The sequence below is a fragment of the Myxocyprinus asiaticus genome, chromosome 35, assembly GCF_019703515.2.
Source record: "Myxocyprinus asiaticus isolate MX2 ecotype Aquarium Trade chromosome 35, UBuf_Myxa_2, whole genome shotgun sequence".
NCBI classification, from domain to species: domain Eukaryota; kingdom Metazoa; phylum Chordata; class Actinopteri; order Cypriniformes; family Catostomidae; genus Myxocyprinus; species Myxocyprinus asiaticus.
This window is the reverse complement of record NC_059378.1, coordinates 20,047,789-20,491,012: the sequence shown is the minus strand read 5'-3', so window position 1 is coordinate 20,491,012 and position 443,224 is coordinate 20,047,789. Positions and strand designations below refer to the sequence as shown.

The 443,224-nt window shown below is 38.5% G+C and overlaps 10 protein-coding genes and 1 non-coding gene across 27 annotated transcripts; 9 read left to right on the top strand and 2 right to left on the bottom strand.

Moving 5' to 3' along the window:
- Positions 1-8,830: 8,830 nt before the first annotated feature.
- Positions 8,831-130,145, top strand: LOC127426313 (arf-GAP with coiled-coil, ANK repeat and PH domain-containing protein 3-like). Its single transcript, XM_051673052.1, has 26 exons — positions 8,831-9,007; positions 72,717-72,774; positions 77,985-78,104; positions 79,776-79,829; positions 92,021-92,079; positions 92,175-92,358; positions 98,980-99,024; positions 99,212-99,307; positions 101,406-101,480; positions 106,257-106,268; positions 114,365-114,477; positions 114,558-114,609; positions 115,028-115,128; positions 115,214-115,325; positions 116,074-116,282; positions 117,782-117,851; positions 119,807-119,901; positions 120,032-120,246; positions 120,356-120,451; positions 120,998-121,090; positions 121,204-121,424; positions 123,482-123,591; positions 123,851-123,961; positions 124,060-124,121; positions 128,439-128,488; positions 129,452-130,145. Exons 1-26 carry the CDS (start codon positions 8,961-8,963, stop codon positions 129,512-129,514), a joined length of 2,523 nt encoding a protein of 840 aa, XP_051529012.1. The 5' UTR covers positions 8,831-8,960; the 3' UTR covers positions 129,515-130,145.
- Positions 130,146-133,051: 2,906 nt separating this feature from the next.
- On the top strand, positions 133,052-137,406 carry LOC127426328 (ubiquitin-conjugating enzyme E2 J2-like). The gene is made up of 7 exons (XM_051673077.1): positions 133,052-133,244; positions 133,777-133,922; positions 134,156-134,196; positions 135,627-135,729; positions 135,833-135,971; positions 136,099-136,179; positions 136,340-137,406. Exons 2-7 carry the CDS (start codon positions 133,777-133,779, stop codon positions 136,589-136,591), a joined length of 762 nt encoding a protein of 253 aa, XP_051529037.1. The 5' UTR covers positions 133,052-133,244; the 3' UTR covers positions 136,592-137,406.
- A 3,695-nt stretch (positions 137,407-141,101) lies between these two features.
- hipk1b (homeodomain interacting protein kinase 1b) lies at positions 141,102-162,650 on the top strand. Of its 4 annotated transcripts, none has more exons than XM_051673044.1 (17): positions 141,102-141,415; positions 145,289-145,980; positions 146,590-146,963; positions 147,859-147,982; positions 148,297-148,416; positions 148,516-148,602; positions 148,698-148,882; positions 149,006-149,156; positions 149,280-149,466; positions 152,433-152,551; positions 152,837-152,971; positions 155,387-155,538; positions 156,677-156,820; positions 156,944-157,084; positions 159,965-160,176; positions 160,629-160,753; positions 160,987-162,650. In XM_051673044.1, the coding sequence occupies exons 2-17, from the start codon at positions 145,291-145,293 to the stop codon at positions 161,401-161,403; spliced, it is 3,363 nt and encodes a 1,120-aa protein (XP_051529004.1). In that variant the 5' UTR covers positions 141,102-141,415; positions 145,289-145,290; the 3' UTR covers positions 161,404-162,650. The 4 variants fall into 4 exon arrangements, with proteins under 4 accessions (XP_051529004.1, XP_051529003.1, XP_051529006.1 ...); XM_051673043.1 differs by having other exon boundaries at positions 155,384-155,538; XM_051673046.1 differs by lacking the exon at positions 152,837-152,971.
- Positions 162,651-164,379: 1,729 nt separating this feature from the next.
- Positions 164,380-167,384, top strand: LOC127426325 (beta-1,3-galactosyltransferase 6-like). Its single transcript, XM_051673074.1, has 2 exons — positions 164,380-164,683; positions 165,643-167,384. Exon 2 carries the CDS (start codon positions 165,650-165,652, stop codon positions 166,652-166,654), a length of 1,005 nt encoding a protein of 334 aa, XP_051529034.1. The 5' UTR covers positions 164,380-164,683; positions 165,643-165,649; the 3' UTR covers positions 166,655-167,384.
- LOC127426333 (protein FAM107B-like) lies at positions 167,130-173,454 on the bottom strand. 7 transcript variants are annotated; one of them, XR_007894768.1, is made up of 6 exons: positions 173,249-173,454; positions 171,601-171,792; positions 170,979-171,103; positions 170,548-170,691; positions 168,968-169,112; positions 167,130-168,416 (listed from the first exon to the last, which is right to left on the bottom strand). XR_007894768.1 is itself a non-coding variant. In XM_051673081.1 (4 exons), the coding sequence occupies exons 2-4, from the start codon at positions 171,702-171,704 to the stop codon at positions 168,315-168,317; spliced, it is 351 nt and encodes a 116-aa protein (XP_051529041.1). In that variant the 5' UTR covers positions 171,705-171,792; positions 173,249-173,454; the 3' UTR covers positions 167,130-168,314. The 7 variants fall into 7 exon arrangements, 2 of the variants coding, with proteins under 2 accessions (XP_051529041.1, XP_051529042.1); XR_007894770.1 differs by lacking the exons at positions 170,979-171,103; positions 171,601-171,792 and adding an exon at positions 172,321-172,346; XR_007894766.1 differs by having other exon boundaries at positions 170,548-171,103.
- A 4,289-nt stretch (positions 173,455-177,743) lies between these two features.
- LOC127426336 (protein kish-B-like) lies at positions 177,744-180,550 on the top strand. Its single transcript, XM_051673085.1, has 3 exons — positions 177,744-177,878; positions 178,344-178,475; positions 178,633-180,550. Exons 1-3 carry the CDS (start codon positions 177,869-177,871, stop codon positions 178,713-178,715), a joined length of 225 nt encoding a protein of 74 aa, XP_051529045.1. The 5' UTR covers positions 177,744-177,868; the 3' UTR covers positions 178,716-180,550.
- An 8,390-nt stretch (positions 180,551-188,940) lies between these two features.
- LOC127426324 (mitogen-activated protein kinase 14B) lies at positions 188,941-234,855 on the top strand. Of its 2 annotated transcripts, none has more exons than XM_051673071.1 (12): positions 188,941-189,361; positions 203,750-203,879; positions 207,060-207,118; positions 215,368-215,479; positions 217,133-217,162; positions 217,815-217,862; positions 218,070-218,184; positions 219,850-219,921; positions 224,450-224,529; positions 228,242-228,320; positions 228,447-228,620; positions 230,767-234,855. In XM_051673071.1, the coding sequence occupies exons 1-12, from the start codon at positions 189,243-189,245 to the stop codon at positions 230,832-230,834; spliced, it is 1,086 nt and encodes a 361-aa protein (XP_051529031.1). In that variant the 5' UTR covers positions 188,941-189,242; the 3' UTR covers positions 230,835-234,855. The 2 variants fall into 2 exon arrangements, with proteins under 2 accessions (XP_051529031.1, XP_051529032.1); XM_051673072.1 differs by lacking the exon at positions 224,450-224,529 and adding an exon at positions 223,677-223,756.
- A 714-nt stretch (positions 234,856-235,569) lies between these two features.
- Positions 235,570-290,158, top strand: LOC127426316 (SRSF protein kinase 1-like). Of its 5 annotated transcripts, XM_051673058.1 has the most exons (16): positions 235,570-235,625; positions 237,239-237,293; positions 271,618-271,736; positions 273,451-273,559; positions 273,675-273,762; positions 274,035-274,122; positions 276,706-276,812; positions 277,272-277,437; positions 278,190-278,215; positions 279,175-279,394; positions 280,072-280,479; positions 282,231-282,331; positions 282,609-282,716; positions 283,613-283,682; positions 287,079-287,171; positions 288,666-290,158. In XM_051673058.1, the coding sequence occupies exons 1-16, from the start codon at positions 235,613-235,615 to the stop codon at positions 288,848-288,850; spliced, it is 1,956 nt and encodes a 651-aa protein (XP_051529018.1). In that variant the 5' UTR covers positions 235,570-235,612; the 3' UTR covers positions 288,851-290,158. The 5 variants fall into 5 exon arrangements, with proteins under 5 accessions (XP_051529018.1, XP_051529019.1, XP_051529017.1 ...); XM_051673059.1 differs by lacking the exons at positions 235,570-235,625; positions 237,239-237,293 and adding an exon at positions 245,461-245,638; XM_051673057.1 differs by lacking the exons at positions 235,570-235,625; positions 237,239-237,293 and adding an exon at positions 245,461-245,644.
- Positions 290,159-291,291: 1,133 nt separating this feature from the next.
- On the bottom strand, positions 291,292-295,937 carry LOC127426337 (LHFPL tetraspan subfamily member 5 protein-like). Its single transcript, XM_051673086.1, has 3 exons — positions 295,520-295,937; positions 292,794-293,033; positions 291,292-291,396 (listed from the first exon to the last, which is right to left on the bottom strand). The coding sequence occupies exons 1-3, from the start codon at positions 295,929-295,931 to the stop codon at positions 291,386-291,388; spliced, it is 663 nt and encodes a 220-aa protein (XP_051529046.1). The 5' UTR covers positions 295,932-295,937; the 3' UTR covers positions 291,292-291,385.
- Positions 295,938-318,031: 22,094 nt separating this feature from the next.
- Positions 318,032-318,103, top strand: trnaa-cgc (transfer RNA alanine (anticodon CGC)). Its single transcript has one exon. It is a non-coding gene; the product is annotated as a tRNA-Ala (tRNA).
- A 2,284-nt stretch (positions 318,104-320,387) lies between these two features.
- LOC127426309 (kinesin-like protein KIF21B) lies at positions 320,388-440,346 on the top strand. Of its 3 annotated transcripts, none has more exons than XM_051673041.1 (33): positions 320,388-320,697; positions 364,311-364,533; positions 365,700-365,882; positions 373,102-373,251; positions 373,900-374,034; positions 374,796-374,963; positions 377,089-377,204; positions 380,373-380,568; positions 382,592-382,781; positions 383,452-383,515; positions 383,619-383,840; positions 387,138-387,279; positions 389,086-389,239; positions 389,343-389,531; positions 389,786-389,985; positions 390,808-390,915; positions 394,562-394,863; positions 395,377-395,527; positions 398,473-398,670; positions 398,776-398,877; positions 399,987-400,152; positions 400,414-400,474; positions 400,569-400,617; positions 400,835-401,034; positions 403,589-403,663; positions 404,265-404,378; positions 423,755-423,891; positions 426,959-427,139; positions 427,277-427,441; positions 427,727-427,844; positions 428,206-428,376; positions 432,884-433,083; positions 438,264-440,346. In XM_051673041.1, exons 1-33 carry the CDS (start codon positions 320,657-320,659, stop codon positions 438,310-438,312), a joined length of 4,920 nt encoding a protein of 1,639 aa, XP_051529001.1. In that variant the 5' UTR covers positions 320,388-320,656; the 3' UTR covers positions 438,313-440,346. The 3 variants fall into 3 exon arrangements, with proteins under 3 accessions (XP_051529001.1, XP_051529000.1, XP_051529002.1); XM_051673040.1 differs by having other exon boundaries at positions 395,374-395,527; XM_051673042.1 differs by lacking the exon at positions 320,388-320,697 and adding an exon at positions 334,443-334,810 and having other exon boundaries at positions 395,374-395,527.
- The last annotated feature ends 2,878 nt before the right edge of the window (positions 440,347-443,224 follow it).

Genomic DNA, 443,224 nt, shown 5'->3' with positions numbered 1-443,224 from the left:
ACCACTGTTACAACTATGAAAATAAATAATGAATGAATAAATTACAATTTTCAAAAAGGCAAATGTAAAATATATTAAAAATATAAATTTTATTATTAGTTTCTGTCTTCGCATTTTCATTTTATATTCCCCAGATATAGCCCTCCATCTGCTTGAATTAAAGAAACGCAAGGTTTGCTCTCACATTCATGATGCGTAAGCCTGCTGAATTAATTAACAAAACATTAAAATTATGCAATGCATCAAAGTCGCATTGAGCAAATTAAGCAAATAATACAAATATTGAGTTTTGTGTTTTATATTTATTTTTATTTTTTTTTTAATTTAATTTTATTTTTTTGTACAACAAAGTCTCCACTTTCAATTTGTCACATAAGATTTAAACCACTGCTTTAAATCTTAGATTCTGTTATTGTGACTTAATTGACATTAATAGTAATTCATGAATAAAAAAGTGTTTGTGTTGAAGAAACTAGCTGCTGTTTAAAGACGTTTATCTCTTTTAGAACTGGAAAATGTAAGAGACAAACAGTTCAATTTTTGTTTCATTTGACCAGAGGACATATCTCCTATCATAAGATCTTTGTCCCCATGTGCACTTACAAACTGTAGTCTGGATTTTTTATGGTGGTTTTGGAGCAGTGGCTTCTTCCTTGCTGAGCAGCCTTTCAGATTATGCTGACATAGGGCTCGTTTTACTGTGGATATAGATACTTGTATACCTGTTTCCTCCAGCATCTTCACAAGATCCTTTGCTGTTGTTCTGGGATTGATTTTCACTTTTTGCACCAAACTATGTTCATCCCTAGGAGACAGAATGCGTCTCCTTCCTGAGCGGTATGATGGCTGCATGGTCCCATAGTGTTTATACTTGCATACTATTGCATGTACAGTTGAACATGGTACCTTCAGGCATTTGGAAATTTCTCCCAAGGATGAACCAGACTTGTGGAGGTCCACAATTTTTTTTTTCTTGGCTGATTTCTTTTGATTTTCCCATGATGTCAAGCAAAGAGGCACTGAGTATGAAGGTAGGCCTTAAAATACATCCACAGGTACACCTCCAATTCAGTACACCTCCTATCAGAAGCTAATTGTCTAAAGGCTTGACATAATTTTTTGGAATTTTCTAAGCTGCTTCAAGGCACAGTTAACTTAGTGTATGTAAATTCTGACCCACTGGAATTGGTAATTGGGAAAAATTACTCATGTCATGCACAAAGTAGATGTCCTAAACGACTTGCCAAAACTATAGTTTGCTAATATTAAATCTGTGAAGTGGTTAAAAAATGAGTTTTAATGACTTCAACATAAGTGCATGTAAACTTCTGACTTCAACTGTATATACACATGAAGACTAATGACTAAATGAGAGACAATGAGGGATGAAATCAGGAACACAGGCTTGACAAGGAAGACCAAAATACATTTCAACATAAGAGTCCTTGGACACGGTGACGCCATGTGAGGTTCGGACATGTGAACGGCGAGCTAATTTTAATACTTTTTGTGTCATAAACCAGTGAGATTCAATACACCTGATCCATAACTGTTCTAGGAGGACAATATGCCAAATAATTCAAAATCCTCAGGCTCTGGAGAAAATAAAAGACACTTACGTGCTCAAGCTGATGCCCTCAAGTTTAGAGGGATGGACGCCGGTTGGCGCTGTCGTGCATGGGGATAATGCGCATGTTTTCTTTTTATTGTTTGTTTGGTTCAGGGGGGAAGTTTGGGGTTTGATTGTTGCACTATTGTGGAATGTGGTCTTTATAATTTTATTTTTGACACACAATCTATTTTTTCTAATGTGTCAAAATGTCAAATTTTGACACATATGAGTGGATTGTCTCTCTCCATGTGGAATGTGAATGGGTTGGGGCACCCCATAAAAAGAAGGAAAGTTATTTCTCTTCTTAAATGTAAGAAATATGATATAGTGTTTCTTCAAGAAACGCATCTTTCCACGCAGGAAGCTGAAAAATTTGGGAAGATATGGGGTGGGCATGTTTTCTTTAGTTCTGGCTCAAATGAGAGCAGGGGAGTCATAAAACTGATAAGTAAGCATCTACAATTAAAATGTCTTAAACAGATTAAAGATAAATTAGGAAGAGTCATTATTGTTTTAGCAGAAATTCAGGGGCAAAGGTTGATTTTGGCTAATATTTACGCACCTAACACTGATGGTCAGGGCTTTTTTATAGATCTTAAAGGGATGCTGCAAGCCGCTGGCACCCTTCATGATATAATATTGGGAGAAGACTTTAATCTATTGATGGACTCAGTCCTTGATCATAGTGAAGCAAAAGTGTGTAAGACCCCTAGAGCAACACTGACGTTTCACAGGATGTGTAAAATCTTGGTCTTACAGATATTTGGAGACTTTTGAACCCATCTGGTAGGGACCAAACAGACCAGGAAGGATCCGGAGGATGATTATGAGGCCAAGGAGGAGTTGGCAGATGATCAGGAGGCCAGGGAGGAGCCTGCGGAAAATTAGGAGGCATGGGAGGGGTCTCCAGGAAGGGAGCAGGTTCTGGAGGTTTGGGAGTCGGCTCCAGCCAGGGAGAGAGGTCCAGCGGTTTGGGAGGCTGCTCCAGGAAGGTTAAGTGGTCTGACGGTTTGGGAGGTAGCTCCAGGAAGGCAACTGGCTGAAGATCAGGACACCAGGATGGAACCGGCCGAGCCATCGGGGGCGGAGCCATAAGGGTTGGAGCCACTGGTGGGGAAGACCCATGGGGCGGAGCCACAGTTCCAGGATGTTGAGTCTCAGGAGGCAGAGCGGATAGAGCAGCTGGAGGATAAGGGATTTGAGAATCAGGAGGAGAAGCCGGAGGTGGAGCGGGCAGATCCGCAGGAAGAGCAGGGATTTGAGTTTCAGGAGGAGTTGGAGTCAGAGTGGGCGGAGCTGCTGGAGGAGCAGGGATCTGAGTCTCAGCAGGAGGAGCCGGAGGCGGAATGGGCGGAGCCGCTGAAGGATCAGGGATTTGAGACTCAGGAGGTGGAGCCAGAGGCAGAGTGGGCAGAGCCACAGGGAATTGAGTCTCACACTGAGTGGGATGAATCCCAGGAGAAGCGAGCAGAGCTGCTGGAGGAGGAGTGGGCAGATCCGCTGGAGGATGAGATTCAGATGGAGCAGACGGATCCACGGAAGACTCTGGGGCAGAGCCACCATGGTCAGGAGCGCTGACAGCGACTGGGAAACGGCCTCCGTGGCCAGGAGTGCTGGTAGTGACTGGGAAATGGCCTCCGTGGCCATGGGCATTGGCATTGACAGGGAAATGACCTCCGTTCACGTGAGCACAGGCAGTGACAGGGGAACGTGTCATGGGCATTGGCTCGTTGACCGTGGCAGGCAGCGGCAGGGGATTGCCCTCCATGGCCGAAAGTGTCGAAGGGATCTGCGGAACCACCAGAGCTGAGAGCAGAAGGTCTGCCCTTATCATTTCAGAGATAAAATCCTGAAGAGACAGACAATCACAGTCCAAAGGGACCAGTCTCCTCATCCGGCTATTGAGTCCCAACCAGAACATAGTTCTGAGGGATCTCTCACACCAGTTCAATAGGGTGGCGAGACTCCAGAATTTAAGGCAGTACTCAGCTGCAGAAGTGGACCCTTGGGACAATCTCTCAGTCAGCTCTGCTGTATCCATAATGAGGTCAGTTCTTGCAGTTAGTGCAGGGAAGAGGTGAGAGCGTGAGAATCCAATTGCAGTAATTTAATAATGAACAAAAGAAGAACATACAATGAAGGCGGTGAACATGCGAAGAATGTAACTTAAACTCCACAGCAGTATGCTGGCTAGGAACACTACATACAGACATATGAACAAGAACCAACGAAGACTAAGGGAAACATGAGGGATATATATGTACACATGAAGACTAATGACTAAATGAGAGACAGCTGGAAGCAATGAGGAATGAAATCAGGAACACAGGCTTGACGAGGAAGACCAAAATACATTTCAACAGAAGAGTCCTTGGAACATTTCAACATAAGAGTCCTTGGACACAGAAAGACGACAAAAAGGGGTTCACACTGTGACAGTTATTTGGTTTTGGAGATAAATTTCGAAACATTATAAAATCTATTTATGAAAATTCAAATTGTCCAATCTCTATACCAGGAGATACATCACCTCAATTTACCATCAAACACGGGGTTAATCAGGGTTGCCCTATTTCTCCATTTCTCTTTATAATAGCTACAGAAATGCATTCTATCTTTATTATCTTTATGAAGACGCTAAAAGAAGTCCCCAAAATATTACAAATGATTCACACTTTCTCCAAAGCCTCCAGTCTAAAGCTAAATTTGAACAAGTGTGAGTTAATGCCAATTCACCAAAGTCATTTAACAGAGGCTTACAACATTCCTGTAAAATCTATGGTTAAATACATGGGCATACATATTTCCAAAGATTCAACTGAAAGCGAAAATATGAATGTGTGGAAAGTAGTAGATGAATGCCAAATTAAATTTAACTCATGGTTATTGAGAGATATTAACTTATTGGGTAGAATATTTTTAGCTAAAATGGAAAGCATTTCAAGGTGTATCTATCTTGCATACTAAATGGCTATTCCAAATAGAGCTATTAAAAAGATCAATCAGGTTAGTTTTGATTATATCAGGAAAAGGAATATTCACTACATTAAGAGAGCAGAGATGACCAAAGAATTCAAAGATGGTGGCCTACAAGCCATCGATTTAAATTTTTTAAATGGGACCTTGAAAATTAATTGGGTAAAATATTTCTAAACAACAACAACTTCTGGTTCCATATTCCCAGAGAAATATTCAAGAAATTGGTAGGGATAGAATTTTTACTTAGGTGTGATTTCACTATTCAGTGTATCCCGATTAATTATCCTTGTTTCACCAGCAGGTGATGTTACAGTGGAAACTCTTATACAATCATAATTTCACCCCACACAGAGGCATATATTCCAAGGGGGATGGGGGGGAGGGAACCCCCACAATAATCAAAACAAGCAAGCACAACCCCCCCCCCCCCCCCCCCATTATTTATACCATGATCAATGGAAACATGAGTGTAACACTTCTCAGTGGAAGGAGGAGGCGAGAAGCAGATTTCCTGGTTTAGGTAAGCGTTTTTATTTTCCTCTCTGCAGTAAATACACACTCTCAGGGCTTTTACGTTGTTCAATAACTCAGTCAAAAAAAATCCACAAACTAGTTCACAAAATAAACTCTCAACTTTCCGTGCCCAGGCTCTCTCTCTCATCTACCTGCGGTGTGGCTCTATTTATGCTGCTCTCCCCATGCTCACTGAAATTAGAGACAGGTGTTAGACATAATTTAACTCAGGTGTAAGCGCCCTTACCGCTTTCTCTCTCTCCGGAGAGATGCTTGACCACGCCCCCGCTGCCACAATGAGTATTTGCTTCACACTTCAATTTCTGCCTTTAATATGATTTAATTAGCATTCGGAACACATTCAAATCCATAACTAAAGCCATCCCTGACTCTATTATATGTTTAAATAAAGGAATTTTTACAAATTCTACTCCCATCACCCCGTGTCTCCCACAACATTTAATTGGAGGTTGTGACTTTAATCAAATTAAACTCTCAAACAAAACAATTCGAATTATATTCCATCTCGTACCCTATAGTAGCTTACAGAAACTCGATTTCACATATTTTCTAAAAAAACAACAAAAAAAAAACATTCACGTTACGAACTAAATATTTAAAATTCCCCTTAACTCCCAAAGCCAAAGAAATCCATTTTAAAATTTTAAATGGAATAATTCCATCCAGTGAATTCTTACAACAAAGATTTGGAATTGAAACCAGTAAATGTGTATTTTGTGACAATACTGAAACTACTGATCATTTATTTTTCCATTGTATGTATGCAGATGCTTTATGGCTTGATATACAGGACTGGCTTTATCCAAAGTTTCCTCACCTTGAAAACTTTTCTCAAAAGGACATTGTCTATGGACTTGTTATGAACAATGACAAAGATGACTTTCTGGTTAATAACATCCTTATTCTGGGAAAATGTTTTGTACACAAATAAAAGTACATGAAAGTGAAACCTAGGTTTTGTGTATTTCATAATGAGTTTCTTTATTATACAAAAGCCATTAAGGTGATGAAAAACAAAAATGCAATAAAACTTTTCAAATCAAATCAAAACCAAATCCCTTTATTGTCACTCAACCATATACACAAGTGGGTGAAAGCCTTGGGTGTGGTTCCAAGCATCATTGCAGTATGACAATAACAATAAACATCTGATTTACACAGTTTACACATTTGTTACACAACACAATATACACCTAATAATATACAATATACAGTATGCACAAAATAAGAAGGAAATAAATCTGGAAATAAATCTGAAGTGTTGTGCTGACATTCAGTTGTCGGTTGATAGTAGGTTGCCAGTGTGTTATTAAGAGAAGTATAAAATGTGAGTCCAGTCTGAGGCTAATAAAGTGCAGCGCTGATATATGTATCATGATCGATCAAGAGTTCATAAGTCTGATTGCTTGGGGGAAGAAGCTGTCATGAAGTCAGCTGGTGCGGGTCCTGATGCTGCGATACAGCCTGCCTGATGGTAGCAGTGAGCGCAGCCAATGGCTCGGGTGGCTGGAGTCTCTGATGATTTTTAGCATAATAGAAGAATATTATTTACATAAAAATCCCTAACCCCTTAAATATATATATATATATATATATATATATATATATATATATATATATATATATATATATATATATAATTATTATTTCTTGTATGTTTTGATTTGTCCTTTTATGCACCTGATCCTACTGTTCTTAATCCTAATTGTTCAATAATAAAAAAAATATATATATATTATTATCCCTTCTAGACACGATCCTTCAGAATCCTCCACCAAAGGAGATCTCAAAGCAAAGCACAGCCATACAGTTAATTAAGGAGGATGGTTCTTTTTTAAATTATTCAGAGTTTCCATTAGTCACAAAGAGTTTGAAAAAGTATTGAGATCCATCCCTGGAGGATTAAGATTGCTGTTCAGGAATTTATCAGATTTTCCAATCTGCAAAAAAGAAGATTTTATAGCTTTTATTCCTCTAGAAGGTGTAGATATTAGAAAATGTAATAATAGCATTATCAGATCTATGTGCAGAAGCAATAATACTCCCCCTAGTGTCATATATTGGAATATTAATTTGGAATATATACATTGGAAAAATACATGGAATCAATGTAATAAATACCTTATAACTAATCAAATTAAAGACTTAATTTTTAAAATTATTCATAGAATATATCCTGTCAAATATTATAAAAGATGTCAAATTGAAATTAATAATGAATGTGCATTCTGTAAAGTTGAACCAGAAACATTATCCCACCTATTTTGGAATTAATCTTGTCAAAAGATTCTGGAAGGATGTTGCTCAATTTATGTGTAGAAAAACGAATTATACTTTTTCCATTGAAGAAAATGATGTTTTACTTTATTTTCATCACAATAACAAAGATGTTAACTTTTCTTTTATTGTATATTTTATAATTATTTATGGAAGATTCTTTTTACATAGTTGAAATGGTCAGAAAAGAAACCCAATATTAACCTATTTTTGATAGACTTACAAGGATATTACAACATGACTAACTTTGTAAAATATTAAAGCCAAAAGATTTGTAATGATCTTTAATTTGTATAATTTAACATAATGCTGTTTGTATTGAAATCTCTAACTATTTGTATTGTCTTTTACTCCCCCCCTTTTTATACTTTCTATAGTGATATTATAAATTGTTTAATTTGTAAAAAAAATAAAAAATAAAAAAATAAAAATAAAATAAAAAACAGCCGCCGTGTCTGACGTTTAGAAGCCAAAGTGATGCCTGTTTTAAAACACACATTAAACTCTCAAGTTACTGAAAACACACTGATTCTTATAGTATTTTAATGTGTTATCTGATGGAGAAAATGCATTTGTACAATATCTTGACTCGATTTGGCACATTTTAATATTTAACTGGAGGAAAATTAAAGGCGATTTTAGAGGGCGCCAAGTAATTTTCAAAAAACCCGCTTCCATAATCGCGGGAGCGGTCAAAAAAAAAAAAAAAACCTGACGTAGAATTGACGTAATAATGACTGACAGAGGGGAGGGGCACGACAACTCTTTAGGAATGTGATATGTCCATGGTCAAAATTTTTTGAATTAGAATTACATGACAGTCTTCTATTAAGTGTATTCTATATCCTCTAGTGTATTTTATGAAATATATAATTTATGAATTATTAATAATACGATTCCTTTTAAGTTCTTGAATTTTGAGAAGTTCTTGTTGATTTAAGAAGCTTAAATGGCATGGTAAAAAGAACTTTTACACACATACACACACATGTTGGTGCGGCTATCCTTATGAGGACTCTCCATAGACATAATGATTTTTATACTGTACGAACTATAGATTCTATCCCCTAACCCTAAACCTAACCCTCACAAAAAAAAATAAATAAATAAATAAATAATTTCTGCAATTTTACATAAAAAAAATAAAATAAATAATAATAATAATAAAATTTTAAAAAACCATTGTTTAGTATGTTTTTTAAGCGATTTGAATTATCAGGACACTAGACATATCCTCATAATCCACATTTATAACATAATACCCTTGTAATTACCAGTTTGTAACCTAAAAAAAAGTCCTCGTAAACCACCCAAACCCGCCCACACACACACACACACACACTGTGGATTTGAACTACATAAAAAAATGTGGGTTGCTTTTATAAAGACGCTCCCTTAGTTTTTAGCCACATGTTTGATGACGGTCCCTTAGCTCACTCAGCGCTCAAACGGATCTTTTTGAGTGTGTCACTGTTTAACCGGTTCTACATTTAGTCAAACGACAGCCACCGGCAATGGTATACTACATTTTTAACTGAAAGACAGAATATCTGCGAAAATGACGGTGGATTTTGAGGAATGTATTAAAGATTCCCCCCGATTCAGGTAAGAACACATACGCGTGTTTTACTACTGACGCCTGTTCGCACGTGAATGTTCAGATCTTATTTGAAACGTCACATATGATTTCACATACAGTTAATTACATTGTTGACGAGTCTCCTCTGCTGTGTTTTAAGATTGGTCACAGTCAGTTTTATGGTCAATTCAGGGTTAACCGTAAAATACAAAAAGATTCAACGGGATTTTAAGTTCAAGTTATGCTGCGTTTATGTTAAGCGGTTTCATTTAAAAACACTGCGAGTCTTTATTAAAAAACAGTCCTGTAAATTAATTACAATATGGTCCGAAAACATAAACACTGTCTGTGTCTCAAAACCTAGTAAGATGCCTGACCGCAAACAGCATTTTGAGCATCATAGGCGCGTGCAGCTCTTCAGCTGACTCGGGATTCACATATGATGCCCACAATTGGTGCCTAATTAAAATATAATATATAATGTATTATAATAGGCAGATCAATAGGGTTCTAAGACTTCCACTGTGTTCTTGAGGGACCAGTTGAATGAATGTGGGCTCTGTAAGGACACGGATCTTTAGCTGAAAAGAAAATAGCACAATTTCTCTGGTTTGTTGTATAATGAATTGTGTTATTGTGTTATAGATGTTTTTGACTGCAGTGCTACATCATATACAGATGCATACGATTTTATCACTCGATCCTAATGCAACACCATCATTTGAAACCGTTTGCACTGATGATGTTCAGATGAATTCATGAAGGGGGGCGTTGCAGTTATTTACAAGCCAAGTATCATGATCACAGACCATGCAGAATGACTGAGCATATAGATGCATGTGCTCTGTGAAGCATGTATACATTCATATGCTAAAGTTACATTAATTATCACTAATTGATGACAAGGCTTACATGTACACAATCTGTTAACAATATTTGAAAATAGGGTCAAATGTAATCAGAGTACAACCATATAGTTGTCATCATAATTAATTAGTTAATTAAATAAACTGATTGGCTCATATATTGTTAGTAAATGTTTATTTTAATTACCAAGGGACCAAGGGTCTTATAGAACAGAACAGACTTTATTGTCTGGCCTGGCTTGTAAAGTCATTTTCTTCTGTCTCAGACACTAAGGCAACATGAAGTCCATTCTACAGCAATGATATTATGTATCATGAACAAAGACATTTATGCAGCAAACTGTGAGTGATGCTCAGAAATCTGTCCTTCCCAGCCACTTTGTGCCTCTGAGGCAGAAAGGACTTTTGGAAGGGAGACAGCAGGGTCATGGAGATGTGGATTCTCCTCAAGGGGGTTGATATTCTGGGCAGACCTCCAGTATTCCCAGCTTTGTGTTACACTTTAGGGCTAACACAATCCAGCGGCTAAGCAAAAAGTGTCCGACTCCAGTTATTTTTTACAGTCATGTACAGTCCATTCATGCATACTTATTTTTTGCTTTGTTTTTTTTTAGGTTTTAGAACATTATGCCACCTTTTGAGATTGTGACATCTTAGATAATCAATGGAAAGAAAAGATCCTTGTTAAAGGTGCACTAAATAATTTTTCAGCGTACATTTTGTTTTTACTCCTAAATAAATGTATAGTACTTTTGACAAATATGTCTAAAATGAAGTACAATCACTTAAGCAAGACTCCAGTCATGTTAGGATCACATGACAATCTGTATCTTGCAGTTTGGGTTTATAAACAAACTTATTCTGGGTTCAATACAAGTTAAGCTCAATTGGCAGCATTTGTGGCATAATGTTGATTACCACAAAAATAATTTTGACTCGTCTCTCCTTATTTTTATTTTTTTATAAAAATTTAAAAAAAAGAAAAGAAAAAATCAAGGTTACAGTGAGGCACTTACAATGGAAGTCAATGGGGCCAATATTTGGAAGGTTTAAAGGCAGAAATCTGAAGCTTATCATTTTATAAAAGCACTTACATTAATTCTTCTGTTAAAACTTGTGTTATTTGAGCCATAAAAGTGTTTAAATCGTCATTTTCACAGTTGTTTTAGGGTTTGTTGACATTACATCGTCATAGCAACGGAGTTGTAAAATTGGCCTTAACTTTACAGAAAAGGTTAGTAAGTAGTTTTATCACACTAAAATCATGTTAACACACATTCTATTTATATTTTGTGGCTATACTTTTAAAACAGTGAGTATTTTAACTTTTACTGATTGGCATGTTTACTTCCATTGTTGGTGCCTCACTGTAACCCAGGTTTTTGCTTTTTTAAAGAAAAGGAGGGGCAAGTCAGTTCATTTTTGTGGTAATCTATATTATGCCAAAAATGCTGCTGGTTGAGGTTAATTTGTATTGAATCCAGAATACTCCTTTAAGATGCTTACCTCAAACTCTGAAATTTTTCAAAGGATGTCAGCTTGTTAGGTTGCGTACCAGCCAACCTGATGTAACGTTACATAAACCACATGAGTACTCCTGGGGGCAGCAGAGCGGCTAATGCAGTCATATTGGTTGCTAAAAGGTGCTTTCAGTAATTATTCTGTTTGTCGTCTTGGGTTTACACTGACACTTAGTGGCATGGATGCAGCATCATTCAATCACAATAGTTTTTAGTTACAGATGCCATTGTAGAAATTCACTTTTCACAGTTAAAAAAGAGACAGAAGCAATTGAGACAGCCTAAAGAGATAGAAGAACTGTGGCAAATTCTCCAAGAAGCTTGGAACATCCTATCTGCCAACAACCAAGAAAAACTGTGTCCAGGTGTACCTAGGAGAATTTGTGCTGTTTTAAAGGCAAAGGTGGTCACACCGAATATTGATTTAGCTTTTTTTATGTTTACTGGACTTTGTAAGACATTAAGTGATAAATGAAAACTATTTATGTCATTATTTTTGAAGACATCCTCACTATGCAACATTTTTCACAAGTGCCTAAAACTTTTGCACAGTATTGTATATTCCAAAGGGACTCCCGAAGCCAACTGCTCTTTTTATAATGTTTGGATTAATGCCTGGATAATATAACACAAGGTACTGTGATACAAATACAAGTGGAATAGTGCACATAAAGAATAACATTGTGCAGAAAAAAATATGATGCATAGCCTAGTATTAAAAGTAATTTATAAGAAAACATTGGCTCACAGTCTTTTCTTTATTGAAATTATTGCAATGCTTTGTTATATTATCCTTAAGAACAGTAACAATATAAATGCTAATAGGTCTAATAATTGAATCTGCAATAAGGGAAAGTGCAGGAGATCCCGTTTGGAGATGAGCAGGAACAGTTGACTCGCATGGAGGACATGGAGATCTAGATTGTTCATTAAAGTTTTTAGTTTTTTTGAGCAGGCAAAGTTGTGTAGTTTTGTGTATCTGAATACAAACAAAATGGTCATAATTGTTTGAACAAATAAAACAGGCTGCTAATACTGAGAAAAAGAATAAAAAAATATTTATGCGTAACTCTTTTAATAATAAAAACAGCAACAACAATAATAATAATAATAGCAGCAGCACAAAAAAATTGTCATTACATCGATGGCTGTGGCCCTTGACTTTGTATTGTTGACAGAATTTGGCCCTTGGTGAAAACTAATTGGGGAACCCTGGCCTAGACCATGTAATTACTTGGTGCACCTTAATGTATGATTTCTACGTTTGACGCAGTGACCCTGTGAATGCCATGGTGATTTGAATATAGTATTTACTTCCTCTCTCTAAAGATTTATTTTCAGCTTTGTCTCTTACAGTTTGGCTATTTAAGTTACTGTACTTTCTGGATTAAATATTAGACACTTCCCATAAACAAGACATTCAAAGGGACCTCTGTTTAGTTGTCTCTGGATTTACAAGATTTCCAGAAAGTAACTGGACCATCTACAAACAGAGTCAGAGCTCCTTGAGGAATATTCAGTTTCACACAAAACATGGGCCTCCATTGTGTCACCCTAGTCAGTCAATGAACAGAAATTGATGGGTACCGCAGTGTGTGCACATGTTGATGGACAGCCAGCTGCTGTTGTGTAACACAACGAAACTGGGACACAGAGTGTAGGAGGTAAGAATCAGGATGATCTTCCCATTCATTAAAGCAGGTTGTCAACTGCAGGAAAGGTGGATGTGAAGTCAAGTCAGTTTTTACATGCTTCAACCTGCAAGTTGCAACAGGATCAGAACACGTCAGAGTGGATTATTTAGGGAAAATCAGGTGTGGCTGTAATACATACCGCACACTAAGGAAGTTATTATATAGGCCTGAATAAAATTTTAATCCATCTAGGTGGAACAGTGTCTTGCTATTAAATCTTGCAGGGCTAAACAAATTTTTTCTTATATACAAATTCACATTCATCTTTGCAAGTATGTAAACACAGACACTTTTAACTGTGCAAGCTCAATTTCACATGTCGCACTTTGAAATGTAGCACAACGCAATTCATTCTCGGCGCAAGGGGCGCTATTGCAGGAATTAGAATAAATTGTTTGTTTCTATGGTCAGTTTTCTTGACACTTTCAGGTTAACTGTTGTCATGATGGAGCTACAGTTTGAAATTGGCATAGGAAATCAGAGTTACTGTCAGATTTGAACTGTAGATGTTTATAGCTAGCTACCTGAATAACCTGGTTTAATGGCATTAGACATTTAGGAACTATTTTCGCTGCTAGAGCAAAAATGAACAAAATAGCAGGCCATATTGTGTCTTAAAAATTTAGGTTACTCAATATCAACTGCTTATTTACTAAACCAAAACAACAGTGAATGCAATTTCACTCAACACATTTGTGCTGTTAAAACCAGCATGGCTGAAATAACCTGTTGCCAAATCACAGCCATGCTAATATTCAGTACAACAGCATTATTGCAAACATGATATTGCTTAAATAAAGGGACTGCACACTTGTGTTGCGATGCATTTACCAAGTACTCACATCTGTGTTTTAGTGTATTTCTGCCCTAAGATTTCACTGTTGGGCCCATTGGAGAGTGGATGGCCCTCCTTTATGGGGTCTGCTTTTGTGTGTGTGTTTCAAATAAGCTATGTCAGTAAATGTGAGATATCATGTCGCAAACAGTTTCACTCCACAGTCTTTTCACAAATGTCAAAGTCATATGTACACTCACACACGTCACAATACCCATCATTCAGTCATGACCATCAGCGGCCTTTTCTTTGACAATGCAGTAGAACTGGCGTGGTGCTTTGTATACAAAGCCATTAACTCCTTTTCACAGAAGTGTGCACCTTTACATATCAGCCCACAATAGTCATGGTTTCACAGTGATATCTGCAGTAGGTGTTCATTAAACCTCAGTACTTCCTCTGTGGATATTGATGGAGCTGTCAAACAGCAAAATCGAGTTTGTCGGAAGCAGAGTTGGGAGGGTTACTTTTGAAATGTATTCCACTACAGATTAAAGAATACATGCTGTAAAATGCAATTTGTAACGTATTTCATTAGATTACTCAAGGTCAGTAACGTATTCTAAATACTTTGGATTACTTCTTCAGCACTGGTAGATTTTTTCACTTGTTTTGACTATAAAAAAAACTCTGCCAGTACAGTAAGACAAAATACACATGTTAAAAATATATAAAAAACTTAAATATCTTGTCCAGTGTTGTTTCTAAAACAAGATAAATCAAATTTATCTTGTTTTAAGGATTTTTAGATATTTTTACAGGAAAACAATACAAAAATTATTATCAAGAATAAGATTTTTGCCCTAAAATCAAAGGTCTTACTAGAAAAAAAGAAATTATGATCTAATGTGAATTTTCTTGATAAAAAAAAATATGATCGTGCCTTGGAACGTGAATATAAAATGGCTAGAAATAGCATTTTAACTTAGCGTAAAGCTGACAATTTACTCAAAGTTTATTTCTATTTCTTGTGCTCCAAACTTACTTCAAACTTACTTCTCTGTCTGCTCGTATGAATGTAACACATCATAAGAAAGTTTCACCGCTGTTCAAATGCACTTTGGATCACATCATTTATATGCATAAATGTTTTCCATCTGAAAGGACTAAATATTAAATGAAACAAATGACATAAAATGCAAAGTAATCTCTTCAGTAATCAAAATTCTTTTTGAATGTAACTGTATTCTAAATACCAATTATTTAAATTGTAACTGTAGTGGAATACAGTTACTTATATTTTGTATTTTAAATACGTATTCCCATTACATGTATTTCGTTACTCCCCAACCCTGGTCGGAAGGAGTCAAAGTGGAGGATTAAGTAAACTGTGGCAGTCTGGTTTGACAAACTAAATACATCCTGTTGAACCATTCAGCAACAATACTTTGTGTCAAAACAAGCACCAAGTGATGGCATTTTCATTCATTATGCTTTTACTGAATGGCACAACTGTATTTTTTGTGTAGTTACATAGTTACAGGAAACTACCACTTTTCTCCTGGCTTCCCACAGTGAAGGAAAGCGACAGAAATGGGGTCATGACCCTAGAACACAGCATGTGTTTCTAATGGATGGGCTTCCTAAATCGGCTCTCTGGAATGCATGAGAAGAATGTATGGTTCAAGATGACAAGGAACAGAACCTGAGAACATGGTATGAGTGTTGCCATAATGTTGAATCCATCCTTTAACATACTGCCTGGTCTTTGCGATCTTTTCCTAAGTAGATGTATAGGAAATTGCTTTACTTAAATTATAACAACACGTTTATTGTTTATTGGAACAATATAAAAATCTATATCTCGTTTGTCAAATTCAATGGTCAATCAATACATATTTTAAAATGTTTTTTGTGTGTACAGAAGGTATATAAATGATAACGATTTAATTTTAACAAACAGGATATACACACATTTGCTAAATTAACATGAACAGTTATTTTATGCAATATTTACGAAAACAATTGTGCACTATTCATCAACATTCTGTTGGTAGATTTTGAAACCGTCAGAATGGGGTGCTAACATTTCTGTTCGGGCATGGTTACCGGTCAGTGCTTGGCTTGGCATCGATGCCTCTTTCACGCATCAATAATCCGAAGATTTTCCTGATGATTATCGGTATGTTGCACAATAGTCTTTGTATTTTCTGACATATTTCAAAACACAACTTCGGTAAAGTGTGAGCGGTAGGGTAAATTAAAGGGGGTCGCACACCGCATGTGTCTGGCAGACGACATGGCGCATTCTAAAATTCGAAACAAATATTTTCTACAAAGGTACTCACACACCAGCAACACTCAGCGTCAAAATTCTGCAGTGCCACGGAGCACAACTTGCATTTTTCCATTAAATTTTGAGGACAAAATTATTTACTCTAGCCATCACTGGGTGATATATTGTGTATATGTAGTTTTCATATAGCCTTCACAATGTATTTTCAGTTACAATTATGTAGTTTTGTGGTTTGTCAGCTTGAATAAAAGACCTACTCAAGGCTACAGTCAGAGAAATTGCATAATAAATGTCGCCATTTCTAATTGGTTATACCAGTTTCATACACTAACCTGCAAACTCATCAACGTCACTTTGTTCATTCCTGAAGTACAAAAACCTTAATAACTGTGGACTGCCATCTGCTGCGCCACATCAGCTCTCTGTGTTCTGATAACTGTGCCTTGCCACCCACTACAGTAAATGTTATTTCAAACGCTATTACACCAGACTGCTAAACAAAAGGCTAACTGAGTGAATTGGAAAGCACACAAATTAGGCTTCTAATATAAATGTTGACGAATTTTAATATATCGATGCCTCAAAAATATATAAATAAAAAAGTGCCGATCAATAATCGATATATCGATATTTGATCTATTTCATCTGTAGTCAATGCTGATAACAACCTGTTTTGGTAACACACAACTTAATTCTATCAAAAATGTCAACAGGATTTAATCCGTTCTCTTCAACATCACTTTTTTTGAAAAATGAATATCTTCTCTGTTTCCTAATAAACATAAGGCAATGTGAGCTGATATCATTTGCAGTGGATCTGTCAGGACTTGCCGCCATGGCAACAGGCTTTATGGATAGGAGGTAGATGCCTACCTCTTTCTGTGCTTCATCTGTCCTAGGTAGCTAAAGAAGAAGTGACCTACCTTTGCCAAATCAAACGCTGTGGAACAGAGTCATAATTCACCGAAGATGAATTAAAATCCACTTGATATATCCCTGTGACCTAAGTGATTTGCGCATTATATCTCTTGATTTAATGTATTAAATCCCATAAGACTATTTCATTTGAAAGATCAAGGCAAAATATATCGCTGTTAATTTAATACATAAATCTTATTTTCTAATGTATAGTACTTAGTGGATTGAATTATGATTGCATTCCAGGCCAAAATATTTGATCACAAGCTCTACACAAAGAAATTCTGTTGGGGAACCAGTAATCCTATAGGATTTATCCTATGGAACAGGTTTTTGGAATAGGTATGTTTGCATTGGGTCATTCGCTTGACCTGGATTAAAGCCTGAATCTCATTTCTGTCTGCATATAAAAGAGCTTTAGAGGGAATTAAGTTCTAGAATTGATAGTAATAGCACACAAACAAACACTGTGGCTAATTGTGTCAGACATGTCCTGATTTTTCTTTTGCTACTAACTAAATATTGCATACTGTATAGTTGGGTCTAAAAGTCAGAGACCAAATTGAAAATCTGGAATTATCTGGGAAAATCTTATTTAAACCTTTTACATTTATTGAATTCTTTAGTATTTTGAAAAAAATAAAATTATATATATATATATATATATATATATATATATATATATATATATATATATATATATAATATTATATATATATACACATACATGTACACTATATTGCCAAAAGTATTCACTCATCTGCCTTTAGACACATATGAATTTAAGTGACATCCCATTCTTAATATGACGTCGGCCCACCCTTTGCAGCTATAACAGCTTCAACTCTTCTGGGAAGGCTTTCCACAAGGTTTAGGAGTGTGTTTATGGGGATTTTTGACCATTCTTCCAGCAGCGCATTTGTGAGGTCAGACACTGATGTTGGACGAGAAGGCCTGGCTCGCAGTCTTCACTCTAATTCATCCCAAAGGTGCTCTATCGGGTTGAGGTCAGGACTCTGTGCAGGCCAGTCAAGTTCTTCCACACCAAACTCGCTCATCCATGTCTTTATGGACCTTGCTTTGTGCACTGGTGTGCAGTCATGTTGGAACAGGAAGGGGCCATCCCCAGACTGTTCCCACAAAGTTGGGAGCATGGAATTGTCCAAAATCTCTTGGTATGCTGAAGCATTCAGAGTTCCTTTCACTGGAACTAAGGGGCCAAGCCCAGCTCCTGAAAAACAACCCCACACCATAATCCCCCCTCCACCAAACTTCACAGTTGGCACAATGCAGTCAGACAAGTACCGTTCTCCTGGCAAACGCCAAACCCAGACTCATCCATCAGATTGCCAGATGGAGAAGCGTGATTCGTCACTCCAGAGAACGCGTCTCCACTGCTCTAGAGTCCAGTGGCGGCGTGCTTTACACCACTGTATCCGACGCTTTGCATTGCACTTGGTGATATATGGCTTGGATTCAGCTGCTCGGCCATGGAAACCCATTCCATGAAGCTCTCTACGCACTGTTCTTGAGCTAATCTGAAGGCCACATGAACTTTGGAGGTCTGTAGCAATTGACTCTGCAGAAAGTTGGCGACCTCTGCGCACTATGCGCCTCAGCATCCGCTGACCCCGCTCTGTCATTTTACGTGGCCTACCACTTCGTGGCTGAGTTGCTGTCATTCCCAATCGCTTCCACTTTGTTATAATACCACTGACAGTTGACTGTGGAATATTTAGTAGCGAGGAAATTTCACGACTGGACTTGTTGCACAGGTGGCATCCTATCACAGTACCATGCTGGAATTCACTGAGCTCCTGAGAGCGGCCCATTCTTTCACAAATGTTTGTAGAAGCAGTCTGCATGCCTAGGTGCTTCATTTTATACACCTGTGGCCATGGAAGTGATTGGAACACCTGAATTCAATTATTTGGATGGGTGAGCGAATACTTTTGGCAATATAGTGTATATGTTATGAAGTAAAATTTATAAGAAATGTTTAAGGTTCTGCACTATTTCTAGCTCACAAATCAAACAAACTAATTTGTAACATTAAAGGAATAGTTATGATAATTCTCTCATTATTTCTCACCTTATGCCATTTCAAACTCTGAATTTCTTTCTTCTGCAGAACATAAACACATCATATATCCTGGAAAATATCTTCATTTGTGTTCCACAAAAGAAAGAAAGTCATACGAGTTTAAAACGGAGGAATAGTTAAAGGAATAGTTCACCCTGAATTGATAATTGTGTCATAATTTTCTCAGTCTTTTTACTCATGTCTTAAAATAAGTCTGGGCATAGAAATGCATCTTCTCGTGGACTTAAAACTTTTCTGACATGTTTTGTAAGTTCTGGTTTATGTGCAGCTGTATTGTGTTCTCTAATATTAATATCGCTGGTGATTCAGTTTCTTGCTTGAACGCTCCATCTCACGAGCGGGGGCAATGTAACTGCTGCTCTCGTTCACGCTCATGAATGGGCAAAGGTGTGTGTATATATATGTATATACACACACACACAGTGCATTCAGAAAGTATTCAGACCCCTTCGTTTTTTTCACATTTTGTTATATTGCAGACTTATGCTAAAATGCTTTAAAAAAAATTAATAATCTACTCTCCATACCCCATAATGACAAAGCAAAAACCATATTTTTGATAATGTTGCAAATTTATTAAAAAGATAAAACTGAAATATGACATATTGACATAAGTATTCAGACCCATAGCTCTGTACTTAGTTGAAGCACCTTTGGCAGTGATTACAGCCTCAGGTCTTTTTGGGTATTATATGACAAGCTTTGCACACCTGGATTTGGGGATTTTCTGCCATTCTTCTCTGCAGATCCTCTCAAGCTCTGTCAGGTTGGATGGGGACCGTCGGTGGACAGCCATTTTCACGTCTCTCCAGAGATGTTCGATTGGGTTCAAATCCGGCCTCTGGCTGGGTCACTTAAGGACATTCACAGAGTTTTCCCTAAGCCACTCTTGTGTTGTCTTGGCTGTGTGCTTAGAGTCATTGTCCTGTTGGAAGGTGAACCTTCGGCCCAGTCTGAGGTCCTGAGCGCTCTGGACCAGGTTTTTTATTAAGGATAGCTCTGTATTTTGCTGCGTTAAACTTTCCTTCAACCTTGACCAGTCCCCCAGTCCCTGCCACTGAAAAACACCCCAACAGCATGATGCTACCACCACCATGCTTCAATCTTTGTTTCATCAAAGTCTGAGAGTCCTTTAGGTGCTTTTTTGCAAATTCCAAGCAGGCTTTCATGTGTCTTGCACTGAAGAGAGGCTTCCGTCTGGCCACTCTGCCATAAAGCCCAGATCGGTGGAGTGTTGCAGTGATGGTTGTCCTTCTGCAAGTTTCTCCCATCTCCACACATGATCTCTGGAGCTCAACCAAAGTAACCATCGGGTTCTTGGTCACCTCTCTTACCAAGGCCCTTTTCCCCTGATTGCTCAGTTTGGCCAGGCGGCCAGCTCTAGGAAGAGTCCTGGTTGTTTCAAACTTCTTCCATTTAAGAATTATGGAGGACACTGTGCTCTTGAGAACCTTCAATGCAGCCGAAATTATTTTGTAGCCTTCCCCAGATCTGTGCTTCGACACAATCCTGTCTCTGATGTGCATTTTCAGCTGTGAGACCTTATATAGGCAGGTGTGTGCCTTTCCAAATCATGTCCATTCAATTGAATGTTCCACAGGTGGACTCCAACTGAAGTGTAGAAACTTGTCAAAGATGATCCAGAGAAATGGGATTCACCTGAGCTAAATTTCAAGTGTCATAGCAAAGGGTCTGAATGCTTATGTCAATGTGATATTTCATTTTTTTATTTATTTATTTATTTATTTATTTATTTTTAATATAAATTTGCAAAGTTATCAAAAATCTGGTTTTTGCTGTGTCATTATGGGGTATGGAGTTTAGACTGATGTGATTTTTTTATTTATTTTTTAAGGCTGCAACATAAAAAAAATGTGAAAAAATGAAGGGCTCTGAATACTTTCTGAATGCACTGTATATATATATATATATATATATATATATATATATATATATATATATGTATGTATATATATATATATATATATATATATATATATATATATATATATATATGTGTGTGTGTGTGTGTGTGTGTGTGTGTGTGTGTGTGTGTAGGATTTACAAAGTGTTTACTCTTAGATTTATTTGACAAGCCAACATATGGGTTTAAAGAGTCAGTCAGCACTAAAGTGTTCATCATAAATCAAACCCACGAGGAAAAGGTTTAATAAGAGTGCAGAGGATCTACAACTCAAGGAACTACTTTTCTTGGGAAGAGTGCTCCACCATGGCTTCAAGCACATGCTGAGAATACCAGGATGCTCTCTTTCATGTCAAAATCATGGCAGTGCCACTGAAGAACAATAAAGCAGCACAATAAATTGAGATGTCACTCAGTTCTTGTGGTGTGAAAATATTTTGTGGTAGTTAGCAAGAGAAAATTTTATTTCATCATGCAGTCTAGGCTGACAGCATTTATGTAATTTGTTTAAGCTTTGTAATGGAATAATAGTTGCTTTTTTTCCTCTGATTCCTTGGTTAATGGCGGTTTGAATGGTTACCATATTAAATTTCCTTTTTTTGAAACTCCTCCTGGGTAAGGATTGGCGATATGGCTACAAAAATTATATCTTGAAATTTTTCAACCTATTAATGATATTTGGTATACTGTATATCTCAATAATTATGTGTTTGCTCTGAAATGGATAAAAAGTGTTTTCTTGTTTTTAAAAAGGATCCATCGTTTTATCCAAACAGCCATTGTAGCCACGTAGACTCAATATTTTAAAGTCACTGAATACAAATCTAATTAGAAATAATTAAGGCATGTTTCCCACAGTTTTTCTTTTAATAAACACAAGGATTTTATTTGAGATTTAATCATTTTCATTGATATGCACTTTTCTGTTTATATTTTAGGGCTACACAATTAATCAAAATAAAAATGTAATTAAATAAATAAAAAGTCTGCTCCCTTCAAAGTTTGTTTCCGGTGCTCTGTCCAGTCTATATTAAGTTCGAGCATTATTGCGGTGTTTTCAGAGTGATTCTGTGCTCCACAACTCCATCTAATATTTAGAGTAACAGAAGTGCTCAGAGTTCGGTTCCGTTCGCTTATGTGTGCTAAGCGCATTATTTACACTCACGTGCGTCCTGTGTGAAGTGGTTATTTTTATCTGTGGTAGCAGCATCTCTGTCTCCGCCAGGCACAGGTATCATAATAATAACGCAGAATGCAAGATGGGGTATAATTCAAACATCTTAATTAAATTTATTAAGTTACACTCCCAGCGGCAACAAGGGAAAGCAGAACTAATATTACCAACATCCAACAAAATGAAAAGGAAGGAACGTACATATAATAAATCTATATCAAATATTTAGATACTAAAACATAATGCATTACTAAATTAAATATAATAAAATAATGAAATCAAATAATTAAATGAAATTGTGACAAACTAACCAAAACTTTCACTTTAAGTTTTATTACACCAATGGGATATCAGTTCAACTTCAGTTTGACATTAAGCCTCATTCTTTAGGACTATCTTAAATACAGTAAAGAATAGTTTGTGGAAGCCTACTTGTTTTTAAGGCCTAGAGTAAAGAGTAAAATGGAATATTTTGTTTATTCAAATTTTTTTCCCCTCCCCTTTTCTCCCCAATTTGAAATGCCCAATTCCCAATGCACTCTAAGCCCTCGTGGTGGCGTAGTGACTCGCCTCAATCCGGGTGGCGGAGGAGGAATCTCAGTTGCCTCCGTGTCTGAGTCCATCAATCCGCGCATCTTATCACGTGGCTCGTTGAGCGTGTTGCCGCGGAGACATAGCACGTGTGGAGGCTTCACGCTACTCTCTGCGGCATCCATGTACAACTCCTCACGCGCCCCATTGAGAGCGAGAACCACATTATAGCGACCACGAGGAGGTTACCCCATGTAACTCTACCCTCTCTAGCAACTGGGCCAATTTGGTTGCTTAGGAGACCTGGCTGGAGACACATATTTTGTTTATTTAATTATTCAATCAACCAACAGTATTTTTGACAGCAAAAACTAGGCAAAACTATGGTATTACCAACAGGGAAATTTATTTAACAGTGACACTGAGCAGAAAGCTTACATGTAACCAGTTTTGACAGAGCTGATGATAAAAAGTTAAATGACCAGCATTGTTCGGTTAGATGAAAAGAAAATTGGTGATTGGTATCGGATGTTAAAATCCTGATTGGAGCATCCCTCATATTCAAGTTAACTGTGTTTCAAAAACAATGATGATTAGTGGGCTGAGACCCTATCACAATATAGACAAAAACAGGTACAATTTGAATATGAAGAAGACAATGTTATTTCTTTGTTTCACTGTTTATATATTTATTTGTTTGTTGGAGACTTGAAAAAAGGTCTCAGTTTGGTTCTATTTAAGAGGACTCAAGTGTGAACACCCCTAGTAGCCTTTTGGCAGTTGAACATGTGAAAAACATTACTTTTTTTTTTTTTTTGTCTGTCATAATCGTAGTTCAAATTGCAATTGCAATATTTTTCAGAATAAATCATAATATGACTTTTTGTCCAAATCGTGCAGCCCTATTATATTTATATTTGATATACAATGATACATAGTAGCTTAAGAAAACATTATTTAACTTCATATATTTTTACTAAAGCTGCATTTTTGTTTTTGTTTTTGTTTTTTTGAATGAACAAGGTGTTCGAAATATTTATTTATTATTACAAATAAAATGTCACTTGTTTTTGTAATCCAGTTGACTATTGCGTAATAATAAATTACTGTGGGACCCAGTCAAGTTTATTATTATAATATAATACTGAATTATCGTTATTATTTTAAGGATTAGAATTGTTTTATAGACAAGTAACATATTTTCTGTCCTATTTACATTCACCTGGAGCTTTTATTTTGACACTGGAAGTGCAGTGTGTATTTGAAAGTTTAAAAGTGGTTACTAATGTTTTAGTTGAATCATTACTAAAGAATTAAAATTTTCATCAGTAATGTCTGTCTTATGTACCTTATGCATTATGCACCACTTTTTCATTTTCATATTTTTTTATTTATATTTTATTTTTATTTCTGGGATTTTGATTGCACCATTAACTGGATCTGATATTTTATTCATTTTGGACTCTTGTAACCTCTATGTGTTTGCCTGTTATAGTAAGGAAAGACTAAGAAAATGTTTAACATTCTGTAATTCAATTTTAAAAACTATCAGCCGAATAATCAGTTATCAGCCTCTTCCACCACCTTAGTTATTGGTATCGACAAAATCCACTACCAGTCCGCCTCTAGTTTCCTTTACAGTGGATGCATCTCAGTCAGCCATAAGTTATTATTATGGACCTAACTAAGTTAACGTTTTGACGTTTTGAACACTTGATGCTCGAAATTATGTCATTCACTGTCGTTTCCAATATTACACAAAGATAAAAGCAAAAGCATAACTGGTGTGCTGCCTCTTGAAGAAATAACAGAAACCAGAATGGTGAGATCATGAAGTCAATGAGTTAGATTATCAAGATGAACTCTGCCAATGTGAAGCAATCTCCTATATCCTCTGAATCTGTAGACACAATGAAGGTGTACATTGTTAAAGCTCAGGTAGGAGACTCCTTATCCGGTCCTACATAATGTTGAAGGCATGTTCCCTTAGGCGTGCATCATATGAGTCTAATGACTCATAACGATGATATCTGTGAAAGAACCTAGATAATCTTTGTTGTATACCCTATCTCTGTTATAAAGGGCTCATTGTAGAGCATTTAAGGTTTTGGACAACAAGTCAGGCTTAGTTGCTTAGATTGCTGATTATAGTTTGAGTGATTTATACATTTTTTTGGTGACCTCATTGAATTCAGTACGAGAAAATTGTTGGCTCATACCTGGGATGTTACTTCAAATCTAAAATATCTTGAATACAGAGATAGTTTTTCTTACGAACAGGAAGACTTCATTTCACAGTGTGGTCCATGATGACCAGGCCTTGGATTTTATTATAGCAGTATAATCTAATTCAATTTTGCTGTCTTGGGGTAGGAACAATGAAGGTTGCATTCAGAGTTGAAGTCATAACTGAGTTTAAAATTTCATATTGATGATACATTTTGTATTCGTCCTGGAAAAATTACTGCATACACATGCAATGCCTTAAGGGAGCAGTGCGCAATTTCTACACTATAATGGTACCAAATGGAATGGCAATTTGTTTATTTCATTTGCCTAACAAAGCAATATTGCCTCAACCAGTGGTGAGAGTTTTGGGTGGGACTACCTATTTGCCAGAGCATCCATCCATATGCTTGCCCTATAGAATTCCATAGTTATGTATAAATTGAAGTTGTTTTTGTGCTACAGGTGCTGTCAGTAGGCTGTAACTTGTATTTTACCCTGGAATACTCCTTTAAGGGTTTTATCAGAAATGTTAATCCTCAACATTTTTTGCTGTTGCCATAAATTATTTTAATACAGTGTCTGTTTACAAGAATTGTCTTTTCAAGAATCCAAGATATTCCTGGAATATGCGTGAGCATGTATTGTAAGCAGCATTAAAGCTGTTGGGGAATTAAAATCTAGTGTAGAGAGTGCATATGCTCTTATGGTTTTGTGCATGGATTGTTGTCATTAACAATGGCCTAGAAGTAGAGGTCACCATGCCGGTCTATTTTTAGCTGCTTATTTCCCACAAATGGATGAAAAAAGTGCAAAGAATTGCCAGTTTTGATTGGTTATCTGTCCTAGAAGATCCTTTGGAAGAAGTCATTGTTGACTAGCCTGTTTGTGGACAGGCAGAATTTGGATATGTGCTTTCTATTTTTTGCTATGTTTTGTTTGCATTTTTATTTATTTTTTACCTATTGCCCTTTATCATGGTTGTATCTTACGTGATCATTGCTATTGGTCTATTTAATTTTGGCTTCTGACAAATTCAGTTCTGGGTCACTGGATTCTGTGGCCCTCTTGAGCACTTTGTGAAAACATGTTTACATCCTTTACTTGCTGCCCAGATCTGTTCATCCTGCATTTGGGGCCATTTGTTCAATGTGAGTGCCTCCAAACTGCATGACATCACAGATCCTTTGTGAATAATAAAGTAAAAATGTATTTGTTGACAACAATTATCTCGACTTCTCTTCTTTGTTTAAAGCTTCATAATTAGTGCGAAGGCAAGCATCAATTTTACTATTGATAGGGTTAGGTATTTGAACAATTCCTAACCCTAAGCATTAACCTTTGGTACGTACTGTAACTCGTCCAGCATTGTGTGTGCAACAAACATAAATGATACCTCAAATTGCGTGACTTTTTGCAAATGGCTGAGTAGAGGTGTGCTTTTACTTTAAACCATCATACATATTTATTTTTGCCCAGCAGACAATAAAACACAGGACTGTATATTGCGACAGTTTTGCTCACATTTGCGATTTAAAAATGTATGCTAATATGTAACAACATTTTTTAACCCATTCGCAAGTGGCCGATAAGTATAATTTCCGTCTGTATAATGAATCTGATGTCTGCTTAGCTACTGCCAAATCTGAATGCTCTAACTTTGGTGGTTGCTGTGTGGATCATATTCAGGATTGCAGTAATGTTTTTTCTTTGTTTCGCACTAATAGACTGGCCACGCTCAAGAGTCAACAGTATTACAACCAGCACTCAAAAAAGAGAGCAACAGAACTGATGTGATCAAATAAAATGCAAGATATTACTTTGTTTGCCCTCTGTGAGAATATAGTTGCTCGATTTCCAGAGAACGAGCTTGAACAGTGGTGCTTTAGACACTGGCTTCAGTATGTTTCTGAGATTCAAAGAAACACCATAGTGGGATGTATTCCTCCTAATAAGCTTTTCAGATTAGTAGTCGATGGATGTGGGTTTTTCAGTTTTCTATGGGTTAGTAGTAGTAGTTAGTAATATTGTTAATAAATCATTTAAAAATAACAATAAGGCAATTTCGACCATACTGTTTTGTGCGCTAATACATTTTAATTTGTGCTAGTTAATTTTTTAGTTCACTAGCACCAGTGCTAACACCTAAAAAAGTAAGAGTACAACCCTGAAACAAGTGAAAAAAATCCTAAGCCATGTCAAGGGACCAGAATATTGTATTGAAACTTGGGGTTGGGCTCTTTTGACTTGGGCCAAAAAGCAACCACCTAGAGCACCTTTGCAACACCCCATAGTAACCACCCAGAACACTCTAGCAACTGCATAGCAATGCACTAAAAACCACCCAGAACACCTTAGTGAACATAGCAGTGCCCTGGCAACCACCAGCAATACCTCAACATCATGGTTTAACATAAAGTTTTACACAGGCAAGCACCAATAAAATTTTCTTTAGAAAATATAAAAATGTAGTTATAGTGTGTCCAATGATTGATTGTCCATAGGTCATTGACATGACCACTGCAGCAAGATGTCACCTTTAAAGTAAAAACCAACCTTCAAACTTTGTTTCATTGTGTCATAATCCATTTCTCTGCATTGCAGAGTAAAATTACCGTATTGGAAACAACCATACATAATAAATTCTAGGCTCCAAACCCAAACAACTGGTTTTGCTTGTCACATTATTCCCGCTGCAGTTCTTTTGCATTCCGAAACTCTGCACATGAAGACATGCTGCTGTTTAAAGCAAACCCATACTGTCTGCAGGTCTCAGAAATGCAGCTTTTACATTATTGATTGTTGTTGTTTTTGGCAACAAATGAATCACTTAAATATAGGATAAGATAAAGTGACAGTGGCCTGTGGACCCATCTGTCACAATGTTAAGATTAGGGATCGACCACTAATGGCCGATGCTGATATCCAGAGAGCAGGGTGGCCGATAGGCTGATACAATGTTGATATGAGCCAAAACATTATGACCACCTGCCTATGGAAGACCATGCAACGTGGAAGACCATGCTGTTGGTCTTCCATGTGCTGCAAAAACAGCGCTGACCCACCGAGACATGGACTCTACAAGACCCTTGAAGGTGTCTTGTGGTATCTGGCACCAAGACATTAGCAGCAGATCCTAAAAGTCCTGTAAGTTGCGAGGTGGATCCACCGTGGATAGGAATTGTTAGTCCAGTACATTCCACAGATGCTCAATTGGATTGAGATCTGGGGAATTTGGAGACCAGGGCAACAACTTGAACTCTACATCATGTTCTTTAAACCATTCCTGAACAATGTGTTTAGTATGGCAGGGCGCATTATTCTGCTGAAAGAGGCCACTGCCATCAGAGAATACCGTTGCCATGAAGGGGTGTAGCTGGTCTGCAACGATGTATAGGTAGGTGGCACGTGTCAAATTGATGTCCACATGAATGGCCAGACCCAGGGATTACCAGCAGAACATTGGTCAGAGCGTCACACTCCCTCCACCGGCTTGTCATCTTCCCACAGTGCATCCTGGTGCCATCACTTCCCCAAGTAAACAGTGCACACGCACAAGGCTGTCCACGTGATGGAAAATGCCTTCGACGGTGGACAGGGGTCATCATGGGCACTCTGACCAGTCTGCAGCTACACAGCCCCATACACAGCAAGGTAAATGCACAGTGTGTTGTGACACATTCCTCCCATAAACCATCATTCATTTTTTTGTGACTTGTGCCACAGTAGACCTTCTGTCGGATCAGACCAGACGAGATAACCTTCATTGCCCTCATGCATCGATGAGCCTTGGGCACCCAACACCCTGTTGCTGGTTTGTTGTTTGTCCCTCCTCGGACCACTCTCGGTAGGTACTCATCATTGCTGACCTGGAGCATCCCACAAGCCTTGCTGTTTCAGAGATGCTTTGACCCAGTCATCTGGCCATAACAATTTGGTCCTTGTCAAAGTCACTCAGGTCTTTACTCCTGCCCATTTCTCCTGCATTAAACACGTTGACTACGAGAACTAATTGTCGCTTACCATCTAATCTACATAGACTTTGACATGTGCCCTTGTTAGGAGATGATCAGCGTTATTCGCTTCATCTGTGAGTGGTCATAATGTTTTAGCTCATCAGTGTATCACACAATTTAATACTTTAGTAAACTTTAACTTTGTAAAAAAAAAAAAAAAAAAAGAATCTTTAAAAAATAAGATAGCAGTTTCTTCTGATTTCTGTTTAGTCATCAAATTTTAGTAATTTATTTGCACATGAAGAAATTGTTAATATATTAGGAAGAAGGAAATAACATTTCACTCAGTAGTCCAGCAACCATGGATGGCATGTGCACATTAGTTATCGCATTTTCTCACAAAAGATCTAATCAAACCAATTGTACATACAGTGCATAGTGAATATGATATTTACTCAAGAGTGCACATGAAGCACTTTTAAGTGCACATGAAGCACTTTTTTGAAGTTGCCCCTATGTGCTCGTGTGAGTACAGCGCGAGCAGCAATCTACTGACAGTTTAAATGGCCTGGACTGCCTGCTTGGATTGTAACAGACTGACTGTGATGATTTGTGAATCAGAGGAACATTTGATCCTGATCCTGAAGTTTTGATTCAGGCTGATAGAATATGCGCTTCAGAGGAAGATATTATTAGATGAGCGCTCGACGTAAGAAAGGCTGGATTTTCGGAGGGTTTGAGAATTACGTCTGTTTAAACGGGCCATCCGCATATTTGCAGACGGTACATGATAGAAGTATGATATTTGCCTATTCAACTTAAATATTATTATAATTTGTAAACAAATGATAATAATAAGAATATATTATAATAGTAATATATAGTAATATATCTCAATCGTGCACCTTTTGTCACGGATCCACCGGTCTCTCTCTCTCTTTCTTCCTCACTGTCATCACAGCGCTCACTCTCCCCTGAGTTCTGATTACACGCACCTGCATATCATTAGTGGCTAATCAAGGACTGCATATATACCCTGCTTTCACACACATCCTTTGTCTGTTCTCATTGATAGTATCTCTGAGACTCCACACCTTTCGACTATGTCAAACATACCTGTGTCTTCATTATTGCCTGCAAGTATCATAAGATTGTTGTGAATTATCTGTTCATCATGTCTATACCCTGTCTGGATATTACTCACCTGATGTTTGTCACTCTGCTCAACTAGATTTCCTCACAATGTTTTATCACTGTTTCAATCATCTGTTCAATAAACCCTGCTACTGAGTTCGTATCTCTGCCTCCGTGACACCTTTAACTTTTAAACCCTCACGCTTTTATTTTGACATTCTGAATTCTTCAGGAAGTCCTGTATGTGTCTGTTTGTAGGAAAGTTCACAGTAGTTTAATTCGCTTCTTATTCAAATTCTGGTAAAAATGCACCTCTGGTGCCGTTCTAAATGCATATAAGTGAACCAAACTATTGAGCATCTACATCTGAGATGTTGTTCATAAGTAGCGCTCAAATATTGTGCACCACGTGAAGGCTAAAAATAGCCGTGAGTGTGTGTGTAAACAGAGCAGCGGCATTCAATAACGCGCTGGAGCTGCATGTGCATTTTATATTTACTTTCATAGAGCTATCGCATGTCTGTGGCTTTATTTATTTTTTTTATTTTTTTTGGATTTTCCCCCTTTTTCACCCAGTTTGGAATGCCCAATTCCCAGTGCGCTTTTTAAGTCCTCGTGGTCGCGTAGTGATTTTCCTCAGTCTGGGTGGCGGAGGATGAATCCCAGCTGCCTCCGCGTCTGAGACCATCAACCCGGGCATCTTATCACGTGGCTTGTTGAGAGCGTTGCCACGGAGACATAACGCGTGTGGAGGCTTCACGCCATCCACCGCGGCATCCACGCTTAAATCACCACGTGCCCCACCGAGAACGAACCACATTATAGCGACCACGAGGAGGTTACCCCATGTGACTCTACCCTCCCTAGCAACCGGGCCAATTTGGTTGCTTAGGAGACCTGGCTGGAGTCACTCAGCAGCATGTCTGTGGCTTTGAATAAAATGCATGAGTCATATGAACTACTTTAATTGTGTTTTAATAGTTCTTTTATGTCATTTTTTGAGCTTGACAGTAACGAACATAAATAACACACAGTATCGGATTTGTATCGGAGCCGATTACCGATCCAGGTATCAGATTGGTGCATCCCTAATTGTGAGTGGAAAAGCACAATCTTAAATTCCAGTTAAGCTTAATGCTGTCTCCAGCATTATTTGAATTTATCTCTAGATTTAATGCCTTGGGGTCATGGGGTTATCGGCAGGCCAATATCTTAGTTAGAAATTGTGATGAGCAATGGTTCAGTCTGCTTTCTACATTTTTGTTGTATGAATGCTACATTTTGTTTTTCCGTGAGGAAAAACCTGATAGATCGGTGTTGCAGGTTTCAGAACCTGCAAGTATTGGTTTTAGATGTTCTGAGATAAGAAATGATACATTGTAGGAGATCACCAAATTCCATTACTATGATATAAGTGCGATAACTTAAGGAATGGTATTCCAAGTAATTTATTTTTTCGTCTACAAACAGCATGATTTTAATGATCACAATGTTGGTTCATTTTATTGTGCCAACAAAATAATATAGATAGAATATTTCATAAATACTGTATCACTTAGCCCTACTTTGTATCTCTCTTTCTTTTATATCACCATTAGATTCCATTTCCCCTAAAGTGCACACCAGGAAGAAAAATCCATTGTAGTTTTGCCACTCCATATTTCTTTTTAATATTTTTCTCGAAGACCATGATAAGAGCACACAGTGGGGACACATTCTGGTGTGGTCATCCTTTAGGTCAAAGGTCAACTGCTCACTCACACTGTACAATACAGGAAAACAAATATGCCTAAAATAAGCATGTAAAACTAGATTTTTACATTTTTCTCTATCATCCATGTTCTTAGCATGTGAGTGGGATGAATTATGTGCCCCCAGTATTAATACTTAAGATATTGCTTATGCAGCATCTGAGTTTAGTTCGTCATTGCCCAGTACTAATGTGAGCAAATGTTGATAAAGTTATGAGCATTAAGATTTCTAGTAGAAACACAAACAGGTATTGGCCAGAGAACATAAAGACAAATAAGTAGTGTTTTAATAACTATTTCTTTTCTGAAAATGTTGTTGTATTGTATCTTATTCATTTAGTTGTGTTGTGGCTTAATTTCATTTTGTTGTTACTTATTTCCATTGTGCTGTGGCTTTTCCGTTGTGTGGCTTAATTTGTTTGTGTTGTGACTTATTTCTGTGTTTTGGTTTTTCCGTTGTGTTGTGGTTTATTTCAGTTGTGTTTTTTAGCTTTTATTTGCTTTCCTAATTTGGTTGTGTTGTGCACCCCTCGGCCACCATAGGCTGGTGATACCCAACCCTACTTAAGTATGAGTAGTAGTAGTAGTGATGCTTGCCAGTATATATGCAGTAGTATGTAGGGGTGCACCGATCAATCTAATGGGTATAAAAATGAATTAAACAACAAAGAAACATGCAAATACAAATCTGAGTACATGTGATGTAACACGAGTCGTGACGATCAGACGTTGCGTTACTCTCTTTAACATGAGCGTTCTCGGTGTCAATCAAACATGTGTGCTCTCCAGGTGCTCTTAATATCTCATCATCAGTCACACATCTCAGTGCTATTCTGTGAGGATCCCAATTTAAATCAGATTAATGTTGGTTGCAATACCACTAATAACAGACGTAACTGTTTAACCTTCAATAACGGTACTGCGTCTTGACGCATTTGCTTAATAATTTGTGATTTGTGTTACAACAAGACACCAAAGACAGTAAACAAATCAAAGAAATTATTTCTCACTGGAGTAGTTTTAGAGTTGCTTTCAATACAAATAAATGTTAGCAATTCACAATTAATGTAATTTTAATGTGATTTTGGTAACACTTAATAAAAAAATTTCATTTCTTTAACATTAGTTAATGCATTAGGTATCGTGAACAAACAATGAACAATATACTTTTACCGCATTTATTAATTATAATGTTAGTTAATAAAAATACAATTGTTAATTGTTAGTTCATAGTGCATTAATGTGCATTAACAAATACAACTTTTGATTTAAAAAATGTATTAGTATATGTTGTAACTAACATTAAGTTAATTAGTTCAGGTTAACTACATTAATGTTGTTAAATAATGTTAACAAATGGAACCTTTTTGTAAAGTGTTACTGTAATTTTACTGTGTGGGGCATAAACATATAACAGCAGCATATAACTTGCAAAAGTGTGGCAAAGGGCACTTTAAGAAAAACTCGGTATCGGCCGATCTTAGTGTTAAAAAATCAGAGATCGGTATCAGCCTCAAATTTCCTGATGGGTGAACCACTAGTAGTATGTCATTCATTTGGTGTCTCTGGAATCGCCTGGTTTATGCAGAAATGTCAATATGTGTACAGCATGTCATCTGTCATGCATTCGACTCTTGATTTCTCTTGATCCCACCTCTCTCTCTCTCTTAGTCAGTCTCTCATATGTAGTTTGGAGTCTTGCATCTCCAACTTCCGCTGTGTCTGACTGTCTCCCTGAAGCTGAAATTCATGGCAGACTGGTTCACTTTTCAGGAAATGCAAGGAGCAGCCATTAATAACAGCACTAATGATAGTTCCAAGGGCAGACTTCTCAGCACTGACCAAACACTGAACTCTTTCACAGTCTGCAAAATTCACCTTTAAAATATTGTATCTCCTTGATTTAAATCCAAATATATTTCAGGCATAAGCATTTGCCAAATAAGTGACCCCTGTACTTTAAAAAATTGACATGGAAGTACTGTAAATACAGTCCAACTCTGTGTACTGAGATTGAGCTTGGGGCTTATTAAAATTTTGTTGGATCTTATAAATCAGAATTAAAACTCTGGACAACATTTTTTTGATCTGAGATAAAAATTAATACGTTTTAATATTTAAAATTAATATTGTAAATATAGTCACAGCTAAAGAGTATTGTTAGGCACAACACAAAGCAGAATATTTTCACAATATAGCACAGCCTCAAGGCCCCGATATACTTCCAGAGAAGTTCTTCTTTGTTCTTCGTTCCAGTGTAAAAGAAGTTCTAAACAGCCGAGCAACAGTATACTGTTTGCAAACATTCACACGCTGTGGGAGGCTTTTAGAAGTACATTTAAATATGAGGACGCTCAATAAAACCTTAACTAATGTGACATTAAAATGTGAATTCACATGAGGTCGGTAAAAGAAGCTGTTTTATCCACTCGATAATGATTTAAAGTAATATATACACTACCGGTCAAAATTTTATGGTCACTTACTCGTTCTTTATTATTATTATTTTTCACATTTAAGAATAATAGTAAAGTCATCAAAACTATGGAAGAACAGAAATGGAACTATAGGTGTTGTGACTAAAAAAATAAAAAATAAATCAAAACTATGTTATATTTTAGCATCTTCAAAGTAGCCAGGCTTTGCCTAGAATTTGCAGAAATGTACTCGACATTTTTTCAATCATCTTCTTGAAGTATCACCTTGGGATGCTTTTTAAACAGTATTGAAGGAGTTCACATCAATACTGGGCACTTATTAGCTGCTTTTCTTAATTATTCGGTCCAAGTCATCCATTTCAAAACATTTATTTTTTTTTTTTTTTTTAAATACAATTTTAGTTTTATAATGAAATAAATGAATATGTTGGCACAATTATATTTTTGCCTACAAAACTAATTTCAAACATTTAAGTATACACCTTCAAATCAAAAGGTTTTTAAGATTATGAGAACATTTCAGTCAAGTGACCCCAAACTTTTGAACGGCAGTGTATGCAGTAGAAAATGTTTAATTTGTCTTGTTTAGATTCTGAATTCAGGATGCTAACATGCTATACATGGCCATAATATGCACCGATTACACTCTGTGATTGTAATTTATGATGACACTGATACTACTGCAAAGATGGGTGAATAAAAGAGTGTTAATATTCAGAATAAAGACAAAAAAATGATGATAGAGGCATATCTTACTTGTGGCAGATGTGTGAATGGCCTTCGCTGTAGATGGCACATGAGTGAATGGGCACTTGAGCGTATTTGAGTAGATTTAATTCCTTTTGTAGACAAATTAAACAAAAGTTGCACGACATGGTCTTGCACGCCAGTGTGTTCATGTTGAATTCTGACTGAAACTACCTAGTAGTAGGTGGAGCTTCAGGTCACACCTACTGATGACATGGACCAATGGCAGTAAGAAGTTGTTTAGCAGCCGGTAAGAATTTTTCCTAAAAGTTCGCCCAGGCGAGCTGTGATGAACCACCAAAATGAATGCAAATACACCTTCTTTTTGGCCAGATTTTGTTCTAAATTATGTCATATCCATTCATTCTTCGATTTTGTATGAAGTATATCTGGGCCTCTAGGTGCCTTACTACTTTTATAAAAAAGTAGTCCCCCAGTGGAGGGCTGGGAGGAGAATCTTTTGTTGCCTTTTCCTTTGATTTTGCTGCATGCCCGAGGGGCTGCGGTACCCACATTTTCAGAAAGAGCGGTTTCCTCATTCCCTGGGTCACACACCCGGTGTTTACGGCTGTCGTTATCACGATTGCCGGACACCGCACATTTACGGCAGGCACGGCGCTGCGGAGGCAGGCCCCCCGCCCCTGCGCACCCAGCTGCGGCACAAACACACCCACGCCCGGGCGGTTGTGACGGATTACGTGGACGGTTCTCATTCTCCCCCGTCGCTGACCGGTCCTATGGTGGGTACCCGGAGCCAGGTAAGTGCTTCGATGTCCCCAGACTCAACACGGCCACGAGCTCAGGGTTAGAGCCCCCTCAACGTGGCGCCTCCGGCTCTGCCCCGCCGCGAGGCCCCACCCGCCGGTATATAAAGTAATTATTATTGATATATTATTATTATTAGCATTATTATTATTACTACTACATTGAATATTACATTTTACTAAACATAAGTAATATATTTCTGTCGCATTACTTCAATTTCAGGCTAATGGAGCTTTTGTTTGATGTTCTGGCGGAAAACCTGATGTTATTGACGACTTCTCACCTCCGGAAAAGCAGTCCTCTAAATGGGTTAATGTGCTTATTAAACCGCAAAAGGTTATGATGATTTAATTATATGAATATATAGTGCACGTGCTAGTGTGCTTATACAGTGAATAAAGTGCTCTGCTCTTTGTCATTAATACATACACAGAGCGCACATGATGTGGTTAGTGTGTAATCAGTGGCTTCTCACTTTCACTTACTGATGAATCACGCAGCTCAGTAAGACCGTATAGGCTGTTTTTTAAATCTCAGCCTTTTGTGGTTTAATCATCCCACTAGGACATATCACGATTGTAATTTCATTAATTGTGCATTTCTACATGAATTTTATCCTAAATATGTCAGTTTCTATGACATTCTGCATTCTATAGTTCCGTTTTTATGACTGGATTCTGCAATACCGTCTGTGTTTTCTGCAACGTTAAAATCATAGGGCCCTATATAATGCAACGAATGGAACAGAACACAAATTCTTGAGTTATTTTAACTTAAAACAGTGCTTCTGTGTGAGTCAAGTCATTTTTATTTGTATAGCGCCTTTCACAGCACACATCGTTTCAAAGCAGTCATCTTTGTGTAGTTTAATTAAATACGATTATGAAGTGTGTATAAAAATAAGCAATTAAATATTAATTGTATTAGAAACCCAGCGAGCAAGCCGAAGGCGACTGTGGCAAGGAACACAAAACTCCATAAGATGTTGGTTAATGGAGAAAAATAACCTTGGGAGAAACCAGGCTCACTGTGGGGGCCAGTTCCCCTCTGGCTAACAGCATGTATACAATGCCAATATTACTTATTTATGTGCAGTGCAAGTCATGGTTTAAAATGATTAAACTTAAAAGTAAGTGTTAAGGGCCAGTGTTCAAACAAAGATTTTGTAAGAACTGTAAGATTAATGACTAATGTCTTTGAAGTTCATCCTGGATTAACTGCAGAAGTTCATATAGATGCATTGTCCTTTGTTAGTTGGATGATGAAGGTTTTTGTTGGCAATTTATTGATAGTCTATGTTTTCCATTTTAAGAGTGTAGTCCATCATTAGACCAAAGTGATGCAGGCCGAGATCAGTGAGGTGCTTCGCAGTTCAACCGGCCGGTAATTTCGGTGAGGACTATCCTAAATCCAAGGTTCAGGCAATGGCATATGAAGTATCCCATGTCTTATGGTTGGAGTTGGCATCAGTTCATCCTGTGAGGTCCAACGTAATAGACTGAAGTGATGTCTGGCTGGCATCGGTTGCATTTTGTCATCATCGCTCAGAGACACGTAGCAGTGGAGTCCGATTCCAAGCAGGAATGGAGCTGGATCCGGCCGGTTCTGGTGACCTTGGGATAGGAGTCCCGAGGTTAAGACATGGAAACAAATAGAATAATATTAGCATAGATGGCATTACATTTTTTGCAGAGTTATAGATCATGATCAATGTTTCAGGCTTCGGCAGACCTAACTAAAGCAGCCTAATTGTGTGTTGAAGATTAAGTTAGGTGTATGCCTGGCTAAATAGATGAGTCTTTAGTAGGGACTTTAACTCAGTGAGTGTGTCTGCATCCCAAACAGTGTTAGGAAGACTATTCCATAGTTTAGTAGCCAAATAGGAAAAGGATCTACCTCCTTTTGTGGATTTTGATATTCTAGGAACTATTAACAGGCTAGAGTTTTGTGATCGTAATGAACGTGATGGAATATAGCATGGTAGAAGGTCATTTAAGTACTGTGGAGCTAGACCATTCAAAACTTTGTATGTAGTTAACAGAATTTTAAAATTAATACGAAATTTAACAGGTAGCCGATGTAATGACGATAAAATGGGGCTAATATGATCATATTCCTTGGTTCTTGTCAGCACTCTGGCTGCTGCATTTTTAACCAATTGAAGTTTATTTATTGAACTTGTTGGACATCCTCCCAGTAATGCATTACAATAATCTAGTCTTGAGGTCATGAACGCATTAATTAGTTTTTCAGCATCAGCAACAGAGAGCATGTGTCGTAACTTAGCAATATTTCTTAGGGGGAAGAATGCTGTTCTACAAAAATTGGAAATTTGATTTTCAAATGACATATTGGTATCAAATATAACACCTAAGTTCTTCGCTGTTGAAGACGATGTAACAGTACATCATCAAGAGTCAAATGATATTTTAGCAGCTTATAATTTAGAGGTTTTTGGTCCAGTAACTAGTACCTCTGTTTTGTCTTAATTGAGTAAAAGGAAATTTCTGGCCATCCAATCTTTGATTTCATTGATAACACTGCTAATTTGGAGAACTGTGAAATTTTGTCAGGTTTTGAAGAAATATAAAGTTGCGTATCGTCGGCATAACATTGGAAACTTATTCCATGATTCCTGATAATATCTCCTAGGGAAACATATATAAGGAGAAAAGCAAAGGCCCTAAAACTGATCCTGTGGCACTCCATAACTTTTGTTTGATTTGACAATTCCTTGTTTACACTGACAAAGTGGTAGTGGTCTGCTAAATAGGACCTAAACCATGCTAATGCAAGTCCACAAATGCCAACATAATTCTCTAACCTATTCAAGAGAATATCGTGATCTATCATGTCGAAGGCAGCACTAAGATCTAAAAGCACTAGAAGAGAAATGCAGCCGCGATCAGATGATAAGAGCAAGTCATTAGTAACTCTGATAAGTGAAGTCTCTGTTCTGTGGTGTGGCCTAAATCCTGACTGAAATTGTTCATATATACTATTTCTCTGTAGAAATGAACATAATTGGGAGGACACAAACTTTTCTAGTATTTTCGACAAACGGTGGATTTGAAATCGGTCTATAATTAGCCAATTCTCCAGGATCAAGTTGTGGCTTCTTAATAAGCGGTTTGATAACTGCCATTTTAAAAGTTTTTGGGACACGTCCTAAGGATAGCGAGGAGTTAATAATATTAAGAAGAGATTCTGAGGGGGGGTCTGGGTAGCTCAGTAAGTAAAGACGCTGACTACCACACCTGGGGTCGCAAGTTCGAATCCAGGGCGTGCTGAGTGATTCCAGTCAGGCTTCCTGTGCAACCAACTGGCCCGGTTGCTAGGGTAGAGTCACGTTGGGTTAACCTCCTCATGGTTGCCATAATGTGGTTCTCGCTCTCGGTGGGGCGCGTGGTGAGTTGTGCGTGGATGCTGCGGAGAGTAGCGTGAAGCCTCCACATGCACTAGGTCTCTGTGGTAATGCGCTCAACAAGCCACGTGATAAGATGCACGGACTGATGGTCTCAGACATGGAGGCAACTGAGATTTGTCCTCCGCCACCTGGATTGTGGCAAGTCACTACACCACGAGGACTTAGAGCACATTGGGAATTGGACATTCCAAATTGGGGAGAAAAGGGGAGAGATAAAAAAGGAAAAATTATGAGACACTGTTTTCTGAGGTACTGTGACAGATGATTGCATAATTCCAATTTTATTTCTGATTATTTCAATTTTATCAGTAAAGAAATTCATGAAGCCATTCCTATTGTGCTGCAACGGAATATCTGGTTCAGATGAGGCTTTATTCCTAACCAGTTTTGCCACAGTATCAAGGGCAAAAGACAACATAGATTTTTTAATTAAATCTGACGGTGTTACATTAAGCATTATTAGTTCAAAAGACTTAAACTTATATCCTGTCCTCTGAGTAACACCAAAAACATCACTGTAAATTGTAGCAACACCTCTTCCTCGACCCTTGAGATGAGGCTAATTTTTATAACAATAACCTGGAAGAGTAGATTAATTTAAACTATATATTCATCCGGTTTAAGCCAGGTTTCAGTCAAATAGAGCACATCCAAACTATGATCTCTAATAATTTAATTTACAGTTAGTGCTTTGGTTGAAAGAGATCTAATGTTTAGTAGCCCTATCTTTATATGATGTTTGTTTTTTTCAAGTTTGACCATAATCAGATTTTTTCTAAATGATTTAGTGAGGGTTTTGTGTTTGGTAGTTCGGGGAAGAGATACAGTCTCTATGTGATATCTAGGTGATACAGTCACTATGTGTTGTAGTTTAGGTGACCTGTGTGATGTCTCAAGACAGCTAGCAGATGTTCGGATTAGCCAGTTTGTCTGCTTCCTGACCTGGGCCCCAGTTTGTTAAATACTGTCACTATTAAGGCTATGAGCCAAATTACTAGAGAGGAGAGCAGCACCTTCCCTGGAGGGATGGAGTCCGTCTCTCTTTAGCAGGTCAGGTCTACCCCAAAAACTCTTCCAATTGTCTATAAATCCTATGCTGTTCTCCAGACACCACTCAGACATCCAGCCATTCAGTGGCACTAATCTACTATAAACCTCATCACCATGATGAGCAGGGATGGTGCCAGAGCATAATACAGGTACTGAATCGCAGCGAGACGCATCTCAATATTCAAAAATGTCTCTCTAGTGTTGCATGTTTATGTAGAAAACAATATATTCTGTTTGAATGGCCCCTTAGAGATTCATGTCATTGTAAGGGACTGTGCATTTGATGGAACTTATCCAGTTAGGATAATGTCTCACATTTGAGTGATTTGACTTCTTTACGTTAATAGTGTTGATTCAAATGTTTTTTCCCAAATGAAATGTGCCTCTCAAAATAAATTGAATTAGATCAACTAGGTCTATACATTTAAATAATCCTTGCATTTGACTTGATATGGCGTAGTCATTATAGCTCAGGGCTGGTAACCCTGCTAAAATGGTCACTGGTTCAGTTTCAGCAAAGAGCAAGCCATGAACAATTACCATTGTAACCTTGAGCAAGGCACTTAACCCCAGGTTGCTCCAAGGGTAATTAATGAATGTACTGTAAAAGTCACTTTGAATAAAAGCCTAGGTTAAGTACCTGTTTTTTTGTACATTTAGTTCTTCATGAGGTTCAGGGAATGGAATAATAAAATTAATCCATAATTAATCAAATGTTTTCTTACTTAAACATAAAGATACTATCATACTTCATTTTGTGATGTTTACTTATTTTACTACCTAGGTGGTTGAGGTGAGTAGACTGATTATCTTATATCACAAAAAGCCTTGTGAAACTAATAACAGAGTGAATCGCATGTTATATATTTTGAACTGGTTTATTTGGTAATGTATCATAATCAGGCTGCATACGCCACAAACTATTTAAACTAAGAATACACTTTAAACTAAGTATGAACCTCCACTGTGGGAATTTCACAAGACCAAAAATATGTGAAGCTGCATCATAGTTGCATATTTTTCACAGTGTCCGTGACCGTCAGTTTTAGACAAACTCATTTAAGAGCAGGCCCTGGCAGACCCAACAGTGGAAAATTAGAACAGCTAAACCATTCATTCTTTCTAATGGATGGTCTTGCAGGCAGGAAGGAAATGCACGCTCAATATACTGCATGCGTAGTGTGCTCTGGAGCCCCAGTTACAGAATCATCTCATTTGTCCTGAGAGAGATCAGGTTGAACCTGGTGTATAACGGTGGGCAACTTGAGCATGTATTATGTCTGAAGCATGGCTGGAATAGACAGGGAGAGCAAAATTGTGTGTGCTTTGAAAGGAGAAATGAGATATCCATGCAAAAGTGAGAATTTAAACCTGAATTTAGCAGTATACCACTGTGTTAAGCTCTTGAAGTGCTTTAAAGGGGCCATATTCTACACTTATGTAGAATTGCATTTGTAATGTTAGTCAAGTGGTCTTGTACCAGAATCAGTAATAATTTAGTTTTACATGACCATTTTTCACCCACTCTAATTTCTAATTATTTTTGTCTCCTGCTTCCGGATGCCCATTACGGGTCCCTCGGACCATTACGGGTCCGAGGGTCAATCCATCTCAAGTGGTCCAATTCATTTTGCTTGACCATTTTTAATTTAAATATATATATATATATATATATATATATATATTTTTTTTTTTTTGTGATTACCTCTATGTATTAGTATTAAAAAACTGGTGGTTTTGCATTTTTATTTTACTTGGTTTAACAACAACGGCCATCTTTTTGTCATGGCACATGACAAATTTTGGTTATACAGCTGTTTACAGAAACCTCAATATCTTGGCTCAGGATGGTCCTAGTTCCCTATCGATTCAGTTCACGAGACATTGCTGAATGCTTTGGGGGGAATTCCTTTTCCACGACCTAGTTGAAGCCTTTGTATCATAACGCCAATCTTATGATTGGCAATGGTGTTTGAGCCCTGCCCATTTAGGCGCACATAAGTGGCCTCTCACACACCATTTCTTCAGAATTTTATTCCTTCAAGACATCATCTCGTCTTGACTATGCACCTGGATCAGCCCTCTCTTCGCTGTCGATGGACACCCATCAGCAGACGGGATTCCCTGCAGACACATCAGGATGTTTTACGCATGACTCTCAGCGCCTGCAGCGAAAGATTCACCTGCCCCCTCTAGTGTTCTGGCGAAGAAGTCTCTCCGCCTCACCTCCGGATCGGGTTTTTCGCTCAGCGAGACATCTTCCCACTTCCCGCAGTATCCAGGCAGGAGCTGTATCCTTTCATATATATATATATATATATATATATATATATATATATATATATATATATATATATAAACAGTATATATATTGTAATATTCCATTCAAGTAACTTAAAAAACTCATAAAAGAGCCGCTTGTGTGTACGCCTCTTTTTAAAGGTGTCATATTGCAAGTGTTCCTGTGAGGGACACATCACTCTGTCAGACCAACATGAGAGCTGCATTCGCTGTCTGGGCCGCCCACGCTGAAGCAGCTCTCATGGGGACAGACTGCCCTCACTGTGAGGACATGAGTCTCAAGACGCTCCGCTCTAGGGTCGCCCTCGTTCTGAGGGACGATTCCGCCTCATGCGCCCTCCCGACTGCTTCATCTGGAAGCACGATGGGGCCATGAGGTTGAACTGAAAGAAACCGAGGACGATCTCGTGCCGGCGCAAGCCCCATGAGCCCCTCGATCTTCCCACACAGCGTCTTCGCCAGTGCAGTACGCAAGTGATGACCTCCGACCTCACCGAGGGTGAGGAGCATGCTCTGGCCACTGATACAAGTAACTCCACATCATTGCGCGGGCAGTTGTGGAGCCTGGCCTTGAGAAGTCGCCTCATGTCGAGCCGGAAAATTCTCGTCTGAATGAATTATTCCTGCACACAAATTGTTCTTTCAGTCCCCAGCTGGAAGAATCCCCCTGGAAGTACAGCGTTTATAGTAGGGCTGCCCCCTGATAGTCGACCAAAAGTTAGTCGATGAGAAGAGTCTTGGTCGACCAAGTTTTGATTGGTCGGTTGGTCGCAGAAAAAACTTGTAACCTCGGTTCCCTGAGATGGAGGGAACGAAACATTGCAAACTTGGCCGCACTACTTCTTCAGAGTTTTGAGGTACGAGTGATGCGTTCTTGTCCTCGGTCAGAAAATTCTGATAACACAGAAATGGTGTGTGATCGCCTGCTTATATAGGGCAAATGTGCGCCTAAATGGGTGGGGCTCAAACACCATTGCCAATCATAAGATTGCCGTTATGTTACAAAGGCTAGGTTGTGGAAAAGGAATTCCCCCCAAAGCTTTCAACAATGTCTCGTTCCCTTCTTCTCAGTGAACTGAGGTTACAAGAGTATCCGGAGACGCTGCTTGGAACAAAACTGATCTCTAAAGCACATTACAAGGTACATGTGTGTGTGTATATATATATAAACATTTTGCACATTCTTGTTCCTTAGAATTAGAACTTAAGTCCTAACATAAACATTTAGGGTCAATTTATAATGGGAAGGGTTCGAGTTTCAGTCTTAATTTTTTTAGGGGGTATCTAGGTAAGTATAGTGTGCATGCAGAACATTTCAGGTTTGAGACTTCAGGTGATTTCAGGTGAGAGAGTGCAATTTTTTAAAATTCCCCTCAATTTCGGGTTGAATATCTCTGGTGGGGGACCAGATAGGAACCTGAAATTTTCACAGAAATAAGTCCTCTAAAGTAGCATTCTGTTGTAAAAAAATAAATTGAATTTGAGATCCCATTGGTTACAGAGCTAGGACTAGTAGAAATCTGGGGATCACACTACGTTATTCATGCATTTTGAGAAATGAACAGTTGTAAAATAAGCATAACAAATAATAAAAATGAACAGTATTTTACAGTAATTATGTTTATGATTGACATACAATTATGCTTGTCAGTGAGGTCTAAAATGTTACTACTTTTGATATTGGCAGCAGTGAAGCACGATCTTTCAAAGTGTTCTTCAAAAAGTTCATAAAAGCATTTAGTTTTAAGTAACCTTAATGTACTGTATGTGGAGTTTAAAAATAAGCACCCAGAGTTAAATATAGAGAGACCAAAATGGTGTGTGCTGGCAGGAGCATCTGGAACTCACACTGTCTGTGTCTGCACACAACATCAGAACATCAAGCTAAGGTAAAAGTGGACTACAAGGACCTGCTGGAACTTCAAGTCTGTGACATAAACAGTTATGACTGCATGCTCAACAAGTGTGACCAGTGTCCAGGTATAGAGGCCTTACTGCAGATGTTTGAAGAGTCAGACAAAGATGACACACTTCCTGATAACATCACCTTTAAGCAGTGGGTTATGACTGACAGAGCAGATATGATCACTGTTGTTCTCCCTAGGAATGAATTCTCTGTTCCCTATCTGTCACTCACTCGACGTTGTGTCGATGTAGTGACACTAGGGGTCACTCTTGGGAGCCCGAGAAAATTGGCGAGTGGTATTTGCATGCCACTCCCCCGGACATACGGGTATAAAAGGAGCTGGTATGCAACCACTCATTCAGATTTTCTCTTCGGAGCCGAACGAATTCTCATTGAGCTGAATACTACTGTTCATTCACCTCTGCTGGATCTGACGCCGCATTTCAGTGGCTTCTCCCTCCTCCGCACTGGTGCACTGCAGAGAACGCCCCTGGGCGCTTCGGCAGAAAAACAAGAGAGTATATTTTCTGAAATAGCTTTTCCTCCTCTAAAAGTGTATATATTTCTCTAAAAGAGCGGCACACACGGAGCGTCTTTTTAAAGATGCGTCTTTTTAAAGATGCCTTTCCCGTTGTGTGTTATTCCTGGTTGCGGTCGTTATCTCTCAACTTCGGATGGTCATGATCGCTGTCTTTTGTGTCTGGGCGCGACCCACACGGAGGCAGCATTTGTAGATGGTTCATGTTCTCACTGCGAGAACATGACCATGGCAACGTTGCGGTCGCGGCTTGCTTTCGTAAGCGCAGCATCGGAGAGTGGGCTTGTCCAGTCAGACGCAGAAGCCTCAGCTGGGCTTCCCCCTTCCGGGACGGTTGTCCAGTCACAGGCCGATACTGAAATGATGGACATGCTTTCCCAGGCGGCCGCGAGCTTCGGGTTAGAGTGAAACCCTCCGCTCTCCCCTGAACCCTCGCGGCTTGATGATTGGTTCCTGGGCTCACACCGCCGCTCAAAGCAGCCATGCCCCGCTTCAGTGCCACTCTTCCCGGAAGTGCGCGAGGAGCTGACAAAGTCGTGGGAGGCACCTTTTACTGCCCGGCCCCGATTCCGCAGTTCCCCTGCTCTCACTACCCTCGATGGCGGGGCGGCCAGGGGCTATATGGCGATTCCCCCGGTGGATAAGGCTCAGCCCGGTGGATAAGGCTCACCGTTGAGCCAGGGCAAGCACGTGTTAGTTCAGACAGACAACACGGCAACGGTAGCATATGTCAACCGCCAAGGTGGTCTGCGCTCTTGTTGTATGTCACAACTCGCCCGCCGTCTCCTCCTCTAGAGTCAGCAGCACTTCAAGTCACTGCAAGCCACTCACATCCCGGGCAACCTCAACACTACAGCGGACGCGCTGTCACGGCAGGTTACCCTCAGGGGAGAGTGGAGACTCCACCCTCAGGTGGTCCAGCTGATTTGGAGTCGATTCGAACGGGCACAGGTGGACCTGTTCACCTCCCAAGAATCCTCCCACTACCCGCTCTGGTACGCCCTCACCGAGGCTCCCCTCGGCATAGATGCACTGGCACACAGCTGGCCCCCTGGCCTACGCAAATATGCATTTCCCCCAGTAAGCCTACTTGCACAGACCCTGTGCAAGGTCAGGGAGGACGAGGAGCAGGTTGTCCTGGTAGCACCCTACTGGCCCACCCAGACATGGTTCTCGGACCTCATGCTCCTCTCGACAGCTCCCCCCTGGCGAATTCCCCTGAGGAAGGACCTTCTTTCTCAGGGACGGGGCACCCTCTGGCACCCATGCGCAGACCTCTGGAATCTCCATGTCTGGCTCCTGGACGGGACGCGGAAGACCTGCGGTGGTAGACATGATCACTCAGGCTAGGGCCCCCTCTACGAGACGTTGTGTCCCTCCTGCCACAATGCTGAACTACCCGCTGAAATGGCCGGACCTTAAATCGGCTCCTCAGCATAAAACCTGAATGAGTGGTTGCATACCAGCTCCTTTTATACCCGTATGTCCGGGGGAGTGGCATGCAAATACCACTTGCCAATTTTCATTGGCCTTTTATCAAAGATCAGAGGTGTCTCGGGCTCCCATGAGTGACCCCTAGTGTCACCAAATCGACACAACATCTCGTTCCCTCCATCAGGGAACGGAGGTTACACAAGTAACCATGACGTTTCTCTGGCTGAGAAACTCAATGCGTTAAAGACACACCATTGGTTGAGGACATCAGCGTGGAAAACTGTGTTTTTGTAAAATTCTTCTACCCACCTGAACCAAGAACATCATTCAAAATGTCTACTGAGGTCAAAGTGTGGGTTCCCATGAACAATGTTCTCAGAAAATTGACACCTGCTGGATTGACTACTGTCACTGGACGCTCCCACAACATTTCTGAGTGAGGAAATCTCACAGCTACTAATAAAACATATACATGTAAACATGTAAAATACTTTTCATTTTTGTTATTTGTTATGCTTATTACATCTGTAAATTTCTCAAAATGCATGAATAAAGTAGACTTTTCCCTAGATTTCTGCTAGCCCTAGCCTATTTTTTACAGCAGAATGCTACTATAGAGGACTTATTTCTATGAAAATTTCAGATTCCTATCTGATCCCCCACCAGAGATATTCAACCTGAAATTGAGGGGAATTATTTAAAATTGCACTTTCTCGCCCCCATAAAAAAATTAAATAAGAGAAGTCTCAAACCTGAAATGTTCTGCATGCATGCTCGTCGTGGTTAAACCAAGTAAAATAAAAATAAACAACTGGTGGTTTTGCAATACCAATACATAGAGGTAATCACTAAAAAAAAAAATTAGGAAAATTACAAATGGTTAAGCAACCAACTTTACTATTATTGGACCACTTGAGATGGACTGTCCTCTGAACATACAAGATGCTTGATTAATATCCTAAGCAGCAACCCCGCTATTTGTGTCACTGTACTATCACCTGTGGTGTGGAAAGGAGAAGCTTACATTTGCACTCTCACAGAAGCAGATATCTCATGTAGCCATTTTGGACCAGCAAACGATAGTTGTGGTTATAGATATAGGCTAGGGATCGATTAATTCTAAATTAGAAATGTAATACTATTTAATACTGAGTGCACGTATTGATAAAAAAATTGGAGGACATAAGAATTGTTTTGTATTATAATCTTTACCCTTTGAATCATAACTGAATCATGAGGCCAGTGAAGATTCACACCTAATTTTAGTTGCCGCAAAACTGTTTTCTAGTTCCTATCTCCATAAAAAGCAGTGTAAAAACTACCAAAACAAATGATTCAGGCAGAAAAGAAAAAAACATTTTAAGTGTGAGTTGAAGTAAACATTAGTTCAGGCTCACCTTGTGCAGTTGTTGGCTGTCTTAAGGTAATGAAATCAACATAAACCTCTGGCCATCACTTCATGTCATCTACCCACTTGGGTGAGGCACTGTCAAAAGACAGTCATCGCAACTCTGTGAAGTATCAGCACTATAGAGCCACGTGTTTTTTTATTTATTTGGCAATTGTTACAAATTTAATACTCTAAACGTCACATTACCTGCTAAAAACATACAGCGATGCAAGTGGAAAAACACTGAAGATCAGAAAATGAAAACAGACTTCCTTATGAATTGTAGAACACTTTTGCGTTCAGAAACAAAAGGTCGATAACAGGCTCTTTTAGTTATTGTAAAGGCCGGTTTAAACGTAAGCGTAAAACCTATGCCGTAGGCTCTGGGCATAGCCTCCACCACAACCTGATGTGCACCTCTCCAAAAGTTTAACTACATGTCAACACAGACCACAACAGCTGTGATTGGTTCACTTTATAACAATATCTAAGGTAGCTTAGCATTTCCTCTAAGATTATCTGAAGATTTACGCATTGCATCATATTGTATTTGGGCTAATTTTAATCTGGAGCGTATATTCTGTTTGTTTCATGAAGTCACAAGCAAAAACACAAAAAAAGCCACATCTGTTTATAACTTTACATGTAACTGTGTGCTTTCACAGGTTTTCCCTTGATATATACCTAGTCCCAGATTGAAACATGCTTGTCATATTCTCTTCGTTTAAACTTTTCTGATTTGTATGATTGTTTGAGCATATCTTTGACAGTATGTTGTACAGTAAATAGTTGTATTTTATAAGTCATAAAAACTGAACACTTCTTATTTCTTCTATAGGTAGAAAAACGGAACAAAAGGCTTCTATATGTTAATGATTATGATTGGCTAATCTCCATGTGATGGCGTAGTTTGTTGTTCATCAGGGTGGGCAAAGTTGCTGAATACTGGTAGGCGTTAATATGTAGACGTGGGCAGACATATGCTAGGCTAATATGCTTACTGTATGGTTCTGACATCAAAACCATGTCAGTTTTGTGACCCATTGATAACCCATTTTTGCAGCTTAGTTTTCATAAATAGTCTGGATGGACTGGGGCGGGCGCTTTGTGTTGTGTGTATATGTCTATTTAGAACATCAAATAGATATTTCAAAAGAGTAAAAAACATTTTGTTTTTTGTAATATGTATTGTTAAACATTGAGGGTGTACTGTATAGACTAATTTGTATTATTATTATTATTATTGAATTATATGCTAAGCTCTGCGAAAAGCTACCTTGAACAGTTTTGAAGTGAACTTCCCTAGTGGGCAGATGCTTTGACCTTGATTTAAGAGCCTCTGACAATCACTTGGTATTGGAATGCAGCCAAATCTCTTACTGCTTTAGTCCTCATACAGTCAAACATGCAAACACTTTTTGACACATATTCTGCCCTGTAGCTCCAAACAACAGTGACATACTATTTCTTGACCTTGCTCCAGAATATAGGGAGACACACATGAACATAGACCATTCAGACACAACATTAAACCAACCTGCCTAATATTGTGGGATTTTCATGCACAGCAGTCTCTAGAATGTACTCCGAATGGTGCCAAAAACAAAAAACATCCAGTGAGCGGCAGTTCTGTGGACGGAAACACCTTGTTGATGAGAGTTCAAAGGAGAATGGCCAGACTGGTTCAAACTGACAAAGTCTACGGTAACTCAGATAACCCCTCTGTACAATTGTGGGGAGAAAAATATCATCTCATTGGTTGGCAATGTTTTGGCGGTACGAGGGGGGCATACACAATATTAGGCAGGTGGTTTTAATGTTGTGGCTGATCGGTGCAGATGTGCATCACAGTCATGCATGTACAAACTGTCATGTCAGGTTTATGTCTTCTTTCTTAAAGGACAGACCATCCTCAAAATGTATAAACCTTCACAGAAAGATGAACTGTACCATTTCTCATCTCTGACTCAAAGAATATGATCCACCCCTTCTTTGCTAGTATTTCCATTGCAACATGGCAAAATAAGTTTTTGATAAACCAATAAAGATACCTCATCCAGGCCGAGTAATCTGTCAATATTTGGCCATTTTGAGATGTGCACGGTCTCCCTTGTGTCAATTTCCAAATCTACCAACATACTTGTCAATGGATTATGTACAATTTCTGCTTTCAAATAAATATATATTTTATATTTAAATTTTGAGTAACTATATGAGTGTATACTATTATTATTATTATTATTTGGCATTTATGTGTACATCTGAATTGCTATAATTAAATTGTATTAGGTCCCACTTTATATTAGGTGTTTTTAACGTCATAGTTAATGGTGTAACCTCCGTTCCCTGATGGAGGGAACGAGACGTTGGTGTCGATGTAGTGACACTAAGGGTCACTCTTGGGAGCCCGAGACACCTCTGGTCTTTGATAAAAGGCCAATGAAAATTGGTGAGTGGTATTTGCATGCCACTACCCTGGACATACGGGTATAAAAGGAGCTGGTATGCAACCACTCATTCAGGTTTTACGCTGAGGAGCCGATATAAGGTCCGGCCATTTCAGCGGGTAGTTCAGCGTTGTGGCAGGAGGGACCAACGTCTCGTTCCCTCCATCAGGGAACGGAGGTTACACCAGTAACCATGACGTTCCCTATCTGTCACTCACTCGACGTTGGTGTCGATGTAGTGACACTAGGGGTCCCTATACAAAACGTCACAAGGCTGAACTGTGTTACGTGAACTGGCGGTGTGTGGTGGGCAGACTTGCTGTGTGCCTCATAGCCAGCACACCAGGTCGACACGTAACCTCCCCCAACACAGTTATGAGTGTCGAACGGCCCTTTTTGGGGACAAGTCGACTACCCAGAGATAGAGACAGGCTTAACCCAGCCATGGCCTCTTTCCCCTTCTCTTTTTCCACTCCCTAAAAAAGAAGGGGGATTATCCGACTGGGCCGCCAGGTCTAGTCGGGGGTGTCCCTCCCAAGGGGAGGACACCGCGGAGACCACACCTCGCCCCAAGAGAGGGGGGATATTTAAGTGGAAGAATACATCACATGGTCTTTCCAACCATGTGGAGAGCCTTCAAGGTAGATCCTACCCAATGGGGGAGGAGTTACTACAACATGGAGACTGAGGGGCTCTGCCCAAGGAAGACGCAGTTTGCCAGTAGGGAAACGAACTAGCGGAAGATATAGATCGCATGGGGTTAGCCTTACAGGGAACCGCCACATGCGGAGCACCTACCCCAGAACCGGGCTCTTAGTTAGCGCGTGTACTGGGCCGGCAGCGAGTCTCTCCGAAAACTCGACTGCCACAGGGCTCGGAGGAAGTCAACCAGGGAACAACTTTTGTGAACACTACTGGGAATTAACAGCGCACGTCTTCAGCTCAAAAGGAGGTGGAAGGCGCTATGTGCAAGCGATACACCCAGCCGGCTATCCCGGGCTTATCCGCTTGTGTTGCGTGCCACTACCTGGGACCAAACCGGTTCCACCCGGAGGTTGTAGAACCTTGCAAAGGTGTTGGGTGTTGCCCAGCCCGCTGCTCTGCAATGTCTGTTAGAGAGGCACCTCTGGCCAGGGCCCAAGAAGCCGCTACACGGGTAGAATTGGCTCGTAGCCCTACCGGGGGCGGCATGTTTTGGGCGAGACATGCCATAGTTATGGCGTCAATGAGCCAGTGGGCGATCCTCTGCTTGGAGACAGCGCTTCCTTTCCGCTGTGCACCAAAGCAGACAAAGAGCTGCTCAGAGATTCTAAAGCTCTGCGTGCGATCCAAATAGATGCGTAAAGCACGCACCGGACACAGCAACGACAGGGCTAGGTCTGCCTCCTCCTGGGGCAGCGCTTGCAGGTTCACCACCTGGTCTCTAAAAGGAGTGGTGGGAACCTTGGGCACATAGCCCGTTCGGGGGTCTCAGGATCACGTGAGAATAGCCCGGACCGAACTCCAGGCACGTTTCGCTGACAGAGAACGCTTGCAGGTCACCTACCCTCTTGATGGAAGTGAGCACAGTCAGGAGGGCAGTCTTCAAGGAGAGTGCCTTAAGCCCGGCTGACTGCAAAACTCAAAGGGGGCTCTCTGTAGACCCTGAAAAACTACAGAGGTCCGATGAGGGAACAAGGCGTGGCCTGGAGGGATTCAGCCTCCTGGCGCCTCTTAGGAACCTGATGATCAGATCATGCTTCCCTAAGGACTCACCGTCGACTGCGTCATGGTGTGCTGCTATGGCAGCAACGTACACCTTCAAGGTGGAAGGGGACAGCCTCCCTTCCAACCTCTCTTGCAGGAAGGAAAGCACTGATCTGACTGCGCACCTCTGGGGGTCTTCCTGATGGGAAGAACACCACTTAGCGAACAGACACCACTTAAAGGCATACAGGTGCCTCGTAGAGGGAGCCCTAGCCTGAGTGAACGTGTCTACCGCCGCAGGTGGGAGACAGCTTAGGTCTTCCGCGTCCCGTCCAGGGGCCAGACATGGAGATTCCAGAGGTCTGGGCGCGGGTGCCGGATGGTGCCCCTTCCCTGAGAAAGAAGGGCCTTTCTCAGGGGAATTTGCCCGGGGGGAGCTGTCACGAGGAGCGTGAGGTCCGAGCACCACGTCTGGGCAGACCAGTAGGGTGCTTACCAGGACGACCTTCTCCTCGTCCTCCCTGACCTTGCACAGGGTCTGTGCAAGCAGGCTCACTGGGGAAAACGCATATTTGCGAATGCCAGGGGACCAGCTGTGTGCCAGCACGTCTATGCCGAGGAAGGCCTCGGTGAGGGCGTACCAGAGCGGGCAGTGGGAGGATTCTTGGGAGGCGAACAGGTGCACCTGTGCCTGACTGAATCGACTCCAAATCAGCTGGACCACCTGAAGGTGGAGTCTCCACTCTCCCTTGAGGGTAACCTGTTGTTACGGCGCGTCCGCCGAAGTGTTGAGGTTGCCTGGGATGTGAGTGGCTTGCAGCGACTTGGTGCTGCTAACTCTGTTGGAGGAGACGGCGGGCGAGTTATGACATACAGCGGGAGCGCAGACCGCCTTGGCGGTTGACATATGCTACCGCTGCCGTGCTGTCTGTCCGAACTAGCACGTGCTTGCCCTGGATCAACGGCCGGAACCTCCGCAGGGCGAGCAGAATTGCCAGTAACTCGAGGCAGTTGATGTGCCAACGCAGCTGCGGACCCGTCTAGAGGCCGGCGGCTGCGTGCCCATTGCCAACAGCACCCCAGCCCATTTTGGAGGCGTCTGTCGTGACCACGACGCGCCTGGAGACCAGTTCTAGCGGAACACATGCTCGTGGAAACGAGAGGTCGGTCCAAGGGCTGAAAAGACGGTGACAGACCGACGTAATGGCCACGCGGTGTGTCCCGTGGCGCCATGCCCGTCTCGGGACTCGAGTCTGGAGCCAGTGCTGAAGCGGCCTCATATGCATCAACCCGAGCGGGGTGGCCACCGCCGAGGACGCCATATGCCCCAGGAGCCTCTGAAAATGTTTCAGTGGAACCGCTGTTTTCTGTTTGAACGCCTTCAAACAGGTCAGCACCGACTGGCCGCGCTCGTTCGTAAGGTGCGCCGTCAAGGAGACTGAGTCCAACTCCAAACCGAGAAAAGAGATGCTCTGAACCAGGAGGAGCTTGCTCTTTTCCCAGCTGACCCGAAGCCCTAGTCGGCTGAGGTGTGAGAGCACCAGGTCCCTGTGTGCGCATAACCCGTCTCGAGAGTGAGCTAGGATTAGCCAGTCGTCGAGATAGTTGAGAATGCGAATGCCCACCTCCCTTAACGGGGCAAGGGCAGCCTCTGCGATCTTCGTAAAGATGCGAGGAGACAGTGACAGGCCGAAAGGGAGGACTTGTACCGATACGCCTGACCCTCGAACGCAAACCGCAGGAAGGGTCTGTGTCGAGGAAGGATCGAGACGTGAAAGTACGCATCCTTCGGGTCTACCGCCGCGAACCAATCTTGCTGCCGGACGCTCGCTAGAATGCGTCTTTGCGTCAGCATCTTGAACGGGAGTCTGTGTAAGGCCCGGTTCAGTACTCGCAGGTCCAAGATTGGCCGCAACCCACCGCCTTTTTTCGGTACAATGAAGTAGGGGCTGTAAAATCCCTTCTTCATCTCGGCTGGAGGGACAGGTTCTATCGCGTCCTTCCATAGGAGGGTAGCGATCTCCGCGCAAGGTAGCAGCATTTCCATCTTTCACCAAGGTGAAGTGGACACCGCTGGACCTGGGCGGATGCCCAGCGAAGTGAATCGTGCAGCCGAGTCGGACGGTCCGGACCAGCCCTCGCGACGGACTGGAAAGCGCAAGCCATGCATCCGAGTTCCGCGCAAGGGGGACCAAAGGGACAACGTCATCGGATGTACCGGCGGGTGGGGTCTCGCGGCGGGGCGGAGCTTGAGGTGCCACACCACATCGTGGCCGTGCTGAGTCCGAGGACATCGAAGCACTTACCTGGCTCCTTGTGACCACCCCCGGAACAGCCTGGGACGGGGGAGGAAGAGGCCTGTCCTCATGACCCGTGGAGACTGTCACAGCGGGGGCGGATTTGTGCCACAGCTGGGCGCTCAGGGCGGGAGACCGCCGCTGGAGCGCCAACCTGCCAAATGGAGTGGTGGACGGTGGTCGTGATGCCAGCCGTACACACCGAATATGTGACCCAGGGAACAAGGAAACCACTCTTGCGGAGCTCCTGAGTACTGCAGCCACTTGGGCATGCAGCGCAATTAAATGCAAAAGGTAACAAAAAGAAGATCTGCTTACCAGCTCCAGAGCAGCGGGTTTCGTTGTCCCTGGGTCGCCCGTCTCAGGGGCGCTTCGAAGACCTCCGTGGGTTCTTCGGTGCCGGCTGTGAGACGGGTGGCGTCGGCTTCCTGCGGTGGGCTCCACGCCGGGGCCGGGCCGGAGGGGCGGGCTGCGGCGGAGCCGGTGCAGTCACCGCAGGGGGACGCCCTCGGCGATGAGTAGATGGGGGGATCTTGAGCCACGCCGGGGCAGGACAAGCCGGCTAGCATCCATCTACTGCTCTACCATCGAGAACTGCTGGGCAAAGTCCTCGACAGTGTCGCCGAATAGGCCCGCCTGGAAAATGGGGGCAGCAAGGAATCGTGTCCTGTCGGCCTCACCCATCTCGACCAGGTTGAGCCAAAGGTGGCGCTCCTGGACCACTAGTGTGGCCATCGTCCGCCCGGGAGACCGCGCCGTGACCTCCGTCACTCGGAGAGCGAGGTCGGTCGCCGAGCGCAGTTCCTGCATCAATCCCGGGGCGGAACTACCCTCGTGCAGTTCCTTTAGCGCCTTGGCGGACTTGCAGGAGAGCCATGGCGTGCAGGGCGGAGGCGGCTTGTCCAGCAGCGCCGTAGGCTTTGACCGTCAGAGACGACGTAAACCTATAGGCCTTGGACGGGGGCTTTGGGCACCCACGCCAGGTGGCGGCGCTCTGCAGGCATAGGTGCACCGCGAGCGCCTTTATCCACCGGGGGATTGCCGAATAACCCTTGGCCGCCCCACCATTGAGGGTAGTGAGAGCGGGGAAGCTGAAAAGATCGGGACCGGGCAGTAAAAGGTGCCTCCCGCGACCTTGTCAGCTCTTCATGCACTTCTGGGAAGAAAGGAACGGGGCGGGGCGTGGCTTTGAGTGGCGCCGCGAGCCCAGGAACCAATCACAGAGCCGCGAGGGTTCAGGGAAGAGCGGTGAAATCCACTCTAACCGACGCTCGCGGCTGTCCGGGAAAGCATGGCGTCATCTCCGCGTCAGCCTGTGACTGGGCGATTGACCCCAAAGGGAGGAGCCCAGCCGAGGCTTCCGACTGGACGAGCCCGCTCTCCGATGCTGCGCTCGAGAGCTCATCACTTTCGCGGGCTCCGAATAAGAGGTCGAACTCGCCGTGAGACGAGCCGGCGGACTCACCCGGAAGCCCGATCGGGGCAGACGAGCGTGCTGGGGAATGGGAGGTCCGCGGGGGGATACCCGGCGGAGGCGGTCCCATTGGGGTCCCCAAATCGCCCCCAGTGCTAGCCGCTCTGGCCTCAAACCCGTGGGTAAAAGGACCGAGGCGGGAGCCTCTGGGGTGGCCTTACGAAGGCGAGCCGCGACCGCAACGTTGCCATGGACACATTCTCGCAATGAGAATGTGACCATCCACGAACGCTGTCTCTGCGTGAGCAGTGCCCAGACACGAAAGACAGTGATCGTGACCGTTAGAAGGCGAGAGATAACGAGCACAACCAGGAATAACACACAATCGGAAAAGCATCTTTAAAAAGACGCGTCTTTAAAAAGACGTTCCGTGTGTGCGCTCTTTTAGAGAAATATATACACTTTTAGAGGGGAAAAATGCTATTTCAGAAAATATACTCTCTAGTTTTTCTGCCGAAGCGCCCAGGGGCGTTCTCTACAGTGCACCAGTGCAGAGGAGGGAGAAGCCGCTGAAATGCGCCGTCAGATCCAGCAGGTGAATGAACAGTAGTATTCAGCTCAATGAGCATGACCGTTCGGCTCCGAAGAGAAAATCTGAATGAGTGGTTGCATACCAGCTCCTTTTATACCCGTATGTTCGGGGGAGTGGCATGCAAATACCACTCGCCAATTTTCATTGGCCTTTTATCAAAGACCAGAGGTGTCTCGGGCTCCCAAGAGTGACCCCTAGTGTCACTACATCGACACCAACGTCGAGTGAGTGACAGATAGGGAACTACTATGTACTAACATTAAAATAATTACAATACAATGTTTTTATTGTGTAACCACATATTGTTATGCAAAAGTCTCTGAAAATTTACATTTGCTACTACTGTGGTTGATGTAAGTGTAGGTTTAGGTGTAGGGGTAGGGTTAGGGGTAGCGGTTAGGGTTTAAGACAAGGGTTGGGGTGGGGTTATGTTTAGGGTTAGGGGTAAGGTTAACAGTGTAACTACAAATGTAATTAAATGCAGGTACTTTAAATGTAAGTACAATGCTGCAACACATATGAACGTAATAAGTACATTGTATTAAATGCTTAAGTACATAGTAGTTAAAGACACCTAATATAGTGTGGGTCCTTGTATAGCCTATATCACATACTGTATATATTATATTATTAGCCTTCAGCTGCCTTGCTCTCTACATATTAGCCATTGAAAACCCCATATTGTTCAACTACTAGTTTTCCAGATCGAGATCAGTTTTCTTTTTCTCTCTTTGATTCTCTTGGGCAGTGATGAAGATGACTTCCTCTCAGAGCAACATGTCAAGGCTTATCTGTTTGCTCCAGGTCCCTGTGCCAAACACAACACCCCGCTACGAGAATTAGCTCCTTACTCCACAGTTCTGGCACTATCCAGTCAGAAAGTCAGTCAGACGCTGGCCAGTGCTCCTCTGAGCTTCCTGTGGGTTGCATCTTTCTATCCCGAAAGAGCCTTCCAATGCTGCATCTACTGCCAATGAGCTGCAACAAATGTTTTTTTTTTTTTTTTGGAGGAATTGTTCTTGTGGAAAAGAAGCTATGCTATGGGCTCTTTTCTAGTCTTGGGTGGACCGGACATGTATTCCAAGGCTCAGAGCAATTGCAGTTTCTCAGGATAAAAAAAAAAAAAATAGTTCGCCAAAAAAAACGTGAATTTGGGGAGAATATACTGGCCACTATTTTTGCTCTTTTCTACAAAATTACAGTAAATGAGGAATGTCAAGCACCAAAATGACAAAAAAGCACCATAATAATTTCAGAAAAGTGGTCTATACGACTTGTGCGCTATATTCCAAGACTTCTGAAGGCATATGATTGCTTTATGTGAGGAACACACTAGTTTTAGTCAATATTCCCTGCAAATCTTGACACCCACTCTTGTTCTCCTTCGCATGTTTCTGGCCAATGTAGCAATGACCAATTCAAAAGCATATAGTTCTTCTGAATTGGATCATTTCCATGAATCATTGATCCAGTCCACAAAACCGGTCTGGATGATTTGTTCACAAATCTGACTGATCCTGTTCTCATATTCACTCAATGGTCTGGTCGCATCAGTTAACAGCCCTCTAAAGGGTAAGATTATCAGTAAATAATGGCTTAAATTTTGGTCTATGGACCATTTTTATGACACTTTTATGGTGCTTTTTGTCATTTTGAAGTTTGACAGTGCCAGTACTTACTGTCATAATATGGAAAAGAGTGACCAGGATATTTATAAAAAATTCAGTTTGTGTTCTCTAAAAGAAAGTTAAACAGGTTTGAAACTACATGAGGGTGAGAAAATAATGGCAGAAGTTAAATTTTTAGGTGAACTGTTCCTTTAAAGCCCAACGCTTGATATGTGCATTCTTTCAGACATACTTTAGGGCCTGAGTTGTGCGCTCATCTTTGTGCAGACAGTGGCTTTCTGCTGCTTGGCTGCAGCACAGGAATGTGTTGTGTTGATGGCTTACCTGTATGAAGTATGCCTGTTTGTTCATAATCCTGTTCTGAAGAAGCCTTGAACAGATAAACTCGAAGTTTGCACAACCATACATTTTTATAACAATGATGATGTGTAATTTGAAAAACCCTTTATTTTAGCACATAGCAAAGTGTTGCTCTTTGCCATCTACTATTTGAGAGGTTTATATTTCTTCCATAGCGCTTTAATTTAGAAAATTCTCATTAGAATTCAAATGCATCACATCAGTTTTGTGGTCTGTGGTGCAATGTCAAGGGAAGCCTGTGCGCCCGATGGGTGCACTCCAGAGATACAGAGCAGATTAGATCATTGGAGCGCGTGTGTTCCGTGATGACTCGCGCCATATTCGCACGAAAACCAGGCTTCAATCTCACTGCGAAAATATCGCATTGCAGATGAGAAGCATATTTAGCACGTATAAAGCAACAAACTCGAGATTATCATTATCATTTTGCTTGGGCGACAGCCGAAAACTTTTCAGTGGAGGGAGAACCAAAGCATTGCTTCTTCTTTGCTGTCCGCGGTGCGCCGCTGCTGTATGCATATAGGGGAAACGCTGTCTCCCTGAGAGAGATTTTGAGATATTTGAGGTTTCTGGAGAGAAGTCAAACCACAGTCGTTCAAAACGTCTGGCTGGTTAACATGCGGCATGGGTGGGCTTGAGAGCTCCATGATTTCCATGCATTTTGATGCCATGTTGATCTGTCATACTTTCTGTTAATCACCATAAATGGCATTTAAAATACATTCATGACTTATGATCGGGTGTTATTATTGGTTTGTGGTGCTCCACATCAGCAGAACTAAAGCAAGCAATTGAAAATAAAATTGCACTTTAGGTTTCAAGTGGCTTGAAAACTTCTACTGAAGTTGCGGCTTCATCAGATATGATATGACACGTTAATGTTTTCAGTGGCTGAAAACATGCCTGTTTTCAGTTCAGTCTCACATAGCCCCAGACTATGGTTGCTAGTACAAGCCAGATAAAACACAGTTTCCCAACATCCTCTTGAAAAGTGATTCCCATGTAAGGCAGTTGTTATGAGAAACATCAGTAGAGTAGCTTGATTATTCACCCTACAGATGATGCTGTGACCGACTCCATTAGCAGTGGATGGAGTGATGAGTCCAGCCTTCGTAATCTGTTCTGTAATTCCTGGTTGGATGGCTGCAGGGTGTTAGCACCAGACAGAGAATGAGCCCTACTGCCTCTGATGATCTAAATGCCTAATCTAAAGGAGCCAGTAATGAGGAGAAGGGTTCAGTCAGGAGAATTTAATACAATTTTAATCTCAAAAAATGTTTGCTAAATTTCTATAAATAGGAGTCTATTTGTCTATTTGCATAATTAGTCTTTTTTTTGCCAGTGCTCAGGTTTATAGGGCAGAGAGCTTTGTTAATCTCTGTTTGCTGTAATTAAAACAACATGTCATGCAATGAGTTCAGTCACAGTGTTGACCTCTCTTCTACTACTGAATGGATTGACCATTGTAAGCTCTCTCCTGAAGTAATCATTTAAGAGGAATTCACTCTTGCCAAGATAATTATTAGGGTCAGCGAATCTTTACATTACTGTGAGATTTCACTTACAGTCGTTGTAAAACAAACCTTAGCAGATTGAACAAGCTTGTTTGTTTAACATGTTTGATAGGCTGCACCAATGTAGAAATGCTGATGTAATATTATTTTGATTACTTAGAAACAGAATGGATGGTCACGAAGCAGTAAAACCGTGGTGCTGCATAAACATTGTGTGTTTGCTGCAGAACAGATCATGCACTCTTTGCATGATTTTTCTAAGTTTAAAATGTTGCCTAATACTTGGCGTAGGTTTTTAGCTTGCTTAGGGAAAAGGTGCCATTTGCTCCCCTACAGTTTGCAGTGGAAAAATTGGGGCCAAAGTAAACCTAACTTGGCCAACACTTTCAGTACTTGTTTTTCTATCACCACAAATGAGGTCTTAGCACTAAGGTTGTTGTTTTTTTTTCTCTCTAAACTGTCGCTCAAGCAAACTGTCCACTCCTGGGGGAACCATTTAGTAAAACACCCCAGGGTTCTGTCACTTTCTCAACTGGCCATTCTCCTGTTTTAATCTTATTCCAGAGGGAAGAGAGAGTAATATTTCTCTTAAAGCTGTCAATTTAACATGTTAATTTATGGCAATTAACTATAAAGAAAATAATGTAATTAAAAATGAATGCAATTAATCATGCCCCTTGACCCATACAAAAATTCCATCAACCATCAAAGCAATTCAAGCTTAATGTACCACCTTCATGTTTTTGTGTCCAAATCAGCACTGCCAGGGCTTTCAGGAATGCAGCAGAAACACAGAGCTTGTGTTTGAGCTTATAAGGTCTGGTCACTATTCATATGCATTGTGAGGACCAACAGAGCTGAAATATTCTTCTAAAAATCTTCATTTGTGTTCTCCTGAAGATAGAAAGTCTAGGATGGCATGAGGATGAGTAAAAAATGAGAATTTTCATTTTTGGGTGAACTATTCCTTTAAATTGACACAACTTCTTAAAATGCTGCTCTTGATTCTATAAAACAGTAAGAGACGTGAATTCGGCAACAGTAGGTTGAACGTTTTGCTACCGAAATCAGTCTGTGCTTGCCGAAATTCAAATCAGTGCCCCAAGTGGCCGAAGCTGGAAGTGTTGTTGAACATATGGAAAGTAACATGTGATCTCCAGTCTCTGGTTGAAACATCCAAAGAGTGGTGCCAAAAGTGAGTTGTATTTTTTAGTTGTAAATGACATAATACAATCAACAGGAATGCATATTTTATTAAGTCTACCTCCTAACCTAAATCCCAGCCCTAAACCTAACCGTCAGTGGAGTAAAAACGTAATTATAGAGCGAAAATGCAACCTTCGAATCATGCTCAGTGTTTATGTGAACGCAAATACTTCTGGTTCCACCTGGACCGGAACCAGTGTCTAGGGGGTTGCTCGCGCAACATGCTATCAGTAGCACTAGAACGAAATGTAATCACACTTCAGTTAATGCAAAAACATCTGATGGTACATGAAATTTTGGAAGCAACATGTCGATTTCCCATGTGATCATGTTGAAAAACGTCCATCTTGCATGTGTACATTGACCAACAGATGGAATACAAGAATGTGTTCTGTGTGAACATTCCCTAAATCTACCTTGGATAGATTGACAAACTCGACTGCAAAAGGGGTTTCTGTGGACTGTGGACTTTTCTCCCCAAATGTTTTTAAATGCAATTAATTGTGATTAATCATGTAGCTAATTAATTCGATCAAAATTCTTAATTGAATGATTGCACTAATTTCTCACAATAGTGACCCCTTACAACTTTTGGAATAAGGAGGATATTGCTCAATACAGATCGGATTCTCTGGCAATTTTGGTTTCTTCCAAACTCTGGATTTTCACCGGCTTTTGTGGCCCATATTCCATGTTCCATGACTTGGGGAATGGGGACAGCTTGTTCCATTAGAAACTACAACTACACACCCTTACTAACAGATGTTCTACAGCTGATGGGCGGCACCTGATCCTGTTATCCAGTGCAGCTTAAAGTTCTTCCTCCTCTTCCTCTACACCATCTGAAAGTCATTATAATGCCATTAACATGCTTCTCCCAGTGCAGCCCAGTGAAAGGGGTAATAAACAGAATGATACATCAATGTTACCGTTATGGTTGACGTACAGCACCGTGATCTGGGAGGCTCTCACGCTCTTTGAGGGTTTGGAGGGTGAGATCCTTGTCATTATCTCCCGATACTGCTCTTTGATTTGAAAGGCGGTGTAATACCAGGGTGATCTAATGAACTCCATTGACGTGTGGAGGTTAATGCTAGTGAGTCTACATGGCCGCCCGCAGATGCCTTGATCTTACGCAATGTGTGGTGTCGTAGTGCAGTACCATTCACTTTAAAGTTTGATTTCAGACTAAAACAATAATTCATCTTTTTTTAAATGTTGTGTAAACGAACATCCTAGCAGCTCCATAGCTATGTGCTAAAAAAAACACTCCACTAGATGCTGTATAGAAACCCTGTCAACCACCCAAAACACCAACGTATCACATTTTAAATTTACAAAAAATTTAAATTTTGCATGCACAAGCACCACTCACATTTTTCTTTAGAATGTAAAAATCTTTTTTTCTTTTGTGATACATGTTTATCCAACTTTTTAAAGTCTTGAGTTTAGAGATGAGTTTCTTGAGATGGGTTGATATAATCTTATTATCTTTTGATTTCTTTGTAATTTCTTTGGGAAAGTCTTTAACTATTCTTCCTCTTTCATATAGATTCTTTTATTTTCAAATGCATTCCCAAATGTTAGCCAGTTGTCAACACTGTCAGGACATCAAGTCAATGGTAAAATACAAATTTTCATATACACTATAAAGCCAAAAGTTTGTGGACACCCCCTTCTAATTAACGAATTTGGTTACTCCATTAAATCCAGTAAAGAAAAATATTAATGTTTCTTTATGTAATGGCTTGGGCTTTGTGTGCTTCCAAATTTGTGGCAACTGTTTGGGGATAGCCCTTTTCTGTTCCAGCATGACAATGCCCCTTTGAACAAAGTGAGGTCCATAAAGAAATGGTTTACTGTGTCTGGCATGGAAGAATTTGACTGGCCTGCACAAAGCCCACAAAACCCCACTGATCACTTTTGGGGTGAACTGGAACAGCAACTGTAAGTCAGGCCCCATCGACCAACATCAGTTCCTGACCTCACTGATAGCCTTGTGTCTGAATGAGAGCAAATCCCTGCAGCCATTTTACTACATACAGTATAGTGGAAAGCCTCCCCAAAAGAGTGGAAGCTGTTATTACAGCAAAGGGGGAAATTGATGCCTAAGGTTTTGAAATCAAATGTTCATCAAGCACATATGGCGTCCACAAACTTTTGGCCATATAGTGTATTTTGAATGGAATCATTGCATTTGACATACTGTAGTTATTGGTGGTTTGACAGAAAAATGGGAACAGTGCAAAGCCAAGCTGTAATGACCATTTCAATACCAATCGCACATGGCACAGGCTCTGTTTTTAAATAACAAAGAGTATAGTGTGCTGAATGCAAGAACTGAATTTAAGCTTCTTAATGTTAAGTTAATTTATTTATTTATTTATTTATTTTTATACACATTTTCAATTTTTAACAAAAATTAGTTTGGGATTAAGCAAAACAATTGTCTGTGAACAGTGTTCAAGTCTTTTAAATGGCCCAAGAGACTCAGTACTTGACTTGAATCGAGTCAAACATACAAACGTAAAATCTTTCATTTTGCCGAGAGCATTGTGCACAGCAGCTGAACAAACCAATCTTCCTTCTTGTTGTGAAACCAAACAAATATGTCTTCCCTCTCCAATTCATAAGAACCCTCTGTTCTTTCTGTTTCCTTGATAAAGCGTCTTACATTTGTTGTTTTTGTTTCTTATAAAGTCAAGCCTGTAAATAGCGGACACATGTGAACACAGATTGATATTCAGTGATCCGTTTGCTATGGGGCCTGAAGGCCCCAGTCATTCATCAGATGAAAACGGCCCCTGTGTTGGCCTATTGAGTTTGTTTGCTAACAGTCCGGGCTTTGTGAATGGACACAGCTCAGAGAATTTGCTTAGCTGTGCTGGGAGTACGAGGACAACATAGCATTTTAGTCGACTTGCAGGTGTCCTTATAATTCCACACATCTGAGTGCATCCTCCATATAGAAGATCTATAGCTATATTGCAGCTGTGCTTGGCTGTTTCACACTTTTAGAGATCTTGTGACTGTGGAAGGAGCTCACAGTGGGCTTGTGTTTGTTTGAAGAGAAACAGGATCATTCAAATTGAGTGAAACAAAGGAACTGTCTGATTTCAGCAGATTAAATGATAAATGTAAGTTGTTTGATGCCTGTTAGTTAAATGTGAAATGACTGAATACACAAGAAAACAAGCAGTAACATGACTTAAATGTCATTCACTTGCATTTTTTGTAATTAACTAGCAACAAAGTCCCTTTAAGGCTAGTCAGTTCACATGTTTTAATAACACATCAATAAATCAGCAATAAAACTTTGACAACAATTTTATCATATTGAGAGGAAAGTGTAAACTAACACGTCACACACAGTTTGTTCAATGAATGATACCTCAAATCTTGCAGCTTTTTGAGGTGGGGTGGGCTATTAATTTTCTAAGCGATCAGACAATCGTTTTTCAGACAATTACAATTTTTGACAGGTGTACAATGAAACGGGTAAAAAATCTCATTGACTTGAATTGAAGGAGGGACCCTAGCATCATGGCAGCAAGTTTTGCATGAACAAGCACCACTCACATTTTCTTTTAAAACCGTGAAAATCTGGTTCTTTTTTATTATTATTCACTTATCCAAATCCTGTCCTTTAAAGAGGTCAGCAAATAAAGTTTGCAGATTTTCTCACAGCAATTCATAAAGCCCAAGAGTAACATCTTTTTAACAGACTGTGAAATAGAGTAATTTACAGCCAAGCAAGGAAATTCCAGAATGAAACAACAGGACAGAAACTCAACTAGATAGGAGATTTTTACAGTTTTACTCTCAATTTTCATGCAGGGTTCCTGTATTGAAATTTTTTACGGTGGCTGGCCAATCGAAATTTCAGGCTGCTGAAGCAAATGTAATGATATTAATTTTGCGGTTTATGCATTTGGCAGACACTTTTATCCAAAGCGACTTACAGTGCACTTATTACAGGGACAATCCCCCTGGAGCAACCTGGAGTTAAATGCCTTGCTCAAGGACACAATGGTGGTGGCTGTGGGGATTGAACCAACAACCTTCTGCTTACCAGTTCAGTGTTTTAGTCCACTACACCACAACCACGCGGTTGACGCTTTGTACGCATTAAATATGCTTCTCATCTGAAATGCACATTTGTGTGATGCAGTTGATGCCGGTTTTCACTTGAGTGTGGAGCGAGCCATCACAGAACCACTCACGCAAGTGTATTTCTGGAGTGCGTGCACATCAACAGGGCTTCCCTCGATAACGCAACCCATTTGAAATCTACTTCAGTGAATTTTCTAGTTTAAAGCGCTATGGAGGAAGTAAAACATTTCAAACGGCTAGACAGCCCCGATGGTATAAACAACACTGACAAGGAAAAGAGACAAAACTGTGTTATGTTCAAAAATAAAGGCGAATAGCACAGTTTTATTTTACTAAAAGTTATCACATTTTTACAACAATAACTACAGTAACTGTTGTATCTCATACATTTTGCTTTATAAAGTTAAAGTGTGTAATTTTTTCAGTGTTAAAATACTTTCTTTTGTCCCAGCTAAATACGCACAGACGACTGTAAGCCATTTATAGACTGAGATCCCTGTAAATTAATAAAACCCATAAATCGTGCAGCTTGTTGGGAATTATTTCCCCGCCCACATCACATTGGTTAGGTCAGCAGTTAAGAATGATTGTTTCAGAGATAAAGTACATTTTGATGACAGGTTATGAAAAAAAAAAAAAACGTTTTCTTTAGAATATCATGAATCATGCCCAGTAAGACTAGGGACATTATTAAGAAAGTAAAGAGAATCGGCAGTTAAAGGAATATTCCGGGTTCAGTACAAATGAAGCTCAATTAACAGCATTTGTGGCATAATATTGATTACCACAAACAATTATTTTGACTTTAAAAAAAGCACAAATCTGGGTTCCAGTGAGGCACTTACAATTGAAGTGAATGGGGCCAATCCATAAACGTCAAAATACTCACTGTTTCAAAAATACAACCACAAGACATAAACAATATGCATGTTAACATGATTTTAGTGTGATAAAATCACTTACTAACCTTTTCTGTGTAAAGTTATTGCCAATTTTACAACTTCGTTGCCATGAAGATGTAATGTCAACAAACCCTAAAACCCTAAAATGACTGTAAAAATAACGAATTTAAACAACTTTACACTCAAATAACACATGAGTTCTAACCAAAGAATTAATGTAAGTGCTTTTATAAAATTAATGCTTCACATTTCTGCCTTTAAACCCTGTTTAAATATTTGCCTTTAGATCTTTTTGTCCTGAGCTGTAAGAGGAAAGAAATATCTGGTGTTCTAGGAATGGCCACAGTGCACTTTTAAAAAGAAAGTCTCCAAGCCTCTGTGTTTCACCTGAGGGTTGATTGGAAATGTCAGCCTAAGAGATAGAAGCAGAGATTCATGTGATGCTGGCACACATGCGTTGTGATGCAGGCTTTTGATTTCTTTGTAATTTCTTTGGGAAAGTCTTTAACTATTCTTCCTCTTTCATATAGATTCTTTTATTTTCAAATGCATTCCCAAATGTTAGCCAGTTGTCAACACTGTCAGGACATCAAGTCAATGGTAAAATACAAATTTTCATATACACTATAAAGCCAAAAGTTTGTGGACACCCCCTTCTAATTAACGAATTTGGTTACTCCATTAAATCCAGTAAAGAAAAATATTAATGTTTCTTTATGTAATGGCTTAGGCTTTGTGTGCTTCCAAATTTGTGGCAACTGTTTGGGGATAGCCCTTTTCTGTTCCAGCATGACAATGCCCCTTTGAACAAAGTGAGGTCCATAAAGAAATGGTTTACTGTGTCTGGCATGGAAGAATTTGACTGGCCTGCACAAAGCCCACAAAACCCCACTGATCACTTTTGGGGTGAACTGGAACAGCAACTGTAAGTCAGGCCCCATCGACCAACATCAGTTCCTGACCTCACTGATAGCCTTGTGTCTGAATGAGAGCAAATCCCTGCAGCCATTTTACTATATACAGTATAGTGGAAAGCCTGAGCTGTAAGAGGAAAGAAATATCTGGTGTTCTAGGAATGGCCACAGTGCACTTTTAAAAAGAAAGTCTCCAAGCCTCTGTGTTTCACCTCAGGGTTGATCGGAAATGTCAGCCTAAGAGATAGAAGCAGAAATTCATGTGATGCTGGCACACATGCGTTGTGATGCAGGCACACATTCACGCTCATACACATCCTCGCATGGGACTAAGTATAGATTATGGATGGCTGGGAGGCTGCGCAGCGGCGCTTAAGATGACATACATGTGAGAAACCCTCCCCCAAAACATAATATTACATCAGTGCCCACCCCCCCCAACTCATTTGGAAAATGACTTGCATTTAAATTAGTCCCTATCAACTGCCATAGTTTTGAACAGATGGACCAGAACATTCATTAAAAATCCTTTTGTGTCCTGCATAATGACAGAATTAAAAAATTTTGATTAACTATTCCTGTAATGCCCATCCAAATGGTTAATGCTTGTCTCAGCTGGAAGGAGTATTTTAGGAATCACAACCTGGACTTAGTGTTGAAGCCCACCTATTGAGCAACTTGAAAGACCACCGGATTTTCAGCAAATTCAAAGGCTAATTATCGCTCATCTCACAAGGATAGTTTGTCCTCAGCTGTTTTGTAGATGCTCAGGGTTCTCCTAACAATAGATCAGGGGAATGTGACATCCTTGCAGCTCATCACTGTTGACATGCAGTCCAGAGACTGAGTGGATTATGAACTGCTCTTTGACAGGAGTCTGGTAACAAGTCAAGGCTATACAAGAAAGCCTGTTTTGACCTTTTACCCTTTGGAAGAAAATAGAAATGTTCTTGCATTACAACAGCACACTGTGATTGTTTTTACAGGGTATTGCTCAATCCTGTATCATAAATCTCTAGGCTTAGCCAAAGAGATGATCTCTTGGTCCACACCTTCTGTAAGTGATGTTTTGGACAACAGGACTGGAGTTTGGCACTGTAGCCCTGATCTTTCCCTCTCCCTTGAGAGAAACCATCAGTGCTAAGACCAAAGCCAAGACACAGTTTGATCTCTGCATCTTGGCTCTTATAAAAGGGCTCCAGACTAAAAACATGACTATGGAGCCATTGGCTTTTAAACATTTAGGATCCAAATGGCTGTTTTTGGATGCCAAATTACAGAATTGTTTGATTTAGAGGGTTGTTAGATCATTGAAAGGAAAAGAAAGACAGCTGATAACCGAATACATTTTTGGTCGGTAGTTTAAAAAAATATACATATACACACATATTATTATTATTATTATATAAAATTTGTTAAATTGTTCTTTTTCTTTCCTTACTGTAACGGGGCGGCTCAGACACAGAGGTTACAAGAGTCCAATTTCTAGAATGACAATGTCCATCTGCAACTGACTAGCAAGTAGCAAATCATGATTGTGAAGGAACTGAATCCTTTTGGCTTTTTAACAAAAATGAGACAACCCCTTTGCTATGTTCAATCCAAACTTACTGTTTCAGTTTGAAAAACATGTCAACACAGGAAAGAAAACATTGCTTGTCAAGCAATTTCATGGGCTCTTTAAAATGACTTGAAGCTGAGGTGTTTCAGCGGCACTATCGTCACATATCAGAATTGCAAAATAATGACTGTTTTTAAACAGGTTTCCTGAACACTCCCCCGTCTGCTATTGGTCGAAAAAACTGATACACCCACCCGAAACGCAAACCATTGGTTAATGTTGATATGTCGTGCTGGTTAAGACTCTTAAACAAACAGAGTTACATTTTGATATGCCACACAGTCACAGTGTTTACACTTTTCAGGGAAATCAGCCTAAGAATTACTTTATCTTTCACATTAAACTGCGACAAAGTATTTTAACATAGAAAAACACATATCACCTTTAAAACTGCTTGACAGCCTGTCCCAGAGGACATTGGCTGCAGTAAAGACGAGTTAAATGGGTTTGTATTGATGTGTGTGTGTGTGTGTGTGTGTGTGTGTGTGTGTGTGTGTGTGTGTGACAATTGATTGCTTATGACTCCATAACAATATGTCTTGTTAGCATCCCCACACAAGCAGAGCGAAAGACCCCCACTGCGACCTCTGTGCCCCACTTTGGGGTTGCTATAACAACTGACCTTTATATATTTTTTGGAGCGTTTGTTTGTGTGCATTTTGGGCTAATGGTTGAGTGCCCTAAGGAGGCCAGGGGTGCATTAATGTTAGAGACTGTGTTGAGTCATGGCAAGAGATGGCATAAAGAATTGTAGACTGACGTCACCTCCAATCAAATTTTTCTTTAGAGAGACAATCCAACAATCTGTTCCTAAGCAGAAGACTTTTAATAACTTTTTATCTTGTGTTTCTACGTAATAACTTTTCATATTACCAGGGACAGAGTGCAGAATAAAGTTCTGGTCTGAAAAACAGGTGTTACTGATTATATCCAGACTTATGGGTGGTTGTACTGACTATGGTCTCAGGCTGTCGTACATAGAATAAAGCAATACGCCACAAGAGGCTGTGCATCTAAATAAAATGACCACGGTAAGGGGATGCACCAATGTATTGGCCAGTCATCGATATGAAATGATAAAAGCAATTATCTGCACTATCTGACATTAGCCGTTTGTTTACAAACAATCAATTCCTGTCAATCAAAAGAAAACACATCGGACAATTAGCTTACAACTTGTGCTGTATGTGAAAGAAAATGTCTCTTGTGTGGAATTACTTTGAATTTGAAAGATTTGCACTGCTGGAATTTCACGAGGTGGAACTACCGTTAAAACTTTTGACACAAATAATATAATTACTCACCTTAAAGCTTAAAACAGCAAGGAATGTGACGGTAAGTTTGTTAATGCTAAATCAGAGGCTGCTACAGCTAAAATGGGACAAACTTCCTCATTCAGAATTCAGTTAATGTGAGTTAAGAACATTAAAAAATGTAAGAAATCTAACAAATTTAATGTGAGCCTAACAGGTGACTATTTAGAAGCTATTTAAAGTGGAGTGTTAATGTGAGTTAATAATGTGCTTTTTTGTTCCAGTGTTTTGTAAGTAACTGAGACCAGTTACTTTGAAACATGGAAAACATGTGTGTATATATATATATATATACTGTAGAGAATAAAGTTACATATCCAAGAGACTTCAAACAATGTTACTACCATGGTATATGGCCAAAAACACATTGTATTACCAATATTACTTTTTTTTTTCAGTGACGAGATACAGACTGGACACCGAAGTAATAAAGCAGTATTTGCCACATGGCAGCAATGCTGTAACATTTTTATTCTATCATCACTGTTACATTAAAAGCATTGTTGCTTTAGGCATGCTGTTAGGATACTAGCAAATTATAGGACTGTATGTGTTAGCAAAACAATAAAACAAGCCATGTACGTGGGAATATAACAGATATACGTGCATGCAGAGCCGCACATATGTTTTTGCCCGGGCTCCTCTTAGTCCTGCTTGAGTTAGCTAATGTGATAAATGTAAGTAGCAGAGCATGTTGTGTGGGAGGATGTGAGAGCATGTCTCACTGTGGGGTGTAGGGCTGGTGAGGGACTCACATAAAAATCTCAGACGTCTCAAACAATGTTTTTTCAAATATGCACCAACTGTGGTGAGATGACTGATGGCAATAGCTTTTAGCTTGGAATCTAAACTGAATTAAGAAGGCTTTGAGATGGTGTAAGATTAGATATATGTCATTATGTATTTATACCATAATGCAGTATTGGTGTACATTAGTTCTTATAGGCCTAACTTAATCACAGAACATGCTCGCATTACAGAGAGATGGTGTAATGATGGTGTGATTTGATGCTCAGACTTCTCGTCATACTACTTGGTGACTTGATACATTTGTACAGGCTTATTGGGATCAACTATAGGTCACTGAGTTCAAAGGGACATCATCATAGTAAGAGATGTCCCTGAGCTGCCAGCCACATCCTTTGAACACAGCATAAAAGCCTTTGAATGTACTTTAAACTTGAGTGTACATCCTCACTATAGAGGATAAAGGCTCATTTATGCTTACTGGGCAGTCAGGCTTCTTTTAGTTCGCATAACAATGGTGACAAAATGCAGTGACGTTTTTGTTCTGCCAAGGTGTTCGTTTGGTGATATTCTCCTGTTCCTGCACATCTCTGAAATTTTTGAGCTAGGACAAATTGGCTAGTTGCAGAGCATTGATGATTGGTTAAAATTAATTGTGGGTTTGGTTTGTCACTGTGACTTTACCTTCAACATACTAATGTTAAAATGACGCTGCGCATAGAATAAACGCTGACTTTGTTCATCTAGGGTGCTTTTGTTCGTCCAGGAGACAAAGTTTGGTTTCTTCCATAGTATTAGGCTTAAGTCAGTTTACATTAATCTCTTTTTTTCCTCTTAAATGCAATTCAAACCCAAGAACTTTATTATAGGTAAGTGGTATGTCCAAAGTCTTGTATAATGGTATGAATAGTCATGTATCATAGTAAAAGGTGAAGTATGAAACTTTTTTTGATGTCAAAACACATTCTATTATCCCAGGTTATTGTTCATTGACAACTGTAAGTAAGCCATTCATGGGTTTAACTCCCCCAAAAGTATTAACACTGAGCCTCCCAGGCACTATCAAAACAGTGATGTTTATATTTTGAACGGCCCTATCAAACCCACCCATCTCTTTCTAGCTCAACCTATAGCGTGAGTTTGGGCTGTGGCTGCTTGTAGTAACAGCAGCCGGGGGAATATGAACATCCATGGCAGATGTGTACAGAGAAAAAGAAATTTAGTTTTGCCTACCAATGTTAAAGCCAAAATTCAAACACTTGCTAAAAGACACAGAGACAGAGAACAGAGTAAATCCAGAGTGAACATTAGCGTTGCATTTACAAGGTGGAGGACTTTGATGGAATTTTTGGGGCTCGATGGATATGACAAACTTACCAAGTTGCTTCTCGACAGGTAATCTACACTCAAGGTATTGCCACACAAGTTAGCTCATTACTGTCGAGCTCCAGATAAATTCATAAGATACTCTGAATTTGTATTGTTACACTTACTAGTTACCAGAAGAACCATCCTACCTCATGCGCTGGATCTCCCACACACCCAGTTGTTGTTCAATTCGGCGATCTTATCGGGCGACCCAACTCCTCTGCCACGCTTTTTGTCTGGTGTGTATATGTTATAGTCCATCTTCTAAAGCCGCTTGTCCTATGTAGGGTTGCGGGTAGTGCTGGAGCCTATCCCAGCTGTCTCGGGCTGAAGGCAGGGAAACACCCTGGACAGGTGTATGTGTTATAGTGGTCTTGTTTTTTACGACATTAAACGTTTATCACCTTTTATTTAGTATGGCCTGTTTGTTCAAAGGGAATCAGAGAGTGTGAAAGGGTATGATGAGTCTACGGGGTGTTGGAAAAGGTTGTTTGAAAAAATACTTTCTTTTTAAACCATAATGATTTATATATTTGACAACATTTTAATCAGTGAAGCAATATACACTTGAAGCGCCTGTCTGCTTTACTGTTTTCTGCATCTTTGATTTCTTAAATTTGCACCATGAATATACTGTGGTAAAATGCTATTGTAGAATCTCAACCGATTGATGTGTCTATATATAACCAATCAGAAATTACAGTGAAATATCTTTTATCTAATGAATATTGTGTTTTTGTCTTTTCAGGGCAAACATAGATGAAGTCGAGACTGATGTTGTGGAAATAGAAGCAAAGCTAGATAAGGTACGTTCTGTGTTATCAGGAAACCAGATAATGTGTGTGAATAAACTCTAGAACTCTATTTTGTTTAATTAGTTTCTTCTCTACCTCAAGTAATTGAGTCATAGGTTTGAAGCCTCATAAATGCTGAACTAACTAAGGTCTAGCACATCATCGGATGGATAAAACAGCATTATAAATGTGCACCAAGCTAAATCCCAGCTTGTACGCCATACAGGGTTAAGGGAGAACCCTATTTAGCATTAGTATGTTGAGAATATTTGCATCAGAGAACTGCAGTTGCAGTCTAGCAGCTCTTTGCTGCTTCAGGGTAGATTTCAAAACTTCCAAATCCACATACTTCTGCTTATTATTGCAATTTCATTACAATATAAAAAGTCCCAGACTTTTAATTAACACAAGAGGAAACTATGGCTTAGGGTCCCGTAGCCTTAAAAGGAATAGTTCACACAAAAATTACAATTCTTTCATTATCTATTCACCTTAATGTTATCACAAACCTGTAAGGCTTTCTTTCTTCCATGGGACATAAAATGAGATGTTTTACAGAATTTCCAGACTGCTCGTTTTCATACAACGAAAGAAGATTGTGACTAGGGGCTGTCAAGCTCCAAATATAATAAAAAAACTCCATAAAAGCACCATGAAAAATATATTCCAAGTGTTCTGAAGCCTACTACAGCTTTGTGTGAGACAAAGAGAATATAACTTGTTTTTCACAAAAAATAAATCCTTGCCTTCTGCCGCAACTCTCAAATCGAATTTTTTGTTTGTGCAATGTGCATATTGAAATCTGCCACCAAAAGCGGCAGGTTTGACATTAATGAATCCAAACGCTACTTGTTCTAACTTGACAAGTGACCGATCACAATGCACAAAGTTTGACTGTATGGAAGAACTAATGAGATTTCAGAGCTACGGCAGAGGGAAAGATGGTCAACAACTTAAATTTCAGTCTGTTTTAAGCTGTTGTATTGTATGTCTTCAGAAGACTTGAAATATAGCAAATGAGAAATATGGACTATTTTTGTGGTACTTTAATGGTGCTTTGTTGTCATTGTTAGAACTCAGCAGCACCTGGTCCATAATACTTTCGTTGTTTGGAAAAAAGCAACATTTTAATTTGAGTTGACCCTTGTGCTGTGTTGCTAGTAACAAGAACAGGTTTTGTACCTCTTTTTGGAATTTATTGACAATAGGCTTAAATTACCTGAGCTAATGCAAATACATTTTTGTGTTAAAGCATTTATGTATATTTTTACTATATTAAATACCTTATAAACATTTTTCAACAATCACACTACTAGAAATTATTTTTTTTTACTCTTTTATTTAGTAAAAAATGGCACAAAGTCACACTTATGGTGTTCCCTGTCAAAAATGACCTACCCAATAAAAAGTATATAAATCTCTCATTATGAATATATTTTCACTAAATGTGAGTTTCACTTGATTTCTAGTAATTAGAACAGATTTTGCACTTCTTTTTGGAACTTATTGTTAGTAGGCTTTATTGACCTGACCTTAAACTTTGAGTATACAGTGCATCCGGAAAGTATTCACAGCGCTTCACTTTTTCCACATTTTGTTATGTTACAGCCTTATTCCAAAATGGATTAAATTCATTATTTTCCTCAAAATTCTACAAATAATACCCCATAATGACAACGTGAAAGAAGTTTGAAATCTTTGCAAATTTATTAAAAATAAAAAACGAAAAAAATCACATGTACGTAAGTATTCACAGCCTTTGCTCAATACTTTGTTGAAGCACCTTTGGCACCAGTTACAGCCTCAAGTCTTTTTGAGTATGATGCTACAAGCTTGGCACACCTATTTTTGGGCAGTTTCTCCCATTCTTCTTTGCAGAACCTCTCAAGCTCCATCAGGTTGGATGGGGAGCGTCAGTGCACAGCCATTTTCAGATCTCTCCAGAGATGTTCAATCGGGTTCAAGTCTGGGCTCTGGCTGGGCCACTCAAGGACATTCACAGAGTTGTCCCGGAGCCACTCCTTTGTTATCTTGGCTGTGTGCTTAGGGTCGTTGTCCTGTTGGAAGATAAACCTTCGCCCCAGTCTGAGGTCCAGAGTGCTCTGGAGCAGGTTTTCATCAAGGATGTTTCTGTACATTGCTGCATTCATCTTTCCCTCGATCCTGACTAGTCTCTCAGTTCCTGCTGCTGAAAAACATCCCCACAGCATAATGCTGCCACCACCATGCTTCACTGTAGGGATGGTATTGGCCAGGTGATGAGCGGTGCCTAGTTTCCTCCAGGCATGACACTTGCCATTCAGGCCAAAGAGTTCAATCTTTGTTTCTCATGGTCTGAGAGTCCTTCAGGTGCCTTTTGGCAAACTCCAGGCGGGCTGTCATGTGCCTTTTACTGAGGAGGGGCTTCCGTCTGGCCACTCTACCATACAGGCCTGATTGGTGGAGTGCTGCAGAGATGGTTGTTCTTCTGGAAGTTTCTCCTCTCTCCACAGAGAAATGCTGGAGCTCTGTCAGAGTGACCATCGGGTTCTTGGTCACCTCCCTGACTAAGGCCCTTCTCCCCCGATTGCTCAATTTGGCCGGGCGGCCAGCTCTAGGAAGAGTGCTGGTGGTTCCAGACTTCTTCCATTTACGGATGATGGAGGCCACTGTGCTCATTGGGACCTTCAATGCTGCAGAAATTTTTCTGTACCCTTCCCCAGATCTGTGCCTTGATACAATCCTGTCTCAGAGGTCTACAGACAATTCCTTGGACTTCATGGCTTGGTTTGTGCTCTGACATTCACTGTTAACTGTGGGACCTTATATAGACAGGTGTGTGCCTTTCCAAATCATGTCCAGTCAACTGAATTTACCACAGGTGGACTCCAATCAAGTTGTAGAAACATCTCAAGGATGATCAGTGGAAACAGGATGCACCTGAGCTCAATTTTTAGTGTCATGGCAAAGGCTGTGAATACTTATGTACATGTGATTTTTTTCATTTTTTATTTTTAATAAATTTGCAAAGATTTCAAACAAACTTCTTTCACGTTGTCATTATGGGGTATTGTTTGTAGAATTTTGAGGAAAATAATGAATTTAATTCATTTTGGAATAAGGCTGTAACATAACAAAATGTGGAAAAAGTGAAGCGCTGTGAATACTTTCCAGATGCACTGTATATATATATATGAGAAAAAAAACATTCACAAATTGTTCTGTGCTATTTATCACTCAATGCACATATGTGCTCATCTAATGGTTGGGCAGGCTACTGAACACTAACTTTTTCCTGTTTTTTTTTAATCCCCACCCATTAATTTCCAATGGCCAGTCATTTTTGACCAGGAACACAACAGATGTAACAAAGTGACAAAAAACCAATAAAATGTAAAGAAAATGGACACATTTTTTTTGTGTGTGTGTTTTAAGATACCATAAGTGAAGAAAGTGTTTGTAAAAAAATTGTATTCAAAAAAAGGTTGTCTGGGTCAAAATGACTGCAATACAACATAACGGTTAAGTGATGATTAATTTTGATTTAGAAACACAGCTGCCTTTCAGGTAGTAAGTAATCACTACCATTCCAGAGAAGATTCCCTCCATTTATCTCTCTCTTTCTCTTCATCTCTCTCTCTCTCTCTCTCTCTCTCTCTTGCCATATCTCATTTTCTGCTTCTCTATTAACTTTATCCTCAATCATGCTGATACAGAGCAAACTTACCCGTATGTGTGCACCAACACACGTGCTACATGCGTCTGTCTTTGCGTTAGCTTATCGTGCACTTTGTAATTTTTCACCAATATAATTAGAAAGAGGGACAATTTAGCCTGGCATTCCTTGAATTTTAATGACTTCAATGATTGGTTGTACCTAATAACATCATCCCAAAAATAGACTAACACAATGAAATTCAGCTTGATGTACACTTTTATAAAAGTGACACAGAGGAGTACATTGATTTGCCTCCCAGCCATTCTGATTAAGAAGTAGTAGAATTTAGACCATTATATGATAAACAAGTTACTGATAGGGGTGTAAAAATATATCAATGCATCAGTCTGACAATGAAAATCCAATGAATCGATTACGAAATGTACAAATATGTTATAATTAGCGTAGTAATAATATAGAATATATTACACATTTATTATCCAACATGCAATTTTTTAAGTCTGTTTTTTTTTTTTTTTTTTTGTATTCCACTATAGTGTAAATTGTCTTTCCAGTTACTTCAGCATATTTTTTAAAATTATTATAATCATAACAAAATAATAAAATTGAATCAAATAGTAACCATATTTCATGTTGCATTAAGAACCATAATCAAATCGAATCATTGTCAGAGCACATTTTACAGCCCTAGTGACTAGTTACTGATGGTGTGCTAGCTCCTTCGCATCTGTGATGGACTTACAAGTCATATAAAGCCTTGTTAAATGTGTATGCATGCTCTTGTGTGACTATGTTCAGTCTGTTCTGAACTCTAATAGATTATGAATAGAGCATGTTAGAGGACATGCATGAATTAAATATGTAACAGCCTGACAGACTGTGAGTACATGTGTCTATAAATTATTCAGTGCTTTGTGGTAACAGATTGTTATGTTTGATCAGTGGCTGATACTATTAACTTAATTTTAGCCTTGTATTTTGTTTTTGTTTTTTTATTGTTCCTACTTTGTTACTAAATGTAAAATGTGCAATTGCTTTTTGGTGTCTTGAGCTTTAAAGAAATCCACTCCTAGCATCACCACAGGCGTAACTCAGCATTAAAGTATAATTAGTAATCTTTACTGAGCCAAGCATCACTATTAGTATTGCTCATTTGAATACAACCCTAACCCTGTGTATTACATTTTGGTGCATAACTTGTCCCACACCACATGTGCTACAGACATTAATGGTACTTCAAATCATGTGGCTTGTTGAGGAGAAGTGTTCAGGTCTGCCTTGCGAATGTTAAACTGATCTTTTGACCACCCAAAACACCCTAGCAACCACATTAGCAATTGCATAGCGATGCTCTGGCAACCATCCATAACATATTAGCATCCTGGCAGTGAGTTTTACATGGACCAGCACCACTCACATTTTCTTCAGGAAATGTAAAAATCTAGTTTAAGTAGACACGTTTTCTTCTGTCGACATAAGCACTAATTGTCTCTTGTTTATGGTTTTGGGTAAACCTTTGTCATAAACCTTTGTGACATGTTTTCCATCTTTCTCTGTCCATTAGTTGGTGAAGCTATGCAGTGGTATGATTGAAGCAGGCCGTGCATATGTCAGTGCCAACAAACTGTTCGTCAACGGCATTCGAGACTTGTCTCACCACTGCAAGAAGGAGGAAATTATCTCAGTAGGTTTCCCAGAATGATGCATAATTTCCAGTCTTTCATGTTTATACACCTTACAACACAGCGTAAATGTCTGATATACTGTGCCTACGGTGGCCTTCTGTACACCTGATTTCATGTTCCTTAAAATGTTCTTTTAGCAAAAACGTAAGTATGCTAAATGCTTTGTTCACACCGCACACAAATCTGGTTTTCAAATCAGATCTTTATGATTCAAAATCAACAGTCCTCAAATCTGATAAACTAAAACACATTTTTCTAGAAATCTGATTTTAATCGAATTTCAAACCACATGCAAATATGGTTTGGATCAGGTTTGTACAAATTGTATTTCATGTGTTTTTTGCTGTTCAGACTTTAAAGAAATTAACGGATTTGAGTCAGATACTCCAAATAATTAGTTTTTTGCTGGCTGGCTGTCTGAGCAATGCACTGGATTGTTCACTACAAAATTAAAATTCTGTCATCATTTACTCACTCACATGTTGTTCCAAACTTGTATGACTTGCTTTCTTGGATCCCAAAAGGAGATGTTAGACAGAATGACAGCCTCAGTCACCATTCACTTTAATTGTATGGGAAAAAGATGCAACGAAAGTGAATGGTGACTAGGGCTGAGTATTGATACAGATTTCCCGATTCGATTCCGATTCACAAGCTCTCGATTCGATTCGACATCAATTCATATGGGTACATTTCTGTTGCAATGTCTCTCAGCTAATGCTCTGAATTATAAAGGAACCTTCTAGGTAACCCTTTTAGGTACAATTAGAAAATATACATTTTACAAATGATATATTATCATTAGTTTTTCATCAAATTGTTCACATTTAGCTTTTGAAAAATGTTCAAATTCAGTCTATTCCATCAAGTAATGTCTTGAAATTGCATATATTATGTTGTATATATATTTGTGTTACATTTTAATTGTTTACTTGCATAATTTTTACTATTTACAAATATTTACATTGGTATGTATTACACGTGCTTAATCAGTACTGTCTCTTTAAGACTACTGGCATCAGCCAGTGAGCGCATATACCGAGAGAAAACGTGCATAATTTCTTTAGCGCATCCATGTGTGTTTAGAATTAAATGTTTCTTTTTTTTTTCACAACTGACTGTAAAAAATCAGAAAGGGGTATTAAAAGAGACATTATTCAATGACATATAGATCTTTGGATCTCATCTTTGGACACACAGATCGAGTCAAACCAAACTTTTACTCTCAACTCGCAGTAAAAGGACCTCTGTGCTAATCACTTCTCCACTATACTACTCAATACTGGTGAGTGAAATCTGAACATTTACTAGCCAGTGGCTAATCATAGACATTTTTAGTGGCATATTGTGAGATTTAATTGCACATGCGATTGATTTACTTGCATTATAGAGGGTTACCACATTGAGTGAAAGATTGATCTTGGGATTTAAGAATCGATATTGAGATCATTCAAACGAAGATCGCGATGCATCGGAAAATCAATATTTTTATCCAGCCCTAATGGTGACTGAGACTGCTGTGACATACTGCCTAACATCTCCTTTTGTGTTCGACTGAAGAAAGAAATCTATATGGGTTTTGAGTAAATTATTTTTCATTTTTTGGGTGAACTATACCTTTAAGTTATTTGTAAATTACTTTATTTCTCTGGGTATTTGCTTTATTTCAGGAATGTCTTGAAAAGTGTGGAGAGAGCCTTCAGGAAATTGTCAACTACCACATGGTAAGACAGATCTTCCCTGGCTGCCACTGCATGCCCACATACTGTATGTCCAATAATAAAACAGACACATGTTCTCCAGTCAAAGGCCAAAATGATTCATCATATGTTACTGTAACCTGGCTGGGCCTGTTAGTCTCTCATGGGTGTTTTTATTACGAGACCATATAACGTGTGCTGTGGGGCGTAAATCTACCCTGAGAACGTGAATCTTTTACACGGGGTGTTTCACATTACATGTGGCAGATTTTTTCCACATGCCACCCAAAAACCATTTGCAAAGTCATAAAGGCCTGGTCTCTCCACCAGAGGTGGGTAGTAATGTGCTACATTTACTCCATTACATTTACTTGAGTAACTTTTTGGAAAATAAATTTACATTTAGAGTAGGTTTAAAAGTGGGTACTTTTTACTCTCACTCAAGTAAATTTCTAATGAAAAAATTTTACTTTTACTTTGTTACAATGGGCGGAGTTCCTGTCATTACATTACTTGGTTTAATTTTAGTTAATGTGTAATTTATTGATAGATCATTAAATGGGACATTTACAACAGTGGAAGTTCACACATCTGCGTGCGCTGTCACTCAAGCCGAGTCCATCACTGCTGCAGCATCAAGCTCTACAAAGTGAAACACTTTCTTCACTCCGCACAGTGAAAAAGAATAGTTTCGTCATGCAGTGCCTTCATTTAACACCAAGACAAGCTGATATTTCAAGATTAAAATCTCAGCTTCAATTTAAGGCAGCACGCCGAGGTAAATGGTGGCTCTAATCCTAATGTGGGCTTTTCTGGGTAATGTGATGGTCATTTTCATGGAGATTCTGTAACTGGGCTCTTATGACATCAGTTTTTAAGTGTACATTTTTAAATCAGTGCAGCAATATATCAGTGCGCTTTGTCCCGCATCCCGCATGTCATGAGCAGTATTTACGCATTTACCTCACGCCCTTGCGTGGATACTGGAAACTATTGCAGCTACTTCAGGCTGATTAACTGTATAAATCCATGTAAACATCCAAGTTAAGAGTAAATAAATGCCTTCTGCTCTGCCGTTCACGTGATTGACAGCTGGAGCGCGTACAGACAGCATTTCTGCGTGTGCGCGGCGAGCTGTGTGGGCGCGAGGCAGTCGTATGGTGAAGAGAGTGGCTGTGCTGTGTCCGAAATCGTTCACTCATTCACTATTTCTTATATAGTGAATGGCAGTGAGTGCACTATATCTCAGCACTGAGTGTACGAAATGAGTGAGTGAATTCGGACGCTGACATTTACACAGAGAGTCGGAGCTCTGGGGCTGTCGCAGAAATAACGTCACATATTAACTTTTAAAATACTTGGGCCTTACTTGTTAATCTTATTAAATAATTAATTAATACAATAAATCATTCTGTTTGTCATTTTTAATATATATGTTAAAATAAAGAGTAAACACATTTTATCAAATGTACGTTATTGTATTTATTTGTTATACTTTAGTATCTTCTAACTCAATACAAGCTGGGTAGTATGGTCATCCGACCATAAACAGCACCAAAGTTATTATAACCTACATGTTATAACTGAATATTTAAATCATCCACAGAATTATCATTTCCACTGTGTGCAGTCTCCTGATTTAAAATAATATCACCTCAGTGAATTATTTAGTAAATAAAGCAAAATTCTGTATAAATATAAATAAAGAGTACATTTTAAAATGTATCTGTATGTTTTGCCTCTCTATATGTTATTATGTTATTTTAATCAAGTAATGATTTGTAAAAAAGTAATTTAATACATTCAGCATGAAATAAAACATTGCAGGAGTGAAGAAAGCAGTAAACTCCCAGCTCGTACGTCTTCCCGGCGGTGGAGTATGGGCAGTTAACTGTCATCAGGTGTACATCAAATGTACACTTGAAATTAGAGTGCATTGTGGGTAAGAATGAGTAAACAAAAGTAGGGAACGAGTGGCTCACTCAGAATTCAGACACTCCTACAAAATGGCGGACACCCGAAATAGTGCACTGTATAGTGGATGGGGGCGGTTTCAGACACAGTGAGTGTTCCGCAACCGGGGTTGGTACCCTACGCAGGCTGCGTACTCTGCGTTTAGAGAGCGGCAGTACTGCTGTACAGAACTAATGATCTAAATTCTTTTGACACTGAAAACTGTAACTACACTGAAATAAGAATCCACGCAGGACTTTAAAAGCTATGAAATATCAAAAGTAGGCATTAATAAAGCATGATCTTGCTTTGGTTTAATTTCAGCATTATATATATATATATAATGTCCCTGTGGGACATTTTCACGTTTTTACCATAATAATTACTAGAAAGTTTTCCAAATCTCTCTTCTTATTGACAAACTCATTCAGATCTGACAAGAGCCCTTAAAGGGATAGTTCACCCAAAAATAAAAATTCTCTCATTATTTACTCACCCTCATGCTATCCCAGATGTGTATCACATTCTTTCATCTGCTGAATACAAATGAAGATTTTTAGAAGAATTTCTCAGCTCTTTTGGTCCATACAACGCAAGTGAATGGGAGCCAACATTTTAAAGCTTAAAAATAAAATCAAATAAGTCAGCATAAAAGTAATCCATAAGACTCCAGTGGTTAAATCAATATCTTCAGAAGCGATGTGATATGAGAACGTGTGGATGAGAAACAGAGAAACAGATCACTTTCACAATCTTCTTCTTGTGTTTTTGATGATTGCATATCGCCCCCTGCTGGACAGGGAGAAGAATGTCTAGCAAAAAATTACAAATATTGATCTGTTTCTCACCCACACCTATCATATCACTTCTGAATATATGGATTTAACTACTGGAGTCATATGGATTACTTTTATGCTGCCATTATGTGCTTTTTGGAGCATCAAAGTTTTGGCACCCATTCACTTGCATTGTATGGACCTACAGAGCTGAAATATTCTTCTAAAAATCTTAATTTGTGTCCTGCAGAAGAAACAAAGTCATACATGTTTGGGATGGCATGAGGGTGAGTAAATGATGAGAGAATTTTCATTTTTGGGTGAACTATCCTTTTAGCTCAGCTAGTGATAGCTCAGCCATAATTTATTATTCTGTCATCATTTCCCAACCCTCATGTTGTTCGAAACCCATGTGACCTTCTGTATTCTGTGGAACACAAAAGATGTTAGACAGAATGTTAGAGACTGACAGTCTCAGTCACAATTCACTTTCAAAATATATATATAAAAAAACATTCACTGAAAGGAAATAGTGACTCGGGCAAACATTCTGTCTAATATCTCCTTATTGTGTTGCATGGAAGAAAGAAAGTCATACGGGTTTGGAACAACATGATGGTGAATGATGAGAGAATTTCCATTAATAATAATAATAATAATTCTGTAATACATGTTAAATGTGTATTATGTAGTGGAATATAGGGGAGTTAACGTCCATTATGTCATTTGTGAAAGTAACAAGTTATGCACTACTTCAGTACTCTTTTAATTGGATACTTTCTTACTCTTACTCAAGTAATTATTTTTTGAAGTAATTGTACTTTTACATGAGTACAGTTTTTGGCTACTCTACCCACCTCTGCTCTCTACCAGGTTCTACCACACATGCAAGCATTAGTAAAACTCCCTCTCATACATTCACATTTGAAGTCTTGTTCATTGCAGTGAGCAACTCATCAAATTTTTTTGGTTCATCTGAGATGATGTACATCACAGCACAGGACCACAGCCACTTTTTGGATGCATGTGGACTTTTGAGTGTTTTCCTGATATTGAGGTCTGGTGTAATTGAAAACAGAGCGACTTAGATAGCAAAAAAGAAAAGCAAAATGGTCATTAGTGTGCAGAGCCCTGTGTGTCTCCTGTTACCACAGCCACCTTCACTTTTAAAGAAAGAGGAAATACCAGGCTTGTTGTATAAAGGACTTGTGGCTTTTTAATTGTCAGCCCAAAGACTGCTGATCCTTTCCTGCCTATAGAGTCAGCAGCATTTGAACAGAAATAGTCAGATGTTTTCTTCTATTCTCTGTAAGTTTTTTTTTTTGACATTCTCTATAATTTTTTATGGTTAAAACTAAAAATCTTGGCTTTTACCAGAAAAACTTGACCTATCTAGGGCTCCATTCACACCACAAGTGAAAGTTCCCAGTTTTGATTGCCTGGTCAAATCTGATTTTTTTGTGAGCTTGTTCACATTACCTTTTTACATGTAGCCCATATCAGACACTGGTTGGACAAGCGATGCTCCTAAACTGACTCATAAGTGTAAAAGACCCTACCCTGGCATGTTTATCAAAAGTAAATGGCAAGTGAAGTGGTCATCATGGCCACTTTTTTACTATCCTTGGCACTGTAGTTGTGAGTTGCCATGGCCATGCTTGACCATTCCTTTGGAAATTCTTACAAAAATGTAGTGGTTCTAATTCTAGTATTTATTATTTATTTTTTTCACTTCTTACGTCTGACACATTGTCTTAGAACATCCATCTCACAGTATGAGCTGAGACCCCAGTTTACAGTGTTAGATATACTATCATCCAAAAAAAACAACATTTTGAACACCTGTTACGTTGAACCTTGCATAACTAAATAACCAGAAAATAACATAAAAAAGCAGCTTTTGGTATGCTTTTCGACTGGAGTGGAGGGTACTGTTTTATTCAAAGATATTTGAAAGTCCTGGTACAGTAAAGTTTAAGACTTTAGTTCTCCCCTGTTCGTCCCTGTGCCACCCAGAACAGGTGTCTGTAGGAAGAACGACAGATAAATCCTGTGTGCTGAAAGGACATTACTTTAATTCACTCCTATCTTTCCTGCTCTCTTCTATATTTGCTGGTTCAAAGCATTTAACCTGCCACTCTATAAATCTAAGGCCTGGGCATTTTAATATGGATATAATCCCTCTGCCTCGTAAATCCAGGATGCCCATCGCTGCCAAGTCTCAAGCTGCTGTGAATCACTATCTGTACACAATTGAGAAATGTGGATCTAAGGCAGAAAGTTTTATGAAATCACATTATTTTAAATCCAAATTTATTGAGACTTTGATCTGTGAATACATTTTATCACATTATACATTTACATGTTTTTTCCATGCAAAACTCACAACTTTATTTTAGGGTTTTGTGGATGGTTGCCAGGGTGTTGCTGTGTGATTTCTATAATATTTTGGTCCCTATATATGGCTTGGGCCCCTCCTGTTTTATCGTTAGCCAAGCAAAAATCAAGAGTAACGGCACACCTCTTCACATTAATCTACATGTTTTGAGGAGTCAAGTCAAGCTCTGCAGCCAGTTGCAAGAAAACATTTAGTGTCATTAGCCTTACAGTTACAACTAAGGAGTTTCTTAACTTGTGAATAGGTACCAAAACTTTGAAGTTTTGAAAACTTCCAAAAGCACATAAAGGCAGCATAAAGGTAATCTATATGCCTCCTGTGGTAAAGTCTATATATTCAGAAGTGATATGATAGGTGTGGGTGAGAAACAGATCAATATTTAAGTCATTTTTTACTATCAATCTCCAATTTCACTTTCACATTCACATTCTTCTTCTTTTGTTTTTGCCGATTCACATTCTTCGCACATATCGCCACCTACTGGGAATGTAGAAGAATTTATAGCATTTATATAGTATTTATAAGACTTAAATATTGACCTGTTTCTCACCCACACCTATCAAATTGCTTCTGAAGATATAGATTTAACTACTGGAGTCAATATGTTGGAGAACGTGTGCTCAGGCCACGCCCACGACTTCACTATTTATTTTAAATTGTATTGATGATTCATGGTATAATAAGATATTTAGGAAGAAGATGCATCAGTGTGCTTGTTTCCTATGTGCCAGCAAATTGGTAGGAAGATGTACAGTGAATCTATAGTAATTACAGTAATTGAATAAAAGCCTGTGTTTCTTTATATCAGGCAGTATATATAGGTCCCTCTTTTACAGTTTATTGAGTTGTTGGAATCCAGGGAGTCATAAATTAAACTAACCTGCCGAAGTGACACTAATCCGCCTCCCTACTGAGTGTAATTACGGATATTATCGGTATGGCTAATAGGCCACAGAAAGAGAGATGGGTAATGAGAGAAGGTAATACCTTTTTCACTTTGAGATTTTAGGAGTGAAAATTTCCATGCATTAATCCACAAATTATTGAATACAATAATGTGAGCATCACAATGGATGTCCTTCACATTAAATATTTGTTCCTCAAATAAATTACAGCCATTTTTATCATGGGTTGTAAATGGAATTATGCATAATGTATTGGCAAAAATAAGTAATTCTATGTGCTACAGTGTCATTAGAGTTATAGCTTACATCTGTGAATTTTATTATTTTAAATGCCTTGTTTAGATAACAGTATAGGATACACATCTCCAATGATGCAACTCTAACACCACCCAGGAAAATGATTCAAAATAACACATTTGAGTGAACCGTTCCTTTTATTGAAAGGACATATTACTACGATGGGATCATAGGTAACCCCCAGTTGTTTGTTTGCTCATTGAGACTGAGCTGTGCTATTGCATAACAGTGCCGCATAATCACTCAGCCATTTCGCTAATGTGGTAGAAGCTGAACAACAACATGCACTCCTTCCAGTTTTCTATACAATGTGTTCCATCAGGCCTGGCTTGGGTAAGTTTAGAGAAATGCTGCATTTCACAGAAAATTGGAACCAGTTTTGACTTGCGCAACCTGGAGGTGTTTTCAAATGTTGTCCTTCACAACAGCTAGTGGTTCTGTTCATCAAGATTCCTCGGTACTCTGTGCCATTTCTACCTGCAAAGACTTAAAGGGATAGTTCACCCAAACATGAAAATTCTGTCATCATTTGCTCATATTAGTTGTTTCAAACCCATATGACATTATTTTATGGAACACAAAAGGATATGTTAGGCAGAATGTTAGTCTCAGTCACTCTTCACTTTCATTCATTTTTCCATACAATAGAAGTGAATGGTGATTGGCATTCTGTCAAATATCTCCTTTGGTGTTCCACAGAAGAAAGAAAGTCCTACATGGTGCAATATGGTGAGTAAATATTGACAGAATTTTCATTTTGGGTAAACTTTTCCTTTAATCACTCAACATTATCTGTATATATAGCTTGTGTGGGTATCAACTTTGCGTTTTACCTCCTGTTAAATTCTCCAGAGCTCCCCTTTTGCTGTGTTATGTAATGTGCCCATTTCCTGAATGCAGAATCTGCCAATATTCTTTATAGATTCAAGATTTCAGTTTTTGCTTCACCTCATCCAAGCGTGCAATCTGCAACACGGTTTACTTTTTCCACTTGAAAGCAACATAGAACTCCTTGACCCTGCGTTATTGATCTTGTTCCTTTACTGAGATGTCCTTGCATGCTATCTGCAACACATTTTTAAAATTAAACTAATTCAAGTATACACTTCATGAATGGCCCAGCCATTTGGCAGGCGAGCTCGGTAAAGTGGTCTCGTATGGAACGTTCTTTTAACACAGGAAGTCAAAAGCTGAGCAGGCACTTCAGAGTCACATGTGGATCATTCCAACAGTTTGCAGCCAAGTGCTGAACATGCTGTCTGCCTGCAGAGTGTGTCACCACTTTTAGTGCTGTAACAAAAAGAAGGTTACCATATGAAGTTCCTTGGCACATTGGTTGTGACTTTTTACCTTTCTGACTGCATGGAAAGCTATCCTTTGTCTTGGTCCATCCTCCATTCTTCTTGGTCTGCATTTATAATCCAGATTCAAAGTCAGATTTATTGTCATGTTTTTCTTTTCATGGCAGAGAGAAAAATCGAAGTGTTGTTTCCCGGGAATCCTTGATGCAAATATTCAGCATTTAGAAAAGATTTACAACAACACAGCAGAACAATAGACACATAGGATAATAAATACAGACTATACAGTATATACAAACAATAGACAGTATATACACTCACTGAGCACTTTATTAGGAACACTATGGTCCTAATAAAGTGCCCGACATGGTCTTCTGCTGTTGTAGCCCATGCGCCTCATGATTTGACGTGTTGTACATTTATGAGATGCTATTCTGCTCACTACAATAATACAGAGTGGTTATCTGAGTTACTGTAGCCTTTCTTTCAGCTTGAGCCAGTCTGGCCATTCTCCGTTGACCTCTCTTATCAACAAGGCATTTCCATCCGCAGAACTGCAGCTCACTGGATGTTTTTTGTTTTTGGCACCAGTCTGAGTAAACTCTAGAGCAGGGCTACTCAACTTCGGAAAGGTCGATACCCTCGAGGGCCACACTCTTAATTTTTATGATTTTATATATATAGCTTCATATAAATATAGATACTGTATATATATATATACACACACCGATCAGCCACAACATTAAAACAACCTGCCTAATATTGTGTAGATCCCCCTCGTGCCACCAAAACTGTACCAACCCGCATCTCAGAATAGCATTCTGAGATGCTATTCTTCTCGCCACAATTGTACAGATCGGTTATCTGAGTTACCGTGGACTTTGTCAGTTCTAACCAGTCTGGCCATTCTCTGTTGACCTCTCTCATCAACAAGGCATTTCCGTCCACAGAACTGCCGCTCACTGGATGTTTTTTGTTTTTGGCACCAGTCTGAGTAAATTCTAGAGATTGTTGTGTGTGAAAATCCCAGGAAATCAGCAGTTACATAAATACTCAAACCAGGCCATCTGGCACCAACCATCATCCATGCGATTATCTAATCAGCCAATTGTGTGGCAGCAGTGCAGTGCATAAAATCATGCAGATATGGGTCAGGAGCTTCAGTTAATGTTCACATCAACCATCAGAATGGGGAAAAATGTGATTTCAGTGATTTGGACCATGGCATGATTGTTGATGCCAGATGGGCTGGTTTGAGTATTTCTAAAACTGCTGATCTCCTGGGATTTTCACGCACAACATTCTCTAGAATTTGCTCTGAATGGTGCCAAATACAAAAACCATCCAGTGAGTGGAAGTTCTGTGGATGGAAATGTCTTTTTGATGAGAGAGGACAACAGAGAATGGCCAGATTGGTTCGAACTGACAAAGTCTATGGTAACTCAGATAACTGCTCTATACAACTGTGATGAGAAGAACAGCATCTCAGAATGCTATTCTGAGATGCGGGTTGGTGCTGTTTTGGCAGCTGTATATGTATGTTAATTAATGGGATAGTTCACTTAAAAATTTGAGGTTTTTAGGAGTTTGTCTTTTTTTTCTTCTGAAGACAAATGATGATTTGAAGACAAAAGATCACTCGAGGGTTGCACGTGGCCCGCGTGTTGAGTAGCGCTGTTACTAGGAGAATAGCAGTTACAGAAATACTCAAACTAACCCGTCTGGCACCAACAATCATGCCACGGTCTAAATCACTGAGATCACATTAGCAGCAGATCCTTCAAGTCCTGTAATTTGCGATGTGCTGCCATGGATTGGACTTGTTGGTCCAGCACTTTCCACAGATGCCCAATCGGATTGAGATCTGGAGAATTTGGAGGCCAGGGCAACACCATGAACTCTTCATCATGTTCTTCAAACTATTGCCAAATAGGGTTTTCAGTGTGGCAGTGCGCATTATCCTGCTGAAAGAGGTCACTGCCATCAGGAAATACCATTGCCATGAAGGGGTGTACCTGGTCTGCAACAATGTGTAGGTAGGTGGCATGTGTCAAATTTATGTCCACATGAATGGCTGGACCCAGGGTTTCCCAGCAGAACATTGCCCAGACCATCACACTCCCTCCATCGGTTTGTTGTCTTCCCACAGTGCATCCTGGTGCCATCACATCCCCAGGTAAACGGCGCACACATTGTGTAAGTTGTGCGTGGATCACGGAGAATAGCATGAGCCTCCACGTGTGGAGTCTCCATGGTGTCATGCACAGCGAGCCACGTGATAAGATGCGCGGATTGACAGTCTCAGAAGCGGAGGCAACTGAGACTTGTCCTCTGCCACCCGGATTGAGGTGAGTAACCGCGCCACCACGAGGACCTAGTAAGCAGTGGGAATTGGGCATTCCAAATTGGGGAGAAAAGGGGATAAAAATATATATTAAAAAAAGCTTGTATTCAGCTTGGACCAGCTAATGACCAGATTTGGAACAGCTAATTACCAGCTTGGACAAACTAATGACCAGCTAATATCCTGCTTGGACCAACTAATAACTTGCTTGGAGCAGCTACTGACTAGCTTGGACAAGGTAGAAACCAGCTTCCTTGTTCCAAAACACAGTTAGCAGCTTAAGCATTCTTTCTCTTGTTATTCCTTTTTTCACCTTTCTTCTACTTAAGGTCTGTTAAGCCCATGAGGGCTACAGAATCCTCAGTGTCTGTGATGCTTCACTGGCTCATAAGCTCTTCGTGCTAGTGCCTGGCGCTACATAAAGGCTTGTGCTTCCATAAGGGCGCTTGCACACATGTACGGCCAGGCTGTGGGCCATGGGCCACAATTAAACCTTTTCTGACTTCCCTTTAATCACCAAAAGAAAAAAACAAGCTCATTCAAATCTTTCCCTTTTTCCCTCTTTGCCTAGTCACCCATGTTCAAACTCTTCTTGTCAGAGTAGTTGATGTTCTCTTGATGTCTCTCTTGAATTTCACCCAAGGTTACACCATTAGTGTGGCTCTAACCTGTTCTCCACACAATTTCTCTCACTGCTATAGAAGATCTAAGGGGAAATGAGGATAGAAGAGGAGGTGAAATGCAATTAAAGATAGATCTCACAGTGCAGAAGGAGTGAGGAAGTGAAAGTGAAGGTGTGAAGTTAAAATAGGTAATGAGTCTCAAATGCACTGTAACTTTCCAATGTCTAGAGGTGTGATCCTTCCACTATACTTCTACTTGACTTGAAAACTCATCACCATAATGCTAGGGGTGTTGTGGCTAGGCGGTTGCCCACTGGTCCAAGTCAAATGAGCCCACCCCTGATTCTCTATGTTATTTTGGGGCCGTATTACAGAAGTATCATAACTGAATAACTTTAGTCACCATTTCAGAATCCTAACTTGAAATTGTCAGTTCTAAGTTTCCACACTTTCAAAACATCTCCATCAACAAATCTCCATCAAATATTTATTTAGTCTAGTGCATAAGCATCCCTAGGGTTAGGGGTTTGTTCAAATCCCTAAACCGAAGTATGAGCAATAGTAATATTGATGCTTGCTGTAGCTATCACTACTAATGAAAGAATCAGGATATTTGAGGTGTGTGTATAGGAAATGCTGATTCTAGTCTAGAATTATGGATGTGAAATGCAAAGGCAGGGACTTGATGGAATCGTACAAAATGCAAATGTCTAAGCTTATCTGCTTCGGCTTTTCCCTGCACTCTCTCTTTTTTCTCTGTCTCTCTCTCTCTATCTCTCTGTTTCTCTGTCTGTCTCTCTCTCACATGCCATTTTCACCCTCAAGACATTTTGCCCTCCTGCTCCATGTGATATGCTCTATCACATGTTCCCTCATTGCAGCTTATTGCTGCCGTAAAGCACGGTACGTTTGTGACCAGAATCAAGATGATTACAGCATAAAGCTCATCCTCTTGCCCCATACTCCTGACATCATGCGTGATCTACAGTGACGGACCCTAGCTCTGACATGCCTTCATTCTTACAACCTGACATGAGAGGTTTCCTTGCAAATCCCCCAGGGCCTGATTCAGTGAGCATGTGCAGATTGGATTCTGTGTGTGTCACCGTGTTTGCCTGTCATGGCCCAAATGTCTCAGTCTGACTTGCAGCACCCTGCTGTCCAATGCATCAGTGACTTACTTAACCCTTGACCTACAGCTGCCCACCATGACCAACCCTCCCATCCTCACAGTGAGAGAGTGTTTAGATGGGTGTAGGGCTCTGCTGCAGTCTTTTGGGTTTGTAGACTGAGACCTGCAGCTGCTCTGCCATCTGTTGGACATTTAAGAGAAGTGCACCCTTTAAATTCCAAATACCACGTGACTACTGCATTTATGTGCTGCTTAATCACACTGACAAACTTTGATGGTCAATGAATCGAAAAAGTGCAGTGAAGAGTTAAAAATAGGACAATCACAATTTAAACCCATCCTACCTGACCATTAGATACAGCATCTGGGATGCAAAAGTCCTGCCCATTTTCAGGGACCCCTGTTCATGCAAAATGCCATTCTATCCATTTATTCTATTTCCATGTTTGAAACTGGAGCATTTGTTTTCCTTCGTCTCTTTCACAGATTCTGTTTGACCAGGCCCAGAGGTCCATAAAGCAACAATTGCACAATTTTGTAAAGGAGTGAGTAGTTTCCTTTTCCTCCTGCCTTTTTCCTTTCCCCCTCTTTATATCCTCTATAATGTGTTCATCTTACGCTGAAATGTCTTTCTATCCAGGGATGTTCGAAAGTTCAAAGAGACAAAGAAGCAGTTTGATAAGGTGCGAGAGGATATGGAGATTGCCCAGGTGAAGAACGCACAAGCTCCTCGCAACAAACCGCATGAGGTGGAGGAGGCCACCAGCACTCTCATCACAACCCGGAAGTGCTTCCGACACCTCGCCCTGGACTATGTACTACAGGTATTTCAGAAACAATAGAATAGAAAAGAATAGTAACCAGTAAACTTGAGCTGTATTCGTAAATGAAAATCCAATGATTTATTCTGAAATTTAAGGAGAAAAAGCCACAATCACAACCCACAAAAAAAATATTTTTAAGCTGCAATTCTTTAATTTAACATTTAGGCCACAACATTTTATTTTCCCTCTCCATAAAAGTAGTGCCTGTTTCTGGTCAGTCTCGGATGCTATTTTGACCGTATAACAGCTGCCCAGCCTCTTGCCCTCAAGGCTGCAGTCTGACTGATTGGATTTGGCTGCTCTTTCCCCTCGCACATGCACCACCTTTACTGGGCCTTCATTAGCTCACATTTCATAACGTGACCTACTTTGTTCTAAACATTGCCTCTCTCATGTACAGGACTGTGGTTTAATTGTTTTTCCAGATTTTATTTACAGTCAATTTTCTGTTTTAGTGGACACAGTTGACAAAGATTGCAGTAATGGCTAGGCAGTACTAATTTTGTTAAATGACTCAAGGCTGTGTTGGTACAAACTGGCCATGCATTGGTTTGTTTTTCATGTACTATAGAGAAGTAGTCAGTGGCTGCCATATCTGGTCTATGTCATATATCCTTTCTGTAATCTTTTCTGGCAGCATTTGTGGCTTGCTGTTGACTACCACAGAAAATAATTTTGTCCATCTGATTGAAAACAAAAACAAAAAAAAACAAGTGTGTACCAAAATGCGCTTACAATGGAAGTGTAACATTAAAATACACACTGTTTGGAAAGTATTACCACAATACTTGTACATTATGCATGTTAAAATATATATTCTAGGTTCAATACAAGTTAAGCTCAGACGACAGCATTTTTGGCATAATGTAAAGAAATGTTTCCATCCCTGAGTCATATTATAGAAATTAACTGGTTAAATCATTGTAAACGTGGAGTTATATCCTCGTGGTTTGAGTACGATGATTGAAGCGTCCACTCGCAAGTCGTGACAGAATGCAGTGTAAATAAAACATAGAGATGAAACTGTCATAAATTATATTTATTAGACACAGTGTGTCTACAATTGTATTATATTGCCAAACGGGAGATGAGCATGCTGCAATAGTGAAAACAACAACATTAAAACACTTAAATGCTGAACAGCGCGCGCAGGTCCTTGTGAACTGGGAAAACTTTGCACTGATAATCGCCTTGCTCAGATACTATTACACATTAAAGTGCTAGATAACACATGGTGAAGTGCTGAGTTACTCCAAAGAAATGATTAAACGGCTGATGTTTACTGCCAGGTGCATCCAGGTTGGCTTAATTTATTTAGAAAAACCGCGATCGTCCATAGACAGATCGATGGGCAGATGTTTGGTTACGCTACTATTCGGAGCCGGATGTGACGACACGTGGACTGTGATAAAGGCCTATGGGGCCAATCCATAAATGTTTAAAATACTCACTGTGTCAACAGTATAGCCACATGACGAAAACAAAATGCGGGTAAACATGATTTTAGTGTGATAAAATCACACTTAAAACCTTTTCTCTTTAAATTCATATTAAATTTTACAACTAAATTACAACTTATTTGTAATCATTGAAGAATTGTTTGACATTAGTGAGTTGTAAAAGCAATCACAAAACACATTTAGCCTTTTCTTCCATATTGTGATGTATTTCCAAGTGAAACGGCTTATCGAACAAGAAAAAAATGTTGGGTGGGGGCTTGATTTTATCAATCGTTTGTTGATTGAATTGTGAAAAATGGGCAATACATACCGGAATGGAGGCAGACGTGAATGTGAGTTTGCATCGACAATCAGACATACATACACCCTTTCCACTGTGCCTCACTGACTTGAGAACCAAACAATGATCTAACTGACAACATTAATCAATAATCAGCCCACAAATGCACACAGCACATCTTTGCTTACAACAAGGCTGGAGCCGAATGCAAATTAATGAGAAACAAGTGAGTAGAAGATCGCAGTATTTCAAAGTTTTGAATCACAATACACTAAATATTCATGCTGTACATCCCAAGATACATGAATAAAAAAATCTGAATAAACTCCAAACGCATCTGACTTGCATTGTATTCAGAAGTGATCACCTCTGGAAGCGTTCATGCGTGAAATGTCTCGAACACAACTGCGAATTCGGCATTATTACTCCTCCTTCTAAATGTAAATTCGAGCCAGCGAAGGTAGTTTGTGGTAGGGAACAGGATGAGAGGGAAACAGCCGTAAATATCTTCATTTCTGCATTAGCTGCTTTGACGCCAGGTTTGTTTACATGACCTTGAAGGGGCAGGGTTAAAACTGAACAAAATCTTGAGAAGGGTATAGCTGCAGGCAGGGTTGCAGTTGGGAATTCTTGGCCCCGGTACAAAATTTGCCCACAGTTCTAGGCATTAAGAGGCCCTAGGCAAAATTGATGTTGGAGGCCCCCCAGATGGGGTCTTTTTTAACTTATTATTTTTATTATTTAGTGTGGAATGACATGCAGCAAAGTAGTAACTTATTCAAATAATCACTTAATCACATAATCTGCTTCAAACAGTATTCTTTAATTTTATTAAAAGATTCAATGGCAAAAAAAACAAAACAAACAAATATTTTTTTTCTTATCTCATAAACTGATAAAAACCTGTCCACCCCTGTCTCATAAGAGTTGCTTATAGCATCCAGCCAATCAGAATGGTTTTCTAGGTTTTGCCATTTTTTGCTGCAATATATGCATCATGCTTGCTGTGAATGGTCTGTGGGTATTCCATGCTGTCTGAGACTGAGGGGCTATTTACACGACAACGTTTTCAACTAAAAATGGAAAACTTTTTATGCATTTTGGAAAACTACAATGGCGGACTACAGGACTGAGTTTATTGACGCTTATCCAGCAAAGTAGTTGTAGTAATAAAGCAACCTCATCGTCCGTCCAGACAAAATTGCTCAATGCTTTCGCCATCTTCATTGTTTGTATTCACCACTCTGTGGCAGAATGCTTATGTGCGCAGGCGCGTAGTGTTTCTTTACAAAATGACATCGCCAACTACTGGCCTGGCATGCATAATACAGCGTTTTTAGTCATTTTTGCGGATCCGTGTGAACGGGAATCGTTTTGACAACGTTGTCGTCTGTACGCGAAACTTTTCAAAAAGCAAAGGAAAAACGTTTCCGTTTTTAGTACATCGTTGTCGTGTAAACGTATCCTGAGACTAACCTTTAGCATTGATCAAATTTAACTATCCTTGAAACTTCTTTGTCTTAATTGTAAAAGAACAGCAACTAAAACATAAAAGAGTGCAAAATAAACAATCCCATATCCATTTTGATATAATGACATATTTTTAAGATAATTAAAGATAATTTATAGTCATTTCTAAATCTCCAACACACCAAAGAATATGAATTTTCTTATTCCCTACTTTGTAATAAACACTAATATAATAAATATAACCATTTTAATAAATGTTTTTATTTACATAAATTTTACTGGTTTAAGAATAGACCACTGAAAAACCCTTATCTGTCGACCACTAATACAGTATGAATAACCTATTAACGCATCGCATGTTCTCTAAGAAACATCCTGAATTCAGTGTTTCTGAATCAAAGCTCACCATCTTTAAGCTCGTTCTCTATAATTCAGACATCTAGATACAGTACTCACTTGATCGACTCTCAGGGAACATTACAGTTATCCCATAAACGCGCATTACCTGGACTGTATTCGTAGTTGCGCGCTGTCTCCGTGTTTATATCCGCGTCTCAAATCAAATCAAATCACTTTATTGTCACACAGCCATATACACAAGTGCAATGGTGTGTGAAATTCTTGGGTACAGTTCCGATCAACATAGCAGTCGTGACAGTGATGAGACAATACCAATTTACAATAACATCAAATTAACACAGCACAATTTAAACATCTGATATACACATAATTACACTCAACAATATACAAATAATAACATACACTGTACAGTATACAATACGCACTATATAGATACACATTATTCAATAAAAAAATAAAAAATAAAAATATATAAAAAAGTATATATAGTATATATAGAATGTACAGTATTGTACTGTATTGACATTCAGGCTGTCGGTTGATAGTCAGTTGTTAAGAGAGAATATAATATAATAATAATATAATTTATGACAGTCCGGTGTGAGATATAAGAGTAAGGGTAATAAAGTGCAGTGCTGATGTATTTTGATCATGGGAGATCAAGAGTTCAGAAGTCTGATTGCTTGGGGGAAGAAGCTATCATGGAGTCGGCTGGTGCGGGTCCTGATGCTGCGATACCGCCTACCTGATGGTAGCAGTGAGAACAGCCCATGGCTCGGGTGGCTGGAGTCTCTGATGATCCTCCGAGCTTTTTTCACACACCGCCTTGTATATATTTCCTGGAGGGAGGGAAGCTCACCTCCGATGATGTGTCTGGCAGTTCGCACCACCCTTTGCAGTGCTTTGCGGTTGTGGGCGGTGCTATTGCCGTACCAGGCGGAGATGCAGCCGGTCAGGATGCTCTCTACAGTGCAGGTGTAGAACCGTGTGAGGATGTGGCGGTTCATTCCAAACTTCCTCAGCCGTCAGGAAGAAGAGGCGCTGATGAGCCTTCTTCACAACGACTTCAGTGTGGATGGACCATGTGAGTTCCTCAGTGATGTGGACACCCAGGAACTTGAAGCTGCTGACTGTCTCCACTGGTGCTCCATTGATGCTGATGGGACTGTGTTCTCTGTCTTTTCTTCTGAAGTCCACCACAAGCTCCTTCATCTTACTGACGTTGAGGGAGAGGTTGTGCTCCTGACACCAGTGTGTCAGAGTGTGCACCTCCTCTCTGTAGGCTGTTTCATCATTGTCAGTGATCAGACCTGCCACCGTCGTGTCATCAGCAAACTTAATGATGGCATTGGAGCTATGTGTTGCCACACAGTCATGTGTGTACAAGGAATACAGTATTGGGCTGAGAACACAGTCCTGCGGGGCTCCAGTGTTGAGGGACAGTGATGAGGAGATGTTGCTGCCTATTCTAACCACCTGGCGTCTGCTTGACAGGAAGTCCAGGATCCAGCTGCACAGCGAGCTGTTTAAGCCCAGAGCCCGGAGTTTCTCATCTAGCTTGGAGGGCACTATGGTGTTGAATGCTGAGCTGTAGTCTACAAACAGCATTCTCACATAAGTGTTCTTTTTTTCCAGGTGGGAGAGAGCAGTGTGTATTGTAGATGCAATGGCATCATCAGTGGAGCGGTTGTTGTGGTAAGCAAACTGCAACGGGTCAAGAGAGAGAGGCAGCACAGAGCAGATGTAATCTCTGATTAGTCTCTCAAAGCATTTGCTGATGATGGGGGTCAGAGCAACAGGACGCCAGTCATTTAAGCAAGTTATTTTTGATTGCTTTGGAACAGGCACAATGGTGGATGTTTTAAAGCATGTGGGGACTACAGACAAAGAGAGGGAAAGGTTGAAAATGTCCGTTAAAACACCAGCCAGCTGGTTCGCGCACGCTCTGATGACGCGGCCCGGAATGCCGTCTGGGCCCGCGGCTTTGCGGATATTCACCCGTCGGAAGGATCGGGTTACATCCGCTACAGAGACGGAGAGTGAACTAACCTCTGTAGCTTCAGCCGCGAGAGCTCTCTCCGCGAGGGCGGTGTTATTTCACTCAAAACGAGCATAAAAAGTATTTAGCTCATCCGGGAGAGATATGGAGAGATACGGATACTCAGTCTCCACTGAGTATGGAGTATGGAAAGGTTCTGTGCACCCTTCCTTCAGTCCGGGCCCTTCTCAAGCCCAGGCCTGGGACAAAAGGTCCAGTTGTCCCCCTTATTGGTGGCCCTGGCTGTAGGCATAGCTCCAAAAAGGGGCGTGAGCTTCAAATTAGAGATATAGGAAGCCCCTAACCTAACCCTTTCCCTAACTTTAACCGCGACGCCCCCTTTTGGAGTTGGCGCAAATCCCTATTGGAGTAACACCGACCCCTTTTGGAGTTACCCCACCCTCTTTTGGAGATTCTTCCCCCATTTGGAGGTCTCCGGCCTACAGCTATACCTACTTGAAAATCTCCGCTTAACTGCAGTGCTCTTGCATACGTCAACAGAGAAGAATCAGTTGTTTCACCGGAAGAGACAAGTTATGACATTTTGATTAAAGATTTCAAGGTCACATTTTTTTTCATAAAATAGCAAATATGCTGTTTTATATATAAATATAAGACCAGTAACAGTAATAAAGTAATAATAAAAAAAATGGGTCAGTTTTGATGTCTTGCCAACTTTAAGATTAGGTTGCAGTAAGGAGATTGTCTGTATAATATGTGGGTAACACTTTACAATAAGGTTCCATTCATTAACATTAGTTAATGCATTAGGTATCATGAACAAACAATTAACAATAAATTTTTACAGCATTTATTAACTTTTGTTAATGCAAGTTAAAATACAGTTGTTTATTGGTAGGTCATGTTAGTTCATAGTGCATTAACTAATGTTTAATAATACACATTTTTGTTAGTTCATGTTAACTAATGTTAAGAAGTGAAACTTTGTAATGTACCAATATGTGTACATTCAGTGCCTTGTAAATGACTTCTTGCTTTGATATGTTCCTCAGATCAATGTCCTTCAGGCCAAAAAGAAATTTGAAATCCTGGACTCGGTAAGTGTCTTAATGTCTAAAGAATCATTTATGACATTAGTGAGTTGTGAAAGCAATCACTAAACACAGTTTGCCTTTTCTTCCATATTGTGACATATTTCCGAGTGAAACGGCTTATCAAACAAGAAAAAAACTGTTTGATACTTCTTCATTGATTTCTTCACTGTTTCCTCTCTCTCCTCCACAGATGTTGTCGTTCATGCAGGCTCAGTACTCTTTCTTCCAGCAGGGCTTCAATCTCTTTGATGAGATTGACCCCTATATGAAGAAGCTGGCTGCTGAGGTGAGATAGACCTACACATCTGCTCCTCCAGGATCAACATCTCATTAACTCATTAGAGCCCTCTGTTTACCTACTCTCCCCTAATTATGGTCATGTGGTGCTGGCGAGCCTCAGGCTCCAAATTATCAAATGCCTAATGAGTGAAAATGAGGATGACAAGCACATTAGCCTCTATCCCACCTACATTTCTGGTACTTTTCCCTTAATAACTTTTTAGATGAGAACTTTACGGGGAACAGAACACCCGAGGAGACTTTTTCCCTGTTGCATTCGCACTCACAAAAGTAACCCCCGTAGTCACGTCATCTAGTTTTAACCATTAGTTTGCGTGCACAATTCAATAGCAACAACAACAAAATCAACAACACCGAAGGAGGATGCCTGGTTCAGAGCTACACATTTGTAAGGGCTGTTTGGAAACTTTGGCTGCATAGGAAATCGCCTTCAGCTGCCTTGCTGCCTAGTCAGTTAATGGTTTCAACGACAGCGTTTTTGAATTAATGGAACTCTTAAGGAAACTGGTCTCTGAACTGTTTAAAAAGCACATTATTTCATCCTACCTCCTTATACAGCCCCCAAAGGCAGCATTTTCCAGTTTTCGGACGCAACCCATGTCTTCAGGTGACAGTTTACAGTGGAAGCGTGAGTCGTGTGTGTGGTGCTCCGTGCAGCAGCCGGAGTGGGAAGAGAGACACCTCTTCTTGCCACTGTGCAGCACATGCTGAACTCAGTGGACAACATGTTAAAAATGCACTTTAAACCTATTTATCAACACAATCTTTTACAATAAAGGCTTTTGTGACTCAACATAAATTACTGTACTGAACAACTCACTCACTGACTTTAAAAAAGACGTATTGATGAAAGTTAACCATGCAGTAAAAGGCACGCAACATTTCCCTCTAAAATATTCTAAAGTAAACTAGATTTCATGACGGTTCAGTGTCTAATAAAGTTCAATTACTCACTCTCGATAAACATCTTTTTAATTATATCCATCATCCCAGGAAAAAAATTATGTAGTAATCCAGAAATCACTTTATTGTCTGTATAGTCACACAGTACAAGCAGTACAGATGCGATGAAAACTCAAAGCGTCTCCCGATGAAGTCCCGCAGCAGCTTGGCTGACCCCTCGCACACACATATGTGAAAAAGATGATTCTCTTTGGATACATTGTTGGTTTTGTTATTTTTGTTAAGGGAATTGTAAAATTAGTGCAATCCTCCAAGTAGCAGGCTAGCAGCTACAAGTTTGTTTACAAATGGCGGCGACTGACTCTGTGTTTCTTAATGATTTGTGCGTCATATATTTTTGACCAATCACAGGCTGCAGCACCTCCCACAGTTCCTCTACACCCCCAAAAGTACTTGCGCTGGAGTAGGAGATAAAAATGTCCCTTAAAATGGCTCAGAGAAACTATAGTTCCTCAGGTGTGAAATGACAAAAAGGACTAGTCCTGGGGAAAAGTACCTAAAACAGGCTTTAGTCCCTGCAGTGGGAAAGGGCCTATTGTGTCTGACTGAGGCAGGCCTGAAGATAACATGAAATCAAAATGCACTATTTTTTATTGTAATGCACATTCCTGGTCTTACTTATTATGATCGACTCGTGTTGTGAAAATGTAATAACTTTTTCTGTCATTTCTGCTCAGTTTTCCAAGGCCACATGGGAAAGAAAAAAATAATATAAATAATGTCATATCCTAATGTGTCATCCAGTCAAACCCTGTCTTACATTATTTCCATGACTATTTTGTTTTGTTACTGTAAATGCATTCCAAATGCAACTTAATGTTGTCTTTTAAGAGAAAACCCTCAATGTCGTTAGAACATTTAGTTTTAGTATTAGATTTAGAAATTGTAATATTATTAATTTTTTTCTCTATGATGAGATTTCTCTCAGTGTATACAGGCTATCATAAATTTGTGTAGTGAAAAATATTATCTGTTAAACAATGTTCTCTTTTTGAAGCAGGCTGGATTTCATACATGACACACCAGCACACAGAAAAAAAGCCCTGAGTTTCTATTTCTGCACACACAGTTTTGTAGTTTAATTGTGATCACTAATCATCTCGGTTGTATTGGTATTTCAGTTGGATCAGCTGGTCATAGATTCAGCCATGGAGAAAAGAGAGATGGAGCACAAACATGCCACCATACAACAACGGGTTAGCAAATCCATGCTATCTTCTATTTTCTACTCTGTTTTCTACCCTTTTTTTTTCTTTACAGTATCCTTCGTTTTCAGGGGTGTTAAGTAATTGAGTACAGATACTTAAGTATTATACATAAGTATTATTTGTTGGGATTTGTAATCTAGTGCAATTTAAACTGAATACTTGTACTTTTACTTAATTACATTTCCAAAGAACAAATAGTACTTTTTACTTCTTACAAATGTATTTAAACTTGAAAAGTGCTGGACTGATGCCGCCTTTTTAACTGCATCCGACAAACAACAGATGACTGACCAGAGGTCATTTTCAAATGGAGTGTCACGCGGTCTGCTGTGTGGAGTTCTGATCATCTGCAGAGGCCAAATTTCGAATCTGAGTTGTGCTTCCAATACGTTTAAATATTTGTGCTGCTAGACCGTATGTGACCACCCGACTGAATGTGATTTATTTATTCAAAACTATGAGCACGAAGTGAGAAACACTGACGAGTTTTGTCCTAAACACCTGCTACTTCTACAGATTGGACAGTTATGAAGTCAAAAATTATCATTCACGTATATATATATATATATATATGTGTGTGAATATGAAGGCAAGTGTAGAAATTAATGACGTACACAATTAATTACAAAAGCCTTTTGTTTATATACAATATACTGTATATAAACAAAAGGTTTTTGTAATTAATTGTGTACATGTCATAAATTTGTACACATGCCTTCAGGTTTAAACCATATCTATGAATTTCTACTCCCTATTTGCTGAATTATTATTGTTGTTGTTGTTGGGCAACTGTTCATTATAATAATAACTATAAAACCAGCAATGATAATGATGAAAATGATAATAAAAATAATTGACATAGAGTAAATATTAATTATGAATTTTATTGAATTTATCCATCTGCTCAACAGTAAGGTTTGGCAGCAAACCTCAGAAAACAATTCACAAAACCAACAGCATTACTACCGTTCTTCAAAGCTTATTTTGAATTTTTTTTTATCTTTCTCTATGTCTCGAGAGGCTGGATGCTCTGACATCACAATTCATGAGTGCCTTCTCTCATGCAACGAACATTGTGTGACTGTGGCAACGTTGTTGCAAATTTAAATTATGTGGTTCATTACACTTCTCAGGGCAATTCCGAAGTGAAGTGTCCACTGTGTGGCGCTAAAAGCGAGTGAACTGTTCTCCCGAACAGATGAAGTTTTAAAGGTTAATGTATTATTGTGATTTAAATCAACAAAACTGACCTCGCTACCCTAAACCTTAAACCTAAACCTAACTGATAGTGTCAGAAAAAGCAAATGTGACATGAAAAACAATTTCTGAAGCAACCACATCGTTTTGGGGTGCTTCTATGACATTTTCGGCTCACTTGTCGTCTCACATACTGTTCAGGACTCGTACCCCGATCCTTTGTATTGCATATGCAACATTCAACATCAGTTGAGCTACCGCACAATTTGATCACACTTAAACAAGCTTGTAAATGTAGTTGGTTATGTGATGCAAACGTTAAAAATAGTCATCCGCATAGTAAAAGTGTTTATATGTAATTAGATATCATTGTGTGAGGAACAGGGCAAAAAGTAAGTGTTTATGAACTGATAATCTGCTGTTTTACTCGTGATTTGAGTGAAAGGGTATAAAAGTTGTTGTTTTTAAAGTCGATAAAAGCGCCTCTAGTGTTCATTCCACCATGTTATGTACAACAGGCCACATAAAATTAATTCATCAAAAATGTAGTTATTGTAACACGATTCTGTGAGGTTGTGAATGCCACTGGGGGAGAAATATGACAGTCGTCAGAGACAGTAAAATGGCGACTTAATCCAATCAAATTTAACAAAATCTCCTATCTTGATTTCATTCCAGCTAGGAAAAAAGTTACTTTTTATTTTTATAATACTTAAGTACAATTTAATGTGAATACTTTTTACTTTCACTCAAGTATGTTTTGGCTAGATACTTGGACTTTTAATTCTGTAAAATTTTCACTCAGTATCCATACTTTCAATTAAGTATACCCCTGTTCTTTTTTCACATCTTCCTCCATTTCTAATCTTTTCTTTCTTTGATTCCTAGCTTTTTTTTTCTCCTCTTCCTCTTTCTGTTTTCTTCTAATGGGTCTTTTGAAATTACTTCCAGCCATCAAAGACACAAAATAACAATTTCATCTCATAATGTGCTGTCAGTCGATTAAAATTGTAATAGTAGTTAATCACAATTAATCACAGATTTTGAAAGTGCTGAAATTTTACTCTAAATATACTTATTTTCCTGTCAAATTGCATTTCTTCTTAAGAAAGAAAACAAAACCATATGTAACAATATAAAGCTTTATTAACATTTTCCAAACAAATCCTTCCACAATATAAAGATAGAAATGCACTAAAATAGCACCAATTCAAGTAACATTAAATGTTTCCCAAAGTCTAAGAGGGAGTTTGACTAATTGAAAAAACTAGTTCCCACATAGGTTGCATATGCATTGCAAGGGTATTTAATATTTCCGCTTTGCTACAGCAATTATTAAACAGCGTTCATGATTCGCATCAGCGCAGCTTTGAAAAGCGCTTGCAGACAAAAACATTTCATTCTGTGTTTTGGTGATAGTTAAGACTTGCCGTGTTTCTGTGGTAATTAAAATGTGCCTTACTTAGACTGACACCTTACTTACTGAGACTTGATTTCTGTCTTCATTCCCATCTGGGCTTGTTTTGTACAACAAATAGTGTTAAAAGCTCCTTTCCCCATCACTTTATCATTGTCACTGAATCACTGTTGTGTGTGTTTGTGGTGTGTGCGTCAATGTAATCGGACACATCGCAAAAGTTCCGCCCTTGCAACCAGTGTTTATGCTGGTTTATGCTGTATGGATAGTAAATGCGTTAATTATGATTAAGAAAAATGTACGCATTAAACTTTTTTAATTAATAGCATGCGTTAACGCGTTAATTTTGACAGCTCTACTCAAACCATATGAAACCTACATCCCTTAAAGTCTTCCCACCCCAGGTTCCTCTATTTATTTATTAAGACAGGAAATCTAGGTGGCACTGGCAGCATACTGAATTTTTAATCATAAAATGAAAGTAGTGGAAATAAAGTGGCTTGCTGCTGTGCTATGTGAGTCGTGTTGTCAGGTGAGGTTATTTCCACTGAAGCAGAGCCCCCTACTGACTTCCAGTCATAATATTGTCCTATCACTCAACCACTGCTGTCATGTTTGCCTTTATCTGACAATTCAAATAAACATCAGAGCATCGGAGGGCCGCCGGCAATAACAGTTGTAGAAGAGAAACTCTACTTTTGTGTGCGTATTTGATTCTTCGACATATGCTTGCCTCACTTTATGTTGTTTGTTTGTTGTGGCTTTGTTCAAAGTGCTTCATCACCATATCAGTAAAGGATGGTGTCCAGCAGGCACAGATCTCCCTGGGATCTTAGCCCTTAAGAGACAAACACACACACTAACATTCATCTGCTAGCATGTTGCTAGCCAGCAGTAATTTCTGCCAACTCATCTGTGCCAGAAACAGTCTGGACTTTTCCATGTCACCCTGAATTATTGTCTCAGCTTGCCTTTTGTTCTGAAATTTCAGTGGTATTGATAAGGTCTGAGAACATTACTGGACAAAAATCAAGTCTACATGGCCCTGCAGATTTAGAGTCCAAAGAATCAGGACTCAGAATAGAGTTTGTAAAGCAGAAATTACTTCTAGACCAGCACAGCGATAACATTATAGTTCTCTGACAGTCTTGGGAGTTAAAAAGGCTGAAATTTGCAATGATTTGCATTGATCAATGGGACCTGGACATGGAAATTTAGCTCTGTCATTACAGCTAATGATCATAACTAATGTGGTCTATTACCAAGGTAATGTATGTTTGTTTATGAATGCATGCATGCAGTGCATTTAAAAGCTTTTAGTGCAGGCTACTTATACAGTGACCCCAAGACATATTTGGAAACTTAAAGGGATAGTGAAAAAAAGACAAAATGAAAATTCTCTCATCATTTACTCACCCTCATGCCATCCCAGATGTGTATGACTTTCTTTCATCTGAGAAACAGGTCAATATTTAAATCTTTTTTCTCTATAAATCTCCTCTTTCACTTCCACATTCTTCTTTTGTTTTGGGTGATTCACATTCTTCGTGTGTTTCTCCACCTACTGGGCAGGGAGGAGAATTTATAGTAAAAAAGTCTTAAATATTGATCTGTGTCTCACTCACACCTATCATATTGCTTCTGAAGATATGGATTAAACACTGGAGTCGTATGGATTACTTTTATGCTGCTTTTATGTGCTTTTTGGACCTTCAAAATTCTGGCCACCATTCACTTGCATTGTATGGACCTACAGAGCTGAGATATTTTCCTAAAAATCTTGGTTTGTGTTCATCAGAAAGAAAGTCATGCACATCTGGGATGGCATGAGGGTGAGTAAATGAAAGAATTTCCATTTTTGGGTGAACTTTCCCTTAAACATGTCTGAATGTCATTGCATTAGATAACAAAATGTAAAACCCTGTAGTATCCAAAAACAAATGATGCTAGAACATTTCTCAGAGCCAACATCACTTTTCTTTCACTTTTTTTATTTTTTTTTATTTTATTTTATTTTGCTATTACTTTAACCAACTGGTCCCAAGGTCATTTTATTGTATGTATGAATTCAGTTCCCCTCAGTCAGTTTTTACTAATTTTTTCTTTCTTTTTCTCTCCATGTTTGGTCTCACCGTGCTGCCCACATTCAGACTTTGATGCAGGTTAGTTCATTTTCTCATTTTTTAACTATGAATCCATTGCTCATTTTGCCCTTGTTTTGGTCATATCTGTCCATGTTTAAACTCACTGTATTGTGTTGGACTGTCCTTGGATGCATGTTGTGTTGTAGGGATTCAGCTTAGGGGTGGATGGTCTATAAACAATTGCTTTGTTGCAGTCACACGCCATTCACGTTTGGTGTAATCAATGAATGTGTGTGTAGCAGGATGGGGAGACTGCGGACAGTGGAAATATTTGAGTTTAGAAAGTGTACAGAACACTTATCCCAAATATTCAAATTGTTTCATTCCTTGCAGTAGCAAGATGTAAACCAAGACTTTTTCACCAGAGCCAAATGATTTAGCAATTCAGGACCTTAAATGGCATTTTCAGAACAGATGGTGTCTATTTGATGTAGCAGACTGTTAAAGTTTATAAAGCAGCATTGTGGATTAACTTCAGTTTTTGTGCTGTAGTAGGAGAATGAGTCTTATGAAAGATTTTTTTTTTTTTTAACAAAAATAAAGATGGCAGATAAGAAATCCTCTAAGATTTAAATACCACACAGAAAAAAAAAAGCATTTCAGCGCGTTTTCATATCTTTCTATCTCAAATACACGTGCTAACCTCTCTCTCTCTCTCTCTCTCTCTCTCTCTCTCTCTCTCTCTCTCTCTCTCACACACACACACACACACACACACACACTCTAATTCTCTTTCTCTCGCTAGTTTATTCTCCCACGCTCTCTCTGTTACAGTTTAAACTCATATTCCAATCCAATCAATGCATGGCACGTTCTCTCTTCATGTGTTTTCTTTTTGATTGCATCACACCACACTGAATCTCACGAGAGCTGTCTAACACAGTTGTCAGAGTTGTGTGTTTACAAAGCCTTGTCTGAAAGTCTAAAATAGTTTTAAAAGTTTAAAGGATATTCAGGCCTTATTCAGACCCTGTCAGACAGATAGAAAGTCAGATATTCAGATAGAAAGTCATACAAGCATACAGCGCATTACCAAGTGTTTGTTAAGGTCATCTGAGTAATTGCTAGGTCATTGTTAGGGTATTTTGGCTGGTTGCTACGTGTTGCTTGGTTTTTCTGGCTTGTTGATAGGCATTACTAGAGTTTATTGGGTGATTTGCTAGGCGTTTCTATGGTGTTAGGCATTTTTAGGGTTGTTTCAAGGGTTTTCTGGCTGGTTGCTAGGCTTTTCTGGCTTTTTGCTAGGTGTTTTTATCTTGTTGCTAGGCTTAGCAGAGACAGGGCACTTCTAATAAAATGATTGGGAGAAATTGGAACGGTCAAAGGAAGTCCCGCCCTACAGGTAAAAGAGGAAATAACTTTTTGGACACAGACATCGTCTGTCAATCAACTCGAGAACGCGCATGAACATTAGCTAGACAAGCCGGGAAAACTGCAGGTTTTTTTGCATAATCTGAGGTGAAAAAAGCACAAATTATGATTTTACTGCTGATTTGAAATATATTTTTTGATCATAATTTTGACCAACCATTTTGGAGATTTCGGTATTTCCCCATTCAAATAGATAGGAGCTGCTCTTGTATGTTGCTTATTTACATAGAAAAATAGCTAGCTAGCTTGCCCAAGAGCATTCCAAAGATGGAATGACATGTGGACTGACTTGCTAAAAAGACTTTGGACGTAGCTAGACTGTTCTGGCTTTTTGCTAAGGTTGTTGCTAAGGTTTTCTGGCTGGTTATTAGGCTTTTCTGGCTTGTTGCTTGTAGGGATGGGCATAAGTACTCGAGTATCCGAGTACTCGGAAGTGACAGCAATGATCGATCTTTAAAATGATGATCGAAAATGAAAATGCTTGATGTGACTTTTCACTGAATTCGAAATTCAGTGACAACTACCTGACAACTATACACTACGTATCAAAAAGGGGCCTTATTTTTAATTTTGAGATTGATTACGTTGTCATTTTCAGCGGTATCTTGATTGTCAACAGAGACGTCTCATAGCAACCAAAACCTATGAGTAACCACTTCAAACTAAGAGTCCTTGGAAACACAACGGAAACACAGTGACATTATGTAAGCTTACCTGTCCAATAAGAAGAACGCCAATTCAGGGTCAGTTTTGATCCCCCAAAACCAAACAAAGTTCCCTCCAGGAATCAAATGTCATGCCGATGTTCACTCTAGTTTTCGCTGGACCACGATCACGTTCCCGCTTAGCCAGACACGATTCAGTATAAGGCTCTCGGGAGTGCGCATAAACGTCACATCCTTTGGATTTTCCCGGCAAAAGTGACCCGCTCCCTTCGCATGAAAATCAGTCTACAGGCTATAATAGGCAACCTAGGAAATCTGGGAAGGGCTCAGTTTTTAAGTTGCATTACAAGCCGTTCACACATTGGCAAAAAAAAAAAAAATTGTTACATACTGCACCTTTAATGAATCACAATTATCATCAAAAACTCCATCTAACAGATTAGGCAAATTAGTTTGTGTACTCATTTATGCGTTCCTCATTTGTATGTCGCTTTCCTCATTTGTAAGTCGCTTTGAATAAAAGCGTCTGCTAAATGACAATGTAAATGTAGGCGTTCTTTTTTGCACAAAAAATGCAATGAAGCTGCATGTAATTATACAGCCAGCTGCAGTCCCAAGCCCTGCCATGGAAGGAAGTGACCAATTGATTTATTCAAATGATTTATCTGCAGAGATGCCTGAATAGTTTCTTGCCCTCTTCCTGTCTATCTCTCTCTCCACCCCCTCCATACCTCCAGTGACAGAGTTACGATCTCTCTGGCTGTCCCACAACCATGCCGTTTTACTACCTCCTCGTGTTGCATCTGTCACTCCTAACACATGCACACACACTAACTCACTCCTCTCACACTGGTCTTTTATTCACATCTAACACTGTTGTGACACCCTTGGGATTTCCCTTTTTCAGTCTCTCATAGAGTTACGGTATTTTGCAGGATCAGCTGCGCTAGTTGGATGTATGAGCATGCTGTGCTAACGTGGAACACAAAAACAGGCAAATAAAAGACTATGAACTGGATTGCATTCTCTTGATATTATTTCATAAGCTGTTTGGGATTGCAAGCAATCACATTCTTTGTGATCAAGGATTTTGGAAATTATTTTCCAGAATTCTCCAAGTTTCATTTGAATGCATTTTTATCAAATCACTGGAAAACAGAGAAAAAAAAATAAATAAATAAAAAACAGTTCCTTTTTGTTAGTTTTCAGTAAATCTTCATGTGACCTTGATCTTTGTGGACATATATTTTTTAGTGTCTAATATTTCTAAGACATGTGACAGCGTTTCATGTTCTGGTACGTCTTAAAGATGAGATTCTGGCCTTTTCTGTGTTATTTGTATTTAAAAAATTTAAAATTAATTTAAAAAACTGCTACTTCTACTGCTAATAATAATTAAACATTAATAATAATAATATATTATACAGTTTAATAGAAAAAATATAAAATTTTACAAAAAAAATGCATTTCTGTATTTGTATCTTCTGTATCTGTTCGGATTATCAATATTTTTCATTTATTGAATTAAATTCCAAGTATTTGGGAGTGTGGCAAAATAAGAAAGAAAGAAAGAAAGAAAAAGCAAGCGAGCGAATGAGAAAGAATGAATTATATTATTTAAATATAAAATACAAAATAATTTTTAAAAATCTGTTACATGTTTCTTCTGTATTGAAAAAACAAAACAAAAACAAAAAAAGCCAAAAAAAAATTGTGGATACAGTAATCCTACTGCTGTAATAACATACAATCTATTAAACACTGATAAAGTTCAATAAGAAAGACTGGTGGCCAGAGGCGTCATGCCCATTCAGACTGAGGGGGCACATGCCCCCTTAGATTTTGAATGGATTATTTGAAAATCCAAAAATTGATTTACCTTCGATAAATTAAATTAAATTAAATGATTATTGCATGTAAAAAAGAATGTCTTTGGCAGAAATGTTTATTCACATGTCTAAATTTTGTCAGTCCGTCCCTGTTTAGGTGGTGTCCCGTGGCTGCTTCGGGTGCTCACAGGGAGGGTCAAGCACCAAAGGAAAATTCTTTGTTATGGGAATAAAAACGAATTAATTGCATCAACTTCAGTGCAGTTAACGTTTGCCAACTACATCTGATCTCTGTGGAACAGTCAATCAGTTTTAAGTCTTACATAGACTGTCTATATTTTTGTTTGATTGGTCGCTGTTCATTTCCTTTGGTGCTGAAAGGCATTTGATGTTTAAAGAAAGCAGCGACTTGTTATCTTATTTCAGTGTGAATCCTCACCTTTTCAGTCAATATAAACATTTTAAGTAACAAAGTTGTTTTTTCTCACGTTGTGTATGGAAAAATGCCTGCTCAAAAGACTTGGCAAGATCGAAAAAGTGACGTAAAACCGCCTGAAGACGTCAGCCACGCATTGCACCTCAAAAAATGGAATCAAATGGAACAATTACTGATACACATTTATTAGCAAACTACATAAAAAATGTAATTGTTTTATTAAAAAAGTTACTGTGTTACTGTTGTTGACCTTGGTGCCCCTTCAAAAAAATAGGTGCATGACGCACCTGCTTGTGACATCGGGTTTAATCAATAACCTTGGGAATCTTAATCACTTTTAAATTCAGATTAGCTGTAATTATTGATTCTCTGTTGTGACTGCCTATTATTATTATTATTTTTATTATTGCTTCATTATAAAGACTTGATAGATAGATTAAAATCCTTACATGTAACTCAATTGTGTGAGTGTGTGGGGGCTGGAAGAAAGAGGTTGTTCTCAGGAGGGGTTTTGGGAGGGGCAGTTATGCTTGCTTGATTAAACAGCAATGGTCTTGTGGACTGTTAAACAGATGGACAGAGCATTTTTAAACGTCATACGTGGGGAGCGTGCATGAGTAAGGGACACCGCGTGCTCGTAAATCTGCAATTGATGCCCCGGTTTCTGTACGTAACAGTGAAATGATGTTTGCGGTTGGCTCTCTGGTGAGGTCAGGGGGCAAAGCAAAGAGCTGGGCTCATAAATTGACAGCTGTATGCTAATCATGTGAATATTGAATGGTGGAAGTGCGATGCACGAGCTTGATGTTGTCATTTGCCTTTCACTCGCGCTCAAATGAGGAGTGCGCATGAGATCAATGAAGTGTGTGCCTTTGACTTTGATGTGAGATGACATTAGTGTAGGGTAACAAGCGAAAGCTTTTAAGGAAACAAAAGAAGATTTTCTCCTTAATTACTGATGCTTCTGGATAAAAACTTTTTAAAGATGAAGATATTTGCAAGGTTAAAGTATGCCCTGGTAAGTTCAAATGAATTCTTTACCTTTGTGTCAATATAAATTGTTTAGGTATTGTTGCTTTTTTTGTGGTTCATATTATTAGCTATTTTTTGCATAGAGTTAAACTGTATTTTTTGAGTGATTTGTTGGTAGTTGATTCATTATTTTTCCATTTAATATTTGATATATTATTTAGTTTGTGTTTATTTAGTAGGGTTGAATTTAAACTTTTGACTTGTTTATCATTATCATTTAGATTTAACCAAATGTTGCAAAACAGAAACGTTACTGCAATTATAGTTGTTGTATTACTTTTATGCAAGTATACACTCACCGGCCACTTTATTAGGTACACCTGTACATCTACATATTCATGTGATTATCTAATCACCCAATCATGTGGCAGCAGTGTTATGTATAAAATCATGCAGATATTGGTCAGGAGCTTCAGTTAATGTTCATATCAACCATCAGAATGGGGAAAAAAATGTGATCTCAGTGATTTTGACCGTGGCATGATTGTTGGTGCCAGATGGGCTGCTTTGAGTATTTCTGTAACTGCTGATCTCCTGGGATTTTCACACAGAACAGTCTCTAGAGTGTATAGAGAATGGTGTGAGAAAAAAATAAAAACAGCGAGCGGCAGTTCTGTGGACAAAAACGCCTTGTTGATGAGAGAGGTCAATGAAAAATGGCTAGACTGGTTTGAGCTGACAGAAAGGCTACGGTAACTCAGATAACCATTCTGTACAATTGTAGTGAGCAAAATAGCATCTCAGAATGCACAACATGTCGAACCTTGAGGCAGATGGGCACGTTGGGTTCCACTTCTGTCAGCTTTGAACAGGAAACGGAGACTCCAGTGGGCACAGGCTCACCAAAACTGGACAGTAGACGATTGGAAAAACATCACCCGGTCTGACAAATCTGGATTTGTACACAAATCTGGAGGTACACAAATGATAGGCCCACTGCAGCCTCAGTTTTCTGTTCTTTGCTGACAGAAGTGGAACCCAACGTGGTCTTCTGCTGTTGTAGCCCATCCGCCTCAAGGTTCGACATGATGTGCATTCTGAGATGCTATTCTGGTCACTACAACTGTACAGAGTGGTTATCTGAGTTACCGTAGCCTTTCTGTCAGTTCGAACCAGTCTGGCCATTCTTCATTGACCTCTCTCATCAACAAGGCTTTTTCGTCCACAGAACTGCCGCTCGCTGGTTTTTTTTTTTTTTTCCTGCACCATTCTCTGTACACTCTAGAGACTGTTGTGTGGGAAAATCCCAGGAGATCAGCCATTACAAAAATACTCAAAGCAGCCTGTCTTGCACCAACAATCATGCCATGGTCCAAAGCACTGAGATCAAAATTTTTTCCTCATTCTGATGGTTGATATGAACATTAACTGCCGCTCCTGACTCATATCTACATGATTTTATGCACAGCACTGCTGACACACGATTGGCTGATTAGATAATCGCATGAATAAGCAGATGTAGAGGTGTGCCTAATAAAGTGGCCTGTGAGTGTATACTCGCATAAAAGTAATACAACAACTATAATTGCAGGAAAGTTTCTATTTTGCAACAATTGGTTATTGGTTATTGGGCTGATTAGATAATTGCATTGCATGATTGTTGGTGCCAGATGGGTTGGGTTGAGTATTTCTGTAACTGCTGATGTCCCAGGATTTTCACACACAACAGTCTTTAGAATTTATTCTGAATGGTGCCAAAAGCAAAAAACATCCATTGAGTGGCAGTTCTGTGGAAGGAAATGCCTTGTTGATGAGAGAGGTCAACAGAGAATGGCCAGACTGGTTCGAACTGACAAAGTCTACGGTAACTCAGATAACTGCTCTGTACAATTGTGGTGAGAAGAATGTAATCTCTGAAACTATTCTGAGATGCAGGTTGGTGCTGTTTAGGTGGCACGAGGGAGACCTACACAATATTAAGCAGGTGGTTTTAATGGTGTGGCTGATCGGTGTAAAGAATTTCTACAGTACAGTTCATGGTTTCCTAGATAAATTATGATAAATGTTTATTTTGAAGTGCTGTATAGTACTTGAGTGCTATACAGTGCTACATAAGGCAATGTGTCATTTGGGTTGTTCATAAGGACCAAGATTATGTTCAAGCCTTAAGTGCTCTACAATTTTTGGTTGAGCTTCTTTAATAGTACACAACCTATAAAGATTGTCCCTTCTTTCAAATTGTTTGGATCTTTCTTAAAAAAAATTTGTATTTATATATATATATATATATATATATATATATATATATATATATATATATATATATATATATATATTTGGTTGATAAATGATCTCGTGGAATGTGACTCAGTCCGTTTTATTTAGTATTTGTTTATTTGGTTTTGTGTGAGTGTGTTTGTGACTGTAAAGACAGTCAGTGTAATTTATTTTGGTTGAGAATCACTCAAGCATGTTATATCATCTGTAAAGAATTGTAGGTAATATGCTTATCAGTCAGTACAGTGATTTGATCAATATTTGTCTCAAGGGACCGCAAAGTCAGAGGAAGCTTTGAGGAAACTTCAGGAGGCTGCAGGTCATTATTGATTGAAATAAGCGGGATTAGATATGGCTGCTGTAGTCATGGCGATTATGTTTTGACTGATAGGGATTAAGTGTTGTCTTTTGTCTGTCTCTCAGAAGACTTAGCAGAACAATAAGGGTCGTCAGTTTTGACTGCTGAGGATAAGAGAGAGAACCCCTGTCTCTGTGTGCTACTGACCTGCAGAAAGTAATTTGTGTTGAGCATCATTCACAGGAGCTCTGTTTTACATATGGCAGGATTTTGCTTATGATGACTCCAAAGTGGAATTTAATGTTGACGCTCCCAATGGTGTGGTGATGGAGGGATACCTGTTTAAGAGGGCAAGCAACGCTTTCAAGACATGGAACAGGTAAGACTCTAAATTTGTGATTGTGTTTGAATGTCTATGTAATTGTGAATTATTAAGTACACGGTTTTTTTTCCTACCAGGCGATGGTTTTCAATACAGAACAGTCAACTAGTCTATCAGAAGAGACTAAAAGTAGGTGGTTCATCTGCTATAATACAGATTTTATTTTTTTCTGCTGTTGAATTTTTTATTACAGTGCTTGCAATGCAGGTCTGTATTGATGTTCTTCAAACATTCTGGTTAGGGTTTGTTCTACACCCCTAACCGTAAGTAGTTAACTTCTGCAACTGATTAATGTATGCTTTTGTAAATGTAAAACTTTACCAAATCTCAGTTTGACTTAGATTTAGTGAATGTTCTTCATTCAAAAAGTAACCAACAGTGAGGACGTCTTCATAATATTTGCATACTGAATTCCAATTGGTCTTGTTTCTTACATTTTGTTTTTGCAAACTGAAATGTTTTTTCTTTCTTGCATCTATTTAACCATGTAGCCAGCATCACACAAATCTTGTTATTATTGTGATCTCACCTGCCGTGTGTGCTGTAGGATGTCTTGACTGTGGTTGTAGAAGACCTAAGGCTTTGCTCTGTAAAACCATGTGAGGACATTGAGAGGAGGTTCTGTTTTGAAGTGGTTTCCCCTACCAAGTGAGTGCTGTTACATATGTACTGTTTGTTTTTTATGTATGAGAGCGTACAGTTTCTAATAGACAAATCAATGTACCCCCATCAGGAGCTGTATGCTGCAGGCTGAATCTGAGAAACTCCGTCAAGCTTGGATCCAGGCGGTTCAGGCGAGCATCGCTTCTGCCTATAGAGAGATTTCTGAAAACTATTACACTGAGGTCAGTCCTACCAACTACTAAAATTAAAGGGATAGATCACCCAAAAAGGAAAATTCTCTCATCATTTACTCATCCTAGATATTATGACTTTCTTTCTTCTGCTAAACACAAACAAAGATTTGTAGAAGAATATATCAGCTCTGTAGGTCCATACAATGCAAGTGAATGGTGGCCAGAATTATGAAGGTCCAAAGAGCATATAAAGGCAGCATAAAAGTAATCCATAAGACTCCAGTGGTTAAATCCATGTCTTGAGAAGCGATATGATGTGTGGGTGAGAAACAGATAAATATTTAGTTACTTTTTTTACTATAAATTCTCCTCCCTGCCCAGTAGGTGGCGATGTACACAAAGAATGCTAGGCGAAAGAAAGAAGAAAGTGAAAGTGGAGATTTATAGTATAAAAGCAGTTAAATAATGTTTCTCATCCACACCTATCATATGGCTTTTGAAGATATAAATTTAACCACTGGAGTCTTATGGATTAATTTTATGCTGCCTTTATATGCTTTTTGGACCTTCAGATTTCTGGCCACCATTCACTTGCATTGTATGGACCTACAGCTGAGATATTTTTCAAAAAATCTTAGTTTGTGTTCAGCAGAAGAAAGAAAGTCATAACATCTAGGATGTGTAAATGATGAGAGAATTTTCATTTTTTGGGTGAACTATCCCTTTAAAAACATTTCTAAAAATATGTTTTCCATAGTTTGAAACAAATCAATAATATCTTTCTACCATCCCACAGCATTTAGATAGGACAGCATCTCCCTCCACAAGCAGTATAGACTCTGCCAGCGAGCCACGGGAGCGTATTATTAGGGGAGAGAGTATTCTACCACGTGTCCAGTCTCTTCCAGGAAACGAGATCTGCTGTGACTGCAGTCAGGCTGACCCACGATGGGCCAGCATCAACCTAGGCATTCTGCTCTGTATAGAGTGCTCTGGCATTCACAGGTGAGAGGTTGACGCTTGTTGTTTTTGGGTGTGTTTTGCATCATATTTTGTCCTAACCAACTGCAACCACAATTGGTTTCTATTTCTGTTGCATTGTGCTGGATGTCCTGATCATCAAATATGTTCTGATTGGTTATGATTTTGCAGCGTCGCACAACATTTTTGCTTTCAATGTGTACAGACAAATTATTCATCACTGAAAACTGTCACGCCTGGTTAGGACATGGTGTAAACAAATAAAAAGCTGGTCTTTCATCAACATTCATTTCTTTTTTGCTGACGTAATCAAGGCCACACAAGAATTTTTAAAGCTGAAGAATGTAATTCAGTGCACCACCAAACGGAATTGCAAAAATAAACTTTGTTTTCAAAACAGCTTTCTGAATACGCCCCCTTTTGCTGTTGTTCCGGGACACTCAAAACAAACAGAGCTATTTTCATAGCGCCACAGAAACACAGTGCTTACAGTTTTCGAGAAACATAACCTATGAATGGCTTACTTATAGTTGTCTCGCATATTAAGCTGGGATAGGAGAAAGTATTTTAACATAGAACAAGTTACATACTTCAGCTTTAATCAATATTATCAGTTCCTACTTTTCAAGAGCCTATCAAATTCCCAAGGAAACAATTAAGGCTCACCTTACATTATTTCAAAAGAATATATTCATCTTGTGGTACGTCACATTATGGAAGTTACTTGCTTTGCAAATGCCATTTTATGCTGTCTTATAAACTGTTGTAGTTTTGTGTTTGCAAATCTGATATTGTTTGTTATAAATATGGTAGCAAAGCTAGGATTAAGGTATAACTGAGCAATACAAATCAGACCACTATGTTACTTGTACTCATGGCAAACATCATTCAACATACAGCACATTTGTGGCACCATCTGCCTCCATATTGATTTAACTGTAGATAGATAGGCCTTAAAACCACCCACATCAGGTTATTTATCCCGCATATATCACCCATGACTGATCGAACCCAAACAGCAGAATGGGTTTAATGGAGGGCAGGCCCTCATCCTTCAGCATATGACGCTTGTGTACACATACTGCGTCATTCCCTCATGGTGAAGCACCTTTTTTGCTCCATCAGGTCCTCTGCGGATTACTGCCGCCAGCCTGGTAATCAGATTAAATCTCTCCCACCTTCTCAAAGACGGGTGCCCATGACCGCAGATAAGACAGCAGCCTTATAAGACCGGGGGCATTAGATTTGAATTTGATTTACTCAGACACAACAGGGCCTGCAGATGGAGATGCAGATGTAATTCTGACAGGTTTCTCCAGGAGGCAGACACAAACATGTTTTGCCATAGGGCTTATACCTAGTACATTTAATTTTTTTTTTCGATTTGCCTCATGTCACAGCAGAATCTAACAGGATATCTTACAAAGAAATGTCCCAAATCGAAATAATGCCATGTTGATCATGTTTAAATTTCATCCCATGTTGGATGGTATTCATTTTGACATCTGTAATTCATTTTGCAGGAGTTTGGGTGTCCACTGCTCTAAAGTTCGGTCTTTAACTCTTGACACATGGGAACCAGAGCTTATGAAGGTAAGATCCCAGTGAAACCTTCTAAATGTATGACACTCAAGAAACCTGTCAACAATTTGCCTGGGTCTTATTTCATGCCAAAATCAAAAGAAACATAAGAAATTCTGTTATATATATATATATATATACACTGGCGGCAAAAGTTTAGAAAAATGTACAGATTTTGCTCTTATGGAAAGAAATTGATACTTTTATTCACCAAAGTGGCATTCAACTGATCACAATGTACAGTCAGGACATTAATAACGTGAAAAATTACTATTACAATTTGAAAAAAAAATTCAGAACTTCTTAAACTACTTCAAAGAGTTCTCATCAAAAAATCCTCCACATGCAGCAATGACAGTTTTGCAGATCCTTGGCATTCTAGCTGTCAGTTTGTCCAGATACTCAGGTGACATTTCACCCCACACTTCCTGTAGCACTTGCCATAGATGTGGCTGTCTTGTCGGGCACTTCTCATGCACCTTACAGTCTAGCTGATCCCACAAAAGCTCAATGATCCATAACACTTTTCCAATTATCTGTTGTCCAATTTCTGTGTTTCTTTGCCCACTCTAACCATTTCTTTTTGTTTTTCTGTTTCAAAAATGGCTTTTTCTTTGCAATTCTTCCCATAAGGTCTGCAACCCTGAGTCTTCTCTTTACTGTTGTACATGAAATTGGTGTTGAGCGGGTAGAATTCAATGAAGCTGTCAGCTGAGGACATGTGAGGCGTCTATTTCTCAAACTAGAGACTCTGATGAACTTATCCTCTTGTTTAGTTGTACATCTGGCCTTCTACATCTCTTTCTGTCCTTGTTAGAGCCAGATGTCCTTTGTCTTTGAAGACTGTAGTGAACACCTTTTTATGAAATCTGTACATTATTCCAAACTTTTGGCCACCAGTGTGTGTATATGTGTATATATATATATATATATATATATATATATTACTTCAAATAAAATAAAAAAATGATGTATTATATTAAATTGTAAAGTATTTATTTGTATCGATAGATAGATAGATAGATAGATAGATAGATAGATAGATAGATAGATAGATAGATAGATAGACTGTATATATATATATATATACTGTATATTTACACTACCGGTCAAAAGTTTTGAAACACTTGACTGAAATGTTTCTCATGGTCTTAAAAATCTTTTGATCTGAAGGCTTATGCTTAAATTTTTGAAATTAGTTTTGTAGACAAAAATATAATTGTGACACCATATTAATTTATTTCATTATAAAACTAAAATTTTATTCGTTTTTGATATTGATGACTTTGATGACCAAATAATAAAGAAAAGCAGCCAATAAGTGCCCAACATAGATGGAAACTCCTTCAATACTGTTTAAAAAGCATCCCAGGGTGATACCTCAAGAAATTGGTTGAGAAAATGTCAAGAGTAAATTTCTGAAAATTCTAGGCAAAGGGTGACTACTTTGAAGATGCTAAAATATAACACAGTTTTGATTTATTTTGGAATTTGTTTAGTCACAACATAATTCCCATAGTTCCATTTATGTTATTCCATAGTTTTGATGACTTAACTATTATTCTAAAATGTGAAACAAATTATAATAAAGAATGAGTAAGTGTTTCAAAACTTTTGACCGGTAGTGTATATACTATATATATATTTATATCATGGTAGTGTTTGTTTTACTGACTTTCATTTATGATTATTTAAATAAAAAATAACATTATTATACAGTAATGAGAATTTGAGATAAAAATGTGCTTAATTATCATGCAACTAATGCAAAACATCTTAATGATCCTAAGAGTAAAACATTTCTTTATGCAAATATATAATTTCTTATTTTTTCTTTCAATTTGGGAGTGAAGTGTGACCAGGACATGTTTTCATTAAATTTATATGGTATTATTTTTATTGCATGCTATAGTTATATTTTTTAGTCTTATTGATGGAATGATGCTTAATTGTTGTTTCCTCTCTAGTTAATGTGTGAGCTTGGCAACACAGTAATCAACCAGATTTATGAAGGCTCATGTGAAGAAAAGAGATTAAAGAAACCTGGTCCCAACAGCTCAAGGTCAGCCTGCGACTCACTCTCTGCCAGTGCATTTGGTGACACAGATTGAACAATAATCTTCTTAATGTCATTATGTTGTCATCATGGTCAATGTTGCATTAATATAATGCTATATAATTGTTTTATTTAGGCAAGAGAAAGAGGCGTGGATCAAAGCAAAATACGTGGAGAGGAAGTTTCTGAAGAAGATGTGTGGCTCAGGAGCCCTGGTGGAGGGCAGTAGAAAATCCCATCACTGGAACGTGAAAAAGTGCAGGAGGCACAACAGCTCCATCAGAGCTCCTAAAACACGGCGGAAATACAGACACGACACCGGCATTTTGTCGCATGGCAACCTTTCTGCTGGTACTTACCTGATGATTTCTAAACATGTTGGATCGCTGAGAGCCACAAAATATCGATTGGATTAGTTGGTCACTGACATGCCCTGTTCTTCTTTCCTTGTCATCCTCAGCTGCTGCAGCCGCAAAGTTCAAAAGAGAATCTTTGTTCTGTCCAGATGAACTTGATTCCCTCTTCTCTTACTTTGACACCGGCTCAGGGCCTCGCAGTAAGTTACATCACCAGTGTGATTTCTCAGCTTTACTTTCTCTTCTAAAATGCAGAAATTATGATTTAAACAACTTTACAACTAAAACAATACACAAGTTTTTGCAGAAGAATTAATGGAAGTGCTTTTATAAAATTATACGGTTCACATTTCTGCCTTTAAATCCTCAAAAATTGGCCCCATTCACTTTCATTGTAAGTGCCTCACTGTAACCACGATTTTTGCTTCTTCTTTTTTTTTTTCAAAGAAAAAGAGATGGATGTGTAGAAATAATTTTTTGCGGTAATCAACATTTTTCCACAAATGCTGTCGATTGAGCTTAACTTGTATTAAACCCCAAATATTCCTTTAAATTGCTTCATTTAAATTTAAAAAATAAATAAAATAAATGACACTTTTGGGTGTGAACCACACATGTTTTTGTGAGATTCACCCAGTTATAGTTATAGGAGAATAGTATTCTTGGCCAGTCAAGCATTGGTTTGTTTTTGAGAAGGCTGTGGTGTGAGTAACGTGTCCCTGGCTTGGCACTCATTGGCCCCGCAGGTCTCAGCAGTGACAGTGGGCTTGGTGGCAGTACTGACGGCAGCACAGATATCCTGGTATTTGGCTCAGTGGTGGACAGCGTCACTGAGGAGGGTGAGCTGACTTAGTACCCTTCTTATTAACTTGAGTCATACTTGTGCCTTGAGCCCTCTATTTGTCATTCTTTCTCATTTCCCTTTGTCATTTGTATCTTTGTTTTATTGCAGAGTGTGAAGACTCTGATGAGTCCAGTGGGGAGGTTGATATCGAGCAGGAAGCATCTGATCCAGAGGACGGGCGGGAGCTTGACCCGAGCACACTACTTCATAAAGCATCACGGGCCAGGAACGTGCCAGTCATGGCTGAAGCACTCGCACATGGTGCAGATGTTAACTCTGTCAGTGAAGAGGAAGAAAGCAAGAGTCCATTAATACAGGCCGTCTTAGGGGTGAGACTTCCTGTTCTCGCATTAAATCTACAGCTGAAGTGTGTAATTTCTGCGCCACTAGTGTCTCCAAATGGAACTGAATTATATTCAGGGCCGCATTAAGGTACTGCGGAACGTTTTTACTCTACGACCATATGCTACACTGACAACTTTCACTGTTGCGCACCGTCTCAGTGTTTATATCACCATCTCCCGCTGAATGCAGTTACATGTGCATCCTTTTCGCGAACATCGACGGGGGCAGTTGGGGGCCCCTACGCAGTCACTGGTCCAGGGGCTTAAGCCCAGGTAAGCTCGTGCTTTAATGCAGCCCTGAATATATTGACTTTTCAGAAACCCTCTCTTCCATTGGTCGACAAACAGATACCAATGTTTGATGGCGCAGAGTCAGTGTTTACACTTATGGGGGCAATCAGCCAACAAACTGCTTACTTATTGAAATATTTTAACATTTTGAATATTTCAAATGTAGAAACAAATACACACATAGGGCCTCATTCATGAAACATGAGCAGAACGAATTGTGTAAATCGTTCATAAAGACTTTCTGACGTAAATTCTAGGATTCATGAAAGTTTTCACATATTCAAAACTTCAGTTGGTATGAACAAAATGTACACCTGCTCCTGACCATGTGTAAAACATCTGAACGTGTTGTCTCAGGCAAACTGCCATGACTACATTTTGATAGAAGTGAAATTATAATTTTATTTATTTATCACACATTATACATTTGCACATATACAGTGAAATTCTTTTTTTTTTCACATATCCCAGCTAAGCTGGGGTCAGAGTGCAGGGTCAACCATGATACAGCACCCCTGGAGCAGATAGGGTCAAGGGCCTTGCTCAAGGGCCCAACAGTGGCATCTTGGCAGTGCTGGGGCTTGAACCCCTGACCTTCTGATCAGTAACCCAGAGCCTTAACCGCTGAGACACCACTGCCATTACACATTAAATAAGTATGAAAAAATGGACTATTAATTAAATGAGTGAAATTAACTTTTAAAATAACAAATGATAAAGATGTTTTCTTTTTAAACCATAGCCTAAACTTAATTAGAAACTTTTTTTGTTGCTTGCATTTATTTCTTCAAAGTATAGTTTATTCCCATCTCTGATTTTTCCAGCAGAAGTGCTTGGGGTGAAAAGTTATCGGAAAGACGTTTGAGCAGACTGTTTGCCCTCTGGAGTGATATGAACTCTATAATTTAGGTTTCATAATTATGAAATTGATTCATAATTCACATTCAGTTGATAACGTATGGTCAATACGAATGCTGTGAAACCCATAAGTAAACTCATGTCGCGGGCAGATGCGTACACAACACAACAGGAAAAAATAGAAAAAGCCTGGACACTGTCGTATAGCTCGCAAATCTTTAATATCTTACAGCGTTTCGCTCAAAGATATTCTTCTGGCATTCTATTAATTTCTCTGAAGATTCTTCCAGTTGCAAGGGAGATATATCACTGTTATCATCACGACATGATTTACCCAAGAAGTTTCACAAATGATGTTGGCGATGCGCTCAACAGAACTAAAGATGGTTAGTGGTGGTGGACATCCTCCTGCCGGCATGAACTTAACTTCTTGAACTGTTTAATTCACAAAAGAGCCTCTAATGACAGCAAAAACATGCATTGACAGTAATTCCTCTCTGTGTTTGTTAGCCAAATATTTGCTAGATATTAAAAACATTTACGAGTGAGTCTGGTGCCTTTCTTATATGGTGTTTTCATGGGCATGGATTTTATAATTGTGAATAAATTTGCACATGCGCCATATTTGCGAATGTTTGGAATTAACTGACATACACATATTTACCTTACAAGCCTAGAGGGTACGAAGCATCTGTGAATCCGGAGGAATTTTTTCATGATGGTGGATTTTATGTGCAAATTACTCCGAATTTACTTGTATATTTACGAAAGTTTAATGAATGAGGCCCATCATCTTTAAATCTGGGGTTAAATTAGATTCTGTTATTTATTTTTACTCATTGTTTCTGTTGAAGTCAAAAATATCTCTCACTCCATCTCCATCCCTCTCACAGGGTTCTCTGATAGCTTGTGAGTTCCTCCTGCAGAATGGAGCAGATGTGAATCAGAGGGATGTACAAGGACGGGGACCCCTCCACCACGCCACATGCCTGGGTCACACAGGGTGAGAACTTAGGCAATGCTGTGGCACATAAAAACTCTGTTCCTAAACCTTGAGAGCTGCCTAACTAGACAGCATTTTTAGGCATCATAGGCATGCTATCATTCATAAAGCCCAGTGCTTTTGTCCTTTAGTCCTTTACCATATTAATACACTGTGAACCTTTAAGATGCCACAGGTGCTGAAGGGTTTCTACAAGATTTAATTTAACATAATTAAGACATAATTTAACTCTGGCTCTTTTGTGTTTATGTGTCCACAGACAGGTGTGTTTGTTCCTAAAACGAGGAGCTTCTCAGATGGAAATCGATGAGGACGGGCAGGACCCTCTCAGTATCGCCGTTCAGGCAGCCAACGCAGACATCGTCACATTGTAAGTCAAGTACTTCCTTTCCCTTTTAGGCCTTGGTCAATTTGTTGTGTGAAGCTTTAGCACAGAACTCATGTTTTTACTCTCTCTGTCTCTGTCAGATTGCGGTTAGCTCGGATGAATGAGGAGATGCGGGAAGCGGACGGGCCCTTTGGACAGCCAGGTCAATACCCTAGCAGCAGTCCTACAGAGCAACAGTACAGAAAGTGTATTCAGGAGTTTATCTGCCTCACCATTGATGAATGCTAGGGGGCGCTCTTGAGCGGTGACAGACTATGGGAAAAAATACATTCAAAGTGTGTAGCTTTAGAAAGGAGCAAGTGATATCTTCCACCTCTACCCACCGCCCGCCCCCCCCCCCGACTAATTAGTTTACACATTGTGTTCGTATGTGGTTAACACAAAATAATTACATGAAACCGCAATTTTCAGTATGTGACAGGTAGAGCTGATTTCAATTTATGTGCATCATGCCAACATGACTTTAATCGCAATATAATAATGAATTTAATTAATTATTGGATTAAAGGGCCAGCCTCATCTCATTAGACTGAGGTAAAGTTTGTTTCATATGAATTTTAATTAGTTCGTAATTCAGAACAGGATTTCTAGTGTTATTGAGTCAGCATCTGCAAAATACGACTGTGCGCACTTTTCCTACCGACAGTATTTGTTATTTTTTTACGAGTTTTTCTTTTCATTTGTGATTCTACTTAATGTTAATGTTGTTTGTTGTGCTTTTTATTTATGTTCCATCCTGAGTGCAATGATAACTGGAATACGGAAAATCTATATTCATGTACATTTTTCTTGTTTAGTTAGGTACTGAAGGGATTTCCGTTTGTCTAATTAAGCTTTTTTCATCTTTTGCATTTGTAAAACACTTCAAAACTCGCTCTACTCATCAGTCATTCTCAAATGCTAATGAAATGGGTGTTTTTCGACCCCGTTAAAGTTTTAGAGAGATGTCAGCTGTTCTAAATTATTTACAGAACCTATAAAAATTGTCTGTTTTATATATTTGTACTTGTATTGCCAAGCTCCCAAATGACTGTAATGTGGTTTTTAATGAAAACTGCTTGTCTAGAGCTGTCCGTCTGTAGAAGCAGTCCGTATTTGCATGCTTTTACTCGCTCGCGTACCAAGGCAAAAGTGCCTGTCTGTATTAGCAAGCACTGTTCTTTATTTTAGCCACCTGCTTCTGTCATTATGTGAAAATGCATGAGCGCAAATGACATTTGCTTTGTATTTTCCATTTTTTGCCCACATTTAATGCAGATGATCCCAGTTCTAAGACTAGCCCATGTCAGATTAAGTTTCAACAGTGAGTCAGAAGTGGGGGTGTAGTTTCATGCGAGAGTCACTAGATGGTCAATACAGTACAAAGCAAAAAACATCTTACAGACGTTTTCCTTTTTTTTTCTTTCTTAACCCTTATGTTGTGTTACAATCATTTTGACCTGGACAAATTTTCTTTTTACTTAATCCAATTGGAATAATTTGCTCACATATGGTTATCTGAAAACACACACAAAAAAAACTGACAATTTTCGTTACATTTCATTTTTAGTTTTCTTTTTTTTTCACTTTGTTACACCTGTTTTGTTCCCGGTCAAAAATGACCGGGCATTGGAAATTAATGGATTAGACTAAAACATAAATTAATATTAAGGAGCAGATTCACTAAACAGTTGTGCCACTTTTGCACGTGGTATTTCAGCGCAAATACCTGCATCTTATTCTCTAACCACCCACAATCACATTTAGCAGCCGCAATCAGCGCTGAAATTGTGCTGCATTTTCAGTATTTAAATGAAGGCATTGTCATTCCTTTCCATGCAAACAAGCCTCCTTTCTATGCAAATTAGGCTCATTAAAGATTGCGCTTCATTCACAAAACTTCATGCAATTTACCCTGTGCAATTTACATCGCTATTACCGCCAAATGAAAGTAGGCGGTAAAATACATTTTATTTAAAAGAGTTCAAATTTTCAACCAATTATTTCAGCAGTAATTAATCAAATATTCATCAAATGATGTTGAAGAGCGTAATAACCTGGCATATATCCAGATGTGCGGTGTCATCAAGCGAATTTTTAAGAGATGATCAAGGTGTCTGGATCAATGTGATGCTGTTCAGTCCCAGCAGGGTGGGTCAAATATGGTGGTCTCGGTATCCTCGGCTATATACTGTGCTCAGAATTGGACAGCAAGATCAGAATTGCGTGGTCAAATTGCATTCAGCAGCGATTTTGTGGCCGTGTTTTAGTGAATCGGGCACTAAAGGCCCAAACATACTCTACGCAAGTACGTGAACGCAGACGCACCTTGCTACGCAAGCTCGATTTCACTCGTTGTTGCGTTGTGAAATGTGTCAGTGCTCAATTCATAACCCAACGCATGTGCGCGCTGCATTCTCAGCATTGCCGCAAGGGGCGCTAGAGTGGATTTTCTTATTTCAATTAACAACTGTCATGGACTTGGGCAGCAATTTGAGTTGAATCTTTTCGAAAAATATATACGACTTTTTGTCCCTAATCCATTTAAATGAACTTGTTTTTTCTCCGTGTCAATTCCCCACTCCTCAATTATCGACTCATCTACCACATTCGGGCTGCATCCGATAACGAAGGCAGCTGACTTGCTGCCTAATCAGTTAATGGATTAACTGACAGCTGTTTTGAAAGAATGGTTTGAAAAGCACCTTATTTTCATCCTGCTATCATATACAGCCTCCGAAGGCAGCATTTTCCTGTTTTCAGACGCAGCACCAGTTTTGTGGTCATGCCTAAAAAATCTATTGCCCTCTTGTGGTCTGAGGTTTGTAACCGCCAGAGCAACGCAAGAGTGCACGTAATGTATGTACAACAGGACCATGCGTTGGCCAAGCACTCGCGTCTGCGTTTGCATACTTGCGTGAAGTATGTTTCGGCCTTAAACGAGCGCAGTTAGCGCAAGCAAAAAAACTGCGCTTTAAGCAGGCGCAATTCATTCTTAGTGAATCTGCTCCTAAGTGTTCAAGAGCATCCCAGTCTTTTAGATAAGCACATATGTGGATGTTTGTTTGCACACACAAAGTCCTCAGACATGTACACACACACAAACAAACACATGCCCTTTTGTGCATCATCTTTCCATGTACACTCTTTAAGGAATATTTCAAGATCTACTTTTCATATTATGTTGTGTTTGGGATCGTTTGAATCAGGATAGTCTGCTGTAAGTTACAATATGTCAATGACTATGTTATATATATATGTAATTAGGTAAAACAAGTGATATTATCAGCTATATGCATTGTAAAATCCAGATTCAAAGCTTTAAAATGTCACCTAATTTGTTTAGATCAAACAAGTGGTTATTAATTTATAGCATAATTATTATTATTTTTAATATGTTCAAAAAAGACATACAAATTTACTAAAAAAAGAAGTTGACAAAAAGATCTAATACAATATTTAGGGATAATATATGCAATATGAGAGATTTATTAACAATCTTAGTTGGCTGGTCATTTGTGACTGGAAACACAAAAGGTGTTAACACAAACAAACACAACACAAGGGTTAATTGAAAGAAAAATGGATGTATCTCAATAAAAATTGCTTGGAGGATGGAAAATATTCTCTGTAAAACATTTCAGTTTTGTTTTACAGAAACATTCAGTCCACTAAAATTTTGTTTTTAATATCTGGGAATAGAGACAGTGTAGAAAATAGAAAATCACAAACAGGGTTTTGAGGTCATTGTAAGGGACCAGTTCAATTGTTGTGTCTGGATGTGTTTTATACAAAAAGTCAATCTTAAAAATGCTTCTTAACTGCTGTGCTGTGAATATGCTTTGAACTGTTCTCGATTTGCTTGCTCACTCTCTTCATTCAGCTTTGGTTCTGTCGTTCGAACCTTGAACTCTTCTTCTCTTGCAAAATTCTGTACAATCTGTTTTCACACTGTTAGATGACGTTCCGTGTTTGGAAACATTCTTGTACTGTTTGTACGACAGAAATCTTTAAAAAGAAATTTTGTCTTTTGAAACACTGACAAACAATAAAACAAGCAAAGTCTTGAACTCATATTTCTGCTCTGCTTTTTCTATCTTTTGACAGTCTCTGCATCAGTCTGTAATTCCTTGCAAACAAACTGTGTTTGTTTAAGGACTTATGAAGATGTTTGCAGACAGTGAGGTGTAGGGGTGGTCACTATTCTCTGTTATTTTCTTTGGGTTGCGGTGTTGGTAAAGGGGCTGTTTAGAGGATAAGTCAGATACTGCAGATTCAGATGCGGATGGAATTCACACGAATGAGTGTTTCATGACTAGTTTCCAGCTAGTGGTTTGGTGACACACACAATGCAAGAATGATCTTTTCAGTAGGTTTCCATCAAAGATCCCTTTTGGATTGGTGTTTCGAGATGGGATATGGTTTATGTGTTGTTATTGTCATGATAACATTGTCTTACCAGGTATCATTCCTCTTTTAGAATTCAGTATACCTGTGAGTCCACAGAGGGTAAGACGCAAGAATTTACGAGTGAGTTACATTGTTACACACTGTTTGTTACTGGGTTTGGCTCTTTCATTTGGTATGGTGTTCACTTTATGGGTCTCTTACCTGATATAAAAGGGTTCTGTGCTTTCACTTGGGTGTTCATAAATAAGTGACTCAATGACTCCATTAGTATATCTTGAAAATGATCCGCATGGTTTCTACATTCTCCTCTTGAGGAAACAGCAGTTTTTTTTTCTCAAATTTTTCCTTCACATGAATCACACCAATTGAAATTTTGAGTTTAACTATCAAGAACAAACTACTAAAATCACCAAAGCTATTTATTCATTTTGTACAGTGGCCCTCAAAGTATTTGGACACTTAAGCCACACTTAAAAATGTATGAATGTCATTGCATAGATAACAAATATCAAACCAAATGGCATGTGCCAATAAATGATGCTAGACCTTTTTTCTGAACTAACTTTATTGACATCATTGGGAGGTGATTTTTATGTGTCCTAATGAATACTATATCTATTGTTTTATAATTTGAAACCTAATAAACTTCTATTTGGGAAATATTTATTTGCATATTGGCAAAGTGCCAATATCTTGCCACTTTGTTTGATATTTGTATCTCATGGACTGCCGTTCAGACAACTGTGGCTTAAGTATCCAAATATGTTTTGGTACCACTGTATTTATTTTTGTAAATTATTTTTGGCTATCACATCCTGAATATTTGTAACCAACCATGCAAGCGAAGCAGTTTGGTCACTTCCTGTTATTCCCTGCTGTGGTACTCTGGCTTGAAAAGCCACAATATGAATTTATTCCACCTTATTCTCAGTTCATGCATTAAAAATATCAGAAGAGATTCCTTATTTGTCCAGCCAGCTGCAGGGTAATAAAATCAGGGCAGGGATATGATTGGCAATATTGAATAACTGTCAATCAGTATTAATTCTTGGAGTCTGATTCCTACACTTGTTTCCTTTTTAGACGTCACCACGTGCACCTTTCGGGAGTTTTCGCACATGGCTTCACACGCCTTCAAAACACTAAGCAGCTGGGATGTCTTAAACCAGTGGCTCTGTGAGATTCACCAGTTGCTTTACCAGCATTTGAAGGATGTCTTAATGCTTTTACTCATCTTAAAGAATAATATATGAAAATATTTAAGTGAAAGCTTTAGGGTATTGATGAATTTTGGTGATATGAATGTGTTTTTAGATATGGTACTCTTTTAAGGCTCTTAGTGGGATTTTGTGGATTCATTCATGTTTTATAGTCGTATTATAGTCTTTTTTTTTTATTTATATAGCATTTTAAGGTTCACATGTCCCTTAGCTCTCCTGTGTTGTCTGAGCTAAGTTAAACAACTTTAAAGATAAAAATTACCAGTGTTCAATAAAAGGTATATGATTCCCATAATCATTAAAGGGAGATTTATCCAGACTGTCTGTTACTTGTGCAAATCTGATATTTAATTATGAAAATAAAATGTATATTCTGTAATATAGCCTTCTGTATTATATCCATGAGGACAGTAACATCTAGTGATAAGTTAGACAAGGTTTGAAAAGTTCAATAATTTTGTTTTCCTTTTTTAGGTATAAAAATGTAAAATAAGATGTTCTAGGAGTAACTTTAGATTGTTGCCACAAATTATTTTGACTATATATTGTGAAGATGCATCTTATTTATTTTACAGGTACTACACATAAATGATTACCTAAATTATTATTTTGTTTGGATAAAAAAAAATAAAAAAATACTTTCTGGAATATTTTGCAACTTTACCTATCAATGGTTTCCGTCAAAACATGGTTACAATATTAGTTAAACCATGGTTAATTTTCGAACGGGTTAGTCTCCCGAGACTTCTGCAAAAGGAGCTATAAAATCTACACGCTACCAATGCCGAGCCGTGGGAGAAAACCATCACCCCTCTCTCGCCGGACGACCAAGGGAACACATGTGGTTGACACACTCCGCTTATCCGCCTTTTATCAAACCTTTCTCTCAACTCCTTGACATTCACCATGACTAAATCACTGCGAGGAAATCCACCTTTATATAAATTTGAATGTATTATTATAAGTAGTATTAAAGGATATATTAAGATTGGAGAGAGAAAAGTGTTGGGAAAAGGAGTGGGGCAAAATGCAGATTCAAACTTGCTTGCACAAAAAAGCACATGTACACTGTTGTTACACTCCAACACTTATAGAGCAGCTTGATGTAAATTTCTGTGTTCTCACCAGACTGCTAAAGTGCAAATAGCTGCAGTGTGTGGCAGGTTAACACCTGGTGCAAATAGTCAATCCGTTTTTGGCCTCACCGTAGCCATGTACATTAGCATTAGTCTGCATATTTCAATGGCCATTTTAGTGTCATTTTGCTTATATTTTAAACATAATACAGATTGCATCTGAAATGATGTGGGTGGTAACTATCAGAGAGGTTTTGAGTATCTTTTATTCATTAGTATTCTATATGACATAAGCATGTTTATGTACATGGACAAACTTAATCATTCAGTATTTTGTTACATAACTTTTTATAAAAAGTTATCCATCCATTCATTTTCCAACACTTATTTGGGTCCAGGTTGCACTGGCAACAGGCTAAGCAGGCTGACCCATACGTCCTTTTCCTCAGCCACATCCTCCAGCTCCTCATGGGGGATCCCAAGGTGTTCCCAAGTCAGCCAAGAGATATAAGTCCTCCAGCATGTTCTGGGTCTGCCATGAGGATTCCGCCCATTTGGGCATGCCTGGAACACCTCCACATGGAGACATCCTGAGCAGACGCCCAAACTAACTCAACTGGCTTCTTTTAATGTGGAGGAGCAGTGGCTCTACTCCAAGTCTCTCCCGGATGTTTAAGTTTCACATCCTTTTCCTTTGGGCAAGCCCAGTCACCTTGCGATGAAAGCTCATTTCAGCCACTTATGTCTATAATCTTACTCTTTCGGGGATTACCCAAAGCACATACATCCACTGAACATAGATCCACTGGTAAACTGAGTGCTTCGACTGGAAGCTCAGCTCCCTCCTCTCCACCATTGTGCAATACAACGACCGCATTACAGCAACTGCACTGATCCGCTTGTCGATCTCACGCTCCAGCTTACCCTCACTTGTGAACAAGACTCTTAGAAGAAGCTGTTCACTTCCTAACTAGAGAGGTCAATCCACCATTTTTCAACAGAGAACCATGGCCTCAGATTTGGAGGTGCTGACTCATCTCAACCACTTCACACTATGCCCCAGTGTGTTCTGGAGGTCACAGCCTGATGAAGCCAACAGGGCAATCATCTGCAAATAGCAGAGATAGTATCTTGAGGCCCCCAGACTGGAAACACTCCAGCCCTTGAGTGCGCCTTGAAATCAGTTCCCCACCTTGGCTAATAACAGCCTGGACAAAGCACTGCCTCCCCTGCCTAACCCATCTGATGGTGTGCCATAATCTCTTAAGGGCAGCCAAAAGTCCTTTTCCGTGGCCTCCCCAAACTCCTCCCACACCAGTTTTCGCTTCTTCAGCTATTGTGGATGCAGTCCTTCTGGCTCGTCAAAACCTGTCGGTTAAATTAAGAGTCCCACAGGCTAACCAATCCTGAAAGCCCTCCTTCACCCTGATGGCTTCATTTACCTCTGGCCTCTAGACACATTGTTAGGAGTAAAGAAGTTTTCATTATGATAATAAACATTTCATTTCGTTAGAAATATTATTTGAATTCGTAAAATATAACTATTCAAATGTTGTTTTTTGTAATTTGAGTAAATAAATGTAAGGGCAATTTCACACTAAAAACAAGAAAGGTAATTGTACTGTCCTGCAATATAATGACTCTAATGTCAATTAAATCTTTCATATTTTACCTCCAAAGGTCGGGTTGGTTTAAAGTTTAAACAGTAAACATGACTACTTATTTATCTGTTTATTTATTTATTTATTTTATTTATATGCACACTTTTGTTTCTTCTCTCAGGAGTGTTGACTTGCTGGTTTTCTGTAGTTGCACATTTTTCCTGCACAGTGGAGAGCATTTCTTTCCTGAAATTTTTTTTCATGCTCTTTTTTGTTGCACACTGTAATTTTTTTGTTTGCACAGGTTTTTGCACAAAGAGGACAGCAAACTGGAGACTGAACCAAGTATTTGTACGGTGAAAGACAAGAGTGAAAGGAAGGAGAACCGAATTAGGGCATTTTCGTTTTTTTCCAAGTCTCATGGCATATCCTGAAAATGCTTCAGATATCTGCTTGCAGCCACAAGGATGCCTTATGCATGTAGGCCTACAGGAGGAAAAAATGTCACTCAAACAGGATTACTGTTGTTTCTTGATATTGATCTTTTAATATTCTTAAAGTGCACTAGACAAACTTTAGGGAAAGTCCTTAAATCCTAGATATGCCCCTGACAATAATAAAACAATTACCTATTAAAAAATATATACAACTATGAGTTCACAGACCTCATGCAATCAAAAATATCTCTTGGCCCGCCCACACAAAAGAAGCTTTTGCAACGCTATTGTATTCACCTATATAACAAAGCAAAACTGAAAGTGACAAGAAATAACAACCTTCATTTTCTCTTTCTCATAAATCATTTCACAAATGACCAAAAGGACTGTCAGACCTGTTAGACTGAGAGACACTCTTCGTTATTCATTTAAATCCTTCAGCAGTTCACCTGGTTTCAATTAACAGATTAAAAAAAACAAAAACAAACAACGATTTTTGCGTGCCAGATGAGGACAAAGTGCCTTAAGTTTCAATCTCTAAGGTAAGAACACAAAATGGTGAGTGTCCGTTTATGGATAAGGTGTATTATTTATCCCTTATTTATATTATATTTAGTGAGTTCGGATAGAAGTATCTTATTTATTAGCTAATATTAAATAATATTGAAGCTTTATTTATTATGTATATTAATTTTTACTGTTTATATATTCATACCCGAACTAGAATATCTCATCCCGACAATTTAATTATTCTAATAATAAGTGAAGCACATTATATGGGCTAAAGTGTTTTCAGTGTAATAGCCTACTATTGATATTGTATAATGGTGTAGAAACCCTTTTTAGGCTTTGTACTTATAAAGAGTGCTGAACATATAGTGTTAAAGTTGACCCCTTGTTTTATTTCATACAGATTTAAAACGTTCATTACTACAAACCCTATTAAAACCCTATCAGATATTACGAGTGGGAAAATAAATTATGTTTTTGGAACCTTTTAATACATCTCTAATCTTTTCATGTTTTTGTTTGAGTATTGGGTATAGGTGACTTTTGAATGTAACTTTATTTCAGATGAATAGCAATAGCAAGGAAGCAGGACATAGTAAAAAGACCACAACAACAGCAACTCGGAGACTAAAGCAGGATTACATCAGGCTAAGGAAAGACCCTGTGCCTTATGTCTGTGCTGAGCCTCTGCCCTCCAATATAATGGAATGGTAAAAATGTGTCTCAATTATACAGGGAAAGATTGTGATCTCACTGTGTTTGCCACCTACATGAAAGTGAAAATAAGTAAATGAACATAATTAATATTTTCTAAAATAATTTTTAGTACTGTCTAGAGGTCTCAGCATACAAATCAAAATATTGTTGTGAAATGAAGCTTTGTTCTGAATTAACGCCACAAAGTGTATGTTGATATCTCATGAAGCAATATTCCTTACACCAGGCATTATGTTGTTCGTGGACCTGAGGAAACCCCTTATGAAGGTAGGGGTGAATACTTTTAATTTTATGAAGCTGTGCAAACGTTTAGAAACTAAGACCTAGGATCAAATCAAAATTGGAGTTTTGTGGATTTGAGTCTAGATGCGTTTCATGCTTTGAGGATATCTTTATGCTAGTATACTCCTGAAAATTGACAAAATTAACTTTTGAAAGATATATACATCTCTTTGGGACCAAAAATATTGATTACTGATCTTCAGTACTAGGTAGATTACTTCTGAATTGTAATCTGGTACTGATTACAAATTACATGCCTTAAATTGTAGTCAGTAATGTAATCTATTGGATTACATGTTGAAAATAATCTAATCTGATTACTTTTGGATTATTACAGACCTAATTCTTGTTTTTTATGTGGAATGCTTTTGAGTATAAGCTGGTACCATTTTGACATAATGTTACTTAAGTGCCTTAAAGAAAACGTACTTAATGGATCAAAATGAGAACTGATATGATTTGTGTGTGTGTGTGTGTGTGTGTGTGTGTGTGTGTGTGTGTTTTATCAACTCTTTGCCTATTTCTGAGTGAAATTAATAAGGCACTTAAAATGTTCTTACTCCGGAAATTTGTACAAATGGTATTCATGTGTTGTAAAAGATCAGACCAGATATATTTGTGAATCAACGTAACCAAAAAAAAAAAAAAAAAAAAAGTGCATTCATGGAAATGTTTTAAGCAGAGTACAAAAGCAATTCACAAAACTAAAACTAACTTTACCGCACTAATGCAATTAGTTCTGCATTAATGTGTGGATTACTGCTCCATCTTCAGTGTGATTATAGCTACCTGGCTGATGGCTTGTATCAGATCTGTGAATGCATTTTCAAAATCCTCCCTCCTCCCCTACAAAAACACTTGAAGACTTCAGCTGTAGACTGATTTAGAATGAAAAATGTAAAATATTTAAAAAGAAGAAGAATTAGAGGGATCAATTAATTATGAACAATTTATTGCAGTTGCCTGATTAATATGTAATCATGTAATCCATAAAAAGTAACTGTAATCTGATTATGAGTATATTAAAATGTAATTTAATCTAGTTACAAGTACTTAATTTTGTAATCTGATTACATAATCCAAATTACATGTAATCTGTTAATACCCTGCACTGCTCATTTTACACTATGTAAATGCTTATCTACTCAAATGCTCTGTAGAATTATAATATCCCTCCCCCTAATACCACCTGCCACCGACTAGCAAGTAACAAACCATGGATTTAAAAAAATAGAGCCCTTCAATATGCCATTTACCTAAACTTCCTGTTTAAACACAAAAATACAACAAAACAGGAAAGAAAATTGTGCTTGTCAAGCCATTTCATGGGGTCTTTGTAAGTGTTTGCCTATTGTGCATAGGTATTACAGGAGGTGGTAGACTATTCTTTGCACATATTTCTACTTTGTTTGTAGGTGGCTACTATCATGGCAAATTGATGTTTCCCCCAGAATTTCCATTCAAACCACCTAGTATTTATATGATAACGCCTAATGGAAGGTTCATTTGCAATACACGGTAAAGTCAATAATCAGTCGCTTATCTTAATCTAATATAATGCAACTTTAAAATCATTGTGGCTCATTAGAGTTTGACATGTATCTGCTTCTTTTTTCTATAGGCTATGCCTGTCCATAAGTGACTACCATCCTGACACATGGAATCCTGCGTGGTCAGTCTCAGCCATACTTACCGGACTGCTGAGCTTCATGGTGGAAAAGATTCCCACATTAGGAAGCATTGAGACTTCTGACTATACTGTATGTACAATGAAGAAACTCATTTTTCTTTATTTTGAATGGGATTGTATGCATTCATGCTCCCAGAATAAGGATTTTTTTTGTTGTTGTTATTCATTTATTCTTTTTTTGTTTTACTTTGTTCCAGAAAAGACAGCTGTCTGATCAGAGCTTAGCCTACAACCTGAAGGATAAAGTTTTTTGTGAGCTTTTTCCTGATGTTGTGGAGGTAAAAAAACAACAAAAAAAAAAAGGATAAAAGTTACAAATAGGGCTTGAAAGTCTTTAAAATAGTTCGTTTTTTTCAGGTAGGTGAAAGGAGGTGCTTAACCTTCAGAAATGTTTATTTGTTCACCTTATATGAGCAGTTTTATTTTTTTCCCTTATAGGAAATCAAGATGAAGCAAAAGACTCAGAAAGACTTGGAAATGCAGGCTCTCCGTGTGAAACCGAAAAGAGCTCAAGAACATGTTGGTGTTCCTGCCCTTGATGGTCATGTGCCCAATTGGGGGACAATGCCCAGACAACCTCGGGCACACCACCAACCAAATCGAAACCTTGTGGGAACACTTACAAACTTGTTTGTTATAGCTAGCATTTTTGTTTTTGCCATCACAGTCAAGTTTGCGCTACAAAAATAAGTTCTGACTGAGAAACAGCTGACATGACCTGCACTAAAACAAAAGTATTTTAAGATTTACGCATTTCAATTTCATAACATAATTTCATCAAATTGAATTGAGTAATCTTTAATAATAAAATAAAAACTAAATATTTAATGTTTTATTAAATTTAATTTAGCTAAACATTACACAATTCAATTTGATGGAATTTTCTTATGAAATTGAAATGCGTAAATCTTAAAAATAAGATAAAATTATTCTTTTTTTTTTAAATGTGCTCCTGTTGTTTCCCAAATAATTTCAGAATACAGAATCTGACAAATCTAACCCAGGCTCGCTTCCCAATATGAAGGAAATGCGTGGCTTTCCGAAGTTGAAGTAATACCAAAGTACTGTTGAATGACTGAGCCAGTGTCTTGCAGTGACATGATGGAAGAGAATCACAGCTTTTGTCATATTCTTGATTGAACTTGCAACCATTGACAAGCTGAACTGAAGAATCATTTGTGTCAGATTCTGTTTAGCCTCTAATTATCTGTTACAGTTCTTCCTCATGCTTTGTTTTTTTCTCTTGGGTCCTTGCACTCTTATGACATTCCAAATTCCCCTGTTGAATTCTGTTTCCCGGCACTCGTGGTTTGCTTAATAGGAAAGTGTTGACGTTCAGTTGATTTCAATTCTTTATTAAAAGTGCTTGTTGTCAACTATATTAAAGTATGTGACTATACAAAATTAATCAGTATTTCCTCATTCCTATTTATTCCCTCAATCAATTTATGCTGTGAATGACTATTAGGTTTTGAATAATAATAAATAAAAAAATGGAAGTTGGATAAATGCAACATTATGGTTAGATTTGTTCTTTGTAGTTGTAAAGTTATATTCAAATATATACTCAAATTTTCTTTTTCACAAAAATATGATTGTTTTATCATTCTTTTTAATACTGAATACTAAAATTTTGCATTTCACTTTCTCTTTTTCCATCATTATCTTGTATTTTATGTGTGATATTTGATGTCCTTTTCATAACAAAATGAGCAAAAGTTTGTTTCTGTTGTGCCTTCAAAAACAAGCATTTAACCTTCTTCCTGTCCAATTCTGCATGTCTGAGACAAGACCCTTTGAATCCAAACCAAAAGATGAAAATAATAGATTAAAATAAATTGTGAAATAACTAATGTATGTGTGTTGTACAAGCATTAGTAAGCTATCATCATTAACATGACTATTTACAACACTAGTCTACTAGCATTCATTTTGATCACCTGAAAAAGACAGGTGGTGGTGGTGTAATTCCACATTTATAGGCTAGTTAGTGCACTGTACAATTGAATTAGTTGACCCTACTTAGAATCTTTTAAGGCAATCGGTTTGCATGCTTTTTCTAAGAAAACATACTTATTTGGCTCAAGTAAAGTGAACTTAATTATTTAAGTACAGTTTGCTAGTAAACTTAAAGCATCATAGTTTTTATTTAATTATTTAAACTGAGTTATAGTATGTCTTATACAGTAAAAGGAAAATTATGACTGGGATCTCGGTTACCCATATGGCACATTGGATTCTCATCAGTAATTCTTAGTGCACATACATCTGCACTTCTGTAAAGTACAACTGAGGAAAGAAGAATGACTTACATTTAACAGGTTCACCAGAGGTAACACTAATCAAATCACAATTATCAGTAAAGCAGACAAAACAAAACAACAACAATGGTCATAAGAATTAAAACTATATTAATTTATTTTATTTTTATTAGTTATTCTAAAATGTGACATTTAAAGTACTGTTTATTTAGGACCACGTAATGACAACTTTAGTGTTTAAAGAGTAATGGCAACTTAATTAAAACTAGTAAGAATAGTTTAAAAAATAATAATAATAAATAATAAGTTGAGTCAACTATTTTTATTTTATTTTAGATAACTATTAGTATTTACAGTGTGGGGTCCAAAAGTCTAATAGCAAATTGAAATCTGCGATTCAATCTAATTTAAACTTAATTAATTAATTTTTTAATTAATTATATTTATTTATCACACATTATACATTTCCACATATACAGTGAAATTCTTTTTTTTCACATATCCCAGCTAAGCTGGGGTCAGAGCGCAGGGTCAGCCATGATACGGCGCCCCTGGAGCAGATAGGGTCAAGGGCCTTGCTCAAGGGCCCAACAGTGGCATCTTGGTGGTGCTGGGGCTTGAACCCCCGACCTTCTGATCAGTAACCCAGAGCCTTAACCGCTGAGCCACCAAAAATCGTTTAAGGACATTTGTCAAATGTTAACTCGTTTCTACTAAATGCACTGAAGTACATAGAATGTTTCACCGCAATCTCTACCAAAATATCAGTAGGCCTATCTTTGGTTTTAACATAGCCTATAATTACTAAAGCGATATACTGTTACAGACATTAGACTTCCATGAAATGAAGCGCACGTCAACAGTCAAGAACGTCAATGACGTGTTTCCAGTAGCAACAGGGAAACATGTTCTTGTAAAGCAGGACGGTATTTTCCCATCAGTTGCACAATTGCTCATCTCTGTTCGTGCGTGCAGAGCCGTGCGCGCATGCGCAGTGTCGAATTCGTGTATGGGGGTCGTATCTAGAAGGGATCCCTCTCTCGACAACTTCTCGCGCATGCGCATTCTGTTAAAACGCATCTCCGCGTATTAATGATGGAAAGCATTAGAAACTTCAATAATATAAATAATATAACATTATTATTATTACTATCATTATAATAGTGCGACTATCTGCACTGAAATGGTCTGGTGGAAACAAAGAAATTAAGACAAACTGCTTTTTGAATATCATAGCAATAGTTTAGTGTGATAAAAGAGTGCTAATGTGCATTCGGATTACCTGGGTTGTAATCCTCCTTTTGTCCCAGTTTCCCCCATCCTGTTTCCTGTCTCCACACTTAATACTTTTTTTAATACTACTTATAATAACAAATAAAATAATGCTGTTTAAAGACGTATATCTCTTTTAGAACTGGAAAATGTAAAACAAATCTTGTGGAGATTTTGTTTGTGTTCCGTTGCTCGCGCTCCTTTCCAGTCTAATCGCAAAACAAAAACAAATGTGTCCCCACTCAAGATATATGTCCACTGAAGGGTGGATGTAATCTTTGTATATTAAAATATAAAGGTGCATGTCAGTGGATTAGAACCACTTATACAAAGGGCGAATATGTTACTTCTTGATCACCCAATCAGACTCTCAACAAATGAGTTGATTGATGTACTTTTCCAGTGACCAACAACATCTCATGTATTTCCAAGTGCATTTAGAAAACGAGTTAACATTTGTCAAATGTTAACTCGTTTCTACTAAATGCACTGAAGTACATAGAATGTTTCACCGCAATCTCTACCAAAATATCAGTAGGCCTATCTTTGGTTTTAACATAGCCTATAATTACTAAAGCGATATACTGTTACAGACATTAGACTTCCATGAAATGAAGCGCACGTCAACAGTCAAGAACGTCAATGACGTGTTTCCAGTAGCAACAGGGAAACATGTTCTTGTAAAGCAGGACGGTATTTTCCCATCAGTTGCACAATTGCTCATCTCTGTTCGTGCGTGCAGAGCCGTGCGCGCATGCGCAGTGTCGAATTCGTGTATGGGGGTCGTATCTAGAAGGGATCCCTCTCTCGACAACTTCTCGCGCATGCGCATTCTGTTAAAACGCATCTCCGCGTATTAATGATGGAAAGCATTAGAAACTTCAATAATATAAATAATATAACATTATTATTATTACTATCATTATAATAGTGCGACTATCTGCACTGAAATGGTCTGGTGGAAACAAAGAAATTAAGACAAACTGCTTTTTGAATATCATAGCAATAGTTTAGTGTGATAAAAGAGTGCTAATGTGCATTCGGATTACCTGGGTTGTAATCCTCCTTTTGTCCCAGTTTCCCCCATCCTGTTTCCTGTCTCCACACTTAATACTTTTTTTAATACTACTTATAATAACAAATAAAATAATGCTGTTTAAAGACGTATATCTCTTTTAGAACTGGAAAATGTAAAACAAATCTTGTGGAGATTTTGTTTGTGTTCCGTTGCTCGCGCTCCTTTCCAGTCTAATCGCAAAACAAAAACAAATGTGTCCCCACTCAAGATATATGTCCACTGAAGGGTGGATGTAATCTTTGTATATTAAAATATAAAGGTGCATGTCAGTGGATTAGAACCACTTATACAAAGGGCGAATATGTTACTTCTTGATCACCCAATCAGACTCTCAACAAATGAGTTGATTGATGTACTTTTCCAGTGACCAACAACATCTCATGACCGAAAATAGCAGACGTAGAGCTAAACTTATCGAATTTATTGTGTGAAATATATATTTTAGAGCTTGAACTGATCATCAAAACAGACAATGTAAAATAATCTTTTACAAGCTTCTCGTTGTTGTTCGACATCAAATTAAAGCCGCGTAAGAATCTCGCGAGATGACGAGAGAGGGATCCCTTCTAGACACGACCGTGGACAGGAAGCTCGACTGAAGCAGCTGATAATCAGGCTTTGGATGTTCCAGGGACCGCTCTAGCCTTCTTTAGCCTGGATTTTAATCAGGGCCTTTTTTTAGAAGTACAAAAACCGACGTATATATGAGCAGTGTGCCCGGTCACCTCTCACAGTGACTGATGGAGCTGTATTTTTGTACCGATCGCTGTTTATTTTCGATTCAACTGTAGGGCCGGCGTCCCTTGTGTTGGAGCAGCTCAACAATGAAGGCCTAACATCCAGATCTGTGGGATTTAAAGCTCTCCTCTGATCTCGGACACGAGGATCAATACACTAACTCAGGTATTAATTGAACAATATCACGGCTATATGAATAGAAAGTTGCATTCGTCCATTCTATTTCCATCTACAGAGCGTGTTTTATTTCACTTGGGTAGGCATGTAATGTATTTTAATGTGATTTTCGTGAAGGGGTGGGGGGGAGGGGGGGTTGGGTTTTGGAGCTCTTCTTGATTTTCCACTTTTTTTCTCCATTTGTGAGTCGCAATTGTAATCTTAAGTGTTTCGTTTAATATGTTACATTGTAACATTGACTTTAACGATTGGTTGACAAGCAGCAGATAGATGATACAATGTTACAAAATAATGACGTCTGTAGATGGTTGAATATTGGCTACTGTGTAACCAATTTCGGAGACTGCGGTATGACTGTACATTGATTTAGAAAAAAAAAAAAGAGTATTTTTGTTAATGTCATACCAGTTTCTTTTTTGCTTCGTTGCTTTAGCTCCGTTTTCTGGAAAAGGGTGGAGTCGATTCCTAGCTGTAAACATCCAGCGATTACGTATAGTTATAAAGCTTCATTATTGTAAATATACGACTGCAGCGCCTATATAATCGACATCGACAATTCGATATGCTGTTTTGTCGATCTCTTAACCAACGGTGGAAGGCCCACAGGGATCTAGGTAAATTCTTATATAAAAGGTCGAATACCCATTTTTGAGACGAATGAGCAAATTGACTGTTGCTGAATTTTCCATTCTTTCGATATTATTTCTGTCTACATCATTTGAAAGTCTGTACTTGTGTAAATAATTCATAATTTCATCGACTGCAAAGCTTTTGACGAACGGTGGAAGGTGTATTTCTTTTCAGGCCACGGCTTAACAATAAGGATTATTATACTGGACTAAATTGATTTTTTTTAGCCCTGCCAACATTTTCACTGGCCCTACAACAATTGTTTTTGACAGACACAATACAAAAATATATTTGTATATTTTTTTATTTATTTGTTTATTTTTTAAATCTCCCCTTTTCTCCCCAATTTGGAATGCCCAATTCTCAATGCGCTCTAAATCCTCGTGGTGGCGTAGTGACTCGCCTCAATCCGGGTGGCGGAGGACGAATCTCAGTTGCCTCCACGTCAGTTGAGACCGTCAATCCGCGCATTTTATCATATGGCTTGTTGAGCGTGATACCTAGGAGACCTAGCGCATGTAGAGGCTTCATGCTATTCTCCTCACCACGCCCCCACCTAGAGCTAACCACATTATAGCGACCACGAGGAGGTTAACTCAACGTGACTCCACCCACCCTAGCAACCGGGCGAATTGGTTGCTTAGGAGACCTGGCTGGAGTCACTCAGCACACCCTGGATTTGAACTTGCGACTCCAGGTGTGATAGTCAGCGTCTTTACTTGCTGAGCTTCCCAGGCCCCCCACAAATGTTTTTAATTTGCAACAATAGCTGGAAATTGTACATCTAAAATGTAACTCCGTCGCCATAAACTTCATAAAGTCTTGCTTGCACTTATTGTAACATGATGGCATGTGGTGCAAAAATGTCACTGATAGCAGATATAGAAAATGTGGGGCACAAAATGCCATCCTTATGGTTGTACATTTTTATGTTTTAACTTTTGATGAATTTCATGATATTACCTAATATCTAGTTATTGGTTAAGTGCCTCTGCAAACACTGTATATTATAAAAAATGAAATGGCATTTTATCCTGCTTATGGGGGTTTTTGAGTCAGAGATACTACAAATGTGAATTAACATATATCTACATAAAAACATGTTAGACCAACAATATTCCCCCAAATGTTGTCCCAACTAGCCTAACAGAGTTGTCTGAAAGCACAATTTCATATTCAATGACGCACTCCAATATGAATAAATTATGCTTATTTTTTGCTCTTTGCTGACTTTATGCTGTTATTGTTGTTTTTTGTTGCCACTGTTAGTCAATTGTTGTGTGGTGATGTGAGGAGCTTCTCTTAACTTAATGAGGTTTGTTGATTGTCACTGTTATGGCACTTTTCCACTGCACGTTACGGTTCGGCTCGACTCTGCTCACTTTACTTTTCTGAGCTTACTATTCCACTGCAGTTTAGTGCCGCCTCAACGTGGGTGGGATTATAGGCTGATCGTCATATTTGCGCTGCCTCTACTGCCGTGACGTCGTCTTAAACGGACACAAACATTACTGACCATAAACAATAACACAACCGCTAGCTGTTAGCTACTAGCTCATTGTGCTGCATAAAGCAGTTGTTGCATGATTATTTTACACAAGTGTAACAGTTAAATTGGCCTGGTTGTTTTAGAAGCAAGCTTTCCAGTAGCTGGTCAACTAAATAAAGTGAAGCTTTCAAGCAGAATATAGAGTTAACGTAACAAAATGTACCATCCTCCATCGTGGACTCCAACAATGTGTTAGCTGAGTCAAGGGCACTCTCCCTCCCATTGCTCACCGGTCTATTGCCATAGATAGCGTCCATTTGGTCGAACCACTTCCACTTTCTTCTGCTTGAACCACTCCGGCTGTTGTGGTCCTTGATAGTTCTGTAGTCACTTAAGTTTTTTTTTTACTTTTCCCTACACTGTTGGTAGGTCCAGTGGTAGCCGTGTGCGGCCAACAGCTGAGACACTTCCTGAAAGACTTTTTCGTTTTGCGTCGTTTCGTTCGTCGCTGACGAGAGGAACATCTGCAGCTCGTTTATTGACCACGACGTGGTTTTGCGCACAGCAATTTCTTTGTAAAGAAAGACGTTTTTAGTCGCGTGAACAAATGATATCGCTGTTGCTAACTTTAAAACTAGCGGGTTGATGTCCCGTGTCGCAAATCCAGTGACGCTGGTAGTGATGATTCTCTCTGACCAATCAGTGATCTGCAGGGTTTTGACGTCACATTTAGTATCGGGTCGGCTCGCTTGGAACCTCGACCGAGGTGGTACTAAAAAAAAAAGTATCAGGTACCAGGTACTATCCACAGTGGAAAACCCCCCAAAAAGTGAGCAGAGTCGAGCTGTACCGTGCAGTGGAAAAGCCCCATTATAGAGGTTTGTGTGTTAAAGGTTGAGGTCTATTGTGTCTATGTCAAACAATTGTAGGTACTGCCTTGCGAGACATACCTCTCTCTTCAGAGGCAAAGAATGCAGTTAACTTCATGTAAAAGTAATTGAAATGGTGACAAAATTAAAAGTTCTCATATTGTAAATTGACAAAAAATTAGTAGTTTAATAATTTTTGCATTTAGTGAACAAGCAAATTCACATTGACTAAAAGCAATATTACTGAGGACAATTAATTAGACTGTTGTTGAGAGAACTCAAAAATCCTTTTGCCTTGTTTTTTTTTTTTTTTTTTTTTTGAAGATTGCTCAATTCCTTATTTTACAGTGTAGTGACCTGTTAGATATCCGTACAAGAAAAAAAAGCCCTCATAAAGATAAAAGTTCCCCTGAAAATCATATTCAGGGGGCAAAAATTGCCCCTTAATAAAATCATTAAGTTCTGACACTGGTGCCAAACATTCCTGATTTAATTTTTTCAATCCCACTCATGCTTCCAAGACTATCACAAGTCTTTCTCACATTCTTCATAATAATCTATTTTAGCCAGCTATATAGCTTTACCTTGGTGGCATATTTTGCATTAGCAGAATTCAAAAAACATTAAGTATATTACAGAAAAACAAATGTGTACGTATGCAAAGCATAAAAACAAATGATCAACAAACATAAAATATAGGGGCAATGCTGCTCTGGCCCGTTAAAGCAAGTGACGTTTCCCTGGGCTATCTTTATTATTGAGCCCTGCAGGCAACTCCGTTTTTGGGAGCAATGTGAGTGTTTACATTTAGAAGTGCTTTTGTGCTCTTTTTGTATTTTAGTTTCACATTTTATTCATTTAATATATACACAGGCATGGCTTCGCAGCTGCAGGTATTCTCTCCTCCATCTGTGTCTTCCAGTGCCTTCTGCAGGGTGAAAAAAATGAAAGTGGAGAGCTGTGCATGGGATGCTTCCAATGAAGCGTACAGTTCCGTGGGCCAAGCGTACAGCTTCAACCCCGCAGCAGGCCTCCCTTTTGGCACCTCCGGCCTGGTCTTTCCCCCTGCGTCTCGGGGCCAGGTGGTGGTCCGTGCGGCAGATAGCACTGGGAGCCTCGCGCGTGGTTCCAGCCGAAGAGCCTCCCACAACAACCACCACTTGGAATCCCACTCCACCCGCACACAGAGGTACGGCGTGAAACGGAAGAACGAGGAGGTGGAGAGTTCCGGAGGTGGGGGCAGCGGTAGTGGCAGCGTTCAGATTCTGGAGGAGCTCTCTGCGCCTGCCTTCTCCGCCCGCACAGGAGGAGCTGGAACTACAGCCCAGTCCATCCCCCACTCTGCACCCACCACCAAGAGCAGCAGCTCCAATGGGGAGGGGGACTACCAGCTGGTCCAACACGAGATCCTATGCTCAGTTTCCAACAGCTATGAAGTTCTTGAGTTTCTTGGTCGGGGAACATTTGGGCAGGTGGCCAAGTGCTGGAAAAGAGGCACCAGTGAGATTGTGGCCATCAAAATCTTGAAGAACCATCCTTCATATGCACGTCAGGGACAGATTGAGGTAGGTTATAATGCAATGGGTTAATATTTTGCAACCTTGGCTTTATTATTTACCCTCAGTTGTCAAGATTGTGCTTGCATTATCAATTTTATTTCAGAGACTGTAGTTGCCATGTTCTGTTTTCTCTTACTCTATAATGTAGCCTAATGAATGCAGCGTTCCATTCAAAGTTAGATGTGGAACATTGCTGCTTGATATCTCTGACTTCTGAACATAATTGCGTTCCATTGCCTGATGCTTGGACAATAACATATTATGAAAGAAGTTGCAGTGCTAGCATTTGTAGAGCATATTGCAGATTATAAACTATAGTGCTAGCATTTGTTTTACACCCCTGTATTTGCAAGCAGATTGTATCTTCATGTAGTGTAGGAACTTTGACTTGAAATCTTTATTTGCTTAAAAGTTAGATGTTTATTATTAACAGTATACATCCCTGGGTGCAGCCATGTTAATGTTACGCCATACATCCGCAAGATTTTCCCAGTTGGAAGTTCTATTACACTTTACAAGTTGGAAATTCTGACTTTCCGAATTAAATGATACGCAGCATAAATGTGACTCTGCCCATGTACCCCCTCAAGCTAACCTAGTCAATACCTTTCTCAGGTGAGCATATTGAACCGACTCAGTGCGGAAAATGCTGATGAGTTCAACTTTGTTCGCTCCTACGAGTGTTTCCAACACAAGGGCCACACATGCTTGGTGTTTGAGATGCTGGAGCAGAATCTGTATGACTTCCTAAAGCACAGCAAGTTCAGCCCACTGCCCTTGCGTCACATCCGTCCCATCCTGCAGCAGGTGGCTACGGCCCTGATGAAGCTCAAGAGCCTGGGCCTCATTCATGCTGACCTTAAGCCTGAGAACATCATGCTGGTGGACCCCATCAGACAGCCCTATAGGGTGAAGGTCATTGACTTTGGATCGGCCAGTCACGTCTCTAAAGCTGTCTGCTCTACTTACCTCCAGTCTCGCTACTATAGGTGAGGAAAAATTATCAGTGATCTATAATTTTATGAGATCACGTATTTTCCCCCAGGAGGGATTAAAGGAATAATTCACCCAAAAATGAAAATTCTCATCATTTACTCACCCTCATGCCATCCCAGATGTGTGTGAATTTTTCTTTCTGTAGAACACAAAAGAAGATTTTTAGAAGAATATCTCTGTAGGTCCGTACAAAGCAAGTGAACGGGGTCCAAAACTTGTATGCTACCTTTATGTGCTTTTTGGAGCTTCAAAGTAATCCCTGAAGCGATCCAATCGGTTTTGGTTAAGAACAGACCAAAATGTGAATCCTTTTTCACTGTACATCTTGACATCTGCAGTCTCCTTGGCGATCATGATTTCAAGCTCGATTACACTTCCTAGCACAATCTAGCGCTCTGCGCATGCATCCAACACTAGGAAGTGTAATTGATCTTGAAATAATGATTGTCTAGAGACTGCAATGTTAATATGTGAAGTGAAAAAGGGGTTACATTTTGGTCTGTTCACTCCCAAAAATGATCGGATCACTTCATTGATTACTTTTATGCTACCTTTATATGCTTTTTGGAGCTTCAAAGTTTTGGACCCCATTTACTTGCATTGTATGGACCTACAGAGCTTAGATAGTCTTCTAAAAATCTTTGTGTTCTGCAGTGGAAAAAAAGTTAAGCACATCTGGGATGGCATGTGGTTGAGTAAATGATGAGAGAATTTTCCTTTTTGGGTGAACTGTCCCTTTAAATTCCACAATTATGATGTAATAATCCCTTTATTGCCTGATTTGTTAAAGAGTAAGTAAAAAAAACTGTTTATAAAAGAGAAATACAGCTTATGCTCGTTCATATGCTATTTGAATGGTTCACAAAGGTGTATCTTTTGTATTTTCAGAGCTCCTGAGATCATCCTGGGTCTGCCTTTCTGTGAAGCCATTGACATGTGGTCGCTGGGTTGTGTTATCGCAGAACTCTTTTTGGGTTGGCCTTTGTATCCAGGAGCTTCGGAATATGACCAGGTCACATAAATAATTTTATTACACAACTCGGTGTAATACTTGATTCTGATAGGTCAATCTTGCATTCTGAAGGTAAATAAGTTTGTTTAATATCTGCTGAACTTTATAATTGACTGTTGTGCCAAGCAGTCTCTGGTATCATTTCGCCAGGGTCCAGATCAGCCTGTCATGGTTTATTTTGTGATTAATGACCAGCTGACTGTACCCACTCTATTCCCACCCAACACTTCATTGTAACTAGCTCTACAATTTAATCTTTTTTGCTTTTAGTTTAAGTACACATCTGAACCTTCCTTTTATTTAATTTTTTACAGATTCGGTACATTTCTCAGACACAGGGTTTGCCTCCGGAGTATCTTTTGAGTGCTGGCACAAAGACCAGCCGCTTTTTCAACAGAGGACCAGACTCCAGCTATCCATTGTGGAGGTTAAAGGTCACTATCAACCAAAGGATCAAGTGTTTAGCTATTAAAGTAAAAGGAAGTGATGGAAGTATTTGTTGCTAATTGATTGATCTTTTTTCGTTTCACCAGACTCCATCTGAGCATGAAGCTGAAATGGGCATAAAGTCCAAAGAAGCAAGAAAATACATCTTCAACTGTTTAGATGACATGATGCAGGTACATAGAAATAAAAGTGTGTGGAAATAGACATCAGTAGATCAATCTGATTGACTGTATATTACTTCCTTTCCATTGCACTGATTTGCTTCCAGGTCAATCTGCCCAGTCACTTAGAAGGGGCAGATATGTTGGCAGAGAAGGCAGACCGACGGGAACTGATTGACCTGCTGAAGAGGATGTTGAGGCTGGACGCTGATAAAAGAATCACACCCACAAAGACCCTGGCACACCCGTTTGTGACCATGAGCCACTTGCTGAACTTCCCACACAGCTCGCAGTAAGTCACACTTTTCTGTAAAGACAACATGAATGGTTGGATTCATGAGAAAGATGAATAGGTTCTGAGGCACTGATTTGTTTTTGAGAATGTATGTATTAAAGCAGATGATTCATGTTATAGTGTGAAGTCGTGCTTCCAGAACATGGATATCTGCAAGAGAAGGAACAATAACTATGATAGTGGGAAGGCCCTGTTTGCTGCTAATGCTGTTCCTGGAACAGCAGGAAATCTGACTGTGACTTTCAGCAGCCAGCTCAACCAGCACAGCCAGGTGAGGGAAAACTACATATTCGATGGATAAATGAATCTGGATGAAATCGTAAGGTGCAAAGATGATTAAGAGTCAGATACTAACTCCATGTCTGTACAAATACATTTTCTTTATGCTTCTCAGGTTCCGTCGGCTGGTGGAGCTGTTCCTCTTCTTAACTACCAGCCAGCGCTGTACCAGCAGGCTACCATAAACATCCCTGGTCTGGCCCAACCCAGCATCCCACTACAGACGCGTCCCACTCAACTGTGTGCTCAGACAGAACCTTTCCAGCAGACCCTCATCGTTTGCCCTCAAACAACTATCCAAGGTAAGATGGAGCATTATTAATTAATTTTTCCTAGTCACAGGGTTTCCACAGTCATGGGAGACCTGGAAATATCCAGGAATTTTTAAATTCAAGAGAAAAAGTCTAACTCTCCTCTGCATGCACAGGGAAAGAGAGTGAAGCTGCCAAAAATTGTTAATCATTCTTGTTTTTTCTTTGTCAGATGATGGACAACATTTGTAATTAGACATAAATATTTTTTAAATTTGGTAAATGATGGAAATATTTCTGCAAGCGACCTCTTACTCTCACAAACCCCCTGCAGTTCCCTTATGAACCCCAACTGGAAAACCCTGGCTTAGAGTTCAAAATTCAAAATTGGTTCAGAATTGATGATTTTTGGTACAGACACAATGGGAAGTTAACACTTCTATTAACCATCCCAGCAGAGACGTTTTCAGCAAATGCAGATGATCTTAACCCTTGTGTTGTGTTCGTTTGTGCTAACACCTTTTGTGTTCCTGGTCAAAAATGACCGGTCCACTACGATTGTTAATAAATTTCTCATATTGCATATATTATCCCAAGATATTGCATTAGATCTTTTTGTCAACTTCTTTAGTATTATGACAGGTTTTGTACTTCTTTTTTGAACATATTTTAATATATATATATATATATATAATATTATTATTATTTATTTATTAATTTTTTGATTGATAGGATTCATTGAGTTGAGCTTATACTTGGCTAGTGGGGGACACTCCCTGCTGGAAAAAAAAAAAAATGAAAATCATAATTATGTAATAAATTAATAACAACTAATGATTTTTAATTTGCTGACAAAGTAGAACACAATAAACAGGAGTGTCTCTTTGTCATGTTTTTTCTTGTTACTTCCTGAAACATATATATATAACATAGACAATGACATATTGTAACTTACAGCAGACTATCCCTATTAAAACGAGCCAAAACACAACATAATATGAAAAGTAGATCTTGAAATATTCCTCAGAGTGTACATGGAAAGACAATGCACAAAAGGGCACTCAACACACATTGTGTGTGTCTGTGTGTGTGTGTGTGCACGTGTGTGTGTGCGCATTTCCAAAGAATTTGTGTGTGCAGACACTCATCTAAAGGATTGGAATGCTCCTGAACACTTAATATTTCTGTATTTTGTAGTCTTATCCATTCATTTCCAGTGGCTGGTTACTTTTGACCTGGAACACCACAGGTGTAACAAAGTGAAATAAAACCAATACAATTTTATAAAAATTATCAAAATAAATAAATAAATAGTGTGTTCGGATTACCGATATGGTGGCCGACATATTTAATTTGAGCTGGAATGAAAACAGACCTTTTCTATGTGGATTTTTCACAGATTTTGCACCGATATGACTATGCAAAGGTACTCAGAAGGCTGCTTAAACAAATATTTTTATCAAAGAATATTTGACATTATTATACATTGTCAACAAATTCTAGAAATGAACACTGAGAAAATAAAGAATAAATAAAAATACAATAAATAGTTAAATAAACATCAGTACTGTTTAGTATGTCAAATGCTGACCATTAAAATAAAGATTAAATGAAAATAAAATAGCTTAATAAACATCAGTATTACTGTTTAGTATCAGTCAAATGCTGACCATTATAATAAAGAATAAATGAAAATAAAATAAATAGCTTAATAAACATCAGTATTACTGTTTAGTATCAGTCAAATGCTGACCATTAAAATAAAGAATAAATAAAAAATAGCTAAATAAACATCAGTATTACTGTTTAGTATCAGTCAAATGCTGACCGTTTAAATAAAGAATAAATAAAAATAAAATAAAATAGCTAAATAAACATCAGTACTGTTTAGTATCAGTCAAATGTTGACCATTAAAATAAAGAATAAATAGCTAAATTAACATCAGTATTACTGTTTAGTATCAGTTAAATGCTGACTATATTAATACTGCCGAGACAAGAGATAAACAGATAAGCAGCGGTGTTGCACCATATTCTGTTATACAAGTTCAGGGGAAACTTTCAACAGTGGAAAACCAGACTTCTAAATATTACATTTTATAAATGCAACAACTGGAATTGTTCGGTTGAAGGGGGTACCAAACTGTGAATCCTGAACAAAACAGTTTGGTGAATACATGTTTACACATTAGCTTCCACTCAGCTGACAACAATGAAAGTAGCTACGTGTCGTTGTCACGGAGAGTAAAAGACAGACGTTTATTTTACTTTCCAGCATTGTGTCTCACCAACTAGGTAACAACATAGCATGAAATCAACACTCATCAGACACAATCCACCACCGCACTGTTGTCTGCTGAGCTGCAAAAAGATGCTCTGATGTTTACCTTTCAATCTGCTACATTACTTACTGCACTGACAAACAATAGCTGGCTAACATGGCAAACAGATGTGATCAACGTGAGTGGCATGGTTGTCAGGGACATGGTTAATGTTATATTAGTTATATTGAAAAGGGAAAAAGATGGGGTCATTGTTTAAGTTTCCAGTATGTATTTCACAAACTAGTTAACTTACCGAGATGCAGCTCCACTCCGCCCTGTCTACAGAGCCACTGTCAGCTCAGCTCTGTAAACAATGGAGTAGGAGCGCGCTCTGCTGGACAAACTACGTAATGACGCCAATTTTAAAGCATTGTTTTCTGCATTATATGTTCTGAAAAAAAGTTTTCATATCTGCGCATATCGGTAAAGTATACGCCAATACCGATATATCGGTGAAAGGCTAATATCGGCCGATAATATCGGTCGGGCACTAGTTCAGATGCCCTATGTGAACAAAGTCATGGAGTTTTATTCCAACTGATTAAAAAAATAAACTACAGTTTTCAGGAAAAAAAAGTTAATCGGTCAGTTTTGACAGGAACAAAATATAAGGGTTAAGATGGTAATGGTTGACCTCCGATTAACATTCTATTCAATGTGATGTTTTAATACAAGGTTTTTTTTTTCCTGAAGGGCTTCCATCTTCTAGTAAAACATCTAGCTATCCTGTCAGGATGGAGAATGGAGTTCCTGTTGTCCAGCAGAACCAGTCCACACAACCTCTTCAGATTCAACCGAGCATGCTAACACAGGTAAGACCTTCAGCACATGCTGTGAAATGGATATGATGGGATATTGTCTTACTCTGAAAATGTAATTGCTGCAATCTGATGATTTGAAAATGAGTCAGATTGAGTTGACGAGTGAAGGAACGTCAAATCTTAAAGTCTGCATGGACCACACTTGTTCCGCAACTGGCAGGTGCCGGTTAATGGCACATGAGATCACAGCCTTGTACCCTTGACCTGAGTCTGACCTTTTGTCTAATCTTTCCATGCTTTTTGCTCCTTTCCCTCCATGGTGCCCCTCCTCCTTAGGGCTCCTGCACGCCTCTGATGGTGGCCACGCTACACCCCCACACAGCGGGAGTGGCATCCCAGTACCCGCTGCCCCTGGCACTGGGCTGTGGGGCAGGAAGGCCTGCCCTACTGGAGCAGACAGCCACAGTGCTGGTAAAGAGAGACCCACCCAGCGCTCTACCACTAACATCATCATTTGTCATTTCCCCTCTCCACCCTGTTTCCTCTTCCTCTCCCTCATTCTCTCCCAAATCCTACTTTAGCTGGTTAACACTATACAATTTTTGGCCACAATTTTGCCATCTTGAGACAAATTGGGCATAATCGTCAGTCTTTGATTGCTTGGTGTGACATGTTCACCGACAGCCGATTAATTGACTTTGCAAAGAATCTTAGCCTACGACAAAGTTCTGGCTGTGTCAGAAATTTTGCATCAAATCGTGCAGTGTGACTGCTACCAAGACGGCCAGAAGATGTTTAACACCCAGTCTGCGTTGTTTTTCCCAAAGTCTAACCGGGATCATATTGTACATTCTGACAAGCAACAATCGTAAAGCACCATAAAAATTTTACGTCCATAAATGCATCTTAATTTCTTTCTTATCTCTTTCTTTTTCTTTTATGTCTCTTTATTTCTGATCTCTCTTGCCCTGTTTACATGGTATTAAGGTGCATTTTGGGTGATTAGTTTGAAGTGGGACAACACTAGTGATAGGTGTAAACAGTCAAAAACGCTTCAACTACTTCCAATCCACTTCAACCACATTCAGAGGTGGTCGAAATCAAGTGATCACGTGACCACATTACGCTTGCAGTCAAGCATTCAAGTGCGTTCCAATACCAATTGACCACCTACTCACCTGTCTTTCAACTTCTACGCTTAAACAAGTTTTTAAATTTTGCCGGTTACATGCAGCTTTTATAGGAAAATAACAGGCTCTGACTGGAAATCTTTCTTTCTGATTTTTATTTTTCATTCTGTCTTTGTAATATATTTCTTATATATCTTATCTCTCTCTCTTTCTGACCATGTTTACATGCACTTAAGAAAACGGTTTATTCCAGGGTTTTTGCAGAAAGCGGCATTCTGAAATGTCATGTAAACAAGAACAGCGATTTCCTTACACCACTTAAGGGATTAAGAGAAAGCGGTTTAACACATGTGGGTTTCTCCTGGAGAACGTGGATTATATGGTCATGTAAAAACGTTTCAGTAACAAACGTCATAGGATGGAGCCCAGCAACAAGTCAAAAAGAATTCAACATTTCTGGGAGTACAGTAGGAAATGTACATGCACTATAAATTATACCAATTTATACACACCAATGTAAAATATCGACTATCCCTCACGTTCGCATATATGTACTGGGGGAATCCCAGAGTCTTATGTAAGAGGGAAACCCCAGTATTGCAGCGCAATTCCACTGCATGTCACGATAGAAAGTTAAAGAAAAGAAACACGGCAACAACTTTAAGTGAAGCAACTGAAAATAAAATACCGGAGTCTTCCTCGGATGCCTTGTTTGTTATTTACCCAAGCATCTTGGAGAAATTATGTTTCTGTGGAGAAAGCTGCTTTACTGTCTGAGCCGCATGTATACGGGAGTAAAGTGTATGCTGCTTATACAGTGTATGGAAACAGGAACACCACTTTCTTGCAATAATCCGCTTTCTGGTGTCCATGTAAATGTAGTCTCTGTCTTTCTGATCTCTTATCCCATCCCCTCCCCAATCATTCTCTCTCAGTGCAGGTCTGCTACAGGCATGGGAGGCATGTGCCGTCTCTTCTGTGCTTTGCTTGCAGCTTCTTGTTGTGTGATGTATATTTTTTTCCCCTTCTCTTGACCTCCCAGCCCTCCCTCCCTCCCAGCCTCACCATCTGTTTGGGCCTTCATCTCTCAGGGGAGGAGACTGACCTTGTCCACAGCTCTAAAACACTCGCAGTCACGTTCTTCTCCCTCTCATAGCCATGTCTGTCCGCAGGTACTCTAGTGCTGCCCATACTGGCATGGCAGATGCTCTATGTGGAAACACTCTTCGTTTTCTTGACAATTTAACAGCCATTATTCTTCCCAACAGGTTGCCGGACTACTCTTCCCTCCCTTCTCTCTTAATTTTAACGCTTGTGTACGATTTTTATTTATTTATTTGTTGCATGCTGTGCTTGTCTTGGCTTTGAAAATTTTATCAAATGGCTGTGCTACATCTGAAGCTAGAAGCTGCCTTATGCCTCTCCGGGAGAGAATTGCCGAATTTATTGATTTTCAGTTTGTTGTTAAGTTTAATTGTGTGCAGTGAAATCACACTGCCTGTGTCTCATCAGCATGTTCTGCAACATCTTGGCATGACACAATAGATGTTTAAATTTAGAAATAAATGGCCATTTACCATCAATGCATTTGTCACACGTTGTGTGGTGCAAGTTTGGTCATAATTGTTACCCACAATCATTTGCTCAATCAGTTTCGAAATGCCAGTCAGTGGGACACATTATGTGATTTGTTTATGTAAAATGACACATTTAGTGCCAGTGTGACTAAGGCAGATATTCTGTGATCTTCCAGCAGGCCTGGCCAGGCACCCAACAGATCATCATACCCTCTGCGTGGCAACAGGTACCTGGCATAATCCACAACTCCAGTCACCAGTCTGTTGTGACCGAATCACCTCTGGAGGCCCTTCTGTCTGAAAGCTCAACACAGCAAACATCACGCTGGAGGTAACTTACTTTTCAATAAATCATATACACAGCAGTTACTATTGTTTTTACTTTGTTTTCATTAACATTTTCATTAATAAATTCATAATTGGAGAAAATGAAACTAAACTAAAATAAATTTTCATGACTTCTAAAATAAATTAAACTGACCACATTTTAATTTTAGTTTTTGATACATAGTAGTATATTTTTACAATTTTGAAGCCTTTCCAACCTTTTACAACCACTAGATAGTGTTAACACTAGAAATTTAACAGCATTAAAGGGAACTTTCACCCAAAAATGAAAATTCTCTCATTTACTCACCCTCATGTCTTTTCAGATGTGTATGACTTTTTCTTCTGCAGAACACAATGATTTTTGGAAGAATATCTCTGCTCTGTAGGTCCTTACAATGCAAGTAAATGGTGGCCAGAACTTTGAAGGTCCAAAAAGCACAAAGGCAGCATAAAAGTTATACATAAGACTTCAGTGGTTAAATCTATATCTTCAGAAGCGATATAAAAGGTGTGGGTGAGAAAAAGCTCAATATTTAAATCCTTTTTTACTATAAATCGAAATTTTTTTTTTACTTCCACATTTTTCTTTTGTTTTGGTGATTCGCATTCTTCATGCATATCGCCACCTACTGGGTAGGGAGGAGTATTTATTGTAAAAAAGGACTTAAATGTTGATCTGTTTCTCACCCACACCTATCATATCGCTTCTGAATACATGGATTTAACCACTGGAGTCATATGGATTAATTTTATGCTGTGTTTGGACCTTCAAAGTTCTGGTCACCATTCACTTGCATTGTATGGACCTACAGAGAGGAGGTATTCTTTTAAAAATCTTTGTGTTCAGCAGAAAAAAGTAAGTCATACACATCTGGGATGGCATGAGGGTGTTCACTAAATGATGAGATTTTTCATTTTTGGGTGAATTATCCCTTTAAACAAACTGAAATTAAATTCATTAATGCATTTAAAAATGGATATACTGAAAAACTTTACTGAAACTAGAAAACACTGAAAAAACTAAGTCATAGTGTGAAAACTAGACTTAAATTAAATAAAGACTACATTTAAACATGTAAAACTACAATAACCCTGCTACACAATATGTGTATAAAAGACCTCATTGGTTTCTCCTGCAGGGCGTCCCAGAGCAGTCAGCACAATGGTGTTCTCCAGCAGAATCCACACATACTGGGCGGCCTCAATCCCACTCAGACCCTTAGTCGAGGAACATCTGCAGTCTCCCGATCGCAGAACAAGAGGAGCAGGGTCTGTGGTAGCAGGTATTTAACCATTTACTTAAACACTGCAACGTTTTGTTAATAGTGACAGTATTTATTTATTTTTTTTACTTCAAAGTATGTGAGAAAAAACCTTAATTTTACCCTCTGACCATTTCTTATCAGTGCTTTGGTGGGCTCTCAATTGTATAGTGCTGCCATCATTCAGCCCATCATTATCTCTGACACTCCCAGCCCTGCTGTCAGTGTCATCACCATACACAGTGACTCAGATGAGGAGGATGAAAGGAAGTTCCACCCTGTTAGGTAAGCTCCATGTTAGTCCATACTAGTGTTCTGCTTACTGCATACTGTGCGGTGTACTCTGTATGTTGCCTACTAAATAATTAAAGCAGTATGCATTGTGTAATGATAAATGTTTCAAATACAACCCCAATTCCGAAAAAGTTGGGACAGTATGAAAAATGCTAATAAAATCAAAAAGGAGCAGTGTTTCCCACAGTATTTTGTGAGACTGTGGTGGGTGGACCTCGTACCCTCTAGAGGGGTCCGGGGGCATGCTCCCCCGTAAGAAAATTTTGTACATTTTAAAGTTAAATGCATCAATCTGGTGCACTTTGTGAGCAATATTAAGAGGCTAGATCTATGAAGAGCTTTGAGCTCTTGTAAACAATTTTGTGCTCTAGTAGTAATTTAATCATAAACACATTGGTTGAAAAGATATGAATGGTGATGACACGGCAAAAAAGTCACACCCAAAAAGCATAAACGAGACTGAGTTTAACGCAGTTCACAAATGGTCAAAACAAAAAATAGGCAAGAGCATACATTTGAGCCAGGGCACGACATTAAGCATTGTCATGTGCTAAGTAAATTGGTCATTCACTTGTCCAAGTAAAAAAGTTACTTGTCCGGAGAGAAAAAAGGATATTTAAGTTACATGCTGCACATACATAAGACTGGCTGACTTGACTATTGTGCATGCTGTATACATGCACAATAGTGTACCTATGCAATCAACTCAATTCTCTGCGACAGAAATGAAAACTGCACTGTGTAGGGGAGGAGGCTATTGTCATATGTTAATTATTTTGTTACGTATGGTTCCAATATTTAAGTATTTTTTTTTTTTTTGACGTTTTAATCAGTCTACTTGTCCGGTCGGGCAAGTAAAATTCTCTTTCACTTGCCCCTTCAAAACCGTCTGACTGGGAGCGAGAGATGCTTTGCCGAAGTAATGGCACAAAACACAATGTTAGAGATCTTTTATGTTATGTCGGTTCATTATGAAGCTGTGGCAGGACAAATTAGACTGGCGGGCTGCCACAATCTTGGTAATTAATGGGAAACACTAAGGAGTGATTTGTAAATTATATTCACCATTTGCTATATTGAAAGCACTACAACTACACATTTTATGATGTTTTACCTTGTGAATTTCATTGTTTGTTTTTATGTACAGTAATTTCAAATCAGATGACTGCAACACACTCCAGAAATGTTGGGACAGTTGAGGGCTTACCACTGTGAAACATCACCATTTCTTCTAATAACACCTATTAAGCGTTTAGGCACTGAAGACTCAAGTTTAGGTTTAAGTTTAAAAAGGGAATTTTCCCCCATTTATCCATTTATGCAGGTCTTCAGCTGCACAATTGTATGGGGTCTTCGTTGCCGTATTGTGCGCTTCATAATGCACCACACATTCTCAATTGGAGATGGTCAGGACTGCAGGCAGGCTAATCTAGCACCCACTCTCTGCTTATTCGACCAGTATGTGGTTTGAAGTTGTCCCGCTGAAAATTCCGGGAAGTCCGTGGAAAAGACGGTGCTGGATGGCAGTATATGCTGCTCCAAAATGTTTACATATCTGCTTGCATTAATGGTGCCCTCACAGATGTGCAAGTTACCCATGCCATGGGCACTGACATACCCCTGACCCATACAGACACTGGCTTTTGGACCTGACGCTGATAACGGCTTGGATGGTCCTTTTCCTCTTGGGCCCGGAGAACACGACGGTGATGTTTTTCAAAAAAACTGTATGAAATGTGGACTCATCGGACCAAAAAACACAGTTCCACTGTTCTACTTTCCATCTAAGATGAGACGGAGCCCTGAGAAATCGGCAGCACTTCTGGACGGTGTTGATGTATGGCTTCTACTTTACATAGTAAAGTCTTAACTTGCATCTCTGAATGCAGCAGCGAATGGTGTTGACTAACAAAGGTTTACTAAAGTTGTCCCAAGCCCATGTTCATGAAATCAATTACAGACGAATGATGTTTTTTAAGACAGTGACGTCTGAGGGATCAGAGATCACACGCATTGAGAAGTGGTTTTTGTTTTGCTCTTTATGCACCAAGATTTGACCATATTCCTTGAATCTTTTAACTATATTGTGCACTGTAGAGGGTGAAATGGCCAAAATCCTTCCAATTTGTCTTTGGGAACATTGTTCTCAAAGTGCTGGATTATTTGCTGAAGCATCTGTTGGCAAATTGACAAGTCTCGAATGATCCTTGCTTTTGAAGGACTAGGCTGTTTTTGGAGGCTCCTTATATACTATGACACGATTGCCTCACCTGTTTAAAATCTCCTGTTTCACATTGCCTTATTTTAACTCTTCAAATTGTTATTAGTCTTAAATTGCCCGTCTCAACTTTTTTGGAGCGTGTTGCAGTCATCAGATTTGACATTACTGTACATTTAAAAAAAAAAAAAAAAAAACTATGAAATTCATAAGGTAAAACATCATGTAATGTTTAGTTGTAATGTTTTCAATATAGCAAAGGGTGAATATAATTTACAAATCACTCCTTTTTGTTTTTATTAGCATTTTTCATACTGTCCCAACTTTTTCGGAATTGGGGTTGTAGCAGTATGAAACATTGTAACGTGACCTCATCATGTTGCATGTTTAATTCAGCAAGTGGTGTTCATTTTTCATCTTGAAAATACAAATTTATTTAGTTTTGGGAAAGTTGTGACAAATAATCAAGGACATTGCATAGTACCAGTAATATGGTAGTGTTATTCCAAAAAAAGCCATAATTTGTCACAATGGCATGATGCATTCTTGCAAAAGTGGTTCCATCTAATTTTGTTTACTGTTGGGTTTGCAGAAATGCACCATTCTGAAGCAATCTTTATAATTACAGCTTTATGTGACTTTTTCTGTTGTAGCTGTGGCCCCAGCCAGAGAACTAATGTGATCAGCTGTGTGACAGTCCATGATTCAGACTCCTCCACTGCCAGTCCTCTGACTCCCAAGATCCAGAAAAGTCACATGGGGGTCCAGAACCCACGTCTGGCTAAATCCCTGGCAGTGGTGGCTCCATCTGTGAAAACACAGCTCGGAGAAAGCTCAGAATCAGCCAAAGTCCCATTGGCCGTAGGTGAGTACTAGCTGTGGTGCTGTTGACAAAATGACAGCATGACAACAAGTCTGTCTATTATTAATATTTACCACGTTTTAGAATTTAAAAGCAGCTTCCCTAGAATACAGCTCTGAGATTCGTCCTCCACCACCCGGACTGAGGCGAATCACTATGCGACCACAAGGACTTAAAAATCACATTGGGAATTGGGCATTCCAAATTGGGAGAAAAAGGGGGAAAAAAATAAATACATTAAATAAATAGTAGTTTGAGCCTAAATTCATGGTAGACGTAATCACTTTGAAAAATCATTATTTATAATACATATATTACATTATATTATTATAATGTTGTTGCAGTGTGTCTACAATTTTCGGTTTTACTTTAGGCCAAGAATTTCCATTTCCGTGCATCACTAATATAACTAATGTATAAATTAATTAATTTGTATAATTTCTGTGCTTTTCTAGCCCTTCCTCAAAATTACTACATGAAGCCTAAGAGAGCTGCCACGAGACAGCCCAGCAACTCGGGGGAGAGTGTCACTGACTACCAACAGGAGCTCAGCAGATCTCAACCACTCAACCTCAGTCAGGTGACTGCCTTGTTCTGAAAATTCAACAGATAGGAGGGTGAATCTCATGAAAACGTGTCATTTTTCCCCCCCAAAGTCAAAAGAAAACCAATAATTTTTTCCTTAATTTTGGGTTAGGAGTATCTATCTGTCTTTTGAGATTCACCCATGAGCAAAGTGTCAGAAAGAACAAATGTCTGAATATCGTTCTATCGTTCAACATTATGCCACAATGCTATCGTTCTTTGTTCCAGACTACTGTCTCCTCATCCCAAGAACCAACCAGCGGCTCGTCCTCCCTGCGTCGACAGCACACGTACCCACCTGCATCCTCTCATTACTGTCTCCAGGAGGTGCCCTCGTTTACCAGCACCCCCAGCCTTTACACCTACCCTGCCCCTGGGGCGCTTGGCTCCGCCTCCCACATAGAGCACCTGCTCGTCCAGGGCTCCTCCCCCTCCATACACATCCCACCCACTAGTCACTATGCAGCCAGTCTTATCCCAAAGGACTCCATAGGGGGCGTGGTCCACGGACTCTCCGCCCACTACCAGCAACATTACCCCACCCATCCATACGTAAGCACGAGCACCAGCACCACTAGAGGAAGCGGGGCGTATAACAGCTATCAGCTCAGCCCTAGAAGGATCACTCAGTATCCATACATATGAGACACAAAGAATGATGTCACGTAGGACCACGTCTTCAAATTTGACGACCGATAGACCTGCCATCAACTGCTGCAACTGGTTTTACCTTTTATCCTATTTATGTTAACTGTTTTAGAATGTTTTTTTTTTTTTTAATGTTATAATTCAGAACTATTATATTTTGCTATTTTTAAGTTGCATCTGTACACTGATAAGTCCAGTGTATGGTTAGCTCCATTTATTTTCTTAGCTCAAGGAACGCAGATGTGTTTTTAATTTGTAAGCAATAGCAAAATAATGCTGACATAAAGGAACAGGGATTGTGATCTAGTATATTGTCTGTTCAACTAAAATCCTTACACTAATCCTTTAACCCGTTTTATACTCCGTTTTGTTTTTAGATTCAATGTTGTGGGTTTTTTTTGTTGTTGTAGGATCTCTTCTATTTTAAATTAAGTTTGATTGTGAAGCTGACTGGATTTCAACCACTTTACTGGATGGTCAAGTCTTGACAAAGAGATGTGAAAAGGAAAAAAAAATGTGTGTACTGTGCCCTCATTGTATTGTTATTTAAGTTAGAAGTATATGTTAGGTAAATCAAAGGCCTGGTAGAAATGTAGAGTGTATGTTCTGGGGAATATTGACGGAAATAAGGAGTTACACCATTTTCCTAATTTGTTTGCGCTAGAATTGTTTAATCGTGTCAAAATCCATAAATTCCCAATGAAGAAAGGGGGCTAAATATATACCTGAAGAGCTGGGATTTCAAAGCCAGTAAAAATGTGATGGTTTGTGTTGCTATAGTCAATAAGTCTCTTAGGAAATGATAATTACACACTGATTATCGGTTTTCTGAAATTCTGCTTGTGTGGTTTGTGTGCAGCATTTAAGAGTAGTCTGCTTTTCAAACTAGAGTACACCAAAAATGAACTGTCCATAACAGGTTGTTGATTTTCAGTAACATTTCGATCTTGGATATTTGGATGACAGCTGTGGTATCAATGAGGGGGCAGTTGACATGATGTGATCTCGGAATGGATCTTTGAAATTCTGCTCAAAATGACACTGTGATCTGACCTCCATGGTCTTTCTTGTTTTAGTCTCAATAACATGATGTGCCTTGACATTCACCTGATCATGTGTTGGCAGTGTTTTTGAGTTCAGAAATCATTTCGCATCAACGAGAAAGTACTATAAACATTTTGTAATGTCAAAACAACAGAAAAACCCATTGTAATGCCATCAAATAAACACAACTCAAAAAACAACTTGCATCTCCTCGAATATTTTTAAGTTCAGCTCACTAACTAGTTTGAAGAGAGCTGCAGTTTAATCTCACACTAAGCAACATTTTGCCATCTCTCTGGGGAGTCACGCCTTCTTTTCAGATAAATGCAGAAAAAGGCTTGTTGGCTGATATTTCTATAGATGAAATTCCCTATAAGTTGTGGTAGTCAAACATTTTCTAGCTTTTTTTTTTATTTATATTTTTATTAGGAGTCATTTTGTCCAAGACAGCTAGGGACAACTGTCCTTACAAAAATGTAGCATTGTAATGATTAATTTAATCCATGAATGAAAGTGTCCAATAGAATGCAACAGTGCCCGCCCACCTTTTCAGGTGGCTGGGTACAGGAAGTATTTTCCCCGTTCATTTTTATTTATTTTTTTTCATAGGCTTTTCATAAAATACTTCATAAATGAGTTCTAAGCCATGAACCAAACCAACCAGCACCGAGGTGAATCACAACATTTCTAACTTTGATTTGAAGCAACAAAAAGAGTATTTAAAAATTGGACAAAACAATAAAGGTACAAGACTCTGTACTTACCGTCTTTCACAAGGGAACGTACTCCAATCGCGTTTAGCATTGCCAATAACATAATCGAATAAAAAACAAAACAATGGAAATATATAAAACTATTGATTTACGGTTGTTTATTCAGTATAGAACCTATGTATTTTAAGTTTAATATTCTGATATATATAAATATTAGGCTTGGGATCGATGCCTTTTTCATGCATCGATAATCAGAAAATTTTCCTAATGATTATCAATATATATCTGCCTTATTGTGTAGATATAAATAGGGCTGCTTGTTGCACAATAGTCTTTGTCTCTTCAAACATATTTCTCAACACAGGTTCGGTAAAGTGTAAAGTGGCCAACGTGGTGCATTCTAACATTCGAAACAATTATTTTTTTACAAATGTACGCACACCACTGCCGCCGCTCACCGTCTCCAGAGGCTGCTCAAAATTCTGCAGTGCAATGGAGCTCAACTTGCACAGTTTTTCATTAAATTCGACCCAAATCATTATTATAGGACAAAGTTTATATCATATAGCCTAGACAATGTACTTTGACAGCTTGAATGAAACCTCTTCAAGGCTACATACAGAGAAATGGCATAATAATTCCTAATTGTTCAGTTTGCACAGTTACAAATCAAATCAATTCACCTTTGGAAAAAATTTATGGGATTTTTACTTCCAGAATCAGATTGTAGCGCTCTATAACAGGACAATTACTGAGATTTGAAGTGAGTAGTATTTAGCTGATCATGTGATTCTAACATGGCAGCCCCCATGAGGGGACCCTCTCCATGTAAAAATAAAACAGCTTTTATATGGTTACTGATATGACTGGAATCTTCAATTCACATTAATGTTCATGATTTTATACATATGTTTATACATGTTTCAAAATTACAATTTATTTCTTAAGGAGTACAATTTTTTCGAGTTCACCTTTAAATACAGTCTTGTGTCTTTTTACCCGATTTTCAATGTTGTTGTTTTTTCACTCAAATCAAAGTTTCTTACGTTTTGATTCACTTTGGTGCAGGTTGGTTTTATTTATTTATTTATTTATTTATTTATGGCAAAAATGAATCAAGACGGCTGAATATGTGGGCAGACACTGTTGCGCTCTATATTCATCCCGTCCACTAGGATGTGCAGTTCGTAAATATTGTTTGAGAATGACATAACCTCAGTCTGGGGTTGTGAACGTCACTGGTGTCAACGGAAGTGAAGAAAGACAGTGTTCATGTGTGTTTTAGAAAAATGACGCGTTCAAAACGAACACATTTTCTCAGTTAATCTGGCCTCATTGGTCTTTTAAATGCGGCAGGTTTGTGCATCTGCTGTCTGTACTGGAGAAACAGCAGCAGCATTGATAAATGTCTAGCAGATCAGCTGTTGTTACAAAACACAACAGCATCTTATAATACTAATAAAGATGCACAGGATGAGCCATAAGTACAGCAAATAATCGGGTTGGCGGAAATCTACCAGGTAATAAACATGCTGCATGATGAATGCGGGGTTTTTTTCTTTTTTTTTCTCTGTGCTCTGACTGGTTAGTAGACTGTCTCATTGGGTTTGAAGACAAAAAATCATTTTGTCTCGTTCCTCCTTTTGTTAAAAAAAAAAAAAAAAAAAAAAAAGAGAAAGCAAAAATCGTAAAAATGTATTGACCCCATTCACTTCCATTGTAACTTACAATGAAAGTGAATGGGGCCTATATTTAAAGAAAGAAATGTGACGCTTATAATTTCATAAAAGCACTTACATTAATTCTTCTGTCAAAACTTGTGTATTATTTGAGCTTTAAAGTTGTTTAAATCGTCATTTTTACAGTTGTTTTAGGGTTTGTTTACATTAACATCGTCATGGCAACGATGTAAAATTGTCTTACTTTACACAGAAAAGGTTAGTACGCGATTCTATCACACTTAAATCATGTTAGCTTACATATTTTTTTAATGTCTTGTGGCTATACTTTTGAAACAGTATGTATTATAATGTTTACGGATTGGTTCCCATTCACTTCCATTGTTAGTGCCTCACTGGAACCCAGATTTCTGCTTTTCTTAAAGACAAATTCAAAATTATTTTGTAGTAATCAACATTATGCCACAATGCTGTCGATTAAACTTAACTTGTATTGAATCCAGAATATTCCTTTAATGGGCAGTTGACATGAACGTGATCTTTGGAAAATGTAGGTCTTGTTGTGACATGCTATATTTCATCTCAAACATTTTAAGCAGCATTTTGGTAAGTCTTTTATAATGATTGTGTATGCAGCTTTTATGATGTTATATTAAATGCAAGACTAAGTAGAATATTTGTCACACCGCAGAGCCATTTAAAATGAAGACAGCCAGGTAAAAAGGTGATTTAGACATTTGAAATGGGAAGGCTTATTTTTAAATTATGTGGCATAAATGTTTTGCTTTTCTGTTCCTCAGTAACATCATGAATCTGATCCGTCTTGTGTGTCGTCATAAGACAGCCCTGGCATTTGCTGTCCTTTTCCTGTTTGCCATAGTCCTCCTCTTCCTCGCCAAATGTACATCCGAGACACTCAAGCCAGCTGAATCCCCAGGGATGGCACCACAAGCTGAGTCAGGACAGAAGCAGCCAGCAGAGTCTGCTCGTGTCAAAGAGCTCTCAGCATTCCTGGTTGTTCTCATCACCACGGGGCCAAAGTACACAGAGCGCCGAAGTATTATTCGGAGCACGTGGCTGACCAAGCAGGATCCCGAAGTGCTCTATTGGTTTGTCATCGGCACAGAGGGGCTACCAGCTGAAGACCTTCAAAACCTCGGAACCGAGCAGGTCCGTCATCACGACCTCCTCTTGCTCCCTGACCTCCGGGACTCGTACGAGAACCTCACGCAAAAGCTGCTCCATATGTACTCATGGTTGGACCAGAATGTGGACTTCAAATTTGTGCTGAAGGCTGATGACGACACTTTCGCTCGTTTGGATCTCCTCAAGGAGGAACTGAAGAGCAAGGAGCCCAACCGCCTCTACTGGGGCTTCTTCTCCGGCCGTGGAAGAGTTAAAACGGCCGGGAAATGGAAAGAAAGTGCCTGGGAATTGTGTGACTACTACTTGCCCTATGCTCTGGGTGGGGGCTACGTGCTTTCGTCTGACCTTGTGCACTACGTACGTCTCAATGTAGGGTTTCTAAAGACGTGGCAGAGTGAAGATGTGTCCTTAGGTGCATGGCTGGCCCCCGTGGACGTGAAACGGCTTCACGATCCACGCTTTGACACGGAGTACAAGTCACGCGGATGCAGCAATAAATACCTGGTAACTCACAAGCAGAGTTTAGAGGACATGTTGGAAAAGCATCAAACGCTACAAAGAGACAGGCGTCTGTGCAAAGAGGAAGTCAAACTGAGGCTGTCCTATATTTACGACTGGAGCGTCCCGCCTTCTCAGTGTTGCCAACGCAAAGATGGCATTCCTTGACTTTTCTAGACCCGTGTTTTTCACCTTGCTATTTATTTATTTATTATCAATGTTGTGTGTGTTTAACTGTAATAGCATTTCTGAACCTTTTGAAAAGGCTATTTTTTAACTCGGAAGATAGTATTACGGAATTGGCAAGGTAGTGTTGTAAAATGTTACAGAAAAGCTGCTATTTTGGAATTTTAAACTGCAAATAAGGTGTTCTTATTAGGTTGCCTAATAAGGGGTTAACAAACTGGATTTACAGGCAGCCTGGTTTTTACCAGTCTATGACTGATTATGTGGTCTTTGCAACCAGATATTTCTGTGTATACCTTCTGACTTTGATATTCACTGATAGATTTGTCCATTTCATCTTATATTTATAATCCAGTGATGCTTAGACCTGTCTCTATTGTAATAAATATACATGGTTGAGAAATGTGAACCTGAAATGGAGGGGCCAGACACCTCAAACAAGCAGTTAATTTATAGGAAAAGAAAAAAAAAAACTTGAAGATAAATGATTCTGATAAATGAGTATTCTGATGAACCACAAACAATGTTATCCTTTAGGATTGAAAGCCAGAGTTTGCAAGCTCACACATTTGCCATACAGTAACCATGACTTGAGGACTTTGATAATGTATACTTGTCCATGAGGCTTTATGACTGTATTTCTGTTTTATGTGTTCAGCTGTTGTAAAATGATGTACCTTGAAAATATTATTAAATGTTTCTTTTTTTGTTGTTTTTGTTTTTACATTGCATCTGTCCACTTTGGTGAATTATTAAAGGGATTGTTCACCCAAAAATTTAAAATCTCACATCATTTACTCGCCCTCATGTCATTCCAGATGTGTATGACTTTCTTCTGCTGAACACAAACGAAGATTTTTAGAAGAATATCTCCGCTCTGTAGGTCCATACAATGCAAGTGAATGGTGACCAGAACTTTGAAGGTCCAAAATTACATTAAGGCAGCATAAAAGTAATCCATACGACTCCAGTGGTTAAATCCATATCTTCAGAAGCGATGTGATAGGTGGAAAACAGATCAATATTTAAGTCATTTCTTACTGTAAATCTCCAATTTTACATTCTGAAAGTGTAAGTGGAGGTCAGTAGTAAAAAGGATATAAATATTGGTCTGTTTCTCACCCAAAGCGATTGCATCCTTTCACAAGACATACTGTGTATTAAACCACCATTCACTTGCATTGTATGGACTTTCAGAGCTGAAATGTTTTTTTTAAATCTTTGTGTTCAACTGAAGAAAGTAAGTCATACACATCTGGGATGGCATGAGTGTGAATGATGGGAGAATTTAAATGTTTGGGTGAACTATCCCTTTAATTCGCTGAAAGAATGAAAGTATTTTGATTGCAAAATTTCAAAGTCAAGGGGTTTCATATCAACTCCAGTTGAAACCAAGGTTATTTTCATATTAAAGAACAGTAGAAAAATTACAGCAAATCTTACAAATGTTACAGAGACTTTTCCTCTGCTTCCATAATTCCCTCTGAAAGAACTAGTTTGTTGTGCTGTTGAAGTGTTATAAAATATATTTATTTGCAAAACTACAGTTTGAGGAAACCAAAAAGTGGAGGTACTGGGAGGAATTATTGATCTCTTGTCGTCTTGATGTAGATTGCTGTAGTTGCTCTTGATTGTAGTTTGTTTAACAGCCTGAGATGGAGATGTGTCTCAGGTTGTTCCTCATTCGCACAAGCTCTGGCATTTTCTCCAGATCCTCCCTGCGTCTCAGCTCTTCCTGCTCGTACTGTAGGGAGAGAGTGCACCATACAAAATATTTTATTTAAGAAATGTTATTTTCACTAGGCCTTTGTTTTGTCCTTTTTCTAAAGGAATGTTACACATGTATTTTGTCCTATTGCTGTTATATAATTGTATTCACATCGTGATTCATTGATAGTAGTGTTAAAGAAATAAAAAGTAGCAAAAATCTGGGTTCTAGTGAGGTTATACCCATTTTTACAACTTCATTGCCATGACAATGTAACAGCGTAAACCTTAAAACAATGATTTAAACTACTTCACAGCTCAAATAATACACACATTTTAAAGAAGAATGAATGCAAGCAATTTTTAAAATTATTAGCTTCACATTTCTGCCTTTAAACCCTCCAAACATTGGCCCCATTCACTTCCATTGTAAGTGCCTCACTTTAACCTTGGTTTCTGAGGGACAAGTTGAAATATTTTTTTGTGGTAATTAAAAATTGTGGTAAATATTGTACCACAAATGCTGTCAATTGAGTCTAACTTGTATTGAACTCAGAATATTCCTTTATGCATTTGGTTGAATTGTACCGCCATAAGTTTCTGGCGTCTCTTGCACAGCTCTTGCTCCAGATCAGACAGTGGTTTTAAGGCTTGTTCTCTCTCTCTGTGCTGCTCCAGTCTCCTCTGCTCCAAAAACCGCTGGAGCTCTGGCTTCTCTTCGGGCAGAAGACCCCTGCACACATATTAAAGGAATTATTTATTTATATCCTAAAAGTACGCATTTTTAAAGGCTCTGTATGGAGACGAGACCTACAAATCCAAGTTTATGTAGTAAAATTACCCCAAATTCCATTTGGAGTCCGCTTTTATTCTTTGTATGCAACAGTGTGAAAAAACTGCCATCTACACAGGCCCCAAAAAGTATTTGAACAATTAGGCCACAATTAAAGATGTATGAACCATTGCATTTGATTTCAAAATATCAACACACCAATAAAATCCATTTGATTAATTACTAATTAATTACTAACCGGTCTCATTGATTTTTACTCAAGGTATAAAGTAATCCTAGCAGAGTAACAACAGGTGTAGTTCAATAACTATGGACATGTTCCAATAACATTTCATGACAAGATTTGCTTAAAAAGTGTGATTGTGCTATCTCGTTTTTTTTTCCTTCAAATGCCACTTGCTATGATTTTTCTACCTGGCTCAGTGCTGGCAAAATAATAGGTTATGATGTTTTAGACAGCATCAGTTTAATGAGACATTAGCCTGTTGGCTTTGTTTTACAGTAGGTTAGATCACTGCCCTGTATCTCCGTTTTCCTGGAGCTCATGGCAGTTTGTGATGATTCCTTTTAGATGGTAGAGGCCGTGCCCTGGCTAAGAGGCTCGCTTTGATCCCTGTGGATTTGTGATGAGGCAGACCACAATGAGGAGCTAAACGCAGCTTTTAATAAAACAAAGATGAACAAGGTAACTCAGAATAAAAGGAAACAAAACACAGTGAACTAGACACAGAACATGACACATATGAAGACTGACAAAGAAACCAGGGGAAACAAGGGCTTAAATACACAAGGGCAAACGAGGGAAGGAGGAACACCTGGGTAAAACAATCAAGGGAAAACCAATCATGAAGGGAAACTACAAAGGACTACAAAATTAACAGGAAAGGGGAACTAAACAAGAATTTCAAAATAAAAGTCTAAGCACAAAAACAGGGAATACGTGACAGGATTGACCCATTGGATCACTTAACTCATCCATAAGTAAACAAAACCACAGCTTGACCACACGTTCACCTGAGATTTAATAGCCATTTTGGTATTACCACATTTACAAGAAGTGTCCCCTGTTTTAATTATGCAAATTATGACATGACATATATTATTTTGTAAATAATTTAATTTGAAAGGTAATCAAGTCTTCTCATGTTCTCATTTTTGCTTTTAAATGAAGGAGTTGCTTTAATGTATAAGTCAAATTGTTTAAACTCAGTGGGTTACATAAAATATTTTTTTTTTCATACCTGGTGAATCTCATGAGGAACATGTCCAGATCCTCCCACCCCACTCCCAAAATAAATATTGATTGGGATGAAATATGACCTGGACATTTCTTCTGTGACATTACATTTTCCTGAGATTCCCCCTATTAGCTTACATCTGTGGCTGACAAGTAGTTCACGATGTAGCCCTCTATGACTGTGAGACTCCAAAACTGGTTTGGGCAGTTTTTTTGGACAGACAAGTTTGTCCTGGCCTTCAGTTTTCATTTGAGATGCAGAAGTCCCACAGCTGGAGCTTTCTGAGATACAGAGAGAGGGTGTTTATGTACAGTAATCTAATCTAAGCTACATACCTTGTCAAAATCCTTGTCATTTGTCACATTACACCCTGGAAATTTGAATAAATTCAGTCTAACCTTTTCCAGCTGTATTTACACATTATAACCTTCAACATCAAAGTGAAAATAACATGTAAAAAGTATTGAAAATTAATTAGTAAAATACTTGGTTTGGATAAGTGATCAGCCCCCTAAGAATAATCATTATAACTTGCTCAGGTGCAACATTCAGCTTTCAGATCACATACCTGGCTAATTGGCCCCCACCTGACATCAACTGTAGTAGTTTTGATTACTTCAGAATAAAACTGGCTGTTCCATGAGGATTCCAATACTAGTAGTGCATGGTAATGAATTCAAGAATTCAAGGGCTCTGGGATAAAATTGTGGAAAGGCACAGGTTAGGAGAAGGGTACAAAAAGATTTCAAAGGATTTAACTATCCCTCTGAGTACCATTCAGAGCATTATTAAGAAGTGGAAAGTGCATGGCACCACCAAAACCTTGCTTAGATTGGGCTGTCCCTCCAAACTGGATGACCTTGCCAGGAGGATATTGATCAGGGAAGCTATCAAGAGGCCAAAGGCAACTTGGAAGGATTTACTTATGGCTAAGATTGAACGGTCTGTGCATGTGACAATAATCTCCCAAGCTTTACACAAAGCTGGCATGTATGGCAGGGTGGCAAAAAAGAAGCCACACTAAATCTCATTTGCAGTTTGTGAAAAAACACTTGGAGGATTCTGATGCCATGTGGCAAAATGTTTTATGGACAGATGAGACAAAAATGTAACTTTGTGGACTTAACTCCAAGCACTATATTTGGAGAAAACCAAACACAGCACATCACCCAGAACATATAGTACCTTACCTACTGTGAAGCATGGTGGTGGCAACATTATGTTGTAAGGGGTGTTTCTCTTCAGCGGGGACTGGGCAATTGGTCAGGATTGAAGGGAAAATAAATGCTGCCATGTACACCCAAATTCTTGAGGAAAATCTGTGGCCCTCTGCTCAACAACTGAAGATGGGCAGGTTGTTCAACTTTCAGCACATAATGACCCTAAACACACCACCAAAAAACAACAAAGTGGCTTAAGGATAGTAAGGTCAAAGTCCTTGAGTGGCCAAGTTAGAGCCCTGACCTAAATCCAAAAGAAAACCTGTGGATAGACTTGAAGAGAGCAATCCATCGCTGCTCACGCCACAATTTGAGTGAATTCTAACAATTCTGCAAGGAAGAATGGGCAAATATTCCCATATCTAGGTGCGCTAAGCTAGTAGATACAAATTCAAACAGACTGATGGCTGTCATTAAAGAAAAGGTAGCTCTATGAAGTATTAAATCGAGGGGTATGATAACTTTTCAAACCATTTCATTAAATTTTTTCATTTTTTATTCGTTTTTGGAACTGTTGCCTTTTGTTCCGTTAACTGAATATTGTAGAGCAAAATTTGTAAATAAAGCTGGAAAAAATGTGTTTTGATTTTAGGCTGTAAGAAAAAAAAAAGTGACTATTCCAAAGGGGTTTGATGATTTTATAGGCACTGCATATAGTACTGACTTTTAGTGTAATAAGCATAAAAATACCTGTTTCGTGATTCTTGTATACCATTCTGTAAAACAGAAATCTACATGATTTTGGTGTTAATAAATCTTCTGAATCCTTTCTGACAAAAGGTTGCATTTTATGGTACCTAACATCAATTTGAACATAATATTCTTATAATTTAATCTAATCAAGCACAAAAATAAAACAATTCATAAATCTTTCATCTTCTTTGTATATTTTGGTAACACTTTACAGTAAGGTTCAATTTGTTAACGTTAGTCATTAGGAATCATGAAATAATAAACAATATATTTGTTACTGCTTTTATTAATATTGGTTAATATTAATTTATAAATACAATTGTTTATTGTTAGTTCATAATGCATTCACTAATGTTAACAAATCCAACTTTTAATTATTTTAATTATTAGTATATGTTCAAACTAACATTAATTAACATTAATTAATGCTGTAAAAGTACTGTTCATTGTTAGTTAATGTTAACTAATGTAGTTAACTAATGTTAACCTTATTGTAAAACGTTACTGATAAAAGAAAAAATACACATACACACAGTTGGCACTCTGGTTTGAGCCATGTCTTTGTAATCTGTTTCAAAGCTTTCCTAGTTATTTTAAAAGTAGATTGTTCTATTTTGTTTCTTAATTAAGAAAGTTTACTAAGAATGAGGTACACATCAATATGTAAGGTGGTCAATTAAAGTGTACACACAATAAGTTTCTGTCTGATGACTTCGTCCCAGTTACCTATATTTTTTATTATGGAGCACAAACACAAAATATGAGAGTAATTTTCCCCACAAATACACCAACAACTTGAACTTGCAAAATACAAAATGTTGTACATAGTAAAAATACGACTACAAATTACAAATATCTTTCTGAAACATGTGGTCTAAACCCATTTACATAAAGTAATGACGTCTGAAGGCAGGTTAAATCTTACCTGTGTTCTGTAATATAACAGCATATCGAACCAAAGTTATCAGCAGTAGGTAGATGCCCCGCTGCGCTTCTCACACATGCTGACCCAAGAGCACCAGTGCAGCTGTTTTAAAGGTGAAGCTGTTTGCTCTAGAGAGCTTGATGGTCCCAGCAGATGCAGCAAATGGTATCAGATTACCTGTGTAATCACACCTCAGAGAGGAGGAACAACTACATTGAATGATGCCCGACACAGAGCAGATGGTGGATTACCAACTGGTTCAATCCCATTTAGAGACAACCTGCTTTGTTCCTTATCAACATAGAGCTGCGAAGACCTATTGTTTCAACACATCAAAAAAATAAATAAAATGTTTATAATACATAAATGTGAACAGATAAAATGTATTTATCTGGAATAACAGTGCCACACAGTAAAAAAAAAAAAATAGTAAATTGAACAGAAAAATACATAAAATGTTAAATGTTACAGTAAAACCCTGTTAATTGGTTAATTGTAAGTAACCTTACCATATATAGTGAAAAAAAAAAAAAGATTCAAAATTTATATTTCTATAATTTTTGAATCTAAATAATAATATTTATATAAAATCATATAATAAAATGATATTTTTACATGTACAAGACAAAACATGTAATGTTACTGTAAAATAGTGTACAAATGTTTTTGTTAGTAATAAGAATGAAATTTAATATGCACATTGGGGTGTTTTATGTTATATTTGATGTTGTTTATTTAATGTCATTCTGAGATGCTATTCTTTTCACCACAATTGTACAGAGCGGTTATCTGAGTTACCGTAGACTTTGTCAGTTCGAACCAGTCTGGCCATTCTCTGTTGACCTCTCTCATCAACAAGGCATTTCCGTCCACAGAACTGCCCCTCACTGGATGTTTTTTGTTTTTGGCACCATTCTAGAAATTCTAGAGACTGTTGTGCGTGAAAATGCCTAGAAATCAGCAAGTACAGAAATACTCAAACCAGTCCGTCTGGCACCAACAATCATGCCACAGTTGAAATCACTGAGATCACATTTTTTCCCCATTCTGATGGTTGATATGAACATTAACTGAAGCTCCTGACCCGTATCTGAATGATTTTATGCACTGGACTGCTGCCACACGATTGGCTGATTAGATAATCGCATGGATGATTGTTGGTGCCAGATGGGCTGGTTTGAGTATTTCTGTAACTGCAGATCTCACACAGTTATGTATTTTATACACAACAGTCTCTAGAATTTACTCACAATGGTGCCAAAAACAAAAAACATCCAGTAAGTAGCAGTTCTGTAGACGGAAATGCCTTGTTGATGAGAGACGTCAACGGAGAATGGCCAGATTGGTTCGAACTGACAAAGTCTACGGTAACTCGGATAACTGCTCTGTACAATTGTAGTGAGAAGTATATAATCCCTGAATGCTATTCTGAGATGCGGGTTGGCGCTGTTTTGGCGGCACGAGGGGGACCTACACAATATTAGGCAGGTGGTTTTAATGTTGTGGCTGTTCAGTGTATGCCTGTCTCACTGGAAATCAGTTGCGTTCATCTGTGATTTTAAAAACAATTAACATTTTGAAATAGAGCTGTTCAGGTTGTAGTCCAAAACCCCAAAGAGATTAGCATTTTCAAGCCATGGGTTCTCTCAGGATTTTTGTATGGGTAAGGGTTAGTGTTATGTTAGGTTATAATGCCAATTTTGGATTTATGAGTTAAAAAAAAAGGTCTGTAGTACACATTACTTTACAATACTTGGAAGTTTCATTCTACAACATAAATTACACACAGTCATACCCCAAACGTGAATTTTGAAGCCGCAATGTTTTTTAAAAAGTATGTTGCTAACAAGTTGCTAGATAAAAGCTATGGTTTTCCATTTCATCAGACATGTTCACTCACATGCTTGTGGTATTTGTAGTCCTTATCTAGCATTTCATTAGCAACATTATTTTTTAAAACACGACAGCTTCAGAATTCACATTTGAGGTATGACTGTGAGTAATTTATGAAATTTAAGTATTTTCACAATTCTTTTTATTTTTATTTTTTACGTATTTTATTTTAAATTAAAAACCTAAATATAAAAACCAATAGGAAATCCCAGAGGGAATCCATGGCGAATTAGCCTTCTGGTTTCGCCTACAAATTGCCGTCACGGCTGAACAACTCTATTGAGCATAGTATGCATTATGGTCCAAAATAATTTGCTGTAGTTAGATACTATCCCTTCTGGGATTAAAATGCTTCTCAGAAATAGTGTTTTTTCTTCACTTCCTTTACACTAATTAGATCTTGTTGATACTCCAGTTGTCAGATCTGTTTAACGCAAGGTATTCAGGCCATTTTTCAGAAAGATATCATCTCTAGTCCAGCTGTGTTAACCTTTTGGAATAGTTGAGTTGATGGTCTTATTTTTTTTAGAATTTACCCCATAAATATCCAAATAAGTATAGTTGCAGGCCGGAGATCTCCAAATGGGGGTGGAATCTCCAAAAGTTACTCCAGAAAGGGGCGGGGTTAATCCAAAAGAGGGTTGCATCAACTCCAAAAGGGAGTGTCACTTCCACACACGGTTAGGGAAAGGGTTAGGTAAGGGACTCCCTATTTGCTGGCGGTTTGGAGCTCCCGCCCCTTTTTGGAGCTCTGCCTGCAGCTATAACCTTCTCTAAATATCTAATTACAAATAAAAATTAAAGAAATTTCCTTTAAGATTATTCATAAATATTATCCCTGTAATTATTACCTAGAAAGTAAACTTAACTGTAATTTTCATGTATCTTGTGCATTTTGTGGATTGCATTTGGATTTTGTTTTAGTCAAAATTCTGCTCATTTGTTAAGCATTATATTATGTCTAATTTCCAACTATGCTTTGAAAACATTTTGTTTCGTTTCTTTAATTATGATATGTCACATTGTAAAGAATATTATTTGATTAATCTGTTAATTCTCTTAGGCAAATTTAGTATACACAAATCTAAGTATGGGAAGAACAAACCACTATACTTAATCATTAAAACAGAAGTCCAAAAATGCTTGAAAACAATACTGCACTTGAAAAATAATAAAGCTGTGAAATGCGTCAGCGTATTTAACTATTTTAATATCTTTATTTAATTTATCCCCTGGCTGTATCATGTTTAATTGTTTCTTCATTTAAAAAAAAAAATGAAGTTTTCTGTTTTCTTTTTATGATATGTTGTTTTGTTTATACAGCAAAATAAATAAATAAATAAATAGTATGCATTTTACAAGCACCAAATCTAGGTTTAATGCAATAAAATAAATCCTGTTCAATCATTAGTAGATGCACTCAGCACTGAAAACAGCACTGTTTTCAATTGTGCAATGTGTAGCCTACATATCTATTAAAGGGATTGTTTGCCCAAAAATTAAAATTCTCTCATCTTTTACTCATCTTCATACCATGCAAGATGTTTACAACTTACTTTCTTCTGCAGAACACAAGCAAAGATTTTTAGAAGAATATTTCAGCTCTGAAAGTCCATGCAATGCAAGTGAATGGGTACCAAAATTTTGAAGCTCCAAAATGCACATAAAGGCCGCATTAAGATAATCCATACAACTCCAGTGTTTTAATCCACATCTTCAAAAGTGGTATGTGAGAAACAGATAATTATTTAAGTCCTTTTTTACTATCAATCTCCACTTTCACATTTTTCTTCTTACGTTTTTGACGATTCGCATTCTTCTTGCATATCGCCACCTACTGGGCAGGGAGGAGAACTGATAGTAAAAAAGGACTTAATATTGATCTGTTTCACACCCAGACCTATCATATCGCTTCTGAAGATATACATTGATCAGTCTTTTTCTGGGGTTTTTTGGCGACCATCTTTGGAACGCTCTTGGGCAGACTTGGCAGCTATTTTTCTATGTAAACAAGCGGCATATAAGAGCAGCTCCTATCTACTTGAATGAGGAAAGATTGAAATCTCCAAAACGATTGGTCAAGATTACGATCAAAGAACATATTTCAAATCAGCAGTAAAATCTGACAACACTTGTATCATAAATGTCTGTATGATGTCTGTGTCTAAAAGGTGATTTAATTGCTCTTTTACCTGTAAGGCGGGACTTCCGTTCTACATCCGTTTGACCATTGGTCGTTCCAATTTCTCCCAATCATTTTAATAGAAGTGGCCTGTTTTTGCCAAATAGTCTCTGGATTAACCACTGGATTGCATTTATGCTTCCTTTATGCACTTTTTGGAGCTTCAAAGTTTTGATCACTATTCACTTGCATTGTATTGACCCTCAGAGCTCAAATATTCTTATATAAAACTTTGTGTTCAGCAAATGAGCTCAGACATGAGGGTGAGTAAATAATGAGAGAATTTTCATTTTTGGGTGAACTCCCTTGTGTTTGGGGGTTTCATTACCCTAGAAGAGGACATCCCAAATGTGTAAAAGTTGCCTGTAAGGTTAATCTGACAAAAGGCAAACCTATTTTGTAGAAACTTTTGATTTGTAGGGTGTTTTCCCATACTTCCGCAGCGTCCCGGAAGGCAGTACTGTTGATGCGGAACTAATGAAGAGAGTAAATAAAGCAAAATTTGCAACTTGCGTCTCTCAACGCGGGATATAAAAGCTCTGAAAATGACAAACGGTGTGTTGAAAAATTAGCGTGTTGTGAGATAAACTGTCAGAAAGAGGAGAAAGAGGAATCTCGCGTTAAATAATTGAGAAATGTTGACAGTCAGCTGAGCTTGTGTGTGTGGACGTGGCTCTTGAAGGGCCGCGGCTGGTTTCACCTTCTCAACATCAGCAAGCTTTCATTAGGATAAACGAGCCTGATATCCTCATTTAATCTAAGTGAACGTGTTGATTTCAGTTACCTTTATAGTTCAAATGATTTAGCATAGGCAGGAATGAGTCAGGGGGGTATAAAAGTTACAGGAGACAGCACTCATTCTGTGTTAGATAGTGTACCTGCTATTGCAAATTCAATTCTAAGCTGCCAAACTGGTCTTACATCTGTTTTTCTAAGAAAGTAGTCATAAGGGGGACTCAAATCATTAAGGGGTCTGCAGATATGCCCTTATCACTTTAAATGTGTTGTGTTTGTTTACAGTATACTCTTTTGACGGCATTCTTGTATTTGGAATACTTTTCATTTGCACATGTGCATACCTGAAGAAGGTCCCTCGCCTAAATAACTGGCTGTTGTCTGAGAAAAAAGGTGTTTGGGGAGTATTTTACAAAGGTAAGTAATCCGTTCATTCATCAGACTATGTCTGTAATGATTAATAATATTAGAAGATAACAGGATCAGTTTTATTCCCTGCAGTGATGTTTTTCATGTTTTGGTTGTACTTGTTTTGATGCACTTTTGTGTCTGCATGTTCTTGTTGTTTCCGTAGCTGCAGTAATAGGCACACGGCTCCATATTGCGGTGGCAGCGTCCTGTGTGTTTATGGCGTTTTACCTGATTTTTCTGAAATGACCAGGAAGGAACGGATCAGTCTTATGGACACTGGACTATGGAATGCCAATAGAAATGTAGTACTGGCAAGTTTTGCCAACTTCATGTGAAGATGCACAGAGACCCTATTCCACCTGGGCCAGTGTTGGTAATAAGCTGCAGTTTAGCACTGATGTAAGACCTGATTTTGTTAAATGTAGTTTGAAGTTAAAATTAGATTGAGGGGAATTCGGTTTTAGATCAGGGCTAAATGGTAATTGCTGCTGTGAATGGTGAAACGTTGAGGAAAAATGCTTTCCAAATTAAGGACCTCCTACTTTGGGATTCATACTTCGCTTGTGTACAAAGTACTATCTTTTTGTTATGTTTTTCTCTCAAACATGCAAAATTGGGCTAATAGGTGTGCAGTGAAGGAGGTAGAAACAATGTTATCAGTGCAATTATTGAAGAAGTTGTTTTCTCATTTTTTGTTTTACCTAAATTTGCCATATTTACTTAAATCATCATTTTTGTATGGAAGGGTTACCATTGTTTGCAACATGGGAAAATTGACAAAAACATTTGACAAAGTTTCATGGACATACACGTAAACACTTGCAAACTGAAAATGAAGCCCAAAAGTGATTCAGCCTGGTAATGCTAATGTTCTTCTAACACAACATTCTTTTGATACCACAAAAGTACCTATGTACTTAAATTTAATAAAGCACACCATCTTGACATTCACCAAATGATATCATTGTGAAGGCATGTGTTTACTTTGTTTGGTTTAATAATCATTATTAAAATACACAGACTCAGACTCTGTCACAGACCCAGCTGGACTTAAACCACAATAAACATAGACATAGATGTCACCTCTGTCAATGGATATGCATTTATGGTAAATATGAAATATATGATATTATTGACCAGTAAATTCCACTACACTACATTTTCTTTAAATCTTTAACATCATTTATCTGAGGGTTTCAGCTTCAGAATGTTTTTTATCTTATGTTGGTGCGATTTTATCCATTACATAAAACAAAGGTGTATATGCCGAGATGTTCTTTTGTCAAATAAAATCAACAATTTATCTGTTCTCTATGCTCTTTCCATTAAAACTTTTTTTTCACCGTGTAAATGTACACAGCCGTACTCTAAAACTGCTTCGTATATACTGTATACAGAATGATGTTGGGTGTTCATATTTAGAACATAAATAGTTTATAGAAAACCCTATGCACCTTGATGCTGATTTTGGGGAAGAGGGTTATTTATTTATTTTAAAGCAATACTTTTAAAGAACTGAATTTGCTTTGTAAATTTTGTTTGGTTTAATGAGGTCAGCGCTGTATTACTTTTATGTGTGTTTTTACTTTTTAATGCAGTCAAATTAGACAGTCAATATGATATCTACATAATGCATACATAAAAAGTATACTCCCCAAAAGATGCCTTGTTCTATCTAAGGAATAATATTCTGAGTGTTTTGCAGATTGTTTGAGATCATCTGGTCAAATTGGCATTTAGTTTAATATTAAAATGTATATTTTATTTATTTTTCCTAAAACATGTAAAATGTACATTCCTCAAAGTCTTGTGTCATGAAAAGGATACTGTCCTTAATATTTTAAAATTGGTGTGATATAACTTTAAATGATTGAATTGTTTAAAGGATTGATGAGGCTAATAAAATCGCTAGGAAAAAGAATGACATTAAATATACTTTGTTTGCATATATACTATGTTTATTTAAAAAAAATAAGTAAATAATCTTGGGGTTTTATAAACTGAACTGGGGCCGAACTTTTTTCCTGTATTTATCTTACCTAACACTTTTATTGTAACTAACATACACTGTTAATAATGTGTCTATTTACATTTAAAAAGTATTTAACTGCATTAAAAGAGGTATTTAAATAACATTTTAAAGGTCTGGCCATACATTTCTTCTTAAGATCTGGCTGAAGATCAAATATGACCTCACACCCTCAACTAACAAATAGCTTTTTATTAACTTTATTTTGAAAATAAAGACATACAATGTAGGGTTATTGTTTATGATAACTGAGAAAGAATATTTAGACCTGCTAAAATCTGTATCTTTTCTCAATAACACACAGAAGAGAACAATGGCAATCTAATGAGACTGCCTTTTTACACAAATGTAGACAAAAAAATAAAAATAATTGTCTGTTTTTCCCTTTTTAAAATTGTTATTATCCTCCCATTCAATGAGGGAAACATTTGCCTTCCTTGTCCTGCATGCATTAATTTGCACACAGGAGCCATATCCTTGTGCAGATCATAAGAAACTATGAACAAACTGGTTTGAGAACGCTGACATGTAGAACCAAACACTGTCAGGGTTTATGCATAGGCAAGTTCAGTGACAAGTCACAATTTTTTTATGAGCACTACAGAAAATAGAGAATTAAAAGCAAATTTTCCAATGGATTTTCTTTTAAGGTTTGGTTTTCATCTTTGGTTTGCCTTTTGTGAAACAAGGTTGTGCACATGAGCTGATATGACTTCTGTAACAGCTTTTATATATATAAAGTCTGCAGTTTTGACCCAGCAGCTAAGAAATTTGCATAAAAACATTTGGGTGAATAAGACACGATACAATGTGCTCAACCAGAAGTTGCTGGTTCAGGTTTTGGAAAAGAGTGTAACTGAACTAAACTCAGCAAAAGAAAACGTCCGCTCACTTTCAACTGCTTTCATTTTCAGCAAACTTAACATGTGTAAATATTTGTATGAACAAATATTCAACAAGACATAAACTGAACAAGTTTCACAGACATGTGACTAACAGAAATGGAATGTGTCCCTGAACAAAAGGGGGGGTCAAAATCAAAAGTAACAGTATCTGGTGTGGCCACCAGCTGAATTAAGTACTGTAGTGCATTTCCTCATTGACTGCACCAGATTTGCCAGTTCTTGCTGCGAGATGTTACCCCACTCTTCCACCAAGGCATTCGCAAGTTCCCGGACATTTCTGGGGGGAATGGCCCTAGCCCTCACCCTCCGATCCAACAGGTCCCAGACGTGCTCAATGGGATTGAGATACGGGGTCTTCGTTGGCCAGGGCAGAATATTGACATTCTGGTCTTGCAGGAAATCACGCACAGAACGAGCAGTATGGCTGGTGGCATCGTCATGCTGGAGGGTCATGTCAGGATGAGCCTGCAGGAAGGGTACCACGAGGGAGGAGGATGTCTTCCCTGTAACACACAGCGTTGAGATTACCTGCAATGACAAGCTCAGTCCGGTAATGCTGCGACACACCGCCCCAGACCATGACGGACCCTCCACATCGATCCCGCTCCAGAGTACAGGCCTCGGTGTAACGCGCATTCCTTCGACGATAAACGCAAATCTGACAATCACCCCTAGCGAGACAAAACCACAACTCGTCAGTGAAGAGCACTTTTTGCCAGTCCTGTCTGGTCCAGCGAAGGTGGGTTTGTGCCCATAGGCGACGTTGTTGCCCGTGATGTCTGGTAAAGACCTGCCAGCTGTCCTTCCTATCTCCCTGTAGTGCTGTCTTAGGTATCTCACAGTATGGACATTGCAATGTATTGCCCTGGCCACATCTGCAGTCCTCATGCCTCCATGCAGCATGCCTAAGGCATGTTCACACAGATGAGCAGGAACACTGGGCATCTTTCTTTTGGTGTTTTTCAGAGTCAGCAGAAAGGTCTCTTTAGTGTCCTAAGTTTTTGTAACTGTGACCTTAATTGCCTACCGTCTGTAAGCTGTTAGTGTCTTAACGACCGTTCCACAGGTGCATGTTCATTAATTGTTTATGGTTCATTGAACAAGCATGGAAAACATTGTTTAAACCCTTTACAATAAAGATCTGTAAAGTTATTTGGATTCTTACAAAATTATCTTTAAAATACAGTGTCCTAAAAAGGGACGTTTCTTTTTTTGCTGAGTTTATGTCCAGACAAGCTTAAACACACAGGCTCCTCCGGAACTGAACCACGGATAGCTTGACGAGCGCCGATGCTGTTGCACTTGTTGAGTGTTGTTAAACTCACCGCTGAGTTTTGCTCAGAAAGCTTTCGAATGTTTACCGCGATTTTATATAATAAATTAAAAATAAAAAAAACATTTAGAAGTTCAGATAAAAATGATTGGCGGGCCGCATCAAATCACTGACTTACATTAAATAAAGACATTACATCGTACCAGGAAACTGGGAAGTGGTGGTACGCAAGAAAAACTGCCGGTATACTGTAGAGTAAATTAGAGAGGTGCAGGTACTGCTTACCGGTGAGTACCCGCCCACTTCAAGCACTGCAATGTACTATACTGTATATCTGCTGCCTCCTGGTGAAAGTTTAAATTCTCTTCTGGAAATATACGCCTTCGTATTGATGCACATGTCTTTTTGCTGTGAAATCTTTGCTGTTTTTGATAAAACAACATTAACGGTAACGTTTAAATTCTGATTATTAAAGCAACTTGTGCTTTCCTAATATTTTGTCTATTATTTTATAGAAAAAATCATATTAAAATCAGCAGGCATTTGAGTTATCTCTCAATCATCATTGCATTCAGTTCTATTATACATTATGCCTCCCACAATAATAATAATAATAATAATAATAATAATAATAATAACTTTACATTAAGTTTACATTAAATCTTACTATAACCTCCTGAGACCCAGCAAATAAAAGTGTTTATAATTTTGCTTTTTTTAATGTCAAAATAATGTTTGCTGCAAAAAAAAGATATGACAATATATATTATTATTATTTATTTGACATTCTGAATGTAATGTCATACATTTCTGAAGACCAAGGAGAGGAAATTAATTGATGGGTATCAGGAGGGTAATGACCTTTAAAGCCTGTTGTATCAAAAAAGATACCAAAAAACAAAACAAAACAAAAAATCATTATATATATATATATATATATATATATATATATATATATATATATATATATATATATATATATATATATATATTATATATATATACATATATATATATATATATATATATATATATATATATATATATATATATATATATATATATATATGTTCATAATGACTAGTCATTGTCTATTTTAATCTATTGACTTCCATTGGTTTTTAATTTTAGAGATCTACAACTGAGGTTTTACTAGTAATAGTTGTAATTAAAGAGCTCTACAGTTAAATGTTTCAAGTAAAAAGTCTAATTCAGTAGCTATCTGGAGTTTTAACTAGTGAGAGTTGTAATTAAAGAGCTCTACAGCTGAGTTCTTAAAAGTCTAATTCGAGAGCTCTTTTATTTATTTATTTATTTTTATTTTTTTATTAAAATTTTTATTGATTTTTCAAAGCAAAGAAAAACAAAACATATATACAATGAATCAACATTACCTCCCACTACTTCCCCTCCCCAATCAAGAACCCCACCCGACCCCAAACGAACATTCCAGTGGTCTTACATATGTACACACATATACAGAGAATAAAAATAAATAAATAAATAAATAAATAAATAATATATATATATATATATATATATATATATATATATATATATATATATATATATATATATATATATGGCTTTGGGCAGCAAACTTTCTTTCTTCTAATTTAATTTAATTCTTCTAACTCTTTCCATGCATGTAGTCTCACTCATCATTTTATACAGCTGAAGTCAGAAGTTTGCGTATACCTTAGCCAAATACATTTAAACTCATTTTTTCACAAGTCCTGACATTTAATCATAGAAAACATTCCCTGTCTTAGGTCAGTTAGGATCACTACTTTATTTTAAGAATGTGAAATGTCAGAATAATAGTAGAGAGAGTGATTTATTTCAGCTTTTAATTTTTCATCACATTCCCAGTGGGTAAGAAGTTAACATACACTTTGTTAATATTTGGTAGCATTGCCTTTAAATTGTTTAACTTGGGTCAAACTTTTTGGATAGCCTTCCACAAGCTTCTCACAATAATTTGCTGGAATTTTGGCCCATTCCTCCAGACAGAACTGGTATAACTGAGTCAGGTTTGTAGGCCTCCTTGCTTGCAGATGCTTTTTCAGTTCTGCCAAAAAATGTTCTATTGGATTGAGGTCAGGGTTTTGTGATAGCTTTTCCAGTATCTTGACTTTGTTGTCCATAAGCAATTTTGCCACAACTTTTGAGGTATGCTTGGGGTCATTGTCCATTTGAAGACCCATTTGCGACCAAGCTTTAACTTTCTGGCTGATGTCTTGAGATGTTGCTTCAATATATCCACATAATTTTTCTTCCTGATGCCATCTATTTTGTGAAGTGCACCAGTCCCTCCTGCAGCAAAGCACCCCCACAACATGATGCTGCCACCCCCATGCTTCATGGTTGGGATGGTGTTCTTCGTCTTGCAAGCCTCACCCTTTTTCCTCCAAACATAACGATGGTCATTATGGCCAAACAGTTCAATTTTTGTTTAATTAGACCAGAGGACATTTCTCCAAAAAGTAATATCTTTGTCCCTTTGTGCACTTGCAAACTGTAGTCTGGCTTTTTAATGGCGGTTTTGGAGCAGTGGCTTCTTCCTCGCTGAGCAGCCTTTCAGGTTATGTCGATATAGGACTCATTTTACTGTGGATATAGATACTTGTCTACCTGTTTCCTCCAGCATCTTCACAAGGTCCTTTGCTGTTGTTCTGGGATTGATTTGCACTTTTCGCACCAAAATATGTTCATCTCTAGGAGACAGAATGCGTCTGCTTCCTGAGCGGTACGATGGCTGTGTGGTCCCATGGTGTTTATACTTGCGTACTATTGTTTGTACAAATAAACGTGATACCTTCAGGCATTTGGAAATTGCTCCCAAGGATGAACCAGACTTGTGGAGGTCCACAAATTTTTTCTGAGGTCTTGGCTGATTTCTTTTTGATTTTCCCATGATGTCAAGCAAAGAGGCACTGAGTTTGAAGGTAGGCCTTAAAATACATCCACAGGTACACCACAATTCAGTACACCTCCTATCAGAAGCTAATTGGCTAATTGTCTAAAGGCTTGACATCATTTTCTGGAATAGAAAAGGCACAGTTAACTTAGTGTATGTAAATTTCTAACCCACTGGAATTGTGATATAGTCAATTAAAAGTGAAACAATCGATTTATGACATAGTAGAAGTGGCACAAAGTAGATGTCATAAACGGCTTGCCAAAACTATAGTTTGCTAATATGAAATCTGTGGAGTGGTTCAAAAATGAGTTTTAATTACTTCAACCTAAGTGTATGTAAACTTCTGACTTCAACTCTATGTGTATATATATACAGTATATATATATATATATATATATATATATATATATATATATATATATATATATATACAGTTATTCTATAAGGCCAGTTGGCATTAAAGCCCTCATAATAGTAGACTGTAATTAGATCTCCAATCTATTCTCCAATGAGTTAATTGGAAAGGCCAACTAACTTATTTCCTGTACATAATGATGCTGACTTTGTAGAAAACAAAATTTCAAAAGTGTCAAATTCTCTCATGTTACACAGGTCACATAGCATCTGACAATACCCTGCACTCTGACCCCAGCTAGCTGTATATGTGCAAATGTATAATGTGTGATAAATAAAGAAAATTATAATTAAATTATAATTATAATTATACATTTATGTTAAAGAAATAGTTCTGTGGATAGAGCAAGTAAGGAATTAAGAAAGGAAAAATTGCCAACTTAAGTGGAGAATGGGCTTTCGTTGATGGTAAAGAGATCCATGTGCCGTCTGCTTTGATAGAATTTCTTATTAGATTTGTTGGTCTAAAAATACATTTGTTCATTTGTAAAATACCCATCGTGTGTTAAAGTTTAAAGTCTACATTATAGTCACTATATATACGTTTTTTGTGTTATGACTTTCTTTTCTATCAATCTCAGAGAAAATCTTTATTGTTATATTTTTTTTTTAAGGGAAAAGTGCGGATTTTGTTTTATTCAGGAAACGCGTGTATGTTCTTCAGATACTGATGCTACTCTTTGGAAGAATCAGTGGGATAAGATTTGGTTTTCGTTTGGTTGCAACTAGTCAGAAGAGGTCGCTATTTTGCAAGATAAATGTATTGGTCACATGCTAAATTATGAGAATGAGATGATTGTTGAAGAGAGTATTATTATTGGTAATACTGTGAAAAAAGATAATAAACAAGTTGTATTAGCCAACTGCTATATATGCCACCAATAACAAAACCAACAACAAAGTAATTTTTCCACATACTGAATCCAGATTTCAGAGGATTCGGATTTTTCAGCCATCAAGTGCTCTTTGCAGAAACGTCTCGAAAACAGTGGCTGACAGCATCTGTAATTCCGGTCTGTTCTTTTCACACAAACCTATCGACTTAACGGTAACCAATAATCAAAACAAGCAAGTAAGCATGTTCCTCAGAAGAATGAAAGTTATCACATAAGTGATGGCATGAGGGCGAGTAAACGATGAGAGAATTTTCATTTTTGGATGAACAATCCCTTTAATCTGGTCCCAATCTTTGGAATTAATAGGCCTAGATTTTACTTTAACAAATGTATCCAAGATAAAATAAATAAATAAATAACAATTATGTAACCGAGACAACTTTAAAAACAACTTCATATTTATAAGATACAATTTACATTTTCAGTTATTAGTAAGCAAAATTTGCCTTTTTTTCAAAATTTATTTGAATCTTTTCTGCTTTCATTTTATTTATCCTTTTCATTTTATCTTTATATGTAATTGTTTTTCTCGTGTATCTACCTTTATATATATATATATATATATATATATATATATATATATATATATATATATATATATATATATATATATATATATATAGCCTCTGCACATGTGAAATTAAAATAAAAACAGTAACCCAAGCTTTTTAAAAAAAAAAAAAAAAAAAAAACCGCTTCACATACAGAGGATCTCCACTCTCGCGAGATTTGCTGCGAAGTCCTGAGAGTTGCTCTTGTGCAGTGACACCAGGCCTGTTGTCAGAGTAGAACGCGTTATAAATAGACGTCAAATGATTGGACGAAAGTTGTCTATACGTCACCAGTTTGACGACGCCTTCTGATAGGATGATTTTCTTACGCGGTTAAGAACGAAAACAAGAAGATGCAGGGGAAAGACGGACAAAACAGGAAAATCTCTTTGTTGGTAATTTCATAATTGATAGCTTCATACAGAAAAAAGTAGCTACCTTCACGATAAGTCATTGGGGTGACTATAACTTCTGACACTTTCCCGTTGCGACTGTGGAAAAACGTTGTGTTTTTCTTTTTATTAATAGTAAATAGAAAGAAAATAATTAGTTATATGTGACCTCAATTGTCCTGAACGATGATGAGTGAGACTACATGTATGAAATAGTTAATATATATATATATATATATACCGTATGGTATATATATACACACTGGTGGCCAAAAGTTTGGATAATGTACAGATGTTGTGTGTGTGTGTGTGTGTGTGCTCTCTCTCTCTCTCTCTCTCTCTCTCTCTCTCTCTCTCTCTCTCTCTCTCTCTCTATATTATAATTATATATTTATTTATTTTTATTATTTTATTCTCTGTATATGTGTGTACATATGTAAGACCACTGGAATGTTCGTTTGGGGTCGGGTGGGGTTCTTGATTGGGGAGGGAAAGTAGTGGGAGTTAATGTTGATTCATTGTATATATATATTATTTTTCTTTGCTTTGAAAAATCAATAAAAAATTTTAATCACAAAAAAAAAGAGCTCTCGAATTAGAATTAGATGTGTGTGTGTGTGTGTGTGTGTGTGTGTGTGTGTGTGTGTGTAAGCACTCTACCTATAGTTAAACGTTCTAAATTATTAAAAACGAATTGTAGAATTAATTAATGATAAGTTATAGAAAAGAAGTGACAATTTATGTTACACATCGTATATTGAACTGTATGGAATATACTTAATAGTAAATAGGACTATCAGCTGTATAGGACAGACGAGCGTAAAAAAACACACCACACACACACGTTCATACACTGGAATGCATGTGATCATTTTGTCTTGTCTACTGTTAACCAATTAAAATTTGCATTGAACATCGAACTTAGTGACTGTTTGTTGTTCTGAAATTTATACGATAAGATGTCCCTCTGTTTACTATGGTTACTAAGGCTAAATGAACGACTTCTCAACTGGCCAATCGCAGACCGCTTGTAAGTAGCTCTTAGTAGCCAATCCGAACGCAGGGGGCGGGACATACCAGAATACGGGTGGGGGGAAAAATCACGCGAGTAGAACCTGTAAAAAAAAAAACAACAAAACAACCAAACAAAAACGAAAAATCCGCACAAGAAATCTCACGCTTCCTCACCCAGCGACTCCACAAGGATCAGAGTTTGACCGTGTGCACGATCTTCAGCCATTGCACCTATGCATTTTTTCACCGATGTTGTTTGATGCATGGGTATAAGTTTGTGAATCTGGAGGCTTCGCTTTTGTTTTGTGAGTTTGTTTAGTTCATATCAAAGCACTGTGATCAAGAACAGCGCAGAAGTTTTCACTCCTCTACAGGAATGTCCCAGAAGGAAAGACCCACTTTTTACCGACAGGAGCTCAATAAGACCATATGGGAGGTGCCGGAGCGGTACCAGAGTTTATCACCCGTGGGTTCTGGAGCATATGGATCTGTATGGTAAATATCTGTGCTGGTTTTCATGTCTCGCATAACATGATCTGGCTTCTTAAACGTTCGGGCCTCTTGCGTTTGCTCTGCAATGGTTTTCTAGATCTATTTGTAGAGTCATGTTGCAGCACTGCTTGCAAAAGATTTGAACCTAAATATATTTGCGAAGGGCGATTGGTTTTGTACCAGAAAACGTCAAATACTGTATGTTTAGTGCACTGATATGCGCAGAATGTGTCAAGACCTAGTGAGCTGCCTACTAGGCAGCATTTTGTGCGTGCACTACTGTACATGCATAAACACAATGAACTGAAACTTTAATTAATCTGAAAATGAAAGGGGATTTCTCACTAGACCATCGCGTGGACCACGCACGCAGTAGCCTAGTAAAAAGTCCACGTTATTTTTCAGATTCAAGTTTCATTGCATTGGACTCATGTATGTAATCTCATCTGAAATGCACAGAAGTGAATGCTACAGTAGTCTGACCATGAGGACAAAATTATGTCACTCTCTGCTCCTGACTCATAATTCCAGGATTAGGTGTTCGTCTCACCACTAAACTGGTTAGTCATGCTTGTCAGGATTAAAATTTGTTGTAAATATCACATAAACTACTCAAAAAGATCTTTTAAGATATTGTACGTGCAGATTTTCCTTTGTTGATGGCTGGGTAATATTGCACAGAACTGTACAAAAACCTTTGGCATGTGGCTTGGGGACTTTCATGGAGGAAAAGCCCGCATTGCTTTGAATGTTGACATCAGGGATGAGCCATGAAGAACAAGCATGGTTGTAATTGTCTGGAGTGTTCATACCATAATTTTCCCGGACAGTCCCCGATAATGTGTAAGTATCCTGTCTAACAGTGTCCTCTGGTAGGGATATAAATAGAGAGTCCTTTTGTGTTTGTTCCTAGGGCATCTCAGCTTGGAAAAATCAAGCGCTTCAAGTGTGTTCACTGTCAATCATTCCCACTCCTGCTCTGCTGTGCTAGGCATGCATGGAGCACTTTGTCTGTCAAGCTAAATAAAATAGAAAAAAAAACACGCTGCACTGAGCATTGCCAAATTACTGTCCTCCTATAGTGCATTGGCATATTGTAGTGTTTTATGATCAGATTAATTAAATATATAATGTAGCCACTTGTACCACTGTAATGTTGTTCAGTTGACATGTTTAAACCTGTTTGGACTGTTATAGATGTTTTTTTATTGGAGCAGTTGAGGGATTTATCTGTGAGACGCCCAGAAACTTAATGAAACTCCAGACTGAATGTTTGCAAACATCCCGTATGTCATGCTGTTGAGTTCACACAGGTCCTGTTGTTCTAAAGAATAGATCTGAACTCTGCTGGAAGGCTCTAACTGTAGCACTGCTTTCTTTTCAAGGGTCAAAGAGAAAATCTGTACATAAGACACATAATTAGACTGCGCATAAACTTTATTTCTTTTAGTTAGGTGAAAGAAGAAATGTATCATTCAGTACATCTGTCAAGAATTTGAAGTACAATCAAAACAGCACATCCAAAGAACATTGTTTACTGTAGTCAGGTTTTTTTTCTTTACTGGTTTAATCCAAGCTCTTTGTGATCTGACGCAGGGCACAGGGTGTGCAGTGTCTTGACTGATTGGAAACTCCTTTGGCCTACTTTGGTCTTGTTTTGCTTTCTTGGGTACAGGTTGTTCATGATCTAGCCAAGGCTGAACTAAAGCCATAACTGTGCCTCCCTTGCCCATTGTCTTATAGATAAAGGAATGTTCTGGGTTAAAAACAAGGTAAGCTCTATGGACAGCATCTGTGACATTCTGTTGATTATATTGGTGGATTTTTTGACTCACCTTTCAGTTTGTAAAAACAAACAAACAAACAAACAAAAAAATGCATTAACAGTAATGCATTTACAATGGAAGTCTATGGGGAAAAGGCATTCTGGAGGGTTTAAAAAACAAAAATATGCAAAATGGAAATTATAACAGAAATAAACCCAAATGAATCAGAATCTATAGAGAGTTTGTGGATGGAAATTTGGGTTAGGAAATCTGTATCAATACCCAGCCCTACTTTCTGGTATCCTTGTTCTTATGCAAAAAGTTCCCGGGTTTACATGGTCATGTCAGGAGTTGAATGTAACTTTGCCCAGACAAGGTTAGTAAGTGATTTTAGCACACTTGTCTTATGCTAACGCATAGAATGTTTAAGTCTTGTGCCTTTACTATTGAAACAGTATGTATTTTAATTTTTATTGTGCTGCAATACCTTGCCCCACAGACTTCCATTGTAAGTGTGTTACTGTTCAAACGATTTTTACTTATTTTTACAGACTGAGAGGTGAATCAAAATTATTTTCTATAAACTGTATACTTTCACTGAGCACTTTATTAGGAACACCTGTACACCTGCTTATTCATGTGATTTATCTAATCAGCCAATCGTGTGGCAGCAATGCATAAAATCATTCAGATATGGGTGAGGAGCTTCAGTTAATGTTCACATCAACCATTAGAATGGGGAAAAAATGTGATCTCAGTGATTTTGACCATGGCATGATTCTTGGTACCAGACAGGCTGGTTTGAGTATTTCTGTAACTGCTGATTTAACATTGTGTGTTGAACAACGGTCAGTCTATTATTGTAGTAACACAATGACATGTAACAACAAAATGAACCGTGACTGGTCGTTTACATGTCTCAGTCGCTTGACATGCAAGCAGGCGATTCTTGGCACCCTTAAGAAATAAATTGGCCGAAGGGGAAAATTTTAATTCTGAATATCTGCCGATTTATCTGCCTCGGCGATATATCAGTCGACCACTAGTAACCACTCAGATAACCCCTCTGTATAATTGTGGTGAGCAAAATAGAATCTCAGAGTGCACAACGCATCGAACCTTGAGACAGATGAGCTACAACAGCAGAAGACCACGTCAGGTTCCACTTCTGTCAGCCAAGAACAGAAAGCTGAGGCTGCAGTGGGCACAGGGTCACCAAACTGGACTGTTGAAGACTGGAAAAATGTAGCCCGGTCTGATGAATCTCGAATTATGTTGAGGCACACAGATGGTAGGGTCAGAACTTGGCACCAACAGCATGATTCCATGGACCCAACCACCTTGTGGCGGTGGTGTAATGGTGTGGGGAATGTTTTATTGGCACACTTTTGGCCCATTAATACCAATCCAATCATGGCTTGAATGCCACAGCTATTTGAGTATTGTTGCTGACCATGTACATTCCTTCATGGCCACAATTTACCCATATTCTAATGGCTACTTACAGCATGATAATGCACCATGTCACAAAGCAAAAGTCATCTCAAACTGGTTTTATGAGCATGACAATGAGTTCACTGTTCTTCAGTGGCCTTCCCAGTCACTGGATCTGAATCCAATAGAACACCTTTGGGATGTGATAGAATGGGAGATTTGCAGCATGAATGTGCAGCTGACAAATCTGCAATTGCGTTATGCATTCATGTCAACATGGACCAGAATCTCAAAGGAATGTTTCCAACATCTTGTGGAATCCATGCCATAAAGAATTGAGGCTGTTTTGAGAGCAAAGGGAACGCCTACACAGTATTAGTATAGAATTCGTGTATCATTCATTCTTTTCATATTCAATTAGGAATTCAAAATTGGAAAAACAAAAAAACAACTTGTTTCATTATTTGTTTACAAAACCAATATTAAAAACAAATAATGACTTGTTTTTTTAATTTCAATTTAATGTTCAAGTTAAAAATAGGAAATTGGAAAAATAACAACAGGTCACTTCTAAAAACAGGAGTTTTTAGTCTCCAAAACTCATGACGTTTATTGCAGCCGAGCTATCTCTCATCAAATAGCCAGATTTATCAGACAGCGCTACACATAAACCTGCTGTCTTTGATGTTGCTCTGGTTTGAAAAGGCATAGTTTTAAATGAGATGATGAAAATAACCATACATTCATAATACAATTGAAGCATATGCCTACATTGTAAAGATATAGGCTTACGTTTAATTGCGGGGTAGAGTTAGTTTTAGGTTTGATATTCTTTGGATATTCACCTATGGTGTGTAAGGGACCGTCTGAAAACTCCACCCACAACTAAAACGTCACTGGCGTCAGAGCAGTCATTTATTTGGCTATTGACTTGCATGTTCTATTTAAAAAAAAAAAAAAAAAAAAAAAGTCTTGACTAGATCACCAGAGTGATAGCTGTGCAAGTGAATGTACATTATTCACTTATATTATGAAAAAAAAAAATCACTAAAATGAATGAAAAACATTATTTTCCCAGTGGGCAGACTGACTTACTACTGGTGAGATTTATCAGTCTATCTACTGGGAACTTACTACAACCTTTGGAATGTGAAATAACATTTTGGTGAATTTTAGTTTTTTTTTCTCTTGAAAATAATCGAATACTGTACTCATTATTCGACTTACTGTAAACATCTCATCTGTAGTATGTCGATCTATCCACTGGGAACTTAATACAACCTTTGAAATGTGAAAATAAAATTTTGGTGAATTATTTATTTATTTTAAATAATCTAATACAATATTATTGGACTTAAAAATCTCACTTGTAATTGCGCAGTCTTTTAACTGGCAGCCTACTACAACATTTGGAATATAAAAGTGTACTTTTGTTTTGTTTTTTGTTTGTTTTTGTGATTAACATTTTTTATTGATTCATACATTAAACAAAGAAAAACTAAACATACACAGGATCAATATTTAACCCCCCACTATTACTCCTCCCAATCCTCAACCCCACCCTGACCCTCAACAAACATTCCTGTGGTCACTTATGAGTAACTCAAAAACAAAAAAATATATAATAATCACACACATTAACAACTACAACTCCCTCTCCACTGACCCCCCCCCCCCCCCCCCCGAGAGCCCTCCAAAAACGCCAAATAGTTGCCCCATTTCCCCACAAACGAGTCCAAATTCACCAGTCTCCTAGATGACTCCTCTTCGAAAGCCGCCACCCTCCCCATCTCCGAGCACCACTCCTGAAATGGGGGCACTCCAGCCGACTTCCATCCCGTTAAAACAATTTGTCTGGCGATCATGACACTGGTTAGGACCCAATTTTTTATGTGTTTATTCCCTATATTAATGACCGCCCCATTCCTAAAATACAGAGTCTGGGGCAAAATGAAATTTGAGTGCCCAAGACGTCATACATAAAACTCTGAACCTTCAACCAAAATTCTTGGATCTTAACACGCCACAAAAAAACATGGGTTGTGTATCCGTCTTCGGATTGGCATCACCAGCGGGTGGGTGTGTCTTTAAGACCAAGCCTATACAATCTAGAGGGGGTCCAATAGAATCAATGTAAAATCTTGAATTGCATAAGGCGCACCCTTGCATCTCTAGATACAAACTTGATATTTTTTAGAAGCCTAGCCCACACTCCCAAGTTTAAATCTTTCTCCCATAATCTCTTGATAGAAGTTAAAGCTCTGTCCCCCAGATTCTGAATTAGCAGGGAGTAATACACTGATGCCTCAAGACCTTTTCCAAAAGCAGTCACCACTCCCAGAGTGTCTACTGCTTTAAGGGGGAGTATGCTACTCCCAAAAATAGTACAGAGCAGGTGGCGCAGCTGTAAATACTTAACTGAGATCTGGGAATCCCAATAGGTTGAACCAAATTTTCGAAGGATCTCAACACTCCACTCTCATATAGGTCACTGAGTGTAGTAACCCCCCTCACAGTGCACTCTGACCAGCAGAAAGGGGACTTATTAATACATAATTTTGGGTTCAGCCATATGCTTGAGGCAACATTTAAATAAATGTCCAAATTAAACACTCCATACTGAGTGCAAATGCGAGATAACTGGGTGTAACTTCTCCGGTTAGTTTGATAGGCTTTGTAGTGACGAAATAGGGGCAAGAACTTTCTGTTCAATACAAAACCTGGGAGAGGATCTCTCAGGTGGAAATGACCACTGAGCCAAATGTCTGAGACTGAATGCATAATAATAAAACAAAATCTTTGGTAGGCCTAGCCCACCTTTGTCAATCAGCCTATGCAGTTTACTGAAATGTAATCTGGGATGTTTACCTTTCCAAATGAAGGACTTCTCTGTGCTATCAAATTGCTTGAAATAAGAGAGGGGGACATCTATAGGGAGAGATTGTAGCAGGTAGTTGAATTTTGGAATACAATTCATTTTAATAACATTAACCTTCCCAATCTTGGATAAATGTAATGAAGCCCACCTGCCCACATCGCTTTTTATTAAAGGCTCAAAACTAAATCACACAAATTTGTGGGAATAAAATACCCAAATACTTAATGCCCTGTTTGGGCTACTGAAAGGCACCTGGCTAAAAAGCCATTACCGGGCAGTATGCTGTCAGAGCAAAAGCTTCGTATTTAGACCAATTAACTCTATCCTGATAACTTAGAAAAGGAATTAATAATACTGAGGAGGCAAGGCATAGAACTAGTAGGGTCGGAGACGAATAATAAAATACCATCTGCATAAAGCAAAAGCTTATGCGCCACACCTCCCGCCACTACCCCTGGAAAATCATCCTCCTTTCTTATCGCAGCTGCTAATGGTTCCATGGCAAGACAGAACAATAATGGAGAAAGAGGGCAACCCTGCCGGGTGCCCCTATCAAGAGTAAAATAATCTGAAATTAACGCATTCGTTTGTACCACCACTATCGGGTGTCTATAAAGTAACTTAATCCAACCAATAAAAGTATTCCCATACATTTCCAAAATCTTAAAAGGATAATCCCATTCTAGCATATCAAGCGCCTTTTTGGCGTCAAGTGAGATGTCAGCGACCGGAGTCTGATCATTTGCCACTGACCACATGATATTGATGAAACGCCTAATGTTATCAGAAGAGCTACGGCCCTGAATAAACCCCACCTGATCTATATGCATAAGATACATCGCTTGGATCTTTGTCCTTTTTTAAGAATCAGACTGATCCGGGCTTGCGTCATAGTTGGTGGAAGCTTTCCATTCTTTAATGATTCTGTATAAACTTCTAGCAAAAGTGGAGCCAGTTCTGTAGCATAAGATCTAAAAAACTCAGCGGCAAAGCCATCTGGCCCCAGAACCTTGCCTGTAGGCAAAGGCCTTAATTACCTTGCCAAGCTCCTCCAAGGTTATCTCAGAATCAAGAGAATTTTTTTGCTCAGTGAACCCTGTGAGCTCGCTCGATTTCCATCTTATGACCTGTTATGTCGAGCAGACTCGGAAAGAGCCCGTCCAGGAATTTCACCTTATCCTGACCCTCTGGTCCCTCAGGAATTCCAACAATATGGACGTTATTCCACTGGCTACGGTTCTCCATATCTTCCAGTTTCTTCCAGACATGCTCCAAATCCACCTTGGTCACCAGCAGATTAGCAGATAATTCCGTCTCCGATGACTCCAGATAATCGATCCGTTTCTCGACATCCCCCACTCTTGTAACCACCTCAGTGAATTTCGTCTCCATGGCAGTGATCGATCGATGTATTACAGCAAGATCCTCCAAGTCAGCAGTGGCTTTCCTCTCATTGCAGTTGAGGGTTGCACATAAAGTAAAAGATTGATCTTGGGATTTAAGAATCGATATTGAATGAAGATTGCATTGGATTTGGAAAATCAATATTTTTACCCAGCCCTGATATACAGTATAGTGTAAATATACTCACCGGCCACTTTATTAGGTACACTGTTCATCTACTTATTCATGTGATTATCTAATTAGCCAAACATGTGGCAGCAGTGTAATGTATAAAATCATGCAGATATGGGTCAGGAGCTTCAGTTAATGTTCACATCAACCATCAGAATGGGGAAAAATGTGATCTCAGTGATTTAGACCGTGGCATGATTGTTGGTGCCAGACGGGCTGGTTTGAGTATTTCTGTAACTGCTGATCTCCTGGGATTTTCAAACACAACAGTCTTTAGAGGGTAAAGAGAATGGTGCGAAAAACAAAAAACATCCAGTAAGCGGCAGTTCTATGTGCAAAAATGGCTTGTTAATGGCAGAGAACAGAGGAGAATGGTCAGACTGGTCCAAGCTGACAGGAAGGTGACAGTAACCCAAATAAACACCCATTACAAAAGTGCTTTGCAGAAAAGCATTTCTGAACGTACAACATGTCGAACAATGAGGCGGATGGGCTACAGCAGCAGAAGACCCCACCGGGTACCACTACTGTCAGCTTAGAACAGAAAACTGAGACTGCAGTGGGCACAGGCTCACCATAACTGGACAGTAGACGATTGGAAAAACATCACCCGGTCTGACAAATCTGGATTTCTGCTGAGGTACACAAATGGTAGGCACACTGCAGCCTCAGTTTTCTTTTCTTGGCTGACAGAAGTGGAACCCAACGTGGTCTTCTGCTGTTGTAGCCCATCCGCCTCAAGGTCCAACATTATGTGCATTTTGAGATGCAATTCTGCCAACAATCATGCCATGGTCTAAATCACTGAGATCAATTTTATTTCCACATTCTGATGGTTGTTGTGAACATTAACTGAAGCTCCTGACCCATATCTGCATGATTTTATACATTATACTGCTGCCACACAATTGGCTGATTAGATAATCCCATGAATAAGTAGATGAACAGGTGTACCTAATAAAGTGGCCAATGAGTGAGTGTGTGTGTGTGTGTTTTATGAATTTAATTCCGATATGTATGAATTAAACAATTCATTTTGATGAAAAGTTAATGGTGCCCCATCACTGTGTTTAAATGCCGAGCGCAGCTCATAACAGACCAGTTTCTTCCCCATTTCGTGCACAATGATGTCTTCGCTGGTCCATGAATGAAGCAGGTAATTGTGCACATCAAATGTCACACTTGTGTCTCCACGCCACTGATTCAAAAATTGGTCTTCAACGATTACATAGTATTTTTCATAGTTTTGCCTGGTTTCATCTGATTATTGGCACACAAATAGTGTGTGAACAGTGCTATTTACACTTGGGGTAAATAGTCACTCAGCAATACTGAACCTGTAGTAGGGGGTCATCAGGTGGTTGCGGGCCCCTATGCGTCCGCTTATGTTGCTTATTATGTAAGGCCAGCACTGGTTTAGCTAAGGTTTGAAGCTTCACCATTTTACTGGTGGTTTCCCATGTTTCACAATCAGCACAGGGTCACTGGCTTGGCTCTCCCTACTACATCTTTTTTTCACTATGTTCTTTCCAAACATGTGTTTATATAACAGAAAACCTGTACCAGCTATCTGTCCTGTCTGCAATCTCTGTCTTCTGTTTAAACAGAACACACAGCCATCGTATATCACCCTGCTGAACGTAAAGTTCAGTTTGTAGCCGTCTGCGCACAATGCTTGTAAGCAGATATCTGAATACCACACCCATAAGAGACTGCAGCAGAGAGACTTCAACTATGCCTTCCCCCTGTTGGGCTGGTTTGAGTCATGCACGGATTGTTATGTAAGGCGAAGAGCAACATTTCTGCAAGACTCAACAATAAACACTTAGTCAACAGTTTGCACAACTGTTGACCCCACTGTTGGTGACACTATTGTGTCTCTGTCAAAACTGTATGTGTGAGCATGATTTATCTAAATAAGTCTTATCAAGACTTGTGCTAAAATTTGCATATGTTCAAATGTGGCTGCATATTTTCTTTTCAAGAAAGCAATGATACAATACGTTCAGGAAATTACATGTGACATCATTTCAAAAGATGATGCATGTCTGTATTTGTTGTGGCACTAGGTTGAATTTAAACATTTGAATTTAGTTTCATTTTATCCAATTATGCTAGTTGTTATTTCAGTTAAGGGAAAAACATTTCTTCACTTTTTAGTTTCTGTTAACATTAACACTGGTATAGTACAGGTCTAGTATTTCAAGATCCATGTAGAAAGTAATGTCTGTTATCCAAGTTGATTATTTTAGAGTGGATGTTTGTTAAATGGACATTTCATTTTTGTCATTATAGTGTCTTGTGTTTTTGTCTGCGGTAGTGTGTTATTTGTCTGGGACTGCAGATGCTTTGGCGTGGTGTGTTCTTGGGAGAATGCTAATAGTGCACAAAACTTTGTCTCCCTTCATGTATGAGACTGGCCTACTTGCACTTCCTGGAAAGCCTATGATCGCTCTTTTGACTACACCAGACCAGGCTGCTATGTTACTGCACTTCTGTTATTCCAAAGATCATTTGGAAAATGAAATTGGGGATTGGAAAAGATTGGTAGGAACATTTTCTAGTTAATGGAGCAGAACTTCGCATTGTGAGTTCCTTTACATTTTTAAGGATTATTGGTTGTGTTTGCTAAGACAAGCAACACTATTACTATTGTTGATACTTAGGTTAGAGTTATTTCCACACTGTTTGGAGAGGTCACTTTTTTTTCTTTTTCTTTTTTAACAATTACACTACTGATTTTCACTCTGTGGATGATAAAACGGGCAAAGAAATCCCATTGTCTTACATTAAAGGAGGGACCAGAGCCATGTCTGTGGACCAATGACATCCTAACAACTGCATACCAATACGCTAAAACCCTTTCAGAACACCTGAGCAACCATTTAGCAATGTTCTGACAACTGCCAAACACTACAGGGCTGTACTATTGCTTCGTTAAAGGGGTCATGACATGAGGAATAACATTTTCCATGATCTTTTGACATATAAGAGGTATCTTTACTATAAAAACATATTGTAAGTTTCAGAACTCAAAACGTTCTCCTCACTGCAAAAAGAGCATTTGTTGAAACCAAACTTCCAAAATGACTCATTCTCCACTTCCTCACCATTGTGTTGTCACACTGTGGTAGACATTTCCATATGACCGCCTCCACAACGACACATCAAAGCCTGATTTACCTTATTACTTCCGTCTCCCACCAAGTATTGGTGTGCTGTGAAATGGCAAGGAGAGAGCTGGCCAGTCAAGAGCAGAGAGCCAATCATAACAGTGGGTGTTTATTCTCAAATCTTACAGGAGAAGCACCACCAAAACCGTTTTTGACAGGCTCAGAATAAGGGTGGAAAATGATCATGTTTTACAAATGTAGTATATATATATATTTTACTAATGTCATAAGTGAACCTCAAGGAACATATTAAGATAAAAAATTAATGCCGACCGATATATCGTGCATATAATGCAGAAAACAGTGGTTTAGAATTGGTGTCATTACGTAGTTTGTCCAGCAGAGCACGCTCCGACTCCATTGTTTACAGAGCTGACTCTGAGCTGACGGTGGCTCTGCAGACAGGGCGGAGTTGAGCGGTGCGGAGTTAAGCGGTGTCTTAAGTTGCTAACTAGTTTGTGAAATACATACTGGAAACTTAAATACAATGACCCCATCATTTTCCCTTTTTAATATAACTAAAATAACGTTAACCCTGTCCCTGACAACCATGTCACTCATGTCTGTTTGCTGTTAGCCAGCCATAGTTTGTCAGTGCATTAATGTAGCAGATTGAAAGGTAAACATCAGAGCATCTTTTTGCAGCTCAGCAGACAACAGTGCGGTGGTGGATTGTGTCTGTTGTATGTTGAGTTCACGCTATGTTGTTACCTAGTTGGCGAGACACAATGCTGGTCCATCTTTTACTCTCCGTGACAACGAGCTTATAGCTAACTAGGTAACCACGTAGCTACTTTCATTGCTTGTCAGCTGAGTGGAAGCTAATGTGCAAACATGTATTCACCAAACTGTTTTGTTCAGAATTCACAGTTTGGTACCCCCTTCAACCAAACAACCCAGTCGTAACATTATTAAAAGTCATATTTAAAAGTCTGGTTTTCCACCGTTGAAAGTTTCCCCTAAACATGTATAGCAGAATACGGTGTAACACTGCTGCCGCTGTTTATCTCTTGTCTCGGCAGAAGAAAATGCTTCTTGTTTTACAACCTGCCAATAATTGACTGACAGTATTAAAATAGTCAGCATTTGACTGATACTAAACAGTACTACTGATGTTTATTTAGCTATTTATTTTATTTTTATTTATTCTTTATTTTAATGGTCAGCAATTGACTGATACTAAACAGTACAGATGTTTATTTAGCTATTTATTTTATTTTTATTTATTATTTATTTTAATGGTCAGCATTTGACTGATACTAAAAGTACTGATGTTTTTTTAAGCTATTTATTGTATTTTTGTATTTTTATTTATTCTTTATTTTCTCAGTGTTCATTTCTAGAATTTGTTGACAATGTATAATAATAATGTCAAATATTCTTTGATAAAAATATTTGTTTAAGAAAGCAACTTTTTGAGTACCTTTTCATAGTCATATCAGTGCAAAATCGGTGAACAATCCACATAGAAAAGGTCTGTTTTCATACCAGCTCAAAAATGAACTGTATCGGCCACCATATCAGTAATCGGTGAATTTTCCCACTCTAAAATCAGTATCGGTATCGGTCTCAAAAATCCCATATCGGTCGGGCTCTATAAAAAAGGCATGCCATGACCCCTTTTAGTGTGCTACTTGTGCTAGTGAACTAAACTTTTTTTTTTTTTTTTTTTTAGCACAATTTGAAATTTATTAGCATACAGAAGAGTATGGTCGAAACAGTTAGATTGTTATTTCTTTTTTTTTTAAATTAGTCTATTTATTTGGCCTACTATTTTTATTATATACCACTATAATTGACTACTAGGCCTACTTCCAGTTTGATATGATTTCCACAATACCGTTTTAACAACATATTTGATAAAATGATATATTTTTATTACAATAAATATTCATCAAAAGATAACTCATGATGCAACACCATCGTAATTTCCTTTATTGGACATTTTCCCCCATCACCACTGATTTTTTTTATGAACATATTAATTGCAGTAGACCACTGAAAACCTCATGTCCATTGACTACTATTCTAAATAGCCTATCAGATGATTGCATCCCATTATGGTATTTCCCTGAATCTCAGAAACATGCTGGATTCAGAGTTTCTGAGTCAAAAGTAGGGATGGTACTGATCCGACGTTTTTACCCGGTTCGGGTATCGGTCCGACGAGCCCGATTCTAATCCGATACCCCATGTTGGTCATTGACGTTACTGTCAAGCTCAAAGAATGACATAAGTAACCTTCAAATCACCATTAAAGTAATCTATATAACTCATGCATTTTATTCAGGCTCATACTGTCATCCAAAAGCTTTGTGATTTGCAAAAGGCTGTGTTTAATAATAAATATACAGTCCATGCTTTACTGAATGAACGCCGCTCAGCCAACACACAAATATGCGCAGAGGCTCGTGATGTGCTGTTCAGCGCAGTATGTTGTCGCTCCACACAAACTTCATCTCAGATGTAGATGATCAATAGTTCGGTCCGCCTATAACATGCACTGAGAATGGCACCGACCATGCATTTTACCAGATGTTGAATGAGAAGCGTATTACACTACTGTGAATTAGCCTACAAACAAACACTCAAACAAAGACTTCCTGGAGCGCTCAGCACCAGACTTTCAAAATAAAAGCCTTAAGAAATTACAACTGAAATGTATTACCAATGTATAGTCAAATTAATAATAATAATTATTATTATTATAAATTACAATAAAAACAAATTGGGTTCCAAAAATTACTGTTTGATTGAAAAGTGGATTGATATACTAATAAAACTAAAATGAAATAAATAAATAACAGAGAGAGAGAGAGAGAGAGAGAGAGAGATCTGAAACCATGTGCAAGTCCAGATACAAGTAAAAATGTGTAAAGAGAACTGGCTTCTACTGAAGACTCTCACTGGAATTACTGTTATTTTTGCTGTTGCATCCTGCAGACTAGTTAAACATAAAGTTTGCACATGCTCTTATGTAACTGTTTTTTGTTTTCCTATTTTATAATGAAATAATGTATTGTTAGAAGTTTTTGATTCTTTACACAAAGACTACTCCCAATCAGTTCCACACAGTGAATTATAGATGTTCTAAATTCATTAAGAAAAAAACAACACTGGTATCGGATCGGGATCGGTATCGGTCGATACTGATAGTTCAGGAATCGGATCGGAAGAGAAAAAATGGTATTATTTACATCCCTAGTCAAAAGCACCATTGTTTAAGCTCATCCTCTGGAAATCGAGCAACTAAATACTCACAGAAAGCAAACAGAATTATATCTTGCATTTTATTGATTGCATCATTTTCTGACACTCAAAACTTACACTGTAGCAATGAACCACAAATTTTAATCTGTAGCCCTTATCCCATTTAAAAATTATTTTTTTTAGAATTTCTAACATTGCTTTTAACACAAATGTTCTTGTGTTTCTCTTAACCAAATTATTCCTCCCATTTCACCCTGGCATGCTCATGGAACTTGCAGCTTAACCTGAAAATCTCCAGCAATCTTGTGGTCTGCGATATTGATCAAATCCGTAACATGCTGTTCTTTTTCCACAGCTCGGCGTATGATGCAAAGTCAGGCCTGAAGGTTGCGGTGAAGAAGCTGTCACGGCCATTCCAGTCCATCATACACGCCAAACGCACGTACAGAGAACTGCGTCTGCTCAAACACATGAAACACGAGAATGTAAGGAAAAGTGTTTATTTTTTTACCTGCACAGTTGCTGCAATTGCTCCCACACCCTCCTATATGATTTAAAAATGGTAAAATATGTTCAACGGTGCTGACAGTATTGCACTCTTATTGGTAGCTGGACACATCATCGAATTAGCCACAATGTTTAATAAATAAAAAGGGCCAGGGAAATAGAATTTAAAAAATGACAGATGTTCCAATTCTTCGAGCGAAGATTCTATGTGACCCTGCTCACTATTAAACCAGTGAACTGTCTGAGCAATGCTGCAGTTGTTGCTTACTTGCTCCTGACACATTTAGCTGTGAAGCTCATGTGGGTGACATAGGTTTGAGTCTAGCCTGCAACATATCCCATCCCATCCCTCTTCTCTTTCCCCACTAATTTGTTGTTCCCTTTCAAATATACCTAGTAAATAAAAAAGTGGTTACCTCACCAAGTCAAAACTCACCCTTCCAATAGAACCTGCATGCTGCTCTTTTCTATTTCTCATGATCTGATACTTCCTCTCCTTCCTCTTTCATAACTAATAAAGAAAACACACATCCTCTTCCAGCACAAATCCCAGTGGGGGATTCGTCTGAGCTTTATGAAGCTCTATTGATCGCTGTCTGTGAGCTAATGAGAGTGTGGGGAAAGATGGTGCATGGTTATTGCATAATGTGTTCCTTGTTTTGTTATATTTATTTCTCTTCTTCTTTGTTTGAAATGGCTTGCATCGGATTGGATAACACTGACATGAACATTTGTACAAGGTCAAAACAGAATTAAAGGGCTGGCTGTTATTTTTGAGGCTGGCGTACGACAGATGATCTTCTTTGCCTGCCGTTGTCAAGACACTCAAGGTGTTTTTGCATAGAAGAAAAGAAGCCCCTATATTTTTTGCCTTGTGGCCAGAGTCCACCCATCTGTGCAGCCTCTGTTTGAGCATGGGTGAAACTCTAAGCTGGATTAGAGCCACCCACTCCTCACTCTCTCTCTCTCTCTCTCACACACACACACACACACACACACACAGAGAAATCCTTCCTGGAGTGCTTGCACACTCACAGTCCCTGGCACTTTATATTATTTTACAGATGATAGCATTTAAAAACTTCAAATCTCCGAACAGATATGCTGGTCAGAAATTGATCACCCCTATTCATTTTACAAACTGAGGGACAAGTCAAAATGATTTGTTTTGCTCATTGACAAAATTCCACAGATGCTTTCCATAGAGCTGATGTTGTACTGGACCCAGAAGATTCCTTTAATCAAAGGTTGCCCCAGGTCAGCTGTTACTGCAGTGTGCATACTTCATGTCACTTCGCATAAAACTGTAACCACGGTTAAACAAGTAGCACAATGTTACTCATAGCACTAGTGCATTGACAGTAGAACTAGAACAAAATCCACCCAGTTTTATTGCAGAGCAAGAGATAAAAGTGATACCCACACAGAATTGTATGAGAGTTTCACAGAGGATGTACACCAGTGGAAGCATCAAATTTCACATTGTGTGATCAGTTTCCTCCGAGAGGAACCACACTGGGCCACATAGTTACCAACATCAAGAAAACACTGATAGTCATCACAAATGAAGCTTATTTCCTTGCACTATAGCCTGCATTAATAGTAGCTGGGCTTTAGTTTTATGCATAATATGTAATTTTAGAAGCATTGTGTATTTCTTAAAAAAGTTCACCTTAATATGAAGCGATAACTATGTTATATGTACTGTAGGTTGATATTCCCTGAAAAATTGAAACACTATAGGGCTTTGTGGTAGGGCTGGGTGATATATCGTATATTCCCAAAATATTTGCGAAGATTTTGCTGACGATATAAAAATAAGCAATATCACGAATATTGCAGTGATTTGAATGTTTTTTGTTTCATAAAGAGCATTGGTAGAATCATTTAATAATCCTTTAGGTCTGTACAGTGAATCAAAGTAACATCAAAATGGTGATATGGTCAAATGTGATTATTAAATTTCAAAATGCTGCTGTTTGCACTTCAGAATAATCGGTTGATGTGCTGTTCTGTGCATTCGTGGGGCTAATGGGCTAGTGTTTTTAGCTTTTTAAAGCAGTTCACATTTATTGTGAAAGAAAAGTACTGCAGGTTCAAGTATTTGTGCAATTCCAAACACTAGCAACTGCTACAAGTTGTCATACAAATCTACAAACACGGCTCAGTATAACAGAAAAGGAGGAGATGAGTGCGTTTCACCAGATGCACAATGCACGTAGGGGGTGTCAAAATAAAAGCTCCAGGTGAAGGTAAAGTAAATAGGACAGAAATATATTACTTGTATATAAAACAAATCTAATCCTCAAAATAATAATGTTAATTCAGTGTTATATTATAAAAGTAACCATGACTGGGTCACACTGTTGTAATTTAATATATATGCAATTGGGTTCCAAAAAATAAGTGAGTGAAGTAGTTTTTGCACACCTTGTTCATTCACAAAAAATAAATGCTTTTTATTAAGCTACTATGTATCGTATATAAAATATAAATAAAAAAGTGCATATTAATGAAAATGATTAAATCTCATTTTTCCTTATGTTTATTTAGTGAAAAACTGTGGGAAACATGTCTTCATTATTTTAAATAGTTTTTATTAAATGCCTTGAAAATATTGAATCTACGTTGGATGAAATGATGGTTCCATGAGGGGAAAAAAAGCACTTTTGAGCCATTTCAGAACAAATACATAATTATCGAGTTATATATCAAATATCGTCAATAGGCTGAAATATATTGAGATATAATTTTTGTAGCCATTTCGCCCTGCCCTGTGGCATGATTAAAACATTGGCTCAACCAATAGCGTGAGTTTGGCGCAGTACTGTATCAGTATGTCCGACCAATGGCAAACAGAGGAGTATTCATTAAACCTGTTTTGTTTTGTGTGTTTTTTTTCAGTGATGCTAGTGGCACAGAAATGACAAATATATATATTTTAATGTTATAGTTTTTCAATGTATTGTACATCACACCTCCAGTTGCACACTTACATTTGTTCATTTAGCAGAAGCTTTTATCCAAATCTATTTAAATTAGGGGAAGTTGTTGAAATGTATGCTCATAAAATAGTGTTTGATTAGAGCATAATTTTGAAATGATTTGATCTGGATCTTGTAATACTACCATGATTCACCCTGATTGTTTTGTTTCAGGTAATTGGCCTCCTCGATGCTTTCACAACTGCCACCAGCCTAGAAGAATTCAATGACGTGTGAGTATTTGCCATTGCCACGTTTTGTAACATATACATATAGTGATGCATATTTATACTGTTTATAGTGAACTATACACACACTTAGCACTTTATTAGGAACACTTGTACACCTACTTATTCATGCAAAATCAGCAAAACGTGTGGCAGCAGAGCATAAAATCATGTAGATACAGGTCAGGAGCGTCAGTTAATTTTCACATCAACCATCAGAATGGGGAAAAAAATGTATCTCCGTGATTTTGACCATGGCATGATTGTTGGTGCCAGACGGGCTGGTATGAGTATTTCTGTAACTGCTTATCTCCTGGGATTTTCACACACAACAGTCTCTACAGTTTACTCAGAATAGTGCCAGAAACAAAAAACATCCAGTGAGCGGCAGTTCCTCGGACGGAAACGCCTTGTTGATGAGAGAGGTCAGTGGAGAATGGCCAGGCTGGTTTGAGCTGACAGAAATGCTATGACAACTCAGATAACCACTCTGTACAATTGTAGTGAGCAGAATAACATCTCAGAATGCACAACACATCGAACCTTGAGACAGATGGGCTACAGCAGCATAAGACCATGTCAGGCACTTTATTAGGACCATAGTGTTGAGTGAGTGGATATAGTTCATATAGTATACATATTTATTGTTTTCATTCATAGTTTGTACTGTTTACATTGCTATGTAGAACAAGTGCTAAAACAGTACTGTCTCTTTAAGAATGGCAGCAGTTCAGGAAGCCTCACACGAAGTGTTTTGGTTGAGCGCATATTAAAGAGAGTGAGGTTGCACGGCTTATTTTCTGCATTCGTGCTATGTGTGATTAGAATTAAATGTTTCTTTTTTTGTTGTTTTTTATCAACAACTGACTGTAAGGAACAGAAAGGATATTAAAAGTGACATTATTCAATTACAAATGGATTGTGAGGATCTCGTCTTTGGACACACATTACAAACACACATTCAAACCAAACCTTTTCTCCCAACACACAGTGAAAGGATCTCTTTGCTTTGCTCAATCATTGGCGAGTGACATCTGAAAATTCACCAGGCAGTGGCTATTCACAGAAATATTTTGTTTCATAACACGTAATTTGGACACATATAGAGTACGAGTGATTTACTCGCATTACAGAGGGTTGCGCACAGAGTAAAATATTGATCTTGGGATTTTAGAATTGACATCGGGATCATTCAAATGAAGACCATGATTAATCAGAAAATCAATATTTTTACCCAGCCCCACCTGACAAAGTTCTTACAGTGTCAGAAATTTTAATTTGCAGTCCTGCAGTGTGACTGCTCCTTTGATGGCTGTCTGATGAAGAACCAATATGAGCATATCGGGTCAAATCATGCAGTCTGACATGCAGTAAAAGACGCAGTTTGGAAAAACAAAAAGCTATATGTGCAGTTGCCACAGTTTTTTGCCAGATGGGACTTGTGACAGGCTGAAAAATACTTGATTTCTATGTAAGGTGCATAGTGAGTTCAAAGTGCCGCTCAACGCTGGTGTTGCTGCCCTAATGCGAATCATGAATGCAGCTTCACGATTGCTATAACAAAGCGGATAGCCAGTCTACTGGCAGATTAATATTGTGGAGGATGAGAGTTTAAGAGATTTAATGCCCATTGCAATGAACATGCAACCTATGTGGGAACTAGTTCTTTCAATTAGTCAAACTCCCACTTAGACTTTGGGAAACGTTTGATTTGACTTGAATTGGTGATATTTTAGTGCATTTCTATGTTTATATTGTGGAAGGCTTTGTTTGGAAAATGTTAATAAAGCATTATGTTGCTACATATTGTTTTGTTTTCTTCCCAAGATGGAAATAAATACATTTTAACAAGAAAAGAAGTGTGTATATATAGTGTCAAATTTCAGCACTTTTTTTGTATTTTTTATTTACATCAATCTATGCTCCATACCCTATAATGACAAAGCAAAAACCAGATTTTTGATAACTTTGCAAATTTATTAAAAAGAAAAAACTGAAATATCACATTGACATAAGTATTCAGAGCCTTTGCTCTGACACTTGAAATTGAGATCAGGTGCATCCCATTTCTCTGGATCAGGGGTTTTCAAATTGGGTGAAAGTGAGCCTCCGCCTAGATAACTTGAAGACAGCCATTACCCCCCCCCCCCCCCAACCAACCAACCAACCAACCAACACTTCCACAACCACTAATTAGGCTATTATTATTGGTACTACTAGGCTACTAATATTAGTAGTAGTAGTAGTAGTAATACTATTATTAGTATTGCTTTTAGGCTATGTTCCACTCAAAATAAGTTTCCTCAGTATACATATTTTTTTTTATTAAGCTATCAACATTCCATTTTAAATTGTTTCACTTTGAAATAGGTTATATTTTTTCAAAACATTTAAAACATGTTTGTCTTTCTTTTTAAAACATATTGTGAACATACTTTGCAACACATTTTTACCACATTCTCAGTATTCTCAACAGCCCTATAACCAAAGAGCCAACAAAATCAGACATAGAACGAAATCAGCACGATGGACAGCTCCGTTTTCTAATCACTGAACAGATAACCCTCGACAGTCAAATAACTAAACAGGAAACATGTTCATTAACAGCCACAGGCTACTAACGTTATCTCAATTGAATAAGAGCTATTTTGGAGATTTTAGGCTACTTAAGCCAATTCAACTTTGAAAACATCAAACAACATCAGCAAGATGGACAGCGCTGTTGTAACATTATCAAATGCGTAAAAATCACTTCCATATAGGACTACGTTAAGCAAAAAATAAAAATAAAATAAAAATTGATTTGCCAATTTTGCTTCTTCATTTTCATCGCCCCTACATCAGTGGGAACAATGAGTCCGACTTTTTGATGCGCACAGGTGATCGATGCGGGGCTGCACGGTAGAAAGGAATAAACGTAAATCATCCTCCACCTGCAGCCTTGATTGGTATTTGCTTTTAAGCAGGGTCAAAGCGGAAAACCCGCACTCACATAAGTAAGTGGAGGTGAGGGGAATCTGCCTCCTCTCCTGTAGACTTTTGTATTGTAGACACTACAAATCGATCCATTTTGCAACACGTATATGTATAACACGCACTTTAACACGCAAGCTAGCAGGACAGATGTGAACAGACGTGAACCGTTACGGTTTTTTTTCCCCCGCGCTGCGCCTCTCTGACGCCCCCCAGGGGAGGTGCGCCTCACCAATTGAAAACCTCTGCTCTGGATCATCTTTGAGATGTTTCTACACTTTGATTGGAGTCCACCTGTGGCAAATTCAATTGATTGGACATGATTTGGAAAGGCACACACCTGTCTATATAAGGTCTCACAGCTGAAAATGCATATCAGAGCAAAAACCAAGCCATGAGGTCAAAGGAACTGCCTGCAGAGCTCAGAGACAGGATTGTGTCGAGGCACAGATCTGGGGAAGGCTACAAAAAAAAATTGGCTGCTTTGAAGGTTCCCAAGAGCACAGTGGCCTCCATAATTCTTAAATGGAAGAAGTTTGGAACAACCAGGACTCTTTCTAGAGCTAGTTGCCCAGCCAAAGGCTTTGGTAAAAGAGGTGACCAAGAACTCGATGGTCACTCTGGTTGAGCTCCAGAGATCATGTATGGAGATGGGAGGAACTTGCAGAAGGACAACCATCAGGACAGGACATCCACCAATCTGGGGTTGGATTCACAAAACGTTCTTTAGAAGAAATTCTTCTTAACTACCATTTTCTTTTTACTTGTTAAGTTAAGAAAAAAGTTAAGAATATTCTGTATTCCCGAATAAACTTAAGTTCTTATCCTTTTTTCTTAAGATTGTTCAAATTCTCGAAAAAAAAATTCTTAAACATGGTTGTAAATAACATCTTAAAGTTAGGATAACCTCACAGTTGTCTTAAATTCTAAAAGGTAAGATGTTTAATGAATTTACTGGGGTTTTCATGTCGCAGTGGGCTGTTTACGTAGAAATGTTATTTTAGACCAATTAAAACATTTTTGACTTGTGTTTAATTATATTTTTATTTTCAGCTTTCAAACCATGTAAATGTTATCACCAAATTCAAACAATAAATGTTGTTTTAAAGCTTATTAAAGTGGTGGCCAATCATGCTAATTCAAATGGATGCGCTGTATATAGTGCTCTCCACGATCTTTAGAGTTCATAGAAACATAATAATTATAACATTAGAAAGCTGAGACTTTCCACATCCCCCTATCCACATCCCTATCGGAGTTGGGCACAGCAGAGACAGCCTCCACCACCTTTTCCCATTTACCCGCCTCATACTTTCCGACATGATATTATCATCAAGCTTCCCAAGGAGAACTTTTTCCTTGCTGTAATTTCCTCAGCTCTTGTCTGCTGAAGTTTTTGTTTCTTTTCTATTCTTCCATGTCAAATTAAAAGTTATCAAATGGTTAGCAGCAAGTAAATTCTCCTTTGACGATTAAACTAACACATCTCACGCACTTTACATTCAAAACAATTGCAAGGTGCTTGCTACATAAAAAAAAAAAAAAGGTTAAAAGATACATTTATTGTTACAGTTTAATAGTGTTGAAGTATTGAATTTGTTGTAGGCTATTAGACAAGGCAACTCCATTAGCAGGCTGATCAGACAACATCAAAGCCTGTCTTTTTATTCTTAAGAAAAAAAAATTCTTAGGAATTTTTCAAGAATTGCACTTAGGAACGTTCTTATGAACTTCTTATAATTTATCCTAAGAACTTTCTTCATTTTTTTTCTTAAGAACATTTTTATGAATCCGGCCCCTGGGCTTTAAGGCAGAGTGGCCAGGCGGAAGCCTCTCCTCAGTGCAAGACGCATAAAAAAAAAAGCACCTAAAGGACTCTCTGACTGTGAGAAACGAGATTCTCTGGTCTGATGAAACTAAGATTGAACTGTTTGGCCTCAATTCCAAGCATCATGTCTGGAGGAAACCAGGCACCGCTCATCACCTGTGCAATAACATCCCAGTGGTGAAGCATGGTGGTGGTAGCATCATGCTGTGGGTGTGTTTTTCAGCGGCAGGGACTGGGGGACTGATCAAGGTTGAAGGAGAGCTGAATGCAGCAAAATACAGAGATATCCTTAATGAAAACATGGTCCAGAACACTCAGGACCTCAGACTGGGCTGAAGGTTCACCTTCCAACAGGACAATTACCCTAAGCACACAGCCAAGACAACACAAGAGTCAACTCTGTGAATGTCCTTGAGTGGCCCAGCCAGATCCCGGACTTGAACCCAATTGAATATCTCTGGAGAGACGTGAAATGGCTGTCCACCGATGGTACCCATCCAACCTGACAGAGCTTGAGAAGATCTGAAGATCTGCAGAGAATAATGGCAGAAAATCCCCAAATCCAGGTGTGCAAAGCTTGTCGCATCATACCCAAAAAGACTTGAGGCTGTAATCGCTGCCAAAGGTGCTTCAACTAAGTACTGAGTTAAGGGTCTGAATTCTTATGTCAATGTGATATTTCAGTTTTTTCTTTTTAATAAATTTGCAAAGTTATCAAAAATCTGTTTTTTGCTTTGTCATTATGGGGTATGGAGTGTAGATTGATGTGAGGGGGGAAAAAAAATCATTTAAAGCATTTTAGTATAAGTGTGCAACATAACAAAATGTGTGAATGCACTGTACTGAAATTTCTGAATGCACTGTACATCATAGTTTTTGGTCCGTTGCTTGCATAAATGCAAGGGCAAATCAGAGGTGTTTAAATTATTCTAAAGGCATTATCAGTAATGCTCACTTACTGTGTATAATTTATTCAAAAAAAACACTTTATTTTTCATGCAATTAAAACATTTTAATTAGGGAACACCGTTCATAGCTTGTTTTGGATGTGTAGCCTACATAAATATGGCATGCAGTTGCCCCACACAAAATAAGTATTTTAATGTAAACTCTATTAACCAAATTGAATAATCGCAATGATAGAATCAAGGGAAATGATCAACAATTGTGATCGTTTTTCGTCATTATCGTGCATAATCTCATGGACTACTTTAAAGGGGTAGTTCACCCAAAAATTTAAATTCTTTCATAATTTACTCACCCTCATGCCATCCCAGATGTGTATGACATTCTTTCTTTTGCCGAACACAAGCAAAGATTTTTAGAAGAATACGACTTCAGTGTTTAAATCCATATCTTTTGAGGCAATATGATTGGTGTGGGTGAGAAACAGATCCATATTTAAGTTCTTTTTTTCCCATAAATTGTCCTTTCTGACCAGTAGGTGGTGATATTCACAAAGAATGCGAATTGCAAAAAACAAAAGAAGAAGAAAGTGAAAGTTGAGGTTAATAGTAAATAAATGACTTGGATATTGATCTGTTCGCACCCACACCTGTCATATCGCTTCAGAAGATATGAATTTAACCACTGTAGTTGTATGGGTTACTTTTGTGCTGCCTTTATTTGCTTTTTCAACCTTCAAAATTCTGGCCACCATTCACTTGCATTGTATGGACCTACGGAGCTGAGATATTCTTCTAAAAATCTTTCTTAGTGTTTTGCATAAGAAAAGTTATGCATGTTTATGATGACATTAAGATGAGTAAATTCTGACAGAATTTTCATTTTGGGGTGAACTATTCCTTTAACACAGATGATTTGCCCACTTTGTGTTGAAGGACATGTTAAATCTGGTAACATTCAAATGCCTTGTATCCAGTTGTCAGAGCGATAGTTGAAAAGCAGCCATGGTTACTTCCAGGCAGATTTCTTCTGCTACAGAAGTGGGAGAAAGAACATCGTGGTCATGCACGTGTTGGGAATATTCATAGTTACCATGGCAACAGGGCTTTATCCACTCAGCATAATTTCCTTATAGTACATGGGCAGTAATCTGCAAACTATTATTGCCTCATAAAACCAACTCTTAAAACATTCAACACATTAAAAAAAGAGTGAATTATAGATAATTATAGATACATTTGCCTTAAGGTATTTTTAAGGCTTTTGACACTAAACTTAACCCCTGGTCTAGTATCGCTTTTAAGTGCCTTTTGAAGCCATTCCCTACTCTTCCCATATCTTTTGTTGTTGGCATCAAAGACTGTGTGTCAAATCAAACTATGTTATTTTGGTGCAACTTTGTCACTTTGGAGGAGCTAGCCAATTGGGCAGGCATGGACAACTGTCCAATTTGGACAATGTAAAATCTGGGTCCTGAAGCAAATCCAGTTGAGAACCACTGGTCTAAGCATGTAGTCATGCCCTTCGGGACTGCTGTTATTTGCTACTGTCTCGTATACTGCCTAAATGTTGAGCCCAGTCTCAGTATAGCTCATTTCAGTTGGGTGAGAGAGCCATCTGAGGTCACAACTGCAGGGAGAGAGAGGAAGAGAGACAGAGAGCGAGTTTCCCTCGAACAACAGCCCCAGTGTGGAGTTGTGTTTGGCGTATGGAGAGTGGAAACAGGAGCTGGTAGTTTTACACACATGCACACACACATACAGAGGACGAAGGGCAGCACTATTCTGCATATCTGTGTCAACCTCTTGCAGAAGCACTGCAAGATGCATGGAAACTAGAGCTAAAAATACTATAATACTCCTATAAATACCCCTGCCTCCAAAATCTCTTAAAGAATAAGAGGGGCACATTTGGCAAGAGATATTTCTGAACAGCTTATATCCATATAGTTGCACTGTACACACTAAGTGTCTACTATGCAAACCTTTATGCACTCTGCATAAGTGCTCACCTTTATTGGAAAGCATTTTCACCATCATTAAGTAGTTGTACCCAGAGTGTTTGCCTCAAGTGTTACGAGAGTGCAGCGCAGCAAGGCGTTCATGCATGTTAAGGTTAATGATCGTGCTCATGGCTGGGTCAAACGGGAGCTGTTTGGATTCCTTTCACAGTTCAGCAGAGCTTTCAGCAGGCAACATTGTACCCAGTTGGCCCCGCACCAGACACATTCCAGTGTTCCCATTTGTGGGGCTTCAGGCTGATTGGTTGTGCTGGATGTCAGTCGGGACTAATAGCTGACCCTTTTTCCATTTTGATTGGTTTTTCTGAGTTAGTGCACTATGCATGTATTATCCAGTGGTCTGCTAGAGTGATGGTTTAAGTGTGAAAAATAATAAAGATGAAGCTCTGCTATTTTATTTCAGCACCAAAACTATAGTAAAGGCCTATTTGAAATTTAGCTGCTGTTTACTTTACAAAGTTGAAAGAGTTGATTTGCACTCCCATTAACTGAAGTTGCTGTGTCATGATCACTTGCTTTGTTGAACAGGTACCTGGTGACTCACCTGATGGGTGCAGATCTCAACAATATCGTGAAGTGTCAGAAGTTGACAGATGATCACGTCCAGTTCCTCATTTACCAGATCCTACGGGGATTGAAGGTTAGGCCTTTTTTACTAGCTTGATTTAATTTGATTTAAAGGAATAGTTAATCCAAAAATTTAAATTCTGCCATCATTTACCCACCCTCATGTAGTTTCAAACCCATATGACTTTCTTTCGACTGCAGAACAAAAAAAGGAGATATATTAAAGAATGTTGCGATTCTCTGATTTCCATACAAGAGCAGTTGATAGTGACTCACTTTTAAGCTTCCTTTCAGGCTGATGTTTATCATTCTGCTATACAAATACACTGTAAACCCGAATAAGTTAGCAGAACTCAAAAACATTTAGTGAAATGTTTAAGTAAGCAGAACTGTCAGATTTTTATTTTGTACTACTCAAAGGAATGCTCTTAAAGGAATGTTCCGTGTTCAGTACAAGTTAAGCTCAATCAAAAGCATTTGTGGCATAATGTTGATCACCACAAAAATTAATTTCGACTCATTGCTCCTTTAAAAAAAAAAAAAAAGCACAAATCTGGGTTCCAGTGAGGCACTTACATTGGAAGTGAATGGGGCAAATTTTTTAACTGTAAAATACTCACTTTTTCAAAAGTATAACCACAAGACATAAAGAATATGTGTGTAAACATACATTTTAAACAAACATGTACATATTTACATTTATTTAATGTGATAAAATCACTTAAACCTTTTCTGTGTAAAGTTATAGCCAATTTTACAATTTTGTTACCATGATGATGCAATGTCAACAAACCTTATAACCCTAAATTGATTGTAAAAAGGACCATTTAAATAACTTTACAGCTCAAATAATACACAAGTTTTAACAGAAGAATTAATGCAAATGCTTTTATAAAATTATAAGCTTCACATTTCTGTGTTTAAAACCTCCAAAAATTGGCAATGTTCACTTTTATTTCCCCCATTCACTTCCATTGTAAGTGCCTCACTGTAACCTCGATTTTTGCTTTTTTTTAAGAGGAGGGACGAGTCGAAATTAATTTTTGTGGAAATGAACATTATGCCAATAATGCTGTTGATTTAGCTTAACTTGTATTAAACCCGGAACATTCCTTTAACTTGAAGTATTGAGTAAGCTAACTCATTCATTTTGATGGCACCTAACTTAAAGTTTAACTCTCTGGCTGAACTTAAAATTAACAAGTAGTCTCCGCTTAAATATTTCAAGTAGAGGAAACCTAGCTAGAATTAGCTAGTAAAGTGAACGCTAGCATATAACACTGTTGAGTGCCATGCAAAGCATGCTGGGAAAAAAGAAATCCCCTGCCCAGTTTCAGTTAAATCTAAGTTCCTGTAAATTTAAAGAGACAAGTTCATTAAACTAAAAAACAATTAAAACAATTCAGGTTACTTAAATGGTGTCAGTTTCGTGAACTCAAAAGAAAGAGAAAGTTCTAAATGCTCATTAAGGTTAATTTATTTGAACTAATTTGGGTGATTTAATTTTTCCCTATTCAAAACAATTAATTATTTTAAGTATTAGGGTTTACAGTGTACAGTAATTCAGTCTTTCTGATGTTATTTTAAGAGATAACCTTGTAGTGTTCTTAATACTGCTGTATAAAGTAGTTTTGTTCTTCTGTTAAGTGTGGTTCATTTAGATGTTCTTTTTCATTGATCTTTGTGTTTGATTTAATTGAGTTCATCTGTCTTTCTCTTCCCACAGTACATTCACTCAGCAGACATCATCCACAGGGTGAGTACACAATGCTTTCTCTCCATTAGATTTAGATTTATTTATCATTAATGTGGTGTATTACTTGTAAATAGTCTCTTGTGCTGTTTCAAGGCAGGCAGTGTTATGATTTGGAAGCTAACAATAATTTTTTTTTTAATTGCGATGTTGCTGTTAATGCCTCAGTTATTGTGTCTGGGGTAATATTCTAGGGGAAAAAAGATTCACTGGGAAGACTTGCCTTTATCGTCATTACAAACTACAGAGCTCCTAGTTTAGACATTAAGTTTAAAGGAGATTTATTTATTTCCTCATCAAGATTAGTCTGGGGATGCAAAAACAGCACACCACCGATGTTGGAAAAACAAATTTGATTCAGACTTACAGAGCTGTTCGTCAGTGCGGAAATTAGTTTTCTCATTAGTACGGAGCGTGAGTTTTATTGCTGGTTTTGCACAGGTAAACATATTTGGTTTAAGGGTTTCATCTGCACCACTGCTTGTGTAAACAGGCCTTTACTCTTTCTAATCAAGGTTATTTCTGTGGTGACCTCAGTTTGGCTCTCTGGATGACTTTTTATTAGTGCTTCTGAAGGGATTTGTAGTCAAATGTGATGCATATTTAATGTGTGCCACTCATTTTGTCTGTCTGTTCATCTTTTCCTATTGTATAGGATCTTAAACCCAGTAACTTGGCTGTAAATGAAGACTGTGAACTTAAGGTGAGGACATGTTTATCAGAGCATGCACTGTTTACCAAGATCATCTGATGCTTTTTCCACTGTCACATCTGTTATAATTATCCTCTGTTGACCAACACTTGGTTTATAGTTGGGAAAACACTAAGGCACACACAAGGTAATAGGAGTACTGATAAGTCTCATCTGTTTTATGACTAATTGTTGGCTCTGATATCTATAAATGTGCAGATTTTGGACTTCGGGCTGGCACGACTTACAGACGATGAGATGACGGGATACGTAGCCACCAGATGGTACCGTGCCCCAGAGATCATGCTCAACTGGATGCACTACAACATGACAGGTCAGGATTACCCAGAATCCTCACTTGTCAATTCATAAATAAACTAGCTTTTGTGTTCCATTACTGGCTTTAATTGAACCTTAATGCTACACTATGTAACTTTTGGCCCTTGAGCGGCCGAAACATAAAACGGCAAGTTACTTGCGGAGGAACACTTTGCGTCAGTTGTGATTAGGCACTGCTCTTCTGGGGGATGAATCTCATGGTTTTGGAGATGGACTTGGACTTGGAGATGACCTGCAGAGCAGAGTCAGGATGAGCTATTTTCATTTTTTTTTTCTCTCCCAATTTGGAATGCCCAATTCCCAATGTGCTTTTAAGTCCTCGTGGTCGCATAGTGATTCGCCTCAGTCCGGGTGGCGGAGGACGAATCCCAGTTGCCTCCGCGTCTGAGATCGTCAACCCGCACATCTTATCACGTGGCTTGTTGAGCGGGTTGCCACAGAGACATAGCGCGTGTGGAGGCTTCACGCCATTCACCGCAGCAACCACACTCAACTCACCACGTGCCCCACCGAGAACGAACCACATTATAGCGAGCATGAGGAGGTTACCCCATGTGACTCTACCCTCCCTGGCAACCGGGCCAATTTGGTTGCTTAGGAGACCTGGCGAATCCCAGGGGTGGTAGCCAGAGCTATTTTCATGTTGATATTATGTTATTCGCTTAAAAATGAAACAATATATTACTTTGAAAGATAAACAACACTCTTAATTATATATTAATATTATTATTAAAGCATTTTATTCACTATACAATACACATTAATGTTTGTATTGTATTACACATCATTTTAAGAGGGCAATCTCGTGAAATGGCTGATATGAGTCCAATTGAAGACACTATTTTTATATTACAGTCTATAGCCTCTGTGGACAATGCAAGTGAACTGTAATACTACAACAGGACTGTAGGCCTATGCACTGCAAACAATAAAAGACTGTAATATAAAAACGCAAAACAAGGATTTAATGATGAAATACTTTATTGAACATGAAAATAATATGGAGAAATATGCAAAATAACAATTAAAATAATAAATTTTTAATCATTTATTTGGAAGTAAAGTTACAACAGAGAGATGGTTACACACTAAACAAATTAATAAACATTACTGTGCTATGAAATATGAAAACTTGAGATTGGCATAAATTCATGGGGAACCACCTTGTACATATAGTGTCTTTTAGATCTGTTTAAACATCTGCTAAAATGATAAAATGGCAAGTGTCCATACACAGATTTATTGCTCCAAATATTTATTGGCCTACACTTTTAGAGTCACACAATTTAGGAATTTGTAACTGCTGCAATGTTATAAAATACTCAGAATTCATGAATATTAGTAAGATTGTTACAGCAACTTCACTGAAAAAAACGAAACTTACAAACACATTGCGATCGGTACACATAAGAAATGTTCGATTCATTAAAGCCTGACAAACAATATAAGCTTCAACAGCAGTGGCGGTTCTAGAGGGGAGGCCCGGGGGGACCACGTTGTGACCACATTACCACCTTATTCAATTATCTATCGCCAGTTCCACACTTCAAAGATTATGAGTTTTTATTTAGAATAATTTGCACTGATCAAAAGAAAGTAAATGCCATTTTTTAAATATAGTTTCCACGAATGAGAACATGTTTTTTGTTTTGTGTTGTAGTGGACATCTGGTCGGTGGGCTGCATAATGGCTGAGCTCCTCACAGGACGGACCCTGTTTCCCGGCACTGATCGTATCCTTTGCCCTCTCCATTCAAACAGTGCCCAAAATCTCTTTTTCTGGAAATACCCTCTGGTGATCTGACATTGTGGCATGTATTGCCCAAGCGTGAAAAAAGACACCTACGCATGTCAACCAGATCTAATGCATATAGTGGCAGTGATCCCGAGGGGAATGAGTCAACTAGTGTCAGGTCCGCTGCCTCCCCATGAGTCACCCAGCCTGCTGGTGCTGTAGGCAAAAACATGAACTTTGCTCAGTCTTAGAGCACAAAGATTGAGGCCCTGGTGTGCACTGCTCATGGAATCTTAATGTATTGCTGCTTCTGTTCTAATGGATGGGGTCTTTGAATAAAACCTCCTATGGAAAAAAAAAAACACACAACTCACACCACATTAAATGGGGTTAAGGCCATTTGAGAAAGGAAATAAGATATGTGGTCCAAAGGAAGCCTCTGCAGAAGAATAGATTAGGATAAACTAGCTGTTTTGCTTCCAAAATGTGCAGATTAATCTGCTTTTTCTGTGCATGTGTAAGTGTTTGTGTGTATGTATAGCATGGTCTCAAACTCAATTTGGGAGTTTGACATGTTAAGGATGAAATATTAGTTAAAGCTGTGAGTGTGGTAGGTGGCACATTCTCAAATGCTCAATGTGTTCCCACTACACATCTGTTAAAGCAATAGTCACCCAAAAATAAAAATGGTCAAAATTAGGGCTGTGCGATGTGGCCCAAAAATATTATCACATTTTTTTTCGTTCAGTATCAGTATTTATCACGATATACATTTCATACCATCAATGGGGAAGGAAATGCATTCCACATATTTGTTAGACCTCAAGAATGAATGGAAACAACTTGCTTGTTTACGCGTTAACTGCACAGGGTAATTTGAAGTTCAAGAAATATACGCTTGGGATTTAATTCTACATAAGGTGTGTGGCCTCTTTTCAATTCAATTTCGCCAATTTCATCGTCTTCAGCTGACGTTTGTCTCCACTGAAAGACTTTCTAGTGACGCTCCACACTTCAGCTCAGTAGGTGGCGGTAATGTACCATAAACTGGATTGCCAACAAGATTGCCTATAAGCATCATTAGAAGAAGAAATACATCCTTGTCTGTGACAAGGCGCTATGGATATTTTTTTTTTTTTTTTTACTAAATAGTAATTAAATAAACAGATATGGTGTTGATGTCGGAGTTGTTGTTGTGTTCTGTCAGTAGCTATATTGCCTTGTCATTGCTGTCTTGTTCGATACACAATGATATCATATTAGCCGGATAGCTAGCTGGTGGCTACCAAGCCTCATTACTGGTTTTTTATGACAACAGGGCGAGGTAGCCGCTAACCTGCTAATACTTCCCAAATGGCTGATTTCATGATTTCAGCCAGTGTTGTTAGTAAGATGTTCCTGATCCGATCGTTTAGATGTAGAACATACAAAATTACTCAAAAGTTTATCATCGATATAGAGGATTTATTTTTTCAGATAAATATCGTTTTATCGCCCAGCCCCAGTCAAAATAATACATGAATACAAAAGAGTTTGACGTGAGGTTGAGTAAACTTTTTTATATATGTATTTTTTGCTTTCAAGTTTGAATATATGGAAAGGTGAATGAGATTTGAGGGCAAATGTTTAAATTAATGACTTAAATTTAGGTCTGTTCTTCACAAAAAGCTAGCTTCAGAAAGGCTTCGGAAGACACAAAAGTAGTCATAGGTAGTCATATGGACTACTTTTATGATGCTTTTTTGGAGCTTGATAAAGTCTCCATTCACTTTCACAGCGTAAAAATGTTTCACAATTACGCCTTTTGTGTTCCATGGAAGAAAGAAAATGATTTTACTTTTGGGTGTACTATTCCTTTAAATGCACAAACTCTTCAGTTTCTCTGATTTTAAAGCATACGACACTGAAAGACATTCAGACATACTTTGTCGTGATGGTCTGTGCTTCTGTTCTGTTGCTTGCTCCACTGAAGCTTGCCTGTTCATTTTATATGTTGGCTTGCCACGTTTTTGGATGTTTCTAAATGGACTGCATGCCTGAATTTCCCTGATCTGTCGTCTCACCTTTGAATCTTCTAATAGTGATGTACCTGTACTATCCTCAATCCATTACTAACCTTGACTTGATTATTTGTGCTTGTTAACAACACACACATGTGCCAGATATAGATTGAACTTATTTGTGGATCTGACCTGAAAAAAAAAAATTATTGACTAAATTGCTGATCGCACCTGTCATTTACATGCGATTGTTAAACGTAATCGCAAGTAGTTTCACTACTAGGGTTTTGTGTAATGGTCCATAAGGCTCCTTGATTGCACCCTTGAATGATTACAGTCATGTTTGGATGTCCTAGTGTGCAGGGTGACTGTGCCCCTGTCACAAAGCTTATCTGCTTGACACGCTATTGTATTCACTTACTTTTTGTGTGCTGATCCATGCTAGTGTACTCCAGTCAGGTAAGTCTGTTAGCTTTAGACTGCTGTACTAACCTGTAGCTTGTTTTCCTCAATGTGACAATATACAGCTCTCCAAGTCTTATTAGCCAGAAAGAAATCACAAATCTGTGATCTTTTGTGGCCATTTGCTCTATACAAGACCCCCTGAAATGGCTTGATGCAGTCAAGTTTTCTTTCCTGTGTTGAATTATTTTCTAATGAAACAGCATTTTTGGGAGGGAAAAATCATCCCTTTATTAAAATAGCCAATAGGCTTTAGTTATGTCACTGCCATGAACCATAGTTTGCTATTTGCTAGTTGGCTATAGGTGGTTTTAGGGGGAGGGACGTTCTCATTCTAAATAGCATTTGAGTGCAAGATGTGGAATCAGTATTTTTGGTCCATTTTCCCAGTAGAGAAAGATTGAAAATTTTGTCAAGTTTTAGGAGTACTAGAATACATAGATGGCTTCAAAAGTAATAGACATGGACTAAAAGCCACAAAACTCCAATTTTGATTTCATATAGTCTTTAAAGGGATAGTTCACCCAAAAATGAAATTTCTCTCATCATTTACTCACCCTCATGCCATCCCATATGTGTATGACTTTCTTTTTGTTCTTCAGAACCTGTAGGTCCATACTATGCAAGTGAATGGTGACCAGACCTTTGAAGCTCCAAAAATCAGAAAGATGGCATAAAAGTAATCCAAATGACTCCAGTGGTTAAATCCATGTCTTCAGAAGCAATATAATATGGGTGTGAGAAACAGATCAATATTTATTTCCTTTTTCTTTTTTTTTCTTTTTTTTTTTTTTACTATAAATCTCTTGAGATTTATAGGAACAAGTATTGAAATATTGATCTGTTTCTCACCCAAAGTGATTGCATCGCTTCAGAAGACATATATTTAACCACTTGAGTCGTATGGATTACTTTTATGCTGTCTTTGTGATTTTTGAACTTCAAAGGTCTGGTCACCATTCACTTACATTGTACCTTCAGAGCTGAGATATTCTTCTAAAATCTTCATTGTGTTCTGAAGAAGAAAGAAAGTCATACACATATGGGATGGCATTATGGTGAGTAAATGATGAGATAAATGTCATTTTTGGTTGAACTGTCCCTTTAACATTACAGTTTGCATGTATTTTGTCTTTGTTCCATCTCATGTCTTCCATGATTACATTTTGCCATGCCTTTTTTCTTTTGTGCAATAGAGGAACTTTATCATTGGTTCTGTTTTTTACCCTCTCCAGCCCCTGCTTTCATAGTCACCCCATTTTTTGCGTTTTCCTTTATTTTGCTCCTAAAGATATTGATCAGTTGAAGCTTATCATGATGCTCGTCGGAACCCCAGGTCCAGAGCTCTTGATGAAAATATCTTCTGAGTCTGTGAGTTTTCTGTTGTGCCTGAGTTTGACTCCCTCTGTGTTGCAATGACGGCCTGGTGATCTGTTCTGCTTGCTTCAGTCATTCCGATCACGTATCATATTCATGTTGCATCTTTTTTTTCCTTCCTTTTTTACTGGCATGAACTACTTGTGTTTGCTAGTTATGCAATCAGCATCTTAATGTAGTCAAGTAGCTGGCAGATGGTTTTGCAAGGTTCTGCTGAAGATCGACCCACGCATGCTGAGTGTAGAATGAATGGCTTTCACAATCCTTTTGCCTTCCAAAAGTCTCCTGTGTCCTACACTTCCTGTTGCATTTCCTGTTGTTTCTGTCCTAAAGGGATAGTTTACCCAAAATTTTTAATTAATTTTCCCCATCATCACTGGGGACCAGGGACAGCCAGGAATTTTTCATTTTTGGTTGAACTATCACTTTAAACCTTGATTAACCTAGCTTTTGTCTGATCTAGCATTGGTGCATCTTTGTCCCCTTCCTTGCCCCCCCCCCCCCCAATTATTTTTTTTTTGTTGTCCTTCTCAAATGGTTGGTGCATTCTCTGCGCCAAGCCACAGTGTTAAACAAAAGCAATTCCGAAGATGTTACAGCAGCTGTATGGTTAAAGTGTCTTTTGTTGATACACTCAATGCCAGTGTATTATTTTGATTGTAAGGCCCTTGACCTGGGTTCCCCAAGATATAAACCAGCTTCAGCAGATAATGCGACTCACAGGGACCCCACCAGCCTCTCTAATAAGCAGGATGCCAAGCCACGAGGTGAGCAAGGATCTGTCCAAAACCATCCACGCATGGCCGTCTGGGGCACTCTGGAATAAGGCGGCCAAATTTCCCAAAATGGTTATTTGTCCTGGGACGTTCCTAATTTTCCAATCCCTCCCACTCCCTCTCCGAAGTATTGCCTGCTTTTTGTTTGTGACATATCTTTGACCTAATTTCTACCCACCACAATTTCACAGTACACTGCAAGGCTTTTAGAAGAATGCCACCACTCATTTTAAGCACAGGCATGGACTGTTTAATCTCTAACATAAAATGTAAAATGTTCTATGTGGTAAAAAAAAAAAAAGAAAAAAAAAAAGCTGCAATGTTTATTTAACATGCAGTAGTGCTTGTCAGAGGTCCACTAGTAAACACACAATACTGATTGCAGAACATGAACTATGAATAAACATCAGGTGTTAGTGGCCTTTATAGATGTAAGGAACAGAAGTTTACAGTATCCCTAAAAAGTATTTTGACACTATAGCCACACTTAAAATGTATGAATGTCATTGCATTACAGTTTTAAACCAAATGGCATTTGCAAAGGAGTTATACTAGATGTTTTCACATAACTGTCTTCAATTTTCTGAGCCATATTTGCAATACAATTTAACCAATTGGTCCCAAGGTCAATGTTAAAGGAGATTTATGAAGTTGGTTCCTCTCAAGTTCACACAGGTGTCTTAAAAGAGTGACATCTGAAGTTCCTCACATTAACTATGGATATGTTCCACTAAGTACAGTGGAAAGAAAAAGTATTTGAACCCTTTGGAATTAGCTGGTTTTCTGCATTAATTGGTCATAAAATGTGATCTCAAAGTCACAATTATAGACAAACACAATGTGCTTAAGCTAACAACCCACATACAGTTATAATCTTTCATGTCTTTATTGAATACATCCAGTTAAACATTCACAGTGCTATTGAAAATATTTACCCTTGGATTTAATAACCGGTCGATCCTCCATTGGCAGCAATAACCTCAACCAAGAGTTTCTGGTAGCTGCAGATTAGACCTGCACAACGTTCAGAAGGAATTTTGGACAATTCTTCCACACAGAACTGCTTAAGCTCAGCCATATTGTTAGGATGTCTGGTGTGAACGGCTCTCTTGAGGTCATTCCACAGCATCTCTGTTGGGTTAAGGTCTGGGTAGCTCCAAAGGTGGATTTTCTTTTTTTGAGCCATTCTGTAGTGGATATACTTTGATGTTTAAGGTCATTGTCCTGCTGCATCACCCAATTGGCATTATCCTGTAGGAAATCTTGATAAACTTGGGAATATTTTTTTGCCTCTGTTGCCAAGTGGTCCAGGCCCCGAAGCAGCAAAGCAGCCCCAAATCATGATGCTCTCTCCACCGTACTTCAGCGTTGGGATGATGTTTTCATGCTGGTATGCAGTGCCCTTTTTATGCCATTTGTAGTGCTGCGGGTTCTTCTCAAACAATTCAACCTTAGTTTCATCAGTCCACAAAAAAATTTCCCAACAGCATTGTAGAGTGTCAAGATGGTCTTTGGCAAACTTGAGGCGCACATCATTGTTTTTGTTGGTAAGCAGCTGCTTCCTTCATGGTGTCCTGCAATGGACACCATGCCTTTTTAATGTTTTCTGTATAGTAGACTCATGAACAGAGATGTTAACCAGTTCCAGTGATTCCTTCAAGTCTACAGCTGTTACGCTAGGGTTCTGTTTTTACCTCATTGAGCATTCTGCGTTGTGCCCTTTGAGTCATGGCTGGACAGACACTTCTAGGGAGAGTAGCCACAGTACTAAATCGTCTCCATTTATAGATAATTTTCTAAATGTGGACAGATGAATATCTAAACTCTTCAAGATAACTTTATCCCTTTCCAGCTTTATTCAAAGCAACAATTCTTGATCATAGGCCTTCTAAGATCTCTTTTTGCGAGGCATGCTCCACATCAGCAGATGCTTCTTGTGAATAGCAGACTCAAAATGTTTGAGCTTTTTATAAGTCATAGTAGCTCTAACCCGCACTTCCAATCTCGTTTCATTATTTGGATGCCAACTCCTGAATCGAATTCGCTTTTGTTGACGTCATTAGCCTAGGGGTTCACATACTTTTTCCAACCTAAATTGTAAATGTTTGAATGTATTGTACGATACAATAATGTGTGTGTTATTAGTTAAAACAGATTGTGTTTGTTCATTATTGTAGCTTAGATGAAGATAAAAACAGATTTTAAGATAAATTTATACATGCACTGATCAGCCACAACATTAAAACCACTGACAGGTGAAGTAAATAACATTGATTGTATTGTTACAATGGCACCTGTCAAGGGGTAGGATATATTAGGCAGCAAGTGTACAGTCAGTTCTTGAATTTCATGTGTTGGAAGCAAGAAAAATGGGCATGTGTAAGGATCTGATACTTTGAAAAGTGCCAGATTGTGATGGCTAGATGACTGGGTCAGAGCATCTCCAAAACAGCAGGTCTTGTAGGGGTGTTCCCCATATGCAGTGGTTAGTACCTACCAGAAGTGGTCCAAGGAAGGACAACCGGTGAACCGGTGACAGGGTCATGGGCGCCCAAAGCTCATTGATGCGCATGGGGAGCGAAGGCTAGCCCGTCTGGTCTGATCCTACAGAAGAGCTGCTGTAGCAAATTGCTGAAAAAAGTAATACTGGCCATGATAAAAAGGTGTCAGAACACACAGTGTATCGCAGCTTGCTGCATATGGGATTGCATAGCCGCAGACCGTTCAGAGTGCCCATGCTGACCCCTGTCCACCGCCGAAAAAAGCGCCTACAATGGGCACGTGAGTGTCAGAACTGGACCATGGAGCAATGGAAGAAGGTGGCCTGGTCTGATGATTCACGTCTTCTTTTAGATCATGTGGACGGCCTAGTTCGTGTGCATCTGGGCAATGTTCTGCTGGGAAAACTTGGGTACTGGCATTCATGTGAATGTTACTTTGACACATACCACCTACCTATAGATTGTTGCAGACCACGTACACCACTTCATGGCAACGGTATTCCCTGATGGCAGTGGCCTCTTTCAGCAGGATAATGCGCCCTGCCACACTGCAAAATAATTTCAGGAATGGTTTGAGGAACATGACAAAGAGTTCAAGGTGTTGACTTGGCCTCCAAATTCCCCAGATCTCAATCCGATTGAACATCTATGCGATGTGCTGGACCAATAAGTCCAATCCATGGAGGCCCCACCTCGCAACTTACAGGACTTAAAGGATCTGATGCTAATGTCTTGGTGCCAGATACCACAGGACACTTTCAGAGGTCTTGTGGAGTCCATGCCTCAATGGGTCAGAGCCGTTTTGGTGGCACAAGGGGGACCTACACGATATTAGGCAGGTGGTTTTAATGTTGTGGCTGATCGGTGTAAATGCAGGTAATTCCAAAGTTTTTTTTTTTTTTTTTTTGCCATTGTATATACTTCATTTTGAACAGTATATCTATTGTTTTTATAATTTAACTGTTGTTTAAAGTGTTCTTGTGCTGTAAATCCTAAAATATGTTGTTATATAATGCCATGACATGCATCCAAAGTCTTTTTGGTGCCACTCTATATCCATTTATTTTCTTTACCTCCCTGATCTGGTGCTTTTTTTTTTTACTAGATTCTGTCCCAGGGTTGATGTGCAGTCAGAGAAATTAAAGCTCTTCTCTCTCTTTAATCATATATGCAAACCTTCAATATTGTTTTTCTTTTAAAAGGCAAGGAACTACATCAACTCCCTGGCACATATGCCCAAGAGGAACTTTGCAGATGTGTTTATTGGTGCAAACCCATTAGGTAACAATATTGTCTGTTTCTGATGAAACCTATGGCTACTGATGTCAACTTTTTTATGTGACTTTTTAAAAGTGCTTGCTTTGAAAAATTAACCTCATTGAATGTGGATCTGTGTGATCTCTTCAGCTGTGGACCTGCTGGAGAAGATGCTGGTTCTGGACACAGATAAACGGATCACAGCGTCAGAGGCCCTTGCGCACCCGTACTTCGCCCAGTATCACGACCCAGATGACGAGCCAGAGGCAGAACCCTACGATCAGAGCTTTGAGAGTCGTGAGCTAGAGATAGAAGAATGGAAACGTAAGCCTACAGATTGAAATCGATGCATTTACTTGCCACTCATGTGATCTGCTTGAGAGCTTTGAGAAAGACTTAAAGGGATAGTTCACCCAAATATGGAAATTCAGTCATTGTTCACTCACCCATGTGTTGTTATAACCCCTTATTACTTAATTCTTTTTCTTAACACAAAGGGATAAATTGTGAAAAAATGTTTTTGCTCAGTGATGTCATACAAAGGCAAGTTATGGTGACCAATTCTTCAAGCTTCATACGGACGCAAACGTATAATTCAGAAATCTACTAAAGTATTGTATCCGAGTGACTCATGCCTTGTTCTGAAGGCATACGATAAGGTTTGGAGAGAAACAAACAGAAATCGAATGTTTTAAGTGAAACTCTTGCCTGACCGTTGCTATCCTGTGCAAGTTTATGAGTGAACGAGAGCAGCAGTTACACTGCACACTCTCAAGAGGTGTGCATCTTGTCGAGAAATGCATCTGTTCTACAACTACAAAATCTTCAGACATGTTTTGTAAGTTCTGTTCTCTGGTTTGTGTGCAGCTGTGTTGTGTTTTCTGTTGTTAATATGGCTGGTGGTTGCTTGAAGTGAAACAAAGTGAAAAAAAAAGTGAAAAAAAAAAGTGAAAAAAAAAATGTTTTTTTTTTTTTTTTAATCCCCTTTTCTCCCCAATATGGCATCCCCAATTCCCACTACTTACAAGATCCTTGTGGTGCCGTGGTTACTCACCTCAGTCCAGGTGGCGGAGGACAAGTCTCATTTGCCTCCGCTTCTGAGACAGTCAGTCCGTGCATCTTATCACGTTGCTCGCTGTGCATGACACCACGGAGACTCGCAGCATGTGGAGGCTCATGCTATTCTCCGCGATCTACACACAACTTACCACGCGCCTCATTGAGAGCGAGAACCACTAATCGCGACCACGAGGAGGTTACCCCATGTGACTCTACTCTCCCTAGCAACCGGGCCAATTTGGTTGCTTAGGAGACCTGGCTGGAGTCACTCAGCACACCCTGGATTCTAGGGGTGGTAGTCAGCATCAATACTCGCTGAGCTACCCAGGCCCATCTCACGAGAGGGTACAGCGTAACTGCTGCTCTTGTGCACTCTCATAAATGCACATAGGTCAGCAACGGTCAGTTAAGTGTTTCGCATAATAATACATTTGATTTTGGCCTGTTTTTTTTGCCAAACCTTATCGTATGCCTTCAGAACAAGGCATCAGTCGCATAAAAGTATTTATTAGGCTTCCGAATTATACGTTTGCGTCCTTTATGAAGCTTGAAGAGGTGTTCACCATAATCTGCGAGTTTATGGCATCACTGAGCACAACTTTTTTCACAATTTCTCCCTTTGTGTCAAGAAAAAGAAAAAGTCATATGGGGTTATAACAACACAGGGTTGAGGATTCAGTGACTACATTTTCATTTTCGGGTGAACTATCCCTTTAAGACCACTGCAGACTGTACAAATTTGGCAAAGATTTTGCCTTTATCTTCAGGAATTGTAAAATATATATTTTTTAATAGCACAAAATCAACAGTCTTATCTTGAGTCTGATCGCTTAGTGCGACATGCTCGCAGATGGCCGATAAATTGACTCTGATGAAGTTCTAACAATGTCAGAAAAGCACAGCAATTGATGACGTGTCTTTATGAGAGAGAGGTTTCATTTTCGGGAGACGTTCATTTAAAAATATTTAATTTGCTATATAATTTGCAATTTAAATATCATGTTATTTAGCGTTCCCTCTACATTATGATCATACTATCGAAATGACCAAGTTTGCTCTGAAAAATTTGTCAGGTCCAGGTACTTCAATGTAATTTTTTTCTTTTCCGGGCAAAATATTTAAAGCATTAGCACAAGGGTTTGTTTTGGTTTGTGCGGTACCATTTAAATGTTTTGTTTCTTTAAGGATGTCAGAACGTGACACGATTGCCCACTTAATGCTGTCATTCGTGAGAATGTAGGGCCATTTCAAGTTGCATATGTTGTTCATTGGAATATTTCCTGACAACTTTCATAATGCTGTCTCTGAATTCCTTCTATTACATAAACTACAAAATTATCACAAGTTCTCACAAGGCAGGTCTCATTTGATAACAAAGTTTGTGTTTAACAATGAGTGTCTGTGTCAGCAGAGCTCACATACGAGGAGGTGATCAGCTTCGAGCCACCCGTGTTCGATGGAAACGAGATGGAGTCATGAGGAGCCACTCTTCCTGGACGACCAGCTGGATCTTCATCAATACAGGAAACTGACATTCAAGTGCCTGCCATTATGAAGTGCTGGCTTCAATATTTTCTCTGAGACAGCTTATTCACTCTGCCTTTATACACTCTGTTAAATGAGGAAAACAAACTTGCAAACTTCTCCATTTGAATTTTGAAAGGGACACAGAGAATGTATTGTTCTTTATATCTTCGCTTTCTTCCCCAAAATTAACTACACTTATGGCCAGACCACTTTTAAATAAAATAAAAATATGTATTCTCACATATCAGTCAGATGAATATCAGCATTTTAAGCTTGCGGTTCCATTTTTAATATTCTTTTTTGGGGAAGTAAAACATGTACCTCGATTCCAAACTCTGCTTGTAGCCAATAATGCAAATGGACAGACAAGCTCAAGAGCTGTCAAAATGCTACGATTTAGATATGTATATAAAATGGCACAGCTGTAAATAAAAAAATTATGTGCACCAACAGTTTTATTTAGGATTTGCTGTAAAGTGCACCATTAACATCTGGTCTCAGAATTTGACCTGCAATTTAAGTAGCAAAAATTATCTAAAAAGTGAATCCAATCAGCTAAACAGAATGTTATTTCTATTAAGTGCTCTGTGTAGAATGTAAACAGAAGAGTGTCAATGCAGCGTTCTTTTCCTAACTGAGTCTCTGTCCTAGATAATGGTAGATGATAGGATCAGTAATAAATGCTGATTGTATGACTGCAGCCATGCTTGCTTTTGACATGAAAATGATATGAGTGAATCTCAGAAAATTGTCGAGGTCCAATTTCACCCTAAAATCACAAATTATATCTTGCATAGTGAAAATAAAGCCTATTTTTAGGAGCATTAATATTTGGACTTTATTTAAATGTGGAGGTATTTATACGTCATTATAGTACTTGATGCACTGCCTTTAATGTATTTATAATTGTATAACAGTAATTTTTACTGTATTACAATAATGAGAATTAACATTGAGAATATTGGGACATCTGTATACATTAGGGTAACAAGAATTTGTTTGTTTAAGGGGAATTTGTGCTTGATTGTCATGAAATTGTCATTTAAATAATATGGGGTCAAATGTGACCTGGCCAGACATGTTCCTGACCAGTTTTGTGAGATTCACCCCTTTTGTCTTTCTGAAATACAGAGTTATTGGCCTGTTTTTCGAATGAGTTCACATCTTGTTACGAGCAGCTGGTAATCTAGCTAGACTGAAGTGTGGTTTCTTTCTTTTCACATTTTTTTCCTTAATTTATTATTTATGAAAATTTAGAGAAATTTGGTTAAAATGGAGATCAAGGTTTTAACAGGAAGTTTGTGTCATCAGGACAAATCTTTGAGCATGACCGCACAATAGTCCACAATACAACAGTCCTCCGTACAGCCTGAAAATTTAGGCATGTAAAAATAAAAGAACCTGAGCCAGTGCTCTGTTATTCCATAATCTCTCATTAAAATTCTCTCATCATTTACTCACCCTCATGCCATCCCAGATGTGTATGAATTTATTTCTTCTGCTGAACACAAAGATTTTCACAAACTAATATTTCAGCTATGTAGTGCCTCAGTAAGTGAATGGGTACCAAAATTTGAAGCTCCAAAATGTATATAAAGGCTGCATTTAAAGTAATCCATACGGCTCCAGTGTTAAATCTATGTCTTCAGAAGTGATTTGATAGGTGTGCGTGAGAAACAGATCAATATTTAAGTCCTTTTTTTACCCTTAAATTTTTCTCCCTGCCCAGTAGGTGGTGATATGCATGAAGAATGCGAATAGCCAAAAACAAAAGAAGAATGTGAAAGTGGAGATTGTTAAAAAGGACTTAAATATTGATCTGTTTCTCACCCACACTTACATCAATTCTGAAGATATGGATTTAACCACTGGAGTCTTATGGGTTACTTTTAAGCTGACTTTATGCCTTTGGAATTCAAAGTTCTGGTCACCATTCACTTGCATTGTGAAGAGCTGTACAGAGATGAAATATTCTTCAAAAAATCTTTGTTTTTGTTTAGCAGAAGAAAGAAAGTGCTACACATCTGGGATGGCATGAGGGTGAGTAAATGATGAGAGAATTTTCATTTTTGAGTGAACTATTCCTTTAATTGAACATCTCAGACTAAAAGACTTGCAAGGAATGTGTTTTCTCAATTGGAATCTGCATCTAACTTACTGTATCGGTTCAGTTGTTTTAAGAATTGTTAGTTTAAGTGTTCACTTTTCCACTGTATATTATCACTTAAATTTATTCAGAAATATTTGTGCATGTATTTTATGTAAGGCAATGTGTTTCTATTTGTTTGCACATTTACAGGGAAACCGTGTCAGTCTGCAGAAAGGTAATGTAGTGCATCCAGCAGTAAAATCCATTAATTGTGGGTTTTGTTTTATTTTTAATGGAAAAGAGGTTATGTCTCTCTTTTATGCAAAACAGGTTTTTCCTCAGTCATCCATGATAAGCAGCTACAGTATGTGGTCTGTAAACAACTCCTCCTATACAGGAATAAATTCAGTTATTTTCGCAACATTCACTCTTTGATATAACTCCAGTATTTGGATGCATGTCATGGCAAAACAAGTGAAAAACTGGTTTTTATTCCATTCTGAACAATAAAATGTTTGAAAGACTAAGACGTGATGCATTAGTTCATACTAAATCTTAACAAATACTGCCCTCAAGTGGTCATTTCTCTCATACATCCAAAGAGTTGTGAAACATTGTATTTCATAATAGTTGTGAAAAGAAATTCACTGCATGTTATTACAAATCACCATAGTTCTTTATTGAAATTTCTGAATCGTGGCTTGAGAAATTAGTCACTTATGTTGGCTAGTTGTCACTTTTTACTACAGCAAAAAGTTCTCAGGGTATGTTTATTTTTGAATGTCAATTTCTGTAGAGCCACTGTGAAGTCTTGTCTACAGAAAAGCTACATTTTTACCTTTATTGCCCAAGAATAAAAGGAGATACGGCTCACTGAACAGATATTGACCTTTTGTGACAACATGCTGCAATAGCAGTAACATACAAAATTTCAAGCCATTGATTTGGCCAAGAAATACTGTAGTGAATTTATTGACATGTGACAACTTGCCTTGGCCTCAGATGAAAAATTCCCTTGTTATGAGAACATACAGTAGTTCAAACGTTCCATTAAAATCTACCATCATTATAGAGTTGACCCTTGCCTGAACGTATGCCAGTGTGGTTTTAGTGTGATCACTCGTTTACCAAATATCAAACTGTTCTAAAACATACTGTTTTAAGGTCATCATCAGAATATGGTGACAAACATGTACCTTGACTTTTCAGTCATGGTAAAAGATTTCAGATAATCAAGAAACCCCATTTAAAAGGCATCACGCTATAGCCTAACCTTTTATTTAATAATTTTGAAATGGTTTGACTATATCGTTTTACACTTTTTATTTTTTATTTTTTATTTTTATTTTTTTTTTGTCAATTGCCTGAAAAAACACTTGTCTACTTTTTCTGGGACACTACTTATATGACATTTACGGTTATTTATGTGTTTATTTTTTTACTCAGGTCAAGCATTAGTGCAAGGCCTAACAAGTGTGCAAAAAAATAAAGAAATTAATTAACTAAAAATAAGTAATAATTGAAATAATTATTTTTTATCCCTTTATTACATATTGGTGTTCTCAACGTCAAAAACTTGTATTTTGAAAATGCAGAAAGTTGTGAAAAAGGTCAAAGTTCAGAGGAAGAAGAGGCTGATCAAATGATCATACAGTGATTTTCCCACTTTGTTGAAAATTAATTTTCATTTTAACTGTAATTTTTCAAATGGTTCATTTAAAAATGTCATTGGTGTTAAATTGTTAAATGTTCACGTGAAAGATTTTTATTGAAAAAAATGTTATTTAATGGTATGCTATGTTGATTTTAGTCTGATCAGTGGTGTATGTTTTGTTATGCTATTGACACCATCTTAGAAAATAAATCTTTTAAGATAATTTGTAACTGGTGTTATTATCGTCACTGGTCTTACAACCCTTTTTTGAACAATAAAATAAAGAACAACAGTCAAGTTGTCCTTTATGGATAAAAATAATGTCGATATGTTTAAAATAAACAACAACAAAAAACATGTTTACCCTCAGCTTTTATGGGCAAAAACTGAACTGAACTGAATTAAAATTTTTAATATCTTTTAAAAATGACTCGACTGAGAAACCGCATCAAATGATTCAGTGAATGTGCGGTTCAGATGAATCTGACTGAATCGCGAATCAATTCAGACAGCTTTGCCAACCCATTTAGCCAATTCACTGAAAAGAACCGCTTCAAAAGAATGATTAATTTGCGAATCGGGCATCGCTTGTTCTGACTTTACGGCTGCGTCCGAAAACTGGAAAAAAAACTGCCTTCGGTGCCTGTATACCGAGGAACGATGAAAAATAATGTGCTTTTCAAACTGTTCTGAGGCCAGTTTCCTTAAGCGTTCCACTCATTCAAAAACGCTGTCGGTTAAGCCATTAACTGGTAAGACAGCAAGTGAGCTGCCTACGTCTTCGGATGCAACCTACAAAGCCGAAAGAAATACGAGACAGTTTAAATGCAGAAATTTCTGAGGTAAAATGTTTCTCAGGTCAGTCAGCACTCATGGTAGCCGCACAGCAGGCGCCACCGTTCAGTTGAGGGAAGTTTTGTGCGCAGTTCTGCTCATGCGCGGAACGTTGTGCATGTGAGTGAATGTGATCGCTTAGCCGGTGCAGCCATGGAAAGGAAAGGTGAGCATCAAAACTACATAAATACAGTCCTCCACAACAACATATTAAAAAGCACTCATATAAATACTAATAAGCATTGCAGCTAGCTTACATCTCATCCTTATTGCCAGAGGTACGCGGTTTAAGATGCGCCAGTGTTTGATAAAAGAGACAAAGCGCATGTGTTTAGCTGCTGCTAATATATAGCGATCCTGAAGCTTTACTCGAACATTTTCTCATATTGCACATTGTTTTATATACACGGAACTTTTCTTGCTTATGACACTTTTGGCGTGTTTCTGGTTGTAATTTTAGTTTGTTATGGTCATTATTGTTTATTTTCCCCGTAGTAGTTTCTGCTACCTAAACTTTCATTTAATTTGGTACATCTTTAACAGTAAAGTTGATAGGATTGAAGGTACATTAGTGCTCTACTTAAATCGTTCTCCTTTTAATGTTGTCTGTGCAAAATGTGTAAGCTGCCAAGAAATTACCACGAAGGGAAATTAATCAAATAAGTATTTCACGTCCCTTACAAAAATGTACCGTTGTTACCATAATTTATGCCAAAATACTGTAGTTACTTCTACAGTTATATTATCACGGTAAACTCATTAAATGAATATGGAATATCCATTTAACATAAGACACCCTTTGCTGTATCGGATCCTGGCAAAGGCGATATAGGCAGGCGCCTATGGCGGCAACGCTATCTGGGGCGCCACAACAGAGCTCGCAAGATCACGACGGAAGAAAGGTTCCCCAAATTGTGCCATCCCGCCCCTGGCAATGGGTGAAAGGTGCCCCAAGCTCTCGCAAGATCGCGATTGGAGAGAGGTGCCCCAAATCATGCCACTCCGCCCCGCCCCCCGCACAGATCTCGCAAGATCGCGATGGGGGAAAGGTGCCCCTAGTTGTTCCTGACAGGCTACACCGCCTAAAAGGCTCTAAATGGTTAGGATTATAAATGTTCATAATGCATTCTTATATTCTGCACAAACAAGATAAGCATAATCAACAGTATAGGTACACCGTAACACAGGATCGACTCGGGGGTCTTGAGAAAATAAGTATCAATCATGTGATTGCTGGGCAGATTTGACAAAGTCATTGATGACTCTGCATCAATGAACTACGAGGGGAGGGTTAAATTTGAAATTAGGAATTATGTGTAATAGCACAAGCAGCAATCTCTAAGTATTCTGCCATTTTCTTTTTTTATTGACTATATAATTTAATTGTGCAATTAAAGTTCTGTATATATAATGTACATGTTAATATAATTTGCCAAATATATATATATTAGTTACTTCATTTCTATATTCATTATCTAGTTAAGGGGGGCGCCAAGTCAGATCTCGTCTAGGGCACCAAGTAAGCCAGAACCGCCACTGACCCTTTGAATTGTTTTCATGACAGTTTTTAAGGATTTTATAGCAGAATGAAAGAATTAATTTTACACTTGTACCGCTTTTCTGACACTACACTCAAAGCGCTTTACATACAGAAATAAAAATTAAAATGTGGTCATGATTCTGGTTTACAGGTAAAAGGTTACAGAAATATAGTAATAATTAGGTAAATAATTAGTGGAAAAAGTGCCAAAATTAAACACATTTGTTGTTCTCTGACAGTACTTGCACTTCAGGCGAGGAAGAAAAGGACCAAACCCAAGAAACCTGGCAAAAAGTGAGTATTTTTTAAGTTTAAGCTTGAACTCTAGGTATATTGATAGATGAGAGATGTGACAGGAAGCATTAACTGTTTCTATTACATACATTTAGAGTTTTATCAGACTGGATTTTATCATCAGATATTTAAAAATGTTTATAATATTTCAGTATCTAAATTTCCAGACAGTTTGTTTATATTCTGAAGACAGGACAGAAGTTATTATAACATGAATTGTAATTTGATCATTCTTAATTCTTTGTACTTCGCTCATCACCTAATAAGGTGAGTCAGACAGATATTGAATGATGTGTGTAAAATAATTTTTAGAGTCCTCCTTTCTGACCTGTCGACACTGTGCCTCACCTTACACAGAAGTGCATGCAGGCTGCTCCAGTTTTCCTTCATGTAACAGAGTAAATATGGGGAGGGCCAGAGCATTTGCCCTAGAAATGAACTGGCATTTGGGTCTTTGGAAATTCTGGGCACACTAAAAGTGAACTTGGGGGGTCTGTGTGTCTGATCTCACCCTGCAGTTGAGGTTTATTTATGTAGCAGTGACCATTGGGGGTGTAACATAATTGGCTCAAAATGTGATGTGATATTGTAGGTCAGGGTATGACAATTCAGTGTACAATATTATTAGAAAAACACTCTTCACTGAATACACAGCTGTCTGGAATACTTGATATTGAATGGTCAATCATTCAGCAATATGAATTATTTCTGAATATTGAACGTCGTCCTTTGCAACATGGTATAAATGACTGCTTAAACCTACTGTACATAGCTCAGGGTGTGTTGAGTGACTCCAGCCTGGCTTTCAAAGCAACCAATTGGTCCGGTTTCTAGGAAGGGTTTTTGGATACAGTAAACACTACTAATCATGGAGAAAACATTGGCTATGCAACTTTGTTATGAAGTTAGCCGAGCTGAATTTGTTTGAAGTTTTTGTGAGTTCTCTGTTCATGAATGAGGTGTGCATTAGTACAGGAGTTTTCTACCTGTGGGTGCCTGTCAAGGGAGGCACAACATACAGGCTTATACTCGAGTGAATTGAAAAATAATTGGAAGAACTGCTGTGAATTAAATAGGCCCATTTCAAGACATTGTACAGTTGAAGTCAGAAGTTTACATACACCTTATCCAAATACATTTAAACTCATTTTTTCACAATTCCTGACATTTAATCGTCGAAAACATTCCCTGTCTTAGGTCAGTAAGGATCACTATTTTAAGAATGTGAAATGTCAGAATAATAGTAGAGAGAGTGATTTGTTTCAGCTTTTATTTCTTTCATCATATTCCCAGTGGGTTTGAATTTGGTAGCATTGCCTTTAAATTGTTTAACTTGGGTCAAACGTTTTGGATAGCCTTTCACAAGCTTCTCACAATAAGTTTCTGGAATTTTGGCCCATTCCTCCAGACAGAACTGGTGGAACTGAGTCAGATTTGTAGGCCTCCTTGCTCGCACATGCTTTTTCAGTTCTGCCCACAAATTTTCTATCGTATTGAGGTCAGGGCTTTGTGATGGCCACTCCAATACCTTGACTTTGTTGTCCTTAAGCCATTTTGCCACAACTTTGGAGGTATGCTTGGGGTCATTGTCCATTTGGAAGACCCATTTGCGACCAAGCTTTAACTTTCTGGCTGATCTCTTGAGATGTTGCATCAATATATCCACATAATTTTCCTTCCTCATGATGCCATCTATTTTGTGAAGTGCACCAGGCTCTCCTGCAGCAAAGCACCCCCACAACATGATGCTGCCACCCCCATGCTTCACGGTTGGGATGGTGTTCTTTGGCTTGCAAGCCTCACTCTTTTTCCTCCAAACATAACGATGGTCATTATAGCCAAACAGTTCAATTTTTGTTTCATCAGACCGAGGAAATTTCTCCAAAAAGTAAGATCTTTGTCCCCATGTGGACTTGCACACTGTAGTCTGGATTTTTATGGCGGTTTTGGAGCAGTGGATTCTTCCTTGCTGAGCAGCCTTTCAGGTCATGTCGATATAGGACTCGTTTTACTGTGGATATAGATACTTGTATACCTGTTTCCTCCAGCATCTTCTCAAGGACCTTTGCTGTTGTTCTGGGATTGATTTGCTCTTTTTGCACCAAACTACGTCCATTTCTAGGAGACCGAATGCATCTCCTTCCTGAGCGGTATGATGGCTACGTGGTCCCATAGTGTTTGTACAGATGAACGTGATACCTTTAGGCCATTGGAAATTGCTCCCAAGGATGAACCAGACTTGTGGAGGTCCACAATTTCTTTTCTGAGGTCTTGGCTGATTTCTTTTGATTTTCCCATGATGTCAAGCAAAGAGGCACTTAGTTTGAAGGTAGGCCTTGTGAAGATGCTGGAGGAAACAGGTAGACAAGTATCTATATCCACAGTAAAATGAGTCCTATATCAACATAACCTGAAAGGCTGCTCTGCAAGGAAGAAGCCACTGCTCCAAAACCGCTATAAAAAAGCCAGACTACAGTTTGCAAGTATACATAGGGATAAAAATCGTACTTTTTGGAGAAATTTTCTCTGGTCTGATGAAACAAAAATGGAACTTTTTGGCAAAAATGACCATCGTTATGTTTGGAGGAAAAAGGGTAAGGCTTGCAAGCTGAAGAACACCATCCCAACCATGAAGCATGGGGTGGCAGCATCATGTTGTGGGGGTGCTTTGCTGCATGAGGGACTGGTGCACTTCGCAAAATAGATGGCATCATGAGGAAGGAAAATTATGCGGATATATTGAAGCAACATCTCAAGACATCAGCCATGAAGAAAGCTTGGTTGCAAATGGGTCTTCCAAATGGACAACGACCCCAAGCATACCTCCAAAGTTGTGGCAAAATGGCTTAAGGACAACAAAGTCAAGGTATTGGAGTAGCCATCACAAAGCCCTGACCTCAGTCTGATAGAAAATTTGTGGGCAGAATTGAAAAAGCGTGTGCGTGCAAGGAGGCCTACAAACCTGACTCCATTAACACCAGTTCTATCTGGAGGAATGGGCCAAAATTCCAGAAACTTATTGTGAGAAGCTTGTGGAAGGCTACCTAAAATGTTTGACTCAAGTTAAACAATTTAAAGGCAATGCTGACAAATATTAACAAATTGTATGTTAACTTCTTACCCACTGGGAATGTGGTGAAAGAAAAGCTGAAATAAATCATTCTCTCTACTATTATTCTGACATTTCTTAAAATAAAGTAGTGATCCTAACTGACCTAAGACAGGGAATGTTTTCTATGATTAAATGTCAGGAATTGTGAAAATCTGAGTATAAATGTATTTGGCTAAGGTGTATGTAAACGTCTGACTTCAACTGTACATCACCTGGGAGTGTGGGCATTGTCCAATGACCCAAATATCTGAGATAATAACCATAATATGAAAATTTTCTACTTTGGCTTTGTTAAACAAGGAACTAGGGATGGGCACGAGTACTCAGGTATTCGGACGTGGCAGTAATGATCGATCATGAAAATGATGATCAGTAGTGATCACACATGATGTGACTTTAATTCGAAATCCAGTGACAATTACCTGACAACTAAACACACACGTGTCAAAGAGGGAGCTTATTTTAAATTTTGAGATTTATTACGTTGTGGTTTTGAGGGGTACATTGATTGTCAGAGACGTCTCATGGCAACCAAACTGATACGACACTGCAATGCTATCATTACGATAATCAAAAGAGAGTGTAATTGACCATGTTTTGAACACCTGTCTATGCGAAACGTTCGCTAAACACATTTTATCATTTAATATAAGAACTTTGACTCATTAATGGATATTATTTAATGAAAGTGAATGTTTTTCACTGACTGTAAACCTTCCTGCCCTGCATTACGTAACACACGCCTGCATCTCGACGAAGATTTCCGCATGAGTTTCCAAGTTAGATGTCCGATATAAAGTGTCATTCTGTTGCACTTTTCCCAGTTGAAAGGTGGAAATTCAGACTCTCCGAGTTGAATGGAATGCTTTATGAATCACAGCAACAACAAAACAGAGCATCGCAGCTTTCATCACAAGAGCAAACATTTGGGGACGGACACACACACACACCAAGTGCGTGTGGCAGTGGACTCAATGCGCTGAAGCAACGCATATACTGCACATTCTTTCAGAGTTGGGCAGTGAATCTTCATATAATGACAAAATATGATGCATTATATTTTGATTATGCAATCTTTTGTAAATTTTTTAACATTATTTTATAACAGCCTATAATAATGAATAGACGATACACTGGAACAACAAGACACAATTCAGCAGCCATAGATGTTTTTCAGACATGTTATTATATATACATTCATGAACATGTAATTGCCCCCGGAGTACTTGAGTAGACAAAATGACCAGAATGCCCATCCCTACAAGGAATGCCTTTCTTGGTATACTGTATTTAGCACTTACATTTGAAAAGATTCCTGAGTCGCAGTTCTCTGTAATTTCTTTTTAAATTCAGCATTTGAACGTGACGTGTGGGATTATTGGATTGTAAAATGTAGTGATCCGTAAGGTGTATCGATACGTACTTCAGAATCTCAACGGAAATAGTAGGTTGTAACAGGTAAAGGTGGGCATGGAGGCCTAGCCACACACTCCTCCCCCACCCAATTCAGGCCAGGGTGCCACCGGTCTGACCAACTACTCCCCCTCCCCACATATCTAGAGGGGAGACGCTGCCCTTTTGGCCATTCTGTTGGCCGGTGGAACACCCCGCCTCCTGCGAACCTGGGGGAGAGACGAGGGGAGGCATGGGGAGAGGGAAAGTGCGAGTGGAGACACAGAGAGAGAAGAACTTGCTTGCCGGCTCCTCAACCGCTTCTCCGCCCTCTGGCAGATGTCAGCTTGCTCCTCCCCCGGCAGAAGGCAGCGAACCTCTCCGTCCCCAGGCAGATGGCCGCGGCTGCTCTGCTGGCAGATGGCAGTGGCGAGGACTCCGCAACAGCACATCCCTCCTCCCTCCCGGGTTTCGGCACCACTGTAACAGGTAAAGGTGGGCAAGGAGGCGCAGGGAACCGGCTGAACAGTAAACAAACTTTAATGATAAAACTCAGCATAAAACAAACATAAACGCAGACACACATGCAACGCAGCCACGTGCGTCTCTCTCTCGAACTGTTGCCTCCGTTTCCCTTTTATCTAGCTGTCCTTCTGATTCAGCGCCGGCCGTGCACCGTCACGGCCCAGCCACGCCCTCCTCCTCGTCACATAGGTCATCTGGCTTACTGTTTTATGAATACAGAGGATTTGGACATACTACTAAAATAAAATACAGTTTTTGGTGTACTATAATGTAGGGAACTATACATATTCGTACTCTGCTATAGTTATGCATGTCACATCTATTGCTGTTATTTTGCCTTGTGGACACATTTAATATGTTAAACAATCCTGTCTAAACCATAGTAGTTAGCAGATATGCTCCAGACACGTTGAGCTGTGGTGCTCATGTTGGTTATGCAGATTTGAGTCCAGCCTGCCATGTGTCTCGATCCCATTCTTCCCTCTCTTCTTCGGATATTTTCTTGTCTCACCTTTACAATGTCTTATAAAGAAACAGAAGCTCAAAAATCACATCCCTTTTACTAAAATAGTCCTTAGAATTAGGGATGTTCCAATAAAATTTTTTCGAGTGTTTTTTAGTACTCGCCGATACAGAGTCCGATACAATCACAGCACAATCCTAAATACAGCATTGGAGTTATTTTTGTCAAATAAAGTGCTGCATAATAGAGCATCACAGATGTGAGATATTGCTTAAAAATAATAGTTACTATTAATTTATTATTAGTAGTAGTAGTAGTAGTAGTAGTAGTAGTATAACAGTGAATATTACATAACTATATAGTAGTGATCTATTTCTGTTAAATTTTGGAATTTTGGTAGAGCTTTTATTTTGAAGTGTTTCTGTGTTGTTAGACCAAGGAGATATGACGTTATGATGGCAGATTCCCAATCCGGAAAAGCAGGTCACTACGTGAATCACAGTAATTATTAAACCGCAAAAGGCTTCTATATAAGTAAATAAATATTTAGTCTGTATATGACTCATGCTAAAAAGTGAATTAGCGCTCGCTGACATCTGCTACAAACAGAGCATGCAATACTCATAATAGTGTTTTCCGTGTTTGAGCCAAGAATCTGTAAAGGTATGGGCAGTTTGTGTCTCTATGCCTGCACAACACCAGCTCCACACATTCACAAGCACTTACATTTAAAACGCTGCACGTGTGAACAATCTATTTATCTCATATCGCAGCTTGTGCTGTTAAGTAATCTCGCATGACGTGATTTTAATCTGTGCGCTGAATGTTTATGTCTTCTTCTTTGTCCATCGTAATCGATGAGGACCAGCTTAGTCATCCAGGGGTTGAGGGAGTAAGGCAAGTCTGTGAGTGCGCAGATGGCTGATGAAGCCAATCTGCGCACGGAAAGTGCTCTGGCAGTGAGGACAGGGAATGATGGCTGGCCAATGGGGGTTGCTAGCTTTAGCTTTCCTGGCCTGCCGACGTTTCTCTGCTGCAGCGGTCCTGTTGGCTTCACAGGTCACAGAGCCACTGTTGACTGCAGAGCGCCACTTGGTTCTGTCCTGACTGATGCCTTCAGGGACAGCGACATAGGAATCGGCTTCAGGTATCGCACAGACGGGAAAATGTTTAACCTGAGGAGGCTGCAAGCAAAAACCAAGACTATGACAGACATCATCAGAGACTTCTCTTTTCTGATGACTGTGCCCTCAACGCTGCCTCAGAAGCTGACATTCAACATAGCATGGACAAGTTCTCTGAAGCCTGCACTAACTTCTGTCTTACCATCAATACAACAAAGACCGCAGTGATGCACCAGCCAGCCCCTGGAAAGCAGTATGTGGAACCCAGTATCACTATCAATGGCCAAAGACTGAGAGCAGTGGACAAGTTCACCTATCTTGGCAACACTTTGTCCCGCAGTGTCGTCATAAATGATGAAATCAGTGTGAGGATAGCAAAGTCCAGTGCAAACTTCGGGAGACTGCATGATAACATATGGAACAGAAGGGGCATCAGGCTTCAGACAAAGCTGAAGGTGTACCGGGCAATCGTCCTATCCACGCTGCTGTATGCCTGTGAGACATGGACAGTCTACCAGCGCCATGCCAAAAAGCTCAACCACTTCCACACCACCTGCCTCAGAAGACTCTTGGACATCAAGTGGCAAGACAAGATCCCTGACACAGAGGTTCTTGCACGTGCAGGCCTGCCTAGCATCCACACCATCTTGATGCAGACCCAGTTGAGATGGGCAGGCCATGTCGTTCGCATGCCAGACCATAGGCTGCCAAAGTGTCTCTTCTACGGAGAGTTACTGCAGGGCCGACAATCCCAGGGAGGTCAAAAGAAGCGCTTCAAGGATTCGCTGAAGTCCTCCCTGACTGCATTCAGCATCGACCCAGACAGCTGGGAGGAGACAGCCCAGGACAGAATGTTTATGTAATGACATTCGTACGTCGGATGGCATCGGTTTTTGGTATCTGAAAATTTTTACGAGTATGAGTAGAAGTAAATGAGCGTGGTATCGGATCCTATTCCGATACCTACTTAGAATCAAAACCAGAAAATTTGAGACCAATGGCAAAAATGAAAAATCGTCAATCATTATCTAAGTACGAAAACCATTGTGTCTGTGAGAGATCCTCACTATTATAGCTTCTAGGATCTGTGTGTGTGCGTGCTTGTTTCCCTGGGTCTTTTTTGAAAACTGGACGACTGATCGTCTGCCCTGAAGAGTTGTTACAAAAGAGTGCTTTGTGACAGCCATCAAGCCTGATGCATTTTATTCTCTCATGCACACACACATTTTTATGTACAGAACGCTCAGGTGAAGGGCTTCCATTAGGGAACATGCCCTCTGGATTCTGCCTATGTCCTTAAAATGTGACATGACAGGCTGACTGAATCTTTACCTCGGCCCCCTCTGCAGGAGATATGGGGGGTAATAACCGTCAGATACGTTTTATTCTCTCAAAACATCTTCATAGGCAGTCAGCCACTTGGCATAAGTGAGTGCTAACTCACTTATCAGCCTCCTCCAATGCTATTGTTTCTCTTGCCCTTCCCCTCCCTCTTGTGCTGCCTTGTTTTCCGACTCACTAGTGTTCCTTCAGTTGTGTTGGGGCGACCAGTGAGAGGAGAGCAGGCAGACGCTCTATGGGAGATATAGAGTAGAAAAAGTCTGTGCTGCGGTTGAACTCTGGCTTGTACTGCACCATCCTGCCCTGTTATCTCCTCCTCTGCCATGTGGCTACTGGACTGGATTGCCTCACTCAACACGGCTGTGGTTAAACTCGCCAGTGGTCTAAGGTGCAAGTGAGTGCCTCTGGTGTGTGTGTGTGTGTGTGTGTGTGTGCGAACAGCAAGTGGAAGCTGAGGTGGCACTGCTGACTTATTGATGTTTGATTAATTTTGAATCAGGCTACGGATGCGTTTGTTCAGGGTGCACGTTAAATCGGTCCTTTAGGAATTTTTAGAGTGTGTGAAGCCAATGAGAGATATGTGTTTGCCCTGAGGAGTTGCTTCTACAGGACAAAAAGAGATTTGTTGTCCTGTATAGACCCCACACTGCTAGTGTATAGATGCAAGAAAAGAAGTGCATGCATGCAACTTTGTGGACCACACATTTCTGTCATGCACACTGCAGAGTTGGGGAGTTCTTTCCCCAGGTGCATACGCCCTGTCCATCACTGCATGCAACTCCAAGTGCAGTGCTGGCTGTTATTGCAGTTCTGGCTGCAGTGTTTTTGCCTAGTTGTGAGGGTGCTCTATGTAAACTGTATCTTCCATGATTCCAGCATGGAGTGTGTGGCTCTGCACCTGCTGCATGAAACCAAATCAGGCCACAGAGTTTTGGGTAGCTGAACACCATGCGGATGCTGCATTAGCCTGTTTAGTAGTGGTGGGGCGGTTCCTGTCTTGAGTTACTTGGTCGATAAACTACAGATGTGTCAAATTTTCAAAGGTTTTTGAAGGCATTTCTGACAAGATCAGAGTAATTATTATTCAGTGTCATTCCATAATTATCATAAAAGCTTTGGGGTGGGCTCTTTTGACTTGGATCAGTAAGCAACCACTGGGAACACCCAACAACTCACCACCAACCACTCAGAACACCTTAGCAACCACATAACAATCACATCGTTATTGTGAGTTTTGCACTTACAAGCACCACTCACATTTTCTTCAGTAAATGTAAAAATGTAGCCTTGTTTTTAGAGCTGTTATCTTTGGCAGAACTTTTACAGTAGTGATGTAAAACTTAATAGCTGTTCACCCAGGACGTGTTCTTTCAGCAACAGCTAGACACAGCAGTGGAGTGGACAGAACACAGGGGTCTCAAAGTTTAACTATTATCTTGACAGCGTCTTAAAGCAATGCTCACGTTTCAAAGCACTGATGAAAACAGTGAGACTTGATGCAAAGCACAACACATTTCACACATGTTTTAATAGAACAACAATTAAAAAATAACTTAAATGGAATGTCCTGTCCCTTTGAGTTATGAAATGAATGCGCTCCTGTGAAACCCTCACATATATGCACATAATCAACAGAGACTGATGTGCTGTCATCATGCCCTCTGATTTCCTCTCTTTTCTCTCTCTCGCTGGTTGGCACATATTGCATAATAGAGCAGGTTTAATCTAGTGGGCCCCATGATGCTTACAGTAAATGCCAGCTCTCAGTCAGCAAGCTAATTCAGCAGCATCAGTCTTAATATGTCACCCTCACATTCATATTCATACAAAGAGGCTTTACTAATTAAGCATACAGCAGAGTAGCACAGACAGTGTGCAGTAGAGTGAGCTGTTCTGTTTTGGGTTATGCATTGCAGTAAGAATTTATTGAGCAGAGCTCAACAGCAATGATTTTTCCTGCTGGCTTGATCGGTCCTGTATTTTTAGCAATATATTTTTATGTGTGCCTTTTTTTTTTTTTTTTTGTACAAGTTTTTTGAATTAAATGTTTTCTTAACAAAATATGGTAAAAAAAAATCAATATAATATTGTCAAATAAAATGCTGCACAACAGAGATATTGCTTAAATATAATACAATTACTATTTATTTCATCTTCGTCTTCGTTGTCATCTTTATCGTAGTAGTATTACAGTGAATATTACATAACTATACAGTAGTGATCTATTTCTGTCATATTTTTTTTTCCATTTAAATTAAGCTATTTTGGCAGAGCTTTTATTTTGAAGTGTTTGTGTTATGACGGTAGCTTCACAATCCGGAAAACAGCTGATCATTACGTGACTCAAAGTGGTTATTAAACTGCACATGGCTGCTATTTAATATAACCGCAGAACTGCTGTGCATTGAACAAGCACTACACGGGCACCTTTAACGGTTGCGCACTTTCACCATTTCAACAACAGCGTCTTCCGCCATAAGCGTTTAAGCGCGCTCCTCCCGCTGGGCCCCATGGGAGTTGTAGGCCGGACCCCATGGGAGTTGTAAGCCCCTGGGCTTCAGCCCATATAAGCCTGAGCATTAATGCATGCAAACTATATATTTATCTCATTAAATCGCAGCCATTGCGGTTTAATAATCACACTGGCATTATATGATTTTAATTTATGCGCTGAATGTTTACGGAATGACATTCGTACGTCAGATGGTATTGGAACTTTTTTACGAGCATGAGTACAAGAACATGAGCGCAGTATCGGACCCGATTCTGATACCAGTATCGGAATCGGGACATCCCTATCATAAACATTTAGAGTGACAGAAAAAAATATCTCATTAGCATTTTCACGTAGTAAAGGGGAACAAACTTCACCTTGATGTTATACGTTGAATTTGCCAGATGTAATGTGACAACCAGAAACATTCTGGAAGAGAAATGTTTTTCATGAGAATAAGAACAGCTAGAACAGTTGGGCTTTTGGGTCTGAAAGTAAAGTTAGCAAATTGAGATGTTTAGCACAAATTAAACCCAGCATAACAATATTCTTTTCAAAGCCATGCAAACTGTTACCTTAATTTTCTAAGTTCTACGAACACCTCAGTTCTTGTAGTATTAAAGGGATAGTTCACCCCAAAATGAAAATCATTTACTCATCCTCATGCCATCCCAGATGTGACTTTCTTCTGCTGAACACAAACACAGATTTTTAGAAGAATATCTCAGCTTTGTAGGTCCATACAATGCAAGTGAATGGTGACCAGAACTCCAAAAGCTCCAAAAATGAGATAAAGTCAGCATAAAAGTATTCCATAAAACTCAATATATTATACATTTATATACATAATATATTATACATTTAATTTCCTGGAATGATCTAGTTTACTCAATATATTGTGCAATCAATAGAATCAAATTTTGAGCTATATATTTGTATAAAGTAATTTGATGGATCATTTCTGGTGATGTATGGCAAAATTAAAATCCGTTACAGTTGCTGTGTTTTTTAGTTTAAAAAAAAAAAAGTTACTTCTCAGGGAATAAATTGGCATAATTAGTCAAAAATTTGTCAAAAATAATAATGTATTTGTCACAGTATGTATTTTTGTGTTGTGAAATTGTGTGAATTTCTTTGAATTGCAATTCAGTAAATTCCACTTTCTGTCATTCCAATTCAAATCCACATACTGTGGGTGTGAACAATTTAATTACAGTTTCAACTAAAATTCAGAACTGTGCACAACCCTGCTGAGCAGCACCACTGCTCAATTTATCAGCACATCTAAACTAACCACTAGGCCACAGTTCCATCATGCCAATACTTTATGAAGTAAGAAATGTAGGCCTTATTTTGGAGTAATTGAAACTTTTGCTTTATAAATGTGTTGTTTGATTGACATGTTTTCCCGCTCAAACTGTATGATTTTGATGTAACGGGAACAAAATGTGAAATTCAAGGGAGCAAACACTTCCTGAAGTATTAAACATGCAAATGCTTATAAAAATTCATAAGCCTTTCATACTGTTGATTTATGCATTTGTTAATTACATAATAATAAATTATGCAAGACATGTGGTAAAGTGTTTTATAGTCCTGTCAATCTTAGAGACCCTACCTTTCTACTATTGCCAAATTTTTCATGGTTGCTAAGAAACTAGTAGACCATTGAATGCATGGTATTTTACTGTAGGACTAGGGGCATATTTTATTAAAGAGTAATACATGCTGTTAATGTTTTATGCATTTTTTGTTTGTGTGTTTGCATGAGGCTTTTTCTTCTTTCTCATCTCTTGTTTGTAACTAATAGCTTTAGATCAGTCTGAGGCTGTGTCTCAAGTGATTTGTGATTCATTTAGAGTCTAGTGTTTTTTCCTTCTCCTTTCATCTCCTTTCTGTTAGTCCTTATCTGCATTCTCCCACATATCTCATCTTCTAGAAAGCCTTTGACAACTTTGTTTCAAATTAATAAGTGGAGAGAGAAAGTGTATCATGCTCTCTAGTTTAGTACTAGTCTAGACCTCTTTTCATAGAGGTGATAACACTTTTACACCGAAATGCTGGTGCCTGTGCCAAAGCTGGTGCTAAATGACTACAAACATATAACATGTTTTCTTGAAGGTGAAGTGTTTAATTTCTGCTCCACTAGCATCACCAAACAAAATTGCAAAAATAATGATGCTTCCCCCGTCTTCCATTGGTCAAATAACAGATAGTCCTGCCCCATCCTCATGCCATTGGCTGAGCCAGTGTTGCTATGCCGTACTGGTCAGTATAGTCACACAAACAGAGCAGTGTTTTAATGGGAACACAGTGTTACTCTTTTGGTGGAAATCAACCTACAATTGGGTTACTTAAAGGAATAGTTCACCCAAAAATTAACTCACCCTCCTGTCATCCCAGATGTGTATGACTTTCTTTGTTCTGAGGAACACAAAGATTTTTAGAAGAATATCTCAGCTTTGTTGGTCCTCACAATGCAAGAGAATGGTGACCAGAACTTTGAAGCTCCAAAAATTACATAAAGGCAGCATAAAAGTAATCTATACTATTCCAGTGGTTAAATCCATATCCTCAGAAGCGATATGATAGGTGTGGGTGAGAAACAGAAAATGAAAATGTGAAAGTGGAGATTTATAGTAAAAAAGGACTATTTATTTATCTGTTTCTCACCCACACCTATCATATCACTTCTGAAGATATGGATTTAACCAATGGAATGTAAAAAAAGATCGTATCATATCGTAAATATACAATACCATATGTATTGTACGATATATAAACAAACGCATTATAGTGTTAGAAAAATTATAAAACAAGCAGCACAATATTGAGAACTGCGGAACAGTCTCCTCCCCGGAGAGGTGGCGCAGAACGCTCACAGGAAAACAGAGCAACACACTTACAGTACACAGGCAAGAAGATCAATGGCAAATGGCAAGAAGATTGTGCTGTAGCGGTACAGCTTGTCGAATGTGCCATACAATGGTGTCATGTCCTGGTGTTACAGTACATCAAACATGTCGTTTTATTTACACTGACATCGCTCAAATCGGTGGATTCGAATTATAAACAGCTTTGAGAACAACACTTGCGCACATGTTATAATCCGGTAGTAACAGCAGTAAAATTTACATGCAAAGTGAAATGGGGGAAGAGGGAATATAAAAATTACATGTGCCGATCGGTTTTTGCTCAAGCCGCTAAATAATATTGGATTATGTACATATATCATAAAAACCAGAGGTTAGGTTCCGCTTGAGTTTTTTTTTTTTTTTCACCACTAAATAACATTGAAAGGAGTTTTTTCCTTGCTACAGTCACTTCAGCTTGTTCACAGGATGCTTTCAGACAACAAGGCATGATTTCCTATAAAGCTGCTTTGAAACTGTGTATTGTGAAAAGTGCTATACAAATAAAAATGACTAAAGTGTAGACAAACTTATTTTCTCAAGAAAAACATGAAAATTCTTAACAATCAATCAAAATAAATGCAGTGCTGTTGTTACTTAGAGCTCTGTTTTTTGTTGCCACTGTCAGACACTTTTGTGGCATTTATGATTTAAAAGACATTTATGTCGAATCCTTGAATAAGATTAAGTGAAACATTTGTGGGTGCTCGTGTCGCATTGTATCATATCGTACCGTGAGGCTATGCATCGTATCGTGAAATTTGTGTATCGTTACATGCCTAGTCGTATGGATTACTTTTGCCTTTGCGATTTTTGGAGCTTTAATGGTCTGGTCACCATTCACTTGCATTATAAAGACCAACAGAGCTGATATATTCTTCTAAAAATCTTAGTTTGTGTTCTGCAGAAGAAAGAAAGTAAAAAATGAGGGTGAGTAAATGATGAGAGAATTTTCATTTTTGGGTGAACTATACCTTTAAAGGTGCAGTATGTAAGATTCAGAAACCCTTGTTATTAATGACACCTGTGGCCGTTAAGTGAACTGCAGCCATCTACCTGTTGCTCATGCACACACTCCATAGGGACGCGAGCATCAACCAAAACAATGACGTAACGTACACCGACATCATGCTGATAGATGAGGTAGCATAATTAAAATTACACAGTTATTATTGTTTTACTACAAACTTTGAGACTGTATATTATATTTGACTCTCCAGTGCTGGAACAGGGCTAAAACAAAGTGTGGATATAGGTCTGACTATGCGAGACTGTAGTTTGAAGTAATCACTTTTCTTTGCATGATACATAGGCTATCGTATAAACGCAGTCAATGTCGGCGTTAGCTAGCTAGCTAGCTTTATCAATAGCTGTTAGCTAAATTTGGTGGATGATGACAGTAGCTGTTTATAAAATAGACTGTACATTATAAATGTGTTGACACAATTCAGTATTGATGTGATTCCATCACAACTGACATTTTGATATATCGATGCGCTATTGTTTTATAATAATAGAATGTATATATTTTCTGTATAACCAAGTTACGTCACACTAATGAATGGAGCTTTTTGCGTTATCTTGAACATTGTCTAGCATTCATTTCATGTGTTATTGTAGTTTACCTTGCTGAATAATTACAGATTAACATTGCTTATGTCAGTTACTGTAAATCAGCATACCTGACTTATAGTATAAAGAGAAGATTGTTACGAATTTACGAAACAAGTTAGTTTGCAATTTGTCAGTGTTATCAGGCATGATCAGTTTAGCTTAAATTACACAGATCAATCCTTATGGCACTATATTTCACATGCTTTGCAGTTATGTCAGCTTACCTGTCCAATAAGAAGAATGCCAATTCAGGGTCGGTTTTGATCCTCAAAACCGAACGGAGGTCCCTCAAGGAATCTAATGCCCTGCCGATGTTCACTCTAGTTTTCACTTGACCACGATCACGTTCCCGCTTAGCCATACGGGATTCAGTAAATGTATTTATTTAATTTTTTTGGCTTACTCAGAGTTTGTGTAGGAGTCGGTGTTGTGCTGGGAGCCAGCTGTTTGCTGAATTCCATCTCTAAGATAACGTTATCTAGTGTTGTAGACAGTTGTCGCTGTTGAATAGCGGAAGAGAAGCACTTAGGCAAGGCTCTCGAGAGCGCGCATAATCGTCACATCCTTTGGATTTTCCCGGCAAAAGCGACCCGCTCCCTTAACATGAAAATGAGTCTACAGGCTTTAATAGGCAACCTAGGAAGTCCGTGAAGGGCTCATTTTTTACCGTTCACACATTGGCAAAAAAAGGCGAATATTACATGAAAATTATTACATACTGCACCTTTAAAGTTGTCTCTGCATATTAAGCTGGAATAGGAGCAGGTACTTGAACACTAAAAAATTCACTCACTTCTGCTCAAAAACGTGACCTTGAGTCTCCTTATATGTCAGTTGAATTATTCTTGAGCCAGTAATTATTCCCTCTTCTGAAAGCTGTTTGTGCTCTTCAAGTTTCAGGAGAGAGTGTAAAACCACTGACATGTCAAATTGAGTTCTTTCATTTTGCTCAGTCAAGTACAGTTGATGTCAGAAGTTTGCGTATACCTCAGCCAAATACATTTAAACTCAGTTTTTCACAATTCCTGACATTTAATCATAGAAAACATTCCCTGTCTTAGGTCAGTTAGGATCACTACTTTATTTTATTATTTGAATAATAGTAGAGAGAATTATTTATTTCAGCTTTTATTTGTTTCATCACATTCCCAGTGGGTCAGAAGTTTACATACACTTTGTTAGTATTTGGTAGCATTGCCTTTAAATTGTTTAACTTGGGTCAAATGTTTTGGATAGCCTTCCACAAGCTTCTCACCATAAGTTGCTGGAATTTTGGTGCATTCCTCCAGATAGAACTGGTGGAACTGAGTCAGGATTGTAGGCCTCCTTGCTCACACACGCCTTTTCAGTTCTGCCCACAAATTTTCTATCGGATTGAGGTGAGGGCTTTGTAATGGCCATTCCAATACCTTGACTTTGTTGTCCTTAAGCCATTTTGCTACAACTTTGGAGGTATGCTTGGGGTCATTATCCATTTGGAAGACCCATTTTTGACCAAGCTTTAACTTCCTGTTGATGTCTTAAGATGTTGCTTCAATATATCCACATAATTTTCCTTCCTCATGATGCCATCTATTTTGTGAAGTGCACCAGCCCCTCCTGCAGCAAAGCACCCCCACAACATGATGCTGCCACCCCTATGCTTAACGGTTGGGATGGTGTTCTTCGGCTGTCAAGCCTTACCCTTTTTCCTCCAAACATAACGATGGTCATTATGGCCAAACAGTTCAATTTTTGTTTCATCAGACCAGAGGACATTTCTCCATAAAGTAAGATCTTTGTCCCCATGTGCACTTGAAACTGTAGTCTGGCTTTTTTTATGGCGGTTTTGGAGTGTTGGCTTCTTCCTTGCTGAGCAGCCTTTCAGGTTATGTCGATATAGGACTCGTTTTACTGTGGATATAGATACTTGTCTACCTGTTTCCTCCAGCATCTTCACAAGGCCCTTTGCTGTTGTGTTAATTTGATTTGTTCTGGGATTGATTTGCACTTTTCGCACCAAACTACTTTCATCTCTTGGAGACAGAATGCGTCTCCTTCCTGAGCAGTATGATGGCTGCGTGGGTCCCATGGTGGTTTATACTTGCATACTATTGTTCGTACAGATGAACGTGGTACCTTCAGGCGTTTGGAAATTGCTCCCAAGGGTGAGCCAATTTTTATTCTGAGATCTTGGCTGATTTCTTTTGATTTTCCCATGATGTCAAGCAAAGAGTTTGAAGGTAGGCCTTAAAATACTTCCACAGGTACACCTCCTATCAGAAGCTGATTGTCTAAAGGCTTGACATCATTTTCTGGAATTTTCCAAGCTGCTCAAAGGCACAGTTAACTTAAGTGTATGTAAACTTCTGACCCACTGGAATTGTGATATAGTCAATTAAAAGTGAAACAATCTGTCTGTAAACAATTGTTGGAAAAATTACTTGTGTCATGCACAAAGTAGATGTCCTAAACGACTTGCCAAAACTATAGTTGCTAATATGAAATTTGTGGAGTGTTTAAAAAATAAGTTTTAATTACTTCAACCTAAGTGTATGGAAACTTCTGATTTCAACTGTAGCTCTTATGTAGCGATGTTTGTCTTAGAGGGATGTAAGAGATAAGAGTAATTGATTGTGCTGAGTGCTCTCTTACACTCTCCTTGCCGTGACTCCATGCTGCTTACCTGCCATCACTAATAAGGTTGAAAAGATGCTTGATTTGAGTGCAGAGCAGACGTACAGATCTGATGAGATGTCTAACTCACCTTCTTGTGAACTGGCTGCCTTTTCCTTCTGTAATTAGAGAGAGGAAGAGTGGATGGGATGAGAGAGAGTGTGGCGGCAGAATGTAGTGTGATGGAGAAATGAGGAGGCGGCAGTGTTTTTCACCTGCAATGCAGTGCTGGCTTTCCCTAACCAATCGGAGCGCTTGGCTCTGAGCAAAAGGGCGGGCTGTTGTTGCTGACGGCAGCAGAGGGAGAGAGACACCGAGAGAGAGAGGGAGTGAGTAAGTGGACCGCTCCAGCTCCTCAGCATTCAGCATCGGTGTGCATGTGTGTGCGCACTGATGTGGCCTTCCTGTGCCTCTGGTACATGGCTCTGTCTCTGGCCTGCCAACCCCTGTTGCCTTCATTAGCACTGTCTCTCATGGGCATCCGAGCATCCTGTAGGTAAGAGACAAACTTATACCACTGTGTGTGTGTCCATTGTATATCTTTGCTGTGTGTTTATAAGCATGTGCCATGCCATAAGAATGAACACTTTGATTTGGGTATGATAGTTAGGTTGAACATGTTCATGTAGATCAGATTTGTGTTGTATTTTCTTGTTCGTCTCTCTCTTTTTTTTTTTTTTTTACTGGTAGAACTACTGTTGCAACTTGTTTCCTAATCAGTGCACCCTGAAAGCGACGTACAATGTATTTACTGAACACAAACCAAATTTGAGCCATTGGACCCATAGTGTTAGTTTTATCACGCAAATATCAGTGTTGCTGATATGCATGCAACTCTCTGAGCTGATTAAACTCATCTCATCTCATGCCAGCAACACCAAGGTAATGGTTTAGTTTTTCAACAAACATACTGATTAAAATGTGTTGCCTACCTTTAATACACTCAAGTTGCAAAAGTGTCAGCAAAATGCACAAATTTAAATGTTGATGTAAATCTTAGAGTGCAATTAAATGTTGGGAGGAGACATTCTAGATGAAGTTTTCAGATTAATAACAGCTTTTTCAAAAGCTTAAATTCTGAAGGGGCGATGAAAGAAGAGAGCAAGATGTGTTGAATGCATGGTGTGCTGCAGGCTTCTGGGTGGGAGCCCTGAGATGTTGACGGCACACAGCCCCTTGCCATTTTTGCACCTTTCCCTTCATCTAGATTTGTAAGCGGTCAAGATGGACTTTTCCTCACATGCACAATTTAATCAGTGCTGGATTGTTTAGCATGTAGTTGTGCTGCACATTAATAGAAAGCCTCTGCAATGGTAGCGTTTGAAGGTGGCAAGTTCCTCTACTGTGCACATGCACAACCTCCATGCAATCAGGAGATTGTTATCCAAACCACAGGTGGGAGAGGCCACACAGTTAATGAAATAGGTACTAAATGAAATCAATTTAAACAACCTTCCTCTGCAATGCAGTCTGCATGCCAGTGAAAACAATGGAAGCACTGAGATTTTCAGACATTTGTTGGTGTTACTGGAAGAGGAGATTGTTTTGATGCATGCTTGAGTACTCTGACACAAGACAAGAGAATGTCATCCGTGTTGTGGTTGGTTTGTGTGGGTTGAAGAAGTTCTAAAGGCTGAGCTCTGTATTAAGATTGAATTTAACCCTCTGTGTGCCAAATGTTTCTCCCTACTCACGACGCTCATACAGACTTACACTCATGCACAGATGCACACATCCCCCTTGTTTTTCCTCTCGCTGAATGTTTTAAATGATGTCTTGTGTCAAGAGTCTGGGGAGGGGAAATTTTGGTTTAGATAATAGTCCAGGCTGGTTGCTAAGGATTGATGCTTTTATTAGAATCCTCCTTCACTGAAAAATAATGTAAATTAGAGGGAATTATGGAAATGTGATTCATAGTCTGGATGGCGTGATAAGGAAGTGTATTTTCTGCAACTTTTCTGGCCATCGATCATGAGAAGCCTTATTTTATGGTATTTAAAACACATTTCAAAAATTGTGTGCGAGAAATCTTGCAAACTTAGTCAAATTCAGCTTTGACTGGTTCTTTTATGGAACTGTTACCAGCCTGATACCTTATAAACACGACTTTGTTTCCTTGCAGAATGATACAATTCTCTGCACTCTAAATGCCTGAAATTTCATAAAGTCAGTCAGTCAGATAACAGGTCATATACAGTATACATACACCAATCAGCCACTACATTAAAACCACCTCCCTATTATTGTATAGGTCCCCCTCGTGCCGCCAAAACAGCGCCAATCTGCATCTCAGAATAGCATTCTGAGATGCTATTCTTCCAACCACAGCTGTACAAAGCAATTATCTGAGTTAACGTAGACTTTGTCAGTTCGAACCAGTCTGGCCATTCTCTGTTGACCTCTCTCATCAACAAGGCATTTCCGTCCACAGAACTGCCGCTCACTGGATGTTTTTTGGCACCATTTGGAGTAATTTCTAGAGACTGTTGTGTGTGAAAATCCCAGGAGATCAGCAGTAATACTCAGCAGAAATACTCAAACCAGCCCATCTGGCGCCAACAATCATGTCACGGTGCAAATCACTGAGATCAAATTTTTTCCCCATTCTGATGGTTGCTGTGAACATTAACTGAAGCTCCTGACCCGTATCAGCATGATTTTATGCACTACTGCCACACGATTGGCTGATTAGATAATCGCATGAATGATTGTAGGTGCCAGATGGGCTAGTTTGAGTATTTCTGTAACTGCTGATCTCCTGGGATTTTCACGCACAACAATCTCTAAAATTTACTCAGAATGGTGCCAAAAACAAAAAAACATCCAGTGTTCTGCGGCAGTTCTGCAGATAGAAACATCTTGTTGGTGAGAGAGGTCAACAGAGAATGGCCAGACTGGTTCGAACTGACAAAGTCTACGGTAACTCAGATAACCGCTCTGTACAATTGTGGTGAGAAGAATAGCATATCAGAATGCTATTCTGAGATGCGGGTTGGCACTGTTTTGGCGGCACGAGGGGGACTTACACAATATAAGGCAGGTGGTTTTAATGTTGTGGCTGATCGGTGTATATATAGGGCTGGGTATTGAAACAGATTTCCCGATTCGATTCCGATTCACAAGCTTACGATTTTGATTTGATTCGATATTGATTCATATGGGTATATTTCAGTTATAATGTCCATTTTGCTTACATATGAACTAAATTATCTCTCAGCTAATGCAGTTAATTACACAGGGGACCTTCTCACTAGGTACATAATGACAAATTTATTTTACAATTTATATTGTATCATTAGTTTTTTATCATATTGGTCATACTTTAGCTTTTTAAAAATGTACAAATCCATTTATTCCATCAATAAATATGATGTCGTGAAATTGCATATATAACATTCTGATTGAACATAACGAGAGCACACAGCATTTTTATCACATCCGTGCCATGCGTGATTAGAATTTAAAGTTTTTTTTTTTTTTTTTTTTTATCAACAACTAACTGTAAAGAACAGAAAGGATATTAAGACTTTATTTAATGACACATGGATTCAGTAGATCTTGTCTTTGGACACATTACATAGAATGAGATCCCAAACTTTTACACTCAACAGAGAAAGGATCTCAGTGCAAACCTTCTCCACTATACTAAATCACTGGTGAGTGAAATCTGAACATTTAATATACATTAATACATTAATATACGCTGTTTTATAAGTATAGCCACAAGACTTGCATAATGTGTGTTAACATGATTTTAGTGTGATAAAATTGCTTGCTGACCTTTCCTGGGTAAAATTATGTCCAATTACAAGGTCATTGCCTCGAAGACGTAATGCCATAAACCCTAAATGACCATAAAAACAACTATTTAAACTAATTTAGAGCTCAAATAATACACAAGTTTTAACAGAAGAATTAATTTAAATGCTTTACTAAAATTGTAAGCTTCATATTTCTTTAAACCCTCAAATAGACCTTATTCACAGCAGCGCCATCATTGATTTTTGACAGGAATTTCAACGAGGCTGTGAGGGAAAGACGTACAGTCTCTTCAATGGGTTGTACTGTTGTTTGAAGTGTTTTTGGATCGGTTCATTGTCAAAGCATTGAAAAAATATCTATAAAATAAATTTCAGTTGACAAAAAACTCCAGACAACATTTGTGAGTTGTGAAAAATTAGATGGGGATCTAAGAGCTTTTATACAGTGCATGTCATTGAAAAAAACTGTAAGTCTATCCCTCACAGCCTTGTTTTCATTTCCATCAAAAATCCAAGATGGCGCTACTGTGAATAAGGTCTAGAATTCAATTTCATTGTAAGTGCCTCACTGTAACCTCGGTTTTTGCTTTTTTGTGTGTGGAAATCAACATTATGACAGAAATGCTGTCAATTGAGCTTAACTTGTTTTGAACCTGGAATACTCCTTTAAATGTTGTTTGCGATTATTACCTTAATGATTTTGGAAAGCTCTTATTATTTTTGTGGCCAGAATGTGTCCGTCGGTTTGTGGGCTGAGGCTAAAAATAATAGACTGTAGGCTTGAGATTAATCAGAATTTAAGTAGTGTGTTCAGCAATCTAAAGTAGATTACATCCTTTCCTGCAGAACCTTTGTTTTCCACCAGCTTGAATAAACAACCAGATAAATTATTCCGTGCCTTGATTTTTATTTTTATTGTTTGTTGAAAGACTAATGGATATAATTAGAGAGTTTAAACGGCTCTGACACACCCTATACCAACACTGAAACACGATCCAGGGGGACCAACCTAAGCGAAATTATCAAGGAGAAGCAGAGAAGTCTGACAAATAGATAAACAGTTGCCCACCCTAAAGACCAAAATGCCCCTCCAAAGATCACCTAGTACCACCCCTGGTATTCATACAGAAAAATTGTATACTTTGCACATACGAAGCAAAAGTATACATACAGTTGAAGTCAGAAGTTTACATACACTTAGGTTGAAGTCATTAAATCAAATTTTTTAACCACTCCACAAATTTCATATTAGCAAACTATAGTTTTGGCAAGTCGTTTAGGACATCTACTTTGTGCATGACACAAGTAATTTTTCCAACAATTGTTTACAGACAGATTGTTTCACTTTTAATTGACTATATCACAATTCCAGTGGGTCAGAAGTTTACATACACTAAGTTAACTGTGCCTTTAAGCAGCTTGGAAAATTCCAGAAAATGATGTCAAGCCTTTAGCCAATTAGCTTCTGATAGGCTAATTGGCCAGTTTGAGTCAACTGGAGGTGTACCTGTGGATGTATTTTAAGGCCTACCTTCAAACTCAGTGCCTCTTTTTTTGACATCATGGGAAAATCACAAAAAATTTGGACCTCCACAAGTCTGGTTCATCCTTGGAAGCAATTTCCAAACGCTTGAATGTACCACTTTCATCTGTACAAACAATAGAATGCAAGTATAAACACCATGGGACCATGCGGCCATCATACTGTTTAGGAAGGAGACGCATTCTGTCTCCTAGAGATGAACATAGTTTGGTGCAAAAAGTGCAAATCAATCCCAGAACAACAGCAAAGGACCTTGTGAAGATGCTGGAGGAAACAGTTAGACAAGTATCTATATCCACAGTTAAACGAGTCCTATATCGACATAACCTGAAAGGCTGCTCAGCAAGGAAGGAGCCAGTGCTCCAATACCGCCATAAAAAAGCCAGACTACAGTTTGCAAGTGCACATGGGGACAAAGATCTTTCTTTTTGGAGAAATGTCCTCTGGTCTGATGAAACAAAAATTGAACTGTTTGGCCATAATGACCATCGTTATGTTTGGAGGAAAATGGGTGAGGCTTGCAAGCCAAAGAACAGCATCATGTTGTGGGGGTGATTTGCTGCAGGAGAGACTGGTGCACTTCACAAAATAGATGGCATCATGAGGAAGGAAAATGATATGGATATATTGTAGCAACATTTAAGACATCAGCCAGGAAGTTAAAGCTAGGTCGCAAATTGGTCTTCCAAATGGATAATGACCCCAAGCATACCTCCAAAGTTGTGGCAAAATGGCTTACGGACAACAAAGTCAAGGTATTGGAGTGGCCATCACAAAGCCCTGACTTTTAATCCGAAAATAGAAAATTTGTGGTATGAACTGAAAAAGCGTGTGCGAGCAAGGTGGCCTGCAAACCTGACTCAATTACACCAATTCTGTCTGGAGGAATGGGCCAAAATTTCAGCAAATTATTGTGAGAAGCTTGTGGAAGACTACCCAAAATGTTTGACCAAAGTTAAACAATTTAAAGGCAATGCTACCAAATACTAACAAGGTGTATGTAAACTTCTGTCCCACTGGGAATGTAATTAAATAAATAAAAGCTGAAATAAATAATTCTTTCTACTATTATTCTGACATTTCACATTCTTAAAATGTAGTGATCCTAACTGACCTAAGACAGGGAATGTTTTCTACGATTAAATGTCAGGAATTGTGAAAAACTGAGTTTAAATGTATTTGGCCAAGGTGTATGTAAACTTCTGACTTCAACTGTAAAAGTATATGTATAAAGCCTACTGTAGGAATAGTACGAGAAATATTGAGATCACTTTGTTAACGAAGATCAATGTGTCATTATCACTCTGTGTTTCTATCCTGTTTCTTTTTACCAACAAAAATAGTTGGCTACATCCTGTCCACTTCTGTAGATGTCTGCAAATTTACTGCTTGCATATCCAAACAGGAGCTGCCACAGACTGAACAAACCTTGACATGGCTTGGGGTTTGCAATCTACAGCCGAGAGCACAGCCACTTCAGAGATTTCTGCAACCTCTATGACCATCCATCATTCAGAGACTCCGCTGTTCAATGAGGCTTTTATAAATGGTCTGCTGGTGATTGACCTTGTTTAATGACACTTTTAGAAAGCTGTTCCATCGGGATTTGAAATCTATGAGAATTAATCAGAGAGAAGTTATAGAGTTGACCAATGGGGTTGTTTTGCGATTCATCTGAGTGCCTTCATCAGTTCTTCATCATTGAGTGTTTTCAGAGCATAACTTTGGATTGATTAACTATAATGCTGACATGTGCATGAGTGTCTATGTTCAGTAAATGCATGTGTGAGAAATGAATGCGTCTTAAATGAATGTGAAAATTGTCAGTTACTCACCCTCATGTTGTTCAAGGCCCGTATGACTTTCTTGGAGAATGTTAGCCACAGGCACAATTCACTTTCATTTTTTATTTTTTTTTTCACACAATGAAAGTGAATGGTTACTGACGCTAACATTCTGCCGATAGAAAGTCATATAGGTTTAAAAACAAATTGAGAGTGTGTAAATGATGACAGAATATGTTTTTGGGCAAGCTATTCCTGAATGCAGTAATTCCAAACCAGGGGTACGCATACCCCACCATAAGCAGGCTCCAGGGGGTAAATGAAAAGAATTAAATTTTGCTATGTTGAATTTATAAAACAAAATGTACGACTTAAAAATAACAGGGATTAGGGCTGGATAAAATATATATTTTCCAATTAATCACAATCTTTATTTGAATAATCTTGATATCCATTTTTAACTCTAGCTCTTTATAATTAACCATATTAGTCTGTTCTAACTGCACATTTCACTGCTCATTTCGTCTGGTTTGATTTTTGCTGTTGATGAATAAATGTCAAAAATAATATTTATATAGGCCTGGGTAGCTCAGCGAGTGTTAACGCTGACTACCACCCCTGGAGTCGCGAGTTCGAATCCAGGGCATGCTGAGTGACTTCTAAGCAACCACATTGGCCCGGTTGCTAAGGAAGGTAGAGTCACATGGGGCAACCTCCTAGTGGTTGCGAATAGGGGTTCTCGCTCTCAATGGAGCGCGTGGTAAGTTGTGTGTGGATTGCAGAGAGTAGCATGAGCCTCCACATGCAGTGAGTCTCCACGGTGTCATGCACAGCGAGCCACGTGATAAGATGCATGGATTGACTGTCTCAGAAGCGGAGGCAACTGAGACTTGTCCTCCGCCACCTGGATCGATGTGAGTAACCACGCCACCAAGAGGACCTACTAAGTAGTGGGAATTGGGCATTCCAAATAGGGAGAAAAAATAAAATACAAATGTATATTTATATTTAAATTATATTTAGCCTTTAGTAAACATCTTTGGTTTTGTGTCGAAGGAGTGCTTGAGCCTTACTGATGGTGCTGCGGGGGTACTTTAAAGCAATTTTTTTCCAACCTTTTTTCCCGTTAAGGATCTGGGCTGGCAGCCCAAAGGTTGTTTGAGAGTTGCAGAGATCTTTACCATTAGGGTCTTGAGTAAGTCTGTTAAATGATGAAATAACCAAAACCCTATCCACATAGAATTAAAAGGGCTATTGACACTAAAGAAATGCTAGGCATTCTGGTATGTTGACTGGTGTGTGCTGTCTGAGTTGGCAATTGTAGAAAGTAGGAGCACCCACAATCTCTCCAGACTTGGGTTTCACAACATCTTATTAGGCAAAGTTTTGTCATTTTGTCAATTCCTCCCACAGCAGAGTGTTATAATCTAAAGAGAAAATCTGCTGTCCTCTTCTGTTAATACTGAACTGCACATCTTCCCAAAGTTTTCAGGAAAAAAGATAAATCATCACAATGGATTTTACATCGGGTTTGTCCTTAATGCATTACCATAGTGCATATTTGGGGAGAACAGATTTGGGTGTCGTAATACACTGCCTGGCCAAAAACAAATTTGCATACTCGAATATTTCGTTGGACCGCATTTAGCTTTGATTACGGCACACATTTGCCGTGGCATTTTTTCGACAATATGCAGTGGCACAACATTTATTTCCATCCAGATTTGCATAAATTTTTGGCCGAGATCTTTGATGACGGCAGAGTTGAACCGCTCCGTAAAGTCTTTTTCAGCACATCCCAAAGACTTTCAATGGGGTTAAGGTCAGGACTCTTGGTGACCAATTCATGTGTGAAAATTATTTCTCATGCTCCCTGAACCACTCTTTCACAATTTGAGCCCGACGAATCTTGGCATTGTCATCCTGGAATATGGCCGTGCCATCAGGGAAGAAAAAATCAATTTGATGGGATTGCCTAGTCATTCAGTACATTCAGGTATTCAGCTGACTTCATTTTATTGCCGCATAATGTTGCTGAGCCTAGACCTGACCAACTGAAGCAACCTCAGATCATAACACTGCCTCCAGAGGCTTGTACAGTGGGCACTATGCACGACGAGTGCATCGCTTCATGCGCTTCCCTTCTTACCCTGACGTGCTCATCGCTTTGGAATGGGGAAAATCTGGACTCATCAGACCACATGACCTTTTTCCATTGCTCCACAGTCCAATCTTTATGCTCCATAGCAATTTGAAGTCATTTTTTCTGATTAACCTCACTAACAAGTGCCTTTCTTGTGGCCACACAGCTGTTTAGTCCCAATCCTGTAAGTTCTCGTCACATTGTACGTATGGAAATGCTCTTTCGCTATTAAACATAGACGTGAGTTCTCCTGTCAATTTTTTAGGATGTGACTTCAAGCGTTTAGTGATCTCCGATCATGATCATGATCATTCAAAAAAAAATTCCGACAACATTTCTTCCGTGAAGCTGATGGTTCATCACTATCCTTCCAGGTTTTAATAATGCATTGGACAGTTCTTAGTCCAATTCCAGTGATTTCAGCAATCTCCTTAGTTGTTTGCTTGATGCAGGTCAATAAATTGCCCCTTCTGAAACACAGTAACATCTTTTCTACGACCATGGGATACGTCTTCTGACATGGTTGTTTAAGAAATGAGAAGCTACACATTGCATCGGTTAGGGTTAAAGAATTGTTGCCAGCTGAAACATATTAATCACTGCAGTAATGATCCAATCATAGGCTCTTAAGTATCTGCTTATTTAAATCCAAATGGTGACTTTCTTTTGGCCAGGCAGTGTAGAGTGACATGAGTGAAGGTTAATGGGATAGATCACCCAAAATTTTAAATTCTGTTGTGATTGACTCACTCATGTTGTTCCAAACCCATAAGACTTTCTACAGTGGAACACAATATGAGATGGTAGGCAAAATGTTGGCCTCAGTCACCATTCACTATCATTGTATGGGAAAACATTCTGCCTTACAGCCTCTCTTGTGTTCCACAAAAGAAAGTCATATGGTTTGGAAGAACATGAGGGTGAGAAAATGATTACCGAATTTTCATTTTTGATGAAAACTATCCCTTAAAGTTATTTTCCCATTACCAATTGGAATTTGCAAAAATAATGATGGTTTTCAAACAGGTTTCCCAAACCCCTTCTGCAGTGTCCTTTCCGCCCTGCTTCTGTCTCCCTTTAAGGAAACAGGTTGTCCAGCCCCAAACTTGCACCATTGGTTGAGCCAAAAGTTGACATGGCTGACTGCCCAACCAAACAGAGCAATGTTTAAAGGAATCACAGTCAAAATGGCTACGTTCACACAGCTGTTTAGGTCCATACAAAGCAAGTGAAGGATGGCTAGAACTTAGAAGGTCCAAAAACCATATAAAGGCAGCATAAAAGTAATGCATAATAATCCAGTGCTTAAAGCCATATATTCAGAAGCAATATGATGTGTTGGTGAGAAACAGATTATTATTCAAATACTTTTTTACTATAAATCTCCACTTTAACTTTCACATTCTTCTTTTGTTTTTGCCAATTCGCTTCGTGCATATCGCCACCTACTAAACAGGGAGGAGAATTTATAAATTGCAGGTTCGGTTGCATATGAATGGAGTGTGAAGTTTAGTGTGTCCGTGGTGTTAGTAGAGGTTTGATTACTGTTGATTACCGACAGTGACTTTCGTTGCTTTTTAGCATAAAGCGTGTCCATTAAACTGATGAAAGCAGCTCCGGCTGAAGACAGCGACTGGATCTGTACATCTGGACACACGTCTTTATGAGATAACAGAAAACACGAGACACATGTGAAAAGTACTGTCTAGCTCTCTCATTATCTAACAATAGATCACCCAAAACTGGTGATTAGCATGACTGACAACTAGTTGTCAGGTCCGGTCCTGTTCACACGGCACAGGTTTACCGAAAATATAGTTGTTATGAGTCCTGAATATTTAAGGGTGTCTGTTCGGGTACAGAATGCGATTGTCACGCACTTTCAAACAGAACTGATAACTGTATTCTGCTTCTGTGTGAATGTGGCCAATGTTTACATGGTTCTGCAAATGGCTTTTTTATAGTTGTTATTCATGTTATTTAGTATGTCTCTGCAGCTGACCCTAACATGATCCCATTTATTACATGGCGACTTACCAGTGAAATAAATAAATAAATGGACATAAAATATTCAAGTTGAAATCATTTTATTATATCAGAAGAAAGAGATTGTGGAGTGATACTAGAGACCAAATTAACACAGCTATGCTGGAAATCGGTTTCTGGGACAACGGTCGATCTATACAGTTTAGCTGTCATCTGTCATGTTACAAAAATATTTGACTGCAGAAACACGTGTTTGGCCAGTCAGAATCAAGTATTCCAGAAAGCCATGTAATACATTGGGATGGAAGAAAATATTTTTACATATTGAACTGCCTGTGTGCTCTTTGAAAAGCTGAAAATGTAAAACAATGATGATGTTGTGGTGAAGTCTTAAACTCGCATTTAGTTCAGTGCCTTGTCTCATTAATTATGTCTGTGAGGATGAATCTCCTGGGTGTTAAATACTGTCTACTCTCAGATTGCAGTTCTCATAGTTATCTTTTAATGAATATTTCCGTTTTTGAATTTTACTGTAACTTATTTGACGATAATATAGGAACTTTATATAAGAAAAGTTAATCTTGTCGTCCTTTTCCACCAAAGAAGATATTCAAGGCATAGGCTCTTAAATGGATAGTTCACACAAAAATTACAGTTATGTCACATTTACTCACCTTCATGTTGCTCCAAACCTGCATGATTTTCTATCTTCTATGGAACACAAAAGTAGCCCTTTTCCATCAACACGGTACGGGTGCAGGTTCCTGGGCTGGTGCGAATTCTCAAACTGTTCCTCGCATTTACACTGAAGAAAAGATCGTTCCGGCCCCAAAAGCTTGCTGGTCTCTACGCAGGAACCGATTACGTCGGGGGGTGGAGCGTGTGATAATGTTTCGTCACCAGGAAAAGTTTTCAAAAACAACAACTCTAGTGTCCGTCTGCAGCAAAGAGTACTTCATTATAACAACAATAAAAAAAGGTAGACATCAAAAGCTTTGGGGAGTCACGGACGAAACAAGCACTTTCTCATGAAATTGTCTTCTACGGAGATCCGAGATAAATAGAGAGGTCGCAAAGGGGAAAAAAGTCTACGAGGAGATACTGCAAGAAATGATGCACGCCAGTGTTTAGTGTCCTCTGCAGCTGATCTCAGTAGTTATTAGATTTGCCAACTTTGTTAGCTTTCCGTACACTCTTCTCAACTTATTTTGTGCGTGGTTTTGTTCAGTAAGGGGATTTTTGACCAGCTAGTCACTTTCACTTCTAGTCACGGCTATCTGTTAAGTAAACCGATGGGATTCTCAATCAAGACTTAAACATAATATTATATGCTATGGCAGAAATCCAAATATAACCATCTGCTACACCAATTTTAATAACGATTTCCACTGTTACAGTTGATAGTACTTAGAAAGTTAAGCTCCATTAAAAAGTTCTTATAGAATGTAATTTCATTACCTGTCGTCTTAAGAGTAGATGTCATCTCTGGCAATCATGTTGAGCAATGTAATAATGTTGGATTGCATTTATCTATATGTTTAAATCTGTCCACAATGACAGAAGGAAAAGCTGTACACAAACACTGTGACATGCCGTGTTTATGTCTGAGGTATCGTAAAACTAGTAGCCACGTAACCCGTGACGTCACAGTTCGGATTTGAAGTCAGTTGAAAAGCACGTCCGATTTTCGATAGGCTCCAGATACCCCAGGCATGAACCAGCCGAGTACAGGCTCGGCACGAGAACCATCACAATTTCGGTAGAAAAGGGCTAAAGGAGATCTTGGCTGCCATTCAATTTCATTGTATTTCTTTCATTTTTTTTAAACAATGAAAATGAATGGTGACTGAGGCTAACATTCTGCCTAACATATCCTTTTGTGTTCAATGGAAAAAAGAAAGAAATACGGGTTTGGAGCAAGATGATTGTACATGTTGGAAGAGTTATTCAACATCTGCTCTGCTCTGAGCTGTGGGTGTGTGTGTGTGAGTAAGTGAGTGCATGTACAGTACATACAGCTCTCTCTCCCAAACCCCCCAGACCAGTGTAGCGTTCAGGCGTAACTTCGCTAATTATCTCCCACTTGCACGGCCTCTTATTATCTGGGATCTAGCTAAATTAATTATTTTCTGGTGTAACACCCACAATGTTCATCCCTTAGTACACATACAATCATTTTATACAGGCAGACTCACTAATCACATTTACATTAAAATACACATCCTGTTTTGGTGGCATAGTTGATTTGCTTCAAATCAAAAACTAATCAACTTATGATAGCAGAATTTGTAAATCCCAGGGATTTGAAGTAGATGTTTGCCATGTGGCTATATTTGTCACTGATGGCGCCTTCTTTATTGAAATACTCACTGATGCACAAAATTGAAACCGAGATAATAGTTTTGCAATTAAAAGGTTTAATGTTAATGAGAACTGTCTGTCTTATGTGATGTTGCCACTGTAAATTGGTGGAATATTAACCTGAGAGCTCAGATTTGTGGGAAAAAACTTAGCATTTTTCCGCTGCGGTGTTCTTTGGAAAGTGCCAGACTGTTCTGTTTAACAGCATTTATTATTCATAATTCTTGCAGATGCACAATATGACTTCCACCTCAGTCTGTTCAGTTTGGCCAGATTTAGTCATGTAGCCGTTTCAAATTTTAATACGATGGTAAACCAACAGAAATTAACCTGAAGTGGGGTCAGCCTAGGGTAAAATGTGTTTAATAGCTCGCTGTCTTTGATCTGTTTCTGCTTCAAACATGTTGTGTGAGTTGTTTATAAGCCATATTGAAAAAGGTTTTTCACTGTTTTCATGTATCCTTGTAAAGGCTTAGGTTTTTGCGGACTTAATTCAAATTTCTAAGCCACAGTTCAGAGCCCAGTTTAAGATGCAGAAAACTACCAATTGTTTTAGAGAGATTATGCTACAGTGGAAGGTGAGCTCATCAGCTTAAAGCTGCATATCTAACTAATATCAAACATTAAAATGTATTAATTGGTTTATTATTGGTTTATAAATGTCTTGGCAGCCAATAATTTACAGCATAAAACGCATTGTGGTCAGCAAAAAACAGAGGTGGTTATTCTGGCTGCAAGTGAGCCTGTTTTGTTATTAACAATTTGTATTGATTCCATTCACAAATTAAATAAACAGAGCAGAAAATACAGAATCAAATTATATACATTAAGCCCCTCCTTCCGAATATTCCCAGCCATACAGAAATATCCTTAATGAAAACCTGGTCCAGAGCGCTCTGGACCTCAGACTGGGCCGAAAGTTCACCATTGGGTTCAAGTCTGGACTTTGGCTGGGCCACTCAAGAACATTCACAGAGTTGTCCCTAAGCCACTCTTGCGTTGTCTTGGCTGTGTGCTTAGGGTCATTGTCCTGTTGGAAGGTGAACCTTCGGCCCAGTCTGAGATCCTGAGTGCTCTGCACCAGGTTTTCATTAAGGATATCTCTGTATTTGGCTGCGTTCAGCTTTCCTTCAACCCTGACCAGTCCCCTGGTCCCTGCCGCTGAAAAACACACCCACAGCATGATGCTACCACCACCATGCTTCACCATTGGGATGGTATTGCGCAGGTGATGAGCGATGCCTGGTTTTGAGGCCAAACAGTTCAATCTTCGTTTCATCAGACCAGAGAATCTTGTTTCTCACTGTCCTTTAGGTGCTTGTTTTTGTGTCTTGCACTGAGGAGAGGCTTCCGTCTGGCCACTCTGCCATAAAGCCCAGATTGGTGGAGTGTTGTAGTGATGGTTGTCTTTCTGCAAGTTTCTCCCTTCTCCACACATGATCTCTGGAGCTCAGTCAGAGTTACCATCTGGTTCTTGGTGTCTCTTATATAGACAGGTGTATGCTGCTCCAAATCATGTCCAATCAATTGAATTTGCCACAGATGGACTCCAATCAAAGTGTAGAAACATCTCAAAGATGATCCAGAGAAATGGGATGCACCTGAGCTAAATTTCAAGTGTCATAGCAAAGGGTCTGAATACTTATGTCAATGTGATATTTCAGTTTTTTCTTTTTAATAAATTTGCGAGTTATCAAAAATCTGGTTTTTGCTTTGTCATTATAGGGTATGGTGTGTAGATGTGGAGGAAAAAAGCATTTTAGCATAAGACTGCAACATAACAAAATGTGAAAAAAATGAAGGGGTCTGAATACTTTCTGAATGCACTGTATTACTAAATAGAGGTCTACCGATAGTGGATTTTGCCGATATGATGACTAAGGTGGTGGAAAAGATAACGACTAATCGGCCGATAGTTTTAAAATCGATTTATAGAATGTTAAAAAATGTTTAATCTTTCGTTACTATGACGGACACAGACATAGAGGCTGCAAGATGCAGATCCCAATCCCAATTAAAAAAATGAAGATATTGTGAGACTTTTAACTGTAAACAAGCCCAAAACACACAAGGGACTCTTATTTTGAAATTACAGAGACTTGGCTCCGTTACAATGCTCTATATTTAAGTATTTATCTAAATTTAAAAAATGTTCTAGCTTATATATTTACCAGATGAAGGGTTTTGTATACTTTAGCAGATGAGGTTTTTATTATTATTATTCAGAAGATATGAAGTTGATGGCACGATGTAGGCTATGTGCCAACAGGAACTGTTTCATATACAGTAGTCACATTTTTCTTTGCATGCCTTCGCTTCAATTTAGAACACTTGATTATCTAAACAAAATGATAAAATATGTATTGAAGATAAAAATATGAATATTGTCAATGATGAAAAATTTAGATACAGCAAATCCCACATGATTGTTAAAAACAAATAATAAAAAAAAAAAAACTATCAGCAACTATCTGTAACTCATACCAATTAATCGGTAAAACCGATATATCGGTCTACCTCTACTAAATGATACTGATTAGGCATTCATGTAACATTGTTAAAGTCATATTCATGCTGCGTTCTGGTAAAGCATTATCTTATGTCATTTTCTTATGATATGCTCATCTCACAGCTTTGCTGTAACCGTATCCACACACACTCTGAATGTGAAAATATGCTTTAAAATTTCACTCTGCTTCACGCCTCTTAAGATTTCCTTCACAACTCCCTCTGGACTAGTGTTTGGAGCTAGAGTCAGCCACAGAAGACAGACTTACTAACTCTGCAACATCACAGCATTCCCTTTAGATTAGCATCTGCACTTATTTATGTGTTTCATAAATATCTGATCCTACATTAGTGGAGCCCAGTAGATATCCATTGTGTTATGATGCAATATCAAGATAATGATGGTAATAGTATACATAGCAAACCTTCCAAAGGATTTTCAATTATCACCAATAACTGCATATTAAAGGCACTGGGAAATATTTGCCTGTCTATCCATCACTAGCAAATCTAGAATAAGATGTGTGAAGGTAATTGGCTGTGGGTGGTGGTTGTTACGCAGCTGTTGTTTCATCTGTTTTCTAAAGATAAGCTTTCTTCCTCAAGGCCTGAGCCCCACCCGAGGGGAGCTGCACAGCAGCCTGATTCCTCTCTGCAGGAGCAAGATGAGGAGATCTTGGGCTCTGATGATGAGGAGCAGGAGGACCCTAATGATTACTGCAAGGGTAGGAGTCCTGTGCTAATAACAATTTTAGTCAGACGCAGATATGATTCATGGGTGCAATAAAATCTAGTCTCTCTCTCTCTGTGAATCTGTACCTGTTAAAAAAGTGCTTTTCCACCATCATGCCGATTGATTTTGAGCATGGTGAGTAACAGTTTCAGTACCATTTCCACTTGAGCACGGTTCAGTACGGTACCTGTTAAAAAAAAAAAAAAGTGCTTTTCCACCATCGGGCCGATTGATTTTGAGCACGGTGAGTAACAGTTCCAGTACCATTTCCACTTGAGCACGATTCGGTACGGTAAGATCACAAACCATTCCTGGCCCTGATTTATCAGCACAGTTAAACCGGTGTCACACTAGCTGATTTTTCCAGTGATTTTCAGGTGAGCTTCATTAACATAATCGCCGGCCAGTAGGTGAGAGATGGGATGCACATTCGCGTTTGCCAGTGGGAGGTTATTTTTCCCATGTCTGTCTGGACTCCCTGCTGATTTAATGGTTCCAGCAATGGAAAAAAGGATCCAACATGTTAGAAAAAATCTTTATGTCCTTGGGGCGAGCTCTAGTGTTCTCTTCAAGTGACCAATGAGCTTCTTTTACTGAAGAGCTGACAAGACATCAGGCTGATCTGAACGTCTTCATCGCACTCAGCTTTATATCACAAACGCTGATTGCAATCCATAGTGATTCTCTCTCCAACCGTTTTCCCTGTGTTTTTTTTTTTTTTTTTTTACACTAAAAATGACTAATGAAACCAGAAGGTGGAGGCACAATGGTCTGTTTTTATAAAACGTAATTTCTTTACTCAGTGAAAGCTGAATATGGAAATATGCGTTCTACGGCAAGCCTCGAGGGGATAAATACACAATCACGCACTTACACAAGGTATGTTACTCCATGAATCACATCGTTAATCACTCTTTTATAATTGTTTATGCTCATGTGGCACTCCTGTTGTTATTTCAGCGTGCTTCAATCAGAGAGAGAGTGTTTCGGTGAGTTGGTATGTTTGTTACCTCCCCACCATTTTTAATTGGCATGTGTGTCATACCTATGACTGAAGAGAGCGAGATCTCTGCAAAACAGTCTGCATGTGTGACACCCTTGGCCAAAATCGAGTTGTTTGGAGTCTGCTAGTGTGGCGCCAGCTTTAGCTAACAGTGCTCAGGAGGAAAAAGAACTGCTGCTGGAACGCCCTTAGTGAAGTGGTGACTCAAGTTTGGCCACTTGCTCAGTCAGTCCATTTTAATGTTGATTCCGCAGCACCACAGTGGACACAGAAACTAACAGTGTCAGCGAGCCCGGATTGGTACAGAACGGCACAATTCGATGGTGGAAAAGTGCATATAAAGTTGTCACTGAAGAGCGATTGTGATTTTGAACCTCATAGTTTTGTTTTGGTGACTTAATGTGAGATAACCCAGATACGTGCTGCCACATGGAGTTCCGGAGAACAAAAAACTTTAGGCATTCTAGGTAAACTAATGATGGTAAAATTTTCCACTAAGGAAAACAGACATATGTATTTGACTTCAATCAATTACATAACTTATTTCAGCAGGGGTCGGCTCATCAGTCTTAAAATTCATTTTATTTGGATTTACTTGCCTCAGCCAATTTCTGCTCTCATTTGGTGCTTGTCGAATGTTTATTTTGGACCCTTTTTTAAGGTGTTGTTGCTGAGTTTTCTAATGACCAAAAATTTTTTGTAGGGGGTTATCACCACGTGAAAATAGGCGACCTGTTCAATGGATGTTACCACGTAATCCGCAAGCTGGGATGGGGTCATTTTTCCACGGTTTGGCTTGCTTGGGATATACAGTATGTTTACCATGTTCGCCTTGTTTTACCAAGATCACCTTTCTGCAGTATCATTGTTGTTTTGGATGTGTTTTAAGAATGTGAACATAGAGCTTATGTATTGTTTTGGTTGCAGGGGGAAACGCTTTGTGGCAATGAAAGTGGTTAAGAGTGCAGAGCACTACACTGAAACAGCACTCGACGAGATCAAGCTCTTGAGAGCGGTGAGCTACCCCTGACACCAGCGCTGCCATAGATACCATTATGATCAATTATTCGCAAGATAATTTAGTGTCACATGAATTTGAGTATATGAAACTCAGATTTACCACATGGCCTGGGGAAAGCAATTTCCTCGAATGAGAGTGCTGTCAAGGTTTATTTTATAATAAACCAAAGACAATGGTTTTAAAGTGTTGATTGTCTCGCCTGTAAAACTGTCCAAGGTCTGTGAGTTATTTTTATTTTTTTTCTTATCCCCTTCTTGTCAATTCAGGTCAGAAACACGGACCAGAATGATCCCAGCAGGGAGAAAGTGGTGCAGTTATTGGACGACTTCAAGATCTCGGGAGTCAACGGAACTCGTATCCTTGTCATCGCAAACATGCCTGTTTTTTCTACTGCTGTACTGTGTATCGCAGTGTTTCCTGGGAGTTTAGGGTATTTTTAGGATGGGATATTTTACAGGGTTGTGAGCTTGCAGTCTGAATTTAATGCGATGAATTTAAAGGGCCAGGTACCGCAAAATAATACAGACAAAGTGTCTTTCTGTTGGATTGCCTGTGCTGGCTGCAAATATAGAAAAAACAGAGTGAGGCCAGTGCAGTCCTTTTCATTCTTTTAGACTCAAACTCACAGGATCGAGCTTCTAATGAATTTACCACAGAATCCGCCTGAGAGGTTACTGCTTTAACATATGACTCACTCACTGAACCGCAGTCATAAGAATTTTCTTTAATGTCTGACTCAAAATGAACCGAGAACTGTATTATGTATACTTAAGGTTCATGAGACATAAAGGAATAGTTCACCTAAACATTATAATTTTGTCATTATTTACTCACCCTAATGTTGCTCCAAGCGCATATGACTTGCTTTCTCAAAAATTAATTAAAATCATTAATTTGCACTTAAACCGAATTATGGCGGCGACATCATCGTTAACAGGAAACCTTATTGGTTCTCGTTGTGTCTTGTGACCAAACGTCACGATGTCATGTTGCATGTTTGGTCACGGAACTTGATGAAAACCAATGAGATTTCATTTGAGAGTGTAAAACAGCCTAAATTTAACTCTGTTCATCACACAATGATCATATTCCTTCAGAAGACTGGGAATATAGTGCATGAGTGGTTTTATGGTGTTTTTGTCCTTTTTTGAGCTTGACAAACCGGAGTCACTATTCACTTGCATTATGGCAAATAAACCCTTGCTGTGTCCCAAACGACACACTATGCACTTATAAATATACTATGCACTCAGCCATATAGTGTATACATTTTCAAAGTGTAGTATCATCCCAAATGGAACACTTAAGGTTTTTTTACTACACAGAAGCATTCGCAGTTTAACAGCTGATGGAAATGATGGTTCAAGCACACGTGAGGTGTTGCCGCTAGTTTTCTCGCTTGCCAACCTCAGTTCAGCACTTGTATCTTAAACAGCGTACATATTCACACAGCTTGGGGTGATGGGAAAGCATTCAACTCACATTTGTAAGGTGCTGTATTCACTGAAGTTTCGCCAGCTGCTACATTCTTCATTATTTACAATTGTTTTGTGAGACCAGCAGCGCAGCCAGGTAACTCCACCCTTTCCGCTATGTATGGCAAGCCACGTGCGCTGAGTGCATGAAGTGTCCAAAATTCCACACTCCATTTTGGCGGTTGAATAAGTGCATCATCCGGGTACTTAAAGGATTAGTTCACCATTATTTACTCACTTTTAAGCCATCCCAGATGTGTATGTCTTTCCTTCTTCAGCAGAACCAAAATGAAGATTTTTATAAGCACATTTCAGCTCCATTTGTCCATACAATGAAAGCGAATGGGTGCCATGACACTGCTGGCTGTTTGACACTCCAAAAGGCATATTTAGGCAGCATAAACGTCGATCAAGTCTTCTGAAGCAAATCAATAGGTTTGTGTAAAAAATAAATCGATAATTAAAATTGTATTAACTTTTAAAAAAAACGCTTCCTGCTACCAGTCGACGCATCACGGAGCTGAGTGGATGGCCGTGTACATGTGCGCTGTTTACCTGGGTAAGTGATGACACCAGGATGCGCTGTGGGAAGACGGCAAGCTGGTGGAGGGAGTGTGATGCTCTGGGCATTGTTCTGCTGGGAAAACCTGGATCTAGCCATTCATGTGGACGTCAGTTTGACACGTGCCACCTACCTAAACATTGTTGCAGACCAGGTACACCCCTTCATGGAAATGGTATTCACTGATGGCAGTGGCCTCTTTCAGCAGGATAATGCACCATGCCACACTGCACACATTGTTTTGGAAAGGTTTGAGGAACATGATGAAGAGTTCAAGGTGTTGCCCTGGCCTTCAAATTCAACAGATCTCAATCCAATTGAGCATCTGTGGGATGTGTTGGACCAACAAGTCTGATCCACGGCAGCTCCACCTTGCAACTTACAGGACTTGAAGGATCTGCTGCAAATGTCTTGGTGCCAGATACCACAGGTCACCTTCAGGTGTCTTGTAGAGTCCATGCCTTGGTGGGTCGGCACTGTTTTGGCAGCACACGGAGGACCAACAGCATATTAGGCAGGTGGTCATAATGTTTTGGCTCATTGGTGTAAATGGAGGGAAAAACAAAAACAAAATAATAATTTATTCTGATGTATCGTACAGGTGGCCTTTTGCAAATAATGCCTCCATATTTGTCTACGTAGATTACTTTACTAGACATCCACAGGTTTTTTTCAAGTAAATTCCATATCTGCTTCTGTGCAGGCACAAATCTCAGCTTTGCCACTCAGTCTTTCGATGCACAGCTGTGGGTCTAGTCTCTTTGCCCAGATTTAGCCCAACTCACTCTTTTATTTGAAGAGAACTGTTCATAATGAGCAGGAGTTCTTTGCTCATGTTCCTGAAGGATCTAGATGTTTATTCTTCTGGGACCAAATTTTTCCTTTACTCTGATCTGTCAGATGTGTGCATGGTGTTTGAAGTTCTCGGTCACCATCTGCTGAAGTGGATTATTAAATCTAACTACCAGGGCTTACCATTGCCGTGTGTCAAGAGCATTATTCGACAGGTAAGATTATATGTACTGAGGATAGGATTTATTTATCTCTATAGCTTGGTTACTTTCTTTTTTTTATATAAACTTAAATTACTTTAATACTACATACAGGTACACTACTAGTCAAAAGTTTGGAAACACCTATTTACTCTTTCTTATTCCTATTTTCTAATTTAGGAATATTAAGTGAAGTCATCTAAGCTATGATGTAACACACAATGACATATTTGAATTATGCAGTGACGAAAGGTTCAGCAAGATTACAGCTCCACCTGGGCTGCTTTTTAAACAGTATTGAAGGAGTTCCCATGTATGTTGGCCACTTGATGGCTGCTGCTTTTCCTTCACAATCCGGTCCAACAAAGGCATAAATTAATTCAAGTGTGTACAAACATTTGACTGGCACTGTATATTTCAATATTTAGGTGTATGGTCAAATCTACTTCCCATCTAATTTTTTTCTCTACACAGGTCTTGCAAGGCCTGGACTACCTGCACACCAAGTGTAAAATCATCCACACAGATATAAAGCCAGAAAATATCCTGATGGATGTGAATGAGGCGTATGTTAAGAGACTGGCTGCCGAGGCCACAGAGTGGCAGAAATCTGGAGCCCCGCCCCCTTCTGGCTCTGCAGGTGATAACATGCTGAAACTCCCATGGTCATGGAAATATCAGGGAATTTTGAAAATGTGATTTCCAAGCAAAGTATTGGGCATTAATTAAATCTTAAAGTCACTGAAATTTCTATTTGTATTCTACTCTAAAATATTTAATCTAGAAGTTCCTTTTTGTGAGTGCAGTCTCTAAAAAATGCAATACAACTTAACGGTCTGTGGACATTTACTCTTGTTTTAATTATTATTCTAAATATGTGAGAATTTTTTTATTTAAAACATGCATTAAGGCTGGGTTCAGAAAGCCTATGAATATTCTGAAATGTACAGTATCTCTTATGTTGTTTTTACTTGGTTTGAAAATAAACTATGAACAAGAAGAGTGGTAAATAGTATGTCAATATTTTACATAAAACATTACGATACTGTTAGTAATGACTATGTGCTATATCTAGGCTGACAAGCGTATAAAACTGTAACTTAGTGACTTGATGAATTTGCCATTATAAGTAGAGCCATTCACATCCACTGACAGCTCAGCATATAACTTATCCATTGATGCATTATGTAGGGTGACATGAAGTCTGCAGGATGTTTCTAAATGGAGAGCAATGACTCATAGTCTTCTAAACAAGTGAAGGATGATAAATTCCCACAGTTTGAATTTCTCTGGAGAACCTCATGTGCACTGCCTATGAACTGTCTCTGCTTCTGTGATGTTGATCTTGCACGAGAGGATACTGACTTTGTTTTTTCTTTTTCCCCATTGCAGTGAGTACAGCTCCAGCCCCCAAACAAGTACGTTTTCTTTTAATATTTTGGAATGTTTTTAGTTAAATGAGCTTTTATACTATAAAAAGTAAATGTAAATTTAAATGTAAAAAGTCAATTTTGTAAATGTGTGACTGCACTTAGTGATGTGTTTTCTCTGTGTGAATCGGCATTTTGTGAGCTGCATTTTACATTCATACCAGTGTTTAAAATGCTGGATGTTTGTTATTGTCTCACTGGATTGTCTTAAAAGGATAGTTCACCCAAAAATTTAAATTCTCTCATAATTTACTCAACCTCATGCCATCCTAGCTGTATCTGACTTTTTCTTCTGCTGAACACAAACATAGATTTTTAGAAGAATATTTGAGCTCTTTAGGTCCATACGATGCAAGTGAATGGTGGCCAGAACATTGATGGTCTAAAAATCACAAAGGCAGCATAAAAGTATTCCACATGACTCCAGTGGTTAAATCCGTATCTTTAGAAGCAATATGATAGTTGTGGGGTCAAACAGATCAATATTTGAGTCCTTTTTACTATAAATTCTCCTCCCTGCCCAGTAGGTGGCGATTTACACAAAGAATGCGAATCGCCTAAAACAAAAGAAGAATGTAGAAGTGAGACTGGGGATTTATAGTAAAAAAAAAAAGGACTTAACTATTGATATGTTTCTCACCCACACCTATCATATGGCTTCTGAAGATATGGATTTAACCATTGGAGTCGTATAGGTTACTTTTAAGCTGCCTTTATGTGATTTTAGAGTTTCAAGTTCTGGCTACCATTCACTTGCATTGTATAGACCTACTGTACAGAGCTGAGATATTCTTCTAAAAATCTTCATACATGTTCAGCAGAAGAAAAAGTCATACACATCTGGGATGGCGTGAGGGTAAGTAAATGATGAGAGAATTTTTTGGGTGAACTATCCCTTTAAGACAGAAAGAGAATAGGCAACAGATTGGTGCTTCTATCTCCTTCAGATGGCAAAGATGTCAAAGAACAAGAAGAAAAAGATGAAGAAGAAACAGAAGCGTCAAGCTCTACTCCTGGAGAAGAGGATCCTGGAGATAGAGGGACTGGAGAAAGGCCCAGATGGAGGAGGAGAAGAGGAGGAGGACGATGAAACGGAGACCCCAGACAGCACCCCTTCAATCCCCACCACCCAGACAATTCATGACATCACAGCTGAGGCCACACTGGGTGAGCAGTGATTACATGATTACTGTATATTAAACCCAAACACTTGATTATTAGTGGTGTTTGCTAAGGCAAGCATCACTAGTACTATTGCTTTTCATTGGGGTTAGGGATTTGAACAAACCCCTAACCCAAAGTATTACATTTCTGCTTGTAATTTTTTTTGCAACATTTGTGCAACGGGCATTAATGATGCCTCAAATTGTTGAGAGGCGGTATGCTATTATTTTTGACCACTGGATAAAACGGGTGAAAAAAATCCCAAAGATTAACGTTAACATTAACATTAACGGATGGACCTGAACCCTATGTAGGGGCCAGGGCCCAGTTGCGAGAAACAGCTTGTAATGGGTAAACACCATTCACATGTCAGCCTAGTTGAGTAATCAGTTGTAAATGGTATTGTTAATGTTGCATGATTAGATTATACTGCAAGTTCTTTTTATGACCAAAAGATATCTTTAATATTGCAGAATCCCTGCTGCTCTTCACTGGGCATAATGTGCCCACCCACGTCTCAGTCGTTTAAAAAAAACATGCTTCAAGCTACTGTCTTCATCAATTATGACTGGTGTGGCAGTGCCTTCAGAGTCTACGACGTCATTATATATTAGCAAGTGTTTTAACTCAGAGGATGAATCGAAGTCAAAACTTTTTCACTGACCCTGTTTCAACCACAGATGGCATCGCAGACGGTTGGTCTCAGCTTAGAGGCGGCGTCAACGGTCACAGCCAGGGCCCTGAGGATGAGCAGACCCCAGATCTTCAGCTGCAGTTGAAGGACGAAACCCCCGTGAACCCTTACGACAGCAGTACGGAGGGGTCCGAGCCTCCTAACCCTTACCCAGCATGCAATGGCACAGAAGAAAAAGACCCCAGTCCTCCATCCCCTGCCGCCACAGACGGTAATGGACCTTTGAATTGTGGCATGATTCAGTCACAGTGTCCTAGAGTGCAGGATCCAGAAGGCCCCACGGCGGAGCTGAAAGGCTCTAGCTCTGCTGAGGGCCCCAGAGTGGAGCTGGGCCTCACCATGGAGGTGGACCCCAGCGCACAGGCAGCCACAGAGGAGGAGAGTCTGAAGGACGGTCAGTGTGGATCCCTTGCTGGAGGAGTGAACCCTCCCTCTGATCCTCTGTGTGATCCTTACTAACCTCCACCTGCCTCTGTCCAGCTCTTTCTCTCTCTTTCTTTGTGTTGACACTACAGAGTCACTATTGGTTAAACAGGAATCTCTAACACAAATGGCACAGCTTGATTTTGTGATGTTGAATAATGTACCAGAAAGGGATAGTTCAAATAAAACTGTCTAACAAATAATAATACTGTTGGAATTGACAGGGTTCACACAGGTTCTTCGGCTTGGAAAACTTTCGGCATGGAGAATTTAATAGTAAATATGCGTTTTTCTAGTTATGCTCAGCTGCAAAATATTTAATTGGCTAGAAACTGTTCTTTGTGAGCGCAATCTCTATAAAATGATCCTTATTCAGTTATATCAATATATTCCTTCAATTATATTATATTTAATTATCTTGAACGAATTTAATTGTTCAATAGATGTTGGAACCCTGAATTAAAAAAACAACAACAGCAAACTGTTCCTTTCTGTGTAATGGTGACATCCATTCAAATCTAATTAAATAGTTGCCTATCACACAATGTCCTAATCAGCCGCAACATGATAAAGAAGCAAGCGATTAAAAGCTGTCTTGTAAATTAGAGATTTTGTCCTAACTAGCTGTGACGAGCGACCTGAAATTTCTGGTTTTATATTTCAGCGGCATTGCACTTGTTAGCCCCGCCCACTGTGAAATCTCATTGGTCTTGAATATTAAACGTCAAATATGTTTTGAATGGTTAGGATATGGTGTAATAAGTTACTAATACTTATGGATCTACAAATTGATGGTTCATGAAATAACAGTTCTGTTGGTCTGGATAAATTTCTGTATTGCTGGAAAGTGTAATTCCCAAGGGTTTGGACGCCTTGTTGTGGGATTACGTTTTCTTATGTTAATTCAATAAGACTGTTTTTTCAAGCACTAAAGCCCAAAGTATACTTTGGTAAGACAAGAACGCGTGACACAAATCTCGTCATCAGCAGAGTAGTGAAGCACTGAACGCGCACAGCCCTATTTTTCTAACCGTGCATCTTTGAACGCGCAGAATGCGCATGTGCTTCGAATTATTTGCACTGATTAGTGGGTCCACAAGTTGACAACACTCACATTTGAGCCATTGCTGTCACTAAGAAACGCTAGAAGATGTAATCGCCACTACACATCAGGAGATGAAGGTAAAAACAACAACAGTGGATGTGCAAGTCAAGAGCGCTTGTGTGAGGAGGTCAGGAGAAACCTGCATTTGTATAAGCATAGTCTAAAGTACTATAAAAGACTTATTTATAAGTCTAATCTCCTGAAGAGAAATAGTCCAATGTCTCATAGCAGTCATAGCGTGCATGCGCCAAGCACATGTATGTGCGCGCACAGTAATATGGAGTATACTTTGACAGGCTCTTGTTTGACTGTAAGCAGACGCTGAGTGTTCGCGTCAAAATCAAAGTATACTTTGGGCTTACAACACAGGTGTTCACCTGATGTCAGTGTTCTGGCATCCTTGTTCTAATAGGCTCATTTGTCATGGCAGATAATGATTATTAGAGAGCTGCTGCATTAAACACAATCCCCTACAATGCTTTAGAAATCAGAAGAATCAAAACCCACACCAGCACACCCTTTGTACTTTACAAGAGCCAATCCAGGATTTGAGTTGTGTGTATTATTGATTTAAAAACCATCTCTCTCTTCTTCAACATTGACCTGTTGTACTGCAGCTAAGATTGCAGCGGGGAACCTGCTGGTGAATCCCCTGGAGCCTCTAAACGCTGACAAGATCCAGGTGAAAATCGCTGACCTGGGCAACGCCTGCTGGGTGGTGAGTGTGACATTGTCCTTGCACTTCCAACATACATAACACCTAGAAGTGTTTTCTTCTGCACATTTTAGGCTAATTGTACATTAGACATTCAGTACAATGATGTGTGGTTAGATTCAGATGAGGAATTCAATTTAGGAAATCAATGCATTGAAGGACATGAGTAGATTGATTCATTATCAGTTTAATACCTACAGTATGAGGATATTGTCAGCATGTCTCACACTTGTATCAGCATTTGGTTCTGCTTTATGTAACTCTTGTTTATTCTGCTCAGCACAAACACTTCACAGATGATATTCAGACGCGGCAGTATCGCTCTCTTGAGGTGTTGATTGGGACAGGATACGGCACCCCAGCAGACATCTGGAGCACAGCATGCATGGTGCGTTTAAAGACTGGAACTGGATTTTTCTTCTTTTTTTTTTAGTAATGGTGGCGGTTTTACATTATTTTGGTGGAAGAAAGAAAACACCACCAATGAAGTGTGCAGTCCCAAAACATCACTGTTTCGAGTCAGTATCTCTGTTCCAAAACCTGCGTAGGCAGCTGCCTTCTGAAGACTATAGGGATTACTTTATTTTTCAACGTGACTTTCCATCTCATGCACAGTCTTGTGCTCAGCCTTTTAACCGAAACACTTTTTTTATGGATACTGATCAACAGTTCTCTCGCCTCGTCAACCATTTGGATTTATTTTTTCACTGAGCTCAGCACAGTGCATTCTGGGATTACCTTCACTGCAAAGGAAATGTGATGCAGCCTTGGAATTTGGCCAAAAGAAGGCTATTTGACCTTTTCGAACACCCTTCGCGTTGAGAGTGCACCTCTAATGTTGTCTAGGTATGCAGCTCACTAGGGTTTGGAACAGAGCTTATTATGTTTTCAGACAGAAGTCACATGTCTTAGATTATTTCACATGGATAAGACTCTTCTATTGGCAGCTTTCTTCAAAACATTTAACTGCAAGTTTGGCTGACACTGGTCCCTTGGTCCATGTCCTACTCTGCAATGCACAGACTTTGCACTTTTCTTAAACGGTGGGCCCTGACCCACAGAAAGAGATTAAACTCTGCCTGGATCAGCATTTCAAGCACACTACATAACAAAAGAGTCTTGCAAGCTGCACTCTGTCACCTAAGCAGGCTTTAGTTTGGTTAAGGGTAAGAAGGTTGGTTTGGCATTTCAGATCGCTGCCCATCACCTAGGGAATTTTAATGATATTAGGATTGTGTAACACACAAACATGCATGTTCTGAGTCAAAGTTTGTCTTTCTGCAGGCATTTGAGCTGGCGACGGGGGATTACCTGTTTGAGCCTCACTCTGGAGAGGATTATTCCAGAGATGAAGGTAATTATTCTTGCACAGGCTGTGATTCTGGCTGTGTCTGAAACCTAAGGCAGCTGCCCAGTCACTCAGTGACTTTGCTGGCAGCGTTTTCCCTATGTTGATACAGCTTAAGTAAACTGGCAGGCTGCTGTCCAAGGTAGCATAGCTTGATCTCTAATGATCTAAAACAAATTACAAGGTAACAATGTAATGTCTAATGATCTATAACAAATTCACAATAAGCAATTAAGTAGACATAATTAAGCAATTATTTCATTATTACAATGCCAGAAATGGAGTTTACATTTACATTTATGCATTTGGCAGATGCTTTTATCCAAAGCATCCAGTGCATTTAAGGTACACATTTTATCAGTTTGTGTGTTCCCTGGGAATCTAACCCATGATATTGGCATTGCTAGTGCCATGCTCTACCAATTGAGCTACAGGAACATCCAAGTTGTAAGTAAAAAAAACAAAAAAACATTAATAAATCAATTTACTAATGTCAGCCGCTCCTTCAGACACCATTTTTATTCCTTCTCCCAACTGCCGGACTGCACGCTCAGGATTGTGGAATATAACAGGTAGCAAGGATACATTTATGCTGCCTTCAAAAAACAGCCTGATGATGGCATCTTAGTAAACAGGATAATAATTCTATCATCATTTACTCACCCTCATGCCGTCATAAATTCGTATGACTTTCTTCTGCGGAACACAACCAAAGATTTTTTTGAAGGATGTATGAGGTGTTTTTGTCCATACAATTTGTCAATATGGGTTCCAAAAAGCTCCAAAAAGAACATAAAGGCATCGTTAAAATTTCCTTATTTACCAAGAAGCTGAAAAAACAGCGAGACACGACGCAGCAATCAAAGACATCCGTCTGGCATATGCTTGCATAGAAAACAACAGTAAACAGCCCCCAAAGGTGGATGTCTTTGGCAGTCATAAATTTAGCGTCTCGCTGCATATGCATTAGCTATGTACATACAACTGTATATAATGAAAAACTCTGTGGTACCACCGGTATTATAACGTTGGAGTCTGTAGTAGTGCTATGGCACCGGTTAGGGCCGTCCAGGCACTCAACCTCGCAATGGGCCCCGCCTTTGCTTGGGACAGCCCTGGCATCCTTATAGGCTACTGTGCAACACTAAAGCCCCGACACGCATGCAGTGACTTCCAGTGACAAAGCGACCTCATCTCATTCATTGTCAATGAGAGCTGGAGACTTCCAGCGACACGAGCGACAGCGACCTCTGGCGACTAGATGTGGCCGTGGCGAGTGACATGACAAAGTTGAGAAAAGTTTAACTTGATGCAAATGAGGAGCGACAGCCAATAGGAGTGAAGACTGTGTCAGTGGAGCTCACATCATCCGTCTCCTTTGAGATAATGGTGTCGAGTGCAAGCAAGACAGAGGAGAAGTTAAAGTTTCTGTGAGCGATTTCACTGTTCTATATGATTTGTCTTTAACCACATACATGGATATAATAAAAAAATGGTGCGTGGAAAAGAAATTGTCTGCAGTCTGTGTGAGTTTGATTCGTTCATTGATAGTTCGTTTGTCTTATTAATGTTATGATGCATTGAGCACTGCTGCAGTTCATATAAAAACACTCTCCCCTCAGAATGTGCATTTTTAGGGACAAAAAAAGTAGAAAGAATCCTTGTTAAATTAGAATGCAAATGTCTCATCTGTGATCATATTTTCAAAAGACATGGCCAGATGTGCAGTCCACCAATAACGTTAGAGCGACAGCAATAGGAACGCCCACTAGCAACATCACAGTACAGAGACTAGCGACATCTAGCTATAAAGTCGCTGCATGTGTGTACGTGGCTTCAAGCCCCATTCACACCGCCAGCGACATCACGCGATAAAGCAACATAATCGTATTCAATGAGAGCAGAGCGACTTCAGGCGACACGTGCTGCTGCGACCATTGCCAACAAAGATCGCCGTGGCGAGCGTCAAATTGAGAAAATTTCAAACTTATGCAAATGACGAGCGACATTCAGGAGCAACTACGAACGAGAGTAAAGACTGTGGAGCTCACATCACCCGTCAGCTGTGAGTGAAGATACTGGAGACAAATACAGTCAAGACGGAGGACAAGTTAAAAGTTCCTGTGAGCGATTTCACTGTTTCACGGTTTTTCTGTAACCACATACATGGATATGGGCTAATAATCTTTTTTAATGATATGATGCATTAAGCACTGCTGCAGGTTATATAAAACACTCTTCCCTGCAGAATGTTCATTTTTAGAGGCAAGAGAACAGATTCCTTGTCAAAATAGAATGATATCTTAGTTTTATCGGCAGTTTAATCTGTTGCTACTATGGTTAGTTGTGCTGTCCACCAATAACTTTAAAGCAACAGCAGCAGGAACGCCCACCAGTGTCACAGATCGCAGAGTCTAGCGACACCAAGCAGCAATGCCGCCGCCGGTGTGAACGGGGCTTAAGTTAAAATAGAACCGTGTTTTGAAGCGTTTCTTGTTTTACTTTTTTCAAAATATTTGAGAATATAGAGGGGGCCTGGGTAGCTCGGCTAGTATTGATGCTGACTACCACCACTGGAGTCGTGAGTTCGAGTACAGGGTGTGCTGAGTGACTCCAGCCAGGTCTCCTAAGCAATCAAATTGGCCCAGTTGCTAGGGAGGGTAGAGTCACATGGGGTGACCTCCTTGTGGTCGAGATTAGGGGTTCTCGCTCTCAATGGGGCACGTGGTAATTTGTGCATGGATCATGGAGAGTAGCATGAGCCTCCACATGCGGAGTCTTTGCGGTGTCATACACAACGAGCCACGTGATAAGATGCGCGGACTGACGGTCTCAGAAGCGGAGGCCAACCACTTGTCCTCCGCCACCCAGATTGAGGTGAGTAACCGCGCCACCACGAGGACCTACTAAGTAGTGGGAATTGGGCATTCCAACTTAAGAGAAAACGGGATAAAAATGTAAACAAATATTTGAGAACACGTTGCTGAGTGGTTTATATTGATTTTATTGCACTCTCTTGTGGACATAGGAGACAACATCAATTTCAAAATTGAGATGTCTTGTAGATTTTCCCCCTACCTGAAATAATGTTTTACAAATTTTAGTATAATTTGAACTGGATTCAGATTGACCAGACTTTCTCACATCTTGCAGAATTAGAAAATCCAAATTTTGGTAATATTTCAGTGAAAAATTCACATTTGGTTTGTTAGCACTGTTGATAGCCCTAAAACAAATATCCTCTAGAAAGGACAAAAATTAATTGGTGGATCCCAGGAGGCTAGATATAAAAATTTGAGTGGGCCAGTTGAAGCCAGTGGTTTCAATGTTTCCATCTTGTTGGTGACAGACGTTTTCTTGCTATCTACTTGATATTTCTCGGTCTCTTCCTTTCGTGAACAGATCACATTGCGTTGATTATTGAGCTGCTGGGGAAGATTCCTCGTAAACTCATCCTGAATGGCAAATACTCCAAGGAATTCTTCACCAAGAAAGGTACAGCATGAGTAATTGCTCAGCTAATGTTCATTTCACTTACTTGATAAACTTGCTTGCAGTCTTCAATAGGCTTGTGTGAATGTTATAGTTTGATTAATGAGGTATGTCAGCCGCTCCCATGGTTGGTATATTTTCAGTGCGTGTGCCTGTAACACATATAGCCTCTCCCCTTTTTTTTGCCGGCTGTCAATTTTAACCTCCTGAAACCCGAGCATAACTGCTGTGTGCATTTCCTCATTTCTCTTTTTGATTTGTAGCACCTAATAAACAAGCAAAATAAATAAAAAATAAAAAAATTTATTAGAACAAATAGTTTTCCTAAAAATGTATGTCCACATATGTGGACAGCGGGACTGAGTTGTGAAATTTTTAATATCAACCTATAGAAAGTCTTTTTCTAATCAAATTGTTTCCAGGAGTGTTGGTTATTCATGATTGAGACGTTACAGACAATACATCAGAAATTAGCATAATTCTGATTCAAAATAATGGCCAGCATCATCCAATCACTGCCAACCATGTTACAATAAAACTTTGCGTAATACATTCTGAATCTATGTACTGATTACCATTGTCCCATGTCTGCCAAACATGTTAAGTGGTTTCAAACATCATCTGCAGCCTGAAACTGAACTTTTGGTCTGATTTTAGGAGTGAATGCACTTAGCTTGCATAGATAGCTCTAGGATGCTCCCTTGCTTCCTATTTAGTGATTGACTTAACCTCCAGTGTGCTGTCTGTCTGTGAAATGCACCTTATTTTCATCATAACTCCATATAAAGCATCTGAAAGCAACATTTTTCAGCTTTTGGATGAACCCATTGATTTTTAATGTGAAAGTGTAGTGAATATAGGAATGCATTTACTAATGTTAATGAATAGAACTGTATTATACAGTGATAAAAAAAAAAAAATGACCCACAGATGTGTTAATGTTGAAAATTTTTCAAAATAAAGTTTTTTTTCCCACTTTTGATGGAATAATGTCCCAAAATCCACGTATGTGGACATCATGTTAATCAGAGTGCTAGTTTATCTAGAGATGCTACTCTTTACACCCAGAGAGCTTTCCTATCAGAGGCACCTTTGTCATGGAAATCGACGTCATGTTGTCGTGTCACTTGTCTCGGTGTGCCAGAAGTTTAACCCTTAAACGACAGTCTAGGGTGTTGTGAACTGTATTCAGTCGGTTTAAATTCATTTAATTTATACATTGCGTGTAGTGAAGCCAAAATACAACGTCAATGCATGTGGACGTGGGGTTACACAAGGTTAAAATGGATTGATCTGCCTCTAAAATCACTGTAACATTCAGCCTTGTGCATCTTACTGTTTTTTTTTTTCACTGAGGTGAAATGTGTCATTTCTGCAGCACCAAATAGAAATGTAAAAATTGACGTGTTACCCAAACACTCCCCATTACAAACATCTGCACATTAAAATGGGATCTTGTGTTTTTGTGTATTTTTTATGTGTCTATTTGTTTATTAGGTGACCTGAGGCACATCACTAAGCTTAAACCGTGGGGTTTGATGGACGTGCTGGTAGAGAAATACGAATGGGCACAAGAGGAGGCCCAGAATTTCACTGACTTCCTCCTTCCAATGTTGGACCTCGTCCCAGAGAAAAGAGCCACCGCTGCTGAGTGCCTCTGTCATTCCTGGATCACCTCCTAGTGGCCAAACGCCTCCAAAACACACTCACACACACACACACACACACACACACACACACACACACACACACACACTCACACACAATGTTATTTGGAACTCATGAATGCTCACAGATGCTGTCTTAAAGAGCCATGCCTGGTATCATGGCAAATATTAGCTGCAAACTGCGAGAAGGTCCAGTCATCTGAATCTAATCTGAATCCAGTTAGATTCTTCTTTAATCCTTAAATTTGAGGAATATTGTTGTCCTTTTTTTTAATGTAATGGGTATAATTTCTGTGTGCTGTTATCTCAATGGTTTGTGCTCTTGCTGACTTATCTAATCATCACTTTTGTATAAATTCCAGCATATCATGATTGTTTGAAACCATTTCAGATTTGCTTTCAAAATCTTCTCAAATATCTATGATTCCACCATCCATTTTCTTAGCGACATTGTTCAGTTTGAAATACTAAGGACTCATCAGCTGATTGTAGTGTTTCTTCACTGTATTAAGAAACCATAAAAACGATTGTTGATCTTTCATATCGCCACAAGATGGTTATAGATCAGATGTCTGAATGAAGAGGGAATCATGAAGTATTCCCACACACGACTGGAGTTCTAAATCTGTTTTTATTTTCAGAACTCTCTACTTATTGAATGTGCATTACTATACAAGAGAAGCAAGAGAAACATATCCATGCACTTTTACCATGAATGACTAAAGTAAATAAAACATTTTCATCAGTGTTTCCATACAGTATATTTTGCAAAAAATCTATAAAGGTCTATTAAAGGTTGAATAACCCATTTTGTAACGTTAATCAGTAAGTTTAACAGAGGAAAAATGAATGCCAGGGAGGATTCATTTTGGTATCATTGTTTCCTTTACAAAATCTAAAATAGTGAGAGCATCTCAAATATTGTACATACTCATACCAAAGAGTTGGTTCTTCACTGGATCTTTGTTGTACAGTCTTAAGTCCCAGTATTTGTGTACAGTTTTGCCAAGGCTTTCTGAATGAATCTGCAATGATAAGGGGCATCTTTTCGAGCTTTCACAGTGTTGCTTTAGGCAAAATCATATGATTTGTTTCTATTTTCACAGACATTTGAGCGAAACCCGTTCTAGTTTAATTTTGACGGGCCTCTGCTTTCTGTTTTGTATAAGGCAGCTTCATTTGAACTTTTACGGTAGCCTAATACAAACACATCCTCTGCTTCTCTGCTCTCTATATCTCTCCTTTTTCAAGATTTTTCTCTTAATTGTTCAGCACTGAACTAAAATGTTTTCTGTAGTAACTTCAAATAAAGATTTGAAAATGGCAACTGGCTTGTGTATCTCTTATGTTTATACTTGCCTTCATCTTAACACTCTAACCAGGTGCAACATATTTCTATAGATATACATTATCTAGCTCTGTTTTAAAATATTTCATCGGTTAGATATTGCCCCTGTAAGCATTTGTGTAGAGTAAGACTTGACCACAAGCTGGTGTGATAGCATCAGTCTGTCCATTGAAGGTCTTATTGGAGACATTTCTACACTAGTGAGTGTAATCATCAAAGTTCATTGTAAATCGCTGATCAAAATGTGTGGGACCATTTGGATGTTAACAGAGTATTACGTTTTCCTACTGCCAGGTGAATCGGTTTGCAGTTTATTTTTGCTTTATTAATTTCGGGTAAACCCTTATAAGTTAGCAGAACTCAAAAATTTGAGGCAATCAAGTTACATACATTTTTTACAAGTTAATAGAACATTAAGATTTTGATTTTGTACTTTATATGCATGTTAATTGCTCATAAATTGAAATACTCATATTTTATGGCATCTAACTATATTTAACTTTTTGGATGAACTTAAAATTACCATGTAAGCTCAATTTAAATATCTCAAGTAGAGGGAACCTTACTAGCTAGTACAGTGAATGCTAGCATACTGAATGCATGCTAATTTGAGATTAGCATAGCAATTACTCAATGAGTAAAGCAGTATACTGTACTATAGAACAATCGAAACTTGTACCTGTCCTCAATCTAACCTCAAACAAGCTGAACAACACTACTCACAATAATGGTAACCCCCAAAAAATTTAGCATAATGGAAACTCTTCTAAATAACACAAAAAAACAGTAAACAATAAGTATCCCCCTTTATATTCATCTTGCACTAAGACACATTATATAACACTTAATTTTCATTTTCAGTTAAATTTAAGTTCCTGTCAATTTAAAATGACAAGTTCATTAAAATCAAAACAATAAAACAAGTCAGGTTACTTAAAAGGTGTCAATTATTTTAAGCATTAGGGTTTACAGTGAATGCATTGTACACAAAAGTGATTCCTTAAGAATTAGATTAATTTGGCAACAGTTTCACAAATTATAAAATTATCAGATTGATGCACTTTACTAGAGTAATCTCTTAGGTGGCAATTACTTCTACAGGTGTTGTGGTGAATTAAAAATGATTATTTTCCTGCATATTTCAGAGTCGGTCTGAAAGTGGCATGTATCCCCATAGGGTCCATTGTGTAGTTCATGTGTCTTCATGCTTCCTCTAAAGAGAAAGAGATCCATCAATCCATGTTAGGTTTTGAACATTGCATTTTTTTGGCATTGCATAAGGAATATAAGAACAAGAATAACGTGATTAATACTGTTTTTCACATTTGTTGAAAGTTAATAAGCATACTAAAGAAAGACCCAAATATTAGTGTTTTGGGCTAGGTGGATGATTTGAAAGATTTCTATCATTCAACTGGATTTTTTGAGTAACATTTTGCCCTACACCCTTTGCTCTCTTTATTATTATTATTATTATTATTATTATTATTATAGGAATAGTTTACTCAGAAAATAACAATTCTGCCATTTTCCCTCATGTAGTTCCAAACTTATTAGATGTGTTTCTTCAATGGGCAATTTCATGTCCGAGGGGTTGAATTTTATTAAAACAAACAAATTTAAATTTTTGTTATGTGAAGGTCACAATAAAACTCACTTAGAAACATTTTTACAAGGCCTTCATCATTTACATTTGGTGTGTGAAAATTTTTCTATTAATGTTTAGAGAATTATAATAGTCCTACAATTGTGGCGTCATTTCCACCACACCAAACAATTTCGCCCCTAATCAACTTTTTTTTAAAGTTAGTGTACTAGTGTCAGAGCAAGCTTGAGATGAAATATGAGAAAAGCAATGTTTAAGAGCAATCAAAAAAATTAGGTAAATATCACTTGTGAGCAGAATACTTTCATTAGGCGTCATTTCCAGTCAAACTGTAAATGTTCACAATTATGCAAAAGGTATTTAATTGTGTGGCATTTAAGATACATAGAATGTACCCTAAAGAAGTTTAACATGAATTGTAATTTTGCAATATATGTAGGAAATCATGAGCACTCACATTAAAATGAAGACTCCAGTCATATCAGTAACCTTATAAAAGCTGTTTTATTCTACATGAGGAGGGTCCGCACATGGGGGCTGCCATGTTTGAATCACATGACAAGCCGAATATTACTCACTTAATATCAGTAATCGTCCTGTTATTTGACACTTTCACTCACTGATTAAAATAATCATGGCTGACTGTGAATACTAAATTTCTACAATGGCATCTGAAACTGGAAACTATTGATTTCAAATGATGCTGCATCCAAGCCACTAGGTGTCAGTGTAAGTCCAAGATGACACAAAGAAATAAGTTACTGAGTGCACCTTTAAAGATTTATAGAAGTAATTTCAATCACCCTCATTTCCATCATGGATTTCCATTAAATACAATACAGAATTTTAGATGTGGTAGAAATGACTTTTATAGAAACAAATGACACAGATCTCATGTAATGCATATATATATATATATATATATATATATATATATATATATATATATATATATATATATATATATATATATATATATATATATATAAATGGACATCTCTCACCTTTCTTGTCCTCCGACTGGAAGTCCTCTGGCAGCAGTTTGTCTTGCCGGTTGCCCAGCACAAAGGCGAGGAAGGAGAGGATGAAGGAGTCCATTATGCTGATGATGGCCAGTATGTATGCCCAGCGTACTGTGCAGTTACCCAGTGTATACTTATCCGTCCGCTGGCCACACATCCGCTTCACCTCTTCTGAGTCCCAGCCATCTGGATAGATCATGCATCCTATGACCATGCAAGTTGCTGAGGATAGAAAAGAAATATGGTATACTGGAATGGAAAGAAGACCTTTGTCAGTTAAAGATAACAAGAAACATTGCAGCCTAGAAAATAGTGCAAAATAAACTATTCTAATCAGTCACATCTTGCAAGCAAACTCATATATGCTCAACTAAGGGAGTATAGTTTTGTTGCATTAATCATACATTACTATAGTGGTGAGCTTTATTTATTTTTTGTGAATTCTATCCCCCAAACTAAATTCCATATATCATCATATTTTTGTAATAGATGTTGGGTAAACAAGGGAACACAATAAATCACCAGTACAATTGTACATTAAGGCAAGTGTCAAATAATGAGCGTAATTTTATCTGAAACTGTACAGTTGGGTAATTTTAGAAATGTTTGGCTGGCACAAGTCTTCATCACATGTGTTTTCTTTGTTGTAATTTTATGAAATGTTATTTTTTGCTGTTCCATGAATTATTTTATGTTTATTATATGTATTTGATGTTTTATGTATTGTGTTACAGTGTGACAACTAGCCCAACTCTATCCTACGTCATTGTCAAAATGGTCTTCGACTACCAGAAATATATACTTTGCATTCAGACTGTTGCCTGTCATTCCAGCCACACTTATCTCATCATTTATTATTCATATGATAATATACTCTGTGCAGGGCAGCTGCTGTGGGTATAGCTTTACACACGCACACACTCTCACTTTCATCTTCACTTTCTTTTAATGAGTAAGCGTAATTATTTAATTACGCTGTTATGTAAGACAGTGTGATGACCGATGGTTATCTGTGTCATCACTGATAACTACATTAGATCGGGCAACACTAAAAGGCATTAGGCCTATATTTCACAGCAAAGCAACATGTTTGCCTGGTTTTTCTTCCTTCTCATTATATTCAAATGATAAAAGAACATTTACTATACTATACTTACAAAGAGTACAAGCTGATGCCAGAGAGAGAGAGAGTATTGTGCAATACTTAGGTGTAGGGCATCTGTGTAATAGTATGGTATACAGTATGGTATAGGGCTTTGTGCAATATCTGATGCGTAAATGCATGTTAATTGTAGTTTATTTGTATGTGTGCTGCTATGTTGACTGTGTTTTCTCGGATGCCCAAGACAAATTTTTCCTAAGGGAGACAATAAAGGCTAATCTAATCCAATAATCTAAACTATATCAACCCATTTTATTTAAAAATGTACCCATTTATTAAAAAACCCCATTTCATTCTCAGTAAGATGTGGAACTATCCAGGGTGCTGAAGTCTTGCGCAGCCTTATGTTAAGAGTTTAAGGTCTGATACAAAACTGTTGATTTCTCTATCCAGCCTCATTATCATTCTGGGAGGCAGTTTAGAATATTGCATTTAATGCATTTAATGAAGAGTTGTATGTTCCATTATAATTTGTATTACTATTTCAGTAAACAAACTTCATAGTTCATGTACTGTACATTCAAATATGTAAAGTGGCCCACAAAAGTATTTGTAAACTTCAGTCACATTTTAAAATGTATGAAGGTCGTTGCATTAGCTAATGAAACATCAAACAATGTCGCATTTATTTTAAAGAAAGATAGCAAAAGCGCACTTTTCATGCAAAACATTTCACAATTATATAGAAAATAGATATACATTTAGTTAAAGTTAAAATATAATTCAACACTTTCAGCCTTGTCAAACATTAGTGAAACATGTCCATAATTAATGTGATGACTCTGTTAGGAACTTCAGGGAAACTGACTTTATAAATCCAAATGACCTTGAAGACCAGTTGTTTACATGTAATGGCAAAAATGGCTCAGAAAAGTTAAGTTTTGAGAAAAGGTCTGTTAGGCTTATAATCTTTGATAAAGGAATATTAGTATTAAGCTCAATCGACAGCATTTGTAGAATAATATGTATTACCACAAAAATTAACTAAGACTTGTCCCTGCTTTTCTATAAAAATGCAGAAATCTGGGTTACAGTGAGGCACTTACAATGAAAGTGAATGGGGCCAATCAGTAAACATTAAAATACTCACTGTTTCAAATGTATAGCCACAAGACATACATGATTTAGTGTGATAAAATCACTTACTAACCTTTTCTGTGTAAAGTAATATCCAATTTTACAACTTCGATGCCATGATGACATAATGGCATAAACCCTAAAGTCCTAAACCGACTAGTTTAAACTACTTTACAGCTCAAATAATACACACGTTTTAACAGAGTAATTAATTTAAATGCTTTTATCAAATTATAAGGTTCATATTTCTGCCTTTAAACCCTCCCGTAAATGGCCTCATTCATTTCAGTTGTAAGTGCCTCACTGTAACCTCGATTTTTGCTTTTTTTTTAAAGAAAAGAAGAAAGAGTCGTAAAGATTTTTTGTGGTAATCAACATTATGCCACAAATGCTGTCGATTGATCTTAACTTGTATTGAACCCAGAATATTCCTTTAATGTTTAAGTGGCATTAGTATGGTGTCACTCACCAGCTGCCAGCTGCATCCACGCACAGATCTTATACACGCTGCCTGAATTGCAGAAGAAGAATAAACTGAAGCAAACAATAGTTCCCACGATCAACAGCAAAGAAATCCCAACGAAGAACATGGCGGTTTTGAAGGCACCAGAAGGAATGGATCCAAAGTCCAGTGCACTGCCCTTACACACCAGCTCCCCTGTGATGGGATTCCCAATGCAGTAGTGAAAAAGCCCAAAGTAACCAGACTGAGGTGTATCGACACTGTCTCCAATCCAGTAGGGCTGAATAAAAACCACCACACAGATGATGGCAAAGCAAATAGTGAAGATTGTCCACAGTACACCAACAGCCCTTGAGTTTCTCACATAGTTTGTATGATAGATCTTGCCGGCTTCTTGGGCAGATAACATTTTAGTCATGTTTGCTGGAGATGTTGGTCCACCCGATGGTGAGTTTTCAATAAATTAATGATCAGAAAGAAGCCAACTGACAACTATTGGGAGAAACGTAGTAAACTTCAAACCCTGTTTAGCCGAAACATGCCAAACTGTTTATCAAACTGCCAAAAGTCTTCCATGAATCTAACCACTACTCAAAACAAAGATCAGATTATGTCTATTTGTTCCATAAAAGAAAAAAGTAGGCACCCAGACAGCAATCTAATCCTTATTTCTTCAGGAACTGTACTCCAAATGGTCAGATCTGTGTCCTGAGTAAAATAATCTAACCCAGAATGAATGTAACTTCTGTCTCCATCCGCTTCTCAGAATAAGATTACAAGTCAACTGTGCCCATTATATCTGACCGATGAGAAAGTTTGAAAGCTAATGAAAGTGGTAACTTCATTCTTACAGACATGCACTGGCGCTGTGAGATCATGGGATTATTAATTAATGTAGGTGCACAGTTACTCCCTGGCAGTGCCTCAAAACCTAGAGAGCTGACATTCCTTAAAAAGGGATCTATCTTCTGTTGTGTTAATGGTTTGTGCTACAAATAGGGGAGACTGCTATATATCTATCTATTTGTCTGTCGGTCTGTCTGTCTATCTTTCTATCTTACAGTGCCTATAGAAAGTCATCATACCTTGTCAAAATCCTCATCATTTGTCATATTATTGTTTAAATAAATTAAATCTAATTTTTTCAGCTGTATTTACACATTATAACCTTCAAAATCAAAGGGAAAATAACATGTAAAAAACAAAATCTGAAAAATTATTCAAAATTAATTAGTAAAATATCTGGTTTAGATACAGTAAGTGATCAGCCCTCTAAGAATAATAATTACAAACTTGCTCAGATGTAACCAATCAGCTTTCAGATCACATACCTGGCTAATTGGCCCCCACCTGACATCAATTGTAGAGGTTCTGATTGCTTTAGAATAAATCCGGCTGTTCCATGAGGATTCCATTACCAGTAGTGGATGGTAATGAATTCATGAATTCACCACAGTTGGAAAGGTGTTTTTAAAAGGGCACTGGGATAAAAACTGCGGAAAGACACAGGTTAGGAGAAGGGTACCAAAAGATTTCAAAGGATTTAACTATCCCTCTGAGTGCCGTTCAGAGCATTATTAAGAAGTGGAAAGTGCATGGCACCACCAAAACCTTGCCTAGATTGGGCTGTCCCTCCAAACTGGATGACCTTGCCAGGAGGATATTGATCAGGGAAGCTATCAAGAGGCCAAAGGCAACTTTGAAGGATTAACAAGCCCTTTTTGCTGAGATTGATCAGTCTGTGCATGTGACAACAATCTCCCAAGCTTTACACAAAACTGACCTGTATGGCAGGTTGGAAAGAAAGAAGCCTCTCCTGAAAAAGTGCCACAACAAGTCTCGTTTGCACTTTGCGAAAAAATATTTTCTGATTCTGATGCCATGTGGCAAAAGGTTTTATGGTCAGATGGGACAAAAATTGGACTTTGTGGACTGAACTCCAAGTGCCATATTTGGAGAAAACCAAACACAGCACATCACCCAGAACATATAGTACCTTACCTACTGTGAAGCATGGTGGTGTCAACATTATGTTGTAGGGGTGTTTCTCTTCAGCGGGGACTGGGCAATTGGTCAGGTTGAAGGGAAAATGGATGCTGCCATGTACACCCAAATTCTTGAGGAAAATCTGTGGCCCCGACAACTGAAGATGGGCAGGTGGTTCACCTTTAAGCATGACAATGACCTTAAACACACCACCAAAAAAAAGCAAAAAAACAATGAAGTGGATTTAAGGATAGGAAGGTTAATGTCCTTAAATCTTTATCCAATAGAAAACATCCATTGCCACTCACCCAGCAATTTGGCTGAACTCAAACAATTCAGCAAGGAAGAATGGGCAAATATTCCCCAATCTAGGTGCGCAAAGCTAGAGACATATCCAAACAGACTGATGCCTGTAATTCAGGCACGTGCATCAAAGATTTTTAATACACATTGTTAAACGCTGTGCAAAAAACACATTATATGAGTGAGTGTAATGTCGTGGAAATGTTATAGACGTAAATTGTTGCCTTAGAACCAACCAGTCAATGGAAACAATTGTGTCACAGTAGCGAACTTCATGACCAATTTGTTTTAAATTCAGGACATAAATATTGCTCATATCACACAAATTAAAGATTGTCATATATTGAGCCGAGCATGTTTATGTCCATTAAATCATACAGTGTATCATAGTGCCAGAAGAGCTTGTTTTGACATACAACAACAAGAAAAAGACTGCCTGTTACTAGCACGCTATACGTTTCGACATCACTCTTCCCACAGTTCAGCACCACTGCAATGGACAGTGGCAATTAACTAATCTGACCACCAAACACAACAAAATCTTAACCTTAATGCACAAGGCAAATGTAACTGACACGGCATTCTACATCCCTTAATATTTGTTTTTTAAACAGACTGTAACAGGTAGAATTTGGTACTGCCCCTTTAAGAGCAGTGCTCAGTCTATGTAGTGAACACAAGCTGTGCACACTGCATGTCTGCGGGGCACACAAGCTTTTCACATTTCTTTCTGTTATTTTGTTTATTCAGTAACGCTGTTGACAGTGTTTGCCAATTTCAATTTCGTGTGAGACTGACGATGAACTGCAAATAAACACCACCTGTGTAATGCCATCCACGTTATGAGCCTCTGTCTAACTCTGCTGCAACTCAGCAAAAAAAGAAACATCCTCTCACTTTCAACTGCTTTATTTTCAGCAAAATTAACATGTGTAAATATTTGTATGAACATAAAAAAATTCAACAACTAAGATATAAACTGAAAAAGTTTCACAGACATGTGACTAATAGAAATGGAACAAAGGGGGGGTCAAAATCAAACAGTAACAGTCAGTATCTGGTGTGGCCACCAGCTGCATTAAGTACTGCAGTGCATCTCCTCCTCATGGACTGCACCAGATTTGCCAGTTCTTGCTGTGAGATGTTACTCCACTCTTCCACCAAGGCACTTGTAAGTTCACAGACATTTCTTGGGGGAATGGCCCTAGCCCTCACCCTCCGATCCAACAGGTCCCAGATGTGCTCAATGGGATTGAGATCCGGGCTCTTCGCTGGCCATGGCAAAATACTAACATTCCTTTCTTGCATGAAATCATGCACAGAACGAGCAGTATGGCTGGTGGCATTGTCATGCTGGAGGGTCATGTCAGGATGAGCCTGCAGGAAGGGTACCACATGAGGGAGAAGGATGTCTTCCCTGTAACGCACAGCGTTGAGATTGCCTGCAGTGACAACAAGCTCAGTCCGATGATGCTGTGACACACCGTCCCAGACCATGACGGACCCTCCACCTCCAAATCAATCCCGCTCCAGAGTACAGGCCTCGGTGTACCACTCATTTCTTCAACAATAAACACGAGTCCGACCATCACCCCTGGTGAGACAAAACCACAACTCGTCAGTGAAGAGCACTTTTTGCCAGTCCTGTCTGGTCCAGTGAAGGTGGGTTTGTGCCCATAGGCAACGTTGTTGCCGGTGATGACTGGTAAGGACCTGCCTTACAACAGGCCTACAAGCCCCCAGTCCAGCCTCTCTCAGCCTATTGTGGACAGTCTGAGCACTGATGGAGGGATTGTGCATTCCTGGTGTAACTCGGGCAGTTGTTGTTGCCATCCTGTACCTGTCCCGCAGGTGTGATATTCAGATGTACCGATCCTGTGCAGGTGTTGTTACACGTGGTCTGCCACTGCAAGGACGATCAGCTGTCCTTCCTGTCTCCCTGTAGCGCTGTCTTAGGCGTCTCACAGTACGGACATTGCAATTTATTGCCCTGGCCACATCTGCAGTCCTCATGCCTCCATGCAGCATGCATAAGTCACGTTCACGCAGATGAGCAGAGACCCTGGGCATCTTCCTTTTGGTGTTTTTCAGAGTCAGTAGAAAGGTCTCTTTAGTGTCCTACGTTTTTATAACTGTGACCTTAATTGCCTACCGTCTGTAAGCTGTTTTTTTACAATAAAGATCTGTAAAGTTATTTGGATTTTTACAAAAATATCTTTAAAATACAGTGTCCTGAAAAAGGGACGGTTTTTTTTGCTGAGTTTAATTGGGCGAGTTATCCCCATTAAAAAGTGCTTTACAAGTGGTGTCTGAACATTTTATCTCTGGCCTTGGATCTACGGACATACAGTATCTGCACGAATATACAGCGTGTATGAGGTGGCTGGTGTCGGCAATGTACGATGCTACCCGCTGCTGATTTGCATGCTTGTGTGCCTGACTTCAGCACAAGCAGACGTTGTGTGCTTCAGTATGGAGATGGAATTGTTTCATATTAACATGCAAATGGAAAGAGATTCACAAATAGAAAGTTGCTTCACAAATAAATTGAATGAGATCCACAAATAAAGTGAATTCACAAGTTTCTTGACTGAAATGTGTCATCAAAACCTTTACTCTTAATGTTACATGGCAGATCCAAACAGACACACTACTAGACAGTACAAAAGATCAGTAGTAGAGATAGTGTCTTTATAAAACATGAATCATATTAGATGATCTTAGGAGAACAAACCATACATTTATTCCCTATATTACACAGTGTACAAGATCTGCTATGGCATTAATTTGGTTTCACATTATGTTAATGTATTTCATAAAAGCAGTTAGGTAAGTAAGGTAATATTTATTAGAATTTTACATTTTAGCACTTTTGTGTGAATGTTTTAGGAGGTACTATTACGGGTCCCTTTCTAAAATACAGCATCATGTTCTGACAGTGAACAGTTGTGTACTGCCCATCAACTTTGAGCACTTGACTCACCTGCTCCAAAACTCAGTGGTTCCAGCTCCAATACAGGACACCTTTTAAAATGTGTAATATGAGATTCTTTATTTTTCTGTTATGTCAGATTTCTTTTAAGTTACAATGTCATGTCTTGAAATGAAAGTGCAATACAAAATTTAAATAAACTGAAACATTGTAAAAATTCTGTAAACATTGTTGAAAATTCTGTCATTTACGCACCCTCGTGTTTTTTTTAAAACCTGTACTATTTAGTTTCTTCTGTGGAATATGAGAATACATTGTAAAATGTAGATGCTGCTAATGAGGCTGAAATGAAAGGGAGAAGAAGAAGGTCAGTCGTTTGGGTTTGGAACACATGAATATGAGTATAAATGATGACTCATATCATTTAACAAACTATTTTTTTGTCATTTAGTTGTCAAATCTTTTATTGAGTTCTAGCAAGGCATTCTGAGGTAAATAGATATATTTTTTTTTTTTTACACTTTAAAGCAAGTCTGTTGGCTAAAAGGTATGATTATTTGGTTACAAATTACAGGTTGTCATGCATGTAACTACAAAAGACAATACATTTGAGTACATGTATTTACACACACAAACACTGGAACTGAACATTACAACTAGAGTGCTTGCATTTTGCTCGAGTTTGTTGTACATGAACATCCTCAATGCCACATCATGTTGTTGTATCAGTTGTCTGGGATGGATACTCCTAGTCAGGGTAAGAGCATTCTGCAGAAATTATAGTTACATGCTAAAAACATGTTTATACACATTACACATGTTTATAACTGAGAGAAAATGATACGAACCTTAAATCACAGTATTCCTCTGATGGCATCTGTTTCTTATAACAAATGTGTGTAGCGATCCGTAAATGCACCGGAAGCAATCCACCAATAAATGCACGCGATTCACAAGTGAATGCTGGACAGAGTTTGTGAGTTAAAAAATATATTTGTAAAAAAAAAAAAACTATTATTTGCAAATCTCATTTTATTTATTTGTGAATTCACTTTATTTTTGTGAAACTCCAAACATATATTTATAAATCAAATGTTTTATTTGTGGATCTCATTCAATTAATTTGTGAACCAACTTTCTATTTGTGAATCTCTTTCCATTTGTATGTTAAAGGAGCAATATGTAATATATTTACTGTACTTAAGCATAAAATTATCATAATATGTTATCAGAGATTTAGGAAACATGCTAAGTTGAAATACTGGCTTCTCTGAAAACAATGCTACAGCCAGTATATTCTACTGTGAAATGTCTGTTCCGGCCTGGAATTTCTATTTGTGTTTTGGCCTGTGTGATCCCGCCCACTGCCCATTTCCCAATAGTATTTAGATAACCTGGGTTGTCAGATTTGAAACAAGTTAGCGGGCAAACACAGCGCGCTGCAGCCCTGGAAGCCAGCAATACATCTAGCTAACATTGACAAGAGTTATAAAAAGTCCACATGAGCTGGTTTATAATTTGCAAACAATAAAAATGTAAACGTATACATTAGCTGATCAACTTACAGTGTTAGTCTCGTCGCTTGCCATTGTCAGTTTGCTCGTTCCTGTTGCGTGTCCTCAACCTGGCAACCCCTGTGAGCTTCGAGTCTAGGGATGGGGATGAGGGGGCGGGGGAGACAACTCTCTCCAATATTTTGAATTTGGACTGCAGTACCCATTTTAAACGCTTGATGTCAATGTTACATATTGCTCCTTTAATATGAAACAATTCCATCTCCATACTTCAGACACGTGAGATTCATCCAGACATGAGAGAAGATTCATTCGGACACCAGCGATTCAGCCAGAAGCATGAAGAGATTCATTGGGAGAATGAAGGATTTGTTTGGATATGGGAACCGACTACAAAAGGTTTACTGAACACTTCGGTTCGTGGTTCGTTGAGATAAAGGCAAATCTTCCTGTCTTTGAACTTAAACTTTTGGTGATTTTCCTGCTCTTTTCTCCGTTTGCCCTTGGGAACTGCATGAGCCAGCGGATTTAAAACTAACGAACATTTTCTATACTATACTTGTCCATTACATAAAAGGAACCGATTCATCTGGATTTAACTAGGATTTGGACTGAAATTAAACCGTTGCTTCATCATTTGAACTGTTCAACGCATTTAATTGCTGCGGAAGTACATATTAAACAGATTTTAGATTTAAAAAAAAGGAAAAACAAAAGCTGTTTCTCTGTTTCTATATTAATTGTTGAGATATTGCACTACTGTCATTTACTTTTTTTAAGGGAACTTTCATATAAACTGAATTGCTTGATTTATTGTCGATTTCCAAAGAGTGTATAAATGCTTTAATTGACTTTTTACCTTTTTCTATTACTCTCTGCATGTGAAAAGGGAACAATTAATATTTATTGAAAATACTTTGATTTACTGTTGCATATTAAGATGATCAGGGTTGGAAAGAGTACTGAAAAATAATACTCAAGTAAAAGTACTGTTACTTCTTTAAAAACTTTTGTTTGAGTCGTGTAAAATTACCTGCCCTAAAAACTACTCAAGTAAGAGTAAAAGAGTAGCTCATTTAAAAGTACTCATAAGTAGTGAGTATTGAGTACTGAGTAGTGAAAACTATGCCCCTTTATAATAAAAACTCAATGCTGCAATTTAAAAATGTAGCACACATACCGGAATTTACATTTCCTTCTATGGCTGTTTGCCAGAAAGAATAAAATATATAGGTATTTTATAGGTGTTTGTGACTGACAACTTTTAAAATACATCATTTATCTATGATACTGTAAACACTACATGAATCTGATGGAAAAAATAAAAATAAAAGGGCGACATGATTACAGAAATGAAAAGATGAAAAAGTTATTTTCAATATGATGATCCCCATTTTATATCGTAAAGTATGAAACAATTATATTAAAATTAGTTTATGTGTAATGTCTAAATTTCCCTTAATGCAGACAGAGAGAGTTACTGTTGCGCTTAAAACATGTTCAAAACAATACAAGTAATGCAAAAAAAAAAAAAACACTAAAAAACACTAAAAAAGCAGAGTCACTTGGCACGTCATGTTCTGCATAATAGAGGGGGTAGAGCAGTTGTTTGGTACAGGGACAACATCGGGCTTCAAATGAATAATTCACACAAAAATGAAAATTCTCTAATCATTTAGTCAGATATGTATGACTTTCTTTCTTCAGCAGAACACAAATTAAGATTTTAAGAAGAATATCTCAGCTCTTTTGGTCCATACAATGCAAGTGTATGGGTGCCAAAATGTTGAAGTTCCAAAAATCACATAAATCAGCATAAAAGTAGCCTAATCCATGTGACTCCAGTGGTTAAATCCATGTCTTCAGAAAAGATATGATAAATTTTGTGAGAAACAGATCAATATATAAGTCAATTTTTACTATAAATTCTCCTCCCTGCTCAGTCAATCTCCACTTTAACTTTCACTTTCTTCTTCTTTTGTTTTTGGTGATTCACATTATCACCATCTACTGGGCAGGGAGAAGAATTTCTAATAAATATTGATCTTTTTCTCACCCACACCTATCATATCTCTTCTGAAGACATATGGATTACTTTAGTGCTGCCTTTGTGCTTTTTGGAGCATCAACATTTTGGCATCCATTCACTTGTATTGTATGGACCTACAGAGCTGAATTATTCTTCTAAAAAACTGAATTTGTGTTCTGCTGAAGAAACAAAGTCAAACACATCTGGGATGGCATGAGGGTGAGTAAATGAAAAGATCATTTTCATTTTTGAGTGAACTATCTCTTTAAGTAGCACATGGGGGGCCACATATGAGATACAACGTTCCACACTGATTTAACTATTGTATCTTTTAAGCCCAGAAATAGTTGTGTTCTCATTCTAATGCATGATGCACCATTTTCTGAAGTTTGTGACTGGTGGAATGTTCTGCCTGAAGTGTTGCTCTACAGAGGTTGATACTTTTCTATCAGGCATTAGAAAAAACTTGATAAAGGCGAAGCATAATTATAAATTATTTTATCATCTCTACTTTCCTGGTAATTTATTATACAAATTAAAACAATCTCTACATCAGGGGTCGGTATTATAAAAATATTATTATTAGGCTCCGGTTCAGAGTTCTATAGAAGTCTACCGGACTACCCTGTACGTTGAAAAATGACACCAAAGGTGTACCCTGTGCGTTAAAAAGTGACGCCAACGGGTCCTGACTAAGCGTCCATATGTGACGAGTTGGGAGTGAGAACGTGTTGTTATGGATTTAGTGTGTTCTTTAATAATATTATTGAATTGGGAGTCCACGGACGCCATGCGAGAAGCAGACGTGTGAGACACGAGCTCTGCGAACTTTGCTAGTTTTTTTATTATTTTCATGTCGTAATCCGGTGAGATTCAATACACCCAGTTACATACTTGCTCTTTGAGGTAAACATGGCAAAGAAGTCAAAATCTTCAGACTCTGGAGGCATTAAAAGACACTTACATGTTCAAGCTGAGGCCTCTGACGGGCCTGCGGACCGGGGACTCGATTTGGAGGGCACGTCGGTAGATAAAATTCAGCGTCAGTTGTCCAACATGTCGGTGATGCTGACGAAGGTTGTTGCTGACTTGGAGGATCTCGCTGTAATACGTTGATCGATTACGGCGATGGAAACAAAATTCTCTGAGTTAATTACAAGAGTGACAGAAGTTGAAAGACGAATCGAGTCATCGGAAAGGGAATTATACGCTAATCCGCCTGTGTGTGATTTATTATATTTTATTAATTAATTTATTTTTTAATATTTGTTTTTGTGTGTCTATAATTATGTGGGACCACTGGGATGTTCTTATGGGTAGGGTTGGGGATTTGGGGGAGTAATAGAGGGGGTTAAGTATTGATTCTGTTTGTATATGTTCTTGCTTTTGTGTGTTAATATAGGAATCAATAAAAAAAGGTTAATGTAAAAAAAACTAAAACAAATTATACATCAATAATGAAAAAAAAAATATTATTATTAAAAATGTCACTGTTTTATTCTATTACATTAATACTTTTAAAGCTACTGAAGTTATTCAGCCAAAAGTAGTGAGTGGATTTCTCATTTCCTTGTTATTGTTGTTTGATTAATAGCCTTTATATGACATAGCCTACTAGAGAGTGCTCAATTCGGTTACGTGCACACTTCAAGTCCGACATTTTAATGCAAATACGCTTTTTGTCCCACTGTTTACGTTCACTTTAGACCAAACTGACTGCGTTTACATTAATGTCTCACCAAGACATGCATTGGCAGAATTTTAAAGTGTATTTGACCATTTAGGCACGTATCCGCATTAGCTCTCTCCAAGCACACGTGCATGTAAAGTGCACAAACATTAGCCACTTGTCAGTCAAACAGCACGCAGCTAAAGAAGTCAGGAAAATTTTTTTTTATCTTTTATATTTTATCTAGATCAACCAACCAGTGGTTGTCTTGCTATCGCGATTGATGTAATGAACACTCCTGGTGTAGATGCAGAATATAGGTTAAGTATAAAAAAATTACTCAAAAGTTTATCATCGATATTGAGGATATCTCTCTCTCTCTCTCTTTTTTTCAGATAAACATCAAGATGGTTTTATTGCCCAGCCCTATTGATAACATAGCCTTTATCTCTCACATCAACCCAATAATCTCAGTGATAGATAGCTAATTTACAGGCTACATTATAGACGCACAGAATCCAGTAAGCAGAAATATGAAATTTACCTCGATATGTTCCATAAAATTAGAGGCAGGATTAATGCTGATATCTGGCTTGAGCAAATTAAACTCATATGAAACAGTCAAGCAATTGGCCTTTTTCACTGCGAAAAGCCCTTTCAGGTGCAGCCATGATGTTCAGGTGTTGAAAATGTGTTTGAGGCATCCTAAATATCCAAAACAGTTGGCGCCTGATCTACAGTTGCTGTTCAATTTTTTATGTGTGATTTGATTTGATGGGAGTCACAGACTCTCCCTAGTCAATCATATTGATAGATACAATTAAAATCAGGACAAGGAAGTAGTGAACACATTAAAAGCACTTAAAATGTACTCAAGTAAAAGTATACAAATTTTAAACTACTTAAAAAAGTACAATTCCTGGGGAAAACTACTCAATTACAGTAACATGAGTATTTGTAATTTGTTTCTTTACACCCCTGAAGATGATCTGTTATTCACTGTTTTGAGTACAATGGCCAGAAGTGTTGATGATATGACTGATCAGACTGTACATTTTGAGTCTCTACCCAGACGGAGAGTTCCAAATCCGACTGATTGCCTTGAGACACAGGTTGAGTCACTACAAGCTGAAGTGGCAGTGCTGTGAAAACGCAGAAGGGAAACTTCAAGGGAAGGGAGGACGTTTCCGAGGCAATCTCCCTCCAGAAGATAAATATGCCACAACCTCCTCTTGTGCCCACACCTGAGCGACCTGTCCTTGGTCAATGTGGATGATCCAACGTCTCCATCATTCTGGAACACACCACTTATAATCAAAGTCAACCTTAATAACAAAGCTGTTGATGCAGCACTTGATACAGGTGCTTCCCTCTCTGCGGTTTGAACAAATATTTCGGAAGTCCTGGAACACTCAGAAAAAGTTCAGCCTTGGACATCATCCCCAATTCAAATAGCCAACAATGCAGCTTGCAGTCCAACTGGCATTATCTGACAGAATATTGGATTTCAAGGAAAACGCTTCTACCACCGGTTTGTCATTATTCCCGATCTTTTTTCACCACTTATCTTGGGGATGAGTTAAGAGCATCAGTTAGCTTTCATATTCCATCCAGGACTGTAACTATCAGTGAAACCATCTCCCCCACAACCCCCACCCCCACCCCCTTCCATGTGAGTTAGAGAGTGAGTTGATAGAGGAGCCAGAGGTTGGAAGCTTAATATTTCTGGATGTCCAGCCATCTACTTTGTGTGAAAAAGTCGAGGAGGCATGCCAGAAAAAGGAGCAAAAAGCACAATTACTAGATCTTCTTGAGGACTTTGGGAGCTTGTTATCCTATCAATCTCCCACCCTACCGTATGTCATAGAAGACCATTTTCAAAAGATGTTGGAGGAGAACATTACTGAACCATCTTCAGGACCATGGGCTGCCCCAGTTGTTATTTTTTATTTTTTTTTATTTTTCCCCTTTTTCACCCAATTTGGAATGCCCAATTCCCTGTGCGCTTTTAAGTCCTCATGGTCGTGTAGAGACCATCAACCCGCGCATCTTATCACGTGGCTTGTTGAAGCGCGTTGCCACGGAGACATAGTGCGTGTGGAGGCTTCACGCCATCCACCGCAGCATCCACGCTCAACTCACCACGCGCCCCACCGAGAAAGAACCACATTATAGCGACCACGAGGAGGTTACCCCATGTGACTCTATCCTCCCTAGCAACCGGGCCAATTTGGTTGCTTAGGAGACCTGGCTGGAGTCACTCAGCATGCCCTGGGATTCGAACTAGCAAACTCCAGGGGTGGTAGCCAGCGTCTTTTACCACTGAGCTACCCAGGCCCCCTCCCAGTTGTGATTGTTAAAGCCTTGGGGTCAACCCAGGTTTTGCATCTACTACAGGGGTCTAAATCAACTCACACTGAAAGATTTGTACCCTCTACCTCGAGTTGACGAATCTTTGGACTTCTTTGTTCATGGGAAATTCCCTACAACTCTGGATCTAGCTTGAGGGTACTGGCAAGTGTCCGTTGAGGAGATGTCAAGACCAAAAACAGCTTTTATATCACATTGTGGCCTCTTTCAATTCAAAGTTATTTCCTTTCGGCTTAGCAACGCCCCCGCTACATTTCAGAGGGTCATGAACAATATACTCACTGGCCTGATCTATAAATGCTGCACAGTGTACTTTGATGACATTGTCATCATCTTGCCGACCTTTGAACAACACCTGGAAGACCTTCAGGAAGTTCTGTCAAGACTGGAGTCAGCGGGTCTATCTCTGAAACTGGGCAAGTGTCAGTTCTGCTTAAGTGAGCTCATATTCCTTGGCTATCGTGTCACACCAGAGGGTATATCACCAGACCCGGCAAAAGTGAAAGCAGTGACTGAGTTCAAAACACCAAAAGACATGAAACAAGTCAGAGGATTCCTTGGCCTCAAAGGCTATTACAGAAATTTCATACCAAATTATGCCCGCAAAGCAGAAACACTTTCGCTCTCACCAGGAAAGAGATTCCGTTCAGCTGGAATGAGAGTTGTCAAGCTTCCATGGATTTCTTGAAAGAGTGCCTCATATCAGCACCAATCTTGTGCTTCCCAGACTTCAACTGCCCACTCTTCATTCACACAGATGCCTGCGACTTAGGTCTTGAAGCGGCCTTAATGTAAAAAGATGACTTATTATTGCTTACTGATTGCTTATATGAGTGGCACGTCAATGCTGTTATTATAGCAAAAGATAGCTCTACGAAGTATTAAATCTAGGGGTATGATCACTTTTTAAACCCTGTTATTTTGGAACTGTTGCCTTTTTTTTGTATGTTACTTGAATGTTGTAAGGGACAATTTGTAAATAAAGCTGGGAAAAGATATTATTTAATGGGGTTTGTTTTCAGGCTGTAAGATTGAAAAAATAAATAAATAAAAAATAAAATAAAATTGACTATTCCGTGACTATTCCAAAGGGGTATGATTATTTTCTATAGGAAACTCAGACAGACAGACAGACAGATAGATAGATAGATAGATAGATAGATAGATAGATAGATATCTTTCTGTCTGTCTGTCTGTCTGTCTATCTCAAATCTAATAAAAGAACTGCCAGCAAGTGCATTATTTATCCAATAGGAGGCGCTGTGATATAACGAAAACAGCAACCCTGCAGGCGACATGAAGAAATGAGAGGACTTTTAAGTGGGCATAGGCCTATATATCATGCATTTTCGGTTTAATCACCGATTTAATAACTAGCCCTATTATTCTGTTACACTCATCTCCTGTGTTCAGAGCTCAGACAGATTTTTATAAATGCCACTGTTTTAACATAGGCCTGTAATTTGTGGCAAATCAGATTAGGGCTGCTTCAATGAAATGATAGATGCAAGGTACTAAATAATCACCCTGTCAGTTTTAACAATTGTTGGCATACCATTTCAATAAAAATGACAGAAGGGGACAAATAACATTGACATTTAAGAGGGAATAAAGTCACTATCCCCATCACCTGTCCCTGTGGTGCATAATTGCACAATAATTCATGATTAAAATATATGAATCAAAGGTGCTGGGACAATAGCATAATACAGTGGCCCCCTGGGGTTGAATGAGAAAATCAATGAAGCATTCAACTGCCCAATTCAGCCATCCCCTGCCTTTGTCATGAATAGCCACCAGATGCACGTCAAGTGCTGGATGGAACGTGCCATCTGCTGCTCTTGATAGCATTTTTATTTTTATTTTTTTAGAACAGAGAAAGGTCACTTATTTTATTATAATTTTGTTGTGTCAGACCAGTGAAAGCATTGATGAATTAGAGTGAAAAACACAACACAATTAGTAAAGTTAGCATCCTAATGAGAAGTGACTGCTGTAAGAAAAATTAAAGGGATAGTTAAAAAAAAAAAAAATCCTCTCATCATACTCACACTCATGCCATCTGAGATTTGACTTTCTTTCTTCTCCTGAACACAAACAAAGCTCTCTATGTCCATACAATGCAAGTGAACGGTGGCCAAAAATGTGAAGGTCCAAAAAGCATATAAAGGCAGCATAAAATTAATCCATAAGACTCCAGTGGTTTAATCCATGTCTTCAGAAGTGATATGATAGGTGTGGGTGAGAAACAGATCAATATTTAAGTTCTTTTTTGCTATAAATAAACAGGCGGAAAAAACCTATAGACTTTGAAGAAGGAACCTGAGCCATATCTAAAAGGGACCAGAATATCATATACTTGGGGGTGTGCTCTTTCTGACTTAGGCTAGTAATTAACCATTATGCAACCACCCAGAAAACTCTAGCAACCGTATAGCAACATGCTAAATGCACTCAGAATACCTTAGCAACTGCACAGCAACGCCCTGGCTACCACCCTGAAAACCCCCTTGCATTGTAAAAATCTACTTCATAGATTGTACTGCAACACTATGGGCAGTAAAGCCTACATCAGCCAATCAGTAGGTTTTAAATCACTCTGTGGTCATTCCTGGTGTAGTCTTTATACAATGTGGCCCAACAGCTGGTGTCCATGAGTGAGATGTACTTACAGTAATGGACCCTGCACTTCACCAGCAGTGTTCTATAATGATTTGGTTGCTTTTGGGTCCCTAAGAGCTTTGCCAATATGTCCTTAAATAAGCCAAATGAAGTCCAATGAAAGCTATTAATGTCTATTAATACATTTTATTTTTTTCTTTAAGAATCAGGTATGTGAGAGCAGAGATCACAGGCGGTTATTCAGAGTGTTTTACCCATGGCTAAAGGCAGATTCTCATCCCATGATGTTGTTTGCCTAAGGTGGAAGTGAGGCTGGTCTATTCACACTACACCACTTTGTGGCAAACATGAATGATAGACTATACAAAAGTCTTTTTTGTTGCGAGGACATGGGCTCCACTTATCTTTTTAACAACGTTTCCATGAAAACAAGGCACAAGATACATGTAAAAATAAGCTGTTATGTATCTGTTGCAAATAGGGATGGAACGATACAATTTTTTCTCTTCCGACACGATTCCGATACCTGAACTATCAGTATCGGCCGTTACCGATCCCGATCCGATACCAGTGTTGTGGAACTGATTGGAAGTAGTCTTTGTGTAAAGAAACAAAAACCTCTAACAATACATTATTTCATTTTAAAATAGGAAAACAAAAAACAGTTACATAAGAGCATGTGCAAACTTTATGTTTAACTAGTCTGCAGGATGCAGCAGCAAAAATAACAGTAATTCCAGTGGGAGTCTTCAGTAGAAAAGAAGCCAGTTCTCTTTACACATTTTTACTTGTATCTGGACTTGCACATGGTTTCAGATCTCTCTCTCTCTCTCTCTCTCTTATTTATTTTATTTGAGTTTCATTAGTATATGAATCCACTTTTCAAACACAGTAATTTTTGGAACCCCATTTGTTTTTATTGTAATTTCTAATAATAATAATAATAATAATAATAATAATAATAATAATACTATACATTGGTAATACATTTCAGTTGTAATTTCTTAAGGCTTTTATTTGGAAAGTCCGCTGCTGAGCGCTCCAGGAAGTCTTTGTTTGAGTGTTTGTTTGTAGGCTAATTCACAGTAGTGTAATACGCTTCTCATTCAACATCTGGTAAAATGCTTGTCCAGTGCCATTCTCAGTGCATGTTATAGGCGGACCGAACTATTGATCATCTACATCTGAGATGAAGTTTGTGTGGAGCGACAACATACTGCGCTGAACAGCACATCATGAGACTCTGCGCGTATTTGTGTGTCGGCAGAGCGGCGTTCATCAGTAAATTGTGGTGCTAGAGACTACTTAGTTGTGCATGCTGACTGTATATTTATTTATTAAACACAACCTTTTGCAATTCACAAAGCTTTTGTAATGTAAGAGCCTGAATAAAATGCACAAGTTATATGGTCTACTGTAATGGTGATTTTAAGGTTATTTATGTCATTTTTTTGTGCTTGACAGTCAAGTCAATGACCAACATGGGGTATCGGATTTGGATCGGGCTCGTCGGACCGATACCCGATCAGGGTAAAAATGTCAGTATCGGACCCGATATCCAGGTATCGGATCGGTGCCATCCCTAGTTGCAAAACGGTTGATTAATAGGCCCATGCTCAAAATGTATCTTACAATGACTCTTGTAAGTTGTGTGTTAAATATACTACTGTAGGGAGCCTGGGTAACTCAGCGAGTACTGATACTGACTACCACCCCTGGAGTCGTGAGTTCGAATCCAGGGTGTGCTGAGTGACTCCAGCCAGGTCTCCTAAGCAACCAAATTGGCCCGGTTGCTAGGGAGGGCAGAGTCACATGGGGTAACCTCCTTGTGGTCGCGATCAGTGGTTCTCAATGGGGCACATGGTAAGTTGTGCGTGGATCGCGGAGAGCAGCATGAGCCTCCACATGTGGAGGCTCCGCGGTGTCATGCACAACAAGCCACGTGATAAGATGCACAGATTGACGGTCTCGGAAGCGGAGGCAACTGAGACTCGTCCTCCGCCACCTGGATTGAGGTAAGTAACCGTGCCACCACGAGGACCTACTAAGTAGTGGGAATTGGGCATTCCAAATAGGGAGAAAAGGGGATTTTATACATGTATATATATCTATCTATATTATACTCTTTAGATGAATATTCCAGATTCAATACATTTGCAATCGAAATTATTAAACCCCCCCAAGACAGTAAGGATTTACAAAGGTAAGCTTTTCTGATGACCCAGAATTTTTTTTACTTTACATCTATATCAGTTGAGTAACACATTCAAAGTCATAGTGTGAATATATAACCTAATATTTCTAAATAGCAGGATTTTTTACAAATAATGATTCAACCCCTATTGCATGTAGCTGTTACTTAAATATGTAAGGCTACACAAGTAATTGTTTTAAAACACAATTAAGTCATCAATCTGCAATGGCACTTATTTAAGTTTTAAAATTTAAGTTTAGCGTTGTAAGCAAAAATTTATTTCTATGGAAAAAATGCAATTAAAAATAAGCTGTCTCAAAAGCTAATAGAAGATATTATTTCATTACACAAGAAAGGTCATGGCTAAAAGTACATTTCCAAGGCACTTCAATTTCCAATAGACAAAGATGGCAGCACCATTCATAAATGTTTTAAATATGGTAAAACAGCAACCTTCTTGGGGTGTGGAAGAAAGCAAAACTTCACCAAGGGAAATGTTGACTTGAATATTAAAGAAGTAATTAGGAAAGACCTGTGGAGTCCTGGAAGAAGCTTTTATAGACGTATGACACTAAATTAAAAATGAGTTTTAGACCCATAGGTCAGCAGTACGTCTGGAGTAAGATGACAAGATAATGACAAAAACGACACCATCCCCACAGTCAAGCATGGAGGTGGGTCAGTCCTGTTATGGGAGTGTTTTGCGGCTGCAGGAAACGGCTATCCTGACTATGTGACTGACACCATGGATTCTTTCAGGTATCAGGCCATTTTGGCATGAAAAATGTGATGGCTTCAGTGTGTAAATTGAAGCTCGGTGATTTCTAGATTTTCCAGCAAGACAATAAAACCAAGGATACATCCAAGTTGTCCAAAATCTGGAACAGGGATAGGTCGTGGAATGTCCATAAATGGCCCTTTCAGTCCATCATTGAAATCCCATTGCAAACCTTTGTTGGGATTTCAAGGAAGCAGTGGCAGCACAGAAACCAAAGAATGTCAATGAGCTGGAGGCTTTTGCTCATGAAAAATTTGTAAAAATTCAAATAGAGTGGTGTCCGAAGCCTGAGAACACTTACCTGATTTACTGTTTATTTACTGTTATTAAGGATAAAGGATGCTCCACAAATGATTGTATTTGCTGGTTGAAAATTTTTGACATGACATTTGTGGAGAGAATTAGTTATTTTTTATTTTAAAATTTGGGTAAACTGAACTCTTTGTCCTCAAAATCATTCAAATGTGTATTAAAAACTTACTTTGACTGTTTCTGAGGTTTTAGTTGATGTGTTTTAATTCACATCACCAGAATGTATTGCTGGTCACGGGGGTTGAATAATTTTGATTGCAACTGTACAAGTTAAGATCAGTCAACAGCATTTGTGGCATAATGTTGATTACCACAAAAATGATTTTGACTCATCCCTCCTTTTCTTTAAAAAATAGCAAAAATCAAGGTTACAGTGATGCACTTACAATGGAATTGAATGGGGCCAATTTTTGGAGGGTTTAAAGGCAGAAATTTGAAGTTTATAATTTGATAAATTCTTCTGTTAAAATGTGTGTATTATTTGAGCTGTAGAGTTGTTTAGGGTTCTCCCCTTTTCTCCCCAATTTGAAGTGCCCAATTCCTAATGCGCTCTAAATCCTCATGGTGGCAGAATGACTCGCCTCAATCTTGGTGGCGGAGGACGAATCTCAGTTGCCTCCACGTCTGAGACCGTCAATCCGCACATCTTATCACGTGGCAAGTTGAGCACGTTACGGTGGAGACCTTCACGTTATTCTCCGCGGCATCCACACACAACTCGCCACGTGCCCCGCTGAGAGCGAGAACCACATTATAGCGACCACAAGGAGGTTACCCCATGTGACTCTACCCTCCCTCGCAACCGGGCCAATTTGGTTGCTTAGGAGACCTGGCTGGAGTCACTCAGCATGCCCTGGATTTGAACTTGCGACTCCAAGGGTGGAGATTTGTGCTTTTTTTAAAGAAAAGGTAAAAAGAAACGTCGAAAGAAATTTTTGTTCTAATCAACATTATGCCACAAATGCAGTCGATTGATCTGAACTTGTACTGAACCTGGATAATTCCTATACAGTATATAAATTCAGACAGGGTGATCAGGGCCTCGTATCACTTAATACATGGCCACTTACCAAATAGAAAAAGGAATGCCTTCTTATTCTTTAGTTAATAAATAAATAATTATAATAATAAATGGAAATATTGATTAGAGTCAAATTAGTTTGATGAGCAGAATGAGAGTATGGAGTGATACGACAAAGATAAAACTAGTACAGTAGGAAATGGGTTCCCTGGGACAACGGTCACAGAAGGTCATGATTTACCAATCTGAATGAAGTATTCCAGAGAGCTATGGAATGATAAAATGATTATTATATGATCTAACCACAGTTATAATTACCATTATGGGGTTACCATTATTTACAAAAACATTAAAGTGATTATAAGGCATTATGAATGCATAGAAAGGATAGTGAAAATTAAAATAATGAAAATTCGGTCCATCATTTACAAAGAGATTAAGGCATTATAAAAAGAGAAGTTGGGTTAGGGAGTCCATTTGGAATATACTTGTAGGTAAATATATGTGCAAATAAATATGCAACAGCGCTCTTTACTCATCTCACTCGCATAAAACACAGATTATATACTCCTCAAAAATGCATCAACAACATGGAAATAACAGTTATGCCAAATTAGGTAAATAAATGCTTTAACAGTGTTCAATATATTAATCTCTAGCACTGACAGCTGATTGCTAGAAACGAGTATAAATATGTTTGTAGAACAGCAACAGGGGTGAAATAATTTTTCTTAAAAAATTGTATTAGTGTGAATAGACTTTTCGTCTGAAGTTCGTCTTGCAAAATCGTTACAGACTTGGTATGAATAGGCCTTTATGTTGTTAGACTCGGTCACTATTCACTTTCATTGCATCTTTTTCCATAAAATGAAAGTAAATGGTGACTGAGGTTAACATTCTGCCTTACATTTCCTGTTGTGTTACACAGAAGAAAGAAAATCATACAGGTTTAGAACAACAAGAGAGAGCAAATGAATACAGATTTTTCTATTTGATCCCGTTAAGAATACTTTTGTAATGCATCATACGTACTGGTTTCACAAAAAGTGTTACTGAATTCGCCTAAAAATATTTATTGTAATGTGCACTCATGTGGTTCCAAGTGATCCAGTTTAGGCTTGTCTGCTCTTTTTACCCATCCAAGACAAAAGAAACCCCCCACCCCCCACTCTGTGACCTCACTGTCATCCCTTCTACACATCAGGTCTCTCTGCATCATGTGGCACTAACACTATCAATAAACGTGTCACTGGGGCAAGTCCCACAGGCGATGCTCAACCCCACTGCATCGGCCCAAACCAGGCCCAGCGTGAAATTCACAAGCCTGTGTAGAAAGAGGTGGGGTGAAACAGCACACGACACAGAATGGAGGCCCCCCTAAGAGGCACGCTTTTGACCACCAGACTGCCCCGACCATTGACTTCTTCTCCACCCAACTGCGCACCCATCAAACTCTTTGCTTTAGTGACAGTCTTTGCCTTTGTCAGTGTAGGATGGGGTAATTATTTGCCTCCTTTATAAAATCCAAACACCATTTGTCTCCTTCACAAACCAGTGATTAGCAGTGCTAGCAAATAAAAATACAGCTAATTCAAACATAAATCTTACATGTTACAACAATCCTTGAGGGTTTTGAAAACCCCCCAAAGTGCGGCCAATAGTAAAATTGACGCTTGCTTTAGTAAACACCACTAATTACTGTAGAAATGCACACAGTCAGCATGTAAAGTGTTGCAAGCACTTTTCACACAACACCAGATCAAGCACGCATTAATATCAGACTCTAACCTGGGCTGTTTGGTAAGCCCCTTTCCACACAGATGGTGATGTTGCTAGGGGGAGGATGGATTTAATTTGGGGATGGATGAGGGAGTCTGTATGTTAACGTGTGTGGGTGGATGTCTGTGTTCTGTAGCCCAAAGGCACAGACACACACACACATAGCAGACTGACCTAGATGAAGTCAGAGCTGTCAGCTGACCCTGTGCCTGGCCGTTCCCTCTTTCTACCCAAATTTGTGGCTGCTGTATATACTAACCCCCCCCCCCCATACACAGAGTCAACCAAACCGCTCCTGGTTATTGTATGGAGGCTTTTGTCTGGCGGTTCAGACGGCGGTGTGGGCTGACCATTAGAGTGAAGTGTGACAGGACACATCTAACCAGTGCTAATGTAAACACACTGTGACCTTGTAAAAATCTGTCTTGAAATATTAACAAAATAACTGCTAAAAATTAGGGAAAATGCGTAATTGTATAAGCCCATGGGCAAATATGAGTTAGCAAAAGACTGCATAATGATATTCAATTGCAGATAATGGAAAAGTTTTATTAAAGAATGTGAAATTGAAACAGCTTATGACCTCAAAGCTAAATATAGCAAACTGTGCAAAGGGGATTATAGAATCATCAAAAAAATAAAAATGTGTTTCACGCTCTCTGTCACTCAGCTGTATGTCTATCAGTTTCTCCTCCTTGCTGGACTGAACTGCTCTGATTGTATATTATTTCAATTTTGTCTTATTGCCTTTGATCTGTTATGTCATTTTAGAGAATTTCCCAATGGTTTGGTGTACATGTAGGTTTGGCTTTTGACCTGATTAATTATGCCATTTTTAAAGGTTTCAAAATCTAAAAGACTGTGCTGAGGTTTCTAATTTTTTCAAATACATAAGCTTACCCAAGCTGAGATTAACACAAAAACAATCACGTCGTCTCTAAAATAGCATCATGTGGTGTTTTATACCTCAAAGCATTTGCATACCCTGAATAACACTTACGTTGCACAAGGGGATGTAGCTCAGTGGTAGAGCACATGCTTCGCATGTATGAGGTCCTGGGTTCAATCCCCAGCATCTCCAAGTTCTTTCAAGCATTCTAGTAGTTTTCCAGAATTCTTAGAACTTGGTGAACAGTGTCACTTGCAACTTGAGATAAATGATCCTCTCAGATATTGAGAGCTTCTTACAGGGGCAGTGGTAGCTCAGCAGTTAAGGCTCTGGGTTACTGATCAGAAGGTCGGGGGTTCAAGCCCCAGCACCGCCAAGATGCCACTGTTGGGCCCTTGAGCAAGGCCCTTGACCCTATCTGCTCCAGGGGTGCCGTATCATGGCTGACCCTGCACTCTGACCCCAGCCTAGCTGGGATATGTGAAAAAAGAAGAATTTCACTGTATATGTGATAAATAAAGATAATTATAAATTATTATTATAATTACGTGAGCAAGTAATCTTGAAGAGGGGTTTTGATGTCAAATTGAGGATATTCTTAAACATTCAAGATGTTATTTAGGATGGAACAGTATGTGAATGATCAAATACGGTGTATCTGTAATCCTATAAAACTGTTTAGACATCTGTTTTTGATAGGGCTCACAATATATCTTATATACTTTGGACTGGGGGTGGCTTCCATGCATTATGCAACATGCTTTAACTTATATGACACAGCTCCTTTATGTTTTAAGTGTTATTTGTACAGGACTGCAACTGATCCTTCCACAGTCAAACTAATCCTCATGGGAATCTGGCGGTCTTGTGAAATTATTTAGTGGTGATGTACAAAGTGCAGTCCCCCCATTTTAGAAAAAGTTCTAAATGTGCTCCCATGACAGCTCCTTCATTGCTCTGAGCTCTTGTGAAGTGAAGATTGAAGGACAAAACATACAATGCTTTTTACGTTTCTAGTTTTGTAAAAAATTAAATAATATAAATCACACTCTCTATTTTCCTGACAATGTTCACAGTTCCACTTAAAATGCTGAAGTCAAGTTAGAAAGTTCTCTGTGTTTCCCAATCTTTCATCAACATTCTGCTTAAAGGGATAGTTCACCCAAAAATGAAAATTCTCTCATCATTTACTCACTCTCATGCCATCCCAGATGTGTAGAACACCCGAAGAAGAATATCTCAGCTCTGTGGGTCCATATAATGCAAGTGAATGGTGAACAAAACTTTGAAGCTCCAAAACGGAGATAAAGTCAGCATAAAAGTAATCCCTATGAATCCAGTGGTTTAATCCATGTCTTCTGAAGCGATCCAATCGGTTTTGGGTGAAAACAGACCAAAATGTAACTCCTTTTTAATTGTACATCTTGTCTTGCAGTCTCAAGGCATGATTAAGATTTCAAGCTCTATTACACTTCCTAGTGCTTGTCGCATGCGCAGAGCGCTAGATGGCACTAGGAAGTGTAATTGAGCTTGAAATCATAATCGCCAAGGAGACTGCAGATGTAAGACTAATATTAAAAATGGAGTTACATTTTGGTCTGTTCTCACCCAAAACCGATTGGATCGCTTCAGAAGACATGGATTAAACCACTGGAGTCTTATGGATTACAGTACTTTTATGCTGCCTTATGTGCTTTTTGGAGCTCCAACGTTTTAGTCAACATTCACTTGCATTGTGTGGACCTACAGAGCTGAGATATTCTTCAAAAAATCTTTGTGTTCTGCACAAGAAATGGAGTCATACACATCTTGGACGAAATGAGGGTGAGTAAATGATGAGAGAATTTTCTTGTTTGGGTGAAGTATCCCTTTAAGTCATAATTGCATTAGACATCCAATATATTACCGCTTTCTGTTTTGCTTCTGGTCGTCTTGTGCAAAGGACGTGTTGTAAATCATGACCCTTGAACCTTTTTTCAACCCACAGACATTTTGGAGCAGTTAAATGCGTTCTTTTGAGCCGGTTCTTTTTTAATGATTCATTCGAACCGATTCGCAAAGCGTTCGTTTTTAATACTGTAATGTGGATGACATGTAGTAACTGAACATTGCAAGCAGTATTTAACAACATTTATTTAACTACAAAAATAACACGTTAAATGACATCTCAGAACACTTCAGAAATTGCTCATACGAATCGCTGAATTGTTTTTGAAAGTGGTTCAGTGGCACGGACCGTTCGGACAAACCAATTCATTCAAATTAATCGGACTTTACAGCGCTGGAGTGCGGAGTCTGGTTTTAAATGGTAAACCGCTGCTGAACTCTAATTGGTCAATTAAATGCATATGTGGGCGGGTGCAGCAGGTATGTGTGGTCGGGAGGCATGCCAATCAGCTTCGTATGTACACGCCCAAGTGCTGCACATTCAAAGTGCGAGGACGCGCTGTGTGTGGTTTCCGATGTACCACACATACACATGACAGGATACAGGCTCGGAGCCAAGCGAAAAAAAAAAAAAAAAGTCAATTTTGGTCATGTTTTACGCGACGAGTATATTACTGTCATGATTTCAGCAGTGTTATAGAGGTGAATTGCAATGTCTGGCTGCGTACGTTGATTGACGGACCGGAGCGGCTGCGCTTATGTTAACGCACAACAGTCTTTTTAGTTCGCGCTTAAACTTTGTGAGAACTTCTCGGCATCACTTCTCATTTTGACTGGCGAGGTGAGACAGCACGAAGCATGGCGACACAAAACGACTGCTGTGTCAAGGTCTCTTTAAGGTAAACCAGACTGTCAGAATCTGCTGACTGTGGTAACATGCAACCAGCATTTCCCATTGTTTGTAGTGTTAGATACGGTTTATAGTGTTATTCATGCTTTATTTACCATGCATTAAATAACTGCATTTACAACAAAGAGTTTTGTCTGACAGAAAGGACTGTTGCAATCCCCGGGTGTGTGATGCGCAAGGTAAACCAGGATGGACTCATACACGTTGCTCAGACATAGATACTACTCACAGAATGTGTAGCATACTAGGTGATCGTCAAGTGTGCTTCAAAACACAGACTCATGTGCAAGAACTATTACACTAAAGGGGTATGCTTATGATAATGATCTCAAAATGCATAATACGTTTGGTTTGGCTTGTCTCTTGGTTATGCATTGTAGATGAGTCTGGAGTAGTGTGCATTTAATTGCTTCATGAGTTTTGCATAGCTGATGAAAGACATCAGGTGATGCAGGAATGTCTGCAAGGTGATAATGACATAAGAGACGCACGCGCGGGCTCTCTGTTCTTTTATTTCCTTTGTTAATAGCTCGCATAGCAGGGATTAATATCGGTATGGGTCAGTATTTGATGGAGGCTGCATAACGCCGCCTGTCTTCGCCTCCATCTGCAATAAGCATCAGAATTGCTAATTACATTAGTGTTATCATATTGTTCACGTGCGGCGAGCTTGTAACAATTGAATCGCGTGTCAGCAGTCAGGAGCAGCGACGGGCTGCAGCATGACTCGAGGCGGTGGTCTGTCTGAGCATTGTCTGGCAACCTCCTTAAATGAGTCTGATGGGAAAAAGTAGAGCAGTGTGGAGAAGCAAATCAAGTGTCTTGGTGTGTTATATCCATATAGTCCCATTTCCATGCTGTATGCCCCTCTGGGAAGCTTGCATGCAGTTCCCTTTGTGTTGATTGCAGAAATGCATGAAATGCATGAAAAGATTAAAGGCGCTCTTTTGCGTTTTCTGGTATTAGGAGCTAAGGCTGCATGTGCATGCTACTGATTTCTGATACAAGGGTTATGCAGTACACTGAGTGAGCTTCACCGTGACTGCTGCTCACTCAGGGTCACACCTGCAGATGGGAGGGGGAGCATTACATCAATGAATGAAGTGGAACCACGTGTTCTGTTAAGCATCACAAAGGCAAACTGTTATTTAAAGCCATACTTGATCTACACATCCAGAGTGTTGTGTGAATTTAGTTACAGGGCTTGTAAGGCAGCACTGTAATGATACACATCAAACAAATATCACTATTATTATTTCTCATTATGTTTATGATTGAAAAACAAACCCCTAACCTCAAAAATTACAGTTCGGCACATAAATGGGTGTTCACACTGACAGCGATTTGCAGCAAGGGATCGACCGGAAGTCATTCATGTTCACTGAATGACTCACAGTGACTATTTGCAATGCAACAAAGTTGAGCAGAGTTCAACTTTATGCAAATGAGCAGCAATGCAGTGGCTACTAATCGAAGTGCACACAGTGATTCGCTGCCTAGTACAGTTGGATACTGTATTTGAGTAGGAACACCTATTAGTATTACATAGACTTATGAAGCAGTCAGTATCTGCGTTTCCATCGAAGTGTTTCACATTTTTTTTAAGTGCATTTCTAAAAATTAGACTAAAGAAAATATGAATCGTTGCACGTTTCCATCCACTATGTCATGCGCATTGCCTTAAAGGAGCCCCCCTTGCCTTGATGGAGCAGCTGAATGACCTCCTTGCTTCGGGGAGGTCTTTATTTGCAGGATTGGAGCAATTGTTCCTCATTTTATTAAATGCTGCCAGGAGATGGTGCAGAATAAGTGTAATATCTGATATAATGAGGGCTGAAATGCCTCCGCATAGCTGGGAGCGCCGGTGCTCAAAACTGTTCTGGTGGATTGTGAGGACTCATTTTAAAGACCAGCTGTGGGTTAAACACTTTTGAATGTCAAGAACTATGTACGAAGAATTGTGTGCCAAGGCCGGACCTTTCGTTGGGCCAGTCACATCATGCTATCACACACTCATAACACGTGCACGAATGGTCAAAACACGTCATCGTTTTGCGAAAAAAAAAAAAAAAAAAAAAAAAACTGTTTCCATTCAGGATTTCTTATGCGCAATTTCAAAATGTGCATAAAAATTGTTGGATGGAAACCCGTGAAGGCACCTCGTCAGACTGTTTGGCTCATTGTTGTTTTGTTTTTTTGTTCTTTATTTGGATTTTATAAACTATATACTTTAAGAAATAAAAGATTAAAGTTTGAAAATCTCCCATTGAAATGCATTGTTAAAATGTTCGCCATTGCAGACCTTGCCACATTTTTGGTCTTTTCCGTGTTGTCTTGCGCATGTGTCAGGAATCGACTAAAGAGTATCACAAAGCAGTTGTATGCATCTGTACAGACCCATGGTCAATGGTATATACTTTTGAAAGGCTAGAATGCTCGACCTCAATCTACAGACGAGCAACAGATTGTTAGCGCTATAAAATCAGAAATAGGAAGCATAGAAATCCTCAGGAAATGGCATCTATTGCATAATCGGAACCTTTAAATGGAATGTCTCATCAGAGGCAGTAGATTAGGGCAGGAAGGGTATGATTTGGCTTGGTCATGGAGAAATAGAAGACATCAGCCAATCATATTGTCCATATTACCTACCCAGGAATTTGCTGATGTCCCCTTACTGTAAAAGACACACAAGATGGCAAGCAATTGGTTTCCAGACCTGTAAAGCATGTCCACATGCCTCTTTAACAAGGTATTGCGAATGTGAATTACATTTACATATGTCACAACATTGCTTTCGTTTGTGAAATAACTACTTCCCCATTACTACTAAGAGACTAAAGGTCCTTGCCACAGTGTGAATGTGTGACCAGATGTCCTCAGCTTTTAAGTAGCAAGCTTAGCTACTCATGAGTTGACCCTTTTTCTACCTCATTTCCTCTTAATCGTCATCAAAGCCTGTGGTTGATGGATGGATTGTGTTTGTTCCTCTGTGGGTGGAAGTTTGCATCTTTATGTGTGTGCGTGTGTCGTCCCCTGGGTTGTATGTCATCTGTAGGCCATCTTTCTTTGCCTTCATCCTCCTTGTGTAGACAAGCGAGACGTTCACCAGAAGTGTTGAGTCAACAGCGCTGTTAAAATTAGACACAAAGCGAATATTTGTTTTGCTGATGATTTTCTTGACTGATAAAGGAAGGTTATCCATTTTATGGTGGCAGGCTGTCTGTAGATGTAGGGGTTTGTCAGGAATGCCTTCAGGTCTTGAGATAGGCTAATGCATGTTTCATAATTTCATCGAGAATTTTCTAAAATAGAATAGGTTTGAACTAAATTAGTGATGCACCAAAGTGAAAATTCTTAGCCGAAACTGAAAATTCAGGACACATTAGGCTTAAAATATGCTAATTTAAATCGGCAAGATGTCAACTTTAGCCAGCTTTACATTTAATATACACTCACTCAGCACTTTATTAAGAACACCTGTACACCTGCTTATTCACCCACTATCCATTAAACATATTCTACTGGACTGTCATACCTCTGCACCTCTGAGGAACCTGTATTATTCAGTTGATTCTTTTGAAAAGGTTTTTAATCAAGTGAATCCAAATTTAGTTTTAAGGTTTTTAGGAAAAATGTATCTTAAACACCTCATTTAACTTATTTAACTATTTTAAATAACTAAACCTGGTTCCTGCCATGAATATAGCCATAGAAGCTGGCATGGCATAAAAAATGAAAGAAACAAACAAACACCTGCTTATTCATGTAATTATCTAATCAGCCAAATGTGTGGCAGCAGTGCAATGCATAAAATCACGCAGATACGGGTTAGGAGCTTCAGTTAATGTTCACATCAACCATCAGAAATGGGATGTGATCTCAGTGATTTCAAATGTGACATGATTATTGGTGCCAGACAGGCTGGTTTGAGTATTTTTGTAACTTCTGATCTCCTGGGATTTTCATGTTCAACAGTCTATGGAGTTTAATCAGGATGGTGCTAAAAACATCCAGTGAGCGGCAGTTCTGCGGACAGAAACGCTTTGTTGATGAGAGAGGTCAACAGAGAATGGCCAGACTGGTTTGAGCTGACAAAAAGGCTATGGTAACTCAGATAACCACTCTGTACAATTGTAGTGAGCAGAATAGCATCTCAGAATACATAACATGTCAAACCTTGAGGCGGATGGGCTATAACAGCAGAAGACCATGTCGGGCACTTTATTAGAACCATAGTGTTCCTAATAAAGTGCTCAGTGAGTATAAATATATTCAAATGCTCACAGCCTTTTCTCCATGCCAAACTTTGTTAAAGTAGTGTTTTCTTCTCATATTTTTGGTGAAAGATGTTTGGTGTATTTTGGTGTATCCCTAAACCAAACTCAAACATAATGGCTGCTACCTAAGTGAAATGACTGAACTTATCTGTGGCTTTGTTTGACAATTTGAGAAGTGCATGACCTGTTTATGTGTCCAGTCTGTTTCCTTTTGCCAGGGCTTGATCTTTTCTCAAGGGTCTGGCTGGGAATGCAGAGGGTTTAAGGGGGTCTTGCTATAACAGTTAAACTCTCTGGGTGCCAGACTCACAATTGCCTCATTTATGGGAATAGCTTCCCCCTTTTAAGACTTTGGAGCAAAATGTTTTGGACCTTTTAAGAACAATGGTTTCCTCAGCAACTACATGGTGGCCAAATGAAGGTAATTTCTGTGATGTTCTCATTGGGATTACTTAATGTTTTCTGACCTTAGAAAGGCATAGTAGTTGCATTACTCCAAGTAGAGATTGTACATTATTTTTGATCCAGCCGGTTATCCATTCATTAAACTATGCTAAAGAAAGAGGAACTGCAAATGTCACATTGCAGTGTCCTTTGTAAAGGTGACCTTATAACTACCTGTTTTGTTTCCGTCATGTTATATAGACTAGTTTTGTACCCAAATGTATGTGCTTTTCCTCTGTTTTCAATTAGAATATGAAGAATGGGTTTATCTACTGTAGATGGGTCTTATTTAGTTGAAAGGTTTGGTTAAGCTGCATTTGAATTCATCTTGCAGAAGACACAATTTAAGTTGACAAGTTTAGGATTAATGTAGGAACTCGGTGATGCACACAAGTCTGAAACAAGCTATACCATGTTGCCAATGGGGTGCTCATCTTTTAAGCTTCAAGATTTGATCTGGTTTCAGGGAATAGCGTCTTGTTGAGGGTGCACTTTAAACATTAGTTATTATGGATAGTGCTTACATATACAATAACTTCCTCCATAGCCACATAGGCTGTAGCTTTTTTGATCTGTCTCTGTTTCTCTACTTCCTGTTCTGAAATGTTTAGGCCCGTCTTGCCCACCCTGTGGGAGGAAGGGTGGGGTCCCGTGAGTCTTAATATCTCATAGTTTGCCCCAAACCACAATATGTTGTCATACACATACAAAAATGCCTCGCATTCAGCTCAAAGCATTCAAATTCTTAAATGTAAGTTGTCAGGAAATAATTGCATGCTATTTAAAGAAAATATCACTGTGTGTCTTTATAGTAGGGCTGCACAATTATGACAACAATGTTTTGTCGATTATTTCCTTTGATATTGTAATTGCGATTTTATTTTATTTTTTTACATTTTGATTAATTTCTAGAATTAACATTAGAATTCATATTTTGTCTGAGACCTCTGTATGTCATCAACTTTCTAGCAAGTCACTCCACTGGTGGCCATCTTTGGAATGCTCTCTGGCAGCTATATTTATGTAAACAAGCAACATACAGGAGCAGCTCCTATCTGCTTCAATGAGGTAAGACCGAAATCCCCAAAATGGTTGGTCAAGATTGCAATCAAAGAACATATTTCAAATCAGCAGTAAAATCTGACAACACTGGTATCATAAATCGTGCTTCTTTACCTCAGATTATGCTAAAAAACAAAATTTTCCCATCTAGTATAGCTAATGTGCATGCACGTTCTCGAATTGATTGACAGGCAATGTCTGTATCTAAAAGGTGATTGTCTCTTTTACCTATAAGGTGGGACTTCCTTTCTACATCCATTGGGCATTTCAGTTTCTCCCATTCATTTTAATAGAAGTGGACCGTCTCTGCTAAATAGTCTCTGATGCCATATCCTTTATATAGGCAACACGTAGAGAGAGAGAGAGAAAAAAAGAAAACCCTGAGAACGGTTTCTGAATTATTTATTGCTATTCTATACATCAGTACCTCAAGACAATGCCTAAATTATCAACTTCACATTTGGTCACTTAAGTCTGTTGAAGAAATTTTAAAGAAAATAAACATAGAGATCAAGCAATGGACAAACGCACCATTTAATATATATATATATATTTGTGCAACGAGAGTAGACCTCGATGTTGTAATTGACATTTTCACAATTAGTTACAGTAATTGTGAAAGATGTAATTGTAATTTCAATAACACATTGGATTAGTTGTGCAGCCCTAGTTTACTATCACAATTTGACACTGATTATGCCTAATAAGCAGACAAAGTGTACATAAATAAATGGTTTAAGCAAAATCAGCACACCTAAATTTTGCAACCGAGCTTTAACTTCCTGGCTGATGTCTTGATGTTGCTTCAATATATCCACAAAATATTCCTTCCTCATGATGCCAGTCCCTCCTGGAGCAAAGTACCCCCATATTATGATGCTGCCACCCCCATGCTTCACAGTTGGGATGGTGTTCTTCAGCTTGCAAGCCTCACCCTTTTTCCTCCAAACATAATGGTGGTCATTATGGCCAAACAGTTCAATTTTTATTTCATCAGACCAGAGGAAATTTCTCCAAAAAGAAAGATCTTTGTCCCCACGTGCACTTGCAAACTGTAGTCTTGCTTTTTTTAATTGTGATTTTGGAGCAGTGGCTTCGTCCTTGCTGAGCAGCCTTTCAGGTTATGTCAATATAGGACTTGTTTTACTGTGGATATAGATACTTGTCTACCTGTTTCCACCAGCATCTTCACAAGGTCCTTTGCTGTTGTTCTGGGATTGATTTGCACTTTTTACCCCAAACTAAGTTCATCTCTAGGAGACCGAATGAGTCTCCTTCCTGAGCGGTATGATGGCTGTGTGGTCCCATGGTGTTTATACTTGCATGCTATTGTTTTTACAGTTGAACGTGGTACCTTCAGGCATTTGGAAATTGCTTCCAAGGATGAACCAGACTTGTGGAGGTCCACAATTTTGTTCTGTGGTCTTTGCTGATTTCTTTTGATTTTCCCATGATGTCAAGCAAAGAGGCATTGAGTTTGAAGTTAGGCCTTAAAATACATCCACAGGTACACCTCCAATTGACTCCAATTAGCCAATTAGCCTATCAGAAGCTAATTGGCTAATTGCCTAAAGGCTTGACATAATTTTCTGTAATTTTCTAAGCTGCTCAAAGGCACAGTTAACTTAGTGCATGTAAACTTTTGACCCACTGGAATTGTGATATAGTCAATTAAAAGTGAAACAATCTGTCTGTAAACAATTGTTGGAAAAATTACTCGTGTCATGCACAAAGTAGATATCCTAAACGACTTGCCAAAACTATAGTTTGCTAATATAAAATCGGTGGAGTGGTTAAAAAATTTGTTTTAATGACTTCAACCTACGTGTATGTAAACTTCTGACTTCAACTGTAAGTGAAAAACCTGATTATTTCAAATCTCATGTTATCATGGTTTTCTTGCAATTATTTTTTTTATTTGCGCTGATTTTTAATAGTTATCAATGTTTTGTTGTTCATGTGAATGCACAAAAAAATCCTATAGCTTGACAAGCTATCAACGCTAAGGTCACAGGTTCGATTCCTATGCACTGCAAGTAAGTACATGTACATGTACAAAAATAACTTACTGTATGTTTGCACAGGGAATTTTTCATTCTAAGGTTGTGTTAGCTGTCTAAGGCAGGAGACTACGTGTGACTGCGTTAAGTTCAATGTACTACACAGGAAGTGATAACTGAGGGGGTCAGAGGTATGTTTTTGTGACCTAGTTGTGACAATAGTCTCAGTTTCTTGCAAGCAGGAAGATGTGGGATTACTGCACCCAGTAGCCAACTCGGCACAAAACACCAGCGGCCAGTGAAAACGCCTTTCATGTTTGCTCGAGGGTGTCCCTTTAAAAGTCATCTACCCTGTTTCACTAAAATGAGAGAGAGAGAGTCAATTGATAATGCCTCTCTGGGTGAATCAGACATGTTAATTTAAACATCGTCCTCTTGTCAGAAGAAAAGCCTGGTTGTGTGTCAGATGAAAAGGGGAAGATACTTGGAGATGGAGGAGGGTAAAAGAGAAAGGGAACGCAAGAGAGCAACAGAGAGGGCAAGAGAAAGCAGGAAGTGTCTTTTTCTCTATCAGTGTCTAAGGGGTGCATAGGAAAATCAACATTAGCTCTCAGTGGAAGCACACAAAGAGGCCCATTTATTAATTATTAGTGTGTGATAGGTTGTTGTGCTGTGTGTGTGTCTTGAGGGCACTGATAAATAGCTATGTGTGTCACAGTCTCTCACACAATGCAATGTCATTGGGCTATAGAGTAGAGGAAAGCCATTACAAAGCCACAGGTTCTTAAACACATCAGACATTAGATGCTCTCAGACAGAGCATGCATAAATGGGACAATATTAAAGATAGCTGTGTACCTGGAACACAAAAAGTAGATGTTTTGAAGAATGTTCGTGCTGCTCTTTTCCAAACAGGAAAGCATAGTTGCTTCCAATTTTATTTTGCGCTTGCAAACAATCATACTTGGTGAGTGAAGATTCTTTTCATCAGGTTTGATATCAGTGTGTGGCAGGGTGGAGGGCCGGGCCGTGATGCTGCACACCCGGCCCCTAATCAGGCCGATCAAGCCCGAGAGGGATAAAGGCGACTGAAGGTGGCAGTTTGAGAGAGCCTGTGTTTTGAGTCTTTTTTGTTTAATTTTATTATTAAACTATTATTTATATTGTCAAGCTGGTTCTCGCCGCCTCCTTTCCATTTGAACTTTGTTACACAGTGATGACAAACTCCATTGCTTTTGATTGTATCATGTAACCAATTGTAATGCACTAATTTTGAACAGGCTATGTAGAAGTGTGAATAAGACTTGAGAGCTGCAACGGAGGGGAAGTTTTCAGTGCATAATGAATTAAATTTAGATCCATGCATCACACAAAGCTATCGTATGGGTTCAGAAGACTTGGAACATAGAACAAAAATCATATAGACAACTTTTGTTGGTGCTTTTTTTTTTTTTTGCCCTTTTTTGGAGGTTAACAGCCCTTGGTCACTATATGCTTGTGTTAATAGGCATCGATTCCAAGCCCACTATTTCACGCACCGATAATGAGGTTTTCCCTATGATTATATAATATTGATTTTTAAAAAAATATAAATTAAGCTGCTTTTCATTTCAGTGCCACGGAGCGTAGCTCGCATATTTTTCCATAAAATTGAAGACAAAGATTATTTACTCTAGCCATCGCTGGATGAAATATTGTGTATACGTGTCTTTCATATAGCCTACACAATGTATTTTTGGTTACAAGTATGTTGTTTTGGGGTTTGACAAGCTTAAATGAAAGAGAAATTGCATAAACATCACCTAATCGTTCTAATCGTTCAGTTTGCTCAGTTACACCAGTTTCATACATTAACCTGCAAACTCTTCACTCGCCATACTGTTAAAACGAGTCCAACGGAGTAAATCGGATGTCGGCTTATTTTAATATATCAATGCCTCAAAAAAATATATTGATAAAATAATAATGATTTAATAGTGAACGATCTTTTGGAATGTGTAAACTGAAAGCAGAGGGATTTGTGTGTGGGCGTGAATGTGCTTACAGTGTGCATAAATCTATAAAGAATTTTAATTGGGATCAAGGGAGCGTGGCATAAGTAATTCCCAGCTTATCCTCACTCGTCAAGTTTAATCTTATCACAACTGTACAATAATTAACCTAGAGGACTTTATCATTTTTGCATTTTGTATTTCTGAACTTTTTGCTGACAGAAGCCCTTTCTGCTCTTTGCATTCTGCAAAGGTTCAGGAAATTTCAATGGAGCAGGGATCAGCAATCTATGGCACGCGTGCTAGCATTGGCACGTGGAGGGGTAATCACTGGCAAGCCAGCAATGGCGAGAGAGGAGTCTACTATTTTATTTACATAAATTCCGCACCAGCATTCCAATCTACATCTTGATGTAATCCTTCCTCATGATCACGCAGCGTGTTTTCATGAGCCGAATGGGAGACTGAACAAAAAGTTAAAATGTGACGAGACTGCAGTATACCCAACAGACTCATTCGCACATCACGAGCCGGCAGCGGTTCACTTTCCGTTAATCGTGCGAGTAAATGCGCCCGCTTTGATTCGGTCAGGCTGTGTGGATGACAGCTTACATTCCCTGTTTCATTTGTTTCTTTTTGCTTTCAGAACAATACGTGATGTAATAAGGAAAATGCCACTAGTAATCCTTGAGATTTTCAACCCAGCATACAGGTACAACCTGCTTAAACCATGGACATTCAAAATTACATTAAACAATTAAAAGAGAAAACATAAACCCACATCGTCTATTCAAAATATACATTAAACCTGGAAATGAAGTTTTAGGATTTTGCAGGTGCAATTCGAAAAGGGCTAAATAGTTGATCGAGTCTCATTACACTTTAATAGTGTTTAACCTGGGGCCTGGGTAGCTCAGCGAGTATTGATGCTGACTACCACCCCTGGAGTCGCGAGTTCGAATCCAGGTCGTGCTGAGTGACTCCTGCCAGGTTTCCTAAAGCAACCAAATTGGCCCGATTGCTAGGGAGGGTAGAGTCACATGGGGTAACCTCGTCGTGGTCGCTATAATGTGGTTCTTGCTCTCGGTGGGGCACGTGGCGAGTTGTGCGTGGATGCCTCCACGTGCGCTATGTCTCCGCGGTAACGCACTCAACAAGCCCCGTGATAAGATGTGTGGATAGATGTCTCGGACGCGGCGGCAACTGAGATTCATCCTCTGCCACCCACATTGAGGTGAGTCACTACACCACCACGAGGACTTGGAGTGCATTGGAAATTGGGCATTCCAAATTGGGGAGAAAATCACAGAAAAAAAGTGTTTAACCTCCCAGCTGATGAAAACAATCTGCGTGATCATGAGGAAGAATTACATCAAAATGTAGAGTGGAATGCAGCTGCGAAAATCATCATATGCTCCTCTTTCTCCTCTCCTTTTTGTGATTTACCCTTCTGCGTGATTTTGAAAAATGTATGACAAATATATGCTGATTAATGTCATTTTTAATGAAAAATAAATAAACTAGAAAAATGCAAAATAGAAACCTTTTCACACGTGGACTCAAACTTCGGAAAATCATATTCATGTGCATGTTTTTTTCATTGACCAGGAAAATTAAAAATGGCACTCCATATCAAAAAGTTTGCCGACCCCTGCAATAGAGCTTTTCATTTGTGAAATGTAAATACACAAACATGGGCTATTTTTCCTCCTTCACGCTCTGCTGGACTCTCTTAGCTCCCTGCCGGACTGTCCAAGAACCGTGCGGAAGCACAGAGGCCACAGAGCACGGCCCCCTCCCTCAGATACTGGACCACGTTTAGGGCAAGCTCGTATCCTGGCCTTTGAATTCAAACTGACCCCCTACTGCCCTGTCCAACCACCAACCCCCTCCGTTGCACCTCTTTTCTCCTGTGAATTGAGGAGGGGGGGATTGTGGGACAAAGAAGTGAATAGATTGCTGGTTTTGTAAACTTTGCGCTAGGCCCACCTTAACCCCTCATTCTGTGCTTTTCACAACAGAACCAGGTCCCGGAACAATCACATGGGCTCACTACGCCCAGGTTCTGGAGCACCCAGCGAGAGCATGCCCACTTTGTTTCAAAGGGACCTGCTGCGCATTGCCCAGCTTGTAAACAACAAAAAAGGAGACGTTTTAAGGGATCCAAGGGACCAGCTGGTGATTAGGTGCCTTAATCGTTAAGGAGCTTAAACAGGGTCTGGGCATGGGGTCGGAGATGAAATAGATCTGTTTTTCTGCCTTATTAGCGGTGCTTTCTAAAAGTAGCATCATTATTGCTTGTTAAACTTCATATTTTACCTAGAGTTTTTCATAACTTATTAGAAAATAAAAAATAATAATGTAAATGTTTACATTTTTAATTTAAAATGCAAGTTATCATGCCTCCTGACTGTAAGAAAATTCCATAATAAGGAATTTTCCTTCCAACGAAGCAATTCAAGCTTGAATTACCATCTTCATGTTTTTGCAAGTCACAGTCAGCAGGGGACAGGTAGCACAAAAATGAGTAAAGGAACCTCATGTTGTAGGAGACTTTATTTTGCTCAAAGACCGTTGGACAGAGCACAACTCTGAAAGCAGGGGTTTTGAGACGGGTTTTTCAAAGTTTCAAACTGCATTTTAGCTTTAAGCAGAGTTCTTAAAATGCAGCGTTGATGTGCGAGTCACTGGAAATGCTCAAAGTGTCCACCTGACGCATATGTATATAGACAAACAAAAATACAGCAGCCAGATGCAAGAACACGTCCTGTGAGAACAGCCCTTAACCTTTCTTAATATATGTGATTTAAGTCAATTAATTAATGATTATCTTATGTAATTTAACTTCTGAACATCTATAATATAGCTCTTCAGCCATGATGACAATTTGTAGGCGAACCCTGAAGGCTAATTCGTCATGGGTTCCCTCTGAAATTTCCTATGGTTTTTTATAATAGGGTTTTTCAATTCAACGTAAATTACACAGTCATACATCAAACGTGAATTTTTCAGCCAGAAATAAAAAATAAAATAAAGTATCTTGCTGACAAGTTGCTAAATATTGACTACAATTATGTGAGTGTGCATTCCTGACAAATGCTTCAATGTATCGGCTGCCGATATTTATCGGCCAATTATTGACCAAATTAAAACCATTGGCATATAGGTTATTAGCATGAAAACACAGTGAATTCAAATGCACAATTCTGAAATAATAATAGACACAATATGTAGAAGGGTTAGCACTTCTAAAAACATGTAATATTTATTTTTATTCTTTCAAATTTCCACGTAAATGCAGAAAAAATGCCATAAATGGACGTGACAGTTGTGAAAGCAGCACTTGCCTATAGGCTGCATGATGAGGGAAACCATCCAAAATGCTTTGAAACCAGAAGACTTTGACTTCAGTATAATATCCATTTAATGCTGCATTGAGTTAAGATTGAAAACGCAGTATGGCCTTAAGCGATTACTAATCTTTTAAAAGGCTGCGTTTAGCGCTTTAGTCAGCACTGTGTGAGCAAGCGGCAACCTCTAGCGGTCTGGTCGGCATTATTCATTATCAATTATTCCACTTTAGACCTTATTCACAACAGCGCCATCTTACATTTTTTAACAGAAATGACAACGTGGCTGTGAAGGATAGACATACACTCTCTTCAATATGTTGAAAAGTTGTTTTAAGTGTTTTTGGATCGTTCTGCTATTGAAACATTGAAAAAACAATCTCCAGACAACATGAGTTGTAGAAAATTAGATTTGATCTAGGAGCTTTTTGATTGCTTTATACAGTGCATGTCATTGAAGAGATACATGAGTACATGTGTCCCTCACATTTTCATTCCCGTCAAAAATCAAAGATGGTGCTCCTGTGAATAAGGTCTATAATACAATTTTTCCTTTGGTTAAAACTTTTTATTCTTCCGTGATGTGGTTGACATTTCTGTGGAATTGCCCAACATATACACGGTAATAATTTTGTAATGTTCTATCATATACATTACATTAGGGACCAATTATCGGCCTGTCCGATAATCGGATCCGATATTCATACTTTTTCTAATTATCGGAATAGTTATTTTGTCTAATCTGATTACCGATAAATTTTAAAATGCGCTCTGTTGGCTCAGATGCCTCCGCCTCTCTCTGAAATGTTACTGCTTGTAGTCTGGCTCTATGTCCCGCCCACAGTATTTTCAGAATGGTTATGTCACGAGTAAATGGCCAATCAACACTGTACTCCGTATTCGTGGAGGAGAGGTGGGATAGAGGAAACCAGCGAGAGAAAGATGCATCACTGAGAGGACAAGCTGTTTTCAAAGGTAAGAATTAAGATTCTGAAGTCCGGGTCCGGACCTGGGATTTGTTCCATCCGAACCGCGAGACATGACAATGGTTGCCCCATCTCACTGTTTCTACACTTTAGGCTACAAAACAACTGAGCTGTGTAAACCGCAAGTGCTCCGGGGCGTAGATGGCACAAATCTTTCAGCGCTATATCCTTGAATATTTTTCTCTAGCACATACATGCTTAATTAATTAATTAATTAATGCCTTTTCACGATCTGCACATGTTGCCTCTCTCCACCTGCCCGCGATGTGTGAAGCCGCACAGTAGAGCTGCAGACGCATTTATTTTAATGACAGTAGACCATAGCAGAGAAATACAGTGAGCAGCAATATAGATGGATATTGGCACCGTTCGCTAAAATACACTGCAGAAAACGAAAAACATTTCCATTATTTAATAATCAGCCCATTTATACTTAAATATAGCAAACAGTATTTTTAAGCTGCACTATTTAGATGTACATTGTTTGTTTTTGGTAAATTTGCATTTGAAGGAAAATGTAAAAATGGTTCATTAAGATTTTACATACATTTTCTCCCATACAGTATCTGTCCTATGTATAAAAATGGTAGAAGATCCCCCATAGTCCACTACTTTGGTAGGTTTTTGTTAAAATCGGTATAGTCCAAAATGTTTTATAGCAGTGCATCCCTAGACAAAACGGAAAAACGTTGTGGTCCTTATCTAGCAACATACATTTTTAAAAACACGGCAGCTTCAAAATTCATGTTTGGGTTATGACAGTAATTTATGTTGTAGAACAAAACTGTGACGAGAAGGAGGGTGTGGCCGGGCCGTGAGGATGCACGCCTGGCGCTGAGTTGCCCCAATCAGCGGGAGAGAGAGATAAGGAGGAGCCGGAGATGCCAGAGGGGGAGAGGGAGACAGAGCTGTGTGTGTGTCAATGTGTGCTTTGGTTATGCTGAAAAGCAGTTTTATTTTGTGTTTTGTTTATTAAAAGACTTTTTGGTGGATAACCCGGTTCCTGCTTCCTCCTTTCCGATGAACAAGAGGCTTGTCTGGCACAAAAACGTCCAAGTATCTTCAAGTAATGTTTACCAAAGTCCTTATTTTACACGCATACAAAACAGCCATTATTAGGAAAATCCAGAGGGAACCCATAATGTGAAAATGCTAATTTTCTTTTGTGTTTTTGGACTATAACCTAAACAGCTTTATCGAGTGTATGTTAGAGTCTGGGCCATCTGTATGTTCCTGGATTGATTGCACCTTCATAGGGCAGTTTTTCCGCTCTTTGACATCCTATTTGTACAGAACATGGATCATGATTCTATTCTTCACCTGGTCTTATGGTTACAGACCTGTGAGTGTGTGTGTGTGTGTGTGTGTGTGTGTGTGTTTTAACCCTGTCAGACACACACACATGCAGAGAATGTATTAGATGGCATGTAGCTTTGTCACCTCAGGGAGAAGCTCCGGTCTGACTTGGAGATGCATGCCATTCGGGCTGGGTCGTACACTACTGTCTGGCACCCACAGCCGGGCTCCAGGGTTACTGAAGGCTGCTGCTTATTTAATTCCGACAGAGCAAATGCCAATAGCAACAGATGAATATCACACCTATTCAGAGGTTAATTAGCATGTCTATGGTTTACTGCAGTGTTGGTCATTGTTTTGTTTAAAGGTAATAAACTGACCTATACAATTATTTAGTAATGATTTTTGACATGGGGCCTTTTACATGAAGAAAAAAAAAAAACTGGTCTACAGCTTCACAGAATATAGTTATTTATATCACACCATAAACTCAGTGTCACACCCAGGTGCAGTCATCTGGGCCATCTGACCTTGAAACGGGCGTTGAGTGAAGAGAGACCGGTCTCTGGGAATCCACAGATATGCCAAAATCACTCAATTAAAACTCCAACATGTACTTCTGTGTGAATATGTGGAATTGTGTTCTCAATGGAATACTAGCATACTGTGCAGTGTATACTGCTGACTGTTTTGTTTCAATAATACTTAACATTATGTATTGGCTAATGCAATGATAAACATTTCAAACAGTAGCTTTCTACAGTCTCATCACATTACCACATTACATTGGACTTTTCATTCAGTGAGTGCCATCCAAGTTATTGTCTTGTCAAATAAAAACACCTTTTGGTGCATTTTAATCCAGTTTTGTATAAAAATTACTATTTTGATTAAATAATGCGTCACGGAAAAGATGTTAAAGTGGCCGGTATAACTCCCTGTTCATTTTTCACTGGAAATGGACGGCTCTTTTAAACCTCATTCCTAGAGCTGTGATACCAAAACCCACAGATTTCATGACTTGCCTAAAGCCCATCTTGTCTTTTTCACCTTTGTTTATTCAGCAGGCCATTATTCTGCTTTTTCAAAGTTGCTCTTCCATTGCACGTGAATATATTGAGTGCAAAGCTCTCCTCAGATCTCAGTAATGGGGGTAATCCCATCCTAAAGGGCTCACAGATCGCTGAAATGCCCTCTGGGAATCGCAGGCCAGACAAGAATGGGAGTTTAGGAATCAGAGCTCTGAGTCTCTGTGAACTGTTAATTGAGTCTGTTGTAGAGGGTTTAGAGAGTCTGTTTAACTCGTTGGACAAGAAGTTATCAGGTGCCAAAATGGGCTCTGTGCTAATTAAGCCAATAGCTCTGTTCAAAAACCAAGTGAGCTATTATTTTTTTTTCTGCCCAATTTGGAATGCCCAATTCCTAGTGCGCTCCAAGTCCTCCGGGTGGCAGAGGATGAATCTCAGTTGCCTCCGCATCTGAGGCCGTCAATCTGCGCATCTTACCACGTGGCTTGTTGAGCACGTTACCGCAGAGACCTAGTGCATGTGGAGGCTTCATGCTATTCTCCGCGGCATCCACGCACAACTCACCACGTGCCCCACCGAGAGCGAACCACATTATAGCGACCACGAGGAGGTTACTCCATGTGATTCTACCCTCCCTAGCAACCGGGCCAATTTGGTTGCTTAGGACACCTGGCTGGAGTCACTCTGCACGCCCTGGATTCGAGCTCGCAACTCCAGGGGTAGTAGTCATCATCTTATGTGTAATTATTTTTAATGTTAACATTTTCTCTTATTCCTGCTTAATAAGTAGAAACGACTGTAAGTAAGCCATTCATATAGGCTTATATCCCTAAAAAGTGTAAGCACTGTGGCTCAGTGAAGCTTTCAAAACATTGCCAGACACATCATTGGCTCGACCGATGGCTTGAGATTGGGGTGGGACATCTTGTTTTTACGACCAATGGCAGATGGGGGGGAATGTTCAGGAAACTTGTTCGGGAAATTATTTTACACATTTCATGTGAAAAGCGCTATTTGTGTGGTGTGGGTCACACATGGTGTTTTTACATTCAATAACAGAGAAATGAAATGCAGCGCAGCGGAATGGTATAGAACACAAGTGTCTCCTGATTGGTTTTAAAATTTTACCTGACACAGTGCCTTAAAATGCGGTCATAGGATTCTGCCTGTAGTGCATGTTTACCTAGAACAACAACTAAAAACAAAGCACAGACAGATGCAAGAATGCGTCCTGTGTGAGCGGCCCCTTAGGATTCTGCCTTCGAGTGCAGTTACCCATGTGGATGGTAGACAGCAAGGCAGCTCACTAGGCTTTGGAACAGCAGTTGTGTGTGTTGGATATTATGTAAGAGTTAACATGGAAAATGTTTTGGAATGTGATGTGATGTGTTGCTCTGTGGTTCTGTCTTTTTGTGTGTTTGCATGTATGTATTTTTAAATGTGTTGTATTTGCATGCGTGTGCATTTGCTTGTGAGCTACCTTGAGCACAGGGGAGTGGCTGGTGTCTGAAGGCACTAGATGGATGTAGAGTTATGGAGATTGAGCATTGCAATCTAACAAAGTGACGAGAGAGAGGGAGAGAGAGACCTCAAGCTTTTCAATTACAATCTCAGGCTGGCCTATGAACTGACCATGTTTTTGTGAGAGACATTAATGTGCTGAGAAGCTAGAGCGCATTGCAGCACAATAAAGCCTACTTTAGTAGGGCAGGGCGATATATTGAATATTCAGTATATGTTTGTGATGATTTTGCTGGTGATATTAAATTAAGCAACATATTGAATGTCACAATTTTAATGCACTTTTTATTTGCCCATTATGTGTCCTAAAGACTGTGTTTGGTAGTTAAAGCATGTAAACGTGTTCAGTGTTTTTGTAAGAATGTATGTAGGTACATTAAAAAATTGCTGTTTATTAGTATGCACTGTTGTTGCATATAAATACGAATTAATAAATATTCGTGGCTATACTTTTGAAATCGTGAATATTTTAACATTCAAAAACTGGCCCCATTCACATCAATGTAACCCAGATTTTTGCTAAAGAAAAGGAGGGACAAGTCTAAATACATTTTTGTGGTAATCAATATTATGTCACAAATGCTGTAGATTGAGCTTAACTTGTATTGAACCCGGAATATTCCTTTTAAGCCATTTGAGATGCATACATATCAAGAAATATAGGTATATCAAATATTATAAAGGCAGAAAAATATTGAGATATAACGTATCACCCAGCCCTATAGATATCATACCACACCCCCCCCCCTCCCCCTCAGTGCTGCCTGCTTTTTGCTCTTTCATTTGATACTTGGCATATAATATCCTGAAATTGGCATGGCTGGCAAACCTATTCTCGTCTATAGTTTAGGTAAGCCAATACACAGGCCCACATGGAATCTGTGCCTGCAGAACTCTACAGAAACCTCCTGAGATTTCTGCAGGGTTGTCATTCACAGATTTTTGTACATCCACCCTGCATGCTCATTTAATGAATATTTTGGCCAATTTGATTATCAGTAAGGGTTGTACACATTTTCCATGCTAAAATCCTGTCTGCAGATTACAGTATATCCCAAATTCAGTGCAGAAAAGTGTAGGGGGAAAAAAAGAGAGAAAAATAAATCCACAGATTTTACCAGGGCCTGGATTTCAAGGCATTTTAGTCATTGTGGTTTTGTACTATGCACTCCAAAAAAAAAAACAAAAAAAAACAAAAACATTTTACCACAATTTTACCAAAAAAGTCATTACCCTTAATTGAATTTGAAAGTTTTACAAGCAGTTTAATTTCTTTAATTCAGATTAAGTCCGTTTCATTCATTGGTTCGTCAAACAAAATTGACTAATGTTTAATTTATTTAACTTTCTTATGTTAAATAAATCCCCAGAACTCTAGCGTAACAGACACTCTTTAAGTACCAATATAACAGACCATTAAACAATAACAAATCTCCTCCTATTCTCATCTTGCTGAAAAATGCATAAAATAACACTTAATTTCAATGTTTGTTCACCCCATCCAGTCCCATGTAAAGCATGCTGGGAAATGGAAATTCCCTGCCATTTCATCAATGCTACAAAAAGTATTCATGTAGTCCAAACTCAAATGGATTAAGTAAACTTCAATTTTACAAATGAAATTGGATAGAACGCAATGAAAGATGTGAACATTTTCTAGAATTGTGTTGCTTTAGTTCATTTTAATTAAGTAAAACTGAACAACCTGAGTGTGATTTTAAAGCTAGTTTTCCTCATGTCTGTCCATGACACACTCTGTCTCTATCTCTATTACTATGTGTTCATAAAGAGAGTATCGAGAGTAATTCATTATTCTGTAATAATCAATGTGATCCATGAAGGGTTGCACTCATGGGAAAATGACCTGCACACAGACAAATACAGATGCTCAAAGCGTTCAATGACCATTTAGAGAATCATTTTTAAAACATTGTCATTAGAGTTTAGTGCCCTAATGATTATAACCTTACTGTCCTATAACCGATTCAATTTTTTATTATCTGAAGAATAACAGCATAACTACTTTTATAACACAATAAATTGTTATTAATGTAATAAATCTCATTGTAATCTTGGTCCAAATCACTGTGATGAAGACACTTTTTATGATGATAATAATAATAAACTTTTTTGTAGTTTTACAAAAATTTGTAGTAAACAAGCAAGCACACTACCCTGGGTACCATATTCCATATTCCAAATTGCAATGTGCTTGACTTGAACGTTTTCCAATGTGACGAATAACTCAACACCACAATTTTAATGTCTTGTTTAAACATTTTTACACAAACTGAAATTAAAAATGCAAAATAGCTGTATTTCCAAGATGGACTCCACTTGTTGAATTAACATGCACCGTGATGAGGTCTTGTGACAATGTATCTTAATACTGTTTGAAATGCTTATTGTTGCATATCGCATACTTTCATTGATATATATATTTTTTTAAAGTGTGCGTTATGTGCAGTAAACTGTATGCTAGTATTCATAGCTGTTTTGAGATTCATGGAACATATCCATTCTGTCCTCCAGTTCCTATGGACTTCAAAGTCTTTGTTGTCATCCTGTTTTAGTCTATTATTTGCAGTGCTCAAAGCTCTGGTTACCGTCACACTGAATGGACCCATTCCCATCAGGACAGTATCACATCTCGGTACACTCTCTTGTGTACCCACCCTTAATGAACTCAACAACATTTCTCTTATTCTGTCACATCAAAGACAATTATCAATGCAGTGTTACTTCAGTGCTGGTGTGTCAGGTTCAAACACAAACCTCTTTTTCACGGGGCAACATTTTACACTCACATGTTTGCATTGTTCTCTGGGCAGTCATGAAAGTGGCAGTCAAAACACAGTCACCTTGGTGACTCTAAACACCGTAGACAGGAAGTACCATGACGGAATAGTCCCCTGCTTTCTATACATTACCTGTCTGAAATAAACAAAGGCTTTTTTGGCCCACTTGGAAAAAATTAGAATGGCGTTTAGGAGCAGTTGCTTAGACTTAGAGATACGTCGATGAAACAACTGAGCCATGACACAATTGGTACCTTTTGATGTGAATACTTTACATTTATATATCTCACAACTGAAACCTTTAGGATGGCATAAATAAATTTTATCTTCTGTTGACATAAAAGGAATATTCAGGGTTAATTTCAACTCTGTTAATGGACTATGACCTACTGTTGACCATGTAGCAACCTCCCAGATCACCCAAACAACCACCTAACAACACTCTAGCAACCACCCAAAACACCTTAGCAACTGCATAGCAACACCCTGGCAACCAACTGCATCATGGCAGTTTTGCACGGGCAAGCACCACTTACATTTTCTTCAGAAAAATATTCACCAGAAAATTAAAAAAATTGTTTACATTCCAAATTGGGTAAAAAAAATAAAAAAAAGAATAGACCACTGAAAGCCCCTTATCTGTCGACCACTAAATGCATCACATGGTTTCTCTCTTTTTTTTGAATGCCCAATTCCCAGTGCGCTTTTAAGTCCTCGTGGTCACGTAGTGATTCGCCTCAATCCGGGTGGCGGAGGATGAATCCCAGTTGCCTCCACGTCTGAGACCATCAACCCACGCATCTTATCACGTGGCTTGTTGAGCGTGTTGCCACGGAGACATAGCACATGTGGAGGCTTCACGCCATCCACCGCAGCATCCGCGCTCAACTCACCACGCGCCCCACCATGAGAACCACATTATAGCGACCACGAGGAGGTTACCCATATGACTCTACCCTCCCTAGCAACCGGGCCAATTTGGTTGCTTTGGAGACCTGGCTGGAGTCACTCAGCATGCCTTGGGATTCGAAATAGCGAACTCCAGGGGTGGTAGCCAGTGTCTTTTTACCACTGAGCTACCCAGGCCCCTCACATGGTTTCTCTAAGAAAAATGCTGAATTCTGTGTTTAAGTCAAAAGCTCACCATCTTTAATGTTGTCCTCTTTAAGTCAAGCATCTAGATGCTCGCAGACCTGCGGGCAAACAGAATAATATCTCCATTTTTATTTGATCGGCTCAGTTTCTGCTGCTCTTGTTTTTTTGCGTGCAGCACATAAAATTGTGATTTGCAGCTCTTGAGCACGGCCACACATGCTGCCCAGAGGAAACATTACCTAAAAAAAGTGTCCATTAACAGGCGCTAAAGTTTGAGGGTGGGAGATGTCGCGATAGCAAAAGAGACATGTTATTTGTTGCAACGCTGATAATAGGCGTCATTTGTGGATTTCCAAGGGCTAGAATGGAAACTTATCACACGTGTTAAAATGTATTTTTGCAGGGGGCCTGGGTAGCTCAGTGGTAAAATACACTGGCTACCACCCCTGGAGTTCGCTAGTTCGAATCCCAGGGTGTGCTGAGTGACTCCAGCCAGGTCTCCTAAGCAACCAAATTGGCCCGGTTGCTAGGGAGGGTAGAGTCACATGGGGTAACCTCCTCGTGGTCGCTATAATGTGGTTTGTTCTCAGTGGGGCGCATGGTGAATTAAGCGTGGTTGCCGCGGTGGATGGCGCTATGTCTCCGTGGCAACGCGCTCAACAAGCCACGTGATAAGATGCGCGGATTGACTGTCTCAGACGCGGAGGCAACTGGGATTCGTCCTCCGCCACCCAGACTGAGGCGAATCACTATGCGACCACGAGGACTTAGAGCGCATTGGGAATTGGGCATTCCAAATTGGGAGAAAAAGGGGAAAAATCCCCCCCCCCAAAATTTTTTATTTTTATTTTTGCATGTTATAATTTGTTTTTGTACAAAATACACAGCAAAACTGTGGCATTGTACTGCCCTGGCTAACTACCAATATGTCTTTTGAAGGCCCCTCGTAAATGCGGAGGCTATAGCTTGCGCCAGCCCTGGGGACGAGTAATCTGAAAATACCACTGAAAATAAAGGAGTTAGATGACGCAACATTTAACAAGCTTTTATCACCACACAGTGGATATTTCATCTCAGACTGCTGCAATGCGTGTTATGAACCACGTAATATCATTCAGCAAAAATGACTGACACACTCTGTATGCACATCTGCTGTTCGTCTAGCATAGTATTGTCAGATAATTTTGGAACATTTGATCGATATAAATATTTTCACTAGTAAATTTGGTCTTCAAGCTTGCATAAATCTACATGCGTTCGTTTGCTTCTCTCGCTTAATTCACGTGCCCTCAAAACTCACTGCTTATTTAGCTCATAAAAACATTGGAATATGACCATGATGTGATTATGTAACACGTGGATAGTTTTCCTGCAGTATATGGATCAGCAATAAGTCTCTCCACTGTGTTGTAAGACGACAGAACAGCACAGACTGACAACTACAGACTGACTTTGTGAGTGAGAGCTGAAGTGAATTTTCTGTTTGGTTAAATTCAGTGGTCTAATGACCTCTTCTCTAAAGGTTATGCTCCAGACATCGTCCTCTTCCTTTAGAGGACTAAGAAACTCATACAAGCAGTCTCAGTCATTCTTTTTATCTCTCAATTTAATTCTCACACACACAAACACACACAAACTAACATATTTGATTGTTGTACTGTTTACATTTTCTTGCTCAGTGATATTCATTTCCCTAATTTTTTAGAACGTCAAACTTCTGTGTTTTGCCCTAGTTGGATGAAAAACTGCAGATCTCTGTGTGTGTATGCATGTGCAGTTTACTTAGCTATACTTTGGGGATGAAATTGTCCCCATAAATGTGCTTAATCTGACAAAAAAGTGTGCTTTTGGGGATGTCCTTAAAGTTAAAATTAATTTAAATATACTGTTTATTTTACACTAAAAATGCTAAATGTTTTCTGTTAGGGCTAGATTTTTGGTCAGGCTCAGTTTGTAGTAATTAGCTTTTTATATATATATATATATATATATATATATATATATAACAACAGAAGTCTATGGTGTGTCCCATTTAGCCAAGTATAGTGTGTGTGTGTGTGTGTGTGTGTTTTGTGGAGATATAATCAGGACACACAGGCTTTTGGCAGCAGCTGTTTGTGCTCATCACCAGGTGTGTGTGTGTGTGTTTATGCGCATGTGCATGACAGAACAAGCTAATCCTAATCTCTAAAACACGTTTGCGTCATCCGCCTGTATCTGGAGGACAACAGCACGACTCGAGGGGGGGAGAGAGAGAAGATATAGAGATGGAAGGGACTCTGTTTGGAGGATTGTGTGGGAGAGATGGAGCAGAGGACAGTGATGTAGTTTAGAAGTTATTGGAAGGATTAGTGAAAAAGGAGCTGAAAAAGTGTGTGACTGAGGACAGGATGCTCAGAAAGAGAGGGGGAGGCTGGTGGTGGCAGATTTGTGTGGGTGGTGCTGGTTTAGTTTGGGAAAACCGGACTGTTTGAAGGAGATCTGGCATCTGGAAACATTCTACTCTTGAAGTCTACAAAAAGAAATGCTCGCGCTCTCACACATGAACACACACACACATTTGTTTCACTATATTAGTGAGGACATCTCATAGTCTTAATGGTTTTTATACAGCGGTAATGAAAGTTGCTAAACCCCAACTTAACCCTACCCCTAAACCTAACCCTTACACTAACCAGTTAAAAGCAGTAGATGTGAAGCAGAACATAATTTGGACCACTAAAAATGTCCTCACTAGTTGTTTTTTAATCTTGTTTCATTATATTACTAAGCACATTTTTGAAAATGATTGCCCTCACAAGTGAAGTTAAACCAACAGGTGCATACACAAGCACACACATACCCAACTTGCTCCCTGTGATACTAATGGTTCTTCTCCATTTGTGGTTCAAGATGCACAAACCCATGTCTCTTTCAGGTCCTTGGGGTCAACAGAAGTCATTTGATGGAAAATCGCTATTTACCTATTATATCAGAGGCTGTGGTAACTGAAAATTCTCCATCTTTCAGCAAATTTAGAAACATTGATGGATAATTTAAATGCTTTCCATCATTTCAACAATCAGGTATTTTCTTTCATTGAACAGATTTTGATGGCTGCCAAAGCAAAGTTTTGGGTCGCCGAAGCAAAGTTATTGATATTCATCTCATGTTCAGCGCTTTGCTAGTGCTAAATATCCTTCTCATCTAAAACGTGCAAGTGAAGACTGGTTTCACGTGAGCCATAGAGTGATTAGAAAACAGGAGTGAGACGCGAGCGAGTAGGAATTTGAGGAGAGAGAGACGAGTGTATTCCAATGTAATTCATGGGATATTGTTCAGCTGACAAGATTGCAAGATGGCAGTGTCTGTCGTGTTCTTCAAATTGTAATGACAAAATAATCAGAAAAAGGCAAGAAACCGCAACTCAGCACTTTTACAATGGATGACTGTTGCGTAATCTCATCGCATAATTAATTAGCTAATTGCATTGTATCCAGATAATGAAAACACAGTTGCATTTACAGCTTCTTTGAATGTGATCACAAACCGTCTTGGATGCATTGACACTTGTCATTTAATGTGGTCAAGTGTTTTCCAATAGCAATCCTTTCACCGAAAATGCATGGTAATGCAAGGTGTAAATTGAACCTTAAAGATGTTAAATTTGTGGTCTAGCGGTAAGCACATTTGGTGCTCATATGGGTAATGCAAAACACATATGTATGTGTATGAAAATATACAGTATGCAACTTCAAAATACTCCCAAAAATGTCACTTACATCAGCCAATAAAAACAAAATTAAAAAAAACGTATTCTCTTTTTACTATGATGGGCACAGACATGGAGGCTATAAGAGTCCAAAATTAATAGATGTAATTTGTGCAACTAAGATCCCAATAATAAACCAAAAAAAATAAAAAATAAGATTTGGTGCATAATGCAGAACACACCTGAGACTCTTATTTTGAAATGGAGACTTGGCCCAGTTACAATGCTCTATATTAAGTATTAACTAAATTAAGCTTTTTATAGCCTATGTATTCACCAGGTTTAATGAGAAATTAGGTTTATTTATTATTCACAAGATATGAATTTGGAGATGCTGATGGGCTATACAGTATGTATTAACAATACAGTATGTATTAAAGTGAGGATAAAAATATGGATTAATATTTTCAACTGACGAGGTGTCACAGATTGTTTTTAATTTCTTGAGGCTGCTGTTACACTGTAGGACTAAGCCGTTCTATCTGTAAACTCCTCCAGCGCCGGCCACAGAGGAATAATAATAATAATAAAAAATAAAAGATCTGCAACTAGTGGCATAGATTTTTGCTGATAACCGATAGTTCCAAAAAAGAACTATATACACCAATTAATGGGTAAAACCGATATATCGGTCTACCTCCTATTATATATAAAGTACACTGTGTGTGTGTGTGTGTGTGTGTGTGTGTGTGGATATGTATATGCATGAATGTGTCAAGTGTTCCTGTAGGAAGCCCAGTTTTTGTACCTGCTAGTAGTGTTCTTTTATAAAATTCACGGCACTATTTGAACAGTGATAATACCTTCAGACTGAATACTGCAATGATCGCTGTCTGTATTCTCATTTATGTGACAGAGCCAGGAGTTACTGTCCTTTTATTGTTGTGTTCAGGCATCAGGCCTTCTGAGGAGTCATGAGAATTGATTAGCTCACAGACAGTGCTGACATGATTCAGATGTCTCACAAGTTATGTGTGTGTGTGTGTGTGTGTGTGCTTGTGGCAGAAAGGTTGAGGCAGATGACAAGACACACACTTCACACACTGTAATCAGAATCGAATTGTTTTCCTTGGCTTGGCAGCCAAGTGTGTGTGTGTGTGTGTGTGTGTGTTATGCTGCAGTCTGTACATTGTGCCTGGCACTGCAGAGAGGGTGTGTATCAGTGTAATTTTTTAAAGATTATTTTAAGTTGACAGATATTCATAAATTGCGCAATATTATTCATGCACATTCTGAGATGAGGACCGCATTTCCATTGCTGATTTTTTTGGTCAGAATTTTTTTTTTATTCTCCACACAAATAAATTTTTACATGACAATCTTTTAAATATGCGTTACAGGCATGTTTCATGAAAACTAAAGTTTTCTTGATCTTTTGAAATAAAAGTGATTCTTGTACTTTGAGAACCTAGTGTTGTTCCAGAACTCAAACCTATATCAACCAAGCCTACTTGATGTTCAGAAACTTAGCCTTTCTTGTCAAGATGAGGTAATGAAGAAGTGGCATACCGTATTTTCTGTAAAATTAAGTCACATCTGAGTCACACCTGGTCAAAATTGTGTTGTTGAGAGAAAAAACACAGATAAGTACACTGTTGTGCTCTATACTAATAAGCTAGTTAATGACAACCATCTCTAAGACTGAGTTTTTCATCTGTTTGTGTGTAGGCATAGCCCATGTTTTTTAGTGTGCGGCATGTTTGAATGGCCGGCATCAGTTACGTTATATAAGACGCTTTGAACTATAAGTCCCTGGACTATTTGGAGGAAAAAAGGTTGGCACTCACTTTCTGGAAAATGCGGTAGATACTATACAATTAGAAGGGATACTATTCCTAAACACCAGAATAATTAATGATATATAAGTCAAATGTGTGAAAGTCCACACAACCTTGTTGATCGTTGCTGTGTGGCACCTGGGTCATTGACAAATAAGGTTGTCCGAGGTGATAAAAATGAGAAATCTTTTAAAAATCAAGTTTAAATCGTGTCAAGTTCATAGAAATTTAATCTTTGTGTCCAATTTGGTTTCATACATTTTTGAAAAACATTTTATAGTGTTTTCCACACATACAAAAAAATTGAATGATTGAATGACTTTAAAAATGTCATGTGGTGTAACCATCAACTAAGAGGTATTAAAGTACTTTTCTTGCACCTTGATTACATAAGTGTACACAACTTCATCACTAATTTCAAAAATGTTTTTAAACATAACTTTCAAGGTGAAAAAGTCAAAAATATAAAAAGGTATTACACCACATGACCTGAACCAAATGTGCCTTTTCATAAAAATTTAAAAATAATTTTTAAAAGCTTCACACTCAGTCTTGTGGTTCTGAAGGGGTCTTCTCAAGAGGTTGACCTCTGCCGATATCCCGAGAACAGGGTGGCCGATATAATGCTGATATATCACACAATTTAATAAAATAGTAAATGACATGTACATAAATTGTTTAAAAAATGAATTCACTTATTTAGCGTATTTACTCAAACTTTCACACAAAAATCTTAAATATTATTATAAAGATTTTGTGTGTTTTAGATGGTAGATGGCAGTTTCTCCTGGTTTCTGTTAAGTCTTTCCATTTCAGTAAGAGTTTGCACAAAGAAATTGTAATAAATTAGGAAGAAGAAAATAGCAACAGTGCACACAGTAGTCCAGCAACCATGGACAGTATGTGTGCTTTAGCAATCGCATTTTCTCTCAAAAAGACTGATTCAGACAAATTCATATACAGTACATACAGTGCACAGTGAATATGACATTTACTTATAGCGCACAGGAAGCGCTTTTACTTTGACGTTGCTCTATTGCTCTCGTGAGATCAAGCGACCGCCGCAATCTACTGACCGCTTCCAGTTTATTTGGCACAGATCGGCTGCTTGTAGTGTCACGGAATGATCGTTGTGCAAAATCCGTGAGTCAGAGGGACACAGATTTGATCCAGACCATTATAAAACACACTTAAAAGGAATGCTCAACAGGAACGCGATTTTAAACGAGCTATCTGCATATTTGCAGATGGTATGTGATAGAATTTTATTTGCTTTTTTATCATTTGGAGAAGACTGTTATTAACAGTTACTAGGAACTGTTGAGAAGACCATCTAAGCATTTAAGCATGTTGCACACTGGTCTATTATTGTGGTAACACAATTTCATGTAACAACAAAACAAACTGTGATTGGTCATTTACATGTCTCAGACGGCTCCTTCACGTTCAAGCAGGCGATTTATCAGCACCGTTGCGGTTTAAGAAACGAATCGGCCAAACAGGAAAATTTACCGGCCGCTGCGACAATAAAAAAAAAAAACCTAACAAATATTGCCCGTTTTTTTTGGCTTCACTGATATATCATGTTGGTTAACCCACTTGACTTTTTTGGGGGAATTGGGGAGAAAAGGGGAGACATTTTTTTTTATTTTTTTTTTTATGAAACACATGTATGACTTTTACCCCTTGTAATGGTGATAGTTGTTTTAATGTGTTGTCCATGATGAATATTATTTGAATAGTGTATTTAAATCAGCTGCAAGAGAACTGCACAGGAAATTAGCTTTTTTTTTTTTTTTTTTAGATCGAATGATCTCATCAATCACGGGTCCCTGAGGGTAAAGGCTTGGACATTTGTATGCAAATCTTCCCCATACCCGGGCAAATGATTGTTTACAGATAGATTGAGAAAAATGTGTAGAGACAGTGTTGCCCGTAAGGGTGCTCAGTGCAACTCTCGGACCCCCTCCTGAGTTGATATTTTCTGTTCTTGCCGTAATCATAACACAGACACATTCCACATGTGGGAAAACGGGTAGCGTGTAGCATATATGACTACTTTTGAATATAAGTACTTGGTTTATTTAGAAATATTTTGCTGATTATCAGATCCGTCTATCGGAAGCTGAGGGAAGTTCTGGACCTGTTGCTGGGCCTTCTATAAGATTGTGAGGTGTGTGCAGTGTTATCAATATCCCATTCCCCTCATGCAAACAGAGAAAAGGAGATAAAACTTACATGGATTTAAGGACTAAAGGCCTTGATGGAGTGGACGCAGTTAAACTTATCAGCCAGACGGCTTCCGTATGGCACTGTAGTTCTGTCAACGGCACACAATCAAAAGACTAAAGCGTTTGTTTTGTAGGAGAACTGGAACTGCTGATTAATCAGTTTGACAGTGTGAAAGTCACCCACACTACAGGGTGTTTTCTGATGTCATCACCCATTGTGTGGAGCTTTGGTTGGTGTGAGTTCAGTGTGTGCGTGAGATACATGTCCAGAGATGGTGTATGCAATAAAAGAGCTGATGAGAGTTATAGTAATTTTGTTGAGTACTCTAGCACACAAAATACGTGTAATTAAATAAAATGTAGTTTTATCTACTATAAGTAAATCTTTTGAAGGTTGATTTAGCCTAAAAGTGTAACTCTGCGGCGCTATCAAAACATTCCCTTTGTTTGAGCGGCCCGTGCAGCCCGATACCGCAACATTGGCTTGACCAATGGTGTGAGTTTGGGGCAGGATGGTCTGTTTGTACAGCTAATGGAAGATAGGGAAATTTTCTATAATCTGTTTGAAAACAATGATTACTTTTGGAATTCTGTTTAGTGACCATGTTGGTGGTTTCACATATGTCATACTTTAATATTCATTTATTCAAAAACACAGATAGATAGTCAGAAAGAGAGAGCACAAATTAAAGCATATTAAAGACCTTGTGTGGGTTTGTTTACATTTGAATTTTTGACAAATGGAGTTTGAATTAACAAGAATTCTGTTGTTCCATTTGAAATTGTTTTTTAAATTCAAGTCTATGGGATTTTTCTGTGTTTTTTTTTTTTTTATTTTTTTTTTTTTGTAAATGTTTTAAATTTATTTATTTTTTATTTATTTTTATCATCCACTGTGTGAAAACCTTAAAGGGATGTTTCACCCAAAAATTGTAATTCTCTCATCATTTACTCACCCTCATGCCATCCCAGATGTGTACGACTTACAAAGATGTTTTAGAAGAATATTTCAGCTCTGTAGGTCCATACAATGCAAATGAATGGGCACCAACATCTTTAAGCACTAAAATGCACATAATGGCTGCACAAAAGTAATCCATAAGACTCCAGGGGTTAAATCCATATCTTCAGAAGCAATATAATAGGTGTGGGTGAGAAACAGGTCAGTATTTAAGTCCTTTTCTACTGCAATGGACTCCTCACCGGCCTTCCCAAAAAGACCATTTGACACCACATTCAGAATGCTGCTGCCAGGATTCTCACCCAAACCCAAAAATATGAGCATATTACTCCAGTCCTCATTTATTTACACTGGCTTCCAGTTACATTTAGAATTGATTTTAAAGTACTATTACTTGTTTATAAATCACTCAATGGCCTAGGACCTAAATACATGGCAGATATGCTTGTTGAATATAAACCTAACAAACCTCTCAGATCATTAGGATCAAGTCAGTTAGAAATTCCAAGGGTTTTACTCAAAATAAGGTGAGACAGCGTTTAGCTATTATGCCACCCGCAGCTGGAACCAGCTTCTAGAAGAGTTTAGATGTGCCCAAACAGTAGCCACATTCAAATCCAGACTGATAACACATCGGTTTAGCCATGCATTTATTCACCTAGCACTGTGCTGCACTTACTGATTGCACTGCATCATTTTATTTCTGTATTCTTTTTCTTTTTTTATTCATTTTAATAATTTTTATTTTATTACTTGTTCTTATCTTGTTCTTTATTAGTTTTAAAATGTATTTTATCTTGTATTTTCTTCATTTTTATGTAAACCACTTTGAATTGCCATTGTGTATGAAATGTGCTATATAAATAAACTTGCCTTGCCTTTTCTACTCTCAATCTCCACTTTCACATCCTTTTGTTTTTGGCAATTTGCATTCTCTGAGCATATCGACACCTACTGGGCAGGAGGAGAACTTATGGTAAAAATAGACTTGAATATTGATCTGTTTCTCACCCACACCCATCATATCACTTCTGAAGATATAGATTTAAACACTGAAGTCTTCTGGATTACTTTCATGCTGCCTTTATGTCCCTTTTGGACCTTCAAAATGTTGGTACCCATTTATTTGCATTGTGAGGACCAAAAGCTTAAATATTCTTCTAAAAATCTTTGTATTTCAGCAGAAGAAAGTAAGTCATACACATCTGGGATGGCATGAGGATGAGTAAATGATGAAAGAATTAAAATGTTTGGGTGAATTATCCCTTTAAGTTTGATCAGTTAGAAAAGACAGGTCTGTGTCAAATTTGGTGGCTGTAGCTTGAAAGCTCTATGAGAAGTTAGTGTTAGAAATGTTGGTCTTGGTTAAGGGATTTTGAAAAACCCCTAAACATAGCTTATAGAACAACAGTATGTATAACTTTATACTTCAATAACCTATGCTTTCTTAAAAAAAAAAAAAAGAACCGTATGCATAAATGAAAACAAAGATTTAAAAAGAACAAATTGCGCTCACCCAAAGAGTACATAGAAACCAATTTTAAAAGTAGACTGCTGCCAGTAATGCGCATATAAAAATTCTGTCTAAATGAAGGCTTCCACATTTTTATAATTTTACATGATCTTATTCAAGAAAAAAAGCGGTGAAAGTCTAAGCCTGCTAACAAAAGTGTTTCTCATAGCACTTTGCACTTTCTTTCCACCGTAAAAGCATATCTTCATCCGATGGGATGATTGACTCTTACCCAAAAATATAAAAAAGAATCAAAATATTGCTACACTGGAATGATTTCTGAAAGCACACACTATCATCTCCCAATGCATTCATTTGTAGCAACGAGATTTATATGAGAGATTGAGTGGCAAAGTACATTTCATTATTGCCTATGGCAAAGGTGCAAAGGAAAATCAATTTGTGAATATTGTCGATTACTTGCTCGCATCCCTTGTTGAGTGTTTGGCACCACGATACAAAGAATGTCTGAGCTGTCCTGATGCCCAGGATGGAGTACTAGCCTTTACGTCTTGGACAGAAAGAGACAAAAAGTGATATTGTGGACAAGCAGTCATTAAACTCTTCAAGCATCAGATTATGTGCAAGGGGGTGTGGGGGCGATTTTTGTGTGAGTGTGTCTGTTCTTATATACGGGTGCAGGCAATCATGTATGTGATCTGACTGTTAAAGGGTCTGTCACGAGAGAGGAAATGGAGATCTGTTTCATGCGCTGCTGCCCCTCCCTCATGACCCACTGATCTGTTTTTCTAGGCACCGGTGAGAGAAAGACATGGAACGAGGAGTTTACTTTGGAAACGGAGGGGGAGGTGACGATATCAAAATAAATACAGCTCCTCGTGCTTTCCTACATGCTTATAGGCTACTCAACATCTCTTTTACTCACTTCATAACTCTTATGAATATGAGGCCTTTTAGTGCCACTAGACTTGAAAGACTTGGTTTTAACAAAGAGTTTATTGCCAGTTAAATGGGTCTTGGCTTGGAATAGCAAGAGCCCTTTGGACCGGGGCCCAGATGAAAATGCCCATCAATAAACTCCTGGCTATAATTGCCAGTACTCAACTGCCCTTTTGTGTGTGCGGCTTTGACTTACAATAAGAGATATCGGATGGAATATTTCCCTAAAGTTGATAGTGGTCAAATTGCAAGTCAAGTGTGTTTAAGCACTAGCACTTGTGGTCATAGATACGCTGCAAATTGATCTTTTGACTGGGGCGAAAGTGCTGGCTGTACAAGAGAGAAGTACGTGTGCCCATGTGCGCTCATGTGCCACCCTTGTGTGTCCTCTCTCTCCAGTGAATTGTCATGTGATTGGACACACATCCCTGCCTTTCAGATCCTGATTTCATCACGATATGGCTTGTTTTTTCAGCCTACTGGTTGATCGTACCCTTGCCCTCTTCAATTTCCTGAAAACAAAGCCTAGGAATGTGGCCGTTCATATACAGTTGTGCTCAAAAGTTTGCATACCCTGGCAGAAATTGTGAAATTTTGGCATTGATTTTGAAAATATGACTGATCATGCAAAAAAACTGTCTTTTATTTAAGGATAGTGATCATATGAAGCCATTTATTACCACATAGTTGTTTGGCTTCTTTTTAAATCATAATGATAACAGAAATCACCCAAATGGCCCTGATCAAAAGTTTACATACCCTTGAATGTTTGGCCTTGTTACAGACACACAAGGTGACACACACAGGTTTAAATGGCAATTAAAGGTTAATTTCCCACACCTGTGGCTTTTAAAATTGCAATTAGTGTCAGTGAATAAATAGTCAATGAGTTTGTTTGCTCTCACGTGGATGCACTGAGCAGGCTAGATACTGAGCCATGGGGATTATTTGGGGATCTCTTGATACCAAGCCAAGGTCAGGTAGACCAAGAAAGATTTCAGCCACAACTGCCAGAAGAATTGTTCAGGATACAAAGAAAAACCCACAGGTAATCTCAGGAGAAATACAGGCTACCTTTAATTGCCATTTAAACCTGTGTGTGTGTGTCACCTTGTGTGTCTGTAACAAGGCCAAACATTCAAGGGTATGTAAACTATTGATCATGGCCATCTGGGTGATTTCTGTAACCATTATGATTTAAAAAGGAGCCAAACAACTGTGTGGTGATAAATGGCTTCATATGATCATTATCCTTAAAAGACAGTTTTTTTTTAGCATGATCAGTCATATTTTCTAAATCAATGCCAAAATTTCACAATTTCTGCCAGGGTATGCAAACTTTTGAGCACAACTGTATATGCATACAAATACATTTTTCACTTGGCCCGACAAAGGAATTTGTCTATTATGAAGTCATGTAGAAGCTTTGTTAATAAAGTCTGAAACAGATGGAGTATTTATGATTTATTTGTTCTTCAAAGGAATGTTCCGGGTTGCAGTTACGCTCTATTAACTATCATAGACAATATCTTTTTACCTCAAAACTCATGTGTACTGTAATGCGGTCTTAATGGAAATCTATGGGGCAAGAACTTCTAGTGTGTTTAACAGCAAAAATGTGTAGCTCAAATTTGTTGTTGCAGCACTTTTCCTTAAAATTCTGCGTTATTTGAGCTGTGAAGTTCTAAATAATCCTATTAGAAGACTAAAAGGATGCAGACATACTTCTTGGAGTACTGTACTTTTGGCACTTCTGGTTTTCCATTACCAATGACATTTCTGTGGGTAGAGTTTGCTGCATGTAAACAGTACTTTGCAGATTATGTCACGTCCCTTTCTGTCAGGAATTAAATTGGGGCAGCACGGCGTTCCGGCACCTCTGATTCCATAAAAACAAAAAGTCCTGTCTGTGACACGTCGGAACCTGTTCTGCTATATTCACCTAGAGCGCCACTGTTTTAAGCACAAACGCGCTTTGCTCCGTGGCCCAGTTCAAGCTGTTCAACCAGTTGGAAGAACTGCGTGACGCCAAACCCTACCCCCTGACTCCAGCCAGGTCTCCTAATCAACCAAATTGGCCCAGTTGCTAGGGAGGGTAGAGTCATATGGGGTAACCTCCACGTGGTCGCTTTAATGTGGTTTGTTCTTGGTGGGGTGGGTGGTGAGTTGAGCGTGGATGCCGTGGTGGATGGTGTGAAGCCATGTCTCGATGGCAACGCGCTCAAGCCACGTGATGCGCGGGTTGATGGTCTCAGACGCGGAGGCAACTGGGATGCGTCCTCCACCACCCTGATTGAGGCGAATCACTACGTGACCACGAGGACTTAATAGCACATTGGGAATTGGGCATTCCAAATAAAAAAACTACCCCCTGCCTCCACTTTTCTCAATAGAGTTCTATTGTAAGTGCATTACAGTAAACACATTGTTTACCAAAATTACCACAGATGCTGTAGGCAGAGCTTGTATGATTCTAATGAACGTGGAAAATTCCTTTTTAAAGTCACCACATTTTGGGAAGAAGGTGATTTTATTGTAATGTACAAAAGTTTTTTTGTTAGTATTTAAGCAGAAAATAAAGCTTTTGTGGTTATTGAGGCCTCCTAGTGCTCTTACACAGCTCTAACTGAGGCATGTGGCCAGAACTTCCCTCTTCAGACCAGAAAGTGCTGTCGGAGCAGACTGATGAGACACTTCCTTTTGCTTCTCATACACACCTACACAAATAAACAAACACATGCACACACAAAGGCAGCAGGCAGACAGATGTCTCCCGCTGTCATGTGTGAGGAGTGTTTCTGTCATGTGTGGGTGTTGTAACTGTTCGATATGAATGATGGATTGCTGCAGATATTAAAATGACTTTAGTGGGTGGGACAACATGATCTCTTGTTTCTGAATCTAATTTTGGGCTCTAGAGTGTATGAAAAATATACATGTATAAATAGCTGTGTGTTAGGCCAGAAACGTACACACAAGCGCAGATGCTTGGCCAACCTGTTGCAAATGCGCTGTCCCTTTGTACATGCTTAAAAGACCCCTTTAAGTCCATTAGCTTAAATTATATGTTAGCTTTGAGGTCCTTTGTCTGCTAATGTACTCCTAAAAGTTTACAAAATAAACTTTAAGCAGATATACGCTTTTAAAATTGACTTACAAATCATGGGTCATGGCTGTGACATCTTAAGCTCATTGCCTATTTTTTGTTTTTTAAAGGGATGAGCCCCTAGATATGTCCTGCCGAAATTTTCGGTTTCAAAAGGAAATACATCAACACAGAAAAGAAAACTGTGCTTGTCAAGCGAATTTAGGGTATTTAATTTGCGTTCTCATGTTACTGTGGTGGTAATGAATTACTTAACGTGGTGAAAGTTACCTTCTAATGTCTGTGCCATTAAACTGGATGTATTATTGTGGGGCCTGGGTAGCTCAGTGAGTAAAGACACTGACTACCACACCTGGAGTCACAAGCTCGAATCCAGGGCATGATGAGTGACTCCAGTCAGGCTTCATAAGCAACCAATTGGCCCGATTGCTAGGGTGGGTAGAGTCACGTTGGGTTAACCTCCTCGTGGTCGCTATAATATGGTTCTCGCTCTCGGAGTTGTGCATGGATGCTGCAGAGAATAGCGTGAGCCTCCACATGTGCTAGGTCTCTGCAGTAATGCGCTCAACAAGCCACGTGTTGTGCGGATTGATGGTCTCGGACGTGGAGGCAACTGAGATTCGTCCTCCACCACCCAGATTGAGACGAGTCACTACGCCACCACGAGGACCTAGAGCACATTGGGCATTCCAAATTGGGGAGAAGGGGGAAGAAAATCCCAAAAACAAAACTGGATGTATTATTATTATTGAGTGAGCTAAATACTCTGGAAAAAGTTAGTAGTGAGATTTACTTGCAAGTTTTTGCACACACTTTTTTTTTTTTATTTATTTTTTTTTTTTTTATGGTATAAAATTAAGCAAAATCTATTTAACTTCATGACATATTGATTAAAGTGAGTAGATTTAACTAAACATTTCAGTTAATACAGTGACTTACTTTGAAATCTGATGTACAGTTAGTAAAATTTAAAAGAACATTTTATTGGAACAGTTTACACTTTTGAACTTTCCTTATAAACATATGTTTAATCATGTACCACATGACATATGGAAAACCTTCTGCAGGGAAGTTTGCATTACAGGCAATAAAAACAAGATATAGGGTTGCACACGCAGACCTCAACATTTGGTGTGCAAAACACGATGACGGTAACAATCAAAAGGTAATTTATTTATTTTTTATCATGAACAGGTAATTTTGAGTAGAAAATAAATTTTCACAAAACAAAAAGTTACCAAACGTAAAGGCAAAATCGACAATAAAAACGGTGTGAAACCATGCAAGCTCATTAATTATTCAAGCCAGGTGCATGCGGAGAACTCCAGCTTTGAAAAGTTAAGTGACATATACTTATTTTATTTACCTGTGAAATTGACTAAAATTAGCAAATAAATATGACATGGTTTTCTTCTTTAAGATTGGTACATGCATTGTAAAGATTAAAAACCATCATGAATTATAGTATTTGCTAATAAACAAGAGCATTAATTTGTACATGTTTGAATTCAAGTACAAATGTAGAATTTACTTAGTATTTTCAAGCTTGAAGCTTGAAAATACTAACTTCAATGTAAAAGTACTTAATCTTTTTTGCTATATTTACTTCACCAGAAAATATATTTTTTTTAGTGTATAAGCATGTTGACAGTTTAACTTATTTTAACTAAGCACAGTTAGCCTAGTTGTTAGTATGTGCAATTGCTCACTTTGACTATTTTTGCTTAGAATACAGTGCGTACTTTCATTGCGTTATTAATTCCATTCTGACACATTTCGGGATGTAACAGTGTGTGAAATCAAGTTCGAGTCTTTTGATGCGTTTGTCTTCACGCACTTGCATAGAGTGTTCCGTTTCGAGTCTTCGTCTCCGACTCATCCAAATATTTTGTTTTGTTTATCAATAATCCTTTTAATCCATAATTAAAAATTGATAATGACACAGATAGCGGCAGCAGTCCTTATGTGGAGCAACCAAACTCGTTAAAATTCCAGGCCCTGTGGGAATTGAGTCATTGTATAGAATATCATCAAAGTTATTTAGCAAGAATTAATAACCTCCCTGAGACATGTGGCATATTATCTCACAGGAAATTGCTAATTTCTCAGCTCTTTAAGATAAGAGTCAAGCCGATAAGGAGGTGCCTTTTCGCACACTGATATGAGAACAGTTCTATTAGAGTCGATTACAGGGTTTCAGCGCAGGTAGCCGGCCTAGGATCAGTGTTTAATGGCAGATACAGAAGTGGTCTTTCAATCACACGGATTAAAAGGATTCAGGATAGGATGTGTAATCCTCCAGTGTGTGAGTTATTTTTAGCGTATGATCCTCTCAGGAGAGCGCCTCATGTGTTGTGTTTGTCCTCCTGATCAATGCGCAATAGATTTTTGTTCCCCCTGACTGTGAAACGGGTTAAAAGAGAGGGAGAGAGGCCCAGCTGAGGCCAGAGAGATAGACAGATGGGATATATGTGTGTAAAGCAGAAGGGACTCTTAGTTCTGTTGTGTGTGCGCATTTGTGTGTGTGTGTGTGTGTGTGTGTGTGCGTGCGTTCGTGTTAATTGGTTATTCATGGTTCTCTCTCATTTCCTGCCATAATCGGACGTTTGTGCATCCCTCACAGCTGTAGACACTAATGATCAATGTAACACACAGAATTTAAGTGACCAGCATGTGCAGTCAAATGTCTGAACTGTGACTGACAAAAGTGTTTGTGGTGGATATGAAAACATAAGGGCCATTTGCAGTTTTCTCTGTAGACTGTTTGTTTGTGTGTACAGTATGCATGTGGGTTTAGGTCCCAGGGCATCTGGGAGCGTCTTCAAAGGTAAAAACTAAAAATGAAAAAGGGTTAAGGTTTGGGTTAATGTTAGTCTATAATCAGGGTATCCGTGGGTCCTTAAAATGTCTTAAATTCTTAAATTACAAGAAGTCTTAAATTTCGTTTGCTGAGGTCTTAAATTTTGGGGCAGAATCTGCGCTAGTCATAATCATCTATCTCTCTCTCTCTCTCTCTCTCTCTCTCGTACATTTAGCAGCTGACGCTTGAGTTTAGTGAGCGCACGCACAGGGAAGTGCATTTTTACTGAATTTACGATGTTACACGTGTAAACTTTTAGAAACCCGTTAGTCAGAAATGCAAATGCCGTTATTATGCATCTCTGTAAGCGAGCGATACGCTAACACTGTCTCTCCTGCTTATAATCGACAAAGCTGTCAACACTGCAATTTGCAAGTGCTCAAGGTTGGAGCGTCATTTGACGCCTTTCAAATCATGGCGCTTACTTATTTTACATCACCTTTCTCCTGACAATAACTGTAAAGCTAACAGGACTACTCAGCTGTGGAGTTACACCTGTTATATCTCTTATCCCCATCTCTCTAGATCTGACATATACAGGTATGTTCTCTGCCATCTGAATCAGCTAATTAATTTTTTTTTTTATATACAAAACAATAATATAATAATATCAATATTATAATATTAATAATATACATAATATGAAAATATATTATTTAATATTGAGTATATAATCTGTTTTCAGTATACATAACTAATTATGCAGCACAGTTCTCTTTCATAATTTCATCTAACATTTTCAATACATATTGTGAACTTTAAACAGCCATTTTTAAGGTAACTGACGAGTTTTGACTTTTTACTTGAGATATTTCACACAAAAATGAAGTGTCATCAATTACCTTCCAGCTGTTGCAAACCTGTATGACTTTCTTATTTCAGTGGACATCAAAAGGAGATATTAGGGAGTTTCAATCACCATTCACTTACATTGGACGATAAAAAGATGCAGTGACAGTGAATGAGACTAAACGTTTTGCTTAACATCTCCTTTTTTGTTCCACGGCACAGAGAAATTCATACAGATTCAAGGGAGAGCAGTGATGACTACCTTTAACTACCTGTTAAAGTATTTGGTAAAGGTATCTGCCAAGAAAAAAAAATATAAATGTTATTCAGCACATGCTAGACCTTATTCACAGCAGCGCCATATTCAATTTTTGACGAGAATGACAACGAGGCTGTGAGGGATAGACGTACAGTCTCTGCAATGAGATGTACTGCAGTTTAAAGTGTTTTTGGATCATTCCACAGACAAAACATTGGATAAATATCTTTTCAAGGACACTCAGTAGACAAAAAACTCCAGACAACATTAGTTGTGGAAAATCAGAGGGGATATTGGAGCTTTTTACAGCTTTATACCATTCGTACCATTGAAGAGACTGTAAGTCTATCCCTCACAGCTTCATTTCCATTCCCATTAAATATCAAACATGGCGCTACTGTGAATAAGGTCTATAGGCCAATCCTCTTGTTTACAAAAATGTCAGCACATGTGCAGTACGTGGTGGCAGAAAGCCCACTGACTGTTGCGTTAGATTTGACAGATTAGATGATTAAACGAATGTATGACACAAAACCATCTTAAAAACAAACATATTCTTAGCGATACATTTACAAACATGTAATCATGTTCGCTATAAATTTTTACTGCAAAGTTGAGTTGAAATGATCTTCTCAGTGCAGTCAGCTCTGTTGATGGCTTGAAGCCACAGCAGTCAACGAGAGCCCTCAGAATCATTTTTCAACAGCGTAATCCGATAAAAGTTTACTTTTTACGCATGGTTTTTGCCACCACTTCCGTGTTTTACATAAGCGGTGACATTGCCAAAGCATTGGTCTATTGCGTCACGTCTTGCTGGAAAACAAGTGACTAAAGAGAAGGGTCACAATATAGGCTACCTACTTTAGGCTACATGCATTCTTAATGAAGAGTTTTAATGTTGTATTAACTTATTTAAAAAAGAAAATGCAAATGCAAAATAAAATATAAAAAACATGTCCAGAGTCATCCAAGTAGCATCAGTGGTTTTACATTTACCAGCTAATGATTTATTTTATTTTTATTTTTATTGCGAAAGTGGTCTTAAATTTTTCTTTTATTTGGCCTTAAAAAGTCTTACATTTCATTCCTTCGAACCTGCAGAAACCCTGATGATAATTATAATTATTAGCTTGATATAAAACAATAGAAGCCTATGGAATGTCCTCATTTAGATGACTAGGTGTACAGTATCTGAAAGAGAAGGTGTTTAGTTCACACATTTTTTTTAGTGTTTTCATGCCTCTCCAGGCCTCTTATGTAACTGTGTTGGGGTAAGTGTGTGTGTGTGTGTGTGTGTGTGTGTTTGTGTGTGTGTGTTTGTGTTATGAGTCAGTGTGTATCAGCGAGGGAGGACAATAGAGCTGCTGTGCTCAATATGAGGGATGGGGGATCAGCAAGCAGTAATGGTGTCTAATTCAACAATTTACTAGCTGTAAATGAGCATCTGCGATTTTTAATGAAGTTTGTCGAATTTGGAAAAAAAACAGAGTTGAAGGCACAAAACACAACTTGATTGTAATCAAAAAGGTTGGTCTACTTTGATTTCTTCTACGTAAGTCTTGTTAATAGTTAAAGATCTTGCCAATTCACTTAAAGGCAGTTGGAATGAGCTTAAATGTGTATCAGCCATTCAGAGATGACCTGAGCAAAAGGCAATTAACTTGATTTAATTAATTGATAAATGAATGTGGCAGATCTCTGCCTTCCCTATGAAGGAGGAAGCAGGACCCGGGTGAACAGTTCACGGAAGACTTTTACTACACACATTTTCACATGAAGACAGAACATAAAACTGCTTTTCAACACACACATAGCTCCGTGTCGCTCACACTGTTGGCCTTCCCGGCCCAATGCAGAATGCACACGTTCGTTGGCTGCATGCGTCTCTCTCTCGGCTGCATCTCCTTTTTATCACTCTCCTTTCTGATTGGGGTAATTCAGCGCCAGGCATCCATCCTGAATTTGAGAGTTTTAGCCTGAAGTCTTAATGAACTCACTTGTTATCTTTAATGAAAGTGGTTGACCTGTCCCTTCACCTCAGCAGAAAATATATGGTTCACATTGTATAATAGTGTCGAGTACACCAGGTCTATGTCCTTGTTACTTGGTACATTCATGTCATGTCCAAATTAGCTTATGTTGAAGACACAATGTGTGGGGTATGAAAAGAAATGGATTTTGTTATGTTGAACCTAACAAAATGTATGGCTTAAAATAAAAATAATAGGGATTAGGAACGGGTAAAAGTATCTTTTTTTTTTTTTTTTTTTTTTTAATTATTTGCGATCTTCATTTGAACAATCCCGATGTCGATCTGTTACTCTATGCAAAGTTTGGCACTGAGATCTTTTCACTGCTTGTTGAGAGTAATAGTTTAGTTTTACTCATTCCGTGTATATGAATGGTTTCAGCACGTATAAGGTCAGGACGCGCTGACGTAAGCAGTCTGCTTTGGGCCAATCACAAAGTTCTGATTAAATTACTCGGGAGTCCAAAAATGTCATCAAATTGGACAGAGTGAAATGATTTCATCTAGCTGGAGGATATCAAATATATCTGATATTTAGAGCAGCGGTCGCCAATTAGCACACTGCAAGACATCATGACAACGGTTGCCCTATCTCACAGTTTCTACACTTTGTGTGTAGCGCAACAAAACAACAGAGCTTTGCACACCGCAAGCGCTCTTTCAGCGCTATATCGTCCAATCATTTTCTCTAGCACCGAACATGCTTCATTAGTGGTCTTTCGCGGTCTGCTCGCAACATGAGGCACCACATAGTAGAGCTGCAGACGCAGTTATTTTAATGACCGTAGACCTTAGCGGAGACATACAGTGAGCAGCAATATAGTATATGCAATTGCAAGACATCACATTCATTGATGGAATGCAGTAGAAATTGTACAGTTTGTCAAACTAATGATACATTTTTTTATTTTTTTATTTTTATTTTTTGTTTATATTTTATAATGTACCAAGTTAGAAGGTCCCCTGTATAATTAACAGCTTTAGCTGAGAGAGAGTTTTTTTTTTTTATGTAGCAAAATGGACATTATAACTTAAATATACCTTAATCAGAATTGAATCTGGAAATATTTAGCCCCAATGGGTATTGATAAAGGGATGCCAATAGATCAATATTAATGATAATGTTAAGTGATATTTAGTCTTTGGTACACATCTTTGGTTTTGTGCCGATGAAGGGGTACTTGAACCTTACTGATAGTGCTGTGGGGGTACTTATGGCAAAAAAAGTAGGGAAACACTGCTGTAGTGTACCTTTTAACTACATTTTATGAAAGCTCCAGATGGCGAAAATATTTGCTTTATTTCTTATAATTCTACTATTTATGATATCTTAACATTTGAATTATCCTGTATTATATTATCTGAAAACAAACTGAAGGCATACAATCCCTTGCCATAGAAGCTAATAATTTCTAGGGATGTGAACAGCTTAGAGGAAAATTTAAGAGTAGCCATTTTGTAACTCTTGTAATTCAGACACTATGTAAATGCAGCATATAGCTGTTTTTGTGCTCCTGCATGCTGTAACTACTTCCTTCACCTAAATATATTTGTTTTTATGTTGTTTTCATCAGGATCCGGCCACAGATGGCAAAGGAAAAGATTGAGGGATGTCACATCTGCACCTACGTGGCTCCTGGCGAGCCTCAAGTTCTCCTGGGAAAAGACAAGGCCTTCACATATGACTTTGTGTTTGATATAGATGCTCAACAACAACAAATCTACAGTGCCTGTGTCCATAAACTCATCGAAGGCTGCTTTGAGGGATATAACGCTACTGTCTTCGCTTATGGACAAGTGAGGTCTACCACACACACTTTCACCAATACATAGATAAACTGATACACAAACCTGCAGGTTTACAAACCGATAGTAATCCAGTATAGCATGGTTTGTGATGGCGAATAGTAGCTCCTCAGTTGTTCCAAGGATCAACCACATAAAAAAAATAGAGATCAATCAATCATTTTGTTTTACTTTACATGTCCGATAACCAATATGCAGAACCAATTTTTTATTGTTGTATTTCTGCTTTTTGACACATTAATAAATAGCCCATTGATTACACTACAACATTAGAAACATAATATGCAGTACAAATCTATAAGTGGTTTTGTGTTCTAAATGGTCGCAAGTTTATTTTTCATGTTTGAATTTGGCTATATCTAATTGTTAAAGTAAAAGTTTACCCAAAAAATGAAAATTCTCACTATCAAAGACTCAAATGCTACTCCAAACCAGTTAGGTTTTCTGTCTTACATGGAACACAAATAAAATATAGTGCACTTGTTTCTTACAATCTCTACAAAAAGCACACCCCAATTTACCTGGATCATATCGGGATATTTTTTTGTGCCTGTTGTTACACACACATCTTCAGCTCATTTCATTTCTGTAAATGTGAGTACTCCATTGTCAGACTGCTTTTGACCCTGTGACCTTTTCTCTCGGAGCTGTATGTGATGCGACAGCTGTGCCGAACGTCTTTGTGTGTTGAACACGGGCCTCTCGGTTCCACGCATCACACACCCTCTTTACGCTTAGTGGCTATTGTACAGTGGTCAGGGATAATCGCACAACTGTACTTCTGTGTCAGCATGATATGAGCCAAATAAAACATCATTGGACACTTGTACACCTGAGAAGGATATTTCAGCTAGTATGCAACTCCCATCCTCAAAGCGAGAGACACAGAAGCTTGATTTACAAAGGACACAGTAGTTTAATTGACTATTTATACAGAGAACTTGTCTTTTGAAGGTTCATGGTTGTAAGTAGTGGTCCACCAATATGGGTTTATAGGTCAGTAACTAGTTTTTTGTGGTTTTGTGCACATCTTGGTTTCTGCTTTTGTATGTTCTGTGTTTATATAAATTGTATGTTTTTGTTGAATTCAAGTTTCATTGGGCTTTTTTGTGTATTTGTGAATGTTCTGATGTTAAACGCCCTGTTCTTTCGTTCAGACTGGTTCAGGAAAGACCTACACCATGGGCACTGGCTTTGACATAACCTTGGCAGAAGAAGAGCAGGGCATCATTCCTCGAGCAGTGAGACACCTCTTCCAGGGCATCCAGAAACGCAGACTAGAGGCACAGAGTGCAGACATGCCCCTTCCAGAATTCAAAGTCAGCGCCCAGTTCCTGGAGGTGAGACTTCAGCAAGGTTGAATGGAAACTCAAGTGGATTATGGCTCTCAAAAGAGCGCAACAGTGCCTGCCCCCTTTTTCAGCTGCCCTGGTTCTGGAAGTATTTTTCCCATTCATTTTTTCCATAGGCTTTTCATTAAAGTCTTCACAAAAGTGTTTTAAGTCATGAACCAATCAGCAAAGAGGTGAATGATAACATTACAAACTTTGATTTGGAGTGAAAAAGTATTTGAAAATCTGACAAAAAGACCAAGGTACAAGACTGTGTACTAATTGTATTTCATTAATACATGAACTACAATCCCATGAAGCATTGCGAATGTCATAATCAAATTAAAAATTATGGAAATGTATAAATCTATTGACCTTTTAACGCTATTTGATGTACAAAACGTGACAAAGCAAGTACTTTGCAGCCTCTGTAAGGCGCATTTTAATTACCACAGAAGCAGGTCAAGTCTTAACTATTAGGAAAACGCAGAATGAGAGACTTTGTCTGCAGTGCTGTTCATGTGGAGTTCAAAGTGCCGCTTGATGCTGGCGCTGATGCCCTGGCACAAATCATGAAATTGGCTTCACGATTGCTATAGCAAAGCGGCTAGTCACAGTCTGCCGGGCCATTAATATTATGGAGGATGAGAGTTTAAGAGATTTAATGCTCATTGCAATGAATATGCAACCTATGTGGGGACTAGTTCTTTTAATTAGTCAAACTCCCACTTAGGGCCTGGTTACACCTGATCACTTCATGCGTTTTCACAAAGACCAGGTGTAAATGCCCTCCGAAACGCATTCGAGACTGATTGCAATCTGATCGCTCAAACCACTTTAGGAGGTGGTTTGAGACACATTCCAGATGAAACTGGTCAAGTCTAAATGCATCTGGCTGTTCAAGTCACATATATAAACTTTACCCCGCCCAAACAGCGCTACGTCAGCATCGGAAAAATGTGAAACGTTATAGCTGTCACCGAATATTTGCATAGGGCTTGCATCGCAATGTAAATAATAACAAATAAAGAGACGAGGAGAGACAGAAGAGAGGCAGGAGAGACGGAACTTTTTTCTCATTTAATTCAGATTGCTGATGAAACCGAAACTAAACACTGACATGGGGTTCTTCTCATTTCCTAAATTGTGCATCCTCATTTCCTTGCTCCTCCGTCATCGAACCCGTGACCCAAAAACCAATCAAAGTCCGCCATCATGAAGGATGTATCAATTCACTAAATGCACCGTGAGGAGGATGGAGGAAGCTTACCGAGGATACTTGAGTGAGGAAACACTGGAGCATCCTATGCAAAATACTTTTTGGACAAAGCACCTGGCACACATATTAATTCTCCTCCCCCTTCACACTTGACACAATAGTTTTAATTCATGCATCACCTTTGTAGTTTAAACCATAATTGACATACTTCAACAGTGCATCTTGAATTATTTGGATTTATTATGAATATATTAATAAAGTTTCAATAACATAATGGCAAGTGCACCGAGGGACTGCTGCTGGTGGTGGTTAAGGAGATTCCCATTATACTACGTAAAGCGTTTTGAGTGCCTAGAAAAGCGCTATATAAATGTAAGGAATTATTATTATTATTATTATTATTATTATTATTATTATAACATTTTTGGCCGAGATCTTGTATTGATGACGGGAGAGTCGAACCACACCGTAAAGTCTTCTCCAGCACATCCCAAAGACTTTCAGTGAGTTTAAGGTCAGGAATCTGGTGGCCAATTCATGTGTGAAAATTATTCTTCATGCTTCCTGAACCACTCTTTCACAATTTGAGCCTGATGAATCTTGGCATTGTCGTCCTGGAATATGCCCGTGCTGTCAGGGAAGAAAAATCAATTGATGGGATAACCTGGTCATTCAGTACGTTCAGGTAGTCAGCTGACTTCATTTTATTGCTGTATAACGTTGCTGAGCATAGACCTGACCAATTGAAGCAACCAATTTGAATTTTTTATTTTTTTGGGGAGGGATTTTTCCCCTTTTTCCTCCCAATTTGGAATGCCCAATTCCCAGTGCGCTTTTAAGTCCTCGTGGTCGCGTAGTGATTCGCCTCAATCCGGGTGGCGGAGGATGAATCCCAGTTGCCGCCGCGTCTGAGACCATCAACCCGCGCATCTTATCACGTGGCTTGTTGAGCGCGTTGCCACGGAGACATAGCGCGTGTGGAGGCTTCACGCCATCCACCGCTCAACTCCCCACACGCCCCACCGACAGCGACCCACATTATAGCGACCACGAGGAGGTTACCCCATGTGACTCTACCCTCCCTAGCAACCGGGCCAATTTGGTTGCTTAGGAGACCTGGCTGGACCTATTGACAGGATGCAAGCTCATGTCATTACATCAACACAGGATGAAGAAATGTTCATAAACCGGAAAAATATCGATCTGTCGATCGTAGCTTTGTATGTGTATATATACAAGTATATATATCATTGTCTGCCTTAGCTGACAAATAATAGTTCCCTGTCTACCAATCACTGAGAGTGATTTAAAAGGGCACGATAATAAAACGTGATGTCATCCATAGCAACAAGATCAACTCCGCCTTACTCTTATCTTAAGATTCCCTTACTAAAACTTGCTCTTAGCAGTTTTGTGAATAGGTTTTAAGCAAAAACTCCTAGCAAGGAACTCTTGGAGAACTTCTAGTGTTAATCTTTGTAAATACGAGCCTGGATTTAAATCCGTTTGGTAGAGACACATGATGTGGCCCAGTGTAAATAAGCTTTTTCAATCGGATAGTAGGCTGATCAGTAAAAATGCATGTGGTGGCCAAGTGTAAATAGGCCCTTACACTTTGGGAAACATTTCATGTTACTTGAATTGGTGCCATTTTAGTGCATTTCTATCTTTTATACTGTGAAAGGCTTTGTTTGGAAAATGTTAGTAAAGCATTATATTATTACATGTTGTTTTGCTTTCTTTCCTAAAAAGGAAATAAATGCATTTTGACAAAAGTATATTTGGAGTCAAATTTCAGCACTTTCAAAATATGATTATTTATGAAAAATTATGCGATTAATCGCAATTACTTATTTTAATTGACTGACAGCACTATTAAAAATGCACGTTCATATGCTCTTTTTAACCAGGGCATAGCTCAAAAATGCCAAAGAAAGTGACAAAAATGCCACTTAAATTCAAAATTTGGGGCAAAAATGTTCCTGGATTGAATTATGTTATAGGCCTAGTTTATTACTCTAATAAACTAATTAAGTAATTAATTGATTTTAAAAAAATTATGTATCTGAATAATTAAAGCATTTGACAAAGGATGATATGCAATGTGTTTTTATGTTTAGGGGGAAAAAAAATTCTTTATAAGGTTAAAAAAATACAAAAATAAAAAATAAGCCCCTGAGAATCAACTCCAAATGTAATTTGTGACACTGCTACATACGTAAGGTTAGGACCATTTAGTCTCCTCTTTATTAGTTTGGCCATATATATTGAACTGTGGTGTTTAATAGTTTTACTGCCTTTTATATACAGTCTCAGCATGGTCTTCATTATGATTATGTGGAATGGTATTAATTATGTGCAGATATAATAAAGTATAACTGGTACAGGAGCTGACCAAGGCAGATGGCTGGAGTTCCACTGTCCTCACTCCATTTATCTGGGCCATAATGGCGCTGTCAAGCAGACTTGACTTAAATCACATCAAGTGTAGAATGGAGGGAGAGAAAGTGAGTGTGATGAGTGAGCAAGAAAGAGAACTCGCTGTGATGACTTGGAGAAAACCCCTCGGAAGTCCATATTTATTCGATATCAGTCATTAAAGGTGACATTAAGCGAGGAAGAGGCGCTCTGCTGCCAGGGCACGCAGACAGCAGTGTAACCATAAACTGATTACCTCCTGCCTTGTGTAAAGTCCTGGCTTAGGTAATGAGTTTAAACCTGTAACAGGGCATTTTAACGATCTGTGCCGCTCGCTGTCTGGCACAGGCTGCTGTTTGTTCAGCAGAATCGCGGCTTGCCGTTGGGAATAACTGGGCAGATTTGTCTTCAGCTCTGCGGTTGTGAATGGAGGCCCTCCCCTGGGATGGCTTTAATAGGCCATTAAAATGCCCTTGTTTCATTAGTCTTGTCTTTCCCAGAACTCCTCTGTGCACTTTAAACATTTCTTTCTATGTTAGCATTTTGATTTATTGTTTTAAACCCTAAATTGATTTAATCAGCTCCCTCTCTGTCTCTCACTTTCCCCTTTTTCTTTTTTTTATTCCCCTACCTCTTCCATGGAGCACTACAGTCAGGTTCCAGAAGTAAGAATCCCATTCTTTTTCTCCTTAGTGAAATTCAACTTATAAACCTTTCAGCTGTTATAGGGTTAGTTCAGCCAAAATGAAAATTCTGTCATCATTTACTGATCCTCATGTTGTTTCAAACCTGTATTACTTTCTTTGTTCTGTGGAACTAAAGAGGTGAAATTTTGACGAATGTTGACGCTGGTGACTGAGGCTGTCAGTCCTTAACATTCTACCTAACATTTCCTTTTGTTTTCCATGGAAGAAACTCATACAAATTTAGAACAACATGATGGTGAGTATGATCAAATCATTTTTAGTTTTTGGTGAAATTAAAATTAGGTGAATGTAAGTGCTCCTGTAGAAGCCAAAAGTCATGTGAGTTCAACTAAATTTGTTGAATTTCTGAAGAACTACACTACCCACAATCCTAAAGAGAGCTCCACCAATCAGAGAAGTCGCTGCTACAATTAAAACTGAAGTTGTGGCAAAAGAGCTTCGCAGTGACCACCCAATCCAATTAAGCATTGGGAATGACGTAACTAAGGGGGTATTTACTAGAGCTGTCAAAATTAAGGCGTTAATGCACGCGATTTAATAAAAATGTTTTAACGCGTTCATTTTTCTTGATCACGATTAACGCATTTAACGTTAATACAGCGTAATCAGCTAAACACTGGTTAGAAGGGCGGAACCTTTGCGATGTGTCTGCCCGGAGTCCTTGCACTGACGCACACACCTCAAAAACACTAAACAGGCGTGTCAGTAATAAAGTGATGGGGAAAGGAGCTCTTGACACTATACAAAACTAAGGCACATTTTAATTACCACAGAAGCAGGTCAAGTCTTAACTATTACCAAAATGCTAAATGAGATGTTTTTGTATGCAAGCACTTTTAATATGTAGTTCAAAGCGCCGCTGACACCCTGATGCATATCAGTAATGTGGCTTCACGATTGCTGTAATAAAGCAAATAGCCACAATGTACTGGCAGATTAATATTGTGGGGAGATTAGAGTTTGAGAGATTTAATGCCTATTGTAATGAATAAGCAACCTATGTGGGGACTAGTTCTTTCAATTAGTCAAACTCCCACTTAGACTTTGGGGAAACATTTAATGTTATTTGAATTGGTACTATTTTAGTGTGTTTCTATCTTTTACTAACATTTTACAAACAAAGCTTTCCACAGGATAAATCATTATATTGTTACATATTGTTTTGTTTTCTGTCCTTAGAACAGGAAAAGAAGTATATTTAGAATCAAATTTCAGCACTTAGAACTACGAAAAATTCTAAGTGAGAACTTGTCAGTGTTTAGTTTTAGTTTAGTCAGAGATCAGCATCAAATAAATAAAGAAAAATGTTCTGTCTCTCCTACAACGTGCATCCATTTGTCCTCCGGAGGTCGTTTGAGTGATCAGATTTATATTCGTCTCAAATCTGTTTTGGAGGGCATCTACACTTGTTTTTTTCATGAACGGATAGCAATCCGATCAGCAAAAACATATGAAGTGACTAAGTGTAAATACCCCCTAAATCTTGCTACTTTTAAACTGCTTAAATATTTGTATATATCTGAATATTAGCAGTAAAGTTAAATTAAATAAACGTATATTGCTCTTATACATAGGGTCTGATTGTATGTCAATATACAACGATCAGCCACAACATTAAAACCACCTGCTTAATATTGTGTAGGTCCCTGTCGTGCCACCAAAACAGTGCCAACCTGCATCTCAGAATAGCATTCTGAGATGTTATTCTTCTCACCACAATTGTACAGAGTGGTTATTTGTCAGTTCGAACCAGTCTGGCCATTCTCTGTTGACCTCTCTCATCAACAAGGCATTTCTGTCCACAGAACTGCCACTCACTGGATGTTTTTGCCACCATTCTGAGTAAATTCTAGAGACTGTTGTGTGTAAAAGTTCCAGGAGATCAGGAGTTACAGAAATACTCAAACCAGCCCGTCTGGCACCTACAATAATCCATGCGATTATCTAATCAGCCAATCATGCAGATAAGGGCCAGGAGCTTCAGTTAATGTTCAAATCAACCATCAGAATGGGGAAAGAATTTGATCTCAGTGATTTGGACCGTGGCATGATTGTTGGTGCCAGATGGGCTGGTTTGAGTATTTCTGTAACTGCTGATCTTCTGGGATTTTCACACACAACGGTCTCTAGAATTTACTCAGAATGGTGCCAAAAACAACAAACATCCAGAGAGCGGCAGTTCTGTGGACGGAAATGTCTTATTGATGAGAGAGGTCAACAGAGAATGGCCAGACTGGTTCTAACTGACAAAGTCTACGGTAACTCGGATAACTGCTCTGTACAATTGTGGTGAGAAGAATAGCATCTCAGAATGACATTCTGAGATGTGGTTTGGCGCTGTTTTGGCGGCATGAGGGGGACCTACACAATATTAGGCAGGTGGATTTAAGGTTGTGGCTGATCTGTGTATTTATATTGTACCAGAGTTTTTTTTATTTGATTTCATCATTCATAATGCTTAATGCGATTGTAGTACAAAAAAAGTACACAGAGTCATGAACCCTTTTTTTTTTTTTTTTTTTTGCATTTTCATATTATTTTGTTTGCTTCAAATTACAATACATAATGTTGTGATTCACTAGCTGGTTGATTTGGTTCATGGCTTAGAATTATTTATTGAAGAGTTTTTTAAAATCGCAATGGAGAAAATAATCGGAAACAATACTTCAGGAGGCAGTTGAAAAGTGTGTGCTCTGTTGTGCTCTATCCCAGTTTTACTCCTTTTTTTTTTTTTTTTTTAAGGTTTTCATTGTTTATCACTGCCGAGACCTTGTCCGTCAGCTTGTTGTGGTCTCTGGCTTCTCGAGGTCAAACACGCCAAACTCTCTCTCTGTCTCTGGCCTTTTGACCTCTTGACCTTTCATATGTGTATTTGTCTTTTCAGCTCTACAACGAGGAGATCCTGGACCTGTTTGACAGCAATCGTGACCCTGAGGCTCGAGGCAGGAAGTCCAACATTAAGATCCACGAGGATGGGAGCGGAGGCATCTACACCACAGGAGTGACCTCACGGCTAGTCAGCTCCGAAGAGGAGGTCAGATTTCTGTCTGGCTGGTCTATCTATGGGAATCATTTTAATTTTTTTCTTGAGAGGCTTATGGGAATTAGACATGACATGTCCCATTTTAGTGTAATCAAAGACCAATCTCTCTTATGTTTTCATCCTTTTGATGGAAAACAAGGAACACAGATTTTTATCTATAAATGGGTAGTTGATGCATAATGTTTGAGCTTTTTTTTTTCCACATCAAGATTTGGGTCACAATTAAGTGAAACTGTCTATTTTAGGTGTTGTGACCATTTTGTCACTTATCCAATGTTTTTCACCATTTTTAATCACCTTTTTGCCTTCATTTTTTATCTAAAATTGTTAATTGTAAATGGTACTGCGGTGACGAATACATTTTCAAACAGGATTCCACGTAGAGTCTTAATGAGGTTAAAGTAATGCATGAATAATAATAAATTTAATTTTATAAATTTTATTATTAATAAATACATTTAAATATAAAATAGCAACATGCTTCAAATAGTATTAAATGGAGTACTGCATATCACACTGCAGGTTCACTTCCCAAAAGTATTTAATGTTAACTACACTAACATAGAAACATATCACAATGACCAATAGATGCTCACATACTGTACACATTTTGTCACACTGTCTGTACTCTCTTCTCAGCTCCTGCAGTGTTTAAAACTGGGCGCTCTGTCCCGCACCACTGCCAGCACACAGATGAACGCCCAGAGTTCCCGCTCTCATGCCATCTTCACCATCCACGTCTGCCAGATGAGGGTGTGCCCACAGCCACACTTGGTACGGCACTCCCAGACACATCAGCACAAGAATAATGAGCCCCCACTTGGTTTAGCAGCTTGCCAATGTTTGCCAAGAAGATCTGTCAACAGATGTGAATATTTATTAAAACTGCATACATAATGTTAAGAGCTGTAGTATTGATCTTAGCTGGGTTACAAACCATTAACAAGTTCAGTCGCATAATAAGTTTCGTTCTGAAGTATTAAAAACCATAAGAGTCGACCTTGCTTATATATTGACAGTAATTATATTAAACCACTGACATTAGAAATATCAGCACTAAACATGTCAGTACGCACAGAAAATGCAGGAACATGGAAGATTGTATGCATAATTTACGATAATTTTGCGCATGGAATGTAAGACATGCAGTAACCCCAAAAAGTATTTGGGCACTTAAGCCACACTTAAAAATGTCTTTGCATTAAATAACAAAATATCAAACCAAGTGACATTTATTTTCAAGAAACATAACACAAACACACTTTTCAAGCAAAACATTTCACCAAAATAAGTTTGTTAAAAGTTTGTTCTTGAGACAAATAGTGAAGTTAGTACTGACAAAAGGTCTAGCAACATTTGTTTGCAGTTGCGACAAATATATATATATATTTTATCTAATTCAATGAAATTCATACACTAAATGTGACTTAAGTGTCCAAATACTTTTAGGGGCCACTGCAATTTGTGTTAGTAGCTTCCAGTTGTCATGTTTTTTTTTTTTGTTTTTTTTTTCCCGTGTCCCTCACCTATTCCAGGAAAATGGAGAGATAAACGGCGTATCTGATTGCTCCATCTCTCAGTCGGAGTACGAGACGCTCACTGCTAAGTTTCACTTTGTGGATCTGGCAGGCTCAGAGCGTCTCAAACGCACAGGAGCCACAGGAGAGAGAGCGAGAGAGGGCATCTCTATCAACTGTGGCCTGGTACGTGGAAAAGTTCATTCTTAAACATTGAGATAAAACCAGCCTTTCATATCCTAAGTTCAATGGGATAGCTCACCCAAAAATGATCATAATCTATTCATTCGCAAGATGTTTGTTATTTTATTTTTTTTATGGAACACAAAAGGATTTGGCTAGCTAAATATCTAGGCTGCTCTTTTTATTTATTTATTTATTTATTTTTTATATGCAATGAAAGTGGATGGTGACTACTGCTGGTTTTTCAATGAATAATGACATAGCTTTATATGAGGAAACAGAACAAAATTTATCACATGGCATTTGAAGATATGAGGCACAAGTTGCATCATCTGATTTCATGGTGCTTTTTTTTTTTTTTGCGTTGTTTGGAGTTTGACCACTTTAGACCCCATCCGCTTTCATTATATGGAAAAAGCAGCCTATACATTCCACTAGCCAACTGCTTTTGTGTTCCATGAGAAAAGTCATCATACAGTGATCAGCCACAACATTAAAACCACCTGCCTAATATTGTGTTGGTCCCCCTCGTGCCGCCAAAACAGCACCAACCCACATCTCAGAATAGCATTCTGACATGATATTCTTCTCACCACAATTGTACAGAGCAGTTATCCGAGTTACCGTAGACTTTGTCAGTTCGAACCAGTCTGGCCATTCTCTGTTGACCATCCACAGAACTGCCACTCACTGGATGTTTTTTGTCTTTGGCACCATTCTGAGTAAATTCTAGAGACTGTTGTGTGTGAAAATCCCAGGACATCAGGAGTTACAGAAATACTCAAACCAGCCCATCTGGCACCAACAATCATGCCACGGTCCAAATCAATGAGATCACATTTTTCCCCATTCTGATGATTGATGTGAACATTAACTGAAGCTCCTGACCCGTATCTGAATGATTTTATGCACTGCACTACTGCCACATGATTGGCTGATTAGATAATCACATGGGTGATTGTTGGTGCCAGACGGGCTGGTTTGAGTATTTCTGTAACTGCTGATCTCCAGGGATTTTCACGCACAACAGTCTCTAGAATTTACTCCAAAAACAAAAAACATCCAGTGAGCGGCAGTTCTGTGGATGGAAACACCTTGTTGATGAGAGAGGTCAATAGAGAATAGCCAGACTGGTTTGAACTGACGAAGTCTACGGTCATTCGGATAACTGCTCTGTACAATAGTGGTGAGAAGAATATCATGTCAGAATGCTATTCTGAGATGCGGGTTAGCGCTGTTTTGGCGGCACGAGGGGGACCTACACAATATTAGGCAGATGGTTTTAATGTTGTGGCTGATCAGTGTATGTGATTTGAGGTACATGAGTGTGAGTAGATCATGACAGAATTAGAGTTTTTTAGTTTATTGTCTCTTTAACCTTTACCAGAGAATCACAAGCCGACATCTCTACCATCACTACAAAACTGGCTTGGTCAGGGATTTTTCAAGTCAAATTTATCCTGGACTTCAATAGAGGGATAATTCACCCAAAAATGCTAATTCTTTCATTTACTCGCCCTCATACCATCCCAGATGTGTGTGACTTTCTTTTGTCTGCTGAACACAAATGAAGATTTTTAGAAGAACATCTCAGCTCTGTAGGTCCATACAATGCAAATGAATGGTGGCCAGAACTTTGAAGGTCCAAAAACCATATAAAGGCAGCATAAAAGTAATCCACACGAATAAAGCGGTTAAATCCATGTCTTCTGAAGCGATATGATAGGTGTGGGTGAGAAACAGATCCATATTTGAGTTCTTTTTTTACTATAAATTCTCCTTCTTGCCCAGTAGGTGGTGATATGCACAACCTTCAAAGTTCTGACCACCATTCATTTGCACACAGAGCTGAGATATTCTTCTGAAATTCTTTGTTTGCGTAAAATTGTGAGAGTAGTAAAAAGTAAAGGTAAATATATTGGGAGAGAGTTCTGAAGAAGAGCTGAAACAAAGCCAAGAAAAGCTATTGTATTGAGAGCTTTGAGCCAAATAGAGCATTATTGTTTTTATAGCCTAGTTACTCTATTGTAAGAGGGCCCATTTAAAAGCTTTTAATCTTAGATAGCAGTGTTCAATGGAGTATGATGGGGTCTCTGTATGTGTGTGTGTGTGTGTGTGTGTTTGGCAGCTGGCCCTGGGTAATGTGATCAGTGCATTGGGAGATCAGTGTAAGAAGGCGGGCCATGTGCCTTACAGAGACTCCAAACTCACACGCCTGCTGCAGGACTCGCTGGGAGGAAACAGGTAACATCAAATGCAATGTACATGTACACATCTTTACACACCTCTCTCATTCTCTTGCACTGCCTTTCTCTTTTGCTACCCTGCTAGTAGAAAACTTTTATTGTTACATACAAATTTACATGAACAGTGATCTTCCTTCCTTGACAACATTTTAAGTCAACATAGTGATACACAAGCTGTTCTAAAAAGTAGGCAGCATAATTTTAAGTTTTAAGATGTATAAATTGTAAGATGTATTGTGTCTTTTAGGAGTGAGGAAATCCCAAAGATGTTCCAAGTTCAGTGAAAAAATTCATTTATGAGAGAAGATTTGGAGAAAAATTCTGATTTAAGAGTTTTTATATCATGATGGGGACTTCGTGTTGATTTCCATTGTTCTTAAATTTAAGCTAATTGTAATTACTATAGACTAACCCTAATCCAAGCCCTAATTCCTAGCATATTAGTTGTGAAACAACACATTAAGTCCCTTTTATGAAGCTGTTGTGTACAGTGTAGTTAACCGCAATGCAAGTTCTCCAATACAAGTTTTACATGTTTCTATTGTTCTGAAAACATGCTAATTATAATTTCTATAGACCAACCCTAACCCTACCCAATACACTTTCTGAAGAAAAACTATGTGAGTATTGCCCACGCAAAACTTGCCGTCATGATACTAGAGTGCTATGAGTGGTTGCCAGGGTGTTTCTGTGTGGTTGCTAGGGTGCTATTGGTAGATGCTTGGTGGTTACTTACTGGTCCAAGTCAAAATAGCCCATCCCCAAGTCTCTATGATATTCTGCTCTCTAGATATGGCTCTGGTCCCTCCTTTTATGTGGGATTCACCCATTTTTAAATAGTAAATCTGATCTGAATATTTTGAGATAGCATCCATATCAGTAGCACTAACAGTGCGGGACAAGTTACATGCTGAAGTTTAATACTTAAGGTTAGGGGTTTGTTCAGATCCCTAACCATAAGTGTGAGCAATAGGAATAGTGATGCTTACCTTGTTTGATTATTTAGTGTCTTTATGAAGCTCTTAAGTCTGGGTGCCCACAGTTAAGGTTTCTTGGGTTTCACTATCATTGTACAGACATTTGGTCTCATACACCCTCGTATACATATTTGTTTACGAGTTTCAGATGGTCCAGCTCAAATTCACACGCTTACAAATGCTACTGTGTACAGTGCAGTCATTGTCTCTTGAAGGTTAATGCATGCTAATAGTGCATTGCATCAGTGTGTGTGAACGTGCAGTGTTGGGTCACCCAACCTACAGTAAATGCCACAGACTTGTCATATATGCTCATGATGTGGGATCAGAGGGAGTTGATTAAATTAAACATGAGCAGACAGTGGTGTTCCTTTTAAGACATTCAGTATCTGCTGCATCTGCCAAAATATGTGGGCAGTGTGTGTGTGGAGCGTGATTTGTTTCCCCACCCGTATTCTGATATGTCCCACCTCCTGCGTTCAGATTGCCTACTAAGAGCTACCTACAAGCGGTCTGCGATTGGCCAGTTGAGAAGTCGTTCATATAGCCTTAGTAACCATTTTAAACAGAGGGACATCTTATCGTATAAGTTGCAGAAAAACAAACAGCCACTAAGTTCGAAGTTCAGTGCAAATTAATTTTTAATAAATTTAATTGGTTAACAGTAGACTAGACAAAAGTATCGCAAGTATGAATATTCCAGTGTATGAACGTGTGTGTGTGTGTGTGTGTGTGTGTGTGTGTGTGTTTACTCTCTTCTGTCTAATACAACTGATAGACCTATTTACTATTAAGTATATTCCATACAGTTCAATATACGATGTGTAACATAAATTGTCACTTCTTTTCTATAACTTATCATTAATTAATTCTACAATTCGTTTTTAGTAATTTAGAACATTTAACTATAGGTAGAGTGCTTAAACTTATATAATATTAACTATTTCATACATGTAGTCTCACTCATCATTGTTCAGGACAAGTGATGTCACATAACTAATTATTTTCTTTCAAGTACTTTTATCAGACATTTACTGTTAATAAAAAAAAAAAAAACACAACGTTTTTCCACAGTCGCAACGGGAAAGTGTCAGAAGTTATAGTCACCCCAATGACTTATTGTGAAGGTAGCTACTTTTTTCTGTATGAAGCTATCAATTATGAAATTACCAACAAAGAGATTTTCCTGTTTTGTCCGTCTTTCCCCTGCATCTTCCAACTGTTTTCGTTCTTAACTGTGTAAGATAACCATCCTAACAGAAGACGTCGTCAAGCTGGTGACGTATAGACAACTTTCGTCCAATCATTTGACATCTAATTATATCAATAGTGGGAGTGGCCTGAATACGGGTGGGGAAAAAAAATAACTTGTGTGTGGAGTCCATGAGAGCATGTGGGTATTTATCTCTCATCTGTTTGTGTGATTGTGTGTGTGTGTGTGTGTGTGTGTGTGTGTGTGTGTGTGTGTTTCTGAGTGTTTTAGAAATTGTTTTGTTTCTGATAATGATCTCTCAGACCCTTATGAGTTCAAATTCTTACACTACCAGCAAGGTCGTGGCTAAAATTCTTTGGGCTCAAAATATTTATGGGTGGGCACTGGGCACTCTCTCCTCTAGGCCTAATGTTTAGACTATTCTGAAGAGGACCTTAGTGGGCCCCACTCATTACAGGGTCTGGGACAATGTTCCCGGTTGTTTCTTCTCTGATGACAACCCTGACTATCAGTCAAAAGTTTGGACACACTTTACTAAATTTAAGTTTCTCATGATCTTAAAAACCTATTGATCTAAAGGCTTAAATGCTTGAAATTAGTTTTGTAGACATATAAATTGTACCAACATATGAATGTCTTTCCAAAACTGAATAGTGAATGAAAAGCTGCCAACAAGTGGTCAGCATAAATGGGAATTCCTTCAATATGGTTTAAAAAGTTGGTTGAGAGAATGCACAGAATGTGCAGAAATGTAATCTAGGCAAAGGGTAGCTACTTTGAAGAAGCTTAAGCGTAAGATAATTGAAAAATGTTCAGTCTTTACATAATTCACATACTTTTTGTTAAATTGGATGGCTTTACTATAATTTTAAATTGTGGAAAATGGTAAAAAATAGAGTATGTGTCCCAACTTTTGACTGGTAGTATACAGTATATTCTAATTTTCTTTTCCTCTACATCTCTCTCTCTCTCGAAGTCGGACAGTTATGATCGCCTGTGTGAGTCCCTCTGACCGGGATTTCATGGAAACCCTGAACACTCTGAAGTACGCTAACCGGGCTCGAAACATCAAGAACAAAGTGATCGTGAACCAGGACAAAACCAGTCAGCAGATTAGCGCTTTACGAGCAGAGATTGCACACCTGCAGATGGAGATCATGGAGTACAAAGCGGTGAGGAGGTGGAACATTAAGGTTACATGATTCTGGGAAGAGTCATGTTTTAACGAGTCTTGGTCAGCAGAGGGCAGTAAGCGCAACTCCAGTTGAACAGTCAACGCGCAGCTGTTTAGATAACAAACCACACTGCACAAGATGAAAACACATTCAAACACAGCTGGATGGAGCACAACTCTGAATGCAGGGTTCTCAACATGTGTTTTTCTAAATTTCAAACTACGTTTAATTTAACACGGACTCTTAAAAATGCTGTATTTATGACGTGACACAACCAAAGTGAGATGCTCCAAAAGCATTCGTCAGGCACATGTGTACATAGGTGCATCCTTAGAAAAGCCCTTATAATAAGTCTAAATTGGACATATTTGCTGTGTCTCGTTTCGAAGGCTGTGTGCTCCGGAGGTCAAATTTGTCGGCCGCATACGTCACAGAGGCTGTCTAGTTTCAGAAAAGCGATTAGAACGCACTGAATGCAGCCTTCGAATGTGCCCTTCTTTCACAGGAATGAAAGGATGCAAGAGGTGTATCCTTTGTTGGCACTCACAACCCACAAGTCTTTGCTTCAGAGGAAACGTACATAATTTATTTGGAAAAATGATTCTGATTGACCCAAAAATATGATGTTCAAATGCAAGTAATTTTAATTCCCAAGCTGAAGCACCTCAGTAGCTGGGAGTAAAATATATAATATGTAAAATTATAAAAATATATAACGTAAAATAAAGTATTGTGAAGTAAATATAAAATGCGATGTGTGCTGTCATTGGAACCATGATACGTTCTGTTTCCGTTTGTCCTATGAAGGCCATTTCATTTAAACAAAGTTGAGGATGCTCTGTATACCGCTGCTTACAAAGGGCGTGTCCTACTTGGTACCAGCCTTCGAAACGAGACACAGTAAAAGATGAGTTCAATTACAAAATTGATTGCTGAGGAATATAGGCCAATGATAGGCTTATGTTCAAGGATATGGAAGGAAACAATATATTGCTATACATCCATCCATCATTTCCCCATTCATTATTTCATCTGCCCTTTCATTCCTACCCCATGATCCATCCATTCTTTCATCTGGCCTTTCATTCTTGCCCCACCCATCTATCCATCCATCCATTCTTTCATCTGCCCTTTCATCCATCCATCCATCCATTCTTTTATCTGCCATTTCATTCCTACCCCATCCATCCATCCATCGTCCTTCTGTCCATCCATCCATCCATTCTTTTATCTGCCATTTCATTCCTACTCCATCCATCCTTTTATCTACCATTTCATTCCTACCCCATCCGTCCATCCATCCATGCCCCGTCCATCTATCCATCCATCCATTCTTTTATCTGCCCTTTCATTCTTGCCCCATCCGTCTGTCCGTCCGCCCTTTCATTCCTACCCCATCCGTCCGTGCATTCATCGGATCATTTCACTTGATCCATGTTTTCCATAATGATTTATCAGCATAGCAGACATATGCCATGACAGGATGTTGAACACTGTGGGAACCAGTTTTAGACTAGCAGATCTGACTGAAAACGAGAAGCGATTTTATTACTTGTGTACTAGAGAGGAAACAATTTGAGATGATATTGAAACATCATTAAGCAGCTCAACAATTACTTCCTCTGTTAAAACACCAAAAACAGAACTTTACAGATTTCCAGTAGATAGTGAGTCTGCTGTAGATGGAAGGTGACCCTCTTTTAGCCCTTCACTCATTCATTTTCCTCCCCCCTTAGTAGAAACTCTAGGTGTTTATGTAATAACTTGAGGAGACTAGGAAGGCTGTGAAGTGTGGTGGGCTTGTGGGGCATGATAATTTGGTTAGGAAGGGGTTGGCTCACAGGAACTTGCTACACAAAGTTAATGGAGCGTAGCAGTAGCTTATCGCCTCAGCCTGACCTGGATGCTAAAAGACTGCCAATAGTAGAGAGAGTTTATGTATGATGACATTTAGAGAGATGAGTCTCCCTGACAGATGAGAGGGGGGGCTGACACTCTTTACTCTTTGTGTTTCTTTCAGGGAAAGCGAGTGGCCTGTGAAGATGGATCCGAGGGCTTTAGCGATTTGTTTCATGAGAACTCAATGCTACAGAAAGAGAACGATACCCTGCGTATGCGGGTCAAAGCCATGCAAGAAACCATCGACCACCTCAATACCCGAGTAACCCAGCTACTCACCAATGGAGTCAATCTGCTGCTCACCAAGACAGGTGAGAGACCCTTAGTGGCTGGAGAGGATATTTGTCATTGGATTGTGTAGTTAGTAGGGCAGGGCGATTATATTGAATATTTGCAATATAAGACATTTCTTATGTTTATTATTTAAACATTTGTAGCAGAAATGCTGAAAAAATTGAAAAGTTTGGTCCTATTCCAAATATATATATATATTCTATATATATAAAAGTTCTTTTGACATATATATATATATATATATATATATATATGCTTTAAATAGTTAAAGGGAAAAAAATACATGGTCATCACTGTTTATTGCTATTTATTGTTATATTGGTGCATATACTGCAAATACAATTTATGTAAATAAAACTGGAAAAGATGCCTTGATTATGTTTGACTATATTTTTACTTAATTTTACTTCTTGCATTAAACATTTTGAATTGACTTCGCAGCAGTGGTTGGTGAAATGATGGTTCCTTTGTTTGGGGGAAAAAAAACAATTTGCAAGCCATTTCAGAGCAAATAAATAAATAAGATTTATATTGAATATTGTCAAAAAGGCTGGAAAAAAATCTGGACTTTATTTTTTTTATTATCTCCTAGCACTAGTGGTCAGATGGCAAAATAGCCCACTAGTTTGGTTGGTCTTTTGCGGACTTTTTTCATTTATTCTGTTTAAATCTGTTACTCTTTCACAGGTGAAACAAATGAGGAGATAGGAAATCTAATTCAAAACTACATTAGAGAGATTGAAGAGCTCAGGTAACATGTTTGCTCTACTCATGAAGTGACATCCTATTTAGACTTATTATCATAGCGATTGAAATCAATGACTCAACCCTCTTGCTGTCTCTCTCTCTCTCAGGTCCAAGCTATTGGAGAGTGAGGCCATGAATGAGTCTCTGAGGCGCAGTTTGTCTCGTCTCTCTTCCCGCTCTCTGTACCCTGCCTCCCACCCCACTCCAGGACTCTCTCTTGGCTCCTCCCCTTCTGTTTCCATGGATGCAGAGATGACTGATGTGATTTGTCGAGCCAAATTAGATGTGGAGAGGCTAAAGAAAAAGGAGAGAAATCAAATCAGGAAAAGGTGAGGTCTGAGGGTGGTGCCAGAACATCTCCAAAAATTGTAAAGCTCCAGAAAAGGTTTTTTTAATTACTTATGGATTAGAATTATCCAGACACAGATCAGGCATGTTTCTTAGAGATGGATAGGAAAATGGACAAATATTCAACAAAAGCAAGCTAAACAGCTATAACTTTTATTGCACTCAACTATTATAGTCCTCACAAAAAATGGAGACCTACAGAGTATGCACAATAAACAGATTTTAACATGCAATTTGAAGTCTGACAGTAATGGTTTTGAAATGTTTATAGGCCATTGAATTTGATACAAAAGCAGAGCTTTGGCTGTAGCAGCAGTGTTTTTAAAGGGGATACATTTAGAGAGGGTTAGCTGATAATGTGTCAGCATGCTAAAGCCCTCTCCAAGAAGTTTTACATATTTTACAAAATAAACATGCATTAAATAAATAAATAAATATATATATATATTTGTTTTTGGCAGCATTCAGAGTAAATTCTAGAGACCGTTGTGTGTGCAAATTCCAGGAGATCAGCAGTTACAGAAATACTCAAACCACCCTGTCTGGCACCAACAACCATCCATGCGATTATCTAATCAGCCAATCGTGCGTCAGCAGTGTAGTGCATAAAATCATGCAGATACGGGTCAGGAGCTGCAGTTAATGTTCACAACAACCATCAGAATGGGGAAAAATGTGATCTCATGAATGTGATTTGGACCGTAGCATGATTGTTGGTGCCAGATGGGCTGGTTTGAGTATTTATGTAACTGCTGATCTCCTGGGATTTTCACACATAACAGTCTCTAGAATTTACTCAGAATGGTGCAAAAAAACAAAAAACATCCAGTGAGTGGCAGTTCTGTGGATGGAAATGCCTTGTTGATAAGAGAGGTCAACAGAGAATGGCCAGACTGGTTCGAACTGACAAAGTCTACGGTAACTCAGATAACCGCTCTGTACAATTGTGGTGAGAACAGTAGCATCTCAGAATGCTCTTCAAGCTGGTTTTCTGCATTAGTTGGTCATGAAATGTGATCTCATCTTCATCAAAGTCACAAGTATAGACAAACACAATGTGCTTAAGCTAACAACACAAAATCTATTATAATCTTTCATGTCTTAATTGAACACATCCCATTAAATATTCACGATGCTGTGGAAACAGTATGTGAATCCTTGGATTTAATAACTGGTCAATCCTCCTTTGGCAGCAGTAAACTTAACCAAGTGTTTACGGTAGCTGCAGATTAAACCTGCACAAATTCAGAAGGAATTTTGGACCATTCTATCTTACATAACTGCTTCAGCTCAGCCATATTCTTGGGATGTCTGGTGTGAACGGCTTTCTTGAAGTCATTCCACAGCATGTCTATTGGGTTAAGGTTTGGGTTCTGACTGGGCCACTCCAAAAGGTGGATTTTCTTTTTTTGAAGTCATTCTGTAGTGGATTTACTTCAATGTTTATGGTCACTGTCCTGCTGCATCTTCCAACTTCTACTGAGCTTCAGCTGGCACACAGCCACCCTGGTATTATCCTGTAGGATATATTGATAAACTTGGGAATAATTTTTTCCCTCTGATGGCAAGCGGTCCAGGCCCCGAAGCAGCAAAGGTGCCCCAAATCATGATGTTGAAATCGCCGTACTTCACCGTTGGGATGATGATTTCATGTTGGTATGTGGTGACTTTTTTTTTTTTACGCCATACGTAGTTTTGCGTGTTCTTTCCAAACAATTCAAGTGTCAAGGTGGTCTTTGGCAAACTTCTGCCATGCAGCAATGTTTTTGTTGGAAAGCAGCAGCTTCCTTCGTGGTGTCCTGCCATGGACACCATGCCTGTTTAATGTTTTCCATATAGTAGGTTCATGTACAGAGAAGTTAACCAGTTCCAATGATTCAGTCAAGTCTTCAGCTGTCACTGTAGGTTTTGTTTTTACCTCATTGAGCATTCTGCGTTTTGCCCTTTGAGTCATCTTGGCTGGATGGCCACTTCTAGGGAGAGTAGCCACAGTACTAAATCGACTACATTTATAAACAATTTGTCTAACTGCGGACAGATGAAAATCTAAGCTCTTCGAGAAAAACTGGAAAGGGTTATAAAGTTTATGCAAATCAACAATTCTTGATCGTAGGTCTTCTGAGATCTCTTTTTTGCGAGGCACGGTCCACGTCAGCAGATGCTTCTTGTGAATAGCAGACTCAAAATGTTTGAGTCAAGGTAGCTAACCCACACCTCCAATCTCGATTCATTAATTCAATTCCAGGTTTGCCAACTCCTGACTCGAATTCGATTTTGTTGACATAATTAGCCGAGGGGTTCACATGTTTGAATGTTTGAATGATGTATTCAGTATGTAAAGAACAATACAATCATTTGTGTGTTATTAGTTAAAACAGATTGTGCTTGTTTATTATTGTAACTTAGATGAAGATCAAACCATTGGGCATAAATGCTGGTAATTCCAAAGGGTTCATATACTTTTTCTTGCCACTGTATAGATTTAGCTCAATCTGAACTGATGGTATAAAATGTTATTTTGAAAACGGGTGTAACATTTGAAATTAAATGTCATAACACTAGAAAATCCATAGCAAATATAAATGTATTTATAATGTTACATAAGTCATCCAAGCACATATTCCAAAAGTTTCTCCTTTTAAGACAGCCCAATTTGTCTTAACACATGTACCTGGCACTGTCTCCTGGCATAAGCATAGGTTTTGTAACATTACCCTGACTGTGTATCTTGAAGACTTAAATAGGCTTGTCCTCCTATTTTTTTTTTTTTTTTGGTTTTGTAACCAAGCCAATAAGAGGCTGTCAAATATGCTAGAATTAGATTTACCTGTGTTTGTGTGTGTGACAGTACGTCCTGAGCGACTCAAACAAAGGACAGCGAGCTGGCACAGATACAAGTATCTCTCAGTAAATTGTGCAGTTTAATGAGTATGACTGGAGGAACGTATGCTCTTCAGAATGGCTTTAATGCCGGCGTAATGGGAGAGAGGGCATGTGTAATTTCTGAACCTTAGAAGGAAAAAAAATCAGATGTCCCAGCATAAATCTCTGCTCCATGTGTCCCTGTGATACGATTATATAAGAATTAAATAACTGGCTTCTGATGTTGGTGGAATTGTTGGAAATTATGGACGGATCCCTTATTTTTTGTACAGTAACAGTGAACGGGCTGTGAGATTGCATGATGATTGCTGTGTTGATTACTCCAAAGCTCTATGCATGTCTTCATTTAATTGTCATGTTAATAATATTCTACCTGCGTTTTTGTCCTTTTGTAGTCCTGAGAAAGAAAAAAGTTTGAAGAAGAGAGCCAAACTTCATTCTCAGGAAAACGGAGAAAAGCGAGAGAATGGACTTAGCAGAGAAAACGAAGAGAGACGAGAAAACGGAGATGGGGACTCTGATAATGAACCTGAAGAGGTGAGGGGAAACAATGTTTTTAATTGGTGCTTGTTAAGGCACTAGGCTCTAGTACAAAAGTGCTATATCACATACTACATGTTATGGATTTGAACAGCGTAGCTCATCCTTCACCATTTGTGAAGGACATGAATGATACCTCAATCATGTGGCTTATTGAAGGGAGGTGTGATATTACTTTAAAGGGATAGTTGACAAGAAATGAATATTTTTGTCTCACCCTCATTCTAAACCCCCATGACTTTCTTTCTTCTGTGGAACACAAAAGGAAATATTTAGCAGAATGTTTAAGCTGCTCTATCCCTGGTCATTATTCACTTTCATTTTATGGAAAAGAATGAAAAATGAAAGTGACCAGGGACAGAGCAGATAGGACATTCTAATAAATATCTCTTTTTGTGTTCCACAGAAAAAAAGAAAGTCATAGAGGTTTAGGACGACATGAGGGTGACCAGATAAAGGCAGACTTTTCATTTGTTGGTCAACTATCCCTTTAAGCGAATAGGCTTAAGATTTTTGCCTGGTGGATGATAAAAAGGGCAAAAAATCCCATAGACTTACATTGAAAGAAGTCTTGAGACTTGATCGTAGAGACCTGAGGATGGGCTCTTTTGACTTGGGCTAGCAAGCCACCACTCAAAACCCTAGAAATCTGGTCTGCTGGGTACCACAGTGTTTCAGAGACGCTATTTAAAAAATGTAAGTTGAATTATAATAAAAAGGGTCAAAAACTTAAGTGATAATATGTCAAGACAACACTTAAGGCTGTGTTTGATCATATTGTTACAATTGTTACAAAGTAGTTACACTTTGAGATAAGTCATAAGGCATAACTTTGAGAAAATACTTTTTATCAAAGGAATATTTCATCCAAAAAATGGAAATTCTGTCCTACTTTACTCGCCCTCATGCGACTCCAGTGTCATTTTCCAGGTCTTCTGAAGGCATACAATTTTAAAATTCTCTTCGTTAAAACACCCTCATGCCATCCCAGATGTGTATAAATGTCTTTCTTCTGCTGAACACAAAGATTTTTTTTTAAAATATCTCAGCTCTGTACAATGCAAGTGAATGGTGGCCAGAACTTTTAAGGTCCAAAAAGCATATAAAGGCAGCATAAAAGTAATCCATAAGACACCAGTGGTAAAGTCTATATATTCAGAAGTGGTATGATAGGTGTGGGTAAGACACAGATCCATATTTAAGTCCTTTTTTTACTAGAAATCTTCTTTTGTTTTTGGCAATTCACATTCTTTGTGCATATCGACACCTGCTGGGCAGGGAGGAGAATTGGGATCGTTTTCTCACCCATATTGCTTCTGAAGATATGGATTTAACCACTGGAGTCATGTGGATTACTATTATGCTGCCTTTGTGCTTTCTGGACCTTCAAAGTTCTGATCACCATTCACCAGAGCTGAGATATTTTTCTAAATTTCGTTTGTGTTTAGCAGATGAAAATAGTCAAAGATCTGGGATAGCATGAGGTTGAGTAAATTAAGAAAACATTTTAAATTTTGGGCGAAGTCATTTTGTAGTGAAAATCTGTTGCGCGTTCATGAGTGCACGAGAGAAGCTTGTTCACAGTGGCTTGTATTCACGCGAGAACTGGAGTTGTTTAGTGCTAACAACAACGCAAGTTCTTGCATGAACATGTGCTCACTGTGCCAGTGTAATGAGGGTCAACTATTCCTTAAAGCACAAACTCTAATCTCTCTTTGTAGCTGGGGGTTTTAAATGTGTGAAAAGATAAAAAAATAAAAAAAACACACAAATCTTTGCTTTGTCTCATTTACTTCTGTGAAGGATGGCATGTATCCTCTTCAGGAGGACAATCAAGGTGAGAGCTGCTGTGATGTGGAGGAGGAGGAGGAGGAGGAGGAAGAGGAGACCAGGGAGGAGGAAGAGTTTGACAGTGACGAGAGCCTAGTAGACTCTGACTCTGACTCAGAGGAGAAAGGTGCATTCTGGCATGGATTTGTTACTAACGTCCAGTGCATCAAATTTTTCTTTTGGAAGTAAGCCTAGTCTTACACATGTAAACTTTTGACCTTTGTTTACAGTGAACTTGCAGGCAGATCTTGCGGATCTGACATGTGAGATCGAGATCAAACAGAGACTGATCGATGAGCTGGAGAACAGCCAGCGGCGGCTGCTCACCCTGAAGAGTCAGTATGAGGAGAAACTCATTCTGCTTCAGAACAAGATCAGAGACACACAGCTGGAGAGAGACCGTGTGCTGCACAACCTCAGTGAGCGTCTATCTATTATGTCTGCTTTCAAAGTGTTTTCTTTTTGTGTCTCGGCTAAATTTGTTTTGATTCTTTTTTTGTCAGTGTAAAATAAAGCAATACACCACAATAGGCTGTGGGTTACATTGATTTCACTGTGGTAAAGGCATGTTGTTAGATGTTTAAAACATTAAAGGTGCCTAAAACCTTATCTTGGTTGTGCTGAATGTGCTGAAACTAAGAGACTCGGTTTACTTTTTATTTTTATGAAATAGTGTCCATGGAGAACTACACTGAAGAGAAGGCTAGTAAGATTAAATCGGAGTACGAGAAGCGGCTGAAAGAGATGAACAGAGATCTGATGAAGCTGCAGGCTGCTCAGAAGGAACATGCTCGCCTGCTGAAGAACCAGAGCCGCTACGAGAGAGAGCTGAAGAAGCTGCAGTCTGAGGTTGCCGAGATGAAGAAAGCCAAGGTGAGAGCTGGAGAGTTGTATTTCTGAAGTTATGTCACCTCCTAGAGGCTTGTTAGGCGAAACGGATGCAGAATATTTCCATAGTTCCTCCAAGAGTTGAGATAATTGACTGTAATTTAAATGTGTGTAGCTGAGAAAGAAGACATTCACAACACCAGTTTTCTATTTTAAGATGGTAATTAAATCAGTGCCAATTTTCCCATGAGTGTAGATTTTTGTTGTTGCTGAAAGTAGTTAATCCCTTAAATCATTTGCATCCCCCAATTATACTAAAAATATGTACTTCACTTGTGACGGGAAAGTACATACTTTTGAATATAATAAGATGCATCAGTATTGGGAAATAATGTCAGGTAATTAAATTGTGTCATGATACCAAAGACCTTTTTGTCATGTACTATTTAGTTTTGCATGCAAGCGTTTTAACTTTTAGCTCTATCTAAAAAAAATAAAGTTGGATTTATACATTTGTAAATTGCTTTGGGAGTTCCAGCCTTGCATTCCTTTTCATTTTTTCAACTGAAAATGTTGACGAAGGTCACAAACTCCTCTTCCATTGCACAAGGTGTTGTACATGATATTAGTAAAAAAGCATGCATGGATTTCTATTGGAAATAGTTTACCGTCCGGGCATCTTTGTTTTATTATTTTTAAAATATGATGATTTGGCGCACACTAATTCTAATCTTGCAAAATATAGTAATAGAAATAGTATAGTAATATTGTAATAGTATGTTAATTCAGATGCAGGACTAATCTTTATCAGACACTGTTGCGTTGGAGTTTTGGTTCTCATCGTGTTTTTGGCCATCCTACTAATAGGTGGCGCTGATGAAGCAGATGAAGGAGGAGCAGCAGAGGAGGAGGACGATTGAAGCCAAGAGAAACAGAGAAATCGCACAACTGAAGAAAGAGCAGCGACGACAAGAGGTTAAATTGTGATTGAAAACATGATCATAACTACCAGGGCTGAACAATAAGGATAAATATAAATATTCAATGAAACAAATGAGTAATCTCTTCACTAATCAAAATACTTTTGAATGTAACTGTATTCTAAATACCATTGATTTAAATAGTAACTGTAGTGGAATACAGTTACTTATATTTTGTATTTTATATACGTAATCCCGTTACTTGTATTTCGTTACTCCCCAACCCTGAGTGTGTATGTATGTATGTATGTGTGTGTGTATATATGTAATATATATATAATATATATATACACACACACACATAAACAAAAGGCTTTTGTAATTAATTGTGTACATGTAATTTATTTCTACTCTTGCCTTCGTATTTAAATCATATCTATGAATTTCTACTCCCTAATTGATGAATTATTGTTGTTCTTGGGCAACTACTAATTATAATAATAACAATAAAACCAGCAATGATAATAATAATGATAATGAAAACTATGGAATCAGAGTAAATATTAATTATGAATTTTATTGAATTCATCTATCTGTTCAACAGCAATGTTTGGTAGCAAACCTCAAACAATTCACAAAACCAACAACATTACTAATTTCTTCAAAGCTTCATTTGAACTTTCTTCAAAGCCTTTGTCTCAAAGGGACTGGGTGCTCAGACATTGCAATTTGTGAGTGCTTTCTCCCATGCAATGAACATTGCGGGACTGTGGCAACATATGCGCTAAATAAAATTGTGGTTTCAGGGCAGTTCCGAGTGAAATGTCCACTGTGTGGCGCTAAAAGTGAGTGAAACCTTCTCCTAAACGGATAAGGTTTTTAAGGTTAATGTTCTATTGAGTTTTTAATCAACAAAACCGACCTCTACCTTAAACCTAAACGTAAACGATAGTGTCATAAAAAACAAAATTTCTGAGGCAACCACGTCATTTTGTGATGCTTTTATGACACTTTTGGCTCACGTGTGGACTCGTGCTTTTCAGGACTCATTCCCCAGTCTTTTGTATCGCATATGCAACACTCTATCAGTTGAGCTTCCGTACAATTTGATCACACTTAAGCAAGCTTGTAAATGTAGTTGATTTTGTAATGCAGATGTTAAAATTAGTCATGTGCTATAGTAAATGTGTTTAGATGTCATAAGATAGCATTGTGTGAGGAACAGAGTGAAAAGTGTTTATGAACTGATAATCTGCCATTTTACTGGTGATTTGAATGAAAGGGGATAAAAGTCATTGCTGTTTTAGCACCTCTAGTGTTCATTCCACCAGGAAACTGGCATTTTACGTGAAACAGACCAAATAAAAATCGTTTAGCAAAAATGTAGTTAATGGAACATGATTCTTTGACCAGGTAGTGAATGCCACTGGGAGAGAAATATGACAGTCGTTGGAGACAGTATAAAGGCAACAAACCAATAGAATTTAACAACTCTCACATAATCTCCTCTCTTGATTTCATTTTAGCTAGGAAAAAGTTACTTTTTTAATGTGAATACTTTTTTACTTTCACTCAAGTTGGTTTTTGGCTAGATACTTGAACTTTTGAGTAAAATTTTCACTCAGTATCCATACTTTCACTTAAGTATAATTTCTGAGTACTTTTTACACCCCTGGACAGCATAAAAGTATTCCATAAGACTCAAGTGATTAAATCCATATCTTTAGAAGCGATAGGTGTTGGTCAATATTTAAGTCCTTTTTTACTATCAATCTCCACTTTCACATTGTTTCACATTCTTCTTCTTTTGTTCTTGGTGATTTGCATTCTTCGTGCATATCGCCACCTACTGGGCAGGAAAGAGTATTTATAGTTTGAAACGGTGTCAAAAACGAGAGTCTCGGCGGTCCACGATAGACTGAATGGCAGCCAGAGAAAATAATTGTTTTCAGGTTTTAAACTTAAGCAAATTAAGCTTCAGCATTCAGGTTTTTTTTTTTTTTTTGTATCTGTATGTACAGTATCTAATAATGCATTGGCAATGTACACTTGAGTTTATCTTGCCAATAAAGCTTGATATGAATGGAATCTGCTCATCTGATCCTATAATTAAAAAAAGTTCACTGGAAAACGCCATAAGAATTTGCCCAACATTTAATTACAGAATGTCCACTGATTTTATGGAATATATATGTGTGTGTGTGTGTGTGTGTGTATATGTGTATATGTGTATATGTGTATATATATGTATATATATATATATATATATATACTTGTATCAAAGATTTACACCTGTAAAAATGTGTCTTATTAACTCAATACCACAAGAAAACTGAACATTTTAACATTTTTATATTTAAATAATTAAAATAAATGATGACTAAATTTTTTGCTAACCAAAGTTCTTTGGGACAAAGTATAAAATTAAAATATTTATATTATGTTTTAATGTTTTATTATTTATTTATGTATCATGATTAATTGCGATTAATTGCAGAAAACTGTGCGATTTAATTACAAAAAATATCAATTCACAGCCCTGATAAAAATATGTGTTCAGGTTTTTAGCTTGTAATAATTGCTGGAAATTATACAACTAGAATGTACTCTAACTCCATGAAAACTCTGAATTCATGCTATCACTTTTGTTGTAAAATGATGGCATTTGGTGCAAAGCTATCACAATCATATAATGATTCTAATAATCAATATTACAAACGTGTCATTCTCATAATTTTATACAAAAACCCATCTGCTGTATATTAGCCTAGTAGATAGTATTGTTGACAGAATTCACAACAACAATGTTCAGTACATCACAGAAAAGCAAATGTTCAAGTTTGCAAGATATAAAACATGATCAACAATGTAAGAAGTGGTGGCAACGCATCTCTGTCCCGATAGGGCAAGTGACTGTTCTGTCAACTGTCTGGAACTCTCTCACACTGGCCTGAGTGATTGGACATCCTTATGGTTAAGCCCTGACTATAATTAAATGCTACTAGTTTGTTTTTTAAGGTTATAGTAGGGTTAAAGCTTATGTATGTCATTTTCTCCATTTTGTCAAATTCTTTTCATATCCCAGCTTAATATGCAGAGTTTGCTATAAGTAAGCCATACGTAGGTTGATTGCACATAAAAGTGCATCACTGTCTCTCTGTGGCCTTATGAAAACATTGCTCTGTTTGTTTGAGTGACCTGTCCAGCCTGACATTACATAATATGCTTGACAAGTCGTGTGATTTTAGGAAAAGTTGTCTGTTTGTACAACCATTAGAAGACCGGGTGAGTTTTCTAGATTCTGTATAAAAATTATTTTTAAATTCAGTTTGATGCTAGCGCCACCAAACGAAATGCCAAAAAAATTTTCAAACCACTTTTGAATTCACACACTTTGCCTTCCATTGGTTGATTGAACAGAACATCCCACACCCAACTCACGGCATTGGTTGAGACAATGTTGTGCAGCCTGGACGGCCACTCAAAACAAACAGCAATTTTACAATGTCACAGATACAGTGTTTACAGTTTTTTTATTTTTTATTTATTTTTATTTTTTTTTGGCTTACTTATAGTTGTTTCTGCATATTAAGCTGGGATAGGAGAAAGCATTTTAAAAAGCTGTGCTTTAAGGGGTCATTATCTTGTATTATCATAAGCTTTTAAAGCATATTAAACCTTCTCTCTTCGTGCTCCATCAGTATCAGATCCGGGCTTTGGAGTCCCAAAAGCGCCAGCAGGAGATTGTGTTGAGGAGGAAGACGCAGGAAGTGTCAGCCCTGAGACGTCTGGCTAAACCCATGTCAGAGCGTGTGGCTGGACGTGTGGTCCGCAGACTCACCAGTGTGGACTCTGGAGCTGAACTCTCTGCCAGTATGACCACCACCTCCTCTGAACCCGAGTCGACTCGCTCAGTGTCCAGCATCATACAGCACTGGAACACCAAACTGAATAGATACCTTGGAGTGAATGAGAGTCATGGGAGTGGAGGAAGTCTGGCCAGGTCAGTGAGGGACTGTGATTTGTAAAACATGAAATCAAAGTTGACACTATTTACTTTCTTAATAATTGTCTTATTGTGCACAGTTTGTCATTTTGTGATGCCTAAATTCACATGTAGGAAACAAATCTGTTTAATTTAGTTTTTTATTGTGTTTTATTTGTATTTTTTTTTTTTTTGACAAAGTAGTATGGATATATGTATGGGCTATGTATCAGTTATCAGCCAAAAAATTTAATAATTATCTAAAATATGATCTTTATGAAAATAATTATAACTTTTCTGTATCGGCTAGAATTTCAGTATTGCGCATCCTTAACTTAGAGATACAACAACACATTAGATAAGTTAAATAAATTGCAAATGCTTCCTTATGTTGTATTTAAACAACTCATTTAAAGGCTAAAAAAATATATATATTTATGCAGTGTTGAATCTTTTAGGTGACATTCATTAGAAATTAATGTTCACACTTATGAAATGTAGTTCACATTCTTTGCTTCTTGTTTTCAGTAGCAGAAAGAAGTTCCAGCGGAAGGGTACGAGCACGGGTTTCTCAAAGGCGGCCCGTCAGAAGTGGCAAGCTTTGGAGAGGAGAATCATGGATATTGTGATGCAGAGAATGACCATCACCAATGTTGAAGCTGATATGGATCGCCTCATTAAGGTGCCTGGTGCATTTATTTATTGTTCATAAAGATTACATTTGATATACAGTGGGGTCCAAAAGCCAGAGATTACATTTAAATCAGGGATTAAAAGTCTAATATAAACAGATAAATATTTTAGGATTAAAGGTGCACTCAGTAATTTTTCCCTTATTAAGAAGTTTAACTCCTAAAGAGATGAATTATATGTAGGAAATCATGAGCACTCACGTTAAAATGAAGACTCCAGTCATATCAGTAACCTTATAAAAGCTGTTTTATTCTACATGGAGAGGCTCCGCACATGGGGGCTGCCATGTTAGAATCACGTGACCAGATGAATATTACTCACTTAATCTCAGTAATCGTCCTGTTATTTGACTCTTTTACTCATTGATTAATGTAATCATGGCTGACTGTGAATACTAAATTTCTACAATGGCATCTGAAACTGAAAACTTCTAAATGATGCTGCATCCAAGCTGCTAGGTGGAAGTCCAAGATGACACAAAGATAAAAGTTACAGAGTGCATGTTTAAGGGTTTTTAAAAAATGAAAACAAATAAATATTATGACAAATGTAAGAATTTTCACTATTTCTAGGTCACTAATCAAATGTAAGCAAATTTGTTGTATTGATCATGTACACTCCTTTTGTACAAAATATCAGACTTTAGACGCTCTTTAGAACATGCTCAGATCATGCTGGGATAACATGAATCATTAGGTTTTTGGAGTCCATGCCAGCTCGAGTGCATGCTGTCATTACAGCAAAATAATGACATACCAAATATAAGGAATTCTGAAATCCATGTTAGTTTTTAAAAAAAAAACAAAAAAAAAACTGTAACTGATGAAAAATGTAAAATAGAAGCATTTTCACTAGTGGACTTTTTGGACCCCACTGTATGTGGTAATATCCTGGAAACCTGTATTTTATTGTAGTGCTTGAATAGACCATCAAATGTTTTGTGTATGTACAAAAAAATACTATATCACATTAATTTTCTGTGAAACAATGGTTAATTATCAGTATCCCATATGTATTTACACACATTTTACATGCTATTTGTTACTCAAGGTGGCGCAGAGATTCAGAGATTTACATTTGACATTGCTGTTTAATGAAGAAACCACATGGAAGTTAACTGTAGCATGTACAACACATGAACAGTGTTATATGACTTTTGTCATTTTTGAAAAAAATGTTCAGAATTTCTTAAACTACTACAAAGAGTTATCCTCCACGTGCAGCAATGACAGCTTTGCAGATCCTTGGCATTCTAGCTGTCAGTTTGTCCAGATACTCAGGTGACATTTCACCCCATGCTTCCTGTAGCACTTGCCATAGATGTGGCTGTCTTGTCGGGCACTTCTCACACACCTTACAGTCTTGCTGATCCCACAAAAGCTCAATGGGGTTAAGATCCAGAACACACTTTTCCAATTATCTGTTGTCCAATGTCTGTGTTTCTTTGCCCACTCTAACCTTTTCTTTTTGTTTTTCTGTTTCATTCCTCAAAACAATGATTGACCGATGAGTTTCTAGAGAAAGCTGTTTCTTTTTTGCCATTTTTGACCTAATATTGACCTTAAGACATGCCAGTCTATTGCATACCGTGGCAACTCAAAAATAAACACAAAGAAAATGTTAAGGTTCATTTAACAAACCATTTCAGCTGTGTTTGATATAATGACAAGTGATTTTCTAGTACCAAATTAGCAATTTAGCATGATTACTCAAGGATAAGGTGTTGGAGTGATGGCTGCTGGAAATGGGACCTGTCTAGATTTGATCAAAAAGGACTTTTTTCAAATAGTGATGGTGCTGTTTTTTACATCAGTAATGTCCTGATAATACTTTGCGATCAGTTGAATGTCACTTTGGTGAATTAAAGTATCAATTTCCTTACGAAACAGCACAATCTGTACATTATTCCAAACTTTTGGCCTCCAGTGTGTATGTATGTATATGTATATATATATATTTTAAGCAATATTACATGAGCAAGAGTGCGATATGACCCTACATCAGCACTGCCGTAGGTAATCACAGCAGTGCTGATTTAGGGCCATATAGCATGATTGTGAGTGTGATATTGCTTATATACAACGGCTCAATGAACAAGTAAATGTAAAAAAAAAAAAATGTGGAAAAACGTAGTCATAAAAAAATGCATTTGTGCATGAAACTACTTGCTTACGCAAAATGACATTGTTACACAGGTCTTTTGACGGTTCTTTTCTGCTCCCCGTGGCTCAGTGCATCCATGTGAGAGCTAACAAACTCATTGACTATTTATACACAGACACTAATTGCAATTTAAAAAGTCACAGGTGTGGGAAATTAACCTTTAATTGCCATTTAAACCTGTGTGTGTCACCTTGTGTGTCTGTAACAAGGCCAAACATTCAAGGGTATGTAAACTTTTGATCAGGGCCATTTTGATTTCTGTTATTATGATTTAAAAAGGAGCCAAACAACTATGTGATAATAAATGGCTTCATATGATCATTATCCTTAAATAAAAGACATATGATGCATGATCAGTCATATTTTCTAAATCAATGCCAAAATTTTTGAGCACACTTGAGCACAACTGTGTGTGTGTGTGTGTGTGTGTGTGTGTGTGTGTGTGTGTGTGTGTGTGTGTGTGTGTATATGTATATATATAAACATCAAAATATATGTAATTTATTTAATTAATATACAATATATAATATATGTAATTAATATATGTAATATGTCATTTCCAAATTTCTTGAAAATATTTTGAAAGTTTTACTCTGTCTGGGCATTTTGTAGATTCATATGTGATAGATTATCCGTGCCGGGTCTCTAAAGACCTGAATATATAAGAGTGTTTGGTGAAATTCCAATGAATTAAAGGGTTAATTGTGCCATTTATTTGATAAAACATTGTTATCATTTAGTACATCATTTGTTTTATCTTTTGTGGTCCAGAAACGTGAGGAGCTGTCCATGCAGCAGGAGGCGCTATTGCGTAAGAGGGAGAATTTACTGAGCGAGGGCTTTAGAGAGGAGGAAAGAGTACTTCAGGAGATTAATGAGGAGATTGAAGTTCTCAATGCAAACATCGACTACATCAATGACAGCCTGGCAGACTGCCAGGCTACCATTGTACAGATAGAGGAGTCCAAGGTAAACACCCTCTCTCACTGGCTTATGAAGAATGAATTGTCATATGATAACTGTTATTATTTTGATAATATTGATGTAAGGTTTGAAATCATGTGTGTCCTGTAGGATGAGCTTGACTCTGTGGACACCTCAGTGGTCATCAGCTCCTGCTCACTGGCTGAAGCACGTTCTCTCCTGGACTACTTCCTTAAAGCCTCTATTGACAAAGTGAGTATAGCCAGACAAATCCATCAAAATCGCTTAAAGGAATATTCCGGGTTCAAAACAAGTTAACCTCAATCGACAGCATTTGTGGCATAATATTGATTAACACAAAAATGTATTTTGACTTGCCCCTCCTTTTCTTTGAAAAAGCAGAAATCTGGGTTACAGTGAGAAACTTAAAATGGATGTGAATGGGGCCAATTCGTGAACGTTAAAATAGTCAATGTTTCAAAAGTATAGCCTCAAGACATAAACGATATGCATGTTACCATGATTTTAGTGTGATAAAATCACTTACTAACTTTTTCTCTGTAAAGTTCTGACCAATTGTAAAACTTGTTTGCCATAACGATATAATGTCAACAAACCCTAAAACTCTAAAATGACTAAAGACGATGATTTAAACAACTTTACAGCTCAAATGATACATGTGTTTTAACAGAAGAATTAATGCAAGTGCTTTAATAAAATCATAAGCTTCACATTTCTGCCTTTAAATCTAAATTGGCCCCATTCACTTCCATTGTAAGTAACTCAATGTAACTTTAAATATATATATTTGAGTCAAAAATGAGTCAAAATTATAATAATAATCAACATTATTCCACGAATGCCATCGATTGAGCTTGGCTTGTATTGAACCCGGAATATTCCTTTCATTATTTGGCCAACTTTTTTGTAATTTATGGACACATGGAGTTATCTACTGGTTTCCCATTCATGGAAAACCTGAAAACATTATGGAATTTTAAAATTGTGATTTCCATGCCTTTTAAAAGTCATCTTTAAAAATCATGATAATGCCATATCAATTTCTATAGTGAATATAACATTTTCTATAGATGTCCTGCATATATGTATCAAATATTTAATCTACTAGAAATAGCTTTTTTTTGAGTGCAGTCTCTTTAAAATTTAGTATTATCACAAATCCTTATCCGGTAGTAACAAAAGCTTGGAAAAGTCATGGAAAAGTCATTGATCAAATGATGTGGGAACCCTGAATCCAAGTATGCTTATAAATAACATTAATTGTCTAATATACTGTAAATGTACAGATGAGATCATCAAAAGTTGATTCGTAACTACAATAAATGGATATGTGTGAATAGGGCTTGCAAGTTGCCCAGAAAGAGGCTCAGATTCGACTGCTGGAGGGTCAGCTGCGGCAGACAGACGTGATTGGCTCTTCCCAAAATCACGTAATCCTGGATGCTCTGAAGGAAAAGGCAGAGTGTATCCCTGAGTTACAGGCCCTAATCCACAATGTCCAGCAGGGTGAATATTCACTTTAAACAATGTAGCAACTTTTAAAAAGTTTACTTCTGTGAGCTTTTAAAATAAAAGTTTTGAATTTAAATCCATTAATATTCTCCCCATTTAATATCCCTAAAGATCTATTGTATCTCCAGCCTTTAACCTTTACTGTTGATACATCCACATGTACCAGACAGTCGGTTTATGATGAGATCTTTCTTACTGAAAATACTCTTAAAGTTTTTTTGTGTTAAATAGTCCCTATTCTTGTGAATTCTTCAGAGAATGGTTACGCAAGCACAGATGATGAAGCATCAGAGTTCAGTCAGGCATCAGAGAGCAGGTATGACTGCATTCCACATGGACATACCCTGATTGATTAGTTCACATTTTGATTTAAGAGTCTGAGATTGAACATCACTGTTGTTTTGCTATAGCTTTTGCCAAATGAAGTTGTCTGCGAGTCAAGATGACTTTAAGTTGAAGGTAAAGCTCAAAATGTCTTTAATCAAGTAGCTATTTAAGACATTCTAATACTTTGTTACATGGCTCTTATAGACGTACATAATGCATAAGTTAGAGAAAAGTATTATTATGTTATCAGCTTTGGAATACATCACTGCCTCATGTCTGTGCTAAATGAATGACCAGCAGGTGGCAATGTAGTATTTTGTTGAAATTTGTACTGCGCATTCTCTTGCAGGTTGAGCCTCGGCTCTCGGCACAAATGAAGGCAGTGTCAGCTGAGTACTTGGGCCCCATACTGGACCCCACCTCTAAGAACATCACAAAGTCCTTAGCTTCACTGTCAGAGATCCACGAGATCGGCCTGATCCTCAAAGAGCCCTATTCAAGAGAGCTAGTGTCTCGAACCATTAGCCTGCCTATCAGAGGACACACCTTGTAAGTTAAACTATGGCATGCACGGACCTCTGATACAAAATGTAACAATTTTATTTTTATGATGTTGGCACGGTTCGTACAAGGTGCTTGAAGTGCTTGAATTTGCTTTTTTTATCTAAGTCCTGGAAAATATTGAGTATAGCCATTTTTACCAAGAGGTGCTTAAAAAGTGCTTTAATTATAGAAAATCGGTAAATAAGTTTCTTAAATCATTTAATAAGTTCAATTTATTTATTTATTTTTATAAAAATACAGAAAGTCAACATGCCCCCCCACTGCTACAGCCAAAAAACAGGTCTTCCTCTTCCCGCTTCTTGCTCTTACATACGGCCTGTGTCATGAATAATGGAGAATAAAGGATTTCTTTGAATGTTTTTATTTTATTTTTTTATTTATTTATTTATTTTTTTTGCATACTTCTCTCTGTGTGCTCTATTCTTCTTATTCAGAACCGCTTACATAAAAAATTATTTTTATGACTGTCGACTCCATTAACGGTACTCAGACATACTGTACAGGCTTCTGCTGGTGCAGACGATACACCGTACTAAAGTACACCTTAATTTCGAGAAGCGCTATTCAGTTGCGTGTGCAGCAAGAAACGCACAGCGTGACTTGTAGTCAAATTGACAAACAAATGACTCTTATGAGCTGGTTCTTTTTAATCGTATGGGCAGAGGTCCAGACCACTGCTGAAGCAGCGCATAGACGGCGCTGTCACGTTGCACCCGTTACTTTTGGCAGTGCTGTTCAGAATGGGCCAACCACAATCAATTGTTACTGGCTGAGGATTTAAAAAAGTGTTTTATAGATTCTGCTGTGGCAGATTTCACAATCCTTGCATCTATCAGTTTCAATTACAAATTACTCTCCAGAGTGAAAAAGTTCTCCAATGAGATGTAAAACATTCTGAGATTTGAATGTGGATCAATGGAGGACTCAGTTTTGTGAAGCTCTCCCTTGTGTAAAGAAAGCTTTGTGTCTCTCAAAACAGGTTAATACAAGAAAATGGCTTGACTCTGTTATGCAATTTTTTATTTATTTTTTTCCCTTTTCACCCAATTTGGAATGCCCAATTCCCAATGTGCTTTTAAATCCTCATGGTTGATTAGTTATTCGCCTCAATCCGGGTGGCGGAGGACAAATCCCAGCTGCCTCCGCGTCTGAGACCGCCAACCCATCTTATCGCGTAGCTTGTTGAGTGCGTTGCCACGGAGACATAGCACGTGTGGAGACTTCACGCCATCCACCGTGGCATCTACGCTCAACTCACCACGCGCCCCACCGAGAACGAACCACATTATAGCGACCACGAGGATGTTACCCCATGTGACTCTACCCTCCCTAGCAACCGGGCCAATTTGGTTGCTTAGGAGCCCTGGCTAGAGTCACTCAGCACACCCTGGGATTCGAACTAGCGAACTCCAGGGGTGGTTGACAGCGTCTTTTACCACTGAGCTACCCAGGCCTAAAAAACATCCTTGTACACCACTTTTACATGGCATTTAGTTATTTTTACAGTTTTTACATTATACAGTTTATTTTTTAATAATTTCTGATATAAGCATTAGTGAAAGGCCGAACAAGTGTGCAAAAAATCAAAACTAAATAATTATTAATAATTGAAATAATTTTAGAAGAATGTTTGTCCCTTGATTTCATGCCATTGGTGTTATCAATTTTAAAAAAAATTAAAATACAAAAAGTTGTGGAAAATAATTTAAGGTCAAAGTTCAGAAAGGTCAAAGAGGCTGCTTAAATATGCATATAGTGATTTTCCAGCGTGTTAAATTATTCATTCACATTTTAACTAATATTTTCACACACAAAAAATTGGTTTTGTAACCCATTTAACCCTTATTAGTGTTAACCCTTGCTTTGTTGGTGAAACAAAATTAAATAATAAAAGAAAGAACAACAATCACATTGTACTTAATGAATAAAAAATAATGTCAAATGTTTCCCTCAGTGTTTATGGGCAAAAACTGAACTGAACAGAAAATTTCAATATTTTGCAAGTTGGAAAGTCAACATTTTTTAAGAATGACCCATTAGCAATTTCGGTCAGTTCCTCAAATATCTGTTGTGTGACTTTAGAAAGCATGGAACATAGCACATGAGTCATAGACTACTGTTTATGGACCCAGGTATTCACTTTTGTTGGAAAGCGAAGTGCGTTTTAAGGGAGCACACTACAATTGCTCATCAATTTAGTCATGATGAACCAAGAATTGTTAATGTGGGAATGTGTAGTTAAAGATGCACATTGAGATGTTGTACTTGTAATAAGTGGTGTTTTATAAAAAAAAATAAAAAAAAATAGAATAAATACAATTATGTTTATTTAAAATGAACAAATAAAGAATTTGTTTTAATGATTTCTCGAGCATAGTCCTTGAAAACAAAGAAAAATGTGCTTAAGGTCCTTGAATTTCACTTTGAAGCATATATACGAACCCTAATTGGACCAAGGCGTTTTGTGTTTCGGTATATGCCCTTATTAATTATTGTAAGTTATTTAGAAATTAACAGAGTTTATGTGTGTATGATTCAGCCCAAGACAATCCAGGGGGTCAGACACATCCCCATTAACAAGGAGGCCATCATATGACCGAGGACAGCCATACAGGTAACCTTGTCACATGAAACTTCCCATGTTTAACTGTTGCTATGTTTAGAATAGAATACTACATAGTACTGCTTACTGTATACTGTGTAGTAAACACTGAAAATCTACTATTTAAAAAAAAAAAATAGTATGTGAAAGTATGTATTATGCTACATTGTTTATGTAACCTCATTATGTACGCACTAAATTTAGCATGTGCCACCCAGTTATCATACTGGAAATAAGGAAATGTTTTTATTTTGCATGTTTAATCTAATTTTGTGTTGAAAATGTCTTAATTCTTTATAGTCGACCAAATAAGATGTTAAAAATCTCTGCAGATATTGCTTCCATTTGTGTACTGTAAATTTGGACAAATGTAGGTTATCCTGGTATTCTGTGCATACAGACAATTTTCATATTGTGCACAGTATACACGCATACTGTAGAAGTAGTAGTTGTGGTTTGATAATATGCTATTCAGAGAATATTCATCATATAAACCAAGACATTATCATATTTTGTGTCTTAAAAGCATTGTAAAAATTCAGTATACAGGAGTAGGTTGTACTCTTTCCTTCTTTCAAACATTTTGTTGTATTATGTTGGTTGTTTACCTCAGAAGTCTGGATGTAGGCTACACCCCACCCTCTTCCCCTCCTCTCCGAACACGCAATGACCGCAACGTCTTTTCCCGCCTGACCAGCAACCAAAGTCAGGGCTCTGCACTCGACAAGTGAGTTGAACACACACATGGCATGAACTTTGCTAACGTTTTCTTATGTAACAAGATAAAAGACATTTCCGGGTTTGGAACTATTGTGTGGTACATTTCTATAGAAGTGAATGGGAGACCACTGCAAATATTCTTTTTGCTTTCCCATTTGCTCCAGCAGAAAAAGTAAAAATCCACTATTGCTTTTACACAACTTGTTCAAAAAGGAAACAAAATATAGAACAGTGGATTATGGCAGTCAGAAGAGAGAAAGATGCCAAATGTACTGTAACTCACTTTGCATGAGAGCTTTAATTTGATATGTGGTGGTGCTATTTGAAAGACTTATATTCATATTAATATTTCTACCACATTACCTCTAGGTGGGACAGATTTGTGACGTGAATGTTTTCAGGCCTTATTTTGTTATTGTATGTATTATAAATGCAGAATAGATGGTTATCTATGAAAAGATCAGATTCTTAACTTTAAAACGATACAACATATGCCTGACTTATGTATCTGAACATTTTAAGCGCAAACTTTTTTCACAACATAGCACCCCCTTTTGGACCTGCCAGTGGGTCTGCAGAGTTGGAGAGGTTAATGCCAGAGTAATATAACACCAGTAAATAATGTTATACTTTTACACTAAAACTAATTTAAAGCTACAATATGTAACTTTTTGTTCTTTTATAAAAAAAAATAAAAATGTTATTAATGAGAGAGTGCAACAAAAATCCATCTTCCAAACCATGTTTTTACCCAAATACACTTTGATAAACTTATAATAATTTATAGTTTAGAGCTATCGGGACAGATTTCGCAGGAAATTGCATACATGCGTCATTCGCCCGTGCATGCTATCATATCCGTACACCGAGAAAATAAGCTCCGGCTACTGTAGTGTGTGTGTGGGAGTAGCGTGAAGCTGAAAGTTTGTTGTCACAACGAACGAGAAACTGACCATAAATCATTAAAAACTGCAAACCTCCGGGGAATCACCGGTTGTAAAAACAAAGAAACCCCAAACAGAGCAGAGTCAAAAAGCAAAAAGAGAAAGCAACATAGTCTGTAATAAAACCCGAATCAACATCGGCTTGGCTTTTCAGAGGTAGCGACAACTCCGAGATCTGAAAGGATTTAAAAGCGACCCAGAGATGGCTTTTTTTCTTACTCAAGAGGTAAAATATTTTATTGATATGGTTTATGTATAGTTGTGTAATCACACACACACACACACACACACACACACAGACACAACTAACACTAACTTTTGTAACATCAAAACATCACTGTTTCCAGTAAGTCAAAACAACAGCATAAGATATGGCATTTATCTGGTCAGATGACATGTTTTCAGATATCTGTCTTTTCCTTTCTTTCGTTATTAATTTGTCCATTCGCTCTGATTAGATGTCCTGTATCCATTGTACACCGGTGCCTCCAACCACATTCATCCGCGCAGAGGAGCAAAGCCGAAGCACAACTTGCGTCATTACCAAAACAACGTTCTTCCGCAAGACGCATGCGGTTTTATTTTTTAACCGCTAGAGGGGCCAAAAGTTACATACTGTAGATTTAAAAACATGTAATAAAATTGCTAGTAAATTAACACATTAAGGTGGAAACGTGTCATCACAGTCTGTGAAAAGGGTCCGTTTTACCATCATGACTAGGCATAGTTTTACTTTGCACAGCCTCATATGTTCTCAAGATTCATTGGCTGTTTTCCTTTTCCAACCAACTAGTTATTTTCCTCCTTCAGCTATAAAATGATTTTGTTTTCTATCAGGTTTCTGTGTAACTGTATTTTATTAGAGTATTATAAATCAAGTAGTTCAGTAGCTCAGCTTTAACCCTGTGCAGTATTGATCTCTAATTGCACTAGAATCGTTAGTATAAGTCAAATCCGACAGCAGAAGCTGTAGTGAGTTCTCCATCTCCCATGAATTCTCATTATAACACCACAAGTGGGCACATTAGGGAAGGATAACCAATTATTCCACCCTCTGAAGATGGGTTTTGTTTGCACTTTCCTTTTATAATTTAATCATTAGTGTCTGATATTGCCATAGAGAACTAAATTGGTCATTTGATGTGCCTGTCAGGGATTTATCTCATTATTTCTCCAACCTCTTGAATATTGTGCTTTCTGAGAGAGAGCGCGTGAGTGTGTGGAGGAAGCTACACATAGCGTAGCAGACTGTAGATTACTCTTAATTTAATATCTTCCAGGCATCTTCCATAGTTTTCTTTACAACATTTGGGTTTTGTATCCTTGTGCTGGTAATTATTTGACCAGCTTCAGAAGAGTAATTTTGTGTTCCATAATTAATCACCATAATTTGTTGTTTTTGCAATTATAATTGCTCATCCTTAGGGTTAGAGATTTGAATAAACCCCTGACCCCAAGTATTCAACTTCGGCGCATAATTCATCCTGCACTGTTTGTGCTAGGGGCAAGAGTTATAGCTCAGATCCTGCGGCTGAGCAATCAGACTTGCTATTTTTGCCTGGCGGACACTAAAACAGGCAATTTAAAAAAATCCCATAGACTTACATTTTGATCTGGGCCAGTAAGCAACCACCCAAAACACCTTATCAACTACAGCATCTTAACAGAAAAGTTGACAGAAAAAAAATAAATAAAATCTGTCTTTATTTACTCACCCTGATGGCGTTCCAAACTCACATGACTGTCTTCCATGGAACGTAAAAGGTGAATTTTTAAAAAGTTTTTGTTCAAAACTGAATTGCATCCTTTCACATTCTAATCTTACCTGCTAATACGCATGTCAGTGTCAACAAATGTGTCTGTATCAGTATGCTTTCTATAGTCTGAGCTTAATTATTTTAGCTTGTGAGGCTTGTCTCCACTTGATTACTGATTGAGCCCAAATGGGAGACTTGATGAGGCTGGAATCCTGACAACCTTTCAGCCTTTGCTTGAATTAACAAAGAATAACAAAGCCGGACAGCATACGCGAGACATCCATGCAGGCCAAGATTAATAACTCTTCATCAACATTCAAATCATTGTTAGTTTCAGAGGGACAGAGAATCAAAGTGTCCTTTCAGTTGGTCACACACTCATGAATCTTTTTCTTAAAGAAGTGTTTGTGTGCCTTTAAGGAATAGTTTGCCTAAAAATGAAAATGTTGTCATCATTTACTCATCCTGATGTTGTTCCTGTGGAACATAAAATGAGATGTTAAGCAGAATGACAGCCTCATTCACATTCGATTTCATAATATGGAAGAAAGATGCAATGACAGTGACTGGGTCCATGTTGCATTCACTCGTTTTTTTTGTTTTTGTATTTTTGTATTTTTTTGCAGTAAAATGCCATTTAATATATTTGGTATTATAACGTTTAAAATTAAAGGAATGTTCCGGGTTCAATACGTTAAGCTCTATTGACAGCACCTATTGACACCAATTACCAAAGAAAATAATTTTGACTCATCTTTCAGTTTGTAAAAAAACAAAATAGTGTTTTTATAGTAAGGCACTAACAATGGAAGTCTATGGGGCAAGGCATTCTGGTTGGTTTACAAGCAGATATATGAAAAGCACATATAAGTGTTTTTATCATTATCATTAGTTCGAACAAAAATGTTATTTGAGCTGTGAAGTTGTCTAAATTATGCTTCTAGTGTCCATGACTACTGTTCTAGATAGTTGCACTTCTTGTTATTCCTTACCAATGTAATTTGTGTACATGGAGAACAGTACTTTCTGGATAGTTTGTCCATTTCTGGTATTTTTATGTTTATTGTGCAAAAATTGTAGTGTTTACTGCATTCATATGGTTGTGACAGGAGTTGAAAAAGTTGATGTAAATTTGCACAGACAAGGTAAGTAAGCTTATAACACTAGTCTCATGTTAACTCTTAACAAGTCTTGTCTATCCTTTCAAAACTGGGGGCTTTAACGCCCTTTTACGGTGTAGGACCTTGTCATATAGACTTCTGCTAAATGCATTACTTTGTGATTTGAAGTCAAAATTATTAGATGTAATAACAGGGATTTTCTGTCACTTATGCTGTCAGTAGAGCTTAAATTGTATTGAACCTGGGACACATTTTAAATATTTTTTCGCAGTATAACCAAAGTATATAATTCTCTTTATTTAACCTCTATAAAAAATAAAAAAATCACGCAAAAGTAAAATTCTAGGTGTTTATTTGTTTATGAACAGTTAATACTGATGACCAAACATTTATGTGTTTCTCTTGCGCTTCTTTTTCTTTTTTTCCTCATATCTCTGCATCCTGAGAAAACCGTCCAAAGCTGATGTAATTGCACTTAGTCACTTTTTCACATAATGTATGACTCATGTCTGCAGCCTGTGTTTATAGCTCTGGATTTGTCATGTACTTTTAAATTGTCTCTGTGAATAGTTAGAGCCATTTAGCTGAGAGCGCTATAGTGTTGTCATTATTTCAGTAGAAGATACAACATGAATGAAATTGTGTATTGGTAATGCTTCTGGCATAAAAAGCCTAACTTTTGTCTCTAATAAAAAAAAAAAAACAACTCGGATCAAAATTAAAGGAGAGTGAATTGAGACATTGAAAAAAAAATGCTTTGGAAATGCGTTACTGTGACGCTTAGGTTTTGAGTGGGTTCTTCCTTTTAACTTTGGCCCCATTTCCACCTGGTGGTCAGATGAGACACATCGTTGTTTATACCTGGTCATTTGAATGCATCTCCTTTGACCACTTGTGTTCGGATTTGGTGGGGAGGGTATTAAAGCAAAATAAAGTTAAAAAAAGAGAAAGCGTGTGCTGTTTCTCCCAGATGCGGTTAAAATTTGATCTAAGCACAAACGCAACATATCAAGCAGAATTATCTGTTAATTTAGTGTATTACCTATATTAAAGGAGCTTCAGGTGTTCGTGCTTTGTCATCTGTGTTGATATCAGACACACTAAAGAAGAAGCTCTCGTGATTGTGGATGTATCCGCTTTTTAAAATTTTCCAATTGGATGGTCATTTCCTTTAAAGCTGCTCTTAAACGGCGAAGCTTAAACTCTGTTCATTGACAGGTGAGGGGTGGGGCTTCACTGATGCCGAGACGCATACAGGATGAATTAGTGTTTACACCACAAATGTGATGCAGTCACATGCGTTTTTGACCACATTTGTATGTGTTTTTTGTGATCTGATCACAAAATGGTTTAGACCCCATTTAGATCTGTATTTAGGGCTAACCACATGTGATTGGATCACCTGAAACACATCTTAATACCAGGTGGAAATGGGGACTTTCAGTCTTTTACCAGTAACCCTCTTAATGAACTCTGCATAACCCCTCCTGCTAACCCCTCCCCCTATGCTCTAGCCCAACCCCTGCTCCTGCCTGCTCCCTGATGCTCCTCCCCCTTCCAAACCCCTCACTCTCTGTTTTCTACTGACGTTTCCTACCTTCCCCTAACCCAACTGCTGTTCTGCCCTATAGGTCGGATGACAGCGACTCCTCTCTCTCGGAGGTGCTCAGGTAGAGATCTCTGTCTGTCATTCCTGTTTCCTGTTTGCCTCATCCGGCCGCACCCCATCGGGTGTGGTCATGGCGTGAGCTGTGCATGTCCCCTTTCCATTTTAGTTCTGTGCTGTGAACACTGTGAGAACTGAATGAACCTTATGGACTGACTTGTTTAAATAGCTTTAACAATTTAACAGTTCAGAGGAAGGAAAACGAGGTTTCAGAATTGAAGTTTTGATCTGAATGTACTTGGTTAAATGTCAGCTTATGACACAAAATCTTTGGATTGATTGTTTCTTGCTGGGCTGTTTGGAAGGTCTTATTAAAAACCCTATTTGACTCTTGTCAACAGCTCTGGATTTGTATCTAAAGGCGGCGTCCCACTAGCTGACTCAAAACAACGTTTTGGTCTAGGTTGTCGCATCTACCAACAATTGAAATCTTGTCCTTTTCTGTTGGAAGTCTGTTACTAACCGATTAATAATAAATTAAGTGGATTGCTGAAATAAGAACTGGAGAACTGCACAAACAACTATATTAGACTGAATTAGGATGCATTTCGTGGAGTGACTTTACCCTTTGAATGGGTCTGTTCGGGGCTTGAAAATAAGATTTACATTCAATAAACAGAAACTGTTCTACCCCATGCATTAATTTATTATTCATAAATGCAAAAGAATCCAATAAAACAATCGATTAGACAATTGCCAGATCTTACGTTTGCTAAATAGGCCATGTGCACCAACTTTGGAAATGAAGCTTATGACTGAGAGTCTGCTGAAATCAGATGGTTGGATGCTGGCTTAACAAGATAAAGGGATAGTTCATCCAAAAATGAAAATTCTCTCATCATTTACTCAATCCCGTGCCATCTCAGATGTGTATGACTTCTTTCTTCTGCTAAACACAAATGAAGATTTTAGAAGAATACTGCAGCTCTTTATGGTCATACAATGCAAGTGAATGTTGTCCAGACATGGATTAAACCACTGGAGTCGTATGGATTAATTTAATGCTGCCTTGATGTGGTTTTTGGAGCATGAAAGGTCTGGTCACCATTCTCTTGTATTGTATGGACCTACAGAGCTGAAATATTCTTTTAAAAATCTTTGTTTGTGTTCAGCAGAAGAAAGAAAGTTTACTAAATGGATAGTAAACTATTAGCTCAGAGAAACCCCAGTGGTTTAATTTCAAAAGTTGCTCAATATAGTAATACTGTGATTTCTCTACACCTCACTGTCCCCATTATTCTGACAGCATGATTGCATTTTTCTCATTTCTTTCAAGTTGTTCTCGTTATTCCATTAGAAACTAGTGGCTCTGTGACAGAACATGGAGTGCTTGGAACAACTCTGTCCCAAATTTCCTTTGAGAGATAAATCTGTTTAACGGGTGAAATCACAGGCAGCTGGCCTAACTTGTTCACCACTTGAGTCGATAATAAACTATCCCTGAATGCAACAAAGCAGCATGCACATGATAGACTTCACACTATGATGTCTTAGTTTTTCGGCTAAATTCTCTTATCTGGAGGCAGTTGGATGGGGCAGTTTGGATGTGCGTTTGTAAATGTATTTTTAAAGATTAACACCCTCTTTGATCTGCGTAGTCCTGAATGAGCCAGTAGGGAAGACTTATTCTCTGAACAGTGGTGGTCTTCTCTAAATCCCACTGTGGGGACTGTCCAGTAAGGTTCATTCATAACAACTGTTTATTCATGAAATGCACAAAACCTCCATATCCTGGGCTTCTCATCCTCCTTTTCTCTGCTGAAGAGACTTGGAGAAGAGGCAACAGGATACCCCTACCTTCCCCCTTACACACCTTCATGTTTTTCCCTACTGCATCTGATTTCTTTGCGTCCGACCCAGTGAAAGGGTCCAAAACCACAAGCTCCTCCTCATCGGTTATGTGCTGCATGAAGATTTGGATTTTTAGAAACACCATTTCTTTGTTTTTCAAATTTGCTGTTGTCATTTGTTGTGATTTTTGCACTTTTGTGGTTTTCGCTCTTGTGTGAAAATGAGTTTGTAATTTTTTTCTGCCTTTAAGTATTTCAGGGCTTGCATGTTCAGTTTTTGGCTGTGTGTGTACATACTATGAATTTTGGTACTGTTCATAAGGCTGCATGGCACTACAGCTGTATTGAGTTTGATTGGCACTCAGCAAAGATAAAATTGCAAGCATTTAGTAATTCCTTTTTTTAAATTTTTTTTTTTTTTATAATTAATCTCTAGTCTAAAATCTCTTGTTCCTAATTTATCGGCTTAAATGAGCAAAACATTTTGCTGCATGGTGTGTTTGTGTAATTATGTGGTGTTTATTAGTGGAGCTTGCTAAGGCAAGCATCACTATTACTATTGCTCATACTAGTCCCATATCTACTGTAGAGATTTGGTGGTGTCCTTTTTCTGTACTTGGGCTGTATATAAACACCCAGAACACCTAGCATTGTGATGGGAGTTTTGCACGGATAAGCACCCGTTAAAAATATATAGTTCAATACAATTTTCAAGTTATGCAGCTTAAAATGTTAATGATATTCTAATACAGTTTTAGTTAGATCTTCCTTTATCGTAGCTTGTAAGTCAGTATTCTTTATTCAAAGTTCACACAGACATAAGCGACTTTTAGAGATACTTACATTTAAACACCTTCAACAGTGTTACTCCTGAACTTTATCACCATTGGTTCCTGTTTGCCGGACTACCGTAGAGTTCCCCCCGCTTTAGCATGCACACATGTGCCAACAGCAGCCTTGCGTTTCATCCGTCCTCAGAGAGCTGAGGTGTCCCAGTTTCCTCTTTAATCAGCCATCCTCTTGTCACCTCTGTGCGACTGAGCCAGCACAGAGGCTTTGACGGCTCCACCATCATTAGGACTTCACAGGCACTGAGCCGGACAGGGGCAGCTCTAGGCCCACAAGAGACCAATTTCCCTTCATCCCAAACTTCAGCTTCATTTCCGTCTCGCTCGGCCGGCAGGAAAGATTGCTTAGAGACCGGTCTGGTTAGGAATGCTGTCAGCCTGAAGGGAAGAGCCTCATTATTTTTTTAGGGGAGGGAAGGCTTGTTTTGCCCTGCCAGTTTGCCAGTGTATGTGGGCTAATTGGAAGCCACAAGTGGAGTTGCAAAGCTTCTTCAGCAGCAAAAATTTACACCAAAAGTAGGAAGGTGATTTTTATTTTTATTTTTTATTTTTTTAGAAAGTGATGGCTAATTTGTTTGTTTGTTTTTCTTCCGACATGTTTTTTTTATTTTTTTTTTAGATTCACACATTTACGCTTTCTGAAGCCTCATAACACACCTTTGCCAAAAGCCTCCTCTGAGATATCATCATAGTTAAGAATATATTATTTTTGGCTGAAGGATGATATGGAAAATGCTGCAATGATTCCTAACATAGCCATCAGTCATTACCTTTGTGGCCTTTAGAGATAAACATTATACTTTGCAGCAAGTCAACATCTTGTGTGACACTGCAAAGTCAGCAATGACCAACTAAACGACTTTGAAATGTGGATTTAAGATTCTGAACCCAAGTCCACACTTCAGGCTGCAGTTTGCATCAATCAAGGAGGTATGCAAAATTATTTCAGACTTTGCAAAGAATACGGGCAACAAGATATAAAGTCATGTTCTAGGACTTTTGATTTGCATAAATAATAAATAACAATAACTGCAAAATGCTGAAATACCGTTGCACCAAAAAGTACAGTATTTGGACATTTAAGCAACACTTAAAGTATGTCATTACATTATATAAAAAAATATTAAACCAAGTGGCATTTATTTTAAAGGAATATTTCATCCAAAAATGAAAATTCACTCATTCGCCTCATATCTTTAGAAACCAACATACTTTCTTTTTCTGTGGAACACAAAAGGAGTTCTATAGCAGAATGTCCAAACTGCTCTCTTCCATACAGTGAAAGTGAATGGTGACCACTGCTGTCAAGCAATATTTTCAGTGAATAACAAACCTAATTTTCAATCTGTTCCTTACACGAAGTTATCTTATGACTTCAGAAGACTTGAAATATAGTGCACGAGTCGTATGGACTATTTTTATGGTGCTTTTTTTTTAGCTTAGTAAGAGAGCATCGTGAACATTCTTCAAAACTTCTCCACAGAAGAAATAGAATCATGCAGTTTTGGGTTGGAATGACATGAGGGTGAGTAAATTACAGAATTTTCATTTTTGGGTAAAATGTCCCTGTGAAGAAATAGCACAACCACACTTTTCAAGAAATATTCTCCTTAAGGATTACTTCCACCTGTTTACTCAAAGAAATGACTTCTCTTTTTTCCAAGAGGGGTCAGTACTGAGTTGAAAACACCTCCGCTGTTATAACAGACATATTGCATCCTCTGCTGTGCACAAGGGGAGCATGTGAAAATGAGTCCGAGATAAGACAAAGAGATGATAGGATAACCCTGCAGTTACTTTACTTTTCTCAGTCCCTCAAGTGCAAGTCCTTGAGACATTTTTGCAAGTTTTATTTCTCATGTCACAAAGTTCTGGAGCAGTTTATAGAACTGATACATCAAAACAACATGTGTATTCAACATTTCTCTTGCGATTATCTTAGCCTGTGGCAGCGGCCCATCATAAATCTAACCAGATATTCAGCTTGCCAGCTGTCAGTGCATGTTACATCCATTCACATTGGGCTCTGTGGTGCTTATACGATGGTTGTGGAGATTTTCAATCACTATTGTTACACACACTATTATTGGGGGGAGATGCAAAAAAAAGCTAGTGGATGGTATCCAAGACTAGTCATTGTTTGCTCACCATTGTGATAAGAGCGACCATGACAGGTGTCGTGTGAAGGTTACATCGAGTCTGTCGGGCATTAGACAATAGATGTGGGGTGGGGGGGATATTTCAAGATTTTGCGATATTTTTTTACTCGCAATGCTGTATCAATATTCTAATGCCAAGAATCAATACATTTAGCTACATTTTTAACACTAATATTTTGGGGAAAAAACAGATCGAGCATGATTCAGAACAAGTGTGTGAGAAGACGAAACATACTATGGCAGTAGGTCAAAAAGCACTCTCGGAGCGGTCTAAGAATACGAGTCTATAATGCTGGAACTAAGGTACGCTTAATTCACAGATGTAAATTATTTTATGTACACTGACATGCCTATGTTCTACGCTACTTCTGTGGCTCTAAGATGAACTAAAGCAGGAATCTTCAGGAATCTTCACTTTTTGCGCAAAGCACATTGAAGACAAATGAGAAACAAGTGAGTAAAATATCGCAGTTTTGAATCATAATACACTAAACTTTAGGAATCACAATATTAACATATTGCAAACCAGATATCAATATAATATCATATCTCCAGGTCCCTGCTGATTCTCACCACAAAGTAGCGACATTATAACACGAGCTGGCCAACGTGTTCCATTCCTGACTCGCCTCTGTCTCGCTGCGGTCTCTGATTGATTGGGTGTATGACCTGACATGTGGTTTGACGGTGTTCATAGTACAGAGGAAGAGGTTTGAAGTGTCTTTTGGGAGCTCCTTGCAAACTCTGTGGTTCCTAATTGGGAGTATCTGGATCACAAACAGCCTGTCAAGTGGAGGAAGTGCTGCTTGTCTCCAGTGAAGGGTCTTTAAACAATTTATATGGATATAAACGAGCTTAAAAAGCCCTGCGTCACTCTTCATTCTCAAATGCTGAGGGTTCCTTTTCATCCCTACTGGAGTGCAAAGGCTTGAGTGGAAAACTAGAACATTTTGTGCTGCATCAGCAAGTATGTGCAAGCACAACGCACAAAGTTGTGCATACTTCTTATTCCTATCGTACACCCACAGACTGCATATTGACTTTTATGGTATCAGTGCTATCGAGCGTTGATGCAAAAGTGTGCATATACGGACACTCCTTTACCAAAGCTTTTCCAGAGGTATTCAAGTCATAATTAAAGGCAAAGTATGTAATTTCTGCGCCAATAGTGTCACCAAACGAAACCGTAAAAATAATGACCGTTTTCAAATATGTCTAACGGACACCCCACCCATTTGCCATTTTTCAGCCAACAGATCGTTCCAAACAAACTCAAGCCATTGCAGTGTCAGCCTGGCTGGGATACTTAAACAAAGAGCAATGGTTTGCTAGCACCGCATAGCCACAGTGTTTACACTTTTTGGGAAATCAGCATACAAATGGCTTGTGTATGATTATCTGAGCATATTAGGATGGAATAAGAGAAAGTATTTTAACATGGAAAATTGTATACCCTTTTAATAATACATTCATTTTGACTGGGATAAATGGGAAACGCTGCAAAGATTGCTAACATAGCCATCAGTCATGGTCTTTGGGGACTTTAGAGATAAACATTAAACCATGCAGCAAGAAAGAGCTGAAAATATTTTTATAGAACAGACATGTGGACACTGAAGATGTCTTAAATACAGGCCCAAGACTTCTCACACTGCATAGTCAGCAATAGTTTATTTTGATAATCAACTAATCTAACGATTATTAGAACGGTTATTCGACTATTCGGGCGATTATTGCAACGATAAATCATTTGCTCTAAACCGACTATTCAGCTTGTGCCCCGATTTAAAAGGTTGTATTAAATGTGCTTGCTAACGATAAAGAGGACAAAATCATCTTTTAAAAATACCTCTAAATGACATTCACTGAATTCACTGAATTAAAGGGAAAAAATACTTTTGTTTAATTCAGTAAAAATGTCACTACAAAAAAATCCTATTATCAAGTGTATTTGCCTTTTTTTCCATTTAAAATTGTCTAAAAATCCTTAAAACAAGATACATTTACTTGAGAAGTAACATAAGATATTTAGACTTGCTTTAAGAGAATGTATCTTAAATTTTTATTTATACTACTTCGAGTTCAGTAAAGACAAAATACACTTATATTCAAGATCTATTCTCTAACAGCAAGTCTAAATATCTGATATGCTGCTTCTCAGGTGAATGCATCTTTTTAAAAGGATTTTTAGATATTTTAAAATATTTGTATTTTTAATATTATATTCAACATTCTCAGATAAAAAAAAAAATAAAAAAAATTCTTCTGCAGTATAGCTGCTAAAGTAAATGTACGTTGTTTTAAAGGAGTTTTAGATATTTATATTGTTAAACAAGTCAAAACCAAAACAAATCAAACTTACTTTGTTGCAGTGTATAATGGGGCGAAGACTTCCTCTCTCACCTTTCTATTCACTTCAATCCATCTTTAACTCGCAAAAAAACAAACTCCCTTTTATTAATAAAGCTGCGTTTTGCCAATTTTCTTCACAATATGAAATGCACAGTGACATATATTATGATTCAATAAGTTGCCATCGCATTATAATCTAGCTGCATTAAGCGCGCGCACTAGAGGGTTGAGCATCCCCACAACAGAGTGTACCTCAGCCGGGTGCAGTTTCAATCTCTTCCCCCTTAGATCGGGACACTTCGTGCAACTCATAGAAGAGGCGCTGACCGCACAGAGAAATGCCAGTTTCCTTATTATTTTAACTTTAATAAAGCTATAATGCATTAAATAGAACTGCATTAAAGATGTAACGCGGGGGTGTTTCCTTTTAAAGTCTCTCGACACATGCAAGTTTTGCTTAAGCTGAGCGTCAGCCGGTTCTGCTTATTCTACAACAAGAGTGCTTCTGTATTTACTTATTTTGTATTTTTGCATTATGATTCCCTCATATTTTGCGATCTACATCACCTGAAGCTGGAAAGTTTAGAGTGCGTCTGGACTGTGAGATGTGTTTTCTTCCTCTCCTCAGTCAGGCACGAGCTGCAGTGCTGCTCTTGTGTGCAATCATTAGAGTTTCATATGATCTTATGTTACGTCAAGATCAAACGACTATTCGACAATGAAAATTTTTGTCGACAATTTTTTATTGTCGACGTTGTCGTTTCAGCCCTAGTCAACAACGACCAACCAAACGGCTTTGAAATATGGATTAAAGCCTCTGAGCCAATACGTGTCCAACAGAGAACTTGGCTGCAGTTTGCATCAATCAAGGTTTCCCTTTAAAGTATGCTTTCAGCCTGACTTTACAGATACAGACACCAAATGTATTGGTCCCCTGCTGCTTGGCAGAGGTATGCTACAACAGGACATAATTAGCACTTGTTTTGTATATGGAGTGTGTTCTATTGTTTTCACTAACTTTATCTGCCTGGCTGATGGTGGTATCCTGGGCGAGCAGTTGAGCTCAAGAGAGGAAGAAGCTGTGGTGATTGAGTGTCGGGCCTGTGCGCGGGTGCTGTAAATTACAGCCGGAGACTGATAAAGTGAATTAAATATCAGTATATGGATAATCAACTCCAGGGAGAGCAGGCAGTGGTTGGGGCCTGAAGTGTGCAGGGTTCGATAGCAGGATCTACCCAGGGGCCTTCACTCAGGGATGTGATTTGGAATCCTTTTCAGTCTTACAGCTCTGATCAGATCTCAAGTGGCTTTTTGCCTTATATCACTTTTTCATGCTACATAAAGAAACGTTATACATCACACATTGTTGCAAGAATCAAGCTGGCAGTGGTGGTGGATAAGCTTTGTGATGACGGCGTGTAGGTCTAGATGAGAATATTACTAAAGGAATCTTCCCGCGCGCATTCTGAAGTTCGACAGCTACATTGTTTCGTTAAAGGTGGCTACCACACAAGTCCACCAGTCACTGCTAATCTGTCTGGACCACACACAACTTTGAATTATGATACCGGCGGAGACGGCAGCATGAAATAAAGCTGCGTATGCTAGCCTCCTCAGTCTCTGCTGCTGCCTCATAAGGCATAGTCCAGTGCCGCAGCTACACATTGCCATGTTATAAGCTAAAATCACTATTCCATTCCCCTCCATGTTGTTTTTTGCATACTGGCGCAACGTCATTTGCTATAGCAACCAGTGCAGATATACCAGAAAATGAAGATTGCCATGGGACACAAAAATTTGATCTGATCAGTTGTATTGCACAGTGTGGACCGTCAATCATGAAGATCGGATTCCGATCGGATACACAAAAAATCGGATTTGGACTGACAGTCTGAACATGGCTTTATAGACCGAGAGGGTGAAGCAGCATAGGTAGATATACACTCACTGAGCACTTTATTAGGAACACCTGTACACCTACTTATTCATGCGTTTATCTAATCAGCCAATCGTGTGGCAGAAGTGCAGTGCATAAAATCATGCAGCTACGGGTCAGGAGCTTCAGTAAATGTCACATCGTTCACATCAACGATGATCAACCATCAAAATGGGGAAAAAATTTGATCTCAGTGATTTCGACCATGGCATGATTGTTTGTATCAGACGGGCTGGTTTGAGTATTTCTGTAACTGCTGATTTCCTGGGAATTTCACGCACAACAGTCTCTAGAGTTTACTCAATGTTTCCAAAACAAAAAATATCCAGTGAGAGGCAGTTCTACAGACGGAAATGCCTTATTGATGAGAGAGGTCAACGAAGAATGACCAGATTGGTTCAAGCTGACAGAAAGGCTATGGTAACTCAGATAACCACTCTGTACAATTGTAGTGAGCAGAATAACATCTCAGAATGCACATCATGTCGAACCTTGAGACGGATGGGCTACAACAGCAGAAGATCACGTCGGGTTCCACTTCTGTCAGCCAAGAACAGAAAGCTGTGGGCACAGGCTCACCAAAACACATTTTATCTTTTGAATAACATTAAAATTAGGCATTATTGCATTATACAACTCTTAAAAAAATTGTTAAACATGAAAATACATGCAAATAGTAATGAATGTCTTTAAAGTTTGATTTAATATACTTGAATGTTGCTGAACTATTATATAATTACCAATATAATATTTGTTAATGGAAAATATAAGTATAAAGTGTCATCAGTATATTTTAAGTTTATTAGATGATCATAAAGGTGATCAGTCAGGCAGGGGTGGATCTAGAAAATGATATACAGGATGGTAATGGGGTGTCATGTGGACAATGAGGAGTGGCAACACCAAAGTTAGCGCCCGTAATTTTTCTAGATTAAGATACCAAGCTTCATTGCAACAAGTACTAGTTCATTTCAAGTCACTATCAAATTACAAATGCCTCTGAAGTTGCGATACAGTTGCATTTGAACAGAGTGACCACAAAGTAATCATTTTGCTACTGTTTTGCTAACATTAAAATAATTTTAATGCATTTTTTGCATTCTTATATATCAATCTCCAGAGCACCAAGACATTGTCTATTAAACACATCAACAGATTCTAAATGCTTCTTACTTGAATGGTGCTAGTTGTTGGTAGGTTTATTTTTGAAAGTAATATACCTCCAATTGACTTCAATTAGCCAATTAGCCTAATTGCCTAAAGGCTTGACATCATTTTCTGGAATATTCCAAGCTGCTTAAAGGCTCAGTTAACTTAAGCCCAAAGTATACTTCGCCTGTCTGCGTTCCACGACGGTCCGTGCACAGTCCGCGTGACGTAATTTTTGTCATCAGGAGAGTCCGCAGATTTTTCTGTCCGCGCGGACTGTGCACAGACAAATGTGCATGCGCAAGGTCGACTGTTGAGATTGAAGAGTCCACTAGGTGGCAGTATGCACAGTTGGGCTGTACTGTCAATCAGTAGTCGAAGAACATATCCTACTCCATTGTTTTGTTGTTGTTGTTCTTGCTTCCTCTAATGGTGGATCCTCAGTTTTTCTTCTTTATCCTTCAGAGCGGATGTCTTGTAAATGACACTCTTCGGTGCTGCCCTCTAACGTCTGGTAGCATATAACAAAGAAATCGTACTGCGCATGTGTCGAACGCGTCCATTTGCGCTCATCTGCGTGAGGTATACTTTCAAAGCTGTGTGCACACAACTGTGCGCGAGATGGAATGGAACGCGCAAAGTGAAGTATACCTGGGCCTTTAGTGTATGTAAACATCTGACCCACTGGAATTGTGATTATAATCAATTACAAATTAAACTCTCTCTCTGTAAACAATTGTTGGAAAAATGTCTCGTGTCATGCACAAGGTAGATGTTCTAAATGATTTGCCAAAACTATAGTTTGCTAATATTAAATCTGTGGAGTGGTTAAAAAATGAGTTTTAATGACTTCAACCCAAGTGTATGTAAACTTCTGACGTCAACTGTACGTGTAGCCACATACAGTTGTGCTCAAAAGTTTGAATACCCTTGGAGAATTGGTAATATATGTACCATTTTTAAAGAAAACATGAGTGAGCAGGCAAAACACATTTATTTTTATTTCTTATGGGATTCATATTCAACTGTAGGTTATAACAGAATGGCACAATCATAAAACAAAACATGGCAACAAAGAAAAAAATGAAATGACCCCTGCTCAAAAGTCTGCATACCCTTAGTTCTTAATACTGTGTATTGCCCCCTTTAGCATCAATGATAGCGTGCAGTCTTTTGTAATAGTTGTCTATGAGGCCCCAAATTCTTGCAGATGGTATAGCTGCCCATTCGTCTTGGCAAAATGTCTCCAGATCATGCAAAGTCTTTGGTCGTTTTGCATGAACCGCACGTTTGTGATCTCCCCAGAGTGGCTCGATGATATTAAGGTCAGGAGACTGTGATGGCCACTCCAGAACCTTCACCTTTTTCTGCAGTAACCACTGGAGGGTCAACTTGGCCTTGTGCTTAGGGTCATTGTCGTGCTGGAAAGTCCAAAAGCATCCCATGCGCAGCTTTAGTGCAGAAGAATGCAAAACATCAGTGAGCCACCACCATGCTTCACAGTGGGGATGGTATTCTTTTCACTATAGGCCTTGTTGACCCCTCTCCAAACATAGCGCTTATGGTTGTGACCATAAAGCTATATTTTGGTCTCGTCACTCCAAATTACAGTGTGCCAGAAGCTGTGAGGTGTGTCAAGGTGTTGTCAGGCATATTGTAACCGGGCTTTTTTGTGACATTGGTGCAGTAAAGGCTTCTTTCTTGCAACTTGACCATGCAGCTAATTTTTGTTCAAGTATCGTCGTATTGTGCTCCTTGAAACAACCACACCATCTTTTTCTAGAGCAGCCTGTATTTCTCCTGAGGTTACCTGTTAGTTTTTCTTTGTATCCCGAACAATTCTTCTGGCAGTTGTGGCTGAAATATTTCTTGGTCAAACTGACCTTGGCTTGGTATCAAGAGATCCCCAAATTTTCCACTTCTTAATAAGTGATTGAACAGTACTGACTGGCATTTTCAAGGTTTTGGATATCTTTTTATATCCTTTTCCATCTTTATAAAGTTCCATTACCTTGTTATGCAGGTCTTTTGACAGTTCTTTTCTGCTCCCCATGACACAGTATCTAGCCTGGTCAGTGCATCCACGTGAGAGCTAACAAACTCATTGACTATTTATACACAGACACTAATTGCAATTTAAAAAGCCACAGGTCTGGGAAATTAACCTTTAATTGCCATTTAAACCTGTGTGTGTCACCTTGTGTGTCTGTAACAAGGCCAAACATTCAAGGGTATGTAAACTTTTGATCAGGGCCATTTGGGTGATTTGTTATAATTATGATTTAAAAAGGAGCCAAACAACTATGTGATAATAAATGACTTCATATGATCACTATCCTTAAATAAAAGATGCATGATCAGTCATATTTTCAAAATCAGTGCCAAAATTTCACAATTTCTGCCAGGGTATGCAAACATTTGAGCACAACTGTACATAGAAGCCTTGGCTACAAAAAAAAAAAGACGCAATTTTTTTTTTTTGAAAAAGATAAAGTTCACTGAACCCAATTGTCGTACACATGTTTTCGTTGACCTTTTGTCCATAAGGGTTTTTTTTTTTTTCACAATGGAAACCATTATTAAAACGGTGGCATAGGTTTAATGTGAACGTTCATGTGATCATACTTGATAGAATACACACACACACACACACAAAAACTTCCCCATTTGACAATTAGCCCTGGTCTCTTTATATCAAAATAATCTCACTTCAATAATGATAATATTTCAAAAATAATAATAATATTTCACAAAAGAACTGGCAATCTAAAGTCAGTTAATATTGTAGACTTATTAAGCATCATGGGTATAGGGGCTGGGAAAAGCAGAAACACGGGATGAAAAGAGAAACAAACTTTGTGATTAATAATAACGGGTAATGTACAGCAGTAAGGGTTTAAAACTCATTTTAAATTGAGGGCCGGTTTGGACTAAAAGTCACCTTATGCAGGCAAAGTTGTTTTATTTTGGTAAAACTTGATGTACCCATGGATGGAGAGTGCATGCACTGACCATGTTAATCAAGCTAACAAAATCACCTTTGTCAGAGCTGTAAAAAAAAAAAACAACATCTGAAAGTGAACATAGCACTAAGGTCTAAATAAAAATAAACTACACTGATAATTGTAATTACTCTAATAATCATTCAGTGAACACCTGGAAACAACTGGGAAATTCACATTTACCTCTGTTTTTCCATGTATCTGTCCATGTTGTCATTATTATTGTGTTTGAGGAAACATTAACTGGGTTCCCTTGTGACAATTGTCACTCACATCTAGTTTCAGATGAAAAAACGTGAGTCTGCGCCTACAGTATGCAAGACCATGAGTGCCGGAAGCTGCGAGGGCCGTGTGTTTTTCAATTGTTGTGACTTAGTTAAAGATTATATTATATTTTATGACAAATTTCCAGGTAAATCTAAATGGTTCACACACTGCAAACACACACACACACACACATTGATGGTTTAAAAAAAGGCTTCTTTGTCAGTCCGTGTTTAACAGATGGTGTGCATTGTGTTTAGACGCACAAGCATAAACACGCTTTGTTGCAACATCCACATTTCCTCCTACTCACTTTTTGCTTAGAGTTTGTACAGTACCTCACAAATATCCTCAATTCACAATCAGGTTTTAAAATACTGAATGTCTTTGTGCAGGGGTGTGATCACTCCCACAGGTGGGCTCAAGGGAGGCAGGACGGCCCCTCTGCAGTGCGTGGCAATGGCCGAGGGCCACACCAAACCTGTGCTCTGCCTGGATGCTACGGACGAGCTGCTATTGACCGGATCCAAAGGTACAACTCGCACCATTACCCTCAGTTCACCCGCGTATAACACACAGTGGGTGTATGAACCTGTTACAAGCAAATGCACACCGATAAGCATGAGCACATGAGCCAATTTGAATTACATTCTCTCTTTGCTCGAAGGTCAGACTCTTAGCATCCTTTATGAGCTGTTCAACAGCTCACTGATGTAAACAAGGCTAACTGGGGGCAGTTCGAATGAAATATCTTAGTGCGTCTTTAGATAATGCTCACAATGCTGCAGTAATTTTTTATAATATGTGAGCGTTATGTTACATCAGGGAACTAGAATCATAATGGCAATGCGTTTTTCATTAAATAATGCTTGTTTGCATTGGCTAGAGTTTGGGAAAAAGCACAACAACTCTCACTTGCGTTAGAGATGGCAGAACATCATAATGTTAGAGGAAACAAAAGCAAAAGAGTTTTGGGGCACTTTGCTGTATATCAGTCATGGGGAAAAAAGTATGAATGTGTGAAGTGTAGATTTGCAAATCAAAGATTTGGATATTTTGTTCAAACTTTTGAGAATTAAGTGAAATCAGGCATTGCCAACAAAACCAGGACTGCTTGAGACCTAATATAAACTCATAGATATTTATTCTTACAAGGAATGTTTCAGGTTTAGTACAAGTTAAACTATATTGACTGTGTGTGTGTAACAGATAAAGGATGGGCAAGGAGGATGTGGGAACGGGCTGAACAGTATAAAGTTTAATAAGATACTCAACATAAAACAAATGGTGGTCCACCCCGCCTCCTGTGAACCTGGGGGAGAGACGAGGGGAGGCGTGGGGAGAGGGAAAGGGTGAGCGGAGACACAGATAGAGAGAGGGGAGGGAGAGAGAGAAGAACTTGCTCGCTGGCTCCCAGACATGCTGTCGCCTAGTCCTCAACCGCTGCTCCGCCCTCTGGCGGACGCCAGCTCGCTCCTCTCCCGGCGGATGGCAGCGAGTCCTCCGGCCCCTGGCGGACAGAACCGCTCCTCCCCTTCTTTGGCAGATGGCAATGGTTTCTCCGGCTCTCTGCCGGATGGCAGCGGCGTGGACTCCACGACAGCGCATCCCTCCTCCCTTCGGCACCACTGTAACAGATAAAGGACAGGCGGGAACCGGCTGAACAGTAAACATAAAGTTTAATAAGAAACATAAGCACAGATACACATGTAACGCAGCCACGTGCGTGTGTCTCTCTCTCTCTCAAACTCTCTCTCTGATCAGCTGATTTGGTGCCGGCCATGCATCGTCACAGCCCGGCCACACCCTCCTCCTCTGAATTTAGCCAGGACACCAGGGTTACAACCCTACTCTTTACGAAAGTGCTCTAGGATTTTTAATGACCTCAGAGAGTCAGGACCTCGGTTTAACGTCTCATCCAAAGGACGGTGCCTTTTTACAGTATAGTGTCCCCATCACTTTACTGGGGCATTAGGACCCACAGGAATCGCAGGGTGAGCACCCCCTGCTGACCTCCCTTATACCTCTTCCAGCAGCAACCTTAGTTTTCCCCAGGAGGTCTCCCATCCAGGTACTGACCAGGCTCAAACCTGCTTAGCTTCAGTGGGCAACCGGTCTTGAGCTACAGGGTGATATGGCTGCTAGTATTAGTTACTCTACTACCAATCACAACTCAGAGTTTACGCATATGCCTCATATTTTATGATGTTGCTTCAAGTTTAGTTTTTAAACTGGAATAATGAAATGGCAAAAAAAAAAAAAAAAAAAAAAAAAAAAAATGCCATGGATCACCCTCTTATTGAAAGATTTTCAGTGGCTGCCCAAGCAAAATCAGACCGCCTTGGTAAATTTAATGATAATCTTGAGTTTGGCACTTAAGCGCTAAATATGCTTCTCATCTGCAATGCAATATTTTTGCTCTTCTGTGTATCTGTGGATTGCAGGCATCTGGGGCCCGGGCTTCCCTCAGTATCACAGGGCAAGACCACCAATCCATTTGTATTCTAGTGAGATTTTTTTTTAAGTTTAAAGTGTTATGAGGAGCACTGAGGAGAAGAGCAACACTGTGCTATGCGACAAAATAAAGGGTTTATCAAATTACACATCGTCCTTACTAAAAAAAAGTAGTAACAGTGATATTTTGACAAAAATGTGATAGATTATATCTAATAGATTATTTAATATGAAACTATTACCTCATTTTTATTTCAACTGTGGCAGTTGTAGTTAAAAGTTTCTAAATGTGTTTAGGCTACTTTTTTCATAACAAATACTTGATATTTTTATTATTATTTTAGAAAGACTAGCTACAATGAGGTCTTACCAGTGCTTATGAAATTGCACTGTAAACACTGTATAAGAGCTTGTTTATAAAGGCCCTAAAAGTCTGGACCTTCAAGACTTATGGACAAATTATGCAATTGGCTTGTTATTAAAGAATACGGGCTGCATGACTATGAAGAGCGATTTCTACATGAAGTGGTTTTCATGCAGATGTGATTGACTGTTAAAATAAAACAATAAGTCACGAGGCAGTGCATTACAGTTGTTTTTTTTTTTTTAGCACAGGTAAGGGGTATTCTTAGGGCCCATGCTTCCCTTACCAATGGTAAAATCACTGTGACTCGAGTGGTTTGTTGATTTTATTTAATGGCACTGACAGCACTGTGATAAAAGACACCAGTGTACAACAAACAGTTACATTTATTGTTAATAATTATCTGAATAAACAATTATTTTGCCAAGTAATTTAGTTCATTATTCTGACTGTTGGTTGTTTGTGGATGCCAAATAACTTCTGCATTTAATACAGAATGTGAAGTCAGTGTAGTTTACATATACTGTAGTCATTGTACAACAGCTTTGAATGTGGCTGAGTTTAGAGTCGTAACAATCTGATTTTATGAAACGAAATAAAATTTTAAACATACATATTCTTTGGCATCCTCTCTGTCATTCGTATTGTAATATTTGTAATGTAAATATGTAAATAAGGTAAACATTTGCATGTGTCCTTAGGTTTTTGACACTGGACTTGGTGAACGTAAACAATCTGGTTGTTCAGTAAATACTGGTAATTTGTTATTTTTGGTGTTCAGATCGAACCTGCAAGATGTGGAATCTGGTAACTGGACAGGAAATAGTGACGCTGAGGGGGCACCCTAATAACGTAGTGTCCGTCAAATACTGCAGCAACTCCGGCCTAGTCTTTACCGTTTCTACGTCATTTATCAAAGTTTGGGACATTCGTGATTCTGCCAAGTGCATCCGAACATTCACGTGAGTGTCTTTTCACTTCAAGAAATTTGCCAAAAAAAAAAAAAAAAGAAAAGAATAATCTGATATTTCCAGTAGCATGAACAGCCTAGAATTTCATGTAGCACAGAAATAGTTTAACTTTGCCCATCCATTTTAAGGTCATCGGGTCAGGTGGTCTCAGGTGACGCCTGCGCTGGAACAACCACCCGCACCATCACCACAGCCCAGGGCGAGTACCAGATTAACCAGATCGCCCTCAATCCCTCTGGATCGGTTCTGTACGCTGCCGCAGGCAACACTGTCCGCACCTGGGACCTCAAAAGGTGCATAGTTCATTACTTGGTCCGAGTTCACTGATCCAAAACAGCTGCAGAGGTGGTATTGGCATTTATTGATGGTCATTTATTAATGATTTCAAAAACACACACGGCAAGTGGGTTGTAAGGACTGTTTTTTTCCAATTTTTTGGATTCCATCACCATGTACAAGTTCTGTTCTAAAAAAATACTAAGTAATGTTTAGTTGCAAAACTACTTTTAAATATGTAATATTCGCAAAACATTGTAGTTTTGTGAGTTTTGTTACTGATTATAAGGTTTTTTATGCAGAATGCAGGCCACAGGGAAGCTGACAGGACACATTGGCTCAGTCATGTGTCTAACAGTGGGTTATTCTGGTGGGGGCAAAGACCAGGTCATCACTGGTTCCAAAGACCACTATGTGAAGGTGCGTTGCAGCTTCTTTTGTCATGTGCGTGTCTCTATTTTCCGAAACAGTATGTAGTAAATTCTAAATTAGATCATCTAATGGTTACATATTTAAAAATAAATTGCCTCCATAAGGAGCTCCAATGTAGTTTGCTTCTTTTTGTTAGTAGCTTGTATTGTAGCTAACTACTTTTTCAAAATGGTAACTTGACTGTAGTTAAACTACTTTAAATTCTTAGTAGTTTGTGGCTTGCACTGAATCTATTAAAGAGCCAAATATGTTAGATGGCCAAATGTCTTTTGCAAAGCTGCTTTGTATACATTTTCAAGCAAGGATTCACCATATACAAGAGTAAGATGTTGTTTTTAATTTAATGCAGATATTTGATGTTGCGGAAGGCGCTCAGGGCAATATTGGACCAGCTCATAACTTTGAGCCCCCTCATTACGACGGTATTGAATGCCTTGCCATACAGGGTGACATCCTGTTCAGTGGTTCCCGTGACAACGGCATTAAGAAATGGGATCTGGGACAGCAGGAACTGATTCAGGTACAGGTTAAAAGATTATTATTGCATGTAGACACATTTGACTCCTTAACACAACTCCTTCAATACTATTTGAATAGCATTCCAGGTGGCACCTCATGAAGTTGATTGAGAGAATGCCCAAATTGCACAGAGCTGTAATCTAGGCAAAGGGTGGTTACTTTGAAGAAGCTAAAATATAAGAGTTTTTATTTGTTTATCATTCATTGTCACTACATAATTTAAATACTTCTATTTAAGAGATTTCAAAGTTTTTCTGACTTGACTATTTTTTTGAAAATGCGGACATAGTAATAATTAAGAATGAATTGGTGTGTCCGAACTTTCCACTGGTTGTGTATGCAAATTTGGATCTTGTATTTATGTATGTCGTCATAGCGTCAGACGGCCTTACAGAATTTTGTTAAATTCTTATGTGTATATGAACATTGGACAGCTGTTGGACTGTTCATCCAGCACGTGTGTTATAATGTATTAACCTCCTGAGACCTGAGCATGACTGCTGTGTGCATTTTCCATTTCCCTTGTTATTTGTAACTAGTAGCAACTAATAAACAATCAAAAAAATAAAAAATAAATAAAAATAATAATAATAATCTAGAGCAAATAGTTTTCCTAAAAATTTATGTCCACATATGTGGACAGCAGGACTAAATTGTGAAATTTTAAATAATACCAAGCTATAGAAAGTTTTTTTTTTTTTTCATCAATTAGTTTGTTTCCAGTAGTGTTGTTATTCATGTTTTTGAGATGTTACATCAGAAATTAGCATAAATAATTCTGATTCAAAGTAATGGCCAACATCATCCAATTACTGCCAACCATGATAAATACAATTATACATTATACATTCTGAATCTATGAACTGATTGGTCTCAGAACAGTTCGAAATGCACCTCATTTTTCATCCTAACTCCATATAAAGCCTCTGAAAGCAACATTTTTCAGCTTTTGGATGAACCCATTGATTCTCAATGTGAAAATGCACAGTGAATGTAGAAATGCATTTACTAATGTTAATGAATAGAACTGTATTGTACAGTAAAAACAAAATAAAATATAGAACAATTTATATTCAGATGAAGCGAAATAACCCACAGATGTCTTAATGTTGAAAGTTATTCAAAATAACTAACATGTTTTTTCAACTTGAGAGAATAATGTCCCAATGTGGACATCGTGTTTATCAACTCGCTGACGCGTGAAAAATAAATGCATTTTTTAAAGCGACATACCAAACGAAACGAGTTGCTACTCTACACCCAAACAGGTTTCAATGAAAAAAACTTAGAGGTTTCTTACCAGAGGCACTTTTGATCGGTCTGTGCCCGTGGAAGTGCTTCACGGAAATCGACGTTATGTTGTTGTCACGTGACTCGGTGCGGCTGAATTTTAACTCTTAATTGACAGTTGGAACAGTATTCAGTCGGTTTAAATTATGCATTGTGTATAGCAAAGCTGAAATACAATGTCCGCGCATGTGGACGCGGGGTTGCACGTGGTTAAGTATGTTTTGTTTCATTATTTGTTTACTTGGCTGTGTAGTTACCATAGCAGGCACTCAAAACAAATGCCTCTTGTCTGGAGATTGTTTTCTCCACTTCAAAAGGACTTATCTAGAGATGTGCAAATTAAATTTAGGTTAACCTGCATAGGAATATATTTAAGGTAACTATTAATTTAAAGAACCAGAAAACCGAACTATTTTCGTCTCCTCTTTGTGAGAGAATTTAGTGACTATTAAGCTGTAAGTGTATTGAAGAGTTTTTTAAAGATGCAAGATGGCGTAGCATGACTGTGTTTAAATAACGAAATTAAATACAGTATCCAATACCAAAAATAATATACGTGCACAGACAAATGTTGTTCAGAAGGTAATAGACCAGCATTTATCCATCGTTTCTGTGTCTGTAGATGTAAAATAGCTTCATTTGTCAGCTCCCGTTGACGTCATCACTGTCTGAAAGTTGAGAAAGCTCTTAGTAATAAGTATGATTTTAATGGTTCATTTAGCTGTTAGCCCATCACCCATTGATTATATCAGACAAGAACACGTACCAAATTTTCCTATAATCCAGACTGAAAAGGTAAAAAATAATGGGAGATTATTATATGGCAGTGTGAAAATGGGTTTTACAGAACTGAGCCTCCTGTCAAGGGATGTCTGAATTATGTATTTAAGGGTTCAATTCTGTTTCATGTTGACTTCAGCATAGTTTGAAGTTAAAAATCCTTTAGGAAGCACAAATATCTACAGGCAAAATGTTGTATTAGTTCCACAGGTGTTTCCTATAGAATGGACCCACCTATAATTGGTCTTAACTACATAAGCAACCAATACTATTTTTGTGACCCATTTTAATATTATATTACCAAATGGATTTTAGTCAGATAAATCAGATTTTTGCTGCCAGTCTGAACAAACTAAAAGAACCGGCTCACAAGTCAGTGGTTTGCTGGCTGCACGCAAAAAAAAGAAAAAGAAAAAAAAAACCCAGCGCAACCAGTGTAGTTCCCTTTGTAAAGACAACATAACTGAAAGATTGTATTATTTCGCACCATCTTATATTTCTCGTTCCTTGCATTCAGTTCAGACTGCAATCTCGTACTGTAACTTGGGTATAAAATTATTTCCTTTGCCGTGGCTCTGTACTGTAGATTCAGTACCAGTGCAGCTCTTTAAACTTTATTGACACCATCCCAGATGTGTGACTTGCGTGTATGATTTATCTACTGCTGAACACAAATAAAGATTTTTAGAAGAATATTTTAGCTCTGTATTTCCTCACAATACAAGTGAATGGGTACCAAAATTTAGAAGCTCAAAAATGCACATAAAGGCAGTCAGGCCTGGTTCCAGATCAAAATCACTGAGGGTGCTTCTGAAAATACTTCAATGCAATGGTAATTTAGTATTCAATTTAACGCTCTATATCAGGAGTCTGGTTTAAAAGTAAAATAAAATATTCAGGAAAGAGATTCTAAAAGCTTATTTTAATGTTGGCCGCAAAGTGGATAAAGTTGTTTTATTCTCGGAACGTTTTCAACCTGTTTACACGCTCATGTGTCATGATGTGAGTCTTGTCAATGTTTGGCACCCCATTCAGCACACCACTGAATAAAACAGGCTGCATGACACTGATAAATGATTACTGCCAGAGTAACATTCACATACAGGTGTGAGGGACTTCAGCATTTCACAAATAACACAAAGAATAAATGTATTCCTCTCACTTGGTTTTACTCGCGTGTCCCCTCTGTGATCTACTGAGCGCTAAGTTGTTGTTTGTTTTTTGCGGAGAGAAAGCGCATGCACTCGCATGTATGGTTGCCAGATTACGGTTGCATAAATTAAGTATGACATAAGGTGAAATATTTCCATTTTGTGCAAGTATAAATCTCTGATTGGGGTGTTGCATCTATTATCTGGCAACCCTGAGCATATTAAAAGCTTGTGGATGCGCAATAGGTCTAAAAGCCAGATAAATGAAAAATCTATCAATCGACCCGTGGGTAGTAGTTTGCCCTGGTCTGCAATTGAGGGTGCTCTAAGGTTCGTTTGAGGGTGCTTAGCACCCTCAAGCACCCCCGTAGAACTGGAACTGAAGGAAGTATAAAAGTAATCCATAAGACTACAGTTTTTAAATCTGTATCTTCAGAAGCGATATGATGGGTGTGGGTGAGAAACAGATTAATATTTAAGTCCCTTTTTGCTATAAATTCTCCTCCCTGTCCAGTAGGTGGGATATGCGCAAAGAATTTGAATCGACAAAAACAAAAGAAGAAGAATGTGAAACTGAAGCTTGAAAATGAAACAGAAAATCTGTTTCTCACCCACACTTATCATATCGCTTCTGAAGATCTGGATTTAACCACTGGAGTCGTATGAATTACTTTTAAGCTGCCTTTATGTCCTTTTGGAGCTTCAAAATTTTGGTGCCCATTCACTTGCATTGTAAGGACCAACAGAGCTGAAATGTTCTTCTAGAAATCTTGGTTTGTTTTCAGCAGAAGAAAGAAAGTCATAAACATCTGGGGTGAGATGAGGGTGAGTTAATGATGAGAGAATTTCAATTTCTGGGTGAACTATCCCTTTAAAGAAATGATTGCAGATCCATACGATTTTTTTATTGATAGAAAGTTTACGCAACCCCTCCCCCTTTCAATTGCACCACCAAGATATTCGAATCCTGGGAGAGTTAACAATGTTTAAGCAGTGTGTTTATCTAAACACACACTTCACTAACTCACCTGCCCTTTTTGATTGCGTGGCTGGATAAATTAGCCCAGATAAAGTGCTTTGGTTGTTCTCTTTATGAGAATTTCCATCTGATTCCCCACAGATTTGTCTGAGGAATCATTTAGAATTTGCTGTTAAAATTAGCGAAATGCTTCATCCCACAATACCTTAGCTCATAGTGGCGAGTTTTGTATGGGAAAGAATCATTCATATTTTCATCAGAAAATGTAAAATTAAAGTTTTACATGTTTAAACCATCCATTCCCACAGCAAATCCCGAACGCCCACAAGGACTGGGTGTGTGCATTGGCATTTGTTCCAGGGCGGCCCATGCTCCTCAGCGCCTGCAGGGCGGGCATGCTCAAAGTGTGGAATGTGGACAACTTTACCCCTATCGGAGAGATCAAGGGCCATGACAACCCCATCAATGCCATCTGCACCAACTCCAAACAGATCTTTACTGCATCTAGGTATGTAAAACAGGCAAGAAAGAGTGTCAAGGAAAAGACTAAATTACTTTGATAAACTTGTAAGGATGGTTCATGATGGTCGACTAGTTGACCAACAACCGACTAGTCCATTAGTGAGGTTGACTAGTTTATCTAGACTTTTTTGTGTGTGTGTATATATATTTTTTATTATTCTCATTATTGGTGCTAATATTAACAGAACTAGCAACATCCTGTGCAAATAAATTATACTAGAACACATTCAGACAGACGTCTTTGGCTGTTGTATCGTGTCCCATGCTTTTTTATTTATTGTTTTATTTTGAGCATTCTGAACGCTCAAGAATGCATTCTGTAAATGCCACATAAGAAACTCGTCCGATCATGGTCCTATTTACCCGAAACATAAACCCGTCATTCAGGCAACCCACTGACTAATCTATTTTGTCACTGACTCTGCTCTCTTGTGATGCATTTTTCCAGACAGTAAACTATTTAGAAATTGTCAGTCAGACTAATATGTTTTTTAGACCTACTTTTATGTAATTCTAGGGTTGCTTGTAAAGCAGATGGTGTGGGCAAACAATTTGGGTATTGTTTGACTGCTATTCATTAATGTGACTCTAACAAAGCTCTCCTGTTCCCTTAAGTCTCTCTCTCTCTCTCTCTCTCTCTTTTTAAAATTCTTTCCCTTCTCGCTCTGTGGCCTAAAACTTCAGCGACTGTCGGGTGAAGTTGTGGAGTTATGTCCCCGGGCTCACGCCTTGTCTGCCCCGTCGGGTCCTGGCCATCAAAGGCCGGGCCACCAGCCTCCCCTGAGCCTCCACTAACTCTTCCTGCCTCTGGTTCCCTCTGGTACTGTCTTTTCTGTCTTTACCTGTTTTCTGTTCCTATGTCTCTCTGTTTCAGTGAAAAACATGATTTTTTTTTTTTTTTTTTTCTCCCCCCAGTCCTTGTGCCATTATTTGCAAATGTCCTCGGGAGACACTTGTTACAACTTGCGACAAGTGCACATATCACAAAAGTAGTCATCTCAGTTTAAGATGAGACGCCCACAGACAGATCATGAATCGTCTGATGCAGAATTCACACAAATGGATAGATCCTTCCAAAACTGCAAGCTCCACTCTGATTGGCTGGCTGCTTAGCAACTTCTTGGAATCAGAGTGAACAGGTTTTCTATTATTCAGTGGTATTTTTACCTCTGTTAAGGTTCAATGAAGGAGTGTGTGATATTAGCAAAAATTTATATTGCGATAAAATCTTAGTGATAGTCCATCAATAATGCCTGTGATATACTCTGTATTTCTAAAGGACAGGATTTCTGAAGTTAGGAAAGTCTGCACACATTTTCTACTAATTCCTTTGGTGTCCTTGGCTGGCACAAAATTGATATATCCATATGCACAACTGAATGTCCATAAAATAGTCAGTACTTATTCTTACTTAAATAATTTACCTAAATATGAAAATTCTCCAAAAGAAGATATTTCAAAAGAATATCTCCGCTGTTTTTGTCCATATAAAGTCAATGGGGTCCAAAAAGGACAAAAAGGCAGCATAAAGGTAATCCATACAATTTAAGTGGTTTAATCCATGTCTTCTGAAGTGATAGGATAGCTTTGTGTGAGAAGCAAACCAAAATTTCAGCTTGATATATGCGCATTTGCTTGTGCATGCGAGAACTGACACAACACAATACCAGACGTTCTCGCGTGAACATGCAAACGCACACACATCAAGTGCGAGCATTTGTGAATAAGCTTCTCTCATTAATATGCATAAGAGAGCAGGGCAGAAGTGAAGATTTTAAGTGAATAAAGACAGAATTTATTAACTTTTTGTTTCTTACCCAAAACTATCGAATTGCTTCGATAGTTTTACATTGCATGGCCAGAAACAGCTAAAATATTCTTCAAAATATCTTCTTTTGTGTTTTACATAAGAAAGAAAGTCATACGAATTTGGGATTGCATGAGGGTGAATAAAAAATGACAGAATTTTCATTTTTGGGTGAACTATTCCTTTGGATAAACTATTCCTTTGGAATAGCACACATTTTCTTTTTTCTTTACCAATTTTTCTGTGTTTTCTGAACCACCTTTTGCTGTGCCATTATTTAAATTAACTACCACTTCATAGCATTGCATTGCATGCATCATATTGGTAGCAGATTCTCACAACCCTTAACAATACGTTAAAACAATTTGCTTTGTCTTTTCGCTTGTCAGTCAGATGGTTCTTTCTGTCAAAATGAGTAGTTTATGACCAGAATAAGCTACAGTGCGGACTACACTTCATGCTAACTTCAAATGTCTTGCTACATGACTCATGTTTACTAGAAGAGGGAAGCTAAGAAAATGATTCAAGCGTTCAGTTTAGACCTTTGTGCTACAACAATTACAAATTCACAAAATGTTGTTAGTTATGCAGACAGCAAAGATTAATTGACTTTGTTTTCCCCATATTCATACAGTGGAGTTCAGAAAGCCACATTGAAATTGTGGAATACCAAATTTTATTTAAACCTAGAAAATAAAGTTTAAGTAACAAAGAAACATTGATATAGAATTAATGTGAAATATTTAATATTCTGTACTATTTCTAGGTCATTAATAAAATTAGCAGTATTGTGACATTAAAATTGTTAACTCCCTTGTACATAAATTCATATTTTCTTGCTTTCATTGAAGCACACAAAATGCTCTTTGAAACATTCTCATATCGTGCTGGAATAACATGGATTATCAGGTTTTGCACAAAAAAGTGGGGTCCGCACCAGATTAAGTACATGTTGTCATTAAAGCAATAGAGTAACATACCAAAAACTAAAAATCATGTCAGCATTTTCCATTCCCCTTTTTGATTTGTAACTAGTAGCCCCTAAGACACAAGAAAAAATAAATAAATAAATATATATATATATATATATATATATATTAGACCAAATAGTTTTCCTAAAAATTGATGTCCACATATGGACAGTGGGACAAAGTTGTGATATTTTAAATAATACGTAGCTATAGAAAGTCAAATTTTTCATCAAATTGTTTGTTTCCAGTAGTGTTGCTCTTCATGTTTTTGAGACATAGACATTACATCAGAAATTAGCATTATTAATTCTGATTTAAAGTAATGGCCAGCATCATCCAATCACTGCAAACCATGTTAAAATATCTGAATCTTTGTACTGATTACCATTGTCCCATGTCTGCCAAACATGTTGAGTGGTTCAAATATCATCTGCAGCCTGAAACTGAACTTTTGACCAGATGTTAGGAATGAATGCACTTGGCTGCATAGGAAAGCTATAGGATGCTCCCTTGCTCCGTAATTAGGGAATGACTTAACGTCCAGTGTGTCTGGACTGGTCTTAGAACAGTTTGAAATGCACCTTATTTTCATCCTCTGTATACTGCCTCTGAAAGCAACATTTTCCAGCTTTTGGATGCATCCACTGATATGGGATGCACAGTGAATATAGAATATATTAAGGAAAATGAGCCTATAGTCCATGTACATGGTCATTGTGTTTAACAGCATGGCATTTCGAGATAAATTGATTAATTTTTAATATGGCATATTAGATGAAGCTAGAGACTCTACTCTTTTGACTCAAACAGGTTTGAATGTAAAAAATTAATGAGGTTTCTTAACAGATGAAGTTTTGTTGCCGTTTCTCCCAAAGACAAACTCAGCTGAGATCGGCGACATGTTGTTTTGTCACATGAGTGTGTCGAAGGTTTAACCCTTTAATGACAGCTTAGAGTCTCCTGAACTGAGATCAGTCAGTTTAAATTAAATTATGCATAGCCTATAACGAAGCCAAAACGTAATGTCCACAAATGTGGATGCGGGGTCTCAGGCGTTTAAATTAGAGAATTGCAAAATTGCATTTTCATAAGTGGACTTTTGAACCCTCACTGTATGCACATACAGGCATTGTGTGGAGAGGGAGAAAAAGCCAATTGCAGAGGCCATGGATGTGTGTACAGTTTGATGAAGGATTGAGTGATGTGAATGGCCAGGCCATTTTCAACATTTGTCAGTCAGAAACAAAATTTGATTCTGGCAGCTACTGGCAGCCAGTGTGAAGACTTGAGCAAAGGCGTGACCGTTTCTGAAGGTTAAAGACCAGTCGAGCAGCAGCATTTCTAATGCACTCAAGGGGACACGAGCCACAGAATCCCTGAGAACAAACTATACAGTTCAGCTGTGTCATGTTATTCTTGTCGGTGTTGTCAATTATTTCTTGCTCTGTTAGTTATTATATCTCCTCTGTGTATCTTCTCTGTTTCTTTTTCTTTTCTGTTTCCATGCTCTCTCACTGCACCAGTTTCTTTTCATAAGCCAACTTTTTTCCAGATGTTTTATTCTTCTCTTGATCCCACAGAACTTCCCCTTAGCTCTTTCATTTTCTTTGGGCCAAATAAGGAAATCGTACTAATTAGACACTGAACACTAAGCATAATTTTTTCCTTGCCTTAATGTGCTCAAGTTGAATCATCTTTTAAGACCACAATAAAAGCCTATTGCAACTGTAATTGCGTTCAACACCAGTGGCATAAATCCTTTTAATTGGTTCTTGTTAAGGTCTAGGTATCACCAGATATCTTCTGCCTCAACGCCCTTTGAGACCTGATGCCCTTTTCCCCATATCCACTGCAATGTTGTTTTTAACTAGTTGTATATTTCTGTTAAGCCAAAGTACTTTTCCACCAAGTGGTTTTAGAGAGATCTAGAAAGTTTAAAGAGTTGTTTTTTTTTTTTTTTTTTTTTTTTTTTTTTTTTAGACAAATATACAGATTATGGATATGATTTTTTGCAATGAAGAATTTATCTGAACTTCTTTCACAGACCAGTGACCCATCCATTTCCATCATACTGCAGTTTTAAATTTTTTATCAGAGATACTGTAGTGTGTTTGAGACGTAAGCATGTGAGTCTAGGGGCTAGATCTCACAGCAGGTTTTGATTTTTATTTGGGATAAAAATGTGCTTGCACATAATTGGTGAGAGGCAGAGGCAGGCGGCTTCTCTTTGTGAACTCTTGGTTTTGATGTCTGTGCCATCTCTTCAGTGTTAGGAGCTACAATGATGATGTCTGAAGATTCAGACAACTGAGTGTCTCTCTCTCTAATTATTGGCCCTGTGCCTCTCCTCCACCTTTCATTTTATATCTCACTTTTTTCTCCCAACAGTGACATGACAGTGAAGATCTGGCATCCGAAGATGGGGAAGAAAAGGTGACAATCCTGAGTTTGGAATCATTGTTATCGATGATGCCTTTTGTTTTTGAGTTGGCTGCCAATTAGACGCGGCAGTCCAACCTTATGGTACCCAAAGCTGACCTTGGAGTGAAGTCCAGGGTTCGGAGGTCTCGTTCCAGTAGGTCGGTTACATGGCGCTGTTCTAAGGAGATGAGACAGCTGTCTGTTTTGAAGTCACAACCCTTTTAATGTCTTAAAGCCTGATATATCTGGAATATTCAAAGGGGAAGGCAACAATCTGTCTGAGAAACTGCCATTTTCCATATTCTTGATGTTTTATTGGTGCCATTTTGGTAACACCACATTTGATCCAGAAACTGTAGCATCTGTACTAAAAAGTTGCACTTCCTGTCTAGGAAAAAATTTCTTGTGAAAACTTTATCTGTAGCTGCTGTTTTTTTTACCATGTCAGTGACAACAAAGTATCCAAGATGAAGGAAGTCCACTTCAGATTCAAATGGCATGAAACTTCTTTTAATTCCTAGAGAGGCATATGATTTTGGTTCTTGAAACTGAACTAGACTAGAAACTGAACCATTGCCATTTATTGTCCAAAACATTTTGTAATGTCTCAAGAAGACTCTAAATGAAGATGAGAAGATGCAACACTTTCTATACCAGTTCTGAGACATTGTGTAAAAGTACAGATCTCCCCTTATTTCAATTATCTCCTCTACAGGGGTTTCTCTGAACATTTCAAATGACTAATGGCTACCCTAATCTTCCTTACACCACATTCAAACACTGGACACCAGTTTGTACAGCCCTTCCGAGAGGCTTCCTTTGCTTTTGAAAACCGTTGTCTCCATTGTTTCTCTGTTGCTGTGAATTTTACGTTCTCTACCTCAGGTTTAAATTACATTTCGGGCGAAAAACCTTCACTGAATCTGGGTTCTAGCTCATGACAGGATCCCAGTTTTATTGTCTGGGAGATCTGTGGATAGAGGTCTCAGAAGTGTGAAGCAGAATTCAAAGTCTGCTGAGTGAGCATTTTTAGGGGGTGCATGTAATATGCCCAGTTCACTAGGGGACTGTCAGGTTAAGTGACACTGGCAGGATGTTCTCCTTAAGCTCGCAGATTTAGAGCTGCCTCAGACTCAAGCATCTGATTATAAGACAGCGTTCCCCCTCTGGACATCAAAAAGTGATCCAGCCATGTGTTGCTGGACGCTGTTTTGTCCTGGTACAACATTTGTTGCTGAGGTGATAGCTTTACTGGTATTATTGCAAAACTGTTTCCTAACAAATTTCAGACAATCTGACACTGGATTGTTAGATGAAAATTTTGTCCTGTATTACCCCAATATATTAGGACTACTCTTTAAAACGTTATAAAACACAAGTGTTGAAGAATTGCATAACAGCTGTAGGTTCAATTTTTTGCTATTCCGCACCATGTCTGGTCCATGTAATTTCTTTAAGACAAAAAATACAAAATAAAACCATGCTAAAGGGTGAATCTCATAAAGAAAAAACAAGTTTTATTTCAGCCCAAAATAATAATAATACAAAAAATGAATAAGAAATTATATTTTGCCTAAATACAATGAAGCAGATTTTTAGTACCATTAAGGTTTGCATATTTACATTATTTCCATGACAACTAAGCAACTCCCCTCCTCCATCGTATTACCACAATGCAAAGATTTCTCATTGTCATTACTTTACAGTTGTAAAGTGTTTATACATTATAGCATTATTTGTCGCACTATCTAATGGTAATCACCATTGAGAATAATGCAAATTACAAAATTAAAGGTCTTAATGTTGAAGTATGTCACAATGTAAAAACTCTTAATGGTCCTAAAATGGTTTCATTTTCATTTATTCAGAATATAATTTCTTATTCTTTTTGAGTGAAATGTGACCTGGACACATTATTGTGATATTTACCCTTAAAGAACTTTAAAATGTACAATAGCTTAAAGTTTTAGTTCACCCAAAAATGAAAATTCTCTCATCATTTACTCACTCTCATGACATCCCAGATGTGTACGACTTTCTTCTGCAAAACACAAACAAAGATTTTAAGAAGAATTTTTCAGCTCTGTGCGTCCATACAATGCAAGTGAATGGTGACAAGAACTTTGAAGGTCCAAAAAAGCACATAAAGGAAACATAAAAGTAATCTATAAGACTGGATTGGTTTAATCAATATCTTCAGAAGCGATATGATAGGTGTTGGTCAGAAACAGATCGATCTTTAAGTCCTCCTTTTTACCATAAATCTCCACTTTCACTTTCAAAATGTGAAAGAATGTGAAAGTGGAGATTTATAGTAATATATTTATCTGTTTCTGACTTACAACTATCGTATTGCTTCTGAAGATATGGACTAAACCACCAGAGTTTTATGGACTTACTTTTATGTGGCCTTTTGGACCTTCAAAGTTCTGGTCACTATTCACTTGCATTGTATGGACCTACAGAGCTGAGAAATTCTTCTAAAAATCTTCATTTGTGTTCTGCAGAAGAAAGAAAGTCATACACATCTGGGATGGCATGAGGGTGAGTAAATGAGAGAATTTACATTTTCGGGTGAACTATCCCTTTAAATATAAGAGACACACAGACACAGATTTATTGAAATGTGTCTTTATATAAAATAATCAGGGAGCGTCAATGTTTCTCTACCAGCTCACTCCTGTATAAGCATCCAATGATAGGGAAAATAGCATTGTTAAACTAGGTCAAATCAATCCTTCCCCTTTAATTTTTTTTTTTTTTAAATAATAAAACAGGAAGCAGCCTCCTCTGCATTGAGGGATATGGCATGCCTGGTGGGGGTATGTGGGCGTTGGCAAGCTTGTCTTGGTAGAACACACAACTTTGTTTTTAATCCATCAATCTTGCTGTGCCTCGTGCCGCTCCCTTCCCAGGCATTCCCAGATGCACAGTCTTCTTTAATGAAACATATCTATCATTCTTATCTGCACATTGTGTCTGGGCGGCCCCTGGCAATTCAGTATATATGTACATGCTGTAGCTGCTGCGCAAGAGCCACTGGAAGGAAGAAGTTCTTATTTCGAGGTGACCGGGATGTGTTTTATTTGATGAATGACCCACAGCATGGATAATCACAAATCAAGTGCTGTGGTGGGATCCCAAGCTCCTTAAAGAGGTTTATCATATATGATAGATATGATAACGATCAGTCGTGAAGCCAAAATGATTTTAACAAACATGTTTCTGTTTCATTATTCCTTTCATTCAAACACATTGTGATGTCACAAAGCTGCTATCAGTCCTTTAGAGCTCCAACATGTATGAGAATCCACAGGACCATAAAATGGATATGAAACATAATTTGGTTTGTGGACAGAGATATTTTACCAGTTATCATCTTAATAGGGAAATCTGTAGGCTTGATCTATTTACATACTGTAAAGCTCATATACATGCATATATTTTCATTGGGAAGAACGCATTTGGGGCTTCTTCACCCTTAAGGTTAATACTTTGGTTAATAGATCTGTGGCAATAGATTGCAGCTTATGCAGTTATACCTAGTAGAGAGAGTATGTTCTGCACCCTCATTAAACCAGTATTTCATCCTCATTAAGACTGTATATGGGTTACAATACACTACCATAGAAACATTACATTATAGGGTGGTTTAAAAAAAAAAAAAATGTTGTCCTCTTTCCACAACAAATGAGTAATAAACTCATAAAATGAAATGTAATTTATCTTTTCTACATAGTCCCAGACTTCGGAACGAAGCCAGATTGATTAAATAATGATCAGAGCCTATACATCAAAGGACTTTTGTTTTCAAAACTGTGAAAAAAGGCTGCTTTCTACCATCGTGCATCTCTATTAATATGCGTCTGTGTATCTTGCTCTTGAAAGATATCAGATGAAATATACAGTGTCAAAATATGTTGCCAAAGTTTGGTTTATATAATCTCTTGCACATTTCTATATGTCTTACAATTTCACTGTATCAAAAACCTTGCAATATTTTACTTTTTTATTATTTATTTATTTTTTATGTTATGCTCAAACAAACCTGATCTGGTTATGCATAATAGTCAATTACAGTGTGAGCCCCATTTTTAATAAGTGCCCCTTAATAAGTGGGATTACAAAAGACTGTCTTTATCTCATTTAATTTTAGAAATGAAAACCATTGTGTTTTGTATACCACTAATTTATATGCATTTTTTTGTTTTTGGTACTATTGTTGTATTCTTGGGAAAGGAGCTTGTCACATTTGCCCTTGCTCTGTATTGCTAGGACTTAAAGACAGAAATTGGTTTGCAAATGCTGTTCCATAACATGTTGTCCACTGTAATCATTTCTGCCTTTCAACTCTCTCACTCCATTGTGTCTGAAAGCTCATTGGTTTACAAGACTACTTCTAACATTAACAGTTACAATGCTTTTACAGCCATGCCAGTCAATGGCCTGCAATTCCTGGTGTTCAGCTCAAAGACAGCCTTTTGCAGTCTTAACTTACAATGTATATGAAGCTTTTGGGCTTGATCTTTTTTACAGCATTCAGCTTCATAGCAGTAGTTTACCGGTATGTTTAGTCAGAGCTTTGTTGTGGCTTAAGGTGCTTTAATTTATATTCTAGGCCAGTGATGCATCCCATGGACATGCTTTATAAGCTTCTACATCTGTATATAGTCTTAAATTAAAGCTTTTCTGTTCATGGGAGATTGTAGACACCTGTCTATAGAGGACCTTTGAATACCATATTGTTACCTGGACTGTTGAGCAGCGTTGCCCCCCTGTAACGCCAAAGGTAAGCAGAATTCCACTGGCATTTTATCTTTGCCCTAAGCTGCCTTACTCTCTCTGTTTCACGTCCTGAACTGCTGGGCCACCCTGCAATACGCCTTACCTCTGTTTAGAAATGTACACTCGTTTAGCATGTGGAACAT

Bases quoted from the DNA above. Each gene is read 5' to 3' on its own strand.
- LOC127426313 (XM_051673052.1), top strand. From the start codon at position 8,961: ATGACGGTGGATTTTGAGGAATGTATTAAAGATTCCCCCCGATTCAG. The intron at 99,308-101,405 runs GTGAGATAGACC...TTGGTATTTCAG, and splicing joins TGAAGAAGCTGGCTGCTGAG to TTGGATCAGCTGGTCATAGA. The intron at 128,489-129,451 runs GTGAGTTACATT...TTTCCTTTTTAG, and splicing joins TAAGACGCAAGAATTTACGA to ACGTCACCACGTGCACCTTT.
- LOC127426328 (XM_051673077.1), top strand. From the start codon at position 133,777: ATGAATAGCAATAGCAAGGAAGCAGGACATAGTAAAAAGACCACAACA. The intron at 134,197-135,626 runs GTAGGGGTGAAT...CTTTGTTTGTAG, and splicing joins TGAGGAAACCCCTTATGAAG to GTGGCTACTATCATGGCAAA. The intron at 136,180-136,339 runs GTAAAAAAACAA...TTTCCCTTATAG, and splicing joins TTTTTCCTGATGTTGTGGAG to GAAATCAAGATGAAGCAAAA.
- hipk1b (XM_051673043.1), top strand. From the start codon at position 145,291: ATGGCTTCGCAGCTGCAGGTATTCTCTCCTCCATCTGTGTCTTCCAGT. The intron at 147,983-148,296 runs GTCACATAAATA...AATTTTTTACAG, and splicing joins GAGCTTCGGAATATGACCAG to ATTCGGTACATTTCTCAGAC. The intron at 148,603-148,697 runs GTACATAGAAAT...ATTTGCTTCCAG, and splicing joins GTTTAGATGACATGATGCAG to GTCAATCTGCCCAGTCACTT.
- LOC127426325 (XM_051673074.1), top strand. From the start codon at position 165,650: ATGAATCTGATCCGTCTTGTGTGTCGTCATAAGACAGCCCTGGCATTT.
- LOC127426333 (XM_051673081.1), bottom strand. From the start codon at position 171,704: ATGGCAGCATTTATTTTCCCTTCAATCCTGACCAATTGCCCAGTCCCC. The intron at 169,113-171,600 runs GTAAGGTACTAT...ATATGTGTGCAG, and splicing joins ACCACCATGCTTCACAGTAG to GGGTCTTCTGCCCGAAGAGA. The intron at 168,417-168,967 runs GTACAATTCAAC...CTCTCCCTACAG, and splicing joins GACGCCAGAAACTTATGGCG to TACGAGCAGGAAGAGCTGAG.
- LOC127426336 (XM_051673085.1), top strand. The intron at 178,476-178,632 runs GTAAGTAATCCG...TTGTTTCCGTAG, and splicing joins TTGGGGAGTATTTTACAAAG to CTGCAGTAATAGGCACACGG.
- LOC127426324 (XM_051673071.1), top strand. From the start codon at position 189,243: ATGTCCCAGAAGGAAAGACCCACTTTTTACCGACAGGAGCTCAATAAG. The intron at 219,922-224,449 runs GTATCCTTTGCC...GGGTTCCCCAAG, and splicing joins CCTGTTTCCCGGCACTGATC to ATATAAACCAGCTTCAGCAG. The intron at 224,530-228,241 runs GTGAGCAAGGAT...TTCTTTTAAAAG, and splicing joins GCAGGATGCCAAGCCACGAG to GCAAGGAACTACATCAACTC.
- LOC127426316 (XM_051673056.1), top strand. From the start codon at position 255,303: ATGTGTGTGCGCACTGATGTGGCCTTCCTGTGCCTCTGGTACATGGCT. The intron at 278,216-279,174 runs GTACGTTTTCTT...TATCTCCTTCAG, and splicing joins CAGCTCCAGCCCCCAAACAA to ATGGCAAAGATGTCAAAGAA. The intron at 279,395-280,071 runs GTGAGCAGTGAT...TTTCAACCACAG, and splicing joins CACAGCTGAGGCCACACTGG to ATGGCATCGCAGACGGTTGG.
- LOC127426337 (XM_051673086.1), bottom strand. From the start codon at position 295,931: ATGACTAAAATGTTATCTGCCCAAGAAGCCGGCAAGATCTATCATACA. The intron at 293,034-295,519 runs GTGAGTGACACC...TTCTATCCTCAG, and splicing joins GTGGATGCAGCTGGCAGCTG to CAACTTGCATGGTCATAGGA.
- LOC127426309 (XM_051673040.1), top strand. From the start codon at position 320,657: ATGGCGACACAAAACGACTGCTGTGTCAAGGTCTCTTTAAG. The intron at 365,883-373,101 runs GTGAGACTTCAG...TTGTCTTTTCAG, and splicing joins TCAGCGCCCAGTTCCTGGAG to CTCTACAACGAGGAGATCCT. The intron at 394,864-395,373 runs GTCAGTGAGGGA...TCTTGTTTTCAG, and splicing joins AGTGGAGGAAGTCTGGCCAG to TAGCAGAAAGAAGTTCCAGC.